The sequence below is a fragment of the Mustela lutreola genome, chromosome 1, assembly GCF_030435805.1.
Source record: "Mustela lutreola isolate mMusLut2 chromosome 1, mMusLut2.pri, whole genome shotgun sequence".
NCBI lineage: Eukaryota > Metazoa > Chordata > Mammalia > Carnivora > Mustelidae > Mustela > Mustela lutreola.
Window position 1 is genome coordinate 28,021,875 of NC_081290.1, and position 497,317 is coordinate 28,519,191.

Genomic DNA, 497,317 nt, shown 5'->3' on the forward strand with positions numbered 1-497,317 from the left:
CTGAGCCACCCAGGCCCCCCACTGAGCCACCCAGGCCCCCCTACTGGTCTGTTTTAACAGTTTTGGAAGTATGCCTGGGTAAAACACTGCCAATTAAGGTATTCTTCCCATGACTACAGAAATAGTATTTTTGGATGTCTTCATTTTATAGACTGTTTGGAATATAAAATACCAAAGAGCAGGCTTACAGACTCAAAAGAAAAGCTTGCTATTCCCAGAGCTAGTTTATTTCTAGGTGAAAGGAGAAAGTGGGAAGTGGGACGTGCACGGAAAGGAAACCAGAGAATATAGAAAATGCAAAAAGACTCCAGAGAACATCGAATTCATGACTCCTCATTTTACAAATACAGAAATGATGATCAGACAACATTAAAATTGGTGAGGCTATTGAAACTTGAAGTAACACTGAGAATTATTACCACATGTTGGAGAACCAGATGCTAATATTTGCTAGAGCCAAGGTTGGGTTGATCTAAAACCCAGCCATCATTCCTAGGTGTAGTCGCTACAGAAAATTGGCCACACATAGAACATGAGATCATTGAAGACAACTTAAATGCCCATCGAGAGGAAGCTAGTTACATAAATTGGAACCTGTTCATATAATGGAATACTATAAATGTTTGAATAGTAACAAGTAACACCTAGTGATTAGTTTGTGTTGGGCATTGTACAAGGACTTTCTAGATGCACTTAATCCTCAGGATAACGTATAAGACAGGTTCCATTGTGTTTTCTATTTAAAAGGGAGGCATAGAGAGTTAAAGTAATTTGCCCAAGGCTCCCGGGAAGGAAGTGGTAAACTGATCTTTGAACCCAGATACTGAGGCTTCAGGGTACCTGCTCTTAAGGCTGGCATTTGCGCTGAATTTGTGTGTACACACCATCCCTTCCACACAGAATTCACAAACATACCACACAATCCTGTGTGGTGTTTATGAATCTGTACCTCTGATATGACCGTTTAATAACAGGTATGGGAAGGATAGCAGGAATCAGAACCGTGCTTGGACTTGTAGGGCTGGAGGGCATGGGATTCGAGGAGAGAGACACATTCAGTGGACTTCAGCTGTCACTGTTGTTTCATATTTTTCAACAGTCTGAAGGAAATAAGCCCAAATGGTAAGGTCTGACAAACGTAGGTGCAGATATAGGTAGTCTCTATAATTTTGGTATACACGCCCTATCGCAAATGAAGAAGAAAAGAGGAGTGGAGGAGGTAAGTATAAATCCACACAGCTGGTTTAGTGACAAAGCCTGGACCTTTGACCCTTGGTTCAATGTTAACTTCACTAAAAGGTTGTACTTGATTGCTTTCTACGCAGACCAAGCTGAGTGCTTTATGGGGCTCCACTTGGTGATAACGTGTCTGTTCTCTGTATGTTTTCACTTTAGTCAGTCTGCATATTGAGTAAATTCGAGATAATACTTTCTAGAATTACACACTTCAGGTCTGGCTCTTGGTTTCCTGATGAGTTAGAGGTGAAAGAATGCGTTTTTCACCAATGCAGCCCTTTGGGGTTCTGAAAATAGCAATTTGCCACAAAATGACTCACTAGCCTGACAATGTTGCCCCTTAAAAAAGGGTTGATATTGGGTTTCTTGTCAGAGCGCCAATTTCTCCTCTTTTAAGTTAGGTTCATTTTTGTTCTATCTGGGCTGATCCTAGCCAGTTGGGCTTAGTCCAAGAACCTACTTGAGTTAGTTCTTCAGATATCTGTGAGCCTGTTTCCTGGGTTTGTCGCAAAGGTTCACGATGCCCAGGGGCACAGTATTCCGATGGTGCCCAAATCCATGGTCTTCCATGATACCCTTCAGTGACCTTGTTGCTTATTCTCAGCAGAAAGAGTATCCAATGAGACACCCAGGGCACAAGGCATGAACGTTTGCCTACCATTAGTCGGAGGCTCTAGAACAGGAGTGCAATTTTTTCCCACTCATTTTTGAACAATAATTCACTCCCCCTACTTCTTTTGTTTGCAAAAACTACTAATAATTAATACATCTACATTATAGGTATTTACACTGCTCCATTCACATTTAATTTCAAAATTCCCCAAAATACGAAATATATAAAATTACCAATAAGGTATGCCACAGTAAAAAGTGACATGAAAGAGACCTCAATTATATTTCTTTTAGTTTTACGTCTAAAATAATTGGGCATTTGACCTCATTGATTCAAGAGACACAAGACTCTTTGGTGACAGAAAAATAAGAGTCGTTTTCTTACTGAGCTGAAATAATGGCTATTTCCTCGCATGTTAGAAATTCTTGATTAAAATTTTGGTACTGAATCTCTGAATATAGACTTCTTAGTTTACCACCACTGAGCTAGTTTCATTTCTATGTTTTAACCTGAAGAGGGAGCCTGCTCTCCTGGCCTCCATGCCACACCTGAAAGTCTTTGCTTCTATGCCCTCAGGGAGGATGGTCAAAAATAAGTCACAAAATAAATCTAGAAATACATCATATAGCTTAACCATATTTCAAACACTTACCTGTAATCAAATACAGCATGCCAAAGGTACTGATAATGAGGACTGAGTGTTCTGAGCGCAGTTAAGATTGCTGTCTTCAGATTATGTGATCTTCGAGAACAGGAAACTAAAACTAAATCATCTATTTGAGCTGTACATAGATTTCTGGACAAAAGGAAATCAGTAAAAATCATTTATTTGAAGTTTCAAAGATTTATCATAATGATGATGATTAGTAATTAAATTCTGTATGACATTTAGAACACAATCACATCATGATGGTAAGGATAAATAGATTCTCTACCTACTGATCCTGATGGGACCACTTATATCTAACATGTTTAAAAATGCTCTTAAAACTAATAGATGAGCTTCAGTAGAGATAAATTCTACTGGGGCACACTGGAGTAAAATAATTCAAATGATAATTTTGAAACAATTGGCTTTAAGCAATCAAATACAATAAAGGCCTACATAAGGAGTTCTGTAGCTTGTAATGGACCAGGGAGGAACCAAAAAAAAAAATTTTTTTTTTTCCACAAAAAGGCTGGATTTCTTTAGGAAGTTTAAAGAAGCATCATTTCTTGCCTTTGTAGAAAATCACGAGGCATCTGAACTTAAAATTGTACACGCTCCTCTTGAGCGATCCTTGAAATATATTTTATTAGAGGTGGATGAGGTCCTGAGAATGAATAAGAGGGTGACATGTCAATGGGGGGAGGGACGGAAGGGAGCATGGGGCTCCAGGACGGAAAGACAAAGGCTGAGAGAAATATGCTTTAAAAGACAGCAACAGGGCACCTGGGTGGCTCAGTGGGTTAAAGCCTCTGCCTTTGGCTCCGGTCATGATCTCAGGGTCCTGGGATCGAGTCCCGCATCGGGCTCTCTGCTCAGCAGGGAGCCTGCTTCCTCCTCTCTCTGCCTGCCTCTCTGCCTACTTGTGATCTGTCTCTGTTAAAGAAATTAAAAAAAAAAAAAAATTAAAAAAAAAAAAAGACAGCAACAACCAACGGGCCTCTAGAGGATTATGAAGAGCATAGAGAGACTTAACATTGATGAATTCATCTTCAAAGTGCCTTCAGAAGCTGATGATTCCCAGACTTGTCCCTGATGACTAAGAGAAAAGGAACATTAGTCTCATGGTGGAAAGAGACCTTACAACGCATCAGGTCCTGAAGCCAAGTGTACGATAAACAGAGTGACCCACTAGCCTCTGGTTTTGCTTTACTGATTAGACTTTCCTGAGTGTTTGCTGTACTTGCCAGACAGACACACAGCAGATAACGTGGCACCAAAGCTCCAGGACCCCTTGCTTTTCTCACTGGGCAGCCGATGATTCTTAGAAGTGAATTATTAGGGGCGCCTGGGTGCTCAGTTGTTAAGCGTTTGCCTTTGGCTCAGGTCATGATCCCGGGGTCCTGGGATCAAGCCCCGCATTGGGCTCCCTGCCCAGCCAGCAGCCTACTTCTCCCTCTCCCACTCCCTCTGCTTGTGTTCCTTCTCTCGTGGTCTTTCTGTCAAATAAATAGGTAAACTCTTTAAAAAAAAAAAAAGGTGAATCATTAAGCAGAGTTTTGAGAGAAAGAAAAAAAATATTTCTGAGTAGGGGAAGGCCAGGCGCAAAAATGAGGGTAACTGTTTCTAGAGCAATCTGTTCAACCTTCCCTGATTATGACCCACAATACAGGACCCATATAAAATGGGTTTTGATTGCGATCCAGGAAACACGCAGCTGTAACAAACCTTTCAGAAAAGAGTACTTCCCCTTCAAACATGCAGTATCCTCGAGGACTTGTTCCATCCATCCTATTTTAGTTCTTTTGAAAAAAATGCTTGTTGTAAATTACTAAATTGATTTCATGATTAATTAATGGGCCATTACTGGCAATTTGGAGGGGGAGGGGATACCCTTCCAGAGAAGGATAAGTAGGATTGCCTGGAAAAGGAATTCACTTTAAACTAGGCAGATGTGAGGAAAATCATGTAATGGGAGAGGGGAGGGGAAAATATACAACAGTGGAGGTTCTGGAAGCTTCTTCATATAAAACATTAAAACAATAACTCCTCACAGTGCTGTGACTCAGAATGAAACATAGTTTATTTAGAGTGGTTGCCTGTTACTTCTTGAGACCATAATGTATGGATGAATTACCTTTTTTTCCTTTTTAAATGATATCTGAATGTCAACCTCATTTGCAGGAGCGGCTCTTCTAGTCTTAGATTTTCTTTCAGAGAAATAGTAAGTCTTTTCATAGATCACACATAAATGGCAAGAATGTTTTGCAAGTTGCATCGAATCTTCTCAGAACTAAGATTTACCTGATTTTACTTTTCTCTTCAAGAGAACACAGTGTTTGTGGAAATGAATTATCCTAATAACTTCAGAAGCACTAGATGCTGTTCAGCACACTGTCACTCCACATTAAGAACTAACATGTTTCTAGTATCGTAGTTTTGATGCAAATCTTAGAAAAATAAATGCACCAGAATAATCCAACAACAAACCTGGAAAGGATTTTCAGATGTCAGGTTAACTACTGCTGAGCTCACATGAATAATGTCTAATGGAATAATATCTAAGCTCTTTCAAAGGACTCAAAGAATTAAAAATTTGTCACCTTTTTTTTTTTTTTTTTTTTAGGTATTTTATTTATTTATTTGACAGAGAGAGATCACAAGTAGGCAGAGAGGCAGGCACAGAGAGAGGGGGAGACAGGCTCCCTGCTGACAAGAGAGCACGATGCAGGGCCCGATCCCAGGACCCTGAGATCATGAACTGAGCCAAAGGCAGAAGCTTAACCCACTGAGCCACCCAGGCATCCCTAAAAATTTGTCACCTCTTTTAAGCTGATCATTTGATTCTCTGACAACCATATCATTACCTTTGGAATGTTTTTCAAATTCTTTGGGTGGCTTTTATTGAAATTTTATTTTTTAAAATTTTTAAATTTTACTTATTTTTTTATTGAAATTGAATTATCAACTTTCCTTCACAAAACTGGATGATTTGTGCATTAGGAGAGTTTAGAAGTAGGCTCAGTTGCATGCAGAAGGTAATAATGGGTTAGTGGAATGCAGGAACTGTGGTTTAAATCCAATAGGTCTATATTTACTTCTCATGCTGAAGTCCAGATAGACGCAGAACAGGGCTGCCATGACATTTTCCAAACAAGGCCTCAGGGATATCAGTTCCTCTCTGGACGTTTCTACAGATCTGCCTTTCATTCTCTAGGTCTCCTCTCCCCAAGATCACCTCACGGTTTGAGATGGCTAATTCACCGTTTGCTGTCCCATTTACATGTTAGACATCAGGAAAGAGGAAGACAGGATGAAGAGCACTGGGCTTCCTTTCAGGATGCTTTCCACTTCCACTTACATCTCATTGACAAAAACTTAGTTGTGTGCTTACACCTGAGAGAGAGAGAGGCTGAATTTTTTCTATGGGATATATATAAAATAATGATGTAATATATATTGTATATAATATAAAATTATATATATATATAATACTATAGTATACATTATACATGATACAATGTTAAAATCTAGCAGAAATACCTATCTTCTTCCTTTAGCAATAGAACCTCTGAACTTATATCCCATGTATGTGATACTTCCCCAGATAAGTCCGTTGTTTCTTGACACCATTATAAATGAATGAACTATCCTGTGCCCAGCATTATCTTTTTTATTTTTAAGGTGATATCTGAATGTCAACTATACTTTCAGGGGTCTCTCTTCTAGTTTTAGAGAATTTCCTTTCAACATATTCAGAGAAATAGTGACTCTTACTAGATCACAGGTGAAAGGCAAGAACATTTTGCAAGGTGTTTTGACTTTGCTCAGAACTAGGATTTCTGCTAGATTTTAACTCTGGGCTGAGAGAAGGGGAAAAAAAAAAAAATTCTTGGTTCTTTGAGTGCTTCCTAAGGCTACTGCAGTCCCTCAGAGGATGCAGCCAAGTTGAACACTGGGAATACTGGATCCCAGACCCGGTGCCTGTCCTCCCAGAGAGTCTCCTGCCGCAAACAGTGCACTGGCACTGTGTTACACCCTGTTACACACTCACTCCAGCATCAGGCATGGGGCAAGCCTGAAGAATGTCTGAGATAAGTCTGTTACAATGGACAAACACTCCAAATTCCTGTCTGAGAAATGACATCGTCCACCTGTGCACAGGTCCCTAGACCCTCTCTTGTACTCAAGGAATTTGCTGTCATAATGATCTCCCCCTTCCTTGGCCCCCCATCATGCTTGGCCATCCCCTACCCTCTATGGATTGTCCCCTTCAGTGTGCAATGACTCAGATCTTGAAAGAACATCTAGCTGATGCTTGACCCTGTATCTGCTTCCAGCCGACGTCGTATTCTTCTCTCTTTTACCGTAAACCTTTTCTCTAGGATTTTCCTTGAACCTGACACGGCTCCTCTTTCTTCACAGATCCTTTTTCTCTGTTCTTCCTTGAACCTGACACAGGTAAGTTTTGCTGCTCTCACTTCCCTGAAACCTCTTTCAAGGTCACTGATGAACCCTGCTTGGCTAATCTAATGATCAGCCCTGAGTCTAAGACTTAGTAGACTTCCCAGTAGTGTTGGGTAGAGATGAGCACCATTTTTCCTGAAACATTTCACTTGCCTTTCAGGACACTTGGCTTTAAGTCACTTCTCTGGACTTCCATCTCCCTTGGTTCCCCTCCTCATTGAATCTTTAAAGTCCAAAGTGCCCCATGGCCACAATATTCACTCCCTAATGGAGCTCACGCATCCCATGGCACTTCATAAGCATCTGTATGCTGATGACTCCTAAATTTATGACTTCAGCCTCTCCTCTGAACTCCAGACTTGCATATCCAACTAGGCACTTGGTATCTATCTCCTTTGGTCAAAGTACTTTAAGAAGAAATTCATATTTGGGGCTTCTTTCTGGGTTCTGGCCCAAACTCCTAAAACAATTGTAGTTTCCTATGTGATAAGCTATAGGAACATCTTTTATTATATTTGTTTTTTGTCACTGGCTCCTGAGACAGCTCCAGAGTGAAAAACATTTAAAAAGCATTTTCTTTTGGTATTCATAACAAGCTGCTCTTAACCATATCTGAGTTTATGTTGTTGTTGTTGTTTTTTTTTTTAATATTTTATTTATTTGATAGGGACACAGTGAGAGAGGGAACACAAGCAGCAGGAGTAGGAGAGGGAGAAGCAGGCTTACTGCCGAGCGGGGAGCCCGATGCGGGGCTCGATCCCAGGACCCCGGGATCATGACCTGAGCTGAAGGTGTACACCCAAGGACTGAGCCACCCAGGAACCCCATGAGTTTATGTTGCTGAAGTAACTTTTGGAAAGCCCCTAACCTTTGAGAAGAGTAGGAAGGCTGGAGGCTGAGTTCATCCCTAACACTTGATGGTTTCATCAATGAGGCCTATGTAATGAATCCTTAGGGGAAAAAAAACCTCAATCCAAGGGGTTTGGAAAGCTTCTGGCTTGGTAACCACAATGAGAGGCTGGGAGGGTGGTGCCCCCCAGAGAAGGCAGAGAAGCTCCCTGTCCCTTCTCAACTTTCTTGCCCTGTGCATGTCTTCCATGTGGCTAGTCCTGAGTTGTATTGTTTATAATAAATCCGTAATAAAAACTAAACTGTGTCCCTGGCTTCCATGAGCCATTGTAGCAAATGACAGAACACAGGGAGAGGGACACGGGGACCTTCCATTTATAACTCATTGGCTACAAGTACAGGTGATAACATGAGACTTGAACTGGCACCTGAAAAGTGTGAGTGTGGCGGGGAGCAGTCTCAGGACTGAGCCCCTAACCTATGGCTCCTGCGCTCCCCAGGCACTGAGTGTCAGAACTGAGTTGAATGGAGGACACCTAACTGGTATATTCCACAAAAGGAATTACTCTCGTGTGGAAGAACTTACACATTTGCGTTCAGGGTGGTGTTGTGCATAGAGAGAAGCTGCGGATTTTATTTTTACTGAGGACTTAATGAGTCCTGAGAACTCATGACTTTCTTTCTCCAACTTTTTTTCTCCCCCAGGACTCTCTATGTCCAAAAATGGCATTGCTGTTGACTCAGTTCCTCAAGTGGAAAACTTTGGGTCATCTTGACTCTTCACCTCAAACCTGTTCTCTGCTCTGCTGGCGAATGCTGTCAGCCCAACTTTCAAGATACATCTTGAATGTGACGGTAACACCTTACATCCGCTGCTAAACCAAACCACCACTTTTCACCTAAATTCCTACAGTTAACCAGTGTCTAATTCTACTCTTGCTCTCCTTACCTCAGTAGTCCATTTCCATGGAGTTGCCACTGGTCTTTTAAAAACAAAATCAGATTTTAATACAGACCCTTCCTTTTACGACATCATTTCCCCTTTTTTGAGCCTCATATTGGTTATTGTAAGGACCTATTGAGCCAGAGGCTTCCATCCAGGTTAAACAATAACCTTGTTGTATAACCTTAAACTGTCTCTGCTCCCCTTCCCCCAAGGGACTTCCTCAAAAACAAGTCCGGAAACCAGCCCCAGGTAACAAAGCCCAAATACAAGGGTGGGTCAGGCCAGGTGGAGAATTCGGATCAGTGGGGGGATGCATACTGTCTCCCTAGTTACCAAGGAGTATGGGCCCCACCCTTTGGGCACCTTTTGGGAGCCAATTCTGATAGGCTGGTTTAAATGTCTACTAGGGTAAATTGTAATTCAATTGGTCACTTACGTGTGACCTAACATGACTGTGCAGCTTTCTCCGTGTGTTACAATTTCATAGGTCACCTGTGCGTGGCCAGGCCCAACCACATGGCCTTTGCCCTTAAAAGCTAGTCTGTAAAAGCAGAGAGGGGTTGCCCTCTCTTGTAAGAGATGTGGCCCCGAACGTTCGGTTTGATTCTTGATGCTTGGCGCGAAATAAAGCTTTGCTTGACCTTCGCTTTGTATCAGTCTCACTCCTTTAATCACGGACCCATTATTGGGGAACCTAACAGTTATATACTGCCAACGTCAAGATTTTTCTACTCCTGTTTTCAAGGTGCTCTCCAACCTTATTTATGATCCTTGCCTTGAGATTCAACAGAATTTTCTCTTTTTTGGTTCAAACACATCCCATGTTTATTTTCACTCTAACCCTTACCTTATGCTGTGCCCCTACCGCTTGGGTTGCGTCTTTCAGTCCTGTTCAATTCTTATTCTGACCTTAGTCATTTATTCAGTTCTTGGGGTCTTCATGAACTTCTTCATCCCTATCCTTAGGGATGTTTTACTTACAATGACTCCCTCCCATCTCTGAGTACATATGTCCAGTATCTGATAGCATTAGAGATCCACTAGACTCAATCATTGATTGATGGAGGGATGACTAAGCTGAATATTTGAAAACAGTTTACATTAAATATGAATAAATGCTTGGTTGATTTTGTCTCTGTTATACAGGTTTTCCTAAAAACTAAGATGATAAAGGTAAAAGATTTATTTTAGTTTCATTTTCATGAAGTTCACATTATATATACTATTTTTATTATTCAATTCTGTTTATTACTAACTAAAGAGGAAAAAAAGGAATCCGTTCCCTAAAGTTAGATACATTTTAAGCTGACTAGAAAAACAACCTGATTGTTAATTTCTCTAGTTCTCTGTCCTACATATAGCAGAAAATATTTTTTGCTTATTTTGGCTGATACATCTTGCACTTTATGTCATATCCTTCATATCTTTTTTTGTTTATTTTTATGTTTTTATTTAAATTCAATTTAGTTAACATATAGTGTATTATTAATTTCAGGGTAGAATTTAGTGACTTCTCATTTGCATATAACAGTGTATGTAACTTCAAGTGCTCTTTTTTTTTTTTTTAAGATTTTATTTATTTATTTGAAAGAGAGCAAGATCACAAGTAGGCAGAGCAGCAGGCAGAGAGAGAGAGGAAGGGAAGCAGGCTCCCTGCTGAGCAGTGGGGCTCGATCCCTGGACCCTGAGACCATGACCTGAGCCGAAGGCAGAGGCTTAACCCACTGAGCCACCCAGGTGCCCCTTCAAGTGCTCTTCTGAATGCCCATCTCCCAATTACCTCATCCCTCCACACACCTCCCCTCCAGCAACCCTCAGTTTGTTTTCTGTAGTGAAGAGTCTTTTATGGTTTCCCTCCCTCTCTGTTTTTATCTTATTTTATTTTTCCTTCCCTTTCCTTATGTTCATCAGTTTTGTTTCTTAAATTCCACATATGAGTAAAATCATATGGCATTTGTCTATCTCTGATTGACTTGTTTCGCTTAGCATTAAACCCTCTAGTTCCATCTATGTCTTTGCAAATGACAAGATTTCATTTTTTTGATGGCTGAGTAATAATCCATTGTATACATACATAACACAACTTCTGTATCCATTTATTTGTTGTTGGACATCTGGGCTCTTTCCATAGAGTAGCTATTGTAGACATTGCTGCTATAAACATGGGGCACAGGTGCCCCTTCGAATCACTATTTCTGTATCCTTTAGATAAATACCTAATAATACAGTTGCTGGGCTGTAGGGTAGTTCTATTTTTAACTTTTTGAGGAACCTCCATCCTGTTCTCCAGATGATTTTTGTTGTTGTCACTGTCAGCTTGATTGGGTCATATCCAGGATGTCAAGGAAAGCGGATCTAAAATGTTTACAGTGCCTGTAGCAGTTAGGGTCCAACAGGAATAGAAACTACACAATGGGTTAAGTTTGATATAAAGAATGAATAAACTTTGATAAAAGAATGTCTATAAGGAAACCATATATGGTATTGTAGCGTTGAGGGGGGAGTATCCAAAAAAGGAGAAGCTGGGAAGCCCTCCCGCCAAAAGGCTTGTTCAGATCTTATTGGAGAAGGTATAGTTCAACTCAGTGGATAGCAGAGAAGCTTGTTGGTTTGTTTTGGACGAGGCTGTTCTGCAGTCCCTCTGGAGTGCAGCTGATCAGAAGCCAGTGGGGTGGGCTTGCAGAGGGAATGGAGGCTAGGGCACCGGGGAGCTGCGCCTTGCTCTGCAGAGAAGGGTGAGAGGTGTAGGGCATGGGAGCTGTCGTCTGCAGAGGAAGTGGTGGCTCAGGGGGCTGGAATGAGCAGGGGGCCCTGGGGCCAGTTTCCACGTTGAGAGTCTCGCCAGAAGTTTAAATGCAGGGCCTAACTGCAGGAGAAGCAGAGGCTGGAAGGTTGCTGACTTCAATGTGCAGTAAGCAGCAGGAAACATCCGCCGAAATATAGTTCTCTCGGGCAGTGTCTCTCCAGCGCCCTCTGCTGGGAAAACCTAAGGTGGTGCTCTCAAAGGAGATGCTTGAAAGAGCTGTCCTTTATTACACGGCACATATTGAAGGTGAATTGGAGCCGAGGCAGTAAGTTGGTAATTGTCACAGTGTTTACTTAAGAATATGTATATTTCTCAAGGATAAGTGTATTGGGGGTATTTTGTGTGAATACTCTGGCAAAAAGAATCCACATCAGGATAATATATCGGTAATGGACAAATAAATATAATTATTTAAACAAATAAATATAATTAAATCACATTCTTCAAGTGGCTGGATGATAGTATTCAGAAACCTTTTTAATACATTTATTTTAGAACTCTTTTCATATTTGAGGTGTATCACACAAATAGTAAATTGCACAAATCAAAAATGTGTATATATATTTTTTTACATGTGTACACACCAGTGAAACTACTACCTAGATCAAGATACAATTTTTCTACAACGTAGGTGGATACTTCACTCCCCTTCCCAGTTAAAATCCTCCTACCCTCATCAGAGGCAAGTACTAATCTTGTTCAGGAACTTTATGAAATTGGAACCATAAGTAAGGACTTCGTTGTGTCTGGCTTTTTTCACTTAAAATATGATGTCTTTGAGATGCACACATCTTGCTATACACAAACACATATATATGCATATAATGAACATACATGCAAACATATATATATATTCATTATATGAAAAGACCACATTTATGTCTCCTGGACATTAAGGTTGTTTCTAATTTGGGGCTGTTATGAATAAAGCTGCTTTCAATGTGAGTTTCTGTGGACTACGCGCTCATCTCTTTTAGGTGTAAATACAAAACAGGACTTGCTTGGTCATGGTGCCGTAGCCCTAGGTCATGTTTAGTTAGATACTGTCAAACATTTTTTGGAATTATTTAAACCAATTTCCACTTCCACCAATAAGAGAATTCTAGTTGCTCCACATAGTTGCCAACACTTGGTTTTGTCAGTCCTTTTTAGCTGTTCCTCTGAATACTATTTTTAAGAATTAAAACTAATTGGACCTGCACAATAATATTTAACAATCTTAGTATTTAATTATATTTCTCATGTTCCCTGTTGATAAACACACAAAAAACCCTCCTGTTTATTCCAAACATTATCTAAAAATACAAAGTAGAAATAACAGCGATGGTCACTTTTGAAAATGTTCTCAATTTACCTATGCTTCTACATGATATACAATTTTTTACTGCAAAATATTAGTCATACTGTAACAGTTTCCTAATTCAGAGAACATAGAAGATTCTTTCTGATTCCAAAGTAATTATTATGATTATAAATTTTCATTGTATAATATGGCAGGAGAAAGTTCTGATTATGAGTTATATGACTCATTAGGTCCTAAAAGTAACTGGATTTTTTGGTAAACATTTAAATACATTCATACAGTAATCATATGGTACGGTGCTTAAGGATATAGGCCAGGAATCATACTTGGCAGTTGTAATTCTGACTCTGCTAGGATTTTGAATAAGAAAATCATATCTTTGTTTCCTAATTTTAAAAATAGTATCGATGATAACAATAGTTCTATGAGCAAGGGAGGTTACTTAACCTCTCTGTGCTGTAAAACGGGAATAAACAGTGTTATCGTGAATAATTAACTAACTGGTTAATACCTGAGACACTTTGAATAGTGCCTGGCACTTAACAAATGCTATTTAAACATTAGGTGTTTATTATTAATGTAGAGAAATTAAGTTGAAGAGTTGTATAAAGACTGTGTAGTTCCAAACAGCAATCAGCATACTTCTCAATCCCAGACAGACCCCCAATGTTTTGAACTTTATTTACTTATCCGTCTCTTACTGGAAATCAGCAAAGTCAGCTTTAGGTCACGGCTCTCAACTACTCTCCTTAGTATAATCTACTTTAGGGAGCTGTCACGTAGGTAAAAATCGGCTTGCCTCAGGAAAACCTTATTGTCAACTATAAAATCTAAGAGAGAGACGTATCCTCGACACCGCTTTAGCCAACCCGAAGGGCGCTTTCTCCACTCCAGGCACGTTTCCGCAATACTCCCCCTCTTTCCCTCCCTATTCCCGAACCCCGAAGTGTTTTCACGGTTATTTCCGTCAGAGAGAATCCTCCTGCCACCTGAAAGCCTAGGTCAGTGCTACAGCTGGAGGATGGAGAGTCAATTATGGCTACTCTGACAAAATCCTGACACCCAAGTGCGTTTAAAGATACTCGTGGGGAAACCCCAGCATCCTCGGGAGTGGAGAACACAGCTTACAGCCCGCCCACCTTCCCAACCTTCCGCGCTCTCCGGGCGACGATCCCGCCCAAGTCCCACAGCACGCCGGGAATTGTAGTTTCCGAAGGCTCGGTCCACCTCAGCGCACGCGTTCTGAGCTCCTTTCGCTCCCCGAAACACTCCCGGATAAGGAAGTGGGCAGGGATGCCACGCGTTCTGCGGGCCGTGTCTCCGGGCTTCTGGGAGTTGTAGTCGTCGGGGGCGGGCGCCGTCGGTAAGGAGACGTAGCTTTGCTTGGGGTCCGCTACCGCAGTTGGTTCCCGGCAGGAGCCGAGGGGTCAGTCTGTACTTCCATCAGCGCCGCACTGCCTCTGAGGCTGAGGAGGCGCTTTCCTCTCCCCGGGCGCTCCCACTCTGGCGCTGGGTGCTCCTTGCCCCGAGGTCCATTTCTCTGCCGAGTCCTCTGCCTCTCCGGTCCATCTCCAAAACCTGGGCTTAGCGGCGACTCGCCTTCCTAGTGACAGGGCCGCGACCTTCTCAAACCCGGTCCCTGCCCTGCGGGGACCTTCCTCATTGCGCCCTCTCCTACTGGTTTCCGCCGCTGCCCCTATTCTCCGCTTGGGCACCCGCTGCGCTCACGCTCCTTCCACTCATTTTTTTTTTTTTTTTTTTTCTTTTTCCCCTCCCCTTTCCTCTGCAGGGATGGAAGCTTCCTGGCGCCAGGTGGCCGGGGGCCGAGGCCGAGCCCGAGGACGGGCCACCGCGGCCCCTTCTTCAGGAAATGGAATCCATCTTCGCGGCGCCGGGGGAGGACGAGAGAAGGGCTCGGTGGGCGCTGCGGGACCTGGCCCCAGCCCCAGAGGAGCCGCGACCCCCGCGGCTGCAGGTAGCTCAGCCGGGCGCAGCCCCGCGGGAGCTGAAGCCCTGCAGACCTCCGTGGCGTGTGGTGCGCAGGGCTCCGGCCCTCAGTTTCACCTGGATGCCTACTAGGCACTTACTAGCCCCTGCCTCCCCGCCCTTACTCCCATTCGCGTCTCTCGTTCTCCCTGGAGACCTGGTTATGGCCCCCACTGCTCAGACCTTCAAGGAAGCTACTCAGTTCGGCATTCTAGGCAGATTCCTAGCATACCTCTTTCCTCTTAATTTTAAAAACTATCGGTCAGCATTACTTCTTTCTCCGCTGTTCTTCTCTTTATTCTTTTTTTTGCCTGAATCCCTAGACCAGAAGTTGCACATTGTGGCCCCGGGGTTCTGATTTAGCCTATAGTTTGGTTTGGTTAACACCGAACCATCTGAATTGGTTGCCAACGGGTTTGGTTTGTTTTTCTTTTCTTTTAAAAAAATCTCGCTAACAACTTTATTTATTTATTTATTTATTTATGTAAAATAGGATAGTGTGGCTTTACCTTTGTGCATGGCAAGAGCCAGTTGCAGAAATTCCGTTTAGATTGGTTTTAGGCACTCCTATTTCACGTGGTCTCTCCTACCTGGGGGCCAGCTGTCATCTTCTCTCTTTGCAAGGTTGCCTGAGTTTAGTAACTTGAATCGTCTATGCCCCGTAAGCACTTGAGCTTGAGGTATTTTTCTCAACTTTGGTTCCTATTCACAAATGTCGTGTCCTTTTTCTTATGTATCTTCTGTGACCTCCTGTGGCATGTCATTATCCTTCATCTGCGGCTGTGTTTTAGTGGAGTCTGAGAATGCACAGGCAACTCTGAATTGTCTGTGCTCATGGAGGATTGCATGAGGCCAAGGGAACAATCCTAGAAAATCATTTTATTTTTATGTTTGGAATGTTTTTTTCATAATGTATTTTTTGAGGGGAGGAGCAAAGTTGAGCTTTGGAGTGCTTTTTCCCTAAGCTAATTTTTTAAGTTAGGTGGTATTCTCTTCGCTTGGAATTACTGGGTTTATTTTAATTCCAGTGCAGTAAGCATACAGTGTTCTGTTAGTTTCAGGTGTACATAGTTCCTTATGTCACCTGGTGCTCCTCACCACAAGTGCATTTCTTAATCCTCATCACCTGTGTCACCCATACCTCCCACCCACCTCCCCTCTGGTAGCACTTAAACGATTTATGATCCTGGTGGTGGTGAAATGTGCATGTTGGAGACCAAAAGCAGTTTTGGTAAAGTCTCTTGGATTTTGTGGATGGTAGAAAAGCAAACATTTTTCACGTGGATAATTTGTCTATAAGAAATAATATATAAGGAAGCAGGCTTTGTCATTTTTTCTTGAGAGGGTTATGGATGTTTTTATTACATCTTCTAATTCAGCCTTTAAAGAAATGTATCCTTACGTGCTGTTTTCCACAACTAATGACATATATCATCTCTCTTATTGCACATCAAGTTTTGAGTCATAATCTCACAGTCATTATTTCTCTCCTAATACTCAAAAGATTCCTATATAGGCACTGTGTGCGTTTTCTTTCAGTTTTACTTGAAATACCGTATAACCCCCAACTAAATTGGCTGCAACAACAAAGGGAAAACATTTCATGAGGAAAATAAAAGATAAAACGTCCTTAAGTACAAACGCACCACCAAGATTAAAAAAGCTTATCTTTAGTGGCTCATCAGTTTTAAGCATAAAGTGAATTTAAGTTAGCGATTTACTGTTTTAATTAGTGAATTTAAAATCCTCACAATATGGGCATTAATAAATTTAGATCAATTCAGTATGTTTATGGCTCCTTTCTCAAAACTATGGTTGCTGTTCATAATTGTTTATTAATAGTTAGTACTTGAAGAAAATTCCCCTGGTCCTTGCCCTTAAGGACTTGGGAATATGCTATGAAGTAAAGTTCTTTTTGTGTTGTTATTTAACAAGTAAAAAAAGTGAGAAGTACAGTCAGCTAAAGAGAATAGTAGAAGAACGTATCCGAAATTTATTTAACATTTTTTTTGGGGATGAAACTGCTGTAGAAACCACATTTTCCATATTGGCAGCATTTTGTGTGGATTATTGTTAAATATGTATGTTTTGTGACCACATTTTAATAAATGCAAAAAGTCCTTAAGCTTTCTAAGAGCCAATTATAAAGATAATGGGTATACAGTGAATCTTTGTGCAAAATCTGTGTTGGGCTGGGCCAGGCCAGGTTAGGCTGTAGTGTGGAAGAGGATTTTTGGAGAAAGCACCCAGTTTAACTGATTCTGAAGGGCTCCCAGTTGGCATGTTTCCCACCTCCTAAAAATCACTGTAATTGGTTTATTTTTAATCATCCCATTTAAATTTTTATTAACATCCTTATTTTGAGGCTGATTAACAGTTTTTTGATACTTCTTTCATACCTTTATAATTTTTTAATTGATTTGTTAATTATGGTTTCTAGGACGATTTGCTGCATTTAACAGGATATTTACAAACATGAAAGTTTTCATTGTGGTAGTATTCTCTTTTGTTGTGTCACTAGAAACTTGAAAATACCTTTTTTGTGCATTATAGTAGAATAGAATGCTCCAAGGAAGATTTTAAACTTATGCTTTTAAGAGATCATTTTGTAGAAACGAAACTAATTTCTTTTTCTTTTAAGCAGAGCTAATGTCTCAGAGGAAATTTGAGGAAATCAAGAAGGCCAATCAAGCTGCGGCCAAAAAACTTGTTGAAGAACACTTTAGCTCCTCTTCTGAAGAAGAAGGAGATGAAGATTTTGAAGGAAAACGGGGAAAAATAGTTGCTAATACGTTTACAAGTTACACTACTCAGACAGGTGCTGTATGGTCTTTTAAATTTTGACTTTTTTTAAAAGTTTTTATATGCATTCCAGTGTGTTAGCATACAGTATAATACTAGTTTCAGGTGTACAATGTAGTGATTCAGCACTTCCATACATCACCCAGTGCTCATCCCATCACCTATTTAATCCTCCCTACCTACCTCGTTACAGTAATCATCAGCTTGTTCTCTATATAGTTAAGAGTCTGTTTCTTGGTTTACCATTTACTCTCCCTGCCCCTTTGCTTGTTTTGTTTCTTAAATTCCATATATGAGTGAAATCATCTGGTATTTGCCTTCCTCTGACTGACTTATTTCACTTAGCATAATATACTATAGCTCCATCCACATTGTTGCAAAAGGCAAAATTTTATTCTTTTTTTTTAAGATTTTATTTATTTATTTGACAGACAGAGATCACAAGTAGGCAGAGAGAGAGAGGGAGGAAGCAGGCTTCCTGCTGAGCAGAGAGCCCGATGCAGGGCTCGATCCCAGGACCCTGAGATCATGACCTGAGCTGAAGGCAGCGGCTTAACCCACCGAGCCACCCAGGTGCCCTTCTGCCCATTTTTTAATTGGATTGTTTTTTGTGTGTTGAGTTTTATAAGTTCTTTGTATATTTTGGATATTAGCCCTCTATCAGGTGTGTCATTTGCAAATATCTTCTTCTATTCCAAAGATTGCCTTTTCATTTTGTTGCTGTGCAGAAGTTTTTTATTTTGATGAAGTCTCAATAGTTTGCTTTTGTTTCCCTTGCCTCAGGTGACATATCTAGTAAGAATTTGCTATGGGCAATGTCAAAGTTACTATGTTTTTCTTTTAAGATTTTAATGGTTTCCTATCTCACATTTAGGTCTTTCATCCATTTTGAATTTAGTTTTGTGTATGGTGTGAGAAAGTGGTTCAGTTTCATTCTTTTACATATTCCTGTCCCATTTTTCCAACAGCATTTGTTGAAGAGATTGTCTTTTTTTCATTGGGTGTTCTTTCCTGCTCTGTCAGAGATGAATTGATCATTAAGTTAGGGGTTCATTTCTGGGTTTTCTATCCTGTTCCCCTGATCTATGTGTCTGTTTTTGTGCTAGTACCGTACTATTTTGATTATCAGAACTTTGTAGTATAACTCAAAAGTCTGGAATTGTGATACCTCCAACTTTGCTTTTCTTTTTCAAGGTTGCTTTGGTTATTGGGGGTCTTTTGTGGTTCCATACAAATTTTAGGATTGTATATTCTAGCTCTGTGGAAAATGCTGGTGATATGTTGATAGGGATTGCCTTAAATGTGTAAACTTCTTTGGGTAATAGGTATTTTACCAGTATTTCCAATCCATGAGCGTGGATTGTTTTTTATTTCTCTATGTCATCTTTAATTTCTTTCCTTAGTATTTCGTAGTTTTCAGAGTACAGGTACAGGTCTTTCACCTCTTTGGTTAGGTTTTTACCTAGGTATCTGACTAGTTTTGGTCTAATTGTAAATGAAATTGATTGCTTGATTTCTCTTTCTGCTGCTTCATTATTGGTATATAGAAATTCAGCAGATTTCTGCATATTGATTTTGTGTCCTGTGACTTTTCTAAATTCCTGTATCAGTTCTGGAAATTTTTTGGTGGAGTCTTCTGGGTTTTCTCTATAGAGTATCAAGCCATCTACAAATACCGAAAGTCCAAATTCTTTCTTGCCAGTTTAAATGCCTTTTATTTCTATTTGTTGTCTGATTATTGTGGCTAGGCCTTCTAATACTATGTTAAATAACAGTTGTAAGGGTGGACATCCCCATCTTTTTCCTGACCATAGGGAAAAGTTCTCAATTTTCCCTATTAAGGATGATACGAGTTGTAGGCTTTTCATATATGGCCTTTATCATGTTGAGATATGGTTCTTATCCTTTCTTTTATTAATCTAGTGTATCACATTGATTGATTTGTGAATACTGAACCACGCTTCCTGCCCAGGAATAAATCCCACTTGGTCATGGTGACTGATTCTTTTAATGTACTGTTGGATTCGATTTGCTCATATTTTATTGAGAATTTTTGCATTGGTGTTCATCAGGGGTTTCACCTGTAGTTCTCTTTTTTAGTGGTATCTTTATCTGGTTTTGATACGAGGGTAATGTTGGCCTCATAGAATGAATTTGGAAATTTTTCTTCCTTTTCTATTTTCTGAAATCGTTTGAGAAGGATAGGTACTAACTCTTCTCTAAAATGTTTGGTAAAATTTGCCTGTGAAGCCATCTGGCCCTGAGCTTTTATTGGGAGAATTTTTATTCCTGATTTAATTTCTTTGCTGGTTATCTGTCCCAAGTTTTCTATTTCTTCCCGTTTCAGTTTTGGTAATTTATATGTTTCTAGGACTTTATCCATTCTTCCACATTGTGCAATTTGTTGGGATGTAATTTTTCATAATATTCTTTTATAATTCCTTGTATTTCTGTGGTGGTGTTTGTTATCTCTCTCGTTTGTGATTTTATTTATTTATTATGAATCCATTTGTTTATTGTGATTAAGTCCTTTCTTCTTTCTGATAAGTAGCTAGAGGTTTATCAATTTTATTAATTTTTTCAAAGACCCAGCTCCTTGTGTCATTGATAGATTTTTTCTATATCATTTATATATTTCTGCTCTAATCTCTTCTATTTCCTTCCTTCTGCTGGCTTTAGGCTTAATATGCTGTTTTTCTAGCTCCTTTAGGTTGTTTATTTGAGATTTTTCTTGCTTCTTGAGGTAGGCCTGTGTTATATACTTCCCTCTTGGGACCACTTTTGCTGCATCCCAAAGGTTTTAGACTGTTGAATTTTCATTTGTTTCCATGTGTTTTTTTTAATTTGTTGATTTCATGGTTGACTCATTTATTCTTTAGTAGGATGTTCTTTAACCTCTATGTATTTGTGCTCTTTCCAGATTTTTTCTTGTGTTTAACTTCAAGTTTCTTATTGTGGTCAGAAAATATGCATGGTATGATCTCAGTCTTTTTGTACTTTTTGAGCCTTGATTTGTGTCCTAGTGTATGATCTATTCTGGAGAATGTCCCATGAGCACTTGAAAAGAATGTGTATTCTGTTTTAGGATGGAATGTTCTGAATATATCTGTTCAATCCATGTGTTCCAGTGTGTCATTCAAAGCCATTGTGTCGTCGTCGTTGTTCTGTTAGATGATCTGTCCATTGATATAAGAGGGGTCCCCTACTATTACTATATTATTATCAATTAGTTCCTTTATGTTTGTTATTATTTTGTATATTTGGGTGCTGCCATGTTGGGTGCATAAAATATTTACAATTATTAGGTCTTCTTGTTGGATTGTCCCCTTTATTATGATATAATATCTTTCTTCATGTTTTGATAGTCTTTGGTTTAAAGTCTAGTTTTTCCAACATAAGTATTGCTATCCTGGCTTCCTTTTAATGTCCATTTGCATGATAAATGGCTCTCCATTACCTCGCTTTCAATCTGTAGGTGTCGTGAGGTCTAAAATGAGTCTCTTTTAGGCAGAGTATAGTTAGGTCTTGTTTTTCTATCCATTCTGACATGCTGTATCTTTTGATTGGTGTGTTTAGTCCATTTACATTCAGAATAATGATGGATATACATGTATTTAGTGCTGTTTTAATACTTGTTTTGTCATTGTTTCTGGAGATTTTCTCTCATCCTTTCTCATCTTTGTCACTTTTGGTCGTTTCACTGGAAGAGTCCCCTTTACTATTTCTTGCAGGGCAGGTTTTGTGGTCCCAAAGTACTTTAGTTTTTGTCTGGGAAACTCTATCTCTCTTTCTATTGTGACTGATAGACTTGCTGGATAGAGTATTCTTGGCTGCAGATTTTTCCTATTTAGCACTTCGAGTATATCATGCCACTCCCTTCTAGCTTGCCAAGTTTCGGTTGAGAGATCTGTAGCTAGCCTTATGGGTTTTCCCTTGTAAGTTAAGTTAAGGACTTCTTTTGTTTTGCTTTTTTTAAGATTTTTTCTTTATCTCTGTATTTTGCATATTTAATTGCAATATGTATTGGCATTGACCTGTTTTTTTTTTTTAATTTTGATGGGAGTTCTCTGTGTCTCCTTGTTCTGGATTTCTATCTCCTTACCCAGGTTAGGGAAGTTTTTAGGTATGATTTCCACAAATAAGTTTTCTGTCCCCTTTTCTCTCTTTTCCTTCTTCTGGGACTCCTAGAAGACAAATGTGATGACGTTTGATGGAGTCATTGAATTCTCTAAGTCTAGTCTTATATTTTATAATTCTTCCTCTTGTTCAGTTTCACTGTTTTCCGTTATTTTATCTTCTGTGTCACTTATTTGTTCCTCTGCTTCTTCGAGCCTTGCGTTCATTGCATCAATCCTGTTTCATCTCTGATTCTTCTTTAACTCTTTTATCTCTGCTGTAAGGGTCTCCCTGATGTCTTCCATTCTTTTCTCAAGCCCAATGGTATCCTTATGATTGTTGCTTTAAATTCTCCATCAAGTGTAGTACTTAAATTTATTTCACTTAGGTCCCTGGCTGCGACTTTATCTTGTTCTTTAATTTGGGATTAATTCCTCTGTCTTGGCATTTTGTCTAAGTCTCTGCTTTCTTCTCTGTTAGAAAAGTCCATTATGTTTCCTTCTGAGAATAATGGCTTTATGAAGAAGAAGTCAGATAGTGATGTGTTCTGGGCCTGGTGCTTCAGGCAGTATGTCTGGTGCGAGCTACATGTGCTCTGCTGTTGTGTCTGGGCTGCTGTCTCCTTCTGGCCAGTCCTATGCAGAAACTTTCCTTGCATGCAGTGGGCAGTGTTTGGTCCTTGGCCTGAGTGTGGCAAGTTTGAAGTAGGTGTATTCTGGTTTGCTATTTTCAGTGAGATCTGCTACTATTCCATGAGAACTGAAGCCCTGTAGAACTCTTTGGTCAGGAGATGTGGTGTGGGCAGGGGTTCCTGCTGGTCCTCTGGGGAAGGGGCCTGCTGTGCTGGGACTGAGGCAGGCTTGGCTGAGAAGGGAGTTCCACCAGAGTGCAGGCATGTGGGATGTGGTGTAAGCAGGTTAGGGAGCCAGTGTTGGCCTTGTGCTACTTACCACAGGTAGCTGTGTTTATACCGAGGGGTGTGACAGGGAAATGGCACCAGCTGGCTCCTTTATCCCCAGAGAGGCATCTCCAGTGAACACCACCTCTCAGGGAGCACTCTAATAAGAAGGAAGAGGAAATAATTTCCGCTTGTGTGCCCCAGGCACTCTTCAGACCATTGATTTCCATGCTGGCTGCCCAAGGATTGTTTGCCTGCCTTCCCTACAGGAACAGTGCGGTACCCTCAGGGCTCTATCCCAGCCGGGCCTACTGTTCTTTAAAACTCCAGTCTTTATGCTCCACTGGTTGCAGGAACTCATGAAAATCAGCCCTTCTTGTTTTTCCAGCCAGTGGCTTTGGGGAAATGTTCTTATGCATTCCCCTGGGTATTTTCTCTCTCTCTCTCCTTTCTCCCGACCATGGCTCCCTTTGTAACAAGGGACGTGATCCGTTTCTCCCCTAAGCCACGTCTTTGTCCTTTTAGCTTCTTTGTTGTGGCTCCTTCTCTCCCTTTACTTGTGGAGCTTATTCTGTCAGTCTTCAGGTTGATTTCTGGGGTATTTATTTATTTATTTATTTAAAGGATTTTATTTATTTATTTGACAGAGAGAAATCACAAGTAGGCAGAGAGGCAGACAGAGAGAGAGAGAGGAGGAAGCAGGCTCCCTGCTGAGCAGAGAGCCCGATGCGGGACTCGATCCCAGGACCCTGAGATCATGACCTGAGCCGAAGGCAGCGGCTTAACCACTGAGCCACCCAGGCGCCCGATTTCTGGGGTATTTAAAATGACTGTTTGAAGAGAGCGGCGGGGAGGGGGGAATAAGCTGATTGGTTATGAGGGCCCGCGCACGCGAAAGGAGAGGTGGGGAAGGGGAACAAGAAGGGGGAAGGGAGGAATGCCATCATGGCGTCTCTATTATTTCTATAAGCCACGCGGCTAGAGAAAGGTAAGAGAGCAATTCACACAATTGATAACCTAATTTCATACCTAAAAGCCAGCGGTTTACAGAAAAGCAAACAAGCAGTTAGTTATCCTATCTATCTACTAGGGGAGGGGTCTTTCTAGGAGAGGGGTCTTTCATTGCCTAATTCAGTTCCCTGCAGCCGCTTAGTATTTGGATTAAATTCAAATAACTTTATAAGGTAGATACTACTATTGCTGTTATTACTATTTTTGTTACTATTTTAAAGACGAGAAAACTGAGACAGAAATAGGTAATTTGCTTAAAGTCGTTTTTTGCTTTATCTGCTATAACTCCTCTTAACTGGTACTTCAGGCTTCCAGTCTTGGCTTCTGTGGGCTCAACTTTCTTCAGTTGCCAGAATGATCTTTTTAGAATGTGACTAAAGATGCTAGGCTATCCACTATGACACCTTAGGCAGTATACTTAATCCTGCAGCCAAACTTGAATACAATTTTCAAAGAAATTTTAAATAAATTTTATAAATACAAAGTTGCACCTTATGTTGTTAAAACCTATTCCATCATTTTCCCAAATTTTATGTGCTAGCTGTTAAATTAGGTGAAATTTGACCTTTGAACAACATAGGTTTGAGCTGTGCAAGTCTACTTATATCTGTATTTTTTTCAATAAATGTAGGTATAGTACTGTAAATGCATTTTTAATGATTTTTGTTAATAACATTTCTTTTTTCCTTTGTTTCAGATTTTTATTTAAATTCTAGTTAGGTTTTTGTTTTTTTTTTTTAAGATTTTATTTATTTATTTGACAGAAATCACAAGTAGGCAGAGAGGCAGGCAGAGAGAGAGAGGAGAAAGCCGGCTCCCTGCTGAGCAGAGAGCCAGATGCGGGGCTCGATCCCAGGACCCTGGGATCATGACCTGAGCCGAAGGCAGAGGCTTCAACCCACTGAGCCACCCAGGTGCCCCTAAATTCTAGTTAGTTAACACATACTGCAATATTGGTTTCAGGAGTAGAATTTAGTGATTCATCACTTACATATAACACCCAGTGCTCATCACAACAAATGCCCTCCTTAATCCCATCACCCATCTAGCCCATCCCCCACCCACCCCCCTCCATCAACCCTGTTTGTTCTCAGTAGTTAAGAGTCTCTTAAGGTTTGCTTCTCTCTCTCTCTCTCTTTTTTCCTTTCCCATATGTTCATCTGTTTTGTTTTTAAATTCTACATGTGAATGAAATCTTACGGTATTTGTCTCTCTCTGACTTACTTCACTTAGCATAATACACTCTAGTTCCATCTACGTTGTTAAAAATGGTAAGACTTCATTCTTTTTGATGGCTGAATAAATGTACTTATGTATTTTATTCTGTATATTCCATTGTGTATGTATATATTATATCTTCTTTATCCATTCATCAGTCATTGGACATTTTGGCCCCTTCCCTAGTTTGGCTGTTGTTGATACTGCTGCTCTAAACATCGGGTTGTATGTGTCCCTTTGAATCTGTATTTTTGTACCCTTTGGGTAAATACCTGGTAGTGCAGTTGCTGGACTGTAGGGAAGCTCTATTTTAACTTTTTGAGGAAACTCCATAGTGTTCTCCAGAGTGGTTGCACCAGTTTCCATTCCCACCGACAATGTAAGAAGGTTCCTCCTTTCTCCACATCCTCTCCAACATCTGTTGTTTCCTGGGTTGCTAATTTTAGCCATTCTAACAGGTGTGACGTGGCATCTCATTGTGGTTTTGACTTGTATTTCTCTGATAATGAGTGATGTCGAACATCTTTTCATGTGTCTGTTATCGATCTAGGTGTCTTCTTTGGAAAAATGTATATTCATGTCTCCTGTCTATTTCTTAACTAGATTGTTTGCTGATAACATTTCATATTCCCTAGTTTACTTTGTTGTGAGAATGTAACATGTAATACTTATAGCATACAAATATATATTGTTTCATGCTCTTAGACTTCCGGTCAACAGTAGGCTACTAACTAGTAGTTAAGTTGTAAGGGGTCAAAAGTAATATTCAGATTTGTGACTGCATGGTTGTTTAAAGGTCAGCCATGCATTTGTTAAAGCCCACAATGTTGAAGAGCAAAGTAAACACACAATAGGATTCTTAAGTCTGCTTTTAAGGATACTCAGGGACTTTTTAAAATAAAGCAATAGTCTTCAATAATTTTATAATACTTTATAGTTTGGGAAGTGATTTTATATATATTTTTAATATCCTGAATTATATTTATGTTTATATTATGGTAGAGAAAGTTTTTCTAAGTGCTTGTTTACTTAGATGATTTTAGAAAGTAGAGAATTAGCCAAATGTCATATTTATTTAACTTTTTTCTTTGGTGACTCAGATTTTGATTTGAACCATTTTATTGCCGTGATAGCTTATGCTGTTAGTCTACTTTTGTTGGAGACTCAGTTCCTCTACTGAGGAATCTTTATTATACTAAAGACACGTAGGTTTATTTCTCTTACACTAAAGTGACTCAGATTATTGCCTTTTTGGTGTCATATGCTTTTGGGTGGTTTTCAGGCTTTCATTTTGCTGTCACCTGTTATTTCTTCAATCTTCTGGTAGTAACTTTTGCTACAACATAATGTAGTGGTTAAGAGAGCTCACTTTGCAGTCTGACTGAAGTTACTTAATTGTTCGTCCTTCAGTTTTCTCATTTTCTCTGTAGAATGAAGATGAAAATAGCTCATTTCATCCCACTGAAATACAAAAACCTACAGTGCCTACCAAATAAATGCTCAGTAATTGCTTACAGAAAATTATAGTTTAGTGATATTTTCTAAGAAGTTCTAGCTATTTTTTTAAGTGGAAATAATGAACACAATGTAATGAAACAAGTTGATTATAATATAACGACCTCAGGATCATTTCCTCCAATGAGTTTTCAGTAAGAATATGCTGTGTATCCTGTTTTCTCCTCTAGGATTTTGATGGATTCCTGTCTCATCCATTGAGGTCTTTCATCCATTTTGAGTCTATTTTTGTGTATGGTGTAAAGAAATGGTCCAGTTTCATTCATCTGCATGTGGCTGTCCAATTTTCCCAGCACCATTTTTTGAAGAGACTGTCTTTTTTCCACTGAACATTCTTTCCTGCTTTGTCAAAGATTAATTGACCCTAGAGTTGAAGGTCCATTTCTGGGCTCTCTGTTCTGTTCTGTTGATCTGTGTGTCTGTTTTTGTGCCAGTACCTATAGTTTTGATGATTACAGCTTTGTAATAGAGCCTGAAGCCCGGAATTGTGATGCTGCCAACTTTTTTCAACATTACTCTGGCTATTCGGGGTCTTTCTGGTTCGATATAAATTTTAAGATTATTTCCTCCATTTCTTTGAAAAAAGTTGATGGTATTTTGATAGGGATTGCATTAAATGTGTAGATTGCTCTAGGTAGCATAGACATTTTCACAATATTTGCTCTTCCAATCCATGAGCATAGAATGTTTCCGATGTCTTTGTGTCTTTTTCAATTTCTTTCATGTGTACGTTACAGTTTTCTGAGTACAGGTTCTTTGCCTCTTTGGTTAGGTTTATTGCTAGGTATCTTACGATTTGGGGTGCAGCTGGAAATGGGATCAACTCCTTAATTTCTCTTTCTTCTGTCTTGTTAGTGTATAGAAATGCAGCTGATTTCTGTGCATTGATTTTATAACCTAACAATTTACTGAATTCCTGTATGAGTTCTAGCAGTTTTGGAGTGGAGTCTTTTGGGTTTTCCACATAAAGTATCATATCATCTGCAAAGAGTGAGAGTTTGACTTCTTTTTTGCCGATTTGAATGTCTTTTATTTCTTTTTGTTGTCTGATTACTGAGGCTAGAACTTCTAGTACTATGTTGAATAACAGTTCTTCCTAGAAACATTGCCAAAGGCAAGGGAAACAAGGGCAAAAAATGAGCTATTCAGACTTCATCAAGATCAAAAGCTTTTGCACAGCAAAGGAAACAGTCAACAAAACCAAAAGACAACTCACAGAATGGGAGAAGATATTTGCAAATGACATATCAGATAAAGGGCTAATATCCAAAATCTGTAAAGAACTTACCAAACTCAACACCCAAAGAACAAAGAATCTAATCAATCAAGAAATGGGCAGAAGACATGAACAGGCATTTCTGCAAAGAAGACATCCAGATGGCCAATAGACATATGAAAAAGTGGTCAACATCACTCGGCATCAGGGAAATACAAATCAAAACCACAGTGAGATACCACCTGACACCAGTCAGAATGGCTAAAATTAACAAGTCAGGAAATGACAGATGTTGGCAAGGATGTGGAGAAAGAGAAACCCTCCTACACTGTTGGTGGGAATGCAAGCTGGTGCAGCCATTCCTGAAAACAGTATAGAGGTTCCTCAAAAAGTTGAAAACAGAGGTACCCTACAGCCCAGCAATTGCACTATTGGGTATTTACCCTAAAGATACAAATGTGATTTAAGGGGACACATGCACCCAAATGTTTATAGCAGCAATGTCTATAATAGCCTAACTATGGAAAGAACCTAGATGTCCATCAGCAGATGAATGGTTAAAGAATATGGGGTATATATATACAGTGGAATACTATGCAGCCATTAAAAACCCTGAAATCTTGCCATTTACAATGACGTGGATGGAACTAGAGGGTATTATGCTAAGTGAAATAAGTCAGTCAGAGAAAGGCAGTTATCATATCTCTCTGATATGAGGAATTTGAGAGGCAGGGTGGGAGGTTTTGAGGGGCAGGAAGGGAAAAATGAAACAAGATGGTGCTGGGGAGGGAGACAAAACCATAAGAGATTCTTAATCTCAGGAAACAAACTGAGGGTTGCTGGGGGTGTGTGGGGGTGGGATAGGATGGCTGGGTTAGTACATCAGGGAGGGTATATGCTATGGTGAGTGCTGTGAATTGTCTAAGACTGATGATTTCACAGTCCTGTAGCCCTGAAACAAATAATACATTATATGTTACTGAAAAAAAGCCAAAAAAAAAAAAAAAAGGAATGTGCAATGTATCAACACACATTTATTATACTTATGCTAAAGGGCTCTGCTGAGCTTAGACTTTGCAAGTTCTTTCACTTTGCTTGTAGGTATGCTTTCTCTTGTAACTTGACATCCTGCTGCTCTTGCCCACGTCTCTGTCCTCCACCAAAGTGGTTAAGGACTGTACAGCAATAAAAGCAAGTATGTTCTCAGAGAGGGCTGAAGTACTGTTTTTGAATTAAGGACATTTGATCTAATGCATGGACTTTGTGACCTCTTGGCAGCTCATTAGTTGCTTTCTTTTTTAAACTTCTCATTTTTCAGCTGTATATCGAATAATTGATAATGGCTACAATTCTCACTGGGGTGCTATTTATTGAGTCTGTGTTATTTTCAGATGTTGCTTAACATGAGTTTTCGATTTTTTAAATTTCAAGATGGAGATATGCGTGAATTAGAGCGAACAAGACAGTATGTACACGAAGCTTTCCAAGCAGGGGCTATGACATGCTTAATTTGTATTGCTTCAGTGAAGAGAAACCAAGCAGTAAGTTCTTCCCTTTATCTATATTAATGCATCTCCCCAAAATATCTTATTTTGCATTTATTATATTTCGCCATTTATTATTCTTTTATTTTTGTTCAAAAGCACTTCATTTGAGAATTTTATTTATGAATAGTCATTTTATAAATCTGTAATTTGAAAAAAATTACCTCTAAATGAGCAGCCAATCTTTTTAGCACTGTTAATGTAAGTGAAGCAAATATCTTCAGTTTTAATGCACGTGTTAATTTGATAAAGCACCGCATCTGCACTTTAGGGATTCCCACAAATACTGAAATGTTGAAATGGACTAAATTTCACTACTTTCAGCAGGTTTTAAAAAAGGGAAATACGGTCCCTGCCTTGAAGGAAATAGAACCTAGTCATGATACTTAATAGTTTATTAGTGAGCTTCTCTGGTGTTTCTTGTGTTGAAGACACTCCAGAAAATAGCTGGGGTCACTGGGGAGAGATGGATTCAGATATAAGTCATGTATTTGGAGGTGCTATGGTCTAATGTGAAGTTATTCATATGTAAATTTAAAAGGGCATTAAAGACACAATTAAGGAGAAATAATGACAATATGGTAGACTCAGTGTTTAGACTCAGAATAATCTATTGTAGCAGCATTGCCTAGACAAAATCAGGCCGAACAAATTGAGTTGGTTGTGTCATGTAGAGTGAATCAGAAATTTTACATAGATTGGATAGGGTAGATGTGGATGCATGGGCCTTTGGTGTCTAGAGTCACATCTGGTTGGCTTACTCTGATTTCTGCTAGTGGATGAATAGTCACTCTGCATGTGGTTATAGTCCCACCTTAAACATTTGCTGTGTGTGTAGATTGATTGATTGATTGATTGATTGATTTAATTTCTTTTCAGTGTACCAGAATTCATTGTTCATGCACCACACCCAGTGTTGCATGCAATACATCCCCTCCATAATACCCACCACCAGGCTCACCACACCTCCCACCGCCCGCCCCTTCAAAACCCTCAGATTGTTTTTCAGAGTCCATAGTTTCTCATGATTCTTCTCCCCCTCCAATTTCCCCCAACTCCCTTCTCCTCTCCATCTCCACATGTCCTCCATGTTATTTCTTATGTTCCACAAGTAAGTGAAACCATATGATAACTGACTCTCTCTGCTTGACTTATTTCACTCAGCATAATACCTTCCAGTCCCATCCATGTTGATGCAAAAGTTGGGTATTCATCCTTTCTGATGGAGGCATAACACTCCATAGTGTATATGGACCACATCTTCCTTATCCATTCGGCCATTGAAGGGCGTCTTGGTTCTTTCCACAGTTTGGTGACTGTGGCCATGATTTATTTATTTTTTAACCTTAATCTTTTCTCCTTGGGATTTCTTAGGTAGTACACAGGAATCGTGCACAAACACAAGAGCGTTAATGTCCCCTTTCTTCCACATGGAATTAATTGGCAGATGAGTGTCCCACCCTTCTCTCCAGTAGGGGTTGGAGCTGGGATAGTTTGAGATGTGTTTTACATGGTTCTTCAGCAGGTCCATAACAGGATTGAACTTTGGCCCTTAGCAATAATCAGCTCAACAATATACCATTTATTGGTATTTCCTCTTCCCTACCTTATCCCCTCATTGTTGCATCCCAGTTCTTTTCTCAGGCACTTCTTTGGGGTAACTCAACTGGGAAATTGCCTTCTTTTTTTTAATGCTTCTGCCAGCCTATGCATTATGCTATATGTGTGATTTTATTGAGTAGTTGTGAAATGTTGTAATGAAAGGAGAACTGATTTTTGTCATTGAATGCTGTCAGGCTTTAAAAATTAATTTACTATTATTAAGTTTAAAAATATATATATTCCTAACTTTTTTGCTCATTTAATTTTTGGTTTAGCACTAAGTGCTAGACTAATAGATTTTATATAACGAAAGGGCTATATACAGATATGTACATAATATATTTCAAGATTCCTCTGTAGAATTATTTATCATTAGAAATAACCTAAATGTCCGGTGAGAAATTGGTTAAATTATGATATATAAATCTATATGATATACAGCTATAAATACCATGTATGAACATATTTAATAATGGTAAGTGCTTATAGTATATTAAAAGACTATAAAGTTACATATCAATTTATACAGCATGACCTTATTTTTAACAAGTATGAAATATATACCAAAACATTTGGAGGTCATCCAGAATGTTAGTAGTTAGTGATTTCTAGCTAAATGATTCTAGGTAATTAATATTTTTATTTAAAGTGTTCTAAACTGAAATTTTTATGGAGAGCAGTTCTTCTATTAGACTGGAAGGAAAAATTTTTTTCTTTAGTCCTTGCATAGCTCTTCAAAATAGTGTGTCACTCGCTTTAAAGTAGTGTAGGGTTATCGAAGAAAATCATTGCATACATGTTAATTTCTGATACCTTTTTCTTAGGTTTGGAGCTGTTCAGGATGTTTCTGTATATTTCACATGCCCTGTATCCAGAAGTGGGCTAAAGATAGCCAATTTCTGGTATCTTCTTTGACGGATGACGATTTTGGAAAGAGAGACTATCCTTGGCCATGGTAACTTTCTGCTAATTTAGTTGGAATAGTAAGTTGTAAAATAAAAGGAAATTGTAGGTCCTGAGTTACCTTATTGGCAGTTTCAGGATCCATGTTGGGTCTTCAGTTAATTTGGTTTGTGGAGTTATAGTACTTTGGTCATGGCTTCTGTTTTTTCCAATTTGTATAACTACTTGTTCCTTTCAAAAACCAATAAATCATTCAGTCTTTACTTTTTCTTCTGCCAAACACTTCCTTAATTATCTTTCTTTAGGAACTTCCATTTCTTTAAAATTCTTTAGGACTAGAATCCTTTGTAATTCTGGTACTTCTTTTCTGGAGTTACTGTTGGTATACATTAGTTAGTATCACTTGGTACAAGTCTGCCATCTAATGTATTTTGATTATAGGCTTCCCAATTTTATCTTTGAAATCTCTCAAACTGCAGGTGTATATTAGTCAGTCTTACTAGTTTTTCCACATTAATTTCATTAGTATGGCTTACTTTGGGTGAATATTTGATTGTGAACTCCTGTTATATTTCTAGAAAGAGTTGGGGAGTGGAAAATTTTTATCTCTGCTAAATAAAGATAATAAAAAATTTATCCATACTGGCAGCTCGGAGGGTAGATTGACTGTCAAGGTAATGAAGAATATACTTCAGGGGTTCTGTGTTCATATAAATATTCACTTTTGTAACTAATTTTGTATTTTTAACAGAGGCCCCTATATTGTATAAGATTCAGACCTCAGAAAGCCTGGATCTGTATCAAACCTCCCCTTTTTACTACAAATACTGACACATTTGTAAAATTTTGGTGGTGTAGTGGTTTTGGTTGTTTTTTGTTTTTTTTTTTTAAGTAGGCTCCAGGCTTAACTGTCTGAGCCACTCAGGCTCCCCTGTGGTAGTGTAGTTTTTCAAAAACATTTTAGACATAATAGTTTCTTTGAAAAATAATTCTTAGAATTCTGTGAGGGTTTTTATTCCCATGTTAATGGGTTATTGAAATTGATGAAGCAAAACGATATGTTCAGGCTTCTCTTACTCTGAAGTGGTGAAGGCAGGATTTGAAACCTAGGATTTCTGGCTTTTAAATTCAGTGCTTTTCAGTTCTTCTGAGTTGTCTTTTATAATACTATTTTTATAGATACTATTGTTTTGTTTGCATTGGATATTAGCTTCTGTGAAACGGTTTAAAATTTTAGAGACTGTATTTTTTTTGCTACTGTATATTTTTTTATTTATGGGAGCATTTCAGTGTTCAATAGGTACAAAATTAAACTAGCTATTCAGACTCAATTTTAGAGATCTAAACCTTATGCATACTTTTTTTTTTTTTTTTAAAGATTTTATTTATTTATTTGACAGAGATCACAGTAGGCAGAGAGGCAGGCAGAGAGAGAGGGGGAAGCAGGCTCCTTGCTGAGCAGAGAGTCCGATGCAGGGCTCGATCCCAGGACGCTGGGATCATGACCTGAGCCGAAGGCAGAGGCTTTAGCCCACTGAGCCACCCAGGTGCCCCTTATGCATACTTTTTATCACCCTTGCTCACCTTATTCTGTTTTAAGTGGTCATTTTGCCACATTGCTAGAAAGTACCAGTTAAAAGGGGAATGAACTACTCTTAAATCTGAAAAACAAAAAATTGAATCAGCTATGTTTTATATTTTTTAAGAAAATTAGTGACTGTTCTGGATTTGTTTAATCCTCATCAAGATGGAACTAGAACTTGATACAAATATTAGTAGTTTTAAGTTAGTTGTTCAGTAGAATTCAAACATTTAAAATGCTGAAATGTTTCTGCTAAGATACTGCTTGCTTATTTATGACATTGACATAATTACATTTTCTTATTGCATGCCATTACTTTAAATAAAACACATTTTACACATAATGCCCTTAGCCTCTCTCTCAGTCTCCTAGAACAATTTAGCCTCACTGTCAATAGGCAGTATTAAGGTGTTGTGAGTTGCTTTTTAGCCATCCATATCTAGGCGTATTTAAAGTCTATATCCCCTTCCACTTTAGCTTAGAGGAATGTAGACATTTTTCCCTTATAACACTTCCAACAAAATAATTTTAGTTATTTATTCTAGATGAGACATGGTATTTTGTTTTTGATTTTTGATTATTAAAAAAAATTGATTACAAAAACAAGTATCTTTGGTTGTTTTGAATATTTATATGGCGTTTATTTGGAAACGGAACATGGTCTTAGAGGTGCCTGGGTGGCTCATTTGGTTAAGTATCTGCCTTCAGCTCAGCTCATGATCCCGGAGTTGCGGGACCGAGCCCCGCATCACACTCCCTGTCCAGCAGGGAGTCTGCTTCTTCCTCTTACCTCACCCCGCTCATGTTTTCTCTCACTCTCTCTGTCTTTCTCTCAAATAAATAAAATCTTTAAAAAAAAAAAAAAAGGATGTGGTTACAGGACAATGAAAATATATAAATGATACAAACGAAAGTGATTACGTGAGACTTTTTCCCGTATATTACACTAGCTATATTCGTTTGTCTGGGGAGTAGTAGGGATTAGAACATCTTTTTAGAATGAAGAGATCCATGGTCTACAAGTGAATTTGATAGGACTGAAAGTTTTATTTTAATCGTGCCAGGTAAAAAAATCTTTCTGCTGTAGCAGAGAAAATGAAATAATATTTTATCTTTTCTTTGATTTAAGCACATTTGTTATATATCTATTTTGTATTAGATGTTGAGAAATTCTTTATTTTCCCCTTCAATTCTAAATTGTAGTCATGTTTCTTGCTGCTGTATTGCCTACCTATAATCTGGTTTCTGTCTTCTGTTTGCTGTTGCTAGTATATTTTACTTATTTGCAGGTGACCCAACAAGCTTTTAAAATATTGAGCTTTATAAAAATTGGAATGATGACCTCAAGAATAAAGTTCATTTGCTTAGTAGAAAGCTAGTGTTGCTTTCTTTTTGTAGTTTCATTCTAACTATGTTTAATACAGTAGGAACTAACCACATGTGGTTATTTAAATTTTGAAAAATTGTGGTGAATTCTGTTTCTTCCTCACTTGTATATATTAGCCACGCTTTAAGTGCTCACTGGTCATATGTGGCTAAGGGCTACTTGTCTGGACATGGTAGATATAGAATGATTCCTTCATCTTATATTATATTGGACAGAGCTACTCTAGATGGTTGAAATTGATTTTTGTAAAATCTTGTTTCTTATTTGTTTAAAGATGGAGCAGCAGGTACATTTATAGAGTTAATTGAGTATACTCTACTCCTAAGTATGTTCATAGTCCTGTTTCTCTTGTCACTTTTAAAAATGAAATTAATTTCAGTAATTTCCTTCTTTTTTGTAGTCCAAAATGTAGGTTCGAATACAAACGATCTGACACACCTAGTAGGTACTACTGCTATTGTGGAAAAGTAGAAGACCCACCTCTAGATCCGTGGCTTGTGCCTCATTCATGTGGCCAAGTATGTGAGAGAGAATTTAAACCTCCTTGTGGCCATAAGTGTTTACTCCTCTGTCATCCAGGTGAGTTAAATATTATATTTATAACTATTTGTGGGTGGTTATTTCTTATGTTGAGGCAGAAAAAAAATTGTCAAAGTTTAATTCAGATCTCAAGTTTACATAAGAAGGTATTAGAAAAAGATAATAGAAGATATTATAACTCCGCACCAATTTTATAAAGCTCAGTGTTTTAAAGTATCAGTAAAGAAAGCTTTACAAATTACTGATACGTGTAGGAATTGAAAGTTTGAAATTTTGATTCATGAGGTTTTTTCTTCCCCTTTCATTGGATTCTAGGTCCCTGCCCTCCTTGTCCCAAGATGGTCACAACTACTTGTTTCTGTAAAAAAGCAAAACCTATACCTCGTAGGTGCAGTGCTAAGGAATGGGCCTGTCAGCTGCCATGTGGGCGGAAGTTGCTTTGTGGACAGCATAAGTGTGAAAATCCTTGTCATGCAGGTAAAAATGTCCTACCTGTTGGGTGTTCACAACTTTTTAAGTAAAAATCAAAGCAGTCTTTCTTAGTTTTGTAATGTTTCTGTGCTAATGTATCATTGCAATTTTAGGAAATTGTCCGCCCTGTCCGAGAGTTAGTAGACAGAAGTGTGTCTGTGGGAAACAAGTAGCTGAAAGGAGCTGTGCGAGTCCACTGTGGCACTGTGATCAAGTGAGTGCATAGGCTTTTGGAGGGGTGGGTGTTAAAGAATGCAGAAAGCGTAAACAATTTGAGATGCTAATTGGGTTTAGCTGGATAAATGGAAGAAGAGCAAACCAAATGAATTATATTCATGTTTTAGGAAACTATTTTCCAATTTAATGTAACTTTAATTATTGGAGGACATTTTTTCTTTTCAAATGAATAGCTATTTGTTGACTTTCAGATTCAATACCTATGTACTCTGCTTCTTGCTATATCTCTCCTTCCTTGTCATTCCCTTCTCTTCAACTAACACCACTTCCTTCCTGAGTTAATCCAGTTGAGGAAGTAGGGTTTTGTAGATTGTCCTAGAATTGACAGGGTTTTAGTATCATTTAGAAATCTTTGGTAGATGGTCATATGAAGCTATATGTACTTTTTCCCCTTTATTTTAAAAACACACTCTTTGGCACATAGGAAATATGTGTGTATATGTTTGTATGCATGCATGTGTGTGTGTGTGTGTGTGTGGTACCTATATAAAATATAGCGCATATTGTGAAGAACATAAAGAAGTGGCTTGTGATTGAAAAATGGATTAGGTCATGCACAAAAGACTTTTTGTTGACTTTGAAGTTTTATGTGCTTATTGCATTTTATTTTAGGTATGTGGAAAAACATTGCCATGTGGTAATCATACATGTGAGCAGATTTGCCATGTTGGTGCTTGTGGAGAATGTCCTCGGTCTGGGAAAAGGTTCTGTCCATGTCAGAAGTCAAGTAAGACTTTAAACCTTTAGTGGGAAATGATTATTTCTCATGTTCACTTAGAGTACATCCCTAATTAAATTAGATTTCTGTGGAAGTTCATAATGTAATTTCAATAAAAATGTCAATTTTATATTAGATTTTTTTTTCCCAGGAAGGTAACATTTATTTCTTCAGAAGGCTGCAGGAGAAGGAAAGTAGTTAGGATTCTAAGAGTGCCAGCCAGTAAAATAAATATGTCTTGTGGATGAAGATACATGTTGAGAAGAGCTTTTTACATAAGGCATGCATGCCTCTGGTTAAGTCAAGCCCCATTCTGGCTGTACTCATCAGTTTTAGTTTGTAGTTTTTTTTGTTTTTGTTTTTGTTTTTTTTTAAATGTTTGCTGAAAGGACAGTATGGCTTAATGGGTTAAGAACTCACACTTGGGAGTCAGGCATATACTGGTTCAGATTCCATCTTCATGAACTATAGTTTTTTCAAGTTAAATGCAGTAATAATATTTTCTTTATAAGGTAAAGAGAATGAAATGAGCGAGAATTAAATGATAAAATGTGCATAAAGTATTTGGTATAGTGTCTGGCAATAAAGGAAACCTCATAATCATAAACTGTCATTATTATTATATTAGGTTATAGGTGAATTTAATTTCGCTGCCTTGAGATAAGGCACAGAACATTGCAGTTTGGGTGTACTTCTTTTAACTCTGTACCAATTCTAGCACACGTATTTATAAGATTATTGCCAGCACTTGTCTTAATATGTGTATGTTAAAGGTCAGTTTCATAATGTTCTGAAGTCTACATCATTTTTTTTTTTTCTAATCCTGTGAGGTTGTTAAGAGAAAATTTTCTTTTTATAATTCCATTTATTGTAGAATATTTCCTAGAGGTATATGTGGTCTTACTCTTTTATTTAGGTAAGTATTTCTGAAGTAGTTAGCTCATAAACATATGTGTCTTGAGGATGGTAACTTGTTAGGTGTCAAATTCTTTTTTAAAAACAGACTTTTTTGTTAGGGATTATTTTCATTAAATGTAACTCTTCCAATAATTATGTAGATGCATATATTCACAGTCTGAAAGGGCTATTTAGGGAGTGAAAAGAACATGGCATGTTTTTAATGCTTTAAAGTAATGTATCTTATTAACTTTGACTCTTTGTCTGCTTTTAGAGTTTTCTTTGCCGTGTACAGAAGATGTACCAACTTGTGGAGATAGTTGTGACAAAGTACTTGAATGTGGAATCCATAGATGTTCACAGCGTTGTCACCGAGGTCCTTGTGAAACATGCAGACAAGTTAGTCCTCTCCTGTAATAATTAATTTTAAAAACCACCTATCATAGTATGTCAAATAGGATTATGCTATAATTGTTTTCCATTACTTTTATAAGCATCTATATGACGATCTGTATGAGCTTTGTTGACCTAATATTTATGATAGAGAAGCAGGAGAGTATGCCAACAATCAAATCTAAAAATTAGCCTTTAGTTTTGCTTGATAAAAGTTGAAATGTTGTCATTTTTATAATCTAGTTTTATCTGTCTTTTCAGAAGATATTCAAAGCAATGATAATTCAGCTTAGTGATGATGGAAAGAAATAAATGCTTAGAAGTGAGATGTTGAAGTTATATATGTCATTTTGGTTTTGACCATGCTACTAAATAATCCAGTTCTTTTGTTTTACTGAAATAAGATGTGCAGATGGTATGGCGTAACTAGATGTTATTTTAATGTGTTATTGTTTTGCTATTTAATATCCAATTTTACTAAATTTAATAATAGAAATTCCATGAAGTCTTTGTAAAGTAAGATACAAACAAATGTCTTAGGAAATTGGCTTTATTTTTGGTCAAGCTTTTTATACGAAAGACATTTTAAACTTTCCTTCTTTATTCTTCACTAATTACAGAGATTGCAAAATGGAGGAAAAATGCCAACAGAAGTTAGTTTTAATAGCATTCATTTGATTCTTCCAGGAAGTAGAAAAGCATTGTCGCTGTGGGAAACATACAAAACGAATGCCATGTCATAAGCCTTATATTTGTGAGACTAAGTGTGTTAAGATGCGGGACTGTCAGAAGCATCAGTGTAGGAGAAAGGTATGTGGAGTAAGCCTGGGAAACTGATTTAAATTGTCTTGAATTTGTACTTTTTGAGCCTGTGGTAAGCGCCATCATGATTTGTTCTTCAGATGTTAAAGCATGTTCTTTGTTTTCCATATGGAATACTAGTAAATATTCTAGATTAATCTTGTTTATGTTAGTGGGAAATCTTTACTAAGGTTTTCAAACGACAGGGTCTCTTTTTGGTCCTGGGCATAGACGTTTTAACTTGGTTCTTGGGCTGTTTATTTTCCATGGATTTTAAAACATCATGGTGGTGGTAGGGCGTGAGAGAGTGGTAGAGTGTTAGAGTTCATTTGGTGGTAGAGGCTTACCTTCCTAGTGTTCAAATCTTATTTATAGACACTTGGTTCCATATAAGTTGGACTGGAGTATTTTATTGAATCTGTAAATTTGTAGTTTTTGTGAGTTCCGTTTATCATTATGAATTATACCTCGATTTCTGGTAAGGTTTTTTTGTTCTTAAATCTATTAAAATATGGTGATACTGTTTTGTTTAATGTTAACATGGATATCATTTTCTGTTCTTTTACTCTTAACTCATATTTATAGTGGACTTCTTAGAGACCACATTTAGATACTATTTTATAGTATCTTCCACTCAAATGTTGACAATCTTTGTCATTTAATTTGGGTGTAGTCATTTAAATTTAATGTGATCTTTAATATGGTAGGATTGAAATCTGTCATTTTGCTATTTATTTTCTATTTGCCCATCTGTTGTTTGTCCCTTTTCCCTCTTTTGTGTTTTCTCTTTGAGCAAGGATTGGTTTTCAGTGATTCATTTCAACTCTTTTATTGGATTCTTACACATTTTATATCCATGTATTTTATAAACCCCAAATACATTCAATTACTTCTGCTTTTAATAGATATCTTTTAAAGAATTTGAAAAAGTAAGAAAAGTACTCATATATATTTATCATGGAATTCACTGTTTTTAGTGCTTGTTATCCTTTTACAGACATTTGGGTTTCTGTTTTTTCTTTCTTTTGGAAGGACTTCTTTTAATATTTTTTGTAATGCTGGTCATGACGTCTTTCAACTTTAATGAACTGTCTTTAGCCATTGTGACAAATATTTCTGTAGTAGAATTCTAGTTTGACAACATTTTGCCCATACTTTAAAGATGTTCCATTATCTTTAGCCTGCTTGGGATGGTTATCTTTGTTCCTCTGTACTGTATATAATGCCTCTTTTTTCTTTGGCTACTTTTAGAGATTTTTCCCTATACTGTTGGTTTTCAGCAGTTTATTTGTGGTGCTCCTGTGTAGCTTTCTTCTTGTTTCTTTAGCTTGGTTTCTGTTGAGTTTCTCTGATCTGTTTTTAGTTTTTATCAAATTTGTGAAATTTTCATTCTTTGTTTCTTCAAATATTTTTCCCCCATGCATCACCTTCTGAGACTCCAATGATGTTGTGTGTCATGTTGCTTGAAGCCCTACAGCCCACTGATGCACCATTTATTATTTAGTCCTTTTAATTTCTAAAATTTAATTTTAGCCTATATGTAGCTTTGTCTTCAGTTCACTAATTTTCTTCTACATTATCTAATTTGATGTTTATCCCTTCCTGTGTCTTTTCATCTCAGAATGTAGTAATTTTTATATCTCTGAGAATTGGGAGTTGAGCCTTTTTTATGTCTCCCATGTTTGTCCTTAGCAGGCTCATGCTTTCCTCTATCTTCTTGAATGTATTGATGAGCTATACTTTTATCATGTTCATGTTAATGTCTTTGCCTACTGATTCTGTCATCTATCATTTTTGGGTCTCTTGCTGTTGATTGGTTTTTCTTTTCCTTTTGGATGATATTTTCCTGATTGGTAATTTTTTATTCGTTTCCAGACATTATGAACTTTAAATTTTTGGCTGCTGGGGATTTGTTTGTATTCCTTTAAATATTTTTAAGCTTCATTCTGGGTTTAAGTCAAGTTATTTAGAAATCATTTGGTTCTTTTGAGGCTTGAATTTATTAGGCAGAATGAGGCCACCCTTTTATCCAGGGCTAATTTGGTGTCATTACTGAGGCAATAATTCTTCTAATTACTTAAAGCCTGTGTATTAGGAGATTGTTCCCCTGTGTCCATAGGGAACACAAATTATTCCTAGCCTTGTATAATTTCTTAGAAATGGTTGTAACTTCTTCCAGTGGTTCTTTCTTTCTCAGATTTGGGTATTATACATGTATACTACTTACATGTATTCAATATATTGAATTCAAAATGTACATGTATTTACATGTATACTGTTAATCATATAAAGACCAGTACTCAGCAGAGGACTCAAGGGGTCCTTCCCTGACTTCTCCACAACTTTCTCTGTACTGCTACCACTTCTCCAGAAATTCTAGCTACACTGACCTCCCTGAATTATGAATTTTGTCTGCTCAACTTGGTGAGACCACCAGACTCTGCTTGTGATCTTCCTTGTGCTATAGCCTGGAAACCTGAGTCTAAGCAAGTACTATCATAGAACTAACCTTGTTTGTTTCTCTTAGAGATTGTTGTCCTGTGCTGCCTCAATGTCTAATGTCTAAAAACTGTTGCTTCATATATTTTTTCTGATATTCTGGTTGTTTAAAACAGAGTAAATCTGATCATTATTACTCCATCATGGTCAAAATCCAGAAGTATGTTGAAAGGCTTATTCAAGTCATGGACCACATAGATTCTTTCCTCCCATTGTTACTGGCAGAGTGATAGGTACATAGTATTACTTGGTAACTATTAGCCTAATTGAATGAACTATTTTGACTTTTAGTTGCTTTTCAATAGTGTGTATTCTGTTTTAAGCTATTTTTTATACTTTGAAACTTGTTCTTAAGTAGGTTACAATCCTATGTTTCTTTAAGACAGTTGTAGTCTGTATTTTTTCCTCAACATTTGGATATCTGAGAGGTCATGGAAGGAGTTAGGATGGCAAGATGGGCTTTAAGCAGTTGCTGTGTGTTCATGAATGAAATTGGGGGAGGTCTGCCCAAATGGATTAGAAGACAGGGAGGTGAGAAGATAAAGTTAGAAGCAATTAGCCTTTCTGTTTCTCTCTTTTAGTCAGTCTTTGATGCCATGGTTTGAAAATAAACTAATTTGATTTAATTTAATTTAATTAATATTAATTTAATTTAATAAACTAATTTGAAAATAAACTAATTTGAAAACCAAACTAATCTATACACTGAATCATAGATTGGTTTATTTTCATTAAATAATTTAAAAGATAGACTTAATTGTTTGCCTGAATTGACTATGGGATTTGACCAAATCCATTCCTTTTGTTAATATTGGCAATCTCTGCATAGATACGTAGGAATGAAATTATCTAATGGGACTGTTTTAAGTTCCAGAGTAATTAAAGGGCAAGGAAAATTAGCTTGATTTCATTAAATTAGTTCGTGGTCTATTTAAATTTGTAAGTTCTTAGTACAGTCTGTCTACTTAGAATAATGTTAATCTTCTTGAATACTTTTATTCTTATGGTGAAAAGAAGTATCTTTTGCTTTTCATGAATTCTGAGAATAACTAGTGATGACATTCATATTATGTGTGGTTTTCAAATGACTGTTCTTTATATATTGCTTTCCCTTCAGTGTTGCCCTGGAAACTGTCCACCTTGTGATCAAAACTGTGGACGGACTTTAGGATGTAGAAACCATAAATGTCCATCTGTCTGCCACAGAGGTAAAATTTAACAATAGCTGTAATTTAATGTTTGTTTTTATACAGTACTTTATAACTGGTAAAGTTTTTACATTCATTTTCTGATTCTTAACAACCTTGAGAAGGTAGGGCAGTCACCCGTATCCCCATTTTATGGGCAAGGAGATTGAAGCTAAAGATACTTCCGTGACTTTCTCTGAGAAATACCTAGTAAAGCACTATAGCTAAGATTTGAACCCAGGCCTTCTAAATATAAACGTTTTGTTCTTTTTATGACACCATGTTGTTTCCTTACTTCTTCCTAACCTCCCTCACACAATTTTTATGTTAATTAATATGTTCTTAGGTTTTTTAGTGTTATTTTGAGTTTTAGACATTTATATGGAATTAAGTCTAGTAAGGGATTGGATGTATCCTAAGCCAGTGGTTCTTAGCCTTTTTGGTCTTAAGATTCTCTTACATTCTTTTTATAACCAATGACTTTTTGTAAATGCTGGTTTTATCTATTGGTATTTATTGTATTTGAAGTTAAAATACAGTGTAATAATGTTTATGGTTTTATTTAAAAATAGCAATAATGAACTCATTACATCTTAATACAGTAACAGTTTTTGTGAAAAATAACTATTTTCTGAATAAATGTAGTGAGAAGAATGGTATTGTTTTACATTTCTGCAATTGTCTTTAATCTCAAGCTTAATGGAGAATAGGCAAAATTCACATGTGTGCTTCTGCATTCAGTTTGTTTCTATACACCTTGACTCATGGCATCTGTAAAACTACTCTATGCATATGAGACCTTTTAGACCTCCTCTCAGGGTTGCTGAAGTTATTAGACATTGAAAACTGAGTTAACAGGACACATGGGTGGCTCAGTCGGTTAACCGTGTGCCTTCAGGTGAGGTCATGATTTCAAGGTCCTGGGCTGGAGCCTCCTGAGTCCGCAGCTCCTTCCTCAGCAGAGAACCTGCTTCTCCCTCTGCCCTTGCTCTGCTCCTGCTTGCTTGCTCTCCTGTGCTCTCTCTCTCAAATAAATAAATTTTAAACAAATTAAAAAAAAAAAAGAAAGAAAACTGAGTTAACTTTACCCATTTGGAGTAGGTTGATATGAAAAGGAATATTGATTGTATAGAACAGTGGAGGAGGCACGGACTTTAGTGTCAGAGGTCCTGATTGAAGTCTGGATTCTGCAGCTTAGATAGCAGGTTTATGACCTAGCGCAAACTGTACTGTTTTTGTTAGCTTCCTTTGGGATTAGGTGGATGCCAGATGCCTCCCTTAATCTCTTAATCTTCTCAAAAGTTCAAAAAGTATATTGTGCTACTGTTACTTTGTACAGTAAGGAGGCAGGCAAAGAGACTATTGGCCAAAGGTCATAGAACTAGGTGCAGGGTCAGATGTGAACTCAAACTTGAATGATCTTTCCATCCCATTACATTGCCTCCCTGTTAGGAAAAGTGGCAGATTGAATTAATCCCATAGACTTTTTCCTGTGTGTGTTCTCTGATTTGTTGGTATCTTTAAATTGTGAAAGAATTTTATTTTATTTTTTTATTATTTTTTTTAAGAATTTTATTTTTTTAAAATCATATTACATCATTGATTCATTAGATTTTATTAACATTCTAAATTTAGTCATTAATTCAATTAAAAAGTATCTTTGAGTGTCTACTAAGTATCAGGCATTGCAAATGTATAAATGAACAGTTTTGACAAAGTGCCTGCTTTTTTTGAACTTATTTTTTTACTTCCCTTCAGCTAGAGTATAAATAAGTAATCAAAGTAATATGGAATATTAGGTAGTGACAGTAATAGAAAGGAACTCTGGTGTGATCAGGAGAGGACTCTAGAAAGAAGACATTTGAGAGGAATCCAAAAAAAGTAAGGATTACAAGCCATGTGGGAAGGGGGCGGGATGGTGTTTTGGGCAAGAAAGCAAAAATTGCAAAGGCCTAGAGACAGGAGCATTCGAAAGAATTTACAAAGAGGACTGAATGATGTAAGTGCTCAGGGGGACAGATGACAGGAGATGAGGGCAAAGAGATGGTGGGATAAAGGATTGCTGGAAAAAAAATACGTTTAGGACCTTGCTGACTGTTGTTAAAACACTGGCCTTGACTTTAATTAGAAAACCTAACTAGTTGTATTTACCATTAAAGAAATTGGATCCAGTAGTTTAGAATTCTCTCACCAAGGAAACACCAGGCCTAGTTGATTTTTACACATGATTTTTAGCATTTAAGATGTGTGTGTGTGTGTGTGTGTGTGTGTGTGTGTGTGTGTATGTGTGTGTTAAGTTCAGTCTCTCCATAATCTATTTGAGAGTAAATGTAAAAAAGGAACATGTCCCAACTTGTTATCTGAAAGGAAAGAGAAAATTATAGGCTAGTCTAACTCATAAATATGTTTGTAAAAAATTTAAGGTTTCTGTTACTCAGATCCAGCTATCCAATATGATAGTATTAGCTGTTTAAAACCTTAATCTTTCTTAGTCAAGTAAGGTTTATTCCAATAATGTATGATTATTTTAACTTTAGTAAATCTAATGATGTGATTCACCACATTAATAGTCTAAAGGAAAAGTGAAACTATTTTAGTGAATGTCTATAAACAAGATGATGAACTTCAACATTCATATTTGATGAAAACTTAATTAGAAATTGAAGGGAACGTCCTTAACCTGCCACAGAATACCTGCCAAAAGGGTAGAGCACACGTCATACTTAGTAGAGGAGTGTCAAAGCACATTGCACTCTTGTATTGTTTTGAAGCAAATCCCTCAGATCCTTCAGTGTTCATTTCTAAAAGGTGGATTCTTAACCTAAAAAATAGTTAAAATATTTCTTAATATCAGCAAATATCTGCTGTTCAAATATCTTGTGTCATAAATATCTTCATCTTTAAATTTAGTTTGTATGACTCAAAAACCTGGTAAGATTGACATACTGCAATTGGTTGATGTCTCTAAAGTCTACAAATTATACATTTCTTCCTCTGTCTCCTTTTCTTTTTTCCTTGTCTCTTATTTAAGAAATGAGGTTGTTTTATTTAGGCACAGGGTCTGCATTTTACAGATTACGTCTCTGTGGTATTATTTGACATCTTCTCCTATATTTCCTATAAATTATTAGTGGAATATTTGATCAGATCCAGGTTCTTTTTTTTTTTTAAAGGAGCTTATTAGCCCCTAACAAAATTTACCTTAATGGAAGGCATGTAGAAGATGTGTTGTGCAGCTTTTACCATCTGATCCACAGTTCCATAGGATACATAGAACCATTACCTCATACTGTTTTCCATCATTCGAGACACCTTCATGATCAGGGTTACACCGTAACTCATAGGAAGAGGATGCGAACTGCATGTTTGCACTGTGAACATGTGGAAGTTTGACTTACACTTCTTTAAGTTCAAGGTCATCTGTGTTAACGGTTCTAGAATTACTGGAGGAGTGCCCATTTTGGCAGTCGACCCACTGGTCACTGGAGTTGCATTCTGAATGCGGCTTTTTCATTTTAAAACTGTCTTTGAAGCTACTTTATCTGTCAGGGTGTGTAATTCTGTTGGTCAGTAGGAAGACTTTAAAGAAATTATCTCTTATTTTTCTTAAGATTTAGTTTTCAACAAAGGAAAAGTGATGCTTTAGCTTAGAGTGGCAGAGAGGTGTTATGTTTGATAAGTTCCTCTTTGAATTGCTGAAGGTGAATGAAAATTATTGTTAAGTATGGAAAATGATATGCTTCATACTAAAAGGTCATTATTAACTGTCTGAAAATATGACACCTGGTCACTCTTCTGGAAAGATAAAATTTGATCATGTGGATAACTTGGCTTGCATTACCATCAAGAAAAGACTTCACTGGGTTGTACCTTACTTATCAAAACACTGAAGTATAAATTTGATGACTTGTACAATACATATATATTTTTTTTCCCTGTGTTGCTTTATACTCTCATTTCCTTATTCTTTGTTCACTATTTGAATAAAAATCCTTCTGGTCCTTTTAGGAACTTTTATAAGAGGCTTTAACCAGGGTACTTTTCATCATTAGTCTGTTTCTTATCAGGTTAACTGCTCTTCAGTGTTTTGCTTGGTTCTGACACGTAGGCAGCAGTCTTTTACGATCCTTGCTCCTTAGTTGAAGAATTTTATTCCCTTCTTGCTATTTCATTTCTGCGGGGAACCTTATTTAATGGGAACACTGGAGTGGGAATAAAGACCTGAAGATGATGTCAGAGCTTTGGGAGAATTTTATAGCCTGTTAAAAAAAATTTCTTTATTTTGTTTTTGTGTATTCCTTCCAGCCTGTAACAAAAGGTAAAAAACTGAAACCCAAATAACTTTTCGTTTTGAAATATGTAGAAGAGAAATACTTGGAATTATAACCTAAAATGAGAGTTTAGAATTAGTCCTTCACAAAGCATAAGTAATAGTAAGTTGACTTTCTTGTTATTACCCTGATGAGAGAAATTACTCTTATTAGGGAATTTAAAATAATGTACTTAAGTAGAAGTATGCATGAAAATGAGCCAAGAAGATTATTGATGTTAGGTTTTTCTAAGACATAAATCTGTTTTGCTTGTGTAGTGATGATTAAATGATTAATGTGTTAAATTTGTTATTTAGAATAAGAAAATTCTATAACTTTTTAATTGAATTATCAGTGTAGATATAGAAAAGAATGCAAATAATAATAAGTGTATAGCTTGGTGAATTTTTACAACCTGAACATAACTGGCTAACCAAAACTCTGGTGATTAAACAGAACATTACTAGTATATCCAGCACCCTCCTTGTATCCTTCGTAACCATCATCCTGATTTCAAACAGTATAGTTTTTCCCATTTGTTGTATGTAAGTGGACTCATATACTGTACACTCTTTGTGTTTGGCTTCCTTCGCTCAGTGTTTCGTGTGCGAGGTTCATTCACCTTGTAGTTTCTTTATTCTCATTGTAGAGTATCCAGTTGTGTGAATACTAAACTCATTGATTCTGTTGTTGATTATCATTCAAATAGTTAAGGATCTTTCTTTTTAAGTTTCAGACCTTTTTTTTAGGCAGTTGTTATCCCTGCCCGGAAACTGTAGACGTGAAGTGCAATTGTGGCAATACAAAGGTGACCGTGCCCTGTGGCCGGGAGCGCACCACAAGACCACCCAAGTGCAAAGAGCAATGCAGGTTAGTATGAGGTTCTGCATAGACTTATATTTGGTGTCTTACAAATTTAAGTTCATAGTGATTTTAAATATTCTTAGTACTTTAAATTCTGCTTTAATGTTCTAAAATACTAATATCTACAGTATTCTTGTTCTGTGTGGAAGCAAAAGATAACATAAATAGATAATTGTACTTTAGATATAATTGTTCAATGATCAAAAGTAATTTAAAAAATTGTATTTTATGATTTAGTCGACCACCAACTTGCCATCATACAAGTCAAGAAAAACATCGCTGTCACTTTGGCTCTTGTCCTCCGTGTCATCAACCTTGCCAAAAAGTTTTGGAGGAATGTGGTCACTTGTGTCCTGCTCCATGTCATGATCAAGCATTAATAAAGCAAACTGGCAGGGTAAGGGACTATATTTTAAGAGGTAGTGCATTGCTGTGGGTCATACTTTCTTCATTTTTACTTAGTCATTCAACAAGCAATGGTTGAGTAACTACTGGGTATTAAGCACTGTAATAGGAGCTGGGGTACAAGGTAAATAAGACTTGCTCTTTTGTCTTAGGAAGCTCATGGTATAGAAAAAGTGAGAAGACAATAAACAGACGTTTGCTAAAATTGTGTGACAGTCATGTTATAATTCTGATACACGTGAGGTTGGCAGTCTTCATATATTGTGGTTCAGGGTTATAGGTATCTTCTGGTCACCTCAAAGATTCATTCACTTAGTCAGTGAATATTTATTCAGTCCTTACTATGTGTTAAGCATCATCCTACCTGTTCACAACAGTGAACAAATAATGGAGATTACATTCTGCTGGTGGAAGTCGAATTTTACAGTTCTGTTTCTCATTTGCCTTTTGGCTAATAAGTAAAGGATAAACCCCAGTAGTGCAATTGCTAGGTTGTAGGGTAGCTCTATTTTCAACTTTCTGAGGAACGGCCATACTGTTTTCCAGAGTGGCTGCACCAGCTTGCATTCCCACCAGCAGTGTAGGAGGGTAGACCTGTACTCCTGGGGCACATAATATATTATATGTTAATAAAAAAAAATTAAAAATTTTTAATGGGAAAATGCTTTAAAATACAAATTATAAATTTGTAAATTTATTTATATATAATTACCACTATGGTGTATTGGATTGGTTAACTCAGAATAAAAAGTTTCTCAACTCCCATCTGTTAAAAAAAAAAAAAAAAAAAAGTAAAGGCAGCTACATTGTCTTTGTTCTGCCATTTAAAAACTGGAGTCTGCCTTAATTTTTAACATCAAATGTGTGTGGAGGGAAGCAATCTGATAGAATACAGATGGAATAAAATATTTCAGTAAGCACAATTTGTTGGTTACTTAAAAAAATTTCAACCTGCTTGAGCAGAGGGTTTGTGGAAATATTTTCTTAGATTCTTACATTGGGCATATAATTAAATTCCTCTGCCTTTAAATTATTATGTATTTTACTTGTAGCACCAGCCTACAGGCCCTTGGGAACAGCCTTCTGAGCCAGCATTTATTCAGACTGCATTACCTTGTCCTCCGTGTCAAGTTCCTATTCCTACGTAAGTATTTTAGAATTTTAACTTAAAAAAAATTTTTTTTGACAGAGTTAAAGGTATATCGTTTTTTTTTTTTTTTTAAGATTTTATTTATTTATTTGACACAGAGAGAGAGAGAGATCACAAGTAGGCAGAGAGGCAGGCAGAGGGAGAGGAAGGGAAGCAGGCTCCCCACTGAGCAGAGAGCCCAATTTGGGGCTCGATCCCACGACCGTGAGATCATGACCTGAGCCGAAGGCAGAGGCTTAACCCACTGAGCCATCCAGGTGTCCCTCAAGGTGTGTATCTTAAATTACCTCCTCCCCTTTTCTTTGTTCAGTTCATCATTTTTTTCAGGCCTAGTCCATAAACCAGTGTCTCTGTCGTCAGCCTCATTCTTTTCTAAGTACATTTTACATACTGCCTGAAAACCTCTAGATATCTTTTTTTGAGTCTTTCCCCCAGCTGGAGTTTAATGTCCTTCTGAGTTTCCATAGCAATTCACATTCAGAATAATTCATCCAAGAGATCATCTGTTAGTTTTCCTGATGGATTCCCATGCTAGTCTGTGAGCTCCTTGAGGACAGAGGAAAACCAGGTTGCAAGTAAGGTAAACTTGAAGGAAACATTGAAAATCAAAGAAAGTAGTGATCTGGAATGTAGTGTTCCCAGGAAATGGCCTGGACTGGGTTGTAAGGAGTCAAATCCTAGGGTAATATGAATCATGGAATGGTTCATACTTTAGTAGAGGTTATGGAATATAGGAGTAAAAGAAGCACAGAATTCTGGGAACCAATGTAACATTAGAAAACAGCCTGTTGTCTACCATTAAGGTTCCAAACAATATTTGGTATTGTTTTAGAGAGACAGTTGTTATTTCCTTTTATTTCCTTATTTATTTTTATTTATTTATATGTTTATTTTTACAGATTTTATTTATTTATTTGATAGAGAAACAGCAAGAGAGGGAACACAAACAGGGGAAGCAGGAGAGGGAGAAGCAGGCTTCCCGCAGAGTAGGGAGCCCAATGCGGGCTCACAGGCTCAATCCTAGGACCCTGGGATCATTACCTGAGCTGGAGACAAACGCTTAATGACTGAGCCACCCAGGTGCCCTTCTAATTTCCTTTCAAAGGCTCTCACTCCCATTTTGTCCTTCCATATTTTTCTTTTCAGTGTAAGTAGAAGGTATTTTTATATACTGGTTGTGCAGTCAGGTTGGGAGGCAAATGTTGGGAGCTGTATCTACAAACAGTAATTTTAGTCTATAGATTAATGGAGGGGGAGTTCATAGGCACTGCACTTGTTTGTATAATTGTAGTCAGTTATCTTTGAATTCCTTTGTCTGTCTTACAGGAGGATTATTTAAAAGAGATGCCCATCTTATTTCCTAAAATTCTTAAGGATAGATTAAATATTTTATTAATTAAGTTCATCAAAATTAATTTCCTCAAGGTTGGATTAAACATTTTATGAAGGTATAAAAACTGCCTGAAATTACTAAGTCGTGTACTAGAAGTTTAAAGAATTAATTTTAAAAGTCTTTCCTTTGTACTTAATTGTAATGTGCTGCTGAAAGTTCTCTTGGGGGTACATATATTAAAACATTGTGTTTTAGAGTAAGAACTCTTGAGTCCAGTGTTCCTTCTAACTACTACGATAAATAAGTACAATATCTTCTCTGTTTGTAAAATAAGGATATTCAAGATATTTACAAAGATGTCAGTGGGGAAGAGAGAATTTTTGGAGGTCTTTATTAAAAAATATTTGTAGTATCTAGTAAACAATTTCTTTCTTAAATTCTTTTTTTCTGATGTTAGTATAGCCACTTCTACCCTCTTTTGGTTACAGTTTACATGGAGGAAGGGACAGATTCTTAGAAATGCAGAAACTTCTGAAACTGACTCAAAAAGAAGTAAAAAATCTGGATAAGCCCTTACGTGGTAAAGAGATTAAACTAGTAACCAAAAACCTACCACAAAGAAAAGCCGAAGACAAGTGACTTTACTGGTGAATTCTACCAAATATTTAAGGAATTAACACCAGTGTTTCACTCTGTGAAGACACTTCCTGACGTATTCAATGAAGCTTGTATTTCCTTTATACTAAGAGCAGAAAAAGACATCACAAGAAAACTGCAGATCAGTATCCCTTTTGTATTAAATACAAAAATTCTCAACCAAATCCTAACAGACTGAATCCTAACAGACTGAATCCAGCAACATGTAAAAAGGATTGTACATCATGACCAAGTGGGATATATCCCAGAAATATGAGGTTGATTCAACATATGAAAATCAAAATATCAAAGTAATATTTTATCACAAGAATAAAGGATGATCAGTAGGTACAGGGAAACATTTGACAAAATCCTACATACTTTCTAGATAAAAACACTCAACAAACTTGGATAAACGAATTCCCTCAACTTGATAAAGGGCATCAGTGAAAAACCCTTAATCATACTTAATGGTGAAAGACTGAAAGCTTTCCTGTCAAGGACAGGAGCAAGACTAGGATATCTGACCTTGCCCCTTCCGTTTATGTTTACACTGGTGCTAGCTAAAGCAAGTAGACTAGAGAAAGAAATTAAAAATGCATTCACACTGGGAATAAAGAAGTAAAACTATTCGTGTTTTTAAATGATATGGTCTTGTATATGAAAAATCCTAAGGAATTCTTATTCATGCTGTTAGAGATAGTAATTGAGTTTGGTAAAACTATGAAACATTAGTCTACAGAATTCAGTTCTCTACCCTAGCAATGAAGCATCTGAAAATGAAATTAAGAAAACAGTTCTACTTCCAGTAGCATTAAAAAAGCAACTTGTTCATTCAACAAATTTAATAAAAGAAATCTGAGATTTTATACACTGAAAACTATAAAAGATCTTTGAGAGAAATTAAAGAAGACCAATGTCTGTGGTATTGGCATACAGATAGACATATAGATAGAAGGGAATAGAATTGAGAGTCTGACGGCCATAAATGTAGGAATTTATTTCTAATTAGTTTTTGATAAGGTTACTAAGACAGTTTAATAAATGGAAATACATCCCATGTTTGTGGATGGGAAGACTTAATATTACCCAAAATGATCCCAAAATGATCTATAAATTTAACATATTTTTTGTGAAAATCACAGCTGGCTTTTTTTGTGGAAAATTTCCCCCAAATTCATATGGAAATGCAAAGGACCCTGAATAGCTAAAAATAGTCCTGAAAGTGAAGACCAATGTTAGAGGACTCACACTTCCTGATTAAACTTAAAAACTATAGCAGTCAAGAATCTGTGGTATTGGTGTTGGGAAAGACATACTGATCAATGGAATAGAATTGAGAGTCCAGAAAGAAACCCATATCTTTATGGCCAATTGATTTTTTTTTTTTTTTAAGATTTTATTTATTTATTTGAGGGAGAATGAGTGAGAGAGAGCATGAGAAAGGAGAAGGTCAGAGGGAGAAGCAGACTCCCCAAATGCTGGGAGCCCGATGCAGGACTCGATCCTGGAAGTCCGGGATCATGACCTGAGCCGGAGGCAGTCGCTCACCCAACTGAGCCACACAGGCACCCCTATGGTCAATTGATTTTTGACAAGAGTATCAATCAAAACAATTCAGTGCGGGGGAAGAATGTTTTATGTCAACATATAGTGCTAAGAGAATGGATCTTCATGTTGAAAAAAAAATGAATTTGGACCTCTACTTCACAACATACATACATGTTAACTCAAAATGGATCTAAAATCTAGAAGTAAGAGCTATTAAACTCTTAGAAGAAAATATAGGTGTAATTCTTTGTGTTCTGGGTTAGGCAGTGGTTTGTTATATATGACACCTAAAGCATAGGCAACAAAAGAGAAAATTCAGAGGGTATTATCAAGCACAGTTTCTTAGTTGTGTTACAAGGACACAATAAAAAAATTGGAAAGACAACCACAGAGTGGGAGAGATAGTTTGCAATTCATATATCTTGTAAGGCTATTATCCAGAATATATAAAGTATTCTCAAACTGAGAAACAAAAAGACAAACAATCCAATTTAAAAATGAGCAAAATCTTTGAATAGTCATTCCTCTGAAAAAGGTCTTACAAATGGCCAGTAAACATGTGAAAAGGTGCTCAAGTAATTGTTAGGGAAATGCAAGTCAAAACCATAGTAGGGTGTCATTTTTCACTCACTAGGAAGGCTAAAATAAAGAAGACGTAAGTGTTGGTGAAGATAGGGAGTAGTTGGAACCATCGAACGTTGCTGATGGGAATGTAAAATGGTGCGGCTACTTTGGAAAGCAGTTTGGTAGTTTCTCAAGAAACTAAACTTGGAACAACTTTACTCTTAGGTATACACCTGAGAGAATTGAAAATATGTGTTCACAAAAAAACCTGGACATGGATATTACAATAATAAGAGCATTATTAGTAATAGCCAGAACGTGGAAACAAATATCTGTTGACTGACGAATGGATAAACAAAATGTGGTGTAACCATGTGTATCATTCACCTATAAAAATGCATGAATTGCTGATACACTATAACATGGATGAACCTTGAAAACAGTATTCTAAGTGAAAGAAGCCAGGCATAAAAGACCACCTAATGTTTGATTCCATTTATGTGAAATGTTCAGAATGTCTCTTCTGTAGAGACAGAAAATAGATTGGTGTTTATCAGGGGCTGCGGAGTGACTTCTAAAGTTACAGGGTTACTCTGTTGGTTTTGAAAATATGCTCAATACTGGTCATGGTTACAGTACCTTGTAAATGTACTAAAAATCACTGAATTGTACTTTTAAAAAGTATAAATTTTATGGTATGTGGGTTTTATCTCAGTTCTACTAATTCTGCTAATTCTGATACAATGATTTTTTTCAGTTAGTGTATAATAAAATTATTATAAAGTATATGTTAAAATTATTGCTTGTCACATGAACTATCCAGGAAGTATAATTTCTTTCTTAGAGTAGAATGTACATGTCATTATTTTTTCTTTAATATGCATGGTATATGCAATATATTTATCTGATATAGTGGTATCTGTGACTTATACAAGATATATTTATGTTTGGGTTTATATACATAATACTTTTTTTATCATAAATAAAAAGTACAAATTCATAGTTGTAAATAGAAATGCTTACAGAAAAAAGTAGAAGTGTTTAAAAATATATGTAATAATCACCTTTTCAGTATTCCCTTACCCTCCCCGTCTCTCTCTCTCTTTTTTTAAAATTTCTTTTCAGCGTAACAGTATTCATTGTTTTTGCACCACACCCAGTGCTCCATGCAATCCGAGCCCTCTCTAATACCCACCACCTGGTACCCCAACCTCCCACCCCTTCAAAACCCTCAGGTTGTTTTTCAGAGTCCATAGTCTCTCATGGTTCACCTCCCCTTCCAATTTCCCCCAACTCCCTTCTCCTCTCCATCTCCCCATGTCCTCCATGCTATTTGTTATGCTCCACAAATAAGTGAAACCATATGATAATTGACTCTCTCTGCTTGACTTATTTCACTCAGCATAATCTCTTCCAGTCCCGTCCATGTTGCTACAAAAGTTGGGTATTCATCCTTTCTGATGGAGGAATAATACTCCATAGTGTATATGGACCACATCTTCCTTATCCATTCGTCCGTTGGAGGGCATCTTGGTTCTTTCCACAGTTTGGCGACCATGGCCATTGCTGCTAGAAACATTGGGGAGAATGTACATGTTCTTGTCCCTGATTTATTTGACGGAGAGACACAGAGAGAGAGGGAACACAAGCAGGGGGAGTAGGAGAGGGAGAAGCAGGCTTCCCGCCAAGCAGGGAGCCCAATGTGGGGCTTGATCCCAGGACCCTGGGATCATGACCTGAGCCCAAGGCAGATGTTAAATGACTGAGCCACCCAGGCGCCCCCTTATCTACCATTTTAACATAACATGACTATTAGTGATAATTTGGCCAGTTGTAAAAGAATTCTGAACATATGTGCTCTATCATTTATGGTGCCTTTGGCTTCAGGTTATAAAGAACCTAAATAAAAAGTAACATAATAATGTTTATGCCTTGAACAGTGTGGTGGTAGAGCAGCTCCATGGTTGGATAAGCTGGTTGTTGCAGTGATGCATCACCAAAGGCCCAGATGGTGTCTGTTTTATCCTCAGTGTGTCATCTTTGTCCTCAGGCTCTTTGGCTTTCTGATCAATTTCCCACCCAGATAGGAAGTTTCCAAAGAGAAAAACAGAAACTGTTTATGCCTTTCTACCATCATCATCTTTTTTAAAAGAATGAGAAGCCTTGGGGCGCCTGAGTGGCTTAGTGAATTAAGCTGCTGCCTTCAGCTCATCATGATCCCAGGGTCCTGGGATCTAGCCTCACATCGGGCTCTCTGCTCTGCGGGGAGCCTGCTTCCTCCTCTCTCTTTACCTGCCTCTTGCCGACTTGTGATCTCTGTCTGTCAAATAAATAAATTAAATAAATCTTAAAAAAAAAAAAAAAAAAAAAGAATGAGAAGCCTTTTCCAGAAGCCTCATAGCGAAACTCCTTCTACTTTTCATTGGCCAGAATAGGATCACAAGACAATTTCTAAACCAGTCCCTGGAAAGGGAAGTGGAATGTTTATTTTTTAGTTTTTTAAAATAGACTTTATCTTTTTATAGGTGATTTTTCAGGTTTATATCAGAATTACACAGAAAGTACAGAGTTCCTATATGATCCTGTTACACATAGTTTCCCTTGTTACTAACATTTTACACTAACATGGTACAGTTTTTTTTTTTTTTATCATTGAGGAACTGATAGTGAATAATAATATTATAAACTGAAGTCCATAGTTTACATTAGGGTTTATTTTTTGTGTTGGATGGTTCTATGAGTGTTGATAATTGGATGATCTCATGTATCTACTATTCACCATTACAGTATCATACAGAATAGTTTCACTGCCCTAAAAATGTCCTGTGCTACACTTGTTCATCCCTCACCATCCTCTCCCTCAAGCCACTCAAGCCTCAAGTTTATCTTTTTAATGTCTCTATAGTGTTGCCTTTTCTAGAATGTCATATAGTTGGAATCATACAGTTTGTAGCCTTTTCAGCGTATTTCATGTAGCAATATGCATTTGAATTTCCTCTGTGTCTTTTTATGTCTTGAATTTCCTCTGTGTATTTTTTATGTCTTATTATTCACTGTCAATTCCTCTCGTTTCTTTTTACTGCTGAATAATATTCCACGGTATGAATGTGCCACAGTTTGTTATCCATTTACCTATTGAAGGACATTTTGGTTGCTTCCAAATTTTGACAGAAAGAAAGCTGCTGTAAACATTTACGTGTAGATTTTGCTGCATCATATGGTAGGCCTGGTTTAACATCATAAGATACTGCCGCACCGTCTGACGAGGTGGTTGTACCATGTTGCATTCTCATCACAGTGAGAGTGCCTGGTGGTGTGTATTCTTGCCAGCATATGCTACTGTCCATGTTTTGAGTTTTAGTCATTCTAATAGATGTGCCGTGGCATCTCATTTTATTTATTTATTTTTTAATTTTTAAAGATTTTATTTATTTATTTGACAGACGGAGATCACAGGTAGGCAGAGAGGCAGGCAGGCGGGGTGAGGGGGAAGGAGGCTCCCCGCTGAGCAGAGAGCCTGATGCGGGACTCAATCCCAGGACCCTGAGATCATGACCCGAGCCAAAGGCAGTGGCTTAACCCACTGAGCCACCCAGGCGCCCCTGGCATCTCATTTTAACTGCCAGTTTTCTAATGACACATGGCGTTCAGCATCTTTTCACATGTTTATTTGCTGCCTGTACATCATCTTTGGAAGGTGAAGTGTCTGTTCTGTCTTTAAATCTTTACCATTTTTTAATTGGGTTGTTTGCTTTCCTCTTGGGCTTTAAGAACTGTTTTTACATTTTGGATACAAGCCCTTTACCAGATACATGTTTTCCAGATACTTTCAGCCAGTCTGTGGCTTTTCATTTAAAATGTGTTTTCATTTAGCACTTTCATTTAAGTGTTTTTCACAAAGCAGATGTTTTGGTTTTATAAAGTCCTTCTTAACCATTTTTCTTTGGGAGATGACAATTTTGGTGTTGAATCTAGAAAATCATTATTATATCCAACTCACCTACATTTTCTCCTATGTTTATAGTTTCACACTTCACATTTGGGTCTGTGATCCTTTTCGAGTAACTGTTGTGAAAGGTGTAAGGCCTTTTGGGATTTTTTTCTGTGTGATGTCTATTCCATTGCCAACCATTTGTTGGAAAGACTATCACTTGTGTATTTGGTTGCCCTTTTCCTTTGTCAGAGATCATTCGACTGTATTTATGTAGGTCTGTTTCTGGGCTTTCTATCCTGTTCCATTCTGTTAGCAGTACCATACTGTCTTAATCACTGTAGCTTTCAGTATGTCTTTAAGCTGGGTAGTGTTAATACTCTTGTTTTTCAGTACTGTGTTGCTCTCTTTTTTGTTTGTTTGTTTTTCCATATAGGACTTAGAATCAGTTTGTTGGTGTCCTCTATTAATAACTTGCTGGGATTTTGATTAGAATTATGTTGAATCTAGATCAAGTTGGGAAAGAAGCAACATTTTAACAATATTTGCACCTTCCTATCAGTGAACAGAGGATATCTCATCATTTATTTAGATTGCTTTTGATTTCTTTCATCGGTGTATGGTAGTTTTGCTCAAATAGATCATGTATGTATTTTGTTAGATTTGTATCTATCTTATTTTTTGTGCTAATATAAGTGGTATGTTTTAAATTTCAAATTTCAGTTGTTCATTGCTGGCATATAGAAGAGTAAATGGCTTTTGAATGTTAACTTTGTATCCTGCAGTTTTTCTGTAATCACTTGTTATTTCCATATGTGTTTATTTTTTATTCTTAATAGAACCAGTAGACTTAGCACCTTTGCTTTAGATAATCTTTTTAAAGAATTTGTAACATTTTTGTTTTATTTTTTTCTTGCAGAGAATGTCTTGGGAAGCATGAGGTGAGTTATAGGCACCAATTTCTAAGGGAAGCTTATAATCTGTGCCTCTTCTATTGAGGATTGTTAGAAATGACAAAGTCAAAGTTTTTTTTTGTTTGTTTGTTTGTTTTAGTGCTTTAAAAAGTATAAGAGTTTATCTGCAGATTTTTTTTTAATTAAAAAATTTTAAAATACTTTATTTTAGAGCGGGAGAGTGAGAGCTCTTTCGTGCCAGTGGGGGAAGGGGCAGAGTGGGAGGGAGAGAAGCAGACTCCCCACTGAGCAGGGACCTGACCCGGAATTTGATCACAAGACCCTGAAATCATGACCTGAGCTGAAATCAAGAGTCGGATGCGCAACCCACTGAGACACCCAGGCGCCGTCTGCTGATTTTTAAAATATATTGTGCTTTTTTAACCTATGTATATGTGGTCTCTATAGCATTGTTATATTGAATTTCCCTTTTAGGAATAGAATGTGTTGTTTGTTGGCATTCATTTTTTGGATTTTTTGATAAATTACTTTGATTTTGAAAATTACTATTATTAATGAAAATGTGTTAGTTCTTTATGAAACTTATTCTCAAGTGATAACAGAGTCATTTCAAAAACATGGGTCCAGGTTTTGTGTGTATTGATATTTTTCTCCTTATTCTTTTTTTTTTTTAAGGTGAGTCCACTCCCATGCCATGCTGTAGGACCATACTCTTGTAAGAGAGTATGTGGACGAACCTTAGATTGTCAGAATCATACGTGTATGAAAGAATGCCACAAAGTAACTGAAATTGATGCCTGCGTTGGCAAAAACAAGGTAATATCCTTAGGCTGAATGTATATGTCCTTATAGTATGCTTGAAATATTTTTTTGAATAATTATTATTTTAATGTACTGTTGAATCCTATTGGCTAGTATTTTGTTGAGTATTTTCGCATCTGTGTTCATCAAGGATATTGGTCTATAGCTCTCTTTTTTGGTGGGATCCTTGCCTGGTTTTGGGATCAAGGTGATGCTGGCCTCATAAAATGAGTTTGGAAGTTTTCCTTCCATTTCTATTTTTTGGAACAGTTTTAGGAGAATAGGAATTAGTTCTTCTTTAAATGTTTGGTAGAATTCCCCCGGGAAGCATGTGTGTGTGAAATTCACTAAAAGCATTTTACCAAGCATATGAGAAGCCAATCATTGAAAGATCTCTAAAATTGCCATTTTACAAGGAAAAATAAACGTAGCTAATCAAATTTTAAATGATATTTAATTTTATTTTTGAACATTAAATTCATCACATAAAAACAAACATAGAACAAGAAAATTATTTTAAATAACAATAAAATATAAAAGACTCCTGTTAAAACAGAGATACAGATAGTCTCCTATTCTGAATTTCCTAGGCCATATGAGAGGTTATGGCCGAGAAAATATAGGCTGAAATGTTTTTTATCTCCAAGAATAGTCAGGGAAATCTTTATTTATCATTAACCACTCTACTTTTTGTCTACTTCTGTGATTGAGGGTGTTGTTATGTCCCATGTGATACAGTTAAAAACTAACTCTTCATCTTCCTGTGTCCCAGAATGATTAATTTGCCAGAGTCCCCTGCCAGGCTACATTTGACATGATGTGTGAATAAAAAATAAACTTCAGTTATATAAAAAATTGTATATTTTAAAAATATTTAATTTTTTTTTGTAAACTTCCATTCTTTAGGGTATCATAATACTATCAGCAAGTGTGTTTAATGAGGAATAAACAAAAATTTTAAGATTTGTTTTATTAAATAACATTAAATTTACAAATGGTTATGAATTGTATGTTACTGAAATGAAAGTTTCACTTGCATTGTTCTTTTTTTGGTCTTTGATTTGGTGATTGAAAAGCATGATAACCTAAGCCTCTGTAGTATCATTCTTGCTCATATGCAGACATGTCAGTGTATTGCTTATAACCTCTTCATCAGTCCATTCTTTGATCCTTAATAAAAATGTACTCATGATAAAATGAAAAAGATATTAGAATTATAAAAATTTATACTAATGTAATAATTCAAAACCACTTTAACTAATGAGAGTATAGCTGCTGTATGGCTTTCCTCTTCTTGATTTCCAGAACATTAAGTGAGTTGAAAAAACAAAACGCACTTCAAGAGTTGATTTGACACTGATTGGGGAATTATCTTGGATTATCCCAGCATTGCTTCATGGGCAATTGCTGTGGTAAAATATGGGTTATAAGTTCTGTGCAGTTCTTAATTTAGCTACAAGTCTGTCTTTATCTCCCACTCAGAGAAGGCTGATGCAGTGCAGCAGATTGAAAATTATATGATTTGAGGGATAACTTTATAGTCGCTATAATTTATATATTAAAAATGAAATAACTCATAAACTTCTTAAATTCCTTACTGTAATATCTCAATTGAGACCCATTGGAGAATATCTCCTTGCATGTCCCTCTTGACCCAAATGGCTCTGGAATTACTAATGCAGTTTCTACCTTGAATTCTAGCACAGGGCCTACAACATAGCAGATATTAAAAGTGTTTATTGAATTGACTGGAATTAAAATTCTTTTGCTTATCTCTGTTCCGGCCTCTCCCTGGCTTTCCTGACAGATCCCAGTCCAATCAAGGCTGTTCTTAAAGGCAGGGCCTCTGATTTCTACCATTAGCAACAAATATATCCCTGTTGTCTAATTCATACATTGGAGTGAGTGGAACAGAGTGGTTAACTGGGGAAAGGTGTGAAGCCAATGGCAAATGAAGTGTGTAATTCCCAAGGAAACCTGGGCACGGATATTTCTGAGTGACTGAGCGAAGAAATAATGAAGATAGTCTTTCCTCTGGGAAAAATCTATACCAAAAATTTTAAAAAAAGAAAATGTAGGTACATAATCACACACAGACAATATATTTCTTACATAATTATGTATGTGATAAACCCCTGCCACACAGTGTTGTCTGCGTGATGGGCATCACCTGGAATCTTGAAAATGCAAACTCTCAGGTCTCACCTCAGTATTTTAGCAATTGCCAAGTGTTTGAGTTACTGCTAAAGGCAATGTGTGTAATGTGTGATGCTTCATTGATTTAAAAAAAAAAAAGAATTATGTTACAATCAAGAGCCTCATTGAGAGATTGGAATTTAATTATTCCAGACATTAAAAATAAGGAATAATTCTGTAATGTGATAGAGGTACTAATTATTGCTACAATGACAGTCTTATTACAATATGTAAATGTTGAACACCTTAAATTAAAAAAATGTCAAATATTTGTTAATAAGATGGGAAAAAAGAGAATTTTACTTTCCAAGATTTATTTTCCAGTTTGTAATACTAACCCAAATGTTAATTCTGCTTTCCTTCTCCTCATCTCATTGCTTATAATGAGGATTGCTATCTTCCCTGGATTTCCAGCTGTCTGATGAATCAGGAAAAACTCATTTTAAAAGCTGATATGACTGATTGGGGAATTATTGTGGATTATCTCAATATTGTTCCCTGGGTTAAAATTTGTTTTCTTTTTATTTTTTAAGGAGAACTGTGTAAGGTATTTGACAGCCAGGCTTGCTGTATTTCTGAGTTAGATAGTTCCTTCTAGAAGATAGAACTTGACATTAGAAGTGATCCAGGAAGGTAGCTTAGCAAGTACAGCTTTAGTGATTTTTTTTTTTTTTTCATAATTGGAAGGAAGGAGCCCCATATCATCAGTATAATTCTTCTTTTGCAGATAAGGAAACTGAAGGTTATCAAGTGACTTGTTCATGATCATGTAACAGGAGAGCAATAATAAGGAAGTAGTAGGACCCCTGCCTTAACTCCCAGCCCAGTATGTTCTTCTGTTTCATGTTATTTAAGTGAAAGATTATTGCAGGCGTACCACATAGCCAGGAAAAAAACAAGTGAAACAGTGTGTGTCATCTTTGGCTCTATTTCCATATTGTGAGACTCATTGCCTATATTTCTCCTAGTTTTTCCAATTTCAGAAAGTTATATTACCAGTTTTAGCCAGTTCTGCAGATTAAAGGGAGGAACATTTCTTGATTTCTTTCTTCATTGTCCTTGTCTCACTACACACCTCGTCAGGTTTATCTTCAAAGTATATCCGTGAGTCTGACCGTTTCCTGTAATCTCTACCATACCCTCTTCATCCAAGCCACCATCTTCTCTTACCTAGAGATGTCTGTACTATTCTCCCAGCCAGCTTCTCTACTCCCAGTTTCTTCTTACTGCATCCGCTAGATTCATCATTTACAAATGTAAATTAAAAAATGTAAGTTAAAAAAAAATGTAAGGCGTGTTATCTCCCGGCTCAATACGCATCAGTTACTCTCAGGATAAAATCCAAATGGCCTTATGAGGGCCTGCCTCTTTCCTGCCTCTTAGCACTCATCACTCATGTTCTCATTTTTGCTTCTACTCTTTTTTTTTTTTTTAAGATTTTATTTATTTCTTTGACAGACAGAGATCACAGGTAGGCAGAGAGGCAGGCAGAGAGAGAGAAGGAAGCTGGCTTCCTGTGGAGCAGAGTCTGATGTGGGGCTTGATCCCAAGATCCTGGGATCATGACCTGAGCTGAAGGCAGAAGCTTTAACCCACTGAGCCCCCCAGGCACCCCTCTCCTTCTATTCTTGTTATTTCTTGAATATTCCACATTTGTTCTATATCAGAGGTTTTGCACTTAGTGCTCTTTTCTCTGGGACTCTACATTTGTATGGCTCTCTCTCTTATTTATTCTGTTCCAACATGAAATTTATCAGATCTTCCTTCTTATTGCTTCTTTTACTCCTTCTTAACCTGCTTTATCTTTTTTCAGAGTGTTTATGGAGACATTCTATTATGTTCTTTACCTCCCCCCATTAAATTGAAGTTTCTTAGGTCAGAGGTTGCTGCCATTTTGCACATTTCCAGCATGTGAATTAGTTTCTGGTGTATGCTGCTAGAAGAGTGTAGAATAAATTAATATACTTTTAAAAATAAAAAATAGAAATTATTTATAGAAGAATGTTTCCTAATTGAAACACTTTTTCTTTTTAATCCCATATGTCAAAAATAGGATTTTTTATTGACATAATCACTGTTTTGTAATCATGGCTATACTTAGGAATGATAACAGAATTTTTAAACTTTAAACTTAAGGCTTGGTATCCTTTTCTATAGCTCTCATACTTTATCTCATGTATGACATGTGAAAATAAATAATAGCCTGCAATAATAATTTTAAACTTCTTTAGTAGGTAGATGGTAGTTAAATTATTAAATTACTAGAGCAAAGAGGTACCTTGTTGAATTTATATTGAAGTACATTTATTTGTAAATGTAATGTAATTTTGGTTCATTGAAGTACATTAAACATAAACTGCTGGTCATTCTCCTTTTTCGCCTCTATGTATGTTTCTGTTTGGCAAGGTGAGAGCAGTATATCTAGAACATTGAATGCTTTGGGAATTTTTATTTATGTGTTAACATAGTGTTGATTTCTTTAGTTTGATGGTGATCATGTTTCTTGGGTGGAAATGAATTAACAATGTTTTATTTTGGGGGACCTGGGTGGCTCAGTTGTTAAGTGTATGCCTTTGGCTCAGGTCATGATCCCAGGGTTCTGGGATCCAGTCCTGCATCTGGCTCCCTGCACAGCATGGAGCCTGCTTCTCCCTCTGCCTCTTCTGGTCCTCTTGCTTATACTCTCTCTCTCCTTCTTTCTTTCTCAAATTAATAAAACATAAAAAAATAAACAAACAATGTTTTATTTATTTCTGTTATGACTATTCTTTGGGAAGTAATTTACATTTTTAGAGGAATACTTGTAATTTACAATTTACAGTTTGATTTAGTGACGTTTGTAGATATAAAATCTTTGTGAATAATGGTCATATTGATACCTTCCTGTTCTTCATTTTGAATGTGTATTTTTTCATTTTGAATATTTTTAAGAGTGCAAGCATGCAAGCACTATTTTATTAACTGTATTCCTAAGTGCTTCAAAAGTACTTTCTTTTAATGGGATGCATAAATTTTATATATATATTTTATAATTTTAATATATAGAAATGTTAGACTTCTGTACTTAGATGATTTATTACCTTACTTCCTATCAGGCTGGCCCAGAATGCCTTCAGTGTGAAGAAGGGTGCTCTAAATCACGGCCTCCTGGTTGTCCCCATCCATGTGTTTTGCCGTGTCATCCTGGAGAATGTCCTCCCTGTGTTCAGATGCTTAGAATAAAATGTCACTGCAAGATCACAAGCCTATATGTGGAATGCAGGTAAGTGGACTGAAGAAATATTCTTGTTTTACTATAATTATTTCTAACCAGTATTTTTTTAATAATTCAGAATCCTATGAAGAGTACTGCAAGGAACATTATTCATGGTCACCCATAGATGCTTGAAGCTTAGACTTTCCAGTAGAGACCTGAAGAAAGAAATGTAGAACCCTTCACCTTGTACATTCTGAACCCTGATTTCAAAGACAGTTACGCTTTTTTTCTATTTAGGGATTCTGTTTAAGATTTTTTTTAAAGGAAAAAAGTTGTATCGCTGCTTTCAAAAATGTAGAAACATTTCTATAACAGATCGCTCAGTTAACAGTGTCAAACTAGAATTTTGTTGGATGAAAACTAAAGTACACGTAGCTACTGAGACACGATTTTTAAATTACAGACTTTTACTACAAATGTATCTGTTAGGGCATTTGTCATATTAGGCTATGACTTCTATATTTCCTTTACTTAAAAAAAATGTACACTCAACGAAGTGCATGTTTTTGCTTGTGGATTATGTGGAGAGAAAAAAAAATCATGATCTAACATAATTTACTAACTTGTTCAGCTCCATTTAGCCAAGTTTGTAAAGTAGGTTCTTTGTAAGTATATTTTACTGAAGTTAAATTTGGGAATATGGCTTTGTTTCTAATTTTTTAAACATATGTACCTCTTGAAAAATGCTTGTTAATATTAACTTAAACTTGTTTTTGTCATTTGGACTCTAGGCTCATGTTCTGTTAAATTGCAAAAGTCAGATTTTATTCTTTTTAAATATGAAAATTGTTCTGTTGGAATTTTAAGAATAAAGTATTTCTTTAGCTTTAGAAGTTTTGTAGAGAGAGTGAAGAGGGCAATTTTGCTTTATTGATGAGTAATACCAAGGAAAGATATTTCCTTTGGTTTAGCAGGGTTGAAATTTCCCTGTCTTGCTTCTTTTTCCCTTTGTCCTGTAGTTTCCCAAGGGTGACTTTACCTTTTTACCTTCTTGTCCAGAGTGTTGCCTTTCCAAGATCAGCTCCTTGATTCTTGTGCATGTTTTAAAGTTTCTTCCCATAGTTAGTACTCTGATCTACACTAGGTGGACTTTCTCTTTCTGGTGTGAGGTTAACTCAGTTGCCCTTTTCTTTTTTCTGCTCAGTTTTTCCAGAACTCTACTGGTTCTCTGAAATGATTTGCTGAGAGAACTTGAGAATTAGGTCTGCTATGAATTGGTATTTATTTTTCTACTTATAGGTAATCTTGAAGTTTGTAGAATTTGTATCTTCTAGGTATGAGGAAGCTGTGGAATTTTAATGATTTTATTATTAAGTGGAATGATTGTTGGGGGGAATGTGTGGATAAATATGGATTGAGGTGGCTTCCATTACTACAGCTCTCTGGAGTTCCTTTTTCCTTTCCTTGAATATATATCTGAAGGATATGTTTTCAAGCAGAATACACATTCTTTTCAAGTATATGGAACATTCTTCAGAATAGATCAATATTAGGTCCAAAAGAGGCCTCAACAAATACAAAAGAGTAAAGTCATACATGCACCTTTTCTGATCACAACACTATGAAACTAGAAGTCAACCACAAGAAAAAAAATCTGGAAAAACCACAAATACATGGAGGTTAAAGAACATGCTACTAAAAAATGAATGGGTCAACCAGGAAACCAAAGAAGAAATTATAAAGAAAATAAATACATGGAAACAAATGAAAATGAAAACAAAATGGTCTAAAACCTTTGGGATGCAATGAAAACGGTCCTAAGAGGGAAGAATATAGCAATACAGGCCTACCTCAGGCAGCAAGAAAAATCTCAAATAAATAACCTAACCTTACACCTAAAGGAATTATAAAAAGAGCAACAAAAGAAGTCTAAAGAAGCAGAAGGAAGGAGATAATAGAGATTAGAGCAGAAATAAATGATATAGAAAAGAAAACAATAGAACTGATCAATGAAACAAGGAGCTGGTTCTTTGAAAAAAATTAGTAAAATTGATAAATCTCTAGCCAGACTTATCAAAAAGAAAAGAGGAAGGACCCAATTAAAATCACAAATGAGGAGAAATAACAATATCACAGAAATACAAACAATTAGAGTATTATGAAAAACTCCATGCCAACAAATTGAACAAACTAGAAGAAACAGATACATTCTTAGAAACATATAGACTACCAAATCTGAAACAGGAAGAAATACAAAGCTTGAACATAGTGGTAATCAGCAAAGAAATTCAATCAATAGTCAAAAAACTTCCAAAAACAAAAGTCCAGGACCAGATGGCTTCACAGGAGAATTCTATCAAACATTTAGAGAAAAGTTAATAACTTCCTTTCAAACTATTTCAAAAAATAGAAAAAGGAAAGAAAACTTTCAAATTAATTTTATGAGGTCAGCATTACCTGATATCAAAACCAGATAAAGATATCACTAAAAAAGAGTACTATAGGCCTATATTCCTTGTGAACATAGATGCAGAAATTCTCAATAAAATAGTAGCAAACTGAATCTGACATTAAAAAAAAATCATTCACTGTGACCAAGTGGAATTTATTTCTGGGTAGCCAGCATGGTTCAATATTCACAAATCAATATTCACAAATCAATCAATGTGATAGACCACATTAACAGGAGAAAGGATTAGAACCAGATGATCCTTTCAGTGGATGCAGAAAAAGCATTTGACAAAGTACATCCATTATAATAAAAACCCTCAACAAAGTAGACTTACAGGGAACATACCTCAACATGATAAAAGCCATATATAAAAAGCCCACAGCTGATATCATCCTCATTGGGGAGAAACTGAGAACTTTTCCTCTATGGTCAGGAACAAGACAGAGACGGCCACTCTTCTCAATTTTATTCAAAATAGTACTGGAACTCCTAGCCACAGCACTCAGACAATGAAAGGAAATAAAAGGCGTCCTGGCAAGGAAGAAGTCAGACTTTCACTCTTTGCAGATGGCATGATACTCTATAGAGAAAACCCAAAAGTCTCCACCAAAAAACTGCTAGAACTGTGAATGAATTCAGTAAAGTCACAGGATACAAAATCATTGTACAGAAATCTGTTTGCATTTCTATACATCAATAATGATGCAGCAGAAAGAGAAATCAAGGAATCGGTCCCATTTACAACTGCACCAAAACCTATAAGATACGTAGGAATAAACCTAACCAAAGTGAAAGACCTGTACTCTGCAAACTATAAAACACTGATGAAAGAAATTGAAGATGACACAAAGAAATGGAAAGACATCCTATGCTTGTGGATTGGAAGAACAAATATTATTACAATGCCTATATTACCCAAAACAGTCTACACATTTAATGCAATCACCATCAAAAGAACACTAGCATTTTTCACAGAGCTAGAACAATCCTAAAATTTGTATGGAACCGCAAAAGACCCCCAATAGCCAAAGCAACCTTGAAAAAGAAAAACAAAGTTTGAAGAATGACAATTCCAGACTTCAAGTTATATTACAAAGCTGTGGTAATCAAAACAGTTTGGTACTAGCACAAAAACAGACACATAGATCAAGAGAACAGGATAGAAAACCCAGAAATGAATCTGCAAATATATGGGAAGTTAGCCTTCTACAAAACAGGAAAGAAATATCCAATGGGATAAAGATAGTCTCTTCAGCAAATGATGTTGGGAAAACTGTACAGCAACATGCGAAAGACTGAAACTGAACCACTTTCTCACACCATCCACAAAAACAGATTCAAAATGAATGACATACCTAAATGTGAGACAGGAAACTATTAAAATCATTGAGGAGAACATAGGCAGTAACTTCTTTGACATTGGCAGTAGCATCTTCTTACTACTAGATATACCCCGTAAGGCAAGGGAAACAAAAGCAAACAAACTGTTGGGACTTCAAAATAAAAAGCTCTGCACAGGAAAGGAAATAATCTACAAAACTAAAGGGCAGCCTACGCAGTGGGAGAAAATATTTGCAAATAACTAATTTGAAAAAGGGTTACTATCCAAAATATATAGAGAACTTATAAAACCCAACATCCAGTAAGTGTATAATCAAATTACAAAATGGGCCAAAGATACAAACAGATATATTCCCAAAGAAGACCTACAGATGGACAGTAGACACATGAAAAGGTGCTCAACATCACTGATTATCAGGGAGAGGCATACCAAAACTATAATACTGTAACTGCAATGAGATATCACCTCACACCTGTCAGAATGGCTAATGTCAACAGCACAAGAAACAATAGTTGTTGATGAGGATGTAGAGAAGGGGGAACCCTCTTGGACTGTTGATGGGAATGCAGGCTGTTGTAGCCACCGTGGAAAACAGTATAGAGTTTCCTCAAAACATTAAAAATAGAACTGCCTTACAATTCCACAGTTGCAATTTTAGTATTTACCCAAAGAATACAAAAATACTAATTTGAAGACATACATGCACCCTAATGTTTATAGCTGTTCTACAGTAGACCAAGTGTCCGTCAACTGATGAGTGGATGTAGGTGTATATGTATATACAGTGTAATATTACTCAGCCATAAAAAAGAAATTTTGCCATTTGCGGTGACATGGATGGAGATAAAGAGTATTATGCAAAGTGAGATAAGTCACTCAGACAAAGATAAATACCATGATTTTATTCATTTGTGGAATTTAAGATAGAAAACATGCAAAGGGGAAATAAAGAGTGAGTGGTCAACCAAAAAACACTCTTAACTCTAGAGAACAAACTGATGGTTACTAAAGGGAAGTAGGTGGGGAGGATGGGTGAAATAGGTGATGAGCATCAGGTGTTGTATGGAAGTATTGAGTCATTATATTGTACACCTGAAAAGAGTATTGCACTGTAAGTTAACTAATTGGAATGTTAATAAAAACTTTTAAACAATCATAGTGAGATACAATGACATACCTGTTAGCATGGCTAAAATGAAAAAGACAAAAAGAAAGACAATAGACTGACAGTATTAAGTGTTGGAGAGGATATAGAAGAATTGGAACTCATACACTGCTACTATGAATGTAAAATGATAGGGCCATTGGAAAAAGGTTTAGCGGTTTCCTAAAAAGTTAAACAACTGCCTTCTGTATGGATACAACCATTCTATTCCTAGATACTTAACCAAGAGAAATGAAATGTATGTCCATACAAACACTTATACATGAATGTTCATAATATTTTTATATGTGATAACCCAAAAATGGAAATAATCCAAACATCCAACAACAGGTGAATAAACACATGGTAGTATGTCCATACAGAATAAATTCAGTAATAAAAACAAACTGTTGTTATTTGCAATATCATGAATGAATCTCGAAGTGTGAAATCTCAAGATTATAAGTGAAAGAAGCCAAACAAAAAAGAATAATGCTCTATGATTTGATTATGTAAAATTCTTGGAAATTGGAAGTCAATATATACAACAAAAAGTATCTCATTGGTTTCCTAGCAGGTGATGGGCAATATAAAGAGATTCCAAAGGGACACATGACATTTTTTGAGGGTAATGGGTATGTCCATTATCTTGATTGTGGTGATGGCTTCATGGGTGTAAACGTATGTCAAGTCTTGTCAGGTTTTCCCCTTTAAATGTGTACATTATTGTCTTCTGTATCATACCTTAATAAAAGCCCTCCGAAAACATGAAGTATATGTTTTTATAGAGAATTCTTCAGACTTAGTATTCATTATGATAATTTTGTTTACTTTCAATTCAGTGAATTATTCCATGTTATCTTTATTTTTAGTCCTTTTTTTTTATTTTTTTTATTTTTAGTCCTTTTTTGCTTCATGTAATTTCCTTTATAGAAATAAGATTAAAAGATACAGATATTGGAAAATTAGTTTATTCCAAATTATAAAGTGACAGAAACAAAATAATACTAAGTCTTAAGTTCAGAGGTGAGCTGGGGTGCCTAGGTGGTTGAGTTAGTTAAGCATCTGCCTTCGGCCCAGGTCATGATCTCAGTGTCCTGGGATCAAGCCCCGAGTTCCTCATCGGGTTCCGCTTCTGACTCCTTGCTCAGTGGGGAGCCTGCTTCTCCCTCTTCCACTCTCCATGCTTGTGCACTCTCTCTCTCTCTCTCTGTGTCAAATAAATAAATAAAATCTTTAAAAAAAAGTTCAGAGGTGAGCACCATGCTTGTAAGAATGAAAATATATGACTTCTAATAGAGCCAATATAAAGACTGTGATATTATTAAGTGAAATTTTGCTAAGAAAATTGCATATGTTATCTTAGAGTACATTTATGCTAATTTATACATATACTTAAGATAATAGTTTTTTTGTTTTGTTTTTTTAAGGTAATAGTTTTTACGTTAGGCTAAACTTATGGTATATTTAGCACTTATGTCTAATAAAGGAAAATAAGAAAAGCAGGAAAAGAAAGAATCAAAGGTAGAAGAAAGGTAATGGAAAGAGAAAAGTGACCTCAATGTGATAGGAATTTTAAGGGTGTCACTAGTTACTGACTTATGCAGTGTCCATTGTGGTTACATTCAACGATCTGTGAGAAAGTGGTTTTAGTCCTTGATGTTTGTGACTTTTCCTGAATTACCCACCAAGTCAAACAGGAAAGCACACAGACTAATCTAAAACGATCAAATCTAAAATGAGTCTGTTTCTAACATGATAGCTCACAAAAACAATTTTAAAACTCTCCTAAAATAAACTTACTAAATTTTTTGATTTGAAGTAATTTTTTGTTGTTGTTCTTTAAGAAACAAAACAAACAAGCATGGGGAGAAAAAGAGAGAGGCAAACCAAGAAACAGAGTTTCAACTGTAGAAAACAAACTCCAGGCTACCTGAGGACAGATGGGTGGGGGGATGGGTGAGTAGGTGATGGGGATGACAGAGGACACTTGTCGTGATGAGTACCCAGTAATGTGTGGATGTGTGGATCATGATATTGTACACCTGAAACTAAAATTACAGTTTATGGGGGTGCCTGGGTGGCTCAGTGGGTTAGAGCCTCTCCTTCAGCTCTGGTCATGGTCCTGGGGTCCTGGGATGGAGCCCCGCATCGGGCTCTCTGCTTGGCGGGGAGCCTGCTTCTTCCTCTCTCTCTGCCTGCCTCTCTGCCTGCTTGTGATCTCTGTTAAATAAATAAATAAATAAATAAATCTTTAAAAAAAATTTACAGTTTATGCAACTAATTGTAATTTAAATAAAAACTTTAAAAATATCTGGGTGAGCATTTTCTCAGTATCAGTTTTTAAGTAATATATAGATTTTTAATCTTTTATGTGGAAACTTTAGGAAGATATTTATGAAAAATGATTGCTCTGAAGAGGAAGATAATAGCAGACTATCTTTTTTTTTTTTTAATATTTTACCCATTTATTTGAGAGAGAGAGAGAGTGCACAAGAGCAGGTTAGGAAAGGGACAGAAAGAGAGAATTTCCAGCAGACTCTGGGCTGACCATGGAGCCCCACTTGAGACTTGATTCCCTCACCAATCATGACCCGAGCCGAACTCAAGAATCAGATGCTTAAGGGACTGAGCCACCCAGGTGCCCCTTAATAGCATAAATTATTAAGGCCAGGCACAGATGATATTTTGTGTGTGTTTTATACTTCCTGTTTGCAGTAATTGCCCTTTTGGCATTTAATATGTTGGTAATCGATAAAGGGCTGGAAGGTTTCAGATATCAGACCAGGTAAGTAATTAAGACAGTTGTTACAGATGATACACAATTAAAATATTTTTCAAGAAAAAATAAAATAAGTAAGCAATTTTATGGACATGTTTGAAATTATTTTTAGAGAGGTAATCTATAAAATGGACTTCGGTTTGAATGTCATCAAAACTTCCTCTTATTTTTAGAAAAATAACCACAGCTGATGTAAATGAAAAGAACCTCCTTAGTTGTTGCAAAAATCAGTGTCCTAAAGAGGTAAGCTTTAATAGAACCCTTTTAAGCTGTATTTCTTAGGTCTTGTTTCTCTTGGATTTTCTCTTTTCTTCTTGGTCTTCTTATATCAGGTCTTTTCTGAACATGCTAGAAATGTTGGGTGCAGGGAGGAAAATGTGATTGATGTCTATAAAAATGTAATACACACTAACTGTAGATGTACATCTCTTTATGAAATTTTGGGGTTCTAATACCCCAAAAGTTTTAAAGGTATCTTATGTACTTTATATGATAAAGTTTTGACCTAATACTTATCCCTCCCCCCAAATAGAAATAGATGAAGAACTGTGTAGGTTATAGGCAGTTAGACAGTAAATCCATAGTAGGTTATTTAAAAAGTGTATTTGTGTGTGTGTGTGTGTGAACTTTAAAGATTATTATTATCTTGAATTAATATAAATAATTATATATAGTTTTATTTTTAAAAATTCTCATGCTTATAATGCATTGTATTAGTACTAAAAGTGTCAAAAATAGTTCAGAAAACTTGTTCAGAGTAAAAAGGTAAAAATTCACTGGTGATTTATCTCGGTGATAATTTGAGAAACCATCCATAATTGGTCAGCTTATTTATTTATTTGTTTGTTTGCTTATAATTGGTCAATTTAAAAGTCAGAGTATTCCTTTTTTGTTGGAGGTATGGTAGTGACAATTATTTGATTTGTTTGGACATTTATAAAGGAATCCTTCTGACTTACAGATGTACTAATAGTACCACTTTTATTTTAATTATTTGCTTTTTTTTGCACTTATCTGTTTCTCATCCTATTTAGAGTCAGGGAAAGATGACGACAAAGCCGTAAATATAATAGTCATTCTCTTTGGTTAAATAAAAACAGAAATTAAATGCATGATATGCCTTTTTGTTAACAATATTTTCTTTTAACTAAAACTTTTGATGCTTTTTATGGATTTCTGTTTAAGAACTATTGGAAATTGAACTTGAATATTTTAAAAGTTATATAAGATTATAAAAAGACCATTTCAAGCAATAGATGGTTATATTTAATAACCCTGTCTTTGTTATAAGTGAAAGAAACTAAGGGCATTGGGATATTTCAAATTTAATTTTCTGATTTCTTCAAATCCTGACTTTTTCCATGTTAAAATAAATTTTCTTCTACCCAAATTAAGATTCCAGGTAATAAGTGGTTGAGACTGTCAGATTTTTAATCTGAGTCCGTAACTTGGTATGAGATTGTAGTTAGAAATAACAAAATTAAATTTAGGGATTGTTAATTTGCAGTTTAGCATTTCCTTGACTATGATTCAGTTGTGATAAGGTTACGACATTTGTTGGGACTAGATGGGTGATCATGTTTTTTTAAAAATTTGTTTTCCATGCTCATGATTTTTGGATTCTGTGCCAGTCTGGAGCCTATTACTTTTTTTTTTTTTTTTTTTTTTTTAATTACTAGAGTATTACTAGAGTCTCCTTGGGCTCTCTTGACATTAATAGCCTTAGTTTGGGAAGAATTTAAGTAGCTGTTACAGTTTGAAGTAGTCTAAGAGTGGCCAGGTGAATATCCTGGTGTCTCATAGAACTTATTCTAGTTTATGGCCTTTGGACATTGGTAAGGGTACAGCAGTAGTTCTCAACAGTTTAACGGCTTCTTAAAACAGATTAACGGACCCTGCCCCAGAGTTTCTGATTTTGAGAGCCTGGAGTAGGGGCCCAAGAATTTGCATTTCTAATTTGACATGTAATAGTGATATTGTTTGTCTGGCATCACAGTTTTGAGATCCACTAAGCTATAGAATCAAGTCATGCTTGGGATCAACTAAGAACTATGTCACTTCGAATTTGTAGTAGATATCTTTTTTTTTTTTTCCTCAATAGATATCTTGTGTACTTGGAGTTAAGGTATGGGATTATGATAAATTCTGACCGACTGATAAATTCTCATTTACTTTCTCTTCCCTCCCCCATCCTATAGATTTCTTGGGGGCAGGGCCTATGTCATATTCATCCTTGTATCCAGTCCCTTGTATCCTGTTCCCTGTTTGTACACATTAGGCAGCTGGTAAATGTTTTTATTGAATGTGAATGAAACTGAACTGTTGAAGTGGTATAGACATATCCCTTGAGCTCCACTGATTCTCTGATGTACACTTCCTCTATCTTCTGGTCTGGTTTGAATTTAACAAAAAGAAAATATAAAGATACCATTTAGAACTGTACGTTTAAACTGTGCCCCACATATACAATTCTACTTTTAAAAATTATTTCTGAATTTGGTTTTATTAGCCCCGTGAAGCTTTTCTGTTTTTTACTTGAGCAAATTGTTTAATGTGTCTTTAACTCAAATTGTTTATGTATAAAAGTAATACTCACTTCTGAGTGCTGAGTATTAATGAGTTAAGATCATGTAAATCTTAGTATATAGTGAGTGCTATATGTGTGCTAGCTGTGGTGATGGTAGGATGGGTATTTATCCATAAACAGTGTTGTTTTGCAAGCTTTCTTTAATTATTTTTAAAGAGCTTTTTATTTTATTTATTTATTTATTTATTTTATTTTTTAAAAGATTTTATTTATTTATTTGACAGAGACCACAAGTAGGCAGAGAGGCAGAGAGAGAGGGGCAAGCAAGCTCCCCGCTGAGCAGGGAGCCCGATGCGGGGCTCGATCCCAGGACCCTGAGATCATGACCTGAGCCGAAGGCAGAGGCCCAACCCACTGAGCCACCCAGGCGCCCCTTAAAGAGCTTTTTAAACTGGGATTAAAATGGAACATTTTGAACTAGACAGTATTAGTTATGGGTAAGGCATTTGAAATGACATATGCAGGTGTAAATAGAATGATCTTAAGGACTGAGTAGAGTACAAGAAGACCGTCCCACATTGAGTGGAAAGAGTAGGACATCTCATCTTTAAATGAATATCAAGGTTGGATGGTTTAGGAAAACCTCTGTTTTTTTTGGTTTTAGAAAAACTTCATTACCTCTGGAATGAAGATATAGTCATTATAGATTATGCATTTTAATCAGCTTCCTTTGGAACTGCTTTTCAGCTCTGTCAGCATATAAGCTGCCTTTTGAGATAACACATACTTGCACACCTGGTTTTTTTAAACAGTGAAATCACCACCTACTCAAAAGCACATAATACGTATCTGAACAGTTTAACAAGTAGTTAGAAAGTCAACACCATAAACTCCACACAGGTCCAAAAATATAGTATTGCTGCATCTCAGAAGCTAACAAAGTCCTTGTCTGGCTTTGGTCCCCCCCCCCCCCTTCTATCCTATATTTTACCTCCATCTGCCTTTTATAGTAATTATTTCCTTGCTGGTATCTGAAAATGATCTTGTTGGCTTAATTTTATATTTAAAGTTCAAAAGTATGAACTTTTGTGACCTTAGTTTGTTCTCCATTTTGTTTGTCGTGTTTATTGCATGTGGCTGTAGTCTTATTTCCATTGTACGAGGATACTGTGGTTTATTGTATTTGCCTTATAATGGGTAGATACGAGTTTTTTCCAATTCCAGAATACTGCTGTGAACACTCTTGTTTGTGCATTCTAATATATGCATGTATAGATTTCTCTAGGCATATAGTGGTGCGTGGTCATAAGGAATGTATAATTTCAACTTAATATCATATTGATTTCCAAAATTGTACAACTTACTATCAGTAAATTTTCTAATTTACCACTAGTATTTTAAAGTTCCTGTCATAGCATATCCTTGCCAACATTTGGTATTGTCAGAGTTTTAAATTTTTCCCGGTCTTGTGACATCTCGTGATTTTTATTTACATTTTCCTGATTACTAGTGATTTTTAATACTTTTTCAGAATTAATGGCATTACTTTTGTCTGTGAGACATGTATTGGATGCTAGCACAGTATCCTTCTGGAGGAGTTTCAGTTCTCCTTGCAGGCTAAAGTAATCAGTTACATTAACTTATCACAAAAAGAAAATACGTTCAGAGGATATTGGAGACCAGTTCATAGACTCTGAAGGAAATGCTGTACAGCAAACTTCAGGAAGGACAAGATCTGAGCAGCTCCCAGGGCATTGCCAACAGGAGCTCAGGGCACTCTCTACTAAGATGACTGTTCAAACCACCAACTCTTCCTTTTTAGTTTTCACATTATCAGAAGAGAAAATCTGATTGGTCCCTTTAAGTCAAGGGTCTCCCTTGGTATAGGCAGTGACAGACAGAAGACTAGAACGGATAACATAGCCATGGCCATGAGAAAATTGTGATGAGCCCCACGGCCATCCCAATTTGTGTCTTCTGTATCTTCTAACCAGCAGTGAAGGTGAAACGCTTGGAGATTCATGGAAGAATTGTTAGATGGGGTAACAAGACCAAATGCAGTATTCAGAGAAAAGAGATACATTTTGAAGATAGAGACTTTCAGGATGGTAGTGAAATTGTGAAGAGTGCCCGTGAGGTCTTTTAGGAGACAGAAAGATAAAATATCCAGAGCAGTGATTTTAAGCTTTTCATCAACCCCCAACACACTGAAGAGATAGAACTTTATAGCCGCGATTCTATGTAATTCAGAAAGATCTTTATTGATTGTGATAGTCTTCCCTATTCACGTTCCCCTTTAGAATTATTGATTGAAGGGACGCCTGGGTGGCTCAGTGGGTTAAGCCTCTGCCTTCTTCAGCTCAGGTCATGATCCCAGGGTGGCTGGGACTGAGCCCTACATTGGGCTCTCTGCTCAGCGGGGACCCTGCTTCCCCCTCTCTGTCTCTCTGCCTACTTGTGATCTCTGTCAAATAAATAAAATAAAATGTTTTAGAAAAAGAATTATTGATTGAAAGTAGATTGGTTAGTTACTTTTAGAGAAGATGACTGATGTAATTACCTCGCAGATTAAAGAAAGAACAAGAGGCTACAGATACATGTTTTGAGCAGAGAGGCCAGGTGGTCAGCTGATGCTAAATGTTTTGTCTTCTTCATGAAGTCAGGCTAGAGGCACTAGCAGGAGTGAAGGTGGGAATGATGTTGAAGAGACAGGAAAGACTTTAAACAGCTCTGTGAGGCAGGTATTTGGTAGTAAAACATATTGAGCTTATTAAGCAGTGTTAGGGGCCTTGGTAGGTATAGAGAGAAACAAAACTGAAGTGGTCCAGGAATGCTAGTGTGGAACTCATTCCAGCAGCTCAGCCCTACGATGGGATTGATGAAAATGTAGTCTGAGTGTCCAAATTGAGTTTTGGTATGTCTCAGTTCAAAATGAAAGAGCAAGAAATCTAGTTGCACACTAGAGAGACACTAAAGGCAATGGAAAAAATGTAAGAATTTTTTGGGGGTGAGTAGAGTTGATAGTTAGAAGGATCAATCTGCAGAATCATAAAGATCAAAAGTTGGAGAATTCAAATGTTTATTATGGTGCCCACTATTTATAAGGTGTCTTTGTTAATGAGTATAAGAGATACAAAGAAATAGAAGACCATTGTCCTCCACTAACTTATTATTTTATATAGCTAAGTATTTTATTAAATAGCTAAATATATTGAGCACATTTAATCCTCACGACAGCTATGCAAAATCTGTTATTCTTCCCGGTTTTATATGTGAAGCACAGAAAAGTCAGGAGACTTGCCTAGGGTTTCACAGTTGGTAAAGAGGGAAGCTGGGCTTCAGGTCCAAGCAGCCTCTTTGGAATTTAACCAGTAATCAGTGTGATTAGAGAGACACATAACTATGAGGTGTCCAAACTTTTTTTTTTTTAAACTTTAAGACCATATAAGCAATGTCACAATGGTTTAGAAATATATTTCTTACATAGTTAGTATTATTTGTTTAAATATAGACACATTCCTATCATGCTTTTATGGTGATTTGAGCCATTTCTTGAAGTTTGGATAACATTTGAATACAAAGAAGATCAGAACATTTCATCTGAAAGCTTGACTGGATAAGAAGATAGTAAATAAGTAGACAGGAGCATGTAGACATCTTGGCAGTTACTGAGTGGTTTGGCTGCCTCTATAATAAGTTTTGATATGTAGTGGCGAAGAGAAATGATTTAGAGTAAAAGGCTAAGCAGTTGTGTTATCGTACAGTGCCTTAAGAGCAAGGAAGTTTTTTCTTTCTCGTATAACCATGCAAGGTAGATGTGTTGTCATGTGCTCCAGGTAGTCATTCAGGAACCCAAGTAAGCCAGGGAACGCTGCTTCTCTTTGACACATGGTTTCCATTGTTGGTTTACATGTTACCTCAAAGCACACTGAGAAGGGAAGAACATGGATGTGTGGTCTCAAAATGCTTTAAGGTACAAAAGCACTTATGCTTGAATTCCATTGGCCAGAACATAGTCACATGGCTGTACTAGCCACAGTAGTGTTCTAAGTAAGATACACTCTTGGAGTGGAACTGGGGAGAATATTTAACATTTCTGTGTAATTAAAGTAATTTGTATCTAAAAGAAAAAAGTTAAAAATTAGATGATTATCGAGGGTTGATTGACCCTATTATAATAGACTATCTCTTAAAATAGTTGTTGGAAGAAAGGGAATTTGCAGAGTCTGACTAGAATGTAAATATGTAATTGCCTTATTTTGATTTTATTGTAGCTTCCTTGTGGTCACAGATGCAAAGAGATGTGTCATCCTGGTGAATGTCCCTTTAATTGCAACCAGAAGGTGAAACTTAGATGTCCTTGTAAAAGAATAAAGAAGGTAAATGTTTTAAGTTATTGAAAATACTTTTTTATGTAAAAATTTTCTTTGTGTTTTGGTAGTTCTTTGGCTTTTTGCCTTTTGAATTTCAAGGTCTTATTTTTTAGAATCATTTTATTGTTAGCCTATATATTTCTGTAAATATTTTAAAAATTGGCTTTGTTTGGCAATCCAGTTTTCTGTAATTTATTCATAAAAGAACTTTGTCTTGTATTGGAATCAAGTTCAGTGCCCCTTTTTGGATAGAATCAATATGCTCGAGATTTGAGGTCTTTGTATAAGAAACACAATGTGAGTAATACAGTGAGTTTCATGGTTTAAGAAATGGTCTGGAATTAACCTTTGTTGCTCTTGTTTATGAAATAGTTTTTGCCATCAGTATTAAGTTGTGAAAACATAGCCTTAAAGAGACTTCACATGCGTAGCCTTATAATGTTAGAAAATAACAAACTTGGAGAGAATTCACTTTAATATAAAATAGTGGTAAAAAAAAAATAAAATAGTAGTGATGAAAGATTAAGAGGACAACACTAACTACTGGAAAGGTCAGCGATGGGGCGCTTGGGTGGCTCAGTGGGTTAAACCTCTGCCTTCGGCTCAGGTCATGATCTCAGGGTCCTGGGATCGAGCCCCGCATCAGGCTCTCTGCTCAGCAGGGAACCTCCTTCCCCCTCTCTCTCTCTGCCTCCTGCTCTGCCTACTTGCGATCTCTCTCTCTGTCGAATAAATAAATAAAATCTTTAAAAAATAGAAAAAGAAAAAGAAAGCTTGGCGGAGGCAAACTGCCACTGTTCATGTAAGCTTACAAAGGAAATCTCAGTGTTGTTCAGTGTCGGTGGCTGAGTGGTTTGTTTTCAGTTCTCCTTTTCCTTGACTTCCGTGTTCACACTGTCAACTTCTGATGTTTTTTGTGTTGGTTGAAGTTGCAGCACCTTTTTTTCTTCATGTTCTTACAGTCATCCCCTAAAGCTAGTCTTTTTTCTTTTCTTTAAATTCTCTCTTATATTCATCCATCCAACAAATATTTGAGAATCTTTTGCTTTTACTGAGGATCTTTGCTTTTCATTTATTTTCACAGCTCCTACTATCCACTTCCTGGGGTAGTGACTTCTTAATTTAAATGTGTAGGCCTGACCTCTTCTGGAATTGAGTCCATGGGTTTTAGATACTTAAATTGGACCACATTTTTTTCTTTGTTTATGTTTTTTTAAGATTTTATTTATTTATCCAAGAGATAAAGAGAGAGCACATGCAGGGTGAAGGCCAGAGGTCTGAGCAGGGAGCCCAGTGTGAGACTCTATATCAGGACTCGGGGACCATGACCTGAGCCGAGGGCAGATGCTTAACCAACTAAGCCACCCAGGTGCTCCTAAATTGGACCATCTTTATGTGAAAATCAGTGCTTAGTCAAGCCACTTTTAATTAGAGATATCTCTCAGATTTTCTTTCATTTCATGTTATTATCCAAGTGCAGATTGCCACCCACTAGAACTTTGGCAACAGCTCATTCTTAGACTTTAAGAATAGCTTTATAACAGATTTCCTTGCTTCCAAACATACTACATCCCTAATCTAAGTTTTTCAGTGGTTCCTCATCACCTGTGGGAAGAAATACACATTTAAAAGAAACACGTATGCACATGCAGGCTTGACATTCAAGGGATTCTGAGATGGTACCTTTGCCTACTTGTCTGCACTGTCATCCTCTAGCAGTTGTCTCTATGATTCTGTTACTTATGTGCCCTAACACGTATGATATACGCCCCTCTGATCTGTGGCAATGTAGACATTCTGTCCTGTAAAACGCAAAGTTTTTCCCCTTTATTGTTCTGTTTACTGGAACCCTGCTCTAGTACTTAGTGCTAGCATTTCCTTGTTTGGGAAGGTCTTCCTTCCCCTGACTCTTGGGAAGACTTTGATGCTGTTTCTCCTTGGTTTTCTTTATTCTAGGTTCATGACTAAAAGCTTTGTGATTCTAAGGATGTCTTTAACCTTGTTTTCTCATCCGTAAAATAGAGTTTATACATAGATTTATTGAAAGGAATGAAAGAGGTAATGCTTACATACCATTTAGTACAGTGATTATTATGTTTAATAAATAATAGCTGCTGTTGTATTCATTTACTGCTTCCATTATTATATTATTTTTCTTACTGTGTCCCTTGTCCCTAGCACAGTGCTCTTATAAATACCTTTTGAATGAGGGAGGGTGGGTTCATTCTTCCAGGCTGATTGACTTAATATCTGCAAATACATTATTTATTGTCTATACTTATATATATTATTGTTCCTTTGTCTGGACTGTCCATGGAGGACTCTGTTTACCAAAAATGAAGAACTGAAGTGGGGGAAAAAACTCATAAGTAATAAAATTCCATGCTATAAAGTGTTTTCATGAAAGTATATTTGCTCATTAGGATTTGATGATCACATATCTTAACTCTGGTAAATTTGAACTAAAAACAGTATCTGAGAGTGTGGTAAGAAAGGAGAAATTGATACAGATAGGTACACTTAGAGCAAAAGTGATATCTGGCAGCAAAAAAAGGTAGCTAAAACATCTAGGCAAATTCTAGGACTTTAAAATAAGGACCACTTATTCGAGTAGTTCACAAATTGATTATAGGATTGATGTCACATCATCAAGAAAAGAGTAGATACGGTTTTTATTGTTTCATTAAGGAGATATTGAAGTGCAAACATAAGATTTAGACCAATTTTTAAAATTTTAAAACTTCTTAAAAAATTAAATGATTGAGAGGAAAGTTTGTAGCTCTCCAGAAAATTCTCTAGAACTGCATGAGTTGGTAGCCATTAGCCACATGTGGCTGTTTATTTATTTGAATATTTTTTAGTTTTATTGATGCACAGTTGACAAAAATTGTATATATTTAAGATGCAAATGTGATGATTGTCTATACATACACTGAAATGATTACAGCAATCAAGCTAATTAGCATTTAACACCTGATTACCAGTTCTTGGTGAGAACACATCCTACTCTCGTAGCAAATTTAAGGTATATAATACAATATTATTAACTATAGCAAGCGTGCTGTATATTAGATTCCTCAGAACTTAAGACTTATTTTATCACTGAAAATTTATACCCAGTGACCAGTTTCTCCACATGTCACCTTGCCGCAAGCTCCTGGCAATCTCCATTCCCTTCTTAGCTTTTCTAAGTTCTAATTTTTTAGATTCCACATATTAGTAAGATCATACAATATTTGTGTATCTGTATCTGTCTTATTTTACTTACTCGCTTGTCTCCATGTTCATCCATGTTCTCTAAATGGCAGGATTTCCAGCTTTTTTATGGCTGAATAATATTCCACTACAGGTTGATAGGTGGGCAGATCATGTTTTCTTCATCCGTTTATCCACTGATGGACACATACCTTGTTTCCATATCTTGGCTATTGTGAATAATGATGCAGTGAGCATTGGAGCACAGAGATTTCATAGATACTCTTCTCATTTCCTGGATATATATCTGGGAGGAAGACTGCTAGAACCTATACTACTAGATCTACTTGACATTTTTTTAAGAAGCCCCCATACTGTTTTTCATACTGGCAATACCAATTTACATTCCCAACAACGCTGTCCAAGATTTCTTTTTTTTTTTTTTCCTATATTCTTGTTAACATTCATTATCTATTGGCTTTTCAATTATAGTTATTCTAACAGTTGTGGGTTGATGATCTCATTGTGGTTTAGATTTGCATTTTCCTGGCAGTTAATGATGTTGAGCACATTAGCATGTACCTGTTGGCCCATATGCAGCTATTTAAATTTGAATTTTAATGAATCAACATGAAATAGTAGTAAATATTCAGTTCCTCAATTTCACTGGCCACATTTTGAGTTTTCATTAGCCATGTGGAGTCAGTGTTCCTCTGTTGGATAGCAGAGATACAGAACAGTTTATTGTCTCAGAAAGCTGCATTGGTTGGCACTATTCTGAAGCATTTTATAGCACAAAACAATAAAGAAAAAGAAAGAATGAAAAGGAGATTGACGCTGGGTTGATAGTGACTCTTAATTTAATTTTAACTCATAATTTAATTTTATGATATTCACTTCTTTCTGGTTAGGAGGAAATAAAGGAATGATCACTGTTTGAATCAAGACATTTAATGCTTGTAACCATATCATCATTAAATATTCATGAACATGACTTTTAAATAATATGCATAACCTTAAGCTGTCAGATATTTTGCTTTTTTATGACATACAGTTAGGACCCTGAGGGAAAGACATTTTAAAGTCAAATTTTTAAAAATGTTATTTGTAGGAATTGCAATGCAACAAAGTACGAGAAAATCAGATTTCAATAGAATGTGACGCGACATGCAAGGAAATGAAGCGGAAAGCATCTGAGGTAATGTCATTTTTTTTTTTTTTTTTAAAGATTGATTTATTTATTTTAGAGAGAGGGTGTAGCGAGCTTGGGGTTGTTGGGAGGAGGGGCAGAGGGAGAGGGAAAATCTCAAGCTGACTCCCCACTGAGTGCAGAGACCGACGCAGGGCTCAATTTCACAACCCTGAGATCACAACCCGAGAAGAAATCAGGAGTCAGATGCTTAACCAGCTGAGCCACCCAAGTGCCCACAAATGTCATTTTTAATGTGCCAATTAATGGCCTTTTCCTATTTATTTTGTGCATTACTTTATGTGCTTATTACAAGGAACTCAAAATCTCATCTTTTTTTGCTTTTGTAAGAAAACCTAGTTTTTTTCTTTTTTAAGATTGATTTATTTGTTAGAGAGAGAGAGAGCATAACTGGAGAGGAGAGGTAGAAGCAGACTCCCCGCTGAGCAGGGAGCCTGATAGGGGTCTTGATCCCAGGACCCCAAGATCATGACCTGAGCTGAAGGCAGATGCTTCATAGACTGAGCCACCCAGGTGCCCCAAGAAAGCCTCGTCTTCTATGCCTATTTTGAATCCCCAGGTGTGCTCATTAGTTTGTGCTACATTTTTTCTATCCTTGTGCCGGTTCGTGTATGTGCTCTAAAACAGTTGTCCATCGTAATGTTACTGTAAGCCTCCTGAAAGTTAGGTTAAAATAATACAAAGTAAGATTTTGGAGTTCTTTGCTGTTTGGGTTACCTCTAGTGTCCTTATTTCCTTCCATCAGTCCAACTGATGAATAAATTCTTGACTTTGCTTAACACTGAGGATTCTCTTCCAGATAGGGCATTTACAGAAAATGGTCAACTTCAACTCTAGAAAAAGAGTGGTATTTAATAATTGATTATAGACTTAGTATGGTAACTCAAGAGAAAAAAAATCCATTTGAACACTATTTCATTTTGCAGTTTTGTAACTCTTTGAATTGTGATCTAATATCTATTAAGTTGTTAAGCTGAAATGTTTATATAAAGGCTAACACTATCCCTCCCCTCATCTCACAGTCTATTAGAACCTTGGTAACACTCTCACTATAACATTTACATGTCTTTAGATAATTTCCAATATAAAGGTACCGAAAGTTGTTATGGGTTAGTGGATTCTGGGTGAGAAGATGTTAGAATTCTAAATAAAATTTGATGATTACAGTGTTAATTAACCTTTAAATATCTATAAACAGATAAAAGAGGCAGAAGCCAAAGCTGCTCTCGAGGAAGAAAAACGAAAACAACAGGTAACTAAACAAAATATTTAATCCATTGTATCATTGTTAGTTTTTATGCAAACTCAAGGTTTATTCCACATACAAACCAGGAGCCAGTCAGCTGTTCCCCGGACTGAAAATAGTATAGTTCCTACAAAACAAAAATTAGCCACTCACTCACTTCAGCTCAAGTATGCTGAGCCTTTGAAGAGGCGTGAAATCTTCTATATTCCCAAATTTAATTCCTTGCCAGTCTCATCCATTCTCCAGTGATATTTGGTTGGTGGATGGGGGTTGGAGTGTGGCAGCTTCCATTTTTTTTTTTTTTAAGATTTTATTTATTTATTTATTTATTTGACAGAGAGAGAGAGAGAGAGATCACAAGTAGGCAGAGAGGCAGGCAGAGAGAGAAGGGGAAGCAGGCTCCCTGCTGAGCAAAGAGCTCAATCCCAGGACTTTGGGATCATGACCCGAGCTGAAGGCAGAGGCTTTAACCCACTGAGCCACCCAGGTGCCCGGCAGCTTCCATTTTAAGGCATCTCCTGGAGCCCATGTCTTCACTCACCTAAAAGTATTTGAGTTCTGTTTTGCTGACTTGCAGATTATCTGTAAAAAGGAGTGTTTTGTTTCTTAACCAATGCATTTACTTTAACCATATATTGCCTTATTTCTCTTTTAGATTCTTAAATGCAGGCTTGTTATCTGTTCTTTGCTATATAGCAAATAACAACTACATTCCTGATACCCCCTTTGCTCAAATACCATATTGATTATGTACTCCGAAGAGTGGTTTAACTTTCTAATAGTGACATATAATTATTTGTCAGTTTGCATTTTGAGATACTTATACTTAGCAAGAAGGTTTTATTATTATATGCAAACTGCTGCCTTTTGAATGAGGAAATTGAAATTTGTGTGACTTCAGCGGAAGACATTGGAAACAATTTAGGTAGCAATAAACATGGGCTAAAATGACCTCTCATGTTAAATGGTTTTATTTTTTTATTTTTTTATAAAGATTTTATTTATTTATCAGAGAGAGAGGGGGGAGAGAGCGAGCACAGGCAGACAGAATGGCAGGCAGAGGCAGAAGCAGGCTCCCTGCTGAGCAAGGAGCCCGATGTGGGACTCAATCCCAGGACGCTGGGATCATGACCTGAGCTGAAGGCAGCTGCTTAACCAACTGAGCCATCCAGGCGTCCCTGTTAAATGGTTTTAAAAAGTTGATTTGCCTAATATTCCAAAGTAAGTTATCAGAGAGCTACTTCACTAAAACATGGATTAACTAGAATCCTGGGAGATAAACTTACTAGGAGTAGTTTAGGGTAAACCTTCTTTCCCTTTTTATAAACTATTTGGGTGGAAATTTTAAATATATTCCCTATTTACTGAACTTTTAAACAGAGTGTATAGAACATAAACTATAAATGATGACTGTGGGTCATTATTAAAGCATTAGTTATTTTACTGTGTCAGTTCTCAAGTTTGGCTACTTTTAATGCATTGATCTTGTTCTCTATTTCAGCAACAGCTTGAAAATATTCTGACATTTTGGTTCATTGAAGAATGAATGTGTTAAATTAAGTATTGGATTAGGGCATCTTCAAATGTGGTTATGAGCAAAATAATGGATGTGTTTACTGAAGTTTGTACAGTTGACCCTTGAACGACAGATTTAATCTGTTTAAGCTGTGGGGGTCCACTTACATGTAGCTTCTTTTCAACATGTAGCTTCCTCCAGTACAGTCCTGTAAATGTGTTTTCTCCTCCTTATGATTTTCTTAGTAATGTTTTTCTTTTCCCTAACTTACTTTATTGTAAGAACACAGTATGTGATACATACAACGTACAAAATACACGTTAATCTACTGTTACTGGTGAGACTTTTCTGGTCAATAGTAGGCTGTTGGTAGTTAACTTTTTGGGGAGTCAAAAGTTATATATGGATTTTCAGCTGTGTGTGGGGTCAGCACCCCTCACCCCTGCATTGCTTAAGGGTTAACTTATATTATGGGACGCCTGGGTGGCTCAGTTGGTTGGACGACTGCCTTCGGCTCAGGTCATGATCCCGGAGTCCCGGGATCGAGTCCCGCATCGGGCTCCCAGCTCCACGGGGAGTCTGCTTCTCCCTCTGACCTTCTCCTTGCTCATGCTCTCTCTCACTGTCTCTCTCTCAAATAAATAAAAATAAAATCTTTAAAAAAAAAAAAAAAGGGTTAACTTATATTAACTTATATTTCCTTCTGTTAAATAAACAATTACAAAATCTTGCATGGATATTATATATATATTTTAGTTGATGACTATCATGTTTTAGTTCCAATGCACTGTAGTGTATCGTGTTACCTTATCCTATATAAAGTTAAGTAAATTCTTGGCAGTAGAATAAAAGTCCACATTTTACAGTAAGTATCATCCAGTTATCCTTTCTTAGGACCAGTTTTTATAGAATTCTACTCTCTAAAATTGTCATTTTGATTTAAAGCACGAAGCATTTTCCACTGAAGAATTTCTACTCTATTTTTAAATATATTTGATAAAGATAATCTCGCAGGATTTTTTTTCCCTACTCACTTGAATTTCTTTCAAACAAGCCATTAATGTCTATTATCAGCATTGTAAAAAAATAGAATTATAGGTATTTTTATTCTCACTGGACATCTCTTGGCACTTGCTAAAAGCTGTGTATTATAGAGACTCAGTAGATTAATGGTGTTGATGTATAAAATTAATGTCTGTATTTAGGGCACCCTGATTTAATCAGATGTATCTATATTTAAATAGTGTCAGGGGTGCCTAGATGACTCAGTTGGTTAAGTGTCCACCTTCTGCCCAGGTCCTGATCTCAGGGTCCTAGGATCAAGTCCCCTGGTTGTCATTGTCACCAGGCTCCCTGCTTAACAGGGGGTCTGCTTCTCCCTCTCCTTCTGCCCCTCCCACCTATCACCTCCCACCTTTAAAAAGAAAACTAACTGTAAATAAATAAATAGTGTCAAAGTCAGGCTTATGGTCTGCAATAATCTCTTTTGTTACTCCCCATTTCCCTTTCTGCGTACCTAAACTCTGAATTTGTTGAATACAAGTCCATGATGGAGAGAGTTATTATTTTTTTTTAAATCAAATCAATATATTTACTATATACCAATGCTATTAAAACATTTGGCACATTGATTTATTTTCATCTTAGTGGAAAATTTCAGGTCAATGTATATTGATTTTAATAAAAATGATACTGTTTTGGTTTTTGATTTAGGCTGAACTGGAGGCTTTTGAAAACAGACTGAAAGGTCGTCGGAAGAAGAACAGGAAAAGAGATGAAGTGACCGTTGAGCTTACGCTATGGCAAAAATACAAATACTATCTCCTTCCGGCATGTGCAGTTGCAGTTTTAGCGTTTGCATGGTACATAGCCCGTGATGTGGCTTAAGAAATTTTGATCTGGTCACATACCTCAGATTGGATTTAGATAAGTAATTCACTCTGGAATATTAGGAAGTGTATACTGTAGAACATAGATACTCACATTCATCTCTGTATTCCCTTCCAGCTGTTGTTAGAAGGACAGATTTTAAGCTTTATCTTGAGTAGCATACTAGAAGTGGCAATATAACATTGTTTAATAGTGAAAGCATGACTGAAATTGTCAGATATCTCATAAGGCATAGCCTGTGGCAGGGTAACACGTCAGTTGATTGTGCTTCCTTGTGTTAACATAGTTGTCTCACTCACTATTTCACACCAACTTTCTTTCTGCTTTTTGCAAAATTAAAATGAAATTGAGCCATATGTGCAGTAAAAGGAATATGTCACAATGTTTTGGCTACTTATTAAAAGGTACTTTTCTTGATCATGGTTTCTTGATCATGTAACTTTGTACTTTAAAATAATTATTCTCTAAAAGACCTCTTAAACTGTAACCTAAAGCTATATAATTTGATTCCAAAAATTGGTTTATTAGTGAGGAATTTTTTATCAGTTATTGAAATAAGTTTTTATGTAGTAGGTACCTCAGAGGAAAATATAATTGTTTTTTTTTTAAATGCTGGGCTGGATTCCTCACATGTGGCTGTTTCTTGTGTAAGAAGCATTTAACTGAAGTTTGGCATGTTTTGTAAAACTTGTATGTGTCTTTTCAGAGTAAAAATAAAAGAAAAACTGGTATTTATGAGCAATAGAAACTGAGCACAGGGCTTAATGAGCTTTATATACTTATTGTCATTTCTTCTTACCATGATCCTGTAAGTAGATTTCAGCTGGAAATAATCAGTTCCTATGAAAACAAGCTGATAGAGAAATATCAGTAAGCCAAATCTGTTGGAATTGTCATTTTAAATGGTTTTGCTATTTAATTTTTGTATGATTGTTTTCATTAAAATTTTTCATACCACATTTGTAACCTTGAATATTTACTATTACCTGAAATATTCAGGAGTCTATAATTTCAGGTTAGGTATTAATATCACTGTATAAAATCTCTGATACTTGATGCAAAACAGTTATTGATAGACACTAAAAAGCCATAGAAGTACATTTTAAACAGAAGTACAAAGAAGGATTTCTAAATTTTGCTGACTTTAATGAAAAATTTTTTAATGTTCTGTTTATTCTTCTAGTGTTAGCTCGTGTCTAAAATGAAAGGCTAGTCATTCCTTTCGTTATGGTATTTGTGTTTGGACTTTAGATTTTTTTCTTTTTTACCTTTCTCAACATTAGGGTACCTGGGTTGGTGTTTCAGAAGCTCTGAGTTAGAGCTGTCGCACTCCAGTCATTTCCTTACTCTAAAATGAATATTAAAGACTGAACAACTAAGTATCTACCTGGGGAGCTTTTGTCATGTATCTCAGAATTTCAGCCTAATAAACAAGCCTGAAGCCTGTTTCCTATCTGTTGGGCTTCTGTTCTGGCTTGTGTTCTTATTTGTGGGGAAGAATTTAGTGATCAGAGGAAGGAGATTGAATGAATAATAAGTTAAGCATTTACTGTTTTTTATTTGCTTCATTAATTTACCTGAAGTCACACACTATTTGATCAACAGGTATGTTTCCTCTGTGATAGGTACTTGGTAGGTCCTAGAGATAACCGTGATCCTTTCTCTTGCGGAGCTGTTAAGGAGCAGAAGAGGACAGGCAGGAAACGGATAACTCAATAAAATAGACATCCTTTCATATGTGATAAGAGGTATTTAAAAATGAAATGGTACAGAAAGTGATTAAAAAAGGGGTGAAAGGTCACTAGCTGCTTTAGATGGGGAAAGTCCCCCTGAGATGGGGACATCCGGACTGACATCCTGAATGACATCCATTTGAAGAGCTGAGGGGAAAGTCCATGAGGGAGTGAAAGTAGCAGGTACCAAGTCTGTAAACCCCATAGACCATGGTGAGGAGTTAGGGTTTTTTCCAGTCACAGTGGGTAGTGGTGGAAGGTTCTAAGTGGGCAATAGTTGTGATTGTTAAGAAGACTGGCTCTGGCTGCTGGTGGAGACAAGACTGTAAGGGGCAGGGGAGGAGGTGGGTTGGGAGGCAGCCCAGGCTAGAGGTGCTGCTGATGCTGGGCTCCAGCTCCCCACTGCCCTTGAATGCCCTTGAATGCCTAGCAGGAGTTAGGAAGCTGCAGAAATAGTTCTGTGATGAGTAGAAGGGCAATGAGTGGGACAAGATAGAGGAAATAAGATCTTCAAGGTCAAAATGAAGTTTAGTTTGGCCTAAATATGTACATGAATTTGTTCTGGGGGGGGGGGGGTGGAAAGCATATTTTGGCATTTTTTGCTTCAATCTGAACCAATTAGAGAAGGACTGGAAAAGTTACCAAATAGCCCCTAGGATCAACACAGATAAAACTGCGAATGTGATGGGCTTATCCTCCAACTTACTTGTGTCATTGTAAAAGGTGGATGAGCTTACTATTTGAAATTTGTGGCATATTTATGTTGAAACTTTTAGTTTTAGGGATTGATCAGCACTTAGTGTTTCTATTTCAATTACTTCCGCTATTCAAGTCCAAATGAAGTTCAGATAATCTGAAATAAATTGGTATAGTCTTTGCTGAGATTGCCAGAGAAACTTTATTAAAGAAAAACATTGAAAACATTTGCTTTTCGCAAAGAAGTCTGACGCTTGAACTTCATGGCTATGAATGTTAAAAATGTTAAACACAGATAAGTATGTTTAAAGATGTGATGTTTCAAGATGACCTAAAGCACTTAGGGCCCTTCATGCTATTTCAGATGACCCGGTGTCTCCTCTAGCTGTTATATCCCTGGGTGTTAGAAAGTGAGGCAGATGTTGAAGCTCTGGGGCTAGAACTGACATAGGGCAGCCCCAGAGCTTCAACATCTGCTATTGTCTCTTCTCTGGTCTGCCTCTGTATTGAGTGGCAGTGATTAGACCGCCCTGGGCCTTAGAGTCTGCTTATAAGTTGCTGAGCTGCACAAAGGGAAGAAATGCCCACTAGTGAATGTGGGGTTGTGGGGAGGAGCTGGGAACCCTCAGCTCTCCGGAAGCTCTTAGGGGACAAGAGATCAGGCGTCCACCTGGAAAACCATTCTTCTGTACTGCAGAATCTTGGTTTGTTGAGCAAGTTTAGGTCTCTTATTTGCTGTGCTTCTCCTCTTGCTAAGTTTTCTTTTCCGTTAATGTGGGGGCATGTATTTATGTGGTTCTGTGAAGAATTACCTATATAGAGCCTGTAATTCCACAGCGCAGATTGGTTTGAGTTAAAACACTTAAAAAAAAATTTTTTTTTTAAAAGATTTTATTTATTTGACAGAGATCACAAGTAGGCAGAGAGAAGGGGGGGCGGTGGGGGAAGCAGGCTCGGGGCTCGATCCCAGGACCGTGGGATCATGACCTGAGCCAAAGGTAGAGGCTTTAACCCACTGAGCCACCCAGGTTCCCTGAGTTAAAACGCTTTTAGAGAGAACTTCCCTTTTCACCATCATCTGGCCATCCTCTGTCTTGCAATATCTTCTCCCCCAGCACCATACCTGTCAGCGTATCATGCATGTAGTGGCTCATTGTCTCATCTCCTTCACTAGAACGGAAGCTCCATAAGGACAGGAGTGCGGTTTTTTTGCTGTAACCCCACAGTGTTCATGCCCAGCCACATAGTAGATTCTGGTATTAGTTTCCTCGGGCTACCATAGCAAATTACCACAAACAGAATGGCCTGGAACAATGAATTTATTCTCTCACAGTGCGGGCGGACAGAAGTCCAAAATCAAAGTGACAGCGAGTTCATTCATTCTGGACACTGAAAAGTGTTCCATGCCTCTCTCTCAGCTTCTGGTTGTGGTCGTCGGTCCTTGGCTTGTCCTGGCTTGTCGACGTAATCACTCCAATCTCACCACCATCCTCCCATGACCTCCTTCTCTGTGTCTGTATTCTTTTCTGTCTCTTACAAGGTTACTCAGGGTCTACCCTGAGTCCATGTAATCTCATTTTAACTAATTACATCTGCAAATACCCTATTTCCAAATGAGGAAGGTAATAATCTCAGGTGGCAAAGAGACATGAAATTTTGGGGATGGATGGGGGGGTAGTATTCAGCCCAGTACAATGCTCAATATTTGATGGATGAATGAATGAATTCGCAGTGTAGTTCTAGGCTGTAAACTCCTTGGGCATTTTTTTTTTTTTTACTCTCTTAATAATCATGCTGCAGAAAATAGGGGTTAACAGGTCAGTCTGGTTCCAGAGCACTAGGGTTCCAATTCTGGTTCTGCCACTTCCTAGCTGTGAAATCTTGGGCAATTAGTGAACTTCTATGAGCCCTCAGTTTCCTCTTGTAAAATAGTGGCAATAAATGTTAGCTATTATTTTGTGTCTGCAACTATTTTTTTTTTTAAGATTTTATTTATTTGACACACAGAGAAATCACAAGTAGGCAGAGAGAGAGGGAAGCAGGCTCTCTGCTGAGCAGAGAGCCCGATGTGGGACTCGATCCCAGGACCCTGAGATCATGACCTGAGCTGAAGGCAGAGGCTTAACCCACTGAGCCACCCAGGTACCCTGTGTCTGCAACTATTTTAAAGCACATTATGTTTTAAAAGCTCTCACATAGCCGACGTATTCTCATTTTACAACAGAGGAAACGACGTTTGTTTCAAGAATTAAAAACTGAGAAAATAGGTAAGTCACTTTGTGAAGTACTTGGCACATAGTGCTTAGAAAATCTTAGCTATAATAATAAATGTGACTTAATCTCATAACTTTAAGAGCTCTGTTACAAACTGATTCTTAAATCAGAGAAAAAGAAATCTGTTGTGAACTGAGGCACCTCAGTTTTTGCCCATGCAGTCACTGTCCCTGAGGGGACACTCTCCCTGGGATAGAACAGGCAGAATGCTGGCCAGAGGTAGGGGCATTTGGACAAATTGCGGTAAGGGACCCTGGTTGCGGGGAGGGGGGAACAGCACTAGGTGTGCAAGGACACTAACAATTCCTTTGGAACTTTCACTGGGCCAATTCTTACTAACTTCATCCCAAATGGTTGCTGTGGTGTATTAGGAGGAGATTGATGTCGTGGTAATATATTCAGCAAATAGAATGACTACACAGGCTGCTTTTAATACATGCAGAATATTTCAGTATGCAGATAGGGGTATGTTTTTTCCTTCTTTGAAACGAAAAAAGCTTTCTCCTCCCCGCAATAGGTAAACTCCCAGTTTGCCTGTTTCTTGCTCTTAATATCTTTTTAAAAAGTCAGCATGCTTAGACCTCAGCTAGAAAGGTTACGTTCTAAATTCTGTAAAGCCAGTCCCACATTTTTAAGTATCTTTCCATGGCTTATAGATGTGTGCATTGGTTTCGTAGTGTATTTATTCCACTGGACTGAAAGTTCTGGGAGGGCAGGAACTCTTATTTTGTTCATGTGGCAGCTAGCAGATCCAAAACGAGTTATTGGTTGAATGAATAACTAAATATGTTGTCGGGTAGCATCTCTGTCTTAGCCACTGCTTGCCTATTATCATCCTGGGATGCTTCTTTAAAGTAATCTAATCTCTTTCTTGTTCTCAAATTGCCTTCATTTGTAGTACTAAGCACTAAATAGGCCTGTAAATATGTGACCAAAATTTGTTATGTAAAATCACCCTTTCCAGAGGTATATTCACTACCTTTAAGTTGACTTTTCTACAGATCTCTTCAAGGTTTGTATTTTTTTTCTCGCTTCTCAGCCTTTTGGCTAAGATCAAGTTTAGTATCTGTTCTTATCAGTTTAAAATTACCTAATTAGTTGGATACCAGGCTAGACGATAAAAATTTCAGAAGGCTAGAAATGTTTCTTGTGAAATTAAAGTATTTTAAGAAGCTAACTGATGGTTGTCATTTTAAGCTGAAAAGTAAATGTCACAAACTTTTAAAATGGAATAATTCAAATAGGTCATCGAAGATTACTGTGGGCCCTCTACATAGTCAGAGTATGAGACTTTTCACATTTTTGTGATTTCTTACATTATAAACCTTTGTTACAAAGTATGTAAAAATAGATGTTTACTTTTTTTTTTAGATTTTTTATTTATTTATTTGACGGACAGAGATCACAGGTAGGCAGAGAGACAGGCAGAGAGAGGAAGGGAAGCAGGCTCCTTGCTGAGCAGAGAGCCCGATGTGGGGCTCGATCCCAGGACCCTAATGACCTGAGCCTAAGGCAGCCTAACCCACTGAGCCACCCAGGCATCCCCTGTTTACTCTTCAGCTAACAATACTTAAAAGTATTCACTCTGGCCCAACGGTAACGAGAACTAGTTGGGTTTTTTTTGTTGTTGTTGTTGTTTTGTTTTTGCTGGAATGATGTTTAAGGAATTCTTATTTTACACCGGCAATATAAGCAGCTTTAGTTCCCAGAACGTAGTATGGTGGTGGGAAAGGGACACTTGTCTACCTGCACTGGCCATCCCAAATCCTCTGATGGAGACACTTTCATTTCACAGTTCCTGTCGCACCTCCACCAGAGGGCAGAAGTGGACGAGAAAGGAGGTGAAGGAAATTCATACTTGTCTTCAGAATGCCTCTAGAAATACCGGGGACTAAATCCCAACCTGCTTTTGCAAATTGAGTCAGCTGTGGCTCAGCTCTGCTCGAGATAGACCTGGCTGAAGATTCCACTGGACTCTTCGTTTTCAGGCCGGTGTCCCTGCACTGAAGAGGACTGATGAGGCAGTATTTTCCTAAGAGCACAGTCCTGCAATTACCCTACTTCCGGTCGTCCCAGCTCAGCACTTGGCTAGCTTAGGCTGGCTACTTTGGCTCCCTAAATCTTTTTCATCCCTAAAGTAAACATAATAATAGTACCTCAGAAAGTGGTGATAGAACTAAGAGAGAATGCATGTACGGGTGCTCAGCACAAAGCTTGGCTCAGATACTAAGAGCTTAAATTTTGTGAATTATGATAAACTTGTCATGCTGGATTTCAAGTCCAATGTCTGGAACACTATTTTACTATACACATGCAATATTTCTTCACTTTTTCATTTCAGAAGCAAAACACCGATTTCCCCCCCAATTTTACAGATGTATCCTCTCTCCAACCCAGCAATAATATTCAAGGAACAGGTGCCTGAGGCATACTTTGTTGACTGTGCATGGCCCCCACCAGAAAAATGGGCATGGATTTATTCAATGACCTCCTGAGTCATCCTTGAAATTTCCATGAAGATCTTGACTGAAGTTGGATGAAAACTCATTTCTAAGAAAAATGCAAGGTATTCTCCTGTCCCCTCCCCCCATACCTTTGACGACTTGGGTTTCAAACCCTAAAGTAATCTTTGCCGTTGTAAATGCGTTCAGTGCCCTCGACGCTGTCGGGAGAGCGGATGTTAGTGAATGACAGAAAAGGGGAATTGTCGGCCCCGCAATTGCAGCCTGTGGACGCCTCCCTAGGAAATCGCCACCCAGGTTTATGGAAACAGCCTGAGGTTCTCCGGCAGCGTGCAGCCTCAGCAAAGTCTGGGGCATCTTGCAAAAGCAGTTTCTTCACGTAACATGTCATAGAGGGCAAGTTTCTATTTGCCTAATGCAAATAATACCGGCCTTCGAAACGTTAAATCTTTTTTGAGAAAACAAATTTGGCCTTTAATTGCCAGTACCTGCAGTTATTTATTTATTTATTTTTCCTTGGGTAGGCTCTGGCTAAAAGAAAATGGTCTAGGGTGAGATAAGATTTGGGCGAGCAGAGAAGTAACTCTTTTGCTCCCAACTATTCTGTCTCCCACAGCCCAGACTTTCAAATCATCCTTCCCTTGCTGCCCTCGCGGGGTGCTCCCCAGTGGGGTGGGGGAAACCCGCAGTGCGCTTGGCTTTCCCTCTGCCCCGGAGAAGAACTTTAAATGCAAAGAGGTGGGGTTGCAGAGATCTGTCCTTAAGGCTCTTATGGGTGGGACCCAGAGACGGGAGGGTTGGGAGGGAGTGGTTCGCGGGTGGGATCTTCGAGCAGACAAAATGTGGGGCCCCTGTCCCTTGAAGTTTAACTTGTCTCTTCCCTGAGTGAGGAGCAAGGCGTCCCTAGTAGCCTACCACCCCCCAACCCACGCAGGGGCACGGAGAGGAGAGAAGAGCCACCAGGATAAGAGTGGCTAGAGGAAGAGGCGAGACATGTTCTCCAGGAAACAACCCCCTGCCCTGGCTCGGGAAGAGAGCTACCGCCCAGCCCGGGCCCCGGAGCAGGTAAGACCCCCCCACCAAACACGCTTGCCCGCAAACAGGTCGGATGACCTCTCAGTCCGGGTGAATTCAGGGTCAATCCCTCCCTCCCCTACGCCCGCGTCCCTCCGAGCCACCTTCCTCCCCCGCCGTCGGTGAGCTTCGGCTTCCGAGCCGGGCGCTGAGCTCCCTGCAACCAGTCCTCGGGCGCGTGATGCTCCAGGGGTCTCTGAGCGTCCGCGACCCTAGCAGGGTCATGGGCAGAGTTTCGTTCAGCGTCAGAGCCGGGTCGGTCCGGAGACCCCGCTCTCCTTGGCAGGGGCGTCGCCACGTCTGCTACAGAGTCCCTCCTCGGCCGAGCGCCCTGCACGCAGTGAGCGGACTGGTCGGTGCGCGGGCGCCCGGGGAGGCTGCCGCAGGAGCCGTAGCCACCAGCCCCTCGCGGGTCCCCCGCTTCCCCGTGGAGCCAGCGCCGCGGACGCGCGACCTGTGCGAGCACTGCGCAGCAGCCCGGCAGGCCCCAGACGTAAGCGCCCCCCAGCCCGCTTTCCAGCTGCACGCGTCTTGGTCTCCGTCCCCCTCGCAGCCCGGACTCGCGCTCGCTTCCCCGGTGCCGAGCCGGGACCTGGAGCTCACTGCCCATTCGGAGCGTTGCGCACCCATAACCGGTGCTGCTCGCAGCGTGCCGGGAACTCCCGCGCCCCCAGCGCAAACTTTGACTCTGGCGCAAATCAGCCGGGGCACCCCGGGCGCCAGCCTCCGAGGGGCGCAGGTTCAGAGCTGCGCGGGGTTTGGCGGCCCGATCGTGTCCTGGAAAGGGACCGCGCCGCCCCTAGCTCGGGAGAGGAAAGGTAGGGAAGAGCATCGCGGATGGTCCTCACTGGCCTGAGTCCCCAGGAATGGTGTCTGATTCAGGACGTCGCTGCTTTTGCGGTGACAGGAGGGTCCCGGCGACCGCTCACTGCCGCTCTGTCCGGCCTGCACGGAGTCCCTCTCTGTGGGCGGGGACCCTGAGGGCTGAGCGGGCGAGAGAAAGGTGGTGTCGCGTCGGATCCTGGGGGGACTCTTCCCCTGCTCCCGTGGCGGGCGCCGGGCTCCTAGAGCCACCGGCTCGGGGCGGGTGGATGGCGGTGCAGGCGCTTTTAGCGCTGCTGGTCAGTGGCCCCCGATCCCCGGGCGCTGCGAGCTCGGCAGGACGGCGGCGGGCCAGGCATTCCCAGGGAAGCTGTCCTCGCAGTTCAGAAAGTAGGGCTTTCCTCCTGCGGGAAGCCTCTGAGAACAATGCACGAAGCCTCATTCTTGTAAAAGGCTAAGGCGGCTTCTATACCCATTGTAGTTTGTAGGGTTTTTTGTTTGTTTTTGTTTTTGTAAAGTAATTTCCTGATGGAAACAAAACTGCAAAGGAATGTCTGGCTGCTACCAGAAGGGGAGCCAAGTCAGGATCGTTGTCCAACAACACACGTTTTAGCTGAAGGTGTTGAAATTAAAGATGCTGCAAAACATTAGTTTTTGGCACATCCTGGAGAGAATGTGAAGAAACACTGCATTTTTTTAAAGGCATAAAATCAATTTTTTGTTAGTCACAATACATTCACCTGCCTTTTTGTGTTATTTGGTCCCCAGTACTTTTGTTCGTGAGATTATGCTAAAAATTAGTCCCCAAACCAGATTCCTGGGGATTGACAGGTTAGATTAGAGGTCCGTGTAGACATGTGTGAAAGTGGGGCAGAGCAGTCAGGTTTTCCATAGAATCCTTACCAGGACACCGGGAGTTGCACTATGATGAACTATTCTCAGAGCTTTCTGGGTGGGAAATCTCATAAATCCCAAAACCCCAAGATGCTGCAAAGCTTTATTTAGGGGACGAGGCATCTTCCCAGAAAGTTCCTTGCAGGATAGGCTTACAACTACGATGTTGAAAACCTCTGTTAACCTTCCAGGGGGTTAAATTAAGAGACAAATAATAATTGCCTCATTCATCTCACGGAGTGTATTTCCAGGCATAGTGAAACTTTTTTTTTAAAGAAGATGCATAATTAATTCCATCAGAAACCTTCCTCTTAATGCTGCAGTAATCTTAATAGTGTTCGTCTGGAAGGCATCAGTGCTTCTACCACATGCACCAGCTGGGGTTTCATTTTGGAAAAACCACCTTTTCCACCAGGCCTTCATCTGGGTTTCAGTACTTGCTGGCTCTATTTTCCTTCAAGCCCCTCAGTTGCCCTTCCCCATTGTTGGGGGGCAGACAGGAAGGAGGTTCAGGGAGAAGCTGAGCAGCCTGTTATCTCCAGATAGTTAGCATCGTCACCCTCTAAAATCTGTATTTTCAGATCTCCTTACTCTTAGCGAGGTACTCGGTTGCTTATTTTTCCTCTAACCCTCACCTCTAGCCTCCCTTGACATAAAGACCTAAAGTCTTAGGGCTTTTCGGTTTCTGAGTGTCTTACTGCTGGGGAATGGGAGCTCCTTGAAGACCAGGAAAGCTGCAATACAGAATTTTCCTGAAGGGATCCAAGGCAGAAGGGTTTATTTCATGTGACACTGACCTTAATAAGTTATTTGACAAGCATGTGTCCATGTGTCTTGTTTGCCCCATCAGGGTTTGGAAGATGGGGTTGGTTGGCTTAAATACACTGACCTGTATGGAACACTAGATCCACAGGAAGCATTCAAGCAACCTCCAGACTGTTCCATGAATTCTACTCAGACACGCGCACGTGCACACAGACACACGTGCGTGCTTTTGTGGTTTAGACTGTTCAATGAGGGTAGCAAAGAAAGAAGTCGCAAGAATGAAAGATGCCCTTAGCTTGTGTGCCTTGGAGAGGAGAGTATGGGTTCTGGTGTCTAAGCGATATTCAGATCTCTGGCTTTAACCCTTAAAAGTGACAAGGCTCAGGGCAAGTCAGATGCTGCCGTTAAACCCTAATGTCCTCATCCAGCAAATGGGGAGACTATTTCTAACCATTGATAAGAATGCTGTGAGGATTAAGGAAATGAGTAAGTCCTAGAAATACTATCTGTACTATTGGTCTCCCTAACCTATTGTTATTTACAGAACTGGTTTCATCTCAGACTCAATAAGTCTACGCCAGACTTCTCTCCACAGCACCGCTTCTGGGAGTCTAAAGCTGTGCTCTACAATGGAGTATTTGCGGGTCACACATTGTTACTTAAAATTAATGTCATTATTTGAATTCATCAAAATTAAATCCAATTAAAATTCATTTCTGTTCTTCAGTCTCACTAGACACTTTGACCAATGATAACCATATTATGTCAATAGAACATCATTTTCAAGACAGAATGTCCTCTGGAACTTTCTTTCACTTGAGTAATTATTTAATGAGGCTCTTGGATGATACAGGTTTTCTGTCCGGTGCCTCCTTTTGCCTCTTTTCTTCCCAAGGAGTGGTTTTGTACTGCTAAGTCACTTCTGTTTTGCTGACATTTCTGACACTGCTGGGGCATTTGTTGAATGGTAAATGACTAGAGCCCTTTATAAATAAGTCAACGAGTGTGAATTAGCCACAGAGTCCTTGGGCATTCTCCCCTCAGCCTTGATGATTTTTGCTAATGTATCATTCTTCTCCCTCACAATGAGCTTTATGACTGATGGTTTTCCTAGTATTAGAGCAGAAAGTCTAATCTAATAGAGGGAGGCTTTTCTCTCTCCCTTGTGCCCTGACATGTTGATTTTTTACAAGAATGACCATACTGGAAGACTAGGTTCTATGTTTGCATCAAATCCATTGAAAGTTCAATTTATTCAGATTTGAAACTAGCACCTCCGCCTTATTCTGTAGGACCCAGTCCTGAACCTATCACCATTTGACAGGCTATTTATTTTCCCTCTTTATGTTGATTGTTTTCTCTGTCGTCTTGCTCTCAGGGAGAAGCTTCTCATATTCCCTTCTCGGGGAATATCTTCTCAGGCAGAGATATTTCTGTGTTTTTGTTCATGGCTAGAAGAACGCTTGGTACATAGTTGGTACTTACTAATTATTTGTGAATGAATGACCGTACAGAGGCGTATTTGGAACTACGTAGGATGGGTAGATGCTGCATTAGGGTCCATGAGCTCTATAACAAATAACTGCAAACTGCGTGGCTTAACACACCAGAAATTTACTCACTCAAGTCCAGAATCAAAATGTCAGCAGGGCCATGTCCCTTGAAGGTTCTATGGAAGAATCCATCCTCCCTTCTTCCTAACTTCTGGTGGTTGCTGGCAATGCTTGGCATTCCTTGGCTTGTAGCTGCGTCACTCCAGATTCTGCATTCCTAGTCCCTCCCTGCATTTCAGTGTTCTTTCCTCTTACTATAAGGACATCATATTTGGTTTAGGGCTAAATCTAATTCAGTATGACCTCACCCTAAATAAGTCCAAAGGCAAGACCCTATTTCCAATAAAAGGGTCACCTTCTGAGAGATTCCAGCGGACATGAGTTTCAGGAGACGACGTGGTTCAAACCAGTACAGATGCAGATAAGTAGTCCTTTCCCTGCCTGGATTCCTAACCCCCTGGAGGTTGATTTTGTTTCTGGGACTTTGCTAAACCTGTTTTATGTCAAATATAGTCCCCGGCGTTGGTTATTCCTACAGACAAATAATCACATGCAGGATGGGGAGATTAGGTCTGCTTCCTACGCGGGCAGGCGTGGAATACGTGGGCTGGGTCATCTCTGATTGCTGGAGCCGCTGCCCCTTCCTGAACCTGTTGCTATTCCCAGTCCTGTCGCTAGCCTCGACTTCTTTGTCTTTGCTCAAATAGAGCCACTGTTGTCCTAGAGCGCTGGCTGGTCTGCCTCACCCCTGAGCGTTCTGCAGCAGTGTTTGCTCAGCTCAAAGTTCTGCCAAAGGGTGCCCGTAAATTATGCTTTTCGCTCAGCCTGCTGGCAGTTGCCTCCATCCGCTCACCTCCCAGCAGCTGTTTGAGTGTTCTCCTGCAGTACGTTTCTGCATGTCCTCCCCATCAGAGCTGGTGGTGACAAGCGCGGTATCAGTGCTTGATGGGCTGGTTGGAGACCCAGGGTGGTTCTGTAGGTGATCTCTCTTACCATTCGGTTATCAGTGCTGCAACTCTGCTGGCTGCTCAGGTGGACACCTGTGGGGAAAGGCCTGGCATCCAACAGTGTAGCTGAGGAGTTGGGCAGAAAATATAGGGGGGAGTGGCAAAGAACATTTTGGTGCCACTCGTTGTAGTCAGCCCAGGACCCCTTTGGGCCTTTAGGCTGAAAGTGTCTGAAGAACATCTTTTATTTCCAGCATTTGGGAGATTTCTATAGAAAGGTGTTTATGCAGCTGAGAAAGGGAACCCTGTCACTCTCCAAAGCCATGAGGTCATTCTGCAAAAGCGTCACAGGAGCATAGTAAATGTTGATAGCACCAGGAAATCTTAATGTGGAGCTTCCCTGAACCCCATGAGCAGCAAAAAATCTCTATAAACCATTCCATGTGAATTTTTGTGGCTAGGGCACCATAACATCCTGAGAGTCATGTACCAGAGCTAAATAACTTCAACTTTAGAGAATCAGCCACACAGCCAGGACAAAGGGAAGAATAGATTTGCTCACCAACATTCCTCTGCCAGGCACAGTACTAGGCTTTGGGGTACACCAGTGGACAAAGCACAAAGGTTCATGCACGTGTGGAGCTTAGCTTCTAACTAAGCAGTGATCACAGAATCAGGAGTGCAGAGAAGAGAAATAACTGTTTAAGCAGTGTGAGTCCTTTTGCCTTCATTCTGACTAGTGCCAGGGAGAGAGCCCAGTGGTAGGGAACCCATGGTTCGTTTCAGAACACCGGTGTCTACGTAGCCACCTTGCAGTCCTCCATGTGGTCCTGTGTTTAAAGCTTTGTGCCTTCTTGTCCTCAACCCCAAGCCAGTTAATTCATCTAGTACTCAACCGATGAGCCTGTTCCACCCCTGGACAAACTAACCATATGGGGTTAATGGACAGAAGGTGCCTTGGTCTCTGGTGTGGTGTTTTCCTTAGGGATTTGCAAGGATTATTTTGATCCTCACCTTTGCGGGTCTATTTCAGGGCCTCATCCTGTAAGCAAGATGACACTCCTCTGTAGTGTGCTTTGGAGATCAAAGCTGTATTATTTTGCTTAATCTATTTCTCTGTGATCATTCAGAACAATTTTGCCCAAGTGGAACAAACACAGGAAATCACAAATGGGAGTTCTAGTCTTCATCTGACCCTAAGTTCCTTTGAGACTACAGAAGTCAGCCTGTTTGATCCCAGTGTCCTCACAGGTAAAATGAGGTAGTTGGACGAGATACTCTCCAAGGTTTCTAGATCTAAAAGCTGAAGTGTTAATGCAGCAGAGAAAAGGAGCAGAGCATTGGACCCTTTTTTTCTTTCTTTACCCCCTCTTGAAAGTGCTATTTGGAAGAAAGTGCTATTTGGGGAAGTGCTATTTGGTGGACCTTAATGTCTGCTTCTCTCTTTGTGGGTCTTTTTGCTGATTCTTCTTACGGTGACCATCTGCCGAAGTACAGAATTCCATCCCCAGACTGATCAGATGAAATCTGATCACCAGAGCCCGGATTTGTCTAGTGGTACCTTTTCTGACTATAAGTCAAGGCCAAGCACTTCACCAACGCATGTGACTTATGGGTGGTGGGAAGAATGGGGTGAGACCGTCATGGGGGCTGGGGTCTTCCAGCAGATGGCCCAGGATCAAGCTAGGGGCCAGGTATGCCTCTGGGCATAGCCAAGGAGCAGTTTGACACAGGAGAAAAATCATTTTCCTAAATGGCTAAGTAGGAACCGCCCCCCCACCCCCATATTCTTTTAAGAAACAAAAAATAATAAAAATGTGTTTAGAGTAGTAAAGGAGCCGACTTCTTAGGGAAAAAGGAAGAATTGTTGGATCTCTGAAATCTAGGAAGCCTGGTTATAAAATAACTCGGGAAGTAGAGTGAGCCTGATTAAACCATTAAAGCCGGGGAAGTAGGCTCACACAGCCCTGGGTTCTCAGGCATGCAGACCAGACTCATCATTTAGCTGCTGGTGCCTCCAGCAAGTATATTTCCCTCTGCTCAGTTTCCTCCTCTGAACAGTGGAAACAGGATCCCTCATGAGAGGGTTGTGAATAAGGAATCAGTAAAATAATGTTTTGTGGAGATGCTTTGTAAGAATACAAGTTGCTAGGGGGCTCCTGGGGGGCTCAGTTGTTAAGTGTCTGCCTTTGGCTCGGGTCATGATACCAGGGTCCTGGGATCGAGCCCCACATTGGGCTCCCTGCTCAGCGGGAAGCCTGCTTCTCCCTCTCCCACTCCCCCTGCTTGTGTTCCCTCTCCGCTGTGTCTCTGTCAAGTAAATACAAGTTGCTGAATTATTTTTTTCTTTTTCCTTTTTTTTTCCTTTGGTTACTATTATCTGTGGAGAATTTAGTTGTGCCTGTCCCTAGATAATATCCCTCTTGATTTGAAATCTCAATTCTGTGTCATCAGTCGCTCTCCCTAGAGAAGGCTGAAAGAAGAAATGTTGTTTTCTATGTCTGGGCTCCCTCATGAGTACGACAAAAATACAGCGACTGGCATTTAACATCACTCTGCTTCCTTTGTGGTGTTTCTTCCAACACCATCCCTTAGAAATATAATGCCGGCCACAAAAGTAGCTACATTTGAAAAAAAGCGAAAAGAAACAGATTGAGGTTAATGTAATTTATTTAACTCATTGTACCTAGGATTTTATAATTTTAACCTGGAATCCATACAAAAATTATTCATGAAATATGTTACTTTTTAAAAAAAAATAATAAGTCTTCAAATTTCAATACTCTCATGGCACATCCCAATTCAGATGGGTCAAATGTCTGCACTCAGCAACCACATGTGGTTGGCTAGCAACTACCGTCTTGGGTAGGACAGACCAAATGGAATTGGTTGAATAGTGGCCCCCAAAATATATCCATGAATGCCCCCTTTTATGGCAAAAAGGACTTTGCAGATGTGATTGGTCAAGATTGTGAGATGGGGAGATTATCCTGGGTTATTTGGGAGGACCTGATGGAATCCCCATCTCCTTGGGCAGGAGAGTCAGAGTCAGAGTGTAGGGGCCTATTTTAAGCCAGAGCAGCCCCACCTCGGTTGAACAGCCATTTTGTTGTTTATGCAGTAAAACTTAAATTGACCCTGCTCACACACACACACCCCCCGCCCCGCCCCAGGGGAACTTACTTAAAAGCAAGTCCGGGAAACCAATCCCAGGTAACAAAGCCCAAATACAAGGGTGGGTCAGGTCAGGTGGAGATGACAGAGCCCAAATGCAGGGATGAGTTGGGTTCTGTGGAGACGTCCAATCAGTAGAGCGAGTATACTGTCTCCCTAGCTACCAAAGAGTGTGGGCCCCGCCTTTTGGCGCCAATTCTGACTAAGGTGATAGGCGAGTTCAAATAGCTACTATTTGAACTAGTATGGTGAATTGTAATTCAATTGGCCACCCATGTGTGACCTAGCATGACTGTGCAGATTTCTCTGTGTATTACAATCTCACTCGCCACCTGTGTGTGGCCAGGCCCAACCACATGGCCTTTGCTCTATAAAAGTTAGTCTGTGAGGCAGGGAGGGGGTCGCCCTCTCTGTAAGGGGCAGCCCCGACCGGTCTGTTCGACGGTTGGTTTGATTCTTGATGCTTGGCATGAAATAAAGCTCTGCTTGAACTTTGCTTTGTATCAGTCTCGCTCCTTTGACCATGGACCCATTATTGGGGGACCCAACAAGAGAAGGAAACAATGAGATGGTGGGTCCACGTGGAGATTGGAGAGAGGTGTTTTCAAGATGCAGGAACTTCCGCCAGCCATGGCCTACAGATAGGTAGCAGCTAAAAACTGGAAAACACAAGGAAACAGATATTCCTCTGAGAGCCTTCCAGAGGAAGGGGCCTTGCTGACACCTTGGCTTTGGTCCAGTGAAACTGACTGCAGACATCTGACCTCCAGAATTATGAAGGAATGAGTTTGTGTTGTTGTCAGCCACTGTGGCAAATGGTTACAGCAGCCATAGGAAACTAATTCCTTACTGATGGTCTAATGTTAACATTGTTTCTAGGACCGTTTTGAGAAGGTGTCCGTCTGACTCCCATCAGCTTAGACAGTTACGGTCACTGGCTTCATCCCAGCCCGGGCTGGGGTAGCGATGCCCCGTCATTCCTAGGATTGGTGCACATGATAGCCGTCCTCCCTGAGCAGTGGCGTCTGTTTCTGACTGACTTGATTGCATCCTTTTTCGATGGTAAAACTCAGCTGATGTCATTGTCCTTGAGGATGAATAGTGGAGAGAGGATACAGTACAGAGGAGGGAGAAATGGTTGAGAAAAAGTTACTGGCTCTCTCTACTAGCCACTCAATGTTTTCTTAAGTCTAAAAATGTGCTGAAAATGATGTCTATTAATTTTTTAAAAAAAGGTATGGCCCTGTGGGTTTGGTAGAAGTAAGGTCATTCTTACATCTTTATCTGTGAATGTTAGTGAATGTGATTGGACTGCTAATTCTTAATGTTTAGTGAGCAAGAGAATCACTGGGTGAGACCCAAGAATTTGCATTTCTAACAAGTTCCAGGGGCTGCAGATACAGCAGGTGGGCAGGGAGGTATTGGGAGAGCCGCAGGCCCGGCCTCCACGGGGAGGGTGCAGCCCTATTGCTGGGAAGGCTCCCAGGCCAGTCTCCCCTCCCCCACCAGGGTATACACAGAATCCTCTTCCAACAATAAGCCCAGTGGGCCGTTGCTAAGAAACTTGAGAGTGGGCACCTCTCCTCTTGCCTGTCTCTTTTGTGTCTCCCACCCTGAGGTCTAAAGTAGATGACAATCCGGAGATCCCCAAGTCTTAGCTAAAAATACTTTATTTGCCACAGAGGCCAGCTGACTTCTCAGATTTCCCAGTTGGAGTGAATCCCCCAGACCTGGGGCTGCCCCAGTGGAAAGGCTATAAACAGAAAATACCAAGTTAAAAATAGCCCTGGGGAGGCCCCTCAAAGCTCTCACACCCAGCTGCCCACAGGAGATGACCAGTTCTGGGCAAGGGGCGAGTGGGGGGATCAAGCCAGGAAGGACCGAGGAACTGTGGCTGCGTCCCTGTTCATCCTGTGGAGGAATTAGGGCAAATTTTAGGGACTAGCTTCCTCTCTCCTGGTCTTGGTAGGTTTTGGGTTTTTGTTTGTTTGTTTGTTTGTCTTTTAATGTAAATTCTAGAATTAGTAACTATAGTCCTAAACCTGGGTAATGGTCATTTTTATGCCTCTATCTTCTGCATGACAATAAAATTGAGCTTCCCATCTTTTCTGAAATGGAAAAAAGAGATGAGTCCTTCCAAAGGTGTCCTTGGTGAGAAAATCAAGTGGTCCCTTGGAAGGACTTGTAAGAGCTGATTTGCGTGCCAGGATCGGTGGTCCAGGTCACGTTGGGGCCACCTCCAATTGTTTGCCTCAATCCCTCCCATCTAGCACTCACACTTTTTTTTTTTAACATTTTATTTATTTATTTGATGGACAGGGATCACAAGTAGGCAGAGAGGCAGGTAGAGAGAGAGAGAGAGGGGGAAGCAGGCTCCCCCCTGAGCAGAGAGCCCGATGCGGGGCTCGATCCAGGGCCCTGAGATCATGACCCAAGCTGAAGGCAGAGACTCAACCCACTGAGCCACCCAGGCACCCCTAGCTTTTTATTTGGATTGTTCTGACTTTACCTCTATCAACCGAATGTCACTAAGAGGAACAAAAATGCTCTCTGGGTAAGAGATAAATATTCCTAATTTACAATATTCTCCAATCATTTTGTGTCAGAAACTCCTAATGGCAGGCACCATTCTTCCTTTCCTCCTTGAAGAGAACTTTCCCAACAACTGAAAATTATCTTCTTTCTGGAAAAAAATTATTTAATTTCCCTAGTGGAAGTAAACAAAACTCATGGAATAACTGTTATGATTTTCATTAAAAATTTTTAAAAATTAAAACAAAATTTCTTTTAAACTTTTATTTATTTATTTTTTAATTTTTTAAAGCAGGCTTTCCTTCTTAAAAAAATGTGTTGTTTCTCCACTCACATTTCTCAAAGACAAAGGAAAAATATAAAAAAAATTATCCAATTTGGCTTTTTCCCTGTTAATAGAGTGTTGAATGCTCTGCAGTGTGGCCAGGACATTGGTCAAGTTGGAAAGGAAGCGATGTACTCAGAGCTTCTCTGATGGTCTGGCTGCAGCAGCATCAAACCCTGAAATACACGTTATACACACTCATAACCTCCTGACCTCAAGGTAAGAGAGAAGACTGAAGGATCCAAAGCTTGTGTGTGTGTGTGTGTGTGTGTGTGTGTGTGTGTGTGTGTTATCTTTTTTTAACGAAGTGGGAAAAAAGTGAACAAAGGAAGAACATGATTGCTTTCTATAGATTTCAAACCTTTGATTGGATCTTTCTATTCTTGTCCCCATGGTAAAGAGCCGAGTCCTGAATTTGTTCTCTGGGTGGAGCAAACCAGGGGTAGTGCAGTGGCCAAGACCTTGGCTGTGGATGGGCACGCTGCGGGGTGTGTTGGAGCCCAAGTAGGGAAAGAAGGGTTGGGAATGGAATCAGTCTGGGTGTGGGGTCAGAGCTTGGTGGGATGAAGAAGGCATCCATGCATGGGTGGGGGCAGCTGAGGCAGGATGTCAGATCTCAGACAGCGTGAGCATGGCGCCCCATAGGGCGGTGGGGCTGGGAGACTTGTTGCAGCCTGGAGGACTGATCAAATCATTACATATATTAAGAATGAACCACATCGGACGCCTGGGTGGCTCAGTGGGTTAAGCCCCTGCCTTCGGCTCAGGTCATGATCTCAGGGTCCTGGGATCGAGTCCCGCATCGGGCTCTCTGCTCAGCAGGGAGCTTGCTTCCCTTCCTCTCTCTCTGCCTGCCTCTCTGTCTACTTGTGATCTCTCTCTATCAAATAAATAAATAAAAATCTTAAAAAAAAAAAAAAGAATAAACCACATCTCTTGCTATTGGAAACAGGAGTTAAAGATAGAAGAAGGCAGAGAGCTAAATCTAGAACCCTGTGATATGGGATTGGAATTGGAGGTTCAGGTATAAATGTGTGTTTCAACATAGAAAGATAGATGAGTAGAGATGTAATGTGTGTATGTATATGTGCACAAAAGGTAAATACATTCCCCCCTGTGGCTCTACTCTGCTGAAAGACACCAGGAACAGTGACAACCTAAAAGCAGTGAGCAAACACTGTCGGTTCCAAGGGACAGCCAGCTCTAGGTTCTAGATAGCATTTTTTTTTTTTTTTTAAACAAAAAGGAATGAAGGTTCTTGGAGAAAGGGCTGAGTCCAAGGGTGAGGAAAGCAAGGGAAGTACAAGATGAGTCTGAAACATCTTGTTCCAGAAAGCAAGAGAGGGCTCAAAGAACGATGGGTACATATTAAAAGAACACAGAAGCCAGACTGACTTGGCTTCCATGGGCCAAATGGAGAGGTGTTTGGTGTCGAAATAAGTAATGGTGGTAACAGACGATATACCGTTGAATAGAACAGGAAACCAAGAGTTCATGCACGTGTCAACAAAAGGATGGTGAAAATTTGAAGGAATGGGATATTTCATAATTTTAATACCTCACCACAAAATACTTATTGATTATATGGAGAGGAGGAGAGTAATATTACCGGTAGAAAAGCTTGGCAGACCTCATGTGATTAATGTGGCTATATCAGTAAACAAACACATGGATAGGATACAATGAAGAATATAGGACCCCTTTTGTGATATTTCTGCTACAGACATCAAATTTAATCCTGAACCGCAATTCAGCACTCCACAAAAATCACGGGTCTGTAATTTATAAAAGCGTCGAAGTCATGGAGGTCGAAGGAAGACTGAGATAGACCAAGAAAACATGAAAACCAAGTGTGATACCCAATTCTAAATTAGACTCTTTTGATATAAAGGGACTATTGGGACTATTGGTAAAACCTAGTGAGTTCTGAGAATTAGATGGTAGCAGTCTATCTGTGTAATTTCCTGGTTTTGATGGTTTTATTGTAGTTATGTAGGAGAATGTCCTTGTATGTAGGAAATACCCACTGTCATATTCCAGAGTGATAGGACTCTAGTTGACAACTTATGAAATGGTTCAGAAAAATAGTTCTTTGTATTGTACTTCCACCTTTCCTATAAATCAGTGGTTGTTTCAAATTTTTTAAAAAGGAGAAAAAAGGGGTGCCTGGGTTACTCCGTGGGTTAAAGCCTTTGCCTTTGGCTCAGGTCATGATCCCAGGGTCCTAGGATCAAGCCATGCATTGAGCTCTCTGCTCGTCAGGAAGCCTGCTTCGCTTCCTTCTCTTTTAAAATCTCTCTTTTAAAATCCTCTCTTTTAAAATCTCTTAAAATTATTAAATAAAATAGATTTAATTTTTTCTCCTTTTTATTTATTTATTTATTTTTTAAAAAGATTTTATTTATTTATTTGACAGACAGAGATCACAAGTAGGCAGAGAGGCAGGCAGAGAGAGAGGAGGAAGCAGGCTTCCTGCTAAGCAGAGAGCCCAATGCGGGCTCGATCCCAGGACCTTGGGTTCATGACCTGAGCCAAAGGCAGAGGCTTTAACCCACTGAGCCACCCAAGCGCCCCTTGTATCTACATTAAGACTATTTGTAATCATGACAACTATTTTTGGGAAAGCAGTAAGCAAGAAGTATACTGTTAATACAAAATCTTACATTTCCAAAAGGAGAATTTTTTCCTAAGTTCTTCATATGAAAACAAGATTATCATCACTTCATTCACAATCATAAATTTTTAAAAGATTTTATTAATTTATTTGATATAGAGAGAGATCACAAGTAGGCAGAGAGGCAGGCTGAGAGAGAGAGGGAAGCAGGCTCCCTGCTGAGCAGAGAGCCCGATGTGGGACTTGATCCCAGGACCCTGAGATCATGACCTGAGCCAAAGGCAGCGGCTTAACCCACTGAGCCACCCAGGCGCCCTGCAATGTCTTTTCAAATTAATATTTTTGTTTTCTTTGAGTAAATACCCAATAATGGAATGACTAGATAATATGGTATTTCTAATTTTTTGAGGCATCTCCATACTGTTCTCCACAGGGCCTGCACCAATTTATAGTCCCACCAAGTGTGCATGAGTGTTCCTTTTTCTTCACATCCTTACTAACACTTGATATTTCTTGTCATTTTGATACTGTCCATTGTGACAGGTATAAAATGGTATCTCATAGCAGTTTTAATTTGCATTTCCTTGATGATTAGTGATACTATCTTTTCATGTGTGTATGCCTTTTTTGGAAAAATGTCTATTCAGGTCTTCTGTCCATTTTTAAAATTATAGTATTTGGGAGGTTTTTTGGTGTTGAGTTGTATCACTATCACATCTTTATGTATTTTTTATATTAATACCTTATTGGATATATCATTGGCAAATATCTTCTCCCATTCTGTAGGTTGCCTCTCTGTTTTGTTGATAGTTTTCTTTTGTATACAAGAGATTTTTTTTATGTAGTCCCAATAGTTTAATTTAGCTTTCATTTCCCTTGCGTTAGGAGACATATCTAAAAACATGTTGCTAAGGCTGATGTCAAAGAGATTCTTGCCTTTGTTTTCTTTTAAGAGGAGTTTTATGGTTTCAGGTCTCACAGTAAGGTCTATCATCTATTTTGAGATCATTTTTGTATATGGTATAAAACAGTGGTTTTCTTAAACCAAGAACATCCAGGTTCATTCTTTTGCATGTAGCTACCCAATTTTCCCACCACCATTTATTGAAAAGACTTTTTCTTACTGTATATTCTTGCGTCCTTTGTCATAGATTAATTGACCATGTAAGTGTGGGTTTATTTCTGGGTCCTCTGTTCTGTTCCATTGATCTATGTGTCTGTTTTTGTGCCAGTATCACACTGTTTTGATTACTGTTGCTCTGTATTATATCTTGAAATCTGGGGTTGGGATGCCTCCAGCTTTGTTCTTCTTTCTCAATTGCTTTGGTTATTTTAGGTCTTTTGTGATCCCGTACAAATTTTAGGATTATTCTAGTTCTGTGAAAAATGCTCTTGGTTTTTGATAAGGATTGCATTGAATCTGTAAATGGCTTTAGGGAGTATAGACATTTTAGCAATGTTAACTCTCCCAATCCATGAGCATGGTAGATCTTTGTATTTGTGCCATCTTTAATTTATTTCATCAGTGTCCTATAGTTTTCAGAGTATAGGTCTTTCACTTCCTTGGTTAAATTTATTCCTAGATATTTTATCCTTTTTGATGCAATCATTAACTCATTTTTTAAAATGTTCTATTCCTTGGGAGTACTAACTGTAGAAAGATCTCAGAACAAAATTTGAAAATATGATGGATGGGCCAATGAGATTTTTATTCTGAAAGTCATCTTTTTCATCCTCAACTTCTTTTTTTTTTTTTTTAAGATTTTATTTATTTATTTGACAGAGAGAAATCACAAGTAGATGGAGAGGCAGGCAGAGAGAGAGAGGAAAGCAGGCTCTCTGCTGAGCAGAGAGCCCGATGCGGGACTCGATCCCAGGACTCCGAGATCATGACCTGAGCCAAAGGCAGCAGCTTAACCCACTGAGCCACCCAGGCGCCCTGCAACTTCTTATAATTTTAAGAAACATTACATAATTCCTAATACTTTGGACCTTCACCATGAATATTAAATAGCGCAGGTTATATTGTAAATATGTATTAATATATTAAAAACATTTGAAACCATCATTGGAAAGAAATTAAGAAGGTAAATTATTTAATTATAGGTAAAATAATTCTAGTAATTCAGTTTTGAGTGCTAATAAGTAAACATTCACTAGAATTCCTTGTTAGTGAAGGATTTTCAGTATTAGACTGTTTCCCTTTGTAGTTAAGGATAACATGTTAAGTTTTCATGGAAAAGTGCAAGTGAGTTTTGCAAGTTCATTTTCACATTACCACAAATTATTTACCCAGTAGTCACTCTATATAGCACTTAACACAATTATATTAAATGAATATTTGCATAGCTACTTACTCTCTTTCTCCCCAGAGGGACTGTGGGTTCCATGAATACTGTTATCAATAGCTACTTGGTATAGCTGTACAACCTAGAAAGCATGTTTTCCAAATTGTTCTTGCAATGAACTCTCTACTGGCAGCTTTATGAAGCCAGATTTCAGTAATTTTTCCAATGCTTGCCTCCTTGGGGACAATCAATTTATTTGTTCTTTGAGATCTTGCCTTTCCTCCTCTCTTTGATTTCTTTGGATTCCAGCCATATATTATTATCTAATAACCACCAAAACTATCTTCCCCTTTATAGTAGCCTCTATAAGAGTGGTAGACCTGGGTGCAACTTTGCTAGTCTCTACCTAGACCGTCAGAGTCACGTTTTCTTCTTCCTTTCTGCTCAGCTCCTTTGGATCAAGCCTCAGCCTTTCTCTTAAGGAGATCTCTGCCTCTAGCTTTGTCAGTCTGTTATTTTGGAAGTAAGACTGAAGTATGTTTTTTAAACCATTCCACATCTCCTTTGACTCCCTGAGTTAAATTGATTTTGTCAAGACAGAATGTTCAATGCTTAAGCTTTTTAAATGACCTTTTTAGGATTGTATTTATAAAAATTTTATTGAGTTGTGTTTTTACTCCACCTCAGGAAGATGGAATTAAGATGATAAAGCTGTCCGTTCTTTTTGTTTCTTTTGAAACAAAAATCTGCCACCATTCCTTGACAATCATGAACTAGCCTCTAAAATCTAATGCCAGGGTTAGAGGTTATTTGATTAACAAATCCAGGATGATTAGGACCATGTGCTGGAGGATGGCTAAGGCCTCTGGATAAGTCCTGTACGTCTGAGGTTTTGCTACCTCCTCTTGTTGGTTTCTTCCCATGGCCAACTATTGTTTAAACAACGTAATAAGAAATGGAACCTGGGGCAAAATTTCTTCAATATCTATTCTAAGGCTGGCACAAATAGTCAAAACCAGGAGTTCATGTCTACTCCTGGAAAGCCAAAGAATCTTAGCATCACATTTTGTTCTGCTCACCTCCAAAACTACAAAGGCTGGATCCTACCTCAGCCTCACTTGAAACCCTAGGCCAAGTTACAGCTATGTAGCCTGGGGGCAGAGGCTGCAAAGATTGTCCCAAATCTAAAATCCTTCATGAACCCCACTTGGTACAGGTCCACCAAAGCTTAAGGCCTCATGCTCTGTCTGCCCAAGAAATAATGACCACATGGGTATTTTCCCCCAAATACTACTCCTTACTTTTCCTCACCATTCCTGGTTTAATGTAGTAGGTGTTAGGTTTTGAAGGACTTAATAAATTATGCTTCTCCTCTTTAATTAATGTTGACATTAAGTTTCTGTGTCCTTTTATATGCCCAGTAGGATGATGGTCACAATTAAAAGACATGATGTGTGATGTCCAATAGTATACTATCTCTCTGTGGAAAAAAGGTATAAACTCTGTGTTTATTTAAAGATATTAACTCTCAGTGTTAGTTAATGCCTGTAGAATGTGGGAGACATTTGCTAACTGAGGACTTTGCCTTGCATCCAGGGCATAGAGCTAACCTCGCAGTATGTGTTCAGCTGATGCCTGCTGGACAGCCCAAATGCTTCTCAACCGGAAACCATAGTACCCTGGGGCGGGGGGGGGGGGATATGGAAATAATGGGAGATGCATTGTGGGTCACCATGCCTGGTTTGTGGTAGGGGGAGAATTTTTGCTGACATTTATCATTAGATGGTGGCCAGAGATGCCAAATGTCCTGAAATATGTGTGAGAGCCCCATTAGTGAAAAATTGCCCTCTTAAAATGTTGATTATGTTGATTTCCCTTGGCTTCCCTCCTCCCTCAACCAACACACACACAGGGTTTGAGACCCAAATGCTTACAAAATACTGTTTTTCCATCCTGGTGCAAAGGCAGAAGCTTACATATTTAAAAAAATGTAGCAGTGTGGCCTGACTGTGCTTTAGTTCACTCCGCTCTTATGGTGGACTTGTCCTTTCTACAAATGGGTATTACTGTTCTGTCCCAGGGTATTGAAGTCACTCGTGAAGTTGTGCATCTTCTGGGAGGAAGGCTGTCAACTCCTGAAGGGCAGGGACTATGTCTTTCTCATCTTTATATTCCTGTAGCCCAGCGGCCCACAGCATAAGTGCTAAACAGGCATGAGTGGAATAAGCCACATGAATGAGATTTTAACATGTGGCATAGACATGTTTTGTGATGGAACACAACATAGAAATTCTCTGTATTGTCCAACTAGAAAGTTCATGAAATATAGCGAAACAAATGATGAATGCTGAGTTTGGAACTCTTTGCTCCAGGTCTTCTGAAAGAAATTGCTGCTTCATCTAACATATAAAATTCTTACTTGTACTTTCTTTTTTTTTTTTTTTAACTGCAGGATTCCTTTTCGCAGGTAGGTTCAGTAGGTTAACTGTTTTCAACATCTGTTTATGTTTTGCTTTGCACTGAAATGTCTGAAATGGATTGTTGTAGGACATAAAATCCATTTTGTCTCCTATGCATTCCCTGATCGTTTTCAGCTGTCAGGAGTCAATATTTCAGTTCTGTACTCACTTTGCCAATCTGATTGAATTTTTAAAAGTCACAACATTTCCATTGTCATAGGATCAGTGGGTCAATGAAGACTCTGAGATTTGCCCACACTCAACAGCTTTCTTAATGCCCCGTGAAAAATAGCTTGGCTTCATTTGAGAATATGTTAGGCTCCTCTGCATTTTGGCATAGCATCCTTCAAAATACAGTAACTTATAATCAAGATGTGAAATTTAAAACATTTTAATGAGTAAGTGTCAAATATTTAATTTCCTGAGGATTGGATCACCCAACCCTCCCCTCTTTTCCCCCGTGGCCACCATTGTTTCCAAAGCAATATACCGGAAAGGCTTTGAGACTATTTAATATATGCAGAAATATTTCTGATGTTGTATCTACCTTAAAAGGGATCTTTTATTTCTTGAAGATTTGTGTCTGCCTCAAAATGGTAACATTGACATATTTGAGATTGGGGGCAAAGTCATCTCACAAAAAGGACCCAGGGCCCTATTTATCTAACTTGTCCTGATGGGGAGTTGCCTGCTGTTTTGTTCTGAGATCATCTTCTATAACTGAACAGAAATATGGGTCTCCCACCTTGCTCTGGAGAAAATGAAGTTTACCTTAAAAGGTTTTCTTATTGCCTCGGAAGACATCTCCCTGGAAAAAAGATTATTACAACTTTCCTCCAGAGACCAAATTGAGCAAACTCCACTCAGTGTGTTGGAGAGAAGTCAAAACTCTTAGAGCTATCTGAACTTGAAAGAGACCTTCTCCCCCCTCCCCTTCTTCTTCTTTTTCTTTACTAATTTCATTGTATTTTTGGAATATTTGTGGTTGGCACAAGCCATTTATTTTTCACCCCTTACAGATATGGAAATATGGTTGGGACTCTGTGATGGCTTTATAAGGTCACCTAGATTTTCAGTGGTGGAGACAATATTGTACAAGTTGCCTCTGAAACATTCCAGTCTTCTCACTCATAATTCAGACTTCAGCTAAACAATGCTACCCTCAAAACAGAAACACTGAAATGTTACGCTGCCTAGGTACTAGATTATTATTTTTTTAAAAAATTTTATTTATTTGTCAGAGAAAGAGAGAGAGAGCACACCAGCAGGCAGAGGCAGAGAGAGAAGCAGGCTCCCTGCTGAGCAAGGAGCCCCATGCGGGACTTGATCCCAGGACCTTGGGATCATGACCTGAGCCGAAGGCAGCCACTTAACCAACTGAGCCTCCCAGGCGTCCCTGGATTATTATTATTAATCAGTCTCCTCAACAGTAAAAAAACAAGTTGTCGGTATTTAGTCTCTGTACTGGGCATCCATTCTGGGATGTGTGAATGTGAGACTTGGGGTGGAGGTACAATCTGGTGCTGCTGTTATGTTAATTTTCAAAGGAGAAAATGTGAGCATGGTTGGCTTGCAGAACCATGTGTTGTGGTGTGAACAGAGTAATTTCATTTTGCGAGAGCTCATGAGTTCTTTGAACTTTGTACGCATCAATTAAATACCAGAAAATGGGATGAAAAGACTTACTGAAAACCAGATGCTTGTTCTTCATGCCTCTTGGAACATTAAAAACAAACATCACAACAAAAGACATTTGGGTTTGGCATAATTCAGTGATGGATGATTTAGAAGCATTTTGCTTAATGGTAGAGTGGGAGCTAATGTTTGGAGAGTTAACAGATGTCTGGTTTGAGTGTATCTAAATCACCGATCTCTTAATCAATAAATCTACTTATAGTTCATATAGGGAATACTTTCATAGTTTATTGAGAACAGAAAGGAAAGCATCTAGCACTGGCAGATTTGCTTCTTACATATGGGGTAGCCATTGGCTTGTCTTTGGCTTCCCTAGTGGATAGGCAGTGGAAGTGGGTTGAATTAGCCCTTTCTTTAATACTGAAAAAACAATTCGGATCACATTTTGGAGCGATAATCGTACAGGAGACAATGTTCTAAGCTGAATATCTAGTAGCAATCCGAGACTTGATGTCTGCATGTTCTTCAGGACTGGGAGTGTATTAACATGTGGCAGTGTAATAACCCCACAGAGTTTAGAGTAACATGTGGCAGTGTAATATCCCCACAGGTTTAGAGGAAGCTTCTGTGTCCTGCTCAGGCCACACAAGCCAGAGTGACCTTGTCTTCCTTGCAGGCTGTTCTCTGTACCACTGAACCAGTGGAGTCCAGAATACAGTTGCTGGTCATCAGCTTCCTGCCTAGAGAACTAAAGTGCTGTTAGTCTCAAACCAACACATAGTTTGGGTTTGGGATGAATTTTTCTTTTGAATTGTTTTCAACACTGCAAGCAAATCTTTGTCGGTAGGACAGATGGTTATTGAATTTTGCCAGAGTTTTGCATAAAATCCGATCCCCTGAAATGTGCACTGTCATTTTGGCTTAAGAATGTTTTGATATTTGACTTGCTCATATCATAAACTTCAAAGTGATAAATGGAATTTTATGAAATCTATCAGATCAACATATATGAATTAGAATAACCTTTGGGTAGGAATATTTGTACGTGGTTAAAATTCACAGACTGTTGACTAACCATGCTATGTTAACTAAGTCTACATAATTGTATTTAAGAATATAGCTGTTGTGCTATTTAAGAAAATCCATAACACAGTATCATGTTATGAAGGTAGAATTAACTTTCACATTTCAAAATACTCTGCTAATATTAAACAGTTTATATATTGCCTCAAGTTTGCCTGATCTTTGGTTATAACAAACCCTATTCGAAATAAAAATAATCAATATATCTCTACATCAGATGCTGTACATTAAGAAGTAGCAAGCTGATATTAATCTCTTTATAGATAGTATCTTTGGATGAATATTACCACTTTCAGAGCTATTATAGGCCAAGGATAACATATGTTTAGCAAAACCTTGGAGTGGTCAGGGAATAGGGTTTTTGTCATTGTTGTTAATTAGGTTTTTCATGAATTAAATAGCAACTTGAATCTCCTTTCTATTCTGATTTTTTTTTAAAGATTTTATTTATTTGACAGAGAGAGAGAAAACACAAGTAGGCAGAGAGGCAGGCAGAGAGAGGGGAGAAAGCAGGTTCCCTGCGGGGCAGAGAGCCCGACGGGGGGCTCGATCCCAGGACCCTGGGATCATAACCTGAGCCGAAGGCAGAGGCTTTAACCCACTGAGCCACCCAGGTGCCCCTCTGTTATGATTTTTTTAACTCTTGAAATGATGTTACTTATGCTATGCTAAGCAGAATAACATCCACATCTTTGAAAATTGATCATGAAGGCCAAGACTTAGATTCTTAAAGCAAAATATTCTATACTATAGAAACTGTAGAAGATTCCACATTTTTTCAGAATTGCAAAACATTCTCTGGCAATATTTTATAAATTTAATTCTTGACAGTTTGCTTATTTTCTTGTGATTTTTCCATCTCTCTGAAAGATAGAGAACAGAAAACTTATGTATTTAAAGATTCCAGGTAATTAAGGTTTTACTTAATTAGATCAAGGTATTAAAGGTAATTTTGAAATATGACCCTCTAGAAAGAAGGTGAAAAATACTACAGACAGGCCATTTCTAAAACTTATCTCTTATTACTGGCTGTGGTGAAGTCGTAATCCTCCATTATGCCATATCTGGCCTAGGAGTCAGCATGGAAACATGGAGGAAAAGCTCTATTTCTTACTCCCCAAAAGAGCAGCTGTGTTTAGGGATGGGTGGTTTTGAACTTCTGATGATGAGGGCCATGGGATCTAGTCCTTCACAGGGTTTGGGGCATCTGGATTCAGTTTTTCATGACTCAGTGGGTAAAAAGCTTGGTCTTTTTTCACAGGGACAGAGCTGGTGAATGGATAATGTGTTTTAAGAAGTTCTAAAAGCCGTAGAACTAGGCCAAGTTAAAAAAATATATGAGATCTCTGGTCTTTCTACTGAGCTTCAGAAAAAGGAACTGAATGACTCAGTATTGCTTTGGATACTGCCTTTTTGCCAATAACCTTGAATTATTTTAATCATATTTTTCACAAAGAACCTCACACTTCTCACCTGTAAATGCCACCTAGTAGAGCTGTTTTGAGAATTATAAAAACTATTTTCTATGCAAAACGCTGAGAGCAGTGCGTGGCCCACAGGAAATTCTCAATGGCTTTTTGTTTTGTTTTGTTTTTTGCTGTATTGTTATTATTTCTGTTATTATTATGTCTGTAGTAAATATTCCAAAATGGAGCAGCATTTTAGTCCTTGTGTTTCTAAGACTTTTTTGAGAGTGGGATGGCATATTTAGGTGACTTTATTGATTCATTATTTTTATTTATTTTATTTTTTTTAAAGATTTATTTATTTATTTGACAGAGATCACAAGCAGGCAGAGAGGCAGGCAGAGAGAGAGGAAGAAGCAGGCTACCCGCTGAGCAGAGAGCCTGATGCAGGGCTCGATCCCAGGACTCTGGGACCATGACCCAAGCCGAAGGCAGAGGCTTTAACCCACTGAGCCACCCAGGCGCCCCTGAGTCATTATTTTTTAAAAAGATTTATTTATTTATTTTAGAAAGAGAGAGAGAGAGTGTGTGTGTGGGAGCAAGAGATAGCATGAGTGGGGGAGGGGCAGTGAAAGAGGGAGAGGGAATCTCAAGCAGACTCCCCCTTGGGCACAGAGCCCAATGGGGCTCCATCCTGGGATGCAGTGATTATGACCTGAGCCGAAATCAAGAGTTGGCTGCTCAACTGACTGAGCCACCCAGGTGCCCTGGTTCATTATTTCAGTACTTTTATGGAGTGCCTAGTACAGTCAAGGCCCTTTTTGAGTACTAACGCTACAATAGGGAACAAAACCCAACATAGTCCTTGAGCTCATGGAGCCTACTGTGTAGGAGGAATAACCAATGTAATCTAAGAATCACACACATACATGTAAATTGCAACTGGGATAAAGAGCAGAAAGACGAGAATCATTCACAAGTCATGAGTTGATGAGTGACACAGGCTGGCTGAGAGCTGGAGGGAGGCCATTCTAGGCAGAGGGCTTGTGAGGATCTGGGTGAGTAGCAGAAGGTGGCAGAAGTGTAGAGAGAGAGGCCATGAATGATGTGCAGTGAGAGAGCATAGACAAGGCAGACCAAGAAAGGTCTCCAGATCCTGCTCTGGAAAGTGGCATCAGCATTACCTTGGAGCTGCTAAGAAATGCATTGTCTCAGGCTCTACCCCAGACCTACTGTCTCAGCCCCTCCCAGTGTGTTTCACATGCACACTAACATCTGAAAAGCCTTGTATTTTATGGCATATTAAGGAAGCTTGTTTTTGTCTCTGAAGTTTCTGGAGAATTTTAAGCAGAACCACAATATGGAGATTGGAAGGAGATGAGTGAGGATGTGGGGCAACCAGGGAGGAGATTGCTGAAGTCACTAGAAATGTGGGAATTCTGATGGGATTGTGAGATGAACTTGTCCAATGATTGCCTGCATTTTAACTACCCTTACTTTTTTTTGCTTGCTCCCAGTAACTCCATTTTGGCTACTACACTGGATTGAGAAACTTTTAATTGAAGATTGAAAAGCTCTCATTTACTTAGTTGTAAATTTTTTCTTTGGAATTTATCCTTGTTGAAGGCATAAAAGGCACCGAGCTCCTGAATAACAGGAGATAATCCACTGTGGCCACACTGAGTTGCCGTTTTTCTGGTCAAAGGCAAACAAACTTGACAGATATATTATTTATCATGAAAAGTCTTTTAGTAGTTTTTATCTCCCTCCCATAAAAAGTATATTAAAAATCCCATACATTTCTTGGGAAAATTTTTTTTAGCCTTAATTGTGAGTAATTTATTCAATTGAGAATGCATATATTTATTCTGATCCTACTAGGTACTAGGCACTGGTTAGTTGCCTAGGGACTAAAAATAATTTTCTGGGCACATGATGTAAGGTTTTGTTGAATGAACTGAACATGTATCTTTACTTCCTGAGATTGTGGTTTAGTAACTTTTGTATGTACATCTATGACCATGATCCCAAGTAGAAAGTGATAAAAGTGTAGGCCAGTTGAAATTGCTTCAACTGCAAGTGATAGAATATTTATGTTAACAGTGATTTATTTATCAAGGATTTATTCCTTTCTCATGTGAATGTAATCTGGAAAATAAGCTATTCCAGGGCTGATAGAGAAGATTCAGAAATCCATCAGGAAGTCAGATTCCCTCTTCTTGCTTTTCAGCCACCTCCTTCATATAGATTCTACGTCAGAGTCTGAAATAGTTGCTTGAGGGGCACCTTGGTGGTTCAGTCAGTTGAGTGTCTGACTCTTGATTTTGGCTCAGGTCACGATCTCAAGGTCGTGAAACCAAGCCCTGAGTCAGGCTCCACACTCAGTGGGGAGTCTGCTTGAGGGTTCTCTCTCCTCTGCCCCTTCCCCTGCTCACATGCTCTCTCTCTCTCAAATAAATAAATATATCTTTAAAAAAATAATAAAATGAATGCTTGAGCTGCAGCCATTACACTTGTATTTCCACAAGCAGGAAAGAGGAAGGACCATACCCTTCTCTTTGAGGACACTTCCTAGAAGTCACATTTACCACTTCTAATTTCATCTCATGAGCAGGAACCCAACCACATGGCTTCACATAGCTGCAAGAGAGGCTTGAAGATGTTGTCTTCAAGTTGACATTAAATATTGGCCGAACTAAATTTTAGGATTCTCTTTCTAAGGTCAAAGGAAAAGAATAGATGCTAGCAGCTGATTAGTATCTGCCACTGACCAGAAATTCAGATGAAGCAGAGGGAGATGACGTCTATCTAGATGATCAAGGGAGGCTTGCTGAATGGGGTTGAAGATGAATTACTTCTCTAAGGATTCAAACTTAGGCAGGTAGATGTGGGAAAATAGTCTAGAGCTATGATTTCCAAACTGTGAACTGAGACTCTGCTAGTTATTTTCAATTTTTGAGGGGAATCTAATGATACTCAACATTTGTTAGTTACCAACATACCTCTACTAGGTTGAGGTAGTTCATTGTCAACATTAGATTGTACTGTATTCCTTTTGATGTTGCCTGTCTTCATAAAGCTGGGTTCTTGGTGGTGGTTGTATAACACGTTGTTCCATGGAAAAATCTATGTCAAACAGGCAATGAGTGACGGTGATTTCCAATCTGATTCTGAGGTTTGAGGTATTGTGCACTGCCCAACAGATACACACATTATATTTGTAAGTAATAGTCATTATTGAAGAATAACATGAAAATGTTTTTTATTTCAAATTATGTGTTGCACTTTTTCAAATGTCTACTAAGTTTTTAGGATAAAGATACTGATAACATAATTGGATCAAGAGACTTAATAAGTGGAATTGTTAGGCATTTCTTTTGGTTTAGGCCATTGAAAAAAATTACCTGGACACATAGTGTCCTGAACCAAGAATATATGGGAATCTCTGATTTAGGGGGTTAATTAAGTAACAAAGCCACTTTGTTTCATGTTCTTAACAAAGATGGTATTTAAAAATTTTTGTCTGTCATAAAATTCACTAAAATGTACTTCTTAAACCACAAAATTTTCTAGCTGACTTCAAAGCTTTTAATAGGAAATGTGAGTATGGAGTTGTACTAATGATCCTAGTAAAAGCTGATTCTATTAATTTTAGTATATTTTTTCTGAAAGGGAAACGTTTTCACTTGTTTACCAAATACATTTTCAATTTCGTGACTTGAGAATGGACTCCATAAGACATATACAATTTAAAAAGTAGTTATAATTTGCATAATGATCAAAGAGCAATTTATGTTTAAGCTATTTAATTCACTTATTTATTCAACAGGTATAATCCACTTCTGATTGTACTCAAGTGCTGCTCCAGATGCCAGGTGTACACTGATGAGAAAAGGGAGGTATTTTCATTTAAAGAGAGCGTCACAGCTGAGTTAAAATTATTTATGCTATGATTACAGAAGCAGGTATCTTTTTATTCTAAAACAGTTTTTGCCATTTGCAGCTGTAGAAGTATTCTCAAGGCTGTACTATGTGTTAGTGAAGTCAAATGCTGTGGGAAGGCAGAATAGGATAAAGGCTAATGCAGCTGAAATATCAACTGTGGTCTCTTTGACCTTTGAAATCTTAATAAAATGGACTTGAAATTCCATATACTCCTGCGAAAGTCCAAAGCCCTCCCCAGATCTCTGCCATGCCACTGGGTCTATGCTTCTCATGATCATCTCTAGTTCCAGGCTCTCAATCTTCTGAATTAGTTCGTTTTGGGGATCATTTTTATGTTGCCTTTTCTCATCATCCAGTGGTATATAGTCTCTCACTGGGGCTAGAGTGTGGAGAATAAATTAGGGAGTGCAAGATTAGATGTAGGTAAACCATTCCAGGTGAGACACGATGGTAGTTTTTACTAGAATGTAGGATCTATGAGGCTGGATATTTTCACTCTGCCTGATATATAAGTGCACAAACAGTACCTGACACACAATAGGTGCTCAATTACTTTTTCCTAAGATAGGGAGCTCTGAAAAAATACCAGACATGGGGATAAAGATTATTTATTTGGTTTCAGACATGTTAGGTATGAGGTATTTTTGTAACATCCACTGGGGAGAGGTCAAATGCCCAGTTGGATACAAAACTCTGGAGCCCAGGGGAAAGATCTACGCTTGTTAGGTAAAGATGTAAGTCAAGTGTGTAGGGCTGGCAATTGAGCTATTTGTGTGGACAACATTGCTCAGAGAGTATGAATGTAAGAAAAGAACTTACAGAAAGAGAAGGAATGACCAGACAGGGAGGAGAAAGAGAAGTCAAGAAAAGAAAGTGTTTGAAGCAGATGGGAGGGGTTAACTGAGAATTTGATCTCTCACATGGTGCTGGGATGTCATTACAAGGGTAACCGAAAAATGTCTTTGGAATAGAGCAAAGTGGAGGTCATTGGTGACCATAGCAAAAGCTCTTTTGGTGCAGTGACAGAAGTGGGTCCCAAATCGTAAAAGAGTAAACAGTAAGTGAAGAAATTTGGACGATAAGTATTAACAACTCCTAGGGTGTTTTGGATGAGAGAGAGAGGACAGTGGCTGAAGTGTGATACAGGTTTGAGGATGGTTAAAAAAAAAAAAAAAAACAAAACTGGAAAGACCTGAACATGATAAAAAGCTGATGGAAGGGGGAGAGAGGGCAAGAGAATGGGAGAGAGCTTGAACATATGATTTAATGGAGAATTAAGGTGTAAAATTCCTGAGAAGGGAGAAGGAAATGAAATCTGTCACAAAAGTAGGAGGAGTCATCTTAAATACGAAGAGCCTTCAATAGCTTCTGTGTTCGAACAGAAGAGAAGGTTCTATAAATGATCATGTGTGTAGGTTTAGATTTAGGTAGATGAGGCAATTCTCATTTGACTGTTTTTTATTCTCTCTGTAAGATGGAAACTGAAGTGGGTCATCTCCTAGAGTGAGGGCAGAGAGGAGATGGTAGTTTGAGGAGAATGGAGAAGGCTTTACCTCAGCAACTGAGTTGAGTCCTCTACAGCTATATTTGACTATCCAGGTATAGATACAGAGAGAGTAGATCATTGGATTCATCTGGTGTTGGCTTTTACATGATGGAGTGGGGGAAAAGAAAATCCAGAAGGGTAGGCAGGTCCAGAGCATTAGCAGGAATATTGTTTCATTAATGGTCCAAAGAGTCTAAAGGAGATACATAGGGAATTGAAAAAAGGAGAGAGCTGATAGACTGGGAGAAGATAGAGGTACCCATGGAAAGCAGGTCATAATTTTGTCTGCTTCAAGTTCTCTACAATGTCTTACCTGATCCTCCAGCAAGAAATTGTGATCCTATCTTTTGAATTCCTTTGGCACTTTAGCTGTAAGACTCATGGTGCTTATCATTTGCTACCTTGACATATAGTTATATTATTTATGGACATATCTCTTATTAGACTGAACTTTTGAGGGACAATTGGCCTGAAATCATTGTTATATCCATCATTGTGCTTATTATAATAGTAGGTGCTCAATAACTAATTGTTGAGTAAATAAGTAAGTAGAGTCTACTACTGCCTGTGTTGGGCTACAGTCCCACACTTGCTTATCTCCAAGCCTGAAAGGGCACCACCCACTCAGTGCTAGCCTTGTAATCAATGCAGTATTGCAGCTCTTATATTAAATTGTGTCAGTGTGTTGGTGTGCAAACTTGGGAGCTTCCTCGGTTAAAATTTGAAACTGGCCTCCATATACAGGGGGCAAGGTGGTGCTAAAGAAAGAGGCAGACCACTTCAGATTGGTAGACAGCAGGTTAAATAAGCAAGGGAACTTGCTATGAGACTTCTTTGGGCAGATATGATGAGTACTTTTCCACACCTGCCAGCCAGAATCATTAAAGTTTATATAGAGGCTTTAACTGGGTTCAGTCATGTGTTTTGTCCAGATGGTCTCAACAGCGCATTGCTCTTTCAAGGCTGAATTCTTGAAAATGGCTTTGGCTGTGGGAACAGTGGTACATTTCAAGGACATTTCAAGGGGGGGAGGAGCCTCTGATTCTCTGGGGCCAGCTCATGGGCCAATGGGTGGGCACATCCTTTTCATGGTCTCCTGTAACACAGTGCCATGTCTTCTTGCAGATAAAATTATAAATGAACTCTGAATGATCTCACCTTGGCTGGTGCATTAAACCAGGTGCAGAGGCAATGAGTCAGTAAAGTCATTAACCTAGGAGATCAAGCCATTCTCAAGCTAACATCATATGTTCTTTCAAATAATATGTCTCATTGGGTATTCTTAAAATTACAGAGGCTACCATTACATCACAGTGTATGTAGTGAACACTGCTTGCAATATGTGTTAATGAACAAGAATTGATTCTCTTAAAGGCAGAATAAAGCAGAAATGGAGTATCATATATGCCTTGAAATTCAGAAGAACCTATCAGAGTTGCCTTTTTATCCATGGGAAATTATCAAGTACTTGTTATATGCTATAAATAAGCAAGTGCAGGACCAACAACGTCTTGTTTATGATAAGGCTCTGTCTCAAAGGTCACTCATTTTTCAAAATCAGATATCTGTTATAGGGGAAGAACCAATGAACCCTGAATAATGCTTGTTTATGATAAGGCTCTGTCTCAAAGGTCATTCGTTTTTCAAAATCAGATATCTGTTATAGGGGAAGAACCAATGAACCCTGAATAATGCATTGGGGGGGGGGATGATGAAGAATTGAAGAGTCTTGTGGTGCTTGAAGTAGTAGAATGTCTGTTAGCAAAATATGGAAATCAGGAGAAGAACTAGTTTAAATGTAGGGATAGAGAGAAGACTAGTTTCATTTTGGACATGTTAAGAAGAGATGCAGCTAAGCACTAGGCATTGGAAACCTATGATAAAATTTGAAAGGGAGTTTGGGACTCAAGAGAGATTTGGGAGTTAGTTATGCAGAGGTTATTATGCATGCTCTGAAACTGTCATAGGAGAAAATGCAAGAAGTGTCAGAAGTCTAAGAGAAAACCGTGAGAAGCACCTTCATGTGGGACCGGAAGAACTGCTCATAGTGTGAGATTCAAATCCCTTAAAAAAAAAAAAAAAAGATTTTATTTATTTATTTAAGAGAGTGAGAGAGTGCAAGGGGGTGGGGGAGAGGGGAAAGCAGAGGGAGAGGCAAACCCCCCCCTGCGCAGGGAGCCCAACATGGGGCTCAATCCCAGGACCCCAGGATCATGACCCAAGCTGAAGGCAGCCGCTTAAACCGACTGAGTCACCTAGGTGCCCCTCAAATCATTTTTAATTTCATCTCGGATTCCTGTTGCAAAAGTCACTGCCCTAAGCTAACCATTTGTAATAAATGAATTTCCAGACATCATCTCTGGCAAGAGATGGAACTAAAAATTAAAGTATTCAATTTAAATTTAAATTAGCAAAATTTCAAGTATTTGAAGATAAGAACTTTTATCTGAACCCTTCGACTCCATCTCATAATCCACTCACCAATGGATAGGCTACACTGGCAGTGTAGACAGTGGAAGGTGTCCTGAGGGGTTGTCACTGTTTAACTAGTCAACAAGACAGGCTCTTTTTCAGTGTTCAACTTCAGTTACTAAATACATTTAACCTTGTTGAATGGCTGTAAATTCATTTTATCCAGATTCATGCAGAGTTGGGTTAGGACTGGTGAGACAAACAGCAATGAAGTCTGGGTAATGTCCTGTCTACACCTACTCACCAATATGTTAACCATGGTACTAGGCTGACTTTGCTTATAGCTCTGGGCCATGGTAATTTATAGCCCTTCGGAATAATACTAAATTGGCAGATATGTTAAAAAAAAAAAAAAAAAAACCAAGGTGGAATCACTTCAAAAGTTCATGTACTCCTGAAAAACATTTCCAAAATAGATGATTTTCTCTGCTCTGAATGCGGTTGTACAGTTATTTGTTCATTTATGAGCATCATTTAGTGACTGAATTCAGTTCCATGCCCTCAAGGACATGCACCAGAATCTCTCAGGACTGCTGCTGCTCTGAATGGACAGCTGTACTCTAAAATTCCATATGGCCTCTTGAGTTGCTTTGTAATATTAAAACCACATTTCCTTTTCTCCTTTTGCTTTAGGTCTTGGGAGCTGTTGACAATAATATGGGTGATGGCTGCTCTCAGAAGACAGCTACTGCTAATATTCTCCGCTTCCTGTTGCTGGTGTTGATTCCGTGTATCTGTGCACTCATCGTCCTGCTGGTGATCCTGCTTTCCTTTGTTGGTGAGTGATGCTGCTGTGAGAGAAAAATGAAGTCAAAATTCAAATGAGCCTAACCATGATTTCTATTTAGTGCTTAGGTAACCTAAAGGGTCAACTTGATGGAGGTTTATCCATTGATTATCTTAGGAACTCTGAAGTTTCAGCCACAGAAATCATTCTGCTGGTTATTCCTATTATAGGAAATTGATGGAGTAATTGATGTAAAGCATTCAAGGTGTAATTACCAGGTGTCAGGCACTTTGAAAGTCCCTGAGAACTTAGGGATGGTTAAATTAGTCTGTCTTCCATAGGAACTCATGGTTGAGAGGAAGACGTGATTATGACTTAGGGCAACACATGTTGATGATGGAGGCATATGCAAGGTACTTTGGGGAACAAAGAAGTCTTCATGAGGCACTAACATTTTAACCTTTGGAATAGTTCATAGAAATTCAGGAAAGAAGGCAATCATGCATGAATTTGGCAGAGAAAGCAGCAAGTGCCAAAGTATGACCCTGTGATAGATGGAGACAGACTTAGGATAGTGGGTAGAATCTTGGCACTGGGAAGAAAAGCAGCTAGATTGATAGATGAAATCCGAATGACACAGGACCTTGCATGTTGTCCCAAGGAAATTGGGCTTCAACACCTGGATTATTGGTTTTCAAACTCTACTCCATGGGAACAAGTTTCAGGGGAGGAGTTTCAACGTTTTGACTTACAATTCTACAAATTAAGTCTTAAACACATGCTCAAACTAAAAGTTTTAACCAAGTGGAGAGCAGCAACCAAATAATTTGTGCTGACAGCTCAATTCATTTGTATTTGGATCTTGCTATCTTTTTAAATAAACAATATGTTAAACTTAAAAGGCGAATGATTGGAGGAGGAAATCCAAAATATTACCTTTGGTAGCTACCTATTGCTATGAATTCAGATTTTTTTTTTCACATGTAGGCAAGTAAAATAGAGAAATAAATACTAAGATGATTCTGATTAAATTGCTTACCAACAATCTTGAATTTTTTATTTCACCAAAACTACCTATTATTTTCTCAATGTCTGGTTTTTAATATGACACACATTAACAACTTATACAGCAAATTAATCCTAATAAGATACAGTTTGTATGTATTTGTAGATATTAGGATCTTATCCGATATTTCTTTGAAAGTAGTATGAAAATGCTTGAAAACCATTGCTATGGGTTGTAGTTTACCATTGGAGGATCTCTCCAAGTGGGGAGAAATCTGATCAAATTTGTATTTGCAGAAGACAGTAGACCTAGATGCACTGCAGAGGATTGGAGGCAGAAAGGATTGGAGGTGTTTTTGAGGTTTTGAGGCTCTGCCTGTGCCTACATTAGCATTTGTTAGCATTAAGTTAGCATTAAGGCATTTGGTGCATTAAAATCAACAGAAATCGGGGCTCCTGGGTGGCTCAGTGGGTTAAGGCCTCTGCCTTCGGCTCAGGTCATGATCTCAGGGTCCTGGGATCGAGCCCTGCATCAGGCTCTCTGCTCAGTGGGGAGCCTGCTTCCTCCTCTCTCTCTCTCTCTGCCTGCCTCTCTGCCTACTTGTGATCTCTCTCTCTCTCTCTGTCAAACAAATAAATAAAATCTTTAAAAAAAAAAATCAACAGAAATCAAGACTGACTAGATTTTGGTGTGAAGGAGAAGAGGGATCAATATTGACTGCTTGATTTTTTGCTTGGGAAATCAGGATGATTTTGGCACCATCTGTTAACGTGGGAAATAAAGGTAGAGGAGTGGGGCGCACAGAGATGGAGGGCAGGTTGGAAGTTGAGTTTGGTCATGTTAACTCAGAGATACTTGGGGGACAACAAAATATGGTGGTGCCATAGTCCGGGTGCATTCATCTTGGGCAAATTCAACAGTACAGACAGGACCAAGAAATGATTGTAGGAATATAGGAACATGTTGCTTTTCTAAGGACATTTCAAGGGAAATTGCAACTCTATATGATTTTTGGTTCTGTGCTCACTTTAGAACTTAACCTTCACTGCACTGTTATTAACCTGAAGCTGGAAGTATCCAGAAAGGGAGCTCAGAAGGGAGTCCTGACTTCAGTTATGAAGGTGGGAGTTTGACTGGCAGTTGAAACAGGAGAAGTAGATGAACCAGAAAGAGGATGTGTCCTGATGAAAAGCTGAGGGCAGGGGTCCTGGGATCAAGCCCCACATCAGGCTCTCAGCTTAGCAGGAAGCCTGCTTCCCCTCCTCTCTCTCTGCCTGCCTCTCGGCCTACTTGTGATCTCTGTCAAATAAATAAATAAAATCTAAAAAAAAAAAAAAAGAAAGAAAGAAAAAAGAAAAGCTGAGGTCAAAGGCCCTGGAATATTTAAGGGGGAAGATAAAGAAAGAGGAGGAAGTAAGGGAAACAGGAAGAATGGTCAGACAAGAAAAGACCCTGGAAATGCTGGGTTTCACAGCTGCCAAGAGAGGAGAGGCACTTCAGAAGTCAGAGGGTGATAAGAAAACAGAGAGGGAGTAGGCTCTGTCAGTTGAGAGTCTGCCTTTGACTCATAAGCAGGGAGCCTGCTTCTTCCTCTCCCAGCCCACCCCCTCCTATGCATGCACTCCTCCTAATAAATAAATAAGATTTTTTTTTTTTTAAAGAGAGAAAGTGGCTCAGCACAGCAGCATTCAGGTTTTTTCTTTTTTTTTTTTTAACTTTATTTTATTTTTTCAGTGTTCCAAGATTCATTGTTTATGCATCACACCCAGTGCTTCATGCAATATGCGCCCTCCTTAATACCCACCACCAGGCTCATCCAACCCCCCACCACCCCTCCCCTCCAAAACCCTCAGTTTGGTTTTCTTTCTTTTCTGAACAGCATGTTTTCCTTTTCTTTTCTTTTCTTTTCTTTTCTTTTTTTTTTTTAATTTCTTTTCAGCATAACAGTATTTATTGTTTTTGCACCACACCCAGGGCTCCATGCAATCCTTTTTTTTTTTTTAAGATTTTATTTATTTATTTGACAGAAAGAGATCACAAGTAGGCAGAGAGGCAGACAGAGAGAGAGAGGAGGAAGCAGGCTCCCCGCTGAGCAGAGAGCACGATGCGGGACTCGATCCCAGGACCCTGAGATCATGACCTGAGCCGAAGGCAGCGGCTTAACCCACTGAGCCACCCAGGCACCCGTAATCCGTGCCCTCCCTAATACCCACCAATTGGTTCCCCCAACCACCCACCCCCCCACCCCTTCAAAACCCTCAGGTTGTTTTTCAGAGTCCACAGTCTCTCATGGTTCACCTCCCCTTCCAATTTCCCCCAACTCCCTTCTCCTCTCCATCTCCCATGTCCTCCATGTTATTTGTTTTGCTCCAGAAATAAGTGAAACCATATGATAATTGACTCTCTCTGCTTGACTTATTTCACTCAGCATAATCCCCTCCAGTCCCGTCCATGTTGATACAAAAGTTGGGTATTCGTCCTTTCTGATGGAGGCATATTACTCCATAGTGTATATGGACCACATCTTCCTTATCCATTCATCCGTTGAAGGGTGTCTTGGTTCTTTCCACAGTTTGGCGACCGTAGCCATTGCTGCTATAAACATTGGGGTACAGATGGCTCTTCCTTTCACTACATCTGTATCGTTGGGGTAAATACCCAGTAGTGCAATGGCAGGGTCATAGGGAAGCTCTATTTTTAATTTCTTGAGGAATCTCCACACTGTTTCCCAAGGTGGCTGCAGCAGTTTGCATTCCCACCAACAGTGTAAGAGGGTTCTCCTTTCTCCACATCCTCTCCAACACACGTTATTTCCTGTCTTGCTAATTTTGGCCATTCTAACTGGTGTAAGGTGGTATCTCAATGCAACCCATGGAATGGGAGAAGATATTTGCAAATGACAGTGCAGACAAAAGGTTGATATCCAGGATCTATAAAGAACTCAAACTCAACACACACAAAACAGATAATCACATCCAAAAATGGGCAGAAGACTGAGGGTTGCTGGGGGGAAGGGGGGTGGCAGAAGGGGGGTGGGGTTATGGACATTGGGGAGGGTATGTGCTTTGGTGAGTGCTGTGAAGTGTGTAAACCTGGCGATTCACAGACCTGTACCCCTGGGGATAAAAATATATGTTTATAAAAAATAAAAATTTAAATTAAAAAAGAAGAAAAATGTCTTCTGCAATGAAGACATACAAATGGCTATCAGACACATGAAAAAATGTTCATCATCAGTTTGGTTTTCTATTGGAGTTTTAGTCAGTCTGTGCCCACATTGTACTAACTGTGGCCAGCTCTCAGGCTACAGGCTGGACAAAACTGAAGTTCATCTTTGCCACCCTTTCCTTCCAAGACTCCACACCCCTCCAGAGTTGGTCAGCTTTTGTTTCCTTTCCAGGGTCTTCAAGTACTTTTTTGTGTGTTTTGTCTAGTTTTATCGGTATTATCTGTGCAAGTGTCTGTCTGGTTCTACCAATCATACTGTTGTCAGTTTTCAATCTAATTCTGGCAATAGTGTATTCAGAGGCTCACAAACATTGAAAATGACTTCCTTTCATTCTCAGGGTAGAATGCAAATAGAAGTTTTAAACAAATTTTAAGTACCTCAGTGCTGAGAGGCCTCTCAACAGAGAAGAGAAGCAATTAAGATAGTGCTTTATTTCGGTTAAGTTTGTTTATTTATTAGTTCCTATCCTTATAGCTTTATTGAAATTTTAGTATATTCACAGGTAAGTGTAACCCTCGCTACAATCAATTTTGGAACACTTTTACCACTTTAAGAAGAAACTGTACTTTTTACTGTCAGTCTCCTGTCTTTCCATAGCCCCCCTGTCCCAACCCTAAGCTATCACTAATCTGTGTAATAATGTCTCTATAGATTTCCCTATTCTGGACATTTCATATCACCCTATGTGATTTTTGTAACCAGTTTTTTTTTTTTAAAGATTTTATTTATTTATTTGACAGAGAGAAATTACAAGTACACTGAGAGGCAGGCAGAGAGAGAGAGAGGGAAGCAGGCTCCCTGCTGAGCAGAGAGCCCGATGCGGGACTCGATCTCAGGACCCTGAGCCACCCAGGCGCCCCTGTAACCAGTTTTTTAAAAATATTTTATTTATTTATTTGACAGGCAGAGATCATAAGTAGGCAGAGAGAAATAGGGGGAAGCAGGCTCCCCACTGAGCAGAGAGCCCGATGCAGGGCTCGATCCCAGGACCGTGAGGTCATGACCTGAGCCGAAGGTAGAGGCTTAATCCACTGAGCCACCCAGGTGCTCCTAACCAGTTTTTTTTTAATTTTGCATAATATTTTCAATGTTCTATTATATTTCTACTATAGTCTACTATATCCTATTAGTTCCATTTCATGTTCTATTATATTTCAGTATTTCATCCCTTCTTACAGCCAAATAATATTCTGTTGTGTGGATTTACCACTTTTTCTTTGTCCATATACCAATTTTAGTTGTTTCCATCTTTTGCCTATTATGAATAATGTTGCTCTGAACATTCATGTACAAGTTTTTGTGTGAACATATGTTTTCATTTCTTTTGGGTTTATACCTAGGAGGAGATTTCTTTTATTACTGTATATGGGATTAGGAAGTATACCATTTATAACCACTTCTAAGTACCACTATGGCTTATATTTAGGTAACCTTTAGAAAGTGGGGGTTTCCTGGACATTTTCTTCAAAAGCATTCGTTTCATAGATTCAGCACCAGATGATATATGGATATATTAAGTAATATCTCCTCAAATAAATATTTCCTATTTTATAACTGAGATGTTTGTTGCTGTACTGAGCAATAAAACCATTTATATCTGTGTTTTAAAAAAAAACCTCATTAAATCCTGCTTACTTTCAAACATGTTCTTTTTGGTTTGCATTTATAACTCCATACTCTTTCAAAGTTTTATAGTTATTTATGGGATAGCTATACTATGGGATGGTGGGATGCCAAATTTGTATAAATTTTGTATAAATAACAGGAGCTATAGCTTCAAAAGACAAAGATAATAGTGAGAGGATTGTTATTTGGGACAATATAATAAAAGCTTTAGGCTAATACATATGCATTATGTGTCTCTAATTTTGTCTCTTTGGGCTTCTCTCATGTATAAAACCAAGTGGCAAAGAGATTCCTGAAGATAAGAGAGTTGGACTTTTCTGAATAATTATTTCAGTGGCAGGATATAGAACAGAGCAATAGCAAATAGTTTCTCTCCTCAACCCCCAAAACCAAAGTTGGAACTACAAAGTCTTAGTTTAGTTTAGTTTAGTTTAGTGTTTCTAAAATCAGCAGAAACCGTGAGCTGTCCATATGGTTCCAAAGATTTGGACTCTAAAATAAAGATTCTGTTTTTTAAAAAATCGAAGTCCAGGATCAGATAGATTACAAGGTGGATTTTACCACACATTTAAGGAAGAGTTCATATGTACTCTCCTTAAACTATTTCAAAAAATAGGGGCGCCTGGGTGGCTCAGTGGGTTAAAGCCTCTGCCTTCAGCTCAGGTCATGATCTGTGGGTCCTGGGATCGAGCCCCGCATCAGGCTCTCTGCTCAGCAGGGAGCCTGCTTCCTCCTCTCTCTCTCTGTCTGCCTCTCTGCCTACTTGTGATCTCTGTCAAATAAATAAATAAAATCTTAAAAAAAAAAAACTATTTCAAAAATAGATGAGGAAGGGGAGCTCACAAAGACATTTTATGTGGCCAGCATTATCCTGATACCAAAACCAGACAAAGACAACACACACACACACACACACACACACACAAAACCACACACAAACTATAAGCCAATATCTTTGAAGAACACAGATGCAAAAATCCTTAACAAAATAGCAAACCATTCAATAATACATTAAAAGGATTATTGCCACAATCAAGTGGGATTTATTCTGGGGATGCAAGGATAATTTAATATTTGCAGATCAATCAATGTGATAAACTACATGAACAAAATGAAGAATAAAAATCATTTCATCATTTTAATAGATGCAGAAAAGCATCTGACAAAATTTAACAACAGTTCATGATAAATACTCTCAACAGTGTGAGTGGAGGGAACATACCTCAACCTAATAAAGGTCATTTATAAAACACCCACAGCTAACATCATACTCAATTGGGAAAAACTGAGAGCTTATCTCTAAGATCAGAATAAGACAAGGATGTCCATTCTCAGTACTTTTATTAAACATAGTACTGGAAGTCCTAGCCACAGCAATCAGAAAAGCAAAAGAAAGAGTCATCTATATTGGTAAGGAAGAAGATAAACTGTCACTATTTGAAGATGACTTGATACCATATATAGAGGATCCTAATGACTCCACCAAAAAACTATTACAAGTAATCACTGAAGTCAGGAAATTTGCAGGATACAAAATTAACCCCCAGAAATCAATAGTATTCCTGTACACTAAGAATGAGTAGCGCCAATAGGAGAAATTACAAAAACAGTTCTATTTACTATTGCACCAAAAAGGATAAAATACCTAGGAATAAACTTAACCAAGGAAGTGAAAGATCTATACTCTGAAAGCTATAAAACACTGATGAAAGAATTGGAGATGACAGAAACAAACGGAAAGATATTCCATGCTCATGGATTGGAAGAATGAGTATTGTTAAAATGTCCATACCACCCAATGTCCAAACAGTCTACCGATTCAGTGAAGTTACTCTCAGAATACTAAGAGCATTTCTCAAAGAACTAGAACAAGTAATGCTAAAATTTTGATAGAACCAAAAGGACCCCAAATAACCAAAGCCTTCTTGGGAAATAAGAACAAAGCTGAAGAGATGACAATCCCAGGCTTTAAGATATACTACAAAGCTTTAGTCAAAACAATATAGTGCTAGTGTGAAAACAGACATATAGATCATTGAAAGAGAATAAATAGTCCAGAGATAAAGCCATATTTATATGGTCAATTAATCTATGACAAAGAAGGCAAGACTATAACATGCAATGGGAAAAGTCTTCAACAAATGGTGCCGGGAAAACTGGACAGCTGTAGGCAAAAGAATGAAACTGGACCACTTTCTTATACCATTCACAAACATAAACACAAAATGGATTAAAGAGGTAATGTGAGATCTGAAACCATAAAATTTCTAGAAGAAAACATAGGTAGTAATTTCTTTGATAGTGGCCATAGAAATGTTTTCCTTGATATGTCTGTTCTAGCAAAGGAATCAAAAGCAAAATTAAACTATTGGGACCACATAAAAATAAAAAGCTTCTACACAGTGAGGGAAACCATAAACAAAACAAAAAGACAATGTATTGAATGGGAGAAGGTATTTACAAGATATATCTGATAAGGGGTTAATACTCAAAATATATAAAGAACTTATACAACTGAACACCAAAAAAAAAAAAAAAAACCCCAAATAATCTAATTAAATATGGGCAGAGGATCTGAATAGACATTTTTCCAAAGAAGATGCACAGACACATCAAAAAATGCTCACCATCATCAATCAAGGAAGTTTGCAAGGAAATGCAAATTAAAACAAAATGAAATATAACGTTTTGGCTCTCAGAATGGCTAAAATCAAAAACATAAAGAAATGATAAGTGTTGGTGAGGATGTGGAGATAAAGGAACCCTTGGGCACAGTTTTGGGGAATGCAAATTGGTGAAGCTCTTGTGAAAAACAGTGTGGAAATTCTTCAAAAAAAATTAAAGGTAGAATTACTGTGTGATCCAGCAATTCTACTACTGAGATTTGCTCAAAGAAAATGAAAAATCTAACTCAAAAAGATACATGTACCCCTATGTTTACTGTAGCATTACTGACAATGGCCAAGATATGGAAGCAGTCCAATTGCCCATCAGTAGACTAATGGATAAGAAGAGGCAGTATATCTATATCTATAGATATATAGATATGAAATGGAATATTTTGTGGTCATTTATAAAAGGATGAGATCTTGCTATTTGTGACAACATCGATGGGCCCAAAGTCTATTATGCTGAGTGCAATAACTCAGACTGAAAAAGATAAATACCATATGATTTCACTCATATGTGGAATATAAAAAACACAAAGCAAGTAAATAAGCAAACAAACAAAAAGCAGAATCAGACCGTAAGTACAGAGAACAGATTGATGGCTGCCAGAGGGAAAGGGATGGGGGATGGGCAAAGTGGGAGAAGACGGGTGGGAGATACAGGCGTCCAGTTACCACCAATTGAATAAGCCACAGGAATAAAAGGCGCAGCATAGGGTACACAGTCAGTGATATTTGAGTAGCCTTGTACGGTGACAGACGATAACTACACTTGTGAGCATAGCGTAACAGAAGTTGAATTACTATGTTGCATGCATGAAACTAATGTGACACTATGTCAATTATACCCAAAAATGTTTTTTAAAAAAAGATTTAGGGGGCACCTGGGTGGCTCAGTTGGTTGGACAACTGCCTTTCACTCAGGTCATGATCCTGGAGTCCCGGGATGGAGTCCCACATCGGGCTCCCAGCTCCACAGGGAGTCTGCTTCTCCCTCTGACCTTCTCCTCGCTAATGTTCTCTCTCACTGTCTCTCTCTCAAATAAATAAATAAATAAATAAATACTTTAAAAAAAATAAAAATACAAAAAGATTTAGGTTGTTGAAAGACATTGAAAGGAAAACTGAAGAGTGGGGAAGTTATAATATTCTATCTAGGTTTTTATTTCTTTAGTTATAGCTTAATAATGGAGAGCCATGTGACATAGAAAAATAATTTATAATAATTTTATAAGGCTGGGGTTTAGTGTTCTTCCTCTTCCATTTACTAGATGTGTGGGTTTTGGTCAGATCCTTCAACTTCTCTGTCAGAGGAAGAATTAAATTCTTACTCATGTTACAGAATTATTATGTAAGTCAAATGAAATTAAATTTGTTGTAGCCTTTTCATAAACAACAAAATTTATTATGGAAGTAAAGAATTAGATTTTATTATACTCAAAAATTGACTAAAAACGTGTTTATTTCTTTTTAACTCTATCCATAAGAACTAAAATTTTTGTGCTATGATCCATTGTCATTGTAATCCCAGAATTCATAACCTCAATAACTCTACAACCTAGCCATTGCCACAATATGTTTTAATTGCCAGTGAAGTCACTAGGAAGGAATAAATTTGACTGTGGGATTTGCAATGGATGGCAAGTTTCACACAGCTCTTATACTTAGACCCGAAGATTAATTTCAGAGGCTAATCCATTTCTTATCAGAATTAAGCCAGGAGCAGGTCATGCTGCCTTCCCATGCCTACAAGAGTTAGCTTTTGTGATAGAGTACTTTATTAGAGATTGCATCGATATCTGCCTTAAATTATATGTAATATATAAATAATACATAAACACATATACACAATATTTAAAGTAAAATTATTTTGGTATGTTGGGAAACATTCGGCAAAATAGAATTATAGCGGTATTTTGGCTCTATTCGACCCTTTAATGAACATTTATTGAGTGCAAGGCAGTGTGTTATGGCACTGAATAAAACCTACCCTTGTGGGCTCCACAGTTCAGTGAGGGATGAAGGCATTAAAAAATGATCCCACAATTAATTAATGACACCAGAGGTGACTCTGATGTGGGAGGAGACAATTGCTATGTGAGTTTATGACAGGGGCCCAAAGCTAGTTTGAGTCGAGGACGATTGGAGTGGCACTTTCAACATGAACTCCACGAGGATGTGGAGTGTGGGAGTGACTTGGTTGATCTTCAGAGGCTTTTACAAGGTGCCTCTGGCAGGTGTGGGGAGAGAAGGTTGAAGTGGGTAGAGTATGTGGCAGGAAGAAAAAATATGGGGTTATTGCAACAGTTCTCCAAGTGTAGGGTGTTTTGGACTTTTGCAAACTATTAGTCATCTTAATTTCACCAAAGTTATGGTCCAGAAAGTCTCATTAGCTTGTTTCCTGTCTTCTTTCCCAGGCTCTTGAAGTCTTGATTTCAAAGGCCCTTCTATTCATCCACTTCTAAAATAAATTTTGTTTGTTTTAACCATAAGCTTATCAAGGGTGGTCTAAGGTAGCTTTCCTAATTTTCGTAGTACTGTGAAAGGACAGTGTGTGGCCAGTTAATGCTTTGTTTTGTCATGCAGTGAAGAAGAAAAACAAATTATAGTGGTGAAGATTGTAGGAAATATGGCAAATAGCCCATTTTTCTTGAACTCAGGAGAAATATTCCTCGACAAAAGTGACTTTCCGCTTCAAAAATGCTAGCTGAGCTAAAGATCATTGAACTTAAATATCGTTTTTCTCTCAGCAAACTTCTTTACGCTTGTGGCTTTTATAAGAACTTGGAATTAGAAGAATTTTAACTTCCTAACTTAGAATATTTCATTTCGATTATCACATTAATATGGAAAAACTTCCCAGATCCTTATTTCCATACACCAGAAATCTAAGATCCTGTATGACCTTTTATGACCTGACTCTGTATTCCTAAGTCCCCCATATTCCTTGAATAACCCTGGCCTTCAGGTGTAGATTCATGGACATAGAGTTCTCAAACTTGAGAATAGTTTTTCTTTAATTGCTCAGGCCTGAGGTTATATGTAATGTTTAAAGCTTTCTGAAATAGGAGTCTAAACCCATGTACTCAAAGTGTAGTGCATGGGGACAATGTCAACATTCCTTGGGAGTTTGTGTGAAAAGCAGATCCCACTCCAGACCTCTTGATCTTGCATTCTAGCAAGATCCCAAGGTGATTTCTGTGCTTGATCCTGTCCTCAACACGCCGCAATCTGATCTTCCCTCTTTCTCTTTTTGTCATACTACTAAATGTCCTTTCTGAGGCACCAGTGACTTTTTATCCAATGCACAGCATTTGAAACCAATGTGCATTTGAATAAGACTTTTTTAAAAAAAAGATATAAAATTAAAAAAGTAAATAAAAGAATATAACAACCAAAATTGGGTAATGGAGAGCAGGAGGGTGGTCAGAGGAGATAGATTTTCATCTTCATTCTTAATGTGGAGCCAACCGTTTTCCTAAAATAGAGAATGAAGTTTGACTTTTTTTTAAAGATATTGTTCAAAATTAATAAATAAAAATGATAAATACCACCACTTGAAAAACAAAACATCTTGGTGGAAAGACTAGGCTTTGAAGTCAGACTGCATGGTTTTGAATTCCCGCTCAGTTGCTGGCTTTGATATCTTGAGCAATTTTCATAGAACTTTCTAGTTCTCTTTTGTAAAGTGAAATGATATTAGTATCTACTTCATAAGGTTGTGAAGCGTAAATGGAATAATGGATTTAAAATGCTTAGCAGTAAATGCTCAATAAGTGTAATTATTATTGTCCTTTAAAAAAACAAAACAAAACACAAAAACCTCATGCTTTCTCTCTGTGCTTGTTTTTGCCAGTTTCAAGGGAGCATGTTCATGGTTAGTTGGTGCCAGCAACATTGTCTGTCATTCAGCTGGGATCATATGACCAGATATGATCTTATCCAGTCTTAATTACTCCTTTCTTTTCAAAATGTGCTTCTGTTTTGCCTGCATGTTCTCACTTCTGATTTTTCTGCTATTTCTTGACAGCTCTTTCTCTGTCTGCTTGAGTTCATCTTTCTTTACCTAGCCATTAAATGCTGGGATTTCTGTCCTAAGCTCTCTCTTTCTTCTCACTTGACACCCATGCCCCTCTCGGCAATGTCATCCACTCCCATGCCTTCATCATCCATACATTTCAACAAGTAGTCATTAAGGCCGACACTGGTGCCCAACATTCTGCTGAGATGCAGACGTGCATAATGCATCTTCCTACCTTCAAGGAGGCAGACAGGGAAACAGACGATCGTTCTTGAGAGTAGGTGTGATCCAAAGAGTGTGTGCTCTGGAAGATATAAATTTGTGGCGGTCTGGCAAATCATTCTGGAGGAAATGTTAAGGTTCTTTAGATTTAGACTTTTTTTCCCCTTGAATGTTTTGCAAGCATTGTAAACTCAATGTATTTGTAAATTATCTGTTGTAACAGTCAGGAGAGGCTGTGCTGTCCTGTATAACAAAAGTAATCCTAAAATAGTAGTGGTTTAAAAACAACAAAGGTATTTTCTCCTTGGTGTTACAAGTCCTTTGTGAATGGCACGGGGGCTTTGCTCACTGAAATCATTCAGGGACTAAAGTGAGGGCCAGCCATCATCTTGCACCTGTGCAAATTATTGTGCCTGAGAAAAAGGAAAAGAGCCCTGGAGATTCTTTTTTTTCTTTTTTTAAAGTGTATGATACAGTATTATTAACCACAATCACCAGGCTGCACACTAGATGCCCAGAACTTACTCATCTTATAACTGGAAGTTTGTACCCTTTGACCAATGTCAAAAAAGTCCAGAGACAGGGAATTAGGTCAGAGAGTGTAACCCACGCATGTGTCTTAGTAGAATGCAAGAGAATTGAAAATTTTTGATCAGTAGCCCTAATGATTACCACTTCTCTCACAGTGTAGGGGTGGGGGGAGGGTCCCTTCAGATACACTGTAATTCAAACCAGAAACCAGGAAGGGACCTCTGACTTGTTCCCTGTCACTCACAATTTTGCCTCTGAAAACTCTCTTCTAAATGTTACCTTTGTCTTGGTTGCTTTTGCCTTGGGTCAGGCCATACTCTTTTCTCACTCGGACTATTGCAGTAGCATCCTTATTATCCTCCAGACTTGACGCCATTCCAGCATCATCCTGCTGCCCCAGTAATCATTCCATTGTGCCACCCCATCTAAGATCCTACAAAATTCCTCATCATAAGAACAATTCCAGGACTTTAAGAGGAACTACTCTTTATAATGTGGCTACTTCTCCTTCTCTCGCTTTCCCTCCTGCCAGTCCCCCGTGTGCTGGCTGTATTTAATGACCTGCTGCTGGGCTTTGCATATTTTCCCCTTTGTTCCATCTAGAAAGTTCTCCATTCCCTATTACCACACCCCTTCTTCCTCACAAATGCTTTGCTCAAACATACACAATCGTTAAATATCTTTTAAGATTTCTATTGAGGTTGGGCGCCTGGGTGGCTCAGTGGGTTAAGCCTCTGCCTTCGGCTCAGGTCATGATCTCAGGGTCCTGGGATCGAGTCCCGCATCGGGCTCTCTGCTCAGCAGGGAGCCTGCTTCCCTCTCTCTCTCTCTGCCTGCCTCTCTGTCTACTTGTGATCTCTCTCTGTCAAATAAATAAATAAAATCTTTAAAAAAAAAAAGATTTCTATTGAGGATGATTCTCCCCTAAGAAACCTTTTCTGACTTTCTCAAATGGCATGACAGCTACTTCTCTACTTTCTGTCACCAGATTGCCTTATGCATATCATTCTCAAAGCCGTTGTATCATGGTTTGTATTTTTAGACTACATGCCTGTTTCCCTCAACTAATCTATAAACATCTTGATGATAAGAAGCTCTTACTAAATGTGTTTTCAGCAGAGAGTAAATACAAAAGTTCCTGGCACATAGAAAATGCCAAGTAAATGTGTTACCACATGGCTAGAGATATAAAGATAAGGAATTACTTTCAAACTCGTATCATAGGAAGGTAATTTTTTCTCCATGCATTGGGTGGTTGATTTTTTCCAACATGTACAACTTGTTCGAAGTGAGAAGTGTGAGTGGGTGCATGTGTATGTGTGTGTATCACGTCCCAGCTCAATTCTTGGGTAAGTTAAATAACTCTTGAAAGCTTTGTTTTCCTTCTCCCTGAAACTCTGTAAAGAGCTAGTAATTTCATCTGTTTTAAAAGATTGTTGGAAAGCCAGCTCTGTAGATGCCTATCCTGAATATCCCTAGCAAGATGCCTGTATTAGTTTCCTATGACTGCTGAAACAAATCAATTACTTAGTAACTTAAAATGACATAAATATATTAAATTCAAGTTATGGAGGGCAGAAGTCTGAATGGCACTAGGCTAAAAGTAAGATATTGGCAGGACTGTATTCCTTCTGGAGGCTCTAGGGGACAGTCTGTTTCCTATCTTTCCCAGCTCCTGGAGGCTTCCTGCTTTCCTTGGCTTGTGGCCTCTTTCCTTATGCAAAATGAGCAGTGGTCCATTGAGTCTGTATGCGGCATGGCTCTGACGCATACCCACTCACCTCCCTCTTCTGTTTAGGAAAACTCCATGACCATTTAAGCCATACAGCCTTGATCAGTGTGGCCTTGCATTAACTTGGCATGAAAGAGCCCCCCACTTCATTCACTCCAAAAGTAGGTTAAGTGATTCTTTTGAACATTTTTGTTATGTGGGTTGCATTTATTATCAGTAAAAACTGGTATTTATTTAAGAGCACCTGAGTAATCCTAGGAAGGCAGTTTTCCTTTCATGACTATCATTATGTAGTAATGACTAAAAGTTATTGAGAACTTACTATGTGCCAGGACCTGTTCCAAATGTGTCTGTGTGTACGTGTGTATACATATATATATAGAGAGAGAGAGAGAGAGAGAAAGACTAATTTGATCCTAATGACCAGTCCCTTGAGGGGAGGGCCTTTTATTTTCCTTATTTTATGGTATTTGAGAGTTTTCCCAAAGTTTCAGGGCTGGTAAGTACCAGAGATGGGATTGAAATCCAGGTGGTCAGGCTGTAGGACCTGCACTTTGAACCACAGCACTATAAAAATAGGAATATAGGAGGATGGGGGCAAAACAGGAAGAATGAACCCTCCACTTTGGGCTAATAACCCTTAGCACTTTTACAGCTCATCATGGTATAGTCTGAGGGCATTCAGTCTTACTGAGTTCTAATTTTTGTTCTTTAAAAAAAAAAAAAAAGCATCATAGATGACCAACTGTGAGTTGAGAGTTGGTGGGTTTCCAGAGATGCTTGAAAATAAATTGTCTAATGAGTTCAGGCTTTTTAGATAGGTCCTTAGGTGTGTTTCCTCCCACTCTCTGTCAGTTGGTTGGTCTGTCTGTCCCTTTAAAATTGTATTCAAAGAACAGTAACTCCAACCACTACCCTATATCATGGATTACCTTTGCCTTTCTTTTTTCTTCTTGTTTTTTTTTAAATTTTTTAATTTTTTCAGCGTAACAATATTCATTATTTTTGCATCACACCCAGTTACCTTTGCCTTTCTGTCTATTCTGCCAACTTGCTTTGATATGTGAGTTTAAGAGCAGGGAAGCTGAATTTTCTTTTTAAACCATTTTTTAAAAAAGATTTTATTAATTTATTTGACAGAGACACAGCAAGAAAGAGAGCACAAGCAGGGGTGGGTGGGAAAGGGAGAGGCAGGCTTCCCACTGAGCAAGGAGCCTGATGCGGGACTCGACCCAGGACCCGACCTGAGCCGAAGGCAGCCACTTATTGACTGAGCCACCCAGGTGCCCCGGGAAGCTGAATTTTTGCAGGAAGTTGTTATCCGAATCAGCGTTTCCTAAGAATGCATTTAACACTTTCGCCCCTGTGGTTAGATGAAAAAGATAAAGGAAAGATTATTAATGTGGCTGATCACTATAAACAAAATGTGAAGAACAACTGTTGGCATATTTCATAGGGGAAGGCACTCCTTTTAAGTGAGTTATTCAGGGTTATAACTGTGAGGAGTTGGCATTTGCCGAAAGTCCGTTGACAGAGCCGGATGTTGATTCAGAGGGTTAGCATCATAAGCCAATCACCTTTATGGGCTTTAAAAGTCCATGATAGCCACATTAGTGGAATTAACATGTTACTGCGAAAAGACTATTTATGTCAAAATAAGTAACATTGAGAGCAATTACATAAATAGATGAAAATAAAATCATATCTAATTGATTCATACATTCTTCTGTATGAAAGAAATAACATATTATACATATTATACAGTCATCAAGTCTATCACATTTAAGATGACTTTAATATTGACTCAGAATCACACAGACGTTATGGAGAGCGTGTTACCTGCACCACATGGTCACAATTGAGCTTTTATGCTGCACCGTTTTATTTAGAATCTTTCGGCAGATGAAACCGTTGACCTTAGTGTTAGCTAGAAAACAGCTGCTTTTCTATTTTGATTTGTAGTTAATGTTTTCCAAGTGTCAAGCACATGTAGAGAAATTTTTTCCATAGACTGATATTAAACATTTTATTTATATTTATTTTATTTTTAATGGCCCGTGGACTGTTTGGCAAAGGAAGAGCCAATAAGAGCATTCATTGTAAATTCCTTTAGGGGGGGAAAAAAACCCTCCCTCGGGTATTTCTATAATGAATCAATATCACATTTGTTTATTTTAGTGACATACAATTATAGTGCTATATTCTGGAAACAGTCTGTTGTCTATTTTTACTAAGTTAAAAATACATCATCTCTTTCAAAGTTTTCAGGAGTTTCTGCCGAAGCCAAAGCTAGGTAATTTCCAATAACGTTTGACTGTTTTGTCAATGAATGAATACCTCAAAAAAGTGACGAGTTGATCATCTTAGTTTAACAACTACATCATATTGATTGTATTATATTTATATTTTCTGGTCAAAGATGAAGATAATTTAGTTCCTTCTCTCAGTTTTTCTAGAATTAGAGTTTTACTTTTGGGGAGTTTTTATGATATAGTGTTGGTAAACATATGAGCCCTATTATTTTTATTTATCTATGATGCATAGGTCACTGAAATTTGGAAAACGTGGAGGGATGTAAGGCCAAAGCTAAGCAGGCACAATTGTCCTTTGGTGGCAGAGAGAAGAGATATAAAAAGCTTGTGCCTTAGGTACTAAAGATCATAAAATGATTTTTGAAATTGAGAACCTGAGAAAAGAGGAAGGAAACACTGTAAGATTTACCACATCTCATTTATTTGTTGTGAGTCTCAGGTGAGGTGGAATTGCCCTAAATTCTTTGGGCATGGGGACACCAAGATGGAGATGCAATTTCTCTACCTGAAGCTTTTGAGAAAGCAGCAGACTCTTCACAGAGTTAGGGTACTCATGGTAGAAGAGAAACTCTCTTGGTTGTTCCAGTGAAGTGAGTAGTTTGGCTAGCCATCATCTTTCTCTTTGTGTTTGCCTGGGTGGAATGAAACTTGGGAAAGTAGCTCTAGAGTTTTCTTAATGGATTTATTTTTTAATGAATACTTCTAGTAATGTATCAAAATATCTTTTTTTTTTTCTTCCAGGAACATTAAAAAAAGCTTATTTTAAATCAAATGGGAGTGAACCTTTGGTCACTGATGGTGAAGTTCAAGTGTCTGATATTATTGCTACAAATACAATTTGTAACAAGAGCACTGTGACATCTGCTACACATCCCAATCAACACATTCCAGCCTGGACCACAGATGCTTTTCTCCCAGGGGACCAAAATCACAAGAACACAAGTGAGTCTGAGGGTGCTGAGTACTCGTGCCCTTTAATGTCTTCAGAACCCACAGGTGGACTTTGAAGTGTGGCAACCAGTGCTCTTAACTCTCAATCACTTGCAGGTCACACAGGCAAAACTCCATTCTCTTTTCTGGCAAACGTAACTATTGACTATTAACTATATTACTATCCCCCCAATTGGCATTTCAGGTGCTCATGTGTTCTTTTTACCTTTTTTTCCTCTTCTCCTTCTCTTATTGTCTGTGCAATTACTTTACGTGTTGTTGACTGACAATCACATCTTGAGGAAAATGACGTCTATGAGAGGACAAATGGATCTGTCTGCTATTCCAGAATAAGAGTTGGAAGAGAGAGAGAGAGGACAGAGTGTGGAGATGGGACCAGTTAGATGGTGGCAGGCTCTGGTTCTATTTCTCAGTATCCCTCAGATATTTAGTAAAGGCATTAAGCTTCCAAGAATACTGGTGGGGGAAAAGTTGTGGGTAAAGTGTCCCAAGAGCTTTGGCTCTGATCCAGTTAGTGCTGGCAAAACATAATCAGAGCACAGTCACTGTAAGAACTGCAGTTGTTTTCATTCTTATTTTCTTTTTTCTACAGATTTTATTTATTTGATGGGGCGCTTGGGTGGCTTAGTGGGTTAAAACCTCTGCCTTCAGCTCAGGTCATGATCCCAGGGTCCTGGGATCGAGCCCCACATTGGGTTCTCTGCTCAGCGGGGAGCCTGCTTCCTCCTCTCTCTCTGCCTGCCTCTCTGCTTATTTGTGATCTCTGTCTGTCAAATAAATAAATAAAATGTTTTAAAAAATATTTTATTTATTTGAGAGAGAGAGAGAAGAAGAAAAGAGAGAGAGAGAAAGAAAGAGAGAGCACAAGCAGGGGGAGGGGCAGGGGGACAAGCAAACTCTGTGCTGAGTGCAGAGCCCAACATGGGGCTCATTTCTAGGACCCTGAGATCATGACCACAGCCAAAGTTAGATGTAACTGACTGAGCCACCCAGGTATCTCTTAATTCTTATTTTCTACTTCCTAAAACAAGATTATATGGTTGAAAATTGTATGAAGCCCATCCATTCATGGTCATTTTCTTGTTTGTTCCTGCCTTTTTCATGAAAACCCACAAAAGGCAATCACAGTCTTGGACAGAGTATTGATTTTCTTTCTGAGCCAGGAAGGGAAGGATTAAGCTACCTTTTAGCTAGCATAGCATAGGTTTGTCAGTGTCTGAAGAAACGCAGAATTATCCTATTGCTCTAGCTTCAAAGAAACTGTTTGCATTCATTGTGTCACATAGCACTTATGTATTAACTATTTCTTATGCTTGGTATTCACCAGTGATTAATACAGAAACGTGTTTATTAACCTGACAGTAGTAACTGTAAACCCAAATTATGCACAGCAAAAATTGTTTTCCTGGTGAGTTTGATTTTGAAGTTTTAATGATTTTATTCATGTTTTAAGCACTTCATTACTTCAGGACAGGGATTTTCATCACAAGTGCAGAAGTCATTTAAGCAAACACTCAGCCCCATTAATGTGGTTGCAATTACGGCAATTGTTATTTTCTTTTGCTAAGTGGATTTGTCTCTATTTTGAAAGTTTTTGGTCATTTGTTAGGATTCGAGTAGAAGAGGCAGACACATACTCTGAAGAGTAAATGGACACAGGGTGTTTGTTACTCAGTTTGGAAGCTTGATGGAGGTCTGTTTGACTCGTTTTCTCTTCCTATGGCTGGAACATTGCTTGAGAGTATGAAGGAAATTTGATGTGTAAAGGAAATCCAGGTGAAATTAGAATGGTTGAATGGAGAAAAGTCAAAACCTTCAGATATATATCATTCCATGTCATTAATGTTTTTGACAGTTAGCATGGAGCTTTACTATCTGACCACCCAGACCCTCAATGGACCCTCTGCATTAACTAAAAATATTGATGACAAGGAATTTGATAGTTTTTCATACATTTCAGTAGTATTGCTAACCTGTGATTATAGAGCTTTCGTTGTTTTGAGGGCATATTTAAATACTCTCTATTGGGGCATCTGGGTGGCTCAGTGGGTTAAAGCCTCTGCCTTCAGCTCAGGTCATGATCCCCAGGTCTGGGATCAAGCCCCACATTGGGCTCTCTGCTTGCCAGAAAGCCTGCTTTTCCCTCTCTCTGCCTGCCTCTCTGCATACTTGTGATCTCTGTCTGTCAAATAAATAAATAAAAATCTTAAAAAAAAAAAATGCTTTCTCTGTGATCATTACATATAATTAACTGATGAGGTATGCAGGACAGACAATACCATTTCAAGTGATGGAATTAAGGCTTAGAGACATTAAGTTGACATATACAGTATCACTCGTCTAGCAGGGAGTAGGCATGAAATTGGGATTCCAATCCTAGGACTCCTAGACCAGTGCTCCTTCAAGCATTCCATACCTGCTTATGTAATTTCATTGCATTCTTTGAAATTGCAGAGCATATTTATGTTTGGGGAGAGTAGTTTGTTTTGTCAACTGCACTATGAAATATTTTTTGAATGAGGAAGAGAAGGGAGGGGGAGATGAACCATGAGAAACTGTGGGCTCTGAAAAACAATCTGAGGGTTTTGGAGGGGCAGGGGGTGGGAGTTTGGGTGATCTTGGTGGTGGGTATTACAGAGGGCACATATTGCATGGAGCACGGGGTATGGTGCATAAACAACGAATTCTGGAACACTGAAAAGAAATTTAAAAAATAAATAAAAATTGAAAAATTATTTATTGAATGAATAAAGAAATGAAATATAGTCATTTCAAAATTTTGATATCTGATTTATCACTTTTCATTAACAATATCTGATCATACTTCTGCACCTGATATGTATTTAACCAGTTTTACCTAAAGCATCATTTAATGCCTGTGTCAGTACTAACACCTAGCAGAGGATTTGCTTTTATACTTTTAAAAAAATGATTGTCTAATTGACATGTCATTTTAAATTCCTGGCATATGTAAAGGCTATTTAAGTCCACTTAAGTCCAAAAATACAGTGGCCAGACATTCTGTTCTATCCAAATATCCTGGGTAGGAAACCAAGGGAAGAATTCCGGCCAAAGGTACAAGGAAGTAGACTTCCCTTAAGACCCTTCCGCCTGAGGATCCTCAATATCAAGCCAAAGCATACTGCAGTTGGTAAACTCTTAATCAGAATACCCTCCTGTTACACTGTGTGGCAGAGCTTTGTAAATGTGAAACAGGTTTTATGTGCCTCTGTTACTTCTGGAGTTTCATTAGCTGCATTTGGAAACCCAGTTGTAATATGGAAAGGGGAAGGCTCGTTCTTAGCTTGCATGTTATATTTCAGCAAGGGATTTTCTAGGTTGCATTTTTTAATTTCATTTTTTTGTTTTCTCCTTTAAACATAAATTCAATATTAAGGGAAGGAAAAAAAACTCTTTGACCAACCAAGAGCTTTTGGGTTAAAGATAACATAGTACACAGTGAAGTAACCTAGAAACTCTGATCAGGAATTAAAGTGACAAAAAGGTGGGGCAAGGTGCTAAAAGCTTCAAGTGTTCTGTTTTGTTATCATGCTCTTTGGTAACAACCCTGTAATCCTCCGTATTGGATGAAAATGGTGTCATGCCTCTCATTCACTTTAATTTGTATTTATTAAAGATTTTATTTATTTATTTATTTGACAGTGAAAGACACAGCAAGAGAGGGAACCCAAGAAGGGGGAGTAGGAGTGAGAGAAGCAGGCATCTGAGCAGGGAGCCCAATGCAGGGTTCTATCCCAGGACCCTGGGATCATGACCCGAGCCCAAAGCAGACAATTAACAACTGAGCTACACAGGCACCCCTCATTCACTTTTTTTTTTTTTTACATACTTAACATTTTCTTTTTCTTTTTTTTATTATTGTGTTATGTTTGTCACCATAAAATACATCACTAGCTTTTGATGCAGGGTTCCAAGATTCATTGTTTATGTATAACACCCAGTGCTCCATGCAATCCGTGCCCTCCTTAAGACCCATCACTGGGCTCCCCCATCTTCCACTCCCATCCCCTCTAAAACCCTCAGTTTGTTTCTCAGAATCCACAGTCTCTCATGATTTGTCTCTCCCTCTGATTTCCCCCACTTCATTTTTCCCTTCCTTCTCCTAATGTACGTTTTACAAAAAGTGAAACTAAATGGTAATTGACTTTCTCTGCTTGACTTACTTCACTCAGCATAATCTCCTCCAGTCTTGTCCATGTTGATATAGAAGTTGGGTATTCGTCCTTTCTGAAGGCTGAGTAATAGTCCATTGTATATATGGACCACATCTTCTTTATCCGTTCTTCTGTTAAAGGGCATCTCAGTTCTTTCTACAGTTTGGCTATTGTGGCCATTGATGCTATGAACATTCGGGTACAGATGGCCCTTCTTTTCACTACATCTGTATCTTTGGGGTAAATACCTAGTAGTGCAATTCCTGGGTCATAGAGTAGCTCTATTTTTAATTTCTTTTTTTTTTTTTTAAGATTTTATTTATTTATTTGACAGAGAGAGATCACAAGCAGGCAGAGAGGCAGGCACAGAGAAGCAGGCTCCCTGCTGAGCAGAGAGCCCGATGTGGGCTTTGATCCCAGGACCCTGAGATCATGACCCGAGCCGAAGGCAGCGGCTTAACCCACTGAGCCACCCAGGCGCCCTCTATTTTTAATTTCTTTTTTTTTTTTTAAGATTTTATTTATTTATTTGACAGAGATCACAAGTAGGCAGAGAGGCGGGCAGAGAGAGAGAGGAGGAAGCAGGCTCTCCGCTGAGCAGAGAGCCCGATGCGGGACTCGATCCCAGGACCCTGAGATCATGACCTGAGCCGAAGGCAGCAGCTTAACCCACTGAGCCACCCAGGCGCCCCTATTTTTAATTTCTTAAGGAATCTCCACACTGTTTTCCAAAATGGCTACACCAACTTGCATTCCTACCAACAGTGTAGGAGGGTTCCCCTTTTTCCACATCCTCTCCAACATTTGTTGTTTCCTGCCTTGTTAATTCACTTTTTAAAAAAGATTTAGCAGGGCACCTGGGTGGCTCAGTGGGTTAAAGCCTCTGCCTTCAGCTCAGGTCATGATCCCAGGATCCTGGGATGGAGTCCTGCATCAGGCTCTTTGCTCAGCAGGGAGCCTGCTTCCCCCTCTCTCTCTGCCTGTCTCTCTGCCTACTTGTGATCTCTCTCTCTCTGCCAAATAAATAAATAAATAAAAGATCTTTAAAAAAGATTTATCACTGAAAACTTTGCTCTAAAAGTGCCCTGATCACATGCTCAAAGTTTGCTGAGTGTAGAAAGCTTACACACCAGTCAAAAACCCTAAAGCTATTCTTTCTTCCTAGATTTCTTTTTGTAACATGGTATTTCTATTAGCTTGAAAGTGAGTTCTGCCAAGAGTATGGAGCTGAGGGGATCAGAGAATGTCTTGAAGTTTTGCTTGGATTACTATTCATCAGGCAACTCTACAAAGGGGGATTTGGGGAGAAGAAGTCTAACTAGACATCTGAAAGCATGTTAAGTCCCTTCTCCTTTTTCCCTGACATTTTCTAATCTTACCAACAACAGAACACTGGATGTCTTTTGTATTTTCCAAAAGTCAGTTCTGCTGTCCTCAGAGTAATGCGCTCACCTCTGTAGCTTACTGACGGTGGGTTATTATGCTGTTTGGAGTGAGCATCTGTGCTCATCTGTGTAAATGGGGATAAGTGAATGTATTAAAGGTGCCCAAGAATTGTATCCTTAGCATTCCTTCCTTGTTGTTGGACGGCACTTTTCCATCTGAGGGACTGAGATGTATTCTGAGGATCCAAGAATTCTCTATACCAATTTCTTCAATATATGCTTTCATTTCAGTGTGTTAATAAAGAAATAACTATGGTAAGCCTGATCTCAATAACCTGGAAACCACCTTTTAAAAAATATTAACATATAATGTATTATTAGCCCCAGGGGTACAGCTCTGTAAATCATCAGTTTTACACATTTCACAGCACTCACCATAGCACATACCCTCCCCAAGTCCATAACCCAACCACCCCATCCCAGCCGCCACACCTCCAGCAACCCTCAGTTGGTTTCCTGAGATTGAGTTTCCTATGGTTTGTCTCCTTCTGGTCAGCCTCATCTTGTTTCATTTTTCCCTCCCTTTCCCCAACAACCCCTGCCCTGCTTCTCAAGTTCATCATATCAGAGAGATTATATGATAATTGTCTTTCTTTGATTGACTTATTTTGCTTGGCATAATACCCTCTAGTTCTATCCACATCGTTGCAAATGGCAAGATTTTGGTCTTTCTGATGGCTGCATAGTATTCCATTATATATATCTATATCAATATTGATATCGATATCGATATTGATATCGATATAGATATACCACATCTTCTTTATCCATTCATCTGTTGATGGACATCTAGGCTCTTTCCTGGATAACCATTTTATAACAAGTACTCACATGGAATTTTCGTGCCTGTACTTGAGTTTCTATTTATGATTTATGTGGCTGCTAAGCTGTATTGGCTAGATGTTTCCCAGCCATCAAGAAAGGGACGGAGGCAGACTTGATAGATATTTTTCTCAGTAGTGGAACTAAAGTATGTACTGGCTTCATGTACAAAAGACAACTTTATGGCAATTCAAACAGAGAAAAATGGTGACCCACTTGCTCAGCTGGGATACGGGATAGTATAAGCTTCCTAAATACAGAAGAACTTGTGACTCAGCACCATACTTTTCATAGAATACTGTTAATATTATTCATGAACATAATTAACTTAAATTTCATAAGTTTTATAGTTTTGTTTCTATTTAAATTATACATATTAATTTTGTAGTTGTGCTAGATCTATAGGCATAAATTGTTTATCTCTAATTATATAGACACCTACATAACTTTCTCCCTGTAAGAACACCTGTCACAGCTTTCAGCTTGCAAAATACTGCTTTGGGGTGACAGAATTCTAGCTGTTGGTTTCACATCCTTAGAAAAATCAGAGAAGCTCTCGGACAAACCTTCTTAACTTCTGTTGTGCCAAGGACTTTTTTGGTAATCTGCTGAGGCCTCCAGGTGCCTACTCAGAATAATGTTTTGGTACTTAAAGTAAATGATACAGAATCACAAAGGAAGGCAATTTTATTAAAATTCAGTTATCAAAATATTAGAAACAAAAATTTATGATACAGTAATCCATGTGTCTATTAAACAATGGTATCTAGCCATAGGTCAATAATGATAATTTTATGACAGGGATGAGCATAAATAGTATTTTGAAATGTCTGCCATAGCTCCACGTTGATAAGAAAATATCATATATAATTTTAAATTTGTTTTTCTACATTTGTTGCCTACATTGATAATTTAAGTGTTCTAAATTTCAGTTGGAGGTTAATGGAAATAGAAATGCTATTTTTCTGCAATCCAAGTTCTTTAGAGACAATAAAAATTCTATGTAGGGGTGCCTAGGGGTCTTTTGATTATGATTAAGAGCACATACTCCAGATGAAAAGTATATATTTTTTGTACCTGGGAGAGTCCAAGGTACTCTCAAGATACTTCATTAGGAGTATACTACTCCAAAATTTACTGCTCGCCTTCACTGTTGGACACCAATGCTCACGTCCAGTTGGTTGCCGTCTAATGTGTATTAAATCGTAATGAGATTCAGACATGGGCTTCTGGCTAGAATCAACATTTTTTTAAAGATTTTATTTATTTATTTGAGAGAGAGACAGTGAGAGAGAACATGAGCGAGGAGAAGGTCAGAGGGAGAAGCAGACTTCCCATGGAGCAGGGAGCCTGATGTGGGACTCGATCCTGGGACTCCAGGATCATGACCTGAGCCGAAGGCAGTCGCCCAACCAACTGAGCCACCCAGGCGCCCCTAGAATCAACATTTAATCAAGAACCAAGTGAAGCATTTAAGTAATTGTTAAATGCTTTTCTGGTTAGCAGGATAGCATTCTAGTAAAGACCAGCACAGTACTTGGGAGACAGAGAAAGGAAATTCGAAGTGTAGTAATAGACTCCTTCCCCCCACTCCACTCTTCTTTACTTTCTCCTTATTTCATCTTTAGATGACTGTCCTTTGGAGGTACTGGGTTCTTTTCCAGAGAAACCAAACTCAATCAGTTGGTGAAGTAGGCTTTTGAAAGGGGTAATAGATTGGTCACTGGTTCATTGTCCTTTGACTACAGCCCCAGTCTTGCCTTCTCAAAGATCTCTGGGTAAGACATCCTGACCTTCTTTCCAAAATGAATACTGCAATATTCCACAGGTGACATGTTCCCCCAAAGGCACTGTGCCTATAACATATTATTATAGCAAATGAGAGTCAGTGTTAAATAGTTGTGTCAAAGGCCTGTGGTTCAAAATTTTCCTCTCCAGATCCATTATCATGGCTTTTTTCTTCAGGAAAAACAGCCCACTATCCTTGATCAGTATACAGAAAAAAGGGGAAAAGAAACCACAAACAAAAATCAAAAAATTGTAGCATGGTGATACTACATTGCAAACACAGTCCTAATCCAATTGAAGGGTAAAAACTGTCTTTTAAAAGCCAAATTCTCAGATAAAAGTTAAAAAAAGAAAACAAATCAACCTGTGTAATTTACTCTACTTTCTGGCTCTGAAAGAAAATTGGCATTGTATATATTTGTTTTGCCTGAATCATTCAATTTGCTGACTGTCAGGTTTTTGGTTTTTCTACAATTCTGTGTTGAAGGCAAAAAACTAACAATGGGAATCTGTTTGCTGTTATTTGTGCCTTTGGAGAATATGCCTTTTCACTTTCTTGTAGTTGAAATAATATGATAATGAATTTTGTAAGCCAAAAGCTTGAATCAATTTACATTTGATCCAAACCACTCCTTGTCTTTTATTGTTAACATATTTTATTCTTATATTTTGCTCCTCTGCATAATTAACATAATATTTGCATGTGGTATTTGAATTATAAAACTTACAGTACTTGTTTATAATTATGTTAATTGATATAAACTCATTCAGACGTTTATGTCTTCCTCCAAGCTTTATGAGACATCTTAATTTCTGAGAGTTTAGGATATTCTAGAAAGCACCATTTATTCATCAGCATCTGTTTATTGGGTGCCAAGCTCTGGAGTTTGGCTGAGTAGACTACAAAAGTGGATCAGATAGAAATCCTGTCCCTAAGTAGCCACTGTCTAGTAACTGCTTTGAGACATAAACAAACTGAGAAATTCTGTAAGAGAGGATCAGAGACAGAGGAAAATATGATCTATTTCAATTCTTATTTCTTTAAAAAATAAGATTGCTAATTCATCCCATATTTAAGCTATAGTATATACATCATTTTTCCAAATAATAAAGTTTTATTTATAAATATAAAAGTTAATTTAGTTTAAAGGTTTGATCTGGATTTTTTTTATTTTTAATGAGATTATACTGTATGATTATTAAATTTAAAAACATAGTTATAATATTACCTTAGATAATTTGAAACAAGTCTGTAGTTTTCAATTTTATGGGAAAGCCAACCTTGCTTTTATAGATACTATTGAGAATTTTATCACCTTAGGAAGTGGGAGGTCTAGAATTATACAATTCCTTCCTTGAAATTTCTTTCCAATCTTTCATTGTATATTAAGTAATCAACTCACAGAGTTTGTTTCTGCTTTGGTTATGTTTAGAAATGTGTACTGGACAGAGGATAGGCATTTTAAGAAAATGATTTATGATAACTTGATGGCCATTAAGCCATCGTGTGTTTCCATATTACATATCCTTTAAAGTCAACAGAAATGTTTAAAAATAAATAATATGAGAGGGTTACCATGGGAAAGAAATGAATTAAGTTTTGCTTGTTTTAGAGTTTGGGGATTGGCCAAGTGGCCATGTTATAGCCAATCTTGAGAGACAGTAAAGCAAGTAGTGTGTGGGAACCATCATGCACCATCAATATTCAGGTGGGGAACTGTCACTCCTTCCTTATTTCCTACTTCTCCCTTTGGGAATGGGAATGTCTGTCCTCTGCCTGTCCCACTATTATATTTTGGAAGGCCATAACTTATCTGGTTTCACAGTTTCACAACTGGAGAGGAATTTTGCCTCAGGATGCATTGTGCTTTGAGTCTCACCCACATCTGATTTAGATAATATTTAGATAAGACTCTGGACTTGAGACTTTGGAGTTAACACTGGAATGACTTAAGACATTAGGACTTTGGGGATAGAATGAATATATTTTGCATGTAAGAAGAACATGAATTTTGGGGTACCAAGGGTAGAATATTATAGACTGAATCTTTGTATTCCTCTAAAACTAATATGTTGAAACTTTGATACCCAATGTGATGGTATTTGGAGATGGAGACGTTGGGAAATAATTAGAGCTAGAGGAGGCCATGAAGTGCGACCATCATGATGAGATTGAGTGTCCTTTCTTTAAGAGGAGACACCAGAAAACTTGCTCTTTCCATGCTCATGCAAAAAAGAGGTCATGTGAGCACACAGTGAGCACACAGTGAAAAGACATCCTCTGTAGCCCAAGGTGAGAGCTTTCATCAGAAACCCACCACGCTGTCACCTTGATCTTAGACTTCTAGCTCCAGAACTGTGAGGAAATAAATTTTTGCTCTTTAAGCCACCCACTCGGTCTATAGTAGACTAATACAAATCTCACGTATAAATGCAAAACTATTAAATAAAATGTTAGCAACCAAATCCATAAATACCTAAAATTATATTGCATTTTAACAAAATAGGCCTTATTGTGGAAATGCAAGGATGGCTTAATATTAGACATGTTATTTGTATGTCTCGTCATCTAATTAATAAAGTAGATTTCTTTTATTGATCATCTCAATTGCTGAAGCAAAAGTATTGGTTAAAATTTGACACTAAACAGGGAAGAAAATGTCTTTAATCCAATAATGGGTATCTCTCAAAAATCCGGGTGCTTTGACATTACTTATAATTCCAGAAGAATGGAAATATTCTAAATGTCCATTAGGAGGGAACTGTTAAAAAAAAAAAAAAAGGGTTAGCCAAGCAATAGTGTATGATACATCTGGCAAGATAATGAGGTAGATCTCCACACACTGGTAGATTTCTACTACAAGGTACAAACAGTGTATAAAATAAGCCACCTTTTGTGTGATAAATTGGGAAGGGGAAATTTATTTATTTACTTATTTTAAAATATAAATAGAGGGTACACCAAAAAATAATAAAAATGTCTTTGTTTTTGTTTTTGTTTTGTTTTGTTTTTTGCTGAAGAATGACAGGAAGGATGTGACAGGATTCAAATAAGACATCTTCAGATGAATCTCTCTTGTAGTTTTGATTTAGAATCAGGTAAATAACTCAATAAACAATTATTCCAGGGAAAAAATTTCAGTAAAAGTTGAAAATAAGGCAATGAATTATCCTAACTGTATATCAAGTTAGTGACTCAACCATCCAAAATAAAAGAATTATCTCCACTGAACTTAGAATATTTTTATTATACCTCCCTAGTAGATGTACTCTAAGCACCAAAAGAATTGCCAAGGAAGTTTAAACTCAACAAGTAGTCTTTCTTTCCTCCCAGCTTTATTGAGGAAAAATTGACAAACATTTGCATATATTAAAGTATAAAATGTGATGATTTGCTATACATGTGCATTTTGACGGGATTGCCAAGATCAAGATAATTAACACATCCATCACTTCATGTAGTTAACTCTGTGTGTGTGTGGTGAGAACACTTTTATTCTCAGCAAATTTCTAGTCTATCTTATGTGGTATCTTATTTAAAAAAAATTAATTGCCAAGACCAATGTCAGGAAGCTTTTCCCCTGTTTTCTGTTAGAAATTTTATGGTTTTAAGTGTTATTTTTAAACATTTACTCCATTTCAAATTTCCATTAGACAGGCTTATTAATATATTGAGGTTGTTATTTTGAAACTATTGCTTGGGCATAATAGGGGAAAAGCAAATAAGTATTTATATTCATGTCAGGAGCCACATTTTCAAAATAAGAGGAAAGAGGTACAGATACAGAAACAAATTAAATCATCTTAATTTTGAATTGAAATCATCAGTGTTTACACTATGTAAACACAGTATCTTTTCCTTCTTTAAAAATACATAATAGTTTTCTCTGTTCACCAAAAAGCCTGAAAGAAGTGACTGCTCAGGGACAATGAACACATCTGGTGCCGAGTTCCTGCCAAAGTTCTTTAAGAATTCTTTCTTCTAGTCAGCTTATTAACTTAAACTGTTTGTGCTGATGTCCATCATTCTGAGGTCATAATGAAATATGGTTGTCCTTTTCATAAGCAGACTCATTTATTCCTTCTTTTCAGGAAAAACTTTTCTTCATAACATTTTCAGGACTTTTTTCTTCCACTTCTCAGTTCTTAGATTCAGAAGGACATTTATTTTTTTTAGTTGACTTGCAATTTCCGTATATATGCATCTTCTTAAATGTATTCATAGTGGTTATCCTAAGCCTCTTCAATTTCTAATTATTACTTGTAAACATTTTAAGGTTGAATTACTATTTTTAGTGCTATAGTCTCAATTTTCTTTTATTACAATTTTTGTCTATTGTCTTTGAGCTGCGTGATTTTTTTGTTTTGTTTTTTTTGTTTGTTTGTTTTTTGGTAATACATGTATTTAATGCATGTATGTATGTATGCACATATTTATTTATTTATTTTATGTTTTATTTCAATTCCAATTAGTTAACATACAGTTAGTATGTTTCAAGTATACAATATAGTGATTCAACACTTCTATACATCACCCCGTAGTCATCACGACAAGTGCCCTCCTTTATTCTATAGTAATAAATAAATACTGTAACTGTTGGTACTCAACTCCTAAAATTTTAAGGCAATTTAAAGAAGTCCTTAAACAAAGAAGACTCTTGCACTACTTTTCAATATTATGAAGGATTTCAAGTATATATATTTTAACAATTACCATTAGTTCTTGCATCCTGCTTCTTCCTTCTGGGTTAAATTCTCTTCTTAATTGAATTACTCCTTGGGAGTTCTCCCAGTGGATACTATTTCAGTTTTGATTTGTTTTAAAATATCTTCATTTTCCCCCTCAATATAGCATGATTGTTTAGCTAGACTGACATGTTTCTTTTCTCTCATCAATTTAAGAATTTTATTTCACATTTATCTGGATTCTTCAATGTGATCAGAAACCTTATGCCCATTTAAACTTTGGAATTTTGTCTTTGGATACTTTAAAAAGCTTTTCTTTTTCTGGTTTTACTACAATGGAAATGGTGTGGATTTCTTTTTATGTCTCTTGTCTAGAAGATGTGCTTCTTGAATCTGATGATTCAGATTGAGGATTCAGATTCAACTTGGGAGAGTTCTCAGCTGTTAATCCTATGAATATAATTTCTCTCCTGATGTTTCTAGTCTCTCTGGAGTTCAAAATTACTCTTAGGTTGGACATTCTCATTCATTCTCTGCTAATCTCTGTGCTGAATTCTGATGTATTTTTTAGATTTGTCTTCTAGTTGTTTAGTTCTCTCTTCAGCAGTATCTAATCATCTATTTTATTCACTGAGTTTTAAAGTTTAGTGTCAATATATATTTTTTATTTCTAGAGCTTCTGTTTGGTTTCTTTTCAAATCTTCCAATTTTTCAATTTATAGTATGTCATTCAAATGACTAGATTTTTGTCTTTAGTTGTTTCACTCATACTTGTTTAGTAGCCTCTAGACAACCTTCAGTTGTCTGAAGTTCTCAGACTTTTAATACTGCTGTTTGTTATGACCAATGATTTATTATTTCTCTTAATGGATTGGGTTCCTGTTTATTTTTTGAGTTTAGATTATAAACTTCCTTGGATTCAGAGCATGTCACTCTAGGACAATTCTGTGTTTGGTTTGACCAGGCACCCCAAGGTATCTCTGTCTGGGGGACAATTTTTATGTTAATATTTGGCTTGTGTGATTCTTAGATCGCATGTGTAATTATAAATTCAAGCCCTTGGGAGGGCTAGGGCTCTGGTACAAGGTGCCAAAGAAAGTTTTTGTTTGTTTGTTTGTTTGTTTGTTTTTCAAATCAGAATCTAGGCAGAGTCAGATCAGCGCCCTCTTCATTTGCCTGAGCTAGTTGGGTTCCTGTCTTTTGTGGGGGTCTTGTTTCCTACTTGGGTTTCTTGTGGACTCAAGGCTTTATTTCCTTATTGAGAAGATAACTTCCTCCAAGACAAGGCCATTACAGTATCAGCTCATGGATATTCATTCATATGCTACTCATTCCTGTGATGTCATCTCATGTACTCACTGCTCTTGTTTTCAGTTTGCTGTTGCATTTCTGGACTCTTCAGGTTTACTTTTATTTTATGGATAGTTCAGCTGTTCATGTAGAAGAAGTTTGTTTTATTTTACAAAATATTTCTGAATGTTTATCATGGGTGGGCTCTCAGTTTATTTATTTTGTAATATTTTGGAATTCATTCTTTAAATAAATCATTTTACACAGAAATTTTCAATCACACACAAGGTAGTGTGTGATTGAAAGATACTATTTCTGTACAATGAAACTCAATGTGCCCTCTCCCAGCTTATCAATATTTTATCCATTTTGTCAGGATCCTTTTTAAAGCATTTTTTTCCTAGGGACTCTTGTAGTAGAGTTTAAACTTGCTCCTGTAATTGAACAAAGGAATTTTGATATTAGCTAGTTTTTAATTAAAATACTCTTTCATAGTTTTAAGAGAAAGCAAAGGCTTTATACAACAATATGTTAACCCTATGTTAAATATTTAGTTCATTATTATTAAAATTCATATTCCAACATTTTTCAATTACAGGAAAAATTACAGTGTCTCTAGAAACAAAATTGAATTGACATTCCCCTCTTGGGATTTTTGTGTTGGGTAACTCCATGGTTCCGTTGCGCCATTCTGATCTATGCCTCTCTAGTTTTGCTTTATACATGCCCTTTTGAATCTGTGCCAGTCTCACTAATTTCAACTCTGCTTCTTTGCTATTTCAACTGTATTCATGCATTTACATGTTTAAGCTTCCTGTGTTTCTCTATATTAGCTTTATTACCCCAGAGCCCTCTACTCCAGTTACTTCTTTCCATTTTCACGATATCGTGAGAGAGGCAAAAAGTAGAGAGGTTTCAGCATTTACATTTTTTCCAAGGCCAGCTTTTACACAGAGTCCTTTTTTTTGTTGTCTGACAAGTAGATTGACATTATCTACCAGAGTTGGTATTGAGTAGAAGTATTCTAAAATTTCCTGTTAATATCTTCTAGATAAAGAAGAAACACTTTTCTTGATGTTCAACAAATGTCTTCAGTTACAGTTTGACCAAATTCGTTGAATCTATCCAGAGTAGAGATACAGTATAGCCATTAATATTTTCTTAGGAAACTCCCTATGTATCAAGAATTCAAAATGACTGACTCAGGTTGGTTGGCCTTATTATGTGTGCTATAATTTAGAAGCAGGTATAAATCAGGAAACATTTCAGCAGAATAGTTGGAAAACTAGAATCAGACCATGTTTTGTCTCCTAAGCTAAACTTGGAACGAAAGTGTCTACTTACAAGGTGAGGTCATGGCCTCCTTACCAATCCTGTGTGGGTAGCTTCCCTGTAGAGATGTGGGACTCTCCAAGCTGGAGCTGAAATGCAGTTTGTAGATGGATCTGGTTTCCGAAGAAGAGGCACGACTTTTATATGACATTTGAATGGGTGGACAAAGCCAGAGATGCTTGTGTATTTGGATATCTCTATCTCAGACACCTTAAAATATTTTTTTTAATTTTATTTATTTGACAGAGATCACAAGTAGGCAGAGAGGCACGCAGAGAGAGAGGAGGAAGCAGGCTCTCTGCCGAGCAGAGAGCCCAATGCGGGGCTCGATCCCAGAACCCCGGGATCATGACCTGAGCTGAAGGCAGAGGCTTTAACCCACTGAGCCACCCAGGCATCCCGACACCTTAAAATCTTATAGAAAGACAGGAGTTCTCCAAATCGGAGCCCCCAACAGCTCTTAAACTGATCACCTTTAATTCTTATCTAATATTATAGAGAAATTCTGGGACTGTTGCTCAAAAAACCCTATATGGAAAGTTATAGAGTTATCTGGAGAGAGGATTCCTTTTTTAATCATTTGCTGGCTACATAACCATGCCTATCTGTAGAGCTCCACAGAGTTCTAAGCATAGGACTCCACATGTTGTCTAATGCTTTGCTGTCACTTTGTTGAAATTATTAATGATAATATAAATAAATATTTATAAATATTATAAATAATATATATATATATATAACATAAAATAGTTTTTGAAGAAGGGGCTCTATATTTGCAATTTACTCTGGGTGTCCCAAATTATGTTCTCCATTCTTTTCCTGGGTTTTACTGAGAGAGGACCAACTTCAGTCTCTTATTTGCCCTTGAATACAGTACAGTGCCAAGCAATGTCATGAAATAATTGTCATTGGCCTCATCAGGACTCATGCCTAGAGCTAGGGATTGGGAGAGTCCTCTGAAACTTCAAGGCTGCTATTCCATTTAGGGATGGGGGAGCTGATACTGAGCATAAAGCTAAGAAGAACTTAACAATTTTTAAAAGTTTTTATTTATTTATTTGAGAGAGACAGAGAGAGACAGAGAGACAGAGACAGAGAGAACATGATCAGGGGCAGAGGGAAAGGGAGAAGCAGACTCCCTGCTGAGCAGGAAGCCCAATGCAGTGCTCAATCCCACGGCCCCAACATCGTGACCTGAGCTGAAGGTAGACGCTTAACCAGCTGAGCCACCCAGGCACCCCAAGATGTAGTTCTTTAAAACTTAATGAAAAATGACTGACAAATGAAGATGTGACAGCTAAAATGTTACAACTTACTTTGTTCTATGGACTGTGAATGATTAATTTACAATTAAATATTGACCCCTCACTGTGTTACAGTGTTGCCATAGTAGATATTTGTTGGATGAATAAATAACAACAGGTTGTGTGCTCTTAGCTACCATTCAAATAACTTAGAATCAAGTAGTATGAATGTGTGTGTATGAATGATATGAGAGAATGACCCAGTAATAGGTATATGTAGATATCAAAACTTAAAATTTGGCAAAGACTTTCCCAAGAGACTTGAGTTGTATTGAAAATGTTAAGTCTGGAATATGTGTAATTGTATAGAAAATATTAAACCCCAGTCCTCATGCATCTCCTGGTAGGATTAGCTAGGTCTTACTTATCTTTGATAATTTATACAGTGTTGTACTAACTAGGCACTCATATTTTTTGCCTGTGCATAAACTGGCAAGACCTTGGGTTACCTGTGTCCTTGAATATGTCTGTAAAGGCTTTTTTTACAAATGCCACAATTGACTCATGTATTTTACTTTGTCTCATTGATTTTCTCTTATGAGAAATAAAATAGTTTCCATGTTTGTATTCAAAGATGTTTACAGAGTTACTTAAGAAGAACAGATACTCACAGAGATTCCCTGTCTTTAACTTTGTGTTCCTTCTTATCTTTCTGGAACCTTCTTATGGATCTCCCTAAGTGCACAAAGTCTTTTCAAATTGGTTTGTCCCAGAAATCATTGAGACAAATGTAACTTTCCGTGTAAGTTATCTAGAATAGAGAATGGCTTTCATTATTCCATTCTGCTGATGTAGTTCTGACCTATGCTGACTTTCAGGTACAGCCAGAAATAGATAAGTCCATTTCCAATCCAAATGGACTCACAGTAAGGATAGTAAACCAATTTTAATAGCAGATTCACTGTTTTCTTTGAGAAAGTTTAATTTTTGCCAATCTTGGAGAAGCAGCTCTATTGCTAAATCCAAGGAGATTCGTCAAAATATTCTACAATGAATGAAGTAAAATTTACAGTGTTTTAAATGGGACAGTATCTTTGGCAGAATCATATACAGGAAGAGAATAGGTTATGGGATCAGAAAGACCTGATTTCAATTTCAACTCTACAGCTTAACATTGTAACCTCAAATACTTTCTCATCCTCACTGAATCTGTCTTATCATCTATAAAAGGGGAATAAAAAATCATTCTCATAGGATTATAGGAAGGTTAAAGAAAGTGCTGTGTATAACGTACCTAGGAAATCCAGCCTAGAAGGTACTCAAAGATCTTTTATCTATTTTCTTATTTTAATTGTTTTAAGATAAAAAAATAAGTGGAAATGAAGTTTAAAATACATTTTATATTAAGAGACAACTTGAATAGAAACATAATTTATTTAGGCTTTGGTTATAAACTTATCTTACCTTATCTTCTCTGAAATATCTATTTTTCTTGCTGATGATATCAATGCTATTGATACAGAGGATAGGGAGGGCAGCCCCTCCTCATTTACTTTCAACTGCTGCACTATAGTCCAGAGGGGAGTCCAAGATAGGAATGAGTCTGATGGAAGGAATAGGGTAGGATGACTCAGTAAGCCATGGTAAGTTCTAGGGAACAGATAATTAAAAACAATAGTTGCAATAATAGCCATCAACCTTAGTGCCTTTGAGTCTCAGATATGCTGGCTTATTCATATCTATGTCTATCTTGTTGAATAAGAAAACTTAGTGGAAGACTCTGTTCCATGTAATCTTCCCATTCATGCCATGAGTAACTATTGAGTGTCTACTATTTGGTATCCCAGTGATGTTATTTCTAGTGACATAGATGAATACTGGAAGTAAGTAAATAAATAAGAAATAAGTAAATAAATAAACAAACAGATGGAAGACAAGATTGTATGAGATAGTCCTGAAACTATAATGAAAATAAAACAGGATTATTGAGGGATGTAGGAGCACGATGGATGGTATACTTATGGGAATGGGAACTTCTGCTGATGGGAATGGGAACTTCCGCTGTCCCGTGAGACAGAAATATCTTTTTTTCTTTTGTACAGCGCACATTGCCATGAACATAGACTAGCATGCCAAATATGAGTTACCTTACTATCTTGTGTTTTTCAAATGATTTCTCAGTATTCAATGGTTTCTTTGGCTACTGAATGGGGGTAGGGGGTGAATTAGCCTTTTAGTCATCTCATCACTTCAAATATAGTTTATCCTCAAGTATATAAACTCCCAAGCTGTGAACCTTACAGAAAATCATGTAATATGAAATAAATGATAGCCTGTGGTCACTATACAAGGGTGTGTTATCTATGGATATAAATTCATTCCTTGTGACATATCATTACATAATTTTCAATAGTCATAATCTTTTCCTTTCATGGGCCGTTAGGAATGATCTTCTTTAAGATCTGTTTTAACATAATACCCCCTTTTGTGTTAGCCTAGGGTGGCTCTAAATAGAAGTTACTCAGAACACATAGGTTTGGAGATCTGGATTTTTCCGTAGAAAGGCTCTGCATAGCTGGGCAGATGTCTTAGACTTTCTAAAATTGAGTTGCCTCATGTATAATATAGAGGCAGTATCACTTTAGCAGGTTGTGAAAATGAGATAATTGCAAATAAGAGCCTCTGAGTACCTGTTTTGGTATCTGGCACAGGGTAGTTTTCAATAAATGCTTTCCTGAGATTGAATTTTCCAGAGATGATTTCATATTTTTGATGGAGTACAACTCTTACTCTCAGCTCTTTTAAGTAAGCATCTCTTCTTGTAGCACAGTACATACAATTAGTCATTTTGAAGTTTGCTGTCTGCCTGTGCTCCTCTCCCACACTTTTAATGAGTTTTAACCTCCCTTCCTGAATGACTTGACTGTCATATTCATGAAACTTGTACAGAACCCCCCACCTTAGCTTTCACGTGAGGCTGAATTCATGTGTCTCTGTGTCTATTTAGGTTTGGTCTGAGTATTTTAATTGGGATTTTATTCCTCTCCAATTCCTTTTTTTGCCATTTTGTATCTTGAGGAGTATCTTGAGGAGGTCCAAAAAAGACGTATGCCCTTAAATTCTTTACTGAGTCTATCCTAGGGTCCAGCATGCAGAGAAATTCCACATGTCATTGGTTGCCTTTGAAAGTCGAAAGTGTTTTGAGCTGCCCCACTGAGCTCAGCACACTTTGGCTTAGATAATAAAAACAATGGCAAAATGTGTCTTTTCACAAAGTATGAGACTGAGCTAATGGCTACAATCTGGTCATTTGGGGGAAAGACTTCCTACAGAGTTTGGGAAGTTTTCAGAGAGGTTTGAAAACAGAGAAGTGAGATTAGGAAGTGCACTTAGGAGACCAGGGAAGGAAGTGAGAGGATCAGAAGTAGTCTGAGGTGACCTCTGTGAAGAAAGCAGAAGAGGAGGCTGGGAATCCTCTGATAGGTTATATTACAGATCAAAGGGTTAGTTTGGCTATTTTATCAGAGATGCAGCCTTATTTTTTTAACACTGTTTTTATTAAAATGAAATCAGCCTCAGGTTTGGAGAGGTTTTTCTTTTTATTTCTTTTGGAATTATATAGTTATCAGAGGAGATGTTTCCTTTCTTACTGGGCTCCTCTCCCTTCTTGCTTTTCTCCCCCCTTTCAACACAATTAGAATTAATACTTTTACTGCATTTCCAAAACCTAAAGATTGTGTTCAAATAGTAGCTTACTTAAAAAATAACCAAAGTTTGTCTCCCTCCCAATCCCATCTTGTTTCATTTATTCTTCTCCTACCATAAGTGACTCTTAATCTCACAAAACAAACTGAGGGTTGCTGGGGGGAGGGGGGATGGGAGAAGGGGGGTGGGGTTATGGACATTGGGGAGGGTATGTGCTATGATGAGTGCTGTGAAGTGTGTAAACCTGGCGATTCACAGACCTGTACCCCGGGGGATAAAAATATATTATATGTTTATAAAAATTTAAAAAAATAAATAAATAACCAAAGTTTTAATTATCTCCTTTTAAAAAAAATATTTTATTTATTTATCTGAGAGGGAGAGAGAGAGTAGGAAAGAGAGAGAGGGACAGCATGAGTAGGGGGAGGGGCAGAGGGAGGATCAGGACTCCCTGCTGAGCAGCCTCGCCCCCCCCCCCCAATGTGGGGTTCAATCCTGGGACTCCAGGATCATGACGTGAGCTGAAGGTAGATGCTTAACTGACTGAGCCATCCAGGTGCCCCTAACTATCTCCTTCTTAAAGCAAAGGTAATAAATCTTTATACAAACCAGTAAGAGAATACAGAATTAAAGAAATAAAAATAGAATAGCCTCCTAAAATCCCACTACCTGCACTCATATTACTATTTTGATTTATATGACAACAACCATTCAAATGTAGGGAATGAAGGAAAAAGAGAGGCTGAGGAGGTGGTAGTGCCTGGGAGAAGAGTCAACTATGAAACAGAATGAAATTGGAGGTTCTTGGATCCTGGAGGCCTGAAAAAAATATAGCAGAGGAGTAGGGGACCGTATTTCAATCGGTCCCCTGAATTGAGCTGGATATCTACCTGACCATTCTGAACACCCATGAAATCAGCCTGTGATATAACAAGATGTATCTGGATCTCTATAAACAGAATATCTCTGGTGGTTGGTCTCGAGACCAACTCGCCATGGAGTGGGGAGCCATGATTCTGTGGGCAGATATTGGAAGATAAACAGAAGAGGGTGGGGGGCTCCGGGATCCTGTGCTGCAGGAGTGCAAAATCATCCCTTGCTGGGACTGGGCACAGACTCGCAGATCAGTAGGGGCAGGGAAAGGACTTTAGGGTAACACCCCAGCCTGAAACCTGGAACTGCGGGAGTGCATGTGTGAACTGGGGGCAGCAGGTGGCTTTAGAAGCACAAAGGGCAGAGATGTGCCTGGACCCAAAAGTGAGGGCTGGGAGTGCTGCTGTGAGGCACACAACCCAGGACACTGCAGTTTTTTAGCAGGACAGACAAAAACAGCATCAGTGTGGCCTGGAGGGCTTACTGAAGAACAAACTGTGATTCCCTCTGTTCTGAGAGGTTTGGATATGGTCACTTCTGCTCTGACTCTTGGAAGAGACACAGAAAGCCACCAGAGAATAAAAGCTCCCCAAAACTGGTTTTCACTGAGCCTATTTCCTCCCACAGAGGGCTGGGCAACTGCCCAAACAGGGTTGCCTGACTGAGAGTGCAGCAGGCCCCTCTCCCAGAAGACAGGCTGGAAGAACAAGTGGCCGACAACCCTCAGGTCCCTATAAGATAGGTGCATCTTGGGGCACCTGGATGGCTCAGTGGGTTAAAGCCTCTGCCTTTGGCTCAGGTCATGATCTCAGGGTCCTGGGATTGAGTCCTGCATCAGCTCTCTGCTCAGTGGGGAGCCTGCTTCCTCCTCTCTGTCTGCCTACTTGTGATCTCTGTCAAATAAATAAATAAAATTAAAAAAAAATAGGTGCATCTTGCTTGGGTTGTGGTCAATAATTTGGACTCTGTATATTCCCTTAACCACCCCTCAACAGAATGACTAAAAGGAGGAGCTCCCAACATAGGAAGGACTCAGAGACCATGATCTCTGCCATGGAACTCATGGATATAGATATAAGCAAGATGTTGGAAACAGACTTCAGGGTAACAGTTACAAAACAATAGCTAGGATGGAGAAAACCATTAATAGAAATATAGATTTTCTAAGGACAGAAATGAGACTTAAACTTAAAAATGCTATCAGTGAGATCCAATCTAATCTAGATACTCTAAGAGCTAGGGTAAATGAGGCAGAAGAATGAATTAGTGATCTAGAAGACAAGCTGATAGAAAAGGAGCAGGAGGAGGCCTGGAATAAACAGCTTAAAATCTATGAAAACAGAATTAGAGAAATAAATAACACCATGAATCGTTCCAATGTTAGAATAATTGGTATCACTGAGGGGATGGAGAGAGAGGACTAGAAGATATATTCAAGGACATCATAGCCAAGAACTTCCCTAATCTGGAGAATGAAACAAGCATTTGTGTCCTAGAGGCAGAGAGGACCCCTCCCAAGATCAAGGAGAATAGACCAATGCCCTGGCATGTAATAGTAAAACTCATGAATCTTGGAACCAAGGAAATTATCTTAAGGACAGTTAGGGACAAACATCAGAATAACATCAGACCTGTCCACAGAAACCTGGCAAGCCAGAAAGTGCTGGCAAGATGTATTCAGGGTACAAAATGAGAAGAACATGCAACCAAGAATTCTTTATCCAGCAAGGCTGACATTCAGAATGGATGGAGAGATAAAGAGCTTCCTGTAGATACCGGAAGAATATGTGACCACTAAGCCACAAGAAGGAAATATTAAGCTAGAAATATTAAGGTGGGTTCTATAAAAGGAGGAAGACTCCATGAGTGTAATAGAACAGAAATTTATAGAGACAATCTCTAGAAAGAAAAGACCTAAATTAATAAAATTATGAATGAAAGGGGAGAGATCTTGACTAACACCAAGGAAACAGAAACAATTATCAGAAATTATTATCAACAACTATATGCCAATAAATTAAGCAATCTGGAAGAAATGGATGCATTCCTAAAAACCTACAAGCCGCCAAGACTGAAATAGGAAGAGCTTGACAACCTGAATAGACCAATAAACAGTAATGAGATTGAAGCAGTGAGCAAAAACCTCCCCAAAAAACAAGAGTCTGGGACGTGATAGATTCCCTGGGGAATTCTACCAAACGTTCAAAGAAGAAATAATACTTTTTCTCCTGAAGCCATTTCAAAAAATAGAAACAGAAGGAAAACTTCCAGACTCAGTCTATGAGGCCAACATTACCTCGATTCCAAAACCAGGCAAAGACCCCACCAAAAAGGAGAATTTTACACCAATATCCTTGATGAATATGGATGCCAAAATTCTCAACAAGATCCTAGCTAATAGGATCCAACAGTACATTAAAAGGATGGTGCACCATGAGCAGGTGGGAGTTATCCCTGGGATGCAAGGGTGGTTCAACATTCGCAAATCAATCAATGCGATAGAACACATAGAGAAGAGACAAGAACCACATGGTCCTCTCATTTGATGCAGAAAAAGCATTTAACAGAATACAGCATCCTTTCCTGATTAAAACTTTACAGAGTACAGGGATGGAGGGAACATTTCTCAATTTCATAAAATCCAGCTATGAAAAACCCACAGCAAATATCATTCCCAATGGGGAAAAGCCGAGAGCATTTTCCTTAAGATTGGAAATATCACAAGGATGCCCACTCTCACCATTACTGTTCAAAATAGTACTAGAATTCCTAGCAATAGCAATCAGACAACAAAAAGAAATAAAAGGTATTCAAACTGGCAAAGAAAAAGTCACTGTCTTTGCAGATGACATGAAACTTTATGTGGAAAACCTAAAAGTCTCCACTCCCAAATTACTAAAACTAATATAGCAATTTGTTAATGTGGCAGGATACAAAAATCAATGACCAGAATTCAGTTGCTTTCTTATACACTAGTAGTTTAACTCTAGAAAGAGAAATTAGAGAATCTATTTGCAATAGCAACAAAAACAGTAAGATGCCTGGGAATAAACTTAATGAAATAGGTAAAGGATCTATACTCTAGGAACTACAGAACACAAAAGAAATTGAAGAAGACACAAAAAGGTGGAAAAGCATTCTATGGTCATGGATCGGAAGAATAAACATTGTTAAAATGTCTATGCTGCCTAGAGCAATCTATATTTTCAATACCATCCTGATCAAAATATCAACAGCATTTTTGAAAGTGCTGGAATAAACAATCCTAAAATTTGTATGGAACCAGAAAGACCTCAAATCACCAAGGAAATGTTGAAAAGAAAAATCTGGGGGTATCACGTTGCCTGATTTCAAACTCTATTACAAAGCTGTGATCACCAAGACAGCATAGTACTGGCACAAAAACAGACACATAGACCAATAGAACAGAATAGAGAGCCCAGATATAGACCCTCAACTCTATGGTCGATAACCTTCGACAAAGCAGGAAATAATATCCAGTGGAAAAAAGATAGTCTCTTCAATAAATAGTGCTGGGAAAATTGAACAACTATATACAGAAGAATGAAACATGACCATTCTCTTATACCATACACAAAGATAAAGTCTAAATGGATGAAAGACTTCAGTGTGAGACAGGAATCCATCAAAATCCTAAAGGAGAACTTAGTAACCTCTTTGACATCAGCCGCAGCAACATCTTTGAAGACACATTTCCAAAGGCAAGGGAAACAAAAATGAAAATGAAATTTTGGGACTTCATCAAGATCAAAAGCTTCTGCAGAATGAAAGAAACAGTCAACAAAACAAAAAGGCAACCCAAAATTCCCAAAGAGGAATGGAAGAAGACATTTACAAATGACATGACAGACAAAGGGCTGATATCCAAGATCTATAAAGAACTTCTCAAACTCAACCCCCCAAAACAAATAAGTCAACAAATGGGCAGAAGACACGAACAGACACTTCTCAAAAGAAGACATACAAAGGGTTAACACTCACTCACATGGAAAAATGTTCATAATTGTTAGCCATCATGGAAATTCCAATCAAAACTACATTGAGGGCGCCTGGGTGGCTCAGTGGGTTAAGCCGCTGCCTTCGGCTCAGGTCATGATCTCAGGGTCCTGGGATCGAGTCCCACATCGGGCTCTCTGCCCATCAGGGAGCCTGCTTCCTCCTCTCTCTCTCGATGCCTACTTGTAATCTCTATCAAATAAATAAATAAAATCTTTAAAAAAAAAAAAAAAAAAAAAAAAAAAAAAAAAAAAAAAAACTACATTGAAATACCACCTTATTTGTTAGAATGACAGAAATTGACAAGATAGTAAACAACAAGTATTGGAGAGGACGTGGAGAAAGGGGAACACTCTTACATTGTTGGTGGGAATGCAAGTTGTAAAACAGTGTGGTGATGCCTCAATAAATTAAAAATAGAGCTACCCTATGACCCAGCAATTGCACTACAGGGTATTTACCCCAAAGACACAAATGTAGTGGAAAGAAGGGCCACATGCACTCCAATGTTCACAGCAGCAATGTCTACAATATCCAAACTGTGGAAAGAACTGAGATGCCCTTCGACAGATAAATGGATAAAGAAGATGTGGTCCAGATATACAATGGAATATTACTCAGCCATCAGAAAGGGTGAATACCCAACTTTTGCATCAACATGAATGGGACTGGAGGAGATTATGCTGAGTGAAATAAGTCAAGCAGAGAAAGTCAATTATCATATGGTTTCACTTGCTTGTGGAGCATAAGGAATAGCATGGAGGACATTAGGAGAAGGAAGGGAAAAATGAAGGGGGAGAGATGGGGGTGGTGATGAACCATGAGAGACTATGGACTCCAGGAAACCAGCTGAGGGTTTTAGAGAGGAGTGGGGTGAGGGCTGTGTTAGCCTGGTGATGAGCATTAAGGAGGGCACATATTGCATGGAGCAGTGGGTATTATATGCAATCAATGAATCATGAAATACTACCTCAAAAACTAATGATATACTATATGGTAACTAACATAACATAATAATGAAAAAAAATCTTTTTTCCCCTAAAAAAAATGAAAAGAAATTGGAGGCTCTGACTGACCCTGAACTGTTGGCAAGGACAAAATTGGAAACCTTTGTATAATCATGTATTTTTAAAAACAGAATCCTGGTATACAAATTGTTTTGTGACTTGCTATTTTTATTTATTACAAGCACCATTCTATGTGACTGAATTATCTTCTAAAACCTCTCTCATACAGCTAAGTATTCTGTTGTTTGAGTTTCAAAGTATTTGAAACCAATTCCTATCTGTGAATGTTTAGGTGATTTGTATCTTTTCAAATCCATAAACTGTGTGGAGATGATGATCCCTGTAAATAAATCCATATTCACAATCATGATTATTTTCTTAGGATATTTTTAGAAATTTTACAGTGCAAAAGGATATGCATTTGAAGCATGCATATATATATATATATATATATATATATATATATATATATATATATATAAAAAACATTACCCTGCCTAGGTTACACACACACACACACACACACATATATATATATATATAGATAGATAGATAGATAGATAGATATAGATATATATTTAGATTTATTACTTTTATTACCTAGGCAGGGCAATGTTATATAGATATATAGATAGATAGATCGATATCGATCAATTGGTCATTGTTTTGCCTAGCTGCGATCCAAAATAGTATTTGCTAACTTATGTGCCCATCAGCCAAGTATGAGAGTGTATTTTTCTCTATATTTGCTCAGGACACAGATATTATTCCTTTGTGAGTAGTAGTAGCTTTATTTCATTGTCATAAGCACAGACACACACACATTTATTTGTACATCTGTGTGTATCAGATTTTATATCTATAAGCACTCTTACAGAATACTTATCTTATGAACATGTCAGTCTGTTATATTGAATGAGTCTGTAAACATATAATTCTGATGTATCTGCTCCTAACTGAAATTATCTTGACTCCCAGGTGCCTGTGTGAACATCACCCACAGCCAGTGTCAGATGCTGCCCTACCAAACCACGCTAACACCCTTCTTCTCGATTGTCAAAAACATGGAAGTGGAGAAGTTCCTCAAGTTCTTCATGTACCTCCATCGCCTCAGCTGCTATCAACATATCATGCTTTTCGGCTGTAGCCTCGCCTTCCCCGAGTGTGTTGGTGATGGTGATGACAGGTATTTTGGAATCAAAATCATCCCATGATAGGAGTCAGTTGTTGCAGAGGTGTCTGAGAAGAATGAAATCATCCTGGGCTACCACTGTTTATTTTTGTTCAAGGAGAAAATATCCCATACCAGTCATAGCCAGTTGTAATTCTTTCAAACTGGAATTTTTTGGTGAAAACCTGGAATGCTTTTATTTCTGGGGAGAAATTATTCTGGATGTGAGATGGAGGCAATCAGTGGGGTAGCTGCTGCAGTGAGGGTCTGGCAGAAGACAGCACACTCAAAGGGGTGACTGAAAAGAGTTTATTTAAAAGAAGATTTATAGAGGTATGGACAAGTTAAGAGACTGAATCAATGATGGGAGACACCAGAGTCTCATGAAGTGATGCATTTCCACCACGCAAGACGTGGAGGGGGAAAAGGGCAGACAGCCAGGTGGCAAGAGGTGTAGCTATGGGTAAGGGATCTTCCAACCAGCCAAGTCCTGTAAGCCTAGGCTGAGGAGCCCATCCACTGGGAGCCAACCTGTAAGCACTGCAGGAGAGAGAAGACATAAATCCTCTGACCTCACTCTACTCCTGCCCTCCCAACTGCCAGGGCCTCCCACCATCTGATTTTACCAACAGCCATTGGGCAAGGGTGTGTTATTGATGGGAACACAACAGGTGAGATCTGAAATCTCATCCAAATATTACTGGGTCCAAAATCCCATCCTCTGAAACAGGTATAGGTGGGATGCTGGGTGGTTCTTATGGTAACACTGGAACTCAGAACAGGGTGAGGAGGGGGAGGGGTAGGTGCAGAGGGACAAACAGAGACGGTCTAGTATAATATCAAATACAATTTTAAAGGATTTTCTTGGTTTGGGTGGGGAAAGGAACTTGTGAGTGAGTGTGCTTATGGATGTGTCTTGTAAGCTCTTTTGTTTTTGGAGATAAAATTGACGTACAACATTTTATCGGTTTCAGGTGCACCACATAATAATTCAGTATTTTGATATATTTCCAAATGATCATCACAATACGTCTAATTCACATCCATCACCACACGTAGCTGTAAATTTTCTTTTTCTTGTAATAAGAACTTTTAAAATCAACTCTCTTAGCAACTTCTGAATATATAATATAGTCACCATATTGTATATTACATCTCCAAGAATTAGCTTATAACTGGAAGTTTGTACTTTTTGACCATAATCACCTTATTGAAATAACATAATTTCAATATTATATTATTATACTGAAATAATAATTTTCAATAAGAGTAAATCAATGAAAAGTATGTTATGGAATTTTTAAGTTTACTAAGTATACATTTAAAAAATTTCTTTTAAAATGTGCGTTAAGTACATAAGCACATAAAACATCAATTATTTTCTGAATTAAAATGTTAGGGAGTTTTTAGAATAATAATGCTGGAATGAAATTTGTTTTCAAGTGCAAGTAGTTTCCATTTTTATTTTAATTAGTATATAAAATATGTTTTGAACAGGACGAAGGCATTTATTGTTTTCACTGGGGAAAGCCTGTATTTCCGCAGAATAAAATCTGGGTAGAATAGAAACAGTAAATTGTTTGTTAGAGAAGTAAGTAAAGAACTATGAGCAGATACTGCTTTCAGGAAAACATTTCACTAGAAAAAATCATATGCAAAGCATGCTTTCATGGTAACAAGAGATGAAGAGTGGCTGTAAAACATGGTAGTTGTAATATTTTTCTAGAGCTGCTGCAACCAATTACTACAAGCTGGGTGACTTCAACAGACATGTGTTCTCTCATAGTTCTAGAAACTAGAGGTCTAAAATCTGAGAGGGCTTGTGCTCCCTCTGGGGGTTTTGAGGGTGTAGAAGTCATTTTCTCCCTTCGCCAGCTTCTGGTGGTTTCAGGCTTTCCTTGACCTTTGGTCATGTCACCCGACGCTCTTCCTTCATCTTCACATCACCTTCTCTGTGTGTCTCCTTCGCTTGTGAGAACACTTGTCATTGGTCTAGGTAGCCCAAAATGATCTGATCATCTGAATGCTGATCTCAGGGCTCTTAACTTAATTATGCCCACGACGACCTTTTTTCCAAATAAGGTAATATTCACAGGTTCCAGCAATCAGGACGCAGACACATCATTTTGGGGTCCCTCCATTCAACACACAGCAGTGGTTGAGAAAGCAGGCTATGGAACCATGTGTCCCAGCCTTCTCCCTTGTAAAATGGAGATTTTACAAGCCAAGTTCATGTGAGGATCAAATGACAGAGGGTACCTGGCTTTTATGAAGAGCTCAAGCAATGTTAGCAATGGCTGTCAAATCGTAGGTTGAGGAGAGGTAGTACGACTGAAATAAAGATCATAAATAGTATTCCTAACATACGCTAAATATTGAAAGGCTGCAAAAAAAATGCAGAATACCATATGGATTAAAAGAAAATTAGGTCAAATACTCAAGGCCATTTGAGTTGGATTCTTGTTCCACTTCTTCGTAATTTCAAACATTTTCACTTAATTCTCTTTTCTTGAATTTCTCTATGGAGTCATATGGGTCCATAAGTGAAACAATGAAAGAAATCTTCTTGACGACCCTGAATTCATTTTGGTCATCCTTCTTCTTCTTCTTCTTCTTTTTTTTTTAATATTTTGTTTATTTATTTGACAGACAGAGATCACAAGTAGGCAAAGAGGCAGGCAGAGAGAGAGGGAAGCAGGCTCCCTGCTGAGCAGGGAGCCTAATCTGAGGCTCGACCCTGAGACCATGACCAGAGCTGAAGAGCAGAGGCTTAACCCACTGAGCCACTCAGGCACCCCTGGTCATCCTTCTTAATATAACTCAACCTTCACTCTCACTTAAATCAGTTGTGAAATTCTAGTTAAGCTCCTCCTAGTCTTCAGGGCACTTTTAGGTAAAATTTGTTTTTCTCCCGACCTAGTTCATCCTGAAAAATTGGTCTCATGGAAGTGTTTTCCATTTCCTATTATAATAGATGATGATTTATAGTCACTTTTTAGATATACATTGGGGACTTACCCTATTTTTATTGTTACATTTATTATTATATTTAATTTTATAATTATGCTTCCAGACCAGTGTTTCATGCTGTCATTTAGTGTGTGCATGGAAACCAGAAGCTAAATTTAGTAAACAAAGTAGGATCATAAAGATAAAGTGTATTGTAGAAAATAGTTCAAATACAGTTTTGTTATATTTCACTATTTTCGATCATCCATTATACTAATTTTCTCTAACTATTCAAATAATGGAAAATTGCTTATATTCCATCCTAAACGAAGTAGCTACTTAGTAATATTTAAACCTCAGTTTAAAAAGATCCAGTGGGGGCACCTGGGTGGCTCAGTGGATTAAGCGTCTGCCTTTGGCTCCCATCCATGATCCCAGGGTCCTGGGATAGAACCTGACATCAGGCTCCCTTCCTCAGTGAGGAGCCTGTTTCTCTCTCCCCTTCTGCCCGCTGCTCCCCTGACTTGTGCTCTCTCTCTCTCTGCCACATAAATAAATAAATAAACAAACAAATAAATAAATCCTTTAAAATAAATAAATAAATAAATGAATGATAAAAAGATCTAGTGGGATATAGAAATAGCATAGTTGTTTTTTTTTTTTTTTAAAGATTTTATTTATTTATTTGACAGAGAGAGAACACAAGTAGGCAGAGAGGCAGGCAGAGAGAGAGGAGGAAGCAGGCTCTGCTGAGCAGAGAGCCCGATGCGGGACTCGATCCCAGGACCCTGAGATCCTGACCTGAGCCGAAGGCAGCGGCTTAACCCACTGAGCCACCCAGGCGCCCAGAAATAGCATAGTTTTTTACCTGCCCGTTTGAGACCTCAAATGCTCATTAACTACATTTTATAACAATAAACGTTAACTGTTTTGTTAGATGAGAGTTGCTATTAATAAGTATGTGTATCGGGATGCCTGGGAGGCTCAGTGGGTTAAAGCCTCTGCCTTTGGGCCGGTTGTGATCCCAGGGTCCTGAGATCAAGCCCCACGTTGGGCTCTCAGCTTGGTGGGAAGCCTGCTTTCATGCCCCACCCCCCCGCCTGCCTCTCTGCCTACTTGTCAGCTGTCTCTGTCAAATAAATAAGTAAAATCTTAAAAAAAAAATAAGTATGTGTATCATAGACTATAACATAGGCTAACTGAAGTGGCACATAATTAATATGGATTCAGTGAAATTTATCTCAAACTATAGAGATCTAGTGGATGAACCATTTGGATAGCCTTAAAAATATATGGGTTAGAAGCAGTAGCTTGAAAATATCAGCAGGTAGCTAGAGAGACGGCCACCATTCCTGGGCAGGAGAATAACAGTGGTTTCTGGATGGCTTTTTGACACACTAGACACAATTAAGGTCTCTGGAAGAGAAGACCGGTATTATATCCCCAAGCTTTTGATATGTAATGATCACTTATACCCAAGTTGTTTAAATAATGGACCTATAACATTATCAAAACTGAAAGGGGGTCAGTTCGGCTCGGAAGGTCTAGTTTTGCTTCTAGAGGACACCCAGGAGACCTGCTAATGTGGGATAATGGCCACCCCACCTGTGTCTTCTAATACTTTGCAGAGAAACTCAGTGCTCAGGAGATAGGTCCTTAACATTAAAAACTTGACATGTTTGCTATTGATTTTTTTCCTCCTCTGGACTATTGATTTTTCACTAGGTCCTTCACAGAATTCTTAATAGCTGTGGAAATGAAATAAAAATTCTTTATTTAGCCAGATTACTGGAGATTAAAGATTATATTTCAAACCTAGGAACTACAGGACAGTTTGTAATGTATTTAACCCTGTAGGATTGTGGTAGGGATCCAACAAGTTTCTTCAAATGAGCTTCTTAAAAAATGCTATGCTTTTTCCTAAATAAGTATGTTCACTGGAAATTATAAAATTTAATCTGGCAACTCCAGAGAAAGCACTTGAGGTGCTTCTGGGTGCCTCAGTCAGTGAGGGTTTGCCTTCAGCTCAGGACATGGTTCCGGTGTCCTGGGATTAAGACCCACATGGGCCTCCCTGCTCAGTGGAGAGTCCACTTGTTCCTATCCCTTTATGCCTCCTGCGCGCTCTCTCTCAAATAAATAAAATCTTAAAAAAAAAAAAAAAGAAGTTTGGGGGTAGATGAAACCTAATTCAAACTGTAGCTCTTCCAATTGTCTTGGGCATTTTACTTAGCCTTCGGACCCTCAGTTTACTCATCTCTATAATGAGAGAGATATTACCCCCTTCATAGGCTGCATTTGTGGGTATTAAACAGAACGATTTATATAAAGTGTCCATACATGGACTACACTATATGGCAGAGTAAATTCCCAAATTAATAGTAACCTACTATAATTAATATAGTAGTCAATGGTGATAAGTGATTTTCTGGGAAAATAGAAACTTCATTACTTCTTTCAGAAATGAAAGATTTGCATTTTTTCCCTATGTTTCCTACCTTCTAAACCTGGTCAGTAATGTTGAGCATTCATTTCATGTGTCCGTTGGCCATCCATATGTCTTCTTTAAAAAAATATCTATTCAGGTCCTCTGCCCATGTTTTTAATTGGAAATTTTTTTGTTGTAGAGTTGTGTAAGTTCTTTATATATTTTGGATATTAACCCCTTATAGATATATCATTTGGAAATATCTTCTCCCATTCAATAAATTGCCTTTTTGTTTTGTTGATAGTTTTTTTTCGCTGTGTAAAAGCTTTTTATTTTGGTGTAGTCCCAATAGTTTAATTTTGCTTTTGTTTCTCTTGCTTCAGGAGACATACCAAGGAAAATGTTTCTATGGCTAGTATCAACAAAATTACTTCCTATATTTTCTTCTAGGAATTTTATGGCTTCAAATTTCACATTTAGGGCTTTAATCCAATTTGAGTTCATTTATTTTTTAAAAAGATTTGTTTATTTATTTTGGAGAGAGAGAGAATGAAAGAGTGAATAAGCAAGCTTGAGTAGGGTAGGGATAGAGGGAAAGAATCTTAAGTAGACTCCCCACTGAGTGCAGAGCCCGATGTGGGGCTCAATCTCATGACCCCAAGATTATGACCTAAGCTGAAACCAAGAGTTGGATGTTTAACTGGCTGAGCCACCCAGGCACCCCAGAGTTTATTTTTGTGGATAATAAAAAGAAAGTGGTCCAGTTTCATTCTTTTTCATGCAGCTGTACAGTTTTCTCAACACCATTTTTTCAAGAGACTGTCTTTTCTTCATTGTGTATTCTTGCTTCCTTAGTCATAGATTAATTGACCATAAAACTGTGGGTTTATTCCTTTTTTTAAAAAAGATTTTATTTATTTATTTGACAGACAGAGATCACAAGTAGGCAGAGAGGCAGGCAGAGAGAGAAAGGAGGAAGCAGACTCCCTGGTGAGCACAGAGCCTGATGCAGGGCTCGATCCCAGCATCAGGGATCATGACCTAAGCTGAAGGCAGAGGCTTTAACCCACTGAGCTACCCAGATGCCCCTGTAGGTTTATTTTTGACTCTGTGTTCTGTTTCATTTATCGATGTGTCTATTTTTTGCCTGGTATCATACTATTTTGGTTACTATAGCTTTGTAGTTTATCTTGAAGTCTGGAATTGTGATACTTACAAGCTTTGTTCTTATTTCTCAAAATTGCTTTGGCTATTTGAGGTCTTTTGTGGTTCTAGATAAATTTTAGTATTATTTGATCCAGTTCTGCAAAAAAATGTCTTGCTATTTTTTTTTCAAATACATATATTTTTTTAATTTTTTATTTTTTAGAAACATATATTTTTATCCCCAGGGGTACAGGTCTGTGAATCACCAGGTTTACACACTTCACAGCACTCACCAAAACACATACCCTCCCCAATGTCCATAATCCCACCCCCTTCTCCCAACCACCCTCCCCCCAGCAGCCCTCAGTTTGTTTTGTCAGATTAAGAGTCACTTATGGTTTGTCTCCTTCCCAATTCCATCTTGTTTCATTGATTCTTCTCCTACCCACTTAAGCCCCCATGTTGCATCACCACTTCCTCATATCAGGGAGATCATATGATAGTTGACATCAACAAATGGCAGACCCTGAGATCATGACCTGAGCAGAAGGCAGCGGCTTAACCCAGTGAGCCACCCAGGTGCCCGGCAGTGGGTTTTTTATATATGGTCTTTATTATGCTGAGGTATGAACACTTTGTTCACAGTTGAATTTTAGATGTTGAATATTGTTCAATGCTTTTCCACATCTATTGAGATGATCATATGATTTTTTTTGTTTTGTTGATACAATATATAACATTGATTGACTTACAAATCAACTGAAAAATCTTTGTATCCCTAGAAAAAATTCCATTTGAACAAGGTAAATTTTCCTTCTAATGTATTATTGAATGTGGTTTCCTAATACTTCAGGTGAAGATCTTTATATACATGTTCATCAGCAATATTGGCCTGCACTTTTGGGTTTTTGGTTGGTTGTTTTTTTTTGTTGTTGTTGTTGTTTTGTTTTTTTGTTTTTTTGTATAGTGTCTTTGATTTTTGCTTCTAAGATTTTGATAATAAATCAGGGTTGGATTCTGCTATGTTGCTAACTTCCATTCAATTTATGTTCATCTTTTAAGCTTTTGCTTTTGTTAAAATCTTGATAGCCAAATAAAAGTTCTAGGCCCATTTTTGTTCCAGTCCCTAGGGAAGAAGAAAAAATGCTAAAAGAAACAAATGATATTAAAAATTGCCTTTTGGAAGGCACAATTTGCTCACGTTTCATAAATGCCCTAGGCTTCCTCTTAGAAGCAGCAGAGTTTCCTGGGGAAAAAGTGAGCCCATACTCCAATCCCCATTATTTAAAGTTACAGTAAAAATTCCTTGTCATTTCAAATATACAGATGATATGGCTTTCCTATTCTGACTCCTTCACATTACTAAAGATGGCCATATTACTGATATGACCTCTAGGTGAATAATCAAGATGGTTATCAAAATTATTACTCCAATGATTAAAAAATATTTGCTATACTAGAATTCTAAAAAATTCTAAAATCATCTAAAAAACATCTAAAACATTCTAAAATCATCCAGTTTATACTCACAGTTTCTACTACTGCACAGCATTGTATTCCCATGACATTTCTGAATTAAATTTTACTGACAGTGTTTTAATAAGAGAGTAAAATTTATCTGCTTCTAATGTAATTTTGGAGGGCTTACTGTGTTCTTAAATGTGTTATTTTATAAGACAGCATGGGCCAATCTCTTGCATAAATGCAAGCCTGAAATCATCTTAAAAGCTAATTGGAAAATATAGTTTGCTTTAAAACAATTTTTTGAAATAATCATTCATTATACCAAGTCAGCATAGGCTTATTTTATTATCTTTTCTTAAGTGAAGAATAATTATATACTGCTAATTTATTTTACTAAAGATTTTATCTGTGTCCCAAGAACTCTGTTGTGTCACATTTGGGAATGAATGGAAACATTACAGAATTAACATTTTTTTTCAGAATTATAATTTTAAAAATTTATATCAGTCAGTAGTCAAATAAATAAAGAAAAGCTTTATTGCTTTTACCAAATAAATATTCTGAAAGCCATTTGCCACCTCCTTCTCTGAGTTTATCAATGAACTAGGAAGCAGCAGGCTTTTTCAGCCAAACTAGTGTTGACTACATGGCTATTGAGATAATCAATTGTATGACTGTTTCCTTTTCAATGTCAGTTAATCTAGTCTATTCTGCAATACTAATCTAGTGGTTAACCTAGTCTGCTTTTGGCATTATTCATAAAATATTAAATGATAAGTAACTTCATTTTATGAGCCAAAATAGCACCAAGTGTGGGTAAGATATAGTCAGATGGCTCATATTACTTTTATTTTACAAAGGCATAAAGCTAGAGGAGGTATATAGCTCAGTGGTAGAGCATTTGACTGCAAAGACATAAAGCTAGAGAGCCAGGTCATGACAGCTCAGCTCTTTCTGACAATGCCCTGTCCCATCACTGACAGTGTCTTAAGCACACACATTTCATCAAGATCACTGGAGTCATTTGTTTACTTTTCTCCTCAATAATTCATTGGTATTATGTGGATGTGACTAGAATGTAGATTTAATATTTCTGGTTCAATTCATTTGAAGATCCATATGTAAGGCATCATTTCATGCCATACAAAAAATCAAAACAGCTGCAAAAATAATTTAACAATTGCAAGTTTCTTCTGTGATTTGTTAATCCTCTATCTCACGGGCCCTGGTAGTATGCCCAGTATTCATGAGAATCAGGACTGTGTTGATTACAAGTTGTGTGGAATTTTATATTCCCTTTCAGTGGTGGCTGTGCGGTTTTACATTATTCACACTCATCTTAATTCAAGCTGTGTTTATCTGTTGGTATTTCCTTGTTTTTCTATTTTAAGGGTGACCCCCTACTATTGGCATCTAAACAAGACACTTAATCTGTAGAGTTTTTATCCATTACAATTTTACTGACATTTTCCTCTTCCATGAGAATTATTTCAAGATTGAATAGCACATGTAAAATTTGTTGACCTAATGGGGGAGGAAATCACAGGAGCAGGGCCAGCAAGAGCTCTTGTATAATCCATAGAAGTTGAGAGCTGGGTAGTGATGGTTCTGCTCCCAACTTTGCTGACAGCTTTATTCCAAGCAGGCCACTGAATTAGCCCCTGCATGTGATCCCTTTATTTTGTCAACAAATATTTGCTGACTGTTCATACTAGGTATAAGGCCACAAACAAAATGAGATCCTTGACCTCATAGAACTTTTATTACATTGAAGGGAAACAAGCAAATAAATAGGTAACAAATAAAAAATTAAAATAAATAAGTAGTAGTATATCAGGCAGTGATGAGTGCAATGGAAAAAAATGTAGCAAGGAGTTGGAGAGCATTGAGAGAATGGGGGTGTGATGGCAAGAGGCGCAGTTCTCAGCAAAGTGCTGTTCAGCGAAACTTCACCGAGATCTGTGAGGATATAAGAATCCAGGAGATGAGGGAGACCTGGACATCTGTTGGTGTTTCCAATTTATTTATGCCTTTAGCAAGCATTTATTGGCACCTACAATGTGCCAGGTGCATAGTTTGATGCTGGGGATGGAGAGGTGAATAAAATAAAGTTCTGCCTTCAAGGAACTCAGCATAACAGGAAATGAGACATGAAAATAATTAAATTATTGTACAGTGTGATAAGTTTCAAATTGTGGGAGTAGCAGAGACATAGAGGAAGAACTCTTTCCGTGTGGCATTATTAGAGAAGTCTACTCCCAGGGAGGAGGTAACAGCGAATTGATTTTAGAGGATGAATAGAAGTTTGCCCTGTAGAGAAGGTGGAATAGGAAGGCATCTCAGGTAGAGTAACATACCAGATCTAGTGTATATTAGGGGAACGGCAACTAGTTTAATTTTACTAGGATATGAAATGGGGAGAGAAAAAACATATTTTGGAAATTTTAGGAAGTAAAAATAGCAGCACCTAGTGATTAATTGCATATGAATGCTGATGTTGAGTGTGAGGCAAAGGTTTTGGGGCATGGGATTTGGGAAGATAGTATTACCACCAAGAAGATCATGTATATCAAAGGAGGAGTGGGGGCCGTGGTGGTGGTAGGGACAGGGGTTGAATTAATATTGACGTCATGTCTTTATCTGGTTCAAGAAGTGCAGGACAATACTATTCCTTTCAGAGGAGTTAAGAACATTTTTTTCTTCTGTAAGAGATGACATGAGTTATACTTTCATCAAGTGGTTTGCTAGTAAACTGGCTCCCTGAAAAAAACCAAACTGCTGACTTCTGCATGGGTTGCCTGCATTTCCCTATGAGAATCTGTAGCTCCCACCAGCCTTCTCCGTAGGGCTTTCTCGAAGTTCCAATAACTGCTCTTTGCCTTGTTCCTTAACATTGGGTGCTAACAGAACCTGTCTCAGCATAGTACACTACTCCTTGCTGTTTTTCTAAATCCTGCCAGCACCTTTGTTAAGTGGTCCTTTCATTCAACACTCTGCAGGGATCTTACTTCAGCGGGTCATTTCTTTCCTGCTGGAACCATGGCTATTACATACGAAAAATAAGACAGACATAGTCCTTTGCTTTAACAGAGCTTCAGACCCCCTGAACTCCCTGATATTTCCCATTATTTCTCTTCTGATGTGGGACAATGACGTGCAAACATTCTCTTGTACACTTTTCCAACTCTATGTCTAGTGAAGCTGGAAACCAAAGAAACCTCTTTCCTACTTCTGTCATACCCCACCTAAATCACAGCTCTTATGGTCTCTTGAGGCCAACAAAATGTCCTGGCATAGGAAGTTGATACTGTTGGTCCATCAAAGAGAAAACAAGCCATCTGTTACTTTTGTGTTTTCAGCAGTGGTGATGAAGTCATGCTCCTGTGTCATTTGTGGATTTATTCCTGTGTGACCTGTGGCTCATGTTTATGAAAGTAGGCCAGCTAGGTGACACATTTTGGAACACTGGGCTGGAGTCATAGTATCCAACTATGAGATCTTTTTTTTCTTTAGGTTTTCATTTCTTCACAAGACAAAAGGAGGAAATAGGTATCAATTAACTTGCAAGACTTTTCCAGCATTAACATTCTTCTCATGAAAAAGGTCTGCAGCTCTGGGAGCTGTCTGTGACTATGACTTTGTGAGCATTGTCCACTGAACAGCTCAGTCTAACAAAGAAAATTTAGGAATGTGTGTTTTTTTTTTTTAAATGATTGTATGAGTTTTGTTAATGAATACATCTAACTCCATAGTATATTTCTGACCAAGTGATATATCAAAGAAAAATGTATTAGTTACTTACTATTGCTTAACAAATTACCACAAATTTCATGGCTTATAATAGTGCACATCTAGCTCTTCCTGTGTTTAGCAGAGCCACAGTTCATGGTCCCATGAAGCCTCCAAAGCATGTAGCAGTTCCAAAGCATAGGTTGCTGGATAAACTGAGTGGGTGTGTTTGCCCCTCGTCCATCAACTGGTCCCCATAAGCTGAAAGAATGTCTCCCTCTCATCATTTCCTTAGGGAACAGACCTAAGTATGCCCTAGCAGGAGATGAAGTAAAGAAGATCTGTATACAGCATTTATACAGCCCATACTGATATATAACCTATCCTGCTGGTGTTTTTGGAAGTCATCAGCATTGACAAGACTGGGAAGAATTTCCATTTGATCTATGACACCAAGGGTTGCTTTGCTATTCATAGGATTACACCTGAGGAGGCCAAGTATAAATTGTGTAAAGTGAGAAAGATCTTTGCAGGTTGTGAGGGAAGGAAAACCTCATCTGGTGACCTGTGATGCTTGCATCACTTATCAAGGTGAATGACACCATTTAGACTGATTTGGAAAGATTACTAATTTCATCAAGTTTGACACTGTTAATCTGTTAGACCAATAGTGCTAACCTGTGAAAAATTGCTGTGATCACCAACAGAGAGAGACACCCTGGTTCTTTTGACATAGTTCTTGTGGATGATGCCAAAAGCAACAGCTTTGCTCCTCAGCTCTCTGACATTTTTGTTTTCAACAAAGGCAGCAAACCATAGATTTCTCTTCCCTGTGGAAATAGTATCTGCCTCACCATTTCTGAAGAGAGAGACAAGAGACTAGTGGCCAAACAGAACAGTAGATAAAGGGTCTATAGGTGACATGATTGAAAGTCTTTATACTTAATTAAAGATAATACAACATGATTAAATAAACAAACAAACAAACAAACAAATAAATGACACCATACACATCTATTATCCCATAGTTTCTGTGGATCTTCAATCTGGGAATGACTTGTGTGGTTTCTTTGCTTTAGGGTCTGTCATATAGGTACAATCAAGGTATTAGCCAGGGAGGGGGTCTTATCTGAATCGTGTTGGAAGAATATTAGTTCCTCAAGAGTTGTTGGATTAAGGGTCTGTTTCTAGCTGGCTGTTGGCCAGAGGCTACTCTTAAGCCCTTGCCGTCATGTGGGTCCCATAATATGGCAACTTGGTTCATCAAATCCAATAAGGGAGAGAGTCTGCTAGCAATAGAGAAATCATAATTTTATGTACCCTAATGACAGATGTGACATCCCATTACCTTGTATTGGTTGCAAGCAAGTCTCTAGGCTGATTGATATTCAAGGGGAAGGTGAGGCTTACACCGAGCCTGAATATTAGGAGGCGGTGGCCATTGAGACCATCTTAGAGTCTGCCTGCCACAGAGATTCTTTTTTACTTTTTTTAATGGTAAAAGAATTTTAAATCCTAAGCTCTTCTAGTATAATGTTTAGTTTATGTGCCAAAAATAAAAAGTGATAACTAAATGCAATGTGAGATTCTGAATGGAGATCTTGGGAATATTTGAATTACTCGTTCAGTAATTTTAACGTTATCTCTTTATCAGAACCTTTTTATAAATTTGGGGAGAAATGGGAAGATGTTGGTCAAAGGGCACAGTAAGACAAAAAAAACTGTAATTTTTTTGGTAAATAAAGCAAACAATTTTAGTAGATAAATTCACTGAAAATTATATAGTTATACACAATGGAATATTACCCAGCCACCAAAAAGAATGAAATCTTGCTATTTGCAATGATGTGGATGATGTTGAGTGAGAGGGTACTAGGCTAAGTGAAATCAGTCAGTCAGTGAAAGAAAAATACTATATGATTTCTTTCACTCATATGTGGAATTTAAGAAACAAAACAGATGAACATGGGGGAGGGAAGGAAAATTAAAATACAATAAAAATCAGAGAGGGAGTCAAACTATAAGAGACTCTTAACTCTAGGGAAAAAACTGGGTTGCTAGAGGGGAGGTGGGTGGGAGATGAGGTAATGAGTGATGGGCAATAAAGACGGCACTTGATGGAATGAGCCTCAGGTGTTACATGCAACTGATGAATCACGAAATTAGACCCTGAAACTAATAATACAGTATATGTTAACTAAATTGAATTTAAATAAGAATTTTTTAAAAGTCACATAGGTAAAATCTACCACTTTTTTTGGTTAGTTATTTTAGAATGTCCTTTCTGGTGAAAATACCATAAAAGCTTAACTATCACTATATACTAGAATTATTTATATATCTATTTATATGTATTTGTTTCAACAAATACAGAGATGATGTTACAGTACTCTACTTGAACTTCTATTGAAATGTGTTAGGAACTTCTAACACCAAATGCACTTCACACGTCAATTTAAAATAATCACCAGTTCTAAAATAGTACTCTGATAGCCGAATCCAACTCTTTACTTGTGCAGAGCGCTGTTTTCAGATGTCAGTCAGCTTGCTGCTTGGATATAGACACTCATGTTCCAAAATAGTGTGGTCTGTCTCACCACACTGTTCCATGTGATGAAAAGCCAAATACTTCAACCCCTCATAGGCAGTTGGACTTCATGCAAAGCAAGAACAAATGGCTCCTCGTTTTGCTCACTGTTTGAAAGGGCTGCTCATTATAAATACTCTATCACTATTTCACATGTCCTGGTCCAACAATTTGAAGCTTATGGGTCTCGGTTGGTTACACCTCTTATGAGAGCTATTTGGAAACACTCTAGTAGACATTTTTCTTAGGTCCTATTTTTAGAATGGAAGGCCTAATGGTATTTTAATGTCTCTATATATTCCCAGAACAAATCTCAAGAAAAATGTCTGTTACCTTTTGAAATTTAGCAAAGCTGGTAGGATTATCACAGCTCCTCTGAGAAGTACTGTGTTAAAGAATGAATCTTGATTTACGAAATGTTACTGGTTAAAGAACCAAGGGAAATCAGCTCTTTCAAACCCCTCACTTTTCAAATGAGGAAAGTGTGAGTCTTGGTTTGAGTGAACTGTTGGCCCAAGATTAGACAGTGAGGAGTATGGGAGTTTTAGAATGGTAGACTTGTGTTTTCCTGCAGAAGATGTCTGTGGTAAGAGTCAATGACAGTTTCTGAGATAAGATTCAGGTTTAAAACATGAAAATTGTTTACTGGACCCTTGTGTGAAACTTTATTACTCTTACAGAAGATTCTGAGAAAAGATGTAAATGTATGAACCCAAAAATATATGGGTTCATAAGTGAGGAAAGGTCCAGAAACCTCTTGGGAGAATTGGGCCTTGTGTGTAGACAGCTTCTCAAGGATCTTCCCCTGCACCCCCACCCCCACTGCTGCTGACTATGTTAGATGAATGTTTCCCCTGTAATGGCACTTGGCATTCCATCAATTAGAGACTCCTTTGCTCCAGCAAATAATCTTCTAATGATGCAAAAACCTTTGGGAGGGTTAAGTGTTCATCTGTGATTATGAATTACTCTATGTTATTTTCATCCTTCTTTTTCTTTGGCAACCTGATTGGGATCTGATCACTTGGGGAATGTACTTTTGATTATAGGAAGGGAAGAAAATGTTTATGAGCTAGGAACACTCTGGTGGAGATGGCCATCTAAGTGGGGTTGCTGGAGTGGGGTTGACGGGGATGGTGTCAGAAACTGGGACCCAGGTCAGGGACTAGAAGGCAAAGGAAGAATGCTGAAAATAAATCCAGATTGCTTGTAGCTTTACTCTGGGCTGTCTCACACAAAGAAAAAAAAGAGAGAGAGAGAGAGAAATGATTTTACCTTTCTTGGTGTTCCTTAGGCCATTTGGCAAATACTGATTCATTGCTGGTTAACTAGGAGTTTGTGGAATGAAGGGAGAACCCAACCTTGTGTATACAGTTGGTCCACTCAGAAAGTGCATGCAAGCATGCCTTGTTTAATTGCACTTTGCCTTATTGTGCTTCACACGTGTTGCATTTTTTATAAATTGGAGGTCCGTGGCAACCCTGTGTCGAGCAAGTCTATGGGTGCCATGTTGCCAACAGTCTTTGCTCCCTTCACATCTTTGTGTCACATTTTGGTAATTCTTGCAGTATTTCAAACCTTATCATTAGTATTATATTTGCTTTGATGATCTGCAATTAGTGATCTTTGATGTGCTGTGAACCACACGCATATAAGAGGGTGAACTTAGTAAGTGCTGTGCATTCCCCTGGCCATTCTCCCTCCTTTCAGTCCCCTCAATTCCCTGAGATACAACAATGTAAAATTAGGCCAATTAATAACCCTGTAATGACCTCTAAGTATTCTAGTGAAAGGAAGAGTTGCATGTTTCTCACTTTAAATCAAAAACTAGAAATGAGTGGGTTAAGCCTCTGCCTTTGGCTCAGGTCATGATCTCAGGGTCCTGGTATTGAGCCCTGCATCAGGCTCTCTGTTCGGCAGGGAGCCTGCTTCCTCCTCTTTTTGCCTACTTGTGATCTCTGTCTCTCAAATAAATAAATAAAATCTAAAAAAAAAAAAAAAAAAAAAACTAGAAATGATTAAGCTTAGTAAGGAAGGTGTGTCAAAAGCCAAGAAAGGCCAAATCTAGGCCTCTTGTGCCAAACCCCCAGATTGTGAATGCAAAGAAAAAGTTCCAAGGAAATTAAAAGTGCTACTCCAGCGAACACATGCATGATAAGAGAGCAGAACAGCCTTGTTGATATGGCGACAGTTTGAGAGGTCTGGACAGAAGATCAAACCAGCCACAACATTGCCTTAACCCAAAGCCTACTCCTAAAGCTTAAAGCAGGACCCTAATTCTCTTCAATTCTGTGAAGACAGGGAAGTGGAAAAGCTGCCAAAGAAAAGTTTAAAGCTATCAGAGGTTGGCTCATGGGGTTTAAGAAAAGAAGCCTTCTCTAGAACATAAAAGTATGGGCAAAGCAGCCAGTGCTGATGGAGAAGCTGCAGCAAGTGCCTCCAGAAGATCCAGCTAAATAATTAATCAAGGTGGTCACACTGAACAACAGGTTTTCAGTGTGGATAAAACAGCTTCCTCTTGGAAGAAGATGCTATCAGGGGCTTTCAAAAGCTAGAGAGAAGTCAATGCCTGGCTTCAGAGCTTCAAAGGACAGGCTGACCCTCCTGTTAGGGGCTAATGCAGCTGGTGACTTTGAGTTGAAGCCACAGTTCATATGCCTTTCCAGAATCTCTAGGGCCCTTAAGAATTATGCCAAATCTATTCTGCTTGTACTCTATAAATGGAACAACAAAGCCTTGATAATAGCACATCTGTTTACGACCATGATTTACTGAATATTTTAAGCCAGATCTACTGCTCAGACAAAAAAGATTCCTTTCAAATATTGCTGCTCATTGACAATGCAGCTGGTCACCCAAGAGATGGAGATGAACAATGAGATTAACGTGGTTTATGTGCCTGCTGACACAACACCTATTCTTTAGCCCATGGATCAAGGAGTCATCCCAACTTTCAAGTCTTACTTTTAAGAAATACGTTTCCTAAGGTGATAGTTGTCATAGGTGGTGATTCCTTTGATGGATCTGGGAAAAACAAATTGAAAACCTTCTGGACAGGATTAACCATTGAAATGCCTTAAGAACATTGGTGATTCATGGGATGAGATCAAAATATTAACATTATCAGAATTTTGAAAGAAGTGGGTTCCAAACCTCACAGAAGACTTTGAGGGGTTCCAGACTTCAGTGGAGGAAGTAACAGCAGGTGTGGTAGAAATCACAGGAGAACTAGAATGCGAAATGGAGATTGAAGACATGACTGAATTGCCACAATCTCATGATTCAACTTGAACAGATTAGGAACTGCTTCTCAAGGATCAACAAAGAAAGTGGTTTCTTGAGATGGGATCTACTCCTGTGAAGATGTGGGAAAATTATTGAAATGACAACAAAGGATTTAGAATATTACATAAACTTAGTTTAAAAGGCCACAGCAGGGTTTGAGAGGATGGCCACCAATTTGGAAAGTTGTACTGTGGGGAAGATGGTATCAAACAGCATCCCAGTTACAGAGAAGTTGCTCACGAAAGGAAGAATCAAAGGATGAGGGAAACTTCACTATTGTCTTATTTTATGCAATTGCCACAGTCACCCCAACCGTCAGCAGCTCCCGCCTTGACCAGTCAGCAGCCACCCACATCTAGGCAAGACCCTGCACCAGAAGAAAGATTATAACTCACTGAGAGCTCAGATGATGATTAGCATTTTTTAGCAGTAAAGTATTTTTTAATTCAGGTGCGTACACGGTACATTGGTTTTTAAGACATGATGCTGTTGTGTACTTAATAGTCTGTAGCATAGTGTTGACCTAACTTTTATATGTGATGGGAAACCAAGAAATTAATTTGATTTGTTTTATTGTGATAGTCACAATATTCTATTGTGGTGGTCTAGAGCCAAACCTGAAAAATCTCTGATATTAAGTATCAACCTTTTTTTTTTTTTTAAGATCTTATTTATTTATTTGACAGTGAGAGACACAGTGAGAAAGGGAACACAAGCAGGGGGAATGAGAGAGGGAGAAGCAGACTACCCACTGAGCAGAGAGTCCAATATGGGGCTCGATCCCAAGATCATGGAATAATGACCTGAGCCAAAGGCAGATGCTTAATGACTGAGCCACCCAGGAGCCCCAAATATCAAGTTTTGAACAAACCTTGAGTTGTGCTTTTGGAACACACATTCCTGAAGTATGGGTTCACATGAATAAAATGTTTAACTGAGTGGATCCTGGGATCAGTCTGACTGGGTTTGAATCCTGGCTCTGACACTCACTTAAGTGATCTTGGACAAGCATCTTATTTTTCCTGTGCTTTAATTTTTTTATTTGTATATTTGGGATGATAGTAATAGTACTTATCATTTAGGGCTTTAATGAGAAATGAGTGAGTTAATGCACTTAGAACAGAGCCTAGCAAAGTGTTGTAAAGCAATTGCCTAAAAATTCTATGATCTGATTCTTCAACCATGTCCTTCAGTTCTATTTGGGAAAATATAGTCTCTAACTTCTCTAGGATAAGATTTTTGTTTCTTGAGAGAGGGAGAGAATGAATAGAGATTGTGTTATTGGAGGTGGGGACAGAGAGAGAGAGAATCCTAAGCAGGCTTCATGTCCAGAGCTGAGACCGTGGTGGGATTCAACCATCCTGAGATCATGACCTGAGCCAAAACCAAGAGTGTGTCTCTTAACTGATGGAGCCACCCAGGTGCCCCTCTGGAATAAGATTTAAAAATGTTATTTAAGTGACACTTCCTTAGTCCTGTAACTATCTATGTATTTCTCAATGGCAGTCAGCTGTCTTCTTTACACCAAGAAACTTGTCTGGACAAGTTCATAATTTTATAGCCCAAACTGAATCTTTCAAATGCAAAACCTCTCTTTCCACATCTTCATTAACAAATTTAGTAGGTAGGTAATTATGTGGAGATCAGGATTCTACAAGATACTGAGTTTTGAGACACGTTCCTGAGAACTTGTCAAAATGTCAAAAACATTTTGTATCTGAATGTAATTATCAAGTACCTCTTTTCCATATTTGTATATAGAACAAGATCCCTCTCCCAAAATTCTTCTACAGACTCTATCAGTTCTATTTTAATTCAGTGGCTGGTGTATCCCATTAATGTTCCTGCTATCCGGAGAAGTATGAATGGGGAATCTTAATGTGCTTGCTTAATCAAGAGATTTTTTAAAGCCAGATTATTCGATCCTTATGTGAAAATAGATAATACGGAAGGGTAGGTAGAACATAAACTAAAAGTTCGAACACCAGGATTCTCTTCCTGCTTTGCCATCAAGAAGATGTATGATCTCGAGTCCATCCCAGAATCTTCCTGGGCTTGTCTCAAATAGAGGATTTGAACCAGGTATTGCTTAAGATTTGTGACAGATCCCATATTGTATGATCGTGCAACATTGTCACGACCCTACCAAGTGAAGTGTATACTTTGCCTTGACCGACAGGTATATCTTCTTTCCCAGTTTCCTTAAAACAATTTGAAATGGCTTTGCCAGATCACCAGCCAGGGCGAGAGGAGCATTCTGTGGCTACAATGTGGGAGATGGCAGCCGGGTCTGCAAGGGAAGAAGTCCCTGCCTTATACAGGGACTTGTATATGCCTTATACATTTCTACATTTACAACTAGAATTGTAACATTCTCGTCCACAAGTGTTGGGTTGCAAGGCAGAGGAATAAAGCCAAGCTCTGGGAGCATCATTACTCTTACCATTAATAGCAGTTGTTTGCTTTTTTCTATTTTGCAGAAGATAAGGAGAAATCTGGGAAGATTAATAACTGCTTAAAAATGAAGATCAATAGTTTATTACTCTAGATAAACAACTGAGTTGGCCCTTGTCTATTTTTTCTGGGGAAGCAGTGGAGTTCCAGGAGCAGCTTTCTGTCTACGTCTCAGAGACACTTTTAATTTTTCAAAGGGGAGATAAAGAAATGAAATTAACCTATTTTGTGACCTACTTCTGCTTTTCCAATTTGGAGGCCTTCCTTTCTATGTTAATTTACTGCATTTGCTATTAACTAGAGCTTTTTTTTTTTTCTTTTCTTTTCTTTTTTTTTTTGGTTGACGGGTTTGCTTGAGCACAGGAAATCTAAAAAGAAAATCACTTGAGATAAATATTTTTACAAGAGATAGTAAGCTGATATATTACGGAGCTAGCTTATTCCCTCTAGAATCACGGTAATAGGGTGGCTCCAATCCTTGTTTTAGGACTTAATGTAGAAATTTAAGTTGTTGGCTCTAGAAAATATAAATTAAGATAATATCATGGCACTGGTGGCTAACTTTAATTTCATTGTTATTTCAAAAAGTAGTCTGTAAAAACATTAATTTTCACTTTTTTTTCTTCTAGCCGTGGACTCCTGCCCTGTAGGTCTTTCTGTGAGGCTGCAAAAGAGGGCTGTGAATCAGTCCTAGGGATGGTGAACGCCTCCTGGCCCAGTTTCCTCACCTGCTCCCAGTTTAGAAACCAAACCGAAAGCAGCAACGTCAGCAGAATTTGCTTCTCTCCACAACAGGAAAAAGGCAAGCAATGTATGTGTCTGTGTTTCATTTCATTTAAGAAATTTTTATTGAAATACACCATTCATACAAGAACGTATACATATAATACATACTTCAGTGTATTTTATGAAAGTGACCAGACCCCTGTAACCAGCACCCAGATCAAGAGATAGATCACACAAAACTTCTAAATGAATGTCCGTAGTGGCATTAATAATGGCAACCAAAAAGTGGAAACACCCTGCATATTCTTCATCTAATGTATAGATTTTTAAAAAATAGTATATTCATACAGTAGAATATTAATTGGCAGTAAAAATGTATGAAGTATTTGTACATGCTTGATACAGATGAACCTTGAAAATGTTAAGTGAAAGAAGCAAATCACCAAACGTCCAACATCTCCCTAAATCTCTCAAGCCCCCTTCCAGTCATCTTACCCCCCCAAAGAAACCTCTCTTCTGAGAGAAGCCATCCAAAGTGATATCTGTCATCTTGCCCACTTCTGAACTTCGTGTCAGTGAAATTGGGAAGGATGGACTCCCTTTGTATCTAGCTTCACTTGCGTAAGATTATGTTTGAGAGATTCCTTACGTTTTCTTCTTGTGGTTCATTCATTCTCACTGTTGCATAGTATCCTAATATATTATATACCCTAATATATTATTCTGTTTGTTATTCTATTCAATTGTTCAACTGAGTTGTTTCTAGCTATTATGAATAGTGATGTTTTGACTATTCTTGTGCATGTCTTTTATTGAACATGGCCCATATATTTATTCAGCAAAAAGTTTTTTGAAGTGGTTGTCCCAATTTATCCTCCAGTCAACTGGGAGTGAAAGCTGCAGTTGCTCCAACTCCTCCCCAACACTTGCTATTGTCAGTCTTTTTCATTTTACCAATTCTGGTGATAGTATTGCTGTCTTTTATGGTTTTAAGTTGCATTTCCATGATGAGTTTGATTAATTTTTCAAAAAAATTTAGTGATGTAAATAGCCCTTTTCATGAAGCATCTGTCCGAGTGTTTTATCCATTCTTTGGTTGGGTAGTTTGCCTTTTTGTTCTTGATTTATAGTTCTTTATATATCCTAGATATGTCAACTTCTGGGTTTATGTAGTATGAAGATCTCCCACTCTGTGGCTTGCCTTTCTTATTAGTGTCAAATTATGGAGCAGAAGGTCTTAATTTTAATGGGTCTGTATTATCAGTCTTTTATTTTGTGATTCCTTTTTGGTGTCTTGTTTAAAACATCCTTGCCTACACCAAAATGTAGAAGTTGTTTTTTTTTCCTCTTTTCTTCTTGGACCTTATTGTTTTAGCATTTACATTTACAATACCATATTCTGGAATTAATTTTTGTGTATGGTGAGAGCTATGAATTAACTTTTTTCTGTGCATATAGTTAATTGACCCACTGCCCTTTATTTATTATTATCTTTTCCCTCTGTACTATAATGTCACCTTTGTTTTTGGTCAAGTGATTGATTATATATACATGTGTTTCTAGACCCTCTATTTGGCATAGAATTAAGCTAATTCTGCTCTGTCTGGATTCCTGTAGTTTTGTAAATCTTTATATTCAGTGGTGTAAGTGCTTCAGCTTTTTACTTCTGAAAGATTGTTTGCCTATTCTTGGCCTTTCGCATTTTATGTAAATTTTCAAATCACTGTGCAGTTTCCCCAAGTGCTTTTTGTTTTGAATTGGGATTGCATTAAATCCATAGTTCAAATTAGGCAAAATTGTTTTATAACATTGAATCTTCCAACCCATCAAAATGATATACTATGGTAATCTTTACTTAAGTAGTTTAATGAGTTAGTCTTTATTTTCTCTCAGTAGTGTTTGATAATTTCAACCAGAAAGATTTTGTTCATCTTCTCTTAGATTTATTTATGTGTATCTGATATTTTTATGTCATTTGTAAATGGAATCTCTAAAAAATATTTGTTTGTATACAAATAAATCACATACTGATTTTTATACCTCTTTGTAGATTCATTTGGATTTTCTAAGTGCACATTCTGTCATCTGCAAATGACTGTTTATTTTCTCCTTCCCAATCGTTATGCTTCCGTTTCTTCTTTGTCGTAGAGAAAGGTTTCGATATTTCACTTTTAATTATAATATTTGCAGAAAGACTTTTACTGATACTCTGTGTCAGATTAAGGAAGTCCTTTCAATTTCTGGCTTGCTAAGGGTTTTTTTTTTAATCATGAATGGATTTTGAATGTTATCAAATGCATTTTCTACATCTCTTGAGATGATATGATTTTCCCCATATTATGTTAAAAATATAAGCTTTAGTGGCATATAATTCACATACCATAATATTCACTCTTTTTAAAATATATAATTAATTGGTTTTTGTATACTTAGAGAGTTGTGTAACCATCTCAGCCATCTAATTCCAAAACATTTTTGTCACCCTAAAAAGAAACTCCATACCCATTAGCAGTAATGACATTTTCTCCTCCCCCAGCCGCTGGCAATCACTAATCTACATTCAGAGTCCATGGATGTGCTTATTTTGGACATTTCATATAAGTGGAATCATAAAATGGGAATTTTGTGATTTGCTTCCTTCATTTAGCTTCATGTTTTCAAGATTTATTCATGTTGTAGTATGAATCAATACTTCATACATTTTTATTGCCAATTATTATTCCTTTGTATGAATATCCTTTTTTAAAAAATCCATACATTAGCTGAGGAACATTTGGGTGTTTCTACTTTTTTGTTTATTATTAGTGATGCCACAATTAATATTCATGTGAAGATTTTATGTGAACTTGGTTTCGCATATACCAATTCCCTGGGGTATATACCTTGGAGTAGAATTGTGACCAGTAATAACTCTGTTTAACATTTGAGGGAATTCCACTCTCACCATCAATGTGGAAAAGCATTCCAGTTTTTCCACATCCTCACCAACACTTGTTATCCTTTTTGATTTTAACCATCGTAGTGGGTATGAAGTAGTATCTCATTGTGGTTTTGTTTTGCAATTTAATAATGACTAAGTATATAGATAATTCAACATTTCATGAGCTCGTTAGTCATTTTTATATCTTTTTTAGAAGGAGCTATTTAAATATTTAGATTGTATTAAAATTAGGTGATTTGTTTTTTAATTGCTGAATTGTAAGTGTTCTTCATCTATGCTGGATACAAGTCCATTATCAGATATATTATTTGCAAATATTTTCTTATGTTCTGTGGGTATCTTTTCAAGTGATTTTCAAATGACTTTCTTGATTTTGTCCTTTGAAGCACAGAAGTTTTTTTTAACTTTGAGAAAGTTCAGTTTATCTATCTTTTCTTTTGTCACTTTTGCTTTTAGTATCATGTCTAAAAAAATCATATTCTAATCCAAGGTCACTAATATTTACTCCCGTTTTCATCTAAGAGTTTTAAGATTTTAGCTCTCATATGTAGGTCATCAATTATTTTGAATTACTTTTCTTATATGGTATGAGGTAGGGGTCCAACCTCATCCAGTTATCTGAACACCAACTATGGAAGAGACTATTCTTTCCCTGTTGAATAGACTAAGTACCTTGTCAAAAATCGATTGGTCATAGATATATGAGTTTACGTCTGAACTCTCAATTGTCTTCCATTGATTTATATGGCGATTTTTATGTGAGTACCTGGTGTATTGGTTATTACAGCTTTGCAGTAAGATGATTACTAGAAGCAAAGAAGGACATTTAAAAATGATTATAAAGTCAATCCGTCAAGAATCTCATAACCTAACATCAGAGCCCAGAAATATATTAAGCAAAAATGATAGAATTAAGGGAAAAATTGGGGATGGAACAATTACGTAGATCATCTATAAGGAGGAAGAATTGAAAAACAATATAAACTGATTTGATTTAGACAGCTATTAGAATACTCTATCCAACAATAGCAGAATGTATGTAAACATACACATCTCAAATTTTCAATTTTTAAACTTTAGAACTATTTGTATCTCTATGAGTTGAACATATAGTTGAATAGCATTTTTTTTTCTGCACTAGACAAATCCTTGTCTTTTGATTGTACTGTTTAATTCATTTACAGTTAATGTAATTACTGATAAGAGAGGACCTACATCTTTTATTTTGCTATTCATTTTCTCTATGTCTTTTAAAAAATTCCTCTATCCTCCATTACCTCCTTTTCTATTATATTTAAAAAAACATATCACTTTAATTTCTTGTTGCTCCTTTAAAAATTTGTTTTAAATTAATTTATTTATTTTTCTTATTGCTTCTTTTTTTTTTTTTTTTAGTTTTTATTAGTTGCTCTGGGACTTACAGTTGGCATCAAGTTATAACAATCTAGTTCAGATTAATACCAACTTAATTTCAATTGTTTACAAAGTTTGCTTCTGTATAGCTTTGTTCCTTAGCTCCTTCTTTGTGCAATTATTGTCATACAAATTATATCTTTATATATTATAAACCCATAAACATAGTTTTAAAATTACTGATTTATGAAGTTGTCTATTAAATATGATAGAATAAGAGCATTAACAAACAAAAGTATATTCACGGTGTCTTATATTTACATAAGAATTACCTCTACTTGTAATATTTATTTCTTCGTGTGGATTTAAGTTACTGTCTCTTGTCTTTTCATTTCATTCTGAAAGACTTCTTTTAGTATTTCTCATGGGGAAGTTCTGATAGTGGCAAATTCTTTGAACTTTTTTTTTAACTTAGAAAAGTCCTATTATAGTCTTCATTTTGGAAGGATTGTTTTGCTGCATATAGAATTCTTGGTTGACAGTCCTTTATTTTTAGCATTCTAAATATGTAATCTCACTTTCTTTGGACACATGCTTTCTAATGAAAAATCAGCTGTTAATCTTCTAGAGAATCTGTTTTGCCTGATGAGTGGTGTTCTTGGTGTTCTCAAGATTCTTTCTAGCTTGAGTTTTTGATAGTTTGATTATGACATATCTATGTATATATGTTATGTATGTATGTATGGGTCCTTTTGAGTTTATTCAACTTGAGTTTATTTTTCTTCTTAGATGTGTGAATCAACATTATTCATTGAATTTGAGATTTCTCAGGTATTATATATTCAAGTACTCTTTCTGCCCCATTCTCTCTCCTCTCTCTCCTTTTTTGATGAACTCTATAATATTTCTTTTTTAATTGTTATATCTTATTTTATTTAAGATCAATTAGTTAACATACAGTGTATTATTAGTTTCAGAGGTAGAGTTTAGTGATTCATTAATTGCACATAACACCCTGTGCTCTTTGCATCAAGTGCCCTCCTTAATGTCCATCACCCAGTTACCCCATCCTCCCACCCAACTCCCCTCCAGCAACACTCAGATAGTTAAGAGTCTCTTAAGGTTTTTCTCCCTCTCTGATTTCATCTTATTTTCTCTCTCTCTCTCTCTCTCTCCTCTCTTTGTGGAACTCCCACAGTGTATATATTAGTACACCTGATGTTTCTTCTAAATCTTTAAAAATCTGTTACTTTGGGGGGCATCTGGGTGGGTCAGTTTGTTGAGGGTTTGACTCTTGATTTTGGCTCAGGTCATGATCGCACTTAGGGTTGTGGAATTGAGCTTCGTGCCAGACTCTGTGCTTAGCAAGGAGTCTGTTTGTCCCTCTCCCTTTTCTCCTCCCTCAAATAAATAAATAAACAAAATCTCTAAAAATATATATTTTTTAAAGGAACTGTTATTTTTCTTGATTTTTCTCTTTGTGTTCCTTAGACTGGAAAGATAGAATAATATCAATTTATTTATCTTCAAGTTTGCTGATTCTTTATTCTACTTGCTTAAATATGCTGTTAAGCATCCCTGGTGAAGTTTTCATTTCATTAGTTCTACTTTTCAACTGCTGAATTTCTATTTGGTTCTTTTTTTTTTTTTTTTTTTTTTAGGAAAAACTAATTTGTATCTCTTTATTGATATTCTCTATTCATTGGCACATTGTTACTATACTTTAGTTCTTTCAAAAAGGGTTTTTAAGAGGAGTCAAGATGGCGGAGAAGTAGCAGGCTGAGACTACTTCAGCTAGCCGGAGATCAGCTAGATAGCTTATCTAAAGATTGCAAACACCTGAAAATCCATCGGCAGATCGAAGAGAAGAAGAACAGCAATTCTGGAAACAGAAAAACAACCACTTTCTGAAAGGTAGGACTGGCAGAGAAGTGAATCCAAAGCGACGGGAAGATAGAACCCGGGGGGAGGGGCCGGCTCCCGGCAAGCGGCGGAGCAACCGCGCACAAAATCAGGACTTTTAAAAGTCTGTTCCGCTGAGGGACATCGCTCCAGAGGCTACCCAGGGCAAAGCCCACACGGGGTCAGCGTGGCCTCAGGTCCCGCAGGGTCACAGAAGGATCGGGGTGTCTGAGTGTCACAGAGCTTGCGGGTATTGGAACGGGAAAGCCGCCTACAGAGACAGAGCCGACAGTAAGCTCGCAGCTCGGGGTGACCTTGAACCGGTCGCAGGCTCAGTGAGCTCAGAGCGCGGCCGAAGGTCAGGCAGACGGGAGTAACTGGGCGCTGTTCTCTGAGGGCGCACTGAGGAGTGCGGCCCTGGGCTCTCGGCTCCTCCAGGCCGGAGACCAGGAGGCCGCCATTTGTATTCCCGTCCTCCGGAACTCTACGGAAAGCGCTCAAGGAACAAAAGCTCCTGAAAGCAAACCCGAGCGGATTACACACCCCGGCCCTGGGTAAGGGCTGTGTAATTCCGCCTGGGGCGGACACTTGAGAATCACTACAACAGGCCCCTCCCCCAGAAGATCAACAAGAAATCCAGGCAAGACCAAGTTCACCTACCAAGGAGTGCGGTTTCAATACCAAGGAGAGCAGCAGAATTCCAGAGGAGGAGAAAGCCAAGCACGGAACTCATGACTTTTTCCCTGTGATTTTTTTTAGTCTTGCAGTTAATTTAATTTTTTTCTTTTTCAGTTTTTGTTTTTTTTTTCTCACCTTCGGGTAAAATTTTTTTTTTTAAACTGTTACCTTTTTCTTTTTTAACGATTTTTTACTAGTTTATCTAATATATATATTTTTTCTTTTTTTATATTTTTCTTAGGTGTTTTCTTTTTTATTCATTTTTTTTTCTTTTTTCTTTTTTTTTTTCTTTTTCTTTCTTTCTTCCTTTTTGAACCTTTTTTTATCCCCTTTCTCCCCCCTCACGATTTTGGATCTCTTCTAATTTGGTTAAAGCATATTTTCCTGGGGTTGTTGCCACCCTTTTAGTATTTTACTTGCCCCTTCATATACTCTTATCTGGACAAAATGACAAGATGGAAAAATTCAACACAAAAAAAAGAACAAGAGGCAGTACCAAAGGCTAGGGACCTAATCAATACAGACATTGGTAATATGTCAGATCTAGAATTCAGAATGACAATTCTCAAGGTTCTAGCCGGGCTCGAAAAAGGCATGGAAGATATGAGAGAAACCCTCTCGAGAGATATAAAAGCCCTTTCTGGAGAAATAAAAGAACTAAAATCTAACCAAGTTGAAATCAAAAAAGCTATTAGTGAGGTGCAATCAAAAATGGAGGCTCTCACTGCTAGGATAAATGAGGCAGAAGAAAGAATTAGTGATATAGAAGACCAAATGACAGAGAATAAGGAAGCTGAGCAAAAGAGGGACAAACAGCTACTGGACCACGAGGGGAGAATTCGAGAGATAAGTAACACCATAAGACGAAACAACATTAGAATAATTGGGATTCCAGAAGAAGAAGAAAGAGAGAGGGGAGCAGAAGGTATACTGGAGAGAATTATTGGGGAGAATTTCCCCAATATGGCAAAGGGAACGAGCATCAAAATTCAGGAGGTTCAGAGAACGCCCCTCAAAATCAAGAAGAATAGGCCCACACCCCGTCACCTAATAGTAAAATTTACAAGTCTCAGTGACAAAGAGAAAATCCTGAAAGCAGCCCGGGAAAAGAAGTCTGTAACATACAATGGTAAAAATATTAGATTGGCAGCTGACTTATCCACAGAGACCTGGCAGGCCAGAAAGAGCTGGCATGATATTTTCAGAGCACTAAATGAGAAAAACATGCAGCCCAGAATACTATATCCAGCTAGGCTATCATTGAAAATAGAAGGAGAGATTAAAAGCTTCCAGGACAAACAAAAACTGAAAGAATTTGCAAACACCAAACCAGCTCTACAGGAAATATTGAAAGGGGTCCTCTAAGCAAAGAGAGAGCCTACAAGTGGTAGATCAGAAAGGAACAGAGACCATATACAGTAACAGTCACCTTACAGGCAATACAATGGCCCTAAATTCATATCTCTCAATAGTTACCCTGAATGTTAATGGGCTAAATGCCCCTGTCAAAAGACACAGGGTATCCGAATGGATAAAAAAACAAAACCCATCTATATGTTGCCTCCAAGAAACTCATTTTAAGCCCGAAGACACCTCCAGATTTAAAGTGAGGGGGTGGAAAAGAATTTACCATGCTAATGGACATCAGAAGAAAGCAGGAGTGGCAATCCTTATATCAGATCAATTAGATTTTAAGCCAAAAACTATAATAAGAGATGAGGAAGGACACTATATCATACTCAAAGGGTCTGTCCAACAAGAAGATTTAACAATTTTAAATATCTATGCCCCCAACGTGGGAGCAGCCAACTATATAAACCAATTAATAACAAAATCAAAGAAACACATCAACAATAATACAATAATAGTAGGGGACTTTAACACTCCCCTCACTGAAATGGACAGATCATCCAAGCAAAAGATCAGCAAGGAAATAAAGGCCTTAAACGACACACTGGACCAGATGGACATCACAGATATATTCAGAACATTTCATCCCAAAGCAACAGAATACACATTCTTCTCTAGTGCACATGGAACATTCTCCAGAATAGATCACATCCTCGGTCCTAAATCAGGACTCAACCGGTATCAAAAGATTGGATTCATTCCCTGCATATTTTCAGACCACAATGCTCTAAAGCTAGAACTCAACCACAAAAGGAAGTTTGAAAAGAACCCAAATACATGGAGACTAAACAGCATCCTTCTAAAGTGTTAGGATATAAAATCAATGCACAGAAATCAGTTGCATTTCTCTACACCACCAGCAAGACAGAAGAAAGAGAAATTAAGGAGTCAATCCCATTTACAATTGCACCCAAAACCATAAGATACCTAGGAATAAACCTAACCAAAGAGACACAGAATCTATACTCAGAAAACTATAAAGTACTCATGAAAGAAATTGAGGAAGACACAAAGAAATGGAAAAATGTTCCATGCTCCTGGATTGGAAGAATAAATATTGTAAAAATGTCTATGCTACCTAAAGCAATCTACACATTTAATGCAATTCCTATCAAAGTACCATCCATCTTTTTCAAAGAAATGGAACAAATAATTCTAAAATTTATATGGAACCAGAAAAGACCTCGAATAGCCAAAGGGATATTGAAAAAGAAAGCCAACGTTGGTGGCATCACAATCCCGGACTTCCAGCTCTATTACAAAGCTGTCATCATCAAGACAGCATGGTACTGGCACAAAAACAGACCCATAGATCAATGGAACAGAATAGAGAGCTCAGAAATAGACCCTCAACTCTATGGTCAACTAATCTTCGACAAAGCAGGAAAGAATGTCCAATGGAAAAAAGACAGCCTCTTCAATAAATGGTGCTGGGAAAATTGGACAGCCACATGCAGAAAAATGAAATTGGACCATTTCCTTACACCACACACAAAAATAGACTCAAAATGGATGAAGGACCTCAATGTGCAAAAGGAATCCATCAAAATCCTTGAGGAGAACACAGGCAGCAACCTCTTCGACCTCAGCCGCAGCAACATCTTCCTAGGAACAACGCCAAAGGCAAGGGAAGCAAGGGCAAAAATGAACTATTGGGATTTCATCAAGATCAAAAGCTTTTGCACAGCAAAGGAAACAGTTAACAAAATCAAAAGACAACTGACAGAATGGGAGAAGATATTTGCAAATGACATATCAGATAAAGGACTAGTGTCCAGAATCTATAAAGAACTTAGCAAACTCAACACCCAAAGAACAAATAATCCAGTCAAGAAATGGGCAGAGGACATGAACAGACATTTTTGCAAAGAAGACATCCAGATGGCCAACAGACACAGGAAAAAGTGCTCCATATCACTCGGCATCAGGGAAATACAAATCAAAACCACAATGCGATATCACCTCACACCAGTCAGAATGGCTAAAATCAACAAGTCAGGAAATGACAGATGCTGGCGAGGATGCGGAGAAAGGAGAACCCTCCTACACTGTTGGTGGGAATGCAAGCTGGTGCAGCCACTCTGGAAAACAGCATGGATGTTCCTCAAAATGTTGAAAATAGAACTGCCCTTTGACCCAGCAATTGCACTATTGGATATTTACCCTAAAGATACAAACGTAGTGATCCAAAGGGGCACGTGCACCCGAATGTTTATAGCAGCAATGTCCACAATAGCCAAACTATGGAAAGAACCTAGATGTCCATCAACAGATGAATGGATCAAGAAGATGTGGTATATATACACAATAGAATACTATGCAGCCATCAAAAGAAATGAAATCTTGCCATTTGCGACAACATGGATGGAACTAGAGCATATCATGCTTAGCGAAATAAGTCAAGCAGAGAAAGACAACTATCATATGATCTCCCTGATATGAGGAAGTGGTGATGCAACATGGGGGCTTAAGTGGGTAAGAGAAGAATAAATGAAACAAGATGGGATTGGGAGGGAGACAAACCATAAGTGACTCTTAATCTCACAAAACAAACTGAGGGTTGCTGGGGGGAGGGGGTTTGGGAGAAGGGGGTGGGATTATGGACATTGGGGAGGGTATGTGCTTTGGTGAGTGTTGTGAAGTGTGTAAACCTGGTGATTCACAGACCTGTACCCCTGGGGATAAAAATATATGTTTATAAAAAATAAAAAATTAAAAGTCAAAAAAAAAATGGGTTTTAAAAATCCTTTAAATGTATTTAAAATAGTTGATGTAAATTCTTTGTCTAGTAAGTCCAGTGTCTGAGTGTCATCAGGGACAGTGTCCATTGACTCTTTTTTCCCTTAAATATAGGTTATACTTTCCTGTCTCTTTGTTTGTCATATTTTTGTTGTTGTTGTTCTTGTTGTTGAAAATTGGATATTTTAAATAATACAATGTACAACTCTGCAAATCCAATATTCCCTCTTCTCAGGATTTGTTGTTATTACTATTTTGTGTTGCATTTATGGTCGATATTTGTTTTGTGATTTCCCTGAACAAAGTCTATATTGTAAAGTTTCTGTTGTCATGTCTGACCACTGAAAGTTTTGCTCCGATAGCAGCTCCATGGCCAGTTAGTGACTGAATGGATATCTCCTTAAATGCCTTGAACCAATATGTCTCCCACCCTTTTCAATGGGTTCAGTGCCTTTGTTTCAATGGGTAGGACTAAAACACTCTGGCAGTTTGCAGCTCTGCCTTAGCCTTCAATTTCTGGTGATGTAAAACCTCAATGTCAGCTAGAGGTGAGAGATTCTGAGGGGTATTTCCAGATGTCTTTATTCTAAGTGTCAGCGTTCTTTTTCTTTCTCTCTCTCTCTCTCTCTTTCTTCCTCCCTTTTCTCCCTTCCTCCCTTTTTCGCTCTCCCTTTCTTTCCATCCTTCCTTCCCTCCCCCTAACTAAGGCTTTCCATTGGCATAAAAAACCTGCTTAGATTAGCTGTTTATCCTTCAGTAGAGTTTGAGGATTCTGGCTGTTAATTCTTGAGCCTGGTCCTCAGTTTTCTAGACTTTCCTGCTACGCTATGTAAGAGCCTCTTTCTGAGATACCAGAGAGGCTTTTTGGCCTTCATGCACAAGTTACAATTCCCTGTAGCTTCGAGTTACTGTTTTCTAGATCATCACTAATGCCTAGTAGTAAGGCATCCAATCCATTGTCCTGAGAGTTTCTTCTTTTCTTCTTCTTCTCCTCCTCCTCATCCTTCTCCTCCCTCTTCTCATGATTCCTATTATTTGCACTTCTCAAACCCCATTTGGTGCATTTCTTCCCATCAGTACATTATCATACAGTATACAATATTGTACCTAACAATTTGACGGCCCCATTTTGTCAGGGCATGTCTGCTGTAATTTCCATGAATGATGGCACTTTCACAGCAGGTAATAATCCAGATTAACCACTCAATCTTACAATATGCTCTCTTGGTGATCACTTCTGGAATATCACAAATTGGGTTTTTCAGAAGTAGTCATTGAGATGGAGTTTATTGTACAGGGTGTTAATTAGGCATCAGACTTGTGTAAAGAATGGAGAGAAAACAGGATTGAGCAGACCAAGAAATTAAAATTTGCTCTAGGTCCATTTAAGTCCCTTCTAAATCCATGCAGCTCTCTGGAGTATTTTGTCTGGGAAAGGTATTCCACATTGGGCCAAAATAGCTGGTTCTTTACATCCCCATCTCAATTACTCACTGGTGTGGTCCTTCCTGGAAATGATGTGCTTTTAGATGAGACAGCCCTTTGCAGTTGGAGCAAAAGCTGAAGGAGCTAAAGGTTGTTGGCTGACATTTGGGGCACCAAAGCCTTTCTTGAGGAATAGACACATAGTCGGAACAGATCACCTTGATCCAACAGAGACTGAGCTGATTTTATTGTTTTGTTAAGGCCTTGTCTATCTCTGGTTTATCAGGGGTTCTGAGGGTGCACTTCTAAAGTGGTCCCAAATGAGAAACTGAGGTGTTTGTTGCATTCTCTTCCTCCTTGGGCAGTCCCAAATTCTATTTTTTTTCTTTTCAGAACAATACAATTGTTGGAATTTCCATTTTATTTTGCAGAGGTGTTTTGCATAACTCTTTAATCTCTTGCTCTTTGTGGAAAATGCCTCAAGAGAGGATCCTTCCAAGTGATAGGCCTACTTGTCTGTGTCTCCTTTCTGACAACATACTTGGCTCCTTAAAACCCAACTCCTTTGGCAGCACCCAAACTCTAACTTTTGTCTCACTATGCTTGTGGGATTGCCAAAAGTTCTGCTGATTTCTCTGCCTCTTTGCAGTGGCCCCATGTCCAGATTCCTTGTTTTTAGCACCATGCCAAGAACTGGCAAGTTCCACAAGGGAAAAAGCATCCACAGAATATATACTCTCTGTTCTACAGTTATCTTCTCTCCAGGATCTTGGCCATTCACATCCTAATTGTCTTGAGAACTCAGATGCCTTTATACAGATGTTTCTTCTGTTTTATCTGGCTTTTCTAGTTTTACTTGATGAGGGCATCGATCTGCTGCAAGTTATTACATTTAAGCCAGGAATGGAAGTTTGTTTTATTTTTCTTTTTAACACAGTGTTTAGTATAGGTCTGCTGCTAAATCAGGATTCCATCTGAAAGACAGTATACAGCAATAAATCATTAGAAGGATGAGTGAGAGTATCTGAAAGAGAAGTTCCTGACATCTTTTCTTTTTCAGATAACTTTGCCCCTGTTGTGATAAGGACACTTTATTTGTTGTCTTTATTAGAGGTCATTTGGAAAATGTAGCCTTTTGGTATAGGATTTAAGAATCCATAGAGAAAATTTAAAAATCAGAATATCATCAGTGTTCTTTAACACTGATGACCAAAAAGTTTCAGTTCTTAAAAATCAAAATAAGATTATCAGTATTATTTAATGGCTCAAACTGAAATGCCACTTAATATAGGTTCTCCAAATACGGACAATGTTACAAATTTTCTGATCTTGAAAAACACCTTGGAAGTTTGATGAAATATTTGTATCTAAAAACATGTTTAAAGAGACAGAAATTTCCTAAGAGGATCTGAGATCTTTTATTTGTCATAGTGTTCTTAAAACTTTTCATTGTAATATTTTCTCAATGTATAATTAATTCTCTGAAAATAACTCTGATAAAAAGCGTTTGATGCAATATTTTCCTAGAATTGAAACAAATTGTTTTGTCTCACACTTGATGGATAAGCAAGATGCTAACAATCATATATACGTTCATAGTTCGTGTGCTAGGGAAAGAGTTACTGCCAAATCTGATCTTTGTGTAAGCATAAGAATATCATTTCTAGCATACACACACAGTTACTAAAAATGTGTTCATACTAAGAATATGTATACCAACTAGAGAAATATTTATTATATAATATAGTCTTAATCATGTAAGGATTTATCCTATAAGACCACTTATAAATATACCTGATGAAGTCCTTTTCTCATTTTTTTCATTTATTTGGTACATATCAATTGAGTACTTACTCTGTTCTGAGCATTATCCCAGATAATCTGAGAAAATAAAAGTAATCATGATAATCACAATATTAATTTATACTCATGTAGTGCAGTAGTTCTTAACCAGGAGTCATTTTGTGGCCCCTACCAGGGAACATTTGGCAATTTCTGTAGACATTTTGGTTGTTAATCTCTACCCACAGAAGGATTTAATAGATGCTAATCTAGTGGGTAGAGACCAGATATGCTGTGTAACATCCTACAATGCACAGAAAAACTCTTCACAACAAAAGAGCTATGTGTCTCAAAATACCAATAGTGCTGCTTTTGGAAAACCCTAGTCTAAGCCTTTATGTTTTGCAAAGTATTTTATAACAGAAATATTAATAATAATTGCCATGTTTCAAACATTTAAGGAATGTTAAACCTTACCTGGTCCACCCTTATGTGAGAACAAATGTGAAAAGAATATTAGTGACTACATTTAAACATGCTTTCCCACAGAAACTACAAAGGAATCCAGGCTAAATATCAATGGAGTAAAGTGGAGTCAACCACGTAAAGGAATTCTGAATTTTGGAAAAAGGGAAGGGTCCGACCTGGCAAAGAGAGATTCTGTAGGCATTCAGCACTGTGAACTTGTGTTGGGCATCAGCTCCTATTTAGTCCATGAAATGAACTGTCATTAAAAGTTGACTCCCATTTTAGGCTTTTTCTTCCCACTCACGAATCATTTGTCCCAAGAAAATAGTAATTTCCCTCTTTACGTTATGGATCCCATTCTCCTTCCCAAAGTGCTTTCACAGCTGTTAGCTCACTTGCTTCCAGAGTAAATCTCTGAGGTATTATCATCTTCATTTAATTAATTAGGAAACTAAGGGTCAGGGAGATAGTTTCAGGATTATTTTAAATCTGTCCCCCAAGGCCCTATCATCTACCCAACAGTCCACCATTGTGGGACCATCCTGGTATTCAATTATTAAGCTTGAGCATTACCTTTTCTTACAGCTCCCTATTCACAAAAACTTTCGAAATGCCTTTTCAGACTGAATGGAACCAAAGCCCATGACTTGTAATAGCTGCTTTCCCCAACGCACAGCTCTGTGAATTTCATTCTTTGGTTAGCCTTCTTCGGATCAGTCAAAACTCTGAAGAGATTTTGTTGTCATATACAAAGATGCACAGTTCTCTTATCCTTTCTCTTATATTGATCCTACATCCGGTAAAGTAAATAATGTGCCAAAGTGATGACACTGTGGGAACTGTTCTTCAGAAGTTTTAAAATAAACATTTGTGTGTGTTTCCATAGTTGAGTTGTGAGAACTCAGGAGCAAAAGGTCAGGGCCCATCAATCATTCTGAGCTTTCTCATAATCCTTTACTTCACCTTCTCTGTGATCATATATGAGAAGTCATTTTTAAGTGGTATTTTGTAGGTCTAAAGAGAACTCCCCTGCCATGAAAGACCTTCAGCTATTTATTTTTTTCCTCGTTCTTTCATTTTCCTAGTATTTTATTTGCCTTTCCACTGGTTGCTGAGAGCAACCATTGCAGCACAGTAGCAGCAAAATGGTAGTTTGGGGATCTCGGTAAAACATGTACTCTGAATTTCTGCTCTTGCGTTTTGGATTCATTTGGGAGAAATAATGTAGTACTGTTTCTTTGAGGTACTGAATGTTTTGCCACAGAAAGATGATTATAGATAGCATCATGACATTACTAAAAGCTAGCCATGCACTTTTCATTACAATGAATAGTCAAGTAAAATGGGGTTTTCTTAGAACTTCAAATTTTACTACATTTATAATTTTAAATTATTTAAAAATTGAAACCATGGAATCATTTTCTTTTTTCCATGTGTGCATGCTTCTTTTAAGGGCACCAAACTTAGATCTAAAGACTTGTTTTCAAGCCCTGACCATTCTACTTCCTAATTGCATGGCCTTGAGCAAGTTTCTTAAACCCTTTTAGTCCCTCTTTCCTCATGTTTTTAATAGGAATAATAATATGTGGGTGGTAGAACTGTTTTATGGGCTAAATGAGATAATGTATTTGAAAGTATTTTTGGAAACCATAACAAGCTATATAAATGTGAATGCTTCAATTCAACAGACATTTCAAAGCATATTCTATGTACCAGGAAGTTTACCAGGAACTGAAAAGGAAAGATGGCAAATGTACTTTTAAAGGGCTCCTAAGCTAGTGGAAGGATGGACATCTAAGCATAGAGGCAGAGCCTGAGACAAGGGTTTGGTCACAAATGGTATATTTGGAAGAGGCATGGGACAGTGGGGAAGTGGGAAAGGTGATGCAGGGAAGGAAAGATGGCCAACAGAGGTGCATTATTAAACCAGCTACCATAGTGGACAACTGGAGCTTCATCTTTAGGGAAAAATCTGGAATTGGTGGATAATGTATGGTTCAGAATTAACCCACTAGAGGGGTGAGGTAGCTAGGGTATGCACTTACTTCCTTTAGCCTTTGAAACTGATAGTATCTACTATAATCCATAAGTACTATGTCCTCTGAGAGTAGAGACATGGTAGAGTGGAGGAGGAAGTACAAAACTTGTTTGTGCCTTGCAACAGAAGGTTTTGTCCCTGTTGACTTCTTCATCTGTAGCACTCTCTTTGCCTTTGATTTCTAGAACACTGCTCTGTTTGGTCTGCTTCCCACCACATCTGCCAGTCTCTTTCCTTTTCCTCTATGGGCCCTAAGATCCTAGACTCAGCCCTCTTTCCTCAACGTTCTGTACATTTCCCCTAGGAAATCTCTTACCTGTGGCTGTGTAAGTACTGATGACTCTTAAATCTATATTTCACATCAAATTGTATTCTACTTCCCCATACTTTAGCTCATATCCCAGTGTTCTCGCTTCCACCTCTCAAGCAAAGCTACTTTTTTCCAGGTCTCCAGGGACTTCAATCCAGGTTGCTAAATCCCATGGGAAGTTCTCATTTTCCCCCTCTGACTTGACTTCCTGCAGCATTTGCCACCATTAATTATTCCCTCCTCCCTGGTAAGCGCTCCTCCTTTGGCTTGCAGGAAGAAGCCACTTATTTTCAACTGCCTTTGGTGTTTTCTTCTCATTTCTATCACTTCTAAACACTGGAGTGCCTCAGGGCTTAGTCTTCGGATCTTGCTTGTTTCAGTGATCTGATTCTGGCTATTCAGGCTTGTGGCTTTAAATACTTCCATGCACTGACAACTACCAATGTGGGTCTTGAGCTTGACCTCAAGCTTGACTCTTCTCTGGACTCTGAAACTGAATGCATATTTGTTTCTCTCTCTCTCTCTCTCTCTCTCTCTTACACACACACACACACACTTACACACATTCACACACACACCCACACACTTACACACACTGCCTTCTATTTACTTCCACTTGAGTGTCTGAAAGGCATGTCAAACATAACACGTACTAAACTGATCAGGTATTACCCCCACATTGCTCCTCTCCCAGCTTTCCCTCTCTTAGTAAATAACAACTTCATTAACTTCATTCTTACCATTGTTCCAGCCAAAAATTTTAGGTCATCCTTGACTCTTCTCTTTCTCTCCCTATGCCATATCTGATCTGTCAGCAAATTCCATTAGCTCTGTTGTCAAAATCTATGCATAATCCAATCAGGGCTCCCCCCTCCATAACCACCTCAACTCATTCCTGGATTATCCTCCAGCTTCTTACTTGCTTCTTTGCTGCCTTCCTATGCACCTGTATGCTGTTTTCCACACAGAAGCAAAATGTTCTTTTTTGCTACTCAAATCCTGTTGGTTCTTTAAATGTTCACATGTCTATGCTCCACATTTTTTTTTTTAAAGGTTTCCCATCTCAGTCAATATAAGAGCCGGCATTTTTACAACCTTCAGGACCATTCATCAGTACTGTTGCAGTGCACAACTCCAGGGGAGCACCAATCACACAGAATTCAATGTACCTAAGGGCTTCTTGGAGTTGTGCAACATAGACATCTGGCCCTACGTTATCTGGCTCTCTTAAGCCTCTCACTTCTCTCTTAGTACTTTCCTTTTGGCTTTCTAGGTTCCAGCTATTCTGTTCCATCTGCTGCCATGCTCTTCTCTCGCATATCCCCTCTTGGTTCTCTTAAGCACCTGTCTGTTGGGCTGTAACATAGGGCATGTGAGGGAGAGTGGCCAAAGACAAAGTAAGGAAGAGAAGCTCTACCAATAACAGCTATCATTATCCATGTTATTGGGGGTAGTGAGAAAGCTGAGGATATGGAAAATTTCTTTTTCTCTTTTTTAAATTTTTTAAAAATTTATTTATTTGATAGAGAGAGATCATAAATAGGCATAAAGGCAGGCAGAAAGGGGGAAGCAGGCTCTCCACTGAGCAGGGAGCCCAATGTGGGGCTCGATCCCAGGATCCTGAGATCATGACCTGAGCCAAAGGCAGAGGTTTAACCCCTTGAGCCACCCAGGTGCCCCAGGACACGGAAAAATTCTTAATAAATTTCATGATCAGGGGTTCTTGGGTGGCTCACATCAATTAAGCACCTGACTCCTGATTTCTAGCTTGGGTCATGATCACAGGGTCATGAGATCATGCCCTTTGTTGGGCTCTGTCTGGGCATGGAGGCTGCTTGAGATTCTCTCCCTCTCCCCCTGCCTCTGCCACCAACCTCTCTCTCTCTCAAAGATAATAAAAATAATAATCATAGATTAAATTAAATACATTTAGAGAATCTTCATAATCAACTTTACTGATACTTGAATTAGATTGCTAAAAATTAAAACTTGACATTTTTTTTTAAAACATCAATTAAAATCCGTAACACTTCTTTCCATCCATCCATGAACCGTAAGAAATGCTCATCTTGTGATTTCTTCTGTTTTTCTGTAAGAACCACAGTCCTGTTTGGATTTCACTGTGCCACATACCCAGCAAAAAGAAGCAGTGCCAAACAAAATAGATTTCTTCTTGAGCCTAAATACAACCTGTTCTCTTTGGGCCCGGTAATTTTTGTTTTTAGATCATTTAAGATTAGGTTTCTATTCTCTGCCAAATATTGCTTTGCTTGAGGTGGCACAGTGGTCCCCCAAACAGAAATAAGAAGGCTCCTTTCCTCACCTGCAGTCAGTCTTCTCACTCTCTTTACAAGTTAGTTACATAACTTAGTGCCTGATAACTCAGAACCCAAGAGCTTACATTAGTCCCTGAATTTCTTGCAGAAAAAAAAAAAAATATATATATATATATATATATATATGATATGATATAATTTTTTTTGTTTTTTGGTTCGGGGGCTGGAGATCAAGGACATCCACATTTTGTTCAATAATGTGCCTCACAATCAGAAATCCACATGTGTGGCCTTACAGATTATGAATAAATACAGCAATTTTTAGCTACAAAATAAAGGTCTGTTTTTTTTTTTCAGACTTTTCATACCACTATCCCTTTTTTAGTCGATAATCAGTTTGATCACTGCAGCAGGAATGCTGATCAGTCACACCCTGAACAGTTCAAAACATCATTTATTTTAATTCTAAATGCAGCTTTATACCCCCTGATTTAATCATAACAGATTCATCTATACAGAACCAGATAGTTGAAAGAAATTGCTGAGTTTTTTTTCCTTTACATAATTGAAATATTAGCTTAGTTCTAAGTTTTGTATTTGTCGCCAAAAATTCCCAAAAAGGGATACTATTTATGGGTTTTTGTTTTCTTTTGTTTTTTTTTTTTTTTTTTTTTTTGGTGGATGCAGTTTCTTAAGCTCAATCCATTCTCCTTGAAATTGAACTAGAATGATGTAGTAATTGCCTAGTAATTCAGGCATCCGAGGGTCTGAACTCCAAGCTCTAGGCCGCCCTCTGAAACTAATGTGTGATTCAGGATCATTACATCAAAATCTGTGAACTCTTTTGAAGTTACAAGATCAGTAGGCCAAATAGAACTTCGATCTTCATAACTTCAATTCCATTGAGCTCAGCAATTGGGAAGTAATCATCTTCTGTATTTTCATCTGTTCAGTCCATATGTTTATTTTGTGTCCAAAGCCCTGTACCCATTTAAACAAAATGAGCTGGAGTGTTATCAGGGAGACAGTGTAACAGCTTTTTAGAGCTGAAATCTAAATATTTTGGCCTGTGTAACTCTAAAAGGATTTTGAAAAAAGATACACCACTTTCAGACTTTTAAGTTAATATCTGAAAATTTTAGATTGTGAATGTAATTGGCAAAGAGTTTAATTTGAAGGATGTTATAATTGGTATTTTTAAATGAAACTATTATGTTACTTTTTAAAATGTGTCCAAAGGAATTTAAATACCATAGTGAGGTGACTTTCACCAACCATTCAAAAATTACAAGCTCTTCTCTTTTTTTTTCTTTCTTCTTTTTCTTTTTTTTTCTTTTCTTTCTTTTCCTTCCTTCCTTCCTTCCTCCTTTTCTTTTCCTTTCTTTTTTCTTTCTTTCTTTCTTTCTTTCTTTCTTTCTTTCTTTCTTTCTTTCTTTCTTTCTTTTTTCTTTCTTCCTTCCTTTTTCCCTTTCTTGATTTTATTCCTTTATTTGAGAGAGAGAAAGGTAAAGAGAACATGAGCAGGGGGAGGGCAGAAGCAGAGGGAGAAGCAGGCTCCTCGCCTAGCAGGGAGCACCACACCCCAGGATGATGACCTGAGCCAAAGGCAGACACTGAACCAACTTAGCCACCCAGGCACCCCTTTAAAAAAAAAACTATTTTAAGAGAGAGGAAGAAGGTGCCTCGTTAGCGCAGTAGGTAGCGCATCAGTCTCATAAGAGAGAGGAAGAGAAGGAGTTAGCCATAGGATGGGGGGCAGAGCAGAGAGAGAGGGAAACAAGCAAACTCCCCAGAGCCCAACTCAGGGTTTGATCCCAGGACCCTGAGGTCATGACTTGAGCCCATTATCAAGAGTCCTCGCTTAACCAACTGAGCCACCCAAGTGCATCTAAAAGCCCTTCTTCTTCTTCTAAAGTTTTTTTTTTTTTTTTAATTTATTTGACAGAGAGAGACAGTAAGAGAGGGAACACAAGCAGCGGAGTGGGAGAGGGAGAAGCAGTCTTCCTGCCTGAACAGGGAGCCTGATGCAGGGCTCCATCCTAGGACCCTGGGACCATGACCTGAGCCAAAGGCATAATAACTGAATCACCCAGGCGCCCCTACAAGCTCTTCTTTTAACAGTCAGCAGATATTACATTGTGTTTTTTTTTTCTCCCTGAACTCTCATTTCCATTCCCTTTTCTCCCAATGAATTTCATTCTGGTATAATCTCTTTTGGTGCTGAGAATTATTTTTATCGCCCTACCACACATCTCTAGAACCAAAGAATGTATAAAAATGGACAATATTACTTGGAAACATTTTCCCTCAGTCATGAGACTCTGAATGTCAACAATTTCTTTTTTGATTAATTTCCCATAAAAATTATGATTTAAATCTATTAAAGTTTTTATAATTACTAAACTTAAATGTGACATTTGCTAGAGATTTAACTCTTGATGTGTTAGAGGGATGGTTGGTTTTCTTTTAAAAGTGGTTTGTGTACAACGTAACAGTGTTTGCAGTCAATTCCATTCCTGTATTTTTTTCTTCTAGGTGGTTGTGCTTTGAAAGTTACTCACATAATTAAGTACAGGGGTTTTATTATAATAATGGCATTCAGTTAAACTTCTTAGTTAATGTCAAAATTCACATTATAATAACCTTTCATTAAAAAGTATTTCTAATGATTAGATGACAACTTGATAAGATTCTCCTTCCATTTTTGAAAACACAGAGGTGGGAAGCACTGTACTTGCATACCAATTTGCCATTCAGTTATTAGAGTCATTACGGTCTTAATTTCTTGGATGTTTGCCAGGATTTATTAAATTCTATGTATAGTTTTTTCACTTAGAAGTACTCTATTTAATCTTATATATTTAGAGAGAATTTGGAAAACAAATATTGTTAATTTCAATTAATTTTTGCTAACACAATATTTTTGATAAAAGCCTTATCATTATTGCATGCTTTTAATATATATACCAAAACTTTGGTGCTTATTAATTTATTCCTTCAACTTTTAGAGAATTTATCTAATTGGTAAAGCCACTTTTCAATTTTAAACTAATTGGCCGAATTAGAATTACTTTCTTACAGAAAGAGTCTGACTTTATTTTTTATTTTTCAGTTTATATTAGTCTGTTAATATGTGTTTCCATGCTAAGAATCTTACCGTTATTTGTTTTTTAGTTGCTAGGTTATATAATAAAATTCACTTTTTTTCCCTTGTGTATAGTTCTGTGAGTTTTAGCACATGCATAGATGTGTGTAACCACAAACACAATCAGGATAAAATAGTCAATCACCCCAAATATGTCCTCATTTTGTCCTTTGTAGTCAAACCTACATTCCAACCCCAAACCTCTAGAAACCACTCTTCTGCTCTCCAAACCTACTGTCATGCTTTCCCCACCATATCACATAAAATAGAATTCTATGGTTTATTATCTTTTAAGACTTACTTCTTTCACGTAGCATAATACTTTTAAGATTCCACGTGTTGTTACATATATCAATGTTTTTTTCTTTTTACTTTTTAATAGTATTCCATTGTGTGGAGGTTCCCTAATGTTATTTATTGGTTGAAGGTCATTTTTTATTTCTAGTTTTTGGTAGTTATGAAAATTATTGCTAAACACCTGATTACACCTGATTACAGTTTTTGTAAGCAAATTTCTCTAGGATAAATACCTAAATGGGTAAATGGGTGTGTTATTTTATCAGAAACTGCCAAACTGTCTTCCAGAAAGACTATGTTATTTTGCCTTCCCTTCAACAATACATATGAATGTCAGTTGCTTCACAAGCTCGTCACTACTTGGTATTGTGAAGTTGAATGTTCTCGTTTTTGCAAAAGTTAGGCATTCCAACAGGTGTGTAGAGGTATCTCATAGTGTTTTAATTTGCATTTCCCCAATGACTAATGATGAGTGTCTTTTAACATGCTTGCCATCAATATATCTACTTTGGTGAAATGTCTATTCATATCTTTTGCTCATTTTTTTCTCCTTAAGTTGTATTATTTCTTACTGTTGAGTTTTGTGATTCCTTTAGGTATTTCGGGTATAAGTCCTTTGTGAAATATGTGATTTGGAAATATTTTCTCCCAGTTTGTACCTTGTCTTATTATTTTCCTCAGACTGTCTCTCACAGAGCAAGTGTTTTTAATTTTGATGAAGTACAATTTATTAATTTTGTATTGTATGGAACACGCTTTTTTGTCCTATAAGAATTCTTTGCCTCATTCACATGCACACAGTTTTTCTCCTGTAATGTCTCTCAAGACTTTCATAGTTTTCACTGTACTATGATTTGTAGGGAGTTAATTTTTATATAATGTGTGAAATATAGGTCAAGTAGTACTTTTTTCTTTTTGCACATGAATGTCCAATTTTCCTAGGACAATTCATTGAAAAGATTAGATTGCTTTTGCAACTTTGTTAAAAATTAATTGACCATATTTCTGTGGGTCTACTTCTGGACTCTTTATTCTGTTTCAATTGGTCTTTTATCTATCCCTGAACCAAAGCCACTCTGTCTTGGTTATTATAGCTTTATATTAAGTTTAAATATCTGGTAGTATGAGTTTTTCAACTGTGTTCTTGCTCAAAATTTATTTTTCCATTTCCATTTCCATTTTAGTGCTTTGCCTTTCTATATAAATTTTAGAATCAGCTTGTCAAAAAATCCTTCAAAGATTTCAGTTGGAATTGTGTTAAAGCTCTAGATAAATTTAGAGAGAAAATAATTTGATATCTTCAAACATAATGAATCTTTTAAGCCATGAACTCAGTTTATCTCTTCATTTGTTAGGTCTGCCATGGTTCTCTTATCAGTATTTTATAATTTTCATTATTGGTGTTACACATATTTTGTTAGATATTTTTAGAGCTATCATAAAAGTTACTTCTTTTAGAATAGTCATTTCTTATTGTTCATTGCTTATTACAGTAAACAGAGTTCTGAGATGGTCCCTAAGATTCCAGTCTTCTGGTGTATAATCTCCCTATTTTTGAATGTGGGTGTGAAAGTAGTATGATAAGTCGGTCAATCCTGTGATTAGTTATGTTATATGCCACAGCTGATCTTAAGAAAAGTAGAGTATCTTTGGCAAGACTGGCCTAATTGGGTGATTCCTTAAACTAAATCTGTCTTCCTGGTTCTCGAGGGTTTCTGTCGTGGAAGATGTTCAATTCTACAAAAAACTTTTCCACATCTGCTGGCATGATTGTGTGGTTAATTCTTTAGCTTGTTATTGTACAGATTACATTTATCACTTTTAAAAAAGATTTATTTGTTTATTTGAGAGAGAGTACACACACAAGCACAAGGGGCAGAGGGAGAGAGAATCGCAAGTAGACTTCACACTGTGTAGAACGTGATGCAGGGCTTGATCTCAAAACACTGAGGTCACAACCTGAGACAAAAGCAACAATGGGCAGCTTCACTGACTATGCCACCCAGGTGTCCTCATTTATTACTCTTGGAATGTCGAACTACCCTTGTATTCCCAAAGTAAACTTATTTATTTGAATATTGTGTGTGTGTGTGGGTGTGTACAATTTTCTCTCAGTTATTCCTGTTTGGGTTTTGCTGAACTCGTCTAAATTTATAGCTTTCATTAGATTTCAAGAGTTTCAGGCATTAATTTTTCAACAATTTTTTTGTACAGGTCTCATTCTTCTTTCTTTCTTGGACTTAAATGACATCTTTCTTGGACATTGAATGACATTTTTAGTATCTGACAGGTCCCTGAAGTTATGTTCTTTTTTTTTTTTTTTCAATCTTTTTTCTCTCCATTATTCAAGTTGGGTGATTTCTATTAATCTACACTCAAGCTCATTGATTCTTTCCATCATCATCATTTTGCCATTCAGTAGCTTTAAAAAAATCATATTTTTCAATTCTAAAATCTCCATTTGATTTTTTTCTTATAGCTGCTATTTCTCCACTGGCACTCATTTCAAATCTGCTGGTCCTCACCTCAAGAAGCATAGGTATAAGGGCTGCTATAAAGACTTTGTCAAATAATTCCAGTATCTAGGTCTTTTCACGAATGGTGTCTATTGATTATCTTTTCACTTGGAGACTGCTGCAAGTGTCCTTTTTTGTACATCAACTAATTTTGGATTACATCATGGGTGTTTTTATTATATTATAAGATTCTGGGTCCTGTTAAAAATCTCCAGAAAATGTTGATCTTTGTGTGTTTGTCTCTTTTCATAGTCAGCTGACCCAGTTAGGTTTAGGTCACAGGTCTCATGGTACATTCTCTGGGCTTTAGGGTCAATGTCAGTATACTTTTCAAAGACTATTTGGCATTATTTGGTTCATCCACACATAAGTGCTTCCCAGGGACCAGTCTGGTATTTGGGCCATGGACTGCATTGTAGTTCAGTTCTCAAAGCCTTTGGTGTTCTAGTTCAAGTCATTGCCATGCGTGCATCTCTGGGGGATAAGCTCAGGACTTCATACACAGTTCTATAGGATCTTCTTTCTGTGAGCTCCCCAAAACTCTCTGACTCCAAGGGACTCTTCCTCCTGGTCCTTTGTCCAAAATGCTGTCATTTCAGCCTGGGGCCACTTCTATTCCCATTGTGGTGTGAGTGCCGGTTTAGGACTGGGACTCTCCTCTGCAGGAGGCTCAGGAAAACAATTGGGAGGGGAGTTTCCTCTACTCCTTTGTTTTGCAGAGTCCCTTCCTCCCATTCCTCTGAACAGAGAGAGAGCTTCTGTTGACCATGTCCGCTGCACAGTTCCGTAATTTCTCTGCCCAGACTCTATGTTGGAAAATATGGGTGGCAAAAGAAAAACACCAGAAAACTAACTTTTTAAGTAGCCCTTTTTAAAAAATGAGATATAAGTGATATATAACATTATATTAGTTTCAGGTGCACAATATAATGATTTGGTGTTTGTATTACTGTCTCTTAAGTCTTGATTTCTCTTCCTCAGCTACTTGCTGTTCTTTACTTTTCAGATACCAGAGATGGTGGCTTTATATGTTTCACCTGTGATTTTTGGTTATTCTCAAAGGGGGAAATAAGGTGGAAGAATCTTCTGGCATCTTAACTGGAGCCAGTAGCTTAGAATCTCACTCTTTTCTTCTAATTTTAGCCTCTATGTTTAGGAAGACAAAACCCAATGCCTGGACACAGTTTTTTTTTGCTGGAATGAAATAGTACCCTCTCCTTCCATATTTCTTACCTGTGCTCTTTTGACTTTGCCGTACAAGGGATTTCTCTTAGGAAGAAAATAGTCTCTGACATTTGGGGAGTGGGGATGCAAGATGGCTAAACTGAAGGTATTTTGCAATGTCTCCATGTTTGGAAACTCAGATGTTTTGCACCCCAAGAGTATACACTGGAGCAGGTTTGGAATGGATCAGAGGCATGTCTTTCTTTCACCCATAAAGAAAGGGACCTCATGAAACAGGGGGTGGGGAAGGGAAAACTGATGACTTTACCCTTGGACGCGTCCTTAATAGGGTAATTATGGAAAAGAGGGAATTTAAGGATGAGGACATTGATTCCTTTAAAACTATCTCTCCCCGTGTGTACGTCGCTGTTGTATCGGTAGCACACAGATACTCAAAGGAGAAAAGATGATTTCTGTGTACATTTAACTTAATAACAGTCAAAATTAGCTCAAAATGGTGATTTCTATATGCAAAGACAGCTTAGTTAAACTCATTAAAATGATTTAAAAAGCATTAATTAGAAGAGACTAAAGATTAGACCTATGACACTAGATGCACAAAAGAAGGGAGGAGCTTATTCCACACAAAAGGTGCATGTTGCATAAGGACAATTCTACATACATGTATACATATAGCACATGATTAAAATATATATAAAGCAAATACTGCTCATTAACCTTATAATCTGTGATTAGATAAGCAGTGGTTACCTGTACACACCCTGCTTGGCTTCTGTCTCTCTTCTTCTTCCTGAGAAGGTTCTTATTTTTCTTTTCATGGTTGGGAGTTCAAATAAATCTCAACACAGGACAAAAAAAAAAGTGGCTATTTGGTTCAGAACCGTTGGTATTGACCGGGTAAGAAGTTTGGAGTTTTACTTTCAATCTCCTCGAACAAGATGTCAGTAAAATATGGCTTAATTTAGGCTAAGGCTTTCCACTGAAAATAAGTCTGCCTGCTGGCAGTCTTCTAATTGAAGAAAACATTGTAATGTTCAGATCTGCCTGGTATAGAACAGTACTGATAAAAATAAAAGCCTTGAAATATTTTTATTTCATGAAGTTTCTTATTTTGCAAGTCAAATACAGATGCAGACACGAATGTATTGACCTTTTATTTATTTCTGTTATTGGTAGCACATTTTTGCTATTTTTATGACGCAAGCAATGCAAATTCAGAGAGACGTGATAGAAAGTAAAATGCAAGGCCACATTCTTTGAGCAATAAAACAGCATCTATCCTTTGGAAACTTGTCCTACTAAAAATCAATTCAAATGGACATGGCAGATGTTTTTAACAACATATGAAAAAGATCTTCACTCAAAAATCTTGGGGGAACATTTGACAAGTTACTTCTGTCCCCTAAGTGGCGTATAGAGGGTCTGAAAGAGTTAATGTTTTCTCGAATTGACGATACATATAGCTAGTGGCCCCACAGGATCTGGGTTTTTACTCTATAGGATTTTATGAAATATTATTCTTTTGGGTTCTTAAGCTGTTTCCAATTTTCTCAATTTGGATTTCAGAAGACTCCCTGCTAAGCATAACTTTTGAATAGAGGATTTTTACACATTTTTATAGGATAAAATCTGAAGACTAGAAAACTTCTTAGTTATCTGGGAAACACAACAGGCAGAGGATTAACAGTTGAACATGATAACAAAACAAGTAGTATCTTGTTCTGTGGGAAGTCAAAACTGTTAGTATGATTTAATAGCCTTCTTTAAAGGAACAAATTACTAGAGATATTGAAGTAAAAGAGGATTATTTTTATATTCTTGTTTTTTGAAGACCCGGCTTAAAGAAATGCATTCACCCCGTTTATTCAGCTGATATGGGAAAGCAAGTAAGCACCATTCATGCGTGTGGAAGGCCTGCTTGGGGCTGGGACGGTTACAGGCATTGGCGTTTCAGGGCCAAAGAAAGCCAAGTCCTTGTTCTAAAGGACTCACACACTGGAGAATTGGGGGTTCACTGGGAAGAGGAAAAGATAGATGTCTGGTTGGGAATCTCCTAGAGGGTGGTGGTTGTACCACTTGCCAAAGGAGAAACCACAGGGGAGAAGAGTAGTTTGGGAGGAAGGACAGTTGGGCTTGTGAATTTCCCGATTATATCAGTTGGCTGCCTGAAACTCAGGAGACAGGTTTGAGCTGGGGCAGCAGGAGCTTGGGAATTATTTGTGTAGACCCTAGGCTGAAAAGAAAGTGGATGAGTTCACGGAGGGTGAATGGGAAGCAGGAAGGAGACACGGAAGAAAGAGGACAAAGCTTCAGGACATTGAAAAGGTAGCTTGCAAAAACAGTTTTGGTATCTGTCCTCTTCTGAGACCCACCAGAGTTGTGGGAAATGGCTCAGTGACTTATCTTTGAACTATTACACAGACTAAGGAACACGAAGTCTTCTCCTTCATTACTTCCTCTCTCGTGTGTTTTCCCCAGCTGATTATGAAACAGGCTGGTGCCCTGCTGGACTCAGGAGGGTTGGGATGGAGGCACTGGGACTCAGGAAAATTGTTGGAAAAAAATATGATTCATAGTGCTCTATGGGAAGAACAAAAACACATAAATAAACATTATTTGGTTTAAAAATGAGTTCTTGTCAGTTTTTAGCTCAAGTTGTATAGGGGACGGTGACAAATGTCATCTGCTAAAGACAAGTCCTCCGAGTAATAACAATGACAGCCACGACAGCAATAATAATAATACCTTTTATTGCACGCATGCTGGTGTTGTGTGAAGTGCTCTATACATTCTATTTCATTTAATTGTTTCTTCAGTGTAATGGGTTTACACTAGTGTCCTTATTTTATAGTTAAGAAAACAGAAGCTCATCATGCTAGGGTATCTCTTGACAGAATAACCTTGGTGCTCAGTATCCTTTTGACTGAGAGAATGAATGAAGGTGCTTTCAGCAATGGAGAAAGTAATATTCGTTTGAGGGGCACTACATTAATCCAACTGTTTGCATTTCAGCTAGGGAGTCTCATGAGGATGAGTATTATGAGGAAAAAAATAAGCCAGCTAATAGCCATGTTTATCGCAGAGAAGGGAATGGACTTGCAGAAACTAAGTCTAATGAGATAGTGATTCATGTCACCAATGGGCGTCCCTATTGGTGTTTGGCACAATCAGATGCTTAAAGGCAGTTCTGCCTGGAAGACTGGATTGTGGGCTGTTCTGGTTTCTACTTGGGATACTGTGCTCCTGAGCTGCCCTTGTGCATTTGTCTTGGTTCCTCCTCAGCTTGTCATAGGTTTACTGCTTTCCTTTTCTTTTTTTTAATTTTTTTAAAGATTTTATTTATTTATTTGACAGGCAGAGATCACAAGCAGGCAGAGAGGCAGGCAGAGAGAGAGGAAGGGAAGCAGGCTCCTTGCTGAGCAGAGAGCCCGATGCCGGGCTTGATCCCAGGACCCTGAGATCATGACCTGAGCTGAACGCAGAGGCTTAAACCACTGAGCCACCCAGGCGCCCTGGTTTACCGCTTTCATAGTGAGATATGGTGTTGTCTGTGTCTTTGTTCGTTCCTCTTTTATCTAGTGGCTAACTCCCCCAATTTCTTCCAGCCCTCACAGTGTCCCTGAAGCTATAGCAACCGAAATTCCTAACAGCCAGCAGTCACTTAATAGAGTATCTCTCCCCCCCACCCCATTTAAATGTGATGCAGATGCTTTATTTCTTATTCTGTGCCATGCCTCATAAGTCTAACAGATTCACCGTGAATGATTAACATAGTCAAGAAATGTGTTTTTGGTGTCCTGGTCCCTTTTATTTTATTTTAATTTTGTTTTATTTTTAATTTAATTTTATTTTTTCAGTGTTCCAAGATTCATTGTTTATTGTTTAAGCACCATACCCAGTGCTTCATGCAGTCCATGCCCTCCTTAATACCCACCACCAGGCTCCCCCAAGCCCCCCACCTCCTCCCTTCCCAAACCCTCAGTTTGTTTCTCAGAGTCCACAGTCTCTCATGGCTCATCTTGCCCTCTGATTTCTCACTTCTCCTCTCCATCTCCCAATGTCCTCCGTGTTAGTCCTTGTGCTCCACAAGTAAGTGAAACCATATGATAATTGACTCTCTCTGCTTGACTTATTTCACTCAGCATAGTCTCCTCCAGTCCCGTCCATGTTGCTACAGAAGTTGGGTAATCATCTTTTCTGCTGGAGGCATAATATTCCATTGGGTGTATATATGGATCATATCTTCTTTATCCATTCATCTGTTGAAAGGCGTTTTGGCTCTTTCCACAGTTTGGTGATTGTGGCCATTGCTGCTATGAACAAGGGGGTGCATATGGCCCTTCTTTTCACTACCTCTGTATCTTTGGGGCAAATGCCCAGTAGTGCAATGGCAGGGTCATAGGGTAGCTCTATTTTTAATTACTGATGGAATCTCCACACTGTTTTCCAAAGTGGCTGCACCAATTTGCATTTCTACCAACAGTGTAAGAAGGTTCCCCTTTCTCCACATCCTCTCCAACACTTTTATAATCTCTTTTGTACAGGGCCAGTGTCATCAGATTTAAAAAGAAAAACAGATAAACAAAACCCATTGGTCATTTAACCTAACAAGTTGAGGCTTACTTACATTTTGGGAGAGAGGCCATTTGTGGAAAGTGGTCTGAGCCAGTGTGGACACAGGAGAGAGAGTAAGGATGAAGGATTGGGGACAGCAAATCAAAGAGCTGAATGATGGATTTCTTGGCTGGAAGAATACAGACTGGTTGGAGAGGAAACAAGGCTGGGAAAACTGGAGGGGGCCTTTGAAGCTAAGGACAAGGAGTCTGCATTTGATAGGGTGAACAATAGTGAGGCCACTGGCAGGGAGGGGGTGACCTGGTCAAAGCTGTGGGTGAGAAAAAACATTTTTTACCAACTGGTAAAATTGAACATGTACTGGTTTTGCATACAAGTCGTCTGTTAGGTCCATTGTTGTTGTGAAAAACTCTGAAGGACATTACAATGGAAAATAAATGAGAAAAACCCACAGTTCTGAGATTTCCGAGTTTTGACACAAAACGTTACTTTTTCCTTGAAGCAAATTAAAGGCAACTTCTCTTGTTCAAGGGGCGGCATCTTTTTGGTTTTGACAGTATCACTTTAAAAAATATGCTTTAATTCTGATTTTCATAATAGTAATTCCATAGAAATTTTGTTTATAATGTCAGTGGGTGTTTCCATACCTTATATTGTAATGAATATATTCTTTCTGTATTTTTTTCCCAACACTTTATTCTTTCAATTCATGTATATTTTTTCTATATATGTATTATATGAATATGAAAACCACTATTCGTGTGATTTGACTATGTGTTGGACTGTGACCCTTCATCTCTTAATTTAAAATTTTTCCTCGCTATCTAAAGAAAAAAAGACATGGAAACAACAAGGAACTATTATACTCAGGCAGCAGTTCTAATAGTGTTCCCCACAGAGAGCAAAAGTGTCTCACTGCTTTTTGGCTGTAACACGGTACCGTCGACTCAGAGCCCCTTGAATTTCAGAGGTTGTATACATAAAACTTTCATAGTTATAACCCAATCTCTTGTTCATCGATATAGCTTCATTTTTATGCCTCCCTGCTTCCCGAGTCCTGCCATGAGAACGAAGTTTAGGTATGTGAAAAGTCCAAGGATAAATCAAATCTTGGAAGATGATGGTTGTTTGTGCTAAGCCTTCGATACCCTGAACGCATCCTTATGTAAACTGAACAGATGTTGGGAGCAAGTTGGCACAATGTATTGAAACTCATTCTCCTCGTATATCACCCAGTTACTTTTTAGTGCCTCTAAGGGTAGATGCGCCTTTCAACAACCAGTTTTACTACCAGGGAGCAACATAAACATTAGGGAAAATAGAGTACTGCATTTAGTTCAATTGAGTATGTCAAATGACAATTTGAGTAGGTCCCTTAAAATTCAGATGTTGAAAAGTCTACTTCTTTCCTTTCTCTTTGGGGAGGGTACCTCATGCCAAACAGATGCGAAGTTTCCACTTTTCTCAAAGGCTCCCTAGAGGAAATTTAAACAGTGTTTCTTGGCAAACCCATCCCGATCTGTCACACTTGTTAGGAACAGGAAATTTGTCCCTGCCTCAGACTGCAGCATAGGGTTTTTGTTTGTTTGTTTTTAGGTTTGGGCTTTTTTTGTTTTTTGTTTTTGTTGTTGTTTGTTTGTTTGTTTGTTTTGCATTAGTCCTTGAGGGAGAAGAAAAGGCATTTGACCTGATGCCTGGGTGGCTCAGGTGGTTAAGCGGCTGCCTTGGGCTCAGGTCATGATCCCAGGGTCCTGGGATTGAGTCCTGCATCAGGCTCCTTGCTCGGCGGGGAGCCTGCTTCTCTCTCTGCCTCTGCCTGCCTCTCTGCCTGCTTGTGTGTGCGCACTCTCGCTCTCTCTCTGACAAACAAATAAATAAATAGATAATCTAAAAAAAGAAAAGAAAAGGCATTTGGGCAGTTTCTTCCGTGAAATCTCTCTTCATATGTCTGAGGTCTGTGTTGAGGATGATACTCATGGAACCAGACAAGGGCTGGTCAAGCACTCCTGACCCAGACCAGATGTACTTTTGGTATATTTTTGTTCCTGGTAGATTATGCCTGGTTCCATGATCAGACTCTGATTCTGATATTAAGGATGTACCTTCGGTGAGACGATGATGTGTTTTCAGTTTGTGTTAATGAGTACATTTTCATGGCAATATTTACTTATTTCTTTAAGTTAGAGTACTCACCTTTTCCCCCTAGTGTTTTGTGTATTTGTTTTTCTAATTGAGGAAGTTGTATCATTTAATGTTTACTTGTATTTTAGTTCTCTTCACCTTTCTTATTTAGCCAAGATAATTCAGAATTCCAGTTCTCTGAGAATCCTCCTGTTTCCTTAGCAACTTTCTTGAAAGTATCTCTGTTACTACTAAAGAATATAATAATGATCTTGAGGCCAGAATTGATCCTTACCAAACATCATTTAAAAATATTTGTCACACTAGTGATATTTAAAATATATATTGTATTTTAATGTTTATACATTAATATACACATATTTATATAAAGATATACAGTCACTCTCTTGACTTCTCTTACTGTCATTCAGTTTTTTACTGTACTAACAATAACAGATTTGTTGCTTTGAAATTATACCGATCATTTCCTTTCGTTGGCGTCTCCCATCTTGTTCTAGATCGGGGTCAGCAAACCACAGCCCAGAGCCACATATAGTTTGTAGCCTGGGTAGTAAATAAACTTTTACTGAAACACAGTCATGCCCATTCATTATGCATCACCTATGACATAAATGTTGTACCACAGATGAGCTGAACCGTTTGCAACGGACACTGTATCACTGCAAAATGTAAAAAAATTATTATCTGGCCCTTTATAGAAACAGTTTGCCAACCTCTGCTCTAGGTTAATTCATGTGTGTTCAAGAGCGCTGGGGAGGTCATGAGAAAATGCATGTTCCAGTCCTGTTGCTACATCCTAATTAGCTTTGTGACCTTGGCCATGTCATGGTCATTCTCTGGCTTCGGTTTCCTCATGCCTAGAATGGGCCAGGAGGACTGTATGATTGCCAGTCTCTTTCAGCTTTAGAGCGCCAGAAATCTAGCGGTACCTGGATGGTTCAGTCAATTAAGCAGTCAGCTCTTGATTTTATCTCAGGTCATGATCTCAGCGTTGTGAGTCGAGCCCCACATGGGACTCCATGCTCAGCGGGAAGTCTGCTTGATTCTCTCTCCCACCTCGCCCTGTCCCTCCCTTTCTCTTTCTCAAATAAGTAAATAAATCTTTTTTTTAAAAAGCTCCAGAAATCTAATTAACTTTTGTTTTACTTTAAGTAATTTAAAGTTGATTTTTTTTTCCTTACAAATTAAATTTTGGATTTGTTATAATTCCTTCGCTGCCTATAATCCCTTTTGGACACATACCCAAATTTCCACACATACTCAGCAATTTTAAAATAATAATATAGCATGCCTACATAAGCTCTACATGTGCCGCATATGGAGGCAGGCATTTTACCTAATCTCTTATAATCCTCAGAATACAGCAGACGTGAATGTTCATACAGCCATAAAAGGCAGAATCAGGACTTGAATTAGGTTCTCGTGGTAAAGCTCCATGCTCCTTCCATGGTAGCAACACTGTCCCTTTTCGTATGCTTCCTCTCTTTTTATTGTCGCTTGCATATACGGTGATACCTCACTTATCCAAAGGTTGCCACTTAAAATTTTCAGAACATAAGGAAAAAGCAAAAGAATTAAAAAAAAAAAAAAGATTTACCAAACAGATGATCACCTCTGCCATTAAAAATTTTTCCCAAGGTCCTTCATAGCTGTTCGCTCTTAAACAAATGTAAAAACTTGCTTTTGTTTTTTTGTTTTTTGTTTTTCCAAATCTCTGTAATTAATGGCAAGCGAATGGGAAGCAGAGACGAAGGGTAGGTAGAATCACCGGCGCCAGCATCTTTAGAAGAGATGGTGACCTTAAGAGACTGCGTCTCATGTGAGAACGATGCATCCTAATCCACAAGAACCGGAAGCAGGTGGCAGTCTCCTGCAGCTTAGCCTAGGGACAAATGCACCCCAGGAACGTCCCAGTGGCACTGAGAAATTTTTGCTGCTCAGCGTAAAGCCCCTGGAAGGAAATGATTTGGAAACAATTCAAATTAGCACTCTCAGTGCAAGAAGGTGGAGAAAGGGCACCCTGTTTCACAAAACTTTAATAAAATTCTGAAGGATATTAGGAATCTACAAGAGATAATGCACCACTTACTTGACCTGTTCACCGTGTGGGATATTTCCTTCCTTACAAATGCTACACAAATGAAACACTGCCAAGTCCAGATTATTTAAGAAATCATTCTCCCGGTTTTCACAGATTCCACCTCACTTTTCTGTCCTTTGTTTTTGTCTTACTCACTGTTCACTCTCTGAAAACAGTGCTTTAGAGATACGTAAGTAATTACCAGTCTGACTTTTCAGTTTCATGTATTATCAAATTTTCTCCATACCTCAATAAGTCTTGGGTTTTCCCATTGTCTCTTTTTATTCCCTATGGCACTAAAGAAAGTCTTATTGTTTTCCTCTTATTCTTTAAATTTTTTTCCAAAGTAGAAATCCATTTCTTCCTCAAGTTTAAAAAAAAATCTTCCTCTGACCCATTGAGTATAATTATTACTATTATTATTTGAAGATTTTATTTATTTATTTGACAGAGAGACACAGCGAGAGAAGGAACACAAGCAGGGGGAGCAGGAGAGGGAGAAGCAGGCTTCCCGCCTAGAGGTAGCCCGATGCCAGTCCAGATCCCAAGACGAAGGATCATAACTTGAGTTGAAGGCAGCTGCCTAAGGACTGAGCCACCCAGGCGCCCCCACCCATTGAGTATTATTGATTGTAAAGTTTCTTTGCAGGAGGTAAACTTCTTTCTTCTACCCCTAGGCTCTTCACAGATGGGGGAATAGATTTTATGGCTCTTCCTTTTATGATTCTCTCTTATATTCAGTTCTTGGTTTGCTTTTCTGATGTGTAGGCATTTCCTTCCATGTTGATTCTCTAACCCATCACTTCTCATTGTGTACTTTGGGGAATTTTTTTTTTAAGATTTTATTTATTTATTTGACAAAGAGAGAGATCACAAGTAGGCAGAGAGGCAGGCAGAGAGAGAGGGGGAAGCAGGCTCCCTGCTGAGCAGAGAGCCCGATGCAGGGCTCCATCCCAGGACCGTGGGATCATGACCTGAGCAGAAGGCAGAGGTTTTAACCCACTGAGCCACCCAGGTGCCAGGTGCCCCTGGGGAATGTTTTAAAACTTCATACATTTTTTTGAGGTAACATTTTATGCAATTTATTGGGGGGGGGGGGTATGCTAGAACTACTTGTGGAAGTCGAGAGGTTTAGAAACATTGAATTCATTTATCCCTCATGGCTCTGTGGGTGGGGGACGGAGGAAGGAGGGTATTTACGCACTCATAGCAAAAGCCTGGGGCAGTATACTGTCTTAAAAGAAATTCTTTCTTTCTTCACTGCCTATATTATGCTGTCAATTTAGAAATGTCAGTTATAATCAGTTAAATATATTACAAGCTCCATTGATGTCAGATACTATGCATACTGGTTTGCATATATTATGTTCATTAATCTTCAGTATGAGGCGGGTACAGAATTACTGGCAGTCTTCAGCCAATAAATGAACTATATTTCAAAGATGTATTTATAAAGTAGTTATTTCAAACTGTGAATGATAGCTCCTCATGAAGCAATGCTGTGGGAACATCTCTAGACCCAGCTAGATTACCCAAGCCTATTAGACTCATAGCCAACATGTGTAAGTGAATGTCTCTGTGGGAACGGTACATTCAGAATCCTCCCTGGAATGTGGTGGACCCACCTTCTTCCTTGGATCCTAACTTTAACGGATATGACTTGGCTTTATTCTCAGATCTTCCTTATGGACATATAGAAGTGGGAGTGAACCCCCCCAGATTTGAACCATTCATATTAATTATAGAAAAAAGAACCTGAAATAACAGAAAAGATCTCAAAATACTGTGTTTTAAAGAAAACATTTTATTTCTCTGTTAAGTAGTAGACCCAAGATGAATTTTCCGATTTGTAAGCTGAAGCTTCCTCTATGATATCATTCAAAGATTTGAGTTCCATCCATTTTGGGCTTCACCCATTCCTAGACCATGTTTTTTATCTGACTGACGGAAGCTGGCTGAGCCCCGGATTTGTGCTCTACCTTGTGGGAAGCCGAAGAGAGGAAGTACATGGGCTCAAGTCACTTTGAAGCAGGCAAAGTGGAAGAATCACCTGCTTGCTTAGAATACATTGCTGAGAACTTAATAACATGGCCGCACCCAGCCACAAACAAGCTGAGATATGCAGTCTTGAGATGGTCAGCTATAGGTGCACCGCCATTACTACAACGAAGGTGGAGAGAGCATTAGGATGAACGACCAGCGGGCCTTGATATGTGATATGTGATATGTCACAGTGTCGTATGTCACAGTGGTGGTTCCCATGTCTAGCCAGGGACTCCCAACAGGACAGAATTGGTGGGTTTGGCGGAAGAGATGTGGGTGGAGGATGGACCTAGTGAGTGGCCCCGGGGTTGTTTCTTGCGGATGTTACTTCTTGGAACGGCTTGTTGCAGGTTTTCATTTCCGTTTCACCCTGCCTGCCTTTGTTCTCCCTTTGAAAGGCTGAGGGCAGCGTTGGCTCCGTGGCTGGTGACCTGGGCAGTAAAGGGCACAGAACCCTGAGCTCAGAAGGGTTCCAGTGGGGTTGAAGAGGGGCTCTGCTCTCATTGTCTTGAAATTCTTAATAACTTTATATTTATACTTGGGTTTTTTAAGTAAAGTTGGGTGGGACCATGGAGCATGCGTGTGAGCGGCAGAGATGCCGTCGCGCAGACAGTCACAGCGTGGGAACGGCGCGGGTGCGGAACAGCTGGCCTGGTGTCTCAAAGCACATGCAGGCTGCTGAGGACCATCTGGGGTCCCACGAGGTCCCCGGGTGCCCAGGTCAGGGCCTGGGCGTGATTGGTGGCCTTGATGGGGCCACAACAATCGGAGCCCAACAGAAGCAGGTTCTGAGGGTGACAGTGGTCGCTCTGGCCCTGGGCTAGCAGAGCGGCTCCGCTTGGGAACCTGTGGGAGGTCGGCCAGGTTGGCTGGTCCTGGAGCCCCGTCCCTGCGGCGTTTGCACAAATACCAACTCTTCAGCCTGAACCCTGAGACGGAAGCTGCTGGTGTGTGGGCTGCAGACTTTGTAAGTAAATTATTACATAATAACAGCGTACACATGAGCATTGCGATAAGCATTTATCAGAGAGTTATTAGAATTCTTCAAAGAGTTTAAAATCCTTGGTTTTGAATGCTGAAGCGTTGCAAAATGAATATCCATAGACTTAGAAATAGAAATCACATTTAACTGTTGTCAATGGAGAAGAACGCTATTTTCAAATGAACTTCAGATGAACCATTTATTAACAAGGAAGAGAATAGAAAAAGAAAATTTCCCATAAAATTGGCAGTATGGCTATAGAATGTATAAACAGGCATTTTGAATTGTCTATACATTTTGAAGCCGCTTTTACTTTCTTGTAAGATCTCCGCAATTTACAGGAAATATCAGAAGAGCCATTAAAATGCCACTCTATAAATGTACATTTAAAGTTAAATTCAGACTTCTATGAGACAGATCCATATGAAGAGTTAAATTTTTTTAATTAAAAGTGCTCCAGGAGAGGGGCGCCTGGGTGGCTCAGTGCGTTAAGCCTCTGCCTTCGGCTCAGGTCATGATCTCAGGGTCATGGGATGGAGTCTCGCATCAGGCTCTCTGCTCAGCGGAGAGCCTCCTTCCTCCTCTCTCTCTACCTACTTGTGAACTCTGTCTGTAAAATAAATAAAATCTTTAAAAACAAACAAACAAACATTAATTCCTTTAAAAAAAAAAAAAAGTGCTCCAGAAGAATCACCAAGTCTAGAAATACTAAAATTTGTATTTCAAAAGAGTTTACCAGAAATCTATCCTAATGTTTTCACAGCCTATAAAATACTCCGAACAGCAACCAGAAAATGTGCACCAAAGATTCTTGTCAAAATGGGAAATTAACAGAAATCATTTGCCAACCTGCCTTTTTGCTGAGCTACATACTGAAGCCATTTGCAATTATATAGATTAAAACTAATGTTGCTAAGGGCTGCCCTTATGGTCAGTCGCTAAGGGTCTGCCTTCAGCCCAGGTCATGATCCCAGGGTCCTGGAATTGAGCCCTGCCTTAGGCTCCCTGCTCAGCGGAAAGCCTGCTCTTCCCTCTCCCACTCCCCCTGCTCGTGTTCATTCTCTCACTGTGTCTCTCTGTGTCAAATAAATAAATAAATATAATATTTTTTTAAAATAATAATGATGTGGCTAAAAATATAAATTCATAAAGGAATTTGTAGAAAAGTGAGAACAATCTCACTAATCGTGTATTTTTATTTATTGTATCATATTACATTATGGCACAAAAATATTTTTGTGCTATTTGTAAGTTTATGTTGTTCCTCATATATCACTATAACTTCTACTATGTTTTACAAATACTAAAATATTTTTAGAGGAAAAAATGTTTATATTTTAGTATCCTTGAAGCACTTCTTTTTTTTTTTTCCTGCAAGGGGCTCTGCATCTTCATTTTCCACTGAGCCCCGCAGATTATGCAGTTTCTCCTGGCTGGGGGACCAGTCTATCTGTTGAGCTTTCATTGTTGCCTTTTCTATGTCTGCTGCAGAATAGCATTCAGTCCCATAGCTTTTTCTTTGCCCTCACACATATAGCTCTTTTCCAGTTTTTAAAGGATTTGGGTTACTTATGATGAAGGAGACAGAGAAGAGTCAGAGTCAAGGCCAAGCTCCTCCTCAGACCTTTTCTGTTTCTTCGCTTGGCTTTTGGCTACTTGGAAAGTCAGAAGCACACATAGCTGAGAGCTACAAAAGCACAGTTGGCTTTTGGTTGCACTGAAGCCTGATGCAAGATTCATTTGCATGTTAGAGTAGCATCCCTGAGTCTTTTTTTTTTTTTTTAAGTTGTAATTATTTATTTATTTGAGAGAGAGAAAGAGAGGTAGAGGGAAAGGGAGAAAGAGACTCCCCTGTTGAGTAGGGAGGCTGACACGGGGCTGGATCCCAGGGTCCTGGGATCATGACCTGAGCTGAAAGCAGCTGTCTCTATCCTCATCTCTAGAACCTGTGAAGATACTACGTGACACAGCAATGGTGAATTAAAGTTGAAGGATGGAAATAAGGGCTCTACCCATCTGCCTTTAAAATGGGGAGATTCTTTCGGATCATGTGGGTGGCCCCAGTGTAATCACAGGAGTCCTTAACAGTGGAAGAGGGAAACAGGAGGAGAGTCAGAAGAAGAGATGTGAAGCACACAAAAGAGCAAAGAGATGCTATGTGACTGGCTTTCAACACGAGGAAGGGGCTACAAGTAAAGGAATGGGGACAGCCACTAGAAGCTGGAAAAGGCAAGGAAACGTTCTCCCCTAAGAGCCTCCCTAATGGAAGACAGCTTTGTTGGCACCTTGATGTTAACCCAGTGAGACCCCATGTCAGACTTTGCAGGCCTGAGAGAATAAATTTCCATTGTTTTGGGTCACCCACTTTGGAATCATTGTTAACTATAATAGGAAACTAATACAGCACCCTTGAGTGTTTATATTATTAAAAGTGCAGGCTCTAGTATCAGACTTGGTGGGTTTTAGGAAGTAGGTCTTCTCGTTATTTTGTTAGGGGAAAGTTTCTAACTTTTCCAAGCCTTGGTTTCATCCTCTGACGAATGAGGTTATCACCCTTATGGCTGTGTGCTAAGGGAAAAAATGAAGGTAAAGCCTTGAAGACCTAGCCTGCTAAATAGAAAGCACTTGGTAAGTATTAGCTTAAACAAAGTCATGGATGAGGATAGGAGCCTCTTTGGGGTGCCATTATTCAGCCCGCCACAGAGGCCTTGACATCTTACTCATCATGTGTGCCTCGTGCATATGAAAAGCCACCTGCTAATGAGTGGCTCAAGCAGGTGGGCCTTCCCTCCCACCCCACTGATTGCCCTCCTCTTCCTCCTTCCCATTCCCCTCATCAGAGATGCCACGTTCTGGAATCTCTAGTCGCAGTCCTTGATTCCAGTCTGATTCCATCAGTTCTGGTGGAAGGGGAGCCCAGGGTGGCCGGCATCTTGGCTGCACAAAATCACTAGGGGATAATTGCTGTTTGATTCTATTCCTGTAATACGAGTGTTCAAGAGACTCAGGGATGGGGCGCCTGGGTGGCTCAGTCAGTTAAGCATCTGCTTTCAGCTCAGGTCATGATCCCAGAACCCTGGGATCCAGCCCCGTGTCGGCCTCCCTGCTCAACAGGGGAGTCTCTCCCTTTCCCTCTACCCCTCTCTCTCTCTCTCTCAAATAAATAAATAATAACAACTTAAAAAAAAAAAAAAGACTCAGGGATGCTACTCTAACATGCAAATGAATCTTGTATCAGGCTTCAGTGCAGCCAAAAGCCAACTATGCTTTTGTAGTTCTCAGCTATGTGTGCTTCTGACTTTCCAAGTAGCCAAGAGCCAAGCGAAGAAACAGAAAAGGCCCAAGGAGGAGCTTGGCCTTGACTCTGACTCTTCTCTGTCTCCTTCATCATAAGTAACCCAAATCTTTTAAAAACTGGAAAAGAGCTATATATGTGAAGGCAAAGAAAAAGCTATGGGACTGAATGCTATTCTGCAGCAGACATAGAAAAGTCCCCTTCATTGATACCACCTTTTCTCATTTGACCCTTGGTCCTCTAGGGCCTTTACCCAAGTATCCTTACTAGATCCACAGTCTTTAGATTCACTCTTTCCTATTTTTCATTTCCTATTTTTCAAAATTCCACTCTTTCCTATTTTTCACTCTTTCCCAATTTTCCAGTATCTTTTAAAGAAAGAGAAATATACAGAGTGCCATTGCCAAAAGTATTAATCATTGCTCTTGCCTTTATTGTTCATGGTCTCTGTACGGCCTTATAATTTCTGCCGTGTCCAGCACAGGGCCTTCTGCACACAGCCTCCAGGATCCTTGGCGATTGAATAAATGAGAAGTCCCCAGGAATTGCCCTTTAACTTACAGCTTTTGGCTTAAGTTAAATGAGTAAAATCCAAACTGAGGAATTCAGCTGGGAAATATTTTAGGCAAAGAGACCTCCCAGGAGCCCTTTAAATCAAGCCAATTTTTATAAACTATTTGGCCTCATTTTTCTGTCTCCTTGTAGTAAACAGCCCTGGAATGGCTGTCCCAAAATTTTCTTAGGAGGGTAGTTGCTTAATACTATTGGCAGTTTTCTTCAGAGTTATTAGCACAGAGGACTTTGGAGCTTATGATTCTAACATTTCAGAAGTACCTTTCTAGAACTATGGCCTTTCCCTCCAATCTGGACTTCATTCTAGCAGGCATTTATAATGAGATTATCTCATAATGAGATCACCTGCTGAGAAACCCATTTCAGTTCCATGAAAAATCATATTATGTACAAATTAAAATTCTAAAAGTGTATAAAAATCCACTTGAAAGAGAACTGGCTGAGGGAAAACTGGATTTCTAAAACTATTGGTTGTTATGAGAATGGAAAAGCCAGTTCCCAAGTGAACGCCCAAAGTGCGTCTTTGTGTTCCGTAATGCATTGTTCTCTAAGGATGTGTATTTTTGCATCTGTGGTTAAAATGGAAAATTACATTAAAAGGTGACTTTATTTTAATATAAATACTGCAAACACATAAAATACAGTTGTTTTCAAGTACTGTCGTGCACTTGGGCACCTCAGGCAAATGTATGGTAGGCTCTGTTCTGGTCTCCCTCTGGTGGTTGGTGTTAGGAAAGGTGCTGGCTTGAAAGTAGTCCCTGAATTTCCTCCCTTTGGCATTTTCCTGACACTTAAATCTGGACAGCATCTCAGAATTCTTTTATTCTCTTCTGTTAAATACTGATCAGCTTAGGACCATTTCAGCAATATGGGAAACTTTCTTATTTTAACAAAAATTAGTCGGTCTGCCACCTTACCCCCTGTTGCCATGTCAGAATCCATTTTGACTGTTAGGAAACCCAACCTGTTTTTTTTTTTTTTTTAATCTCTGTGACTTATTGTTGGCATAATTTGGCCAGAATGTATCTCTTAATTGGGCTGTGATGTTTTCCATCTTCTTTAGAAAAGCCCTGAGTTGAATGCAAAGTTTACTTAACTCACCTATATGCCCATCATTCTTCCATCACCCATGGTTCGGCAGGAAACCGAATAGACAAAAACTACTGCCCTCACAGTTTCTGTTCTATGACATATACCAGTATGGTTTACAAAGATATAAATTTTGTAAAGGCTGATTTTTGACTTCACACATGAAACTTTTGTATAGCTAAAGAGACTAGCCATTTAAAAGACAAATAAATGATGATCTGGGGGAAAATAATGGCAACAAAAGGAGGCCTCAATAAACTGACACCAGAGAAAACCAATAGAAAAATGCGCAGAAGATGTAAGCAGGCGTTGTTTGTGAAGGACTTTTCATTTTTCTGAAGAAATCATTGGCAGAAGTGGGATTTTATGATTTCAAATTTATCTGGTTAAAGACACAAGCAGGGGTGCCCTTTAGAAAAGCCTCGCCACTGAAATTCCGTCTGTGTCTTTACAGCCTCCCAAGATTGAAGGTCTCAGGCAGAGACCTTAAAGCAGAGAACATATGGGGCATTCCCTGTAGCCCTTGCCCAGGGTCTCTGTGCTGAGTGTGCCTGCCATCTTGTGATCTTGCTTGGAAACTACACCCTTTTGGCAAGTGGGAGAAAATAGACCTTTTCCCAGTGGAATCAATCACCCCTTTGCTGAGCTCGGTCCCCCTACCCATCTACCATTAGCTAACCCCTGTGCCATAAAGTTTCCCAGGGTTAATTTAAGCACATTAGATCGATCAGTAGAATATGTCTAAATGAGACAACATCACTACTCAGATTGCAATATTCAGAGTTTATAGTGATAGGTGCATAGTTTTTGACTTTTCATTATCTGCCCAAATGTCTTCCCTCCTCTCAGGGATAAAGTAGACCTTTCCCTCCTTGCCTTAGGGCTAAATTATTGGCATTATTTGCCATCCATTTCCAATCCCTGGGCGTCTTTCCTGAAACTTCAGCCTCACTCAACCACTCACCTCTTCTTGCCTGGGCTCATTCCGTCCCCAGGGACTGGATCATTCTGTCTTGTTCACAAGGACATTACTCCTGTTTACCAGTACAAAGAAACGCGAATACTGTGAAAATTTTGGAAAAAATTTTAGCAGGGTTTTTTGCCCCCCTTCCTCTGAGCCCCTTGGGTGTTGTGTACCCAGTCTTCTAGTCTCAGCAAGCTCGCCGCTCTAACTCTGGAATGCAAGTTAATTAAATTGTGCTTATATTTAGTTTTAGGCAAGGTTGATTTTTCTCCATGTTAGGTTTAGTCTGTGTGGCTTTGTTATATACAATCCCGGTAACTAGGGATACTCGGAGAAATTTTATGTGGTCGTGCTGTGAAAGTCATGCCGTGGTAGAAAAGGAACCTTGGGAGAGAGAATTCAGGGACCTCAGTGTTCGCCGGTATGTAAATCATTTAACAGAACACAAATGACTTAACAGTGAAAGTCAACTCTCCTGGAGCAATTGACTTCCTTTCCTGTCTCTGAGCCAAAGAAAAGTTAGGAATTCTATCCCTAGATGCTGTAAGATTGGTTCCTGTGTGTGTTGATCTCTTCAGAGCCAGGCTCTTTTCCAGTTATCTTGGTTCTTACAAAGACTCCGGTGCCCCCACCTTCCAGGTCTGAGTAGTTGGTGCTATAGCCAGAAAGCTGGGGGAAGGGACTGTCTAGTTATTTGCAGGTTGTTAACCCTTTAAGCACAAGGCGTGTTTTAATACCTTGCCATGACCATCTTTCAGGAGTGAATTACACATTTCCCAGCCTTTGTAAATAGAACATACAGGGCATTGCCCAATTCTGTGTCAGCTGGTTTATATCCATTACTGATGCAATAAAAGGAGACCGAAGCTCAGGAAGGTTAAATAACTTGCCCAAACCAGCACAAAAGGCTGATTTTATTTATTTATTTATTTATTTATAAGATTTTATTTATTTATTTGTCAGAGAGAGCATAAGCAAGCAGAGTGGCAAGCAGAGGCAGAGAGAAAAGCAGGCTCCCTGCTGAGCAAGGAGCCTGATGTGGGACTTGATCCCAGGACACTGGGCCAAAGGCTGCTTAACCAGCTAAGCCACCCAGGCATCCTAAAAGGCTTACTTTAAATCCAGGTTCATACTTTTTCTCCAAGATTACTTTTATTTTCATATCTCAGAATATTATTGTGAATAATTACTTTTCTGGTCTGTGGATCCAGTCACCATCAGTATGGATATTAGAGTGAGTATTTATGAATTAATTTCCTCACCATTAACTTATTTTCTTCTAATCGTAATACCATTTAGGACTGAAGCTTCCTGATAATTTGGGAGTGGTTTAAGCTTAGAGGGTCAGATAATTGGATGTATCTAGGCTTTCCCACCTCTGCCTTGACCCAAGCAATGGAATACGTGTGCTGTCCCCATGGGCTGCTGCTGTGTGAGAGTGAATGAGTGGGGTTTGCTGCCATCAGTTAAGAGGAGGGAGATGAGGGGCCCCTGGGTGGCTCAGTCATTAAGCAGCTGCCTTTGGCTCAGGTCATGTTCCCTGGGTCTTGGGATTGAGACCCACATTGGGCTTCTTGCTTCTCCCTCTTCAACTCCCCTTTCTTGTGTTCTCTCTCTCTCTGTCAAATAAATAAATAAAATCTTTAAAAAAAAAAAAAAAGAAAGAAAGAAAAAAAAGAAGATGGAGATGACAGAAGGCCTGCAGCAGAGCTCTAACGTAGGGCTTCAGAATCTCAGCATCCAGCTCCGAGCTAGCTGATGTGGAAGACAGATGAGATCCTACAGTATCGTGAAGATCAGCAAATTTTTAAAGATGATAATGCTTGGAATACTAACAATAGGGAATAGGTGAATACAAATTCACAGAATTTGTAGTAAATTTTTAGACATTAGGCCAGAACTGTAATCTGTTCTTGAAAGATGTTTTCTCTAAGTTCTTTTTATAGTAAATTCTAAATGTATACGTTTATTCTGTTGCTGGATCTCAGACCATGTAATACTGCATCATGGACAGTTTATTCCAGCTTTTAGACTGTCAGTATATAAAATGAGCCAAAATAAAAGAAACTAGGATTAAAAGTAAATTTGGTTTGAATTGAAAATGAAATTCATGAACTCTTAACTTGTAAAATGAAATCAGTCCAATTTGCATAGCCCAACAAGTAAGAAAAATAACATGGACTAGCCTTTCAACTGGATTATTACTTTTTTAGATTTTATTTATTTATTTGACAGATCACAAGTAGACAGAGAGGCAGGCAGAGAGAGAGGAGGAAGCAGGCTCCCTGCCAAGCAGAGAGCCTGATGCGGGTCTCAATCCCAGGACCCTGAGATCATGACCTGAGCCGAAGCAGAGGCTTAACCCACTGAGCCATCCAGGTGCCCCTAGTATACTCTTTTAATTTGATCATTCTTGCTTGGAAGTTTTTCCTTTCTCCCTCCCTTCTTTCCTTCTTTCTGAATGGTGAATATATATGTGTGTGTATGTGTGTCTATATATATATAATACATATAAAAATATATATATAATATAATATATATTATATATAAAATACAAATATGTAATATGTAAAATGTAATATATAATATTTATACTATATGTTATATATAATTATAATATATAAAAGGAATATTATATAATATATTATATTTTTAACATATTATATATATATTTTTAGTTCTGTTTAAACTTCTGCTTGGCAGTCTATTTCTGGCAATCTCTGATCGTAAAGCTACCATCCTGCTTCTTATTCTGCTCTTTCTCCTCTCATTCAATTTAAAATCATCTGAGCAGGACTTTGCCTGCCTGCATTTCATACTGTGATTTTACTTGAGACGTTGAATGATGACATGGAACTGCTTTCCGAATTCTGTTCATGTTCTTTCTCCTACCAGAGTGCCACCTGTTACAAGGCTAGTTTTGTTTCCTTCTGATGATTTTGAGATAATTTCACAAGGACTGGTTTTTCTATAGAATGATAGGTCCTCTATCATGCTGTTGGACAGGAAGACATATACTTAGTTCTTATTTTTCAGGATTTTAAGCTGAAGGCCAGATGGCAAAGTTTCCGTTGAATGAAAGCATAGCTTTCTTTCAGAGAGAAGACAAAAAAAGGAGTAACTTAGTCGAGGATATTTAATTGGGGGAGTTGTTTTGAATTTTCTTTTTTTTTTTTTAAGGGTTTTTTTTTTTTTTTTTTTTTTTTTAGATTTTATTTATTTATTTGACAGAGAAATCACAAGTAGGCAGAGAGGCAGGCAGAGAGACAGGAGGAAGCAGTCTCCCTGCTGAGCAGAGAGCCCAACGAGGGACTCCATCCCAGGACCCTGGGACCATGACCTGAGCTGAAGGCAGAGGCTTTAACCCACTGAGCCACCCAGGCGCCCTTGAATTTTCTTTGAACAGAGATAATTTCTTACTAATTGCAACATGTTATCTAACAGGCAGAGGGACCTGGAGTTGTAGTGAGTGAAGGAACTGGTTTTACCTGGTCTTGGCAGCAAAGGTATGGGCACCACAGATCATAAAAGAGGAAGTCACCATGGTAGTTCTAGTTTTAGAATATCTAAGCTAAGAACTCTCTAAGTGCATTTATTCTACTGGCATTTAATGACTAGTCACCATATACTGCTTTGGAACAAAGACCTGTACCTTCAAAGGTGCTATAGAGTCCTTTGCTTCCTCGGTAATGAATGAAAATGTCTAGTAGAGCAATCTGTTAGGAAAACAAAAAAGATGTGTTATCGTTTCTGCATTTTCAGAAGAGAGAGACCAGCATCGAGGAAGGAAGGGCTGAGCAGAGATCATGTGGCATCACCTGGTGTCGGGTGGCATGGCAGGAGAATGTTTGGAGGGGGTGGGTAGAGGGGGAGGTCGGGGATGTAGGAGACGTTACCCTAGGCTTGAGGTGGGAGGAGTGGCTGAGTTTGGCCATGTTCCTCATGGAGCAAGGACTGGTGATTGCTTGCTTAGGGGAACAGGATCTCGGAGGGAAATGTTGGTATGGGGCAGCCGGTAAGCTTGACCCTGGTGACCATGACCCTGAACTCTGGTATGGGTCAGACATAATGGAGAGCTCTATCTAGGGTAAACCCCAAGGACTTAGAACCATGTGCCCCTCAGCAGCTCTCAGAGGAATTGAAAGCTGGAGTCCTTTCTTGGGCTCTTCTAGGTCCCAGTAAGTCCCTTGGATCCTTGCACTGTCCTAAGGAGGCTGAAACCCCTGCAAAACATACCTAAATAATATTTTCTATCACTTTTTTCAGTAGGGAAGTATGAATCAATCTGATTTAGAAAACTAAAGTGATGTGGCATTTCTTGCACCGTAGTGTGACGGAGCTAGACGCTCGCCCGCTGCGCCTCCGGGCAGGACCATTCTGGGCACACCTGTGCTTCCAGGTCTCACTTCTTACTCTCACTTCCCACGTTTTATAACTTTCCTGAACTCCCAACTCCCACCACAAAAGATACTTCTCTCTCTGATAGCCCATTCTTTCAAGTCTAAATATAATGAGCTCAACAGCCTATAATTAAATTTAGAACTAAGTATTCATAGCCAAAAAAAGTGAATTAAAGTATAATCTCTCTCAGGCTTTAAACATTTAAAATCTTAAGGGTGAAGGGGTTTCAAACTTGTTTTCAACAGCAAAAGCCCATTTCCAATGGACTGACATATGGAAAGTAGACCAGAATGGAGCTCCCTGACTGAAGTGGAGTAGGGGGCTGAAGACACCTCTTGAACCCATGTCGTGACCCCAAAGCCCCTTTTTTTGGCATCCTTGGGTTCATCTGAAAACCACCATTTTATTTTATTTTATCTTATTTATTTTATTTAATTTTAATTTTTATTTTGTTATTAGAAGATTTTATTTATTGGAGAGAGAGAGCACATGTGTCTGAGAGAGAGAGAGAGAGAGAGAGAGAGAGAGAGAGAGAAAGCGCATGAGCAAAGAGGAGGGGCAGAAGGAGAAGCAAACTCCCCACTGAGGAGGGAGCCTGATTCGGGACTTGATCCCAGACCCCTGGTATCATGACCTGAGCCGAAGGCTGACAGTTAACTGACCAAGCCACCCAGGAGCCCTGAAAACCACCATTTTAACTTAAGAAATGAGTAATGTGGGTATAGATTTTGGGGGGAATGTTAGACACATCTCCACAAGCTTTGGAGAAGATTATTTTAGGTAGAAATATCCTTTCAGTTCTTTGTCCTACCGTACAAGCAAACGCCACCAGAAGGCAGACTTGTCTGCAGGTTATTTCATCAGCACTTTATTTCCCTACCAGTTAAAAGAATAAAACTGTAAGATGTTTATTGATCCCTGGGATCATAACCTGAGCCAAAACCAGACACTTAACTGACTTAGTCACCCAAGTCTCCCTATTTAATAAATATTTAATTCTATTAAATATCTCATTCTAGACTCAGGACGCAGCAGTGAGGAAATCTGATACAGTGCTTTCTCTCAAGGAGCTTATACTCTAGAAGAGAGAGCTAGAGAGAGGCAATAAATGTCCTCTGCTAATATAAAGCATCGTGAATCATCAAGAAAATCTTTTTTTTTTTTAAAGGTTTTATTTATTTATTTGACAGAGAGATCACAAGTAGGCAGAGAGGCAGGCAGAGAGAGAGGGGGAAGCAGGCTCCCTGATGAGAAGAGAGCCCCATGTGAGGCTCTATCCCAGGACCCTGAGATCAGAGCCTGAGCTGAAGGCAGAGGCTTTAACCCACTGAGCCACCCAGGCGCCCCAAGAAAGTCTTTTTTTAAGCAGTTTGTAGTTCTGATGGTCGTGAGCATCAGCAGTATTAGAAGAGTTTAGCACCGTGCACCCTGTTTGATGGATGTCTAATAGATGTTAAAGAGGGTAAAGAAGAGAATGAGAGGATTTCTCGCCTCAGAAGATAAATACGTTTTCTGAGGAAGCCACGTTTTTAGTGATTGGATTAGAGGAACTGATAGCTACAAGACTGGCTTCAATTTTAGATTGTAACTATGTTCCTGATGTTGATGATTCCCCACCCTGGCCTCCTGTGTCTTCCAGACTGATCATTATTTATTTGATCCAAGCCAACCTGTAGACAGAACTCAGTACCACTCTGCTCCCCCCAAAGAATGCACTCATGCAAAATCGATTATAAAAATGCTTTTTAAGAAACCCTACCTTCCTTCTTATATCACCTATTTCTTTGTTCTCTTCTGCAGCAAAAAAGTTGTCCTTCCTTTCTGCACTACTTCCTCTCCTTTTATTCTTTCTTCAACATAGTGCAGTGAGACTTCCATCCTCCTCATTGAAACCACTCTTACCAGAGTCCCAGTGACTTAACAATGCCAAAATCTCATCCAGACACACTGGCATTAAATTGATATGCTGACAACTCACATATTTATATTTACAATCCTATCCTGTTTCTCAGACTTGAACTTATATATCCAGTTGTCTACTCAACATCCTACTTGGGGGTCTACTGTGTATGTCAGAGGCAACATGTCCAAAATGCTAGTCCTGATTTTTTCCCCCATGGTTTCTCTCCTCCAGTTGGCTTCTCCACTTCAGGAATTGGCAATTCCAGTCATCTGGTGGGCTGGAAACTTAAAGTCCTCATTGGCTCTTGTCTTCCCCTCACAACTCTCATCCAATGGGCTGGGAAACCCTCCAGGCTCTACGTTGAAAATACAGTCAGCATCCAGTCATGTCTTGGCACCTTGGCAGCTGCTCTCTCCAAACTGCCATCACTCTCTGTGGATAACTTCAGTGGATTCCTAACACTAGTTCCCACTGCTTTCTTTGCTCCTCCGGAGTATTTTCAACACAAAAGAGAAAGACACTTAAAAACCCAAGTCAGATCGTGCCACTTTTTACTGAACTTTGTAATGACTTTATTTTTATCTAAGTTACAAAGTCCTTGCAGAGCCCCAGGTGGTTGACCCTTCCCTTCCACTCTGCTTCATCTCTTTCTGTATTATCCCTCACTTGCTCTACTGAGGCCACACAGGTTACTTTGCTGTTCCCCACACCCCCGCCAGACATGCTCCTGCCTGAGATTCTTTGTGTTTGGACTTCCTTCTGCTGAAATCTTCCCCTGAGAGTTGGTTAACTCCCTCACCTCTTTCAAGTTGTTGCTTTAATGTCAACTTCCAATGAGGGTTGCCCTTCGTACCCTAATTAATAGTGGGACCTGTCCTACCCCACCTCCTCTTAATTTGTTGACTGTCTTCAAAATAAAATGTATTGCCTCATTATTTATTATAAAAATAACTTTTTATTTTATTATGTTTATTGATATTTGTCTCCCTAGAATATAACCCCCACAGAGAAAGGGATCTACTCTCTACTCAATGATGTGTCCCAAGCTCCTGCAAAGGGACCAACTTGGCTTAATAAGTGAAAAATAATTGAGCTAAAGAATTAGAGAACAACATAAGCTTTGTTAATTCCACATGGCAGATGGAGGAAGAAATACACTTCCCATTCCACAGAAAACAACTTGAAATATCCCTTTAGAGATTTCTGTTTTGTAAAGGGTCTTCTCTGTACTGTGCTCTCAGGGAGACTCAACAAACTTTTTTTTTTTTTTTTTTTTTTTTTAATTTATCTCTCCCCCAAGACAGTACCCAGCAGCAGCACTGGCCCCTCATTCTCCCCATGGGGTTCCTTTACCCCTTCATACACAGAGTTCTCTGATACCCATGCATACCTACCCCAAACATTTTAATGATTAACAAAGTGAAGATTGTCCTAGTGAGTGTGGCTTGGAAGGCAGGAGAAGCCAAGTTTGCTTATTTGAATGTATCTTTGGATTTTCTTTCTCCTTTCTCATCTCTCATTTTTCACCCCAGTCCTTTTATTAACCCAAAGATACAGTGCTCTCCCCAAGAGGAATTCTTGTATCAGCTGCTATAAAATATTATACGTATGCTACATGAGATATAGTCAAATAGCTTTGTAAAAGAAAAGAGCAATAGTGGTTGACAGTAACTGAACTTCTGTAGAAATTCTGTAGAAATCTGCTTAAAAAAGCAGCCTGTAGAATGAAGAGCTAAAAGACTCTTAGTATAGACTCAGGTGATAACAGTCTATGCCAGGTCAGCTTTCTCTTCAGAGGCAGCGTTGAACTTGAGCTCCAGACTTTATACAAAGGCTCAAAGACTGGTGAATGAGGACATTATACAAGCTGTGATTGGTAGGCCGTTTCTGAAAGGGACTCCAAAAACTAACAATCAGAGTATTGAGAGCATTTGCCAATATAAATGCTGCCCATAATACACAGGCAGAAAGAATATGAGAGGGTGGAAGCAGTTGGAGAAACTCTAAAGGTCACTTCAGGATATGGATGTTATTTCAGTAGTCTGTTATCAGAAACCAAAATACTAAAAAGACCTGGTCATCCTCATAGGTATATACTCTTTAGAATCCAGAGACTTCTGAAATCCAAGTGATTTAAAATTATTCCCATCATCTGGAAATGTAAACTAGTGTTTTGGGCAATATACCTTTGTATGCTGCTATCATTGCATTAATATCAATCAGGTGCCACATAGGCAAATGGAAGTCAGCTTTGGTGGTAAAGTATCTTTACTTGGTAAAAGTATCTTTATCAGATGACAATCCGTAGAATATATGCTACACAAAGGCAGGGGAATATTTTTGTTTTCTTCACTGATGTATCTCTAGGTGCTGGGATAATGCCTAGCACATCATAGACACCCAGTAACTATTCGTTCAGTTAACCAATGAATCTTCCACTGATCAATCCGCCATCAGTTTAAAGTCCAACATGTACCTCTTAGAATTATAGAGGATGTTGGTGGAAATGGTATCAAAATTATATAACATGACTTCTCCTCAAAGAATCTCCCTTTGTCACCTTAAGGACTAAGTCAAAAGGCTGTTTGAATGAAAATGATTGTTGTAAGAATGTGAAATTTATGATTGAAAAATATGTACAGAAACTTATGAGCTCTCAGAATGTTCTCCTAAAAACCCAGAGGTGAGATGGAATGTCATCTCATCTGGTCCAAATCACCTAAAAAATAAAGACAAACTTGAACTTTTGCTTGAAGCTGATGCCTTTGAACTGACCACAAATCAGGTGACTACATAACCGGCCTGGACAAGAAACAGGGCATGGGTGTGGTGTGAAGGGCTTGGACTAAAGCTCAGACTTCATCAATCTGTGTCTATATGGCTACATATATGACTTTGCGCAATTGTTGTCTTAACCACACGACACTCCAGTTTCTGTATTTGTAAATCATCATTCCCCCTAAGGAAGTTGTGGTAGAATGCCGGCCTGTCTACTTTATGGGGGGCTCTTTGGAAACTCCAAATAAGATGTGGTTGAAGTACTTGGCTAGCTGAACAGTTTCACACAGAGAAAGTGGAAATTCCGAGTACAAGTTAAGGAGACATCAAACAAAGTATACAAAAGTTATTCTAAGTTTACAGAAATACTATTAATTCACGAAACAATGAACTTCTAAAGGGAGACTAAGAAAAAAATCTACAATGTCCTAAAACCAAGGGCAGCCATGTCTCCCACTGAGGAACCCCACAAAAGAAGTCAGTTTCTGCGCGATCCGCCAAGACAGTGGGATCTCAATAATCAGAACAATGCAAGCAATCTGTTTTAAATTTGATCCAGATTTGATATAATCATATGCAAGAAATGGCTTTACTGGAGTAGAATATATGGGGTCTTAAAGATGAAACCTAGATGTTAGGAGCTAGGTAATGTTGAACTTTCAGCTACATTTCTCAAGGAATTATCAGAGCCATAAGGTGGGGAATGCAATAATTCTTCTGAAGAATTGCAGCTGCTGAAATGCAGACAGATGGAATTTCTGCACTCTCTAATATAACACAGAAACAATCTCAAACAACAGGATAAACACTTATGCCTTGAAAATTTTCCCTCAACCCTAGAGAGAGGATATTGTATAGATTGGCCAATAAAATCTTAGTGTTTGGATTTTCATTTTATATCTGGTTTCCTGTGTCCCTTTTTAGAAGTCTGTTTTTGTAGGTATAGGAATGCGGTCCTGTGCTGATTCTTCTAAGACTATTTGAAATATAAATGTGTTTCATATTTTGGCAGTTGAAGTTCATAGATGTCCTTTGTATCAATACTGAAATGGTAGCATGTGATGGAAAACAGACATTTATTGTTGATTTTACAATGATTACACATGAAGTACTATCATAAGAATCTTAACTAAATCAACTACTACTTAATGTTCAGCAAATCAAAATTCTGATTTCCTTGATAACATTGAAAAATAATTCGTTAATTGCATTTTTCTTTGTTTTTTGGCAGTATATGGTGCTTTATTGGGATTAAGTTGACTTTTCCCCATCTATTAACGAAGAGTCTCCTGAGTGCCCACCACTCTCCTAGGGCCCAAGAACAAGAGAAATGTGACAGACCTGGGCTTCACTGCCTGGAGCATTCAGTCTGTACTTTTCCATATTTCTAATTCTGAGTTAAAATGTTCTCTGTTTCCTGGTTCTCTTTAATTAGTCAACAGGGTTCATTTCATCAAAGAATACATCGTTCAGTGAGTGGTGACAGTGAGCAGGACTGATCACACAAGTCAGTTGTGTGGAGGAATGGAGACAAGAAAGAAGTCTTCAAGGGTTGTGTTTATTTACTGTTACTCTAAATTGAGAACCCATGAAAAAATTAACTTCTTTTCCAGATTAAAAAAATAAAACATCATGAAAGCCTGTGGCATGCCCCAGCCCCAAGCTCTTCCTCATGCCCCCACCCTACACTTTTCCACTGCCTTGCTGAAGCCAGCAGGCACACACAGTCCACATAGGGGATGCTCCTTAATCATACTGTGGTGAGGGGGGGGCATTCCTGGGTACCATAGGACTATAACTATTGGAGAGACAGTTCTTGGCATGCTAGATACATGCACCCCCGTGCAACATTATTTACAATAGCCAAGAAAGGGAAGCAATGAAGTGTCCTACACAGATGAATGGTTACAAATGAGGTGGTATATCTACACAATAGAAGTCTTACTATTTACAACAAAATGGATGGACCTAGAAAGTATAATGCTAAGTGAAACAAGTCAGACAGAGAAAGACAAATACCATATGATTTCACTCATATGTGGAAACTAAGAAACAAAACAAAGAAAAAAAGAGACAAACAAAAAATCACTTTTTTAAAGATTTTATTTATTTATTTGACAGAGAGAGAGAGAGATCACAAGCAGGCAGAGAGGCAGGCGGTGGCGGGGGGAGCAGACTCCCCACTCAGCAGAGAGCCCGATGTGGGGCACGATCCCAAGACCCTGAGATTATGACCTGAGCTGAAGGCAGAGGCTTAACCCACTGAGCCACCCAGGTGCCCCCCAAAAATCACTCTTAAATGTGGAGAATAAAAAGGAGATGAGGGAGGATGGGTGAAATAGAAGAAGGAGATGAACAGTACACTTAGGATGAGCACTGAGTAATGTATAGAATTGTTGGATCTGAAACTAATATAACTGAAACTAATGTAACTGAATGTAACTAATGTAGCTGAAACTAGTATAATTAATAAATGATATGTTAATTATACTGAAATTAAAAATGATTAATTAATTGAAAATGGATTGAAATCAGAGAGGGAGATGAACCTTGAGAGACTATGGACCCTGAGAAACAATCTGGGGGTTTCAGAGGGAAGGGGTGAGGGGAGGGCATAACAGGATGATGGGTACTGAGGAGGACATGTGCTGTGATGAGCACTGGGTGTTATACTTAACTAATGAATCATTGAACACTGCATCAGAAACTAATTATGTGCTATACAGTGGTTAACTGAATATAATGAAAAATAAGTAAATTTTTAAAAAATGGATAGAAAATCTGAATAGACATTTTCCCAAAGACATACAGATGGCCAACACATCCATGAAAAATGCTCAAAACCATTAATCATCAGGGAGATGCAAATCAGAAGCACAATGAGATATCACCTCACATCTGTTAGAACAGCTGTTATTAAGGGGCATCTGGGTGGTGCAGTCAGTGAAGCACCTGACTCTTGATTTCAGCGCAGGTCATGATCTCAGGGTTGTGAGATCGAGCCTTGTGCATCAGGATCTGCTGGGCCTACTTGGGATTCTCCCTCTCTTTCTCCTTCTTCCCCTCCCCACTCTCCCCTACCACCCCGCCAAAAGGGTATTATCAAAAAGACAAGAAATAACAAATGTTGGTGAGGATGCGGAATAAAGGGTACCCTTGGGCAATGTTGGTAGTAGGGGCTTTTACTGCCCCATTGGTATCAATGGATAGATTATCTAGACCAAAAAAAAAAAAAAAAATCAATAAAGAAACACTGGCCTTAAATGATACATGAGACCAGATGGACTTAATAGATACTTACAGGACATTCCATCCAAAAGCAGCAAAATACATATTTTTCTCAAATGCATATGGAACACTCTCCAGGATAGATTATATGTTAGGCCAAAAAACAAGTCTTAATAAATCTAAGAAGACTGAAATCATATCAAGCATCTTTCCTGACTACAACAGTGTGAAACTAGAAATCAAATAAGAAAACTGGAGAAGTCACATATATGTGATTAAATAACTTGATATATGTATACGTGTGTGTGTGTGTGTGTGTGTATTTTCTAAGAAGGAGGTTCATAGCAATGCAGGCCTACTTCAGGCAACAAGAAAAATCCCAAATAACAATCTAAACTTACACCTAAAAACTAGAAAAAGAAAAAAGCTCAAAGTTAGTAGAAGGAAGGAAGGAACAAAGATCAAAGCAGAAATAAGCAAAACAGAGACAAAAAATAACAGAGAAGATGAGTGAAACTAAGAGCTTGATCTTTGATAAATAAACAACATTGAAAAATCTTTATCCTCACCAAGAAAAAGAAAGGGCTTAAATAAATAAAATCAGAAATGGAAGTGGAGAAGTTACCACTGATGCTACAGGAATATAAAGGACCTCAAGAAACTATATACAAGTATATGCCAGCAAATTGGACAACCTAAAAGAAATGGGTAAATTCCTAAACAATCTTCCAAGATTGATTAGTGAAGTAAAAAGTCTGAATAGACCAATTATAAGAAAGATGAATCAGTAATCGAAAACCTCCCAACAACAAATGGACGTCTAGGATTAGATGGCTTCACTGGTGAATTCTACCAAACATTTAAGGATTTAATACCTATTATTCTCAAACTTCTTAAAAATCGAAGAGGAAAGAACACTTCCAAACTCATTTTACAAGGCCAGCATTACCCTGCTACCAAAACTAGACAAGGACACCACAAGAAAGAGAGGTAGGAAAGGGCGGAGGAGTGGGGGAGAGAAGGGAAGGAAGGGAATGGAGAAGAAAAACTATAGGCCAGTATCTCTGATAAACATAGCTGCAAATATTCATGACATTTTTCACAGAAATAGGACAATCCTAAAATTTTAACCACAGAATTTCCCAAATAGCCAAAGTAACCTTGGGAAAAAAGAATGAAACTGGAGCTATCACACGCCCTGATTTCAAGCTATTTTATAAAGCTATGGAAATCATAAAAACAGACACATGGATCAATGGAATAAAACAGAGCCCAGAAATAAACCCATGTATCTATGGTCAAGTAGTTTACAACAAAGGAGGCAAGAATAAACAATGGCGGAAGGATGGCCTCTTTAACAAATGGTGTTGGGAAAACCATACAGACATATGCTAAAGAACGAAACTGGACCACTGTCTTATAGCCTACACAAAAATGCACTCAGAAATGGATTAAAGACTTGAATGTAAGACCTGAAGCCATAACATTTATAGAAGAAAACATAGATGGCAAGCTCCTGGACATCAGTCTTAGTGATGAATTTTTGGATCAAACTCCAAAAGCAAAGACAACAAGAGCAAAGCTAAACAAGTGGGACTACTTCAGACTAAAAAGCTTCTGCACAGTGAAGGAAACTGTCAACAAAACAAAAAGGCAACCTACTGAATGGGAGAAGATATTTGCAAATTATACATCCCATAAGGGGTATGAAGAACTCATACAACTCTATATCCCATAAGGAGTATGAAGAACTCAGACATCCCGTAAGGGGTATGAAGAACTCATATAACAATAAAACACAATCTGATTTTTTAAAATGAGCAGAGGATCTGAATAGGTATTTTTCCAACGAAGGCATACAGATGGCCGAAATCACATGAAAAGATAGTCAACATATAAATCATCAAGGAAATGCAAATCGAAAGCACAGTGAAGTACCACCACCTGGTTACAATGGCCAGTATCAAAAAGAATAAATAACAACTATTGGCAAAAATGTGGAGAAAAGGAAACCCTCCTGCACTTCCAGTGGGAATGTAAATTGTTGCAACCACTATGGAAAATAATATAGAAACTCCTCAAAAAATTAAAGATAGAGCTACCATTAGATCTAGTAATTCCACTTCTGGATCTTTATCTGAAGGGAAGGAAAACACTAAACTGAAAAGATATATTCACCCCTGGGTTCACTGCAGCATTATTTACAAAAGCCAAGGTAGGTAAACAACCTAAGTGGCTATGGAAAGATGAAAGGATAAAGGCAATGTGATACAAAAGAATACTACTCAGCCAAAAAAATAATAAAAATGAGAATAAAAATGAGATCCTGTCATTTGTAACATCATGGAGGATAATATGCTAAGTTGCTAAGTGAAATAAATCAGACAGAGAAAGACAAATACTGTACGATCTCACTTACATGTGGAATCTAAGACAAAACAAAGGAACAAAGGTGAGTTCAAGCCCTGTTTGATTATCAGAGATTTGGGCCTACAGTTTTTCTTTTCCCTTCCCTTCTATAACTTTTTCTGTGCAACTTTGAATAGCTTTCTAGACGGATAGGATTTGGGGTTTTGTTTGTTTGTTCAATTAATAGCACTTCGTTTTTAAATAATTTGCAGTTATTAAATAAAGTACTCAATTTGGTGTGCCCCCACGCCCCCCTGAGTTGTGCAATTGACAAGGCTCCCGTCCTCTGCTCTGAGCCTGGGAACCTCTCGCGCTGCAAGCCTCCTGGGCAGTTTTCTTTTGCTTTTCTCTGGCAGACACACTTTGTAGGCTTTCCAGGTAAATTTCATGATTAAGGTCCTAGGGGGCCCGAGAAAACGGCGAGGGGACTGGGAAGCAAATCTTGAAGAGCAAGGAGGGTGTTCTCGCTGTTCTCTGTTTCTCCGGACGTCTAGAGGAAAAGGGCTGCTTCTGACCGGGTCTCCCTGCCTTCTCTTCCAGTGCTCTGCGGGGGCGGCGAGAGCTTTCTGTGCGCCAGCGGTCTCTGCGTGCCCGGGAAGCTGCGGTGCAACGGGCACAACGACTGCGACGACTGGAGCGACGAGGCCCACTGCAGTAGGCGCGGGGCGTGGGGGCCGGTGGGGGCGGGGCGGAGGGCGTGAGGGCGGGGCGGAGGGCGGGGCGGGGTGGAGGGGGTGGGGGTGGGGGCGACCCGGGCTGGGGCGGGGAAACCGAGGACAGACCCTGACCGCCGGAGGGCGGGGGCGTGGACTTCTGGTAGTTTGCCTTCCCCACGCCGGCAAACGGCAAACGTGGGCGGTGGGTGTGTTTGCGGCCCTTTCAAAGGCGCGATTCCCGTAGGTCGCAGTGGGAACGTGTTTTGCATCAAGTGGCTTAAAGTTGGAGGGAGGCTTTTTGTTTATTTTGTTTGGGTGAGGCTTTTATTTTTGTTTTGAAAGCTTAATGAGTCTAAAGGTCAGTGTGTGCGTGTGTGTGTGTGTGTGTGTGTGTGTGTGTGTGTGTGTGTGTGTGTGTAAAGACCAGGTCAGTAGGCAGATGTTTCACCCTCCGGATCCTTGACATTCCTGACACAGCATGCAAAGCCCCTTGTCTGCTTACGCTTTCTCTAAACGGGGTGATACATCGTCCATGGTGCTAACTACTTTAAATGCGTGGATTGAGAGATTCAGACATTAAACATCGTCAAATTCTTTACTGTGGATTTGGTCAGTTGTTTTGATTGAATTGGTCGGTGGTATGTAAAATGCTGTCCTAAACTCCTTGGACTGCGGTGTAAAATACCCCAGACTGCATGATTTAAACAGGAGAAATTTATTCTCCTAAGGTTCTGGAGGTCCGGGAGTCTAAGGTCAAGGTCAACGAGGCTCAGTTTCCGGTGAGAGTTCTTTTCTGGGCTGCTAGGCAGCTTCCATCTTCCTCAGTGCTCACTTGACCTCTTTGGAGGCAGGGAGGGAGGTAAGGAGGGAGGGAGAAAGGGGGAGGGAGAGGGTCTCCCCCCTTCTTAAAAGGGTACTGTTAGATTAGGGCCTCACCGTTATGGCCGCATTTAACTTTGTCACCTCCTTACAGGTCCTTTCTCCAAATATTTGAGGGTTATTTGAGGGTTAAGACTTAACATACACATTTTGGGAGGACATCAACATTCTGTCCGATATATATATCGGACAGAATGGTGTGTGTGTATATGCATACACACACATACATAGTGTCCTGTGTGTGTGTGTGTGTGTATAAATATATATATAAGCTTTCAAGTTGTTCCGTGCTTGTACAATGGGTAAGGAAAAATTAGCTTCAGTAATATATTGCAGGATTTGCCTCCAAAGCAGAGCCACATGCAATTATGTTGTAATTGCTTTTTACTGGTTATATGATCAGCAAAACCATCAATGGTAATATGATCCCATCTTACCATGGGTAAAGCTGTGTTTTACTCCCCATAGTTGCTGCGAAGGCTGTATGAGAGCTCTTAATTGTCAACCTTAATTGAAAGGTTCTTATGGTCTGTTTGCCAGGTAGAACACTTCTTCCATGTGAGGGTTAGGATACTTATTTATCATAAGTTTTGAAAGGCATTATATTATGGTAATATTTCAGATGGGTGTTTCCCAAACTGGTGTTCCATAGTACCCAAGCCCTGAAAATTGCTTGAGAAATAAGCAAGTTTGAGAAATGCTATCAGAACTACTTTTTAGAGAGTTACAATACACATTCACACATTGTAAGTTTTGAGAAATGCTGTACTTTTATAAATGATTTACTCACTTTACTTAACTTGGTATTTCCTCGAAATTATTTGTTCATATATGCCCCCACCTCTATTTATGTATTGTTTTTATAATTTGGAATTCTCTCTTCAGAAAAACCTGTAGCATATGATTGTACATGAAAAAGATTTTCATAGGATGTAGCCTTACATTCGGCCGTATTGCTGTGGAGTTAGGAAGGAATAATTTATAGAGCACTCACAGTAGGTTCAATAGAATTATATCCAATTTATGGGAAATGTGTTAGAATCTTTTCCTTACCTCCCAATACGGCCCATGGGATATTATTAAAATTCTGCATGTGCCTCCCCCCCAGCGGTAGGCCACCACTGGCTCGCCATTATGTTCCTTCATTGCACCCAGCACATGGAGCGTTGTACTTTAAACAGTAAGAGATGGTGCCGCATCGGTTGAATTGAATTGGAAGGAGTAAATTTTCCTAGTCAGCGACTGAACAAACGAGGTATTACTGTTCTGCAAGGTATATAGCACGTCCTAAGGGTTGAAGAGTTTATTAAGGAAGATAGAGGCTTTCCTCAGGAGCATACTTTAACACCCATGTGGTTTGGTCAGCTGAGGAAATAAAATACATCCCCTCAGAAAATTTGCCTACACTCGGTTACACCTTGAAAGCTTCACAGGTAGCTGCTTCAGAACTTTCGAGGGCATTCAACTCGGAGTTTCAGCATTCAAGTGCCCATGGCTCTTTAGTCATTTATGGAGGGTGCCACCCTCCCACTGTCACCGCCCTGTGGTGAAGGAGTAGTGGAGTTCTGAATTAGGGCATGGAGGTAAATCAGAGCGTGACTGCAGCCACCATACTCCTGAGGGGAGAAGGAAGTTCTGCTGGGCTTTCCTAATGAGGAGCAGAAGAATATGGCGGCTCCCAGGGTGCTGGCAGGGGATAGGTGGAGGACGACTGCCTTCAAAGAAAGGAAGGGAAGGAATTATTTGTCAACTATTCTAGAAGAATGAATTGACATGATTTGATTTAATTTTTAGCCAAGAGGTATTACCCTTTTTGTGCAGATGCAGAGCTGAGGTTGAGAGTCGTGAATGAATTTGCCAGTGATTCACACTGCATGATTTGAACCTGGTCCTCTGCTATTTGTTTGTTTTTATTGAAGTGTAATTGACACACAGTGTTATATTAGTTTTAGGTGTGCAGCACAGTGATTCGACAGCTCTGTATGTTAGTCAGTGCTCATAAGTATAGTCAACGTCTGTCACCATACAGTATTGTCGACTATATTCTCTGTGCTGTATACTCTTCTTCCCCATAACTTATTTACTTTATAGCTGGAAGTTGTACCTCTTACTCCCCTTCACTTATTTCACCCATCCCCTGACCGCTCCCCCTTTGGCAATCGCCAATTTTTTTCTTTGTATTTAGGAGTCTGTTTCTGTTTGTTTGTTTGGATTTCTAGATTCCACATATAAATGAAATCGTATAGTATTTGTCTTTCTTTGTCTGACTTATTTCACTTATTAGCATAATACCCTCCAGGTCCACCCATGTTGTCTGCAAATGTCAAGATCTCATTCTTGTCCATAAAAGTTCAGATTTGGTGAACAATTATCTTCTGATCATTTATAGGAGAAGAAAACATTTATTTTTGGATGCTCTGTGACACTTTGGGATATAATTGTCTATTATACCATTAAGCCAAGTATCTGGGACTCCTTACTGAGTTTTCTCCCTTAACTAATTATGTTGTTTCTCAGTCTCTTCCACTAGTGTTTATAGAATGAATGCATTTCCAACCACCTGGAACAATGTTAGCAGTGTGGTGAAAAGATTTTCAAAAATTAAGAAAGTTTTCTTTGAGAAATTTCTAACTCTGTGACTTGAGGCAGGCTACCTCTCTATTCCTGGTTTTCATTGAAGCCGTGTGCACATAGCATCTGCAGGAAGCCCCACCTGCAGGAATCCTAATTCAGTTGGTCTGGAGCTGGAGCCCAGCAACAGCTTTGCAAAACCACCCAGGTAATTCTAACATGCAGCCAGATTCCAAGCCTCTGGACTAAAGGGGGTCTGGTGTGTCTTTTGTTTCTCACCTATAATCTTTTGATTCTATAACCAGCTCTAGAGTGGTGTCTGGCCCACAGCTAGTGCTTAGCAAATGGATAATGGCTGTCACAAAGAAAAAGCTTCAAGGGAAATGGTTGTCACAGAGAAAACAGGCGCCACCAAGTCCACATGTTTTATGCCACGTAAAATCACTGTCAAATACTTTTGGAAATCATTTGCTCGGATTTGGGTAAAATTGGTTGACTTATGTTTTAGTATAATTATACGACATATTTTACTAATGATACCTTGTACTAATTATGACGTGTTAACTACTTATCCTAAGTATAGTTAATTATATGAATAACCACAAAGTGTAGGGATTACTCCTGTAAACTCTTGAGTCAGGCTGCCGGTATTCCTATCTCTTCTTTACCATTTCCTGCTTCTGTGAACCTGGGCAAGTCACTCCATCTCTCTGGGCCTCTGTGTCCTCCTCAGTGAAATGGAGACAGTAACAGTAATTGTCTCTAGAATTCCTGTGCAGAATAACGAACCCTTGCCTATCCTGCATATAGACCACTGTCTGACATGCGATAACGCTGAAAGAGTGTGAGGACTGATGGTTGCCGTTGTGAATATTGGGATCTTATTCACTATATGGTCCCTCCCCTTCCACCCCCCGCCCCGACCTCACCTCCATCCACCTGCCCAGCGCCTCTCGCCTCCAGGCTGTCAAGGATGCCCGCTGAAAGTCATGGAGACAGCTGATAAAGGTCAGGGGATACTCTTCAGAGGAAACAGAAACACTAAAATAGCCACAACAGCTTTATTTATTTATTTAATAGATTTTTATATCTATTTTAGGGGGGGAAGGAGCAGAAGGAGAGGGAGAGAGGGAGAAGCAGACTCCCCGCTAAATGTGGAGCCAGACACGGGGCTCGATGTCATGGCCTGAGATCATGACCTGAGCTGAAACCAAAGGTCAGATGCATAACCAACTGAGCCATCCAGGCGCCCCAAATCTGTAACAGTTTTAAAACCAGTACCGCATGAAGCTATTTTAGAAGGGAAGCAATCCAAACAGCACAAAATAAAAACTGGCATTCCAGATGATGTTTCTGAATCACTAAAATTGACTGCATTTACTCTATTCTTTTTACTAAGGAAGGAAAGTAAATAACAGAAATATTTCCATTCAAATAATAAAAAGGAAAATAGTACATTCTGCGCTGAAGGAAGAAGCTTCAGATGTCTGGAAGGTCCACATCTGTTTCAGGAACCAATAAAACTATTGAATCTTCTTGAATTCTTGCTATGTGTGAAGCATGTTCTAGATACCCAGGGAATTTAAAGACTGTTAAGACATGGTTCCTTTCTTCATGAGTCTTTGAGTCTAATCTCACATATAAACATGGAGATGATTGAATATGGTACTTTAGAGCAAATATAATAGAGGTGATGTTAAAAAAGCAAAATGGCCTAAACAATAAGAGAGGGGTGGTAGGTTCTTTGAGTACAGATGAGGGCAGGATTATGAGGAGTTATGTTGGTGTGGAGAAAGCTAATAGAAAGATGTGGTTGAAACTAGGCCTTGGACACCAATGACGTCCAAGAAAATCTAATTTAGTGACTCGAAAGTGAGGGCAGTTTTGCCACCCAGGGAGCATCTTTCAGTGTATGGAGAGGTACTTGGTTGCCATAAGTGTGAAGTTTAGAGGAGGAGCTACTGGCATTTAGAGGGTAGAGACGAGAGACTGTTGAGCATCCTACAGTGCACACGACAGTCCTCACAACCAAGAATTACCCACCTTCAATGGTCACCAGTACTGCTGTTGAGAAGTCTTCCTTCAGGGCTAAAAGTCAATAGTCAAAAGCACCCAGGGAGTCCAGAAGCCTGGGTAGCTGTCGTGAGCCAGGCAGCTGTGGGCAAACCATGTAATCTCTCTGGTCATCTCAAAATGGGGGCGCCTCTGTGTGGAAATTGAGTATCCATTCTTGAATCTTGACTTGAGGCAACACAGGTTCATAGACTCATAGAGACTGACCTACGTGAATGAGGCTCTTGATAAAAAGGTTTTCTGTTCTTTACCTGTCTCCTTATTTAATGATAATCTTGAGGGGGAAAAAAGTTCATAGTGTAAGATGCCAAACTGAAGTGAATATCAACATGCAAGAACTTTAGAAGTTACATTTTTCATCAGGTACTTGTTAAGAAGAAAAATCTGTATCTAGAAAAACATCTACCTTAGGTTATGTAAAATTATGCTTTTATTGAGCAAGAAAGTCATAGCAAAAAGCTTTTGAAAATTTTGATTTGTTGACCCTAAATTGCACTGACAACATCTCTTTTCTGTTCAAATAAATATTTATTCCAATAAAAGGAGGCACTGTGATCTTGGGTATTTGCTGTTCATTTCTGCTGCACAGTGCCTTGGTTAATGTTTTGTGTGTTTACTTATCACACAGACCTTAGGAAGGTAACAAGTTGTTTTCCCATTGCGGCTAGTTTTGTATCTAAACTCTGAAAATGGCTTCTAACCAAGGAAGTCATAATAATGGAAAGTTGAATCTACACTTGTGTGAATAATAAAGAATTTTTTAAAAAGCTTGAGTCATCTCCATTTATTAAGTAAATACTTTATGAAATAATTTAATAAATGACAGTATTCATTTAAAAAATATCTACAACAAAGCATTTTAATATGAATTAGCAAAGTCTTCAGAATGGGCCTCACAGATTCATTGCATGAATCTTTGGAAATTTGTGGTGTGTTTTCAGGTTAATCTTTATTTTTTTAATTAAGATTTTATTTATTTATTTGACACAGAGAGAGATCACAAGTAGGCAGAGAAAGAGGGGGATGCAGGCTCCCCACTGATCAAAGAGCCTGATGTGGGGCTCCATCCCAGGCCCCTGAGATCATGAACTGAGCAGAAGGCAGTGGCTTAACCCACTGAGCCACCCAGGTACCCCAGTTAATCAGATTCTAAAAGGAGTATTTGATTCCCCAGTGGTACCAAAAAAATAAATAAATAAATAAAAAGAAAGAAAGAAAAAAGAAAAGAAAATATAAGTGCACTGCCTTAAGAAAAAAAAAAAAAAAACCCTCATGTGGTTTAAAATATGTCACTCCTCCACCTCATCCCCTCCTCTGGGGAATGCAAATATCTTTGCATAGACAGTCAAGTTGAGGCCCCTGATTATTGCTGATTCTCGCATACTGCAAAATTTCCCACAAGAGTAATTTAAATGAAAAAACAAAAAAATCAAAAAGACCTTTGAATCTTCCCAAGGAAATGTATATATTCTGATGCACAAATCCCTCTACTCTGCTTGGTGGGCAGGAGAACCAAAGTTGTAACCTTTCTTGACTCCAAGAGCCTGAGTGTGGTAGCGGCGCGGCAGTGGTGTGCAGGGTGGAGAGTTAGCGCCCTCTGCTGATGGAGGAGATAGAACTGTCCAGGTGAAAAGTGAGACTTCTTTTTAGTTCTTTTTCCCTTATGATAGTCATCCTTCTTGTTAAAATGATTCAGCCTGGGGGAAATAAAAAATTATAAGGACTTACAAAGTTTTGCGTATGTACAAGTGTGAGCATATGTGTAGGAACGTGTGTGTGTTGTTCCATACATACCCTTTTCTGTAGGCACTAAACAGATGGTCCCTAAGGCTCGTTAGACTTTTAAAATGATGTGATTCTAAAAGTACTTAAGTAGTTTGTTAGAAGGATGTGTCAGGAAATAGAAATTTATGATTCATATGAGTAATAAATATTTTGATGCATGTGGCTAACAGTTTAACTGATCAATGCCCAAGAATTTTAATAAGGAATTACTATAGTGTTTGGAACATTTATAGTGAAGAGGTACCGATCACCAGTCATAGGAGATGCAGACTTATGTTTGAGGAGAGACAATCAGCTAGAATTTAGGAGACCGGACTATTGATCATTAAACTTAATTTACTTTAAATAAGAGAAAACAATACATTCAAGAAATCTTATTTCTATTAAATGCAGACTTCTTTACACATACTAGTTTAAACATTTTAAAAGTTTTATTGAGGTACAATTTCCGTAACATATGTTATCCCATTGAGTTTTAGTAAACTTATAGGGTTGTATGACCATTACCACAGTCTACTTCTAGAACTTCTTCATCTCCCCACAAATTTCCCCCACCTATTTGTGGTCAGTCCCCACTGCCAATCCTCCAGCCACAGATAACCACTGCTTTGATTTCTGTCTCTGTAAGTTTTCTTTTTCCAGAAATTTCATAAATGGATCACACAATATGTAGTCTTCGTATCTGGTTTCTTTTATTTGGCATAATGGTTTTGAGGTTCATCTATGTTGACACATATACCCATAGTGTGATGCTTTTAATTGGTGGATAGTATTTAATCATGTCTAGTATATCTTGACTATTCATTCACCAGCTGGTGAGCGTTTGGATTGTTTCTAGTCTTTGGTTACCATAAATAATGCTACTAGGAACGTTTACATGCAAGTCTTTGTGTATATGTATGTTTCATTCCTTTTGGGTAGATTTCTAAGGATGGGAATTCATAAATTGTATGATAAGGTTATAGTTAACTTTACGAAAAGCCGCTGTACTGCTTTCTAATGTGGCCTTATTATTTTCATCTCCACCAACTATATATAACAGCTTCAGTTTCTCAAAATCCTTGCCAATACTTGGTATTTTCTGTTTTTTTTTTTTTTCAAAAATCATTATTATAGTCATCTTAGGCGATGTGTAATAGTACCTCGTTGTGGTTTTAATTTGCATTTCCTTAATGACTAATTATATTGAGCACCTTTTTATGTGTTTATTAGCTATTTGATGTCTTCTGGGAAGATTTTCTATTCAACTCTTTTGTGTGTCTGTAATTGAGTTGTCTTATTTTAGAGTGTGGGGGTCCTGTATCTTTCTGGATGTAAGTCCTTTACCAGATACGTGACTTGCAATACTTATTTCAGTATGAGGCTTGTCTTTTCATTTTCTTAATAGTATCTTTTAAGGCACTAATATATTTCTTTTTTTTCTTAAGATTTTATTTCTTTGTCAGAGAGAGAGAGAGAGAGCACAAGTAGGGGGTAGGTCAGGCAGAGGGAGAAGCAAGCTCCCCGCTGAGCAAGGAGCTCCATGAGGGACTCGATCCCAAGATCCTGGGATCACGACCTGAGCCAAAGGCAGATAGATGTTCAACCTACTGAGCCATCCTACAAATGTGTGTGTTTTTTTAATAAACTCCACTTATTATTATTTTTTTTAAGGGCTTGTGCTTTTTTTGTTGTATCTGAAAATTTGTTACATCCAAGAGTTCTTCCAAGGTCAAAAAGATTTTTTCCTATTTTTTTTTTCTTGAGGCTTCATAATTTTAACTCTTACATTGAAATCTGTGATCCACTTTGAGATAATTTTAATGTACAGTTTGAGGTAAAAGCCAGACTTTGCAATTGTCCCAATACCATTTGTTGAAGAGTATCATGTTTCCATTGAATTGTGTTGGCATCTTACACATATTAATTTACATTACATGCTTTTATTAATCTCTTCCCCTGAACCCTTTTAAATAATTGACCTTACCTTAATTTCATAAATCAATTCACAGACTCGGATTTTAATTAATACACTCAAGTTCCCACAGCTAGTAGATGGCAGAACCAGGATACCCAAGTACAAGATCTATCTTATTAAAATTCTGTCTCATGTTGCTTACTTCCATATTAAACCCTAAGCTCCTTGAGATTGCATATCACTTCGTCTTATTTTGCCACTATAATGTAGTCCAGTATTGCTTATTTGAAGGTCCTGTTATGAAACACTCAATTGACTTAAGTGATACTTGCAACGTCATCATCTCACTAATGTTTTCTCTCATCTATTTTTATGCTTATCATTGACAAAATCAGACTTTCACTTCATTTTATTTATTTTTATTTTATTTTTTTAGGATTTTATTTATTTATAAGGATTTTATGCTTATCATTGACAAAATCAGACTTTCACTTCATTTTATTTATTTTTATTTTATTTTTTTTTAGGATTTTATTTATTTATTTGACAGACAGAGATCACAAGTAGGCAGAGAGGCAGGCGGGCAGGGGTCGGGGGGGGGGGGGAGCAGGCTCCCTGCTGTGTGGAGAGCCTGATGCGGGGCTCAGTCCCAGGACCCTGAGATCATGACCTGAGCCAAAGGCAGAGGCTTTAACCCACTGAGCCACCCAGGCGCCCCCAGACTTTAATTTTAAAGGGAACGTTTCAAGGAAATAACTACTCACCTTCTATTAAAAGTCATTCATTCTGGGGATGGACATTGGGGAGGGTATGTGCTATGGTGAGGGCTGTGAATTGTATAAGATTGAAGAATCACAGATCTATACTCCTGAAACAAATAATACATTATATGTTAATAAAAAAATATATATATATGGCAGAATTTAATAGTAGCAAAAATAAGCATCTTTTAGATTTAAAAAGGCTCAATGTTTTGACTTAATAAAATGAACATGACTTAAGTATTAAAAAAATCATTCATTCTGAATGAACATGAAATTCATTAGGAACTATGGTGACTTGAGAGTTTCTGTGCTCATATTTGACTATAAAGGAGTTTTGGGTAACATAAGGTGGGTCTCAGATAAAGACCTTCAGATAGTGATAGAAGTATCAGCTTGGAAGCCAGAAGGTCCTAGTCGTGGCACTGCAGTCACTTATTAAGTGAGCTTGAGCAAGACCTTGGCTCTCTCTGTACCACAGTCTCCTCACTGGTTATGAGTAGATGTGGACCTGGTTACCATTATGATTTGCCTCCCATGATACGCTTTTGTTCAGTGAATAACCATGATAACACCCTGTTCTACTGATGACACATCAGTGGCCTCTCTTTTGTGCAGATTGCAGTGAGAATATGTTCCACTGTCACACAGGCAAGTGTCTCAATTCTAGCCTCGTGTGTGATGGATACGATGACTGCGGGGACCTGAGTGATGAGCAGAACTGTGGTAAGTAGCATTGTTCCCCTAAAGGTTTTCACTGAAACTTACAAAAATGTGTAATGCAGAACCCGTAGCTCATTGTTTGTTAATGTGGTTAGCAGAATAAATGACAAAATGGTTGGTTTCTTAATTTTTAGAAAGAGGAGGTTTTTTCAATTGCTAGTCTTAGTCATGTCTTACGTGTCAATGTCATATTTCTTATATAAAGTTGTAATAAGGAAATGCTTAAGAAGTAGGGTGGAAAGACGGGTAAGAATTGTTAATATGTTCATAAATTTTTCTCCTTGAGGATGTTCTGTTTCTTCTTTGGTTAGAGTCAGTGGCTCTAACCACATTTAGATTTTGAGCTCTTGAGCAAAACTTTGAGGACAGATAAATTGTCGTGTGGCTGATCCCCTTATTATATGCAAACAAGGACCCCTCCTTTAACTGATAGCCTAGCATGGCAGGGATGACTTCTGTAGAACTGACACCTAGGGTTAGGGCAAGCACGTTTATTTTATGTACACAATCTGATCTGATCTTGTAAAAAATGAACCTACCTACTAGTTACACGTTTATACCTATAAATAACATCTTCCTAATTCACTCCAGACCCTGGTAACTACCTTTCCACTCCTTGTTTTTACAAATTTGACTTTTGAAGATTCCACATATAAATGCTGCCACACAATATTTATCTTTCTCTTTGACTTATCTCACTTAGCATAAACACACACAGTGTTCTATGTCCATTATATCTTAATAAATAAAAGAACGGACCTGCTATTTAAAAAGCTGTGTTCAATTGTGAATGGCATTTCATGCATTAAAAGCAGCAACATTCCTTTTGTGTATTTACGTTTTTGACTTGTGGTTACCTTTAGAATTTTTAGGTCTTGTATTATTGAGTGACATGAACAGAAAGACAAGCTAAGATGAGGAGGAAAAATGATGTGAAATAATATTTAGTAATTAGAGAATATTGAAGTGGGTGTTGGGGAAGGGTCAGAGGAATGCTTCGGAGTGGCAAGTGTCAGAAATGGCCCCATACTGGGAAACTAGGTCGTTTCTAGAAGTCGCTGTCCAGCTGCTCCTCACTGTATCCATAAAAATACTGGAAGTTTGTATATGTACAAATCATCTCACAAGTCACTAGGTAGATACAGATTGCCTTCTGAGACTGAAAAATGGTGGAACAAAGAGTGAGAGGCAGTTCTCATAGTATACATCACAGGATTTATAGTTGGAAGAGGTCTTATAAATTGATCTAATTCAGACAGACCCTCCTTTGACCAATGAGATCACTGGAGAAAAGAGGGGGGAAATGTGGGGGCATGGGGTGGAGGGCTCGAGTGTAGCTTGGTGCTTGGACAGGTCGGTGGAGAGGGCCAGGGTATAGTTACTGTGTGAAGAAGAATGGTCTTACCACTCAACATATTTCCTCTGAAGATAGTAGGGGTGCGATCTAAAGGTGCCTATGTCCTATGCCCTGGTAAGGATTACAGCTTTCCCTTAGACCAGTCTCTGCCCCAACTACCCATTGTGAGCAGGCTGAGAGCATTGTGCTGGTTCTTCTGGTTTCCGCACAGGCTTCCCATCTATTGGGTCTTTCTTTTCTCTGCAGTCCGTCTTCCATATACCTTACTTGATTGGTACACTATGCCTTCTCAGATCCATGATCGCTCCGTGACTCTGTCAGTGACAGTGGCACTGCTCACGGATACTCATGATAGTTCTCCAGTGTTGAATCTGTCATCCGTGAATCCACAGATATCTTTTATTTATTTTTACTTTTTTTTTTTTTAAAGATTTTTATTTATTTATTTGACAGAGAAAGAGATCACAAGTAGGCAGAGAGATGGGCACAGAGAGAGAGAGGGAAGCAGGCTCCCCACTGAGCAGAGAGCCCGATGCGGGACTTGATCCCAGGATCCTGAGATCATGACCTGAGCCGAAGGCAGAGGCTTAACCCACTGAACCACCCAGGCATCCCTATTTTTACTTTTTTAATTTAGATTCCGTTAACCAACACGTAAGTGTTCAGTGATTCATCAGTTGCCCTCCTTGACGCGCATCGCCCAGTCACCCTGTCCTCTCACCCACCGCCCCTCCAGTGGCCCTCAGTTTGTTTCCTATAGCTAAGAGTTTCTCATGGTCTTTCTCCCTCTCGGATGACTTCCCTTTCATCTCCCACCGCTTCCCCCTGTGATCCTCTGCACTATTTCTTATATTCCATGTATGAGTGGAACCATATAATTTGTCTTTCTCTGATTGACCTATTTCTCTCAGTTCCATTCATGATGTAAATGGTAAGTATTCATCCTTTCTGATGGCTGAGTAATATCTCACTGTGTATATACCCCATATCTTCTTTTTTTTATTTAATTTCTTTTCAGTGTAACAGAATTCACTGTCCATGCACCACACCCAGTGCTGCATGCAATACGCCCCCTCCATAATACGCACCACCAGGCTGACCCAACTTCCCCCCCCCCCCGCCCCTTCAGAACCCTCAGATTGTTTTTCAGAGTCCATAGTTTCTCATGATTCTTCTCCCCTTCCAGTTTCCCCCAACTCCCGTCTCCTCTCCATCTCCCCATGTCCTCCGTGTTGTTCCTTAGGCTCCACAAATAAGTGAAACCATATAATTGACTCTCTCTGCTTGACTTATTTCACTCAGCATAATCTCCTCCAGTCCTGTCCATGTTGATACAAAAGTTGGGTATTCATCCTTTCTGATTACACCACATCTTCTTTATCCATTCATCTGTCGATGAACTCTTTCCAAGTTTGGCTAGTCACACATATCTTTTGAAGGGTTATTTATATCAAGGCTATTCCATGTCTCATGGTAAAGAATCCTATAGATCCTGCTCTCTGTGAGGAGAAACATCACTTAATTCCCTTTTTTCTTCAGGAATGTATAGTTTGGGGAGGAGGTTAAATCCAGGATAAAAAGAATCATGTAAAAATTTTTTTACCCAGCAGTTTTTCCCAATATGAGTGTATCTTAAGGTAGTTTGACAGAAAGCCCATGCTTAGGGTCAGGAAAGAGGACTGGAGATAATCTGCCTTCCCAGTTTACCATAAAGAGTTAGGTTACAATTCTTAGAAGCGTGGTAGGGTTGTCACAGATTCATCAAATCAGCTATCTACATTGTTAAACTTATATCACAGTTCTGTTTATTTTAACCAACATAAAAATCAAACGTTTTTCATAGGGAAAGAAAACAACAACTAAACAAAACAAAACAAAAAGACAGGAACAAACTGTGGGTCCTGAGAAAGCTGGTCTTACCCTGTAGAGATGGTGGCCAGTGGGTCACATGCCTGTGTAGAAGTGGCATGGCTGTTTCAGATCCATCCTGGAAAAAGGGTTGAGGGTGTCGGATCTCCAGCTGGAGCTATGAGTCATGCCGTTCTAAATGTTTGTCATGCTGGTTCTCCACATCACCACAAGTTTCTCTTGTCTCCAGATTGCAGTCCCACAAGGGAGCACCGCTGTGGGGATGGGCGCTGCATCGCAATAGAGTGGGTGTGTGACGGTGACCATGACTGTGTGGATAAGTCTGACGAAGTCAACTGCTGTGAGTGCCCTGATGGTTTCTATTTGCTTATCTTTTCATTGCTGCCTCGTTAGACAAATACAATATCTGGCATTCAAACGGAAGATGGTCATACTTTGGCTCTAGTCTATAAAGATAATAATTAAGTGGTGTGATGAGGAATGCCATGTATCTGTCTTCCACATGTCTCTCCCCACAACTCCAAGCTTATTTAGCTGCTCTGGCCAAGCAGGTGTCTGTTTTTCCCCATCACTGGCCACACACCTCCTTTCTGGATCCGTGACTTTGTCCAATGAGGTGTTCTTCCCAAAGATCGGGAGACTTTTTTCCTGCAAAATATATATGAGCAGTTAGGTTTCCTTGCAGGAGCCCCGAAACATGTTCTCGGGCCCCATTTGTCAGAGAACATGGAGAGAATTGCCAGAGAGAAGAAAGCCTTTGTGGCTCATGGAGTTACTCAGAGTGCACAACAATAATTATAACTTTACGGGCTGTCGTGTTTCTGGGTGAGTAAACAGCCCTGAATCTTGAAGTTAGATGTTAAAAGAGAGCAATATTGACCTCAAGGAGTTAATATGATGTATTTTGTGCATATTCACACTAATTTAAGTTTTTATTCCATCTTTTGCTATCTAATAAGAGTCAACAAAGTTGATACATACGAGACTGAATATGTGACTTGCCTAAAATTTGAGGCAAAAATTGAAATGTGGGTTGCATGGTTTTTATTTTGACATAGGAAAAGTCATGTAAATTTATTAGCAAATGCAATGCCCAACTCTCCCCGTCCTGAATTGAGTTGGAACTGGAAATAGCACTTGATTCCTTGTTGGTGGACATAGTGGGACAGAGTGGGCTGTGTCTTGGGGGATCATGGGAAAGCAAGGGTGTGGTACTCGAGTATGACGATTCTGGTGTTGAGCCTTAGTGTGAGCATAAGGAGCTTTAATATTAGACAGCAACAGGGAAGGCTGGGGCCACAAGATACATGGGTTTCTGATGCTCCAAAGGACAATAGGGATAAAACTGAGTCAACCTTCAGGAATGGAAGGTGAGTGGCCATTAGACCATCCCATTCAAATGTCAGATGCCATAAGCAAGCTTTGAAATAAGGTGTTTATTGCATGCAGGGTACTATGCAAGTGCTTTTGCATATGTCATTTTATTGGCCTCTTAGATAGGGTTGGAATAAAATGAAATGTTTGGGCTTAGAGTCAGACAAGCTTGCCTTCACATTCTGGCACCGGCTTTTCACAGCCTTGTGACTTTGAGACAGATGCTAAACTCTTTAGACTTTAATTTCCTTATTCTAAACCAGGTTGATAATATCAATTTTGCAAGTCTGTTATGAGGATTTGAGATTAGATCCATACTACTCCCAGCACAGTTATTACCGTATAACAAGCCTTTAATAAAATTACAGCTTTTCTATGCACAGTAAATCTACAGATCATTAACATCATTAACACAATTTCTTACTGTGCCCTTATCAAGAAAAAGTGAATTTTTAGGAAGTGTCATTTAATAAGGCCGGGGGGGGGGGGGGAGCCCAGAAAGAATATTTGCCATTCCAGAAACACTTAGACTGAAACACATCGATGGCACAGTGCTTCGCTTACGCAGACCACACAGATACTTAGAACACTTCTTTCTTGGTGATGCCACGCAAGCGGGCACCATCGATACCCAGAGGCCAAGAAGGACGAGGCGGTGCACTGACCACTGTTCTGGCTTTCCACAGCCTGTCACAGCCAGGGTCTGGCCGAGTGCCGCAGCGGACAGTGTATCCCCAGCACCTTCCAGTGCGACGGGGACGAGGACTGCAGGGACGGCACGGACGAGGAGAACTGCAGCCGGAGTAAGTGTGCGCGCCTACCCCGTGCGTAAGTGTGCGCGCCTACCCCGTGCGTAAGTGTGCGCGCCTACCCCGTGCGTAAGTGTGCGCGCCTACCCCGTGCGTAAGTGTGCGCGCCTACCCCGTGCGTTCCTTCCTGCCGCCTTTCCTGGGGAACCAAGCAGAGCCTTGGCGGTGATCTCATGCTCACGTGGGATTCCCCTATACATCCTTCCAGATTGCCTGGTACGGAGCTCCTCACAGCGCTGGCCCACCCAAAAAGCCTTTCTTGTGAATAGAATTCTGGAGCATCGTACGCGAACAGTCATTCCCCAGGGTAGATGATGGGGGCTGAACGCTTACACAGAGTGGGAGATTCGGTTAAGGGTTATGGGGAAGGTCAACACGATGATAAAGGAAAAGCTGAATACACAGTATTCCATTAAGTTAGATTAGGTTCCAGTTAGGAGGAATTGGCTTCTGGAAATTAAATGAGAAAACTTTTAAAATAACTGTGTTCAGAGAAGCGCTTCCTTTTTCTTTTTTTTTTCTTTTCTTCTTCTTTTGCCTGGCAGTGTCATTTTTACTTATTTTTTTAAACTATTTTATTTATTTATTTGAGAGAGAGTGAGAGAGAGAGAGCATGAGAGGTGTGAGGTTTAGAGGGAGAAGCAGACTCCTCACTGAGCAAGGAGCCCGATGCGGGGCTCGATCCCAGAACCCTGAGATTGTGACCTGAGCCATAGGTAGAGGCTTAATTGACTGAGACACCCAGATGCCCCAGTGCCATTTTATTTTTTTATTTCAAGTTTTTATTTAAGTTCCAGTTAGTTAACATATAGTGTAGTATTGGTTTCAGGAGTAGAGTTTAGTGATTCATCACAAAGAAGCAGTTTCGTGTCTCACATGACAGAACCATGTACTTTGTTACACTTGGGAAGGGTCGCTGATGTCCTCTGTGAAAATCAAAAAGAAAACGTAAATCAAATAAGTTGTTTTTTAAAATGTCTATGTCTCTCAGAGAAGAAAGATCCTCACTGATTGTTTGAAGCTTCACTTTGTGTCAAAGCATTTCTCAGCACAGGGCTGATAGGAATACCCCTTGACTGACAGATCACTATGTTTGTTTATATGTGACCTAGCCCCTCACCAGCATAGCCTAGTCATTAAGAAGGTGGCTGTTGGGGCCCAGCTCCCTGGGTTCAGGCACCAGCTCTGCTCCCTGGTTCACTTTAGGCTGGTCCCTGAGCTCTGTTGGGTCTTGGGTTCAGTGCCTGCAAACTTAGAGTCACAGAGCTGACTTGTGGGGAACACTCTAGAAATGGGAGCTCTTATTACGTGGCTCTTGTGTTCAAACATGTCTTGGGCTGGGCATATCACAAATTGGCCAATGAGATTGGTCACCTGTGGCTATAGTAGTTTTGTCTTAATAAACACTGATCATTAAAATTGCTTTAGGGAAAAAGCATTCCAGTCCTAAAGAGAGACACTTTTAGTCACAGATTTAATACCTATAGCATCTGATAAAGAGTGCTTTGTTTTACCAGTTTTAAAATTCAGAAGCAGATTCTTTTCTAGCCATGAGTTATTATGTGCCTATCAGCCAAGCACCTCCCTTTGGATTTGGATTAAATTGTTCTTTCTTTCTACATAATTCATCTCTGTTTGAAATAATCTTGGATTCTTCCCTATGTAATGGCGAGATTTATAAAGTATTTCCTTACATATGTAAGATGCAAGAAGGTCATGTGATGAAATGGAACAAAAGTCAGATTTTATCATCTTTATATTACTTAATCGAATGCATTTAACTTAATAAATGAATGTCATGGCGCTCATAGGTGGTTAACCACGGGGGAATTTGTGGCAAGTGAAACTCCTTATGGAGGTTGCAGGCTCCTGGGCAAGACTGGCATGATGGAAATTACTGTGCAAGTCATTGTCTCACCATAGAGTGATGTAGGCCATGAGGGAAGATTCAGGGAGCTTCGTGCCATATATGAGATGCATGGTCTTGTACAAGGCATCAGGAAAGGTTCCCTGAGGAAGAGATGTTGGCACAAAAATCTGAAGAATGAGTGGAGTTGACTTAATAAAGGAAAGTGGGACTGGAAGAAAAGCATTCCAGGCACAGGGAACTGCTTGGTCAAAGGTCCGAGGGAGGAAAGGAGCAAGACATCCGGAGGGTACCGGGAGAAGGCCACTATGATTCAATTCAGGAGTGAAGGGGAAGAGGGTACTGCTTCAGAATATTGCCACCAGTAAGCCCAGGCTGGCTCTGCTGGAGAGGTTGGGGAGGGAAATAAGAGCCACCCAAGACTTTGGGCCCAGTCCAAGATTCAGGCCATTACAGCCCTCAGGCTCTGCTCTCAACCTTCCCTTCTAGCCTCCCTGAGGCTACAGTGAGGCCAACCTATGCTCTCCACTCCAGCCTTTGCGTATTCTGTGTCTGCTTGGGAAACCCATTCTACCTTCTTATGCCAACTTAACCCAGCTGCCTTAAGAACTCCTTCTTCAAGAAGCTCCCCCTGTGCTGTCCTAGTCTGCTTCTGTTGCCTTACATATGCCTTCAGTGGCACAATGATCACACAGCATGGTAAGGTTCTCTGGCCATTGCCATCCCCCGAGTTAGAATATAAGCCATTTCACTGCTTTCATCTTTTAATGCTTCATTGTACAGCTGGTCACAGAAGCTTGTCACACAGCAGACACTCAATATCTGCTGAAATAATGCATGCATGGCATCTTATTAAAATTATTTAAGAGATACAAGGTGGTGGGTATTAGGGAGGGCACTTACTGCATGGAGCACTGGGTGTGGTACAAAAACAATGAATACTGTTACGCTGAAAAGAAATTTAAAAAATGAATAGAAATAAATACTTCCAAATTAAAAAAAAAGAGAGAGAGAGATGAAACTCATGGAATTGACCCTGGCTTACCTTGCAACGATGGTTTGACTCTGATGTTATTTAAAAAAAAACAAAAAAGACCATGAGTGGCATCTCATTTCTTCAAGGTTATAATATATACTGTTGCACATTAATGGGAAGAGTCCAGTATAATAAACATTGTCTTAGAATTATAGATGAGAACAATTATATGTATATGCATACTGTTAATTATTCTTAAAAATGTCTTGCAAGATTATTTAGATTCCTGGTGACATATCTGAAAGTAATTAGCATTAATGGGCAAGAGCTAAAAAGAGAATGGGCAGTAATTTATTACCTTTTCCATTTCACCGACAAATGACCAGGAAATCAATGGGAAAAGCAGTTTCCTCTCCACATACCTTAAGGAAAAGCCATTAGGCTGACACTACTGCTCTTATTCATTTGGAAACGAGAAACCCAATTCTCAGGTCATCACAGCTAGGCCAGTGATACTTTCTAAGCACATACAGAAAATACAGATTGCAGCTGCCCAAGACTTGCGCCATGACAAACTATCCTCACTGTACTGGCGTCGATGCCCTATTTTTTTTTAGGGAAAGCATTTTCCTTATGAGGAAGACTAGAGTTGGGTGCAAATGAGTCCTTAAAATAATATGGTTTGGTGTTCAAGATTCCAGATCATTATGCTGGCCTTTCTCTCCAATCACTTACTTTTTTTTTTGTAATCCAGTTTATTCATCCAAGTAAACATAAAACACTTCCCTTCACCCCCCATGAAAAGCAACAAGAGCCCCTTTTTGTAGGATAGCTTGCCTCTTATTTCTTTGTTCTTACAGAATCCTTTTGGAATAACTGTATTTAGTTGCCAGGAAAATTAATCCAGAAAGTTACATATTTAACATGTGTTCACTATTTTTGGAGAAATTGGAAGGGAATTAAAGTTATGTCATTCCTCAGCTCCACAAGACGTCCTTGATGCTTTCAATCCTAGTGTGAGGAATTTACAGATGATGAAACAAGTGTGCCTTTCCCCCCTCTGTAGGTCAGGCTCCATGTCAAGAAGGCGACCAAAGATGCCTCTACACTTCCTGCCTTGATTCATGTGGTGGCAGCTCCCTCTGTGACCCGAACAACTGTAGTAAGTACAGCAGCTGACAAGGGCCATCACCATGTCGGGATATGCATTTTGCCTTTTTCTTTGGAATTGACAGGAAAAAATTGAAGTCTGGAATCCTTCCAAATGTGTGTGTGTGTGTGTGTGTGTGCGCGTGTGTGTGCACTTGTGCACGTGCATATATATACACACATATATATATACACACACACATATATACATATATATTTCTTTTTTCTTTTTTAAAGGTTGCATGTGGTAGCAGAAAAGAAACAAAATGGTCTTAATTGACTTAAATCAGAAACAAATGTGTCATTATGAATGGCCTATAAATCCCAAATTGCCTGATAGCATGACCATTACTTTCCCTTCAACATCAGCTCGTCTGTGTTACTTTCTTGGCTCGGCCTGCAGGCAGATGCTCTCTTCCTTCCCTCTTAAAGCAGAGCTTCAAAAATGGAAACTTCATCCAAGAAGCAAATACGAAGTTCGTCTAAACAGCGCAGAGAGCTGTGGCCGTCTGTTCTCCTCATAACACTTACTCTCACCTTTACAGGAGCTGTGCTGACCTAGAAAGATCTGGTAGCTGTTATGTAAATTTGTTTGGTGTAGACTGTTGGCCCACTGTGAATTAGCTTGGGGGGCGGTGGAATTCCTAAGGTGGTGGGGAGAATGGGCAGGAGAAGTGTGGGGCGCAGTGGGCTCTTGTGGGATGTTGAAAATGAATCAGACAGACGCGGAAAACTCTGATTTCTAGTAATGAGTTCGTATTTGTGGGATCCACTTTCATACTCGATTCACTTCTTTCACTTTTTGTAATTAATATTTGGCCTCCTCTTCCAGGTAGGGCTTGAGATTTCAAAGCAGATCTGTCAAGTTTCAGTTGGCAAAAAAGTTTGAAAGTATCTCCTAGTTGAACGTCTGAAGGATTCTGGTCCTAGTTTGACTCAGTGACCTTTCTGTGTCACTGTAGAGCTAATAGTGGCTTCTCCTGGAACCCCAGGAGTGTGAGGGAGGCAGCCAATGAAAAACCTGACTGAGAGGATTTTTTTGTTTAATTTCATGAGCACTTAATAATAAACTTTATAACTATTTAACAGTGTGATACCCAGCCCTTCTCCACTTCTGTATGAGAGAACAGTTGAGAGAGATGTTAATCTGACCATTAAGATATACTGCCACTTTACTCACTCTAAACTGATTTAAAGATGTGTGTGTATATATGTTTGATAATTATGTGTATATGTATATGTCCTGGGTCCATTGTTTCACACTTTGCTTTATCCCCCTTCTGCTCTGGAACTTTTCCAGATGTGGTTCTTTCCTTCACCTTGAACTTGGCATGAGCAATTTTGAATAGGAACAGTGTCATCTCAAAGACATGTGTTTATTATTAAAGTTTCAGGGATTGTCCAACAGGGAACGGCACTTAGTATTAAATTAAAAAAAAAAAAAAGTTGAAAGGGCAGTGTTAGCCTGTGTCCGATTTGGGTGAGAAATATTGAGTGCATCTTGTCCTAGCTTCTCCATTTCTGAAATATGTCAAAACCCAAAATGTAAAAATATGTTATACCTGTCAAAAAAAAAAAAAAAGGTGGAAAGAAAGGCACAAGAGAACTCTGGCTCATGGTCCACTGGTATTTACAGCGGGCACAACAGCGTTCCAGGCTCTGGGATGGGCACTGGGCACTCTAATGGCAGAGAAGAGAGACATGATTTCTGCCTTCCTGGAGATAAGTTTTCCATGTGGGAGAACACACGCCACCATCTTTCCTCTCACGGGTACTATATTCTCTTACGTTTTCTCTTTATGTTCATTCAGTACACTCGAAACAATGCCCCTAGCATCTCACTGTCTCTCCAGCATCTTCATTCACCACAGATGTTCTTGCCAGATTCTTTCCATATTTATTCAGCAGAAATTTGTTCATCCCTCTTCTGAGTACCAGGCACTGGGCTGCTCATTGGTCCCTCATTCCTTCTGTGTTATTAAGAACACTTTCCAATGTACAGGTGGTTTTTTTTCCTCATCTTTCAAAGAGATTCTTGATGGTATGGGTGTACCTGGTTCTCTGTAAAGTTGGGCCAGTAGCATCTTCTCTCAGAAAACTTCATGAACTTGAAAATGTGATTAATTATTTGAAGATCTTTACCACCGGAGAGACTGTGGCTTAGATTCTAGGGCCCAACTACACAGCATTGTCTTTCTCTGGCTCCAGGCTAATAAAAATAGGAGTTTGAAGAGTATGGATATTCTGTCTGGTGGAGTCAGCCTCTTACTGGAGTTGCTGGGATTCTAGTCCTTAAAGACCCCTGTTCTTGCCCAACCATAAAATGTTATGGGTCCCTGAAGATAATACTGAGTGGGACCCAAGCGTCAATATTTTTTACATTTCCAGGTGACTCCAAGGTATAGCCAAGGTTGAAAATGATCACTTTAGTGGTTTGTTCATGACTAGGCTGTAAGGGTATGTAACATCCCTGAAACCAAATGTGAAAAAGTCTTTATAGCTTTCAAAGTTTTCAGTGGAGAAGTCCATGGCTTGTCTGGGATTCCCAGAGATGCCTATAGTTTCTTTTGTTTGGGTTTTTTAAGCCTAAAAACCACACTTCTTTTTTTTTAAGATTTATTTATTTGTTTATTTATTTGACAGAGAGAGAGAGAGATCACAAGTAGGCAGAGAGGCAGGCAGAGAGAGAGAGGAGGAAGCAGGCTTCCTGCTGAGCAGAGAGCCCGATGCAGAATTCCATCCCAGGACCTGGAGATCATGACCTGAGCTGAAGGCAGAGGCTTAACTCACTGAGCCATCCAGGCGCCCTAAAACCACATTTCTGATGGCATTGTGTACTGATAGGTGAAGTATCACAGTAGACCCACATCCACTCATGACCCAGAATCTTTGACATTGTTATGCCCTGCTGGGAGGCAAAATACAGCTGTATCCTTTTTTTTTTTTTTTTTTAATATTTTTATTTATTTATTTGACAGACAGATCACAAGTAGGGAGAGAGACCGGCAGAGAGAGAGAGGAGGAAGCAGGCTCCCCACTGAGCAGAGAGCCTGACGCGGGGCTCGATCCCAGGACCCTGGGATCATGACCTGAGCCGAAGGCAGAGGCTTTAACCCACTGAGCCACCCAGGCGCCCCAATACAGACGTATCCTTGCCTCAGGGTGGGAGCAGGAATGCTATTTCCCCTCCCCATGGTATGGGGGACTAATTCATCACGCCCACCTTGGAGTGTACAATCCAGACAACTGGGGAATCCTGTGGAAAGAGCAGTTCCTGGGCACGTGTCTTTCCCCAATTCTCTGTGCCCATGACCGCCATGGCTGTATGAAGCCAACTATGACATACCCCAGAGGCTCTCTTGTTCCTCTCAGTGTTCCATTGACTGTTAGTTCTACATGTTTGCTCATGCGTTTCTTTGTCTCCAACATTGAGGAAGCAATGAACAGCTTTGTTCTTTGAATACTTTCCTACCAACCTCTCAATTTACTGCCTTCTGCTTGCAGTCTCTAGTTGGAAGGAGCAAATAGTATAGGGGTGTGGTAAGAAAGCCAAACACCATTACGGTTAAAGACTTCAGTCCTTGGGAGCAAATGGGAGTTGAGAGGAATGATCTCTTTCTAAAAGCTTACCCCACGAATGAGTGAAAAATGAATGATTAAATTAGGATATTACCATTTGGTAACAAATTGTTTCTATTTGGTACCATGCATTGGTGAATTAATGGGTCAGGACATTGAGCATCTACAGCTGCTGACATCCCCCAAAAGAAAAAAATCAAATATACTTCACCTTCTGATGGAAGAACACCATAGCACCTACAGTCTTCCCTAAGGGAAGAAACTTAACACTCTGCATGCAGCTGCCAGTGTTCAGGAAGTAGGAAGGGCAGGGGAATATATTTAAGTTCCCCAGGAATAGGTAGTCAGCAAAACTCACACTCTGGCACACTCTACAGCCAAATCCCTGAGTGCTTCAATGGCTAAAGTCTAATTAAAAATAAAAGGATGGTGGGGGGAACCCAGATTGAGAGACTTAGAAGACAAAACAAGTTTTAAAAAATGGGTAGGCTTAACTGTAGTATTCAGGGTGAGGCAGACACTTAGGTAATAAAACTATAAAGCAGAGCAAGGATGTGATAACTATGAAGGTCATTACTCTGCAAGGAAAGGAGAAGTTGGTAGAAGACAGGGTAAACGGAGGGCCATCTGGGATGTTTGGCAAAGTTCAACTTCTTGATCTGAGAGGTTTGTACAAGGTGTTCACCTTAGAAAACTCATGAAAGAGCTATTAAAAATCATAATAAGGAGGGGTGCCTGGGTGGCTCAGTGGGTTAAGCCGCTGCCTTCGGCTCAGGTCATGATCTCAGGATCCTGGGATTGAGTCCCACATCGGGCTCTCTGCTCAGCAGGGAGCCTGCTTCCCTCTCTCTCTCTCTTTGCCTGCCTCTCTACCTACCTGTGATCTCTCTCTGTCAAATAAATAAATAAAATCTTTTTTAAAAAAATCATAATAAGGAGAAATACAGAATTTGAGGCAAAGATGAATCTTAGAATATTGTATATGCCAATGGATGTTGAAAGTGACATTTTCTCACGTAAGCGACCATCATTTACTACGTGATTTCCTGTGGTTTCAGAGTATTGCATCATGGCAAGGATGTAACATCATTTAGTTAACAATCCCATCTTTAGGCTGAATTTAACAAAACACAGTTTCAGACTTTGAAAGGTGGGATATCATTAAAGCTCCATTAGGATAATTTTTTTCAGCAGATATTTATTAAACCTCATTTATGTTCTGGATCATGTGCTAAACAGGGCATCAAAAGGCATTGAAAAACAAAACAAAACAAAAAACAAAGCAAAATAAAACCGCCTCATGCTTGTAACACAACTGCCCTCTAGTGGCTATCCTAAATCAAGCTAGTGAGCGAGTCTGATTCTTAAGATAGAAAAACTTACTGATACTGTAAATCATAAAATTTGAGGTTGATGGATATGTTGAGAGTTTATCTTGCCTAACACTCTGTAAAGAACGCCTTATGAAGGAATAAAACACAGGATTCAATCACCCTTACCACATCCAGTAGAGATCTCCAGAATAATGTATGATCATAACTTCAGCCTTTCTCATCTTCCTCGGCTCTGAAACATTGAAAGTTTATATCTCATCCCAAATCAAAAGTGATATAGTTCCCACATGTCAAAGAGAAAAAATATCCATGTTATGGGTCTCCTTATCATCTAAATATATTTTATTTATTTGAACATATAAAACTTGATAGGGTTTTAGAGGAAGAGATAGAAAGGAAAAGAATATACAAGAAAAAAGACTGCATCAAAAAGCTGTGTGAATTATCCCATTTTTTGGTAAAGTTATATTAAAGAAATTAGGAAAAATAGAGTTAGAGTGCCATCTACTGACTTATAAGTCAGTCACGATGAATAATTAAGCAGCAAAAGCAAATTGAGGAATACCAGGAACGCTAAGGTTCTACTTTGGCAGAAGCAAGCCGGCATAAATCTGTCTGTGTGTGTAGATGCTTGTATACATAGAGAGGAGCCAGTGAAAGGCGGGCAAGGATTCAAACCCAGTCTGTTGGCACACGAAGAACTTTTTCTTTACCGATCTTGCATTGTTTTTATAGTTATGAGGAATAGGCATTTTTTTAATAATATGAAATCAAAAGATTTAAATACTAAATGTTCACAAATCCATGGACATGATAAACTGAACCAGCCCCATACCTCCTCTGTGTCTTCCTCCTCTTCCCGTCCTGTACTCATTGCCAGGACCATGCCCATTTGACAAGGTTACGTCTTTTCCGGCAGACTGAGACCATAAATACACTTTGTCCGGAAGGCTTTTAATCAGGCTCCTTAGAAACAGAATTTCCTCCAATCCCTCAGAGCTGTTTTATTTTTTTTAAAAGATTATTTATTTATTTATTTGACAGAGAGATTACATGTAGGCAGAGAGGCAGGCAGAGAGAGAGAGGAGGAAGCAGGCTCCCTGCTGAGCAGAGAACCCGATGTGGGACTCGATCCCAGGACTCTGGGATCATGACCTGAGCCGAAGGCAGCGGCTTAAACCACTGAGCCACCCAGGCACCCCTCAGAGCTGTTTTAATATATCACCCAGTCCTTGTTAGGAGTCTGTCTACGTGTATCTCACTCCTTGGTCAAATAATTAAGTTTAATTGAATAATGACTCTCGATAAGGCGTGGAGTCTTTAGTGGGCCTGGGCAGATTCACCAATACACCTACTTACGTCTCCGACTCCTGCAAACAGAGAGGGAACAGGGAGGCATTCTGCCAAATTCCCCTAAACCCCTTTTATCCTAGGAAGGTTTCCAGTGCCATTTGGGTTCCACGTTGTACCCCTGGGCTCTTAGTACTTTTTAATACTGCTGTCCTATCCTCAGATTATACCATGGCTACTGGGAAATGTGTCTTTCTTCCTAAAAGGATTGTGGAGAGCCTTGATTGCAAGGACTGTATTTTTCATTATTTTCACATTTTTAAAAACGTATTTCTTTTCAGTGTAACAGAATTTATTGTTTCTGCACCACACCTGGTACTCCATGCAATCCGTGCCCTCCATAATACCCACCACCAGGCTCCCCTGACCTCCCACCCCCCGCCCCTTCAGAACCCTCAGGTTGTTTTTCAGAGTCCCTAGTCTCTCATGGTTCACCTCCCCTTCCAGTTTCCCTCAACTCCCTTCTCCTCTCCATCTCCCCTTGTCCTCCATGCTATTTGTTATGCTCCACAAATAAGTGAAACCATATGATAATTGACTCTCTCTGCTTGATTTATTTCACTCAGCATAATCTCTTCCAGTCCCGTCATGTTACTACAAAAGTTGGGTATTCATCCTTTCTGATGGAGGCATAATACTCCATAGTGTATATGGACCACATCTTCCTTATCCATTCCTCCGTGAAGGGCATCTTGGTTCTTTCCACAGTTTGGTGACCGTGGCCATTGCCGCTATGAACATTGGGGTGCATATGGCCCTTCTTTTCACTACATCTGTATCTTTGGGGTAAATACCCAGTAGTGCAATGGCAGGGTCATAGGGAAGCTCTATTTTTAATTTCTTGAGGAATCTCCACACTGTTCTCCAAAGAGGCTGCACCAACTTGCATTACCACCAACAGTGTAAGAGGGTTCCCCTTTCTCCACCTCCTCTCCAACACACGTTGTTTCCTGTCTTGCTAATTTTGGCCATACTAACTGGTGTAAGGTGGTTCAATGTGGTTTTAATTTGAATCTCTCTGATGGCTAGTGATGATGAACATTTTTTCATGTGTCTGATAGCCATTTGTATGTCTCCATTGGAGAAGTATCTGTTCATGTCTTCTGCACATTTTTTGACATGATTATCTGTTTTGTGTGTGTTAAGAAGTTCTTTGTAGATCCTGGATATCAACCTTTTGTCTGTACTGTCATTTGTGAATATCTTCTCCCATTCCGTGGGTTGCCTCTTTGTTTTGTTGACTGTTTCCTTTGCTGTGCAGAAGCTTTTGAGTCCCAAAAGTTCATTTTCGCTTTTGTTTCCTTTGCCTTTGGAGACATATCTTGAAAGAAGTTGCTGTGGTTAATATCAAAGAGGTTACTACCTATGTTCTCTAGGATTCTGATGGATTCCTGTCTTACGTTGAGGTCTTTGGGTTCTTTTTGACGAGGTTCTTTTTTTTTGTCTTGCTTTTATATCTATATCTATATCTATATGTCTCTCTCTATATTTTTTTCTCTTGTAATCTGCTTTTGTCAGTCTTTTTGTTTGTCTGTTTTTGTTTGTTTACCTCATAAATCTTACCTTGGGACCATTTGGGCTGGGCCTTCTCTTTTATCTTTCTTTTTTGTCCTGTCTTTCTCTCCCTATCACTTTTTTTTTCTTTTTTCTTTTGTTTGGGTGGGGACTCTTGATTGCTCTAAAGCGTCCCAGGGTGCATCTCGACTGCACCACAGTTGATACATCAAGTTGTATCCATTCAGCCATCTCTCACTAAAATGACCAGGAGGAGGAATGCCCAACAGAAGAAAAATTCAGAGGCTGGGCCATCTGCAACAGAGCTAATGGCTATCGACATAGACAACATGTCAGAAAGGGAATTGAGGCTATTACCCAGGCAATAGCTAGGTTGGAGAAAGCCATGGATGACAAAATGGAATTGATTAGGACAGAACTGAAAGCTACTAGGGATGAGGTTCACAGTGTTCTCAATGAGTTCCAATCTAGTCTAAATTCTCTAAAAGCTAGGGTAACTGAGACAGAAGATAGAATTAGTAATCTGGAGGACAAACAGAGAGAAAGGATCAGGAGGAAGCCTGGAACAAACATCTTAGAAATCAGTAAAACAGAACTAGGGAAATAAATGATGCCATGAAACATTCCAATGTCAGAATTATTGGAATCCCTGAAAGGGAGGAGAAAGAAAGAAGTCCAGAAGATACAGTGGAGCAAGTTCTCCATGAAAATTTTCCCAATCTCGCGAATGGAACCATTTTCATGTACTAGAAGCAGAACGATCTCCTGCCAAGATTATAGATTCTAAAAAAAACCCAAGACGCCTAATAGTAAAATTGAGAAGTCATAATTGTAGATACAATCTCTTGAAAGCTGCTAGGACAAAGAGGCTCCTTACGTACAGAGGAAAGCCCATCAGAATAACGTCAGACCTGTCCACAGAGACCTGGCAAGCCAGAAAGGGCTGGCAAGACATATTCAGGGCATTAAATGAGAAGAACTTGCAGCCAAGAATACTTTATCCAGCAAGACTGACATTCAAAATGGATCTAGAGATAAAGAGTTTCCAAGACCCAGCAAGGTTTAAAAGAGTATGCGACCGTCAAGCCGACACAGCAGGAAATATTAAGGGGGGGTTCTATAAAAGAGGAAAAATTATTTTTACATTTTAAGAGCCTAGGAGAGTTCCTGACACTGTCTCACCTCCCCCTCCCCCACCCTACCCCCCATCCTTTGCTTCTTCCATTCCGGTGCTGCTCTAGGCACAGACTCTGACATCAAGAAATAAAGTCTCATTTCCCAACAATCTCTGAATTAGGGGCACCTGGGTGGCTCAGTCAGTTAAGCATCTGACTCTTGTTTTTGGCTCAAGTCAGGATCTCAGGGTCATGAGATCAAGCCCCGAGTCTGGCTCTGTACTCAGCACAGAATCTGCTTGAGATTCTTTCCATCTCCCTTTTCTTTCACCCCTCCCCCTGCATGTGTGTGCTCTCTCTCTCTCCCTCAATTGCATAAATAAAATCTTTTAAAAATCACCAAATTATGTGGGGGACACAAGTAAGTAAAGAATACGGTAGAAGGCCATGAGTGTGTTGTGGGAATATGCCTGTGATGCGGTGGTGCCCAGCAGAGACTCTTACTGAGAATGGGAGGGGGGGCGCGGCTGGCCAGGAAGGCTCCCCGGAGGAGGTGTGTGTTTGTGCTGAGTCCTACATGCCAAGGAGGCATTCGCCTGGTCGAGAAGATGGGGAAGGATCATTCCAGCTGGTATAGTAGACAACTGGCTGCTAGAAGCATGACTGCAATTGAAGGGTGATTTCAGGTGTGTCAGGAAGAGGAGATAAGAGCTAATGGGGCCCACAAAGTCATGTCATTCTTAAATACATATCATCCCCAAGGAAATACCAGTGATGACATAGCCTTTGGTGCTGAAGCTGGAAAGTTAGGCTGTGGTTGGTGCATGAGACAGCCTTGCATGCCAGGCTAATGGGTTAGTAGTTTTTCTCATTAGCCATGGCTGCCTAATGAGAGCTCAGCCTCCTCTTGCCCTGAAATCTTGTCGCCTTATATTCAAATCCACTGATCAACACTGAAACATATAGAAAGACACAATCTAATCATCTGTTTGACCAAATTCATTGATTTTTTAAATGGCTTTGAAGATGAGGGAATATATTCTTTAAGAAGTCATGAATAAATCAGAAGACAAAATGGGTAAAAGGAAACATAGAAGAAAGTTGCTTTCAGGTGGGTTGAGCCTAGGGGAAAAACAAAGAAAGTCTTTCTCCGACATGCATACTGGGCGCTGTGCATGCAGCTGCCTGACAGAAGTGATTCTCAGCATGGCGGCTCTTTAACCAAAATATTTATCTTCTGATGGAAGTTATGGACTGTTTGCCTTCTCGTCTTAGGTATTTTTTAAAAAGGAAGGTAAGATAGATTTCAGTTTTATAAGTTTTTAAGATATTGTTTTACACGTGAAATTGACCATATATAAATAGGGAGAGATATTTATGTACCTATATGTGTGTTTTCTTGTTAGGTCAGTGTGAACCAATTACGTTGGAACTCTGCATGAATTTACCCTACAACCATACAATTTATCCAAATTACCTGGGCCACAGGACTCAGAAGGAGGCGTCCATCAGCTGGGAGTCCTCTCTTTTCCCTGCACTTGTTCAAACCAACTGTTACAAATACCTCATGTTCTATGCTTGCACCATTTTGGTACCAAAGTGTGACGTGAACACAAGCCAGCGGATCCCACCTTGCAGGTAACACAGTGAGGTCTCTCCCAGCACCCTCATTTTCCCTCAGGGAGAACCAAAGAATCCCAGGCTCAGTTTGAGTGTAGACAAAGCCCATATTGCTAAAGAGCTCTGTATTTAACAAGTCATGTGTTTAAAAGGTAAAGAAGTGGATGCCTGGGTGGCTCAGTTGGTTAAGCGACTGCCTGTGGCTTAGGTCATGATCCTGGAGTCCTGGGATCGAGTCCCACCTCAGGTTCCCAGCTCCATGGGGAGTCTGCTTTTCCCTCTGACCTCCCCTCTCATTCATTCTCTCTCTCTCTCTCTCTCTCTCTCTCTCAAATAAATAAATAAATAAATAAAATCTTTTTTGAAAAATGGTAAAGAAGTAGGAATTCTAAAATGAATATTTGAGTTAGGGTTCATGACTGGAGTACCATACAAGGGAGGTATGAATTGCCTTTGGTAACAGCTCACTTACTTTATTTTTTTCTAAAGATCCTATTTATTTACTTGACATAGAGAGAAAGAGAGAGAGAGAGTGCGCACAAGCAGGGGTAGAAGGCAGAAGAAAAGGGAGAAGCAGACTCCCCACCAAGCATGGAGCCCGATGCAGGGCTCAATCCCAGGACCTGGGATCATAACCTGAGCCAAAGGCAGACGCTTAATGACTGAGCCGCCCAGGCACCGCAGTAGTTCACATACTTTAATCAAATAAAATCATGCATGTTTCACTTTGGTGGATCAAGAAGCATTCTAAATGTGAGTCAGCAGAAGAAAGGGTGTATCTGCTTTTTTGTCTGGCAACACGGATGTTTTAAAATGCTGCCATTTTTGATATGCTCCAATGTCAGCACCATTACGTAAGCAGTGGTCTGAAGGTTGGACAAGGAATGGAGCTCGCTGACGTTTTTCTGCCTGCTTGGATGAAATGAGGGGCAGCATTTCAAGCCTGCAGCTTGGATTTGGGATGAACGATATCCTACTTCAGGTTAAGAGTCCTACTCTAGGAGTCCACCATCTGGTCCAACTCCTGGCTCTTCTGTGGCTGCTCTGTGGCCTGGGACAGATTCCTCGATCTCTCCCAGTCTCAGTCTTCTGCTCGTCTATAAAAACAAGACAGGACATGCTGGGTGGCTCAGTCGGTGAAGCGTCTACCTTTAGCTCAGGTCATGATCCTGGGGTCCTGGGTTCGAGCCCGATGTGGGGCGTTCTGCTCAGGGGGAGTCTGTTTCTCCCTCTCCCTCTGCTGCTCCCCCTGCTTGTGCTCTCTCTGTCAAATAAATAAATAAAATCTTTAAGCAAATAAATAAGAAATAAAACCAACACAGTTACGGTGGTTGGATGGAGTCGCTGGGAGCGTGAGTGAATGCACATGAACGTGGATACTTCTGGCTCTAAGCTCTGATGGTAGGAGAGGAGCGCGGCTGCCCAGTGGCAGGTTGGTCTCTCTTCTCTGCCACATGTGGCGGTGTCGGCCAGGAACGTACAAGACAAGACAGCTGTCACGGAGGTGGGCAGCTGCCCCCTTTACGCTGTCTCCCATCAAGGGGTGAATATACAGATGTGCTTGTCCAGTAACCACGGGAACCATATGTTGGGATCAGAAGTCACCCGGAGTTTCGAGGAGTAGCAGTAATATCGATGTAGCGGACAGATGGGGAAACAATAAATTAAGTGCCAAATAGCAAATGGATGACAGGGAAGGGGCACCTGTGGAGGGACAGGAAACAATAAAATTTCAGAATGAGTTGGGGAAGTGAATAAATTATACAAACAGGTTAAAAGTTAATGCTGCCTTGTGTGCACATAATTCCGAAAACTTCTGTAAAACGCCTTTGAAAGTATCCCTAAGAAAACATCTCCTCATTTTATGTTGAAAAGTTATTTCTAAATTTTATTCCACTTTGGCTAAGCAAGGTCAAGGATACTGACTAATCACTTGTGATAATACTTAACAAATGCTTGCATTGATTTTCTTTTCACATGTATAAAAAATTTCCCTAATGGAGTATTCTCTGGAACAAATTTACATCCACGTATGATTTATAATTTCAGGGCTTATGTTTCACATTAAAATGCCCAAGACGAGACTGACCCTGAGACATTATTCAATCAACATTTTAGTGAACTTCCTTTAGATATTTCAGTTCTATTTCTTTGGTTTACATATATGTCTTTCATTTTCAGTGGCTCTCAAAATGAGTTTTATATTTTGAGATTTGCTTTTAAGAATTTTTTACATATTTTGACAAGAATAATATACTCATGTGTTCATGAAGCAATGCTGTTTTTGCCATGCCCATTTATGGGTCTGAACATTTAATTTTGAAGTTATGAGTCTGAAAAATGTAACATTATCGAGCCCTTACAATGTGTTAAATATTTTAGGGGAGTATTGCCATCTCGTCCTCAAAATATTCTTTTGAGGGAGGCCCCTACCTTCAGGGCTGTTGCCGGTGGCGGAACGCCACACAGATTAGGGTAAGAACAGTGTCACCTGTCGTTGCTGTGTGGCACATTGTCTTATTTTTATCATATTATCTCACTATATTATTGTATGATTTCCATTTTATAGAAGAAATAGGAAGTGGTGAAGTCAGGAACTATACAGTGCTCTGTAAAAATGAGGTATCCTGTGGCAAATTTAAAATTGCAGCAAATAAATCATAGACATTATTTCTAAATCTGCCATAAAACCCTTCAGTCTCACAGAGAGTTATTGAACACTATTGAACTTACTGTTTTTGCAAAACTAGTGTGGGAACGCCACGGCTTTGACTTTGCCCAAGATCTGAGGCTAAGCCAGCATCAAGTTATGGCCTGTCCTGTACAGACTTCATGTGCTAGAGCTTTCTCTGAAACGTCTCCATTCTATTGTTAACCTTTCCCTACCAGTTTCTAGCCAGGCTGGAGCTGACCTTTCTGGAAGCTCTGCCCCATCATATCAAGAGAGAGAGACAGAGAACTTTGTTGAAATTAATAGTTTAAAGTTTATAACTTTTGAAAATAAATAATATATTTGAAATTAAATGAAAAAAAATTCTCCTAGGAACTTATTTGGGCTATTTTTTTGCTTATTTGGCTTTTTTTTTTTTTTTTTAACTATGTAGCTCATTTCTTGGTAATATATGTAGGCAAAACCAATTTTCCTTCATAAGGAGTAAAGAAAGTCATGCTGATACCTCACTTTAAAAATATGCTTTGTGCAAATGAGAGGACACACAGGAAAGAAAGCACCTAGCACAATGCTTGGTATATCTTTTCTTTAAAAAGGAAACAAGCGCACTTTGTTTAAACCAACTTGAGCTCAGTAGAGACGGGTTTGGGAGAATTTTCAAGCTTTTCAACACTATGGGTCTAAGCTCATGTGATGATGGCCATCCATGCCTTATGTAAGCCAGGTTGGCACATGAAATAGTTCCCGTGGCTGGTCCCCAGAGGGCGAGACCTCCCAGGGGCCGCTACTATATAGATTCCATGATCCTTGGTGGCAGACTATCCAAACCGATGTTGAGAACTTCCTGGCTTGGAATAAAAACATTGGAGAATGTGTCTGCTTGAAAGACAGAGAATGAGAAAGGGAAAGGGCAGAGGGGAATCTTGTTCAGAGGGGATGTTGTTCATGGGTGTAAACTTGCAATTACTAGATATAAAGGTGCTGGAAATCTTGTGTACCATTTGGTGAATACAGACAACAAGATTATAATCATCAAACCCGCTAAGAGTCTAGATCTTAATTATTCCAACCACAAAAGAGTAATGATAATTACGTGATGTGATAGAGATTCGACCTCTACATGACAATCACATAATAGATGAACGTATCAACTCACCATGTTTTCCACCTTAAATTTACAGCGTGTCATATGAAATAGATGTCAATAAAAACACACACAACAAATTTCTATTTCTAGTTCCATCATGACAGTTCTCTTAATGAAAGTCTGTGGCTGGCATGCATGTCCTTTGTGGAGAGAGGTAGGATCATTTTGTTTTCCCAAATATCAATTACGTATCTGTGCATCTCTCTTTATTGGTATACACACACACACACACACACACACACACACATAAACGCGCGCGCACACACGCGCGCGCAGGATACATGCAGAGGCCCACACTCATACAGAATTCAAACCCTACCTGTATTCCTCACACACTCTCTCAGGCGTAGCTGCTTCTGCCTCCCATGTCGTATCTTTCTTGCTCTCTTAGAGCCCTGTGTGAGCACTCCAAAGAACACTGCGAGTCTGTCCTTGGGGTTGTGGGCCTACAGTGGCCTGAAGACACAGACTGCAATCAATTTCCAGAGGAAAATTCAGACAACCAAACCTGTCTAATGCCTGACGAAGCTGTGGAAGGTTAATTTTTAAATTAATTACCGTGGGATAGCTAACATGGATAACCCATCACTATCTTCTCCAGGTTCTCTGTTGCTAGTGTTCTTACTGTGTTCTAGTCGTCAGCCAGGCCACAGGGGTGAGTGAGTCTGTGAAGCTGGTTACATTGAAAACCTTGGTGCTCATCTGTTAGACGTTTTCTTCATTTTAAAAATAAATTGCTGAGATATATTTAATATTCGAGGTGTTTATGCTAACCACACCCAGCTCCCGGAGCCCATTATATGTGCATGCCGCTTTTGTACTAGGGGTCCTCAGGGTGGTGGTGGGCAGCAAGCCCTGGTTATGCAAGTTTAAACACTTAGAGACCTTGGCAAAGTAGGATCATCAGGTAGAGAAATGGAATCAGGGACTTGACCGCACTGATGGAAGGATTAGAAAAGGAAACAATGTTGACGCATTAAGGGCAGCTGGGTAGTTAGAAGTACTGGATCCAAGGTCTCTTTCAGGCTCTGACAATCTGTTGAATGGACATGGCTGTCTGTTCAGGAAAGTGATTAAATACTGGAGAGCATAAAGATACCACTGACTGGAGAGATGATACCAAGATGAAGGAGAAAGAGTCTGACAAGCAAACGGAGAAAGCCAAGTTAGTTGTGGTTGGTTCTGCTTGGCAAAGACCATTTTTTCTAGAATAGCTCCTTGGCGATAGTCCACGCGTAAATAGATAAACGAGCTGGTGGTTCCAGGTTTTCTGCCTAATGAAACTAACACGGCTCATTGGTTTGAACAGAATGCTCACCTAGTCACTTCAAGTGTGGCTCTGGACGGTGTGTTCTGGCTTCCAGAAGATGTGATGGCCAGGCCGACTGTGATGATGACAGTGACGAAGAAAACTGTGGTATGTGTGAGATGACACTTTTCTTGGATACACAAGAAATGTCTGGTTAGGATAAAGGACTGTATTTAAAAATGTCAACCATTTATGGATGGTCGTAAGTAGTGATGAGGATTGAATGCTAATGCAGTTACTTTTAATATTACCAAATGACAAGGTCTGAATCAATAGGTTTTTTTCCTGTTAACTCCATTGATTTTCCCTAAATTATACTTCTGTTCATAAGCTTGATGCTATATGTGCAAAGCCTTAGTAAAAGGAGAAGCACTTCACAAATGTAAGGGATTATTTTTATTATTAGAGATAGAAAGCAGTTGTCACTTGTCTAAAAGTCAGAATAATAGTGTCTTTGCATATGATTTCCATGTTTTTAAATAGGCATCTAGATACACAAAGACAGAGTTCAGGCTCCAGCATTCAAATTTAATTGGGATTCATTTTCATGCCCTCTCTGATTTTGTCTCTGTCAGCAAAGGATAAAACTCCTTCTGACGTTTCTGCATTGAGTTCCAAAATCACCTATGGAAAGGCCAGAAATGCCAGTGGTAATTTGAGTGGAGCTAATTCCCATTTTGTTTTCCTGCAAACCTCTGTACTCGTAACCTCAAAATGTGTCAGGGAATTGAAAATGGGCAATGCTTTTTACTAAGCAATGTTCTGGAATAAAGCAAAATGATTGAAAGGCTATCCAAAGAATACTTTGGTTATGATTGTTTACCTTGTTCTGCTTACAAATGAATAGACACTCTTTGTCTTTAAAACCATGAAGGGCAATACATCTTTTGAAATCATTTTATTCTTTTGGCCTTTGAGGTATGAAATATTGCCTTGCTTCCCGAAGTGAATTTTCCATAGTAGACATTGCCCTTCTGGTCTAGACAAAATGTCACAAGCAATAAACTGAAATCCTATCAGTTTCTATAAATATGGACAAGAGCATCCTCTAGAAAATTAGACCTGTCAGAATGATGGTACAATGGCCAGGGGTAATTTTGTTAGAGAAGAACATCCAGTGTTTTGAGAAGCTACTGTTGTTTGCTTGTTTGTGGTCTTTACGTAGAGAAATAAATCCAAAGTCATTGAATATCCCCATATAAATGACTTATTGAGAATCTCTTGGATTTGTTTGCTAAACTATGACTTGCAGTGGGATATGTTATTCTGAGATGCAATTTAGAATGGCTTGTCTTTGGTAGTTTGAAGAGATCACATGTACTCTACTGGTGGTGGTGAGGCCTAAATCTGTGGTAGGGGACTAAGTATTTGAGAAATGTAAAAACTTAGCTTTAAATGGTCTGAGTCTTTGAATATATTCTGCAAAAAGAAATTAAAAGCATTAAATAGTTTAAATGACCCTACAGCATCAGGTTTCTAGTTGAGTCATGAGTTTTTAATCAAGACTCTATTCACACAGTTAAAGGTACACCAGAATGATAAGAGTCAGTGGTCTAATCCCTATCAACACTCAATATATTGGTGGCATTAGTGAGAGAGAGCTCTAGTTAAGGAAAGCTACGAGTGGGAGAGAAATTAATTCATTTGGAGTTACATTAATTGCTCCAGCAGTATTCACTTATGAGAAAACCCTCATTAAGTTTTTCAAAGTGACCGATGATAGAAATTTTATATATATTCCCCTTTGGAATATGTGCACACATTTGAATGGGCATGTCCAGTGCTTTGGGACAATGAGACACTTAAAAAGCAAATGAAGAAGTCACTGATGAAAGACCATTGGGAAATCATCCGGTTCCCACTTGTCATTTTCTCAGTTATCCCTCTGTTTCCGTGGACATGCGTGGTACCATCTGGTGATGCCAACCACAACCCCACTGAAGCTGGGTTTCCGTCATTGTGGAGTATAATGCATGTAAAGGCTTGAACTTTCCTGAATAATGTGACAATTAACTATTAACTCGCATATGCTGCAGATCCTCCAGAATGTCTGAAAACAGTAACGAGTTTTCCCCTTAAAAATAATACTTGTTTCGGGACGCCTGGGTGGCTCAGTTGGTTAAGCGGCTGCCTTCGGCTCAGGCCATGATCCCAGCGTCCTGGGATCGAGTCCCACATCGGGCTCCTTGCTCGGCAGGGAGCCTGCTTCTCCCTCTGCCTCTGCCTGCCTCTCTGTCTGCCTGTGCTTGCTCGCTTTCTCTCCCTCTATCACTGGCAAATAAATAAATAAATAATCTTAAAAAAAATAATAATAATACTTGTTTCATTTAGCTACAAAATAATGGGTGCGATGGAAATTTATTTTGTGTTTCTTTGGAAAATCTGCAGCGGGGAAACATGGTAGCCAAAGCACACTATTTATGAATATGCTTTTAAAATACAGATTTCCCCTGCTTTCCAAAAGTAGAGCATTCTTACAAAAACTTTCATAAGCCAAAATTGTGAAGAAGTGAAGAAGCAATTACCATTGATTTATGTAGAAAAAAATTCTGACTGCCCCAGGCCTTAAAAGTATCCTCGCTTAGGCTTTTCTAATACCTACTACATATCTTGCTCATGGATGTACAAAATAAATCCAGATAAAGCAGAGATGCTCACAAACATCAAAACTATGGCGACGTGATGCTGAGACGCTGAATGTAGTTCCCGGGAAAGGATCCTGGGGACGCTACTCACTCAGGGTCCATGCTGCCTGCTTAACGCCTTGCAACCCAACAAATGCAGAAGCTGTTTTCATTTTTTGCTGTTTTCTGTAAAAGTGAAAATACTCTTCCGATTTCATTCAGTTAGCAGAAACAGCTACCAATGTAGGCCTTCCGAAAAAACAAAGTGGCGTGATGCGAACTTTGAAGTGGGGGTTACCTGTATATGCACAGCCTTTAGCCATGGGCAGTGTTGCTCTGAAGTGTCTCCTGCTCTTGTGGTACATTTCTGTTGTTGAGGTTGTTTTGATTGAGTAATCGCTAACGTAAACAACACGGAAATGAAATAATGTAAACACTGTCGGTACTGGAAATGTTTTCAGCAAGTATTTGGAAGAATTAGAATTACACAAATCTGGGGCACCTGGGTGGCTCAGTGGGTTAAAGCCTCTGCCTTTGGCTCAGGTCATGATCTAAGAGTCCTGGGATCGAGCCCCACATTGGGCTCTCTGCTCAGCAGGGAGCCTGCTTCCTCCTCTCTCTCTGCCTGCCTCTCTGCCTACTTGTAATCTCTGTCTGTCAAACAAATAAATAAAATCTTAAAAAAAATTTTTTTTCTAAAAAAAAAAAAAGAATTACACAAATCTGAACGCATCATTCCAGGCTGGCTACATGGGAGGGAAGCCCAAAAAGTGGGAGCGATTTACAGGGTCTCTGCTGTGTGAGGACAGAAGCACTTCAGCCTTAGAAAAGGTTGCTGGCTTGTCATTCACTGAATGCGTCTGTTCTATGGACGGAGCTGTGTGTAAAACTAGCAGCCCAATGACAAGTTGGTTTTCAACGTCACATTTTCCAAGCACGGATACCTCAGCAGTGAAGGAAAAGGTGAAGATCCGATCAAAGACGTGAACAGCGATGGCATCAAAGAAAGGACAGTTGAGGAAAATAACAATGGGCTATGTTTCTGGGCTTTGCCTTCATGCAGAGATTTGAGGTGGTGAGACTGAGGTTGAGTTTTGCTCAGCCTGCATCCATGATTTGGGTGGGCTTCCAGCAGAAGCAAGGTGGTAGCTGGGCTGTGGTCTGAGCAGCGTGTCTTCTCAATGGGGACAGTTAAAAGAGAATATAGCAGGGGTGTCTGGGTGGCTCAGTAGGTTAAAGCCTCTGCCTTTGTCTCAGGTCATGATCCCACGGTCCTGGGGATCCCCTCCCTGCATCCGGCTCTCTGCTCAGCAGGGAGTCTGCTTCCCCCCTCTTTCTCTGCCTGCCTCTCTGCCTACTTGTGATCTCTGTCTGTCAAATAAATAAAATTTCTTTAAAAAGAGAGAATATAGCAAAGATAGTTTCATTATATTTACTAGAGAAATAACACCCTTTTTTTACACAAACACTCCTTACAATGACTAATTGATTACTATTCTATATAAAAGGGTATACACTGGGGTGCCTGGGTGGCTCAGTGGGTTAAGCCTCTGCCTTTGGCTCAGGTCATGATCCCAGGGTCCTGGGATCGAGCCCCCCATTGGGCTCTCTGCTCAGCAGGGAGCCTGCTTCCCTTCCTCTCTCTCTGCCTGCCTCTCTGTCTACTTGTGATCTCTGTCTGTCAAATAAATAAATAAAAATCTTTAATAAAAAAAAAAAAAGAAAGAAAGAAAGGGTATACACCAAGGGTGCCTGGGTGGCTCAGTGGGTTAAGCGTTCTGCCTTTGGCTCAGGTCATGATGCCAGGGTCCTGGGATCGAGCCCTGCATCAGTCTCCCTGCTCAGTGAGGAATCTGCCTCTCTCTCTGTTTCTTTTTCTCTCTGTGTCAAATAAATTAAATCTTTTTTTTAAAAAAAAGAGATATGTGCCATACGGAGAAAGATAGACGACAGTACAAATACCCAAGTGTCATTAAGTGTCTCTCTGTTTATCTTCAAATGATTAAAAATCATTTCATCGTCTATCTTTTATCTCCCCTAGGGCTCCAATAAAATAAAATTTTAAATATAACCTCTTGGGATCGAAGCACTTTTAGGCTGTGCTCAAAGACTCTGACGCTGGTATTTGTGGGCTGATATTTGTACCACTTGGTTTTATTTTTTTTATTTATTTATTTTTTTTGTACCACTTGGTTTTAAAAGTTTTCCAAGAGACTTTTTTTTTTTCTATCCATTTGGACTCTTCAGTAGTATTTGTATAACTTCTCACAGTTACACAAATGGCTTACCTGGCATTCTTGGCAAAAATAGTCTCCATGCCTGCATTTCTCTTTGCTCGTGGGAGACCCTGACTCGGCTCTGCCTAGCAGGAACAGAGTGAGGCCATTGTGTCCCTATGATGTCAGATACCCCCAAATGTGCTTTTGGGATGAATCTTCAGGATTGCTCTCTAATCACTCCGTAGGGTTTAATTTTTCCATGCTAAGGGAGGGACATTCTTCTTCCTTTGGGGTATTTTGCTGCCCAGTCAATTACTTGGCTCTGTTATGTGGCGTCTTGGACAGCCTGAGATGAAGGGAGGGCTCTGTGTAGACCTAGCCTTGGATTTAAATCTCAGCTCAGCACGCAGAGACTGTGTGACGTTCGGCCGGTCACTTAATTTCTCCGGGCCTCCGTGTTCTCACCTGTAAAATGTAGAGAACACCCAGATTATCCTCCAAAGCTTGGAATGCTTCTAACAGGCTTTTTTCATTCCTCAGAAGGCAATGACTAAAAACCCATCTGCCAGGTGCTAGGATATCCAGGAGATGACTCCCCTTCAAAGGTCACCCAGGGGTCTCACTGGAGGGGAGGAGTCCTATCTTGCTTGGTCTTGTCTCTGGCGACCGAGGTCTTGTGTACAGCAGAGGAGAGCAGGCTGGTATGTCATGTCCAAAGCAGGAGCTGGGCAAAAGTCCCTGGTTCATGTCGTAAACAGGGGCCGTGGGGTGGTGTTTCCTCCTGGAGGTACTAGTGCCTGTCTGGGGGTGGATGTCCCCATCTCCAGGGTTAGTCCCTGAAGGAGGTCCCCAGCCCATAGTTAAGGCCCTTCCCACTGCCCCACCCTGCCTCCTCATAGGGTCCTAGGCCAGTGTGTGTTGAAGAGAATGTTACAGGGGTGTCACGCCTAAACAGGGGAGGGGTAAGGAGGGGCTGTGAGGAATTGGGAGCCCTCTGGTGGGTGCTGGTGTTGCTGTCCCTCGTGGTCAGGCCTGAGATGGGTGGGGAGGCAGGTCCTCTGTTTGGGCTGCTGCTGCGGGTGCTGCTGCTGGTCCTTGAGACTGGGGCCCCATCTCCCAAGGTGGTGTGACCCAGAGGGGCCTTCGCGCCTGGTGCCCTGAGCCTTACCACTGCAGTTCCTGTTGCCCACCCAAGACGACTAGATCCAGACTGTTCCAGCCCCAGCCGGTCCAGGAGCCAAGTTCATCTTGCCCCTTGCTCTTCTGACCCGTTCCTCCCTGGAGGTATTTTTTCTCTCATGAAGCTCAAATTAGCAGACCGAATGAGCAGACCTCCTCACCCTGCATGGGCCTCGGAGACTTTTCCAGGACAAGCAGCATCTGCCTTAGGAAAAGAGGGTGCCCCAGTTCATGTGGGACCTGCCCCTGGCTGGGAAGGCTGCTGCTTCACAGAGTTTTTGTGAAAATGAGGGATTGAGGAAGTGAAGAACGCGGCACAAAGCTTAGGGCACTTAGTGTGAAGGAACATCTGGTTTTCCAGGGACGGTGGGGGACTCTTGGAATGAGGGACAGTTAGGGCTCAGAACAGGCAAGCCCTGAGCAACTGGTCACCTTAGCAACATGCCGTGGGTGTTGTCATTATCTCTGTGGTGGGTTGGTTGTGATTCTGACATAACAATTACTCGGTTTCATAATTTGCAGCTGCGTTAAACATCCTACCCCCCCCCACCATACCTGTCTTTGACTTTTGGTGGAGTCATACTCTTTGTTTTATTTTTATTTGTTTTAAATAGATTTTCAAATATTTTACAGCTTAGTGCCTTTATTTTATTTTTTTTAAATTTTATTTATTTGACAGAGATCACAAGTAGGCAGAGAGGCAGGCAGGTGGGGTTGGGGGAAGCAGGCTCCCTGCTGAGCAGAGAGCCCATCTCGGGGCTCAATCCCAGGACCCCCGGGATCATGACCTGAGCCAAAGGCAGAGGCTTTAACCCACTGAGCCACCCAGGGGCCCCCATACTCTTTGTTTTAAAACATACATTTAAAACACAATTACACCAAGGATGTCACTTAAAGAGACAGCTGATGCTTCACAACATAATAATGCTGTGTTTCTTGGGACTAATGTCTTGACCTCTTCATCTCACTTCGTCTATGCTCACCATAATTCCACACACATTTTTTATTAGAAAAGAGACGATATAGAAGGGTAAGTTAATGCTTAGAGAGTACTCGTTTAATCTGTAGAGCAGCTCTCTGTAGCCAGCATTATTATTACTCTTTTAGAGATATGGAAACTGAGGTTCAGAGAAGTTAAGTAACTATCCAAGGTTACACAGCTGGTGAAATTGGAGCTAGGATTCCAATTCAGGTTTCTTTTTTTCTAAAGATTTTATTTATTTATTTGACAGACAGAGATCTCAAGTAGGCAGAGAGGCAGGCAGAGAGAGAGGAAGGGAAGCAGGCTTCCTGCTGAGCAGAGAGCCGGATGCGGGGCTAGATCCCAGGACCCTGGGATCATGACCTGAGCCGAAGGCAGAGGCTTCAACCCACTGAGCCACCCAGGCACCCCCCAGTTCAGGTTTCTGACTCTGATGCTGTCCTTCCCTTGCTTTCTAACCCTCATGTACGTGTTACATTCTTATTTTACAGAGGACTGCTGTTAAGCACTTGCACCCAGATCCAAGTGGATCTTCTCTATAAGGCTGTGATTTGGAACAATTTATTTATTTTCTCTAAATCTCAGTTTCCTCATTTATAAAATAATGATCATAGTACTGACATTGTGGTATTATTATAGGGATTAAAACTAATATTTATAATGTGGATATATAGTGGATAATGAATATTGTCTTGTTGTTATTGTTGTAGTTATTATTATTATTATTATACCGAGCTCTTACTTATGTCCCAGAAAATCTACTTTTGTGGTCCTTCATCAGCACATTCCAGAGGTTCAAGTTCTCCAGACTCTTAGGAAGGGTACCATGTGAATAATTAGAAAGGCTCATGCTGTTTTCGCTAAATCTTTCTACCAAGCAGTGTGGTTTGTGACAAGTCTATTATTGACAGAACACTCCAGATGATGTCTGTATCCGCTGCTAGCTGATATGCCAAATAAAATCCTCATGAGTTCCTGTAATAGACAGCTCTGGGCCTAAGACCGTTCCAGATGGACAGCTAGTGAAACACTCCCACTGTTTATTTCCTACTTTTTGAACACTTTCAATCTAATTTTAGCTCATAATAAAAATTTTTCTTCTAGTGACTTATTTTGATAACTTCCTAGTGAGAATTTTGGAAAACAGGTTTTTTTCATATAACGGATTCCAAGAAACATAGGTCAATCATCTACAAAATTTCTCTGAAATGTTTGTGGTAGGTCAAATGGAAAATAGCCTTATTTGATCACCGCTTTGCATTTCACTCACCTTAAACTACATGATCTTTTCCTGGAAAGGGGAGAGGCCTTTTGTTCCTCACATGAAATGAAGTTCCATTTAAAATACACATATGCTGGGCGCCTGGGTGGCTTAGTTGGTTAAGCTTCTGCCTTTGACTCAAGTCATGATCTCAGGGTCCTGGGATCAAGCTCCGCATCGGGCTCTCTGCTCAGCGGGGAGCCTGCTCTGTCCCCGCCCCGCTGCTCTGCCTAATTGTGATCCCTCTCTCTCTCTGTCAAATAAATACATAAAATCATAAAAAACAAAAACAAAACCACACACGTGTGTTGGAGGCCTGCCGTGCACTACCAGCTGTTGTAGCGTGGGGGAGGGGAGGGGAACCCAAAGATGCACCTTGCTGCCTGGTAAGGACTGTGGATCCCACTGGAGTGATGAGAGCTCGTTAGATTCTCGCATGTTTTAGCAGATATGTGAAATGCCTGCATTTGATTCAAATGGCCTTTCTTAAAGTTCATTGCAGGTTCTTGCTATTTCTTAGGCAAATTACAGTTCAAGCTTATAGTCCCAATCTTATGCAAATTACATTCATTTCTCATATTAATTGATGAAGTTGATCTCCTTAGATCTCTTAGAATATGTTACTGCAGTGACAGCTTTTGTACCTGGCTCTTAAATTAGTTTTGTAGGCATTTGGCATAGGAAACATCTCTTACCAAACACACAGATGGTCTTTCCATTGGTTGACTGAAATTACATTTTAAGGTAGTACGTATTTAAATCACTAGGTTTTGGCATATTTACTTAGAAGCATAACTTATCATTTTATAGATGAGTCTTATGTGCTGGCAAATTGACTCAGAATGCAAAAGGAACAGCCAAAAATGAGCGTTAATGTATAGTTCCTTTTTTCATTTTTTTTCCCATTTTCCATTTGTCACTTTTGATCTTCTCTTAGGAAAACTGTCCTGTTTATATGGCAGCATGGAGATTATTGAATATCTCTACTCTCAAAATTACATTTTTCATGGTATACAGAAGTCAAGACTTTTTAGGAAGAAAGAAATCATGCCTTTGTGCTATAATTTTTCTACCTTGCTTGACCAAATTCATCATTATTTTGATGTTTATGTCTGTTGGAAATAACCTTTTCTTCTGTCTTCAGGCTGTAGAGAGAGAGATATGTGGGAATGTCCATCCAATAAGCAATGTTTGAAGCATACAGTCATCTGTGATGGGTTCCCCGACTGTCCTGATGGCATGGATGAGAAGAACTGTTGTAAGTGGCTATTGCTTTGGTCAACACAACTTTGTTTATGTTAAACACTGATTAATGCTCATTTTGAGTATAAACTAGAAATTTGGAAATAAGTATCAGATCTTTTTGATAAGTATCAGATCTTTTGATTAAAACTCCACTTACAGAAACACATGCAAGGACATAATCAAGCTATATAAATTATATTCACTGTGATACTATTCCAGTGTTATTTATCACATGGAGGAATTAAAACACTCCAAATGTCCAAAAAGAGGGGACATAAAATACAACCATAAGATGAAATAATATGCAGATGTTAAAAATCAGTTTAAAAGAATAATTCCTCGGGACGCCTGGGTGGCTCAGTTGGTTAAGCAACTGCCTTCGGCTCAGGTCACAATCCCAGAACCCTGGGATCGAGTCCCGCCACATCGGGCTCCCAGCTCTATGAGGAGTCTGCTTCTCCCTCTGACCTTCTCCCCTGTCATTCTCTCTCTCACTCTCTATCAAATAAATAAATAAAATCTTAAAAAAAAAAAACTTTAAAAAGAATTAAAAAATAAAAATAAAAGAATAATTCCTCCTGGGTTCATTACATGTCATTAGTTGAATGAAACAAAATATAAAGTATTATGTGCACTATTGTCCCAAGTTTTTAAAGTACTCATGTCTGGAATATCACATAAGGATTCACTCAGATTGGCCAACTTTGAGAAAGTTTCCAGCTAGCATTAGGGGTCTTTGTATGGATTAGAAAATATACCATCTCTGCAATCTATTTGCATGGAGCACTGGGTGTGGTGCAAAAACAATGAATACTGTTACTCTGAAAAGAAATAAATAATTTAAAAAAAAGAAAAAAGGGAAAGAAAAGAAACTGGCTCCCACAGTTGTGGGGGCTGTCAAGTTGGAAGTCTGTAGGGTAGGCCAGTAGGCTGTATATTCAGGTAAGAGATGATGTTGCAATCTTGAGTCTGAGATCTGTAGGGCAAGTCAATGGGCTGGAGACTTGGACAGGATTTCACTGTTACAATCTTGAGACAAAATTCCTTCTTTGGACAATCTCAGTTTTTGCTTTATTCTGGAGGGTAACCTGTTTTATTTAAAGTCAATCAACTGTAATAAAAAATATACTAATCTTTTGTGCTGATAAAAAGAAAAAATATATATACCATCTAAATGGCCAGATGGAAAAAGAAGCACCCCTTTGGGAGAACCAATTAGAAAAAAGATGCTGTTTCCTTCAGGTTGTCCCTGTCCCAGGCTAGGATGCATGATCTGGGCAGCAGGGTTTGGGTGGGAACCGTCTTGGAAAGCACAACCCATGAAATGGTAGGCCAAAACTCTGATCTTGGGTCCCATGTTTACTGTTGGACTAATAACTTTACCCAGACAAAAATAATTCTAGTTAGAAAATGTCATGTCCCAGTGACACTAATCTGGGTCTTCTGGGGCTGTGGGGACCTGAACAAAATCAGCTTCCCTCAAAAAAGGAGAAAGAAAGGAAATGGATATTAGGTAGGCTGTTAAAGGTGTCACTGTGATTTGTTTCTTTTTCTTTTTCTTTCTTTCTTTTTTTTTTTTAAAGATTTATATATTAGAGAAATAGAGAGAACAATCAGGAAAGGGACAGGAAGAGAATCCCAAGCAGACTTCCTGTTGAGCGCGGAGCCAGACACGGGCTTGATCTCATGACCCCTAGATTGTGACCTGAGCCAAAAATCAAGAGTTGGATGCTTAACCAGCTGAGCCACCCAGGCGCTCCGACAGTAGAGATTTTTAAAGAATAAACATTATCCATGCGTGTGGACAGAGCTCGCTTCCATCCTGTGGTCACTTCATTCTGCTCAGCCCCAGGGCTTGGCTTATGCCACTTCAGACTTTGAACCCTCGTTTCTCAAGTCCTGGAACTTCTGCGGCTCTGGGTCCCACTTTTTCAGTCCTAGTGTTACAAGAAGTAGATGACTCAGTCACTTGGAGATGGTAGCCTTGTTTAAGGGCTTGCTATTGGTAGGGACTGGCACCCGTGGTATGAGTTTTTACCAATTCTGTTATTCTGTCTTGATACCTGTTTGGAGGCCCCAGGAGCGCAGCTTTCCTTCCTTCCACACTCCTGCGGACAGAAGATAACGTGCATGTTAGCGAGAATCACACCCGTTTCTGAAATGTTTCCGTCCTCTCGCTTCTTGTTCCCGGTGCCAGCGTTTTGCCAGGACGATGAACTCGAATGCGCAAACCATGAGTGTGTGTCCCGTGAGCGCTGGTGTGACGGGGCATCCGACTGCGTGGACAGTTCTGACGAGTGGGACTGTGGTGAGCTGCGTGTGTCCGCCATCGGCCACACACTCTAACACCCTTCAGCCATTTAAGCTTAATAAATCCTAAATGACTTCACAGAGTTTATTAACCAATTTCACCTGTTTTGTTGAACTATGATAAAAGCTGGTAGCAATGGTTCATATATGTTGTCTCCAACTCACAGAACATTTCTCCCTAAGTTATCTTGCTGTTTGAACTGTTTATGTGGCAGATGTTTTCACATCTGGGTTCAAATTGTTCTGACTGTATAACTACTAGAACAATTTTTAAACTCTTTGCTATCACCCAGCTTCAACGATGACTAATATTCTGTCATTCCTGTATCATCGACACCTCCTGAATAGGATATTAAAGTGGGTCTTCCATCTTCCTTGTAGTCTTGCTCCAGATCCAAATGAAATGAGTCTAGTTCCTCACAGGGACAGGACTTAAAGACATCTCCTACCCGTACCTCCCGTGTTACAATTTGTAACCTTGAGCTTGATTAGTTCTATTGTCCTGCACTCATCTCTCTCTCCCTTCACTGGGCTCTTCGTTCAGTCCTTTGCCTCATCTGGCCCCAGCACGATCATCATTTGTGGTCTGATGAATTGCACAGTGTTTCTCAAGTTACCTGTAGTGTGTTAAGTAGAGAGGAAGCCCTTTTATAAAATGGGAATTAGCACATATCCCAGATGAATCCTAACTTACCATCGATTTCATACCCTTGCCTTCTCACATGTTTTCTTGAATGGAAATGATATGAATGAAGGTACCACCAGCTCTTTATAATTATGCAAATCATTGGGTGAACTTCATGGGATCGGGCCCCACCTCTGGTTGTCTTCTAACTCCTAAAGGAAAGTTAAGGACTGTCCATCTCTTTCACTAGAGCTAGTGGCTCTTTGAGGGCAGAGTTTCTGATTCATTTTTTCAGTTTTCCACCACCTTTGCAGAGGGCAAGCACTCACCAAATGGTTCTTAATTAAAATAAATAAGAACAAATGTATGCAAGTGAAGCGAAAACATGTAGAGTTCGCATTTGGTTTCCTGAGAAGAAATGCTTTCTAATTACGGTTTTCCTTTTTTTTTTTTTCTTTTTTGTTCTCCTCAGTGACCCTCTCCAAAAACGTGAGCTCCTCTTCGTTCCTGATGGCTCACAGATCTGCCATAGACCACCACGTCTGCGCGGACGGCTGGCAGGAGATGTTAAGTCGGCTGGCCTGCAAGCAGATGGGTTTAGGGTAAGGTCAGTAGTTTGTAGCACTGATGAATTTCTCAGGGGACTTTGTGGAACGTGCAATAATATCTTCCATATGAATGCAGAGTGAGTGAGTGCTCTCAGATAGAGCCCTCCAAAGCATGGGAAATGAACCAGGTGAGAGGACCGCATTTAATTACAGGCACCTGCTCTGGAGAGATTGGGGTGAAAACCGGCTTTGGTAAAGCCTCCCACTACAAGTAAATGAAGTAATTGTATTTTAAGTACTTCTGAAAAGAATTTGTAAAAGCACGAAGATGGTCTCTTCCGAGGAACTTGGATGAGAAAATCTTGAGATTTTTCTCCCAAGAGCTTATTGAAAGTTTCTTTTTAAGCAACACACATTTTTTAATATGTTGAGAAATAGAACTTAAAGAAGATGGTATTTGAGTTTACCCTAAGTAATTCAGGAAGTATAAATCAGGAAATAGTTGACTATTTTTGCTCCTTAGCAGAATGAAAAGACACTTGCTCTGGCTTTGATACAAACAGACTGAGACCCATACTTTGAAAGTTGGATAACCTGCTATTTTGTGGGATTTTCTTTTTCAGTTCTATTGAGGATGGAAAGCAATAATTGAGGTCTTAGATGTATATGTGGGTGTGTATATTCATTCACATATTTTTTCTTTTCAACTACTGATGTGTGTGAGAGTTGGGGGAAAGGTGGAAATGATAGAAATAAAAGATAAAGGAATTTTATAAAATTCTAGAATAAACAAAATTGAGTAAATGTCATTTCCCAGGATTCCACTGAACAAACCTGAAACAATTTTACAATAATGAGTGATCCAGTTTTGGGATAGCAACTAGCAGCACATTTGTTTTCCCAGTTTGAAAAATGACCTAAATCCCAGTATCTTTGGCCCATTTTTCCCATGTAAAGTCCTACATCTTTGGAAAGTTGAGTAGCTGATGCTAATTTGTAAGTAAAGAGCTTTAAACTTGGCCAGAGTGGAAAAATGATATTTACCAAGATCCATTAAATTATACTTCATTTTCACAGCCTCCTTATGGTGTCTAAATGAGATGGATGTGATTATGATTACAGATAAATGAAAAGCCTTTTGAATGAGGTTGATTTAACTCTCACCAAGACACAGGTTCTTTCTTATTTTGAAAACTTGATTACTCATAATGATTGACAGTTCTACTGAGAGTTTTGAGGGAGAGTTGCAACCACAAAGATTTTGCCAGCAGAAAAATTCTTTTGACAAGCCACTCTGTTCTATTGCAGATAGAAGGGATCTTATTTTAAATGTTCTCCTTGATATTTCTTCTACTTTTTTGCATATTGGATTTACATTTTTTATTGTGATAAAGTACTCATAACAGAAAAACTCAGCATCTTAACCATTTTGAAGTGCAAATTCCATGGCATTTAGTATACTCACCAAGCTGTGCAACCATCTCCATCATCTGGCTTCTTTGACTTAGCATAATGTTTTTGTTGTAACTGTGGATGAGCACGTTGGTCCTGTTCATGGCCAAATAATATTCCATTGCATGGCTACACCACGTTTTAAAATCTGTTCATCCGATGTTGGACATTTTGGTGGTTTCCAGCTTTGGCTATTGTATGCGTATTGGATTTTTTTTTTTTAATTCTTACTCTATTTGTTCCATTTGTTGTTATTTCAATATTTAGACATTTAAAATCTAAAAGGACATTTCGATTTTTTTAAAGATAACTTTATTTTACTAAGACTAGGAAAGAGTAGGAAAATCTGAGAGAGCAGTGTAGCTGGAAAACCAGAACCACTGTTTGACTGAGTTAATGTGAAAGTAGTCTTCCAAGGAAATGAGTAGGAAGGGTAATCTTAGTATTTTTGTACTTTTTGATTGCCCTCAAGTTTACTCTTCAGTTTACTTGGGTGGGTCATGAATGGAGAGAAATCTGGAGAGCCAGGCTGGGGCAGGAACCAAGATAATGAGCAAGATCAGGCCATTAATTTCTGCAGTAGAAATCTGCTGTAACCACTGTCCCTGGAGATCAGCTGCTGTGCTGCAAATTCACAGATTTTGCCACTGATGCCTCAAACTCTAAGTAACCCTGTACTTTGAATCAGATTCAGTGTCCCTACCGAAGAGCCTGTCTGGCCATGACTTGTCATTGACCGACACTCCAGCTGCCAGAGGGAGGGTTGAAGGGAATAGCTTCTGGAGTGGGGTGCCTGCCTTTGTGCCTTCAAACATACTCCACATCAGAAACCTGAGTCTATTTATTTATTTTTTAAAGATTTTATTTATTTATTTGACAGACAGAGGTCACAAGTAGGCAGAGAGGCAGGCAGAGATAAAGGAGGAAGCAGGCTCCCTGCTGAGCAGAGAGCCCAATGTGGGGCTCGATCCCAGGACCCTGGGATCACGACCTGAGCTGAAGGCAGAGGCTTTAACCCACTGAGTCACCCAGGCGCCCCAGAAACTTGAAGTTTAAAACACAACCCCAACTAATTCTATTTAGTATCTCTTTCCTATGTTTTTTTTAAAGTATCTGCTGATGGGTCTTGACCTGGAGTAGGCATTGTATGAAGGAGGCAAAGGTGAATAACATCCTCCAAGACCTTATAATGTAGCGGGGATGATAGATGAGGAAACAACCTAGAATCTAAAGTTGGGAAAAACTCCCAGACTTTTTGTCATCCAAGAATGTTTCATGTAGGACATAGCACATGACTTACTGCTTAAAAGTACATAAGCATAATAATCAGCTCTAATATTATCTTGATAGTATAATATACATTTATTGGGTCATTCATTTATTAATTCAGTGAACATTCATAGAGAAAAGCATTGTAGTGTATTGTCCCAAACTAATATACTTTAAATCAAATGGGGGGAGGGTCCCTTTTGGAGCTAATTCATCAAAAATGCAGGTCTACACCAAATGACGTGTGTTGCAGGGCTTCTATTGAAATGCTTTCCTGATAAGGGCAGTCAAGGGAACACCTGCACTTGGAGTTGTTCAAACCCGAATTATGCCTTCCATGTCTAACGGCGCAAATGCTCGGCTCTCAACTAAGTGCTTGCCCAAATGAGAAGATTGAGGGTACTTTGCTGAATCTGAAATACTTTTTAACCCACATCTCCAGATATCTTGAGTTCACCCCAGCCTGGAATTATGATAGCTATTTGATTAGACAAGGATATAAATCAGCCCTAAGTTCTCCTGACAGTATATTGACTTTGCTACCTACACGTCCAGTATTAAAAACATATGGACGTTTATTTAATCAACAAAACAAATCAGAATTTAGACTGCCCTCTAATACTTGGCAAATGCTCAGTTGAGACATCTGGTATTTGAGGAAGTTGGTCTAAGAGAATGTGATTCTTTATGTCTCTTGGCTTCATGAGCTTTATCTCTATATAAAACCAGATCATCTGGAAATAGGCTATTCTATTTTGGCAAAAATTCCTTTATGGGGTCAGTTGCAACATGATTTTATTCCTTAATCTTTTAGAGTTAATCAATAGAAGCAACATCTTCCAAAGAATGTTTCTTTGTCTTGGGCAAAACCACAAAGATAGCCTCAATTATGTTACCTAGGAGTCCCTGATGTAAGGATTTATATTGGACTTTTTTTTCCCTAAAGTATACTCCCAGGAAAAAGCTTCTAACTTCAGATTCCATTTGTCATGTAGGGACAGTTTACTTATTGATGGACTTACATGAAGCTCAAAGACAGACTAATCCTCTGTACTCGTAAATCTAGCTCAGATTGCTGGTCCTATGCATGTAAACCATAGAAAAGAAGCTCAAAATCTTACGGTCTTTTTTTTTTAAATTGTGATGTAATTCACATGCCATAAAATTCACTCTTTAAAGTATACAATTCCATTGTTATATATTCACAATATTGTGCAGTCATCACCACTGTATAATTCCTAAACATTTTCAATTTGGAAAAGAAACCCCATGCCTCATCATAATCCCTCCCCATTTCTCCTCCCTAAACCCCTGACAAACACTCATCTACTTTCTGTTTCTACGAACTCGCCCATCATGCACACTTCATAAAAATATAATCATATACCCTTTTTGTCTGGTTTATTTCACTTAGCATAATGTTTTCAAGGTTCATCTGTGTTTTAGATTATTTGTTTATTTACTTATTTGACAGAGAGAGAGAGAGAGATCACAAGTAGGCAGAAAGAGGGGGGAAAGCAGGCGCCCCACCGAGCAGAGAGCCTGATGCGGGGCTCGATCCCAGGACCCTGAGATCATGGCCTGAGCTGAAGGCAGAGGCTTAACCCACTGAGCCACACAGGCATCCCCATGTTTTAGTATATATCATTGCTTCATTATTGTTTATGGCTGAATAATATTCCATTGTATAGGTATATCCACACTGATTATCCATTTTTCAATTGATGAATAGTTGAGTTGTTTCCATTTTTTGGCTTTTATGAAAATGTTGTTAAAAACATCCATGTACAAGTTTTTGTGTGAACTTGTCTTCAGTTTCTCTTGTGTATATACTGAAGGCAAGGGTAGGAGCAAGAATACTAGTTAGAAGGCCATCAAACTAGGTGAGATATTTTGGTGACTCAATCAGAATGGTAGCAGAGAACATAGTGATAAGTGGTTTGATCCTGAATATATTTTAGAAGTAGATCCAATAGGACTTCCTGGCAGATTGGATGTTAATTGGGAATTGAGAAGAAACAAGAAAGAGGCATCAAGAGTGAGTGAAAGGTTTTTTGATTAAGCAAGTGGGAAGATGGTATTGTCTAAACTGAGATGCGGAATACTGTAGATGAAGCAGGTGTGGGGAGAAAGATCAGTTCTGTTTTGGACATGTTAATTTGGGGATGTCTATTAGACATCGAAGTAGATATGCTTATAAGGCTTAAGTCCAGATTTTATTAGTGAGGTTGAGCTGGAGCTATATATTTGAAAGTCACCTGGATACAGATGATACAGACTTATGGGACTGGTGACATACCCAAGAGTTTATGTCTAAATCAAATTTAGACAGAGGATATAAGAAGACTAAGGGCTGGGGGCGCCTGGGTGGCTCAGTGGGTTAAAGCCTCTGCTTTCAGCTCAGGTCATGATCCCAGGGTCCTGGGATCGAGCCCCACATCAGGTTCTCTGCTCGGCGGGAAGCCTGCTTCCTCCTCCTCTCTCTCTCTGTCTACTTGTGATCTCTGTCAAATAAGTAAACAAAATCTTTTTAAAAAAAATTAAAAAAGAAGACTAAGGGCTGAGCCCTAACAAGTGGGAGAAGAGAAGTAGCAAAACCAAAGGAGATGAGAGAGGATAACCCACAGGGTAGGAGGATGTGATATCCTGGAAACCAAGGGATGAAAGTGTATCAAGGCAAGACAGTGGTCAATATGTATCAAAAATTGCTGAGAATTCAAGTAAAATGAGGACTGAAAACTGACTGTTGGTTTCAGCAATGTGCATGTCATTGACATTAACAGTTTAAGTAGAGTGAGTGGGGCAAAAGCGTAAGAGATAGTGAAAGGAAAGAAATAAAAGATAGTATAGAACTTTTTGAAGGGATTTTGTTGCAAAGAGATGTGAGCAGTGATTGGGGAAAGTGGGGTTCAAGATGTTTGGTAGCTCCATTTCCCTGGAAGCACTCAGTTTCCCATGGATAAAATATTAATAGAGACCTGCCATCATAGGAATATCATGTTCAGTTACTATTGAATGTTTTTGTTTCTCCAGATTCATTTGTTAATTCCTAATCTCAAGTGTGAGGGTATGAGGAGATAGGGCCTTTGGGAAGTGATTAGGTCATGAGTGTGGAGCTCTCATGAATGGAATTTGTGTTCTTATAAAAGAGATCCAGAGAGCTCCCTCACCCCTCCTACCATGTGATGACACAGCAAGAATGTGCACATCTATAAACGAAGAAGTGGCCTTTTACCAGACACCAAATCTGCCAGGACCTTGATCTTGGATTTCTCAACCTCCAGAACTGTGGGAAAAAAATTTCTGTTGGCTGTGAACTACCCAGCCTTCTCAGAAGCATGAACAGATTAAGGCAAAAGTAGATCTACTTTCCGTCAAAAGTCTTCTTTCATTCCACCTATTTATTTTTATTTTTATTTTATTTTATTTTTTTAATTAAATTTATTTATTTTCAGCATAACAGTATTCATTATTTTTTCACCACACCCAGTGCTCCATGCAATCCGTGCTCTCTCTAATACCCACCACCTGGTACCCCAACCTCCCACACCCCCCCGCCACTTCAAACCCTTCAGATTGTTTTTCAGAGTCCATAGTCTCTCATGATTCACCTCCCCTTCCAATTTACCCAAACTCCCTTCTCCTCTCTAACCCCTCATGTCCTCCATGCTATTTGTTATGCTCCACAAATAAGTGAAACCATATGATGATTGACTCTCTCTGCTTGACTTATTTCACTCAGCATAATCTCTTCCAGTCCCGTCCATGTTGCTACAAAAGTTGGGTATTCGTCCTTTCTGATGGAGGCATAATACTCCATAGTGTATATGGATCACATCATCCTTATCCATTCGTCCGTTGAAGGGCATCTTGGTTCTTTCAATAGTTTGGTGACCGTGGCCATTGCTGCTATAAACATTGGGGTACAGATGGCCCTTCTTTTCACAACATCTGTATCTTTGGGGTAAATACCCAGGAGTGCAATTGCAGGGTCATAGGGAAGCTCTATTTTTAATTTCTTGAGGAATCTCCACACTGTTCTCCAAAGAGGCTGCACCAGCCTGATGTGGAGAAAGGGGAACCCTCTTACACTGTTGGTGGGAATGCAGGTTGGTGCATTCCACCTATTTTTTTAAATCAGATAAGTTTAGATGATTGTCCCCAATTAGTGAACTCACCATAAACTAGTTTATCTTTAACTTCATATCCCTTTAATAAGCTCCTTCTCTTTCAAGTCTGGCTTGTCCTTCATCCATGTTCCATAGGCACATTCCTTCCTGCTTCTACCTCTTTGTCCATAAATGTCCATAGATTTCCTGTCCAAATCCTTGGGCCTCACTCAGGCCCTAAGACATCTGTGAAGACTTTCTCATCTACATGATGTTTTTTTTAATCTGTGCTTCCTGTGGGACATAAACATTGGCATTACACAATTTCCCTCTTAATTCTATAATGCCATATATTCTTTTTTATTTTTATTTTTATTTTTTTAATTCTTTATTTCCCAGAAATAATATACAAAGTAGGATTGGCTACTCTTAATTGTGTGCCAGGTTGTTCCGAGTCCTTAATATGTATTAACTCAATTTGTCCACGTTATAATCCTGTAATAGATGTAGTGTTGTTACTTCTATGGATGAGGAAATTGAGGCTCAGATCAAGAAATTTGCAAGGTCACAGAAAAATATGGTGCCAGGATGCAAGTCCAAGCAAAGGCAAAGGGCCTCTTGGATATGATGAGTAGGTCCCCTACGGCACCCAGTTATTCAATAAACATGACCTGATTGATGTGGCCAGCCACCTTCTTACACATAAATCCCTTTTAGTCTTTGTGTGTATGTGTGTGTGTGTGGGGGGGCAAGTCTTAATACCATACCACCTCATGATCTTATCATTGTGGCATTTTTAAGTAGACAGTAGTGAGGAGGTGTAGCAGTGGGGGAAAAGTCATCATGCAGGCCAACAAGAGAAATGTTTTTCACTTTCTGAAAAGTCACTTATAGTAATAACGAGGTGCTTGGCATAATCTAAGTAGAAGTTAGCTGAAGCAAATCCAAGGTGTTATTTTTCCTTCACACAGAGGCTTCACAGTTCTTCTAGCAGATGTGTAGTTTGGGCACAGGGAATTAGATCCTACATGTTTCCAAGAAGCTGCTGGTTGAGTGATTGCCTGGGTGAGAACAAAATCACAGAGTCCAGTATGTGGCTGTACAGGTCCCTGGAACATGCTAATCTGGGGCGAGGAAGAAGAATAATTTTCCTGAAAAAGTGCTATATCCTAAAAGAAGTAAAAGTGTTTTTTAAGTTCTTCCATGAGACCACTGGGTATGAAGCTTAAATAAACCAAAGGAAGTCTATCAGTTGTCCTGAAAGCATTTCCATATGATCGCTAATAGCACACTCTGCTGAGAATTTGGATATTTGTTAGCAAGCTGAATCTCAAATTGTGTCACTTGAGTTAATGAATATTTTATGGAATGAAAAGGAAACCTCTCAGTGATGTAGAGAAATTCACCATTTTTAACTAGAATGGAACTATATGGGATCCTGAATTAATCAGATGGATTTTCTACTCTCTTACATTCCATTTTGTGCTAAAAAAAAAAAAAGCTTATCATTGGAAAATAGATTCATATCCTGATTTTTAAAATCAAAGATGGTTCTCCAGAATGAAGTACTATCAAAACTCAACATTTAGCAAAAAATATTGGGGCTGATTTGAACAAGAAAATTCTAGAGTGGGAAGAATCAATCTCCATAATATCTCTGAGGGCCTTGGATTCCCCAGTCATCATAATGATTGTAGTATTGTCATTGGACGTGAATATGAGTAGTGAGTCCTGGGAAGTTAAGAACACGATTTACAGCTTGAATGATCCATCAGAAATTGACCAACGAGGTTTGTCTTATTTCTGTTAGAAGTCCTTATATGGCAGCTTACTTGTTCTGGAACATAAACCAGAAGACTCCTGGTTCTGACACGTTTTGCATATTGTCTTTCAAATCTACTGAGATCTGGCTTGCTTTTACCTCCAAGGCAGGACTGCTGGTCACTCATCTTATTATCTGCATGACAGACCCACTGGCCTTTTTAGGCCTTTTCTTAGTATTTATAGAGTTTGGGCTCAAAATCCAGTTTCTTACTGTGGCCTGTAGAACACTGGCCCCTGCCTCTTCTTTTTCTTAGCATTCCCTGCCTCTCCGCTGAACTTTAGACACACTGACCCATTACTGATGTTCCAACTGCAAACTCATTTCCTGCTCAGGGGCTTTGCCTCGCTCTTCCTTCTGCTTGGAGTGTTAATATGTAGACTTCCACAGGATCACCCCCATCTCACCATTCCTGCTTCAGCTAGTACATCAACGACTTAAAAAGGTCCTTGGCAACCCTAATTGAAGCAGCTTTCACCCTCACCAAGTCTCTGCTTATTTTGTTTTCTTCAAAACACAGTATCAGGAATTATTTTTAACACATTTGTAATTTGTTCCTCTTACTAAAATAATAGCTCCTTGAGGAAGGGGCTTCACCTAATACAACACCGTTGCGTTGTCTCCCTTTCCGGTCTACCTTATTAACCCCATAGTCCTCAGTGTTAGCCTTTGCACATCTGTCTGCATCATTTGTTTACGTTCTGCTAGGGTAACGTTCCTTCTGAGATCCAACTCACTTCATAGCAAAAGCCGCTTCAACACTCACTGATTAACCCAATGTTTCTTTCATAAACGTCCAATCTAATGTCTTGTCTTCAGATTTTTACTTAAATTCTAGTTAGTTAATATATCATGTAATATTGTAAAATATGGAAAAAAGATAAGTCAAATGCATACCAATTGTCAAAATTTGAGCCTCTAAGTTCCAGATACCTTTTCATAGCATGATTTACATTATATACATAGTTATAAAATTTAAAGCCACATACATATATATATATTCTTGATGATATGTAAACTGGCATTAGTCTTTCAAAATATTGATCAAAATTAAGTAAAATAATTTGATCATAATTTTTTGATCAAAATTTGATCAAAATTAAATTTTGATTCAGTACTTTTATTTATGGGAAATTATTTTTATTTTCAGGAAATTATTTTTATTTCTATGAAATTATGAATGTAGGCGGAGGTGAATAGTTAGGAGCGTTAACTGCTGCTTTTTTGTTATAATAAGAATTAGAACTAACCTACATGTGCATCAATAGTGGATTGGCTAAGTAAGTATATGTACAGCCATATAATAGTTAACACTCGGGAGCTATAAAAGGAACAGTGCGTGTGCTGGTAATGAAGGGGGACCATGTGGTGTTTAAAGTCTTAGGAATGGTACTCTGGCCTCAGACCACAGGTCATCTACTCACTATGTGACTTTGGGCCAGTTACTTACTCTCTTCTTGCCTCAATTTTTTCATTTCCAAAATAGGGATTAATAATGCCTACTTTCCAGCATTGTTGAGAGGATTAAATAAGGTGAAATGAGTTCGTCTTTCAGTGCAGTTGACAAATGTCAGCTATTATTATGGAAAAGCTTCCAAGATAAATCACTAAATAAAAAATATATCAATACAATGAGTATAGACTAAAAAAAAGAGTATGTATATGTGAGTTATAGCTAGAGCTTGGGAAGGACACTCTAAATTTACAGTGGTCATTTCTACACATCTGAGATGGGAAGAGTATTTTTTCATCATATAATTTTTGTTTTTTTCCATATATATTACTTTTATAACCTTAAAAATTATTTAAAGAAAAATAAGAAAGAAGGCAATCACACAGTTGCTCAGATCCTGTATGATGGCAGACATAGAACCATATGGGTTCACTGATATTTTTTTAATGAGCCATAGAATGGCACGTCTGGTGCTGAAAGATTTATTTTTTGTGTGAGAAGCATTCTAGGGCTTAAGAGTTTCATGGAAAACTAATTTTTATAATGACATCCCCCTCTTCTTGATGATGGATTTCTTGTATTTTCCACCTGACATAACTAAGAGATTCAGACTAAATCGCCTTTCTTGTTGGAGGTTAATGAATGAAATGCAGAAACATCTCAGGTGCAATGGTCTGTGGAGACCTTTCTCAGGGCCAACTGAAGGTGCCTTGTGGGTTGAAAGACTGAAGTGTCCTTTGCCATGATTTCTATCCACCGTCGTGTAAATCCTACTCTGAGTGTCCTTTGCCATGGTTTTTCTATCCACCATTGTGCAAATCCTACGCTGAGCAGACTTCCTTGTGTGAATCCCTTTTGCCCTATAAATACCCACTTCAGGAATGACTTAATTAAACAACAGATCTATCTTCCTTTGGCTTTTGGCCAAGTGCCTGGATTTAGGAGGCCCTCAAGCTCTTCGACACTAGAAAGGAATTCTCAGGATGCAGGTATCGGGAGGAACACCGTCAGTGGTGTTCGTGACCTCTGTCTGACTTATGATCTCTTTCCTCTCACCTATGTCTCCACACACAAAAATTCTGAAATTGACAGAAAGCCAGACTCTCATTTGGGTCAGGGAAACAGAACTCTTCATTTTGCAGCAGGTTTTGTGAAGTCTTCAGTCGTCCCACCGTCCATTCAAGTTCCTGAATACATTTCTGTCTTGTGGAACACTTCTTACAGTGTGGTCAGGGTTCATGCTCTGTGTTTTAAAATCAAATGGTTAGAATGCATTCATGAAGGGCTTTGCCTTGTTTTTTCTTTGGCTACTCTGTCATCAAGTGTTCTCTTTAGAGGACTTTCCTCTTTTATAAGTAACAGGATTTAGGGAAGGTTTGGTTCCTTTGTTTTCTATTATGAGATTATATTAGTTTTTAATTAATAATCAGCTGAAATGTTCATTTTTCTTTCAATGCTGTGGAGTCTAACCTTGCTTCCCTTCTTGTGCCTTCCCACCTGCCCTGCCCACCCCTTTTTTTGAAAAACGGCATGCCGTTATTGGAAAGAAAAGTCACTAAGCCTGCAAACTTGATGCTACTACAACTTCAGGATTTCCAAGTTCATTTGAGCTCTGAGTGCTGCCATTTTTCTCACTTATCTTTTTTTTGGGGGTGGGGGTGGGTGTCATAACAGGTATTTGCACTCATTGACAAGATGGCAAAATCTAGATTATAAGCATGTAGTTGAATACATGAATAACATGTATTCATGGAAATTCTTAGGAAATTCTATGTGATGCCTTTAATAACTTTTAAAATTTGAATTCGATTTAGTTAACATACAATGTATTATTAGTTGCAGGGGTAGAATTTAGTGATTCATCAGTTGCTTATAACACCCAGTGCTCATTCCATCACGTGCCCTCCTTAATGTCCATCACTCAGTTACCCCATCCCCCACCCACCAGCTCTCCAGCAACCCTCAGTTTGTTTCCTAGAGTTAAGAGTCTCTTGTGGTTTACCTGTTTTCATTTTATTTTATTTTTCCTTCCCTTCCTCTGCATTCATCTTCTCATTCATCCTTGATACATTTCTCCAAATATTTCCACCAGGGAATGAATCCATATCATACACCCCTGCCACCCCCAACTTTCATTGAAGGAGCTTACCTTTTACTTGAGAAGAAAGATAGAGGCTATCTGATTTGAATTTTCTACTCCCCTCCAGCTTCAGCCAAATACAACTTTCCTTCCAGGTTTGGAGGCATCTTTCTTCCTTCTTATCTAAATTAATTCCTCCACCTCTCTTACCCTTGGGCGTTAGGTGATGACAGTCCAAATGGTTTTCTGCAAATATGGATTGCCTAAAAGAACCAATTATTTCGTTTAGAATAGAATATTTTACACAAAACCTGAATACTTTTGAAACTTAAGGTTTTAAATCTTGGATACAGTGTAACTGTATTTATTTGAATGATTGAATGAGACATTCACAGGAAAATATTGATAGAAGTTTACTAAGAATATAGGTAAGAACAAAATAATGTTAACTGCCATCTCTATTTTCTAGGGTTTTTTCTTAATTTTTAGTACATGAAGATTTTGCAGTATGTTCAAAAACTTCATTATAGTTTCATACTGTCCAAATAGACACTAAGTGGCCATCAATTTCCTATACTTTTTTTTTTTTTTTTTTAGTTTGTTTACTTTATTTTAAGGTATTGCTGCACTGCAAGAAAAGAGGAGGGAAAAAAATCCCAGGCAGATAAACTAGTGTCCTTTTTGTCATTTCTGCCCAAAGTTGCTCTCATTTTTAAGATATTAGAAATTTCACGTCATATACATTAAAATTCTAACAACTCATGAAGTTCAAACACATGTCAGTGGAGAGAATGATTACAATTGCTGTAACCATTTGGATCTTTATTGCTTTAGTATACTTACAGTAGCTTCCTCTCTTGCTCATCACATTCCATGCCACATTTCCATTATAAATTTCCCTCTTTGAATATTGACTTATAATGCAGTGCTTTTTCTGAAAGACAGTGAGTACTAAGGAATGAAATTGTCTGGTGAAAGATCACTGTACTTTGAATATGTCATTCTTATTTGTCCTTATATTAGAGAACCATCTGTGACTGAACTGGTCCAGGAACAGGAGCAAGACCAGCTGTGGCTGACATTACACTCCAGCTGGGAGAGCCTCAATGGGACCACTTTGCATGAACTGCTGGTAAAAGGGTAAGACCCCTTGCACAAGAGCTGTGCAGAGTGGATTATGGAGCAAGAGTCTATCATCAGGGACCTCCTCCTGTTTCTAATTTAAGATAATCCAGATTTATCAAGTCAATAAAGAACTTCCATCGAATGGTGATTTGCCCTTATATTTCAACACTGTTTGGCTTTATCTCTTCTTTCTAGACATAGATCATTTTTTCTCTTGCTAACTATATGTTTTTTTAATGCTGATTACAGAAACTATCTTGGGGAAGGAAAAGGAACCTGGGTTCTAATTTGGGAGTTTTTCCCACATCCTATTCAAAGTAGATTCTCCTATCTGCAGTTCGCACAGTTGCTACATGAACTAGTTAGCAGGGAATTGAAGTAATGAGAACTGGTCAAACTTGGACAGTCTGAGGGGGAAAACTGACACAAAATGAAGTTATAATCAAGCAGCCTTGCAAGTATATTTCTGAAAATTTTCCCTAAAAAAATCATGACACCTTGAACAAGGCTGTCTCCCTTGTCCATGGATGTGGATATGGGGGTATGGAGGGAAATCGAAGGAATTAACACCTATTTAGTGGTTATTACATTATAGGGTCATAGCTAGAGAATATTAAAATAACTTGATCAAAACTCAGAGCCCACAGTGGGCTCTCAACTCAAACCAAGTTAATCTGATTCCAAAGCTTTTAATAAGTGCTAGATAAACCACTTAAGAATTTCAAAGAAGAAATTGAAAGGTAGGCCTTTTCTCTTTAAAATGTCCTGAAAATTTCCCCATAGACCAAACTCTGCAGCCAAATTTCTGAAGTACTTCCTTCAAAACAATGACCTGAATCTTTCAACAGAGTGATCTGTTTCCGCAAATTGCAAATACCAGAAAAGACCTTTTAAGCTTAGTAGATAACATACATATGTACATTTCATGTAAACTGGGAGTTGATAGAACTGGTTCTACTGGCTTTCTAACTAGATTTGTGATCCTGTATAACCACAATTTCCTGTAAAAAAATTGGTACAAATAGCTATTGCTGTTTTTTCCTATTTCTACAAGTTGTGATTTGGGGATCTAACAAATAACTAATTATTGAAGCATCTCTTCTCAGCCAGGTTCAGTGCTAGGTTGTGAGGGGTTGTAGGAGGGAATGAGGGAGAGAAAGGCCCTTGTCTCAAGGAATCTATACTGTGTAGGTGGACAGAGAGACCATAAGCTAGTAAACAAAATGAATTTCAGATATTAGGAAATACCACAGTGAAATTAAGGATAACAAGATAGAGAGTAAGGAGGAAACAGGACTTTAGGTTGTGGGAAGGCAAAAAGCAGACATGCTTTTCCTGTATTGTATAATTTATTGATACAAATAATTACACATGCCTCCATGCAGATTTAGCAAGAAATGAAATTACAATAAATCCTTAAAAAGGAATGTGGACATGACATATTTAGGGATTTTTTTTTCCCTGAGAAATCTAGGATTCTAAGGGTATTGTAGTATTTTTGACAGTCCTAAAGTGTCTTTTGTTTTTTAAATTTATACTGTGAATAAATGCTTTGTGATTGAAAGAGAACTTTGTGATTGAAATTTAATGAACCCTGAAGTGAGTTCTCTTGTGCAGCCACATTGATCGATGTTTAAACATGGCCTGTGTTCTTACCTTTAAAGGTTAACTATGATTTTTAGAAGGGTCTTTCTTTCCTGAAGTTACTTCCTGTTAAGTTTTACTGAGTGGTTCTGATCCCAGCATCTAGAGTACATGAAATAAATTTAACCCCCTTCTTTCTGTCAGCCAATCATAGATCCACATTTTACTATCACAGGTCTCATCAAGATTTTTTACCAGTTTAAAATTTAGTTCCTTTGTCTGTTTTCTAACTTTCGAAGTAATATTTTCTGTCAGATTTCTTGTACTTTTGGACATCCACACTCTCTCTGTGATCATAAAAATCTGACATGCTTCTTCCTCACCAAGGATTCTAAGAAGTAGCCTAATTCTCTCACCTTCTTCTCGCTACTTTGAAAAATCATGGTTTGAGTCAATATTTTGGGTCGTGCTACCAGCCAATATGAGGGGGGAGACTTCGCTAACAGTAGTTTTTTTTCCCACCCAGGTGAAATTATATTATGATGATATTAAATAAACTAAAAAAGTGTACACATTTTCCATATACCTTTATATCCAAGATGGTATTTGACAACAGCGCTGTCTCAAGAATTTCTGCACGAAGTACAGATAATTGTTACTCAAAGAATATGACCTCTGGGAACTGTTGAACCCTATGTCTTGTTTTTCACTGGTAAAGTGTTTGAAGTGGATGATAAATGTATAGCTTAACATTATGCCATTTTATGTTTCCAAATTTAGGCAGGCTTGTCATAGCAGAAGTAAAATTTCTCTTCTGTGTACTAAACAAGGTAAGAGAATTAGTGGTGTAGCTATGGAATATGAACTTAATTTAACTGGATTGGCTCAGGGGAAAAAACAGAAACTTGCACTTAACAGCAAAGATCCACGTTTGGCACTGGGTTTGGCGGTGAATCCCACATTGTCTTTCCGGTTCCTTGATAGACTGTGGGCGTCGCCCTGCTGCCCGAATGAACAAGAGGATCCTTGGGGGTCGGACAAGTCGCCCTGGAAGGTGGCCATGGCAGTGTTCCCTGCAGAGTGAACCCAGTGGACATATTTGTGGCTGTGTCCTCATTGCCAGGAAGTGGGTCCTGACGGTCGCCCACTGCTTCGAGGGGTAAGCGGCACTTTGTCCTTTGATTTTGCCTGGATTTGATCATTTTGTCCCTTGGGCATTCTTAGAGACATTTGTCATTTTTGAAGCCACTTCAATGCAAAAGCCATAGTTGATCTACTTCCTTTATCTGCTTAAGTTTTTCTGTTCTTGATGCTGTCATCCTATGTATGTGCTAATCACTTTATTGGATTATGATTTTTTTCCTGAAGAGGAGGGAAGAGGACTTTGAGAAGCAGAGTTAAAGATCGCACTGTATGGGGCGCCTGGGCGGCTCAGCGGTTAAGCCTCTGCCTTCGGCTCAGGTCATGATCCCAGGGTCTGGGATCAAGCCCCATATTGGGCTCTCTGCTCAGCAGGGAGCCTGCTTCCCCTTCTCTCTCTGCCTGCTGCTCTGCCTACTTGTGATCTCTGTCTCTGTCAAATAAATAAAATCTTTAAAAAAAAAAAAAAAATACCACTGTATGTGTATTAGGGTTTTCCAGAAAATGTGAGACCAGTAAGAGAGAAAGGGTGAATGGGGGGTGCTGGTGAGTCCAAATCTAATGGTGTCAGTCCACATCCTGGAGACTTGGAGAGTTGCAGTTGGGGCCCAAAGGCCATCTGCTGGCAGAATTTCTTCTTGCTCAGGAGTGGTTAGTCTCTCTCTCTTCAGGTCTCCCATATATGGGATGAGGAGAACCATATTGTGGAGGTTAATCTTATTTATTCAAAATCCACCAGTTTAAATGTTCATCTAGCTCAAAAAACAACTTCACAGAAGCATCTAGAATAATGTGTGACCAAATATTTGGGCGCCATGATACAGCCACATTGGCATATAAAATAAATTTTTACAATATGCCTAAAGGGAGCAGAAAAATAAGACAAAGGGCAAACCTACCTTATATTGACAACCATCACTGTAGAAGGTCCTCTCCCATTCCTGCCATCTGTTGTACTTTTGGAACAACAACAACAAAAACCAAACCAAACAATTGCAATAAAAAAAAAAAAAATCTCAAACATTTAGTATGTTCCCACAAGAATCTGGGGGTCAGACATTTGGACACGACACAGCTGGTGCAGCTTGTCTGTGATCAGCAATGTCTGGGGCCTCAGCTGGAAGATTCTAAGGCTGAAGACGGGAACCATTGCAAGTCAGGTGGTCAGTGCTGCCTGTTGACTAGGGCCTTAGTACACGATGGCGGTTGGCATCCCCCAGAACCAGCTTCTCCAAAAGGGAGACCTGGCCTCCAGAGACACACATGGTGCCTCTCCCATGTGGCTGGTCAAAGCCTTCACAAGCCTCACCCAGATCTAAAGCAAAGAAAGTAAAAAATCTCCTCTCAATAGGAGGAGGATTTGAGGGCAGGTTGTTTTTTTTTTGTTTTTTGTTTTTAAATTTTATTTTAAATTTATTTATTAATTTTTAATTTTAAAGAAATAATTTAAATTTTAAATAAATTTAAATTTATTATTATTATAAAGATTTTATTTATTTATTTGACAGACAGAGATCACAAGTAGGCAGAGAGGCAGGCAGGGAGAGAGGAGGAAGCAGGCTCCTCACTAAGCAGAGAGCCCGATTCAGGGCTCCATCCCAGGACCCTGGGATCATGACCTGAGCCCAAGGCAGAGGCTTAACCCAGTGAGCCACCCAGGCACCCCCAAGAGGGCAGATTTTAAAAACTATCATGCTGGGGTGCCTGGGTGGCTTAGTGGGTTAAAGCCTCTGCCTTCAGCTCAGGTCATGATCTCAGGGTCCTGGGATCAAGCCCTGCTTCGGGCTCTCTGCTCAGCAGGGAGCCTGCTTCCCCCTCTCCCTCTGCCTGCCTCTCTGCCTACTTGTGATCTCTTTGTCAAATAAATAAATAAAATCTTAAAATAATAAAAATCATGCCACTTTTTTTCCTATTTTTTAAAAAAAATTTTTACTTTATTTCAAAGGAAAATTAAATATTAAATAATAGCAAAAATTCAAAACAAAATAACTCATAATTCTGTCACCTAACTAAATTGATTGTTTTCATTTGATCAGGGTAATTTCTAGGAAAAAATGCAATTTCTTTTTTTTCCCCTATTTTATTTTTCTTAGCTTTGCTACTTATTGTGCCACCATGGATCAATTCATAACTTCTCTGGGCCACAGTTTCTTCACCTGGGACACGAGGGAAATAACAGTTCTTACCTCACAGGGTCGGTGCTCGCAGTTGAAATAGTCTTGTACAAAGCCTTGAGAAGCTTGTCTGACATTGATCAGTGAGCTCTCACTAAAGGTCAGCTTTTCTTTTAAAAAACTGCTACCAAAAACATGCATTATACCTTTTCTCTTTGCATTATGGCATGAGTAATTTTGCGTTTTGCTGACAGTTCTTAAGTTATGTTCAGTTAGCCAACATATATGAAAAATGCATCATTAGTTTTTGATGTAGTACTCAACGATTTATTAGTTGTGTGTTAACACCCAGAGCTCATCACAACACATGCTAGCGATATTTTTATCTTCTTCCCTACTCTCTCTTACTTTCTCATCATCCTCACAGTAACCCCTGTTACAACCTAGCCAATGTCCCTTGATAGCCAAGCACACATGCACTCCGTACAGGGTCCCACTGCTTGCTTTTACAATTTGGAATCACAGTCTGTGCTTTTGTTTGTTGCTTTTATCATACAACAATATATCATGGACCTCCCTCTGAGTCAGTGGGTGTAGCTCGAGCTCATTCTTTTTCAAAACTAAATGATAGTCCGTTATCTAGATTTACCATAACTTTTTCTATTATTCCCTAGGCAATGTACATTCAGGTTAGTTCCAGCTTGCTACCATCTCAACAATACTATAATACATCTTCTCAAACAAAACTACTCACCCACTGGTCCTCTTGTTTCCACAGACTAGAGTCCCAGAATCTATTCTTAGCTCTACATGGGGGTTCCAGAGATGAATACACCTTTCTTTCCTTGGAGTGCTAACCTAGTAAGGAGGCAGACGTTTTAAAAAAATAAAATAAAATGTGATAAGGGATTATAAAATGAAAATGTGCATATCTAGTCAACTGCTCCTCTAAGGAAAATAAAATATTAAAAAATCAAACCAGAAGCCCCTCTTAAGGATTTTTAATGTGTAAGATCCAAAATGATTGGAAGAGTCTATATAGTATGTTGGGAAATACATGACAATGTTATTGCTTTGGAAGGGGCCAGATGTTTCCAGATGTCTTGTCCAATTTTGATTTATTTCCTTGTGATAAGTAGAAATGATACTAAAAAGAGTACATACATCAAAACACGATGACTTAAATAAATCCAACAGTTCTTTAAAAGGAACAATTCTGTTTACCTGCTAATTAAGCCAGGTTCTTAGGCCTCTTGTGTCATTTCCATATGTGGTATCCAAGCTTCCTCTTTGCCTGACAGCTCTGTAAAGTTCACAAGAGACCTTGCAGTAGAGAAGAAATATGTATTTACAGTTAAGGGAGATGGATATTATATCAAAGGTCTTGGTGAAACTTTATGAAACGCTAAACAGAACTGTTGAGAGGGACCTGGCCTGTCGAGAAAAAGCTAGAAATTGCCCAACTTCAAAAAAGCCTTTGCTTGAGTGTGTACTAATAACAGATTCCATTTTACAATCCTGTCCAGTGGCCTGCAGACTTCGAGAACTTCTCATTGTAAGCCTGATTCTCTGCTGGAACCTTCAGCCGCTGCAATTAATGGGATTCAGTTCATAGTGTGATTGCATACTTCGGCAAGGCCCAGCGTGACCGTCTTTAGGTCTTCTCAAGCCTGTCTTTTAATTATATTGGTTTAAAAAAAAAAAAAGGACAAGTTTGTTTTGCTGTCTTATGGAGTATTTAAAAATCCCAAGTGAGAATTAAAAACGTATGAAATACTAAGTTGATCAGACCAAGTCCCATAATGCCCTAATCATAAAACTTCCAACACTTCTGAGGAAGACAGACTGACTTTCAGGGGTAATTTAACAAGCAATTTTCGGTCTTCTTCTGCCTCTGAAAGTCTCAAGTCTGAACTTCCGAGGCTGGTCCACAAGTAGTCATTGTCAGGAGTGTCTAATTTCTCTTCAGGAAACACACATGAAAAATGATCACCTCACTACAGGACCATAACCCTTAACCCCGCCATGTCACCCACGCTGTGATTTCTCCCAACCAGCTCTTGTCTCCAACAGGACAGCAGCTGCTGGTCTGCATGTGTGCCCCAATGATTTCAGTCCCCCAGTCTCCTCCTTGTGCTCTTTCTCTTCCCAGTTAACCTTGTGCACCAAGCTTATCACGTCCGTCCTATTGCTGAGAACTACAAGGTCTTTGTCCCTGGATCTGTCTGCCATACTGGGCAGATCTCCGAAAAAGAGTGAATGTGAATACCACATTTTCAGGTCTTAATACTCTTGCCTTTCAGAGCTGAGGGAGAACATCACCCAAGAGGGCAGATCAGCACATCCCTGACTTTCAACATCAGTTAGACCCTTAATATTACTCAATCATCTTTCTTCCTCCTTCTGGACAGCTCCCTCACTCATTCTCCACAATACAAAATCACTGCTCTTGCCAGCTCTCCTGGTCTAACAGTCTGTTAGTGCACTCAGAAAAGGAAGTGAGAGGCTTGGTCTGATTTCTATTAAAAATTAAATCACATTGTATCCTTGTGTTCCTTTCTTTATTTCTAGGTGTTTATGATCTGTGCTGATAATTCACAGTTTGTTTTCACTTTCCATCAACTTAAGCTATTTGATCCATTCCCATCAGTAATAGTGTCCACTAAAGCAGATATTCTACATTTGGGTTCCATACCTCCCTGGGGTGCTCTTTTCCAGAAGCACTGAAAAGTAAGCAAGTGTGGTTTTAAAAAGTCCTTATTAGTATGGTGTAAGAGGATGCTCGAGTTTCTTCTCTGTATATAGCTGTCCAATTTTCCCAGCACCTTTTAATGAAGAGACTGTCTTTTTTCCGCTGGATATTTTTTCCTGCTTGTCAAAGATTAGTTGACCATAGAGTTGAGGGTCCATGTCTGGGCTCTCTACTCTGTTCCCTGGTCTATGTGTCTGTTTTTGTGCCAATACCATGCTATCTTGGTGATCACAGCTTTGTAATATAGCTTGAAATCCGGCAACATGATGCCCCTGCTTTGTTTTTCTTTTTCAGCATTTCCTTGGCAATTCGGGGTCTTTTCTGGTTCCATAGAAATTTAGGATTCTTTGTTCCAGCAATGTGAAAAATCCTTTGGTATTTTGATCGGGATGGCATTGAAAGTATAGATGGCTCTGGGCAGCATAGGCGTTTTAATGATGTTTATTCTTCTGATCTATGAGCTTGAAATGTTCTTTCATCTTTTTGTGTCTTCTTCAATTTATTTCATGAGTATTCTGTAGTTCCAAGAGTATAGATCCTTTACCTCTTTGGTTAGGTTTATTCCAAGGTATCTTATGGTTTTGGTGCTATTTGTAAATGGAATCAATTCTCTAATTTCTCTTTGTATAGTTACATTTTTAACGTATAAGAAAGCAACTGATTTCTGTGCATTGATTTTGTATCCTACCACATTACTGAATTGCTGTATGAGTTCTAGTAATTTGGGGGGTGGAGTCTTTTGGGTCTTCCCACCTAAAGTATCATGTCATCTGTGAAGAGAGAGAATTTGGCTTCTTCTTTGCCAGTTTGAATACCTTTTATTTCTTTTTGTTGTCTGATTGCTGTTCCTAGGACTTCCAGTACTATGTTGAACAATAGTGGCGAGAGTAGGCATCCTTGTCATGTTCCTGATCTTAAGGGAAAGGCTCTCAGCTTTTCCCCATTGAGAATGAGATTCACTGTGGGCTTTTCATACATGGTTTTTATGAAATTGAGGAATGTTCCCTCTATCTCGACACTCTGAAGAATTTTAATCAGGAAAGGATGCTATAATTTGTCAAATGCTTTTTCTGTATCAGTTGAGAGGACCATGTGGTTCTTGTCTCTTCTCTTATTTATGTGTTCTGTCACATTGATTGATTTGCAAATGTTAAACTATCCTTGCATCCCAGGGATAAATCCCACCTGGTCGTGATGGATAAGCCTGTCACCCAGCAATTGCACTACTGGGTGTTTACCCCAAAGATACAGATGTAGTGAAAAGAAGGGCCATATGCACCCCAGTGTTCATAGCAGCAATGTCCACAATAGCCAAACTGTGGAAGGAGCTGAGATGCCCTTCAACAGATGAATGGATAAAGAAGATGTGCTCCATATTTACAACAGAATATTACTTAGCCATCCAGAAAGATGAATAGCCAACATTTGCATCAACATGGATGGGACTGGAGGAGACTTCGCTGAGTGAAATAAGTCAAACAGAGTAAGAACAAGTATTATATGGTTTCACTTGTTGTGGAATATAAGGAATAGCATGGAGGACATTAGGTAAAGAAAGGGGGAAATGAAGAGGGGGAAATTAGAGGGGGAGACGAGCCATGAGAGACTATGGACTCCAGGAATCGTATTGCAGTTTTCAGAGGGGAGGGGAAAGTGGGGAGTTGGGTGAGCCTGGTGATGGGTATTAAGGAGAGCACATGTTGCATGGAGCACTGGGTGTTTCATGCAAACAATGAATCATGGAACACTACATCAAAAACTAATGATGTGCTGTATGGTGACTAACAAAACATAATAAAAAATTATATTAAAAAAAAAAGGTCCTTGGTGACAATGACCTGACTCTATGCTCACCACTGTGCTGCCTCCTATGGAGAAATTCTCTCTCATCCTCCTCTCTCCAGTGGAAAATATCTGGGTTTAGGATGTGGCTGGAAGTTGGCTTAAAATATGTGCCAAACCTCATAGTTTTTTTTTGGGGGGGTCACAGAAACTGGAAGTTTCTCAAATGAGCATCTAATAATATGGGACACTTCCAATGTACCTCCATAGTAAAGTCTCTTTTCTACCGTAAGAGACAACTTCCTGACATCTCTCACCCTCTCACCCTCCATTGGTCTCACATCATACTTCATGGAGAAAACAGACACCATCATACATTTCCCTTTGTCTTACCCTTAACCCCAACACATTACCTGTAAATACGGCCACATCCCCTTCTTTCCCTTGAATTAATGTAGAAGATGTGTTTTTTTCTCTTTAAGACAATCGTATCCGCCTTCATCTTTTTAAAAACTTTATTTTTAAAATCATCATTTCCGGGGCACCTGGGTGGCTCAGTGGGTTAAGCCGCTGCCTTCGGCTCAGGTCATGATCTCAGGGTCCTGGGATCGAGTCCCGCATCAGGCTCTCTGCTCAGCAGGGAGCCTGCTTCCTCCTCTCTCTCTCTCTCTCTCTGCCTGCCTCTCTGCCTACTTGTGATCTCTCTCTGTCAAATAAATAAATAAAATCTTAAAAAAAAATCATCATTTCCATTTTGCATCAATTATTCCCTTATTGCTGGATCATTCTCTTCAACAAACTTGCCTTGATATCACTAACTTGAGTCGCCTTCTCTTGATTTTCCATCTGTCCTCAACTATTGCTCATTCTGCCTGGAATTCACAGTAAAACTCCCAGCAGACTTTTGTAGAGTCACTGTCTCCTTTTCCACTTCCCATATTCTCCTCAGCCCACTCTGGTTGAGCTCTCACCAAGGTCATCACAGATATGTCCCAGATACAGCAAAGTCTTTGATGACTTCATCTTGTCGTATCCAGTGGTGACTTTTCAGTTTCCAACTTATTGGAACCCTCTGTAGTATTTCATCATCACATCTGTCTTGAAATACTTTCTTCACTTTAATTTTAGAATATCAAAAATATTCCTGTTTTCCTCTTATTTCACCAACCTACCTATTTCTTTCTCTTTTCCCATCTCTTCCTTTTTTAGGCCACTGAATGCTTTAATGCTCCAGAGCTATTATGGACTGCAGGCTTTGTTTCCCTTCCAAATGCACATGTTGAAACTCTAACCTCCAACAGAATGGAATTAGAAGGTGAGGCCCTTGAGAGGTAATTAAATCATGATGGTGGAAACGCCAAAATGGGGATAATGTCCTAACATAGAAAGAAGAGTACTTGCTACCTTTTTCTGCCATATGAGGTTACAAAAAGAAGATTTTTATCTATAAACTAGGAAGAATATCTTCACCAGAACCTAACCATGCTATTACCCTGATATCCAGCCCCCAGAACTAGGAGAAATAAATGTATCTTATTTATGGCACTCACTCTATGGTAATCTGTTATAGCATCCCGAGCTAAGACAAGGACCCAATTCTTGGCTTTCTTATCTGTCTGCAGTCATCTCAAAATATGGTTTCAAATACATGTACATATTTGAACAAATATGAATATCAAGTATTGATATGAATATCATTATGAATACAATATTTGAATATAAATATGAATATCATACATTTATTCATGGCTTCCAAACTTATATCTTCAGCCCGGCCCAGAATTTTCCCAACCAGCACCCCTACCCTCAGACTTTAAACATGTGTACATAACTAGATGAGATAAGATGTCCATTTGAGTGTGCAATAAACATCCTACTTTAATGGCCAAAACAAAACTTGATTTCTTACCTCGCCTACTGATCAAATAATTGTGTGCCTCAGAATCTTTCCCCATCTCAGTAAAAATCATCATTATCCATTGGTTTGTCAAAACTAGGAATCATCCTTAATTCCTCTCACATTTACTCTAGTAATAATTTCTGTAGGATATTCTTTCAAATTCTCTCTAACCCAAGCACCTTTCACCATCTTCATGCTATAATCCTGTTCTAAGCCATCATCATACCAGGGCTCACTATTATATTCATTTCCTAAAACTGTCATAACAAAATACCATAAACTAGGTGGCTTGAACAACAGAATTTTATTATCTTACAGTTCTGGAAGCTAGAAGTCCAAGATCTAGGTATGCTTAAAACCCTTCCCATTACAACAAGAATAAAATCTCATCATGGCCTTTCAAGATCTATTCCTACCTCTTGGACAACATCTCCCCCTATTCTCCCATAGTTCATGGGCTGCGGACATCAAGCCTTTCTTGTGTGTCTGAAATTTTCCAAGCTCATTTCTACCTCAGGATGTTTGAACTTGCTGCTTTTGCAGGTAGAGTCACAAAACAACCTCCTCCTGGTCATTAAAGTCTCTAAGTATGACTTTGTTAAAGACCTTCCCTAACTATTTGGCTACAGTGAAATCAACCCCCTCAGTCATCCATCATATAACCCTATTTTGTCACTTCTAAGTGCTCCAAAATATCTTATTTCTTTATATATTCTTTAGTGCAGTAGAATGAAATCTCTATGAGGGCACAAATTGTCTGTCTTCCTCACCCTTGTGTTTTCATTTTTTTCAGCATGGCCTATAGCAGCCACTCATAAATATTTGTTAACTGCCTAACAAGCCCCTTCTAGATATTTCTTAGTAATAATATGTGCAGCTCTTTCAGTAGTTAGGACTATTATTTGTCTGGAACTAGAAATGTCAATTCATCTACTAAAGGTCAACAATGTCTCACTGAGTCCTCCCAAATCTTAGACCACACATCAGTTCAGCATTGTCACATATTAAGCACCTGTATGTTTTATCAAATGGAAGATGAGTCTTCGGCATATTGTCTGGAGAACATCCTCTTTGAATGGAGAAATTGGAAGCAAAGGAAGCTTGAGACAGTTCTGTATGTCTTAGCTCTTTATTAATATTATTTGCTACAGACAGAAATTTTCCCATTTACTTGTTCTTGCATATTGTTTCACAGAGAAGCCATTTTTATGTTTCCTACTTTTCTCCTTTTTAAACAAGCCCCTGCTCAGTCTATGACTAAGACTTTCCAGTAATTGTTACACTTTCATGCCTCTCTTCTGTGGTAGAGTTTGCAGTTGCAAAGCTCTGGGATCCTGATGCAGGCACATTCCCTTTAGCTGATTCTTCATTTTCTTATCGCAGTCACTTGTGATGGCCGCATCAGAATCTGGCATTTTATTTCTCTCCTCTCTCTTGATCTGTACTTGCTCTAAGAGTCCCTGGATACAGTATCATGTCTGCCTTTATTTTTCCTCCAAACATTCTGAAATCTGATTCTTGAATTTCTAGGATATGTATCTGACTACCCTCTTCTCTTGCTTTGTTGGACCCTGGATAACAGGATAGTTCACCTTCTGTAATTTCACCGCTGGTGACTAATTCCCCATCATGCCCAGGAGATATGTTCAGGAAATAGAAGATCTCTTCCTGCTGTCTGCCATCCTGTCACCCGCCATTGAGCCCACCATGTGATACCCTTCTCCGTGGCCAGTACCTGATTCCTATGTAGATGCCTGTGGACCTTCCTTTTTGTTCCAGAGAAGTTTAGTAGAAAAGGTGTGGTCTAGGGGTTTAAAGGACCAGCATTCTGGTCTGTTACCATCCTTGACTACCTTTGTGACTTTAGATGAGTCTTTCATCTGCTATGAGTCACTGCTTTCTCTTCTCTGAAAAGGAATAAGAATTCCTGTTACATCTCACAGTTGGCAAGATCACTTGAAATAATGCGTATAGACATACTAGGAAAGCTATGAAATAGAACTCATACTACTATAAATCTAGGCTGCTGGTTTATTTTGCTTATTGTATTGCCTTTTTTTTTTTTTGAGGGGGGGCAACATTTAAAACTGCAGATACCTTAAAAAGGATCCAGAACTCTGGCTTCCCTTGAACACTGAAAAGGTCAGGTCCTACCTGGTTTTCCAACATGACAGCAATAAGCCGGAACAGGGAAGTGGATGACCCTCCAGATGGGTAGAGCCAGTGACTTGACTCTCTGCTATGACTCCTGCCCAGTCCCCCCACATACTCAGTCTGTGATCACCCCATTCTAAAGTCTGTTCCCTGGATGTGTCGAAGAGAATGCCTTTACAAATACCAAGGGCAGAGCACAGTATTAAAAGTAAGACAGCTGGGATGCCTGGGTGGCTTAGTTGGTTCAGCATCTGTCTTTGGCTCAGGTCATGATCCCAGGATCTTGGGATGGAGTCTTTCAGCAGGGAGCCTGTGTCTTCCTCTCCCTCTGCCTGCTATTCCTCCTACTTGTGCTCTCTCTGTCTCTGTATTAAATATATATATATATATATATATTTATATATATATATGTATATATATATAATATATATACATATATATATATAAATATAAAAAGTAAGAGATTTGTGAGATTTGTAGAACAGCAAATGCTATTGTGTGATATTTCTTAATGCAAATTTGGTCACCTTCAAACTACCTCCAAATCAAACTGCCTCCAAATCACCACTTAGCTGTGTTATTTCTGGAGTAAGGCTTGTAAAATATGGTGATTTATATCACAGGTGTTAATGATAAATATTAATTTTCTTTCCTTAAAATGATAAATGTTGAATATATGATATTAAAGCAAAACCAGAAACGATGAAAGAAAGGGAGATTTTATACTTTTCAGAAAAGATGAAAATAGAAAATCTTTAAGCCTGGCTAGCTGAAGTAAGTAAAAATATGGGATTTTTGTATCTAAACTAGGGTTCAGACTGGCAAATCGTAAGCCAAATTGACTGGATCTTATGACCAAGGGCAATGTGCCTGTAATTTTGTATAAATTTTCCTGCATGTCATCTAAAATGTATACATAGCCGGGCTTTCTTTCTAGAGCTGATGATTGAAGAATTTTACATTGAAATCATATCATCTCAATGTTCTCTGTAAAGTGTATCCATGGCTATAGCAGTGTATAAGCATGGAGTAAATTAGACAATAAATGTGAATTTCAGACAAGGAAATGCCATGTGGAGCTAGAATCAAAGGAGAAAAGGGTCTCTTAACGTCTTTCTCAGCCATTTTCATTGTGAATGGTTGATTTTCACTGGGCTTCCTCTCCTGCTTTGTCCCTCCCAGAGCATGAAGAGGTCTTTGCAGAAACTTCTTTAAAATGTGCCAGTTTTCTGTGCTGCTGATTTGAAGTCTGACAGCTCAGTTTGAAGAAGTCCCCCTATGGTGAAGATTTTCAGCAGCTATACTTGTCTTTTTTCCTTTGTCCCTCAAAACTCTTTTCATTGAAAAGCCCATAAGAACATAGCTTGTTCTTATGTGTTTCTCCACAGAGGGTAATATGCACTGAAATTAGACTCATGTGGCATTAATATTGCCCTAAATTCTCTTTCCCCTTTTTGCTTCCACCAAGACAGGGCTGTCTCTGACTATATTCCTGACTCATTCTTTCCGGCATATGTTTAATACGCTCATATACCATTGATACACAGTTCCCTCACTCACATCCCCATTTCTTTTTTATTTTTTTAAGATTTTATTTATTTATTTGACACAGAGAGAGAGAGATCACAAGTAAGCAGAAAGAGAGGGGGAAGCTGGCTCCCGGCCAAGCAGAGGCCCAATGCAGGACTCGATCCCAAGACTCTGAGATCATGACCTGAGCTGAAGGCAGAGGCTCAACCCACTGAGCCACCCAGGCGCCCCTCATATCCCCATTTCTAACAACAGGTTGTGGATTTCCTGGTTTCTACCAGACTTGAGGAAAAAAAAAATTAAAGAAACTTTAATTTTTTTAATTTTTAAATTTTTGTATCACACTGAAAAAGTGGAAAAAACAATATCCTTACTGTTTATAAAAACTATGTAAATTTCCTATGTACTCTTTGGTGTGTTTGTTTTTGGTAATGTTAATGCCAGAAGGATAGTAGGTTGTGTAGCAATAAACTACTAGGTACAAGTTATAACATTTAGCAGTTTTATTTCTCACTATTAGAATTAGATTAAGCACAATATAGTAATTAAGTCTGAAATTTGTTACTTCATCTTGTTACAAATAATTTGCAGTATTCAACTATTTGAAATACTGCTCGTTATTTGAGCAAATGGATGAATATTTGTTAGAAGCAAAATTTAGTAGCTCTGAATCAAGGTCAAGAAGCTATTAAATACGCAGAAATTTGACAGAAATTGTTGCTTGATTTCAGATGCCTTAAATAATAGAATCTCAAGTGAATATTGAATTGCTCAAATGGCCATGCACTTACTTCTGTAGACAATAAAATGGAAGGGAATACAATACAATACAATACAATACAATACAATACAATACAATACCAAGGGAAGAAGGGAAGGAAGGGAGGAAGGAGAAGTGAGGAAAAGGAGGAAGGAGGGAGAGAAAGAGAAAGAATGGAGGGACAGAGAGAAAAGAGGGGATTGAGGAAAAGGAAGGAAGGAAGAAAGGAAAAAATAGAGGGGGATAGGAAGGAAGGAAGGAAAGATGGAAAGAAAGAAAGGAAGGAAGGAAAGAAAAGAAAAGAAAAGAAAGACATGCTCTTTCAGTGATGGCTTTATTTAATGAAAATAATTCTGTAGTATCATCTTACAATGCTCATGAGATTGCGCTTCCTGCATTTTACTATGATTGTTTCTTTGATTGTTCATCTTCATTCAAGTTTGTGTCGATGGGATCCTGTCTTTCTTGCTTGTTGTAACCCTTGCCCAATATTTGGCATGAAGGAGTTGCTATAAATATACAGCTTTCTACATGTCTATATCTAATACCTGTATCACAAAGAATGACATCAATTCCTATTTGTATAGTGCTAGAATTATTATTTTTCACAATGGCAAAAGGATAGAACGTGTGGGCCGTGTAGAGCAGTCCTTCAGTAGTGTACTCCAAGAATCCAGCAGTGCCATAAACAGGTTGAGTGCCGACCTTGGTCACGTCTTTCCTTACCCTTCTGAGAGGGTAATCTTTGCCATGCATGAGAACACAATGAAGAAAAGCATGCCAAGGAAAGGAGGAACGTGGGTGAGTTTTAATATGAGACTTAAAAGTCTGGATTCCCAGGCCCCAGCCCAAACCTTGCAATTGATATGGGGTGATGCCCAGAAAATCGGTGTTTAAAAGCTTCAGCCTGGGTTGAAAAACAACTGGTTAGTGGGTCAAATCAACCTACTTTAGTTGGACAAGATAAGGTCCCAAGTGGGGACAGAGGTGGCATGGCTCACTTACCCTACCCCTGAGGAGGGAGTATCCGCTAGGAAAGCCCCCTTAGCACTGCAGTCCTCTCCACGTCCATTCCTTTGCTCCTGGCCCACTCTGCTTGTCCAGAGTGGACTGGGACTGGGAATGGAAGAGAGGGTAGAGGGACTGATGAAGAGTAGACCTTGCCTGTGTGGCCGGATTTGGCCCCTAGTACATGTTTTGAAACAACATGCATTGGGCTGTCCTTAAACAAATACTTGTTGAGAAGCCACTGCATGTTAGTCCCTAGGCTCTGTGAATACAGCGGTGAACAAGACCAACCAACTCCCTGGTCTCACGGCGCTTACATTCTGGGTGCAAGGCAGAGAACAAACAGCTGTGCCAATGTCATTGATATCAGTGAGATGGAAATTAAAGCAAGGTCAAGAGTAGAGAGTGATGGGGGTGGAATGGAAATTAAAGCAAGGTCAAGAGTAGAGAGTGATGGGGGTGGAATAAAGCCTAGACTGGGTGGCCAAGGAGGGTGGCAGGGAAGAGGTGGTGTTGGAGCTGAGACCTCAGCGAAGAGAAGGAGTTAAGGTCAGAACCATATGGAAACAGAGAGAACAGAAAGGGGAGAGCCTCTGGGTTGGGGGTGTCCTCAGCGTATCCAAAAAGAGAAAGTCCTTGGGGTTGGAATGGAGCGGGTCATCTTAGAGGCCATGAGGAGTATATCTCAAGCGTGACTCAAAGTCCCTGGAGAATTATGAGCAGGAAATGGACTCAATCTAATTTTGTTTTTAAAAGGGTTACTCTGCTGCCATGAGGAAAATGGGCCAGTGTGCTAAGAGTAGAAGAAAGGCCACCACCTGGGAGGCCATTGCAGTCATCCAAGTCCATGACAGTGGTTTGTATTAAGATAGATTGCGGAGGAAGGAGAAATAGCAAGATTCTGGGTATATTTGAAAGTGGAGTGGTGAAGACTTGCTGATGAACATGGTGTTGGGATAAGAGAAAGAGATGATTCAGCTCTGCCACATGGTTATAAATACTAAATATCTGTAAGATGAATTCTGAATGCTTGGAACATAGTCAAATACATGAGAAGCACTGAAAATTCTTAGCTCCTATTAAACATACGAGCGAGTGTGTCAAATGGATAATTGTGTATTTAAGTTTGTAGCTCAGTGGGGAGGGTGGAGATGCACGTTTGGGAGTTTCCAGGATTTGGTGGCATTTAAAAACCACTGGACTCCATGAGATCTTAAAGGGGATAATTAGATTCCATAATCTCATCAAGGAATAAGAAGATGGACAGAAGAGCCCTGGGACATGTGGACATAGACTTGAGAGCAGAGGAGAAGAGGAGACAGGAGGAAAAAATGAAAGGAGGGACACCTGGGTGGCTCAGTTGGTTAAGTGTCTGCCTTCAGCTCAGGTCATGATCCCGGGGTCCTGGGATGGAGTCCCAGGTCTCCCTGCTCAGTGGGGAGTCTGCTTCTCCCTCTGCCTGCCACTCCCCCAGCTTGCGTGTGCACACTCTCTCTGACAAATAAACGAATAAAATCTTCAAAAATATATAAAAAGAAAGAAGAGTAAAAAGTCAAGGCTAAGACATCCCTCCAAGAAGGAGCAAGTACCTCAGAGAAATGGCAAGTTTTCAAGGGAACCTTCTGAAAATTTCAAGCCAAATGCTTAAAAAGGTGACCCGCGACTTCCAGCGGTCAGTCTCAGAGCATTGGTTTTGAACTCTCGCTGGGATTATTCTAGTCAGTGCATCTAAAAACACTTCACTCAGTTAACTTTTAGGACTCTCCATGTGCCAGAATTTCCTCTCTCTTCTTCGTGTCTTTTTATTATTTTTCCCACTCAGTGAAGCAAGCAACACTCCCCCCACCACGCCTGCCTTTCAAACTGAAACAAGTTTTATTTTCCAGAATCCCCCTATTCTAGAAGCACGAGTTTTGCTTTCCACGAGAATGCTTGTTTACAAATTGCTCAGAGCCTTATAGAAAGGCCTCTAATAAATACACACGTTGGGTGTGGAAAGAGCCATTATTTACATAAATAAGGTATTTTCAAAATCACATGTAAATTTCAAAATTTAAATTTGAGTTCAAGATGCCCATAGCTCTTGAATTCAATCTTTCAGGCGAGAGAACGCTGCCGTCTGGAAAGTGGTGTTTGGCATCAACAATCTGGACCACCCGTCGACGTTCATGCAGACACGCCTGGTGAAGACCATCGTCCTGCACCCTCGCTATAGCCGAGCTGTGGTGGACTATGACATCAGCATCGTGGAGCTAAGCGAAGACGTCAATGAAACCAGCTATGTCCGGCCGGTCTGCTTGCCCAGCTCAGAGCAGGCCTTGGAACCCGATACGTACTGCTACATCACAGGCTGGGGGCACATGGGCAACAAAAGTAAGTCAGGAGCCTCGGCAGTGCTTGCCTCTCCCTTTACACCCCAAGGCCACTGTGCCACCTCCCAGGCTTTGGCAACAAGTTCCGGTTTCCACTTCTAGAAGTGGAGCCACAAATGGCAAATGGGAGAGGGCAGTACTTCGTGGTACTTAGACCTGCCACACTCAGAGGCAGCCTCACAAATCCTTCTCCACGCCTCAGATTTTCTCCTCAGGGAGCCATGACCCACGCTGTTGGTCCTCCTGGCTTGAGACCGTCTTACCAGTGATTCCCACCCCGCAGGCAGAGTCCCTCGGTGGCTCTCTCGAGCGGCTAGGCTATTCCAGCCCCCTGTCAAGCTGCACACCTGGTCCCATTTCCTGCTCTGTGTTATGATTTGATCTTGTCAACATCTATAATACAGCCTGAAAGTCCGTCCAGAAAGAAAACTGACTTGCTATTTGCCTATTTAAATTGATTAAATTTGGCTCCCTGGTGATTTAAACATAAAACCTAAAAACATGAAAGAATTTGTACTGTTTACTCCCAGCCCCCGTAATGGACCCCCTCATTTTGTTTGACCTATTAAAAGTGTATAATACACTTATTGTTACACTAATAATAAGTAATAAGTGTAATAAGTGTAATAATAAGTGTAACAATAGTAATAAAGTATAGAATAAGACTGTAATCAATGAGATAGCTTCTTTAACAGCAAGTGCTGGCCGCTCCGACTTTCTCGAGTAACACCACGGCTCTCGGGAATGGTGAGGGACGTTGGTGTCCCACTATCTACCTTTGCAAATGCCAATCTGAAGCACAAATTTTTTGTTCCTTAAAATTTAGTCAGATAAGTTTTGGTAAGTTGAGTTTCTTTTCTACATAATCAATTGACAACAAAGAAAAAGCCGAGAAACAGGTGAGTCAGTGACTTCCGAAGCGCTCCCATGGAAGACCTTCGAAGGCAGACCTCACCATTCCTGTAGACCTCGGTTTTTCAAAGCTATAATTAGTAATGTGGTGTGATATAACAGCAGAATATACTCTATATCACCCTTCCTTGTATTGTTTCTATAATATCTGCATCAGACTCAGAACAGTCATGTAGCATCATACATACCACACATACGGTGCAGCGTGAAGGGTGGGGGTCCGAATTCAGTGAGAAAGGTCCCAATCGACCCTGAATTCCTAGCTTACCATAAAGTGGAAAAAAATAATAGCAACTGTCTAATTCACAGAATTATTGTAACGATTTAAGACCGTTGGCCCAGAAAACGCTGAGTGCACGTCCAGACCTACCACTAGTACCCAATAAATGTTAGTGACGGTTCCTATTACCATTCTTTTGACAACTCTCCAAAACTGTTTCCATCATATTGATTTTCCAGACGTGCTCCTTTCTTCCCATAAGATACTCTGTATATAATATAGACTGCTTCACCATCACTATCTAAAAGGGGAATGATGTGTATAATTTGTAGGTCTCAACAACAAAAGATTATGCTTCAGGAAACCCATCGTTATTCCGTGAGAACTTAGAAACAGAATTTGTGTGTTCCCTCTGCTGATAGCAAGGGATGGCTTTGTTCCTTTCAACATCTTTCTATCATCCCTTCAAGAATTACAGCTTCTGGGACACCTGGGTGGCTCAGTGGGTTAAAGCCTCTGCCTTTGGCTCAGGTCGTGATCTCAGGGTCCTGGGATTAAGCCCCGCATCGGGCTCTCTGCTCAGTGAGGAGTCTGTTTCCCTCTATCTCTTTGCCTGCCTCTCTGCCTACTTGTGATCTCTCTGTCAAATAAATAAATAAAATCTTAGGGGGAAAAAAAAAGAATTACAGGTTCTTACCACTGGTAATGGCCATGGTAACATGGTGAGACACAGTCTTTAAACCTAAGATAGAGTTCACCTTCCCCTGTTAGACCCGATGGGCGAGCTGGGCTAACCCCCCATCTGGGGCAGGACCCTGGCTTGATTTTTTTCTTTTCATCATGTAGCTGTTGTTCTTGTTGAAGCATATTTTAAGAGGGGAAAAGCAGGAGCCACGTTACCTAACCAAGGTATTGATGCCGTCTGTGCCTCAGTTTCTCATTAATAAAATAAAGGTGTTTGACTAGATGACCACTGTCAACACTTCTCACTGAAAATTCTGATGCCAAACAAGCCTTGTCTTTGGAATGGCATTTTAAGTAAATATGGTTCTCTGGGTATACAGAGGTAATCATTTCCTGTACGGCTTAGCCTCAGTTTTGAGTCAGATTGCCCTCTTAGATCTTTCGTTTCTTTTTCTTTTTTAAAACCCCAGTGCCTTTTAAGCTGCAAGAGGGAGAGGTCCGCATCATCTCCCTGGAGCAGTGCCAGTCCTACTTCGACATGAAGACCATCACCGCGCGGATGATATGCGCCGGCTATGAGTCTGGTACCGTGGACTCGTGCATGGTAAATTGCTCTGCGCGTCGCGAGGACAGTCAGTTCTGCGGTCGCGTCAGTGGGGGCCCTAGAAACTCATTATTATTCACATGCCACCCTTCGGGAATAGTTTTCAGAGACTGCTTATTACCTGAGGTTTAATTATTCACAGTCTGTGCTCGCTCCGGTGCCCGAGCGACCCCCTCCCTGCCTCCGTGCCCTTCGCTCCGGTTGCCTTCGGCTCTCTTGCCTGCCGCCTGGGACCAGCATCCCATCAGGGGGATGGCAGTAAAGCCCACACACACATCCCAGCTTCCAGGGTGTGTGACAGATGATCTTTGTCTCTGGAGTCGATCGCACTGGTGTTGCCTGGACCTGCCTCTGATGGCCAGCATGTCCTGAGCAATCACCGCACAGGACCTTTCAACACCCAGGGTTTCCGGTCACAGTGGTTTGCTGAGCGTGCTACCTTCCAAAGCAGGGAGGCGTTTTAATTTTTACCCAATAAATGCTCATTGACTATTGTACTGGCTCCCAGGGGAGAATAAAAAGGTACAAGTGCTCAAAGAAGCTTACTTTTTTTTCCCCATTTTTTAATCTTAATTCCAGTGTACTTAAATACAATGTGATGCTAGTTTCAGGGGTACAGCAGAGTGATTCCACACTTCCATGGGTCACCCTGTGCTCGTCATGGCATGTGCGCTTCTTAGTCCCCATCTCGGATCACACCCATCCCCCACCCACCTCCCCTGCGATAACCAGCGGTTTGTTCTCTACCACTGTGAGTCTGTTTCTTGGCTTGTCTCTCTTTTTCTCCTCTATGTTCATCTGTTTGTTTCTTAGATTTCACATATGAGTGAAATCATACAGTATTTGTCTTTCTCTGACTTTGCTTAGCATACTGCCCTCTAGCCCCGTCCATATCATTGCACATGGCAAGACTGCATTCTTTCTATGACCGAATATTCCATTGTATATACGTACCACATCTTCTTTATCCATTCTCTCAGTGGAATGGATAGTCGGGCTGTTTCCACAGTTTTGCTCTTGTAAATAATGCTGCGGTAAACCCAGGGGTGCACCTGTCCCTTTGAAGGAGTGTTTTTGTATTCTTTGGGTAAATGTCCACTAGTGCGATTACCAGATCATAGCGTGGTTCTATTTTTAACTTTTTGAAGAACTGCCATACTGCTTTCCACAGTGGATGTACCAGTTCGCATTCCCACCAACAGGGCAAGAGGGCAGCTTTGTCTCCACATCCTCACTAATACTTGCTTGAGTTTTTGATGTTGGCTACTCTGACAGGTGGAAGGTGGTATCCTGGTGTAGTTTTAATTTGCATTTTCCTGATGATGAGTGATGTTGAACATCTTTTTTGTGTGTCTGTGGGCCATCTGGGTATCTTCTTTGGAGAAACATCTGTTCATGTCTTTTGCCCATTTGTTGATTGGATTATTTGTTTTCAGGGTGTTGAATTGTAGAAGTTCCTTATCAATTTTAGAAACTAACCCTTTATCAGAATGTCATTTAAAAATACCTTCTCCCATTCCATAGGCTTTTAGTTTTGTTGATGATTTCCTTCACTGTGCAGAAGCTTTTGATTTGATGTAGTCCCAATAGTTTATTTTTGCTTTTATTTCCTTTGCCTCAGGAGACATCTCTAGAAAATATTGCTATGGCCGATATCAGAGAAACTACTGCCTGTTCTCTCTCATAGGACATTTTATGGTTTCAGGTATCATTTTTAGGACTTTAAAATTTTTTAGTTTATTTTTGTGTATGATATAAAAAGGTGGTCCGGTTTCATTCTTTAGTGTATAGCTGACTAGTTTTCCCAGCACTGTTGAAGGGACTTTTTCCCATTGGATATTCTTTCCTGCTTTGTCAAAAAGTAATGAACCATATAATTATGGGTTCATTTCTGGGTTTTCTTTTTTTTTTTTTTTTTTTTAAGATTTTAAAGGTTTTTATTTATTTATTTGACAGACAGAGATCACAAGTAGGCAGAGAGGCAGGCAGAGAGAGAGAGAGGAGGAAGCAGGCTTCCCGCTAAGCAGAGAGCCCAATGCAGGGCTCCATCCTAGAACCCTGGGATCATGACCTGAGCTAAAGGCAGAGGCTTTAAACCACTGAGCCACCCAGGTGCCCCTTGGGTTTTCTGTTCTGTTCCATTGATTTTTGTGTCTATTTTTGTATCAGTATCATACTGTTTTGATTACTACAGTGTTGCAATATAATTTGAAGACTGAAATTCTGATACCTCTTGGCTGTTTGGGGTCTTTGTGGTTCCATATAAATTTTAGGATTGTTTGTTCGAGTTCTGTGAAAAATGCTATTGGTATTTTGATAGGGATTGCATTAAATGCATAGGCTGCTTTGATAGCATAGACATTTTAACAATATTTGTTCTTCCAATCCATGAGCAGGAATGTCTTTCCATTTCTTTGTGTCATCTCCGAATTCCTTCATCAGTGTTTTATAGTTTTCAGAGTACAAGTCTTTCATCACTTTGGTGAAAAAACAATTCCTGTAAATGGACTTTTTTTTCTTAATTTCTTTTTCTGCTTTAAAGAAGCTTATACAGAGTGGGGAAGGCAGTTATTATATGCCCCAGCTAGGAAACACTTTAGTTATTACACTGTTGTGGGGTAGATCAGATCGTCCCTCGTATTTTTGAATTGAAGAAGAGTTTGACAATGTTATTACTGCTAACACAATAAAAGAACACTTTTGGTAGCCTGTTTTAGAATGGGCAAATCAGAGGACCGGAAATGGCCCAGTGGTGATTCCTTCGTTGTCATGGCAAACAGGGAGGCCAGCAGATCGCTTGGCGTTTCACCAAGGTCACAGTCTCTTCTGCCTCCTGGCCATGAATCAGTTGAGGTGGGCTGCCTTCAGGCAAGAGGCCCAGGTTTGATTTCCCAAGCCAAACACACCAAAAAAACACAAACAAACAAACAAACAAAAACAAAAAAGAAAAAAAGAAAGTGTTTGGGAAGGCAGCATGATATGGGGCTTAGGACATAGGATTTGCAGCCTGAAACTTTTGGCTTGAATCCCATCTCTGCCTGTAAGAACAACTTGACCTGGAGAACTTATCTAACCTCTCTAGCATCACAAGCTGGGGCTGATTCTAATTTTCGGGGTGTTTTGAGGATTACCTGATCACCTACGTCATGCCGGCGAAAGCCCATCTTTCACTTCCACACGTGTGATGTCTGACACGCTCACTCAGTGAACAGTAGCTGTATAATTCGCACTGATCAGTTAGTGCTTGTCGTGTTCCAGTGCTAAGAACCCATTTAAGCCTTATCAGCCGTTCCTGTGGCAGTGTTACTGTTTTTGCTGTTTTAGAAATCAAGAAAACAAGGGAGCTGAGGGGTTAAGTCATTTTCCCCATCTTGGCCGGCATGAAGGTGGTAGAGTGAGGCTATGAGCTCAGAAAGTGCTCAGAGTCCAAGTGCTCGACTGCCACACTCTCCTGGAACAATGATCCGTGTGCGTACATTTCTCCCTGTCCCCAGGAAGGTTTGGAGTTGTGCCCCAGACTGCTGCCTCTTCATCTCTAGTCAATTGCTAAAGGGAAGAGAGGAGACTCTTTGAAAGAGAATTGAAGTCCAAGCACAGGCAGGCTCATGTCATGTCCAGTAGGAGCTAGGTCCAGCCAGCCTCGGCAGTCTTAGGAATTCAACGCTGCGGCGGTCTTCAGTGCATACCAGCTAGTCTCCAGTACATCCCCACGGAGAAAACAAAACAAGTCCTCCAAAGCTCCTTTTGACCAGGTCCGGAGCAAGATTATTCACAGAACCTTCATTATCTTCCTCCCTGGCATCCATAGGACACTCTGGAAGCTGTGGACCCTTCTGTTAAGGTCTAGAAATCATGGGGTTCAATATTGAAGCCAAGCCTAAACTTTGGCCGAAAGCCCAATATTGCGAAAAGGGGACGGAAAAAGAGTGAAATGTGCCCTTTCCTGTATTCTTCCTTGCATTCAAATTGCTCCTTCCTCCCCCTTTTCACCTGACAAATGTCTTTTGGTCTCATGAGGCCTTGCTCAAAACCCACACCTTGGGAAGCTACTTTTCGCTCCCCTCCAGCAGGCCGTAATCCCTCATTCCTCTGACGACTCCTTCGTGTACTGGCCCTTGGACCTGGCTTTCAAGTAGAGTTATGCGTCTTACCCAAGCAGACTTTTGGCCACTCAGAGACAAAAAAATCCTGTCTCCTTCATCTTCATAAATCCTACACAGACTCTGGCAAAGAGTAAATGCCAAGCAATTATTTGGCTTAAATCTTAACCTGGAAGTATAGAGATGCTAACCTGTACATGTCCTGTTTTATTTTGTTTTGTTTTGAAGTGCTAATTACATTTATTTTTATTGACAGTGTCTCTCAGTATATGGAATTCCCCAGTCACCGTGTGCCCCTTTCCCATTCTCCTCTCTGAAGAGCCTTTTTTTTTTTTTTTTTTTTTTTTGAAGAGCCTCTTTTTTGAGAGGCAACATAGGTCCCATTTGAATCACTCTCTGGCATAATAAACAGCTCAACGTCAGTCAGCCTCTTAGCAGTCCTTTTGTAGGAGGGAAGGTGAAAAATCGTGCAATAGGTCTAATAAAATGTTTTTAGTAAATTTTGCTTTAAAAAACTCAACTAGGCTTTCAGGCACTCATTTAACCCCTTGTGAGGACCATCATTATTTAGGCTTACGGCGTTGGTCAGCCATACACGTAAAGACGGCTGTTTCCACAGAGGCACACAGCACAGTCAAACATCTTATTTTGCTCGAATAGCGGTGGTATCTGCTCACACGTCTGAGAGGAGAGCCCAGTAGTTACAGAGTCAGAGTCATGGTCATGGACCGCGTGGGTCTAATTCGAACCCTGCCCACAAACAGGGTACACACCTGTGCCGCAGTCTCATCACACGGATATTGTAATAATTCTTAGCAACTCACAGGGCTCTCCTGAGCAGTAAATGAGCAAATCCAAGGGAAAGTGTTTAGAGGAGCATCGGTTAACCCAATCAGCATTTTTCTCCAACATGACCAGGGGGACAAGACCAGCTATGGACTTCCAAGTTTGACATCCTTCCAGGGCAGGAGTCTGTGTCAATCCCCACCATGAATTCATATACTTACTTCTTTATTTTCTAGGCTTTCGATCCCTCTCTTTTGAGGCCATGCAGAACACACCTAATCTCTGATCTTTTCAGATGTAGCCAATATTCGTGCTTAGAAAGCTGAAGGGTCTCACTGCTAATCCTATGTGGGTGAAAGAACAGTCCGCCGAAAGTGTCAAGAATGAAAATCTCCGTGCACATGAGATAGAACAGAGGCGACAAAGAGAATACTTCGCTGTACATAATCCGATGTGCTCTTTAACACTCACGTGCACTAACTGAAAAAAAAAAATCCTAAGAACTATTAAGAAACAGCAAGTTGCCAGTGTCTTTCACTAAATGCACTCATTCACAAAACAAGAATCTTGAAAACAAACTTATTCTGGAATATTTTTCTAGTACTATTGTGCGGAGAAAAGAAAATCTTTGATTTGAATGTTCCATTTTGGGTACTTGCAACATTTATAAAGTGGCGGGCGCAGTTAGAAGAATGAGATCAATTAGGAGAGAATTTTTTCTGATACACTAAATTTAAAGAAAAATTATGACCTATTTTGACAAGCACAGGAAATGGCTGAGAAGTCTGATTTCATGGAAATAAGAATGTAGTCCTTTTTCAAGGGACCCCCATTCTTTTAAAGATCGGGGTTTAAAATGTGCATTTGAAAGTCCATCTATGTAGTGCAAAGCCTACTCCCTCCAGTTGGCAACGAAAACTTTTGCCAAGAACTTTTAGCCAAGAAGTTGGCTAAGCTGGGTTTGGTTTCATTGTATCCCAGGCGGGCTCTAACATACCAGTGACTAATGTCCACTGCTGTTCATTACAGGGTGACAGCGGTGGGCCCCTTGTTTGCGAGCGGCCTGGAGGACAGTGGACATTATTTGGTTTAACGTCGTGGGGCTCCATCTGCTTTTCCAAAGTCCTGGGGCCTGGAGTTTATAGCAATGTGTCCTACTTCGTCGAATGGATTGAAAGACAAATATACATCCGTACCTTTCTCCTGAACTAATTCCAAAGATGATGCGAGACTTTTGCCAGCTGCACTCAAAGAAAATGGCCTTGTCGACTGTGGGGAGCTTCCTGCAGAGAGCTGTCCAGAAGCACTTTTCACGGACAGGGATGCTCAGCGGTACACTGCAAATGTTCATGTTTGTTTTGATCTAGTTTTATTCAGTTTTTTCAACTTCAGTTTTCTCTTGCTTCAAGTTTAATGACAGTCTTTAAAAAAAAAAAAAAAAAAAGCAAAGCAGATTTGTTCTTTTGCCAAGCCTAATCTTGACCATAGCACAAAATAATCAGCTCTGGAATAAGGCAGGTGGTAGGGTAGGAGGTTCTAGAAAATTCTTTTTATTCCAGTGACAAAGAGGACATCGAGATCCAGGCTGACTAATCTTTGCCAGCCTTTGTTTCTCAAGCACAACCGCATAGTGGCAAATTTCAATATTAATATTGGAGACTTGCTTCTGATTAAGAGCCAAGACAATTTACATGCTTAAATTATTTACTATTACTCAAGTCTGCATAGTTCTGAAACCCTATGAAAGACAGTCTGAGGTAGAAGACAAGCAGCATCTATTTAGGTGGCTAAAATGGTAAAACATACTGAACACAACACTGCTTAGATACCAGCACTAGCATTTAAGATGACAGGACTGCACGTTCTGAACTTAACTCAAGGATGTAACTTTACAGAGGAGTCTTTGTAGAACCTTCCCTAGAGCTGGGATTCCTTCAGCGTCTATCAGTTGGCTGACTGAGACCTCAGTAGCTAGAATATTCCTGGGAAGCATTTTGTTTCACCTGTGTGACAATAAATGGAGATTGAACTTTGCCAAAGGAGAACTTAGTTTAGTCTGGAGAGATTCAGTTTTTGAAAACAAAAATTAAATTGCACCCAACCTCCGATTCAGTATTTTCCAACTTTCCTGTGTTCGCCCATAATGATAAAGTCACGGAAATGCCTCTCAAAGCGCAGTTCAAGCTGGCATGGAGTAAAACATTTTCTAATTTGCCTTGAAATGTGTTTAATATCTGATGTTCTCACATGCTTTTAAGCACTAGGCCACTTTATGCCCATCAATTTCCGAAGTAACTAGTGGTTAAAAGTATTTTCCTTCCCACTAAAAAGCTTCAAAATATAAATTGTCGCACATAAGTAATTTAGTTAGGCATCCATTTTGCAACATCTAAATGCCTTGAGAACAGGAGGATTCCCCACTAAACTTCACCAGCACCCCGGACTGCCTCAGCATCCCACACAGAGACTTACTGCGATTTTATACCTGTGTTTTTGTACTCTTTTCTATGTTTGCACATATTTCAAATTCAAGAAGTTGCCTTGACACTTCCCATGTTATTCATCTCCTGTTCTGGAGTTTGTATAAACCTCCTGAGAATGTGAAATCCAGCAATGGAATTAGGGTCAGGATTGTGTGAAAGTGTAAGAACACATGTCTGTTCTGTTATAGTTCTGTTAAGTCTGTACCCATACTTCACGTAAAACTGTCAGCCTTGCTCCACTTATGTTCAGGCAAGTATACCTACTGTACTTATTCTGAATAACCTGAATACAGAGCGCCTGGGTGGCTCAGTTGGTCAAGTGACTGCCTTCGGCTCAGGTCATGATCCCGGGGTCCTGGGATCAAGTCCCACATCCGGCTCTCCCTGCTCTGCGGGAAGCCTGCTTCTCCTTCTCTCTCTGCCTGCCGCTCCCCCTGCTTGTGCTCTCTCTCTGTCAAATAAATAAATAAAATCTTTTTTTAAAAAACCCTTAATACAAATAAAATGGTACAGTCTTTTTTTTTTTTTTTTAAATGGACATGGAGCATGGATAATAGCAAGTTCCAGAAAACCATGCCTCCTACTCTAATAGCTGGCCTCCAGCCGCCGACCAATCCAAAATTACCTGTCGTGGCTCACTGTCACAGGAACACACTCTTTCACCTTAGGTGATGGATGGTTCTCTGAATGAGAGGTTCCTAATAGTTCCAAGTCCCTTAAGTGTCCAAAGAAGACTTTAATCTGGTAAGAATGCAAGGAATCTTTCATGTCTAGAGGACATTTTGGGAGCCTGATAGAATAATTCTTTCACAGGTCTTTTGGGGTAAAATTACGGCAAAATGTAAACTAATAATCAACAAATATAATCAATCAATAAAATGTAAACTATTAATAAACCATGAATCAACAGGAACTATGATACTATGCTTGTCCCCCAAAATTCATTAAAATACATAGAATAACAAAACACAATAGATCCCATCAGCTTGGGTAACTCTGCGTAAAAGTTATTTACCTGTGAATGAGACCATTTAAAGGCTTGATACAGATCTCAAATCTCTTTCACCCAAGGGCCAGGTATGTTTCAGAATCCAGAATTTTTCAGAGTTTAAAAAATACAATTTAGCACCCAGTAATAAAATACAGTTTTTATAGCAAAATATCTGGAGAATTACATTAAATAGTTTTACATCTGTTTAGGACATTGAATTTGTGCCTAATTTATGAAAAATTTTTCAGTTTCAGAGCTTTTGGGATTTTGGAATTGTGGGTAAGAGACTACGGACTCATAACACAAACACTCAAGACTTCCTTCTACTTTTACGTCTGGGCACTTGACATCTGCGAGATTGACTTTTTCCCCTGGGTCCTCTTGGCTTATTCTTTATACCTTTAGATTCTAACCCTTTATTCACATTCAGGGAATGAATACCAGCTGCTATCGGGATAACAGATGACAGGACACGACTGACTTTTCCATATAAGAAAAGGCCATTACAATATTCTGGGAAAAGCTGGGCTTTGGGATTTTCCTTCTAAGTTCTGGTACCAATTAGTGCGGGGCTCAGTCATATGTATAGAAGCAATGACAGTTTTTCGTACACATGATTTATTAAACAGTTTATCTTAAAAAATCATTAAAGAGAGCAGAAAGCAACCTCCAACAGCCATGTGGGATTTTGAAAGTTCTAAAAATCAGTCTCTGTGAAAGACTATTTGCGGTAATATCAGACAGTTACCAAAAAAAATGTCAGACCAGGACAAAGAGGCAGGAGAAGATGAAGCCCTGAGGATAAGAGATGAATAGTCATAAGACCTTGATACAGACATAGAACATCAGCATGGAGATTTCGGGAAGAAGATTCTGGGTGGTTAGTGGCTGACAATTTTCAGATGAATAGATACTGAATTTTAAAAGAACTCAACAAAAATAGATGATCTTGTAACATCTGGGCTCAGTTGGTAAACTAGTCTCTGTTCTAACGAAAGCCAACACACATGATTTGCAAGAGCAACTAGCTTGCTATCGACATTCCTGTCCTAAAAAGTGTTTAAAAACAAAGTTTTCTAAGAACCTCAAGGAATTCTGCTGAGAATCACCTGTATTAGTCTCAATGCATAATATCTCATTTTTAAAGGTTACAACTCTGGAGACCTAGTAGGGTAATGTAAAGACTATGAACCCTCAAAATGGTCTCTTGAAGATTGTTTTCAAATTGATTGTCTCATTCTGATCAGGCTATTGTAAGTTTCAGAATATAGGAAATTGCCAAGTGGGCTACAGTAGGCTGATTGTGTCTGCCCTATTAATGGCCTATGTTTCTCAGTGGACATCTGCACAGAGACAGACCTCATAAAAGGTCTTCTCTTGCCTGAAAGCTGAGAGAGAAACATATTCCTGTCGAACCCTGGCACCCGTCTGCCCCATCCCCATGAAGACCCTGCCTCAAGGAACACCGAAATGAGCAGAGAGGTCTGCCTTACGTGGGCAGTCAGATGACCAAAGGCATCTTCCTGGAGGAAATAAAAAGCTATTAATAATCACCACATTTTCAACAGTAGAGTTATTACTCTATTTTAGGTACATTGTCATTTAAAAGTCTCTTTGGAGTTTTTCCTCTGGAAATTAACCATTTATAACATTTTTATTTCCATGTGGAAATCTCTTCTGCGTTCTAACGGATCTAAAAACTAGTTTTTGTTCATGAGAGAAAAATTCAGATTGGAGTCTGCTCACTGAAAGCGTTTCCCTGGAATCTGAGATCTCCCAATAAAATAAATATATCTCAAATGAATCCCTTAAGAATGTCTGCACGTCTAAGACAAAATGCTTTTACAAAATCCAAAAAGTTTCATAAAAGCATTTGATTCGGAATGAAATATTTTACCTCCCTAAACTCAGTTCAGGCCCAACTGCAACCTCTCTAATGTATCTACAAACATACAAGAAAGGTCATCACATTGGCTTTTCTGGGCACAGAAGAATCTTCGTGTCCCTTAGGGGAAAAGCTACCTGATTCTTGCTTGATAGAGGTGCCTCTTCAAAGTCCCTCTTCCAGATTTGAAGGGAGACTTATCACCCCAAGGAGGATACCCTGCATTTTTTTTTTTTTTTAGCCCTCTGAGGTCCCCACCATCCCTGAGGTCTTAGTTTCACAGAAGTCTGAGTCCAAGGGAGTTTCATGTACAGAGAAGCTTCCCTGCTCGACAGCACAGGACGGTGCTGACATCATCGCCAAGGGAGCAGACAGGCCAGACGTGGCTCTCTCCTCCGACTTGGCAGCTGAGTGGTCAGCACACTGGGATGGTGCGCGGCCCAGCGTTCCAGCCCTTCTCCACTTCTTGAGAGCTTCAGTCCTCTCCTCTGGAGTCAGTCTGTCCAAGTGCTGAGCCCTCCGAACTGGAGATGGAAACAGGGATCCCTGAAGAACTCGATATGTAAACCTACGTTCCAAAAAGCATCACAGAATTAGAGTCACCGCAAACGCGGCATGGGACACAGCAAGTACTCACCAGCTGGGAAAAGTGAACTTTTCTAGGGCTCCTGGGACACGTTACTGCACAGTTGTCCCTTTCGGTCCCCGTGGGCAGCGCGGACGCTGGACAGCACCGCCATCCACCCTGTGGGTCTCCCACCCATCTGGGCCATTAGATGGGGTCCTCCGTGGGGCTTCCCAACACAACCCCTTCTCTTTCCCTGGTGGCCGCTGAGGTGGCTTAAGGGATCCATGTCACAGACCTAATCTCCTCCGCCTTTGGCTATCCAGCCACAGGGCTGTCCTCCTCTCGAGAGCATATTCCCAAAGCCAATCTCTTCATTTTCACAACTTTTGAAATCTATTTACAAAGGCAGAGAATTTCTCAAATCTAATTTCTCTGGGTTTAATAGACTTACCCTCAATCTCTCTCTCTCTCTCTTTTTTTTTTTTTAAACTCTAAGCAGCAAGAAGAGACCAGGCCAGACTTTCAACACTAAATATCCAAGGTCATGGTTTCCAAAGTCTGCTTTCCACATAACAGGAAAACCCACTTTAGCTAAGTTTTCTGCCACTTTAGTGCCAAAATCCGCCTTCCCTCAAATTTCCAGCAACATGTCCCTCCTTTCTTTCAGACCCCTCACCGGCGGTGCCTGTGACATTCGCATTTCTAGCAGCAGCCTGTTTAAGGACATATATGTATTTTCTATGAAGACACGGTTTTCTCCACCTGTGCTGCTTCTCACTTCCTCCTGAATCTCCACCAGGAGGAACGTCGATATCCATGATCTTCCTAGAATTTTTCCATCATGTACCTTTACACCCTTCCAGGCCCTGCCCGTTCGTTACCCCGTTTTAAAGCCACCTTCACATTTTCCAGCATTTGTTAGAACATTGGGGGTGACCATCTTTCTCCCAGTGGGCCAGACAGTAATATTTCAGGCTAAGCGAGCCAGATCGTGTCTCGGTTGGAGCTGTTCAACTCTGTTGCTGTAGTGAAACTCAGCCAGAGATGCTACATGAATGAGTGTGTCTACAGTTCGATAGAACTTCATTACTTTTAAAAACGGGCAGCAGGCCAGAGGTGGCCTGTGAGTCAGTTCATCAGCTCTGTTTGAGAATAATCTAAAATCACCATTTTGACTCTCATACCAGTTTTAGAAGGTAGAACAACTATGTGGCACAGTGTTTCCAGCTAAAAAGATAAATGTTATGAGAGCTACAGATGCATTCTTCCTCGCCATCTCCATCCCATACAACACTAGACATTCAAGTGAAACTAAAATGGGAAAGATAACTCAGACACAGGAGGGACGTTTTCAGTGCTGCCAGGCTGTACAGAGACCACAACTTGTCTCTCAGTACACATCCTCCCGTTTCTCTTTTTAGAAACCCTCAGATTTTCGCCACTCGGACTCGACACACTGAGGTCCCAGTTAATGGGCTATGGCAATGACATGCGGGTTCTGGGTCATGCCATTACAAAGAAAAAAAGAAAAATCCACACAGGAGGAAATCTGCTCGCGTTCCGCTTTCTCTCCTCCTCCCTCCTGCAGGCAGGGATGTGGGGGAGCTGGGTGAGTCATCTCCAATCATGCCAACGAGGGCAGCGCCCGTGGGAGTTGGCGGAACAAAAAGTCAGAGGAAAGCATCCTCAGATAACCCTGTGGGTGAAGCGGCTCTAGCTCTGGGGAATGGCAGCCCGATGAGAATTTTCCATGAGAGAGAAGTCTCTCTTCTGGGCTGCCTTAACTCTGCTCAAAGAGTTCAAACCCATGCCCTTGCGAGGATGCAGACGGACTTCGCTGGTGAATGGGATGGTCTGCCATCTGTTCCTAGCAGTCACTGAAGCCCTCCAAGCCTCTGACCTCACTGCCTCCCTCGCGCGGATAAAACCTTGTACCTGGGCAGAAGGGCGATGCAGGTTGTGAGGACACACACCAGGTAGAACACGGGGTCCAGCATGTGCTCCTGCATAATCCAGTAGGGGTTGGACGGCGGATTGCATGTGACGCACAGGGCTCCGAAAACCAAGGCAAAGAAAAAATAAGACGACAGGCTGCCCGCAATGACCAGCATGTGGATCCAGGTCTGCAAGACAGGAGAGGCGGGGAAATTAACACTCTCACCCACAGGACTCTGCGTCCCCACGGAGTCTGCTCTGTTGAAACCACGATGAATGAGACGAGCGATGAATGAACGGTGTCGCAACCCTCAGTGAGCAAAACACAAAACAGCAAGGAGATTCGAGCACCTTCCATGGAGAGTTCACACCTCTGTTTCGATTTTATAAAACAAAGTCCAATGCCAAAAGGTTACTTTTGATGATGATTCTATTTTATATTGTTCAATGCACCAAGAACTGTTTGGATTCTTTTTTTTTTTTTTTTTTTTTTTTAATACTATCACTAATTGGCCTGTGTCTTCATTTAGGTAGTATTCCAATCCTCAAATGTTACCCATTCACCTGGCTGGTAGACATTACTGTTGTTCACCGATATTCTAATTTCCTCCCACTGTAAGCATCTGGAAGGATCGCATTTCCTCGCCCCCTTGAAATTAAGCATGGCCATGCACCCTGCTTTGACCAGTGAAATGTGAGTGGAAGGGACATTAAAAAAAAGTTCACGTTAGGGGGCGTGTGGGTGGCTCAGTGGGTTAAAGCCTCTGTCTTCAGCTCAGGTCATGGTCCCAGGATCCTGGGATAGAGCCCCACATCGGGCTCTCTGCTTGGTAGGGAGCCGGCTTCCTCCTCTCTCTCTGCCTGCCTCCCTGCCTACCTGTGATCTTTGTCTGTCAAATAAATAAATAAATAAAATCTTTAAAAAAAAAAAAAAAAGTTCACATTAGACACGCAGAGGAGCTGGTGCGCAATTTTTCATGTTGTCTCCTCTCTTTCCATGATGACCAAGGAGCTCCTCCTTGGGGATAATTCCAGACGGTAGAGCTACAAGACACTGCCTAGGCCACTGAGCTGCCCCCTCAGGGGACAACTGCCCTGGGGCTCTGTGGAACCTCGGCCGACTTTATAGGAGCAAGAAACAAATCTTCGAGTATTACACCTTAACCCAGTTACCTTCATTATCTATGTACAGCTTGGAATTTTTCTTAGTATTTTTCTGAAACTGGCTTCCTATTGGAGTGACTTCATTGAGACGGAAAAGCGGATCACTACCTTCCATGTGGTATCCCCATCACCTGTCATCGGAGTGCTGAGTCTAGAGTCTGATCTGTGTGACAGAGGGAAACGGACACAACCCGAGGTACGAAAGAGAATCACGTTCACACGACGCAGTAGTCAGTGCTCTTTAGTGGAGGGAAAGTAGCACCTAAAATCGTAATGTATTCCCTAGGAGAGTATGTTATGCTTTTGGGGGGAAGCACTGCCTCTATCATTTTCTAAGGCTAGACTTTGCAAATGAGATCCAGTGTTCTCCTTTTCCCTCTTGACTTGCGAAGTACTTCCCCGCCGTAGGTCTCTTCGCAAGTGACACAAACACTGCTTTTTTTCTTTTAAATAAAATGTACAAACTGCCCAGAAAATGTGGGCTAACTCCTGATAACCACCATGCCTCTAAAACGAGGATCTGTTATTTTTTCTTTCTTCCTCAAATGTCTTTCCTTCTCATTGAACCCTACTGCCTGATTTTTTTTTTTTCCCCTTAAGATGGATTTTTGGCAAAGGAGATGGCAACTTGCCGCAGCTGAGCATTTCCATAAACAGATACAGTCACAGTCAGGAGGCTCCGGGTGAGAGAAGACAGGGCGGTGGGAGACGCAGGCGAGCTGAGGGGCCGGAGCATGAGGGAAGCCGCCTCACAGCCTCAGAGGGGCTGACTCTTCCTCACAAGGGACGTTCGGAGGCTGTGAGCACGGGCCTCCCCGGGCGTGAGAAAAAGGGCCTAATGATGCGACCTTGACATAACAGACACTGTTCTCGTGGGCACCTGACTCTCGCGCTCCCGCTTCCTAGTGAGGCTCCCCGGCACTGTGCACGCCGTCGCCACCACGGCGCTCCTCTAACCAAAGCCCGGCCCTGAAGCTGAGGAGACAGAATTCTGTCCCCAGGGACGAAACCTGGGGCACCACGAGGCAAGGGCAGAAAGAAAAGGACGTCAACCAAGTCTGAGCAGAGCAGGGCAAGCCTGCCCACTAGTTTGTTCCCCGGATGTCTGGAACCACTCTGGTTCCTCAGGACGGTTTGGTTTGGTTTGGTTTGGTTTGTTGATGGTTCATATATATATATATATATATATATTTTTTTTTTTTTTTTAAAGATTTTATTTATTTTACAGAGAGAGAGATCACAAGTAGGCAGAGAGAGAAGGGAAAGCAGACTCCCTGTTGAGCAAAGAGTCCGATGCAGGGCTTGATCCCAGGACCCTGAGATCATGACCTGAGCCAAAGGCAGTGGCTTAACCCACTGAGCCACCCAGTCACCCCTCTTCAATATATTTTTAATAACTTTCCTATTTGCTCAGGTTGCTGTTGCTCACAACCAGTGAACCTAAACTGACACTTTATGTGCTGGACCCTTTGGAACACTACTAAATGTCAGAATCCATGACAATTCCTTAGGTAGTGACCCAAAGTGCCTATAAAACTGTATAAAATTAAATCAAACTGATATTAAAACAATGCCAAATAATTTAGTTCTAGAGGTCCCTTTACTCTCCCTAGATGGTATTTCCAGATTTTTAACCTTTTACTGTACTTTAGGCTGATACACTTTGATTACAGCAGGTTATAGCAAGGCAAGTAGTGCCAAAAATATTCTTTAGAAATTATGATGCTTTAGAAATTATTATAGTTTTATAATATAACTGCACCTAACATTTAAACTATAACCTCATTCAGCTATTTCTGTTTGAAATGCATTCACCACCAAGAAGGTAAATATACCCCAAAGACTGGTTAGTCATTTAATCATTTGTTTATCCATTCAAACATTTTTGAGTACCTACTGTGTGTCAGTCCGGTCCTAGATTCTGGAATATGGTGATTAACAAACATGAACCCTGCCCATCACAGAGATTATAGTCTAATGCAGAAGACAGGAGTCAGATACTCACATAACTCATGAATAATAAATTATTATTGGGGCTATTTAGAAAAACAAGAGGATGGTATGAAAAAATTAGATTAGGGAAGGGTTCTTGGAGCTATTCTTACTGAGACCGAAAAGTATAAGTAAGCTGGGTCAAGTGCAAAGAACCAAGGGAAGAGGAAGAATACGTCCCTCAAAAGATATGATAAATGCTAAGGACCTGATGTGGTCATGAGCTCACTGTAGCTGAATTGCTCAAGGAAGGACAGTGGGGCTCCAGACCACAAAAAAGTGGAAATGTGACTGGGGAGAAAAGTAGAGGCATCACTGCACGAAGTCTTGAAGGCCAACTTAGGGCTTTTTCATTTGACCCCAAGTACAAGGAGAAATCACTGAAGGGTCTTACCCAAAGGACAGCAACAAGGTAAGATTTGTGTTTCAAAAGGATGGTTCTGGTTGTTTTGTAGAGGACGGAGGAGTCTAGAGTAGAGCTGGGCGGGAGGTCTAAGGGGCTGTAGCCATGGTCCCAGGAGTGGCTATAGCAAAGACAATGGCAATGGAAACAGGTGACGGGCCTAAACAATCACAGAGGTGGTGCATTCTCCAGAGATGGGTGGCATGTTCTTCATCTGCAAAGGAAGGTTTACAACACACTCCCACATTAGCTTTGCTGCAGACAGCTACCAAACAATCATTTTGATGAAAAGAATGAACTATCATTAAGTCAGCATCAAGGTAAAAAAAAAAAAAGACCTAGATTTAAATAAGTGGTAAAAACTCTGGAGGGAAGAAAACTTAAGTTTCTTTTTGTAACATGAGACATTTTATTGTGATAAAACCATCACTTACTCATATCAATATATGAGGATCATGGTACGATGCCTCTCTTTAGTTGAGTTGAAAGGCATCAGCATGATCTCGAAGAATGTTGGTCACTGAAAGGTGATTGTTTCTCCAGCTTGACTCATGCCTCCCTGAACCATCCACCAAGGATACCACCAAGGAGCCAGGTATTTTCCACTTTCCCTGGCTATACATCAATCTCAACATAATGGCACTCAACAGTCAGCAAGAGAGCCGCCATGAATCACCCTTCATATCTGGCATCGTGACTCCTCTCGTTACCGTGTGTCTTCTAGGCATTTCGGGTTTAGCACAGTCACTGCTAATAGAAGACATTTCCCCAAGCACTTTTAGGCTATTTCAGAGGCACGAAAACCACTCACCAAGCTCTTGCTCTCAATCACCAGGTGGAGGATAATGATGAACAGAGCAGCTGTGTTCAGGGGGTTTCCAAATGCAAAGATGTCAATGTCTGAGCCCTGGTAGGTCTATGAAGAGAGAACAACGGGCGGTGATCTTGGAGATACTCAAACACTCAGTGATCTTGGATACACAAGGTTCACAACAAAGCTCTATCTGAATCCTACACATTAGCTTTGTTGATTGATCTTGGATACTCAAACACTCAGTGGTTTGAGTACCATCCCTTTACTTTATAGCTCAACTGAGGATGGAGTCCCTTCTTCAGTGTTGCTAATAAGGGGTCATTTAGGATACACTTGAACATTTCTGAAAGAGAGACCAACTCTTGGGCCATCCTATCTTTGAACTTTTCAGTTGAAACGCCTCTTTATCCTGAGCCATAATTTATCTTCCTGGAAACTTTTATTTACACTGCTGGCTCTTAGAGCTGCAAAACCCTGAGGCAGCTATTTACACTATCTTGAGGGGCACCGGGTAGCTCAGCTGGTTGAGCATCTCTTTTTCCTCAGCTCAAGTCATGATCTTGGAGTCCTGGGATTGAGCCCTGAGTTGGGCTCTGTGCTCAGCACAGTCTGCTTGGGATTCTCTCTCCCTCTCACTCTGCTTGTGCATGTGCTCATTCTCTCTCGCTCTCTCTCAAAAAGAAAAAAAAAAGTCTATCTTATGTGTATATTTCTGTAAGTAAATATTCCCTCCTCTCCTATGTATATGTCCTCAAGTCCTTAAAGTTTTCTTCCAAGGACACAATTTTCTACTCGCTCTCTTCTGCTTACCTTCAGATTGCCTGAACTGCATTGTCTTGAAATGTAGTATGCCCAGAATACTCTAACGAGCAAATTCAAGTCATTTTATTTAAATAAAGAACTAAAGAACAGAGGTTATTAACTTAGAAATTATGAGTTTTTCACCCATCATAATCAAACCAGTGTTTTCTTCTGGGTAAGGGAATGTGGGTGGGCAGTTAGATTATGCTGCTTTGTGCTTGGTTTTTGCCTGAATTTTATTTATTTTTTTTTTTTTTAAGATTTTATTTATTTATTTGACAGAGAGAGATCACAGTAGACAGAGAGGCAGGCAGAGAGAGAGAGAGAGGGAAGCAGGCTCCCTGCGGAGCAGAGAGCCCGATGCGGGACTCGATCCCAGGACCCTGAGATCATGACCTGAGCCGAAGGCAGCGGCTTAACCACTGAGCCACCCAGGCACCCTTTTGCCTGAATTTTAAAATTCATTTTTATACATGTTTTGTTTAGTCACATCTCTTCTATTTTTCACCTATAAAACAGGTTTTTTTAGTTTTAGAGAGACTGTTTATAAGAACTTTAATTCTACAAATATCATCCTAGTGGATTTAGCCCAGCAGTCCCTAATAACTGATTTCATATTCTGACTTGGCCTCTCTGATTTTGACTCTTCTCATTACATGCCTGGACTCTCAATTTTATCCAGGTCATTTACAAAAACTATCAAGCAGCCCAGGGCTAAAAAGGAGACTCATGAGGAGTCAGCTATGTACTTCTCTCCAAATTTAATCCATGGTCTAACATATTTGGGGGAGGACGTTATAATTTAGTAGGTTAATGATCCATTTGACTATATGAACAAGATACCCTAAAATATATCCATTCTATATGCTGATACCAGCACAAAGAAGCATCACCGATTCATTAAGAACACACACTTTAAGTGAATAAAGACTCACGTAGTAAGGCACAAAAAAGCAGACCAGGCTTTGATAAAAGGCATCCAGCAAGGTGATCCAGAAGGTAAGGGGTAAGTATGCCTGAAAATGAAAAGAGACATTGTGGAGGGATTAACAAGAGTCAAAGCAAAGTCAAGGAACAAGAGAAGCCAATAATTATTTTTGCTTCTCTGAGAAGAAGATTATATTCCTTTATTCTCTCACTCACAAAATAGGTGGGATTTGTAAACATGGTAGAAGAATACGGCATGGCGTTGAATAATAGGTTAAAAAAAAAAAAAGTCCATGGAGGACTTCTCTTCAACTCATGTCACTTTTAACACTGAATCAACCTTAAATCTACTTGAAATAGGGATAGTAGTACTGAGTTTCCATTGCCTATTGATCAGAAAGTGCGGTTTCAAAAACTACTCCAAACCCATCCATTTCTGTCTCCTATTCTCCTTCACCAACAACTCTCTTTATGAATGACCGAATAACCACCTGACTGACTTCATTGCTTCTTCTCCTATGCCTAATCCAGTCTTCTACAGCAGTCAGAAGGTTCTTAAAGGTCATAAATCAGGTCGTGCCATCTCCCTAATTAATCAAACTGACCCCCTCCAATGCCTCCAATGACGTCCCGCTGCATTCCAATGCAATGTAAGTTCCTTCCCACGGCTAGTAATGTCTTGGAGGATCTGCCTGCTGGAGCCCCTGCTCTCCAGCGTCGCACTCTCCCATGCTTACCCTCATCCACTATGGTCCTACCACAGGCACCTTCTGTTCTTCAAACCTGCCTGACCCATTCTTTCCCTGGAGCTTCCCCTGTGCTCTCTCTGCCTGGATTCTTTGCCCTGGACCTCCCACATGACCTTCATTCACATACCAGCTCCATCTCATCCCAGACCGGTCTAAGAGGTATGCCCATCCCATCAGTTACTACCATGGCATGTGTAGAACTCTCATCACCATCGGAACTAGTTTTATTTGTTTATCTAATGATTTTCCAGTTCTTTTAACAGAATGCACACTTCATAGAATGGGGGTTGATTTTTTAATTTAAGTGATTAAAACAGTACCTGGTACATAACAAGTACCCAATAAATATTTGTTGGATTAATAAACTATTCCTAATAACTTTTCATGTGCTGAACTGCTTCTAACCAAAAGCGTATAGAAGAAAAGAGAAAAGTTCAAGTAGAGACATTAATCAAGTGATGGAAAACAGGTTTTCTTTATTCTTTTGGTGATCAGTAAATATTGATTAAGTGAATGCATATTTTAGAATAATGTTTGTTACTTGGGTTGTATTTGTTAACATCAATTTCAAAATCGGTTATTTAGGGGCGCCTGGATGGCTCAGTGGGTTAAGCCACTGCCTTCGGCTCAGGTCATGATCTCAGGGTCCTGGGATCGAGTCCTGCATCAGGCTCTCTGCTCAGCAGGGATCCTGCTTCTCTCTCTCTCTCTCTCTGCCTGCCTCTCTGTCTACTTGTGATCTCTCTCGGTTAAATAAATAAATAAATCTTTAAAAAAAAAAACAGTTATTGATACACTTTCTTTTGTGTTCCTTAAGTATTATATTCCTGCTTTCCTCAGAGTTCACATTTTAACACATGGGAGAAGGGAAGGGTGGAGGAAAGATTTAGGTACCAGATGGGAGCATTTCCACTCTTGATAAAAATGGCTCACAGTTTTTAGCAACTGCTATTAAAACTACTGTTCAAATAAAGACCTCGTATACATAGTAATTCCTGAGATCCTTTTGGAGATTCCAACTGCCATAAGAAGTCAAACTCTCTCTCTCTTCACAATGACGTCATACTTTATGTGGAAAACCCAAAAGACTCCACCCCTAAACTACTAGAACTCACACAGCAATTCAGCAAGGTGGCAGGATACAGAATCAATGCACAGAAATCAGCTGCTTTTCCATATACTAACAATGTAAGTGTAGAAAGAGAAATTAAGGAATCATTTCCATTCACAATAGTAACAAAAACCGTAAGATACCTAAGAATAAACCTAACTAAAGAGGTAAAGGCTCTATACTCTAGAAACTACAGAACACTTAGAAAAAAATTGAGGAACACACAAAAAGATGGAAAAACATTCCATGCATGGAGTGGAAGAGTAAACAGTTAGAATGTCTATCCTTCCCAGAGCAATTTACACTTTCAATGCCATACCTATTAAAATAGCACTGGTGTTTTTCAAAGAGCTAGAACAAAGAAATCCTAAAATTTGTACAGAACCAGAAAAGACCCCAAATCGCCAAGGGAAAGATGAAAAAGAAAAACAAAACTGGGGGCATCATATTGCCTGATTTCAAGCTATATTACAAAGCTGTGATCACCAAGACAGCATGGTACTGGCACAAAAACAGAATAGAGACTCCAGAAATGGACCCTCAACTCTATGGTCAACTAATATTGGACAAAGCAGGAAAAAAATGTCCAATGGAAAAAAGACAGTCTCTTCAATAAGTGGTGCTGGGAGACTTGGACAGCTACACAGAGAAGAATGAAACTGGACCGTTCCCTTGCACCATAAACAAAGATAAACTCAAAATGGATGAAAGACCTCAACGTGAGACAGGAATCCATCAACATCCTATGACCTCTTCGCTGACACTGGAAAACAGGTTTTCAAACAAAAGCCACCTCTGCCTGAATGTAGACATGTGTGCACAAGGATTCTGAGGCTGCTTTCAGACCCAGGAGGAATAACAGAGGGTTATGGATTCCTAGTGATATTTGCCATGGACAAAAATGGCAACACATGTATTACAACCTTAAGCGAGTCTTCTATTTCCGTAACGTGTTCTTGGTCTTATTTCCTTCCAAATGTGAAAGAGGATGACATTTCCTTGGAAATAGCCAATTGCCTTCTAAATAACAGAGTTTTATAAATATACAAATTCTCCACATACGTTTTTCTATTCTTCAATAGACTGCACTTAGAATTTTAAAATCTATTCCTTAAAAAAAAAAAAACTCTTCATCCTCTGGAAAATCAAAGCAATGAGGATTTGATTCTAATATTGTTATTGTTACTGTTCCTTTCCCCTGTATTTTCTTTTACTATTTCCTCCTTAAAAATGATGGGACGTTTTATCTTTCTTCATCCAAAGGTTCATGAAAATCTACGCAGAAGAATGATCAAATGACAGAAGACAAGAATCAAAGGGGCAATCAAAATGCCACTGGACAGGAGAGAACAATGTGGGGATAAGCTAAAATTTAACTTCATCCTTCTGGAGGAATGGTCGTTGCTCAAAAAACCGACAGCAAAAATGGCAAAAGTGTAATTAATCTCCAGTCATGTGAGTAAGGGGGCTCTGGAAGCAAAGGAGAGGAGAAGATAAATGAGAGGCTGGAGAGGTGAGCTCATGGGATCTCCTGGAATCTGAAAGGGAAAATGTAGGCACAAAGTCCAAGCCCGGAATGGCAACTGTGGATGAGGAGAGATGGCTAAAAGATGATTGCTTCTCGGGAGGGAGGCCTCTGCTGCAGCCTTCTCCTTAGGGGAGAGATTTTGTAACCCTGGAGAGTAGATTTCATGACCCTGAAAGCAGGAAATGGCACAAGCATAAAACAGAATTTGTTTGAAGACCAAGTTCAAAGAAAGGACATTGAGTTTACCTCTTCTGGAAGGTAAACTCAATGAAACCCATGACCTTATATCAATAGCCACATGCTGGGAATCCACCTGCTACTACCATGTATTACGAAACTGGCCTGCTGGGTAGAACAGTGTATGCAAAGGATTGATAACAGGACTCAACCAAAGGAAGCAGTGACCTCAAGTCTTCCGAGGGTAAGAACCAATCATGGTCTGTACAAGTGGGTTTTTAAAAACAAGCTCTAACATCTTTGAAGGGCCCCCCTCACCTCTCTTTCCCCCAACAGACTTGGAATTTAATTTAGGTTGGGGGTACAAGACAACCTTCATTAATAATAATACCATTCCTGCATCCTGGCCTTGAACTTTAAGTCAGACCAGATTCCTCTAGGAAAACCCCATTTAGTTCCTTGATCTGAATGGACTGGATGATATTAAAGGATCATGAGAATTTCTTCTTTCCTGAAAGTTGGACGTGTGACTTCTCTGTGTTGGCTGTGGCAGGTACCTGTGGACAGTAAGTTACTCCCCAGCCTGGAGAGGAAGTTCAAGTCAGAATAAAGTTAGACTGATGAAAATAAACACATTTTAAATTTGGGATTTCCTCAAATTTCTGGTTAATTTGGGGGGAGGGAGTAAAAATAATAATATTGAGAGCTTAATATGGCTGGGAACTTTTATCTTACTTGATCCTCATACCATCTCCTCAAAGAAATGAAAGTACAGGGAAGTTAAATCATTTACCAAGGTCACACACCGCAGGCCGAGAATTTAAACTCCAGCTACACCCGTTCTTTCTAACTGATGTGGGTCAGTGTCTTTAGAACAGTGAGTGCAGCAGAACTATGGCAGGTCTGATTTTTGCCTGCCCTCTACTTCTCCCCAATCCTTCTCCTTCTTCCCAGTGCTGTCCATGGGATTGAGCTCTGTCCTCAGGAACAATAAATGTCCCAGGCCTGGTCAATGACAAAATGATCTTTTTTATCAAGCCGATTTGAGCTGGTTTCTGTCACTTGCTGCTGAAAGGGCCCTGACTAATGGAGTCCTCCTCTCGAGAGTAGAGCATCTGATTACAATTCGGGGATACCTCAGCTTTGCTCACCTATAGGGTCCTGGCCTTCCTTAGTCCCCATGATCCTGACCATGCACTTGGGAGAGCACTTTGAATTTCTGGCCATGGCATAGCATAGTGGAGGCAGGAGGAGACTGAGGGACTGAACACAGCGCCAGTGCTCTTTCCACAACCCCATGTAATGGTGGAGTTCATGGGCTAGAGATCCAGAGCTCCCCCGCACCGCCCACGAACTCTGTGACATGGGCTCATTCCTGAAGGCTCCTTTCTGTGCCTGACCGTCCTCGTCTACGAGGTGGATAACGATAGCACTTACTAGCAAGGTCGTTCTGAGGATTAGATTTATGTATATCAAGCACTTAGAAGAGTGCCTGGCATATAAGAGACATTCCATAAATGTTCATAAGTGCTCTATTAATTACTATTAATTCTGTAGGAGATAAATTAGGAAAGAGTTGTGAGACAGCCAGCCAGGGAAAGAAAATGAGAAAGGGGGGACAGGTAGACTGATAGCATGGAGATCAATTAAGCAGAGGCAGGGTCTGGCTTTGGCTTCAGGGCGAGGAAGCCACGCAGATCACACCACTGTACTGCAGGAAGAGTAGAACCTGGAGAATTTAATTTAGGCTTTAGAACCAGACTAAGCAGGATTCATATCCTGCCTCTGCGGTTTTTTCTTTTTTAGCTGTGAAATTTTTGGAAAAATTACGAGCCCCTTTGAAATTCTGATTCTTGGGTGCCCGGGTGGCTCAGTGGGTTAAGCCTCTGCCTTTAGATCAGGTCATGATCTCAGGGTCCTGGGATCGAGCCCCACATCGGGCTCTCTGCTCAGCAGGGAGCCTGCTTCCCCCTCTCTCTCTGCCTGCCCCTCTGCCTACTTGTGATCTCTCTTAAGGGGAAAAAAAAAAAAAATTCTGATTCTTTGTCTTAGAACGGGTACAATACGAAGTTCTCCCTCAAAAAGTTTTGTAGAGGAAAATGAGGCAGAGAAGGTTTAGTACCTCGCACAAGAGACGGCACAGTAAGGTTTAGCAAATCCTAGACATTATGAATTGTAGGGCTGAAACGCCCGATTTTTTCAGGTAAGTACCTAAGACCTTTCAGAGTCGTACCTATGTTCACCTCAGAGGCAAGTAACTTCATATCTGCCCCGTCAGCAGAGGTGTTCCAAAACAGCCACAGTAACTTTAAGCAGCCCCGAACGTACCACACTATTTGAGCTGGGCTCGCCAGAACGTGCTCCGGCTTGGACAGCGGGTGCGTTTCGGTCCAAGCATTTCTGCCTCGGCACCTACCTCTGATTTCTGGCCACTCTTGTAAAGTTCCGGCAGCTGTAGGAGGGTCTCTGCAGACACATCTTTCTCCAAGACACCATAAATGACAGGAGGAGCGGAAGTGAAAAGGAGGTTGAACAAGATCAAAACCCAGTAGTCAGTCATGGAAGTTCCTGAAAATCCACAAAAGAACTGGTACCAGAAAAGGAGGTTCACATAGGCCTAGGGACACAAGAGGGAACATTTGCGTCTTAGAAACAAAGAGCCACATGTGTGCCATGAGCACACAAGCCACCTGCTGCCACTGTCAGCTGTGTGATCCCGGCCTCTCTCTTTCCCTTAGCAAAATGGAAGACCACAACTTACCTTACCGTCTTTTGAGGATATGTGTTTTATTAAAGGAAAACATGACATACATATACACACATATGTACACACATGCGCGCAAGCCCCTTCCTGTGGAGTGCGGGCCCGGTTCTCACCCTCTTAACAACTCGGGAATTACTGTGGCCCCATTTCACAGATGAGGAAACTGAGGCACAGACCGGCTAAAGAACTTGTCCTAAGTCATCTGGCTCATCAGTAATAGTTGTGAGACAGCTAGTTACACAGTAACAGAGCCAGTATTCAAACCAAGGCACCGCTTCTGCATGGGGCGATCCTAGCCCTGTGCCTGGTACGTAGCAGGCACACAACAGATTTTCATCCTCCTGCTTTCTAGGTTCAAGATTACTTTTGAGTGGTGCCAGCAGGGTGGCCAACCATCCCACTGAGCTTGGGGATGAGGAGCTTCCCAGGACATGAGTTCTCCCAGCTAAAACTGGGACAGTACCAGGCGAACCAGCACGGGGGTCCCCCTAGAGGCTAGAAACATACATTCTCCAGGGTTTCCTCCAGTGTTTTGCCTCAGATGAACGGGGTCTGTGACTGCTAAAGCTCTATGCCTTCAAGCAAGGCAGGCCCCAGGAAAGGCCCCTGGACTTAAGTTTAGGAGTTGTATTCAGGGCCTGAAGACACTTCCTACTGCTTTTTTTCACTTTAGGCCATTTTCCGAACCTTTCTGAATTTTGATTTCCTTGTCTGAAAATGATAATTATACCACCTCCGAGCTTACTATCAGGATCCAGTTAGAAGGTGCTCACGACCTGTAAAGTGCCTTACAAGTAGGAAGACGGTACTGTCGGCATTCTAGACACAGAGGTGTACTTCAGGATAACAGCTACGATCCTCAGGATGGGGTTTCTTAAATCTAGGGACTATGGACACACCCCATGACCCGCTCCTGGAAACGTATCAATTTGGGGTACATGTGTTTTGCGGAATGAATTCATAGTCTTCTTCAGTATCTCAAAAATCTTCTAAGACCTGAGAACCACAGTCTCAGAAAGACAAGTTACCTGAATGGCTTCTGGTACTGGCCTTTTTCTCTATAGTTTACAAAACATTCACTGTTTTGCTAGGTAAGTAAGAGGCAGAAGTGAGTCAGGAGAGTATCATTGTGAACAGCCACCGAGGGTTTCACAGCGGAAGACCCAGGGTCCCCGATCCCTGGTCATGGAGTATCTCCTGATACTCACTGGCCCACTCTCCAAGAGCGTATGACACCCCTCTTCCTAATACCAGTGTTCCTTACTTTTTGGGTTTAATCTGGGCTTAAAAGGAAAGGGGTGGGGGTGGGATACACCACAAGAGGAGAAGGTAGAAAAAGGCAAAAGCATTTAAAAAAAAAAAATTGGGAAAGAGAATCCTCCCTAAAAGTTGGTGACCACTACCAAGTCCTGGAATTAAAAAAAAAAAAAAGCTCATTGTGCTGCAGGACAAAAAAAGCAAAATGTTCTGCTCACCAAGACACACACATATAGAAGCGCAGATCTAAATGACACATTTTGGAATACATGTAGAATGACCTGTTAAGAAGTTGGTTTTTTTTCTAAAGGTGATATTTCGAGAGTAAAATAAATTGATGTTCACTATTAACATACTACCTATGGACCTAAATCTAAGAAATTTGGTCTAAAAAATCATGACATATTTACATAATCACCTGCCTAGAAGGAACTTTAGGGAAGCAATCTAAGGTCAACATGATCTTGTAAAAGAGGAGACCGAAACTTAAACAGCATGCCAAAGATCAGACGCTAGGACTTCTCATCGAATTCTGCCCCTTGAGGAATGACACAGTCAAAATTAAGTTCTCTAGCCGCCAAATAACTCCCAAGCACAAATACATTTTACAGGCTTGCTAAAGAATTCTTCATTTGTGAGTGTCAGCCGGCTATGGGCTAAGGCGTAAGCCTGAGTTTTCAGTGGCATCCGTGTCTTCAATATGCAACACAGACACCCGTCTGGGGACGGCAGATAGTTTTGGCTAGCTCCTGGAAAATGGAAGCAAACCTTTTCATTCTCTACTGACAGATGGCATTAAACATTTCATAATTCTGCTTGTCACCACCTCTCCATGGAAGGTCAAAACCTGGGTCTTCAATGAACCAGACAGGACTTAATGGGATGGAGAAGCACAGGGAACAGGAAATGCCAGCAGAGGGACGAGCCCAGCAATTTGCTGTCATCGGCTGAACCGACATAAGCACATTCCCAGCAGGAGCGCTCCTGCTGTTCCCGGAACCTCAGTAAGCCAGGCGGCCTCACGCAGGGCACGTCCTCTCCATCCCTTCGGCAAGCAGGATAGGAAAGTGAGGAGGGGTTAGGGACGAATTTTCTGGGGCTACGTACCACATTCTTGTAGAAAAAATAGAGAATCATATTGGAGAGTCGCGTGTAACACCAGTGCCCGTGGACCAGGAGGAGCTTGCCCAGATGCTTAAACTGAGCGATGGCAAAGTCGCTGGCCATCACCGCCTGCAGGGGCAACAGGGAAAGGCCACGTTCACGATCAGACACGTTCACAGGGACGACGCAGCTTTGCAGCCTGACCACCAGCGGGCTCCCACCAGCCCAATCTGTTGTTCAAACCAGCACAAAACAGAGCAACCCCAAACAGAAACTCATGAACACAGAGCGGTAGTCAGCCTTCCAGCATGGCCCCAGGAAACAACAGCTCTCTTGGGCCACCACTGGTGACGGAATTTCAGCACATGCACTTTTCTGGAAAGCGGCTCCCTTAGCGAGAACGCCGCAGGTTAACCTCGGCATCCGCTTCTCCTTGGGGAGAAGAACGTTGAAAGTATTGTAGTCACGACTTTATGTAATTGTAGAATGTGCCAGGGAAAGAGGTAATTGAATTTCTTAAGTTTTGCAGAAATATCCTAATTTACAATTCTCTGAAAACCCTAAGCCTCATGTCCTGTCTTTCTCCAATGGTGTGTGCTCCGTACATGAAAAGTAGTTTTTGGACAAGCTTTTATCTGACTTTTGTGCCTAAAAAACTATCCAGTATGCACAAGACACATCACACACACACACACACACACACCCAAATAGGACACTCCTCTCTCCCTCATTCTCAAATATCATCTTCTTCCCTCCCTCTTTAGGTCTGTAGGTCTTTATTCAAATCCTTAGTAGCTTTCTTCAGTGTCTAAAGTCACACAGTTATTTCAGGGCTAAATATATATACTATTATGATTTAGAGGAGCTATATATTTTAAACTGAAGGAGCACACACTCCACATTACCCAGGAAAACGCCCCAATACCCACAAAGTGATTAATAGACACACTTCCTGCCTCCTACTCCTGATCTAGCCACGGCCGGCCTCACTTTACCACCAAGATTTCCCTGTGGGAATGCTGCCCTTGGATAGGCAGGTCAAGTTCATGGTACTTGAGTGCATGAAATCCACTCACCTGCATGCCTTCTTGACCTGAGATCCCAATCCCGATGTCTGCCACTTGAATCATGCTCACATCATTGGCACCATCGCCTTCAGGGAGCCAAAGAAAAGGCAAGAAACATAGGAAGGGTAAAGAACAGAGGCAAACTTTGCAAAGCAACAGTGACCACTCAAGCAAACAAATCCTTCAACGTTTAACCCAAGTCTGCAAGTTACCTGAAAGCTCATGAAACGGACATTGCACGCATCCCTCTGCCACCAGGAAGAATTCTAAACTTAATAACGCCTGAAAATCCTTCACGCAAAGGCACCTATCTGATCTCCCCCATTTCGGTGCCATTCACTCTACTTTCAATTTTCCAGATACCTCTGCTCCTTCAGGCCACTGCGCCTGTGGTTTCTGCAGCCTTGGACACCGGCCTCATGGGGCTGAACTTCCCTGGTCCTTGCCCTCAGCTCAGATGTCACTTCCTCTGGGAAATCCTTCTCATAGTCCCATTATATTAGATGCCTCTTCCTGAGATCCCCGTGCCATATCATATGCACCGTATGATCTTATGGTTGTTATATATTTCTTGGTCTCCCCAACACTATGGAAGCTTTTTAAGGGGAAGTATCACATTCCTGTTGGTAATGAACACTTATTCCCAATAGCCACCAACCATTCACCTGTTTTCAGTGCCCTGATTTTCCCTGGGAACGTTGAGGCCATGTGGTTTGTTAGGATGAACCCAAAGCCCCAGATTTAAGGTGGCAACTAACCCAGGCCTAGGCAGTTAGCACCGTCTGCTCCCTGGCTCAGAGATGGGTACAAGACTCAACTGATGTAACTGACATGTCCAGGGGTTCTAGTTCCGGGAACATCTGGATCTAGGGGCTTGAACAATTCATTCATTGATATGTCTATTAAAGAAGCCAAACAAAATCCCTTATTCTGATACTTTACTCCAGCAACGTGAAAAAGAGCTGCTATCTTTTCACTCAGGTTGTTAATAGGGTAGGATGTAAGCCTAGGAGTTTGGGGGGCTGTATCAGCACACTGAGGGGAGACGGTACCCGAGACTAAAAACAATCCAGGTGGAAACAGAGACTGTAAGAGACGGCTGAGTCCTCATCTTGCCATTTTCCCAACTCTGGAGTAGCTCAGAGCTTACCGTGAGACTGGTTCTCTCCTCCACGTATACTCATGTACTGGTGATCCTGTCTAAAATCAAGATCTTAAGTATCACCCAGATTTATAGTTCCCAAATTTCTATCTCCAGTCAGCCCCCCACTGCTACATTCCAGACTTTGTATCCAGCTGCCTGACACACCCCTGCTTAGACCTCTAATGGACTTTTTCATACTTAACATGCCTAAGACCCAGCTCCTGATTCCCCCGGCTCCATCTTTCAGAGACAAAACCCTACTTCCCTTAACTCCTTCTATTATATAACATTCAAGTTCATCAGCAAACGTCGCCAGCTCTTTCTATGACCTGACCATGTTTCCCCACCTCTTCTGCTCCCATCTGGGCTCAAGTCACTGCCAGCTCTTGCCTCAATTATTCCAGTAGCCTCTCAACTGGTCTCCGTATTATGTCCTTGCACTTGATCCTGACTCTTCAACACAGCAGCCCTGTGATCCTCTGAAACGTAAAGCAGATCATGTTCCTTCGCTGTTCAGAGTCCTCCAAAGACTCCTTATCTCATCAGATAAAAGCCAAACATTGAGGCATCTCGGTGGCTCAGTTGGTTGAGCATCCGACTCCTGATCTGGGCTCAGGTCATGATCTCGGGGCTTGAGAGTCTGAGCCCCAGGTCAGGCTCCGTGCTGGGTGTGGAGCCCGCTTAGGATTCTCCCTCTCCCTCTGCCCCGCTCCCCTTAAAAAAGAAAGGCCAAAAACTTATAATGGCCTCCAGGACCCTACATGATCTGGCCACCTGTCATCTTTGCCCATCACTAACCTACAGAAAACCCTTCCCTTTGCTCCATCTGCTTTGGCTTTGAACATAATAACTTGGCCCACGGACTTCACTTTTCCTGTCCTCCCCAGGAATCCCTCCCCTCAGAACTCCCATGGCTCCCTTATCATTCTCTTCAAGTCTCTGCCCACACACAGGCTTCTCAGGGATATTGTCTCTGAAAAACACTGAAGTTAGCAGCCCTCCTCCTGTCCCCCCAGCGCTCTATATCCCCTGGCTCTGCTTTTTTTTTAAAAAAAAAAAAAAATAGCATTTGTCACTACCTGATTTATATTTATGCCTTTTTCGTTTTGTTTCATTTTTTTACTCTATGCCTCCTAGTGAATGTAAGCTCAAGGAAAAAGTACTTTGTCAATTGTATACAGTCTTTTATCTCCACCGCCTAGCAAAATGTCTGATAAACAGAAGGCACTCAATAACTATTTGTTGAATGAATACTTAAATGATTTGTTCATGCCCCTGAATTTAACTTTCCTGAAGGTGGCACTTCTAGACTTTGCAGTTCTAGGATTCAGTACATTTATTCTCCTTGCCTTGGCTGATTTGGTGATCGGACAAGCAACCCAAGGCCCTACCTTATTGTTTTCTTTCTTATTTGACAGAGAGAAACACAGCAAGAGAGGGAACGCAAGCAGGGGGAGTGGGAGAGGGAGAAGCAGGCTTCCCACGGAGCAGGGAGCCCGATGGGGGGCTTGATCTCAGGACCCTGGGATCAGGACCTGAGCTGAAGGCAGACGCTTAATGGACTGAGCCACCCAGGTGCCCCCCGTATTGTTTTCCATGTCACATTCCTACTCCGTGGCTCATAGCAGGTGGTCAAATAGGCGAGGAAGAGAAAGGGGGTTAGGAATAGAGGGCAGAGAGTAAGAAGGGAGAAAGGGGAGAAGGAACATGGGTGTGGGAAAGGACAGACAGAAGGGTAAACAGGGATTTGGAAGGAAGGACAGCCAGAAAGCAGCCCCCGGTGTGGCAGGAAAGAGAGCAGCATGCGGCCGGACCCCCTCCCCTCTCACCGATGGCCAAGGTCATCACCCGGAGATGGTTGCGAACCAGTTTCACCACCTCGCTCTTCTGCAGGGGGGTGGCTCGGCAGCAGACCACGGCCTGACAGCAGGCAGTCAGCTCCAGGAACTGCCTCTGCAGACTCTCCTGCAGAGCAAACTCCAGGGCCTTCCCGGTGATGACGAGGCCAGCCCGCAGCCCGGAGTCCTGGGTGGCCGGAAGCCGGGGCAAACCCTCCCGCGGTGACGGTGGCTCTGGAGAGGCTGGATTCTTCTCCTGAAGTTCTTTCAGAATTGTGTTCATCAGCCTCTCACAGGCATCCTTGAGACAGGAAGCCAAGACAGTTAGCCCGAGGGCTCCCTTGATGGCCATATCCGGGTAATTGATCATTGTCATTCTTTAGCAACTGCTGTGTCACGGCCACCCCAGGTAGTAAATAATCAGTTACTTCCGAAGCCCTCCTAGCTCTTCCGCAGAGACTTCCGTGTCTCTGTGGGCACCAGGTCATAGGACAGAAGACCTCTCACCCACAGTGCTACGACTAAAACTAACTTAGAATGTCTTTATTTGTACAATTTCCCTTCTCAGATAGGCACCCTTGAGAGTCCTCTAGTCTTTTTCTACCACTATCTGCTTGACTTTAGGCAAATTATGTCACCTCTTGGAGCCTCAGTGGGTTAAAACCTCTGCCTTCAGCTCAGGTCATGATCCCAAGGTCCTGGGATCAAGTCCCACATCGGGCTCTCTGCTCAGAAGGGAGCCTGCTTCTCTCTTTCTCTGCCTGCCTCTCTGCCTACTTGTGATCTCTGTCTGTCAAATAAATAAATAAAATTTTGAAAAAACTGCAAATGTCTACACATCGTAAGGTCATTGTGAAGAATGGGTAAGAAAACACATGCAAAAGCTCCTTGTGTAGGCAAGGCACAGAATTTAAAGCAACAGTTAGCACTGTTACCTTCTTTTGGATTCCACATTCATTCATTCATTCATTCACTAAGTATTGAGAAACCACTTTATACTAGAAAACATTCTAGGCCCTGGGGATTGGCCAACAAGTGCAAAAAAAAATAAAAAAATAAAAATCCGTGCTCTCGTGGAGCTTACATTCTGGTTGAGATGTTGTCAGTGGTGCTGGTCATGTTTGGTTTAAATGCATCTCTCTACTCTCCTCACCCCGACAAAGTCAGAAGTACTATGAAGATAGGTATCATTTTTAAATTTACTTTTGTAGCCTTCACAATGCCTAAAAGAGAGTCATATCAGTCACTGAATACTTACTGGATGGATTCTACTCAAGAAGACTAACAATAAAACTATCCAGAAATTACTGTGTCAAGGGACCACCAACGACAGAACCTAACAAAATCCAGGAGCCCTGAATTTAAGTTTAGATGTTAAGACTGAAAGAAAAGAAAACAAAACACCAAAAACTGAAAGTTTATTCATAAGTGAACCCCTCACTCGAAGGTCATTCATTCTTATTTCAAATGCTGCTTAATTAAGCATTTCTCAGCCCACGACAAAATCAAATGGATTGGGAAGAAGTAGATATGGATACGTAGCATGACACAAGAAAGACTTCATGAACTACAGAAGCTACACACAAGACCTCCAACTTTATTTTTTAAGATTTTATTATTTATTTGACAGAGAGAGCACAGCAGGGGAAAGGGGAGAGGGAGAAGCAGGCTCCCCCCTGAGCAGAGAGCCCAACACGGGGCTCGATCCCAGGATCCTGAGATCCTGACCTGAGAAGGCAGATGCTTAATCAACTGAGCCACCCAGCCGCCCCAGAGCTTCTGCTTTAAAATGGAGCTACCTAGCAACCTGGACGTTAGGAACAAATCTGACCCTATACAACTCAAAAACCTGCTAGGGAAAGTGTATGAAGACAAAGAAAACAAGCCCTTTATAGGCTCAATATATAATAGGAAAAAATTATTTTTGAAAACCTTCTAGAGTTTGGTTACATTAAAATGATACATTTAGAAGGTAACACACCCTGAAGTCATTGAAAATCAGCATATCAACATGAGATGATACTGAAGGTATACGTTAAGTGAAAAAATACAATACTATAAATACAACTTTGCATACTCGTAGTGCACAGAATAAAGTCTTGAGTGGTTACCCTCCAAAATGTAAACCTAAATTATCCGTAATTTTATGATTCTAGATGCTTTTATCCTTTTGAATATATATTTAGTTTATAAATTACATTTTCATTATAGAAATATGTATAAATACACACACATACACACACACACTCAATATCCTTATTTGCAGATTCTATATGTGTGAATTCACCTACCTGCTAAAACTGATCTGGAATCCTATAATCAGTACTTGTAGTGCTTTTGTGGTCATTTGTGGACATGCACAGAGAGAAAAATTTGAGTCATGTGATAGGACCTCTGCTGAAATCGAATGAGGAGATGCTACATCTTCTTACCTCAGCTCCCATACTGTAAATAAGTACCCTTTCCACTGTTGGGTGACACCTTTTCTTTTTTTTTTCTTCTTTTCTTTTCTTAAGATTTTATTTATTTATTTGACACAGAGAGAAAAAGTGAGCACAAGCAGGAGGAACAGCAGGCCGAGGGAGAAAACAAGCCCCCCGCCAAGCAGGGAGCCCGACAGGGGACTCGATCCCAGGATCCCGGGATCATGACCTGAGCAGAAGGCAGACACTTAATTGACTGAGCCACCCAGGTACCCCGGTGACACATTTTCTGTATGTTTCTTTTTCTTCATTTCATCGTTTAAAATGGCCTCCAAGCCCAGTGCAGAAGTGCCATAGAGTCGTCCTATATATAAGAAGATTATCACGTGCCTTGCAGAAAGAGGAGGCATGTTAGAGAAGCCTCACGTAGGCCTGAGTTATAGTCCTGTTGGCCGTGAATTCAATGTTACTGAATCAACCATACATATATAGTAAGTTGTTGTTAAACAGAAACACACACGGAACAATGTTATATACTGATTGGTTGACAAAACAAAAGTTGCGACCAAAGGCTTATGGGAACCTATACTTACCTCCTCCAAGGGTAATAGTTCTGTATTCACTAATTCAGTGTTTAGGGTAACTTTATAGAATTTAACTCCATGAATAATGAGAATAACTACAGATAGATAAATACAGGTTACATAATACATAATACAATACAAAACACACGTGACACGTTTTCAGCTGGGGGTACTTAGACAAGTCACAACCTTTTGGAGTTTCAGCCTATAAAAATGAGGATAATTTGGGGCACCTGGGTGGCTCAGTGGGTTAAGCCTCTGCCTTCAGCTCAGGTCATGATCTCAGGGTCCTGGGATCAAGTCCCACATTGGGCTCTCTGCTCAGCGGGGAGCCTGCTTCCCTCTCTCTCTCTCTGCCAGCCTCTCTGTCTACTGTGATCTCTCTCTGTCAAATAAATAAATAAATAATCTTAAAAAAAAAAAAAAAAGAGCCCACTCCTCACCCACTGTAATGGCTGAAATTTAAAAAAAAAAAAATGAGGATAATTTTATCTGATCTGTCTACTTGCTATAACTGCCAAGGAAGATCTCGTATGTGAAAGTCTTTTATAACATGAAAATAAAGAGTTATTATCTCTAGAGAAAAGTTTAAATGAAATCATAAAAATAAAACTCAAAAAAATTAAATGATGGATCCTGAAAGGGCTTTAAGTATCACAAGGCAGTAAATGATCCATGATATGGGGGCCACCTGCATGGGTCAGTTAGTTAAGCATCTGCCTTAGGCTCAGGGTCCTGGGATCGAGTCCCCTGTCCGGCTCCTGGCTCAGCCTCAACCAGGAGCCTGCTTCTCTCTTCCTCAGCCCCCTCCCACCCCCGGCTCCTGCTCGCGCGCGCTCGCTCTCTCTCTCTCCCTCAGGTGTGTGCGCACGCGCTATCTCAAACAAATAAATAAAATCTTAATAAACAAATTATCCGAGATAGGATTCTATTAACCCCCTATTCTGATAAAACCCCAAAACTTTTATGAAAATGGAAACTGTAAAGTTTATAAGTGGCTACATTTATTGTAAACCAACTTTCAAATTTAGGAATAGGAGTTCATGGAAATTCATAAAGCTGAGTGACTACACTAAAGAAATGACCAGATGTTCTACTAGTTTCCGGGTGGCCCACTTAGGATGTCACAGATGTAATTTCTTCACTAAGTGACAAACCGGGTTCAATAATCTTTCTTTTTTTAATTCTTAGCATCTCCTGATGGAGAGGAAGGGAGAAAATAATAATTAATAATAATAATAGTAATAATAGTCACTGAGCCCCTACTATGTGCCTGGCATTTTATATACTTGGACTTGAGTCACCACAAAACTAAATTATGTTCACTGTGTACAGTTTTAATTATTTGGAAAATTCACACAAGGTGGAATAGCTTTCAATAGTAAAAAAATTTATGTTTTGCACTTAGAACAGCCCATAGTGGATACTCCATAAAGGCTTCTTGAATTGTTAAGTTTTAAATGCCTCTAACTATAAATTATATGTTTACCGATACATTCTGCCATCCTAATGACTTTACTGTTCACAAAAGCATCAAAATCAAACATCAAGAATTGACTTTTCTTTTTTAATGTTCATTGAGCCCCTTTTCTCTGCCAGGCACTACATGTTAGTTTATAATCTATATTTTCTCATTTCATGCCCACAATGACCCTATGAGATGGGCATGACTCTTACATCACAGGTTAAGTAAAAGGCCTGGAGGAAAATTCTCCAAAGTCACATATCTGATCACAGGCAGGCCAAGCACATGAACCAGGGGCCTACGAATCTTATGGCACAGCCATTTTATTTATTTATTTATTTATTTTTTAAGATTTTATTTATTTTTTTGACAGAGAGAGACACAGCGAGAGAGGGAACACAAGCAGGAGCAATGGGAGAGGGAGAAGCAGGCTTCCCACTGAGCAGGAAGCCCCATGGGGGGCTCGATCCCAGGACCCTGGGATCATGACCTGAGTCGAAGGCAGACGCCTAATGATTGAGCCGCCCAGGCACCCCTAGCACAACAATTTTAGTAACCAAAATGACTAATGACAATTTTCTTGTGTTCAGCCCCTGCTGGTACTGGGCGCTGCCGGGTGGTTTTGCTTATGGCTCTCTGGGCCACAGACAACTGCCCAGGAGACCTCATTCTGTGTTGAATAAGGAAAATTCTCTTTCCTTAAAATGTATGATCTGGTTAGGCATTGGCTGAGGCCCGACTTTAAAAACACGGCTAACCAGACATGGCAGCCTGTGACAGAGCCCCAAGATGGGATCCAGATGAGAAACTCCAGAGGATTTCGGAGAGGCAGGTTGCTGCCAGAGAATGGATGTCATTGATTAAGTCTGACTATTGAGGAAGGAGGGAGGAAGGTTCTCCAAGCTAATTAAATAACCTGCACAAATCTCAGAGAATAGTACCATACTGGAAAAACTTTTTAAAAATGCCTGCTTAACTGATTACAATATTTGTGTTAGAGATTAATGGGGATGAGGCAGGGATGATTTAAAAAATAAGGTGGATCCAAACCTCTTAAATTCCTTCTTAAGGAAAAAAAAAAAAAAAATTCCCCTCCCTTAAAAAACAGTTTGAAACATGGTATTCTCAATAGCACTATACCTAAGAATTACCACTAGAGGGCATAATTATCCCGAGAGTCCATTTTTGTAATTAACCATAAAGACATTAAAGTGTTCACCTGATTTTGATAGAAATCACCACCTCAACTTGAAATAGAGGTATATTCCTGTCCCAGAACTTGATATATTTTGCCATTATGGGCTAAATCTTACTCAGTTCCCTGGAAACTGAGTATGGGGGAGGGGAGGCAAATAAAAAATGAAAGGCAACTTTCTTTAGCAATAATTCTTTTGAATCATGTTTAACCATGAAGCCTTTAGAAGGACTAGGTACCTTCCAGAGCACAAGGTAGGCTGCTAAAGAGAAGACATAATTATCAAGCCAAGGGTTACTGGGGTTTTTTTTTCCTCCCTACATTCATCCAATCACAAACACTCCCCTGGCTAAGAAAAAGCAAAAGGACAGATTCAGTCTCATGATACGTACTTTGCTCTGGGTATTGAGGATAAAGAGCTTGTCACCCGCCTCCAGGAGTTTGCACGCATAAGCTATGTTGACAGCTGTCTCCTGCTTGTCCCCTGTCAGCATCCAGATCTTGATGCCGGCTTTCTGAAGGGCCTCGATGGACTCGGGGACTCCCTCCTGCAGACGGTCTTCAATGCCTGTAGCACCTAAAAGACAGCCGGATGCAAAGGGCTTGTGAGAAATCAAAGCCAGCAGAAGCTCACCTGGGCTATAACGGAACTCTGTTAGCACCATCCTGAGCTACACACTGTTCCAGTAGCTTCTGGGCATTCAAAGGAAGCGTGAAGACCCAGCCCAAAATCATAGACAATATCATATCTGGGGAAGGAAGCCTTAGGAATCACTGAGCTTATTAAACTTACTTGTTCTCCTTTAGGCTAGCTTTCCTCTCTGTGAATTGAGGGAAGCTTGTGGTTTTAGTTACTTATGTAACCTTGCTCTATAATCTTACAATTCTGTGGTACTCCTGAGGGTAAGGCAGGCGTTTGAGGAATGCCCTTGCCAATAAGTTGCTTATGTTATGAAAGAGCATTGAAAATAGATATTACAAGTCTGCAAATACCTTTTCTAAACCAACGGGGGCCAGAAAAGCTTTGGAATTCCAAAGTTTTTCAGATTTTAGAAAGGTAATGTAGTGCATGGTTTTGAAATATCCACTAATAAAGCATATTAAGATATCTGTAGCAAAACTTATAATGTTTGTACTAATTAGGATAATAAAGACTCATAAAATCTTATTAAATCAGGCCTGATTTTATAGCCAAATGCATTCTGGCATTAAACCCACAGAGCACTTTTGAGTTTGGAATTTCAGAAGAAATGTGGACCCGTACTATGGACACTGTCACAGAGAAATGACACAGATTAGGGTTCATCACTCTTCCCACTCCTTACAAAGTGAGATCCTTGTTCTGTGAACCAGAGCAATGGAGCTGAGAGACTGGTCCCTCGGTATGTGAGCACTCAGATTAGAGTCTAGATCTCCCGACTCTTGAGACAGTGGGGATTCTCAAGCCTGGCTGCCTCTTAGCATTCCTTGGGGAGCTTTTAAATATACAAACGCCCCAGCCACATGTCAGATCAAGGAATCAGAACCCCTGAGAAGAGTTTAAAGTGCTCCAGGTGATTTCAGGATGCAGCTCAGTCTGGACAAGAGGTGTCCGCTGTGCAACCTTTAGCTGCAATCAGGATGTAAAAGAGAGAGAAACAAATTTCACTGGTCCGGTTGTAGGTACAGAAGAAAGAACATCGGCCCTGGAACTAGGTAGATCTGAGTCTCCTTCTAGCTCTGTCAGCTAGTAGCACGTGACTTTGAACAAGTCAACGAACCACTCCGTGCTCTAAGTTTCCTCTAAATAAGAGAAATTTGACATGCAGATTCCAAAGACCACACATTTCGTGTACCTTAACCAACACCTGGCAAGAAACGTCAACTGGATAGCCTCTGGAACCAGGATATTTATTTGACTTGGTAGTCTATGTTAAATGATAAGGTTTTAAATGATCTCCTTAAGGATGACCACCCTGATCCCACCATAAGTGAAGTCTAGTTCACAACAGTGGAAAGCAGAATGAAAAGAATTGGAAACGGGATACAGATCAGACTGGACAGGGTGGAGAGAACTATTTGCTCTGTTAGATCAAAGTGGTGGTGTGTTGGGGGCCAAACCACTGGTGAATGACTTTAAACTTAGAGCCATCCAGTGTTTTCCAAAGTTCTCTATTTTGACCGTACAACATAGTCTACCTACCAAGTAAAGTGAGCTTGTTCTCCAACCTCATAGCAGATTCAAGGAGTAATTCTTCCCTGTGGTCAATGCTGGTTTCAGCTAAAAAATGGTTCCTCAGCCACTCCGCGTATTCAGCGTCACTCATGACCTGCAGTGCAGGGGAGAAAAGAGCTGTGAGAAAGGCCATATCATCTTGCAGGATCCTGCCAGGACCCTGACCACTAAGTAATCCAAGCTTAGACCCATCCAAGCTAGGTAATCCTGTCTTCATTCCTCATGCCGCAAGCTTTCTGAGATCAGACTATTGTAACACTGATGATGGATGGATCCACTAGCTCAGTACCTCTTGGAAATCCTAGGCATCATATATAATGAAAAGGGATGAATCTATTTAATTAAGCCAGGGACTATGCAGTTGGAAGAGGTCTCCACTTGGTAGTTGAATCTAGAAAGATCTTAATGGCGCAGTTGAGAAAGTAGCGTCAGGACTCCTCAGTTCCAAGTATTAGGGAGGCAGCAGCATGCTGGTATCTTCTGATGATGAGTTTATGGGGTAGTTATTTGTAAAGGTGAAAAGAGGGAGGGAACCATACACGTGAAATAAGGAAGGACTCTTCCAGAAGAAATTAAATGGAATTCCTAAAGAAGGAACCAATGGTACATTTTCCTTCTTCTTAGGTTGCCATAGAGAGAAATCTACATTACAAGTTTCCTAAAGCAACACGAAATCGAGGGAGGAAGGCAATTTCTCTATCTACTTATTCTTACCCATAGGGTTAGTGGGCCTAGGATGAATCTGACATCTACTGGGCTGCATTTTTATCAGGGGCAGGATCATTCCACTTGAAAAGGTAGAACTCTCTCCTTTTCCTTTGATCTTGAAACTTTCCATGCCGCTGGCTGACTAAGTGTTGACTAGGAGCCTGCAACAGTTGCAACAGATCCCAGTTGCCCTAAGGCAGATCATAAGAACTAGAATTTGGCTAAGAAACAAGAGATCCCTAGGTTTGCCTTAGGTCCTAGTAGAGTCTCCAATTCACGTTTCCAGGAGGAAATCATAATGAATGGCAATTCATGCACTGAGACTTTGAGTTACATGTATCTGCCTGTCTTTTATACTCATTGGAGCCCAAAATGACAGAGTGAAATCAATACTCTGGCTTCTAACACAGCCAAAATTAACCGCAGGGTTGAGAGGGAGAGAAGGTGGGGTGGGGGAGTGTTATATGGAGAAGAGGCAAAGAGGTGGCAAGATGAATTTCTTGTTCTTTTCTAGTATTTCCCCTACATGGACTTGTCATTCTCTGTTTCATGTTCTTCAGTGTTCATCAAAGTCTCTGGTACACCTCCACAACTAACACCCTTCCCTCCCCCATAAGACAGCCTTCTCTTGTCTCAACCCCTACTCGACTCCCTCTCATTGAAGCTAAGAAGCTTGACTTGGTCAATACCCAAGCCACATCCTCCTGGCATAAAGACGTGACCGATTCACTTGAAAAGGGCTCCAGGTCTGTTTCCCCCATGTCCCCAGGGGAGGGTCTGGTAATATCACCCCTCAGCTTCTTGGAGTTCTGTCTTCTTCTTTATTACTTCAATGTTTTAGAAAGCATACACAACATCTCAGGATTATTCTCAATAAGAGAATGATCCATACTGACATAATATTTAATAAAATTACTTGGATTGATAGATAAAGACTTAAGAGCATGTAAGGAAAAGTTGTGAGAACTTTAAGGGAAAATTAAGGCCAGTCTCTGGTCTCATTCTTTCCAAAGAACATTTAATGCAGGGATGATATTTACAAAGGACTGAGGGAAAAGAAAGTAGATCCAGGGACTTTTAGATTTTTATTTCCAGCCAAACTGCAGTTAACGTACTAAAGCACTCACAGACACACTGAAACAGGGGAGAACTCTGAAAACAGAACTTTCAGGTGTTCTTCTGGCAAAACACTGAGCACAAACTCCAACCTAATCAATGCATATGGAAGACAGACGCTATGAATAGAGAGCCCACAATCCAAGAGCTTCCCAACGGTGTGGATCAGGGTTTGATGCATGCTTGACCCCAAGCAGTGAGGGCCACCCAAGCGAAAGAATGAACACGATGGCCCCAACACAGCAGCCTCACCTTCTTCGCTATACATAAAGTGCGTAGGCCCCGTCTGGCATAGTCATCCAAGTGTTTCTGGGTTTTCTCCCTTATTATCATCTGCTGTTTTTCCAGACTTGCTCCATCTGAAATAATTAACAAAACACGTATTCCCACCAGTCTGCCCAATTACAGAGATGTTTTTACAAACAATGGTATAGTTTCCAACCCACAACAGACAAAAGACCTTGTAGTTCTGAATCCCAAATGCACATTTATAAAAGGGACCCTGAATAAATCTTTCCTGTGCACCCTTCCTCCTGGGAAGAACTTAATACGAACACGGTTCCCACAACATCAATGACAATAGTAACAAGAACCATCATCATTCTAGCTGCCTCCGTTGGGGAGGCACTGGGCAGAGGCTCTATGCGTAGTGCACACAGTATGCCATTAGACCTCCAAGGAACCTATAAAACAGGTATGACACTCCCCATTTGTTGAACACAGAATAGGTAGGTAACTTTACCAACACAGCACCGATGACAGAGGCCAGATGTGCACCCAGGTCTGTGCAGCACCAAAACTTACATGCATTCTCACCAAATCCTAGGCAGCTTCCCCCATTTACAAAGTGCAGCTGTTCCCCAAAGACCCACGTGTTTCTCTTTATAAACCATCGAGATTGGCCTTTCAATCTCTGAACCGCGCACATACCCCTCCACGTTCTGCGCAGTAGGAACTCACCCGGGGAAGCCACCGAGAGCAACTCCATGATGACCGAGTCAGCACCCTTTGTATACACCACGACTTGGTTGGAAAGGGGGTGCCGAACGACCACAGACATTCTTTTCCTTACGGAGTCGAAGGGCAGGATGTGTAGGAGTTGAAATGTTAATGGCCCCAGAGCAGCGAAGTCCACCACGACCTGCTCTGGGGTCCGGGAGCGTAAAGTGCACTGGTAAGCCCTGGCCGCATACACCAAGGCCGCCTCATCGGGGCTCTCCGCCTCATAACACAGGGTGGAGGTCGAGGGCTGTCCAGGGGAGGGCGCCGTCTCGCCTTCCGGGAGGCCAGGATCACTGTTCTGTTTCTCCATATCTGGAGGGCAAGGAGAGTCCCCAGAGCCCTGGGGGCGCTCACTCCCAGGGGAGGTCTCTTCCTCCACTGGGGAAGCCAGTTTCATTCGACTAAAGAGGGAGAGTCTGCTCACAAAGGCATTTGGGACCCCAGGAGAGGGCTCTTTCCCACCGGCAAGCGATGGTGAACTTGATCTTCGGACAGACAATCTCTGGAAGAGGTTTTTAATCTCTTCCAAGGACTTGATAGGCATTCCACTCAGGGACGAGAGCCCAATCTAGGAGAGAAGATTCCAGAGAATCTCAGTAATACAATAAAAAAAAGCAGTAGATGACAACGATAAAGTCAAACCAGGAAATAATTAGATAAGGAAAGAGTTACCACTCCTTAAACAGCCAGCAGCCTGCTTCATACATAAAATTGCCTCCACAAAATACAAGCAAAAATAAAAATGGCCATAATGAAAAATATGTGCTAATGTTGATGGCATTATAATTTCTATAACCATTCAGAAAGAGATGTGACAAATGATAGCAAAACGTAAAATGCTACTATTGCTACCAGTGGGCATACGATAACAGTGTTGCCTAATGAATAATTTAAAATATAGATAATCCATAATATTTATTATGTACATCCTAGCAATAGCAATTTAAAAATTATAAGCAAATGAAGTATTCAAAAATAGCAAAATAGCAATATCTTCTTGAATATTTTAAAAATAAAGTTTAGAAAGCCTATGGGGTAAAACTGGAAAACCTATAAAAATGTAAAAATTGTGTGAGCAATATAAATTTTTTTTTTAATTGTGTGAACAATGTGAGTAATAATATACATTCAAAACACTGGAAGAAAGTTAAGTCAAACAATTAACAAGATGGGGCGCCTGGGTAGCTCAGTGGGTTAGGCCTCTGCCTTCAGCTCAGGTCATGATCTCAGGGTCCTCGGATGGAGCCCCGCATCAGGCTTGGAGCCTGCTTCCCCTCTCTCTCTCTGCCTGCCTCTCTGCATGCTTGTGATCTCTCTCTCTGTCAAATAAACAAACAAACAAACAAGATGGGCTTTTTTCCCTTTCCCCCACCAGATTCTATAAAGGTTGTTACTACGACTTTTTCTGTTGTCTTAAAAAAGTAAAGAAATTGACCTACAGAAGAGTTATCAGCACAAATTATCAGCTTATCAGCAGAGATTCACAATGAATGTGAGTCTCTATTATAATTTCTATTACAAAATTTTTTGTAATTTTTAGCCTGATGTTTTTCTAGCTCATAACATTTATGTGATTAAATGTAGAATTTAATATTATGAAGGCCAATTAATTGGATCCTAAAACTTTGTCATTCAGAAATGCCCAAGATATTAAAAAGTTTTTTCCTAAAAATTTTTAATCTACTGACAGTTGGAGAAACACATGTTGGTCGATTTCTATACTTATCGGAACTCGGAAATGAAAAGAGACCATCACAGGTGAGGTTTCATCTTCTTTGTAGATTCTGTTTAGTTCCTTATTATTCACTGTCTCAGTCATTACCTCAAAATATCATGAAGCTTAGGCTCTTCTACCTGTAGAGACCTTCTTTCAGACCACAGGGTATTATATTCTTTGGGGATAAGGCGACAGTATTTTTCAAACAAAAAACACCAAGAGGTGCCTACTTTGGAAACAGATGTATGAGAAAAATTGTCACATGAGGAGAAAAAAAGAACATCCAGTGATTTATTCTCTAATTACGTAATCACTTTCTAAAGAGAAACTCTCTAGCCAAAAGTCTTACAAAAACAGTTTTCTGATCAAATAAAAGCTTAATTGGAAGTAAGTTATTTTTATGTTAAAGTTGACCACCTCTGAAGTTGCTAAAAGAAAATGATCTGATGGAAAATTAAAATTTAATTGGGTTGCATCGCAAATTGAATTTTAAGTGGATATGTGCAAAAGGGAAGAAAGTTATCCACAAGGAAGCTAGCACAGCATGTGGTGAATCACCGGTCTTTTAAACAAGTTTTTCTTTTTAATTGAAAATGAATGTTTCCATAAATTCTAAACTATAAATTGACTTTTTCAATCTTGCTTTTGTGGGAACTGTAGCATCTTGATACATTATAAAAATATTGGATTTTTAAATTGGGTTAGAACTAATTAGAACTAACCCAACTGGTACAGGAAAATGGTACATTATCATTAAACATGATAATGAATCCAATACTTTATATTTCGTTTGACATAATGCATATGATGTGGGAAGTCTCAGAAGCCTCGAAGAAGCTTCAATTTGGTAAAGAAACTATGCAAAATGAACACAGCCACATTCTACCAGAGCGGTTCTCATCAGCTATCCTTCTAGAGTCAAAACAGTAGAATAGCACTGAGCCATACTTCATGGGTTCAAATCTCACTTCCCCCACTTGGCCCTGTGACCCCAGGAAAATTACTTACCCTCAATTATAAAATGGGGAATAGTGGAGTAATATTACCTGATTTACACGGTCATTGGAAGGGTAACATGTTAGTATCAATAAATCACTTAGAATATCGTAGTTACAGAGCAGAGATTAAGTGTGTATGTTAGCTGGTATTGTTATTATCATTTAGCATTAATTATTATCTACATAACAAGGCCAGTATAAGTACATTTAAACCCGAAGTTCTCTTCTGGGAAGTAACCCTTATTTGTATTAGAGACCTTACCTTTTGTCGTGGTTGGTTGGGAGCAGAAACCACTACTGTGTTGCAAATTGCCAAAGCAATAAAGAAGTCCATGATGTACAAGGTCTCCAGTAGTGGATCTGGGATAGTCTCATCTAGTGGGGTAAAAAGCTGCGGTGTAATCTGACTAAATTTGTCCAAAAGCCTGGTGTCTGGTACCACATCTGTTTCCTGAAAACCCAAGACAAAGTGTTATTACATTAAGTATCTAAAACTGTGAGCTTTAAATTTACAAGAGAAGTAGTTTTATAAGCAGAATCTATGAACCTGTGATAGTAAACTTTATTCTCCTAAAAAAGATTTAATATATATGGTGCCATGGGAAGTGAGCATAGGAAAATAACAGAAAAAAAAAAAAGGGGGAAATCCAGAATGCCTAATTCTGATGGAGGGTACCCTATTAACTTAAACTCGTCAAGAGACAGGAACAATGCCTTCCACCAAAATCTAGCTGAAATACACAGTTGCTTCAGCACCCAAAAGCAACTGACAATTCATCCAACAACCGAGGAGTACCAACTGTCTTTGCAGTCAGGACATTATTCATACCATGTTATTTTAACAAAATATCTTATGGTTCGAATCACTACCATTATAAAAACAAAAGCAGAAACAAGAGGAGAACCTCCCTGAGAAATACAGGAGGAGCAGGGGAACATATTCAAAGATCATTACTAGTAACATACTATAAAACACTAATGAGGGTTCCTCCAAGAGATTTCTGATCATCAAATACATTCAGCAACTGTGCCCTGTGCCCTCCTTTTAAAGATCCTGAGCACAAATTAGCTCTCAGAAGTTCTGCTGTTGAACAAAACTATATCCACTTTGTTTAACACAGTGCTTCTCACGCCTACTGAAGAGTACTGGTTTTAACAAAAGAATGTTGTAGTAGAAATCTGTTTATAATCCGGTAACATGTAGACAACTGCTTTAGAAATTTTTCAGATGAGCCAAAACAGGGACCATCTGCTACAAATCAAGTTTTCACAAAAGCAACACTGTATTCTAGAGGAGCCGTGGATGGAGTTGGTTGGCAAAGCAAACTGACTGCCGGAAAGCCAGGAGAGGTGATTTAGAAGCAGGAGTAAAATGGGGAGATGTGAGACGTGTGAGTTTAAACTCAGAAGACCACAGCTTGTATTTCACGCTTAGCAGTTTGGTGAGAACTAGCATAGGCTTAATGAGAGCATGGGGTGAAAATCGTGTGGGCTTGGGTTCAGGCCCTAGACCCACTGGACACTAGCTGGTGGCCTCACACAGCTTGTTCAACCCACCAAGCTTCATTTCCCTCTTCTGAGTAATACTAAAAATAACACCTATGTTACAAGGCGGCTGTATAAAGTGAGCGAGATAATGAGGTGATAACCAGCACAACAGGAATCTTCAGGCAGGTTACCAGACACACTATCTGCTGCCACAAAGCATTTTTTTTTTTTTTTAAGATTTTCTTTATTTGAGAGAGAGAGAGAAACTGAGAGCATGCATGAGTGGGGGAGGGGAAATGCGGAGGGAGAAGCAGACACCTTGCTGAGCAGGGAGCCCGATGTAGGGCTCAATCCCAGGACCCTGAGCTGAAGACAGACGCTTAACCAACTGAGCCACCCAGGCGCACCTGTCACAAAGCATTCTTAAAATTTCTATCTAAATACATCAACATCTACTGTACTGTGATGTCTGACTTGGCAAAATTTGAATTTTTTACAGTTTGGTGGAGTTTATCATAGGCCCCAATAATCCGATGGCTGTTCTCTAATGAGTCCACCACAATAACCTCATGAATCTCACGTATGCAGTAACACTGAGACAGTGCCTGGGCCCTCAGTTCTTCGGAGAACAATCCTTTCCTCAACGACCTTCTTGCCAGGGTGAATAAAAGTCTGAGAGACTTCTTTCTTAGTGCTTAGTCAGCCAAGGGATGACTGGGAAACTTGTTACATGAGATTTATCAAGGTCTCTGATTATATTGTCATCTGGTTCTTGTGAGATTCCATGAGCTGGAAAATGTTTCCAGAGACATGTGTCTGTCTCAGAATGTTAAAATACAGTAAGCCAAAAAAACCAAACAACAAAACACCCAACTTATTTCAGAATGGAACTCTAAGAAATATTTAAATTAAACAGGTTTCTTTACTGCAGCTCTTCTCAGAGAGGTTAATGGGTACTGGGACTCTTCAAGAAGAGGCTGGCATGAGCATCCTTCCCAAATTAAATTTTTTTTTTTTTTTTTAAAGATTTTATTTATTTTATTTGACAGACAGAGATTACAAATAGGCAGAGAGGCAGGCAGAGAGAGAGAGGAGGAAGCAGGCTCCCCGCCGAGCAGAGAGCCCGATGCGGGACTCGATCCCAGGACCCTGAGATCATGACCTGAGCCGAAGGCAGCGGCTTAACCCACTGAGCCACCCAGGCGCCCCCAAATTAAATTTTTTAGAGACATCTGCTCTGGGGAGCACATTTGGGATTGCCTTAGAGACCTTATAAGCTTATAGTGATTTCATTGTCTCCATGAACTTTTTACTGACTAATGACTCACTTCAGGACATAAAGGAGTCCTCTGAACTCCAAAATCAATCTAAGACGATTGAAAGGTCTCTACCTTTCACTTTTGTGGTAAACACTATTGACATAAGCCGTCTCACAAGCCAGTGGCGTCCCCCACAAGCCAGTGGGGGAATGTGACGACTGCCTGAACCAAGAAGCTGGACCATGAGCCTAAGAAGAGAAGAAATACTAGACCCTTTCAAAAGCGGGGCTCTTGTCAGCAAAACTGTGTTTACAAAAAGTACTCTTAAATGTGGGAAAAACCCAGAAACTCAGGACCACACAAGACAACCATAACACAAGACATGAAAGAAGAGCCCCCCAGATTTAAGGAAAGATCTGTCTCATACTGAGCTGCGGGCACGTAACATTCTTTCACTTAAGTTGGTCTCTCTAAATAAATTAATCCCTAGTAACTAAGATACTTAGCTGCTGAACTGAAGAGAAGGTACAGAGTTATCACATGCAACTCTGATCTCTAGGACTGTATCTAGAGGATACAAAAAGAAAAAAAAAAAAAAGATAGGATCTTTTCTGAGATCCAAATCTTCCTCACTGAGACCCTGTATTACAAAATTGGATTTTGCTCTTTTTTTCTGTGATGGACAGCTTCTGCCTTCTCGGAACTCCGATTACCCCAAGAGCCAGGCCCACATCATGCTGCTTTAAATGATTCCAGGCGCATTTCGTTCTTAGAGTTTGTTAAGTTCCTTTAATGGAAGGACCATCCTGTATTGATCTTTGGATCCCTAACTCAAAACCCAGTACATGGAGAAGAATAAAATTTTATTGTACACGACTACCAAACACTTGCTGCTTTTATATTATATAAGTAGGCGCTGGAGAAACAGAATAAAAAGATGCCACTCGGGCGCCTGGGTGGCTCTGTGGCTCAGGTCATGATCTCAGGGTCCTGGGATCGAGGCCTGAGTCTGGCTCTCTGCTGGGCAGGGAACCTACTTCCTCTCTCTCTCTGCCTGCCTCTCTGCCTACTTGTGATCTGTCTGTCAAATAAATGAATATAAAAAAAAGATCTTTAAAAAAAAAAGATTCCACTCTTTAGAAAACATACATAAACCCCTCCCACTTTGACTCAAATAGACATTTTTTTTTAAATGCAGAGAAAAGTTATCCTCCTAACTGAATTTAAGCACAATGTGGATAGTTTCCTACAGTTAAACAAAGCCTTATCTTGTTTCATGTTGGTGGTCCTGCATCTTTGTCTGAATCTTATATACCATCTGCCTATTTAAAACTTTAGATTTTCATGATTCATATTGCGCCTTCCTACCAGGTTGCAGGTCTGATTAAACAAGCAAATGTTGGCCAAGACCTCTCTTTGCCCTCTAACAGTGCTGGCTGAAGCTTTACGATGGCCTTAATAGTGCCCCCCGTTCCTCCCCCAGTTCTCCCAGTGGCCATGGCTCTTACTTCATTTCCCACTGCCATCCTACTCCAGCTTTAGGGGCTCAATGGCCCACCTAAAGTGGCTGAAGTATGGACACACGAGCCTTCTTCTGGCTCCCTCAGATTCCTGACCACCACAGACCGGAAGGAAAAAGACGAGCCCCCACAACCACACATGGTCATTCCTCCCCTACACCACGTTCGTCCACAGCCCCTTGTCTCGGAGCCCCCACAGTTGCCACACAGCCTGCCCTACATGCTCTTCCTTTCCTCCTCGGCAAATCCCTAACTCATTAGTTTAATCCCAACTCAAGTTTTACGTCTCTTCTGTGGCCCTTCTCGATCCCTCCTCATCCCCTGAGAGTCGATCACTCCCCTCTTTGCGCCCTTGCTCTACTCTGGTTTAACCCACCATTACGGCATCTATAACACAGGATGGTAGGTATGTATTGATATGTCTGTCTCCTCTACCTAGAATAAAACCAAAGGACAGGGACATGTCATATTCATTCTATATCCCAGTGTCTAGTATTTTGCCACTGTTTTTCACTAAGCCATTCATTCATTCATTCACTGATCCCATCAATATTTTGCTGATCTATGGTGTCAGACAGGGAAAGAGAGGTGCCTAGAGCAGATAGGATCCTAGCTTACATGGAGCTCACATTCTAATGTGAGGAGATATCGATCCAAACACTAACCTGTGAACAAGTAAGATGCTTCTAGAATGAGACAGAGAGAGACAGGGTGGAGATGGGGGTGGAAAGAACTTTGGATTAGGTGGTAGGGATGGTTTACCGACAAGGTGATTCTAAGCTAAGGCCTCAATGACAGATAGGAGATCACACAGGGCTCTAGCAGCTACCCAGGCAAAATGAACAGCGCTCTCACTGAATGAAAGCAGAGAGAGGACCAAAGAAGCACAGAAACACTGGCCTATAAGGAAAAGGTTTCTATTTCAAATGGGTAAAATGAACCTAGGACTCAGGGGTCTCAGTGACATTTTAATTCCCAAAGGTTGGCATATATTTGCCGGTGCCCTGCCTAGGATCCCCACCCCTGGCACTCAACTCGCCTCCCCGTCCAAGGTGCCATCTTACAATCTTCCGTTTCTAGACATCACGGCTCCCGATGTGCTCTCAAGTTGGTCTTCTTTTTTTAATTAAATTGATTCTTTTTTTTATTATGTTGTGTTAGTCACCATACAGGACATCATTAGTTTTTGATGCCGTGTTGCATGATTCATTGTTTGCCTGTAACACCCAGTGCTCCATGTAATCCGTGCCCTCCTTAATACCCACCACCAGGCTCACCCAATCCCCCACCCCCGTCCCTTCTAAAACCCTCCGTTTGCTTCCCAGAGTCCATAGTCTCTCATGGTTCATCTCCCCTCCAGTTTCCCCACCTTCATTCCCCCTTCTCCTAATGTCCTCTGTGGGATTCCTTACATTTGTATTCTGAACCCAGGCTCCACGGACAGGCTTCTGCAATTGTAGGCAAAATTTTTAGAGATGCTAATTTTTCAGGACAAAGAATTGATAGCTTTCTCAAAATAATCTCACGTCTACAGAAAGGGTAAAATGAACTTGTCTAGAGCAAGAGTGAAAGGATCTCGGATCTCAAGGAACACCTACCTCTTTATCCTATATATAACAGGTGTGGTTTTGAAAACACAAAACCAAACAACAACCCCAGTGTATCCACGCAATGAGAATGACACATGGCCTTGAAGTATAGGGCAAGTAAGAAAAAAAAATTGGACTGAATGGGGAGACTGAGCGTGGTCATCAGCTTCATTTAACAACCTTCAAAACTACTTCTTGAGGAGCACCTGGGTGGCTCAGTCAGTTAAGCATTTGCCTTCAGCTCGGGCCATGACCCCAACATCCTGGGATTGCCACCCTGCTTAGCAGGGAGTCTGCTGCTCTTTCTCCCTCTGTCTGCTGCTCCCCTTGCTTGTGTGCTCTCTCTCTCTCTCTCTCATGAATAAAAAAAAAAATCTTAAAAAACAAAACAAAACCAAAAAACCTACTTGTCAAGAATGGACACACAAGACACTACACCTAATGCTGAGGAGTCAAGATGAGAGTTCTTGCTCTCAAGGAGTTAATGGTGTATGTCAGAGGCAGAAATAAGAAATAAATTAGAACCAAGGAAGGGAGGGAATGTGTACAGAGAGCTCAGGATCTGAGAAGAGTCTGAGAAGTCTTCCGAAGGAAGAATATTTAGGGGCGCCTGGGGGGCTCAGTCCGATAAGCAACTGACTCTTGGATTCAGCTCAGGTCATGATCTCAGGGTTGTGAGATCAAGCCCTAAGTGGGGCTCTGCAGGGTCTGCTTGGGATTCCTTCCCTCTTCCTCTCCCCCTCCTTCTCAAGCCTTCCCACTGCTTGCGTGAGGGCTTTTTTTCTCCCTCAAATTAAAAAAAAAAAAATGTATAATAAAAAAAGAAGGAAGAATATTTGAAGTAAGAACTAAGTATTATAAGAAGTAAGTATTCCATCAGGTTTGGTAGACAGAGGTAGGTTGCCAGGAGGGGAGAGTACATTTTGGATGGAGGAAATGGTACAGATGAAAGAACAGGCTAAGAAATATCATTTTTTTCTAAGAAGACAATGAGACTAAATCAGGAAACTGAGAGCGTGGGTAGAGCACAGGCCCTCTGGGTAGCCAGGCCCTACTACTTCCAAGGAAACATGAGTCAACAGGTGGTAACTTCATGTCCTTGAAAAATGTAAAAGCTTAGTAGAGGAAAAGGTGAAAAGAGAGGAAAATCGATATCTATTCCAGATATAGTCTTTTTATTTTTTTATTTTATTTTTTTATTTATTTATTTATTTTTAATTTATTTTTTTTTTTTAAAGATTTTTATTTATTTATCAGAGAGAGAGAGGGGGAGAGAGCAAGCACAGACAGAATGGCAGGCAGAGGCAGAGGGAGAAGCAGGCTCCCTGCTGAGCAAGGAGCCCGATGTGGGACTCGATCCCAGGACGCAGGGATCATGACCTGAGCTGAAGGCAGCTGCTCAACCAACTGAGCCACCCAGGCGTCCCCAGATATAGTCTTTTTAAAAAAGATTTTACTTTCAAGTAATCTCTACACCCAATGTGGGGCTCGAACCCACAACCCCGCACGAGATCAAGAGTCATGCGCTCTCCTAACCGAGCCAGACATATGCCCCTTTTCCTGATATGGCCTTAAAGTGAGTGCACAGAAGAGGCTAGATGCATTCTTTCCCTATTTCTCTTTCAGAAGTTCGGAGGAAAATTAAGGCTAGATGTTTGGAAGGGTCTGATCTATGTCCAAGATCCACTAGGCCAGGTTTTATATCTTAGTGCCACAGAAATTAATGAAATGAGTTGTACTGAAATATCACCCTCGTGGATGCAATTTTCACTGGCAACTTCAAAAAGAGCCAAGAGAGTCCCCTCAGGGCCTTTCTAGGACCAGCGAGCTCACTGGGGTCTACTCAGATCACATCGCTACTATGAAAACCATACAATAAATTCAACGCAGAAACCCAAAGATTCCCCCAAAGTAGATTCGTTCTTGTTACAAGCTGCCTATTTTAAAGATCAACCAGTTACTAGTCTCACGGCTGGGGAATCCTCTCATCTTGGGAAAACACAAGTATTAATGAACTGTGGAGGGCAGAAATCAGGCAGCTGAATTTTTACTGAAGCAATGTTAAGTATGGCAAAACTTGCGACCTCTAGCTCTTTCATGGAAGTGTCGTCCGTCTTTCCTATCTTCCACGTGGCGCTCTCTATTTTCTGGCAGTAAAACGGGTTCATCAGTAAGTATGACTAAACACTGTTCAACACTTCCCTCTGGGAATCAAGCAACACCCAGCTGAGCTTTAAAATGGAAATATGAGAAAATGTCATACTGAGGACTGGGAAAGGGGAAGACGACACAGGTGTGGTGGGATGTGGGGGAGGAATGCAGAAAGATAAAAAGGCTTTAGGAGGGTACTTGAATTTGCCTGGGATTCAGACATCCTTCCCTGTCTGTGAAACAACCCTGCCAAGCTTTGGGGCTCTGAGAGTGAGCCAAGTGCCTTAAACCCCAGCAGCCTTCTTCAGGCTCAGACATGACTGGCCCCGATCAGAAACACCAGGCTTTTTCAGAAATGATATATTATCTCTCAACACTGAATCATCCCACAAATCAGGAAGTTGCAATAGTGTTTGCTTATATTTCTAATGATGTGTGGCAATTACACTAAACGGCAATTACGCAGTCTCTTCTCAGGTAGGAAAGACAACAGTGTTGGGCTCTGTCACAATTACGGAACGTTCTTTCATTATTCATGACGGATGTGCAAAATTCAAGTCACGCATTCACACTTACAATGGGGCTACTGAAAGCAGCCTGTCTGGAGTGAGGCACTTCACTGGCTCCTTCTCTACTTCCCAGAGCTGAACAGCTCCCAGCAAGATGATTCGAGCATTTACTTCCCAAGGGCCCGTTATGAACCGACCTGCAGCTGGGGGCCCTGGGTTTCACCATATTGCTGAGGGAGTCGACCGGAGTGTCAGTGGAATCTTCATCTTCAGAGATTGCTTCCTGGTAGGACTCTAACCTCTTGGCTGAAAGAGAAAAATCACACGGGGTCCTTACCTGAGAAGAAGCGCTTGCAGGTTGAGTATGTCAGGCATTTACTTCAACAGCTCTCACACATCACCTCCTCCCCAAATCTGCCCTCCAAAATCCCCTCTCCAGATTCCCTTAATGAACCTACCTTGCTAAGAAAAGTAGAAGCAGTTAGGAAGCAACTCCCTTCTTATCCCATCAGCAAATCTACCAACCTCTCCACACCCATACCCAAACTCTTGTTTTTACCACTACTACTACTACTACTATTGATAAAGTTTCAATTGCCAAGCTTTCTCAATTTGCAATCTGTCTCCCACCCCGCCAGCCTTCTCAAGGACTTCACCCTTACAATTCTCCCCTTATGCTGACACCAATCTCTCCTCAACCAGTCTCATGGCTTTCTGTCCCTGTCTGCCCACCGACACTACTCCTGGCAAGGTCACCCATGAGCTCCACATTACCAAATCCAATTACCGCATCCATCCATATCTTATCTACGCTCTTAGTAACATCCAACAGAGCTGACCATTCTCTCTGAACGGCTCTTTGGGCTTCTCCGACACCATGCGTACCTGTTCTTCCTCCTACTTTAATGGCCGTTCCTTCTTAGATTCTCCTGCTGTCTTCTCTTCAGCCCTCAAACACCAGGCTGCTGCAGGAACTCTTTCCCTGCTCCACCTCTAGACTCTTCCTTGGTCATGTCACCTGGCCTTATATTTGAAATATCATTTCATATGCACCTGACTTCCAAACCTGTAACTTCAACTCCAATTTCTAATTGGAATCCAGACTCCTATATATATCTAACTCTCTACTTGATACTTCCAGCTGGATGTCTAGTGGACTCTTTAAGCAGATATCCACAGAGCTCACTCTCTTACCTTTCTCAAGTCTCTTACCACATCCCTTGACAGCAAAAGCTTGCCAGATACAACACACTATTATAAACCCTACTGCAGTACTTAACACCATCTAAACACTATAGATCTTGTTTTTATTTTTTTGAAACATCCACTAGAATACAAACTCCCAAAAAGGCAGAGTTTTGTCTATTTTGTTAATATGATATTAACATGTTAATGTGATATTCCCAGAGCCGTATTTACTAATACTCAGTAAATATTTGTTGACTAAATAGATACTAGATATCTTACATTTGATATGGCCAAAGAAGAACTCTTCCTCACTTCTCCCTCTAACTTACTCTTCCTCTGGCCTTCCCCGTCTTTGTAGACAGGACCTAAATATTTATCCAGCTACTTGTGCCAAAAATCTAGGAGTCTCCTTGATTCTCCTGGTCTTCCCCGGCACCCATATGTAAAACATCACCAATAGCTATCTATTATTTATCCAAAATACATCTCAAATATCTCAAACTCTCTCCATCTTCATGACCTTAGTCCAAGCCACCATCACATCCCAACTGGGCCAGTGCAAATAGCCTCATCACTGGTCTCCCTGCCCCTCTGCACTCCATTCCTCAACCAGTAGCTAGAGTGATCTTCCTAAAACATAAAGCAGAGCAGATTGTTCATGCACAAAACTTCCCTTATTTTGGCTTCCATAGCTCAAAATGATCTGATCGCAGCTGACTTCTTGAACATTCCTGCCCCTTCTTCTTCCACGCTTCTCCACAGTCTGGCCTCGCTGGCCTTCTCTTCTTACTTTGAAAACTGCCAAGCTCATTTTACCCTGAGGGCCTCTATTCCAGCTGCTGCCTCTCACTGGTAGGTTTTTGCACCTGAACTTCAAGCGTGTTATTTAGATCTAAGCTCTAAATATTAGAGAGGCCTTGCCCCCCCACCCGATCCAAAGTGCCTTTCGATCATTCTGTATCATAACAACCCATTTTAATTCTCTGGAAAGCACTTTTCATTTTTTTCTTGATTTAAGAATTAATTTATTTGCATCTATTTTCTCCAATAGAAGCTCTTTGAGAACAGGGTCCTTGTCTGTCTTGTTTATCATGATAACCAGTGTCTGGAATACAGAGTGGACAATCAGTAAATATGTACTTGTTGAATTGCTAGTTGTCTGTATTCAGGCCAAGTCTAGTTACTAAATATAGGGTATGGCTTTGGCAAGTTAATTTATAAAATAAAGAATGTCTGCATATCCTGTTTAATAGTCTCTATCTGGGATCAAGGGAAAGTTGTGGGGTAGGGACTTAACATTTATTGAGGATCTCCTTTCCATCAGGCGTCTGTCTAAGTTCCTTTACAAACGTCTACATCTTCCTTTTTCATCTTAAACATAATGCTACCAGGTAGAAACCATCACTGCTCCACTTTATAGCTAAGAGAGGCTAAGATCCAGACAGATCCTTGACCAGGGACATGGTCTTCTGACCAAGGTTAAATAGCTAGTTGGGGGCAGAGCTGGGATATGAATTTCGATCTTCCTGACTCCAAAGCCAGTACATGTATCCACTACTTCTATCTCTTTAGCAGTCATTGGTATATGATAGATTAGTTCAGAGACTCTCAACAAGGGGTGACTCTATTCCCCCAAACATTTCACAATGCCTTTACACACTTTGTTTGTCACAACTTGGGCAGGAGTGCTACTGGCATTCAGTGGGCAGAGCCCAAGGAAGCATCTAAACATCTTAGAAGGCACAGGACAGCCCCCATGATGAAGAATAATGCAGCCAAAAATGTCAATAGTGCTGAGGTTGATACGTCCTTGAACAGCTAAAGAAATTTACTAGTATGTGATACCATTTTTAAAATAAATAATTACAGGGGCGCCTGGCTGGCTCGGTGGGTTAAGCCTCTGCCTTCAGCTCAGATCATGATCTCAGGGTCCTGGGATGGAGCCCCGCATTGGGCTCTCTGCTCAAAGGGGAGCCTGCTTCCCTCTCTCTTTCTCTCTCTGCCTACTTGTGATCTCTCTCTGTCAAATAAATAAATAAAATCTTTTAAAAATAAAAATAAATAAAATAATTACAGTATTACAAAACCTATAGAAACATAAGGGCTATACAGGAAGTTCTTCTAGCCATCATTAGGGAAATCAGTCACCATGCAATTGTGTGATTACTATAATGCCAGAGAGCTCAGCCCTTAGGACGGGACAAACTTGTTCAATAAATAGGACTGAAGAACACATGGGGTAATCTTTAATCATTTTGTAAAAAACTATGAGAAGGAAATAGACCAGTAAAGTTATAATTTGATTCAGAAAACAAAGCTACTGGAGTAATACTTGTAGACTCGGAAAATTTCTCAACAATTGGGCATGAGAAGGAAAAGCATATTACCATATTGGTCAACAAAATCTACCCAAATGATCATGAAGATTTTCATATGTCTCTTAAAGCTGGTTCTAATTAGTTCCATGAATGGGAGTGGGGCAAGAATCCTTGCCTTCCAACCCAAAGGAGAAAATACAAAGTATGTAGTCTTTCCTTTGACTCAAGGAAGGTATTGGATTAGCTTCTAGGTCAACTACTTTATTTCTCCTTCTTATTTAATCCCTCATCTTCTCTTCTGACTCACCCTTCAAATAGCTAATAACCTATTCATGGCCCGTTATTTATATTTATTTGCTATCTGGAAGAAGTCAGCAAGAGTCTATAGAACAAAAAGTTTATACACTTTTCAATGTGCTCCCCAAAGGGCCAAAACCAAAAACGAACAACACACCATGCTCATGGATTTCTCCCAACTATATCACCATATCTGCCAAACATTTTGCTATGAACTAATCCCCCAAACATTTCCAGCATCCCAACTTTGACCTGTTATAAACAGCATGCCCAGCTAAGCTTCGTCCAACTGTATCATCCGCATATCTTTGATACACAAATCTTTCCTTCTAAACTAACTCCCTGTGCATTTCCAGCATTCCAAAAATTTCTTTGCCCGATATCCTCTAGGCTCCAAATCTTGATCAGAGCTAAATTCGCTTCCTACACTGACTACTAAAAATCAAAACAGTATGCAACAAGAACACCAGACTTTAATCTTAATGACACTCACATATTTTTACATTTCCATGTCTGTCTTCCACACTGGACCATGAGCTCCCCAAAAGATCAATCTATTTATTTTGAGAACTATAATTACAACCACAATAGCAGCTCTTACTGATAAAGAACTTATTCTGTGCCATGCTTTTCATGAATTATCTTCATGAATAATACTGATCCTTTTTATTGAGGCCCAGAGAAATTAGATAACTTGCCCAGAGTCACTCAGCTTGTAGGCAGTAAAGACGGGAATCAGACTCAGGAGGCCGGATTCCAAAATCCTTGTTCTTGGAAACTGCTAGGGGCTACCACTGTAGAGATCACATTCACAAATCGTGCACCATAAAGACACTCGCTAGACAAACTGAAAGTAAGAAACATTCTACAAAATCCCTAAATAGCGCCCTTCAGAACTAGAGTCATCCAAAAACAGAAAGCTTGAAAAGCTGTCAAATCTAAGTGACTGTCCCAAGGTCTCCTGGATGGGATCCTTGAAGATAAGGTAAAAATGAAGAAACCTGACTGAAGTATGGATTTCAGTTAATAATGCCATGTCAATAGTATTTCATTACTTATGACAAATGTATTATATGACTAATATAAGATGTTAACGACAAAGGAAACTGGATGGGGGGCACAATGAACCCTTAATAGCATCTGTAAATCTAATAATATTCTACACTAAAAAATTATTTTAAAAAAGACAACCTCTTTCAGTAATCTTATAAAGAAATATCTTTGCTGCTGAGTCCATAGACCAAATTTCTAAGTTGCAATTTTTTTATTTTATTTTTTTTAAGTTTATTAATTTTACTTTTTTGTTTTTTTAAGTTTACTGATTTACATAATCTCTGTACCAAATGCGGGGCTCAAATTCATGACCTTGAGATCAAGAGCCACACGCTCTTCCAGCTGAGCCAGCCAGGTGCCCCTATGTTGCAAGGTTTTAAAACATCAAATTGTTGTCAGATGTGTTTAGTTTAAATGCATACGTACATGGGGCTCTTTCCTAGCAACAATGTTCTTTACAGAAAGATCAAATCTTTTGCCCGCAAATCCTAAAAAGAGTTAACTAGCTTTCATTTTAGTGAACATAGTATGTCTCAGCATTAAATTCTGGAGAGCAGTAGCCCCTACTATTCCCTCCTTTGTCAATCAGAGTGTGTATGTACATGTCCTTGTTTTTAAGCCATTACAGAAAGGAGACCCGGAACTCTGGATGTATCTATGGCAGAGTTCTGCTCCCAGGCAAAGCTGGAACCTTCTAGAAGGAGTGCAACACCCATGGAGCACAAACAGTTCAGTCAGGGTAGCACAGGATTTTCAGTCACTTGGTACCTTCTCTGCCCAAGGGGCTACAGAGGAGACACACTTGCTGAGCCCTGAGTCCCATCTCAGGGACTGGGATAGGAAAGGGCGGTACTAGCCCTCTTAAATACTCCTAATACAAAAAACAAGGCAGTGCTTTCCACTGTATATTTTGTGAAACATTACTACTATAAGATACTTCTTCAAAACAGGGATCTAGAGTCAAACATTATGGAGGACACAAATCTCACAAATGGGTGTGAAAGTTCAGCTACACTGAGGTGGATTATTTATATACATGTTGGCAGTTATTATAGTGCAATATAGCATAGCCTCTAGAAGTGCAACACCCATGGTGCACAAACAGTTCAGTCAGGGTAGTGTAGGATTTTCAGTCACTTGGTACCTTCTCTGCCTAAGGTAGAGAAAAGAGAACAGAAAGGTAGTCATGAGGAAGTCTTAAGAAAAATGGTTGTAAAAACAAAAGCACACCATAATGCCACTAAATATATATATATATATATATATATATATATATATATATTAATGTGTACAAAAAAAGACTCAAAAGAAATGTACAAAAGTGCTAACTGTGGTCCACTCTGGTGGGCATTATTGATGGCTTTTAAATTTTCTTCTTTTAGCTTATCTGGAATTTTCTACAATATTGCTTTGGTAACAAAAATACACTGAAGAAGATGAAACAACGCAGAGTATCAATATATCCAATATGAATAGCTATTTTTTAGATTTCTATAGTGATTATGCAATAAATATTCAACATTTTATCCCTCGCGTCCACAGGTAACAAAATCCAGCTTAAAAAATACATGTGCCTAGGGGTGCCTGGGTGGCTCAGTGGGTTAAGCTGCTGCCTTCGGCTCGGGTCATGATCCCAGGGTCCTGGGATCGAGTCCCATGTCGGGCTCTCTGCTCAGCAGGGAGCCAGCTTCTCTCTCTCCCTCTGCCTGCCTCTCTGCCTGCTTGTGATCTCTTTCTCTGTCCAATAAATAAATAAAATCTTAAAAAAAAAAAATACATGTGCCTAGGAGGGTGCCTAGGTGGCTCAGTCAGTTAAACCTCTGCCTTTGGCTCAGGTCATGATCCCAGGGTCCTTGGATACAGTCCCACATTGAGCTCCCTGCTCGGCATGGAGCCTGCTTCTCCCTCCACCTGCTCTGCTGGCTGCTCTCCATGTTTGTATTCTCACTCTCTGACAAATAAATAAATACCATCTTTAAAAAAAAAAAGATTCTTCCTCTCCATCTACCCCTGTCCCAACTCATGAATAAAATCTTAAAAATATATATACACATATATGTATGCATGTATGTATGTATATCTAGGAGAAAATAGTTATATTTTTCAAAATTTTGGGCCGGGTTTAACACTACTGACAGGAATTATAATATTCGTAATCTTATTAATATTCATAATAGCTGACAAGATTTAATAAACATAAAAATTCTGACAAGTTAGAAACACCCTAAGAGACCATGCTAGACAGAATTCTAAGATGGCCCCCAAGTTTCTGATCCCCCTGACCGGAACATACCTTCCGGGTACTATGGGGTTTCGCTTCTGTGATTCACTTATGTTAGATGGAAACCTTGGAAAGATTTTGCAGATGTGACCAAGCAGCTAACCCAGCTGAATCTGAGTTAATCTAAAAGAAGACTATCCTAGGTAGATCTGATCTCATGAGGTAAAAAGAAGAGTGACAGCACTTCCCTGAAGTCAGAGAAATTCAAAGCTAGAAATTATGCTGCGGCTTTGAGGAAGCAAACTAGGACGCTAGGAAGAGGCTATCTGGTAAGCAACAGTGGGCCACCTCTAGGAGCTCGGAACAGTCCCTAAATTTCAGACACTTGGAACAGACACTAAATTTCAGCTTGGTGACAGACCCTGAGGGGGGATGCCACCATCCAACACCCAGGCTCCAAGCCCCACAAAAGCCATGAGACAGTATATTTGTATTGTTTAAGGTCACTAAATTTGTCATAATTTGTTATCTGGCAGTAGAAAACTAATACAGTGATAAATGAAGAAGCAGGAAAACACTCATCACACACAGAAGGATAATATCACAGGGACAAATTATTTAACATTCAGTTCAATACAAGCCCCCTAATGAACATGCACAGTGGCCACAGACAACCTAGACTGAACGAGCTGAACGCCAGCCCTGCCTTAATAGATAAAATCTTCCTACAAAATAGGGAAAGGAAATGACCACTGTACCAAGGAAATTCAAAAGGCCAATGAACACATAAAAAGTTAAGCCTATCATTGCTAATCAGAGACAAATTAAGGCAATGAAGTGCTGAGTAGACAAAAATCACACAGATTAAGAGTAACTTCATCCCATTATGGCTGGTGTGAAAAGCGGGTATTGTTTTTCTGGGTGGTAGAAATGTAAATCAGCACAATATTTTAGAGGTAAATTTTGTAGGATCTATAAAAATTTTATATGTGCATTCCTCTGGAGCCAATAATACCACTCTGGAAAGGTATCTCATAAAAATAAGATATGTACAAACATGTATGTACAAAAATGCATACTACTTGGTGAGTTTTCTTTTACATATCATAATCTTTAATTATGTCTCCTTGCCTTAAACTCTAAAAGCTACATGAGATCAAGGGACTTGTACCACAGATTAGGTGCTCACAAAATTTATGTTGAATGAGTAAGTGATAATTGAGTATGTTCACTGAAAGTATTGTTACAATAGCAAAGTAAGCGTGACCACATACAGTGCAATACCATGCACTTAATGTTAAGTTATGAGCTCACTCAGAAAAAAAAATCCATGAGATAGTGTTGAATAAAACAAGCAAACCGCAAAAAGAAATAATGTAACTGTTCTAACTTGTAAAAGGGAAAATGTGCAAATATGTATGTTCACATATAAAAGAATATGGAGTTATATGTTCATCAAATTGTTAATGGTGGTTAACCTCTAGAGAGTAAGGTTTTTAATTAGTATGGGCAGTTCTCAGAACTATTTTCATAGGAGTGCATATTACTTTTATAAATAACAAAATTAATGTAGTTCAGTTCTTTAAAGAAAGCTTGCCATTTGTATTATTTACTTAGCCTCAGAAGTTTAGCTCATTATATTTATTCTTAAACTATGTGTTCTTAACCAAGAATCAATGGATATCTATGGCTAAAGGAAGATGTGATGGGTTAGGGAGAAGATGTACCCCTCCCTCTGGAATTATTTTCAAAATATTTCTTATGGAGATTCAGTTGTTTCATTAGATTCAAAATATTTCTTAGGGAGATGGTCATAGTTTCATTAGATTCTCAAAGTATCTATAATACTCTATTCTCACTGTACCTCATTTCCCACCTCCTACTGCTATTAGTAGGATTTTCCTCCCTTTTGAAGAAACTACGGCAGTAGACCCCTTGACTCTGACCTACTAGCTTTTGAAAGCACAATGAAGCTTAATGCCTCTTTTGATGAGGTACAGCACCCATATGCTAGAACTATCAAAGCTTTAACTGGGTGCCAAAAATGACCAATCTTAGGGTTGGTTTTCACAGAAACCCAACACTCACCATTTTCTTCATGGCAGTAATCGAAGCCTGCCACACTACATCTTCGGAAAACCATCTTATTCTCAGTAAGAGTTCCTGTCTTATCAGAAAAGAGATACTGAATCTGTCCAAGATCCTCGGTGATGTTGAGGGCTCGGCACTGTACGGTAGAATCCATTTTCTCATTGTAGAAATCCACATCACTTTGAATAAAATATATCTGTCCAAGCTTCACGATTTCAATGGAAACATAGAGTGAAATGGGAATCAAGACCTAAGAGGAACCAAATAATTTAAACAATGTCAGAGGGAAAAGGAAGTTTGAGAAACCAAATATAGTTGGGTAAGTAACAAAGATCTTAAAATTCTATGATGAGCTCAAGAGAAATTACCTGTAACAAAATGATCATGGTCCAAAACATATAGAATCCTGCCAACACTGGTGATATGACATGTCCGTCAGGCTCAGGGATATTAAAAAACATTATGTTTTCATATCTACTCAACCAGATTCCATGCCCTTTCAAAAAACACACAGACATGAAAAGGATAGTACATATGTATTATGTAAATATAGAACTTCATTCCTAAATAAGAGTATTTATTTTGGATGAACACCAATTGCTTATTTCTGAAAACAAAATGAAAAGCAAAAGACTCCACATTCTCCTGTCTCGGTCTCTCTTCAAATCTCTTCCCAGGTCCCTTTCCTACTGTGGGCACATGTAACTGGCTATCATCAACATTAATGCCTTTCAGATCACAAAATGAGAAAGACAGAGATGTGAGGGAAACTATTACTGGCAAATAAAAATCTCCTTTGCAGAAGTCAAATATTCATAAATATTTTGAAAAAAAAAAAAAAACCTTCAAATAAAGATCTTGCTGAAAAGAGGTCAGTATACAAAACTCTTATTTTACCTACCCAATGCACCAGTTAAACACATCACAACCAAAAGTAGGACACACCAGAGGACATCTGTATTTGCTCTTCTTTCTAATTTGCTGCGCTTATACCTTGGACCACTGTTGTTCAGCATTGCTTTGGTTTCATGGCCTACACAGGTAACATGTCAGAAAATATGCAAATTAAAGCCAGATAGCAAGTATCATGTTTTTAAGTCTCTGTGACAGATGATTTAACAAAGAGTAGTTGCATGATATATTTTGCTAATTTAGTTTGCTTTTGCGATCCATTTAGAAAAACAGAGACCAAGGATTAAGCTGATTTATCAAGACAAAATTTCCTTTCTGCTTTTGTAGACTGCGTTCTGAATAAACGGGAAATGTTAACTTGAAGAAAAACACAGAGGAGACAACCGTGAAAATGAGGAGTGTCACTAACCTGCATAAACTACAATGCCCGCCACGGCCTCTGTGTTTCTAATGGTGCATCCTCTAAGTAGTAAATTTTCTTTACTGAGACCCACGCGTTCTTTGTTGGAATGTTCTCTATAAGAGAGCACAGAGATTCATTTTTATATAGTAAAACTGGGGGGGAAATAAATAGCAAACATGGGGATGCAAAAATAAAAATCATGGATTTTGAGGTTTTTTGACTGGAAGTATTCCGTCGAGCAGTTCACAAGAAAGGTTTCAAATCTCTGGGCCATTTGTTTTTGTTATTTTGCTTTGGCTCAGAGAAAGATGCAAAAAGTTTCAATTACCATTGTTTTCCATTATTCACCGATTATCAACTTTTACAAAAACTCAGAAATATTCCAAATAAGTAACTGTTACTCAAGTACAAACTGTATTTCAGGTAACTTAGTAACAGACAAGGATAAAGTTCTTGATACGATTAGGAAATTACCATTTTCGACCTGGATGGAATCAAGGATTGTTCTAGGCCATGGTAACCTGTGCTGCTAAAATCATTAGGTGACAGACTGATGAGGAGTTTTATAATAAAAGGATAAGATAGAGAACACCAATCTTAACAGAACTACCAATGCAACAAGGGACATCACAGGCCTCCAGATAGTATGGAACAGTCTCCAAAGGGTCCTAATCAAGCCTCTGTAACAGAAAATCAACCTAGAGACTATGGCATCAAGAGATCTGTGAAGACTTTGAAATTGTATGTAATATTTCCTGCGTGCGTGTATATGTGTATATCTACGTCTACCTCTGTAGAAACAGAAACTATTTCTTGCATCAGATTTGAAAGTGTCCCTGGAACCCTCTGACACTGTTGGTGGGAATGCAAATTGGTGCAGCCACTTTGGAGAACATTGTGGAGATTCCTTAAGAAATTAAAAATAGAGCTTCCCTATGACCCTGCAATTGCACTCCTGGGTATTTACCCCAAAGATACAGATGTAGTGAAAAGAAGGGCCATCTATACCCCAATGTTTAAAGCAGCAATGGCCACAGTTGCCAAACTGGAAAGAGACAAGATGCCCTTCAACGGATGAATGGATGAAGAGGATATAGTTCATATATACAATGGAGTGTTATGCCTCCACCAGAAAGGACAAATACCCAACTTTTGTATCAACATGGATGGGACTGGAGTAGATTATGCTAAGTGAAATAAGTCAAGCAGAGAGAGCCAATTACATATGGTTTCGCTTATTTGTGGAGCATAAGGAATAACACAGCGGACATTAGAAGAAGGACAGGAGAAGGGAGTTGGGGAAAATCAGAGGGGAAGATGAACCATGAGAGACTGTGGACTCTGAGAAACAAACTGAGGGTTTTGGAGGGGAGGGAGGTGGGAAGTTGGGTGAACCTAATGGTGGGTATTAAGGAGGGCACGTATTGCATGGAGCAGTGGGTGTGGTGCATAAACAATGAATAGACACCAAAAAAATAAAATTAAATTTAAAAAAAAGAAAAAGAAAAAGGAAAAAAAGAAACTGCTCCTAGACAGTTTACAGGAAGTCAGAGGGCCGGAAAACAAGGTTCACCACCACCACAAGGATGCAGTCTGCAAAATCTAAGTGCAGTAAACCGCAGGCGAAATGACCTGGCTTATTCAACAAATGGACGGCAAGGGGGCACAGAGAGAAGCAGGGAGGACTCAACTCAGGAAGAAGGCAAGCGGCTCAGTCTAGAAAGGGATACATTCTACAGGCTAACTGGCCTAATTTCTTGGGAGGAAAAATTTAGAGACGTGTCAACCGTTAAATGAAATGGGCAGACCTTGTTCGGATCCTGGTTAGGATATCTAACAAAAAATTTTGATATCTAGAATATCAACAAAAAAATTTTTGAGATAACTGGAAAAGTCTGAACAAAAACTAAGTATTAAATGATAACAAGAAATTATTCTTTATGTAGTTAGGTGTGATAATAATGTTATGGTTCTGGTCCTTTACTGCTATGTATTCATAGTGAAGTATTTACAATGAAATGCAAAGAGGGAAGAAATAGGAAGATAATTAAAACAAAGTTGGCAAAATTATGAAATAGTTAAAACTGGGTGAGAGCCTTTGGGTGTTCATTATATTTTTTCTTCCAGTTTCTGCATGCTTGAAATTTTCTGCAATAAACAATTTAAAAATTATCAAAGTAATTAGTTGATTAAGTTATAATAGTGGCAAAAATTGAAAAATAACTGGAATTTTTCTTAAATAAGCAAAAAGTAATGTATTTCACCTATTTTGAAAATGCCCTCTTAATTTCAGCATTAAAATTAGACTGTTTTCTAAGCAATATATTCAGTCATTAAGTTGTTTCTTTTTTCTTACATATAGGAAAATTGTTATCTGGAATTGCAAGGAAAAAAAAATAACTCTTCAAAGAAGGTTTCATACCACAAACAACAAAGAAAATTGATTTGTCCCTTCACTCCTGTAATTTGTAAACATCTTCTTTAAGAGATGTTTACATTCTTTCGTGTATGTGGTTTTATGTACAGACAACCATAGAGTCACAGTGAAGGTCAGTAGTATCCTTGGGCTTAATTTAATTCTACTTCCTGGTTTTACAGATGAAGAATTTAAGTCCCAACATTCACATTTCATGTAGTATTCCCAGACAAGGACCACACAATCCTCATCAATCTAGGATTCACTATCCCCAGAAACTTTGAACCTATTTAACATACACAAGCATTTCCAAAGTTTCTCGGTAAGATTTTAGATTCCCCCCCCGCCCCAGGATCTTTATTTTTCACCATTACAGCACTCTAGGTTACTGTCATTAGATCAAAGCCTAACTCCCATCCTAGCTGTGTCTGCCTGGCATTAAACAGGTTCTGCCCTTGATAGGTATATATTTGGCACTAATGATGTGGGACCTTTGGACTCTATATGAAGCACGGACTGTCCACACAGAGCTCTCATCCATTGAAGAAGCTAGGTTACATCTGCCACATGCCCAGCACTCCCACTCAGATGCTGGGGACAGACAACCACACACAGTCTTGGTTCCTTGTGGTCTAAGGGGAGGCGATTGATAAAGAAATATGTACGTGTGGGGCGCCTGGGTGGCTCAGTGGATTAAGCCACTGCCTTCAGCTCAGGTCATGATCTCAGGGTCCTGGGATCGAGCCCCGCATCAGGATCTCTGCTCAGCAGGGAGCCTGCTTCCCCTTCTCTCTCTGCCTGCCTCTCCGCCTACTTGTGATCTCTCTGTCAAATAAATAAATAAAATCTTAAAAAAAAAGGGGGGGGAGCGAGGCTTAAAAAAAAAAGAAATATGTAAGTGTAATACAATTATTATAGATATTATTACGACAGAAATCTGATATTCAGTATAACTGTGGGCACAAATAGGGAGAATGTCAGTTCTGCCTGGAAGTAAGACTAGAAGAGTCACCATATGAAAGCGAGCATCTCAATTTTGGTTGATTTTAGAAAACAGACCACAGAGCAGGTAAGGGATAAGAAGCTAGTCTGGTAGATAAAAATAATTCCACATAAAATCATTGTATCTACCTGGGCTGACTCATTCAATGCTTCCCTGCACGTTGCAGAAGCCAGCTCTTAATTGAGGTGTTAACAGAGCAGACCCAGGGAAGTCCAATCACTGAGGGAGGGAGAGGAAACAGGGAGCCATCTTTTGGATGTAGATTCCAAGAGGAGGGCAAGTCCAGTGGTCAGACCATGCTAATCAGAAAGTAAAGCACCACACCTGAAATAGACCCATATCAGAGAAGCCCACCGGGAATGTAAAAAACAAAGAGCAGGCAAACACGGCATTAGGGAATCTGGAGTCAAGTGATAACTGGAGAGTCAGGAGGTTACTGGGGCCCTAGAACTAGGTAAAGGGCTCTGTGGCAAGACTGAGTACCCACAACAGCAAATGATGTTCCAATGTGTCTTGTAAGAAAAAAATCATGTCCGACGTGGATGAAGAAAGAAGCTGACAAGGTAGACCAGGACTCCAGTTTCAGAAATTTGGTTAAGACGCTCACTCACTCATCTGCTTCCCATCACTATAAATTAGCTTTTATTTTTAAGAAATTATATAAATCAAATCACATAGTATATATTCTTTTCCACCTGGCTTCTTTCACAGATGAGCGTGATATTCTGAGATGTACCCATGCTGTTGCATGTATCACCAGTGAATTCCTTTTTGCTGAGTAGTATTACATGGTATGGATATCCAATCCGTTTATCCATGCACCTGCTGATGGGCATTTGGGTTGTTTCCAGTTCTGGACTCTCACAAATAAAGCTGCTATGAATATTTGTGTGCAGGTTTTTGTATGAAGAAATGTTTTATTTTCTCTTAGCTAACTCCCTAGAAGTGGAACGGCCAGATCGAACAGTGGGCACATGTTTAACTTTTTAAGAAACTTCTAAATTGTTTTTTAAAGTGTACTTTATATGGTCCCACAAGTGGTATATGGGTGTTCTAGATCCTCTACACACTCACCAGTGCTTCTACACTTGGGTCTTTTTATTTCCATTTTTTTTTTTTAAGATTTTATTTATTCATTTGACAGAGAGAGATCACAAGTAAGCAGAGAGATCACAAGTAAGCAGAGAGGCAGGCAGAGAGAGAGGAAGGGAAGCAGGCTCCCTGCTGAGCAGAGAGCCCCATGTGGGACTTGATCCCAGGACCCTGAGATCATGACCTGAGTTGAAGGCAGCGGCTTAACCCACTGAGCCACCCAGGCGCCCCTACACTTGGGTCTTTTTAACTGTAGCAGTTGTAGTCTTGTGGTTTTAACATGTATCTTTTCACATAGCTATTTGTCATCTACATAGCTTTTCTAGTGAAGTGTCTGTTCAAACTTTTTTTAACCATTTAAAAGACTGTAGTGTTTGTTTTCTTATTACTTAGTTTTGAGATGTCTTTACATATTCTGAACACAAGTCTTACATCTGATGCATGCGTTACGAATATTCTCCTCTTAACAGTGTCATTGAAGAGAAAGAAGTTGTAATTTTGATGAAGTTCTTCTTCCTTTTTTTTTTTTTTTTTAGATTTTATTTATTTATTTGACAGAGAGAAATCACAAGTAGATGGAGAGGCAGGCAGAGAGAGAGAGAGAGGGAAGCAGGCTCCCTGCTGAGCAGAGAGCCCGATGCGATGCGGGACTCAATCCCAGGACCTGAGCCGAAGGCAGTGGCTTAACCCACTGAGCCACCCAGGCGCCCCGATGAAGTTCTTTTTTGTATTTTTTGTCCTTTTCTGTATTGCGGTTTGGGTCTTGTATCCAAAAAATCTTTGCCTAATCTAAGGTTTCAAAGATATCCCTTATGTCTCTTCTTTGTGTAAGCAGGGTTACATTTAACCACAGGCTCCATTTTTGGTTAAGTTTTTTTACAAGGTTGAGAGGTAGGGCTTGAAGTTTATTTGTTATAATGTGAACATCCAATTGTTACAGCATCATTTGTTGAAAACAGTAATCTTTCTTTACTAAATTGCTTGTGTACATTTGTCAAAGGCACATTAATGGATAACAAAAACCAGTTGCCTGTAAATGTGTGGATCAATTTCTAGACTCTATACTCTTCCAATGTCTTCTGATCTCCTGGTCTGTCTTTATGCCAAAACAACACTAACTTGATGACTGTACCTTTATAAGAAGCCTTGAAATCAGGTGGTGTTAGCCCTCCCACTCTGTTCTTTTCAAAGTTGTTTTACGTTAACATAGGTCCTTTGCATCCCCATATAAATTTTCAGAATAAACTTGATTTCTTTAATTTTTACTTCTATTTTTTATGTGATGTTAGTCACCATATAGCACTTCATTAGTTTCTGAAGTAGTGCTCCATGATTCATTGTTTACATACAACACCCAGGGCTCCTTGCAATCCGTCCCCTCCTTAATACCCATCTCTGGGCTAAACCATCCCCCCCACCTTTCTCCCCTCTGAAACCCCCAGTTTGTTTCCCAGTGTCCACAGTCCCTCATGATTCATCTTCTCCTCTGGTTCCCCGCCCCCTTCATTTTTCCCTTCCTAATGTCCTCCATGCTATTCCATATGTTCCACACAAAAGTGAAACTATATAATTGGCTTTCTCTGCTTGTCTTATTTCATCTTGCATAATCCCCTCCAGTTCCATCCATGTCCATGCAAATGATAGGTATTCGTCCTTTCTGATGGCTGAGTAATATTCCATTGTATATATGACCCACATCTTCTTTAACCATTCATCTGTTGAAGGGCATCTTGGCTCCTTCCACGGTTTGCCTATTGTGGACATTGCTGCTAAGAACATTAGGGGGCATGTGCCCCTTTTCATTACATCTGTATCCTTGGGGTAAATACCCAGTAGTGCAATTGCTGGGTCATAGGGCAGCTCATTTTTATCTTTTTGAGGAACCTCGATACTGTTTTCCAAAGTGGCTGCACCAACTTGCATTCCCACCAACAACAGGGTTCCCCTTTCTCTACGTCCTCTCCAACATTTGTTGTTTCCTGCCTTGTTAATTTTTGCCATTGTAGCTGGTATAAGGTGGTATCTTAATGTGGTTTTGATTTGAATTTCCCTGATGTTGAACACTTTTTCATGTGTCTGTTAGCCATTTGTATGCTTCCTTTGGAGAAGTGTCTGTTCATGTCTTTTGCCCTTCTTTTAAAAAAAAAAAGACCAAAATACACAACAACGACAACAAAAAACACCCCCAAACCATGTTGGGATTTTGATTGGGATTACACTAAATCTACAGATCAATTTAGAGACAAACTGACACCCTAAGAATATTGAGTGTTTCAACCCATTAACAACATACATCTTTCCAACTATTTAGGTCTTTAATTTCTCCCAGCAATGTTCCATGGTTTTGAGGGTGCAGGTCTTTCACATCTTTTGTCAGAATTATCCTCGGGTATTTCATTTTTCCTGATGCTATTATAAGTTGTATTTTGAAAAATTTCAATATATGGTTGCTTATTGCTAATATTTAGAAATACAATTGATTTCTATATGTTGATGTTTCCTACAACACTGTTAAATTCACTTACTTTTTTTTAACATTTTATTTATTTATTTGATAGAGATCACAAGCAGGCAGAGAGGCAGACAGAGAGAGGGGGTAGGGGAAGCAGGCTCCCTGCTCAGAAGAGAGTCCGATGTGGGGCTAGATCCCAAGACCCTGGGATCATGACCTGAGTGGAAGGCAGAGGCTTTAACCCACTTAGCCACCCAGGCACCCCTAAATTCACTTATTAAATTCTTACACATTTTATCAGATTTTCCACAAAGAACATAAAACCATCTATAAATAAAATGCAGTTTTATTTCTTTCTTATTTGATAGCTTTTATTGCCTTTCCTTGCCTGACTGCACCAGCTAGAACCAGCTGTGCAATCTTGAATAAAAGTGGTAAGAGTAAATATCCATGTCTTCCTCCTGATCTAAGGGGAAAAACATTTAAAAGCCTTTAGTCTTGCACCATTAAGAATGACTCTAACTGTAGGTTCTTCATAGATGCCTTTATCAGATTGAGAAAGTTCCTTTCTATTTCCAGTTTGCAAGAATGGAAGTTAGATTTTGTCAAATGCTTTGTCTACATCCATGAGATGATCAGAAAAGTGGTCTTTCTTTTTCAATTTGTTAATTATGGTTTATTAATATGGTAGATTACATCACTTGATATTCTAGTATTAAATCAACCCTGCATTTTTGGAATAAGTCCCACTGGGTAACAATGTGTTATCCTTTTGACATTATGGGGTTCGATTTGCTATAATTTTGTGCAGAATTTCTACATCTATGTTCATGCAGAATACTGGTCTTTCTTTAAATGTCTTTGTCTGCTTTGGAATCAGGGTAACTCTGGTGTTGGAAATTTTCTCTTAAGATCACCACTATGAAGCAGGTCTAATTGTTTCCTCTTAAATTCTTTCCTCTCAGGAAACTGAAGCTTGAAAAGAGTAAATAACTTGGTTCAAGGCATAAAGCACTTAAGTAGCCAAAGCTATGCTGAAATTAGGTAAGACCTCAAATTCTAGCATACAAGGGACATACATGCCACGAGATGTCTTCAAAATGAACACTGTTATGACTTCCCATACTTTTTCTTACCCATGTTCCAAATCCTTGGCTAACTTTTGCCAACCAGAAATATCCACCTGGTACTCTAATTCTGCAGGAGGACACTATCCTGTCACCTAGATTGCCAGTTCTTTCCAGACACCTCCTTCCAAACACCATGTCTTGGGCTTACTACAGAGATTGTGGAAAACATTCTCACACTACTAACAGAGACTTTTTACAATTTTTTTAAGAACAAGATTTTCTTATTGTTTTTAAATCACACATAAGTAAATATTTAACTAAACGATTAAGATAAAGCTAAATTAATAGATGGCTAAACACATGGCCTTTGGTGATTTAACTTGGATATACAGACACAAGAATTTTACTGAGTTAATTAAATATAATTGCAATACACAATTTCACTCACACCAAGGAGGGTAAGTCATGTATCACTCACAGATAGCCTCGGAATCTGTTCAGGTCATTATTTGGACTTTCACATTCTATCTTACTGGAGAATTTCTCTGGATCAACTTCAGAGTCCTAAAAAAAAAGATAAGTAACTATTTATACATGTAAAATCACAACACATGAAGAAGTCAATGTCAAAAAGATGACAATTTTATGTATACCACTTCATTTGCATTAATCATATATGTGTACATTCTGAGCACATATACATTTAATCCCTGAAATTTTTATTTAAAAATTTAAAAATAAGCTGGACATCAGCATCTTACAAAATTGATTTTTAAGTGTTTAATCCTCCCACCAGCTCTTTAAGATAAAACCAATTCATTCTTGCCACAAAATTTATGTCATCAATTACCCAAATGAATAAAATGAAGAAAAGTACAGGCATAATCACAAATGACTGAGTAGGACTGGGCCGGTCCCAGAACATTCGTAGGCATCTACTGGTAATAAGAAGGTCCAAATCATACACTGGAATCCACGCAGGACTCTGCAAAGGAGACCTTCTACTCCTATAGCAAACACTCTCTTACACAGAAAGCACTGAAAAGCTGAAGATACTCTGTTGTTATTCTTTAATCATGCAGGAAGTGTCTGAGATTAAGCATATAAATGAACATTCTGAGCACATAAATATTTAATCCCAGCATACTTTATTCAAAAATTTAAAAATAATCTGGACAGCAGCATCTTACAAAATTCTCTAATGGACTGAATGAGAATTTAAGAATGCTTGATAAAACCAGTGAGCAAATAAGCAAAGTGTGCTTCTAGAACACAGGCATGGATTCACGAAGAATAAGCCATGGGAACTTTATCTCATTTCCTTGTTTTTCTATGAAATGTTTGCCTAATAAAAGAAATACTACTGATACAGCTTGTAATGTATTAACATACCACAGCAAATGTATGAAAAATCTGAGTTATATAATCATATGATTTGATTTGTTAATCAGTTTTTGAGTTCTTCTGATGTACTAGAATCTCAACTATGTACTTTAAATATATTAATTTCTTCTTTAAACCCCCATGAGGTAGGTGTTATAGTTAGGTCTAATTAACAGATAAAGACAGAGAGGCACAAAGAAGAACAATAATTTGCTATAGGTTTCCACACAAGGCAGTGTTTAGAAACAGGACTGCAAACCAGGTCATGGGATTCCAGAGCACTGACCCTGAACTGAACCCAGCTGACTCTAACTGAACCCAAAGAGTGATGATTAATCAACAGACGTCACCCTCAAAGCTGGTACTTACACAATTTGAGAATCTCAAATTGTGTAAGATTTTTACCAATGTTTTAGTTACATAAATGCTCACAAAAGTGACAATGACAAGCTGAGAGGCATATCAATCACAAGATCTAAATTAAATCCAGACACAGAGACATGGCCCACTGTTCCTTCAGAGTATGAAATTTACTGAAGATCAGGGCATTTATGCAGCTAAAACACTTTTTAGTTTACTAGACGAAGGAAACCTGACTTAACAGTTGAGTTTTAAAAAGATCATTAAATTTTAAAATAATACTGCATTTCAAGTGTTTCCAGAGAAAGCGAAAGGAAACTGGCATGTAAGCAGTATCCACGCATGACATTTTTACGTATATTACTTCATTTACCTCTCACAGCAAAGCTATGAGGCAGACACATTATTTCTATTTTAAGATAAGCTGATAAATTGAATAAGTGATTTGCCCAAGGTCACAAAGTCATTAAACAGCAGAGCAGGAATTCATTCAAACTCATGTTAACATAACTTTCAAATTCTTATTTCCCTCATCACAGCAGGATTTAGAAAGGTCTAGAAGCTCTGTGGCACGAGAAGCTACACGAATCTCAAAAGGTCCAGGTATAGTTGCAATTACAGATTTTAGGAACAGAAGGTGGTTATTTCCACTGCAAAATAATTCTCCAAATTGCAGAATAATTCCGTTTCCTTTAATTTAGTTCCAAAATATATAGGATTGCCAGACTAAAATATGTGAACTTCAAAGTCATTCTATTCTATTATCTATAAAACACTTCCACAGATAGCTGGAAATGGATTAAGTCCTCTGGGATTCTATTTTGTAATTGTAAACATGAATTTAAAAATTTCCTTATATGTACCTGGGAAAATCTTCTGAAAAGAAAAATGTTAATAAGTCACCAGCTGAGAACACATTATTTACCTGCTCTGCATATCCCCGAACCACCTGCCTCTGTTTTAAATTGCTCTCTCCATCAAGCCCAGAAGTCTCAATGTGACAGATTCCATCTGGATCAGTAGAAAAAAGTAAGACCATGTCTGCAGGAATAACCTCATTACAGGAAAGGCGAATAAAGTCCCCAACAGCAACATCCTTCCAGCATTGGTCGACATATTTTTTCTCTTTCCTGACATCGGGGGAAACAAAAGCGTAAAGAGGATATGAAGATAGAAACATACGTAATCTTATTTTTTAAGTTGTGTGTGTAATTTAAAGCATGGTTAAAGAATTAGGGTGAATTTTAATCTACTAAATGTTAAAAGGGAAGGCAGAGAAAACCTAAATTCCAGAATTTGCTTCACCTGAAAATTTAGTTATTGAGCTCATGAAACCTATTTCTCAGCTCTTCTGTCCCAGGAGATTTTGAATTATTATGCCGTTTGAGTGTAACTGGAATAAAATGAACATCTGCTGGGTTAATTCACATAGATCTCAATCCCTGGGCGCTCATTCTTGTTGCAGGTATCAAGGATCCGGAAATGCACCAGAAACATGCACTCTCAGAGCGCTTCCTGTCTGACTGGTAGAAGGAATTAAACAAAACACCAAAGAAGTAAAATAACAAAATGAATAAAATACTCGACATTTTAAAAATCATTATACTACCGTGAACACCTCTAATTATCACTTAATAGAACTACTGGTAAAACAGTCCTGAGTCTGCCACAGCTGGTCGCTAGAAAGAAGGATGGAAAACATTAACCCTTTTCAAAAGTGTAGTTTGCCCCCATATATATTCAATTTTAAAGGAAAGATACATCATTCGAGGTTGTCTTGCTTTAAATACCCTGTTCTATGTTAAAGTTTTTGCCATACTTCTCATGCCTTTTCATACTAACCTGCCTGAACTGTGCTTCAGAAAGCATTTCCTTAGAGTAGAACAAGGAAATCTGTATCACGGAATATCCTCTAGACGAGTTAAACAGCATTTCATATACAATGTCACCAACCAATATCAGGAAGGCTGTACCATTCCCCTACTGCCTACCAAATAACCATAAAGAACTGGTATTTGTGACAAAAATACACTTATTTCAAAAGTAAAGATTTAGTTCCAATTATATTTGTGGAGCTAAATATTCAAACTCATTGTCAAAGATGCCTGGGAGATAGCTATATTTTAAATTATGCATCAGAATAAATAGAAATGCCACCTTAGGCCAACACTTGTATACTTTCTGCTCTATAGAATTGTATCAGTTATTTCAAGAAATATCTAGCTTCAGGGGCTACTGAAGAAATACATTTTCAGGGCTTATTTTCCCCAAATATCTAATACACCAGATTGAATCCAACTAAAGGAAATCCTTGATTACCCAAAGAGTTGGTTAGTTCATGGAGAAAGGTAAAATCAATGATTTTGTCCTTATCATTCTTTTTTCTAGAGTTTGTACAGACCAGTTCACTCTTCATGGAAGAAAGTAAGAGAGAACATCCAAAAACACAAGTATGGGTCATATTTCAAAGGTTCAGTTCTAATGAGTAGTGATTCAGTTCTATGAGTAGTGATTTCATTCCATAGAAAATGGGGAGTCACAAGGTTCACCTGAAGAAGAAGGATGTGATACTACTTCTATTTACTAACTCCTGTAACAGAATAATGAGTGGACTTTGGGTGTCCAGCTAGTTTGATGTAGGAATGGCCAAAACCAATGTAAAATTATTTAAATAATTCAGGAGAAGGAGGAGGATGGTCAGAATTGAGGAGGTAGCAGCAGGGATAAACAGAAGAGTAATTCAAGACATATTTGGATTTTTTGACTTCCTATATGTTTTAGGACTTACTACACCACATTTTATGACTGGACTACATGCAAAGGTGTTATCAAGCATGACTCTACAGTTTCTAACTTATATGATGGGATGACGAATGGTGCCTTTCACTACATCTCAAATTTTCGAAGCAACTGATGCGTGAGAAGGCAGATAATAAACAGAGATTGGAAAGCTTTTATCTGAAGCAAGATGTGAAACCGAGGATGTGCAGGAATTTGAGGGTTCTGATCTTATGCTCATGGGTCCAGACAGAAATGTGGGCAGGTGACACCAGGTAAGGACATGAGATTCCTTACAGAAGGAGACTTTAAGGTAATAAAGGAGTGGAAGAGCACCCAAGAGAAAGTAATACTAGAGAAATCTAGGGAGAAAGAAACTTTAAATAGGGAGTAATCATAGTGAAGTTGTAAAGGGGCCAAGCCTATGGCATTCTGTGATTAGGATGTCTGTTGACTATGGAAAAGGCTGATAGAGTGAAATTGTTGCTGGAAGTGTGAAAAAGGAAGTGAGACCTCCATGAATCAGAGAGTGAACAGAAGTTGAAGAAATAGAATATTTCATGTTTCTCTATGAAAGGAAGTTAGGGTAAAGGTAGTCACTGCAATGAAAGGTAAGACAAAGGATAAAGGATGAGATTAGCTGGAAAGGAGTCCATGGAACAGGCAAGGTAGAAGACAGAGCACTGAGTGGGGGATGCTGGTGGAGGCTATGACGAAATAAGAAATGAGATTAACAAGAGAGGAAAGGACTCCTATTGCAATAAAGGGAGTAGTTGCCTCTTCCTCGGAGGTCAGAAGAAAGTTGAAAGGTGAAAATGTGAACGATGCAGAGTAACATAATTCATGCTTCATGGCCTCTACTTTTTCTATGAGGAAAGCTACAAGGAAAATTTGCCAAGAATTTGTAAAGATAGTAGGAGAAGCCAGACTTGACTCTTAGGGTTAGGAATTTTATTTTTCTTTCAAGCATAAGAAGTACAATTCCTCTCAAGGACAAGTTTATTTATTCTACATTGGAACCAAATTTAAATGACGTCAATTTCATAATTAATTTCATTTTTCCCTATTTGGAGTCTACACCAGGATTTCAAAAAACTACCTAATTTGCTCAACAGCTAGCTACTCCAGGTCAATAAACATTACAGACCTTAATTTATGCCAGTTACTATGTTAGGTGCTAAGAAGACACAAATGGCTAATATACCATCCCCACCCTATATAAGTTATGATTGAAATTAGAAAAAGACACACAAAAAGTACTTTCATAAAAGAGAGCTAAGGATGCCCAGTTTACTACAAGAGCCAATAGTTGGGGTGTTTAGGTGGTGAGGAGGTGAGTTTTAAAGGATGACCAAGAATGACTCAGGTGAAGAAAGGTGGGGCAGTGTATCAGTCAGGGCACAAAGACACAGGGCAAGAGAGAGCATGTGTGTGAAAGCAACTGCCAGCCAGTGACAATGCTCACTGCCACATTTAACTAGCTCTGAAGATTTCTCTTGTGGTAGACTCAAAATGAGACCATCCTTGTCCAATAAAGAATTAAAATTAGTAAGCAGACCTTCTTCTCCCACAGCCTGAATGTTCAGCTAGAATTTCTTGCATCTGCTTGATTGTTTGTGCTTCTGAACTACTCTCATTGGACAGAACGTGGCTCTCACAATCCCTCCTTCAGGCAAACTTCCAGACCCATTTCACTCCTTTAAGAGTTCAAGATCACACCGCTCTGCTGCATAAGCCTTGGGAAACATAGGGAAGGGCATGCTGGACTATTAACAGTGATTCCACTGGAGTGGGAGGTGGGAGGTCGGGGAGGGGTAAGAAGGAAGGGTGGAGAATATAAACTTCTACTTCTTGTTTTAACAAACTTAAAGAGAGAAAGAGCAGAATTATGAACAAATTTTTCTCTTTGATTTTTTTTAGCATTTTCCCATAAAATGCTAAAAAAATTATAATGAGCAAATAATGAATAATCATTGCATATAACAGCAAAGACTTATCAGATGCTTGATATTCACCAGCTGATTTAATTTTTGTATCAATGTTATGTGGTTGGTTCTGTAATGAACTATGATCCCTGACCCCCCTTGCCTTTACAAATGAGAAAAACTGGTTTTGGCAAGTTAAGTAACTTGCTCAAGGTCAAGCTTCTAAGCGGTCCTGGGATTTAAAACAAAGCTGGTGGCTCCAGAGACCATCTCTCAAGAAGCAGACTTTACTTCAGCTATAGTCACTTAGTACTGACCACCAAATAAAAAATGTTTTAGTTGTATATTAGAAAGCGAATTTGAAGAACCATCACTTTCGAAAACATCACACAAAAGGCTGATTACCTTAGAAGGCCATTGATATTTAATCTTGTTTTAAGAAGCATGAAATTTTATAAATTTATGAGATTCATGAATTTATGAGATAACCCTAAAGGGTTAACATTCACCAGTATTTTGAAGCTCCTAAAATCAAGACAGTGATTTTTAAAGATCAAAAAATAAGGTAGGGTTCTGGACGGAAGGCACTGTATCTATTTTTTTTAATCCATTTTTCCTTTAAATCTCAAGCTCTCAGTGCCTACAACACAGTAAGGCACTCAAATTTGTTAAGTGATTAATAGTCTTGTTTTCAACACACTTCTATTATCCTTGCAACAGAACTTAAAACTTTATAAATGACTGTCATTTGAAAAGCAATATTGAGAAAGTTAGGTTTTCCGTAATAGCTCATTCCAACTTAATTGAGGTATAATAAAGTTTAAATGTTTAATTCCTATATTAGTGTTTATTTCCCAAGATATTTGCCCAAAGACAAGCACCGTGTGAAAGACCACATATTACAAATAAGAATCAAATTATCTCCACAGAAATGTTAATATGCTTCTTCCAAAAGCTTGCACAATTTAATGGCTTCATACTTTCACCTTAATTTTGTTGAGGAATAATTTGTTCTCTAAAGTGATGGCTTTGTATTTCACAGGAATTTAAGTTAGTATATTTAAATCAACAAGGCATGATCTTATAACTTACCTTTACTTCCTTTTATCCTTGTAATTTGTTCCAAGAACAAATTCTTGTTCTTGGAGAAAGGTATTATTTATTCTGTAATACCAAACAAAAGCAAATAACATAGACTAACAGATAAAAGGACAAAGAGTTATGAGATTCTATTATGAAATGCAATTATGAAGTGGTATTTTGGGAGACACCTTAAACATTTGAACAGAATGTTGCATCTTATCTGTAAGTTTATATGCTAATCATCTAAAATAGATCTGGACTATGTCCAAAAGGACACCTGAGAAAAAAATGATGCCGGGTCTCCCACTACGCAATTTTAATCTTTAAAATATCATGCAGTATCCTAAAGAGTTCTCAAATATAGATTAAATAACTTGATAATGTGGCAAACTCCAGCTAACAGTTACTACTAAACTTTCACTTAGCACTTAGAAAGGGCTAGATTCTATCGCTTACTGTTTTATTACTATTATATTCATAATGAAGGGAAGTGGGGTTTATGAAATTTGCCGAAGGCTAAATATAGCTATTGACTGAGAAAATCAGATTAGAACTTATTTAGAACTTAAAAAAGCAAACAAACACAATGACCAACTTTAAACTAGCACTAAAGGTCAATAATCATTTATAGACAAGAACCTGTATTTAAAAATACATATAAGAAGCATTCTTCCCATTGGCTCAATTTGGTATTGCTGGGTAATTTTCAAATTGGTTGAAATCTGAACCTTGTTCATCATATAATCATTTTAAAATACTATTTCCTAAGCTATTTTGGGGGGTGGGTAAGACTATATCAATCACACCTCTCTATCTCTGGCATATGAGGAAGACATAAATGTCATCAAATGATGCATAGCAGTGTTTTAGTAAAATGCTCATGACTTTAAAATGAAAACCATGAGCTTTTCCTATTATTTTTAGTTTTCCACATAATACATCAGTTTTTCTGGTTAGCTTTAGATCAGACATGAGTATCAGAAAATGAAATAGACCCAATTTTTCCTTGTCTGAGTCCCATCATCTTATAAAGGAGAAAAAAAAGTTAGTTTTGTTTCTAGATCTTTAAAATGGATATTGACAAAGTCACTGAAGAATTCTAGTAATGAACAGAATTCAGAATTCTTCAGGTTTCAGCTTAAGTTTCTCTTTACAGAGAGCAGCATGCCCCAACCATTTCCTCTGTGGCTCACATAAAATGGAAGACAATTCTACTATCAGGATAAGACTCTGAGTTACTTTTCTCCCTAAAGTAAATAAAACAAAAATTCCATCATCTAGTAGAACTCTTGGTCAGTCAAAAGAGCCTTAAATTTGTTCAAGATATACTTTTTTAAAAAAATATTTTATTCATTTATTTGACAGACAGAGATCTCAAGTAGGCAGAGAGACAGACATTGAGAGAGGAAGAGAAGCAGGCTCCCTGCTGAGCAGAGAACCTGATGTGGGGCTCGATCCCAGGACCCCGGGATCATGCCTGAGCTGAAGGCAGAGGCCCTAACCCACTGAGCCATCCAGGCACCCAAGATATACTTGTTATTAGAAAACTAGACTTCTGAACCTAAATGTCTTTTGTTCAGACTTGGTAACTAGAAGAGAAGAAAATCTCTAGTCTGACCAATTTAGAATTACAATCTTAAGAACGTAGAGTTGACACAAGAACACTAAAGTTGATCCAAGAAATGTATCAAATACTCTTGAGATGTCAGAAGAAAGAGGGGCAGCATCTGTCTAAGGGAACCTGTCAAGTCAACTCAGAGGCTGAAGGAGGTGTTTGCCATCCTCTGGGTTCAAAGCTCTGACTTCTAGCTCTTCCCACTCTCTCCCTTGGGGATTTAAGTCAAACTCCTCACTTCAAAATCTCTCTAACCAGACTGATGACTTCAAAATTTCTTACTATAGCCTTTCCATCCAACTAGAACTCCCGTAGCGTGTTCCTATTTGCCTGTGAGGCATTTCCACTGGATGCCTGTCTCGCTCTCATTTCCAATTCATCCTGCCTGAGGTGAATTTAATGCTCCCTATTTCTATCAGTGGTACTTTCATTCTCCAAGGCTCAAAAGTCAAGAAAGTTCACCAAATTTAATTGGGCTCTTCTTCACAGCATCTCTTCTATGAACCCCTTCCTGTCCCTTGCACCTACCCCCAGTAATGCCCTGGACTGATTAAGAGAGGTATATCTACCCCATTTGTAGAGGCTACTCCCAAAACTCGAGCAGACCAATATTCTTAAAGCACAGCTTTCATCACATTCCTTCTCGGCTCAAAAGATGGAAAGGAGCAAAGGGTAGGGGAGAGGGTGTGGAGAGAGAGACAGACAGACACACAACCAAACCAAGAAACAGACTCTTAACTACAGAGAACAAACTGATGGTTACCAGAAGGGAGGTGGGTGGGGGATGGGAGAAATCGGTGTTAGGAATTAAGGAGGGCACTTGTGCTGAGCACTGGATGATGCACGGAAGTGTTAAATCACTACTGCACAAGGGAAATTAGTATTACACTGTGTATTAACTAACTGAATTTAAATAAAAAGTTAAAAAAAAAAAAAAGATGGATTCTGTAGAGGGCTGCTATAAAGGAACAGGCTTGAGGGATTGGGAAACTTGACCCCGGCAAAAGGGCCCACGGTAACCCCCAGGCTGAATATAGGCAGGCCCAACAGGGACCCCCCCTGAAAATATCCATAAGCCTTAACTGAACAATGAGCTACTTAAAACCAGGCCCAATTACCAAAAAAGGGAGAAATTCCATATATCCCCAGACCTCCTCACCTTCCCCCTTTAAAAACAACCCCCCACCTGCTGCCTCGTGGCAGACAGTGTCCCCCCACCCCCACCCCCATCCAGCCCGCAGCTCCCTGTGGTGTACTGAATAAGCTGCTGTCTCCTGTGTTCTGCCTCAGGTGAGTTCTTTCATCGCCCACACCACACCCCACATTCGGGGGTTTCTGTCGGATCAGGGAGACACTGCGGATTCTCTACCACTAAAGGAAAATATCTGTGATGGTTAATTTTAAGGGTCCACTCGACTGGGGATGCCCAGACACACTGGTTAAACATTACTTCTGGGTGTGTTTGGGAGAGAGTTTCTGGGAGAAATTTGCCTCAAATTAAACTGAGAAAAGCACAGGGCCTTCCTCGGTGTGGGTGGGTATCATCCAATCCCTCGAGAACAAAAAGGAAGAGAAAAAGTTGAATTTACTCTCTGCCTTCCTGATGCTTGAGCTGGGACACTCATCTCACCTCGGCATCCCCGGCTCTCCGGCCTTCAGACCGGGACTGGAATCTAGACCATCAGCTCTGCGGCTCTCGGGCCTTCACACCACATTGCTGGCCTTCCCGAGACGTCAGCTTGCGGACACTGGGGCTTCTTAGCCTCCATTATCACGTGAGTTGATTCCTGATTATAAATCTCATTCCTGTTGGTTCTATTTCTCTGGACAACGCTGATTAATACACTGTTCAAGGAATGGCCTGGTGTTGGAACTCCCTCCACAGGAGGCCTCAAACTCCCTCTCTCTTCATTTCTCATCACTGCTCCTATAGCTGCTTGCCTGCTCAGACCAAGTCAGTGCACTCAGTATCCTCAGAACACTGCACAAGCCTGCCTACCCCCAATATGGGGGGCGGGGGGTGACATCATAAACTTGTTTGTAAAGCAAATAACATCTTAGATTCAGAATTTCACACAACTGTCCTAATGATGACTTTCAAAAAAGCAGATACATTTCTCATGAAAGGGGACACCAATTAATATCACAAACTTTGGGGATTCCTAGGTGGCTCAGTCGTTAACCGTTTGCTTTCGGTTCAGGTCATGATCCTGGGGTCCAAGGATCGAGCCCCGAACTGGGCTTCCTGCTCAGCGGGAAGCCTGCTTTTCCCTCTCCCATCACCCCCTCCTTGTGTTCCTCTCTCACTGTGTCTCTCCCCATCATATAAATAAATAAAATCTTGGGGGAAAAAAAATGACAAACTTCGTAATTCGTTTTTCATAAAAGTATGAAAAGTGAAAATTTCATTTCCATAAAGACATGGGAAATGTTTGTGGTGCAATATTAGGCTAAAACAATCAGAATAAAAATATATGGAGTACAATCTAAACTTTGTAAAACACACACAATGCACACGGAATTTAGAGGAAGAATATGGCAGTGTGATAGTTAGTCGTCTCTGAATACTAGTGTCATATGTATAACCTGTAAATGTAGATTTACAATATATGACACAGTTCAAAACTCACCTTTATAGACTATTCTTACCTACACAGTCTTTCTGTGTAATAAATACTGGAGATACAAGTCTCCGTGATAAGCAAATATGCTTCAGGAAAGACCTCCTATTATGAATGTTTTCTGCTGCTGCTGTGGGAGGGGTTTTATTATAAGCTTCTAATTTTGTATACAAAAAAGAACACTCTTCCCCATTTTTCAGTCCTTTTCCACCACGGATAGATCTTATGTTTTTCTTCTTTTCTATCTTGTTTTACATATCCATTCATATTTTTCATACTCCATCCTCTTCTTAATCCCAAACTTTAACATCCAGGATTAAAAAGCACCTCCTTGCTTTCCTTCTTATGAAGTTTAATTCTTTCAGATCCACTTATATGTAAATTACAGATGCATTTGCTTTATCAGCTCCTGGACTGACAATGGCTAACAGAGATCTTTCTTGACTTATAAAAAGGGTTACATCCCAATAATCTCATTCCAAGTTGAATACACACGTGGAACACACACGTAATTCACCTAACCTAGCGAACATCATAGCTTAGCCCCCCCACCTTAAACATGCTAAGAATGCTTACAGAAGCCTACAGTTGGGTAAAATCATCCAACACAAAGCCTGTTTTTATCATAAAGTGCTGACTATCTCATTAATTTATTGACTACTATACTGAAATCGGGAAAAAAAAAAAAACAGAGTGGTTCTATGGGTACAAAATGATCATTGTTTACCCTCGTGATCACTGGGCTGACTGAGAATGAGGTTCCCTGCTGCCACCCAGCATCATGAGAAATCTTACCACATAGCTAGCCCAGGAAAAGGTCAAAATCAAATTCTGAAGTAAGGTTTCCATTGAATGCATACTGCCTTTGAAACACCGTAAAGTCAAAGAATCCTAAATCAGACCATCATTAATCAGGACCATCTGTACATTTTGGTTCTACTAGGACCCCTGAATTAAATTCACTGCAGATCCTTAATAAATACTAGTTGTAAACATCACCACCATCACCATCCCCCAAAAGGATCCTGATCGCATGGAAGGGGGAAGAAAGCAGCCTTCTGCATGTTTCTAAAGCACACATGTGTACTCCCCAGCCCAGCTCCCGGTACACTTACCTACTGTAAACTTTAGTTACTAAATTGTTGATCTGTTTGTCAATTTTGTATTTTCGGTAATCTTCCAAACCATCTTTAATTGCAATAATGGTCAGGACCACCACCAGAGGCAGCATCGTGATTTCCTTTTGGAAGGCCTCTACCAAAGGCACCCAGTTCAAGACAGCTAGAAACAGGAAATATAAATTGGCAGCCCTGCAATCCAAACACAGATGAGAAGTGTTAATGAATCACATCAGTCTCTTCAATAAATGGTGCTGGGAAAACTGGACAGCTATATGTAGAAAAATGAAACTCGACCATTCTCTTACACCATACACATCAAAGCCTAAAGCAAAAGGAGCAGAAATATCTTAGGGTATTTTCCTCCATTTCCATTCGTCGATTTTCGATGCTACAGAGCAGAGAACTAGCTAAACCTAACATATCTGAACAACCTGTACCTCCAGTAGACATCCAGCTCATGGCTTTACTATAATAAATGCGAGGTAGTCTTTATTAAACACATAATAGTAAATACGAGTATGACAGTCTCGAGTCATGTAAAATATCAAGAGAAGCATCACAGGAAACACTATTTTCTTTTTTAAAGTTCAAAAAACTGGGACGCCTGCGTGGCTCAGTTGGTTAAGCAGCTGCCTTCGGCTCAGGTCATGATCCCAGTGTCCTGGGATCGAGTCCCACATCGGGCTCTTTGCTCAGCAGGGAGCCTGCTTCTCTCTCTGCCTCTGCCTGCCATTCTGTCTGCCTGAGCTCGCTCTCTCTCCCTCTCTCTCTCTGACAAATAAATAAAATCTAAAAAAAAAAAAAAAACTTAGAGGAAATTCAATGTGAACACACTGTAGAGATAAATCTTTCAAAACCCCAACTCTCTAGCCTTCAGAAGCTAATTTGCATGTCCAAACACTAGATTCAGACAAGCCTTAGGATAAACAGAATCCTGAGAGGTTTTTTTCCCACTTGGGACCAACCGTTCTATTTCAGCTTTTATGAGATGAACTCCTTCAGGAACTTCTTCTACTCCTTTATTTTATATATTGAAATACTCCTCCATTGGCCCCTAAGGTAAATCCAAGTAGCCCATTTCCTTCAAAGAAATATAATCTCAATCCTGTATAGCTCCTTGAGTTTTTATTACATATTTTCCACATTAACCATTAAACTTCTCAAAATTAATTTACCCCCATTTCTCCTTCCTTACCTCCAACTCCTTGTATTCTGAAAATTTCTTTATTAACCCTTTTTGATACTTTTTTGGCCTCAATTATTACCATGTGGGCTGTACCTAAACCAACAGCACTGACCCTGAATTCTGTTTAAGTTTCAGATTCTAATTCCATGAACTGCCTAAGACTGCAAACTTCATAAAAGGCAGCACTGACCCTGAATTCTGTTCAAGTTTCATATTCTAATTCCATAAACTGGACGAGATAGCAAACTTCATAAAAGGCAGAATCATGCATAGCATGTCAGGCCATGAATGCAGGAAATTCATATCTATATTTTAAACATACCCATCATTCCATTAATGTATGTGGAACCTATTTTACAGTGAATAATGAGAATGAAGATATGCAGAATGAATAATGAATATTGAAAATCTGTATATTCACATAAGCATCCCAAAACAAAATCATCTAGCCAAGTCTCTATTCCTGTTTTTACTTTTTCTGCTAATCCTCCTGGTCATTCTCAGGTCAGTATGTTCATACCATCTTCTTACTTACTTCCCGGCATCTAATCCATTATAGCTGTAATGGATAGCCCTTCTTTTCATTTCCATATTTTTCTAAGCTCAGGTCTTACCATTCACCTGGGTACATACCGCATCTCGTGAAAGTTCTCTCTGCCTTTGCTTTGTTTCTAATTATGCCGGGCATCTAGATGACTCTACTTCCCAGACCTCAAGCAACATATGCTATTGCCTTTCTGCTTTTAATTACGTTCAGTGCCATTTCCTCTCCTCTTGCTCCACTATTTCTCTTTTGTGACTTCCAACCTACTTGGTAGCAGTTTATAACACTCACACGTGCACTGTGTCTCTCATTGTATATACCTTTTGCCCTTGCTAAACAGTAAACTCCATTAGGAAAGGCGTACCATTAAGATGTGCATTTCCTTCGATGCCTAATCTCATAGGAGAACTTCAATAAATACATATTAAATGGAATTATGTCATCGCTTCACCTGGTAAAGGGCTCTATTTCCCCATACCATCAAGTAAGGAAAAGCTCAAATGGTCTAATGGAAAGAACATGGAAGCAAGAGTGAAAAAACTCAAGGCTATGGATCCTGGTCTGCTCCTTATCACTAGCATGACATTGGGTAAACCACAGTAACAAACTTCATTTCTTAATCTATAATAGGAAAATAGCTGTTATCTTCTCTGGTCAAGACAAAGCGTCTTACCAATTGTAAAGTGCCATGTGAACGTAAGGACTCATCATTTCACAACAAACTCTACTAGAATCGTCAAAGAAAATGTCCCAAGTCTATGTTTAGGTAGCATATAGTGTTATAGAAATGAAAAATCATATGTTAACTAGAATAACAAAGAACATGCTAAGTTTTTTTTCCCCAAAAATAAATAAATAAATAAATAAAAGTACCTGTGAAATTGTTCAAATAAATTTCTTGGCACAAAATTTAGAAGTGTGTACTTTGTTGTTCGTATTCGGTTATTCACGTAGGTGCCAGAGAACTTGTCATACTCATCCTTGAAGGGCCGGAGGTGAGGAACAACAACCCGGTGCTTTCCTGCCAGTTTGGGAGTCTGAGAGGACTTGCCCCCGCAGGCAAGCAGAGAGGAATAGCTGTATGGCCTCTCATCGTCGTCTCTGTTTCTACTGCCCATCAGCCGCTGCCAGTGATACCTGGCCCATTGTAGACACTCAGTCATGTCCAAAATGCGGGCAGATCCAGGATATGCAGGTGCTCTGCCGAAACAAACAAAAACCCACTAAAACACTCCTCATATGCTTCTGGAACGTCTTGAAGGATAGTAAGTAAGGATAGTAAGATTAAAAATTTTTTCCGTATCAATTAAATACATGAATCAATGGTTCAATGGGTATAAAGGAAAACTAGTTTTTGGAACTCCATTTTAACCAAATTTTCATTAAATAAAACACACACTTTCTGCCTCAAAAGCCAACCATCTGACCATTTAAGCAACAAGAGACAGCACCTAAAAGCCACCTCATAACTTGAAGCAAATAATCTGGGTTTAATGTGTACACGTCTCTTAATTCATCTGATAATTAGTTTTCTCATCTTTGAAATGGGAACGCCACCCATGTCAGGAAAGTTTTATAGGGATTTAATGAGTAACATGTAAGTTATCTAGGATAAAGCCTGATGCAGAATAAGTAGTCAATAAAATCCATTCTGTGCAGATTACAAAAATGGCCACAAATTCTTTCCATCTCTGTAGGTACAACCTTTCACCCATCAAGTGGTGGAACCCAGTGAATCTGGGCTTGGCCATGCGCTTTTCTTTGGGTAATGAAACACTAGTCAACATGACACAAGCGGAGGCTTGTGTGCAAGAGAAGTGCTTGCTCATGGAACTCCCTCTCTCTCCCTCCCTCTTAAAAACTCTATGGTCACTACCAGGGGTCTGAGTATAGGCCAGGCTACTAGACGATGGGTCATGACCCACTTACCACCATTGCTCCTGTCAAAATATGAGTAAGACCAATGACTACCAGCTGACCATTAACCCATGTGTGTCCCCAGTGACCCAATCTAGAACAGAGATGAGTTGTCCCAACCAAGCTCAATCCAAATTGCCAACCTGCCAAATTTTGAGTCAATAAAAATTACACTACCATATTTTGGGGTGGTTATAAAACAAAAATCTCTTACATGTTCTCTTTCTTATTTCCCTTATTTCCAAGTTTTCCTTATCTCCCAGGAAATTCAGCCCTGCTTAGAATTTTGAGTTCACTAATTGAAAACAAAAGATAAGAGCCTACCATATTCCAAGCATTTTGCAAAGCACTTTACAGGCATTATCTTATTTAACATTTACATCAATTTTATGATACAGGTATTATTTCTACTTTACAAAAGAGGAAACAGGCTTAGAGAATAAAGTAACTTGCTGAAGTTTATATGGTTAGTAAGTAGGTAAGGCTGATTCAGACTAACTCTTTCTCATGACAGTTTCTGCTTTAAGTGGTAACGTGTTTCATTGATCTTTGTATCCAGAGTAGCTGGCACTTAGTAGATGCTCAATAAAAGTTCATACCTGGTAACAAGCACTTCACCAAGAGTGTAGAGGACAAGGTCTGGAGGCCTTGGTTTCTATCTTTGCTTTATCAATGTCAATTATTTATCTCCTTCCACTGGAGTTTACCTCTGGAGATTTTTATTTAATAAATCAGTAAGTATGTTAACAAAACTCCCCAGACCTCATCTAGAGAAAAAATGAGGCTATGTGCTGGAACCTAGAGTAGGCTAGGAATACTGAAATCATCTAAGGTTTCGATACCCTTTCTCCAAGTACTCAGGCTCTAGGTGAGGTGATAGGCACGTAGATATATAAATGCAACCCCAGGTGTAAAATGCTGTTTGAGGCACTGATGTAGCTGGGCAAATTATTTAAGCTGGTTTCTTTCCTAGGCTTCATTCTAAGTTTACAACATGTCTACTGATTATTTTCTCTAAAATGTTACATTAATCAGAAATTAATAGTTTTCCCCTAAGAACATTAAAACTGTATCCAGCTTTCATGGATCTGAAATCACAGATCATCACCTTGTAACACGGAAGATCTGGTCCAATTACATTCTAGTAATTCTAGTGAGTCGGTATTTTTTATAATCGCTTCTTGGTAGCACATTTACTTACTATACACTGGTCCTTCAGCAATCCAACCGATTACAGTTGAGCAGCCCTGTATTTATACAGAGTTAGTTGAATTACAATTAATAATCTAAAAATCCATCAAATCTTTAAAACATATATGATCTAAAGCAAAATAATAAAAACAAGTAAGACCGGAGAGTCCTGTTAAGGGGAAGAATACAATAGCCTCCAAGTATGTGTATCTGTGCGTGGATACTGAACCCACAAATATAACCTCTATGACCACTGAGAGAAAATATTCATAAAGTTAGTCTTATCAGGTTTTTTTTTAAGATTTGATTTATTTATTTGACAGAGAAAGAGAGCATGAATGGTGGGAAGAGGCAAAGGGAGAGAGAGAAACTGACTCCCCACTGAGCAGAGAGCACAATGTGGGGCTTGATGTCAGGACCCAGGGATCATGACCTTTGCCGAAGGCAGACACTTAACCATCTGAGCCGCCCAGGCACCCCAGTCTTACCAGTCTTAATGAGAAAAAAATTCTATCCTTACCAGGTCTCTGACCTTTGGAGTTTGCTCTCTAAAATATCTGTACATAAAGGGCTGAATCCGTAAACACTGGCCAAAATAATTCTTTCTTTTAACATAACTTTTTTAAAAGCCCACATATGAAGTAATATGAAAAGTCTGGTTTTCACTCCAGTGTATAACAATAGCTTCTTAACCTATAACTAGTAATGACAGTTTGAGTTATTAAAGTAGTTTATAACATATCCAGAAATCTCCTGCAGGTTAAGGATGTAAGAAAGTGCTTTATAAATGATTCAGTAGATAATGTAAAAACACCAAATGTAAGAACTAAATGCTTTTCGTGCATTTCACCCCCTGCACATCAGGGACTGATGGCAAACCTCATATTCTTCAGAGGGCTAAAATTTTATAGTATTTCTAGAAACTTTGACTTTCCACTTGCAATTAAATTCTTGTTAAGATACAGGAGTGGGGGCACCTGGGTGGCTCAGTGGGTTAAGCCTCTGCCTTCGGTTCAGGTCATGATCCTGGGGTCCTGGGATCGAGCCCCGCATCGGCCTCTCTGCTCAGCAGGAAGCCTGCTTCCCTTCCTCTCTCTCTGCCTGCCTCTCAGCCGGCCTACTTGTGATCTCTCTCTGTCAAATAAATAAATAAAAATCTTAAAAAAAAAAAGACACAGGAGTGTGTATCCCTCTGGTGTCCACAATCTCAACAGTAATATAGATTCTACTTAAATTTTTAAAATTTTAAAGTAGAATTTCTTGAGAATGCAAACAGAAATAACTAAACAAATACAACCCTTAGGAGGTGTTAACTTTTGGTAATTCATGGCGTATCTAACAAATAATCTCACCCTAGCAAAAACACTTACTGGTTCACAAAAACAATCAGCTTTCCATTCCATGGATCTATTCCAGAACCTTCTCTCTCCCCATTCACTCAGTTCCAAAGAGACAAACCTATGGCTAGAGAACACTTCATGCCAAAGTATCCCCACGTCCACCATCCTGTGTGCCTTTTCAACGCCCTTCAACTTTTGTTAGGTGCTCTACTTACTCAAATATTGTCTCCCCCTCTCCCCGCCCTTCTTTTTCCCAAGGAATTTTGGTGAGGATAGAATTGGACCTGGCTTATTGCCCTCTTCAGCCATCAAATCTCTGTCCTTGCCTCCAAGACAAGGCGGTTCATCAACTGGCAATGTCTTCTCCCCTCGGTACCGCCATTCTCTCCTGAAAAGGGATTACGGGGTCAAAGGACTGATCTACACAAGAGAGCGTTTCACGAGACTGAAGGGAAAAAGACCTGATGTGGAGGTAATTAGCATGTGGTAAAAATCCTTTCAAATTTCCAGTTCAGAATTTAAACCATTTTATATTGAGCAGGAAATGACCAAGGATCTACTTAGTCCTTCTACTTCAAGTGCTTTCAAAATTGTCAACTGCCAGTTCAGTGAGAAATACTTCCTCTGAGGTAACCTAAAACCCACACGCCCACATACATATACAGCTGAAACAAAAATTATACAATTCTGGTGCTTATTACTTGCAATGCATCCATTTTCTGTTCTGCTCTATTCTCTTTCTTGCTGAGTCTTTCTTTCATTTTAATACTGATCAAGATGCTTGAATTAGTTTCAAGGGCCACTAATATGGTGCTATGCACACTTTGGAAAGACACCGCACGATGTTCCACATGGGTTGAAAGTGTACAAGGAAGTGAACAGATCCACTTTAAGCTCCTGTCCTGATAGAAAGGCGGGGGGAACACAGTGGCTAGAGTAGAAGGTTCTGTAGAGTTGGATCTGTTGTTAATAATGTTCACATATATATTCAGCAAAATTTCTTGAGGATATGAAAGGAAAGCAAATCGGGAGTCATACCTCATTAAGAATCAGCATGAAGCATGTTATTTTAAAGTTCAGACTTCAGAAATTACTTAACCTAGAAGACACAAACCAGTGGCCCTTAAGCAAAATTCTATTCAATGATGTATCCTGTATCATGATATTGGCAAACACATTTGAATAATTTTTTTGAATATAGGACTGACATTTAAAATAGAGATAAATTCATATAAAATATTGATATTTAGTTTATCTTAAAAAGAAAAAAAACAATCACAGAATACTGGGCATTTATTTTCATACAGTAACAAATATGAGAAGTCTTTTGACTATAGTCCCTCACCTAACCCTTCATATTCCAGCTCACCTGTTTTAACTGAATAAATGAGCACTCTGTTCAGCACTTTTTTTTTTTTTTGAAGATTTTATTTATTTGACAGAGAGAGAGAGATCACAAGAAGGCCGAGAGGCAGGCAGAGAGAGGGAGAAACCAGCTCCCCACTGAGCCTCGATCCCAGGACCCTGAGATCATGACCTGAGCCGAAGGCAGAGGCCTAACCCACTGAGCCACCCAGGCGCCCTGTTCAGCACTTTTTGACAAATCAAATTCTTTTTTTTTTTTTTTTAAGATTTTATTTATTTATTTGTCAGAGAGAGAGCGAGTGAGAGCAAGCACAGGCAGACAGAGTGGAAGGCAGAGTCAGAGGGAGAAGCAGGCTCCCTGCGGAGCAAGGAGCCCGATGCAGGACTCGATCCCAGGACGCTGGGATCATGACCTGAGCCGAAGGCAGCTGCTTAACCAACTGAGCCACCCAGGCGTCCCGACAAATCAAATTCTTCCTGCTTTATGGACTCTGACTCGAATATCAGTTGTATCACTTATTAGGTATGTGACCTACGTAATTAACCCTCATGCCTCAGCTTGCTAATGGAAAAAAATGAGACACCGTGAAGAGTCATGGGACACGCCGAAAACAATATTCGTTCTGTTCCCCCACTCTCATGCTCCTCTTTGGCAATTTCTCAGGTCATATAGAAGTCAAGGCTGGTAACTCTATAAATTGGGTTGAGGTACAAACTTTCAATATATTGCTTTTCAAATTAAAAGAAGTTGTCCAACTCCAAGTATATATCTGCTGATACATGGAAAGTAACCAGCATTAAGTAGGATACAAATAGAATATCAAACAGTCACAAAAGATAGACATGACATAAAATGACCTTCGCACCACCCGGTCTCAACCTCAACCTTTCTTTCTGAAATTCACCCCAACTATGTCCATGAACAAACTGTATGCCACTCATCTGGTGTTTTCTAAGTGTACCTCAATAACAGTCCCCTAGGCCCCTCCCCTGGAGATCCTGATTAAGAGGATCTAGAATAGGCCCCATGAATGTAGAATTTAATTAGGACCCAGGTGACTTATCAAGAAGGTGGCAAAGCACAGCTTATACTCTGAATCTCCGCAAATGCTGCCTTCTGGAAGGCAGGCCAATCCTATTACCCACTCATCCCACCAGCCCCTATTCATTCTTTAGACTGTTGGAGTTTGGCCATGGAGTGGGGGGAACTGAGGAGGATCCACACAGAAGACTCAGTAAGGCATTCCCTGCTCTGCATCCATTATGGTCCTGAGCTTGGCTCAATCGCGGCACCTGCTTCAGTGCTCTTTGTTGGCTTTGTTCTTCACAGTCAAGGAACACATCTCACTGCTTGCCAAACTTCACACCAAACTCCAATGCTTGGCCAACGTTGGATCGTCAACAAGTAACTGTTGATCACTGACTTTTATAGAAAAGAGGTAGCAAGTGGAAAGGACACAAAACACCCCATTTCCTCTGTCATGATTCAGCCTGGCTTTCCTTCCATTAGAAGCAGGAGTAATAAGATCTAAGTTTGAGAAAACAGAAGTAGTCAGCTTGTGTTGCATTCATTCCACCTTTATTAATAGAAGGAATCTGCTTCTCCAAGCCTAGAAGACTCTTACAGAAAATCACTGTTTTCTTTCCTACTGGATTTATGAGACCAGTAAGCAGTACAGCAGTGATTAAGAGCATAGACTCTCTAGCCAGACTCTGACATCAATTCCTGGCACCTCCACTTGCCAGCTAACCTTGACCAAAGGGTTGTTGTGAGGATTAAGTGAGTTAATATATGTAAAGCCCCTAGAATAGTGTGTGAACCATAGTCAAGTGTTAAGTAAAGTTAACAAATGTGACTATCTGGGAAATGTTCTCTCAATTAGAGTACTTATTCATATATATTGAGAATTTGTATGCACAGTAGTAACCCCAACAACTATATCCAAATACTTTTCTATATTTAATTTCTTAAGCTGAATATAACTTTGCTTTTCATTTAACTGAAGAGTCTGCCAGGCAACCAACCACCTGAGGATAGCAATACCTTCTAGTCAACTGTTCCCAGGGGTAAACAGAGCAACCTAGCAGGCAAAACTTCAATGTACAAGTTAGGATGAAGCATTTTAGGATTTTTTTTTAAAGATTTTATTTATTTACTTGACAGAGACAGTGAGAGGCGGAATGTAAGCAGTGGGAGTGGGCCCTAGGGGGAGAAGCAGGCTTCCCGCCAAGCAGGGAATTCGATGAGTGGCTCGATCCTAGGACCCTGGGATCATGACCTAAGCTGAAGGGAGACGCTTAATGACTGAACCACCCAGGTGCCCCGCATTTTAGGATTTTTCAAGAGCATTCACAATTTTAAGATTTAGCCCAATCCAAAAAAAGCTGATTATTCATGGGGTTCTGCTAATACACAAAATGGACCAATGCTTTACTTGATCTAATACTCTGCCACTGATTGGAACCCTGCCTTCAGAATTAATAGCAAGTTTTTTTAAACACAAAGAAGCAAATGTATAAAGTTCAGTTATCATCACTAGGAACCAAAAAGAATTTTCAGATCTAGATACTTTATTCCTGAGTGAGCTACTATCCTTAAAGGTAGAGAGGTTCAGTATTTCATTAAAAAAGAAAAAAACCCTATAGTTTACCTAAGTTTTATTAAAGTCTCCAATACTATTTTTGGTTTAAGAGTAAATTACTACTTGTGAAAATCTGGATTATAACAAACTTACTGCTGGTTAGTAATAGAAAAATCCATTAAAGATTAACTATATGAAAAGGCTACATGCTCCTGGGCTGAGAGTGGAAACTTGAAGCCCAACGTCACCTAGATACACAGTGCCAGAAACATCTGACTCTGGACACTTCGCTTTAACTAACATTAGCATTTTACCTAGAATTTAAGAATTAATTAATATGGCCACAGAGCCTAAAGGTGATGATTCTTAACACATGTTCACACTGGGAGAGAAGGACTGGGTATGAGATTAACATAAACCAAATGATGTATACACCCAACTTGCAATATTCCTTTTACAGCAAGGCAGTAATACAGGTTAAAAGAAAAAAAGTTTCATTGCAAGTAATCTTTCGTCACCACCATATAAATATGTATGTGCATTAAAAACATGTGTTCACTCTTTTATAACTGCCACAAAAATTTATAAACCCATGTCACTTATGAATATTGATGGAAAAACACAAGAAAATCCAGCAAATTAAAGACAATGCAAAAGAATGGCTACTGGTTGTCTCCAGGGGTTGAGAGCAGCCTTCTAGAGACAGCCAGCAAGAAAATGGAGACTTAGGTCCAATGGCTGCAAGGAACGGAGTTCTGCCAACAACCTGGAAGGCAGGACATGGATTCTTCCCCAGAGTTTTCAGATAAGAACTCAGCTTGGATAACATCGTTATTTCAGCCTTTGAGGACCTAAGCAAAGAACCAAGTCACACTGTACTGGGACTTCCAATCTGCAGAACTGTACTCAAGAACTGGAGTTGTTCTATGCCACTAACTTGTGATTGATATGATGGCAAGAGAAAACTAACACCGAGGGCCTAAAAGTGGATCCCTGTGTAAACAGAAACTTAGTTGGCAAACACAGAATTTCAAATCAGTGGAAAAACGGTGACTTAACATGCCTAGAATAAATGGTTCCATCTTGAAAACCAGAAAGCTACATTCCTACTTTACAGCACATTAAAAAAAATAGATTTTTATTTTAAAATATTTTAATAAATTTTTAATTCAAAAAACAAATCTCCAGGTAGACTGAAAACTGAAATGTAAAAATTACAGCAAATATAATTTAAGAAAATTCAGGATATTTTTTATTATTATTAGGTGGACAAAACTGTAACTTCTCTCTTGTTTAGACAAGCTTTCTTACAGTCTGTGCTAGTGAGGATGGGGAAAAACCAACCCTCTGGCAGTGGAAAGTGAATTGTTACAATTTCCCCACCACCATCACCAAAAAAATTTATGATAATATTTATGAAAACTGAAAATACATATAACTATGGGCATAGCAACTCCATTTTGGGGAATCTTACCTATTGGTATGGGTATAGGTACAAGAAGGCATACTGTATTTTGGGATTTGTTTATTTATTTATTTATTTACTCTTTTGGTTTGGTTTTTGTAGTAACAATCTTGGAAATATCATGAAAGTCCTTCAGTTGTGGAACAGCTAACTACACTGTGACATTTCCACATTACAGAATATTATATACCTATTAAACATATGTATTCATACCTTGACCTGGATCAGTGACTACTGTGTATATTGAGGCGGGAAAAATAAGAAATGACAGAGAAATATGGATATGAATGATCAAACATTTCTAAAAATGAATGAGGTAAGACCAAATGACTGATCTGGGTTCAAAGAATGGTGAGAATGACAACTTGAGCATAGCTGAAGTTTCACTTTAATTATCTACCGAAATACGCAAAGGCATACACAAGATCTAGGACACACATGAGCAGGAATGTGTGTGTTTGTATCACCTTTCCAGTCCCTCAGGAAGACAGCACCAGTTAGTAGTATTGTCAGTTGTGAGAAATGTGGAAACTTCCAGTTCACAAGATTCTGGAACAGAAGCCCACTGCCTTTTCAAATTCTTAGGCTGGAAGAGGAGCCGTGGGAGCACACAAGAGCACACGGGTCACTAACCAAGTGTTATCCAGAGGCTTAGGCTCTACTTCCTACTGTGCTGTTGAATCCGCACTTAGCCTGGCCTGGATTTGTTTCACATAATAACACAAACTGCCTGGGTGTGTGCAATGTTCACAACCATTTGCAAGAAATACAAGTACAGAATAATTCGCACAAGGCTATGAATATTGGTTATGGTAAGAATACGAAAGGAGTAAAAGATGAACTTTTCTTTCTTTGTCACAATGAAGATGCATCGATAATTTTCAAAAAAATAAAGTTTTTGAAGGGAGAATCTGTACTTGTTAGCTACAAAACAGCTCCATGTTGCCCTAAGCATTAGCTCTGCATGATGCTACATGAGCCAATATTCCATTCAAGCTAAAGAACAAAAACCAAAACAAACAAACAAAAAAACCATGAAGTTCTAAAATCTACAAGAGATCAATTTGAGTCACAAAATCAATTAAAGTCAGAAATAAAGAAATATAAACAAAGCACTGCCTATAAAATAAGTACTGGGGCTCAGTCAGTTAAGCATCCGACTCTTGATTTCAGCTCAGGTCAGGGTCTCAGGGTCGGAAGACTGAGGCCTGTGTCAGGCTCCACACTGGGCATGAAGCTGGCTTAAGATTCTCTCTCTCTCCCTCTCCCTCTGCCCCGCCCCACGCATGCTCCCTCTCTCTCTCAAAAATAAACACTTACATAAGTACATAAATAAAATAAGTACTAATACTTCTATGATTACTTTCATGAAATACACTCCCCATGTCATTTATGACTTCTACTTTTCAGAGTAAGAAATAAAAGGCCAAAGGTTTTATAACTCAAGGCATGCAATGTTTTACTCCAAAGTCATGCCTTTCCAATTGTACAATACTACTTCTTTAGAAAATTTAAAAACAAATACGATCATTTAAAACCACATGATTTCTAATTAATGTTTATTTTCTCTAGAAGATATCAAAAAACCAAAATACTTCAATAACAGAGTATTCCTAAAATAACATATCACACTCTGCTCCTTCTTGAACACAAATGTACTTGAAAGCAAACAGTTCTCAAAATCCCTGTTTCCCTTAATGAATACTTAATGAAAACTTTGTAGCAAGGCAGATGACCAAAGGTAAATATGGGGTAATGAATTCCCTGGGGCCCAGTTAGTATTTAAAAATTTCTGAGGTCATCACCAACCAACAACTAACTTGAAATATACACATGAGCTCACTTGTCTGAAGAAGAAAAACATTCTTATGTACAGTCATTTCAGGATGTTGTATTTGTGGCCGTCAAACCCCCAGCATGCACTGGAGTGTCCTAAGCCACACCTCTGCCTTTCTGATAACACAGGGGCGGGGAGAGGGGGCTCAAGAATTTGCATATCTAGGGGTGTCTGAGTGGTTCAGTTGGTTGGGGGTCTACCGTCAGCTTAGCTTGTGATCCCAGAGTCCTGGGATCGAGCCCTGCACCGGGCTCCAGCCCTGCACCGGGCTCCCTGCTCAGCAGAGAGCCTGCTTCTCCCTCTACCCTCTGCTCGTGCTCTCTCTCACTCGCTCTCGCTTTCTCTCAAATAAAATCTTAAAAAAAAAAAAAAAAAAAAGAATTTGTGTTTCTAACACAGTTCCAGGTGGTGCTGGTGCTGGTCCTAGTCCTAAGCCATACTTTGAGAACCACTACTCTTACTAAATCACTTTATTTCAAAATGTAAAGCTGAAATTAAGAGTGAACACTTTTTTAGGTACTCCTCCTGTCACTGGCAAGCCCATCTCCTCCAAGTACACAGAGCAAGGCTATGCACCAATGACTTGACAGCCCATGCAAGCAGATACTCTCATCCAAGGCTAGAATTAACTAAAATTGAGAAGGTCTAAGTTTACACGAAAATCCCCAGAAGTTGGCGACGAGACCCGCAGCACTGACTCTTTCTATGGGTTTAATACTGTTACGGTCAGCTTCAGTCATTATTTCCATAGGCTCAGCAAGGGAGAACAATAGGTCCTGACCTTGACAGACTTTCAATCTTCTTCTCAATCAAGATGAGAAAGATGAGAAAGCCCTAACAAAATATCAAAAGTTGTTATACACTTGAGACCTGGGAAGAAAGACAAGTTATCTAACAGGGTCAGTTAAAAAAAAAAAAAAAAAATAGGCAATGTTTCATAGCAGACTCAGGAGACTCAAGACAGGAAGGTCTCCTTGACCTAGATGTCTGAGGTAGCTCTCCTGAGGCACAGTGATAAAATGTGGGGCTTATTCCACTCTGGGTCCTCTCTGCCCAGTGCTCTATTAGAGGCTTATTGCCTTCAAGGAGACCAATTCCTTATCTGACAGGTAATAATGATGACAAAAATGATGCATCATTTGATATCACTGCTGGTTTCTTTGTTGCATCAGTTGCCAAAAGGAACTGACGGCATGGTTCCTTTACTAACTGCTCTTCTTTGATCAAAAAGGAGAAAGGATTTTCATCACCCCACATAATCTTTGGAAAAATATGAATAGTTATAGATATACCTAATAGGGTTTGGTGATGACAAAGGTCAATTTATTTAGTGGGAAAACTGGATTTTGAATAACAAAGTCTCATAATCCTCAGTGCTCTCCAGTAGGCGGGAGGAATCAGATTTGCCAAATAAAGTCCTCTTGGAGTTCTATGTGCTCTTTAATAGTTTCTATCAATTGTAACTTCTTGAACTAAAACCCCAGTAGAAGTTCATGTTCTTTGTTTAAGATGTACGCGAGAGGCAAAACATTGAACTGAAGTCATTACTTTGGATGACTGCCGATTGTTATCATGAAAGGAGGTGCTGTATAGGATACAAAAAATGAACCCATAGTATCTTTCATTTCTACCATGAATGAAGACATTGTTGTGATAGTTTTGTCATTCTTAGGGCCCTAAATGGGAAAAGACCAACTCTAACCAAGCACGTAGCCCTTATGTATCTCTAGAAAACACCGCTTAAGCCAAGTTCATTCATTCAATGTGACCTGAAAAGCAGACACGGAGGCTGATGCTGGGGAGACAGAAACAAAAGATACTGTTCTACATCACAGCAGAGGCTTCTCACTGAGACCGAGGGAAGGAACCCTCCACAGCAACGAGTGATGTGATTCATATCACTGCAGCTGAAGAGTGAAATTGGAAGTTTCAAATATGTCAAGTTTATTTTGAATGAAGAGAGGCATATAAAATATGAGCATGGTACCTAGATGCATGGTCTTATCCTGGGAAGAGTTACCCATTCTTAATGCTTCCAAACACATTAAATATAAAGACATTCTTCAATCCTCTCATGTAAAAATAAAACATACAAGGACACACTTTCAGACATGGAAATCTTTACCATCTTCTTCAATGTATCTCAGCTTTCCCTTGAAGGGACAACACCTCCAAATGAGTTTACCTTTTGCTGATGTTTCAGCTTCAAACTGGTTTAAGCTAGCAAAAAGCCAGGAAAATGGTGCAGTTGTATAAATGTCTCTTTGTTACTGGAAACGTAAAAAAGCTAATCCATACTCACAGCAGGTTCCCAATATGTCTCTGTCTATACTTAAAGCAGAAAAATCACACACGTATGAAACATTAATGATAACGACTTTAATACTGTGTCTTGACATTGGTTATTCTAGATAGTACTCCTAAAATATATGTCACTGAAATAACACAATAGCATGTTTTTGAGATTTGATTATTCAATGCTAACAAAATATTCCTCCAATAAACCTAAGATCATAACACTACCATTTATAAAGACAAGCTGAGCTCTGTGCCGGGAATAAATATATGATGACTTTAATCTTTACAACAAACTGCATTATTTTGATGCCCATAGAGGGCTGAAAACACAAAGGCTCAGAGTAGTTGAGAAACTCACCCAAGGGACACAGCTTGGTGAGTGGCTGACTACCCCAGCCTAATCCAAGTACTGTGATGGACTGAGAGCCCTGGTGGCTATTGTAGCTCTGACAAAGGACACAGACAATCGAGCAGTAAGATGGCAGAAGGCACATAGAATCTGGCTGCCTACCGAAAAACACAAGAATGGGAAGAAAGAAGAGGATTAGTATTTAAAAATGTGAGATGACGGGCACCTGGGTGGCTCAGTGGGTTAAGCTGCTGTCTTCAGCTCAGGTCATGATCTCAGGGTCCTGGGATCGAGTCCCGCATCGGGCTCTCTGCTCAGCGGGGAGCCTGCTTCCCTCTCTCTCTCTCTCTCTGCCTGCCTCTCCGTCTACTTGTGATTTCTCTCTCTGTCAAATAAATAAATAAAATCTTTTAAAAAAAAAATGTGAGATGACGTCATTTAAGGGAAAAAAGAGCTGAAGACATACTTCATATGAAGAACTTCTGTTAACAAATCAAATACTGGTATTTCATTTAAAAAATACTTATTTGATGCATTCAACAGAAAGCTCTTCACATTTTCTGAAACATGATTCAGTATACACAAATAAAAGTTGCTGTTAAATGATTCCTTTTTAACCTGAGTTCAGAACTCTCTGACCCCACAGGGACCTATAAGCAACTAAACCACGACCCTTCACTACCCCCCTTCATGCACGGCCTCACTTCCCTTTACTCGGTTTCAATTTTACGGTCAACTCTGTTACCACTTCCATATATATTCTCTCTACCCCTTAACTCTCCTCTCCTTTCTTGACAAGACTCTCACCCTAGCTGTATCCAAATCCGTTATATCTAAATCCCTCTTATACTCTGTGGTAGTACCTACAGGTGGGAAGTACCTGGAAACAGACATAGAACCTCCCTGATCAGTGTCACTTTCAATTACTGACCATGAATCAGGAGTCAGCATGTGTGGCCATGCTGACTGCAAGTACACAGCAGTTCCACTCTCGTCATTTTCCCGCTGTCACAGACAAGTATCTCACACCTCCTTCTCTCGTCTGCCCTATCTCCCTCCTGACTTACTTCCTGCCGATGACCTTATTTCCGTTGTACTGAGGAAACCAAAGCCATCAAAACAGAACTTCTACAGGTTCCCCCCATGTAATTGTCCTCCAGCTCAGACATCCCGAAACCCCAGACTCCTGCATCTGCCAATGAGGCAGCCCATCATGTCCATAACATGGACAGAGCTGTGCTCCTCCCCCCAAACCTGCTTCCTCCACAGATCAGCCCTATCAGGTGATGGCCGGCCCACTGTTCCACATCCTCAGTCACCCACCAGATCCTCTGATTCAGCCTGGGGTCCTGTCCTTTCCTCAAAACCCACATCTCTGGGTGCCTGAGTGGCTCAGCCAGTTAAGCGTCTGGCTCTTGATTTTGGCTCAGGTCATGATCTCGGGTCGTGAGATGGAGCCCTGAGTCAGGCTCCATGTTCAGCTTGGAGTCTGCTTAAGGTTCTCTCCCTCTCCCTCTGCCCCCCTCACCCCGGCTCGTGCTTGCTCGCTCCCTCAGAAAAACAAACAAAAAACCCACATACAGTCAGTCAGCAAATTCTCTTGGCTCTTCCTTTAAAATGTATCCAGAATCTCACTGCTTGGCATCACCACTGCCGCCATTACCTAACCTAGTCCAGTTCAACCCCAAGTTACATCCCAAATTTTCTACGATCTAAAACTCTCCAGAGGTTTTCATCTTAATGATGAGAACAGCTGTCCGTGTCACATGATGCTGCCTCCCCAAGTCCGCTCCCGTCTACTACTCTCCCCTCCTTCCGCCTCCCCCACAGCCCCCCCCCCCAGCAATCCCTGCCCTCCTCCCCAGCTTTAGTTTTCATAGGACTTCTGCATCACTGTTTAACATCACAAAATTATTTTTGTATTTTGGCTCTTGTTGTCTCTCCTCTTCATTAGAGAAGGAATTTCTATCTTTTTTGTCCACTGATGCAACTAGGCCTAAAAAGTTATCAGGCACAGAGTAGACTTTCAATATGTATGTGTGGAATGAACATATGAATGGAGCAACTCCCCTAGGATATGCAGCAAAAACCAGAATACCTGTAACAATCCTGTATACACCAGCTCCACAAATTATAAAAACTTAGTTATTTCATGATCTCACTATATCTTTTATTGAAAGTTATTAGAGTTTCATATTAAGATTTATAGCATGTAGAGGTACCTGGGTGGCTCATTCGGTTAAGCATCTGAGTCTTGATTTCAGCTCAGGTCATGATCTCATGGTGGTGAGACTGAGCCCTACATTGGGTTCTGTGCGGAGCCTGGAGCCTGCTTAAGATTCTCTCTCACCCTCTCCCCTGTACCTCCCTCCTGCTCGCACACACTCTCTCCCCCTCTCTTAAAAAAAAAAATAAAAAATAAAAAAGATCTATAGCATGGAACCCTAAAATGACCACTAACAAGATTATGCAACAAGAAGACATGAAAAGGGAAATAAATTTGGGGAGCCTGGGTGGCACAATCGGTTGTGTGTGACTCTTAGTTTCAGCTCAGGTTGTGACCTCAGGGTGGTGGGATCAAGCCCCACACTGGACTCCCCCACTCAGCATGGTCGGCTTAACATTTCTCTCCCTCTCCCTTTGCCCCTCCCCACTGCATTCTAGCTCTCTCTAAGATAAATAAATTTTAAAAATCTTTTTAAGAATGAACATTTAAAAAAGGGAACTAAAACAAATAGATCCTAAAAAAAATAGCTGAGGTATTTGAAGCTCACGGTCATAAAACTCTTAAGGAGGAAGTTCTCTGAAAACTATTTAAAGTAAAAGCATTTAATGAGGATAAGGCTTAGCAACTTAAATAGAAAATTTGTGATTTTAAAGCTGGAAAAAAAAATCTTAAAAATCCAACTAAATACTTTACACACAAGAAAACTGAGGTTCAGAGACATCAACTCACTCATTATTATACATCAAATTAGTCACATAAAATAACGCACCTGTTCTCTCCACTCCATTTTATTACTCATTCATACATACGTAGGCTTTTATTAATTCCTAAACTGCACATTATTTACAAACGTGTCATAAGTGAGTTAAGTCACAGTTTGAATACAAGATTTTATGCTTGCTAAAACTTTGTATGATAGCGTGCTTAGACTATATTTAACTACGATTTATTCACATGTGTACTATCTTAAAATTTTTACAGCTCATTTGGAGGATCTACCCTCCTGTGTCATTTTTATCCTAACTAGTCCTATTATCACTCACAATAGCCTACTTTTTACATTGATATTTTATAAAAGCAATATCAGAAAAAAAAAACTTCACCACTTCACCATAACCTAAACTTCCAACTTCACCAGTAACCTAAAAAAAGCAATTAAAACAGAGTTAATTTTTTTTTTTTTTACTAAATACAGCAAAGAATTTCTTTATTCATGATGCTCAATGAAAGCAAGCTTTCATTCCATGCTGGGGTAATCTAAACTGCTTCTTCACTTCTTTGGAGCCAAAAGGTACTATGCCTTAAAATGTTCATCCTCTTTGGCCCTGAGCATAAAGATGATAAATTCAGCACTAGAAGGGGAACTAATCCAAGTGTTAGGAAAAAGAGAAATTGTTAAATTGTGGTATATCAATGGCAATGTTTCTAGGAAGAAGTTGCTGTGGCTGAGGTCAAAGAGGTTGCTGCCTGTGTTCACCTCAAGGATTTAGATGGATTCCTGTCTCACATTGAGGTCTTTCATCCATTTTGAGTCTATTTTTGTGTGTGATGTAAGGAAATGGGGAAGCAGGGGGAAAAATGAACTACTGGTACTTCATCAAGATCAAGATTTTGCACAGCAAAGTAAACAGTCAACAAAACCAAAGACAACCGAGGGAATGGGAGAAGATATTTGCAAATGACATACAGATAAAGGGTTAATATCCAAAATCTATAAAGAACTTATCAAACTCAATACACAAAAAACAAATAATCCAATCAAAAAATGGGCAGAAGACATGAACAGACATTTCTGCAAAGATGACATCCAGATGGCCATAGACACATGAAAAAGTGCTCAACATCACTGGGCATCAGGGAAATACAAATCAAAACCACAATGAGATACCACCTTTCACCAATCAGAATGGCTAAAATTAACAAGTCAGGAAACAACAGATGTTGGCAAGGATGTGGAGAAACAGGAACCCTCCTACACTGTTGGTGGGAATGAAAGCTAGTGTAGCCACTCTGGAAAACAGTATGGAGGTTCCCCAAAAAGTTGAAAACAGAGCTACCTATGACCCAGCAATTGCACTGCTGGGTATATACCCCAAAGATACAAATGTAGTGATCTGAAGAGGCATGTGCACCCGAATGTTTATAGCAGCAATGTCCACAATAGCCAAACTATGGAAAGAACCTAGATGTCCATCAACAGATGAATGGATAGAGAAGATGTGGTATATATACGTACAATGGAATACTATGCAGCCATCAATCTTGCCATTTGCAACCATGTGGACACAACTAGAGGGTATTATGCTAAGCAAAGTAAGTCAATCAGGGAAAGACAATTATCATACAATCTCTCGATATGAGGAATTTGAGAGGCAGGTCGGGGAGTTGTGAGGGGTAGGGAAGGAAAAAAATGAAACAAGATGGGACTGAGGAGGGAGACAAACCATAAGAGATTCTTAATCTCAGGAAATGAACTGAGGGTTGCTGGTGGGTGGAGGAGGAGGGATAGGGTGACTGTTATATGCTATGGGGAGTGCTGTGAATTGTGTAAGACAGATGCTTCATAGACCTGTACTTCTGAAGCAAATAATACATTATATGTTAATTTAAAAAATTGTGATATATCTAAATGGATATACAACAGAGCTGTTTAAAAAGTATTCAAATGAATTTTTATTAAAAAAATGTCTGGGGGTGGGATGCTTGGGTGGCTCAGTTGGTTAAGCATCTGCCTTTGGCTCAGGTCATGATCCCACAGTCCTGAGATTGAGCCCTGTGTTGGGCTCCCTGCTCAGTAGGGGAGTCTGCTTCTCCCTCTCCCTCTGCCCTACCCCCAACTCATGAACTCTCACTCAATCTCTCTCAAATAAATAAAATCTTGTAAAAAATTGGGTTTCTAAGGTTTTAATCCATGATTAAGACCTATATACCAGTATGAACTCATCTAAACTACAGATATATATATGTGTATATATACATTTTTATATATATAAAACAAATTTTTAAACCACTAACACTGGTTATTTTGCAGTGGTAATTAATAGATAACTTCTAAATATTTTTTATACCTGTCCATACTTTTTACTATGAAAATATGTTTTTACTTTATCATTAAGAACGAGATCACTATTTTAGTGAAAAATTATTCTAAAACTAATCCTACTCAACATGTCCAATGTTAATCACAAAGCCAAATGCTTCTGGTAGAGAAAAATAAAAGTTATATATTGCTTCTACATTTACGATTCAGCGAAAAGATAGAATCCTTTAAGTTTCTGTTTTAAGAACAACTTTATAAAATGCAAGACAAGCATGCTGCTTCAACGCTGAAAAAGATATTCACGTCCAAGTCCACAAACAGCACGTGTATCATACTAATAATACTTGATATTATGTCAGGGACAACAGAAACATAAGTGAGAATATAAGCTTCATCATAAAGCCAAATATGTGTGTCCCTGCCAAGAAATCCTGAACGTAATTAAAAATGTTGCAAAGCCACCTCAAGCACTCAGGTTTCCTTTAGACAAAAGACCAATACTAAAAATCTCATAGAAGTAGGTGTCTAAATTTTAAGATAGCTTACTTAAATGCCCAGGTAGCTATGGGACACTGTCTTCTTTATGAAAATTAGGTGAAATAGAATTTAAATAATTTTCTGCAAAAAGTTTAATTGGGGGGGAGGGGCAGCACCTGGCTGGCTCAGTTGGTATAGCATGATTGATTGATTGATTGGTACTTGGGATACTCTTGATTCTTGATCTTGCCGTTGTGAGTTCAAGTCCCATGTTGGGTATAGAGATTACTTAAAAAAATATAAATCTTCTGCAAAAAGTTTAGATAATCGTTGAAGTAAACCACATTATACTTAAGTAGGGCATATACATTTTCAGACATAAAAGGAAGCTTAATCTCAAAAACAAGTCATTATACTTTTCAAATATCACCTTCATTGCTCTATATCTCAGAAAATTAAACCCAGTGAGGAGGAAAAAAGAAATGAAAGTCAGGTTTTTAAGTACTTTTATTTTTTTTTAAGATTTTTAATTATTTATCTGACAGTGAGAGAGAGAGTGTGCACGCACAAGCAGGACGAGCTGCCAACAGACAGGGGAGAGGGAGAAGCAGACTCCCTGCTGAGCAGAAAGCCCCACCAACATGGGGCTTGATCCCCAGGACCCCAGGATCATGACCTCAGCCGAAGGCAGATGCTTAACCAATTGAGCTACCCAGGTGGCCGCAAAATCATTTTTAATGAAGTGACAACTAATATTAACCACTAAAACAAACAAAAATCTCTGCCTCCTAGGAGCTTACCTTCTAGTGTTCATTTATTTTATCTTCTCTTGGACACCATGCTGGGTATGTCGAAAAAGAATAAAAGTGCCCAGCACAGGTCAACATACTCAATCCAACAACAAAAAGGTCACACTGGTGTAATCATGCAATATCAAAATTAAGAAAGCAGTAGGATACCTGGGTGGCTCCATCGGTTAAGCTGCTGCCTTCAGCTCAGGTCATGATCCTGGGGTCCTGGAATCAAGTTCCACATCTGCTCCTTGCTCAGCAGGAAGCCTGCTGCTTTTCTCTCTGCCTGCTTATGCGCACTCTGTCTCTCTGACAAACAAATAAATTCTTTAAAAAAATTTAGAAAGCAGAAAGACCTATGAGAAGACATGACTGAGGTTGGAAGACAGAAAAGGAGTGGAGGGTAGGCTTCTGGGGAGAGAGAGCATGTTAAATGAGCTTCGGGAAAGGCCTACAATCTGAGAGGAGAGATTTGCAGATGAAAAACTGATTTTTACCTTTTCTATGATGAAGAATTTACACTTAGTTTGAAGGAAAGAGGAAATGATCAAAGACATTTGCGAGGGTGTGATAATGGGCGTTTAAAGGATTTCTTTGCAAGAAGTTGAAAGACACATTGGAATGGAGGGGAAAAGGTAGGGAGACTAGACTGGAAAGAGGGAGCAATGTGCTTCAGAACACAGTTGACTAGTAACCTAACGAGGAGTGGTATGGTTAGAGATTTCCAAAGGTACCTCTGAGTGCACCCCCTGTGACAACAGCAGCACCAACAGCTGGCAAGGGCAACAGGGTAACAACTGGGCCGGAACCACCCTCTGATTCCCCACTATACCTCCTGTCCTCTGCCCAGTACCGATACTGCATCCTTAACTGCCCAGTACCAATACTGCATCTTTAATACCAATACTGCACCTGTCCACACATCCCTAGCAACACCCCGTCCCCCTTGACCATGACCTAAATCCAGCAGGCAAAAGTGTGACAAATTGGGCACTGTGGGCCACGATATTCCCTCTTTTGAGCTAGCTTAGCTTAAATGAAATGTTACAATATGAGGGAAGACAGCACAGGACTCTGAGTAAGAAGTATTTTTTTTAATTCCATTTTCCCGGGGTGTCTGGGTGGCTCAACGGGTTAAGCATCAGACTCCTGGTTTCAGCTCAGATCATGATCTCAGAGTTCTGAAATGGAGGTCCCACCGGCCCCCACTTCTGGCGCCACACTCATTAGGAGGCTGCTGGAGATTCTCCCTCTCCCTCTGCGCACCCCCATGACCACCCCAAACTCCCTCCCCCCACCCCACTCACTCTCTAAAATAAACAAGCAAACAAAAAAACAAATAGTAAAATAAAATTCTATTGCCCTGTTGAAAATATTTCACTTTTTTCTCAGTTCCTGGTTTAGGAACCTTAAAAGTACAGTAATAGCCCAGAATCAGGCATTTTTCTAACCTGGCAAAGCAGAAATGTTGTCTTGTTTTGCATCACAGGTAAGTAGACAGAATCTTTGAGATAAACATATGACAATACCTCTTTAGGAAAGACTTCAGTGAAGAAAGGATTTATAAATTAAGAATTTTAACTATAACTTTCAGTGTATTGTTATAGCCTGTAAGGGAAATGAGAATGTTTTTAAATAGTGCAAATTATGAGAACAATAACTTGAAGTAAAAGAGTTCAAACATTTTTGGATAATTTTTTAAAATCTGAGAGAGAGACAGGGAGAAAGAGCACAAGTAGGATGAGGGACTGAGGGAGAAGCAGACTCCCTGCCAAGCAGAGCCAAAGAGACATGGGGCTCCATCCTGGGACTCTGGGATCACGACCTGAGACAAAGGGAGACACTTAACTGACTGAGCCACTCAGGCACCCCAACATTTTTGGATAATTTAAAATTGATTTTCACCTTCTTTCTCATAAGCTACTCTCATTTTCTTATTACCTTTCCTACATAAAGAGTTGAAATTTTACAAATTTGTTTTGCTAACAGAAATACAGTCATAGAGGGCCTGGGTGGCTCAGATGTTGAGCATCTGCCTTTGGCTTAGGTCATGATCTCCAGGTCCTGGGAAGGAGCCCCATGTCAGGCTCTCGCCTCAGTGGGGAGTCTGTTTCTCCCTCTCCCTCTGCCGCTCCCCCTGCTTGTGCTCTCTCTCTCTCTCCATCTCTGTCTCTGTATTTCTCTCAAATGAATAAATAAAATCTTTAAAAAAAGAAAAGAAAAACAGTCATATTACCCTCCTCTTCCTCATTCAGAAAGGCCTTAAAGGGAGTAAGTGGATTTTAGAAAAAGAAATTAGGGAGTGTTTAATTAAAGCCTAGTGGCTTGGGCCCCAAGCAGATGTGATCAACAGGAAATGAAAAGGAATAAATCTTTCATCAGTCCAACACTGCTTATTATTTCAGAAAATGGCTGGGGGCAGAAGAGTGAATGTGACTAGAATAAGTTTTATCTTGGGATTTCCCCTATAATCCAAATGTTTTCACCAGTTAATATAATCCATGACAACATACCTGACATAGGATTACCCACACAGAGACTACAGAGGCTTTATGCAAGAAAGGAAAATGAGTATCATCTACGTGCTCTTTATTTATATTTATTTATTTATTTTTATGTATTTATTTATAAAGAATTGCTTTATTAGGATAGTGACTTGTTTTTCCTGATAACAAAAATATATCGTAGAAATTTTAGAAACTACAGATCAATACCATGAGAAAAAACAGAAACCACCCAGAACCCCGCTACCCACACATAAGTAACATTAACATAAGGTTTATTCTCCACCAATAAAGTAGTTCCTGTGCATATATAGGACTTTTTTTTTTTTCAAAAGTAAGATTTTGTAACTTTTCATTCCTCCCATCACAAACATTTTTCCATGTCATGAAAAAGTCTGCCTTCCCAACAACTTCACACATTTTGATTGGCTTTCCAAGTCTGTCAATGTGATGTGTAAAAATGTGGTAACTTATTGCTCTGCTGAGTATTCCTCCAATACAGGGAAGAAACATCCCTCCGCTCCCAACCTTAAAAACGTCCATTTTTCCCTTTTGTGCTTGCCCATTTATGCTTATTTTTTACTTGGCATAATTTTTCCCATGGGTGTCTATCTCTCACTGTATTTTATCCTATCTTTTGAAAGGGTTTACTAGTATATAAAATGTAGACCTTAGAGTTTTAATTTGTTTTGGTATTTTGTGGCAATATTTTTCAAAACAGCATTTTTGTGATTATAAAAATAAACATTGTTGTAGGAGATTTGGGAATATGAGGAAAAATATTTTTAAAAAGCTGTAACTCTACCACCTCAAAATCCAATTTCTTTTTCATATATGTCAGTGAATATCTCCATTGATACAAACAGGAACTTGTAGGCGAACAGGAAGTACAACAATCTTGTTCAATGTTGTCCAAGACTTGTTAATTTAAAAAATGCCTGACATGTAGTAAGGACTTAACATTTGAAAAAATGGTATATTTCAAAATTATATTTTACAAATTCAAGATAAGAGTGTTAAATTTTGCTTTTTTAATCATCATGCAAGGATCTTTCAAAATCATGAAATTTTATCAAAACTATTTCTGAAACTGAATTTTATCAACATAGATATACAATACATTAATTTAAGAACTCTGCTACGGGGGCTTTATTATGTGTTTCTTTTTTTTTTCATATTACAGACACACTGTAATGAACACATTCATAAATCTTCCTATAAAATTCAGATGATTTCTTTGGTATATATTTCTAGACTCAGAATTATTGAGTCAAAGCTTACAAAGATGTACAGGTTTTAATACATTTTCCAATATTACTGCAAATCGTTATCTGAATATACCCTTCACTTAGAAGCATAAAGAAAGATTCCATGGAGGCCACAACTCTTCTACAAAACTAGTACCACTATTACATCTTATTCTAATAGCGCTATATTTCCACGAAAAGTGTTGTTTCTATGGCTATGATGATTTCCGAAATGAAGTAATAAGTCCATCTTAGATAATAGGAAGGGAATAATGTCTTCAAGCAAATACACTCACTTCAACCCTCTCCTGAAGCTTTAAGGAAATCTGCTCAACTATGGCTCAGGAATGGTGACAGCACCCAGCATGCACGTTATTATCTCAAGAGTTGATCAACAGATTCTCCATTTTTTTCAAGCATGGACAAGAGATTAAATTTATCTTCACCAATGCCCTGGGTTTTGGGAGCATGTCCTTTGATTTTCCTTCATTAAAAAGACTGCTTCTAACTACATCAGACAATGACTAAATCATGTACTGAAGCCTTCAATATGCGAACTTTTTTTTACCTCTTATTTTAAAAACCGATTGTAAAAAGTTTGTCTAAACAATGAGTCATTTCCTTCATTTTAATGACATCAAAATAAAAAATATCCTAGTCAATTTCTAGTTAAATTCACTAAGTAATTGCATTGAAAAGTATTTGGTTCTTGCTATGGAAAGGTCAAGCATTCCTGAAATCTGGGGGATTTTTTAAATGATTTTGAGAGAGAGAGAGAGAGAGAGGGAGAGCGCCCATGCAAATGCACCCGCACGTGAGCAGTGGGAGGGGCAGAGGGAGAGGGAGAAGTAGACTCCAAACTCAATAAGAAGACTGACCCAGGGCTCAATCCCAGGATCCCAGGGATCAAGACCTCAGCTGAAGGCAGAAGAGGCAGAAGCTACCCAGGCACCTCCGAAATCCCGTTTTAGACTACTTAAATGCTCCATTTAATATAATTTAGCAGGCATTAAATTCACAGTTAGTGTCATTTTTTAAACTCCCTAAAACGTTGTGAATGTTGCCTAGTTGTTTTTCAATATATGCAGTATGGTCTCATTTTGGTAAAAACAAGCTATTTCCATGTAGGTATGTAATATGTATTCCTAATGAGACTAGCGAAGAGTCCAGAAGGAGCAGACATTATCTCTTGGGGGTAGGCTGGAGTGCAGGGTCACTCTGGGGCACTGAATGAATTTATGGTGTTACAGTGATGATGTTTCACATGTCTGCTCTTAACAAACCAAAGTGTTTTGTTGTTGTTTTGTTTTATTTTTATGATGGGACTCTTCACAGAAATTTGACCTAGCCCAGTATAAAAATTCCTATCTCCTCTGGAGCCTTCTGATACAGCAATCATTTGATGGATAAGGCGCCCCTATTCTTGTGGATCAATCTCTGCAGGCTGATTAGAGTCAGAGGCTTGCTTTCAGGGTATACAACTGTTCTCTCCTTGCCAAGAACTAGCATGGAAAGAAGCAGGAAGAAACTTTGTGGTCTTTTTGAGGGAACATTCTGTAGAACAGCTGACCTCGCATGCCTTTATAATTAAGGGTAGTTTAAATATATTCTTGTTAAAGTCACAGAGCTTCGATGCTCCAAACCGGAGGGTTTCACTAATCCACCCGGTGTCTCTCTGCTGTACATCTAAAGCATGACTATGTTTTACAACGTAAGAGGAAGGATGCTCCAAACTAAATCTGCCAAGTTAGTGTGTGCGAAGAAGAACGCGGGGTTTTTTACAGCCCTCCTTTGAAAGCTATTTCAGAGCAAACTTCAGCACAAGCACCTTTTCCTTCCTAAGGAACAAACCCTGTTTATTTACCGGGTTAAAAAACTTCAACCCCCATGCTCTTCGTTACCTTTGAGACAAAGCCAAAATTGCTCTAAGCTGCCCCATTTCACCAGGAGGTGACAAAAGTGTGTATGCGCGCGCGCGCATAATCTGCCTTTCCACAAGTCCCAGCACTCCGAACAGATGAAATAATTCCTCTTTTGAAATAAAAATCAAGAGACTGAAAATGGTGTGTTTCTCTCTCTCTCTTTTCAAATTCATCAACAGCCCTAAAATCTACCCTTGAGACCCTACACCAAACCTGAAAAGCAGTTCATGGGGAAGCGGGAGAGGAGCAGGGGAAGGGAGCGAGGAGTGGGCTGAGAAGTGAAACGGAGGGCAGTGCCAGCGGCCGGCTCGCGCACCCTTACCAGTTCCTCCTCCCTCGGCACACAGCACCGCATGACGATCGCGACTCTCCAGGTGCAAGAGAAAAACCAGGCACAAATCCGAAGAGTGCCAGCGGGTTACGCTTCTAGGCCAGCCATTTGCTTTGGCGGAGGCGGTGGGGGGGAGGGCGGCGGGGAAGACGAAAATCAATTCTCGGAAGACAGCCCCCAAACTCCCTGGCCCGAGCCGGAGGCAAAGCACCACCGCCTCCGCCTCCGCCTCCCCTCCCCGCACCGCTCCGGAGCCGCGGTGCTTCCGCGAACTGCCAATCGCCCGTCGCCCCGCCTCCCGTGACGCAGGGGGCGTGGCCTGGAGGAGGCTGGCTTCTTCCCTGGGTGCTGGAGCGCTCTGCTCTCGCTCTGACTGTCGAGGAGATGCCCGGGTGGTCAGGGGCTTTTATCGTTCCACCCCGGCCACATACACTACCTTGAAATGATTGGCAGTTATTTTGTGGAGGCTAAAAGGGATCAAATCTAAACATTTAATATTACCGTTTCATAACTGGGAAAGAAATGGAGAAGACCGCAATTTTGATTTGGTCTTTTTCCGCCTCACTCCCTCCCTCATTCAGTGGAATGTGCTCTGTCCGTATACCTGCCATGGTCTGTTAGCTGAAAACTCAGGGCTTTCATCAATTTTTTTTTTTTTCTCCAAAATAAATTTCCAACAACCCACTTGGTCTCTCAAAACGTCTGGCCAACTCAGTGCTTTGAGAAAGGAAAACAGAACCAATAATGGCAAGAATTCAGATCGAAACCTAATCATCTCTGGCTGCCAGTTGTTGTATCCCGCTGAAACAGACCTCCACAACTCTTTTGTACATTTACTTTCTCAAATGTTTCTCAGATGTGTAGCGAAAAATGAAGGAAACTAAAGGATGATACAATGTTTCACTAACAGTGAAGGGCTCTTCAGGGCAGACTCATGCATCTGCTTGGGAATCTGGCAAACTCTCCCAGACGGGGCTGGAGAGGCCAAACAAGTTCCTGCACCCACTGAGAAGGTGCGTCTCCCAGAGGCAAGAGACAAGTTCTGGGTGTGGCTTCCTGTGATGGCTGAATCTGGAAACCTCCTTCTGCAGGCAAGGGCAAATCTCGAGTTTAGTCAACTCTGGGAATCAATCCAACTTCACTGAGCAGACTGTCATTTAGGTGGCCTCTGAATTCCAGGCCTTGGTAGCATTTCTTGCAGTCATGAGAGTGTCCCTAACGTGATTTAAGACTAAACAAATCTTCTACAAAATTGAACAAATTTTCTAACTGACAGCCAGTTAGGAGACTTTTAAATTTAAGATAAGCCTCCCAGAGTCTCCCCAGTCAGCACTGATGCTGTCATCTCAGCCTTTCTGGGAGGATGCATACCATAACAATTCAGGCAGGCAGTTGGTATTTGCAGCCTGTTTGGATTGCTTAAATCAGTGGTTCTAACTAGGTACACATCAGAGTCAACTGGGGAGCTTGAAGCCAAGACTCCACCCAGGTCAGTTAAGCTGGAATCTCTGGGAGTGGGGTGCTGGCAATTTTTTTCTCTCAAGTTCTTCATGTAATTCTAATCTGCAAGGGCTGAGAATCTCTGGCTAAGATTTAAATTATTGTCTTACAGAAAAATCTGTATAATTTATAAGTTAAAAAATGCAGTAGCAGAATAATGTGAAACATATTAGAATGTAACTTATCCTTATATAGTCTTTACATATTTGCATATTTTTATATAAAAATAGAAAATATATAGTAAGAGACACATCAAAATTGTTTCCTCAGAGGGGAAGGATGGAAGAGTAAGGGGACATTATTAGCTTTATATTCATGTCTGTATCATTTGACAAGGAGAAGGGTACTCCATTTATGATTTAAATATATCAAGTTTTAAAAATTAATACTTATGAATGTCATTGCAAATAGCCACCATTAAAGTGTCCTTCAGTTTGTTTTTGCAAATTTCCTCTGATATCTAACTTTTCTCCTAAGGGTTATTGCCACTTTATTTAAAAAAGGAAAGAAAGAAAAGAAAAGTTCCATAAAATTTTTGATTTAACACATTAGCTACCAAAATGTGATTATTAATGTATACAGCCATTGCCAAACTTAGTATATTTACTTCCATGTAATTCATATAATGCACTTATCATCTGATGAATTTTTTAAACTAATACTCAAGTATATAATATAGATGTAAGGAAATTTCACCTTTTCCAACTGGAAAATTATTTATAATTAGTATTGCAACACTATGGCTTCATAATTAATTCCCAGTAGGAAACATGGCATAGTAGTCAAGTACCTAGTTTGACCCGGCATTAAATCTTAGCTCTGGGGACGCCTGGGTGGCTCAGTTGGTTAAACATCTGCGTTTGGCTCAGGTCATGATCCCAGGGTCCCTGCATCAGGCTCCCTGCTCAGCTGGAAGCCTGCTTCTCCCTCTGCCTCTGACTGCCACTCCCCTGCTTGTGCTCTCTCTCTTTCTTTCTCTGACAGAAAAAAAAAAAATTCTTAGGTCTGTGTATTTTTTAGATAAATGATCTAGGGTACTATCTCTAAGCCCCATAGATAAGATGAATCCAATAATATCTACCATAGTGTTATTAAAATTACACCAAGTCATATAACTGCTTTACACAGTGCTTATCAGTGTGTTAAGTAAATACTGGGTGCTTAATAAGTGATAGTTTATTTAATCCACTGACTTCTATCTTCCTATCTTTTCTTAAACATACTCAAAGATTAGCATGACAGCAATGGATTAAGAATTTATCAGGAAACATTTTTTTAAAAAGATTTTATTTATTTATTTGACAGAGATCATAAACAAGCAGAGAGGCAGGTGGGGATGGGGAGCAGGCCCCCCGCTGAGCCCCGCCAGTGCCTCCAGGTCACTTCTTTAGCATAGAACATAAAAAATAATTTTTTTTGCTTGCCTTAAAATATTTTACGTACAACAGTGTTTCTTAAAGGGGCATACAAGCTGACTTTTTACGATTCATAAACAACCATTTCTTTTTCTCTGTACTTATTAACAGAGTGTGACTCTAGCACAGATTAGGATGTTTCCCAGGACTGGCTTCCTGCCTGCTTTCTGGACAACAAATGCCTCAAGCAATGAGGGTTTATCTCTTATAGATGAACACTGATTTTAGTAATATCATCCCGCGTGGGTTGTTTTTTTTTCCCCTCTTTTTCTTTCCTTGACATTTACTGAGTGTTAGTAAGACATTCCTGTTAGGCACCCTTCTAAGTAGTTTTGCATTATCTCACTTGATTCTCTTCTCAGCTACAGTTGGAGCAAACTGAAGTGTGAAGGGTGAGAAGTCAGCCAGATGAAGGGGAATCAAGGTAAGACTGTTTCCAATGGAGGAAACATTCTGGAGGTGGGACAGCGATCACATTTGGGATTTATAGGTCATATTCATGGGACTAACATGGAGATTCTCACAGGACACTGGAGGCTTTGATCTGATTGGGTTGGCCATCTCTACCATGGTTTGATACTTCTGGCTCCATATTTCATGTGTGTCTTGCATGATCGTAGTCAACTCTCTATCCCTTTCCCTGCCACCAGCCCACCTAGTCAATTCCCAACCTTGCAGAGACTCTCCCAGGTGTTTTTGCCCGTTATGTTTCCAGACTGTGTTAGCAGGAGAATGTTGTGATGATAAGCTACTTGAAAACTTTAGTTCATGGAGTCCCCCACTCTTGGTAAGCCAACTTTCTATGTATTGCTGGGTGATTTCTTATCATTCTCAGGCTAACCCTCCTCTTCTGACAAACACTTACCAAGCACCCACCAGGTGCCAGGACCAAACAATCACAGGCTGGGCTCACCACCTTCACTCACTAGAAGTGAGTACCCAGCATGCTGAGATGGATTCAAGCATGGTGATGTGTACATATCATTATTCCCCCCGTCCTCTCTCACTCTCTCTCCATTCCTGCATTTCGATATAAGCGGTCCTCCCTTACGGAAAGAAGTTCATTTCTCTCTTAAGTTGAGATCTCTGGCCACCTGCTCTTGCCCCTTCCACAGGCTTATGTTATCAGTTATGGCCTCTTTATATCATCACTTCATTTCTCTCCACTAGGTTCTTTCCCTCAACCTACAAATATTTAATTTAGAGGGGAATATGTATGTTCTCCCCACCAAGAAGAAGGAGGAGGAGAAAGAAGGTAAGGAGGGAGGCAGAAAGAGAAGAAAGGATGTTCATGAAAAGAAAGAAGGGAAAATGACAGAGAAGGATTTCTCTTGATCCTGCTGTTGTTTCAGATCAGACTATGGCTTTCTCTCTTTCATTACCACATTACCGAAATTCACTGGAACGTATCTTAATCACTTGCTAACTCTGTAAGCCCCTGCAATCCCATTTCAGTTTTTTTTTTTTTTCTCCCCTGAACTTATCACTGGTCCCAATTCCAAATGTCAAATTTAATGATTTCTCTCCCATTGTCCATTGTCGCAACAGACTTTGATGACCACTCCCAGTTACCGGGAACTCCTCTCTTGGGGAATGCTGAGGTTCTTCTGGTTCTCTTATTCTTCTTCTTCTTTTAATTTTTTAAATTAAAAAAAAAAAGATTTTGGGGCGCCTGGGTGGCTCAGTGGGTTAAGCCACTGCCTTCGGCTCAGGTCATGATCTCAGGGTCCTGGGATCAAGTCCCACATCGGGCTCTCTGCTCAGCGGGGAGCCTGCTTCCCCCTCTCTCTCTCTCTGCCTACTTGTGATCTTTCTCTGTCAAATAAACCAACCATGACTAGGTAGGTCTGGCAAGCTAGTGGGTCAGCCCACCGGGAGCTTACTGGCATGGGAGACCCAGGAAGAACTTGGGATTTTGTTATTTTAAGAGGAAATACCAGGCCAATTTGATTGGCCTCAAAAAAATCTTAATCCTCTTTGGGATTGGATGACTCTAAGGATAGCATGTTTTTCATTTAGAATTATTTCCCCCCTCTCCCCTTAAGTATCACCACAAAACCTTAAGGCCACTTTTGTGAAATGCTAATATGACAGTGTTTACTATAGAGGTATAGAACAGATGTTATGAAGTATAAAACACAGAGAATTCATTTTTCTCATGGAACAGGAGAGTCAGCAAAAGTTTCATGTGGTGTTGTCACTTGAGTGGGGCTTCTCATATGGGTAGAAATGCTCTGATGGAAAAATACAGGAAAAGCCTTTGGGCAAATACAAAGCAACAGATTAAGAAGAAGAAAAAACACAAATACACCGGAGTATATGGCACATTTACGATTGGTTACTTTTTTGATACCAGTGCAGAGTAGAGACGGAGAGGAAGAGTATTAGCGCTCCACTGTGAAGGTTTTAAGCAAGAGTTGTGGTCAGTCCTGTGCCATAATAAAGTAAAGATGCTGGATGGGAAAGGCCTGAAAGCAGGGATCTGCTTTCGGCATGGAAAGGAAGGGATGCGTTCAAAGTCTCTCCAAGGTCAGATCTTCCCTGTTAAGAGAAATGAGAAGAAACAGAGCTCCATCCCACAATGGAGGTTGTGTGGCTGGTAGGAATGTTATTGCTCTGCAGTGATGGGGTCACTCAGAGGGTCCTGAGCTCTCCAGAAGAGCCTTGATCTGGGCAGGCTAATTAGCAGAATCCTGGGTGGTGTATTTTTGGTCCGATAGATGATACATGACTTAAATGGCGGCAGGACCTGTCGTTACGCCATTGAGTTAGGAGCTTCATGAAGCCCAGTGCAAGTTTCCATGCTGAATGTAGTGACATTCCTGCCATCTACTGGGTGAAGTGCCAAATCTCTTCTCGGAATGATTTTCTCGACCTCCCCTTCCTTATCTGGGGGATGTGTTCTGACACCCTGGAAATGCCAATAGTATTGAAGCCCATGTATACCATGTTTTCCTTTATATATACAGACCTACAATAATGTTTAATGTATACATTAGGCACAATAAGAGGTTAATGACCATAACTAATAACAAAATAGAATTATACTGTAATACAAGTTGTGAATGTGGTCTCGCTCTCACAGTCTTCTTGTATGGACTCACTCACGCTTTTTCTTCCTGTGATGATGTGAGATAATAAAATGCCTACCTGAGGAGATGGACTGAGGTGAATGACACAGGACAGGCTACTATTGACCTTCTGACCATATATTAGGAGGATCTTCTGCTACCAGACCACGGTTAACCACACAGGTCACGGAAACCACAGAAAGCAAAATCTCAGTTCAGGGGCGATTATAGTACCAGGAAAAGAAAATCACAATAGACAGTCAGCGTGACTGGGGAGGAGCACACAGTAGACTTCAAAGGTGCTGGTGATGTTTCTCATTCAGCTCAAGGGTGGTATTACAGCCAGGAGTCTACAGAGAACAGAACCAATATGGTGTATATAAATATATATTGGGAGAAAGAGAGACAGTTGAAGGAAATGGCTTACACAGTTGGGGTGGTAGATCCCAACCCTGTAGCAGGTTGGAGACCCAGGGAAGAGTTGACATCGCACTGTGAGGTCTAAGGCAGTCTCCTGCCAGAACTCGCCCTCTCCTGAAAGAGCTCAGGCTTTTTCTGTTGCTGTCAACTGATTGAAAGAGTTGACCCACCTACATTATCGTGGTTAATTTTCTTTAATCAAAATCTGTCGATTTAAAGTTAATCTCATTTTAAAAATACCTTTTCAGAAACATTAAGAGTCACATTTGACTAAACATCTGGGTACCATGGCATAGCCAAATTGGCACACAAAATTTACCATCACCCGTGGGAGCTTCCTTTTATACAGTTTTTATTTTTAATTTTTATTTTTTTAAAGATTTTATTTATTTATTTGACAGAGAGAGAGAGAGACATTGAGAGAGGGAATACAAGCAGAGGAAGCCAGAGAGAGAGAAGCAGGCTTTCCTCGGAGCAGGGAGCCTGATGTGGGGTTCCATCCCAGGACGCTGGGATAATGACCTGAGCCTAAGGCAGATGCTTAAAGCTGAGCCACCAAGACGCCCCTTATTGTTGTTTTTAGATGTTTAATATACACTAAAAATTCTTCCTCTTGGAGGCTGAGATACAATTTGGATTTTGAGATTCCAAGGTTAGCCAAGGCAGTAAGCGAATTATTTCATAAAATAGACTTAAAAACAAACAAACAAAGAAAGGAACAGCCAAACAAAGGCCCTTTGGAATGCAAGGGAATCAAAGCTTTAAGAAGCATGACCAAAACAGAAGGACAAAGTATAGGCAAGTCTTTCCTGTTCACACCCACTTGGTCCTAGCCCCGCATTATCAACCCCCCACAGATTCAGAAGGTTATTAATAAGCTCTCAATTGGAGGTTCAGGGCATTTGCTGAAATCATTAGTTGAGATCTGAAGGGAAGAATCTAGAAAATATCCTAAAGGTTGCTTTTGTCAAGCCAACAGAATTGAGAGGCAGGAAAGAAGGCTGGTTTGAAACCCACGATGGGCTGCCTCCCTTGCTGTGCCTGAAACAGCTTCTGAGCCACATGCCGGCATTCACTATTTCTCTGAAAACTGTTATTGCTTCAATCCACCCAGGGCATAATGTTTAATGTTCAGATTAATTTGGACCATCTGTCATCTAGGAGACACATTTACTCAACCAACAGTACGGAGCAAGACAAATATTTATTTCTTTGTTTACGAAAGTGATGTTTCTTAAAAATTGTATTTATCAAAGTTCCATAAACCAAGCTTTATTTCAAATGCCCTAGAGAAATTTTTGATTAAAGGAGCCGGGTAGAGCATCCTTTTAAAATGTCAGATTTTGTTATGTTTGTTTTCTTAAAAGAGGGCACTAATGGTGTTCAGTGTGCTACACAGTCCTGTCAGGTTCTGAGTGCTCCCTCCTCCCCCTCCCGCCCCCTCCATAGTTTTTTATTGATCGTACAAAATTCATTTGCTATTATTGCCATAGGGACTTTATGAGAATTCTTAATAATGTTTTGTGTGTATACATTCTGTTAAGCCAGCTTTTCCAGGTGTTAAAACGGAGGACCTACTCTGGTCTTTTATATACTCTCAATTTACATCCCTTAACCTAGGCTAAAATGCCTTTGATTTTTTAAAATAACCTTTCTTTGCATAAAGTAGATTAAAATAAAATAGAGTTAACAAAAGTGAATTTACAAAAGTATCGGTTTTATCTATAAATTTTTAAAAAACGGTCTAGAGCAGACATTATAGTTTCTATGTATCATTTTTCTTACATTTCAGCATGTGAAGTGGATAACTCTGTTTTACCACAGCAGTGAAAAATCAAGACCTGATTGGTCTTATTGAATTGTGTTCTAATGACATTGATATTATGGCCAGAATCTAGATTGAACTTGACCACTAGTGACTGTAACTTCTGGGCCTCAGTTTCCTATATTGTAAGAATTAGATGCTTTCTAGGTTAGTTTGGCTTCTATCCCTATAATTGTTTGACCAGGTTCTTGTTTCCTCTTGCTCTGTTCCATAACTTAACAACAATGCCAACAGAAGAGCAAACTTAGAAAAATCTACCCACTTCACTCTGGATCTGAATATTCCCATAATGCTATATGTAGAAATTTCTTCTTAGCCTCAAGTTTTTATTTAAAAATGTACTTATTTTAGATATATCCTGAATTTCAAAATTTTGAATTTTATTATCTCCCGTTTTGATTTGTGTGACTCTGTTCATCTAAATTGCTATGCACATTCATTTCCCCCATGGATGTTCAACCCAACCCCCAAAGCCTTCTTATTTCCTTATTAGAATGACTCTGATCACCCTGATAGTGAGTTCTCTTTCTTCTGAACTCTTGGCTTGGACCTATCACGTGATCTTCATCTTTATTATTCCTTTATTTTTGTAATTTTAAATGGTCTAGACCAGTACAAAGAACATAAAGCAAACTTATGATATCCTACTATTCAGAATTACAGTTAGAATTTTGGATTATGATTCTCCAATTTCTTATTTCTTTAATGAAATATTATAGATCTCGCTAAAGTCCCCTCGAATGCTACTTCACATCCCGTTTCCAGAGGCTATATGTATATGTTGTATAAGCTTCTAAGAGCCATTAAAAAAATACATATATTTGCTGCCCTGTTACTTTTTTATTTTAACTAATGTACATGACTATTATATGGTATGCCAATATTTAGTTTCACATCTTGATTTTTAACTGAACATTATATGTATATGTTTATTTTAATTCCATTATAGTCAATACAGTATTATATTAGTTTCAAGTGTACATTATGGTGATGCAACAGCTCCATATATTAGTGCTCAGGAAGATAATGGTACTCCTAATCCCCTGCACTTGGTTCACCACTTCTCTTCCTCCCACCTCCCCTCTAGTAACCATCAGTTTGCTCTGTAGTTAAGAGTCTGTTTCTTGGTTTGTCTTTTTTTTCTTTGTTACTTGTTTTGTTACTTAAATTTCACATTTAAGTGAAATCAACTGGTATTTGTGTTTAGCTTATTTTGCTTAGCATTCTACTCTCCAGATCCATCCATGTTGTTGCAAATGGGCAATATTTCATTCTTTTTTATGGTGGAATAACATTCATATATATCACATCTTCTTTACCCATTCACTTATTGATGGACACAAGGGTTGCTTCCATAGTTTAGCTATTATAGATAATGCTGCTGTAAACATCAGGGTGCATGTGTCCCTTCAAATTCGTGTTTTCATATTCTTTGGGTATCGCAGGGTATTTCTATTTGTAATTTTTTGAGGAACCTCCGTACGGTCTTCCACAGCATCTGTACCAGCTTGCCTTCCCACCACTAGTGCAAGAAGGTTCCATTTTCTCCGCATCCTCGCCAACACTTGTTGCTTCTTTGAACATTGTATTTTTAAGATCTAGCTCTATTCTCATAGATGAAGTAAATAAGTTCGTTTCTTTAAAGAGCACGCAGCACTCCATTATATGACTGTACCTTATTCCATTTATAATTCTTTTACTGATAGACTGCTACAATATGGATGCCTTCTATATTGTGGTAATTGGTTCATAAAATAAATCTCTCCTATGACAGCGTAAGTCCTAGAGTTTCAAAGATATTTTTAAAAAAAAAAACCCTTTTCCCAGGAAGAGCAAAAAGATAGAATAAAATGAGAAAATATCTTTAACCACCAAGGAAAAGAATGATAAATTTTGGAGAAACCGGAAAATATATACTTGACATAGGTCTGAGGTTGAGAATCACTGAGTTGAGAATCACTGAGCTGATTAAAGGTTAAAAACTCAAGTGCTGAAGCAGGAAAGAGTGGGAGCCATGAAGAAGGGGAAACTGCCAGATAGAAGGTGAAAAAGAATCATAATGTGCAGAAAAGAAAAAAAAAAGAGTACTCCTATGATTCCATGATAAAACCAAAAGAATTCTCTCCAGATTTCAACACGCTCTAAGTCACACTGCTTGTTGAAACAGGTGCAGGGCAAAAGTCTCTGTGGCTTCCTCTATTGTCATAACTGGCTTGGGATAATATATGAAGAGGGTTTGGGGTCAGAAGTTACATTTTATTGGACCTCACACAGTAGAGCAAGGCCTAGTTAGCAGGACCTTTCCAGGCCAGCTGGGGATTATAGCTTTGGGTACTTTCCTCAGGAGCTGAAGGTTAGGGTGGAATGTAGACCCAAGCAGTCCTTCAGGAAGAAGAATGTGCTGAAGGACATATTTTCCATCTCATGTGCTGGATATCAAGGAGGGTCTGCAGGGAAAGCTACAAAATAGTCTAACCACCTCCAGAAATTCCTCAAGCCCTTTGCTAGCTTTCCTCTCCAATCCTCTCTTTGCTAAACTTCGCTGCTGAAAGCTCTTTGTTGAGGCACTTCTTTGGCAGTTCCTCTGGACCTGACCTTATATACTGCTCTCTGGGGTTCAAAATTACCTATGTATTTGACTTTGACTGAGACTTCCTTTACATTTCCCACCTGGACTAAACTTTAGAGAGGCTGCTTCATGACTGAACACCCGACCTCCACTTTCCTAGAACATTTCCTTTAGAAAACTTACAATTATAATTTTCCCCTTGGAGATGGAAATCTTTTTAAAATTCTCTTGCCAGTTTTACAATTTAGGAACATGTTTCTGAAGAATTTGTGATTCATGTTCCTGAAATGTAATCACCAAAAGAGATAACAGCCCTCTCTCCATTAACCATGGAAGGACAAGAGCTAATTCTGGTAAGTGACTTCCTTCGTATCATAAACATGTCTCCTGTTACAAAGACATAAGAAAGTTTAGTTTTCTTTGCATAAAGCCAATGAGCAGATACAGATGTCCTGTGTTCTTACACACACACCAGCCCTTAAAGATGCCCTGACTCTTTGTTTCAGTGTAGTGGAATTCGATCTCTCCCATACTTGAGAGACCTCCTTACCAATATATTTAACCCTGTTCAGTGCAACTTTTGCTTTGATGCTCCCAATTTTCTATCCAAATTCAGATTCCTATTTTATGTGAGATATCAGGAGGAAAGTAATCAGGCTTCACTAATTTATGCTGTCTGAATCGTCATTACTCTTCTTTGAGACTTAGGGGCTTTGTATATATTTTAAATAGATATTTGTCAATAATCCACAGTGTTTCTGAGCCCTTTTCAGGTAAAAAGATAAGAAATAATTTATACATTTTAGACATGGGGGCAGAGCTCTTTTTGGTCAAGGAGGTAATTTGGGACCATCCTCTAAGTCTTTAATCTCATGGTTCTCAACTTCAATTACATCTTAGAATCACCAGAGGAGTTGGAAAAAAGTACTGCTGGCTTGTATCCCTAGAAATTCTGACTTAAGCGTTCTAGGTGTGATTTGGTCATAGGGATTTGGGAAAACTCTTCAGTTGATTCTCATTTGTAGTCAAGGTTGTGAATCACTGACCAAGCTTCTCACAGTGTTTGTTGTTGTTGTTTTGTATTTTTTTTTTTTAATCACTTGCCTTTCTGAATTCAACAAACACTTATGGGGAATCTTCTTCATGCCGGACACTGTCAAGAATACTAAAATGAATGTATCATGGCCTCTGCTTTTCAAGGAGCTCTTAGAACAATGGAAGACATAGAATATAAACAGATAGCTGCCACACAGTGCTGTAAGGACTAAGATAGCAGTTTGTTCAAAGAGTTGTGGAGACACAAGTGAAACAGCAATGGACATTCTCTGGGGATATGTTGGAGTTCATTAGACCAATGAGGTGTGCATGGAGAGAGCTGCAGGACAAAGAAGAGAAGATTCTAGGCAGAGGAAAAAATGGGAGTTGCAGAGTGATCAAAAAACCACCATCCTAAAGGTCTTTGTTGCTGTGCTGGTGTTGTGACAACATTGATCTCAATTGATCAGATCCCTTGGTTAGTAAGGGGTTACACCTACACTTTCCAAATCCTCACCTTCTGCGAAGTTTTGTCCAAAGCAGTGGATATCGATGCTAGTTTATATTAAGTCATGTGGAATGTGGAGTATTGTGTCAAATAAAATAATGTCGGTGTTTTACCCTTGATAAGACTCTGATATTATTGATCTAGGGGGTGAAGTCTGGCTATTTTTTTATTTTTTAATTCTCAAACTAAATTGTGGAAATGGTCGTGCAACTGTATAAATTCAGAAAATGCCACTGAACTGTATTTCAAGTGGTGGGATTTTTGGTATGTAAATTACAAAGCTTTCGCAAAAACAAAACAAAATACAAGTGTAGCACATTGAAAGTGAAGAATCAACCACTCAGATATTCCCTGGAGTGACTCTAATGTGCTGTTTTGATTAAGAACCACTGGCTGAAATTCTAAGCGCTCACAGATGTGGAGAATTTTCTGTACAGTGATTAAAAGAGGTGGCAACTGAGAATAGAGGTCTTACAGGCATAGAATCTTCATCAGGAAGACTAATTGAGCACTTGACATGCCGTTCTAAGACAGCCAACTCCTGAGGGTATACTGTGGATTACAGTGCGTTTCAGTTAAGTTCCAAAATTGCAGTTCACTTAAGTACTTCACTTTAACAGAGCAATTTCCGAGCTTTTAATATATTGTGTTCTTTATTGCTACACTGAAATCACTGTTATGTATGATCTCTGTTGCCCCTTTTAAATCAAAATGCCTATGTGTTTCAAAGATCACTTTAATGGAGAACTCAGATGGCTTAAGCTACGAGAATATTTTTTGGTAAAGAAAATAATGGAATAAGGAAGTATTAAATGCATTTCTTGGGGTGTCTGTGTGGCTCAGTTGCTTAAGCGACTGCCTTTGGCTCAGGGCATGATTCTGGAATTCCGGGATGAAGTCCCTGCATCGGGCTCCCAACTCTAGGAGGAGTCTGCTTCTCCCTCTAACCTTCTCCCCTCTCATACTCTCTCTCACTCTCTCTCTCTCTCAAATAAATAAATAAAATCTTAAAAAAAGCATTACTTAATTACATATAAAACTCAAAAAGAAAAAGACTTCCAGTTTATCAAGTTTACTCATCAGGATGAAATGAGATATTTAACCAAGTGACTTCTAAGAAGCTGTTTCTCTAGGCAGCCAAATCTGAGTTTATTCAGACAAGACTGAACGCTGAACCTACCCAGTATTTACAAATTAACCATTTGTAACTTCTTTCAATGCAATGGAATCAATGCCAATATAACATTTAAATGTTTCCTGTATGGCTATAAGATGATAATTAAACTCATTTAAACTTGAAGGCTCTTTCCTCTCAACAATTTATGGACAAGAATAATTTTAAATAGATTGCAATGCAAATCACTAAGCACATCTGCATTGCAACACGTCCAATTATGATGAACAAATTAGTCAACTTCACGTCATAGAATAACCTGAAAAGCAGGTTTGAACTGAGGAAATAGATGTGGAAAGCTACAGACAATTTCTTTTATTAAAGGGTGCCGTAAACTCTGAATAATGAGTTAATAGCTTTTGATTCCTAGAACATTTGTCAGAAATTGTACTTACTGAAACTTATGTAGTCAGCTCCTGGGTAGCAAAAGTAGGGAGCCCCAGAATTTAGGGACGAGAAAAGGTAATCATCTGAAATTAACTAGTAAGCTCCGACCTACAAGAATGGGGAATAGAAATTCCCAGAGTAATCCTCTGGAACAGAAATATTTCCTAAATTTTGGTCAAGAGTCTGTGTGAAGGAATTATAAGGGTATGGTAGCTAGTAAAAAGGAGAGTCAAAGAAACAAAGTTTTTAGTTCAGGCTAGAGGAAGGATGTTTTGTCTTTTTTTCCTTTTTTAAAGATTTTATATTTTTTTTTGGCAGAGAGACGGAGAGAGCATGAGCTGGGGAGAGGCACAGAAGGACAAGCGGACTCCCCACTGAGCAGGGAATGCAACATTGGGCTCAATCCCAGGATCCAGACCCAAGATCATGACCTGAACCTAAGGCAGACACTTAACTGAGCCACCCAGGTGCCCCTGGGATGTTTTGTCTTTTCTTTACCCAGAATTGTTCCTGGAATGAAAAAGGACTATGATCCATTACAATTTCAAGGAAACATTTTAGATCTATTCCATTTTCTTTCATTTAGTCTTATATTCTCTGAGCAAGTTTCTAATCCTTGATTGATTAAAGGAACTTACGGGTCAAGGGAGAATGCCCTAGGATGAAACAATTCTTACCCTGTGACACTCTGGTTTATCAATCAGTCTCTTAAGAGGTGGCTTACAAAACAGAGATTTATTCTCACAGATCTAAGGGCTAGAAATTAAAAATTCAGTTGTTGGCAGGTTGGTTCATTCTGAGTGCTGTGAGAGAAGGATCTGTTCCAAGCCTCTCTCCTTAGCTTGGAGAGCCAAGCTATCTTCCTGAATCTCTTCACATAGCCTTCCCTCCATATGTATTGGTGTCCAAATTCCCCCTTTTCATAAGGGCGTTAGTCATACTGCATTATGATGTACCATAATAACCTCAATTTAACTTGATTATCTCTCTATATAGAGATCTATCTCCAAATACAGTCGCATTCTGATGTACTGGGGTTTATGACTTCATTGTATGAATTTTTAGGGGGACACAATTTAACTCATAACAGAGGAGAGATATTGGGGGACAAACAGCCATCGCTACTATAATGCCCATCTTGTGTCTGAATGATTGGCACAATCTATCTCTCCTCTGCCCAAGTCAGTTACTCATGGGAGTTCACAGGGATGAATCAGCTCCATATTTCTCTTGAACTTTCCTTATCAAAGCACCTCACCAGACTCATTAGCACAGGGCATGTGCGTTTGTGTGTGAACGTATCTTACTTTGTTCCCAGGGTTATATGCTACTTATACTTACTTATAATATTAATACTGGAGAAAGATAACCTTTCCTATGGGCAAACTACATTCTAGATGCCATGTTAACATATTGTATGCGTTACTTCGTTTTAACTTCATGCAACTTTGCTATGTGGGCAGTAGTTTTGTCCCTATCTTCTGCCAAGGAAACCGAAGTACAGTGAATTTAAGCAATTTTTCTGAAGTCACGTGGCTAGTGACAGAAATATAAATGGCCTTTGACTCTAGAGCTACTACAGCACACTTTTCCTCCAAAAGTTTTCACTAACACAATGGCTATGGTTTATGACTCTGTCTCTTGGCCAGAGCCCCAAACCTCCAACTGTCGGGGAGGACAGATGTTTTATCTTGTCTTATAGCTTGCATTTTATTTCTATATTCTCTTTCTCTTTCAAAAACATCCAACCCCCCATAAATTCCATTGATCTCAGTTCCGTAGTTCCAGAATATCTTTCTTTTGAGATTTTAAACAAGTTCATTGTTTGTTTGTTTGTTTAGTGAACTATAATTGACACTCAGTGTCAGTTTCAGATGTACAATATAATGATTCAAAAATTCTACGTTACCCAAAATATATTTTGAGTCTTTCCATTTGTATCTGGTTCCCACAGCCATCACTCATCATCTAGGTCCCTAGATTTCTACAGCCTGTGCATGCAAATTAGGTCATATTAACTTTAATGCCTACTTTAGTTAGGATTAATCTGGAATGGCCCCCAAATGGAGTCTCCTGCTTTCACACTTCTACCCAAGAGCTGGTTTCCCAAAGTCTAACTGCTTTCCAGAGTATAACATTTAAAAATGAAGACTAGTGCATGTCAATTTGCTGAAAGCTGGGTAGCTCAGTTGGTTAAGTGTCTGCCTTCAGTTCAGGTTATGATCCTAGAGTCCTGGAATTAAGTCCCACATCGGACTCCTTGCTCAGTGAGGAGCCTGCTTCTCCCTCTGTGTGCTGCTCCCCCTGCTTGTGTGTGCTCTCTCTCACAAATAAATAAAGCCTTAAAAAAATAAAATAAAATCTCTACTTGCATTTCTGACATCATCTCCACAACACTTGCCTTGCTCGCTATGTACAGTCTGGCCAAACATGACCTTTGGTTATTATCTTGAGTAAGGCAGACTTTCTCCTGCTTCAGGGTCTTTGCATTCTAATCCCAACTCTCGTTTTCCAGATGTTTGCCTTCATGGCTCCAACTCCTCCTTTATGCCTTAGTATAAATGCCACTTCTTGGCAATGTATTCCTTGACCAATCTAAGTATATTTCCACCATCCCTCTCTATTACATCACCTTGTTTCATTTTCTTTAGGATGCTTCTCCATAGCTGACATGCTCTTATTTGCTTACTTGTTTGTTATCTGAGGCCCTGCCAAACACAACAAGAAGGTCAGTTATTGTTTACTGCCTGCAATGCTGGAGCCATTCGGATATCTAAAACAAGGGAGATGTTTAACCAGTAATTGTTAAAGAACGAGTGAATGAATAAATCTCCCAGGGAATGATGTAAAAAATACTCTCTTGCTCCTTCCACTTCAAAACAAAAAAAATTTCAATCAAATAACCTCAAGAAAAAGCACCAAATTAACTCTACCAGAATTGCAAGTTCAGCTCCGCAAGCGCACTTCAGTGAGGCTTATCTGAGATCTTTTTTACACCACTGACTTACATTGCCTCTACTGCACTATATAACAGCCAAGGTGGGTTTTGGAGGCAAATCACATTCCCAAGGCAGAGAGATTCTCCAACCCTATACCTAGGAGGGTAAAGAAGGAGGAGACATTCTGCTTTCTGGAACCCACTAAACTTTGGCTAGATAACAGGTGAGAAAAGAAGGTCACTTACAAAGGAATGTATGTGCCAGACTAGACTTCATTTCAAGAACTTTACATATACGAACTTATGACTCCGTAAATTCTGTGCTAACCTTATAACCATGTACCGGTGAGGAATCCTAAGCACAGTGAACACAGCTTGCCTAATATTACACATCTACTAATTTGCCTAAGTGGGGTTTGAATTTAAGAAGTTTAGCTCCAGAGTCCATGTTTCTAACTGCCACTATGAGTAAGTGGAACATGGAAACTAGAACACCCTTAGTAAAAATGGGACTGTAAGAGACAGAAATAGGTTTTGAAAACCTCTTGGATTACACACATAAGAAGATCCTTTTACTTATCAAAAGGCAAATATTAAGCACTCTCAACTTGTGAACTATATTAGAAGCCATGTGTTTTGGAGCTCCTGGGTGTCTCAGTCCGTTGATTATCTGCCTTTGGCTCAGGTCATGATCCCAGGGTTCTGGGATAGAGCCCCGCATCACTATCTGTCTGTCTGTCTGTCTGTCTCTCTCAAATAAATAAAATCTTAAAAAAAAAGAAGCTGTGTTTGTTAAAGGTTGAGTTTTTTTTGTGTGTGTGTACTACTATTACATATTTATTTTTAAATTTTAATTCCAGTTAGTTAAAATACAGTGTTATATTAGTTTTAGGCATATAATATAGTGATTCAACAATTAAAGGTTAAGTTTTGTTACAACCAAATTCCAAAGGAAAAACCAAATTCTTCCTAATATCTAGTGTTGCTTGAGAAAGAAATCAGGACCTAATTCTGTATCCTCTGACTAAATCTTGGGCCCTGCTTTACTTAGTAACCTATTTTATGACCTTAGGAAGTCATATCACCTCAGAATGCCTTTCTTTCCTCATTAGGGCCAGTGAAACACAGACTCAGTACAGTGACTTTGCAACTAACACCCGTATGACCTTGGACAAAGTCGATACTGCTTCACCAAATTTGTTTCCTCATCTTTAAAAGTTGTGGTAACACCCACAACACAAGGTTATATGGAGAATTAATAAGATAAAATATATAAACAGTTTGGCATATAGTAGATGCTCGATAAATATCTTTACCCCATTTTTTACAATATATAAAATCTACCTTTTTCTTAGAAACAAACTCGACCTCCAGTAGTCTTATTAACAGATATAGATTAGCTAGGAAGTTTCCAGATTCCATGTTTATTAACTATTACTTGAGAAGCTCCTATGCACAAAGTGTCTTAAGATAATTATGCTTTAGTTGGGGCAGTGATTGTTGTTAAGTAACTATCTTTATTAAGAACTATAAAGTGGTAAATATTTTAAGTGAGGGACAGTTATGAAAATTCAGAGTTGGAAGAAATTGCTTTCACCTCCAAGAGATAGGGAACAGAGTAGAGAAAGGGTATTAGAGCTTAACATTCGAGGATGTCATTAATAAATTGTATTTCTTTGCATAGCCCGCACAGTTACTTTCTCCTCTGTGGTATGCTTCCTCAGTTTTCACCACTTTTATTATTAAGTTTATATTAGACTGTAATTTCTGGATCTCTTACCTTTTGTGCAATTCTGGATAGCAGAACTATCTTATCCCACTAGATTCTCCAGCACCCGATCAAAGTAACAGTTATAATGAGGAGAGAAATCATAGAAAAGCTGTTTGGTTTTTTTTGTTAGTTCAGTGTTAGTGTGGCTGTCGAGTGTGGCTTTGTTTAACTTTAGCCTGTGCCGCTTAGCTCTTGTGACTTCTAGGGTTGACATAAAATACAGACTGCCCAGTTAGGTTTGACTTACAGATAAACAAGGAATAATGTTTTCGTATAATTATGCCTCATGCGATATTTAGGGCACACATATAAGAAAATATTATTTGTTGTTTATCTGAAATTTCGGATTTAACTGAGCACTCCCATCTTTTTATTTGCTAAATCTGACAATTCTCCTGACTTCTCTGATCGTGTTTGTTATTTGGAAATGGGCATGAGAACAGTACCTTCTTCTTAAAATAATCTATATGAAGAATATTGCACACAGGTAAACCCTTACTTAACCTTCCAAACCAGAATACTTTAGTAGACGTTTGCCAAAACTCAGGGACAGTGGCCCTGAGCTCAAAACACGGTTACTTTTATTAGTTGGCTTTCAACGGAGTGCAGGGAAAGTTCTATAGAACTCTGAACAAAGTTGCAAACTGCTCTGAGGATCTGCAAATTTGCCTTCACTGTTACAACTGTGTTCAGAAAAGTTACTCCGGGAGAGAAGGGGATTTTCCTTAGTTACAGGGAAAGCGGTAGCTGTGCCTCTACGCATGCGCACAAGGGCTCCAGCGTCTCCACGCCCAGCCCCGCCCCCCGAGAGAGTCACGTGGGTAAGCCGCGGCTCTAAGGCGCTACCGGGCCGTATCATGTGACCGAGGTTCTGCTCGGTACTGGGATGGAGCCGGAAGAGGGGACGCCCTTGTGGCAGCTGCAGAAGCTTCCAGCCGAGCTGGGCCCGCAGGTGAGGAGAGTGCAGGCGGTGTGGCAGGCGAGGCTCTGGGATGGCCTGCAGGTCCGGCCCGGTTTGTTCGCGAAGTCTTCGCAGGGGTCACCCAGGCTTGTCCAGGGCAGGGATCCGGGAATGGGTGTGATGACGGGTGTCCGGCCCCCTGCTTCCCCTGGAGAACTGAGGAGGCCGAGGCTTTTAGCGGCACCTCCGCGCCCCTGCTCGGAGCTGCCCCTCGAGGGGCTTTTCCGACCTGACTTGCTACGGGCCATGCTCGACCCGGGTGGGGACGGCTGGTCAGCTCCCTCCCTAGTGCGGCCCGCGACTCTGTGACTCTGGGATGGGGAACGAAGTCACCACCATAGTGTTTAAAATCTTACATCGTGGAGCCTGTCAATTTATTCATTCATACACTACGCACCTTCACTCTCCCTGTGCACCAGGCACAGTGCTAGGTGCTGGGGACAAAGCTAGTGACCTAGTGGCCCCGTTATTGGTGGGGCCAATAACGGGGCCACTTACTTTAGGTAACGTGGTATAAGGTAGCCTTTCCCTCAAGATGTGACATAGACACTGACACCCTGAGCCTGAGAAGGAACCTGATTGTGCGGATCTGGGAGAAACAGCCTTGTTCATTAATGGGGCCAGCTTTGCACTGAAGTCTGCGTTGTGCTGAGTGCCCATATGGCTGGTGTAAGATGAAATGGTGAAGGAGATACAGCCTGTGCCCCTGTGGAACTTGCTCTCTAATAAGGAAACCAAACTGAATTAACCAGCAGTGAGCTTGTGGGACAGGGAGTACTCCGGATTTGAGGGGGTGGGGAGAAGCTTTGCAGAAAAGGAACATCTAAATTTCTAGGTTGAGTTCTGAAGGATGAGTAGGAACCAGACAAGCTAGAAGGAAAGTGTTCTAGGCAGAGGAATAGCAGCTACAAGTCTAGGGGAAGGAAACCAGCCTCCACAGGTTTTAGGACCTGCTGTAATTTTTTTAGAGGCTGAAATTTGGAGTGAGCAGAGCAGGGAGACTAAGACTGCATAGGTGAGCAGGAAGTCAGGTGGCTCAAGTCTTTATGTGTGCCATGCTTTTGTGTTTAGCCTCAATACCAAAGGCATTGGCATATGGAGTTTGAAAAATCAAATGTGGAGAGAGTAGTTATGTCTAACAAGTATTGTGACTGGATGGTGAAAGGAAGAGAAAACCCAGTGGTTTCTCTAAGAGGAAAATCTGACTGAGAAGTGGGTTTTTCCCCCCTCGAAAAGAAGGAAAGACCTGAAGGAAATCTGTCTGTCCCTAAAAGAAAGCAATATATGCAAAATTGAGCTTCAGCATTAGCTCTGGGAGCTGTGTTTCTGTTTGTCCTGAGAAGTCAGCCTACTAACTCATTCTGTTGTAATTGATACGTAAATATGTTTACTCCTTCTCCTCTGTCCCACAGCAATGCAGGTCTCATCACACAGCTTCTTGACTGGTTGGCGTGCTCTCTGGTCTCTCTTATTCTGAACTCCTTCAGGGTAGTTACTTCGTTTTATATCCTTATAAAGAGTGCTTGAGAGTTCTGTTTGGCTCAAGGTGGGTTCTTGATCAGTGTTTACCGAGGGAAGGAATTAATGCATGCTAAGATCTGCTTAACCATGGGGGCAGTTACTCCGGGTGCCAAGCTTTGGTGGGATGGCCTTCAGTGTCAGGGATAGGCACCACTGAGTAAGTCCCAATTCTCATCCAGTCACAGTGGGCGAAAAGTGGGTTTGGGGGCTTTGCCTACATAATGTGATAGAGGGGTATGTGGTAGGTGGCTTTTATAAGCCCCACATATAGGTCTTCTTTTTTCCTTTATTCTATTTATAGTGGGAAAGTGTGGGGGAGATAGAAGGGAAGAAACTTAATTCTTATCAGGATCAAAAATACCCTGTCTTAACTCTCTTCTGTGTTTTTATGAGTGCGGAAACTGAAATGTTAGCAGAGAGTTGGAGTAATGGGCCCGAGGTTGTCAAACTAAGTGGCAAAGGTGGAACGTGTGTGTTCAGATCTATTGACTGTGAGCCTTTGTGTTAGCCTTCTGCCCCTGTCTTCTTTGTACCTACTTTTTCGATAAGGTCCATAACCTTTCCCACCGTGTAGGTTGATGACACCTAGATCTCTGCATCTAGCCAAAGATCTCTTCCCTGAGTGTCAGGCTTCTGCTGAGATAACACCCCACGTATCTCAAATTCAGTGTGTCCTGGGCTGAACTCCTCACCCCCCCACCCACTACTCTTCCTCTGGTTATAGCTTCATTTTTCATTTTTGGTTTGGGGCACCACCATTCACCCAGCCACTCAACCTAAAATTCTGAGTATCATCCTTGGTTGGTTCTGCCTCCTTTTTGTGTCTCTTCCACCTCTGTACTGCCTCCATTTTGAGTGTCCTCAATTATTTAGGGACCCCTGATTTCTTCCTGATAAACTGAAGGCAGAGGGCCTTTGGTCTCACCATCTCTCTTTCCTTTTCTTTCCTAACTTGTTGGCAAATTTTTGGAAAAATAAGACAAATATTTGAGTAGGTTGCTTTCCTGTGGAAATAATTAAAAAGCCTGGACACTGTAAACAGGGCTCTTTATGATTTGGCTTCCACTCACCTCTCCAGTCTTGTATCCTGTCTTTTTTCAAATTGAACAAGTGATTTTACATTTCCATTCTATGCATATGCTGTTGCTTGGGACTAGAAATGGCCTTCTCTTCCATTTAAGACTCATCGTTTTAAAAGAACCCTTTCTATGTTTCCTCTCTCTGCTCTTTTGTAGCTTCTATAAACTTATAATATACCTCCAATCATTCTAAATTGCATTTATGTATTTGTATGTTTGCTTTTCTCTGATGGACTAAAACTCTATGGTAGAATCTTACTTTTTTTTATCCGCAGTTTCTCATTTGTAAAATGACAGCACTTAACCTCATGGGGTCGTAAGGATGAGCACAGTGCTTGGTACTCAGGGCTCCGTAAATGATAGTTATTAATGGCTGTTCTTGCTTGGTATCTCTATTAACTTGTCTAACAGTTGAATAAAGTGCTCATTACATATTTGTATATATGAATACAAACATATATAAGTGAATGAATGAATGAGTAAAGACATTTGTATTCCAAAAAGATAGCACTTTTATTTTTTAGTTAGAGTTCTGGTTTTTGCTTTAGTTCTTGGGATAACATGGGGTATATGTAGAGAATTTTGACTGAATTTCAAATTAAGAATGTTCATTGATTTATGGTATTTAAAAAATCTCATATAGTGCCTTAGCCATCACTCAGAAGTGGGTTACCAGTTTCTCATTTCTATTCTGATATCTGTGGTGTTATATAGAAAGAGTTATTGCTCAAAATGGAGTAGAATATGGTTCAGGGGAAAAGAGTTATAAGACTTTAAATTATTTCCAAATTATTTGGGTTCAGATACTCTTTTACAAGACACAAATAACCCCTAGAAAAGAAAACCAGGGGCGCCTGGGTGGCTCAGTGGGTTAAAGCCTCTGCCTTCGGCTCAGGTCATGATCCCAGGGTTCTGGGATCGAGCCCCACATCAGGCTCTCTGCTCAGCAGGGAGCCTGCTTCCTCCTCTCTCACTCTTTGCCTGCCTCTGGCTACTTGTGATCTTGCTCTCTGTCAAATAAATAAATAAAATCTTATTAAAAAAAAAAAAGAAAACCATATCAATCATTTATCTAGAATAGTGCTGGCATAGTAGGTGCTCAGTTAATATATGTTAAAGACATGGAACATGATACCAGTAGTAGTAGTGGTAATAGTGATAATAATAATAAGAAGAAATATGACAATGGCTGGCAAAATGTTTAAGTGTTTTATACATGCCAGGAATGTGCCGAATGATTTGCATGTACTCATTTAATCCTTACAACATAATGGGGGTAGGTGATATTCTCATTTTATACATGAGAAAACAGGCACAGAACATGTAAATAACATGATCAAACTAGTTAAGTGGTGAAACTAATATTCAAACTAGACAGTTTTATTCCAAAATTCAGTGTTAATAACTATATTCAGTTATATATATGTTAGGATTTCCATTGCTGATGCTACGGTAGTGTAGAGATAAAAGAATGTAAAAAAAGAAAAAGAAAGGTACTGACCACTGTCTTGAAATAGACCAAAAGAAGTGAGTATGAATTCTGTAAAAATGGAAGTAAAGGGAAATGACATTTATTGATCTATGCTAAAAAAAACTTCAGACTGAAAGTCATACTTTTTTTTTAGATTATTGGTATAAATACAATGTCTAATACCAAGCTGAAACCTTTATATTCGCCATCTTCTTTCATGAATATTGGGCAAATAACAGTGTATCTATGAAATTATTTTAGCCTCTGAAGATGGACAAGATTATAGAAAGTCTGTGATTTTTATTGGAGCCTTGATTTTTAATTAACATAATGTTAAAAATAGTTATATTTCAACCTCAAGCTGCTTTGCAGATAACATGAGCTTGTCCCAACTGTATTTGTTTCCTACAAGGAAGATAAATCTTTTTTATAAGTTTACTAGTAATTCATTTATTTCTTTTTCTCTCTAGCTTCTTCACAAAATAATTGATGGCATTTGTGGCCGAGCTTATCCTCTCCATCAGGATTATCACAGTTTTTGGGATTCAGCAGAATGGAAGAATGTTCTAGAAGATATTACCAAATTTTTCAAAGCTGTAGTTGGTAAAAATTTATCTGATGAAGAGGTAACTTCACTCCAATTTTCTATACCTTATAATAAATAATAGTTTTCAGGTTTTTCTAAACTGGTCTTGAAGGCACTATATTATATAAGAGTCATCATCAGTAAGTGTATATTTATACCTTTTTAAAAAAATTTTATTCATTTATTTGAGCAAGAGAGAGAACATGAGAGATCAGGAGTGGGATGGGGGTGGAGGAGGAAAAGGGGAGAGGGAGAGGGAGAAGCAGACTGCTGGTTGAGCAGGTAGCTTGATTTGGTCAAATCCCAGGACCATGGGATCATGACCAGAGCTGAAGGCAGATACTTAAACTGACTGAGATCCCCAGGTGCCACCAGTAATTATATATTACATTACAACAAGAAACCTTATAATTGTGAATAGGCAAATCTGATTGTGGAAGTACTTTTTTTTTTTTTTTTTAATAGTTCTGGTTGTTTGTGTTCTTAAAATTGTGACAACATTTAAATCATGTAGAAAAAAACCCTAAAAGTTGCATAACTGACACCTACACTCCCATTATCACAATTAAACAGTTGTTAATATCTTTATGCCTTACAGGTTTGTGTGTTTGTTTTAGAAACAAGGCATTACAGATAAACCTAAATACCACCTGGGCATGGCACTCTTCCCCTTCACTACTTGTGAAGTTGGTGTACATGTTCTGTATTCTATATTGTATGAATATTGGCATTGTAAGCAATATATACAATTATTTACGCTGTTTAGACATGTAACTTGTAATTGATAACATGTATCCCTTTGTGATTTTTTTATGAAATGTTGTATTTTAGACTTATCAGTGTTGGTAAATGTAGATCTGGTTCATGTATTTTAACTCTTATAGTATTTGATGATAGGAATTAGCAGGACTTATTTTTCTGGCCCCCTCCTGATGAACTATTAGATCATTACCTCTTCAATGCATAGTACTTCTATAGACATTTTGTACATGTCTCCTTATCCACATATTTGCCAACTTTTCTTGGCTAGACATCTTGACATGAAATTATAGGTCATAGAGTATCTTTTTATTGAATTGCTTTTGTACCTTGGTCAAATATTATTTTGACAGTTTGTATAGGTTGCCTACTCTTAAAAAAAATGTAGTTATGTATATTCATTTGATTTGGATGGTATTCTGGGTGGGAGTTCTTTGTTAGATTTATTTAAGTATCTAATCCCTTTATGTGGCTTGCCTTTTCACTCTTCATGGTGTCTTTCTGTGAAGAGAAGTTCTGAATTTTAATAGTCCAGCTTTGTCAGTATTTATTTTGGTGCTTAGTGCTATTAAGGTCCTGTTTAAGAAGTATTTGTGCCAAAGTCATGAAGGTGTGTGTGTTAGTTTTCTTCTAGAAGCTCTCACATTTATGTTACTGATGCATTTTGAATTAATACTTGTGTGTGGAGTAAGGGTCAAGTTCACATTTTTTCACATCAGTAGCCAGTTGACTCAGTACTGTTTATTGAAATGACTGTCCTTGCTCCCACAGAGTTTCTGAGCAACCTTTGTTGTAAATTAGGTCACTGTATGTATATGTATATGTGTATATATACATATATATACACATGTGTATATATACATATATACACACCTACATGTATATACACACATATATACATGTATACATATATACACATATACATACAGTGAATATATATTATATACACACACATATATACATACAGTGAATATACATGTATATATAGATACACACACACGCACGCACACACACACACTCACATACTCAAATACAGGCACCCCTGTATCTGGACTCTTTATTCTGCTCCATTTGTTTATTTGTGTATATTTCTCATTACTATACTGTCTTAATTACTGTAGAATTAAAGCTGTGTTACATAAAGTCTTGTATCTGGTAATAGAAGACCTTCAACTTCATGTTTCTCCAAGATTGCTTTGGCTCTTCTGGCTTCTCTGTATTTACATGTACATTTTAAAACCATCTTGTCAATTTCAACCAAAAAACCTGCTGGGTTGCCATACCAAAATATTATAGACTGGGTGGCTTAAACAACAAGAATTTATTTCTCACAATACTCGAGGCTGTTGAGTCCAAGATAAAGGTGCTGACTGATTTGATGCCCAGTTGAGAGCCCTTTTCCTGGCTGCAGACTACCTGCTTGTTTTGTTTCTCACATTGGTGGGGGAGGGACAGAAGCATGTTCTCCTCTTTCTATAGGGGTAATAATCCTATCATCACTAACCCACCCTTATGACCTATTAAACTATTTCTCAGAGGCCCCATCTTTAAATATCACAGTGAAGGTTAGGATTGCAATGTAGAAATTTTGGAGTGACATAATTAAGTTCCTAGCATGGGATTGCACTGAATCTCTAGATCATTTTGGGAAGAATTTACAGCTTAATATTAATACTCACAATCCATGAACATGGTATAACATTCCATTAATTTGGATTACTTCAGTTTCTCTAACATTTTGTAGCTTTTAATATAGAGATCTTACAAATATATTGTTAGATTTATTTCCAAGTAATTGATATATTTGATGTTTTTAAATTTTGTTCTCTAGTTGTTTATTGCTATTTTGTAGAAACCCCATCAATTTTTATATCTTTACCCCATGATTAACAGTTTTTAAAAATTTTATTATTTAATGGCTTATAAAACTTAAAAAAATTTTTTTTTTGGTATACCATTAAAAAGTGGTAAAAATTTAAAAAAAATTTTTGGTTTAAATTTTCTTGGTATAAGTCATTTTCTTTTTTACATTTTACATTTTTTACATTTTAATATCTTTTTTCCCTTACCTTATTGCACTGGCTGACACCTTTAAAACAGTGTTGAAAAACAAAAAAAAAAAGCAGTCTTATTCCTGACTTTAGGGAGAATGTATTCACTATTTTATTATTTATTATGTTAGTTGTATGATTTTCTAGATATCAACTATTAGATTAAAGAAGTTTCCTACAGTTCCTACTTTGCTGAAATTGTTGCCATTGATAGGTATTGAATTTTATTTAAATGCTTTTTCTCTAAATTTGTTATTTTTTTTCTCCTTTATTTTGTTGATGTGGTGTCTTTCATTGGATTTTTAAAAGCTAAACTAACCTTGCATTGCCAGAATAAATACCACTTGGTCATGATGTATTATCTTTTTATGATCTCTAAATTTGATTTGCCAGTATTTTATTTAGGATTTTTGTATCTGTTTTTTTTTTTTTTTTTTTTTCCAATATTGGCCCATAGCTTTTCTTTTCTGTTATGTCCTTGTCAGGATGTCAGGTTTTATTCTGGTCTAATAAAATGAATTAGGAAGTATTTTTTCTCTTATTCTTGGAAGAGTTTATGTAAGATTGATTTTTATTTCTTTCATAGTACTGTGTTACTGTGTTGCATAATTTTCAAGTATTTGGAATTTTTTTATCAGTTATGATTTAATTACACTGTGGAGAAAAAAACAAATAATTTGATTGCAGTTCTTTGAAATCTTGTGATTAGCTACATGGCTCATCATATGGTTCATTTTGGTGAATGAATGTTCCATATACTTTTGAAATAATATGTATAATGTAGTTATTGAACACAATGTTCTATATGTCAGTTAGGTTTAAGAAAGATAGTGTTTTTAAGTTTTTTATCTTTACTAATTTTTTTGTCTTTTTTTGTCAGTTACTGGGAGATGTGTTAACATTCTAATTACGAAGGTAGATTTATCCATTTCTCCTTTTAGTTCTACCAAGTTGTGTTGCTTTATGTATTTTGAAGCTTTGTTATTAGGTGCACACAAATTTATGATTGTTCTTTCTATTGAATGGCCCTTGGGCCATTATTTATTTCTCATAACACTTTTTGCCTTAAAGGCTACATTGTCTGATATTAAAATATCTCTATCAGCTTTAGTGGTTTTTGCTTCTATGCTACTTCATCAGTCAGTGCTTTTCATTTCTGTTTTACAAAAATTTGTTAAAATTGCTTGTTTGTTAGTTATGCATTCTCATCTTACTCTTTTCACAGAGATAAAAACATATATATATATATATATATATATATACACATTTTTTTAAAACTGTCATTTAAAAGATTTTATGAAAGGGGAGAGGAGCTGTGTTTATATTTTAAACAAAAAGACACTCACTTATTTTCTGTTTATTTTTATTTTCATAGATATTTCAGCAGTTGAATCAGTTGAATTCATTTCATCAACAAGCTGTCATGAAATGCTTAAAAAGTAGGAAAGATGAAATCAAGCAGGCTCTGTTAGAAGAAATAGTTGACATTTCTTCTGCACAGCTACAGGATTTTGATTGGCAGTTAAAGGTGAGAATCTGTTTATGGGCATGATGCTTTTTACCTAATTTTTTGAATAGAAATGTTTATTCTTTTTCATAATATACATCTAAAATTTCTATTATTTTAAGAAAACATTGTCAAAAAATTGCATTTTTACTTTATCTTAATACAGTATAAACATCCATATAATATGTAAAAATATTACATTGGTAATAAATTTAATTTACTAGAGCTGTGAATCATTAAATATCTTGAGTAGTGGAGTAGTATGTATTCAACATCTGTTTTTGGCTAGAACTTTCTAGACTTTATAGTCTTCCTGTAAATGCGATTCTGCCTCCAGGGGGAAAATATATAATGTGCTGTTAAAAGAGCACTTGACAAATATTTTGAAAAGAGACTCATGGTCTGTAGGATTCATAAGGAACAATTTCAGACCAACTTTCCATGCTATATAGGTTACCTAGATCTAGATGAGGAGGTAGTGCTGAAACACATTGTCTTTCTTCATTTCAGCATGATAAGTGCCTCATATTGTCTTTGAGGATATAGTGGAGAAAAATGTGGACAAATCAGAGAGTTAAATGGGTCATAGCTGGATGAATAACAAAAACAGGTGAATTTGTGTTAGCCAGGAAGGAGGTCTCTGTGATTCTGGTTTTGGCCCAAACTTCTTCAACAAATATTCTTTCATGAATATTATGCTTATCAAATCTGAGATATGTTAAATATTAATATAATACAATCAAAGTTGAAAATTATTTTATAGCAAATTACAGTGATGGACCAAATGAAGCAAAATAAACTGAGCAGAGATAACCTAGGTAGAGGATTTTTATTTAAGGAAAACCAATTTAATATAAAAGAATTTGAGAGATATGCCAAAAGTAATTTGTCTGAAAAATATTTAGTTGTTTTGATTTGCCAAATGTGACCTGAGTCAGCAGTATAATGATTCAGTCTTCTATTGGTAGAAATGTAGTGTTTGAAGCAATGGGTAGTTCTAATTCTGTTTTCATTCATTAAGTCTTTTTAGTTAATTTAATTTAGTAATACTTTTATTTTTGGCTGCCAAAGTTAGAGATACTTAAACAAATTGGAGCCAAACCAAAAAAGAATGAACAGGAACTTAAAATTATGGTACATGAAGGTTTTTTGAAACACTTGGGACCCTGTATCCAGAAAAGAGAAACTTTAGTGGAAAAATTACACTTATCTTTGAAGAACTTATCTTTGAAGTTATCTCTGTAGTTGAGGAGTTGATACATGCTGTGTGGCTTCAAAGGCTAAGGTCTAAGGTATATGGTTTCCAATAAGATGAGTTCACCTTCAGCATAAGGAGAACTTTTTTTACAGCTGTCAGTATCTGAAGATTTTTTTTAACCACTTCTTGAGGTAGCATGTTCACCATTGGTCGTATTCAAGCATAAACTGAGAAAGCACTTACTAGACACACTGAGAAGGAGGATTATCTATAGGGTAGACTATCTTTGGTACTTCAGACCTCAGATATTATGAGTCCTGGTTTTTGAAGAGAGAATGAAGTAGGTATGTAAGGATTTGATTCTGTAGTATGTGCACTCTGAGGACGTTTGTTAGGGAAGTGTAGTTCGTTATCAGGTTGTAAAGGTACAAGTAAATTTTTTCAAGTGGTAGCACTTTGAAGATTCAGGTATTGTGGTTTTTTACCTCAGATTCCAGGAAAATTGATTTTCCCTTTGCCATATGCCAATGAAGCTGTCGTGTTTGTTTCAAAAATTATTAGTATCATAAATACTTGGTTCTTTCGTTTCCTCTAGGATTCTCTTTAGACAGAAAATAGGAAGTGGAGTAAATGTTGAGTGTTTTTGCTGAGTGGCTGTAATTAAAAATGGTATCTTGATAACATACTTATCAAGGTTAGCAGAAAATTGGCTGATTTTATTAGCACCACGCTTTAACCAGCTGAGCTAACTGGCCCGCCCAAATTGGCTGATTTTAAATTAAGTATCTTCATTGCACAAGGTTTACCAGTGTTTTTAGTTTTATCTTTGTTCATGGACTTTCATCCTCTTGGTATCTCCACACTTCTTCAAGTTTAAGAATTCTCGGTGTTCTGACACACTGGGGGTCCATTCAGTACTTCCTTCCCACCCATAACTGTGCTTTGGATTTCCGCTTCTACTACAAACTTTGCCTGGTTTTCCTTTCCTTAGTTGTCTTCCTCTCTCATCATCCTTTCTCTGTCCGTTCTTTATATTTGTGCTGGTTTGGCATGGGTTTCTTTATTTCTTCCACCTTTTCCTGTACTTGACAGCAAACAGAAGTATTCTTTTCTTTTCTTTTTTAAAGATTTTATTTATTTATTTGACAGACAGAGATCACAAGTAAGCAGAGACAGGCAGAGAGCCGGTTGCAGGGCTCGATCCCGGGGCTCAATCCCAGGACCTGAGATCATGACCTGAGCCGAAGGCAGAGGCTCTAACCCTCTGAGCCACCCAGGCGCCCCCAGTATTCTTTTCTTAAAATGTATTGTTAATAAGCTCTGATGCCTATTTAATGTAGTCTTTTTTACTACTTATTAATTACTGTTTTCTTCATTTTAAACAGCTTGCACTGTCTAGTGACAAGATTGCTACTTTACAAATGCCGCTTTTAAACCTTCATCTAGACATAAAAGAAAATGGCGAAGTCAAACCATATTCTGTTGAAATGAGTAAAGAAGAGCTGCAGAATCTAATAAATTCCTTGGAAGCAGCTAATAAGGTATTTGTTTTAATTTTGTTGTGTGTTTTAAATTATTCAAAAAAATTGATAAAGATCGATATGTTCGATAAAAATCAATAAAAATCGAACAAATATCTTGTTTGATGGATACTCTTCGAACACTAGAAGAAAAGCTCATAATTGACTTTTTATATTTCTTTTATTCCTGATGTGTTAAGCAGAGAAAATACCTTGTTGATATATTCTGTATCTCTAGTTTTAGATATTATAATTTATAATTATAACTACTTAGTTTTGAGCATAATTTATCAAGTAGTTATTTTTGATAGAATAATGGTGGTGTTCTAACAGCTCTATTTTTTTTTTTTTTTTTTTTTTGCCTTGGTGCTTATTAATGATTAAAATAAAATTTTTACCTTGGGGCTGTGAAATTAGTTGATCCTGAAGTGTTTTTATGATTATTATGAGTAGTCATGATTTTAAAGAAAAGAGTATCTTATTTAAATGCACAAGTAAGGGATGCCTGGGTGGCTCAGTTGGTTGAACATCTGCCTTCGGCTTGGATCACGATTCCAGGTACCTGGGATTGAGCCCTGTATCAGGCTCGGTGCTCAGTGGGAAGCCTGCTTCCCCCTCTGCTGCTCCCCCTGCTTGTGCTCTCTTTCCATCAAATAAATAAATAAAATCTTTTTTAGAAAGTTTTAACGGCCCAAAGAGAATTGCTTTTATAATCTTCTAAGTAGGGAAGACAAAATGTGGCTTGTAGTTAGGACAAAATCAAGTAAAACTAATGAGTGACTAAAGACTTTACACATACAAAGGATTGACTAAATAACAGGAATCATTCTCAGTGTTTCTTTAATCAGAAAAATCCTATTTAAACAGTAGAAACTGCTGCTGTCAGAAAAAAATTAAAAATAACTGTCTCTGTACATGTGTGTTCCTTTCATGATTGCTCAGCATTGGGCACCTGAGAGTGGCTCAGTTGGTTAAGCGTCTGCCTTCAGGTCAGGTCATGATCCTGGAGTCCTGGGATCGAGCCTCACATCAGGCTCCCTGCTCAATGGAGAGTGTGCTTCTCCCTATCCCTCTACCCTTCACCCTGCTTATGCTCTCACACTGTCCCTGAAAATCAATACATAAATAAATAAATCTTAAAAAAAAAAAAAATAGTAGAACCAGGGTGCCCAGGTAACTGAGTCACTTAAACATCCGACACTTGATCTTAACTCAGGTCTTGATCTCAGGGTTGTGAGTTCAAGTCTTGCATTAAAAAAAAAATGTATGGCTAAGAAGGTTGGGCAGGGGCAATAGAAGTTGGTTAGAATATCTGACATTGATCACTGGGGAACAGATCACTAGAGAAGATGCTGAGCAATCTTTTTTTTTTTAAAGATTTTATTTATTTATTGACAGAGAGAGAGTGTGTACAACAGGGGAAGTGGGAGAGGGAGAAGCAGACTCCTCATTGAGCAGGGAGCCCAGTCCAGGATTTAATCCCAGGACTCTGGGGTCGTGCCCTGAGCTGAAGGCAGACACTTAACAGACTGAGCCACCTGGGTGCCCAGTGCTGAGCGATTATGAAAGAAACACATGTATACAGAGAGCTATTTTTATTTCTTTCTGACAGCAGCAGTTTTATTTAGTCAACCCTTTGTATATATAAAATCTTCAGTCACTCATTGGCTTTTACGTGATTTTGTCGTAACTACAAGCCATATTTTGTCTCCCGTACTTAGAGGACCCAGGAACTTGATGTCACGTCCTGAGCCAAAGGCAGAGGTTCAACCCACTGAGCCACCCAGGTGCCCCCCAGCCTACCTTTCTGAAACCCTGGAGTATTCAGCTTCCGTCTGCAGTTACTCAGTCATTTTAGTGCCATGGTGACTAGTCCACATGCCTTGTAGCCACACGGGTAGCCTGGCTTGCTTCTGGATGGGGCTCAATGTCTGAGCATGTGTGGTAGAGACTCATACGAATGTTAGCTGAGTCTGAGCCGTGGATCCTGGCAGGCCTGCACCATCGGTTACTGTGCATTGTACTTGCTTGTTATCACTTGTCTAGCTCTCAGAGATTTCAGAGCATTTCATTAAGCAGACGTGGGCATCATTCTGGAATAACCTGATCCCCTTCCCCCCCAACTTTGTGTTTTAAGGTGGTCCTGCAGTTGAAATAACTGGAAATGGTGGATACCAACACTATCAGACTCTACGGCTACCCCAGATGCGACTGAGTGAATACTGTGTGTTCAGAGCACCTGCGCTATACTGACTGTTTTGCTGTGCTGAGAAAGCAGCAGTGTTGGGATTACAGAGATAAAAATGTATCTGCTTCCCTAAAGAACAGGAAATGACATGGTTGACAGGAAATGCATAAAAAACGAGAGATGAAAAAGCTGTGATAGCAGTTTATATTTTCATAATGGCTGTTTTGCCTCGTTTATTAAATATTTGAGAAATCTTTATAGATATACAGTTTTATTGAAAGCTAAAAATAGACTGTAAAGTAATGTAAACGTACAAAGCACAAATCTACTTGAATGTTGCTTAAAGGAATATATGAATAGCAAGGATGTGTATTATGGATATATATGATTAATTTGTAATATTTTAAAAATAACTTTTAAAGAATGTATAAGCTGCATCTATAACTCAGGAGATTCCATATCTTTCTTCTATTTCAAAGGAAAGATTATAAAATGTAAAATTCCATAGAGAAAGAAGTTTCTCTTCAGATATGAACAAGAAAAAAATAATTAAATTTGCATCAACAATGAGTTTATGAATTCCAGAGATTAAAATCTTTTACCCGAGTGGGAAAAAATGAAAGTAACACTGTTACTCCTGCATTTCTGTGTCTGATCGGGAGGGTATGCTTTAATAAGAAGAATGGATGTCGTTGTATAGTGTATATATAACTATCCAGATGTCAGCCAAGATTAAACATAGGTCCATTTTTGTGATAGACTTTTAATACTGAAGTTAATAGTTTTGGGTGTTAACTTCACTGGAAAACAAACCATTTTTAATTGCATTTAACTTTAAAAACAGGCATTCTGAACAAATAAAAAATGTCATTTTACTTTCACCATATTGCTTTATTTCAAAAGACTTACTGCATAATGCAGTGACCCATAATTCATTGATGTCCGCTATTTGCAAGCTTAATCGCTCTGAAGAGCATCAGACTGTTTGAGGTGTTTAGAACAGTTTTTACTGTTTCTCATCATAGAGATGAAGATGGGCTTGAGGGGTTAAAAAAAAAAATGCATGTTACCAAGGCCATGCTACTCGAAAGGTGTCTGTAGACTAATGCCAGTCTGCGGTCTGGGGACTGTCTCTTACAGGTTTGGGATTAGATGAGGAACATATGCCAGTGTTCATCAATATATCGCTTTTCTCACTGAGAGATGTTGATTATGGAAAAAAAAATCAGTTGGACTAAACAGTGTGCTTAGGGAAGTCGTTGAATTACCCCCGTGCAGGTTCCTTATGTTATGGACTGGTAGCAGTTTGTAACCTAGCACTTCAAATAATACAGATGATCACCAGCATATGATGGTTTGATTTAGGATTTTTTTGACTTTGCTATGGTGCTAAAGGAACCTGCATTCAGCAGAAACCATACTTCGAATTTTGATTTTTTTTTTTTTTTTTTTACACATTTTGTGTTTTGATCTTTTCCTGGGCTGGCAATGTGCAGTACACGATCTTCCTGGGCTAGCAATATGCATTACAACACCCTTTTCTGATATCGGGCAGCGGCAGGCCCACAGCTCCCAGGCGGTCACAAGGAAACAGCTGATACACTGACAGCCATCTTTTACCAGGACAACCACACTGGTTTTCACTGTAATTTTATAAATTACCTGAGGTATTCAACACTTTATTAAAAAATAGGCTTTGTGTTAGATGAGTTTGCCCAGCTATAAGCTAGTCTAAGTGTTCTGAGCATTTAAGGTAGAGTAGGTTAAGCTATGATGGTCATTCGGTGAGGCATTTTTTTTTTTTTAAAGATTTATTTATTTATTTGACAGAGATCACAAGTAGGCAGAGAGTCAGGCAGAGAGAGAGGAGGAAGCAGGCTCCCTGCTGAGCAGAGAGCCTGAGGTGGGGCTCAATCCCAGGATCTGGGATCATGACCTGAGCCGAAGGCAGAGGCTTTAACCCACTGAGCCACCCAGGCGCCTCTCGGTGAGGCATATTAAATGCATTTTTGACTTAGAGGGTTTTCAGTATATGATGGGTTTGTTGGGATGTAAACGCACTGTGTTGAAGATCTATACTGATTTGGTCCTTCTGAATTTCAACCCTCCATTTTCCTCCTTTGAGAAGCAGAAAATCTTTCTCTACATATTCTTCTTGTTGCCACCTTATTTATCACTATTAGAATATTTAACCACGTATTGAAATATCACCAATATACTGTAAACCTCACATATTTAAAGTGTATAATCGGGTAATCTGGCAGGTTTTGACAGCCAAGAAAGCATCACCTCTGTTAGGATTGCTCCCAGAAGTTTCCTCCTAATCTTTTGTGATCCCTGCTCCTGTACCCAACCCCTACCAACCCCTGATGTGCTTCCTGTCACTTGTAGAGCGTTCACACCTTTCAAGAGTTTAATATTAGTGGAATCATATGGTATATACCATTTATTTTCTTTTGACCCAGCTCCTTTCAGTATTGAGTTCATCTGTGTTGTTGCGTATTAGCAAGAGTTCATTCTTTTCTCTTGTCAAGAAGTATTCCGTTGTAGAGTTTCACCATAATTTGTTTATCCACCTGTTAAAGGATATTTTGGTGCTTGAAAATGTTTATGGCTATTACATAACACAGAATCCTCTGAGCATTCCTGTGTGAGCCTTTGTCTGGACATGTGCTTCCTTTTGAGTGAATACTTTGAGGAGTGAAATGTTTCCAAAGTGATTTTACCACTTTAATTTCCATACCACAGTCTGCGAGCGCCCCCTCCACCTGCCTGCTAACACGTGGTTTGGTCAGCCTTCTTCATTTCAGCTACTGGAGTAAGTGTGTAGTGGTATCTCCTTGTGGTTTTAATTATATTTATTTCTGTAACGACCGATGGTGTTCACTGTCTTCTCATGTGCTATTTGCCATCTGTAGCTCTTCTTTGGTGAAGTGTCTGTTTGGATCTAAGTTTCTAAATTGGGTGGTTTGCTTGCTGTTGAGTTTTGGGAGTTCTTCCTAGCCTGGAGATAAGTCTTTTTTTTTTTTTTTTTTAAGATTTTATTTATTTATTTGTCAGAGAGAGAGCAAGCAAGAGCGAGCACAGGCAGACAGAGTGGAAGGCAGAGTTAGAGGGAGAAGCAGGCTCCCTGCGGAGCAAGGAGCCCAATGTGGGACTCGATCCCAGGACGCTGGGATCATGACCCGAGCAGAAGGCAGCCGCTCAACCAACTGAGCCACCCAGGCGTCCCGATAAGTTTTTATCATATATATGCCTTGCAGGTGTTTCCTCCCAATCTATGGCTTACTTTTTCTTATAGAAAAGGACTTTTCTTTTAAAGAATAATTTTAGATTTACGTAAAAATTGAACAGGTAATACAGAAAGATCCCATATAGCCCCCACTATATGGGATCCAGTTTCTCCTATTATTAACATGTAAGTATGGTACATTTGTTAGAATTAACAAATGTTAGTACATTGTTATTAACTAAATTCCATAGTTTAGTCAGATTTCCTGAGTTTTTACCTAATGTCCTTTTTTCTAAGATTTCATATTTTAGTTGTCATGTGTCCTTAAGCTTCTCTTGCTGTGGTAATTTCTCATACTTTCTTTGTTTTTGATGACCTTTATAGTTTTGGAGAATACGAGTGAGGTATTTTGTAGGATAGCCCTGTATCGTACATGTTTTTCTCATGCTTAGACTGGGATTCTGGGTTTGGGGGAGGAAAATCACGGTGGTGAAGTGCCATTTGCATCACATCATATCGAGGGTACATTCCATTAGCAGGATTTATGATTTGACATTGACCTTGCTCACCTGGCTGAGATAGTTTGTCCAGTTTCTCACTGCGAAGTTACTCTTTATTTCTCCTTTTTCTGTCTTGTACTCTTTGGAAGAAAGTCACTGGGTGTGGCCCATATTTAAGAAATGGGAAGTTGTGCCCCCCCACCCCCCGAGGTCAGAGTACCTATTTAAACCTTTTTTAAATCCACAGATTTGTGTCTTCTATTTGTTAATTAATTTATTTATTTAATCCATATTTATATAATATGGACTCATGGATATTTATTTTATCCTTTTGGTTATAAGCCAGTAATACTTATTTAAGTTGCTCCAGGTTTGGCCATCAGGAGCGTTTTCAGTTGGCTCCATTGTCCCATTGACATAGCTCTGTCACTGAAGGTAGGTATTTATCTATTTTTTATATTTCCTTAACTTTCTGGCAATACGAGATGCTCCAGGCTCATTTTGTCTGTTTCCTGCCTGGTTCTAGAATCAGCCATTTCTCCAAGAAGCCTTGGTTCATTTTATTGACAGAACAAAGAAATACATATATGTAAACAAATATATGTATGTAAACAAAGGTATACATATCTATAAATATTTCTTTATGTAATTAGCTGTATCTATATTAAGTTACACATGAGTTCATCTTGATGTCTTCAACTCTAATCTATTACTACATGGATCGTTTTAAAAAATATTTTATTTATTTATTTATTTGACAGACAGAGATCACAAGTAGGCAGAGAGGCAGGCAGAGAGAGAGAGGGGGAAGCAGGCTCCCTGTTGAGCAGAGAGCCTGACACGGGGCTCCATCCCATGACCTGAGCCGAAGGCAGAGGCTTTAATCCACTGAACCACCCAGGCACCCACACATGGATCATTCTAACCTGCTACCCTTATCTGTAAATTTATAGTTCAGCCATAAGAAACTTGACTCCCACCATCCACTGTCCGTGTGTGTGTATACACACACACACACATTTATGGCAGTATCTGATTTGTTAATCCATGGGAAATAGTTTTATCTTCTTGGAAAGAATTACATGAAGTTCTTTTGCCTTTAGTCTTAGAGACTTCACTCATTTCCAGATTTACTTAGCTCAGTACTGACCCCCCTTCAGGAAGGTGGTTTTATACATTTGTAATGAAATTAGATTTTTTAAAACATAATCCATATTTCTCCTGGGATTGCCTGACTTCCTAAATGATTTTTAAATTTGCATACATTAATTTTCACTCTGTGTTGAATAGTTCTGTGTTTTGGCAAATGCCTAGTGTCATGAATCCACTTTGCAGCATAGTTCGACACCCTAAAAGTTCCTCATGCTTTACCTGTTCATTCCTCTACCTTCCTCTGAACCCCACAATCAGTGAGTTTTCTCAATGTCTTTATAGTTTTGCCTTTTCCAAAATGGCATATAATTAGGATCCTACAGTATGCAATCTTTTCAGACTGGCTTCTTTCACTTAGCAATATGCATTTAAGGTTCTTCCATGTCTTCTCGTGGCTTGATAACTCATTTCTCTTTTATCCTTGCATAATATTTCATTGAGTAGGTGTGCCCGCTTGTGTACCCATTCATTTATTCAAGGAAATTGGTAATGCCCAGGAATGTGATTGCTGGATCATATTGTGTGACAAGTTTAACTTTGTAAGAAACTACCAAACTTTGTCAAAGTGGCTGTACTACTTTATATTTCTTTTTCTTTTTTTTCTCATTCTTTTTTTTTTTCACTTACAGCAAAAAACACATAACATGAAATCTCTGATTTTTAAGTGTGTAGTACAGTAGTGTTAACTTGCTGCACACAGTAGGTCTCTAGAACTTTTTCATCTTTTCTCAGTGAAGCTCTACCCATTGAGCAGTAACTCCCCATTTCCTCATCCTCCAGCCCCCGGCAGTCACCATTGTGCTTTCTTCTTCAAGAGTCTGACTACTTTAGATACTTCATGTAAGTAGAATCATGCAGTATGTGTCCTTTGGTAACTAGTGTATTTTACTTACCATAATGTCCTCAAGTTTCATCCATGTTTTAACATATGACAGAATTTCCTTTCTGGGGGGCTGAATAATAGTCCATTTTTTGTATATACCACATTTTCTTTGTCCATTAATCCACAAATGGACATTCAGGTTGTTTGCACTTCTTGGCCATTATGACTAATGCTGCAATGGACGTAGAAGTGCAGGTATCTCTCCAAGATCTGTTTTCAGTTCTTTTGGATAAATACCTCAAAGTGGGATTTCTGGATCATATGGTAGTTCTATTTTTAATTTTTTGAGGAACCTCTATGCAGTTTTCGATAGTGACTATACCATTTTAGAGTTCCACCAACAGCGCACAGGCGTTCCATTTTCTCCATATCCTTAGCTGATACTACTTCCATCACAGATACACAAATACCTATCTTGTATTAACTTCATATTACCTATAATTCATACAGCAAATCTTAAACATGTGACATATATATGTTACTTTCCTAAAAATAGTGGATGGCCATTTATTTCTTCCATTGTATAATGTAGTCTCCCGGAACTCATAGCCATTGTTAGGGCATCTCTAAAATCCTTGGTAACTCCGCACGGCTGAGGCTTTGTTGATGACGAGCTGATTCCAGGTACTTTGCTGGCTGGATGTTGAAGTTGTCTTTAGCCTGGAATTTAGATTCTCATTGAAAAGCTATTCTGCTAACCACCAATGAATGGATATATGAACTTCACACCTTTAGTCTGTTCATTATTTTATTGCCAACATATGATTTCTGAGGGGAGACAGTGAGTTTGGAGGTTGGAGGTCTTCCAGTTAGGAAAGACTGACAAATAGCCCAACTCTAATATATTTACAATGGAGACTTTTAAAGAAATTTGACATAATGTACCTCACAAATGGATGCTATTAGAGTCCATTTTAGGCAGCATTTTGAATACAGGAGACTTAATTTCTTCTTTTTTTCTGATATATAAACACTTCATAGGTCCAAATGTTTGTAAGGCGTGTTATCTTAAAGAATTTTTTTTTTCCCCCCAAAAATCAAAGTGGTACAGAAATAAGCTCGTGGAAAAGTGCTGGTACTTTTTGCCCAGTTGTTGGATAATACTGCAAAGAAGTTCTTCCAAGTAAAGGGGTTTTACTTTGTATTAAATTTTGCAATAGACTCTGAAATGATGGATCCAGAATTCTAAACATTTTTAAGGATTATAAAAAGATATGCCTGAAATATTGCATGTTTTTGGACATAGTACAAACTAAGCTTTTTATATGTAGGCATTTTCAATTAAAAAATTTTTATTTGAGTTTTAGGAGAGTAAACAAACTAACATAAATTGTACTTATTTACAGCAATAAACTACATTTCAGAAGCTGCACAACGGCTTTTGTGAGGGTAGCCAATGGCGTTTGACACCGGCCTTCAAATATGTTTTCTTTCTGTCATTTGCAGAAACACTTAAAATCCTGTAGTACCAGAGCAAAGAAAACAGCAACTTATTTTATAGCAAAGCCACATTATTAACAAAAATACCAAGCAGACCACAGTCCTGTGACTGCTGGAGTATCCTTGGGTCCCGAAATCGAGAGCACAAGCATTTCATGTGTCCATACTTGATTGCATGTAAGTGGATTTTTTATTTTACAAGAATATATGATTACTCAATGAATAAGAATAGAAAAAAGGCAATGAGAAGTAAAAGGGTCAGGAATCAGAGGACACTGCACAGTTTCTTGCTGATTCACTGCTTAGAGGGAGATCTATTTCTTCTTTGATGGGTAGAAATCACAGTCTACAGGCTTCATGGATTTTGTCCACAGACAGTTTTTGAGATAGCAAAGTCATAACGTCACATACTTGTAGCATGTAAAAGGGGGATTAATGAAACAGTTAGGATATTTTAATCAAATCCCTAATAGAAAGATTACAGTCCAACACCCTGTATGAAAGTTTGGTTTCAAATGTTAAAAGCAGCTACAGAAAAATCTCAAGTTTCATTAGAACAGCAGTCTCAGTCAGAAAATGCAGCATATATTGATATAAAATAAGAACTGGAATTATAAAAGTAAAGAGTCCACCTTTCATTTCTTTGCATTTTTAAAACCTTTCCCATTTCATTAAAATTTCTGTTGGTTTCCAGAAATACTTATTCCGGCTGTTTAGCTCCTCAGGTGGTCTGTCGGTATACAAAAGTATTATCTGTTTATGTAAGAAAGCAAATGCTTATGTCAAAAGAAAATTAATATGTTGTATTTTATGTTTCTTTGCAATTAAAGAAGTTCTGCCTGCTGAAAAATCAAGAGGGACAAAGGGATTATTTTATTTACAAGAACTGTGTAATACCAATCAGGATATGAATTAGCTAATGCCTGTTTGGTAGGAGGGTAAATAGACAATTCAGAAAATGGATTAGAGGAGATTTAAAAAGAGAAAAGACATTTAACATATTCCAACATATTTGGTGAGTTAAGCATAACAGATTTTGAGAGGCAACACAAGGTATGAATTTTTGTGTATAAGTAGCACCTGCTTTTGAAAGCCCTAGCTAGTTAGGACAGGGTGCTGTGAACTAAAATAGCAGGAGACTGGTCTGGAAAGTTTTGCTAATTTTTTAATTCCATCAGGTTTTAGGTGAGAGCTGTTCCTGTTGGCAGGATAGAAATTTCCCAGACTCTAGCCTAATGAGTCCTGCTTTCCCAAACCTTCTGAATCACTGTCAAAAGATCTTTGCCTCAGGTTAAGTCTTCTTGGGTAAAGTCAGAGGAATGGAATAATTATTCAGAGATGATGGACAGCCAAGAGAATTTTTCAAGCAAGCCACCCTAACCCAGATGTGTTTCTCTCAAAAACAGTTTTATTTTTATTTACACAATGTTAAAGTTTCCAATTTACATTTCCATTAACCTTTGAAATGACACGACATTATTTCACATTAGCCATTAGGTTCCCATCACAATGGCACAAAATGCTGCCTGGTGGTCAAAAATAAAAAGCTTATTTAAAGATGTCAAAAAATTTTTAGTCCTTGTAAACATATCATTTAGAATTTCTGGAAACCTCATGCAATCTTGACTTTGGAATAATGCCACATGATAGTTTTTACCAAGAGGGTTACTGGCCCTCTCTAAGGAGTTGAACAACACAGTCAATAAATATATGCATATCTAATCTCGAGCATTCCCTACTTAGTAGTGGATGTTCTGAATGTGAAATATCACTGTATTTATAATTCTGCTTTCCATGACACTGCAGTGAGTTAGAATAATCAAGGGGCTTCCCTAAAAATGTCTCAGGAGCATTGTCGCAAAATATAAAATATTTCAAGCTTTATCCAGTGAGTATTTTAAAAAGATGTAGGAAACGGATTAACATGAGTTGATTAGCTTAAAAAAAGAAAAAGATACACTGCAATTCAATGTATTTGGGGGAATATCAAGTAGAAAAATACGTTATCTAGTAAAACTGGGGTGGCTGGTTGCCACTCTGAGGTAAGGCTTGCAAATGATGTTTTTCTTTTATGCAAATTTGTAAATAATATACATAACAGGAGAACAGGAAAGTTAACAATTGAACGGAGGGGTGCAGAAAAGGTATTTTTCTGTATATCTATTTTAGGCAATCTTGAGGGACAGTGAAGAACTAACTGTCCGTCCCTCTTAGGGAGTTCTAAACCTTCTATTTCTTGGCAGAAGTGAAATTTGGTGTGCAATACCGTCTAGAAGTATTCTCTTGGAATTCACATTGGAGTGTTCCAGTTATGCAGTGCATTCCCAACTGGGGGAGTAAACACCCCCACAGAACCTAGATTCAGAAGGCTTTTAATAAGGCAAATGGGGATAAATGGGTGAAAAGTGAGACTTAGAACGAAGAATTTCCTGTTTCCATAAAGTTAAAGGAGTAGTAATCAGCATGGAAAGTTCAATTTGCCAGAACTGGTCGAATCTAGAATGGTGTTATCACGATTTAGTCTGTTTAGTTGTGAGTAATGGGGAAAGATCTCCATAATCACTTTGCACGGACCCAAACCTGGGTTCCTCTGTAAGTTGACTGCATGTTTTATCCAATTAGAAGTTGTATGTAGGCTCTATGGAACTAAGGTAACTTGGGGGAGGGCGTAGGCGGCTCCTGTTTCACCTGGTGTTACCTGTAATCCTGAAGGACTGCCTGTTACGAAATTACATTTTTCTGTTGCTACATTTACCAACGTAGGTCATTTACAGACTCTACCATGATAAGATCAATAGGTGCTTTGGGCAATAGAGAAGAATTAGAAAATGGGGCATTTACCCTTAAAGACGTTACACTTTATTTAGAGAAGGGGAACCTCTATTTGCAAAACTACTGGAAGATAACCACAAATTCAACAAGCATCCATTATTACTGACTTAGTGGCCACAGGAATCGAAGGAGTGGTAGCAGGAGAGTGAACAGAATGAGGGAAGATCGCTCGTGGTTGGCTTTCTGGATGACGGTGGCTTAATTCATAATCCACCCCTTGGGGAGGGGCTAGGCAAGAGGAAAATCTGGGCCATGGAAATAAAATGTAAAACTTCAAGCACAGCAAGGAAAACATTCTGGGATGAGAAGTGGCAGTCCTTTCAGTGGAAGGGTAGGAAAGACCTGAGGAATAGTTAGCTTGAGGGTGGGTCAGGGGAAAAATGAGAGACTAAATGACCCTGAGTGATGGAGAGACTGAGGTCAGATTTAAGTGATTCATAGGGAGCCAAGGCATGTATTTTCTTTAAGGTGTTAATTTATCAATATTTCCCATATACACAGGTATGGGGATTATGAGACCCATAATTAGTGTGACTATATAGTTGTTATTTAAATGGACAGATCTGAGAGTGAAATGTGGTTCAGTTGGTAATTACACATTGGGACTGTCTCAGGGAAACTGGGGCATGTGGTCCCCTAACCTTGTAATATTATCCCAAAAGAACTGGGGCACACCTCAGGCTACTCAGTTGTTATGTGAACTGTTCCTTCTACACTTTCCCTCAAGAGTATAATGAAAGACTTTTGTGTGTTTGTTGGGGGGGAGGGGCCAGGGCAGGGAGGGGGAACAGGATAAAAAAAGAACAGAAGTGTTTATTTACTGGGCATAATATCTAGATGTTGGGAATGGAAATTGTTCTTTTTCTTCCTACTCTCCTCTTATGTTTGAGCCACCCAGCATGGAGGATCATGGAGGTAAAAAGGGTTAGATATAGGCAGTGTGATAGAGTAGACAAAGCTTTGCCTTTGCAGCCAGAAAAAAGCAAAACAAACTCAGATCAAATACTAACTCTATCACTAACTAGTTATCGATGTGGGGTAAATAACTTAACCTATTTAGCCTCTATTTCCATATATTGGTATTGTCATCATAACCACAGGGCTGTAGGGAAGATGGAATCATGAAATTCTGTGTAACGAAGTATTTTCTGATACCTTAGACCGATGCGTGGCAGTCACAACTGGGTATCTACTCAAAAGCCCATTCTTCCTTCTTTTTGTTAACATATTCCATTTTCCCCCCTGCCCCAGGCATTGGACAATGCTTTGGGTCAATAATGTAACCCCATCATGATAATTTCATTCCTCTTACCAGTAACTGGTTCAGAAGGGGTTGTGCAATCCAACCCTAGCCAAAGGAACGAAAAAGAATGGCTGGGAGAGGTTTTTGGGGAAAGATTTCCTGGCTGTTCAAAAGAGACCTACACAGGACTTTCCCTTGTTTCTGCCACTTGATATGAGTTCCTGAGTATAGCCATGCTGCAACCCCAGCGGGTGCCGGTAACATACAGAGTTTGGAAGAACTGGTCCTGGGAAGGGGCCTGGGTTCTGGACGAAGTTGTGCTATTGAAATAATTAAGCCAGTAACCACCCTACTCCTGCACTTATTGTTATAAGAGCTATATCATTTTGCTTGCCGAAGTTACTTTTAGTTGTGTTTTTGGTTACTTGTACCTGAATGAATCCTAATTGCTTTTCATCTTTGTAAGTATTCATTTCATCTTGGTGAGAACTTGAAGACTTACAAGTGCTTCCTCTGTTTTTAAAAAGATGCCGTTAAATATGAACCTATCTCTAGGTAAAAGTAAGAGAAACCTGAAAAAGAAAACTATAAGCTCACTACTCGAGGAGTGATGAGTACATCTGCACATGGGAAGTTTGGAACGGGAGGTTATAGAGGGTGTGCGAGGTCAAGGGACAGGACATTAGGCTAACTTGACAAAAAAGCGGCCATCTCATGGGTAGACTGGTCTACCATGGGAAGGAGGAATTTTTAGGCATTCTCCTAACAATTCTGAATGATGGGGGGGCGGGGCTCTCAGGAGAATCATGGAAGTTTAGAGTCGGAAGGTATCTTTGGCAAAAGGGAAGAAGTTAAGAACACCCGTGGGCAGAGATCTCCCCGGCAATCAGGCTCAGAGGCTGGAATGGGGAGGGTGCATGCTTTAAATATACAAAAAGCTAGATCTGCTAACCTCAGTTTAATAAAGTAAACTTTCAGTTACGTCATGGCTGTGCCTAAAACATCTGTCAGATTGAACTGGTGAAGTGGGGCATGGGAGGGGCTTTGGTAAAGTGGGGGCAGGGAGAGCGGATAGCAGAGGTCCTAAAGACCTGGAATGTTTTCCAACCTGGTGGGAGGCTGCCCCTTGTCTAAGAGCTTAACCCCACCTGCTGCTCCCGCTTACAGAGCACAGAGAGCTGTGGGGGCCTGCTCTGGGGACAAACATTGAAGGGCACTGCCGCAGTGTTTCTGCTTAGATGCTGCCTAGACCTGGGCTTTTCCACTCCTAAGGGGGTATTTCAGGGCTTTTCCTGACTGAGACACAGAGAGTGGCCTAGAGGAGCTGTATCTTCCAGAGATCTAAAAATAGAGACCACACTGATACATGCTATCTGAGTCTGTCCAGTGCCCTTGGAGGGTAATATTGTAGTGTAGACCATTACTAAAATTATAAAATAATTTATTTTTGGCCATTTGCCTATAAATTTATTTTAAATTTCTAAGTATTGTAACTTCAATGTATATTTAAGGGAATTTGAAGAGGTATTAAATTAGATTCACTTAACACCAGACAGGTTACCCTGATGACTGACTCCCACAGATAGACAATGAGAACTATTACTGAATTTATGGGGTTGTGTTAGCAGAGCCTACAGTGCTCCTGTATCTTTCCAGTAACTTCCTGGACAAATGAACCTCTCTAAAATTCCTTTTGAAATGTAGCTGGGAACTTGGTTCCCACTGGTGGAAATCTGGGAGGGAACTTGGGAATCATCTGGTGGCATGTCTGGAAACACTGGGCAGCGCTAGAGGCAACATACAGGCCACGTCATGCAGTTCTAACTCCAGGGTATCCTCCACCCGCTATAATTTCCCTCTCTCCACCATGCTGCTCACTTACTGTTAATTTTTTGAAGTTAGTCTTCACGTTGCTTGGTGCATGTGTAGAGGACTCTGTTCT

General features: G+C 39.3%; 4 protein-coding genes and 2 pseudogenes across 14 annotated transcripts; 5 read left to right on the forward strand and 1 right to left on the reverse strand.

The window, feature by feature from the left end:
- The first annotated feature begins 14,126 nt into the window (after positions 1-14,126).
- Positions 14,127-88,876, forward strand: NFXL1 (nuclear transcription factor, X-box binding like 1). 5 transcript variants are annotated; one of them, XM_059162024.1, is made up of 23 exons: positions 14,127-14,229; positions 14,656-14,841; positions 17,494-17,670; positions 29,060-29,169; positions 31,599-31,729; positions 35,047-35,225; positions 35,502-35,663; positions 35,771-35,871; positions 36,507-36,621; positions 37,784-37,908; positions 38,590-38,712; positions 42,320-42,410; positions 47,449-47,569; positions 47,801-47,960; positions 49,021-49,112; positions 58,053-58,074; positions 58,723-58,863; positions 64,140-64,306; positions 72,134-72,203; positions 78,762-78,866; positions 83,167-83,253; positions 84,464-84,517; positions 87,741-88,876. In XM_059162024.1, exons 2-23 carry the CDS (start codon positions 14,658-14,660, stop codon positions 87,912-87,914), a joined length of 2,691 nt encoding a protein of 896 aa, XP_059018007.1. In that variant the 5' UTR covers positions 14,127-14,229; positions 14,656-14,657; the 3' UTR covers positions 87,915-88,876. The 5 variants fall into 5 exon arrangements, 4 of the variants coding, with proteins under 4 accessions (XP_059018007.1, XP_059018035.1, XP_059018016.1 ...); XM_059162052.1 differs by having other exon boundaries at positions 17,497-17,670; XM_059162033.1 differs by having other exon boundaries at positions 14,218-14,292.
- Positions 88,877-93,647: 4,771 nt separating this feature from the next.
- On the forward strand, positions 93,648-93,802 carry LOC131822762 (U2 spliceosomal RNA; annotated as a pseudogene).
- A 1,449-nt stretch (positions 93,803-95,251) lies between these two features.
- Positions 95,252-345,394, forward strand: CORIN (corin, serine peptidase). 3 transcript variants are annotated; one of them, XM_059162131.1, is made up of 22 exons: positions 95,252-96,147; positions 127,250-127,394; positions 145,433-145,633; positions 173,005-173,212; positions 193,869-194,050; positions 253,433-253,546; positions 264,133-264,240; positions 267,693-267,803; positions 269,524-269,640; positions 273,556-273,651; positions 283,938-284,169; positions 288,361-288,506; positions 289,279-289,386; positions 298,688-298,801; positions 300,986-301,096; positions 302,196-302,325; positions 315,480-315,596; positions 317,946-317,995; positions 318,150-318,324; positions 334,407-334,678; positions 336,964-337,097; positions 343,013-345,394. In XM_059162131.1, exons 1-22 carry the CDS (start codon positions 96,076-96,078, stop codon positions 343,193-343,195), a joined length of 3,126 nt encoding a protein of 1,041 aa, XP_059018114.1. In that variant the 5' UTR covers positions 95,252-96,075; the 3' UTR covers positions 343,196-345,394. The 3 variants fall into 3 exon arrangements, with proteins under 3 accessions (XP_059018114.1, XP_059018124.1, XP_059018103.1); XM_059162120.1 differs by lacking the exon at positions 95,252-96,147 and adding an exon at positions 96,171-96,649; XM_059162141.1 differs by lacking the exons at positions 95,252-96,147; positions 336,964-337,097 and adding an exon at positions 96,170-96,649 and having other exon boundaries at positions 343,013-343,103.
- LOC131818615 (small ribosomal subunit protein eS4, X isoform-like) lies at positions 185,078-185,819 on the forward strand (annotated as a pseudogene).
- Positions 345,395-345,602: 208 nt separating the features above from the next.
- Positions 345,603-450,892, reverse strand: ATP10D (ATPase phospholipid transporting 10D (putative)). Of its 5 annotated transcripts, none has more exons than XM_059162069.1 (24): positions 450,631-450,891; positions 429,243-429,303; positions 424,630-424,956; positions 422,021-422,215; positions 411,809-412,013; positions 409,619-409,704; positions 401,114-401,220; positions 400,694-400,825; positions 400,161-400,288; positions 399,790-400,042; positions 390,692-390,930; positions 382,371-382,559; positions 379,352-379,961; positions 378,644-378,750; positions 376,535-376,661; positions 374,745-374,929; positions 368,677-368,986; positions 365,713-365,789; positions 364,640-364,765; positions 361,928-362,128; positions 355,955-356,035; positions 354,216-354,320; positions 349,846-350,033; positions 345,603-347,910 (listed from the first exon to the last, which is right to left on the reverse strand). In XM_059162069.1, exons 2-24 carry the CDS (start codon positions 429,245-429,247, stop codon positions 347,580-347,582), a joined length of 4,314 nt encoding a protein of 1,437 aa, XP_059018052.1. In that variant the 5' UTR covers positions 429,248-429,303; positions 450,631-450,891; the 3' UTR covers positions 345,603-347,579. The 5 variants fall into 5 exon arrangements, with proteins under 5 accessions (XP_059018052.1, XP_059018062.1, XP_059018087.1 ...); XM_059162088.1 differs by having other exon boundaries at positions 347,677-347,910; positions 349,884-350,033; positions 450,631-450,892; XM_059162079.1 differs by lacking the exon at positions 429,243-429,303.
- Positions 450,893-470,053: 19,161 nt separating this feature from the next.
- On the forward strand, positions 470,054-484,974 carry COMMD8 (COMM domain containing 8). Its single transcript, XM_059162154.1, has 5 exons — positions 470,054-470,204; positions 474,755-474,910; positions 479,056-479,208; positions 481,771-481,926; positions 484,043-484,974. Exons 1-5 carry the CDS (start codon positions 470,139-470,141, stop codon positions 484,061-484,063), a joined length of 552 nt encoding a protein of 183 aa, XP_059018137.1. The 5' UTR covers positions 470,054-470,138; the 3' UTR covers positions 484,064-484,974.
- The last annotated feature ends 12,343 nt before the right edge of the window (positions 484,975-497,317 follow it).

Excerpts from the sequence above, each read along its gene's own strand:
- NFXL1 (XM_059162024.1), top strand. The coding sequence starts at position 14,658 with ATGGAAGCTTCCTGGCGCCAGGTGGCCGGGGGCCGAGGCCGAGCCCGA. Across the intron at positions 29,170-31,598 it reads CAGTGAAGAGAAACCAAGCA|GTTTGGAGCTGTTCAGGATG; the intron begins GTAAGTTCTTCC and ends CCTTTTTCTTAG. Across the intron at positions 83,254-84,463 it reads TGAAGCGGAAAGCATCTGAG|ATAAAAGAGGCAGAAGCCAA; the intron begins GTAATGTCATTT and ends ATCTATAAACAG.
- CORIN (XM_059162120.1), top strand. The coding sequence starts at position 96,338 with ATGCTCCAGGGGTCTCTGAGCGTCCGCGACCCTAGCAGGGTCATGGGC. Across the intron at positions 173,213-193,868 it reads GTTGGTGATGGTGATGACAG|CCGTGGACTCCTGCCCTGTA; the intron begins GTATTTTGGAAT and ends TTTTTCTTCTAG. Across the intron at positions 253,547-264,132 it reads GAGCGACGAGGCCCACTGCA|ATTGCAGTGAGAATATGTTC; the intron begins GTAGGCGCGGGG and ends TCTTTTGTGCAG.
- ATP10D (XM_059162069.1), bottom strand. Across the intron at positions 401,221-409,618 it reads AACAGATTCCGAGGCTATCT|AGAACATTCCAACAAAGAAC; the intron begins GTGAGTGATACA and ends GCTCTCTTATAG. Across the intron at positions 376,662-378,643 it reads CTTTATGTATAGCGAAGAAG|GTCATGAGTGACGCTGAATA; the intron begins GTGAGGCTGCTG and ends CCTGCACTGCAG.
- COMMD8 (XM_059162154.1), top strand. The coding sequence starts at position 470,139 with ATGGAGCCGGAAGAGGGGACGCCCTTGTGGCAGCTGCAGAAGCTTCCA. Across the intron at positions 470,205-474,754 it reads CAGCCGAGCTGGGCCCGCAG|CTTCTTCACAAAATAATTGA; the intron begins GTGAGGAGAGTG and ends TTTTCTCTCTAG. Across the intron at positions 479,209-481,770 it reads ATTTTGATTGGCAGTTAAAG|CTTGCACTGTCTAGTGACAA; the intron begins GTGAGAATCTGT and ends CATTTTAAACAG.